At 38.9% G+C, this 501,368-nt stretch overlaps 9 protein-coding genes and 1 non-coding gene across 16 annotated transcripts; 4 read left to right on the top strand and 6 right to left on the bottom strand.

Annotated features, from left to right (window-relative positions):
* The first annotated feature begins 2,985 nt into the window (after positions 1–2,985).
* Positions 2,986–6,459, top strand: LOC129731527 (cullin-5). The gene is made up of 6 exons (XM_055691607.1): positions 2,986–3,465; positions 3,592–3,927; positions 3,988–5,039; positions 5,112–5,232; positions 5,289–5,972; positions 6,031–6,459. Exons 1-6 carry the CDS (start codon positions 3,457–3,459, stop codon positions 6,166–6,168), a joined length of 2,340 nt encoding a protein of 779 aa, XP_055547582.1. The 5' UTR covers positions 2,986–3,456; the 3' UTR covers positions 6,169–6,459.
* On the bottom strand, positions 6,449–7,735 carry LOC129731529 (uncharacterized). 2 transcript variants are annotated; one of them, XM_055691609.1, is made up of 3 exons: positions 7,313–7,735; positions 7,142–7,244; positions 6,449–7,088 (listed from the first exon to the last, which is right to left on the bottom strand). In XM_055691609.1, exons 1-3 carry the CDS (start codon positions 7,320–7,322, stop codon positions 6,479–6,481), a joined length of 723 nt encoding a protein of 240 aa, XP_055547584.1. In that variant the 5' UTR covers positions 7,323–7,735; the 3' UTR covers positions 6,449–6,478. The 2 variants fall into 2 exon arrangements, with proteins under 2 accessions (XP_055547584.1, XP_055547585.1); XM_055691610.1 differs by having other exon boundaries at positions 6,451–7,088; positions 7,142–7,732.
* Positions 7,736–15,032: 7,297 nt separating this feature from the next.
* LOC129733494 (U6 spliceosomal RNA) lies at positions 15,033–15,139 on the bottom strand. The gene has a single exon (XR_008729574.1). It is a non-coding gene; the product is annotated as a U6 spliceosomal RNA (small nuclear RNA).
* Positions 15,140–28,720: 13,581 nt separating this feature from the next.
* LOC129731282 (28S ribosomal protein S18a, mitochondrial) lies at positions 28,721–29,426 on the top strand. Its single transcript, XM_055691143.1, has 2 exons — positions 28,721–28,943; positions 29,002–29,426. Exons 1-2 carry the CDS (start codon positions 28,844–28,846, stop codon positions 29,385–29,387), a joined length of 486 nt encoding a protein of 161 aa, XP_055547118.1. The 5' UTR covers positions 28,721–28,843; the 3' UTR covers positions 29,388–29,426.
* On the bottom strand, positions 29,377–30,388 carry LOC129731281 (COMM domain-containing protein 2). Its single transcript, XM_055691142.1, has 3 exons — positions 30,151–30,388; positions 30,013–30,090; positions 29,377–29,942 (listed from the first exon to the last, which is right to left on the bottom strand). Exons 1-3 carry the CDS (start codon positions 30,215–30,217, stop codon positions 29,431–29,433), a joined length of 657 nt encoding a protein of 218 aa, XP_055547117.1. The 5' UTR covers positions 30,218–30,388; the 3' UTR covers positions 29,377–29,430.
* A 386-nt stretch (positions 30,389–30,774) lies between these two features.
* Positions 30,775–32,112, top strand: LOC129731280 (MYG1 protein). The gene is made up of 2 exons (XM_055691141.1): positions 30,775–31,269; positions 31,328–32,112. The coding sequence occupies exons 1-2, from the start codon at positions 30,791–30,793 to the stop codon at positions 32,064–32,066; spliced, it is 1,218 nt and encodes a 405-aa protein (XP_055547116.1). The 5' UTR covers positions 30,775–30,790; the 3' UTR covers positions 32,067–32,112.
* A 169-nt stretch (positions 32,113–32,281) lies between these two features.
* Positions 32,282–33,840, bottom strand: LOC129731279 (pseudouridylate synthase 1 homolog). The gene has a single exon (XM_055691140.1). The coding sequence runs from the start codon at positions 33,652–33,654 to the stop codon at positions 32,323–32,325; it is 1,332 nt and encodes a 443-aa protein (XP_055547115.1). The 5' UTR covers positions 33,655–33,840; the 3' UTR covers positions 32,282–32,322.
* A 4,352-nt stretch (positions 33,841–38,192) lies between these two features.
* On the top strand, positions 38,193–130,764 carry LOC129726503 (regulator of G-protein signaling loco). 5 transcript variants are annotated; one of them, XM_055683293.1, is made up of 8 exons: positions 71,220–71,425; positions 76,233–78,202; positions 93,649–93,684; positions 126,180–126,521; positions 126,580–127,205; positions 127,263–128,368; positions 128,429–128,911; positions 129,830–130,764. In XM_055683293.1, the coding sequence occupies exons 2-8, from the start codon at positions 76,394–76,396 to the stop codon at positions 130,534–130,536; spliced, it is 5,109 nt and encodes a 1,702-aa protein (XP_055539268.1). In that variant the 5' UTR covers positions 71,220–71,425; positions 76,233–76,393; the 3' UTR covers positions 130,537–130,764. The 5 variants fall into 5 exon arrangements, with proteins under 5 accessions (XP_055539266.1, XP_055539265.1, XP_055539268.1 ...); XM_055683291.1 differs by lacking the exons at positions 71,220–71,425; positions 76,233–78,202; positions 93,649–93,684 and adding exons at positions 38,193–41,568; positions 128,978–129,062 and having other exon boundaries at positions 129,830–129,970; XM_055683292.1 differs by lacking the exon at positions 71,220–71,425 and having other exon boundaries at positions 76,124–78,202.
* Positions 130,765–143,182: 12,418 nt separating this feature from the next.
* On the bottom strand, positions 143,183–158,417 carry LOC129732347 (nuclear receptor subfamily 2 group E member 1). The gene is made up of 5 exons (XM_055693156.1): positions 158,285–158,417; positions 158,011–158,211; positions 145,187–145,373; positions 144,989–145,092; positions 143,183–144,132 (listed from the first exon to the last, which is right to left on the bottom strand). The coding sequence occupies exons 1-5, from the start codon at positions 158,415–158,417 to the stop codon at positions 143,702–143,704; spliced, it is 1,056 nt and encodes a 351-aa protein (XP_055549131.1). The 3' UTR covers positions 143,183–143,701.
* A 13,836-nt stretch (positions 158,418–172,253) lies between these two features.
* LOC129732346 (uncharacterized) lies at positions 172,254–445,589 on the bottom strand. 2 transcript variants are annotated; one of them, XR_008729244.1, is made up of 17 exons: positions 444,358–445,589; positions 334,632–335,598; positions 333,662–333,831; positions 323,922–324,021; positions 301,100–301,219; positions 274,763–275,984; positions 243,952–244,042; positions 243,339–243,563; positions 243,034–243,160; positions 203,788–204,373; positions 203,498–203,674; positions 203,074–203,438; positions 202,890–202,982; positions 197,829–198,006; positions 197,705–197,716; positions 183,156–184,693; positions 172,254–183,080 (listed from the first exon to the last, which is right to left on the bottom strand). XR_008729244.1 is itself a non-coding variant. In XM_055693154.1 (16 exons), the coding sequence occupies exons 2-16, from the start codon at positions 335,086–335,088 to the stop codon at positions 183,724–183,726; spliced, it is 4,893 nt and encodes a 1,630-aa protein (XP_055549129.1). In that variant the 5' UTR covers positions 335,089–335,598; positions 444,358–445,589; the 3' UTR covers positions 172,254–183,723. The 2 variants fall into 2 exon arrangements, 1 of the variants encoding a protein (XP_055549129.1); XM_055693154.1 differs by having other exon boundaries at positions 172,254–184,693.
* Between the last annotated feature and the right edge of the window lie 55,779 nt (positions 445,590–501,368).

Genomic DNA, 501,368 nt, shown 5'->3' with positions numbered 1-501,368 from the left:
TTTCAAATCCTCTGCAATAATGATATTGGGCTGAACTGCCTGTGAATTTTCGGATTTCCAGCAATTACATCCAGAACCAACGACCATAATAGTTGCATGGCAACACAAGTTTATCTTTGAGAACAAAAAACCATGGATGGAATTGGTTTTACGTTATATAACTTGGAAAAAAGACAAAATGGGACAACATATGCGGGTACATTTCAAAAGTACCCGCATTCTTTGTCCCATTACATATAAACTCAACCAGCAACCGGCAGTATCATTGGCAACGTTTGCGGGTAACGAATGCGGGTACTTTCAATATGGGACAAAAACAACTTGGTATTTTTTCCATGTTTTTCCATACAAAAGTATCAATTTTAATTTTTTTCCAGAAAATATGATAACAGTTAAGTCGATTCCCGCTGATAACTCAAAAGTGACCAAAATCAGTATGAGACAGTTATGCGGGTACCGACAGTGAAATTGTTATGGAATATTGTTACATGTAGTTTGTATCAATTTTAATTGATTAGGAAATTATTGATTTGATGAAAGATCAAATACTTACTGCTGGCAAACGAATAAAATGCGACACCAATTGTTCTTCGGAAACAGATAATATCGCTGTTGAAACCTTTTGACATATACATATACTCAGGGGTGAGTAAACATCATGGATAATAACTCAAAACTGAGTAAACATGATAATTATGGAAATTTGGGAAGAATACCAAACTGAGTAGATCCTAATCAAATTAAAGTTAAAATTAAGCAGCGTGCATCACTTGTGAAAACATACACTGAAAGAAATCGACACGACATTATAAAGTGTTTTGCACTTGAATTCGCCCTACTGGTAAAAACATATAGATTTCATATGCGAAACACTTTAGAATTATTTATCGTGCAAAATCTCATTTTCAAAAGAAAAACACTTTCGATTTTCGTGTTATGACATATAAACATAAAGTGTTTGGATTTTGAATCTCAATTGAATGTTTACCGAGCTTCGAATGATTTTTATTCGATTTTAAATTGAAAACAGTTTTACATGGGGATGATTGCATATAATGCAACCTTTGTTTTATTTTTAAAATTGGAATTTCACTATAAAAATTCCGCACCAAATACAAACTATTCTTCTCTGTTGAAGAAGCCTGTAAAGCAAACAAAGAATTAAATTAATTTAATTTAAATAATTGATGTTTTAGTTAACAAAAACTTGCCTCTAGCGTAAAGATGTTTTCATCAGAATTTCTGTGATCTTGTGCTGGAAGGACGAAAAAGAATTAGAATTCGATTCTTTAACGTGACATAAATCACTTATCTTGCAAAAATTTACAGATGTAGTCCGGAAAATCGTCGAACTTCTAAGCCGTATGACACTCGCTGTCTTTTCATCTGTCGCCATTTTTCTACTTTTCAGCACAAACGGCACTTTATTTGACATATGAAAACAAAAATCAACTGAAAGTGTTTCGCATATGATAATCACTATGATGAAACAGTGGGGAAGATTCAAGTGCAATTCACTTGAAAGGGATGTTGGAATCATACGTAAATGAAGTGCGGCTCATGGATGTAAGTTGATGTGTGCGACAAGGCAGAGCCATTTTCATATCCAATTGATGAAACACTTGGATGGAGCGTGCGCAGTTTTTTCAGTGTATCGTCATGTTTGTTACGGTGATAAAAACATATAATAGTGTTTTCATAGATAACGCATTAACTATTCCCGAGTCTAGTGACGCTGAAAATTCGTAGTCGACCACGTGGTGGCTTCTACACACTACCACCTTAATATCAATGTTCTGGGGCACTGACAAATCTGAAAAAAATCCCAAGTATTTTCGACCAAATTTCGAAACTGTCCTGAAAATTTCGAGTTTGTGATATTTTTTGTTCAAAAGATATGGGGTTTCAAAGTTGGTGCCGCCACGGATTTTCAAGCGAGAAATGCCCCTAAACCCACCTTTCTTCAGTTTTCGTATCAAAATGCAGCATATTTACCAAAAGCAATAGTATGGGCGCTCTTAATCCACTGGTGCGTTTTGTACGGTAGTCCTTTAACTAAATTTTGCATTGTTTTTTAGTAAAGTGTGTAGATAGACTTGCGAGTTGTTGCGAGGGAAATGATCTTCGAGGAATCGGTACATTTGGGGAAATATCTTTCGGGAAAATGGGTTTCGGGAAAATGATTTTCGGGGAATTCAATCGTCAAAACACGTCGAAATTCCGTGAATTCCATCAAAAATCATTATGGGTCGACCTGTCAAAATGATTGGGTAGGTTTATTGATATTCATGTGTAAAGGGCATTTGGTAAAGCGTGTGATTTTTTTTCAGTGTAGGCGCCAACTTTGAAGGGCAAGGCACTTTTTGCTCCCCTATTTTTTCCGAGAGGAAACGTATCATTCTGCCCCCTCAAAAAATCTAAAAAGTGGCGTCTATTTTTTTAAGCGATGCCATAGGGGTGGTTCAAATTGACAGTCAATGACAGCTCATTTTGGTTCATTTTGACCAGCCTTATGGCATCGTGCCATGTTTCAAAGGCTAACATCTCACTGATGTGTAAACGAAATAGCGTATCACCGCCACTATTCATACACCTCTATCTGACAGCTGGCAGCGAGCACAAATGGATTTGAGCCCATGACATGAGTTCATTGTAGGGAACCTGTATATTAGAGAAATGACAAGACACTTACCGTTAAGGCAACTGTCAACATCAAAACGGATAACGGCAATGCAAAATTACACAGCTCGCCCGTTTTGATGTTGACAGTTGCCTTAACGGTGAGTGTCTCTGGTGTATAGGCTGACTAGTTCATTGTCATTCACTGTTACTCGGTATAGGGATGTCAATGGCTCGATTTTGACACACCCACAGCTTCGTATCCGTTTCTTCCTCCCTATAGCAGATTTTTTTAGTGGGAATAAGAATAAAACAATGATGGGAATACTGGCATCTCTGCTTTACTGACAGTTGAAATTTCAAGTGACTGTCATGTAACTGTCACTATGAATTAGAAAGTTTGCAGGAAAATGAGTGCTTTTTCTCCGGCAAAATAGCCAACTTGCGTAAATAAATCTTAATGAACTTGCAATTTTTTTTGCTTAAATTTACATAAGTATTGGCTTGAGTATCACGATTCGCAATGAAACCGTCAACCCGCGGCAGTAAATGAATTGTTTAAGCGACATAATTTGGATTACAAGCAGGCGTAATTGTAGTGTAGACATTCTACAAAGGTGTTATCGACAACGTCTGACCTCGTCCTTTTCAAAGTGCTCAATCCCTTCTTAAGCCAGACGCATCGATGATTTTATTTTTAACATCATAGCTTTTTGTGGAATACCAATTGAAAACAAGGGATAAACAACATCCGCACTTTTGTACATTTCGACTATCTGCTGGTGTTTCGATTGCTGGCTATCGCGTCAAAAAGAAGCTCATTAACTTTTCAAGGCAATGTCGAAGGTAAGCAAAAAATGTTTAATTAGCATTTCTTTTTACACTTAATCGGTAGTGTTGTTTTCTATATTGTCGCGTTTTGTTACAAATAATTACAAAATTAAAGATAACACAAACTTAAATCAATTACAGTTTTTGCAGTCCAATACATCCTTTGAGGAAAAATGGCCCCAAATGCGACCGATCGTGCTAAAACTGCTGAAGCAAGAAGCTGTCACACACTCCGAATGGCAAGACCTTTTTCACCCAATCAATCTGGTGTGTCTTTGGGACGACAAGGGACCCAGTAAAATTCACGACTGTCTGCAGGAGGATATCGTTATGTTCATTAAGCAGGCTCAGAGCCGTGTGCTAGCGCAACGTGAGGAGCAAGCTTTACTCAAGGCGTACATTGTCGAATGGCGGAAATTTTTCGCCCAAAGCGGCTACTTACCGCTTCTATTTCGGCACTTGGAAAATGCATTACAGGTACACAAATTTCAAAAATTATAGGATGATATTGAAGTATATCTATTATTGTTTGCTTAGGGGAAAAGTCAAGCATCAAGCCACAACTCCAGCAGCAGCTCGTCAAAAAAATCCAATCATTCCGATGATAGTATCGTACGCAAATTGATGCTTGACTCCTGGAATCAAAGTATCTTCATCAATATTAAACACAGACTGCAGGATTCTGCCATGAAGCTGGTGCATGCTGAGCGAAACGGGGAAGCTTTCGATTCGCAGCTAGTAATCGGCGTACGGGAAAGCTACGTAAATCTCTGTTCGAACACCGAGGATAAGCTGGAAATCTATCGGGAAAATTTTGAAGCTGCCTACCTGCAAGCAACTTCAGACTTTTATCGACTCAAAGCCAGCGAACATTTGCAAGCGGATGGCGTAAAGAGTTTCATGGAGTACGCCGATATGAAGCTACGTGAAGAGGAAGCCCGGGCGGAGCGATATCTTGAACCTGGAAGCATTACAGCGCTGGCTCAGTGTTGTGTGACGGTGCTAATAGAAGACCATTTACCGACTTTACTAGCCGAATGTGCTCCCTTGATAGAAAGCCGTGAAACCGAACGGCTGCAGCTGATGTTCCGCCTCTTGGATCGCGTCGCCGGTGGTGTCGATCCTATGTTGAGAGATCTGGAAAATCACATTGTTCAGGCCGGTTTAGCTGACATGGTTGCTGCGGCCGATGTCATCACTCAAGACTCGGAAAAGTATGTTGAACGTCTGTTGGAACTATTTCGCCGATTTAGTAATCTTGTGAAAGAAGCGTTCAATGATGATCCACGTTTTTTGACTGCTCGCGACAAAGCATTCAAGACGGTAGTGAACGACATTACCGTGTTTAAGCTCGAACTTCCTACATCCGCTACAGCGATGGCACGTGGCATAAAGTCGGCTACACCCGAGTCCAAGTGTCCCGAGCTACTAGCGAACTATTGCGACATGCTGCTACGGCGGACTCCTTTCAGCAAGCGGTTAACGTCGGATGAAATTGAATCTCGCCTTCGGGATGTTTTACTGGTGCTCAAGTATGTAAGCAATAAGGATGTCTTCATGCGCTATCATAAGGCTCATCTGACGAGACGGTAAGCGTCTAACCATCTTTAAAAGATTAATGGAATGATTCAAAGTTGAGTATTTCTTCCTTTTCGCTGCAGATTGATTTTGGATTCAAGTGCCGATAGTGAAAAGGAGGAAGACATGGTGGAGTGGCTCCGAGAAGTTGGAATGCCGGCCGACTATGTTAACAAATTAGCTCGAATGTTCCAGGATATTAAGGTAAATATAAGCCAATCAATTAAAGCTTGCTTACATACTTACATACTCTACAACAGGTTAGTGAAGATCTGAATACTCAATTCCGAGCTCAAACCACCCGCCACGATGCCATCAATATAAAGATCTTGAACGCAGGAGCTTGGGCTCGAGGTTCGGAACGAGTTTCGGTTAGCTTACCGCTCGAGCTAGAAGATTATATTCCCGAAGTAGAGGATTTCTATAAGAAGAAACATTCCGGCAGAAAGCTGCTGTGGTATCACCACATGAGCAACGGAACAATTACCTTCGCTAATAATTCGGGCCGGTTCGATCTAGACGTTACCACATTCCAGATGGCAGTACTGTTCGCATGGAATCAGCGTCCCAACGAGAAAGTGTCGTACGAAAACCTACGTCTCGCAACGGAACTGCCGGATCCGGAATTGCGACGGACTTTATGGTCTCTAGTAGCGTTTCCCAAATTAAAGCGGCAGCTGTTACTGTACGATCCCATCGTAGCGAATCCGAAAGATTTCGTGGAAAATACATTATTTTGGATCAATCAGGAGTTTGCTCTCATCAAGAATGGCAAACCTCAGCGACGCGGTAAAGTCAATCTGGTCGGTCGGTTACAGTTAAGTACGGAGCGGTCTCAACAGGAGGATAATCAATCGATTGTGCAGCTGCGAATATTGCGTACCCAGGAAGCCATCATCAAGATCATGAAGATGCGAAAACGACTAAGCAATGCGGCATTGCAGGTTTGTAAATATCTTCAATAGCTATGAATTATTTCTAACCTGTTTTTTTTTTCTTTAGGCTGAGTTAGTTGACATTCTCAAAAATATGTTCCTACCGTCAAAGAAAATGATCAAGGAACAGCTGGAATGGTTAATAGAACATAAATACATGCGACGGGACGACGACGATATTAATACATTCATTTACATGGCATAACATGGGAATTACTTGTTGAGCCATAGAAGCATCTTTTTTGACGGGTGCAATTCGACTGCGAAATATTAAAAGTTATATATTTTAGCCTTTTTGGTTGCATGTTGCTGCTCACAGTGAGCAAACACTACCAGCATAAACTTTCTTGGCTGAAATGGCGTAACTGAGAACTAATGAATTGATTTTCACTCGGGGTTTGATTGTTGATAACTGTGAAAAAGCAGACCCAAAATAATTGGAATTATTAAGCTTGTGATGGTAAAGTAAAATAAACATTGTTTTAATGAAAACACATCAGAGATGACATTTTAATTCATAGATAAAGATTAGAACCTTCCACAAATTTTAACTGATAATTGACGTCACATTCGATGGAAAGTGATTCCAGCAGTCGAAGTACGGGCTGCGAGGATACCGAATCAAGAACGGATGAATCCAAAAAGCATACATAAGCTGATGCCATCAACTGACCAGTGAACTTTCTGTAACTAAGAGCACCAGCCGATAGACCGGTGATAACATTCGGTGCCTCCAGTTCCTTAACATCACTGTGTTGACCATTAAGCGATCGTATGAAACACGCTTCCTCCTTATCCTTCATACTAGTACCTTTATGCATAACACTCGGTTGGAACGAAATGGCAATCACCTGTTGCGCTAAATCAAGCCATGGTACTAGCTTTTTCGTTATACGAGAAAAATTGTTAAGATTCTTCTCTTCAGACAAGCAAACTAACACGCTCTGATCCGGAATACTGTAGATATAGGTTGATCCGTTCTTCAACCGAGCGATCGGCGATCTGCCTTTCAATACTGCCGTTCCAACGAAACTAGCGATTGCTTGACCTTCCAGAATAAGAAAAAGCTTGATGCTGTCAATCTTTTGCTCGGTGTTATCTTCGTTCAACCAATTCCATTCTAGCCTGTAATGTATAGTTTAAAATATGTGAAATTTATTTAAATTCACGCTACTCGCGGTGACAACGGTGCCCGATCTTCTTCACTTTCGTCGTAATCGTCCCAGAAAGCACGTGTCGAAGGTTCAACAATTTCTCCGAAATCAAGACTCATTATTAAGCCTTAAAAATATATCGGTTTGACTATTTTAAAAATATAAGCCGGTTAGTAAACCCAAATCTCTTGTTACCGCAAATCATCAAAACAGTGGTAAACAAAACTCAAAAACTGTAAGTCGGCGTGAATCGTCTGATTCAGACGTCATGTTGAATATCAGGTCCAGCAGTGTCATTCATGGTTATTGGAGCGGAAATCGATTTATTTTGTTCCAGCTAACAGTGAATAAGGCAATCCACGGATGACGTTTCTTCGCTTGTACGTTTGTTATTGTTGCTGTTTTTCAAGCTGCAACACCAAAACACGACCAGAACCGAAATCTTTTAATGTCGGCAATAATATCAAAAGTGATTTTTTATTGTTGTATTTAGGATTGGCACTCGCGATACTAGAGCTACCGATCGGATAACATTAGTTTTTCACGCTTCTGGATCCGGATTGCATCCAAGTTGCGACCGATCGAACATACATAAAGCTGTCAAAAGTTGAAAACAGACTAAAATCAGCTGATCGCAACTGTCTCGTGGATTGCCTTATTGCTTTATTTCACGGCTCTTCACCAGAGGGGATTCACTGCTGTCAAATTTCATATATGTGTGCGTTATCGCAGATCAGCTCTGGTCCATGACGTTTGTTGGTCCGTGACGTTTGTAACTATGAACGATAATGAGGAAAAAATCACTACACAACACATTCATAAAAGTTTTCCGCGGTTTCTCGAGTTTTGATAAAAAAAACGTTCCAATTCTATGATATTTCACATCGATCAATTTCATAACCAAAAAGAACAAAAACCAAAACAAACACCATGTTGCCGAATATGCTGGTTACACGATGTTTGACAGATAGATCCCCTCTGCTCTTCACACCAAATTTTCATTGCTGGAAACCAGCAAAATTTTGCTGATTGTTGGTGTGCTGTGTTTCCAGCAATCTGTTCAGCAAAATGAAATTTGCTGATTATTCAGTAATGCTCAATTGCATAAAAGTGACAGTTCGTTTGCTGCATGTCCAGTAATACAAAGCACAACTTGCTGGTTGTCAGCTATGACAATTTGCTGTACATTCAGCAAAGCATAAATCAATTTGCTGGTTAACCAGTTAGTTCAAGGAAACCATGTGTCCCTCAGGCACCAGGTTCCATCCGCTCATCGGATCATAGCCAAATTACTGTTGAATTAGAGATGTATGATTATCATTTCAACTTTTGAGTTCATCTAGCCCAACAGTGACTTAGCTATGGTCCCATATCCGCTAACAGGAGCTTAGCGATGATCCCGTACCAGCTGCAAAGCGATTTGGTGCGTTTTACTAATGAAAGGTTGACGTAAAATTTGTTGACATATCAATTCTTTCGCTGGATTCCAGCAAACATTCATTTACTGTTATCTGTTCAGCAAATAGTTTTGCTGAATTTACGCGAATCACTGAATCGATTACTGGTTTTCAGTAAATTTATCAATGAAATACTGGTTTACATCAAAAATAAAATTACTGAACGAAATTCAGTAAATTGTAGAGCTGAACTGCAGTAAACTTTTGGAAAAAATGCTGTGATTCAGCAAACAAGTAGTTTTATGATACGCTTTCAGTAATGTACTTTGCTGAACCATAAATAGAAATTTTGGTGTTCTTCTTCTCCTTCTCTATTTGTTGACAATACAATGTATAACTCAATGGAACGGTAACCAGGACCATAAACCAGCTAGCTGGCATCTCTATCTTATTTGCTTTGTTTCATCGTAGCTAACATCGCAGCGGATCCGCGATTTGCGGGCCCCATTGACAGATGCTATGTTATGCGTATGAAAAGTGGCGGTGATATGCTATCTCGTTTACACACACGCTGAGATGTTAGTCCTCGAAACATGGCGGGAGGCCAGCTAGCTGCCATAAACACAGCTCTTTTTATTGTCTTTTTGATGTTATCCTCCCGATCGATGGCATAGATACTATTGTAACTATTTTACCGTGTTTCTATTCCATCATTGTTATAATAACTGTGCAGTCAGGTTTTAAAATTTTGATGTTTGTTTGTTTTATGTAGTTCAAAACTTCTTGACTCTCCCAGCTGGTCTCGAGGTGCGATGCTGACCTAACAAGCCAGTCGTTGCAGGTTTGAGTCTCAGCTCGGGAAAGACTGTCAGTGTCAGTAGGATCGTAGCGCCTAGCCCCGCAATTGTCCTGTACACTTAACAGTTGGCTGCGAAGTCTGTGTATAATAAACAGAAGGTTAAGTTCTGATACGGAATGTAGCGCCCGCCAAGGCTTTGCTTTGCTTTATTTCTTTGTACAGATCAATATCATTAGTCTTTAAAATGTCAACCGTGCTTTGAAACTTGTCTATAAAGCTAAATTTTTATCTTGTATTCTGAAAACAAGGGCATTCAAATAAAGCGTGTTAGGATGTTTCCGGTTCGTAGCATGTGTCACAGTTAGGATTGTCTTGCAGACCCATTTTGTGTAGCAAAATTTACTTCAATCATGACCTGCCATTATTCTGTTTATAGTACGCGTTTCTCTGTTATCTAGTTTATCTGTTTTCTCGCAGTACAGGGTTTACAGGAAAATCTTGCATGGCGAAGAATTTTCGTCCTTTTTACTGACGCCTTTTTACTTTTACTCTTTGTATTAATGATTTGTTGAGGTATACTTTTCTTCCTGTAACATCAAACAGACGTCCTTAATTGAAAGCTCGTGTTTGATGAAAATATCAGAACTCGTTCCTTGCTTAGCTAAATGGTCTGCTATATCATTTCCAAGTATGTTTGTACGACTAGGAATCCATTGTATAGAAATATTTGAATTACGGCAGTTATTCAAAATGTCGGTTGGCAAATGGCTGGACACTAGGGTGGGACAAAAAATAAATGTTAGCTCCCATGCACTTTTCGTGTTCCTTATGGGTCCCATAACAACTGTGTAAATTTTCAGATCGATCTGTGAAACGCCCGATTTTCAATACTTTTCTGAAGACCGTTAGGAGCTACGATGCTTGTAGAAACAGCTGTTTACCCCAAACTGATTGAATGTCTGACGGACGGTTTATCATTGAAATTTTCCAGCAACACTGCTACAGCATGCTGCTATTGCAAACTTGCTTAAGTATGAGAAATAATTTCGCGTGGAATTAATTTTTAAAGTGTGATTTTTGCTCATAGTATCTTCGGGGAAGCCCACAAGATAAATTTAAGCGATATTATTTCTCATCACATGGTTGGATTTGCAACAGCAGCATGCTGCAGCAGTATTGCTAGTAAATTTCAATGGTGAGCCGTTCGTCAGATATTCAATCAGTCTGGGGTGAATATCTTTTTTCACAAGCAAGGTAGCGCCTTGCGGTCTTCAGAAGAGTTTTTTCCAGGAATATTTCCTATAAATATCATGCATTGATATAATTTTAGGAGCTAACTGGACATCTCTATAGAAAAAGTTTTGAAAAACTGATTTTTCTCTAATAAAATCGTATGGAAGCTTTAAAAATCGGGCGCAAATCGGGCGTTTCACCGATCGATTTGAAAAATTACACAGTTGTTATAGGACCAATAAAGAACACGAAAAGTGCATGGGAGCGAAAATATAACACCATCGTTTTTTTCCCATATAACCGTGTCCCAGTCTACTGGACACGTGTAACTTGTAACCCTAATGGCCATTCACTTCTGTCCAGCAACTCCTATCCCAACCTCCACGTGGTGCCGACCGGAGTACGAGTAACCTTAGCGGAGATCGGGTAACCAACCCTAGTGGAAACTATGGTCGTATGCTGACTGGGAAGGGGGTCGCACGCGGCTGTATCCCCATAGGGGCGGCGTACAACAGCGTCTGACCCGGAGCGGGCGGCTGAATTATGGAATGCTGTATCCCGCCAGCTACACCTAAGATGGCAGCCCCATCAGCAGGATGTAGGTATCGCGACCCTGGTAAGGTAGCATACCGAAACCTTTCATCAACCACGAACAACGAATTTAGAAATACGGAACGGATCAATCGGCAAAGACCTAGGCTACGAACACGGAAAAAGATTAAGGTAAACGATTGGAAATTGGGTACTTGGAACGTCCGATCTCTCAATGAACCGGCGCGGGCAAGCCAGCCCCTTGCTCGAGAACTACAGCGGCAGGGAGTCGAAATCGCAGCGATTCAGGAGGTTCGGTGGCCAAATTCCGGAGAAAGGAAATTCCGTGCAGTAGACCCTATTGCACGCACTTCTTTCAAGTACCACATCTACTACAGTGGTGGCAGCGGAACAGGGCCTCGGTTTCGTAGTGCTGAGAAATCAGAAAACAAGAGTCATCCGGTGGAGGCCCGTAGATGACCGTATTTGTGTGTTGAGGGTTAAGGGCAAATTCTTCAACTACAGTTTAATCAACACCGACAAACTACAAATCCGATGAAGTCAAAGATGAGTTCTATGACAAGCTTGAGCGAATCTATGACGAGTGCCCAAAACACGACGTAAAAGTCGTCATCGGAGACGCAAACGCACAGGTTGGGAGGGAGGAATTCTTCCGTCCGGTCATTGGAAGGCATAGCCTCCACTCGTCAACCAATGAAAACGGCCTGAGGCTGATAAACTTTGCCGCGGCCAGAGGAATGGCCATATGTAGCTCCTATTTTCCACGTTTGAATATTCGGAAACACACCTGGAGGCATCCAAATGGAGAAGCCTGCTCCCAGATCGATCATGTACTGATTGACGGTCGGCACTTTTCGGATGTTACTGATGTTAGGTCTTTTCGGGGACCAAACATTGACTCTGACCATTATCTCGTCGTTTGTAAGATCCGCGCACGGTTGTCGAACGTGCTGAAATCTCGCACAGAGAGGACGACGCGTTTCAACATTCAGCGGTTGAAAGCTGATGGCGTGGCAGCAGAATACGCCAGAGAGCTGGATCAACGGATCGCAGAACAGCAGGAGGAAGGAGTGGAAGACATAAATGGGCTGTGGACCAGTATTCACGGCGCCATCGAAACGACTGCGAGAGAGGTGCTAGGTACGACGCGTGGAAGACAGCCTAACGGCTGGTTCGATGCCGAGTGCCAGAGAGCGACAGATGAGAAGAACCGTGCCAGGAGCCGCATGCTCACTGCGGCTACGCGTCAGAACAGTGAGAGGTACAGGGTGGCAAGAGCTGCCGAAAATAGAACCCACCGTCGGAAGAAGCGCGAGTACGAGGAGCAGATGCTCGCCAGCGCAGAGGACAGCTATGCTGAAAACGACGTGCGGAGATTCTATAGAACTGTCAACAGAGTCAGAAGCAGGAATTTCCCTGTGCCGGTCATTTATAATTACAAGGACGGCAACCTGCTTACTGATGAACCGACGGTTGCAGCCAGGTGGAAGGAGCATTTTCAGGCGCTTTGAACGGTGAGAGCCGGATGAGCAGAGCAGGAACAGGATGACGATTATGAGTGACGAACAAGCTGTGGAGCCACCAACACATGAGGAGGTGAAAAAGGCGATTAGTGAGCTGAAAAACGGCAAGGCCGCTGGGAAGGACGGTATCCCGGCCGAACTTCTAAAAGCGGGAAGCGAGTGGCTGTACTATGCGGTCCACCAGATAATACTAAGAATCTGGGCGTACGAACAAATGCCGAACGACTGGTTGGAAGGCCTCATATGCCCTATCTATAAGAAGGGCCATCGATTGGATTGTGGCAACTATCGAGGGATAACGTTGCTCAACTCCGCATATAAAGTGCTCTCCCGTATTCTGTTCTTCAGATTGAGACCGTTAACGGAATCCTTTGTTGGCGAATACCAGGCTGGTTTTCGACAAGGGCATTCCACGACGGATCAAATTTTCACCCTGCGACAGATCCTCGATAAGTTCCGGGAGTACAACTTATCGACTCACCATCTGTTTGTGGACTTCAGGGCGGCATACGACTCAGTGAAAAGAAACGAGCTGTGGCAGATCATACTGGAACACGGTTTCTCTACGAAACTAATAAAGCTGAGTCGTATGACACTGGAGGGATCAAAATCGTGCGTGCGGATAGCTGGCGAGACATCAGCCGCGTTCGTAACGTTGAATGAACTGAAGCAGGGGGATGCGCTCTCCAACCTACTGTTTAACATCGCTCTTGAGGGTGCAGTACGAAGAGCAAACGTCGAAAGAAACGGTACGATCATCACGAAATCTTACATGCTTCTTGGTTTTGCGGACGACGTCGATATCATCGGTATCAACCGTAAGGCCGTGGAGGAGGCTTTCGTACCTTTTGAGAGAGAAGCAGCGAGATTGGGACTTGTCATTAACTCTGCCAAAACAAAGTACATGGTAGCTGGCAGAGAGCGTGGGAGTCCCCGTGGTGTTGGTGCTGCGGTGGAGATAGATGGGGAACGATTTGAAGTGGTTGACGAATTCGTTTATCTTGGTACGCTTGTGACATGTGACAACGATATGAGCCGTGAAGTGAAACGACGAGTTGCAGCTGCGAACAGGGCTTTCTACGGACTGCGTAACCAGCTAAGGTCCCGTAGTTTGCAAACTCGCACAAAGCTAGCGCTGTATAGGACGCTGATACTCCCTCCCCTGGCCCTTTACGGACATAAAGCATGGACGCTGAAGGAAGCTGATCGACGAGTGCTCGGAGTTTTTGAGCGTAAAGTTCTGCGATCGATACTTGGCGGTAAACTGGAAGACGGAGTGTGGCGCAGACGCATGAATCACGAGTTGTACCAGGTATACAAACATGCTGATATAGTGAAGGTAATACAGCGGGGCAGTGCGCGTGGATGTGCGCGATGATGCACGAACGGCTGCCTAAGACAGAAGAAGCTGGACATATCTAATTCGTTCGGCCCTGGACCGGTGAACGGTCCGTTAGCCAAAAAAGTAAGTAAAGTAAGTATTCAAAATGTCGTCGATTAGCTTACTCCTATACAATTTGTGTTGACTGTTTTTCAGAATTTTACACGAAGAGAGAGAGAGAGTCGGTTAATATTACTGTTCTGTGGCTACTCTAACTGCAATCATTTCTGCTGTTATAATCGAGGTTTCGTGTTCCAGCCGATTTGTTTTTCTACCCGAAAAAAAATTACGATGTATATGGTGAGAACAGTAAATGGACAATATTTTTTATTGTAACCATAAAAAAAATGGTATTTTTACTGTAAGCTTGCGAACGTTTCTTGTTATTATCATGTTTTCACAATGTTTCTTGTTGTTGAATCTACCACCGACAATAATTTTACCATGAAAACATTGTCAGTGACTTCCAAATGTATGAGAAAAGTGCATGGAAAAATGCTGTTAAGATACATAACAACCCCCCCTTTTCATGGTAAAAAAAGGCAAAAACAATGTTTTTTTTATTGTTCTGGACAATGATATGTCCAACTGCTCGAGAAATAATTAACAAAATGAATTCTCTTATTTTGGCTTTATCGAGCCCCAAAGAAAATCCCATAAGGAACTGTCAAAAAGTTATTTACAAAATCAATGCAGCATTTCTCGAGTAGGAACGAGACAAATACAGGGCTGCGCAGGTACACTGCATTCAAAAACATCTCGAACAGTGACTGTATTCAGAGTGTGGTACCATTCGAGTTGTTAATTTTGTACCAACTTTCTGGAAGATTTCTTCCTGAGTGTTACGTATGTCTTATGTATGTGGTTCCATAGTTTTTTGAATTGGTCGAACAATGGCGTGTTCAACGCTATACTTTTCGCTATCTTCTTGCTTGCCACAAATTTACTTCAAATAACCCATGGTTCTTGGCCGAAAGCACCATGAGTGTATCGATCGGAGTTGTTTTTGTGCAGCCGGTTGTTTTTTCGTAAAAATGTGGAACGCTGCACGATTTTCCGTATCATCCTTGCGCAGGGGCCATGCTAATCTTCTCTGTATAGTTCCAATTTTAGTATATGTCCAGCCGAAGCTAGGACTATTCCACGGGTCAGTACTCAGTACTACAAACTATCTGTAATGTAAACAAGCCAACATTTCACATTTTTTGACCCAAACAAAAAAGATTTTCTGATCAAAATAAAAAGTTTCAATCAAAGAATCCCATTTGAACGGGTGGATTCGGCCTGGATCAATTCAAAAATTTCCGGAGTACTTCGCGATAAAGGCGAATCTAACAAACTGTAAACAAATAGAGATTTTACCGAAAACGTATGAAGTGAGCTACTATCTACTTTCAAATTTCGAAAAAATAATAGGGGTCTTCACCAGTGCTGATAAAAGTCATTTTCCCCAGCAAAATTCTTCTAAAATTACAGCCAATCATTACTTATACTCAGATGAAATAGATCGCGCGCATCGTTCACGGTTACGGAATAAAATTTGACGACAAATCCAACCAAATGATCTTCACTTCAAAGCGAAAAAGAAAAACAAACAGTCCACTTAACCAAAATGAACCTCACCGAAACACTTTTTCACTGACACTGACCGATGCCTTGACAATCTTCGTTAACTGATAAACTGATTTTGTTGTCTTGCTTCCATCGCATGAAATATAATGAGGTGTTTTGACAGTTCACTCTCATGCAAAAAGCGGGAAGGGAGAACTCTGAAAGGATTGTAAAAAAATAACGTTTAGGGATGCTTTTTTTTCACTTTCACTCAAGAGTGTCAACAAATATCAACCCTGGTCTTCACATCGAGCTCGTATACGAATACCCAGCCGTAAACTGTGTATCTTCCATTACTCGTCAATGGAGGTGAGTATTTTTACGGCTGGGTATTTGTTTACGAGCTCGACATGAATACCCATAATGTTTTTCTTTTCTAAATATTAAAAAGTAGGATGTATGTTAAGGGCGAAATCTACTTTATATCAAAACGAAATAGAATGAGGAATACGCCCTTTTTGTTGTTTACGTTAGTAAAAGGCGAAACTTGACTTTGTCTTGATGAATGGGCGAAATCAAAGTTGTCAACAAAATAAACATTAAAAGCAAAGGGCGTATGCCAATACAATAACGTAAACACGGCGTACAGTAAAGGGCGATACTGTCGAGCAAATGAAAATAAGGCGCATAGTAAAGGGCGATACTTTCGAGCAGATCTAAATAAGGCGCAAAGTAAAGGGCGATACTTTCGAGCAGATCGAAAAGGTTGCATAGTAAAGGGCGAAACTATAAATTCTCGAATATACAATGTAAAGCGACTGAAATTCAAGTTTTAGGTTTACCATGTACAAAGCTAGAACAATTTTGCTTTCATTAGAGTATTTGGATGACAAATATATTGTTCCACCGTTATTTAGGATTTGAACTTTTGATTGAAAACTTAGTTTGTCTTTTTTGAGTTTTGTAGTCATTGTACACTCAGAATATTTTTCACGTTATAGTTACCGGAAATGTTATGTGAATATTTTCCACTGTAATTTTCACGTAGATTTTACGTGATTGTCATTTGAGTTCATCATGAACTGGTGAGATGATTAATCATGTGAATCTTATTCAGTAGACATATGCATTTCATGTGAGTTTCACGTAGAATTCAACTATCGGTAAAGTGAAAAGCATTTGATTGTCTGATAGCTACTACGTTTTATGCAACATGTAATTTTCAATTGTGGTTTCCCAAATTCTTGAGAGACTGGAAATAGTTTTCAGAAATTATCCAAATATGTTGTTTGATAAGTCGCACGGGCGACAAAATGATATTGCGACATTTGCCGGCGATAATTACTGTTAGCTGCAACTGTTTATATCCGGGTAATTTCTCGTTATTTTAACTGAATCTGTGTGAAATCTGTAAGCTCAAGACTCGATGTCGGATTCTCATGGTTTTTTCAAAGCTCACTTATGTACCGTCTGTAAATGTCTGTGATAGTAGAATGAGTGATATGTCTGTCAGTGTGTATACGATGATGAGGTTCGGATGTCGTACTGCGGGGAGAGCTCAGTTTTAGTTCGGACACCGAAGCAACCAGTTGGTCTTGCGATACGCTCTGTTGGAAACGATCCCTAAGACGATACAATGGCGACGAGGATGAAAATAGGTATGTGGGTTTTATTGAAGTAATGCCCATTACATTTGTGAAAAGGAATTTATGTGTTTAGAGCGAGGAAGGTACTGATGAGAGGTACCAAAGTGAATGGATGTATTTCTGGGGAGACAATTGTTGAAAGCTCGTAATAATTATTTTTTAAAGATGGCGCAGAGCAGACAGAAAAAAAATCATGTGACCGTTTTTTCTTCTCTTGGCGATTTTAAGAAAGATGGCGAGTGACTAACGCGATAGCTGAGTATGCGAATGAGAGAAACTGGAAGTAGAAGTGCTCGGTGCTACGGGGGAGCGTAATGCTAGTCAGTTCGGTTGCGTTAGTAGAGGTGGGAACAAAAAAAAATCGACGTGGAGAAGTGAGCTGTGTGCTATGATGCGAAATGCAAGAGCTTCGTGCTATGAGACTACATGCTTCGTGCTAAGAGATAAACTGCTTTGTGCTATGAGAGTACATGCTTCGTGCTATGGAGAAGGGAACGTGCTACGTGCAAAAAGGGGAAATTTGATTGTAAATTTGGAGAATTTTATGGTTCAGAGTTTGTTCTGGTTCAAAAGTGTCGAAAATGTATATTCACATGGGATAGATGATGTCGATGACTGTTTTCCTAGTTTATGGTGGAGTTTATCGTATTTTTTTTTATTTTGATTAATTTTATTAGATGCAGCTGTAATGCCCGCGTTCGCGGTCGGATCCGATCCGAGGAACGATTGGATGAGGTGGAAAAAAGCTTTTGAGAGATTCATTGCCGCCAACGGAGTAACTGATGATGAGGAAAAATATAACCTGTTGCTAGTGATTGGTGGTATTGAGTTGCAGAGTTATTTTGATAAAGTTGATCAAGCTCAGATTGGAGTCCCTATCGAGGGTGATAACGCCAATTTGCAAATTTTAAAATATAAGTCAGCGATATACGCTTTGGACACTCATTTTGCCCCGCAGTTGAACAAACGGTTTGAAAGGCATCAATTCCGTGCGTTGAAGCAAGAACAAAGCGAAACCTTCGAAGATTTTGTTTTTCGTTTAAAAAGACAGGCTAGTCGCTGCAAGTTTATTGACCCTGATGATATGATAGTTGATCAAGTGATCGAAGGACCTCAGTGGAGTTAAGGAAGAAACTGTTGACAGAAGAGAAAACGTTAACGGATGTAATGCAGTTGGGCAAGACCATTGAAGAAGTACAGAAACGCACAATGGAATATAGGAATTCGGATGTAGCAATACTAGGAAATGTGAATAAAATTTCGGGAAACCTGATGATAGATAGAAATAATCGGAAGTGCTACAATTGTAATCGGGTCGGCCATATTGCGAAGGATATTTCTAAGTGCGTCGCTAGAAACGTTACATGTTTCAACTGCGGAAACAAGGGACACTTCAAAGTCTATTGTCGTAAAAGAAAAGCGGAAGAACCTTCTTCACGAAATGAAAATAAGAAGAGAGTCTATGCAGTTATCGAATCCAATGATGATAAAGCAGGAAGCGGTGTTTTCTTCGTGAATGATAACGGTCCTTCTGAGATTTTGAAATTTATCGTCGGGGATGTACCAATTTCGTTGGTAGTTGACTCTGGATCACCAGCGAATATAATTCGAGAGAGTACGTATCAAATACTTCAACGAAGTGGAGCAAAAATCGTCAACGAACGGAAAGCAGATAGAACGTTAAGCTTGGAAGCTTTTGCGTCGAACGAAGAAATTCAGTTCAGTATGGCCTTTGAAGCAGAAATCAGAACACCAGAAGAGGAAGATAGGATCTGGGCTCATTTTCTCGTTGCACCTAAAGGTCAAACTGATTTGCTAAGCAAAGCAACTGCATTTGCACTTGGAGTTTTACGAATTGGATATAGTGTCAGTATGATAACTGGTACTTCCAATATAAAAAATACGGAGACTGAGTTTCCTAAGATTCCCGGAGTCTCACTCAAAATTCATATTGATGAATCAGTCAGGCCAGTAATTCAAGCTCCAAGGAGACTTCCTATTGCAATGGAAGCTGCAGAAGAAGAAATTATTCGCGATCTTATCGACAAGAAGATCATTGAGCGTGTTGAAGGCCCCCAGTCATGGGTTCCACCAATAGTTCCTGTTAGAAAGAGTGATGGCAAAATACGAGTTTGTATTGATATGCGTGTAGCCAGAGCCGGATTTATGGGGGGGCCCAGGGGGCCCGGGCCCCGGGCCACCACATTTTTGGGGCCCCCACAAATCAAGAAAAAGATTTTTTCTTTTTTAAAAAATGAGATTCAATCAAAAGTTTGATTTACAGTAAGAAAATTTGAACAGAACATTTCAATATGACACTTTCCTTCAGTTTTATTTTTTCGCGAGCGCCAATATCACAACTACATCCATAAGAGTTCACCTTGGATTCTCTTGGAATGACACACATTAACACACCATTTGAATCGAACCAACGCACATGGGAATAAAGCAGAGAAAGAAAATAACCCACGAGTTTTTTAATGCATTGCTTTTGCTAACTTGTCCGAATCAGGGATACCAAATGTGCTTTGCAAAATGCAGATTTTCTGAGTTCGTGTGCAGATTTTATTGACCTGCAGATGTGCGTAGTTTTTTCCTAGTTTCTATTATTGTCAGAGTCGTCTTATATTTGCGCAGTCTTTCTCAAATTGTGTGCAAATTTTTGCCTATGGATCGCAATTTTTTCAAATTGCGGTAGTTTTTTTTTAGGTATCAAGAAAAAAAATTGAAGATGAAACTTATTAAAAATACCGCACAGTGCGTACCACTGTGAATAATGAAAGACAGTCAAACTTAGCAGTATTAAGTTTCGAGTACGAGTATACTGAAGGAGTTGAATGTTGATTATTTAATCAATAAATTTTCTGCAAAAAAACTCGTAAAGCATAGTTTACAGTTCCAAGCGAAGTGAAACATTTGACAAGTGAAAAAGCGTAAATTTTCGCTTGCGAAATCTGTCGTGAAAACCCGTTTGTGGAACACGCAGGTATTTCTTTTTTTTTTTTATTCTCGCTTATTTTCCGTCGGTCTAGTTCCGCCACTGTTGTGGCCAATCACCGACGCCCAGGGAGGCGACTCCACACCCAGGACCCTAACTCACGACCCGTTTATTAACGGACCGGCGCCAACGGCTTTACTTCCTCATGCGATGGAGGGCGTGATCCCAGAGATTTTTCGCCTCAGAAAATCTCCCGGTGTCGGCTAGGATTGAATCTAGACCAGTTGGGTTGGTTGTGAGTGGATCACGCCACCTCACAACCATCGACACCTATGTCGGCGGTGGGATTCGAACCCAGGCGTCGAGCGTGGTTGGCAGAGACGTTACCAACCACACTAGGCCCCCGCTCTACACGCAGGTATTTCACCAGTCTGCAGTTTACAGTTTAAGTGAAGCGAAACTCACGAGTTTACACTCCGAGCGAAGTGAAAATTGGCTGCAACTGACAGAATAGAAACGCACGCAAGTTTTCGCTTGCTGCTGCTTTTTTCACTAGCGTTTGCATCCGGGAAAAAAAATAAACCCAAGTGAAAAAGATGAAATCCACAACCTTTGATTTCGCTGGATCGAATTTGTTTACAGTTCCAAGCGAAGTGAAATTTTTGCAGGTTGCATTTTTCACGAGCGTGAAAAAATGAACGATTTGCATGAGATTTTCACCTCGCTTGAAACTCTAAATAGGGCTTAAGAGAAAATTCTAACAAATTTTTGGTAATTTTTCAATAGCAAATAAATGTTTTTACCTCGTACGATAAAAAAATGGGTTTGTTTTTTTTTTTTTGGGGCCCCGCACTATAACTGGGCCCCGGGCCCCCACAATCGTAAATCCGGCCCTGCGTGTAGCTAATCAAGCGGTTGTTCGAGAACATTATCCTATGCCAAACATAGATTCCGCGATGGCATCGATCCCCAAAGTTGGCAAACTATCCAAAGTTGATCTAGAGTCTGCGTATTACCATCTTGAATTGGAACCTGATAGTAGAAAAATAACTACATTCGCATGTCGGAGTGGTGTATATCGGTTTCGACGATTGATGTTCGGTATCAAATCGGCACCAGAACTATTCCAGCGAGAAATGAAGAATTTGTTTCGCGGAATCGATGGTCTTATTGTTTTTCTCGATGATGATCTTATTCACGGCAGTACAGAGAAAGAACATGACGAAAGGCTGGATGAGTTTATGAAACGAGCAGAAGCAAATAATTTGAAGATTAACAAGGCAAAGTCAGTTTTTGGTGTTAAAGAGGCAATTTTCTTGGGACATGTAGTTTCGGTACATGGAATTAGACCAACACATGACAAGATACAGGCAATTTTGGATTTACAGCCTCCAAGCTGTATGACAGAGCTTAAATCTTTGATGGGAACGATAAACTTTGTCGGTAAATTTATTCCTAACTTAGCATCAATGACAGCCTGCATGAGAGAGCTTCTCATTAAGGATACACCGTTCGTTTGGCGGGATAAACACGACCAAGAGCTCATAGAGATAAAGGCTACACTAGAGAAGGTCGAGTCACTTGGGTTTTTCAACCCTGTTGACGAGACATTACTTATTACGGATGCTAGTCCTGTTGGGGTTGGAGCCATCATGGTACAGGTCAAAGACGGTATATCAAGAACAATATACTGTGCCTCCAAGAGTCTATCTATTCACGAAAAAAAGTATTGTCAGACAGAGAAAGAGTGCTACGCGATGGTATGGGCTATGGAAAAGTTTTATATGTATTTTTATGGACACCATTTTACTCTGATTACCGACTGCAAGCCGTTGCAATATTTGTTCAACCGTGTACAATCAAAACCATCAGCTCGAATAGAAAGATGGATCCTGAGACTACAATCTTTCGATTTTGAGGTTAGATATGAACCTGGAGACAAAAACCTGGCAGATTCGTTTTCAAGGTTAAGTGTAAAGGACTTGGATTCTGCTGAAAAGACATGTGTAGAAGGAGATATCGTACAATGGATAGTCCAAGAATCGAAACCTGTTGCTTTACGTGTTGAAGATATTTGTAAAGCGACAACTGAAGACGAAGAGCTTTGCAAGGTAAGAGAGGCCATCGAGACAGGAGATTAGGATGGCATTTCCTTGCAGTACGCAGTCTCAACAATCAAAAATGACTTGGCGGTGTATGGAGAACTGGTTCTCAGGGGTGATAGGATAGTTATTCCTTCATCAATGAGAGAAAAGGTTGTACAACTAGCTCACTCTGGGCACCAGGGCAGCACAGGGGTCAAAGCTCTTCTGAGATCCAAAGTTCCAGGGATGGATAAACTAGTAGAACAAGTGGTAAAAAGATGTAAACCCTGTCAGATGACGTCTATTCCCGACAGTCCAAACCCGATCATTCTTAGGTTTCCTACACAGCCGTGGCAAGATCTCGCAATGGATTTCAAGGAAGGTTTACCGTTGGGGAAATCTTTACTCGTGGTAGTGTGTTACACAAGCAGGTTCATTCAAGTTGAAGCCATGAAACCAGCTACTACCCAAAAAGTGATCAGTGCGCTTTTGAGAATGTTCGCGTTATTTGGCGTACCACGTTCGATCACAGCGGATAACGGTCCTCAGTTTAGGTCATCGAAACTTAAACAGTTTTGCTCCAGTTATGGCATACATTTGAATCTTTCCACTCCGTCTTGGCCAGAACAAAATGGAGCGGTGGAAAGACAAATGAGGAACATCGGACGAAGAATCAAAATCAGTACAATTCAAGGAACAGATTGGGAACATGATTTAATGAGTTACCTACTCATGTATCATGCCACACCCTAAGAAACAACAGGAGTTGCTCCAAGTAAGATGATGCTTGGTCGGGAGCTACTAACTACAATGCCCTCAATCAACAAGTGTAACAACCACGAATTGGAACCAATGCGCGACAGGGATATGATGCTGAAGGAAAAAAAAACAAGGCCAGATCAGACGAACGGCGTCACGCGACATCTCATCAATTGAAAGAAGGTGATACGGTTGTTATGCGCAATCAGCAGACAGGATCTTTGCAACCGACGTTTACAGCAGAAGAGTTTAATGTTGCCGAGGTCAATGGAAGTAAGATAACTGTCAGGTCCAAGGAATCGGGAAAAACCTATTTTAGGAACAGTGCTCATCTAAAAAAGCTACAAACCAGTGAGGAAGATGTAACGGAGGAAGACAATGGAAAACAGGAAAACTCAGATAATGATATGGTGACTGATAGAGATATAATCGCAAGTGATAAGGATAGAGTCAGTGATCCGATAATTGAAGAACTAGATAGATATCGTAGAAAGGTTAAGAAACCGGAAAGGTTCAGAGATTTTGTGTTGGGGAAACCTTAGAAATGAAATGGATCTAAAGAACCCATTTATGGGGAAGTAAACAAAAATATTAATGAGGTAAATATTGGTAAATATAAACTAGTGTTCAACATGTGAATATTTCTCATTTCTAAAAAAGGTAGAGATGTGCCGTCTGTAAATGTCTGTGATAGAAGAATGAGTGATATGTCTGTCAGTGTGTATGCGATGATGAGGTTCGGATGTCGTACTGCGGGGAGAGCTCAGTTTTAGTTCGGACACCGAAGCAACCAGTTGGTCTTGCGATACGCTCTGTTGGAAACGATCCCTAAGACGATACAACTTATTGGCAAGTCATTGAGAAATTCCTTTTTATGTTCAGAGACTGAATTACACAACAGCTTCGTCATTTTGATTTCTGTGTATTTTCGCACGGAGAATTCACGCGGTACTTCATTTTGTTTAGCGTTGCAAAGTTGACGAAGATGCTACGTGATAAAACATAGTATGTATGTGATTTTCACGTAGATGTTATGTTTGTCACATAAATCATGCAAAATGACAGAAAATGAATAACTACAGGAAATTTCACGTAACAATAACGTGAAAAATATTTTGAGTGTAAGATTCGCCCTAATCACGAAGTAGTCCGGATTTGCTTGTATTTGTGAACATGGGCCCTTTTCATGTGTTAGGCGCGTTTGACGAGAAACCAGTAAGAGCAAGCGCACCGGTGAGTTGTCATTTGAGTTGCTATTTTCACAACGCTGGCCGTTGCTATATTGGATAGCAATCGATTTTCGCACCGGTCGTTGCTAATGGGGATTACCAATTCCACTATTTCTTTTTCACACCGGCAGTTGCCAATTTCTGGAGACCGTCACTAGCCAGCGTTGGCAAAATGTTTGTTTGTGATGTATTTCGCATATTTTCTCGGATTCAGTAATAACCAACTTATCCGTCAGTCAATCGTTTCCGAAATGAGCTACGTTCTTTCTACTTCATAAAATCTTCCCTCCATTTCATGAAACTTTGTTTTAACTTTGTTTCCGTTTCCCAAGTTATCGATAACATAATTCTTTTGCAGGTTTTGTTTACTTGTGCGTACATGGATTTTTTCATCCTTATATGTTTATTTAAAATAATTCCGTAAAACTGGGCACGTCCCGCAACGTTGGCTTAAATGACTATTCTACTGAAAGCTGGCGAACTGTCATTAGTTGTATTCTGTATTTCATGCTGTTTCGGTTCCCACAGTTTGCTATTATTATTTGAAAATTTGCCGCCAAAAAAAACTTAAATATAGAACGCGTAAATTGTTTTCGAGTATTTGGTTGATTCTAGTGATGGAGAAAATGATTTCGCAGAACAAATTTCCTTATACGCGTTTAAGAAAATGGTTTTTGGAAAGATTCTGGGCGGCTTTCAGCCTAGTAAATAGCCAAATATTGACCGCCATGCGGAGGAAGATGCCATCCAGCGTTTCAACAATGTTTTTATCGGAAACACCGGTCTATACCGATGACCATTTCCAACGCCGCTTCCGAACGCATCTTAGGTTATTTTTGAAGATTGAAACAGCGGTAAAGGAGAAAAATGTTTTGAAGTAGAATACTTCTCTCAGGAAGTTCGGCTATAAGGGATGTGAAATGAAAATCTAAAACCAAAAAAAGTGAAAAATATGTCCAATTTCAAATGCTAATAAATCGGTTAGTATTCGATGGTTTTCCTTCGTTCTTGTAGCAATAGATTGGATAATCTTCTAAGATTCTTCCCAAATGAAGATAATTGTAATTTTGTTATTCGCACTATTGTACTATTGAAAATAGTCAAGCCTTGTCAAAACGAAAAATTCGACCTCTGATTGGTCGTTATATGATTGCTTCCCAAGCACGGTCGACAGAATCATATACCTTGCAATTGAAAACATGCTATTTGGCCTATATAAGAGCTTGTTTCAGCCGGAGCCGCTCATAATAGTTCTAGACAGCGACAACAGCAGTCGTTCTTCCTTAGCAGCAGCACTAGCCCTGTGGTTGGTCACCACGTCTCAGGAGCAGTTAATTCCCCCACTGTTGAGGCAGCTCAATGGTTGTGATCAGCAACCGATTTTGAACCGCAAAATGCCTTTTTCAAGGCAAATGAAGAAATAATTGAAGGTTAATAATTTTCTGGCATCAACACAAGCAGACATTCTGTGCGGGATGCAATCAAATTCTCTTGTAGTTGTCAAATTTTTACTTTATTAAGTAAACCCCTCACTGTAGGGGCAGCGCAAAGGCTGCGATCAGCATAACCGACTTTGAATAATAAACTGCCCTGTTAGCTAATGCAGAGCTAATATGAAGTCGATTCAATCAATCAGCATAAACAGAATTTCGTCGTCTCCCAGCTGCCAAGTTGCAACATGATGCAACACGCAACAGCGAGCAAACGAAATCGCTTGATGTTACAAACCGCAATAAGATACGGGTTAAAACCGTTGCGTGTATGAGAGCGCCATCGGTGTTTTTTCACTGGATACAAAAATCATTTGCGAATTGTGGAATAATTTGTCTGAATAACATTAGGGAATGGTACAACTGAACTGAAAGGCGTGGCCTATTACGTAGCACCCTTCGGCTATAGAAAAGTGTTTCTGGGAAAACTAGCTACATTCATTAGTCGGAAGGTGAGCTGGATAGACCTCCACAACGTTGACAGCAGTAGCAGCAGATATCAGCACATAGCAGTAACAGAATATAGCAGCGGGTCGCGCCTGTGGCTGCCTTCAAATTAAACAAAGCACTTGCCCTGTGGTTGGTCACCACGTCTCAGGCCTCTGCCTGAGAACGAACGCCAACGCGAGCGATCGGGCGAGATTTTTGCCGTACATCAGCCGGCACTTCCTCTAATGGAAAAGTTGGATCATTATGTTCAGAAGAATATGACTGTCGGTAATATTACAGAGATGCGATTGCATTATATCCGATATGGAATTAAACAATTGTTCTTTTGAGGACAAATAAAACACTTAATTTGAAGAATTAATAGTTTTGGGTACCAGTAGCAGTATGGTAACAGCCTCAGCGGTAGGTAAAGTCGGTACTTCCATGAGGCGGATGTTATAAGCAAGTAAATGGAAGCGGCACGGCGAAACAGTTCGGGTGTGCTTAAGCCTGTAGTACACTTTTTGTCTAATGGTCAAATATTTGACCTTCTGGTCAAATTTATTTGACATCATGGTTGTTGTTTGCCCGTGTTTGCCTCATGTTAAAATTGGCGAGTGACAAACAATTATCTTTGACCAAATTTTTATCTGTCAAAAAGTGACAAATATTTGACGCTTGGTCAAAGAGTGTAATACAGGCTTTAGACGCGCGTCATTTTTCGTTGTTGATATTATTCCCCACATGAAACGACGCGCTTTCGTACGATTGCGGCGGTATTAGCGGTAGATGCATTTGCCAACACTTACTCCAGTAAAGCCGTGTTTAATTTTCAATGTGAAAACACCTTTCTATTGTGTTGACCGTGCGCATAAGGCCTCTGCCAGGCTAAACGCGAAAAGCGGCCGGAACCGATTCGCCCGGCCGTAGGTTAATGTACAGCCGTAAGTAGAGCTGTGTAAAAGTATTCTACTTCAACCTTGCGGTCGTGGCTTTGCACACAACCCTCCTGTGATTTTTTTATAAAACGACCGAACGAAACGAGAAAATAGTTGGTAATACTCCCGAGCAGATTTGCTCAAACCTTCCAGGTTAATATTGGCCAAACTTGTGAGAATTTGAGCTTTCCGCATCGTGTAGGTTGCAGACCAAAATGCCAACCAAAATGGTCATCTCAATAAAAAACCTATACAAAATGTTTACCTGCCCGAAAAAACACCCTGTCCAAAATTTCAGCTCAATCGGAAATAAAATTGAGTAGTGGTTCACGCCGACACTTGCGTCCTACGACGTGTTTAACAAGCGAGGCAAAACGCTTCGTCTTTCGAGGCCGACCAATTGAGTCCGCATTCGAAACACTCATCATCTTCGTAATATTATTACGAACATTCACTATCGAGCACAAAAAAACAACAGTTTGACATTTCATCAAATAGCAACGATTCGGCTCGTTGCTATCGCGTTGCCAAAATTAATAACTCGCTACTACCCGAGGTGAGGATTGTTTTTTCCCACACCAACATCCCGCATAAACAAATATCATACATGAATTGTTTCCCGTATAGTATCTTAACCATTTATAAAAAAGTCACATAACCATTTACATACCATATCAGCTTCAGTTTTGACCATCTAGTTTATAGTAAACTGAGAAATAACTATTTGGTGAACTAGGCGTTAGGTATGGTTACCATTCAAAAACAGCGATTTTCCCGAACATATTTTTTTCGTTATTATACACGATATGGTAAACTAATAATCCAAAATTTTGTACTAAAACTATTCTTCACATAGTATAAATATGTTATTTTGCAGTAGTTTCCAGTTGTATAGGTATCATTTCATGAATGGTATATTTATATTGATTTATATTCTGATAATCGTTCGTGGAATAGTCGTGATATGGTTTTGAATATTATAAAGATTGTTAGTGACGATTTCTTTATTTTTTGCAGAAACATGTTGTTTTTGTTTTTCACCTGCAGATATCATCACTTGCCAGCCATGTAGCACATTTGTCTTTGAGTAGTCATATTTGTATTCTTTCAGACTGCGAGGGGCGCTGTTTTGCATTCGTCGTGCAATGTCAACTTCAACTTCGTTCTGCTCGGAGATCCTGGATAGAAAAAGTTATTGTATAAATACTAAAGCCGAAACATTTGTGACCAATTTGATTACCTGCCATTATATATAGTTTGACAAAAACCTGCGACTTCAACGTTTGCTGGAAGATATCTCTTCGTTTTTCGATGGAGCTTCAACCGTTGAAGGTGTGGTGAACAAATAGTGCTCACTATCCTATTTGGGGATACTGACTATAATATTGTAGCTCAATAGTTTAAGTCATTCAATTTAGTACAATAATAACTCATAAAAGATATTATCACGAACAGTTACCATACTTCATTAAGTACAGTTAAAGTCCTTACCGCTTCAGCAATGGTTTTTGATTATGCGGGATAGCAACGCCCGGTGCGGTTGCCGCGTTATGGTGGGAGTTGCCAAACTAGCTTTAGAAACTTCAATTTAGCCACTGGTGGGCTTGCTCTAAGTAAACATCTGCCGGACCAATTATATTTAAAATAGCGTCTGATTTTTTTGCATTTTTCGCTGGTGATTTTTCCTCTCTTTTTCTTACACGTTTCTTGGCTTGACTGTCAAATGAAATGAATATAAAAAATATTTTTGGTTCAAAACAATAAAACAAGTTTTAGAATGGCACTCTTCAGAATAACTAAACTAGGAGGATTGAATTCCTCATTCTCCAGTGGTTTTAGGCCATTCAGCTTAACGGCGACCTGCAACCTTAAAGAAAGTAAGTACCCTCAATCGTCATGAATACATTTTGGTTACGATATTTTGCTTATTTACAGTCAAACAAACCGTTCAAAATGACCGGCTCGTAATTAGTGCAGATTATGTTCCATCACCCAGAACTAACCAAGTGCTTCAGCAAGTAACCGAAGCTAAATTAAGCGGAAAACAATTCTGTCCAAAGTGTACACTGGGTCTTGAAGTAAAACATACCGATGTTTTGATTTTGAGCCAGTTTCTTCGAAGCGATGGCTGCATGTTACCACGACGGGTTACTGGGTTATGTAAGCGCCAACAGCGTCGGATAGGAGCGCTTGTAATCATGGCTCAAAAAGCGGGTCTAATGCCAAACATTAACCCAGCCTGGAGTAAGCGGGATCCTAAACAACGGTACCAATGGAAGAAGTATAACAAATACTTTGACGAGAGTACTATTAAATGTTAAAACCAAATTTATTTGAAATATATAGATTCAATACTGGAATGATTTACTTTTGAAATGATTTTACAAAATTTCTGACTCTGTGCGTTTTAGAATCTATCAAAGCCTGCTCAAGAACCTGAATCAAGTGAACGAGACTGGTTGGATCCGTTTGCAAAAGGATTTCCCTTCGCGTGCTCAAATCACCCGTTCCGTTCGGCTCCTGCGAAAGTTTTTCCTTATGTTCGTTAACGACCTCACTGTCCAGATGCAGTTTCATCGCTATTATTGGCGTAGCCTGCTGGTGTAACACTCTGCTGGCAACCTTAGCTTCTAGACGCCATTCCAGATCGCGGAAATGCAACTCGCTGTCGGGCGAATTCTTCAAAATATTCTCAACCAGTTTACGTTTGCTGCTTACGAACTGCCAGAGGATATCGATTTGACTCTCAGTGAAGTCGATAGTTTTCAATGTTTGAAAGTCTTGCTCACTGATGTGCATCTTGGTGCAATCGATGAGCAGGCAAACTAATGCTTCGATGCAGGATTTGATGGTGTCAAACGTTGTCTCAAGTTTTTCTGCAGATTAGGCAAATCATTACGAAATAGGTAATAATGTGAATATGACCAGTTTGCAAGTTTAACTTACTTGCTGCTATCGTGCACTTCTTTTCGTTAATTCCATTGCTAATGTACTCAATGGCTAGTTTACAAAATTCGACTAGAACTACAGTAACTTATGTTTACGTACGCTTGCTTGGAAATAGAAAATATTTAAAATTCTCACCTTCCTCTGGTTGATCCAAAGCAAATTTCAGGTGCTTATCCTGCCCTTGTTTTATCAGTTGAGCCATCTTGTGCCTATATTATTTATATTATCGCATAATCATGTATGAGTAATATATATAAATATTTAATAATAGCTTATTTGTTCAAAAGCAACTGTAACTAATTGAATGTTTTTGTTATTCAATTTTTGCTAATCAACAATCTTACTCAAATCCACCTAGTTATCTTAAATATCCTTATATAATTAATATTTAGTACATTCGTCACATTATGTTATTGTTTCGAATTTCGGCTTAGGCTAAAATTTGAGCAAAATACATATAAAAAACACAGTCGGGTTCTGAATAAGTAATAATGTTTCTATTGGCATTTTAAAATCAGACACTTGCATTAAATGAAGAACCTTCCTCGAAATATACAGTGACTAAAACTTGACTGATATTTTTACTCGGTGACAGCTGGGCTGGGTTATACTTTTTAAGAAAAAAGAGCATACTTTTTTCCGGAACGAATTTAATACCCAGCTAGATTTATTCAGTGATCCTAATACTTTTACTTAAAATCTAAAATCATGAGAACGATAAAAAGCAACAACAAACATCATTGACATGGAATGTCATCGAAGTAAAGCATCAAAAATGCTTCGACTACAGCTGTCAAAGATTCTCCCGGCTGTCCATTCTTGCAATTCTTGCAGAAAGGGTTTCGTTAGTCGATCCATAACCTTGTTCAGTTGGTCCCGGTATAGCTGTTCATTGCAAAAAGTTAGTGTACAAGAAAAAAACTTTCGTAGTCAAGCGAAAATGTGTTCCGCCGTAAATGCAACTTCTGAGTCGAAACGATTTAAGGAGAGCGACAGTCTAGTAATCGGTACACACGACGGCATATTCCATTGCGATGAACTACTGGCGTGCTTTATGTTGCAACAGCTTCCGCGTTATGCTAATGCAAGCATTCAAAGGACGCGGGATAACGAACAACTGGATCAATGTGACATCGTTGTAGATGTCGGGGCAGTATTTGATCCCAAGAAAAATCGCTTCGATCATCATCAATCCAGCTTTCAAGAAACGCTCAATTCATTACGACCTGAGATAAAGGTGAAACGCGAAATTCGGTGAGTCTTAAAATATATTTAAAAATTTTGCACTATTTTGAGCAATTATTCTTGTTAGATTAAGTTCTGCTGGTTTGATTTATACGTATTTTGGAGAAGAAGTCATCCGAATTATTCTGGCGAAAAATTCTGTACCCGAACCGGCGGATGATATGATTCGTGGCGTTTACCGGAAAGTGTATGACAATCTAATTGCTGAATTAGATGCCATTGATAATGGAGTGCCTATGTTCGACGGAGAACCAAAATACACTATCAATTCACATCTTAGTGCTCGCGTCGCTAGGTTTAATCCGGCGTGGAATGAAGAGGCTGTGACGGACGCAGATGTATTCAAACGATTCGAGAAGGCAAAGGCTTATGTGGGAGAGGAGTTCGTTGAAAAGGTGCTATATTATGCTATTTGTTGGTGGTCAGCCCGGGAGCTTGTGATCAATGCGGTAAAAAACAGGATGAAAGTTCATTCCTCGGGTGCAATTCTAGAGCTCGAAAGATTTTGCCCTTGGAAGGACCATCTTTATGAGCTGGAAGAAGAGCACAACATTGTAGGACTTCCCAAGTATGTTATCTACTTCAATAAGGAAAATGATTGGCGCGTCATTTGCGTTCCTCTACAACCGGCGAGTTTTGTTTGTCGCAAGTTCTTAGCTGCACCTTGGCGAGGCAAGAGAGACAAAGATATAGTGGATATCGAAGGATTTACTTTCTGCCACCAAACCGGATTCATTGGCGGTAACAAAACTAGAGAAGGAGCACTTCAGATGGCTGTAGCAAGCTTAGAAGCAACTGAGGAATAAAAATTCGTGCTTAATAAAATTTTATCCTGCAACGTTAGAAAATTTTCTTCAGTCTGGTCAGCTTGTTTCTTCATGAAAGAAAGATAATTAATTAACATCCATTGGTGTTAACTCAATTAAAAAAATGGCGCTTGGTTTGTTCTAGTCCAACGCCGATCATACATGGGTGAATTCTGTTCCAGAATTTCTTTTAAGCTCTAGCAACTTATTGTCTCACTTTTAGACTATCGATTACTGTTTATGGGAAACACGAGAATCACTCATCCTCGTCAGCATCTTCATCTGATTTTTGCTTACCATTATATTCGCGTGGTTCATTTTCATTACGGGGCTCGTAGCTGTGCAGTGGTAACGTTTCCAACCACTCCACCATAGAGTTACTTGTCAACTCCGTCTTGACGATCGTGGAAGCAATATGTTTTTTGAAAAACTCCTGAATTTGTTCGTCTTCTTTATGAAAATCCAACACTTCATGGCATCCGTCCTGACCGTATCGAGCGTTATACTTCTCGTAGTGGATTCGACTTAACACCAGACCTAAGCCAGGTGCCGTGGGAACACCGTATCGAACCTCTTCGAAAGCCTTAACGATCGTCTCGGATGGAGTTAAACCGCGAACGACGGCCAACGTGAGACCGACCATCTTTCGAATCTGATGTAGCATAAAACTTTGTCCTTTTATTTTTATGGTGGCAAACTCTACAGTTGTTTCGTTCGGAACGAATGGTGCCTCACATTCAAACGACATGATAAATCGTTTGGCCGACGGATCGATAAACTCTTTACGACTCGTAAAGTTATGAAAGTTTTTCGTACCTTCAAACAGTTTTAATGTCTCGTTAACAGTTCGCAGTCGTTCCTCGGTCAGTCTATACGTTTCGATATCAACTTTTTCGTCGTTTAAAGCAAACGCAATCGTTGGCAGTGTATACGTGTATGTACGAGCATCACAATTCGACTTAGAATTAAAACCCTTGGTAACACGTTTCACTGCGAAGACCCGAATCTGCTGTGGCAGATCAGCGTTCAGTGCATCTAAATCCAACTTCTCCGGTAACTTAAGCGAAACCACCTGTGTTGCCGCCGATACACCTTTGTCCGTTCGAGCTGCACGCTGGAATTGAATCTGCTGAGGCTGCTTGAAGGCTTCATCGCTTATCCAACCGTGCTTCAGCATTGTAGTCAGTAGGTCCTCCTCGATGGTTTTAGTTCCGGGATTTCGCTGCATACCCAGATAGTCTACTCCAGAGTAACCGAGTAGAATGATACATTTGCGTTTCTTAACGCGCGTAGAGGGATCGAAATCTTTCACAGCTTCCGGATCTGACGGTGGATCCTCCCATTTGCGTTTTTTTACGATTCCATTGTAGCGACTTTTTGGTGCTTCATATTGCTGTCTCTTTTGACGATGTCGCTCTTCTCCCCGCTCCTTGTTTTCGGATATTTTTTGTTCTACAGCTTCAGCCATTTGGGCGAGAAACGTTACGGCTCGTGGACTGGGAACGGATAGGCAGCGGTTCTGATTTATTCTACCCGCAGAACTAGTAGACCTCACAAGAAGTACGGCACGCCGAGCAAAATTTAACATTTACACGTATGTGAACCTTTGTATTTGTAGCTATTTAGTGCTGGTTTTGTTCAGTGTCCTATTTTTTTTTTTACTATTTTCATATCAAATTGAAAAATATAGCTTGCTTCACTATAATTTTACTTGCGTAAAGAATTGAACACGAGGAAATCGAAGAAACAAGCAAACCAAAACATAAATATTGCTTTAAATCGAAACTGTACTAAAAGGTTCATGCGCGAAGATGATGAATCCTAACGTACACCACGAAAAGGGCGTACCTTGAAAATAATTTTCAATAGGACCACTAAAAATGGTGGTGATGAGATAACAAAAAATTTCCCGAAAAAAAGTACCATCGAGTATCAGAAATTGATAGCAAATGATTTTATACTTGAAATCGTTTTGTCAACTTTTCAATGTCTTCGTTAGAAAAATTCATTTACTTGAAATACAACATCGCTATTCTTGGAACGCAAAGAGTGGAAATACCTCTATTGGTTTGTATTTGGCAATTTTAGGATGTATTCTAAAAGACGGAAGCCGCAATTTCGGATTTCAAAATGAAACCTGAAGTTGATTCCAGACCTCTAAGCATCATTCTGGTTCCTGAAAAACCCACAGTGAGGTCACATACTTAAGACATACGTAACACTGGCCTTTTTTTCTGGTACACGTTGCCCCATAGTACTCCGTACCTCGCCCTGTCCAACTGTTCGACAAATAATAAACAAAATGAATTTTCTTTTTCTCGGCTTTAACGAGCCCCAGGGAAAATTCCATAAGGAACTGTCAAAAGTTATTTACAAAATCAATGCAGCATTTTTCGAGTAGGAACGAGACAAATGCAGGGCTGCGCAGGTACACTGCCTTCAAAAACAACTCAAATAGTGATTTTATTCAGATCGTGGTACCATTCGAGTAGTTCATTTTGTACCAACTTTTTTGGAAGATTTCTTCCTGAGTGTAACGTATGTCTTGTGTATGTGGTGAGGTTTTGATTATATAACAATCATCAAAAATTGTCTAATATATTTGGAACATATTTCTTCAAATGTAATATGCATGTGTGAGTGAATCTATATAATTTGTGTGTGTGAATGTATGTTCGTATGCGTGTGAATGTTTAGTTCAAAATGTTCGGTATAAATGTGCTGTCGGCTACCTCAGTTTATTACTAAGAGTTATCTATGAACCTAGCAGAAATTATCATGATGTATTTTTCTTTGAATTTCAGGTTTTTTTTTTGGCAAATCTGTTTTAGCAAATAAAAAAGAGCGGATGAGAAAGGCTAGGTCTCACCGCTAGGTGGATTAATTCGTGTTTTTTGAATTTCAATTCAACTTTCGCTAGTACTCATCATGTTTCAAGTTTGAAGAACATTTTGGCTATCAATCAACAATTCAGGCTCAAAACTCGTAACGCGCAACTAAAATCGCGATTTCGATTTAGTGCTGCGACTTTAATATAACTGTCGGGGCGCTGAAAATAATCTAAGTACCACCCCAGAATCATTACAACGCGCTGCCATAAATAAATTGTCCACCCCTGCTTTGGCGCCTATGGGCATGTAAATGTCATACAATAGAAGAAACTGATTGTAACGTGGTGCAGCTATAGACCATTTTACGAGGCGTTTCTGAACTCAATTCATGAATGAAATTTTGACAGAAAGCTCGGAACCGCTGACATAACGGACGTAAAAGCAGCATCAATATCAGCAGGATCCTTGACATCTGCCAGTTCGTAAAATGGTCTATAGTTGGATATGGTTTTACACGGTACGAAAGGGAGAATAAAATCGATCGTGTTTGCATAACGGAATTACTTGAAACACTAAAGAGTGTAGTACACTCTTTGACCGAGCGTCAAATATTTGTCACTTTTTGACAGATAAAAATTTGGTCAAAGATAATTATTTGTCACTCTCCAATTTTAACATGGGGCAAACACGGGCAAACAACAACCATGATGTCAAATAAATTTGACCATTATGTCAGAAGGTCAAATATTTGACCATTAGACAAAGAGTGTACTACAGGCTTAAAATGTGAGTTATGAATCAAATAAAATGTTTCAGAGAAATAATTATCAAAATAAATTTACAGCTTAAAGCATTATTTACTTGCTAAGAGATCGTGTTTCATTTTCTAACGTCGTTGTGGAAATAGTTTCTCAGCTGGTCACGACAAGAATGCCAGATGATAAGACATGTCTTAATCTCGCAGACATTAGAGCTCGTATGGAAAATTAACATAATAGTCGGTTAATTAACCGCATCCGATTTAATGTGCTTACTGGGATTTTTGTGATTTTCAATGGGGATGGGGGCTGTGTTTACCAGGGGGAATCTATCTGTCAAATACAGTGGTGGGCACCGCTAAGCGAAAATTTAGCGACGCTAATCGCTAAGCCGCTAACCGGAAAATTTAGCTCGATAAACGCTAAACTCACATTAGAGGAACTTTCGCTAATCGCTAACTTTTTAATATGTAAATAGTCATAACAAAAGTTTTTTAGCTTGCATTGAAAATAGATACTCTTAGGAATATTTTCATGAAAATTCTATTATTATCTGAATCGAAAAGTTGAACCAAAATTGTCATAATTTCAAGCGCATTGCAATTTACCAGAGTTCTTGGTGTGCCGAAAATTCAATCTAGACCTTGTGCTTGTTCTTCAAAATGCTCCTGTGGCTTGTACGATAACTGGAACTCCATTCTAGGGTAAAAAAAACTGACAAAAGTAACTTTCGCAGTAAAGTATGTTCATCTGTCGAAGCAATTTACGTACGCCATCAGCAATTCACAGTTTTTCTAAATATTTCTATTGTCGCTTCTTTACAAAATTTAGCGAATTAGCGATTAGCGTTTCGAAGGCCAAAATTTTAGCGACGCTAACAGTTTCGCTAACCAGCTCAAAAATTAGCGAAATCTTTAAATCGCTAACTGAATTTTAGCGTCGCTAATTAGCGAATTAGCGGAATGGTGCCCACCACTGGTCAAATATCGTGTAGCCGTGACCGGTTGTTTCGGTTTTTGTCGTTTTGATCGAAGTTAAATTTAGTAGAATTGAAACGTTCTTTTTAAAAAAAACTCGAGAAATCGCAGAAAACTTTTATTATTAATGCGTTGCGTAGTGAAGTTTTGTGGCAACAACCTGTATTTGGCTAAAAGTGATGAAGATTGCCACACAGGTAATCTATCAAACGTCATGGACCAACAAACTTCATAGACCAGAGTTGAACTGCGATAACGCATACAGTAACTGTTCGCTAACTGGGTGCTGTTTAACTGGGCTGCTTTTTAACTGGGCTTTCACTAACTGGGCTATAGCCCAGTTAAAAAGCAGATGAACGTCAAAAATCAGCGTTTGGCATGTTGCTGTCAAAACGAGATAGGGGCACATGAATAGTAAATTGAGATTGATTTTTTCAGTTCAATGGATTCTGGTTGTCATCACACATGCGATCCACTAGATATTCATCTATTTGTTTCCAGGTCAAATAAATGATTTATGAAAAGAACATGTTTCCAGGCAACGGGTAGTGCAAGTAAAGCAAACGCAAGGGAAGCAATTTTTTTTCTCATTATCTGTTCATCAATCAGGATTTTTAGTTTATTTGTTTAAAACATTTTCCAATTTTCGCTGAGAGTTTTGCCTAGCGCCATTACATCGAAATTCCCCTCGCTATTTGACGATATTTGAAATGTCAGCCCAGTTAGCGAGCGACATTCATTAACTGGGCTGGGCCCTCAGCCCAGTTAGCGAACGAACGGTGTATATGAATTTTGACAGCAATAAATCCCTCTGGTGTTTACAGATTTCCTTATATGAAAACTTTGTTTCGTGGAGTGTGAAGACAATTGAAAAATGACCTGGCCTTTCTGTGTCATGATTTTTTGACGACAGGGTTTGTCTTAACATCACTTACAGTTGCTGAAATTCCAAATCCATTTTTCAATAGTTCTGCTGTTTAAATTCAAAAAAGTCTGTAGAATATGTATCTTTTGACATAATAAATAAAAAAATGAAATAAATAAAGGGAAAAAGTAATATACATCCCTATTGCTTTACTGATAGCGAATTTCTTTATTCCACTGTGTGCGGGCAAAACTGCCGAGGAATAATGAAACGTCATCGCCATTTAAGATGCAAGTAAGAAAGAGATGCCAGATAATTGTTTACGAACTTAGCACGTGCGGTGGTGGGTTGAAGCTGACAAATTATACAGTGCGCTTCGGGCAACACGGCAGGTTAAAACTGGGTCAAAATCGAGCGAATAAAGAAGGGTTTTGACAGCAGTTAGTGCGCTTCCAGGTCAAAACAAGGTGCGCTGGTGGAATAAAGAAATTCGCTATAAGTTTTGTCACGAAAAACATGAATGCCCATCTTTTTGCGTGTACAAAAATTAGGCATGCGCATTCATTCAATATGTACTAAAACGGATGTCAAAAAGCGAATTGTGAACACAAAACAAAATCAAAAGTAGATTGAGTAGTGGAAAAGTCAGTGAAAGAATGGTAAGAAGAAGAAGAAGAAAACTAACAGATTTTGGACCTTGGACGGTATTCGCTTCGTTGGTTGCTTTTTGATCCTCGCTTGTTTGTGTAGTGTTTTTGTGCAATAAATATTTACTGCTTGGATAGCGATTTACCACCGGCAATTAGAATGAAATTGTGGCAAAAATAGCGACTTACATCGTTCCGTTGCAGTTTACTAGTGTTTTGCCTGGACTAGTGCATTTTTAACAATTAATTCGAATGACTTCAATTCGATCAGCAGCAAGGAACGAACGGGTCAGTAGCATCCACTTTCTCTGCGTTCGTCGTTGCGGAATGCGCTAGTGTGCGTTTTGTACAATCGGTGTGTCGATTTAAAGGTGCTTTCCCGAAAAAACAACTGTTGGTAGAACGTTCTATTGTTTTTTTCTGTAAAGAGATGTTAAAACAAGTGCGGAGATTCTGAATATACGTAAAAAGTAAAGATATGATTTCACATTAAAACTTGATCAGCAGTTTTAGTTTGTTGAACCGCAGATAATGACAGCTTTCTATTCGATCGATGTGTTTATGTGTGAGTGGTAAATGTACGCGTCCAGCGGAAAGGAATGCAGATATTGGGTAGAGAAACAACATTGAGCAAAATAACTGAACGGTCGATGATCACCCGCGGCAAGAGCATAGGAGGTAGGAGATGCAAATACGCAAACTACGCTGATTGGTGAAATGGTTTTGACATTGTTATACTTTTCCAATTTTCCTCGCTTCGGAAGGAACTTCCCATACATTCGTTGAAAGCGCTGTTTGATTTTTGGAGATTTTAGATTTCCTTTGATTGCTGGCAGAATATTGAACCATGCACGGTCATCGGAGGCGAAAGAAGAGGCCAAACTATGGCATCCGTTCGGTGGAGGTGAACAGAGGTCTTAACGGGTTTGGATTTACGATTTCCGGCCAGCAGCCATGCATACTGTCCTGTATTGTGGCGAACTCCCCAGCCGATCAGGCTGGACTGCGAGCTGGCGATTTTCTGATTTCAGTGAATGGTATGAACGTGTCAAGGTTGCCTCATGAAGCTGTTGTGCAGCTGATAGGAAACACCTACGGAGCGATTAAAATGGCCATTGCGGAGAATTACTATTCGGATAGCTCTGACGAGGACATTTTATTCCAGGGCAGTCAACAGCGGGCGAGACCAAAGTATCCCCATAAAACTAAATGCAATCGTTCGACGGTTATGGGGAAGCAACCAAACAGTCTGGGTAATATGGTAACTTCGGCACCTGCAGATTTAGTCGGAACATGCGAAGAAGCCGCATCAATGGTTGTGAACGATTCACCAACGGCGTACAATGTTATCTTGAGCCCAAATGCCAGTAGCAGCTGTGATATCTCCAACGTCAGTGCGATGGTGCGATTAGTTCAACTTGGCCAGGAACAGAATAATGTCCAAGCAGGTCCATCGCAGATTCAGTCGACAAGGCATGATATATCACTGGAATATAAGGCAGTCGTTGGTTATCTCGGTACAATTGAAATGCCTAAGCAAATTGCCACCAGTTCCAAATTGCAAACCGTCCGAAGTTGTATCCGAAAGATGCGACAAGAAAAACGCAATCCCACAACTGTTCTAATGACTATACTTCCGTCCTGTTTAAACCTCATCAACACAAGCAATGCCATTATAGCAAAATACTCATCAGTTAGGTTGAGTTACGTGAGCAGTAGTAGCGAGAATGATAATCGATATTTCGGTCTAGTCACATCGGCTATCTACGCCGATGGCCTCATGTGTGAGAACTCTGACATTCTAAATCAACGGAAGGACGTTGTGATTTCGAACAGCTGTCATGTTTTTGTTATAGACTCGAAACTTATTGAACACACGGTACATTTCGAAAAAGCTGAATTGTTGAAAATCATTTGCACCAAGGATCCGATCACTAATCTCTGTCTGGAATTTCCAGGTAGCTCGGAGTATGTAGTTAATTTAATTCGAAGTATGTATAACCTGAAGGCTCCGATCAAACCTGAATGCTCAGCAGCGGGCAAACCACCTGTAGCTCGAAGTTTAAATATGGATCATGCCGTTCGCGTTTATCCGAGAGTTCTGAATGATCCACGACTCAACCCGAGAGCGATGGAAGATCCTCACGATATGCTGGCCTCCAACTCTCCCCAGCCTAGCAATCACAGCGAGATAACGACTACTTCTAGTAACTCGGACTCGGGAATTGGTTTTCATAACGACTGCCGAAATATTTCGGATCGCATTTTGGTGGTTGACTTCCCTGGAATACCCAATCAGCAAATTGGGAACGTTCGTGCTCACTTTCGGAAGTCACATCCGTTTGGACTGCCTGGAAGACCGATGGGGATTATAAATGGTCTACCACCGAAGCTAGACCCTATTAGGAACATACGATCGACACCCCACTCAGAAGCTATTCCGCAAATTTACCATGGGAAATCCAAATCTGCCGACTATAGCTATTCGTTGACTGGTGGAATTGATCGATTGACGGTTCGGGCACGTCCGGATCCGAAAGCTTTCGTTTCTGACCGTTCTCCTTGTAAAGAAAACGCCTTGAACAATCTGAACGCTCAGCCTTCACTGAAATATGAACAAATATACCCAGATCTTTCCGATTGTCAGCAAACAGACAGTAACTGGGTCACCGGTAAAACAGTAGACGACCACGGAAACGTTGTCCAAGAACGCCCCGTTGACGTGCCAAAGTTAGAGGAAGTGTTTAACGATCTGGAACGATACAACAGTGAGAACGTTAAGAATAGCCTTCTGGCTTCTCGTTCGTGTGACGATATGATTTTATCGTTAGAAAAGGAAAGTTTTGAACCGAAAGTGCAGCTATCGGTGGGTGATTTGACCTTGATGGAGAAACAGCCCCCGATTGAAAAGGAACATGTCTTCCTACAACCGACAAAACCGGTCAAACGGTCTAAAAAAGCTTGCACGCACCGCAGTAGCGGTAAGCAGAGTTGCACCGGAGCGGATGACACGTCCGTGGAATCCTCCTCCAATCGATCTTCACAACACGGAGGTGACAAACTGCTGTCGTACAAACTAAGTCCAAAGGTGTTCGGTTTGGCTCGGCCGATGTCACTGAGCGTTGAAAATATTTCCAGCGTTTCAACCGGTGTCGGTGGGTTTGACAGTGAGAAATCGCGGAAAGAAGAAACAGAGGAACTGCACTGCGAACGACGAAGTCGACCGGTGAAAAGGCTCAGTGGTGGGTTTTCCGCAATTTGGGGTAGTTTGCAGGAATTGAGAAGTGGTCATGGGAAGCACGATGATACGGTAGCGGGTATTGAGCGTAACGCCAAAGCAGCCAGGAAGCAGCACGAGCGACGTTTGAGTGGACTGAAACTGATAGAAGGGACCTACAGTGAGCCGGATCTACGGTATGATGAGGTATGTACTCATTGTATTTTTTTAGTATATTCAATACAACTGCACGCTGGTTTTGCCTTAGAGCTCCAACTGAAAAAATATAGCTTTTTTAACCATTCCTGATAATTTTGGTGCCCCTAGCAAAGATATTAAAATAAGATTAAGATCAGAGCTTAAAATAAGTTCTCCCGTAAGGCAATTACTCAGTGGCCTTTTGACGCACTTCTACGTTTACTAGGGGTACCAAAATTCACAGGAATGGTTAAAAAGCTATAACCCTTTCAAGGGCAACTTTTTTCGCATTTGTCAACCATTCCGTCTGTCGGTAATGGGTCGCAGCACTATCCGTTTGAAAACTCGAGAGTATCCTCTAATACTTAAGACATACGTAACACCAGAGAAAATAAATCTTCATAAAATTATCAATTAGCAGCTAGAGGTTTTGAAGTCATCGCTTTTGCTGATGATAATAGCTCGTGAAAAATTTGACACAATCGCTCGCGGGTGTAAGGTAACGTTCAGAACCCTAACACTGAATGGATTCGTAGTAAAATATTCGTCTGAAGTAAAGTACCTAGGAGTTATACTAAATGTAAAACTAAATTGGAACTCATACCCAGATTATGTAATAAGCAAAGCTTATCGAACGCTTTCTAGGTGAGTTAGAAAACGTCTGATATGAAATGGGGAGTAAAACCTGATCCAATGGCAATCGGTGAACCAACTCCTCCACCAAGATCGATAATCGTATATACAGATAGATTAAAAATGGGTAAAAATACAGGAGCCGAGATTACTGGTCCTGGGCCAAATGTTTCGATATCAATGGGCTGTTAAGCGACCGTTTACTTGGCAGTAATTTGTGCTATCTTCCTCTTAATAAAAAAAAAAAAACAAAAACTACAGGCATGCTAGAATTATATCTTTTCAGAGAGTCAGGCGGCTTTTTAAGCGTTTAAATTATTCGCATGTCAGTTTAACAAACAAGAAACAAGCGAAAAAGCTGAGACATTTGCTAGAAAAGATTCAAGTGTCCAATTATAAGGACCCTGGGCTTTTGGTGGTTGAGCTCCAATCTTGGGTTCTTATAGCTTTACAGAACCCTTCAAGATAGAGCCACAAAGTTGATTCAGCTTTGACAGCCCAAGGGCGCGTGCTTCCGGGTGGCGGATGGGAGCTAAGGGAGATCATGAGAGTCAGATACCTATGTTGTAGCTCTTCTTACTCTGATCTCGGAAGTCTCCTATGTGAGGAGGATTCATGACAATATTAAGTGTTGAAAGTTTTGGCGAATTCTTTTCACACGTGGACCAGACCACATTGTGCAAGCTCTGTACTCATCTACATTTGTGATAATAATCTACTTCTTAATTCTATGTAGTAGTAGAAACAAGAGTCTGTGTTGTAAGGCGAGGTGCGCAAATAGGAAAGCAGTAAACCCGTATATGAAATTACCAGTGGAAGCGTAGAAAATGTAATAAGCATGACATGTCTATATATCAACTTTGACTTGTCCTATATCCCTCTCTCTTTGTATCCCGCCTTAGTTTATCTATCTTCATAATATTGAGTAATCGAAATCATATAAAACCGCGCCTTAACATTTTTTATTGTCATAACCACACTACTGATTATTTTCTTCTTCCTTTTTATTATCAGTTTTGTTTTTTAATTTATTTATTTTTTTTTGTTTTTTTATTTTTTAAATTTTTTTTGGTTTTTTTGTTAATATTTTGTTCTTATATTCTTATTTATTTATTTATTTATTTTTTTTTCAAACGCTCAAACACCTTCCCAATCTTTCCCCAATCCCTTCCAATGGCATTCATACAGTCCCGCAAGTGGCAGTCAGCCATTATCCTTCCTCAAATATCGGGGTTGGACAGACTTGGCTCCAACTGCCCCACCATCTACCGCAAAATGAAATGAAAGTGTCCAATTCAAAGGATCAGAGCCGTTCTGTGGAGTATCAAAATGTGTAGTAGAGATGGAAGTAAAAAACTGGAAAGAAGTTATGGTACAGAAAAACGACTGCTTCAAAATCTTGGAGGCAATCCAAGCTGTTCGTAACACCCATAAAACAAAAAACAAATAAACAATGTCCCGCTAAATGTCATTTAAAAAACTACAGTGATGTCAAAAAGACATGTGTCGCTTCTGAAACAATGATATTGGAACCTCTGAACATTTGCTACACAATTATGAAGCGCTGTACAATCGTAGACGACAATTGTTTACGACCCATTCTGTGCCGAACACGCATCAGTACTGGACGTGTTTGGTGATCGGTCCGATAGAGTATAAAACAAAAGACGTGTGAACAAGTGTTGGCATTGTTTGCCTGGTCGAGTGAAATAAATCCGGGTTCAAGGTCGTTCCTTTGTGCAACTGTTTCGCATCGTGACTGCCAGCTGGTGCGTAAGCCGATTTGGCTGCTGGCTGGATTGTGCTACAGCAGTGGACGAGACACAAACGAGGAAAAAGAAGAAGCCATCAGTGTCAGCGAGTCGTATCGCTGTGTGGAGTGATCTCACACCTGGCTCGCTGCTGGTGGCTGTTTGGTGCTGCTGTATTGGTGCTGCTGGCTGTAACGGCTGCTACTTCGAACGATCGGACAACCAACCTTACTGGAAGGGAGAAATAAAAAGGTACGTGTTCTTGTCAGCGCTAGTGCGCTAAACATAGCGCGATGGATGTAGATCCCTCGCCTCCCGCGCCACCATCCCCGAACCCCTCTGACCCTGACCCTTCTGTTACCCCCTCCCCTGTTCATTCTTCAGTCCCCCCTCGCCCCAGGCTTTACCCAGACGGAGCCCAGGGCAGCTATACTGTTTATTTTCGGCCAAAGGCAGGACCGAAATCGAAAAAGTTGAACCTCTTGCAGATTTCTAAAGACCTGACGAAGGAGTACAAGGGCGTGACCGAAATTTCCAAGGTCCGGCCTAACAAGCTCCGTGTCGTGGTCGGTAACCTGAAAGAGGCCAACGATATAGCTTGCTCTGAGCTCTTCACACGCGAGTATCGCGTTTACATACCCGCACGAGACGTGGAGATCGACGGTGTCATAACCGATTCGAGTCTGTCCGTCGAGTGTATACTGCAAAGTGCCAAAGGGTGCTTTAAGAACAAAACGTGTCCCGAAGTAAAGGTGCTCGACTGCAAGCAATTGCGGTCAGCATCGATCATCGGTGGCAAAACAGTATACACTCCGTCAGACTCGTTTCGAGTTACGTTCGCCGGGTCTGCACTACCAAGCCACGTCTCGATCCACCGGGTTCGTCTCCCTGTGAGGCTCTACGTGCCCCGCGTCATGAACTGCCTGAATTGCAAGCAGTTAGGCCATACAGCCGCCTACTGCTGCAATAAGGCACGTTGTGGCAAGTGTGGGGAGTCTCATGCGGAAGATTCTTGCAGTGTTAACGCTGAAAAGTGTATTCACTGCGGAGAAAATCTGCATGAGCTCTCGACATGTGCGGTGTACATGCAGCGCAGGGATAAAATAAAACGGTCTCTCAAAGAGCGTTCAAAGCGTTCCTACGCTGACATGCTGAAGAAGACCGTTACCACTTCTCCCGTTACTTCGAACCCCTTCGATCTGTTGCCCTCTGAGGAAACCGATTCTGACGATTCACCAGCGGGAGCATCTTACGCCAATCCTGGGGAGTCTAGAAAGAGGAAAAGTGTTTCCTCTCCTAAACTTCCCAGAAAAGGTCCTAAGATATCTCAAAGTGAAATGAAGGTTACAAACAAACCAAACAGTGCTGCGGAAAAACCGAAGCAAACTCCTCCTGGGCTGGCAAATTTAAAGTCCCAGAAGGAGTTCCCAGCACTGCCAGGAACATCTAAAACCCCAGTTGCTCCTTTTACACTCCCAGTTGATGAAACAAACTCTGGATTAGTGAAATTTTCTGACATTGTGGACTGGATTTTTGAAACTTTCAATGTACCCGATCCAATTAAAATTTTTCTTACAGCATTCCTCCCAACAGTTAGATCATTTTTGAAGCAGTTGACTGCCCAATGGCCTCTCCTTGCAGCGATTGTATCCTTCGATGCCTAATTCAACTGCGTATATGAAGGATTCTATCTCTGTCTTACAGTGGAATTGTAGAAGTATTTTACCAAAAATTGATTCGTTTAAAGTTTTGATAAATAAAAACAAATGCGATGCATTTTCCCTTTGTGAAACTTGGCTTACTTCAAATATTGATCTCAACTTCCATGATTTTAATATTATTCGCCTTGATCGAGACACCCCATATGGAGGAGTACTTTTAGGGATTAAAAAGTGCTATTCTTTCTATCGTATTAACCTCCCCTCGATTCCAGGCATCGAAGTTGTCGCATGTCAAATGACAATACAAGGTAAAGAGCTTTGTATTGCCTCAATATATATTCCCCCCAGAGCACAGGTTGGGCAACGGCTGCTCTTTGATTTAATAGAACTTCTTCCCTCGCCACGTTTGATTTTGGGAGACTTCAACTCTCATGGCGTGGCTTGGGGTTCCCCATACAATGATAACCGCTCCTCTTTAATCTATAACCTTTGCGATGACTTCGACATGACTATTTTAAACAACGGTGAAATGACACGTATCCCGAAACCTCCAGCGCGCCCAAGCGCTTTGGATCTATCCTTATGTTCGACGTCGCTACGGTTGGATTGCACATGGAAGGTAATCCTCGATCCTCACGGTAGCGACCATCTGCCTATTCTTATTTCAATTACTAACGGGTCAACTCGCATGCGACCAATTGACATTCCGTATGACCTCACACGAAATGTCGATTGGAAGTTATACGAGGAAATGATTTCAAAAGCGGTCGAGTCGATTCAACATCATTCACCACTTGAAGAATACAACCTCCTCGCGGGCTTGATTCTCGACGCCGCGTTGCAAGCCCAAACGAAGAAATATCCCGGCGTAACGATCAAAGAACGGCCTCCCACTCCGTGGTGGGACCAAGAGTGCTCCGATGTCTACACGCAAAGATCCGACGCGTTTAAGGCCTACCAGACGGGAGGTATACCTGGCGACTATTTACGGTATTCGGAGCTTGATACCAAGCTTAAAAGCTTGGCTAAAGCAAAGAAACGTGGATATTGGCGTCGGTTCGTGAACGAGACGTCGAGGGAGACATCGATGAGCACTCTTTGGAACACAGCCCGAAGAATGCGGAATCGCGTAACGGTCAACGAAAGCGAGGAGTCTTCAAGTAGGTGGATATTTGATTTTGCCAGGAAAGTATGTCCGGACTCTGTTCCTGAGCAAAATATTGTTCGCGATGCGTCTCCGGGCCACGACGCGATAGAATCACCTTTTACGATGGCAGAACTTTCAGTTGCCCTCCTGTCCTGTAACAATAACGCGCCTGGATTAGATAGAATCAAATTCAACTTGTTGAAGAATCTACCCGGCAATGCCAAGAGGCGCTTGTTGAACTTGTTCAATAAGTTCCTGGAGCAAAACATTGTACCGCAGGATTGGAGGCAAGTGAAGGTGATCGCCATCCAAAAACCAGGGAAACCAGCTTCTAATCACAACTCTTATAGGCCGATTGCAATGCTATCCTGTATCCGGAAATTGATGGAAAAAATGATACTCCGTCGTTTAGACCACTGGGTCGAATCAAATGGTCTACTATCAGAAACTCAATTTGGCTTCCGCCGTGCCAAAGGGACGAATGATTGTCTTGCGTTGCTTTCAACAGATATTCAGCTGGCGTATGCTCGTAAAGAACAAATGGCGTCTGCGTTCTTGGACATTAAGGGGGCTTTTGATTCCGTTTCTATTGACATTCTTTCGGGTAAACTTCACCGACAAGGATTTTCTCCAATTTTGAACAATTTTTTGCACAACTTGTTGTCCGAAAAGCACATGCATTTTACGCATGGCGATTTGGCAACTTTTCGCATTAGCTACATGGGTCTTCCCCAGGGCTCATGTTTAAGCCCCCTTCTTTACAACTTTTATGTAAATGACATCGACGAATGTCTGGCAAATTCATGCACGATAAGACAACTTGCAGACGACAGTGTAATCTCTGTTACAGGAGCCAAAGCTGCCGATTTGCAAGGACCATTGCAAGATACCTTGGACAATTTGTCTGCTTGGGCTTTACAGCTAGGTATCGAATTCTCTCCGGAGAAGACTGAGATAGTAGTTTTTTCTAGGAAGCATGAACCTGCTCAGCTTCAAACACAATTAATGGGTAAAACGATTTCTCAGGTTTTGGTACACAAATATCTTGGTGTCTGGTTCGACTCTAAATGCACCTGGGGTTGTCACGTGAGGTATCTGATGAAAAAATGTCAACAAAGAGTGAATTTTCTTCGTACAATAACCGGACAATGATGGGGAGCCCATCCAGGAGACCTTATAAGGCTTTACCAAACAACGATATTGTCTGTTATTGAATACGGGTGTTTCTGCTTCCGCTCCGCAGCAAACACACATTTGATCAAACTGGAGCGAATACAATATCGTTGTTTGCGTATCGCCTTAGGTTGCATGCAGTCGACCCATACGATGAGTTTGGAGGTTTTAGCTGGAGTACTACCATTGAAAAACCGCTTCTGGAGCCTGTCTTCTCGTATTCTAATCAAATGTGAGGTCTTGAACCGTCCCGTGATTGAAAATTTTGAAAGGTTAATCGAACTTAATTCTCAAACCCGTTTTATGACATTGTATTTCAATCACATGTCCCAAAATATTAACCCTTCTTCGAATATTCCAAATCGTGTCGACTTATCAAATACTTCTGATTCTACTGTGTTTTTCGATACATCCATGATAGAAGAAACTCGTGGAATCCCGGATCATTTACGCGTGCAGCAGATCCCTAAAATTTTTTCCAATAAATATCGAAACATCAACTGCGACAATATGTACTACACTGACGGATCACTTCTTGATGGGTCCACTGGCTTCGGTATCTTCAATAACAATTTAACCGTCTCCCATAAGCTCGATAATCCTGCTTCTGTTTACGTCGCAGAATTAGCTGCAATTCAGTACACCCTAGGGATTATCGAAAAAATGCCCACGGACCATTATTTCATCTTTACGGACAGTCTCAGTTCCATTGAGGCTCTCCGATCGATGAAAGATGTTAAGCACTCTCCGTATTTCCTGGGGAAAATACGGGAACATCTGAGTGCTTTATCCGAAAAATCTACTCAGATTACCTTAGCGTGGGTCCCTTCTCACTGCTCGATACCGGGTAATGAGAAAGCGGACTCTTTGGCTAAGGTGGGCGCAACAAACGGTGATATTTATGAAAGACCAATTGCCTTTAATGAATTTTTCGCACTTGTACGTCAGAATACGATCATCAGTTGGCAAAATGCTTGGACCAGAGGGGAATTGGGAAGGTGGTTACATTCCATAATCCCCAAAGTATCGACGAACCCGTGGTTCAAGGGGTTGGATGTAGGTCGGGATTTCATTTGCGTGATGTCCCGGCTTATGTCCAATCACTATAGATTTGACGCGCTCCTCCGTCGTGTTGGGCTCGGGGAAAGTGGTATCTGTGCCTGTGGTGAAGGTTATCACGACATAGAGCATGTGGTTTGGTCATGCCCTGTACACCGTGACGCCAGGTCTAAATTAATAGCTTCCCTGCAGGCCGAGGGTAGACAGCCGGCTGTTCCTGTTCGTGATGCCTTGGCGAGCCGTGACCTATCCTACATGTCCCTTATATACGTTTTCCTGAAATCCATCCACGCCCCAGTCTAGTCCCGTTCCCCTCCGTCTACACCCAACAAAACGACAAGAACACGTTTGAACCTTAAGCACAAAACCAGCAACCAGACCCCGCACAACAGAACCAGGACCCAAGGACTACGAGCCTCTGTCCCAACTCACGACATCGTGGCTCAGCAGAACGAATCCATACATGCCATTCGACGATTATCAGACGACCATTGAACAACAAAACACTGATTGGAAATCCCATGCTAGTTTTAAGTTAGACTTAATTTCAGCTCGTAGTCGGCAGCGAGGATAAAAAATTTGCTTTAGTTTTTAAGTCATCAGATATAATTGGCGCCGTTAAACATTAAATTGTATTTGTGCCGTGTCAAATAAATGTTATGTGAAGAAAAAAAAAAAAAATTGTTTACGACCCACTGTCGAATATAGAACACGTCTCTACATTACTCGATCTTGGGCTAGTCTCCTCTAATCGCTCCTAACACCCCCGTTCGGCATCCTCATCCACACCACACATCCAATGAGTGTCTACCACGGTGTCGCGCCTCCGACATTTGTGCCACGCGGCCAGCCCAACTGGCTTGTTTTATCAGCTTAATGATATTCGCATGTTGATATGCTTGGTGCACCTCGTGGGTAATGTGCCTGCGCCACTCCATTCTTCAGTTTTCCGCCAAGTATTGAACGCAGGATCCTATGCTCGAAGACTATAAGTGCTCGCCGGTCGGCTTCCTTCATCGACCAGCACTCATGGCCATAGGATACCACCGGGAGAATCAGCGTCCTGTAGTGTTGCGTCCAGCGTCGTTGTCACACGTTACGAGCGTACCAAAGTACACAGATTCGTCGATTATTTCATAGATGTCCCCATACGCAATTTTTTTTCTTATTACTTTGAAAGCAATTACGCAAAATGGTCTATTAGGTAACAAATCTGTTACCTAAAAAGCAATAAAGTTTTTCTCCAGTCAAGTACCAACACATACTATCATACAATTTGCACATGCTACGGGAGTACGACTATTTAATAATGGTCGTTTTAACCACATGCAAAATTCTCACTGTCGGAAATCCATCTCCAGTCAAGAAACAACACATACCGTTGCATATGTTTCTCATGTTACTAGTTTTTGCTATCTCCAATTCATTCGTTGTGCGTGTATTGGTTTGTTCGTTGTATGCATACGGAGTAAAAATATGACAAGAGCTGCCAAGCAGCATCTCCGGCAAACAGTATTTACATTTTTTTTTCACATGTCATTTATTTGACACGGCACGAATACAATTTAATATATAACGGTGCCAATTATATCTGATGACTTCAAACTAAAAGCAAATTTTTTATCCTCGCTGCCGACTACGAGCTGAAGTTAAATCTAAATTAATTTTTCACTCATTGTTTTGGTGTTAAATGGGCGTTCGACGATCTTCGAATGGCCATGAATACGCAGTAAGTACGATATGTTCTGCTGATCCACGATGTCATGAGTTGGGACAGGGCCTTGTAATCTTCGGGTGCTGGAGGTATTGTGCGGGGTTTAGTTGCTGGTTCTGTGCTTGAAGTTCAAACGTGTTCTTGTCGTTTTGTTGGGTGTAGGCGGAGGGGAACGGGACTAGACTGGGGCATGGATGAATTTCAGTAAAACGTATATAAGGGACATATAGGGTAGGTCACGGCTCGCCAAGACATCACGAACAGGAACAGCTGGTTGTCTACCCTCGGCCTGAAGGGAAGCTATAAATTTAGACCTGGCGTCACGGTGTACAAGGCATGACCAAACAACATGCTCCATATCGTGATAACCTTCACCACAGGCACCGATACCACTCTCCCCGAGCTCACCACGACGGAGATGCGCGTCAAATCTGTAGTGATTGGTCATAAGCCGAGACATCACGCAAATTAAATCTCGACCTACATCCAACCCCTTGAACCACGGGTTCGTCGATACCTTGGGTATAATGGAGTGTAACCACTGGAATGTTCCCCTCTGGCCCAAGAATTTTGCCAACTGATGATCGCATTCTGTCGTACAAGTGCAAAAAATTCGTTAAAGGCAATCGGTCATTCATAAATCTCACCGTTTGTTGCGCCCACCTTAGCCAAAGAGTCCGCTTTCTCATTGCCCGGTATCGAGCAGTGAGAAAGGACCCACGCTAAGATAATCTGAGAAGATTTTTCGGATAAAGCACTCAAATGTTCCTGTATTTTCCCCAGGAAATGCGGAGAGTGCTCAACATCTTTCATCGATCGGAGAGCCTCAATGGAACTGAATGTTCTACACTGATCCGTCAGTGTAGAACATATTGTCGCAGTTGATGTTTCGATATTTATTGGAAAAATTTTTGGGGATCTGCTCGGTATTTGCATTAGAAGATTTCAAAAACTTCAAATGCGTCTTGAAATCACATCACGATCTGTAAACTGCGTTAGAGAAAAACATAAATAATTGCTTTATTGCAAGCTATCTAAAACACACACTCATCGCTTACTGGAAACTCATTTGGACCTGTTTGAAGATACAAAACTCTTGCCCATATAGAACAACATTCGCAACTCCGGCAACTCTGGTAACACGGTATGACATATTTTACATATAACACTGGGGAACGAAACAGTGGTGTTTCTAATTATACGTTTGAGGTTGAGGGTGAGGTTCTGATTATGTGTGAATAAAGAGGACCGAAATGAATCTGATCGTTGCCTCAATACAAGAGCAATGAGTGAAGTCTCGATACATATCCATTGCGGTTCTTGATTATATGTTCTCCTGAAGAAATACATACAAGCGCGTAGCCGTCATTTATTTTATTACTTTTTGTGTCTAATGCACGGTCAGAAGACACAAAAAGCAAATAAATGTTGCTCAAAAGCAACAAATTCTTCCCGTTTGTTTTGGGTGCATTTATTACAATCTCAGTACCACGACTTGACAAACTTCCACGCTCTCTACCATGTACTTTGTTTTGGTAGAGTTGATGGTGAGTATAATTCTCGCTGCTTGCCTCTTGAGAGGCACAAATGTCTTCCCCTGCCCGCGGATGAAACCGACGATATCAACGTCATCTGGAAAGCCAAGGAGCATATGAGACTTCGAGATAATAGTACCATTTCTCTGCACGCTAACTCTCCGTAATGCACCCTTCAAGGTAATACTGAACAACAGGTTCGAGAGCCCGTCACTCTGCTTCAGGTCGCCTAACGTCACGAACAAAAATTACACCCGTAATCCCGACACATGATAAGAAACCGTTAAAGGTGGCACGAATCAGTTTAATCAGTTTCGTTGGGAAACCGTGTTCAAATATAATCTGCTACAATTCGTAGCGCTTAACTGAATCGTATGTCGTCTTGAAGTCTATAAACAGATGATGAGTCTGCAAGTTTACTTCTCTGAACTTGTCAAGGATTTAATGCAAGGTGAATACTTTAGTCCGTTGTAGATCGCGCTTCCCGGAAACCACACTGTTACTTTCCGATAAAAGCTTCCTGAAACGGCCTCAGTCTATTAAACAGGATGTAAACAGAATTGAGGCGTGTTGTCGATAAATACTGCAATCGGGTCGGTGGCGCTCTTTATAGACTGGACAAATGAGTACGTCCATATACTAGTTCCCTGGTAGTTTGGCTTTATCCAAAACTTTCAAGATGAGCCGTTTGCTCGCAACAGCTGCTCACTCTTGGCTTTGAAAAGTTTGGCTGGAAGGCCGTCCTTACCAGTTGCTTTGTGGTTTTTTGAACTCTACAAGCTTTCCTAACCGTCCTAGCTTGTCCATCCTCAACTTTCTTTTCAAATTTTTTCCTATTTCTGTCGACGGCGCTATGCTCTGCCCCGTTCAGCAATACATCGAAAGGTTGTTTCCATCGCATGGCCACCAGTGTTTCATCGGTTATCAGGTTCCCTTCCTTGTCGTTGCACATGACAGAGATTGGCACCGTCCGTTTCTTGATTTCGTTCACAACTCAATAGAAACTTCTCGCGTGGTACATGAAAAAGGCTAACCTCCGCCTCCGCAAGGCAGTGCTCACGTTTCTTGCGTTGATGGAGTCTCTTTTCGGCGCTCTAACCTCTTGATAACTCTCTCTCATCTGACATTCCACATCGAACCACATGTTGCGCGTAGTTCCTGCGGCCGTGCATTTGATAGGGGGTGGTCTGTATTTTTTATGCAAAAACAGTATAGCCAGTTTTTTACTTTTTGTATTTCTCGTGGGGGTTGGCGAAAGGTTGTGATCATTCACCTCTGTCCAGTAACTCCTATGCCAGCCTCCACGTGGTGCCGACCGGGATACGAGTAACCTTAGTGGAGATCGGGTAACCAACCCCTGGTGAAAATTTTGGTCATAGCCTGACTGGGAAGGGGGAACGTACGCGGCTGTTTCCCCATGTTAGGGGCGGCGTACAACAGCGTCTGATCCGAAGCGGGCGGCTGAATCATGAAACGTGGTGCCTCGCCAGCTATATCAAAGACGGCAGCTCCGTCGCGAGACTAGGTATCGCAGCCCTAGTAAGGCAGCATACCGAATATTGGACCTAGGCGAACGAAAAAGGACAACGATTATTGGAAACTCGGTACTTGGAATGTAAGGACTCTACTCGAACCGGTACGCGCAAGTATTCTGGCTAGAGAGCTGCGGAAGGTGAATGTGAAGGTTGCAGCTATCCAAGAGGTGCGGTGGCCGAAATCGGGAGAACGCGAATTCCAGGCAGTAGATCCTGCTGCGGACACTTCATTTAAGTACCACATCTACTATAGCGGCGGCGTGAAAGCAAAAAGAGGAGTCGGTTTCGTGCTGATTGGAAAACAGATGAAGCGTGTCATTGGATGGAGGCCGATCAGTGACCGTATATGCGTGTTGAGAATTAAGGGCAAATTCTTCAACTACAGCCTAATAAATGTGTACGCACCGACCAACGAGAAACCCGATGACGAAAAGGAGGATTTCTATGAGCTCCTGGAAAAGACATACAATGAGTGCCCAGGACACGATATAAAGATTGTCATTGGAGATGCAAATGCACAGGTCGGGCAGGAAGACTTCTTCCGCCCCGTAACTGGTAGGGAAAGCTTCCACTCTACTACGAACGACAATGCACAATGGTCCAGAAACCAAAGTTTGGGGGAAATTTGGGTCTAGAGCTCTATAGCAATGTTTTAGAGAAAAACTTTTTTCTACAAAGTTGTTACATATGTTAAAGCGCTAATTGAAAAACTATCAAAAATTAGGGTGACCAACATTTTCGATGCAATCAAGTATCTAACTTTTTTATCTTTGTAGATAGAAGAAAAAATTGTTCTACAATGTTATAGCTCTATTAATTTTAAGTAACTTTGTAAAAAAAAGTTTTTCTCTATCTTTGAAAACAACCGATTTATATTGAAAAAACATATTTTACGCTCTAACTTTTTTATTTCAAGTTTCATCTCAAAACTGTCTATGAACGACTTTTAGAGCTTTCATAGAGAAACAATTTGCAATGCTGACATCTTAAATATCTCAATTTTACTCAAAGTTATTAATATTTTTTATCAAAAAATATGCGTTTTTCATTTGTATGTCATTCATTTTGGGGCAAACATAAAAAATATCTCTTGGTCTCATTTTGAAGGGCATACTTGACTCTATAAATGGAGGAACTTTTAGAAATATGTTATTTCTATTTTCTCTTTTGTAATGTATAAAATTATTGAAATTTTCGGCTTGTTTTTAAATTGAATTTACTCAAATTTGAAAAATAACATATTTCTAAAAGTTCCTCCATTTATAGAGTCAAGTATGCCCTTCAAAATGAGACCAAGAGATACTTTTTATGTTTGCCCCAAAATGAATGACATACAAATGAAAAACGCATATTTTTTGATGAAAAATATTAATAACTTTGAGTAAAATTGAGATATTTAAGATGTCAGCATTGCAAATTGTTTCTCTCAAAAAGCTCTAAAAGTCGTTCATAGACAGTTTTGAGATGAAACTTGAAATAAAAAAGTTAGAGCGTAAAATATGTTTTTTCAATATAAATCGGTTGTTTTCAAAGATAGAGAAAAACTTTTTTTTACAAAGTTACTTAAAATTAATAGAGCTATAACATTGTAGAACAATTTTTTCTTCTATCTACAAAGATAAAAAAGTTTGTTACTTGATTGCATCGAAAATGTTGGTCACCCTTATTTTTGATAATTTTTCAATGAGCGCTTTATCATATGTAACAACTTTGTAGAAAAAAGTTTTTTCTCTAAAACATTGCTAAGAGCTCTAGACCCAAATTTGTCCCTAAATTTGGTTTCTGGACCATTGTGCAATGGCCTGAGGCTTGTTAATTTCGCTGCAGCAAGGGGGATGGCTATCTGTAGCACTTATTTTGCACGCCGGAACATACGTAAGCACACCTGGATGCACCCGAATGGAGAGCTTCGCTCTCAAATTGACCACGTTCTGATTGATGGACGGCACTTTTCAGACGTTACAGACGTGAGGGCGTACAGAGGACCGAACGTAGACTCGGATCGCTATCCGTAGTAGCCGTAGTAGTTGAAATCCAAGGCAACGAGGAGGATGCAGTTGAACATCCAGCGGCTATCAACTGAAGGAGTGGCTGTAGAGTACTCGCAGAAGGTTGATGAACGGGTTGAGGAAAGAGTTGAAGGGAATCTGAATGAACAGTGGAGACACATCCACAGTTCGATCAGCACTACAGCGCGAGAAGTGTTGGGTACAACTGCGGCAGCTGCGTCCAAAGAGTGGTCTGATGCTGAGTGCCAGCGAGTGACGGAGGAGAAGAACCGCGCCAGGGGTCACATGTTGGCCACGGCTGTAACTCGTCAGAGCGTGGGTAGATATCAAGATACTAGAGCTGCTGAAAAGAGACTCCATCGCCAGAAGAAACGACAGCATTGGGAGCGTATTCTTGCGGTTGCTTCTCCAGGCACAATGCGAGGAGCTTCTACAAGAAGGTCGACGGAATCAGGAATCGTAACGTGTCAGCCCCTGTCATGTGCAACGATAGGGAGGGGAACCTGATAACCGATGAAACAAAGGTGGCCAGGCGTTTCAGTGTGCTGTTGAACGGTGAGGGAAACAGTGGAGTCGAAAGGAGCAGGATGAATATTGAGAATGATGGTCAAGCTGTGGATCCACCATCCATGGACGAGGCAGAAAGCAGCGAAAGAGCTGAGAAACTGCAAGGCAGGCGGGAAGGACGGCATTCCCGCCGAACTTTTCAAAGTCGGGAGCGAACAGCTGTATCGTGCCATTCATCGGATCATGCTGAGAGTGTGGTCTGATGAAGAATTGCCCTCGGACTGGTTGGAGACAGGGTTGATATTTGTTGACACTCTTGAGTGAAAGTGAAAAAAAAGCATCCATAAACGTTATTTTTTACAATCCTTTCAGAGTTCTCCTTTCCCGCTTTTTGCATGGAAGTGAACTGTCAAAACACCTCATTATATTTCATGTGATGAAGGCAAGACAACAAAATCAGTTTATCAGTTAACGAAGATTGTCAAGGCATCGATCAGTGTTAGTGAAAAAGTGTCTCGGTGAGGTTGAATTTGTCGTCAAGTTTTATTCCGTAACCGTGAACGATGCGCGCGATCTATTTCATCTGAGTATAACAGCACGTTACTAGGACGAAAATCTAGTCTATCTGAAAGAGCGCTGCGATCATTGGAAGTGAAAATTGAAAATGATTGGGTGTAATTTTCGAAGAATTTTGCTGGGGAAAATGTCTTTTATCAGCACTTGTTGGAGGGTCTCATTGCCCGATCTACAAAAAAGGTCATCGCCTCGACTGTAGCAACTATCGGGGCATAACTCTTCTCAATACCGTGTACAAAATGCTCTCCCGCATTCTGTTCCACAGACTGAGGCCGTTGCAGGAGACCTTTGTTGGTGAGTACCAATGCGGTTTTCGAGGGGGACGCACCACGATGGACCAAATGTTTACCTTGCGACAAATCCTCGATAAATTTCAAGAATTCAACTTCAACACCGGAATCGGCGATTGCTTTAAATGCAATCAAGAGAACAAAACTTTAAACAAAAAAAAAGTCTGCTTTTGGATATTGACTGTTGTTTGTTGATGAAATCAAAACGCGCGTCAATGAAGGCAGAGGAAGAGCTAGAGAGGTAGGGCAAAAAGAGTAAATGCGTATCTAATGACGTCATTTTTTTCATTGATTATTGCCTTGTTGAAGGAGATTCACAACTATTTTGGTGTGGTCGATGAAAGAAATTATTATTATTTAGAAATTGTCAGTCCTCTAGTGCCAACTGAACAATTTTGAAAAGCAAAAACAGTAATGGTATAATCAACTCTAGGAATGGTTACAGAAATCCTAAAGGGGGCTGAAGCCCCCTCTAGATTGTCCGTAGTTACGCCAATGCTGAAATATGATTAGAAAATCCTAATGGCCAAAGAGAACAGCTTCCCTTTTTCTGTCAGCATACGATCGAGTTCTCACCGATTCACCGATTCCTTTTTCGGTTGCACGTATCCCGTAACCACTAATGGAGTATTTTTTTTATTGTCTCTGTTAAAGAGGTTTTCAGCCACTAGACTGGTTCACCTCTGTAAAAGAGTATTTGGGTCATACCAGATTGGAGTACTTCGCACAATTAGTCCTTGACAGTCACCAATTATGGTAATGCGCCACTCTGAACCGATGCGAAGGAAGAAGCTAGGAGAGCTACTGATTTGGAACTACCGAGGATAGTAGTGATATTTTTATCAAACTAGCGCACGATATGAGTACTTTGCGGTATTTGAGCATCTAAATTATGCGATGCAAATCTATTCTACTACTGTGAACGAGCTCGAACATTTAAATATTTTTTAAGTTATTTAAATCCACAAAATATTGAGTTCGAAAAATATGGAGGGCGCAATTTTAAACTAATTTACATTAGTTTGAAAAATGATATTTATGGAAGATAGGCAGATGCTATTCATGATAGACGGTCTGAATCAATTGGCGGTAGAGAGAAAATACTCACTGGTTGGAAAATCCTAATCTTACCGTTTGAAGAATATGTTGATAAGTGGTGGACTGACAACGGAAGACAAAAGAGGCTTAGTTCTAAAGGAAGCTGGGAAAGACACCGCATCAATTGATGTAGAATATGCTGGCATCATAAGAGACGGAACAATTCTCTTGAGCCCTAAAAACTGTCTCAGGTAAAACCAGCAGCGTATCAATTCTGAGATGCCGTCTGCGTAGTGCAGTCAGTGCACTTGATGCATTTTCAACAGATTAGACACATAGCGTAATTAAAACCACCCTGAAAAGTGAGTAAACGAAACGGAGAAGCTTCAAGATATCGGGTCTTGTATTTAATACTGTTAACGAAAAGAATTCTGAATACATAAGACAATGCTAATTGACTGTAGTGTGTAGAACGTTGATTTTCACGGCGATCATTCTTATTTGTTCACGTACTTATATTGTATATGGCAGATACAAAATACGGAGCACAGTTTATATTCGCCAACTGTCACCAGAGCATACGCAATTACACGTCTCTTCACTTTTCCAGTGTGGGTGCACTTTCATCAATATCAAATTCTTTCAAGTACGCATGAATCATCCGTCTAGGGCCATCTGGGTTGTTTTTTTTTCGTTCTGGGCACGTAATGTATTACATGCATTGGATTAAACTAAGATGCTGTAGAACTTAGGGCGAAGTACCCTTCAATGGGAGGCGACTTGGTCAGAAGTGTCTAGTCTATCGAGAAACACGGTTGACCGTCGCAGAGATGCGGATCGCGCGTTCCTAATACTTTAAGGTGTAGTGATTATTTGTTCAATTTAAAACCGGCAACAATGCATCGTGTCCAATTAATTACAAGAGCGTGTTCTAAAAAAGTGCATATCAGTGCGAATAAATGATACAAAGAATGCATAACGCTTCCGCAGGTTTTTTCCTTCAACTTCTCCCGGGTGTGATCGAGTAGTAGACAGTGATGTGAAGCATCAGCTTATTGTGGCACCCTCGGCAGTGTGAGCGCAGCTAACGCGCAGGCACTCAAGAGCAAAATTGAAGTTGATTAAATTATAAATGGTTTTAATTGAAATCAATTGAAGGTACGACAGCGTTGTCTATTCAGGAAGGGAACTGCCGATTTGTGATCCCAATCAAACACTTTGTGCGGCGGACTCCCAGTATTACCAGCCGGAAAAGTTTTGATCTGCAGGTCAATCTGTAATGGTTGATGTTCTGCCATCGCCGGCCGAGACAAAGTGAAATCTAATGTTTTTGATTACATTCGGTTGTTTGCTCGATGATTCACTCATCGTCAGCGTGTGTATGACGTAAAAAAAGGTGCTCCGTTGACATTTGTTCGCATAAGCAATTTGTGCCGAACGAGTACGTCAAAAATAGCGCTGACGTACCTGTTTTTTGTTTGAAAGAATAAGTTAACGTGATCTGTTATCAGTTTGCCAGTTGACGTTGTCGTTGGTGTAGAGTCGGTTGGTAGAATGTCGTATGCTAGATTGCGTCGTTCTGTTATGAGTTCCTTTGTGCTGCAAAAATGAGACAAATCCGATGAATGCTGCTCAATTGCGTCAAGAAGCTACATTTAGATGATGTTGAGCGGCTTGGTGTGTGGATTCAATAGGACGGAGTATTTATCGGTAATTTCGGCTAAGACTAAGGGACGAGACAATCAGAATAAACGTAACAGAGACATAAACAAAAAACAAAAAAAAAAATAAGAAAAAAATTTTGTTAGAAGTGGTTTTCGATTTAGCGCATACTTTTATGCAGGGTATTGTCTCGAAACTGCGCTCTTGCAGGCTTCATTAGTAAGTCATTAGTCATGCGTACAAAAAAAAATCAAATTTGGACAAAGGGGGAGCTTTAGAATGATTTTTTGTTTTTCTTATTCCTTTTAAGTATTTCTCATTGTTTTAATGTTGTTGTGTTAATTATTTTACTATTCATATTAAGTTGTACTGCTATGTACAATTTTTGATTTTCAACTAAAACTTTTAAAACAATTACTATTAGACAGAATCATTTATCTGGAACAAAAAAAAAACTCTTTCTCAAAAAAAAAAAAAAAAAAAAATAAAGTAACTTAGAGCGAAGAGCGTGGAATTTGACATTTTTTAGCTTTTCAATAAAACATACATTAAATTTTATTGGACGACGTTTTTTCATGGTAAATTTGACGTTTTAGGAAACTAAATCAGTTTTCTAGACAATTTGTTATTGTTAATTATTTTTCATGTGACGTCACACAACGTTATACCCCCTTCCCCCTACGTCACAAATCGTCACGGTTTCCTTAACCCCCTCTCCACCCTACATGCGTGACGTACTTTATGGATGTCGCCTATGTAAAACTTCGTTTCGATGAAATTACAACCGGGGGCTTTGGACATGCCCAGGAACCGAAACACGAATAAATTTTCAAATTTTATCAAAATGTTAAGAACTTAACGAACTTTGTTTACTATAATGCCCTAAATATTTCTTTTTTTTTCTCTTTCCAGGTATGCATATTAAAGTTCGTTAGTGATTTTCATGGTAGATCATATAAAAGGTTTTTCATTGGAATTCATTGAGAACAACAACAGGTTAGGGTGATGTTATTCCATAATCATTTGATTTAAATGATAACTACTGCTTAAGTGATATTTAGATATTTTTGTGTACGCAATATCTCACTCATTTCAATATTTTTTTTTACGGTTATGTGATAACAGTCAAACAAAACTAAAATACGTCGCAAGCATGCAACAAACGTTACAATGCTCCACAAGACAGCCAGAATGCACTGCAGTGTTGTGATGCAGTGGAAACCACAACTACTGTTATCTACCTCAAATGCGACCCTATTTGCGGTCCTGTTAGCTTACACGCGAGGTACCTTTTGCTTTTTTTTCATTTACACTGTGCAGACAGTATCGCTGCGTTTGGGATATGAGTATTCACCGCAATGCATGAAATTTTGCTTGTTTGTATATTCATTCGCACGGTTCCAGAATAAGGTATTAAAAAAAAAAACGGAAGCATAGCGTGTGCCATTGAGAGAATTTTTTTATGCAGCTCCCACTCACGTGAGCTACTACAGTCGAACCATAATCAAACAAAAAGTGCGACCTGCAATTAGTTTGCTGTTGCCTCGACTTCGTGGATTGCTCATTGAACAAAGCGTGTTCGCTTACCGGAAAGGGTGTTGATGAAAAAATTTAGTCGGTGTTAGTTTTTACATCTAATAGAACAAAACTTACTAACTTGTTTGAGGTGCGTAAACAAGTTAAGTCACTAGGGGGGCATTTGTAAGCCACTTAGTAACATTCTGGTTCAACGTTATATAGGTAGTAGGGTGGGGAAAAGTGATCGATTTTCCAGAACCAAGTTTTTTTGGTTCCTTTTGGGACCCCAAACAAACCTAAAATACCTGAAGTCGATTGGTTTTGTCTCCGCTTGGCGCATTGCATTTCAAATTTGTATGAAAATTCATACGAGAAAACCAATTTTTTTTTGCATTTACCTTCCTAGAGAGCTCAATAATGCTCTAACAATGCACTACATTATGTTAAAGTATAGTATTTTAGATGCCTAACAACTTTGCAGAAGGCACTGAAGAGCTAGGATGTCCCTAAGAAGAGCTATAGCTGTTCAAAGTTGAGTATGTCGATTTAAATGCAGAAAATCTTGTTTCGTGCCAACATTACCAATGTACCGGCGCACAGAGGAGTACCTAGAACAAAAAGCTGGCCAAAATAAGAAAAAAGTTTTTTGTCGCTTTTTGGTGCCGCTATATTTTTTCCTGCAGCTTAAATAAATGCTCCACAAAATGCCATCACTCGATGAACGTTAAACGGTATTATCATATGCTGGGAGCGCTGTAAACGTTGACAAATTTTCAAGCATTTTTTTTGGGAATCGAACCATTAATAGTAACAAGTTGTGCCAGGCATCAAAAAAATGACAATTGATCAATATTCAGGGTGGCCACTCTACGGGAAAACCGGGAAAAAGCCGGGAATTTCAAATCACCGGGAGAAAAATACGGGAAAACCGGGAAATTAGGCTTCACGCCGGGAAAATTATCTTCCTTCATGTCCGCCGTTTTATTTGTTCTACAGTTTCTGAGGAAATGTCAACATGAAAACCCAACTGGCATGATTCTGCCGGCTAGGGGAAAGCTGGTTGTTGGTTTCAGCCAAAGTCGACAGCGGCTTCGCAGCAAGATCTGCGTCAAATAGATTTAGGCTTGGTCAGGTGGATAAATTTACGCTCCGTAACATATATTGTCAGATTTTTAAAGAAGTCAAAAAATAATCAGCGTCGCGGGAAGCGTATTGAAACTTCTTGTGACTCGTGTTCGACATCGCCTCGGGCAGAATCCGGTCAAAAGTCAGATAGGACCGGAAACTTCGGGTCTCAATTTTATTTCGAACCGGACCGGAACGGAGCTACCCGGTTTGTACTTCTCGATTTTTGATATGGTTTTAATCACAAGCAGCACATTTATATTGCGGATCATTTAAGTTGCATTTGCAAGTGACGTACTTTAAAGAGAATGTATATAAATATTTTTAACAAACTGTGTTCGTCTGTCATGTTGCGGAAACTAGGTCAATATTTGCTGGAATTTCAAGAAAAAGAAAACACCGGGAAATTTTATTAAATATCATCGGGAAAACCGGGAAAATACCGGGAAATCGAAAATTGAAATTGAGTGGCCACCCTGAATATTTTGCAGCAAATGAGTTCTTCATGTTCAATGCTATTAAACCGGTTGATAAAAATTCCGAAATTTCAAAATTATAGTTACTCTTAAGAAGTTTTAGAAATTAGTGATTTTTACGTATTTCCGAGCATTTTCAATATTAAAAAAGTTATCAAATCTCGCGGAATCATCGGAGGAATGGAAGTTCATAACATCACGAATACATCCTCGCAAATATCTCATCCGGTAACGTCCGGATTGGCATTTGCGACCCGTTTGAAAAATGTTGTTTATGACGAATTTTGACGCTAAGTGTTCACGCGTACACGGGAAATAAAAAAAACCTGATGGGTGCCTAGCAATATCGCACGCTTAGCCTTGAGGCTAATAGCGGTCTCGATCAACTAGATTAGTTGAGAGAATTCGTTATCAATATTGTTTTTGGCACATTTTGCATGTGTAGGATAAGTACAACGATACACCGTGCCCCAGTGCTGAGTCGAGAAAATTTCCAGCTCGAAAAGATCCTCGACTCAATCGGGAATCGATCCCGATATCACAACCGTGTGGGAGAGCTAGCCGACCGACATCGCTAACCACAGAACCACGGGGACCTACCTCACGCTTAAAACAGTGTTTCAGCTCAACAAAGATGAAATGAGATTAGTTTAGTGAATGAATTTCAACTGATTTAAGTTAACTTAAAAATAACTTGATGCACAGAATCAATAATCCAAGTAAATAACACTCCGTACAAAAGGCTTTTTCCAACCTACGTAGGTTCCACGAGGCATCATATAATTTGTTAGCATCAAATTGATAGGTCTAAATGAAGATATTTTACTACATCATTTTTCTGGTAAATTCTTCAATTTGTTTCGCTGCCCGTTTTGCGAAAACAAATCTTTCGAGCGTATTACTTCATTTGCTCACTAACACAGGCTATGTAAATGTAAACATTAAGTTGTATGTGTGATATTTAGAGTTACTTTTTGATATAATACTCGAACCAGCCACTTCCACTTCTCACTTAAATTTTTTCTAAAATATTGCTAAATAGCAGCGAAAATAATTTTGGCCAGGTTTTCACTCGAGTTACTCCTCTGTGCGGCGTCAGTAGGATTCCCATCAGGAGTAACCTGTCGTTACGAATTTGTACACTCAGCTGGATCAAGCAAACAAATTTAGGTCAATATTCTAGGCGTAGAAAGAATCTACAACGTGTTTCAAAGGTTACTTCTGATGGTAATCTGACTGACGCCGGCACACTGGCAGTGTTGGCAGAAAAAATGATTTGCAACATAAATTTCGACATACTCAACTTTGAACAGCTCTAGTATTTTTTTGGAAAACCCTAGCTCTTTAGTGTCTTCGGCCAAGTTGTTAGGCATCAAAAAACCTACCATTTGAAGTTATGAAACCTATGGTTTGAGCCAATTTGAGCTCTTTAGAATGGAAAATGTATAAAAGTTGGTTTTTCCATACAAATCTTCATATAAATTTGAAATGCAATGCGCCAAGCGAAGATAAAACCAATCGACTTCCAAAAAATTTAGGATTGGGGCCCCAAATAAAACAAAAAAACTTGGTTCTGGCTTTCTGCTATCAAGTTTCGTTTTAACCATATAATGATTCCCCACCCTAAAAGGTAGTTTTCATCAGTGAATATGTCGAAGTATAAAAAACCTTTGTCTGGAAATAATGCTGACCAAACACCCCTGTAAAAAATAAAAATTTCTTACTGAGGATGATTGCAAAACCAGATTCATGAATTTTTTTATTTGGCTTCCTCGAAGCTGCACCTGAAAAACTATGATTCAGAAAGACCAAAAATTAAACATAGGGTATAGGCTCTATCATTGTCAAGTTTGTCCTATTATTAGGGACAGTGGTAAATCGCGATTTCGCGGAAGCCGCAAATTCCGCGAAATTCAGCATCGGCCGCGAAATTTACAAAAATTTGCGAAATGTCGCGAAAGTAATGATAAACAGCAACAATTCATGTCCATCATGAATCATACCAATTTGAAACCTGCGAAATTCATGGTAACCAGCAATACACACAAAGCTGAAGACAACGGGAAGCCTTTTCCTACGTAATCAAGGAGATTGAATAGTACTACTACTCTCTTACAATACGAATTTGTCAGCCTGGACTGAATTGTCTTCGGACGATTCGGTTACGGTTGTGACCTGAATGACAGATTACAGAGTATGCAGTCGAATCGAAGTTGCAAGATGAATAAAGTACAAACAAGCATTTTCAAAAATACCTGACAGTGAGATTGGTATTACTAAATTGCTAGGTATTTGGATCGTGGACGTTTTCCTGGACTTTCCCGGTTGGCAATCAATTTCCGGATTTCCAATTTCCTTATCGATTCCCGGAAACTGTAGATACCAAAATATGACTGAAGAAAATTTGACACACTATGTACTTTTAGTCAGTAATGCAAAGAAATCATGGATTGTACGGTTAAATGACTGTATAATAAATTAATAAAACATTTGTTTCTTGTTTCTACCAAAAAATCACTTTCGTGGTATCCGCTGAAAAAAATGTTACCGCCAAATTACCACGAATTTTGAATATTTCCAATTTTGTCACCCGCGAATTTTCAATTTTCTTGCCGCGAATTACCACTGTCTCTACCTGTTATCGTCCAGGTGTCATACAATACTAATCTTCTTCAATGAAGTTATACAGAACTAATCTGCTGCAAAATTGATGATTCTTCATATTCATGAAACAAACGCTCTGGACATTACTTACCCTCGGACGATAATTGTACAACCCTGACGATAATAGAACCGATAACCTAAATATCAACGAAATTAACTAATATTTGTCTGTTCAAATACTCGTGAAATTCTTCAGTTTTGGAACATATCCCCAGAAAACCGAAATTCCGGAAGATAGAAAATTCTTCCGAGGTACCGCTGATTTGAAAATAGATCAGGATGAGGATTCCTTATCGAGGACGCCCGTGATTTAAATGTGACAATCCCTAGAGAATGTATGCGAAACTAATGTCTGAGCATGTCCAATTTTGTGAATCCTTTGAAGCGAATGCTTCCGAATCTGACGGTTTCTCATCACAAGATCCTCGTTCAAGAATTCTGGTCGCAGAGACAGGGCAGTCTTGAGGATCGTGTATAGTGCTGTTCAAGCAGGAATGATTTCTACGATTAAAGTTATAAAAGGAATTTGCTCGTGCATATTACAGTTGTACCTAAAATGCTCCTAAAACCAAACTCAGGGTGGCGACTCAATTTCCAAACATAAATTTCCTGATATTCCCTGATTTTCCCTGATGTTTCAAATTCTTTTCTCTGACTGTTCAAATTTATTTAAACTGCTTTATGTTACGACTATCATAGGTTTTTCCACCAAAATCTTAAAACTCAAAAGGATCAGACTTAAACTGGTTCCTGCTGAAATTCCCACCAGTAATTGAAACATTTTAGCTTCGCTTTTGCTAACTTGAATCTTGAAAAAAATATTTTTTTTTGTTGGGAAACACGTCCAGTTTGATAGGATTGAAATTAAAAATTACACTGGTCGACAGAAGTGAAAAAAAGTTTCCGTTAAGTTCAAATAGGAACCCTAGAAATATTATAGCTTCTTAACCTGTTCATTTTGATGTCCCTGGTAAATGCAGAAGTGCGTCAAAAGACCGCAGAGTAGTTGTTCGCCGTTTACTTACGGGAAAATTTTATTGAAGTCTCTGAAGACTTGGGGCATTTCCGAAACGTCTAAGGGCATCAAAATTCACAGGAACAGTGTTATCAATTAACTATTTTGAGACACTCCTGCTTTGACAAGAAAATCAATAAGATCTGTAATTCCGGTTGGATCAGTTAAATAATTGTTTTGAATTCTTGACTGTAAAAAGTAGAAAATTAGAAGTTAACAATTTCGCAATCAAGCCTATATTTCGAGTTATGAACACACTCAAACTACTGAACAAGTCTTTGAGTTTTCTGTTAATTGGTTGCAATTTGCAAGGTAGTAATCACCATTTTTAATTGCTGCAATATGACAATGGCGATAGTGAAGCTTGCTCAGGCGATGTTAGAAGGTGCGTTAACAGTTTGAAAGCAATTGCAAGAAACCTAAGAAAAAAATCTCGTATAACCACTGGTTTTCATAAAAAAAGCGTAGTAATTAGCATAAAATTTGCGCACTACTTGATGACTTGTTAATACCTATTTGGATACTTTTCAAAAAATTTAATCACTATTTCTTGACATCTTGGTCACTAACGTCACTACAGTTGCATTGTCTGACCGTTATGAGCCCTGTACAAGGTATCATCAGTGCTACAATGCTTTAATCCATGCCTGCGAGAATTTAACTAAAATTTAAACTTTAAGGGGTTATATACCTCTTTGGTCGAGAAAAATGAGGGAAGTTTGAATCCATTTTTAAGTGCATAGCACCATTTTCATTGCATCAAAGGGGTATTTTTCTGAAAGTACAGTTTATCAACAACAAAAAAATACTTTTGATTTTACGATATATCAATTATTACTGGAGTAATGGCCGTTTCCCCGAAACGCTATTTTTTGCAGAGGCTTGCGGTGATCCTGATAGAGACTCAGAGGATCAACCGAAATCAAAAAACTCATATTTTTTCATTAGTTTAGAAGTGTGCCGGGTCCTTGAACGATCGCTTTTATGAGTATTTTGTTTTCAGTGCAAACGGCAACGTTTTTCCCAATAAATGCACGTTTGGAGCGCTAAAAATTGCACTAAAATTTTTTTTGCGCCAAAATGTAACTGTATGTTTCAAAAAGCGATCGTTCAAGGACCGGCGAATTTAATGACGAAAATTGAAAAAAAAAGATGAAGGAAATCGGTTCAGTAGTTTTCCCGCAATCAGGATCACGGCAAAGTCATTTTTCGGAAAACACTATTCCGAGATAATCGCGTGTAAAGTTTCAAGTTTAGCTTATGCGGCCGTGGCGAGTCGCGCTGCGAATCGCTCTAACTTTCTTCCTATTGCTCAGATCTTAATGAAAATTTGTGAAAATGTTCTCAAGATGTTGTATTTGACGATAATGCAATAAAAAAATTTTCGGTTTTTTGAAAACTTAAAAGGTATATACCCCTTAATTGCAGTTTAACAAATATACTTGAAATTTTCAACGATGGAACTATTTAAAACGATTGGAGAACAAATCGACCTTTAATTTACAATAGAGTTTATTCAAATTGTGCATGTTGTTGAGTAAGAATAGTTTGAAGGTCATTTATCGAGGAAAACCCTGTCACTCCGCGGTGATGGGGTTAAATAAAGCCTTTGCTAAAATGGATGCGTTCTTCTAGAAAATTATTTTCTAGGAAAATTTTTCTACCTGGAACAAATAATTATTGAGTGTTGTTGTAGGGTTGCTGGTGACCGTCCACATCAAATGCATTGAAATAAATCCAATTCAGAACTAACTCCGTGCAAAACCCAAACTTTTAAAATTTTCCCTGATGACTTTTTAAATTCTCTGATATTCCCTGATTTCCCTGATCAAAAAATTAAATCCCTGATATTCCCTGATTCTTCCGGGTTTTCCCGGTAGTCGCCACCCTGAAACTTGAGCGGGTTGGAACGAAAACTTAAAAGGCTTGGGTTTGCTTGTTTGTTATCGAGACCTACATAATTACATAATCTCTCTCGTTCTATTCGTTATGCAGAACTAATTTCGATTAGTAAACGCTCCTAAGCGGTAGGTCCCATTTCTAATCAGGTCCAGATTGTTGAAAACATTCTGGATAAGTCTTGGATTGGAAACTCGCATATCCTTTTTAAAATTACTGATATTCTTTAAGGTTGATTAATAGCCGGTTCGTTACTTGTTTGCCAGTTGGTTACATTGTATGTTTTTAAAAATATTTCAAACCGATGTAGCGGTATGAGGTGGGGCCATCATCAGCATCCATATTGGAGTAATGCTAAAAGCAATTCCAATGGATAAATACGAAATGTTTGAAGTTTGATTGTCGTTGGAAGTTTCATCTTTTATGACCTTCAGATTCTCATACATTTGAAGAAGATGTCAATACCAACGATCTCATGGTCAAACTAGAAAGTTTTTTCTTAAGTTTTACAACAGAAAATCAAACATAGATTTACTCTTTGTGAAATTAAAATTTCACGAGAGCAGTCGAGCAACTAAAACCTGACTCTAAATTACTCTGGAAACTTTCGAAGGTTCTTAAGAAGTTTTCGAAGCTAATCACAGTTCTCCAGAAGGATGTTCGTATTATAAAATTTGCTCAGTAGTTCCAAAGGTAAATCGAAGTCTCGCAAAAATACTGTGTGATCAATACTTGAGAAATTTTACTCGATAAGGTATTCGAAATGAGCATAAGTGAAGTGCGATCTATTATCAAAAATTCAAAAACATTAAAGAGGAGGATGTGATTCTCTAGTCCCGAGTCCCGGCTCGGGAGAGACTGTTACTGTCAGTAGGATCGTAGCACTTGCCCCGCAACTGTCCTGTACATTAACAGTTGACTGCGATGTTTGTGTATAAAAAAACAAGGTCGAGTTGCGAATCGGAATGTAGCACCAAGGATTTTTGCCTTGCTTTTTTTGGCGGACAAAGCAATTGTTCATTATAATACTTCATTTGTTTTTCAATCTTGCTGTTGAAACACGACTGTAGCAATCAGACAAGCGATAGTTTAATTTAAAACCTGAATAAAAACCCACAATATGATCTCTCTCATTCTGCGAGAACAACCGCTGCCCTAGATAAAACATTCGACAGCTTAAAGGCCTAATAGTAAAAGTGTCAAATTTTAATGTGCCCTTTTTTTCTCGCAAAAATCACACTAATAAACTTAACTGACCGCATTCTTTAGCTTGCCCGTCAAAGCTGTTGTACCTCAAGGAAGTGTCTTGGGTTCGAAATGTTTTTACCTATGAGCTTCACCGCCAGGATGCAAGACATCGTTGTTTCGTGACGATGGAAGCATTTACGCAAAAGGGAAAAAAATCATAAGCTATCGGTTTCAAATAGAATGAATATTTCTCTTGACGCATTAAAAACACAATTCATTTTATTGCCACATAAGGCAAGAGCTTCATTACTTAAACTCATAAATAATCATTTTAATAAAAAGAACGGCGAAATCAATTAAAATACCTTAACCTCATTAGTATCGTAAATATTTCAATAGAATATAGTTGAAATGTCACTTTGTGGCAAATGTCTCGTTTTTGGTGAATATCACCTTTTGTTAAACATTTTGAACACAAGTATCCTTCTCTATTAAAAAATACGTCTGCCTTCTGTTCAACTAGTACACAGCATGGAAAAGTTTTCTAACGCGCGCTTTGTGTAGGAAGAGGATAGCCAATACGTTTAAAGAGTGACCTGAAAATTGAAATTAATCCATATGTCCACCAGAGGAATACACCTAAAAGGGATAGAACAGACAAATGTACTACCTGTGGAGACAAGGGAATTTGTCCGGGCTGTACGTATGTATTTTATAACAATACCTGCGGTTTTTCAAGTCAAAAACCTGTCTGTACTTTTACTTCAAAAAAGGCTGAAACTAAAACAATGCCGGTCAAACAAAAATCAATTGAAAGTTTATTTTTTTAACGTAGACAGCTCATTAAATGGCAAATAGTACCCGTCAGCTGACAGTTTATAATTTCGGAACAGGTGCGATCCACAAGCGATTATTCGACGTTTCTACCTTGCGTCTAATGCAGCTGTTTGATTCAGAATCGCGCCCGTACGACGACGCGTGCTAGCGTGTCAGTTGCTCGGGTAGCAGCAGGCCGGAGGAGGTTTGATCGAGAAAAAAATAATTTTACGTCTTCTTCCCACAAGGAAGAACCGGACGGAGAGGAGGCCGCACGATGTGCAGCCGGTAGCGCAGGTTTAGGCACTTGTTCCGCTGGTATGAGCTGCTTGTTGGCGTGCGTTTCCGAGGAAATTTGTTAGTTCGGCCTTATTACATTAACTCGCACACTGGGCAACGACGGTCGAAGAGGGACCGATGAACGAAGTTTCCTTCCTTTTTTGTTATGTGCCTTTTTAGAAATACACCTTAGCGGTGCATTTCGTGTGTCTTGCCTGATCCTCTCCTTTTACCCGAACGGCTTTTAACGTCCATTCGAACGGCGAAGGGAGTCATCATTGCTGCGGTTGGCTACTCACAGAGGGGATCCTCCGGATACGACCAGGTCTGAGTCAGTAGTCTACCTGTGGACGTTTGCGGCGGCGGATCGAATCGAAGCCTGACCGGTGTAGAATACTTAGTGCGTGCCGTGACTCGCGAATGTGAATACTTTCTTACGCCCGGCTAATGCGGTAGCGAGTGATTTTGTGAATTATGGATGTGCTCAAGAATGGCGATCGTCGTCGGTTATCATGCGGAATAGCTGCGGAAGGAGAACGAAATTCCTGGTGTCACACAACGTGCAGCTTTAACAGTGGCCCCATGTTTGTGTGGTGGTGTGTCTGCAGCTAAAATTCTGTGTATCTACTGTTGGACAAAGAGAGATGATTGTTTGGCAGTTTAGTTGGAAACGGCCGGTACCTAGTCTGAATCATGCGTCGTTGAGCGAGCTCCCCTACGCGTCCGTCTCCCCACTTGTATACCATAACTCTATAGGTTCTTAGAACCTGTGCTTTGTTTGATCTTGTCAGCATTCCAAATGAGTGGTACTGTGACCTAATACACGACGATTGACGCTAAACTGAGAAGAGATTGTTATTCACGTTAACTTTAGTAAAATCGCCTTGATTTCTTGTGTAACGTGTGCGTCTGCTGGGTTCACCGTGATTAACAAACAACAATAATTTAGTTGCTTGCCATAAACTGTTCAAGGTTTCGAATGCCGAATTGACATTAACTGGTGTCAAAAGGGCCATAAAACATATAAATGGGGATTGAGGATGAAAAAAAGTTCCCCAGGATTTGTTTATACTGTCATGGAGAAAAAAATAAATACAACTGCAGTGTTGGATGATTTTTCGTATTTGCACAGTGATTTTAATTGTTGTATGATGTTATGTTACGTCATTAAGATCTGCAGACACTCTTTTTGAAAGAAGAATGGAGAAATAACTGGAGAAATTTCTTTGTCGGTGATTCCGAATTTTTTTTGCGTGAGTTAGTGTTTTTAAAGTGGCGACAAAAATAAATACACTATTGATATATATATATATATATATATATATATATATATATATATATATATATATATATATATATATATATATATATATATATATATATATATATATATATATATATATATATATATATATATATATATATATATATATATATATATATATATATATATATATATATATATATATATATATATATACAAAACAATCCAAATTAGCTTTATTTCTCTACATATTGTTAGCAAAATGTTTTTTTTTACGTTACAAAACTCACTTTCAAAATTTTGTGGCCTGTTTTTTGTTTTGTAAAGCCATATTCAATCTTCGTGGAATGTTTACCCCCAGGTTTTCACGAGTAGAAGCTGAACAAGCATTTCACGCTGCCTGTCCGACGTTCCATAGGTCTATTTTATTCTTTGGATGATGCTTTGCAACCTAGACTTTCCCAATCTTCCATAGAATTTCTGAAGGATTTAAATTAAAAGTCTACGCTGGTCAAACTAATAATTTTATATTTTCGTTTAAAAATCATCTTCGTGTTTTCAATGCTGTATGTTTAGGATCGTTACTCTCCAACGAAGGGGTAGAGAGAAGAAATTTAACGTAAGATTCAAAAATTAAGCAAAACTTTCGAAACTAATAAAATCATAAATCCGTTCAAAAATATCGCGCTAAGATTCTAGCAGATGAACCCTGTTCAAGCAGCGAATTCACCCTGAATCTGAATACTTTGCAGGGTTTTCTTTCTTATTAAACAACAACTTCACTAGATCGGTACAGCATAAAGCATTGCATATCTAAACATTTGTTCGTAAATCAAAAGTTTATTCTTAAAACAAAGTTTAGAATTTCTATTAATGAGGGGATATAGACATTTCGTATATTTGATGCACATTGCTTGGGTTGATTAAAAATAAATTTTTTATTGTAAAATATTGTAAATTTTATTGAACATTAGAATAACCCCATTTATCTTGATAAGCTGATTATTGTTTGGTTTTGAGAAGCTCAAGGCCTATGAGGAAAAATTATTAATTAAGTTTTACAGGGTTTCGAAAACCTGAGAAAACCTGGAAAATCAGGGAATTCATTTTTCGATCAGAGAAATCAGGAAATATTAGGAAAAACTGAAAAATATCCAGGGAAAAATTTTTAACTGAGAGGCGATTTCTTTTTAAACGACTTTCTAGCGAAAAAACTGATTTTTCTAGCATAAGGGGTTAATTCGGGACCTCTACGGTTCGGTTTCATATCCAATTGAATACCTTTTTCACTAGGATTTCAGAATTGCGTTAATCTACGTTGCCCTTTTTTGTGCCGAATGCTAAAAAATATCAAGAAATTAATATTATATTTCAGGGAATATCAGGGAAAATCAGGGAATTTGATTTTGAAAACTTTTTCGCTACCCTGGTTTTAGGGAAAAGGAAGGTGGACAATTCCGAAGAAAGTTTTTACGTAATTCGTGAATGGCGTCTAAGGTACTCAGAATGGCTATGGACTTTCCACATGTATTTGGTTTAGCAATCAAAATATGGAGAACAAAATGCTCTTAAACATTTACCTATTTTAGGAAGAAAATTTTCTGACATTTTTAATCTAGAACTTTTTATTAAAATTTTCATTTTAACTTCAAGTATAATATAAGGTAAAAATCAACTTTTTTTTTGTAATTCCCAGCTTGGTTTTTGTTTCAAGTTTTTTTTCGTAGTGGAACTAGAATACACTAAAGTCGCTTTTAGAGCGATAGAAAGAGAGAGAGAGAGCGATAGAAAGAGAGAGAGCGATAGAAAGAGAGAGCGATAAAAAGAGAGAGAGAGCGATAGAGCGATAGAGAGATAGAGAGATACGAAGAACGAAAGAGAGAGAGAGAGCAAGCGATAGAGAGCGAGAGAGAGAGAGAGCGATACAGAGAGCGAGAGAGAGAGAGAGTGAAAGGGAGAAAGAGGAAGAAAGAAAGAAAGAGCGAGAGAAAGAGAGAAAGAGCGAGAGAAAGAGAGAAAGAGCGAGAGAAAGAGAGAAAGAGCGAGAGAAAGAGAGAAAGAGCGAGAGAAAGAGAGAAAGAGCGAGAGAAAGAGAGAAAGAGCGAGAGAAAGAGAGAAAGAGCGAGAGAAAGAGAGAAAGAGCGAGAGAAAGAGAGAAAGAGCGAGAGAGAAGAGAAGAGAAGAGAGAAAAGAGCGAGAGAAAGAGAGAAAGAGCAGAGAGAAAGAGAGAAAGAGCGAGAGAAAGAGAGAAAGAGAGAAAGAGCGAGAGAAAGAGAGAGAGAGAAAAGAGAGAGAGAGAGAAAAGAGAGAGAGAGAAAAGAGAGAGAAAGAGAAGAGAGAGAGAAAGAGAGAGAAAGAGAGAGAAAGAGAGAGAAAGAGAGAGAGAAAGAGAGAGAAAGAGAGAGAAAGAGAGAGAAAGAGAGAGAAAGAGAGAGAGAGAGAGAGAGAGAGAGAGAGAGAGAGAGAGAGAGAAGAGAGAGAGAGAGAGAGAGAGAGAGAAGAGAGAGAGGGGGGGGGGGAAATGGTCATTTGATTGTGTTCATGCACAATTTGAAAAAAAAATTTAAGAGTAAAAGTAAAAGTATGCATTATCGTTCACTGGCGCTCGTGTAAGGAATAAACCTGGAATCGTTTGGAACCGGGAAAAAACCGGGAACTCCACTGAACATTATGAGCCGGTGTGAGATTGTGTCATACAAATCGATTGTTTGTCAGCCATATCTTGGCGATCACAAGACCAAAATTTCTTGAAAAAGTCTCCTCGAATAATTAACCAAGAAAGACTAGTCTTCTGACCCGGAAAAGATGGGCTGACGAATCACGGGCTGGATCCCAATCACATCCCAGCTGACGCTATATTCAACTCATTTCTTACAGTGCATATATCAGTTTTTGTTTTTATTTATCTTTCTCTTGAAAGCAAACTTTACTATGGTAAGCTCCTCGGAGTTAGCAGTCTAATGGCTCGAATTTTTGCCTAGAGCAAATGGTTCACAAAGATAATCTCGCGGGAGCTCTCTACTTGATAACAGGAAAGTACTATCCGAAAATTTTATTACAAAATATTTTTCACTAGACCTAAAGCCAATTTATTTTGGCAATTCTTTCACAATAATATACATGTTTCATACCAAATGTCAAAAAGCGCATGAGTATAAATATCTTTTTGAAAAAAAGGGTTTCGAATTCATTATTAAAAACAAATTTGGATTTTCTAAAATATCATCTCTCTATTTGTCATTTTGAGAGCAAACAAGATCTTTGTAATTTTTGTTCGGCTCTAAGAAGAAATGTTAGGCAGGTTAAGTGACAGCAAACTTTACTTCACAACTCCATACTATAAAACCGTAATGTTATTGTTTCGATAATCGAATTCCTCTTTTTTGCTTATCTAGATTGTCTCTAAAGACAAACGATTGAGCGATTGATTCTCTGCGTTCATTCAGCTGGAAATCAAACTGAATCATCGAACTTTATTTGTTTTCATTTGCATCTACGCGTTATAAGTTTTTATTGTTGCTTTTTTGACATTCATGTCGTCTGCAGTACAGTAAGTAAAGTCGTTAGTTGGCTTCAGTCAGTCGGACTTTTCGTGATTCGCGGATCAGTGAGTCTCTTTTGGAGGTGCTGAGTAAAATTATTACTGCCATTACGGCTTTAGTGACACAAATAACAGCGACTGTAGTCCAAATGTGTCTCGATTGTTAATTACTTTCATAACTGATGGATGGAGCGTCGTGCGTCAAAAGCGTTTATACTGTGAGGATTCCAGTTGTTTCAACCGTCTACAAGCATTTATAATGCAGTAAAATTCTCACAGTTCTATTGTATTTGATTATTATAGAACCGCACGCAGAGGGAGCCTCGCAATTAATCGCATTAGTAATTCTTACGCGTGTTTCTGATTAAGCCGTGCGCTTCCCTTCTAGTTAATACCTGCGTATGTTGATGTGTAAAGATCTCTCTTTTTCCAATACCGATATACAGTCGTAGAACCTGTCGGAAATCGGATAGCCGCCTAGAATCTACAATATTAGTTCTGAGCCGGCGATCAACGCAGTCAGCAGCGTGGCTGCACTGAGGCGTCACATATTGACCCACATTCAAACTAATTTTCCGATATTCAATTACTCTTCAAGGTTAAGAAAAGCTGTGTAATGTGTGTCAAGAACGTTCCAAATCCATTTTAATGCAGTATCGGTCATTGGTTTATAGAAAAGTTGTTGTGCCACCCTTTGGGATGATGAAAGTAGCCGTTATCACTGTGTAAATAAAAAGCGCGCAATTCTGATAAGAAACGATGGCCTGCGCTTCGCAAGGCGACGCTCGTGTAGTAGGCGCTGACGAAAGTCAGGAACACAGACCAGATGAGACGTCTTCGCCGCTGGATGTCACGACTACCAAAACTTCCGAGATAACGATTATTGTGAAAACACTGGTGTCAAACACGACGAAGAGTAGCGCTACCAAATGTGAATGTGATGAGAAGTCTAGAGTCGGTAGTACTATAGAGGTTACGACCAGCGTAAGAAGTGTTGTTGAATGTCCAGTCGGGGAGTGTCATAGTGGTGTGGTCTTAGAGCCTATTCTAAATAAGAACTTTCTGAGTTTACTGAAGACGGCTAACGATTCTTCTTTCGAGAGTGTTTTGGAGTTCAAACCGTTACTGCTGCAGGTTCCTAATAGGGCGGGTATAAATTTGAAAAGTTCTGCCGAGACGTTGCTGGGCGGGGACACGGACGAAGAGACCCGAAAGTTCCTTAGTGATCTTAGCCATCATAATACGAGCGTTTGTGGTAAAACATCCGCGGGTGAAGAAACTGTGATCTACATGAATAATAATAACGACGAAAATAGTTCATGCTTGATAGATAATGATTTAAGTGTTATTAAAAAGTCTGAGTCTAAGCACTGTCTCAGTTCACCAGAGTCGGAAACATCCCCAAAGGATTCCGTGTTTAAAAAGCCAAAGATAAGTGATGAAATGAAAAGTGTTAGATTTACGGTGACACAAATCGAAGAAAACACAGAGGATTCGCACGTGTTTCTTTCGTTGCTTCCCAGTTCTACACCAATAAAGCTTGTGAAGTCAACGGAGGATGAACAGAAGGAGGAAAATTACAAACTGAGTTTGCTAACTCCTCCTGCCGATGCTTCATTTATTGATTCAGATTTCGAATCAATGGAACAGGACCAATATGATACGTGCAGTAGTAAAGAAAGTTTAAAACTAGAAGACGTTCGTTCGAAGAAAGCGTCCGTGGATGTAGAGCCTTTTAATCCGGAGGAACTTTTTCCGGAGCCTGTGGAAAAATCGTGTAAATTCAAAAACGTTCAGGAAACCCCCAAAAGGGTAAGAAAAAGTTCTTCTACCAAAGCATTTTTTGAAGAGGCGCTTAGAACTCCGCTAGCGCTGAGAAAGCGTTTCCAGAAACGTCGCAATTCGGAACTTCCGAAGCAATCTTCCACCTCCAATCTGTTAAATTTTTTCTCGTCTAAAAAGAAAAGCAATAGTTTAGAGGGTGTCCAGAGGCCAATTCAGTGTAAAAGATCACTAACGATAAGTGATAATAGTTCGGACGCCAGTCGTTGTGCTTCACCGACGCTGACGGAGGAAAATTTGCGACGCTTTTCCAACACTATTCGCGAGGTGGATCTCTCCAATCGAACCCTTGTTTGGGGAGAAAACTATGACTATTCATACGAGTGTGAACCGTCTCACTCGGATGTGGAGGAAGAGGCCGAGACTGAAGAAGCATCAGATCCCGTGGTTTCACGGCTAGTTCAGTTTAACATATCGCCCGATTCGTCCTTCGAGATGCAACCGCCGATTATTCCTACGTTTAAAATCGACCCACCGCAAGCCATCAATATTGCATCAGAACTGGCACAGGGGCTTATCTTTGCGGCAACCGCCAACACCACCATGAAACGCTCCGTTAGCGATCCACTGAACTGTAAAGCAGCGCGCAGTCACAGCTGTACTCCTATGACCTCGGACATCGGAGAATCGGAGGAGGAGGAAGAGGTCGAGCCAATCATGAAGCAAGCACACGTTCATTTCCATAGCGTGCACAAAGCTTCACTGAGAAGCCTGGACAAGGTCGGTGTAAGTATCGTTTAGCTAATCGTTTGTTGTGTGATTACGAATCAACGGTTGTTGATAAACAGCCGGCTCGGTTGAAGTAGTACGGTATGTATGTGTGTGTGTATTGCACGTAAAATTCATGTCCGGTTTCCGTGAAAATCTATAATTAGGCGACTAGGGCGATCATCAATACAGAAATAGTTTCTCAAACGTGGGAAATAATCTCATCGGCGATGAGCAAAGATAATGAGAAACCCATTGTTAGTGATGTACGGATGTTCACAGCGAGTTCAGTGGAATCCGAGCAACGATGTGTAGAGTATGTAATTAGTTAGTGAAATGCAGATCCAAACTTAGTGAAATTAGTACGCACGATTCCAGTTCACGTGGGCTCTGGCACAGCTGTCAAACTGGGACTCACCTTTGATAAGTGCAATTTCACACAAGTTAATATCTGGGTCTGATATTTTTAAACAATCGATGCATGCATTAGCTGCCGAATGGAAGATGAAACGTTGCAAGTATCAATTACTGACATCTGTCGATCGGAACAGTTTTTTTTCAACTCCTAGAAATACCGATTGAATCGTTGGTTGTCACGGATAAATTTTCAACCTGCGGTAAGAAATGTAATACATTATTCGTTTCCATTAAATAAGCTGTTTTTCGATGTGATGAATTAGATATGATAGTATCTTGTTTCGTGTCGACAGTTCAACTCGGAGGGTTCGTTACTCGTATTGAAATTGCATAAATGAGAGCAGTACCATATAATTTTTGTGTTGCATCTACTATATAAAAATGGAATTCCGCAACGCTTGATCTTACTGATATTATTCCCTCCGTCTCTGAGGTGTACAGTAATTATTATCATTTCGAATCGTTCTAAATCACAAATATAAGCGGTGACATGTAGGGTTTTTACATGAAAATGTTTGCTAAAGTTCAGGAAAGACATTTGAGAAAAAATAATAGGTGTCTGATAACTGAAATTTGAGATATTATTCACAAAACTACGTAAAACATGCAAAATTATGACTTTCTCTGTTGAATTTGCCTCTAAATCAAAATTAAAGCGATGACATATGATTCTATTTTAATTAAAATGTTTGTCATGTTCATTAAAGACATTTGAGGAATAACTATTAGTATCTGATTACTAAAACTTAAGATATTCTTCCACAAAACTACGTAAAACATGCAAAACTATGACTTTTTGTGCTAAATTTGTCTTTAAATCAAAATTCAAAGCGATGACTTATGATTCTTTTTATATTAAAATGTTTGTTAATGTTCAGGAAAGACATTTAAGGAAAAATATTTAGTATCCGATCACTAAACCTTGAGATATTTTTCACAAAACTGCGTGAAACATGCAACATTATGACTTTTTATACTAAATTCGTCTCCAATTCAGAATTCAAAGCGATGACATGTGATTCTTTTTTCACTAAAGTGTTCGTTGATGTATAAGAAAGACATTTGAGGAAAAATAACAGGTATCTGATTACTAAAACTCGAGATATTATTCATAAAACTGAAACATGCAAAATTATGACTTTTTAAGCTGAATTTGCCTCTAAATCAAAACCCGAAGCTGTGATCTGTGATTTTTTCTATAATAAAATATTCGTTAACCATGATATTTTAGGCTCAATTTGTCTCACAGCTATGATAGAATTTTTCATTAAAATGTTTGTGTATATTCTGGAATGACTTTTGAGTAAAAATAACACTATGTAAAAAATGCAAAATCATGAATATTTGGGCTCAATTTGCCTCTAAATCAAAATTCAAACCTTTGTGCTTACATAACAACACATTAAAATACTCTTTTTGAATATTTGAATGCATATAATGCATATTGCATGCATGACTTTTTGAGCATAAGCTCAATTCGCCTCTAAATAAAAATTCTAAGCGATGACATGTGATTTTATTTTCAATAAAAATGTTGGTTGTTCCTTCAACATCTGCAAATATTTTCTTGCAGAAGAATCCATGTTTTGATTATGTGCAAGTTGAGCAAAAAAAAAAGTTACATTTCCGTTGTATTCGTAGTTTTGTGAATGGTAAACACATTACGGGATTCGATTTACCTTTTTACTTTTACCTAAACTAGATCTTGGGACATTTGGCTGGAGGAAAGGCCGCATTCCATTGGTTTATACATCGATTAGGAGGCGACTTATGCAATATTTTTTTTTCATTTCTACGTAGTTTTGTGGATTAAAGCATTAACTTCTTCTAAGACGTGTTTCTTCGGACACAAACAAACATTTTCGTTATAAAAATTCACATGTCATCTTTTTAGAAATCATTATAGAGGAGAACTAAGCATGAATGGTCATGCTCAATTCTTATTACTTCGATTTCTTTCTCTCAAAAGTTACATAAAAAGAGGTTTTACTACGAATTTGGTATATTCGGAACTGGGATGACCCCACACAACATTTTACAAAATGGAGACTTCTAATTTCAGAAAAATATCCTGAAGTGGTATTTGGCCAACCATATCAATACTTCCGAAAGTGGAACATCATACGATATTTTGATATCCGAAAAGGCGACTTCCAGTTTCTGTAAAACAGCCCAAAATCACAATATGCAATCCAATATGAGTATTTCCGTTCTGTGCGTTCTCAGAATATTAAAGTACTTAAAGTGATGATGGGCGTATAAGATGTGAAATATTTTTGAAGTGAGTTGTGCTAATATTGCAATGAATTATAAAAAATGATTCCTAATTTTGAAACCTTTGATCCCGAGCATCGCCGGGAACGTTCAACTAGTCTTGAATATTTAAGATTCATTCTGGTGCAATAGGTTTTGGGATCGTTTTATTGTAGGTATTCCAATTTAATTGCGTGTTCAAGAGAATTTTACGAATATTCGATGATTCTAAACCTAATATGTATTTATTGAAATATCTTAAAACCGAGAGCTCATATAAGGTTTGGTTTCAGAAATTTGTCTGCGAAGAAAAGGGAACTAGTACTTACAAACCTAGAATTCATAGAAAAAAAGATCTGACAAGAGTTGACATTAGAATCCTCTACATTTTCCAGGCACAACTAATCGATAGTTTTTCTAATGTTCAGGCAAATCTCATACAACGCACAACTTTTGCACACATTCTAATATCAAGATTGCAATTGCATATCACCATTCGATACTCTTCTCAGTTATCCAAGCAAAATCTGGAAACCGATAATTTCAAATGACTGTCACCAGCAAAACTTCCTATTGCTGTTTTATCGTTTTGTTCTTCCCCTTGGACATTCCGTGGCGACGGGCATTGTTTCGCTTCGATAACGTTTAGGATATTGAATATCTGTACCGAGCACGAATCGAACGTTCGTTCGGGGGAGGGGAAAATTTATTCAATTAATTCCAAATACTTCGGCAAAGATTATAGACCCCGTTTGCTGTTTCAGTAGAAGTGCCACCTCTAGCCACAAACGAAAAACGTAAACAATAAAACTTTTATGCTGTCGAGAGAGGAGAGAATTAAGTTATTATTATCGGCACGATTGCCAGCTTCGTGCTCGGCAAGTTTTTCTTGTGAGAAGCTTTTTCAAATTCTTTTACACAATAACACTGGTTTAACAAGTTACCCAGAGTATTTATTTCTTTTAATGATTACCTTCGAAGTGGTACTTATCACTAATCAGATGTTGTATCCAGAGGAAGTTAAGCTTTACGAAGATCGAATAACACGTTCTTTGCAAATGAAGATGCACGTGTCCGCTAACAGGAAAGCACGTGTTACCGTTCTACTTAAGTAGCATTTGATGTTTGGCCTTTACTATGTAATCCGAAACTCTTTCATGGGCATGTGATTTAAATAATCGGTAGTAAAATTGTTAGTAACAAGAATTCGCTACTCATAAAATAGTTTGCCCCTATGTGAAAATTTTGCTTGGGAAAACAGGTATCAAAAGTAGGAAATCAAGAGGAAAACGCACAGTTGCTACTCACAGCGAAATGTTTTCTAACGGGAGAATTATATATGCATTGATTGTGAACAAATGCAATAAATTATTTTCCCTGTGTCTGATCAGAGACAATCGGATCTAACTAAACTCGTCCGTTAAACCGATTCTGGATGTCTTTCGTTGAAACGTTTCAACTTTTCTGCAAACAGTGTGTGATCTAATTGTCTCTTTCAGTTGTCATTTCTCAGCCACCGTTTGTCTCGAGGGTTGAAACAAATGATATATTCTTTATTACAGTTGCAAAAATGCTGCTTGACTTGATTAGAAGATGGTTTCCGGTAGAGCAGCATACGTTTAGTGTGTTTTGATGTATGTTGTGGCATGAGTTTCAAAAGCGATAGCACGAAGATGAAACGTTCCTTTTTATTTTTATGCCAAAGCGGTAACGGCATTTACAGTTGCTTTCAAGTGTAGCTTACATTGTATGCTGCTTGGCTTGAATAACTGGTAAAATGATAATGCTCAATATTTCAAATACATTGAATAATATTACCATAGGGGGACATGGTTAGCATTTATTTTACTTCATCACTATTCGTTTTTAATTTATCTTCTATTTTCAATCAAAAAGACATTAACGGTACCATATGCCATGCGATGTGCATGGAGTATTATCGTGAACATAAAGATAAGGTCACTGTATACGGCTCTTTATTTTTCCGTCAGTCGGCTATGGGTTTGATGTAGTTCAAGGTCCGAAATACGCATCAATGCACACGAACACTGATGCTCTTGAAAATAAAGATTCCATGCGAGCGCAATCATTGCTGGTCGAACCTAAAACAAGTGCTACATAGATTAGTGGTTATTTTTCTGCGCATCTAGAAACGTACTTCATGCGAAACGCCTTGGCCAATATTTCAGTTTGGTTGCATACACAAGTAACGAAGCACTGGTGATCGTTTGTTATTGCATTGCAATCAATGATTTTATATGAATAACTTTTTAGCTTTACTTTTTAGCAAAGTCCAGTTCATCTTAATTTACCCAGTTGACGCAAGACACAGAAGCTTTTATTCAGTTATTGCAAAAAATGTGATTATAGGATAATAATAATTAACAAATATAACAAAAAAAACTTGCAGATAACGGACAAAGGGTAAAACAGAGTTAATTACATGCCGTTTTTAATAGAATTTTAAAGTAAACGCGATTTCGAAAATCGTTGATGGAAAATATTTGATTGATATGTAAAATAAAAAAAAACGAATGAAACATAATCAGATGAAAACAAATAAATTAATAGGTGATATAGAATTTAGGGTATTGTGTTGGTTGGTAAGGTAATATGCAGAGGATCTCATTTGGTATAACAGAGTAATGTGATTAAAAGAAATATATTTGAGAATATTCAGATGCATGGAAACTTACATAACATACCTCCATTAATATTTTGAATGGTCTACTCTCACATAACCTCGACTGACACATTAATAAGGAATATAATATGAAATCCTCTTACCTCTAGCTCTCACTCAGTTTTCGTCAATCAATCGCGCACGAGTTCGAATCTGTCCATCTTTTTTCATGGCCAGCTCCATTGGCTACTTCGTCTATCTGCTAGCAACTGGCAGACGGCGCTATAAGCATACAGTCTTCCTTTTCAAAACGTGATTTTACATTTTCATACATAACGGACAAAATTACAGTACAATTACAATGAAATTCAATGAGGTCTTATGGGGCAACTAGGCTTTCCATACAATACCAATTCTGTGAAAATCTGTTTAGTAATCTCTATGAAAAATGAGTGAGTTTCAACAGCCTCCGGAGCACGTTTTCTTTTAATAAATTTTGAACCACATATTCAATCATTATGGAAATCTTTAGGTAAGGTTTCTCAAGGCAGTCTTTTCATTTGACACCAGTTTTATAAAAATTGGTTGTGTAGTTTAGAAGATAATGAAGTTTCGTGATTTTCACATTTTAAAACACAGTGCCTAAACTAAAAGTACGATGAAAACGAAAGTCAATGGCATTCTAGGGGGCCACTAGATCTTTCATTTGCAACTGATTTCGTGAAAATCGGTTTAGCCAGCTCTGAGAAAAGTGAGTAAATTTAGACAGGCTTAGGAATATGTTTCTTTTCATAATGCGATTTCACATTTTTTTAATAACGGACAAATTTACAATTCGATTACAATGAAATTCAATAGCAACCTATGGGACGATAAGACCTTTCATTTGACACTAATTTTGTAAAAATCGGTTCTGCCATCTCTGAGAAAAATGAGTGAGTTTAAACAGCCTCTGGAAAACTTTTCTTTACATAACTTTTGAACCATATGTGTGGTTTCTGAGATTTTGATGTTTCGTGGTTTTTACATTTTATACATAACCTCTACACTAAAAATCCGATTACAATGAAATTCAATAGCAACCTATGGCGCAACTAGACCTTTCATTTGCAATTAATTTATGAAAATCGGTCCAGCCATTTCTGAGAAAAGTGAGTGAGAAAAAAGTTGCACATACACACATACACACACACGCACACACACACATACACACACAAAATGCTCAGCTCGTCGAACTGAGTCGAGTGATATACGGCATTCGTTCCTTTTGAGCACTTTTATACCTTTATTTTTTGCAGTGATTGCTATACCCTTCTAGGAGAAAGGCAAAAATGTACGAACAGCATATTAAAAAAATAAACAAAATAGAAACAAATTTAAATGTGGAAACTAATATTAAATTATGGATATCATGATAACAGATAAAACAGAAAGAAATGATAAAATATAAATGGTAATTAATGCAAATCAGCGTAATTAAAATTTACGTAGATGAAAGAAATTTTTCTATAACTGTGCAAAACATTACAACATTTACTTAAAACTTGTTCACAGTAGTATGTATGATAATCTGTGCTCTATTCATTCACCCATAACCACAAAACATAAAATAGTAAAATTGCTATATGAATAATTTAAAATTTCACCTTATTCCCATGTCGACGAGAGCATGTATGGTTGTATATAACCTTTGGTATGCGATGCATACTTTGCTTTTCTTTGCACGAAGGTTGTCGGTAAGGTACCGGGCAGTCCTTACGCTTCTTCTTCCCACAGCCTTTTTAACAGCCCTCACACGACATCCATCATAGGCAAATAAAAAAAGAGAGCGAAAATGTCTCCGGTGGACTCGGGCTGTTACCGAAACGCGCTGTTTGTGTAGTGCGGACACGAACGTCTGTATGAAACAGCTTCTTCACTTTTCTACATTCGCAATCCCGAAGACACCCTTAAAATAATGCCGAATCCACACACGGAGTACAGTTTTCGTTTCCTTTTGTGATGCTCTGTTGCCAATACGTTCTCAATGTGCCTATCGGAATGCCAGCGCGGATAGGTTTCACGGACAGCAACAGAAAACATATTCTTAGAAGACAGCAAAAAAAAAAGACTGTACCATTGGGATGCCTGGTTCTGTGTTACTATGTAAATAAAAATTAAATATAATGTCAAGTTAATTTTTAACATCAAAATTTAAGATTTGAATAGAATTGAAAGTAATGTAACCTGATAGAAATTATTTTCATTGAAGAGTTACACAAAAATGGAACAACAATACAATATACAAATAAACACAAACGTTTCAGAAGAAACTCTAGGAAAAAGTATTAAAAACAGTGTGAATAACGTGAAAAAGCAAATCTTAAGAACCTAACCATGTATCCTCGAAAACAACGAAAAAAAAAAAATAAGAACGATATTTTTTTTCAATAAAACAGCAACAAAACTGTTAAACAAAAAAAAAATAGGGATAAAGTTTATTTAAAAAAGCTAAACAAAACAGTAAAATATTGCCATATGAAAACAATACTTAATTACAAGTGATAATAGGCTAAAACGACCAAATTAAATTAATGGCAAACAAAATCATTGAAATGAAAATTTGAAAAGAAAAAAGTTGGAATGTAGGATTTTTTCTCTTAGGGACTGATACTCTTCTACGCAGATGCCCATTAGGGTGTCCCAAAAAAAATCGCTGTTGAAAAAGTCAAGATGCTCAGCCCTAAATTGAAAGATAATGTTATTTATAGCATTTTTGTAGAACATTTCGACTTTCTAAAAAATTGTTTTCAGGTTGCCCAAACGTGATTTATGAAAAAATGACTTTTTTCAGCTACAAACCCTCTCTTTTGCACTTTTTTCAATTTTGTTCGATTCCTAAAATTTTACATATATTTTTTTATTTTGTGGGGTTGTTTTTGAATATTTTGCATGGTTCAGTTCAGCATTGCAATCAGTTTTTTGACTCACAGAGCTCATTAAACATCACAAAATATTAATTTTTCTAATAATTTTCAGATAAAACAAATAAAAAAAAAATTTGATCAAGAACTGAAATTTTCATTGCAAAGCGGGATTTACGATGAAAGTTTACATGCAAAAAGATACTTGATATCTTATCGGGGAGCTGAGATATTGGCATTTTTATATGTGATGGAAAACTATGCATTTTAACAAATATGTTAAATAACTGTTTTATTTTGGGAGATAAAAAATAATAATGTTCAGAAAACAAATGCATTTTTAGATGGCTGATAACTTAGTAGAAGGTTTGAAAATTCGGAAAAATTTGCGAAATAAGTTAGAACGGAAATTGTGATTTTTAGTGCCTTCTATTTGAAAACTCAATGTTGCTCGTAATACATAAGAGATAGAAACATGATGTCTTCGGTAAAGTTTCTTGTTTTAATATAACCTAAAACTTTGTCGAAGACACCGTGCGTCTATCTTATTCTGATCAAAAAGTAAATTTTTTATCTCACTCATAGGTGGATTGATCATCCATCTTTCTACATTAAAAGATGCATTTTTGAATATCCTGAAACTCTTTCGAACATACCTTATGGCTATAATCATCATTTGAATCACTATTATGAAATTACATGCACAAACAGCAAAATAAAACACTGCGCAATGGAGATATTGAGCTTGAGTGGTATTTTTGACAAAATGCATAGTTTTCCATCACATGTAAAAACGCCAATATCTCAGCCCCCCGATAAGATATCAAGGATCTTTTTTCATGTAAATTTTCGTCTTGAATCCCGCTTTGCAGTAAAAATTTTAGTTCTTAATCAAAAAAAAATTATGTGTGTTTTGAAGGGTTTTATCTGAAAATAATGAGAAAAATTCACTTTTTTTGTGATGTTCAATGGGCTCTGTGAGTCAAATAATTGAATGCGATGCTGAACCAAACCATGCAAAATATTCAAAAACAGACCCACAAAAATAAAAAAATATATGGAAAAATTTAGGAATCGAACAGAATTGAAAAAAGTACAAAAAAATGGGTTTGTAGCTGAAAAAAGTCATTTATTCATAAATCACGTTTGGGCAACCTGAAAACAATTTTTTAGAAAGTCGAAATGTTCTACAAAAATGCTATAAATAACATTACCTTTCAATTTAGGGCTGAGCACCTTGACTTTTTCAACAGCGATTTTTTTTGGGACAGCCTAATGCTCATACGTCTACTATAATCTACTTAGTGTTATTCAACTTTTAAATTCCTTAAATACTCTTTTTTTAAAGTGGTCTAACTCCTAATGCAAATTACTTATTTTATTGCCTATATTTGAAAGCTGAAAAAAATTTCTACTAGATACAGCCAGACTTGTCGTTTCTCCTCAGAGAATCACTAGTGTGTAGGAGAATAGTTTTCACTGCGGAAACAAAGTGACGCACTTGCTTGAAGAAAGCAGCGAATCGTGTGTATCTGAGGGGCATGCAAAACACTGCGGTAGAATCTTAAATATCTCTCCAGAAAGATGATAGATCCCTCCAGAGAGGTAACTACGCAACAGAGCTCACTGCAGTGCATTTACTGTGTGTCTCTTGAGCATATATCAAATGAGGAGAGCATGTAGATAGAAAGTAGATTGCGTTGTTTGCTTTGCATCTCGAAAATGAAAAAAAAAATCCAGCCGCCCATCACGCGTGTTTGCTTATCGAATGCTATCGCATTTCTTTCAGCGTATTTCTGTGTATTCTCACTAGCGAGATTAGCCACTCTTGTTTCGCTCAATTGTGGTGTAAGCAGTAAGTGTGTTAGTTTTCCTGCGAGCTGCAGAAACACAGCACAAAACAAAAAGGCAAGTGTAGCGCAAAAAATGCTACACGCGAAGTAAGCGATGAATAAACACTATGCTCTTCCCACATATTGAGGAGAATAACAAGCCTGGATACAGCCTTCACATGTCCAAATAAATATAAAAGAATACTTTTTGGAAGTAAAAGCGTTTAGTAGTGCTGCTTTAATCGTATTTTGGTGTTTTCTCACGAAACAAAAAGTTGGTGTCACAGAGCGAGTTTTCATGGTTTAATTTGGATAACAAAAATAATAATGTTAATTGTATTTTTTTACAAGAAAACACCAAAATACGATCAAAATAACACTGCTCTTAAACATTTTTGCCTCCTAAATGATATTTTTTATACTTATTTTAACATGTAAAGCCTGTAAAAGCAAAGCCTTGGTGCTACATTTCGATTCAGAACTCGACCTTATGTTTTTTATACACAGACTTCGCAGCCGACTGTTTAGTGTACAGGACAATTGCGGGGCAAGCGCTACGATCCTACTGACACTAACAGTCTCTCCCGAGCCGAGACTCGGACCTAAGACGACTGGTTTGTTTGGCCAGCATCGTACCTCGAGACCATTTGGGAGATTGTGTGAAGCCTGTACTTAGTAGGAAATTTTCCCAACTTTTAAATAAAAGCAGTAAAATCGCTCCAAGTGGTATATTTCTGTTTCCATCACATGTAAAAACGCCAATATCTCAGCCCCCCGATAAGATATCAAGGATCTTTTTTCATGTAAATTTTCGTCTTGAATCCCGCTTTGCAGTAAAAATTTTAGTTCTTAATCAAAAAAAAAATTATGTGTGTTTTGAAGGGTTTTATCTGAAAATAATGAGAAAAATTCACTTTTTTGTGATGTTCAATGGGCTCTGTGAGTCAAATAATTGAATGCGATGCTGAACCAAACCATGCAAAATATTCAAAAACAGACCCACAAAAATAAAAAAATATATGGAAAAATTTAGGAATCGAACAGAATTGAAAAAAGTACAAAAAAATGGGTTTGTAGCTGAAAAAAGTCATTTATTCATAAATCACGTTTGGGCAACCTGAAAACAATTTTTTAGAAAGTCGAAATGTTCTACAAAAATGCTATAAATAACATTATCTTTCAATTTAGGGCTGAGCACCTTGACTTTTTCAACAGCGATTTTTTTTGGGACAGCCTAATGCTCATACGTCTACTATAATCTACTTAGTGTTATTCAACTTTTAAATTCCTTAAATACTCTTTTTTTAAAGTGGTCTAACTCCTAATGCAAATTACTTATTTTATTGCCTATATTTGAAAGCTGAAAAAAATTTCTACTAGATACAGCCAGACTTGTCGTTTCTCCTCAGAGAATCACTAGTGTGTAGGAGAATAGTTTTCACTGCGGAAACAAAGTGACGCACTTGCTTGAAGAAAGCAGCGAATCGTGTGTATCTGAGGAGCATGCAAAACACTGCGGTAGAATCTTAAATATCTCTCCAGAAAGATGATAGATCCCTCCAGAGAGGTAATTACGCAACAGAGCTCACTGCAGTGCATTTACTGTGTGTCTCTTGAGCATATATCAAATGAGGAGAGCATGTAGATAGAAAGTAGATTGCGTTGTTTGCTTTGCATCTCGAAAATGAAAAAAAAATCCAGCCGCCCATCACGCGTGTTTGCTTATCGAATGCTATCGCATTTCTTTCAGCGTATTTCTGTGTATTCTCACTAGCGAGATTAGCCACTCTTGTTTCGCTCAATTGTGGTGTAAGCAGTAAGTGTGTTAGTTTTCCTGCGAGCTGCAGAAACACAGCACAAAACAAAAAGGCAAGTGTAGCGCAAAAAATGCTACACGCGAAGTAAGCGATGAATAAACACTATGCTCTTCCCACATATTGAGGAGAATAACAAGCCTGGATACAGCCTTCACATGTCCAAATAAATATAAAAGAATACTTTTTGGAAGTAAAAGCGTTTAGTAGTGCTGCTTTAATCGTATTTTGGTGTTTTCTCACGAAACAAAAAGTTGGTGTCACAGAGCGAGTTTTCATGGTTTAATTTGGATAACAAAAATAATAATGTTAATTGTATTTTTTTACAAGAAAACACCAAAATACGATCAAAATAACACTGCTCTTAAACATTTTTGCCTCCTAAATGATATTTTTTATACTTATTTTAACATGTAAAGCCTGTAAAAGCAAAGCCTTGGTGCTACATTTCGATTCAGAACTCGACCTTATGTTTTTTATACACAGACTTCGCAGCCGACTGTTTAGTGTACAGGACAATTGCGGGGCAAGCGCTACGATCCTACTGACACTAACAGTCTCTCCCGAGCCGAGACTCGGACCTAAGACGACTGGTTTGTTTGGCCAGCATCGTACCTCGAGACCATTTGGGAGATTGTGTGAAGCCTGTACTTAGTAGGAAATTTTCCCAACTTTTAAATAAAAGCAGTAAAATCGCTCCAAGTGGTATATTTCTGTTTCCTGATCATAGCTCATAATTACGAAACAGGAAAAAACTAAAATTGTTGGTGGAAATATAGTTGCCATTCCCTCATAAAGAGGATACAACATTAAATTTCTTTATATCGATTATAATCAAAATCTTATAAAACGCAATTTAAAGTTATATGTGAAGCAATTAAACGCGTCAGAAAAAATCGTAAAACACTTCATTCCTGTAAGGCATATAAAATGCAACACGATGTTTCAAATGAGGCCATTCAAGATAACCTGGGAAAACCGCAAGGAATATATTTTTTTTCGACTATGAAATTGTGAAAGCGATCGTTAGGAAAAAAGCAGCATTCCAAATTCCATGCTTTTGAGTCCAAAATAGTGCACTGTGAGTGACTGTGCAGAATTTGATGAAAGACATTGGGTCAAAAATGCGTTCGTTTATTACGATTGGTATTAAAAACTGAACTAAGCTTCAATAAACCAAAAACACAAAAGGAATTGTCAATCTCTTTCAAATTTATTTCAAAAATGTATGTTGCTAATTACTTTCCGATACAACCTTACATTTAGAGTTAGGCCACTTTAGAGAAAGAGTATTTGAGGAACTTAAACGTAGAATAACTCTGAGTAGATCAACATTAGAAAAACTAATCATGGAAGTGAAATAAACATCTAAATTAGTCCCAAATTAGCAAAAAGTGCAGTAGAAATAAACAAATACAGTCATACCTCGATATAAGACAACCTCGATATAACGTAACTCGATATAACGTAACTTTTACCTCGATATAACGTAACTTTTTTTAATTTCACAAAACAATTATTTTTGGGGTGTATAATGTTCCAAATAAATGTTTTAAATAAGTTTTGAAACCAATAAGTACCGTAAAATAGGGTAAAATTGACATTTATCTTTTCAATGTTTTGTGACTGGTTATGTTTTCTACATAAATTGCCTTAAAGGGACATAAGACAGGTTTACATATACTTTTAGGTGAAGGGATATAAGTTTTTGCGCACTTTTGAGTAACCATCAAGAATTTTACATCGATAAATAAAAAAATTATTTTTCGTGCCTCGATACAACGTAACTCGATATAACGTAACGAAAATAAAAATAAAGTTGCCTTATATCGAGGTATGACTGTATTTATTTGAAAAGATAGTGCGAAATTTGCACGACATCTTTAGTTCTGTCAACGTTGACAACACAACTGAACACATCCTTCAAATGGAAAGACCTAAGATTGAATCCTCATTTTTTACAACACATAGAAGTGATAAACTTTGAAGAATAAACACAAAGTAATATTGCCAACTCTTGATTATTACATCCAAGGAGAGTAGATTTGGTTAAGCAAAGTATTTATTCAATGCTTTGAGTGATTTTTTTTACCTGTTTTTCGCTTCAGAAGAAATTTTGTGCACTGGATTCAATGATCAGATATCAAAAAAGATGTCAGGTGTTCTAAATGTTCAATAACTTTTTTTATCATCAATTCTACAGTAGTAGTTTACAGCATGTGATTTTCATAAAGACTGTTAGTAATTAGAAAGTTAACCTACAGTAAAAGCTCATTAAATGAAGTTTGACAAAAAGATCAGATTACCCGTTTCGCTATGTTGGGAGCAGCAGAGTAGAACATCCGCTGTGCACAAACAAAAAACCACTAAAATACGATAACACTGTCCAACAGATAAGCTACTGTTACGATAGGAATATTTGTTTCCTAATGTCGAAACTTCTCTCCTACTCTTTCCCGTTGAATAAACGTTACATATATGCTAACGTTAAATAAATACTAATTTACTGATATGCTGAAACAACCTTTTCTGGACGTTATGCTCAATCCCGACTGCAAAAAGCTGACATACATTGCAATTCCGGAAAGTGGTACTGTCTGTAAAAAACGTAGCATAATTACATACATATTACCTTTAACAATATAAGTATAATAAAACAGCACAAAAAGGATACAGGAAACAGCTAGGGCCTTTCAATAGCACTGCACAAGAATATATTTGAATATTTTAACCTGCGCTCATTATGCGTCGCTGCTTTGCACTGCGAATATAATTCCTTTTTTTACAGACGACCTTTGAAAGGAGCAATGTTGTTCAAGTGAACGACTGAGGAGTGAGTAGTGGAAATTAAACCTGCATTTTGCTTTCCACTATCTATCACAAAGCAACAGAAAAACAGAGTGGAGAGTAAAAAAACAACAAAACGAAGGGTATGCCTTTTTTATGCGGCTCTGCGGGCGAGACATAAACCATATGGCTTGCGCGGTATCTCGCGCGCGATAATTGTGGGAACATAGTTCTTAGCTTAGTTCGGTATATGTGTGGCGTGTACTGCCTTCTTCCGGTGTCGATCAAGTCTACACGTCTGATTTCCTGCTCTCATATGAAATCATTTAAGGATGATCAACGGCTTTTTTCTGCGGAGAAGATTTTTAACGGGTAGACAACTAAGTTTTAGATTGTATTTGGTATTCATACGTAAAACTGCATTTAGCAATAGTTATAATTTGTTTGCGGCATTGAACTTATTTTTTGCTTGATGAGCTAATCGTTAAATTTGCCACAAGTGGGCTGTACCGTACTATTATATTTATCTCTGAAACCGTTAATGTATGAAAATATATTCTCCGGCTTGTGTAGCACGGCTAACTGCTGATCTGCTGAGCGTGCGTGCGCCTAAAGCGCGAGCTGATGTGCTGCAAATTCATGGTTTCAAGCGCGAAAATATCCCCCCAACCGCAAAATAAAACATTTAATTTATTGCAAAGGTTTGATTGATTCACTGGCGGTGGGCCGACCGTACCGTTTGTGCTGGCTTGGTTGATTGATGTTTTCTGTTGTTGTAGAAAAATGTTAATTCACTATTTAACCGATGTTTATTTTGTTTTTCCTTTCATTTCAGGTGAGTGAGCAGAATTCGGCAGCAACAGATGTTGAAGTAAGTAGTATGGTTTTATGCAGTCACGAGCTTTTGCGATTATAATTTCGTATGTAGGACGCTCGCTTTGCGAAAATGACAAACATTTAACTATTATTAATAATAGCAATGTTGAAGAGCGTTATTAACTTCTGAAATAGTTTTTCGATTCATTGTGTTATAAACTTGTAAGCTCAATAGAACAATAGATCCACAATAGATCAAACAATGGTCGCAGTGGTTCAGTCTTCTACAAGCTCAATAGAAACTTAATGGAATTCACTTTAGAATACTCGAATAACTAGATAGATGAAGTAAGTAGTATGGTTTTATGCAGTCACCTGCTTTTGCGATTATAATTTCGTATGTAGGACGCTCGCTTTGCGATAATGACAAACATTTAACTATTATTTATAATAGCAATGTTGAAGAGCGTTATTAACTTCTGAAATAGTTTTTCGATTCATTGTGTTATAAACTTGTAAGCTCAATAGAACAATAGATCCACAATAGATCAAACAATGGTCGCAGTGGTTCAGTCTTCTACAAGCTCAATAGAAACTTAATGGAATTCGCTTTAGAATACTCGAATAACTAGATAGATGCGCAATATGAACCAACTCTGTGAATCTTCAGCAGAAGCGAAGCATTTCTGATCAGAAGCATTTTTAGTCGAAGATGTCTAATTTACGGTAATTTTGGTAGATTGATTTAATTGATTACTTCGGAATTACGGACAAAAGCTCCAAACAACTTTTCAATTAACCGAACCAAGAAAAGTATACATATTTTTGATACAAATCATTAGTGAGCCTTACATCCCGGTACAGAGTTTAAACGTCTGTTTATTCGATACCAAATATGTGACATATTTTTGGAATGTACTGTACATGTTTCGGTAAATATAAGTTTGAGGCAATACTGATGCAAATATTTCAAAATTCGCAGAATTCCATCAATTTTTTGCAAATAAACCTAAAAAAATCTATAATCTATAAAGCATATGGAATTCAAACATTCCTCTAAGCATTTTGGTTACATCCCACGATTGGAACACCGCACCACGGTTTCACCACTCACGTTTACTGTTAGCTCACTTACCGAATCTCACTGAGGTTTAATTCATGCAGCGGCAGAAACGGCTCTCTCTCAGACGACTTTCGGGCTACCGCGCGGCGTATCGGACCATGAAAAGTGCAAGCAGCAGAGAATAACATGACGTTGTCTCCGGCTCGCAGTATGGAATGAATCAGCGGCAGCTCCCTCAGTATAGGTACAAGAAAGGAAAAAAATATCAAACAAAACCATCAGTGGGAGAGAGAGCCTTTCGGTGGTTCACTACTGGTGAGCAGAAAATGGGGGCTCAGCCACGATCAGTACCGTGAATGGGATTTAGTTTAGCGTTAGATCGAAACCTTGTTGGTCGAGGTTTTACGGTGCATACGTTTTGTCGCGAATGGAAGAACAATTTTTGACCGTTAATCGTTTCGTCCGGTAGTGTCACGCTGCTGCTAGATTGAGTGTTTTTTTTTCTCCTAATTCTGTTGTCTAGTTTATCGACGGATGGCGATGGTGATCATCTCCGGTTTTGAAGTATGTTTTTGTCGGTTGACGACATTTGTCCATGAACTGTGATTTTTATGTAGAAATCTAGTCGGTTATTACTGTGACGACGTTTGGAACGTCTGTGTTGATTATTATGTGTGTTCCAGTTGTGCGGTTTTAGTTTATCTGGGATTGATTATTACCCAATGTTCGTTTGAAATCAAGTGTGTGTGTGTTTCGTTACGATAGCTGCGCCTGTCTCGATTTTCGCAAGTGAAAACGCTATTTCGCACTGACTAGCGCCAGTCTCCTCCCCCGGCAAGAGCAACTATTCGTGTGTTCCGCAAGCATCAAATTAAACCGATGTGTGAAATTGAAAAAAAAAAAACATGAGATGTGTCGAAAACCCAGTGGAGCACGATAAATCACGCGGAATTTGTTGAAGATATAAATTATGAAATTGTTTAACTTTCGATGAGAAATACTTTACGAAAGACAGTTTAATTGTCGGTTGAGCTCGAGAAACAATACATTGATCAGTTTCACTATTTCCTTTACAATTTTGTAAGAAAGTGTTTGTTGGCATTTATTTCAAGATGTTCACTTATGCGTATCATTCATCCTCTAATTTACCTCGAAAGAGAGCTAGATTCATAGCAGAACACTGTTTTGTTAAAATTCAAGATTAATTAAAAAACTTAAGATTCATGTCCAAGTTATCAGTCTAAACTGCTAGTAAAACTTAAAATAGCTTTATTATGTAAAAAAAAACTGTTAAAACTCTGGAAATAATCTTCATACTTTATAACGTTTCTCATAACTCTTGGCTTAGTGCTATTGCTTTGAAACCATTTCAAAACTGCAAAACTATGCCAAGATTATATAATTTAGCCTTTAGGTTGATTGTATAGAACTATACTCGGACAATCCTTGATAGCCATCTTATTGCGTTTGTTAATGATGATCGTAAAATTCTAGGTAACAAATTTTACTGCGGAAAAGTAAAATCAAGCAGCTTTGGATCTGTTACTTGTGATAGACGGTATTTAAAATTTGCATACATAATGAATCTTTATTTTAAAATTTCGAAAATAAAGGATAAAATTTTTGTTGTTCAAGGCATTCTCTGCTTCACATTTATTTTCAATTACAATAACATGCGATTTTTATATTGTACTCTTCGTTAAAAATGGTGGTGATCCTGAAACATACACTGACTCAGACGATAAATTTACGACCTCATTTCGGACTGAATGCAATCATACCTTTCCAGGACAGTAAAATTAAAAAAGGTCTATTATCTAGCATCAGCTATCAGTTCTTTACAACTTTTCTACACAGCGTAATAAATTGATAACAAAATTCGACGCATATTTAAAATGAGTTGAAATGATTACCTATTTTAGCTTTAACTTTACCAGAGACTTTAATGAGTTTTCCAGTAAGCAAACGTAAAAGCGACGAACCCGGTGAGTTATTACTCTGAGGCCTTTTGACGAACTTCTACATTTACTAGGGGCACTAAAATTCACAGACATGGATAAAAGACTTAAAACTTTCATTTGTTCCAGTTGGAATATTAGGGCATTTTTTTTTGGCTTTTATCGACCAGTGCAACGTTTAAAGGAATTATATTGAGTTTCAACAATGTCATTTTTTTTTTAAAGTAAAGGTTGATATCAATACTTTTTTTTTGTTCACACAACATTTATTTGACACGGCACAATACAAATTAATGTTTTACGGAGCCAACTATAAGATATAAATAATAACTGAATTGCAAAAATAAGACTTGATTGCTAGAACAGCAAGGCTGAATTAGGTAACAGTTTGATTGATAGTTAAAACATTCATGCTTGATCAAAAAAACGGAATACTTTAGGCTTTTATAAAGTTTTTTCCATTACAACGTTTAATAAACTAGTGACCGACTGCCTGATTCACGTTTTGGTAGCTCAAACATGTTAACGGGGGTTTTTCTAATTCAAAACTAATTCTGTCGATGCCAAAAACTTCCTGAAAAATTCACAAATTGAACACTATGCGACGACTATCGATACAGGTCGGACTCGATTATCCGGAGACTCTATTATCCGGAATTCCAGACTCGATTACCCAATTTTTTTTTTTTTTTGGTGTTCGTTTTAAATTTTCATTCCGAAATTTTACCTTTACCATCCTTTCTGGCAGATTTGCTACGATTTATGTCACTTTCGGCATGTTTGGGACATGTTTGAATTAAGTGAAAATAATCAATGTCCAATTTATTATTTTTGCTTCGCAAGATTTTACCCCTTTTCGCTTCAGAAATAATTTCTGGTTACGCCACTGCATCATACAAGTAAAATAAAAAAAGGAAATATTCATTATATGTTCGTTAATAGCAAATTTGAATATTTTTCTGTGATTCGATTATCCGGAAAACTCGATTATTCGGAATGGATTTTTTTTAATGTTCCGTTTAGTGTTAAGACAATTATATAAAAAAAGTTATTTTCAAAATATAAAAAATAATATAAAAAGCATTAAACGCAAAACTCAGTTTTTCTTTCTTAGAATTCTTTCGCAGACAGACTTGCGCAGTTTTGAATAAAATTTTGTTAATGTGTTAGAGACTCAATAAGGTTGAATTTTTCATTGATTGAGGCTTTTTTTTCTCAAGGTTAATTTGGTGTCCTGATCATTGAATTAGTGGTCGTCCACATTCCACTTGGGCAGCTCAGGGGGGAGTGGTAATTGTAAAATGTTCACGGTCCATAAACTTTTTTAATTTATACTGGAGGGGCCAAAATCGTCAAAAAAAATTTCACGTGAAATGTAGATGGCCCTATTTTATTTTCACTAAACTCAAAAAAACAGTAGTGGCGTACTAGTTGTAGCATTAATCGATTATGATTTATGGAGCTAGTAGGGTATAACATGTGCATCCACTTGGTCTCAGTAGACAGGTTACTACGTTGATCGCGCGGTGTACGTTGAATATTTTGAAACTCAGTTTGGAAAATAGGTTCAATTGATGGGTAAACACTGATGCTCACCTAATTTTTTTCTTGCATCTTATAGCATTTTTTCTCAGCTTTCCAATGCTGGTCTCAGATCGAAAATCGGTAGTTGCAAACTCGGTCAAAATTGTATTTTTCTGATATAATCGAAGATGGCGGCCAAATTCAAGATGGCGGCCTAAATTCTGATCACTTCAATTGAAAGCCCCATCATCCCTCTTTACAGAAAAGTGCCTTTTGTAGTACTTTACATAACGAACTTTAGAGATATAGCTCAAATCTAGATAAACATTTCAAAAGGTCCTATCTGCTTTCATCGTTTTTCCGGAGGGTCTTTTCATTTTGGTAATGGCTCAGTTCTAGTGACTCTCCCAAGCGTGGTTCTCGTTCAGAAGGCAAGAGTGATCCCTCCGCTATCAAACTTGTATAGATATCGCGTCATAAAAGGTGTTTAATGAGTTGTGGTGATTGAATGAAAGTGATCGATCAAAAAATCGATCATAGCAGATAGGACCTTTTGAATTGTTTCTCTAGAAATAATACATCAAGAATTGCTAAAATTTAAACTTTTCTGAAAATTGTTCCGCCCCTTGGTGACCAAGGGGTCAACAAATTCGATCAAAGAAAAATGGCATTATCATTTTTTATCTATTTCTAATAACTATGTGCATTTATATCAAATTTGATAGACCTTGTGCACCTAGTGGCCTAGTTTCAGTGATAATTGCTCTTTTGTACTATATTTAAGCAGACTATTCTGGGTATTGTATGCTTCTTTCCATTAAATGTCTGTTATTGATCGATGATGAAACCATTTCGTGCCGCGTTATTAAAGTTTGGCCAAGCAATATTTTCAAAAGTTTAAAAAACCTTGGAATGAAATGTGATTATGTCTACCATCCCATAAGAATACCGTGATACTTTCTTATTTGATGGTCGAAAAAGATCCGGTCGACGACGTTCAACTAGGACTAAACTTGTGATAAAGATCATAAGGGGACGAATCCGACGAAATAGAACCGCTTTGTACGTAAAATGGCCGCTGATTTTATAGTTTTCAAATCGACCCTGCACAAGGTACTCAAACAAGACCTGAGATGCCGAGCTTTCAGCATTCAGTAGCAGCATTGAAGACAAAAAGGCACGAAAGATTTACTCTTCTATCGCGGCACGCCGGAAAAGATTTTATTTTTGACGTAGGACTATGTCTTACCGCATTGTATCAGGATTCATTCTGCGGAAACTAAAGCCAAGGTGTAACGTCGGCGTAAAATATTTCAAACGGTAATACTTGTGTAACTACATGATGGATTACAATAATCAATGTGTCGTGTTAGATTGATAAAATGGTGGACTTTTTTTTGAAAAGTTTTAGGGTTGAATTTCCAAGAGCAATGTTCCATTCACAAGCGAGCACACCTGGCACAGACTTTATGAGTAAACACCAACCGTCTGCTTTGATATCCCCTATATCAGCTGCAAAAAAATGACAGAATCTCTCCTTCCCAATAGGTAAACTAATGTGTGCTATTTTGATGTCTCGAAGGTAAAGCTTTTTCGAGAAGTTCGTAACAATCTCCGTCATCAGACAATTTGACGATCTGCTGTTAGAATATTAATAAAACTGATGTTTTGAAGGAAAACATGCTGGCACAGGCAACTCACGCGTCGTTTATCAGTGCAGCAGAACTCGATTTCCATTTATGTGCAGTCAAGGCAACTGGAAACTTCATTGCCGTTGTCGACGCACAGTGGGGTGTATTAAGCTAGCACGTAGCTATCGTGTTGCGACCTGGAAGATAATCGAATTGCCTTTTTTTGTGTCGTATAGAAGCAAATATCAGAAGGTGCCGTTGTTGTGCGGCCGGGACACAACACAATTCTGTACGTGTCGGATGAGGATAGTTAGCAGGAGGTGCAGTGCACCAGGCCCGCAACGGTATATCACTGCTCTTCTAGATCATATTATGTGAATACAACTGAACAGATTTTGACCACTGTTGATAGAATGACGAAAGTTGCCAAAACTTGTGATACAATAATTGGCCTATCTATGCAATAGTGAATCAGTAAATAGTTGAGTGGAAAACCAATATTATTTTTTACTAAATTGTACTCAATTGAGATCTGAATAGGAGCAGTTCTCGCTAAAACCAGGCCACTAGGAGCACAAGGTCTTTCGAATTTGATATAAATGCATATAATGGTGAGATAGAGAAAATAGAGAAAAAATGATTATGCCATATTTGTTTGATCGAATTTGTTGACTCCTCGGTCAACAATGGGTGAAATAGTTTCTAGAGAAGTGATTATTATTATTAGATCGCGTGGAATGCATTGAATATTTTGAAACTTCATTCGAAAATTCGTTTAATTGGTAGGTTGACACTGATGCTCACCTATTTTTTCTGTTATAGCATTTTTTCTCAGTTTTCCAATGCTGGTCTTAGATCGAAAATCGATAGTTGCGAACTGGGCTGAAATTGCATTTTTCTGATATAATCCAAGATGGCGGCTAAAATTCTGATTACTCCAAATGATAGCCCTATCATTCCTCATTACAGAGAAGTGCTTTTTGTAGTAGGTTCCATAACGAATTTCAGAGATATAACTCAAATAAAACATCAAGATTTGTTAAAATTTCAACTTTCTAGAAGCTATTTCGCCCCTTGGTGACCGAGAGGTCAACAAATTCGATCAAACAAATATGGCATTATCATTTTTTCTCTCTTTCTAATAACTATGTCCATTTATATCAAATTTGAAATATCTTGTGCATCTAGTGGCCTGGTTTCAGCGAGAATTGCTCATAGAAGGTTGCCTTTTCGCATATTGAAGAAAAATGACTGTATTAAGAGGAAAAAAATTCATCAAATAAATTTTCTTCTAAAATATGGTGCTGCTAATATATAGTAAAATTATCGTAGTCCTATTTCAATCATGAGGTCGTGTCTTAGATACAACACTCCTACTTTTTCGGATGAAGATTTATTTGTCTTGCAGTAATCTCACAATGTTCAAAATGACAGATTGTGAGCCTATTCTTCGCAGAATATCGCGGATAGTGACAGGAACGTTTCTCGGTTTCAAAGTGCCGCTTCAGTAATGGTTTGGAGAGGTATTTGTAAAGCCAAGCATAGATACTATGTGAGGAGAAAATAATCACGTATTTCAGCAGTACGGAGCACCCTCTCACACAGCGAATCTGGTTCAGAACTGGCGCTGGGGAAATTTAACTAGCTTTTTGGCCAAAAATGAATGGCTTCTCAATTCACCAGATCTGAATCCTTTAGATTCAGTGGTATGGTCATACATGTTGTCGAAGATAAATAAGTACAGAATACCTACACTGGCCTACATTGGATTAAAAACGTAGAAAAGTAATTCTTTAATCGTGTATGCACAGTAAAAAAAAAATTACATTATTTTAAATGCACATAAATGGAGCATTGGAAACCACGTAATATTTCGTGTAGCATTATATTCACATGCAAAGTAAATGAATATATTGTAAATTTGCATGCATATTTATTTTCGAAGCTTCAAGTTTATATCAATTAACGTACAAATTTACATGGCTTAAAACGATTCTGTATTGTGCATTATTAACGGTGTAAAATTGTATATGTTTTTCACTTTATGTGCTAGAAATCGTTATGTGCTTTCATTTGTATTATTTGTAAATTTCAATTTTTGGACTGTGTGGAATGTGCAGCTTGCAACGGATTTGATAATCGTTTGAAGCTCGTCCAAACGGGCTAAAGGTGGAGTTTTTCCAACATATATATGCTGTGATTAATTATTACCTTCAAATTCCAACAACAGTTACTGAAGGCTGAACAATTGTTGTGAAATAAACGTAGTTTCAATTTGTATGAGAATATGTTGGACACGGTGTACAATCAGAAAATTTTTCCGGAACAGTTGTTCAAATGCTCTCCAACGTTTTACCTTATCAATAACCCTTGATAAATTTTCCAAATGAAAACCGCAATGTTCGAAACTATTTGAAAAATTTGGATTTTGGTGTTAGTACAGGTGAATTAATTGAACAATTAGGTCAATAGACATTATTTTTTTCATTGGAAAAAATCCTGTACCCCAACTTCAAGGTATTTAGTGAATTTGCCTATTACCCTCAATGTCATGAGCGTTGAAATGGAGTTCGATACCTTCTATAGTGCATCGATTACATACATGACTAGAGACCGAGACCTTCGAGCAGTTCAAAGAAATGCCGCTCCCACTGCAACTACTGCAGCATGAAGGCGGGGGCTGGCAAGTAAAAAACATTTCAAAATTAGAAAAAAAAATCTTATTTGATCGGTAACCTTGGAAATGGTTAAAAATTACGAAGGAAAAACTCACCGCTGAGTGCCAATGGCTTGGATTTAGCCCCCACAGCCCGGCCGGATCTCGTTACGCTATTTTATACGAGAAAGAAAGAGCAATCTAGCTGATCTCTGATTAATTGGATTTCTGCCCGAGTAAGCGGCGTAGAAGAGCGGCACGTTTAATGGAACGTGTGAGCCGACCGGTTTGCGCTGGGAAAAACTTTTGGTGGAAATTATATCTCCGGAAAATAGAAAATTATTTCTGGTGACAAGACATGGGCGAGACTGAGGATGAATGAAAAACGTGAGAAATTTACTGTTAATAGTGCATTCATTGTATAACGCGTTCGTTTGTTTTGCTTGGTGGAATAGTCGTTTCGTCACTTTCCAAATCTCTCACCAAGAAACTGGGAAGGCAATACCTCAATGTCGTGTCAGTTTCCCATGCCGCAGAACAATACCACCTGCTGCTAATAGGTTGTTTCACCTCGCTGCATGTTGTTCGCTACGTGATAGAGGAAAAGTGTCGCCGCGGTTCCGACGTGCCTCGGGAAAATATTTATTATCTGCCAAGTTCGAAAAGCTCATATAAGCGGAAGGCTCATTAAGTGGCTCAACATCTGAACAAGTTTATCGTTATTAGTTCAGTGCATTTGAAACTTCCCCCAAGAAACAAAACAATGCTTGAGAGAAATTCATCGAGAAGAGAGAATAAGTGCCGAAGCTGCATACAAAACGGGCGTACGGAGGCGTACTAAAATGAAGTTTATTGTTCGTATGAAAGTGGAGAAATTGGTCACGGTGGCTTATTGTCTCAACCGCCGGCAGGGTCTTTCAATGCAAACGACTTCCCGTTTTACCTATTGTGTCGAGTTGGTGTTGTGCATAGTACGAACGGGCCCAACCGAATGTAATCAAGCGGAACTTGTGGTCTCACGTTTCTGTTGGTCAACTGTATAAATGCGTATTGCTTCTCCCCTGTGGTCGGTGGAAATAATTGGAAAATTTTGTGGCCATTTCCTTCGGACTAAACTAACGGCAACAACCGTTTGTATATATACATAATTTTATCGTCGAATTGCGTGGTTAGAGGCAATAACCAGACCGAAGTCTAGAGCACGATTGCATTATCAAACTTTGAGCTCTGGGTGATGAGTTCAGTCGTCGTCATTGGCGTCGCTTTCTCTCGTATTGCTGCGAAAATTCAGCTCTTACTCATTGTTCATACGATGTTTCGGTTTAGAAATTGACTGAGGGTTTGGTTTGAAATTTGGATTGCTCAGAAAGCACACACTGAATGAGTTGTGTTGCTTTTGCTCCAGTGATCCAGATTTCAAAAATATAATTCTACATCCATTGACGTTTGAGAAAGTGACTTTACCCAGGTCCTCAACTTGTGACAATATTGCTTCATGAGAAGGAGGAGTCGTGACTATCAGAAATTCCAATTCAGGAATCCGACTCAGACCCCCAGCGTGGTTTGTGGGGACTTTACCATCTCAGCTAGACATGTTGTTTTGATAGAACAATTAGACACGTTACCAGCGAGTGTTGGTTTCTGTATAAACGAAAACACTATCCTCGCAATGGTTCAATCACCTTCGATATCCAAACATAGATTGGCACCAAAAACACAGCACCTGCAAGCGGTGCCGGTTAATGAGAAACGCTGCTGGAGGATTGACAGCCAGATATGGGACCAGTTTCTCGTTGCACCAGACATGAATGATGAATTGATTGCAGCACCAAACAAATCAACCGTGTGCCCTTGAACGCAGTACGGATTAATCACTACCGGATCACCCATCTATGGGGGAAAGCTTTCCGTACTTGTCGAAGTGATAATTTGTAAATGTTTTTTTTCAGCTGTTAGTAACCCGTCAGTTTGTTGATTATTATCAATGCTTTACCGTGTGGTTTACATCAATCAGTTGATGCTTAGAATGTTTTGACCTTAAAAACACAAACGTCTACCGATGATGATGCAATAAGAATCCCGTTTTTTTATTTATCACAACCTTTACCAGCAAAACAAATCTGCCGAAACTGTGTGTAAGAGCGAGAACAAAATGTGTTCCGGCCAGCAGTTAGCGATCTAGTCGCGGCAACCAGTTTCAACTGTACTGCTTGCTGGTTAGTTTTTTACTTACAAGCGCATCGGAATTGCAAATCATCGCATCCAATGGAATTTGTGGCACTAGAATTACCAACGAGGAAGTTGAAGAAAAACATCCATCGTCTGGCAGAATGTCGTTCCACACAAATAGGATAGATACTGTGCTGGAACGGTGAGGATGGTAATGACAGCAGGCAATACATTTTAATTTTTATCTGAAGATACATTAGGTTGTTCCGCTATTTTGCCCGTTAACAATGCGCTGGAGTACAATTGTGGTTAAAGCTCTGATAGAAGTTAAGAACTTGTTTTTAGATGGTGGAAACCTAAAGAGCTAACGCTGGATTAAATATTTATTGCTGCTAATATGGTGAAAAGCACTATATTTTCTAAAGAATGGTATCCGTTTGTCTTGTTTGTGTACGCTTCAGAGCTACTAAAATTGATGAGTAAAATTTTTTTCCGGATGTTTTACTGATGTTATTATTAAACAAAACATCACGAACTGAGTGTCATATAGGTCATTCCATCTGAGGAAATTGTTCATATAAGGTCACCATGCAAAAATCCCAATGTTGGGGTCGATTGGACCACCTTTCACTCCGTGGAACCCTCACCTTTTTTGAAACGAAGTTTCATTTTTCGTCAAAAACTCTAATGTTCTTGTAATTATAGCTACAAACACATAATGTCTAGCAACGAACTGAGACATTATTTTTCAAGAAAATTCATTAGTATCTGGAAGAAAAAACGACTCAAAGCTGTAAAACATGACTTGGGATTTTTATAAGATTTGCATGCATGCTTGAAAATCAAAAAAAAAAAAATACTACTTCGAAATGATGATATTTGGTCGGCGTGCGACCAGACCGAGCCAAGAGCCATTTTCTTCAAAATTGAGTTATTAGCACCAGTGGATGTGCAAACTGATAATCTATGTTCCATAAAATAATGAAATCATTTGAACAATTCATAGGCTGTTATTCTAAGAAATAGTGTCATCCTAAGGACCAAACAAAAATACGGGGCGTGGAAATACTTACTTCCTATAGAACTAATTGAGTAATTTAGCTCCAGAACTTAATTTACCTCATAAATTTGATGTGCTGCAATATAACATGCAAGTGTTACCGATTTGCATGAAGGTGGCATTTTTAGAATTCAGACGGCTAAATTTAAACCAATAGAGCTGCATCTTTGTGTATTTCTTGCGCAATCACGATGGAACTGTGTTTGAAATAAAAAACGCCAACTGTTTTCGCAGAGCATATACATTACACACTCAAAGTTCTTTGCACAAACCAATCCAACTTTGCATGGATCCACTAAAAGTTGTTACGAAACGTGCACCCAACCCTCGCGAGGAATGCTAAACATTGTACAGAAATGCGCTAACGGCGAGCTCAATTCAAACGTCAGTCTTACCAGACGCGGCAAACGACCAAGACCAATTTGAATCGATTAACATTAATTAGAGAGATTTTCTGCATCGGGTTTTCGTTCCCATGCGGCCAAGACTCTGCAAAGCCAACTCCAACGACGAGCGCGGGAGGAAACTTACTTCATCATCAAAGCAAAAGTCTGTCGAATCATAACCTTACTTTTGGTCGTACAACGTGTCAGCGATCATAGGCCGGATGCAACTGAATTCGTTCCAATACTTGAAGTGGCCGGCCACAGCAGAGGAGTCAAGTGGAAAACCAAACACACAAAACCACGGCTTCTTGGGCAACTGACCGAATCACGGCCTCTCCGAGGCCTACACAGTCCAATCTGTTGGGGTCTTTCGGAATACATTTGGGATCGTATAATTGGCGACCGTCGCTGGGGCTAGCGGCGATTCTCTCAAACCAATGGAAGAAAACATCCGATAATTGACCCATTTCTCAATTTTATTTTCATCTATCGCTTGTTTTTGTTATTGTTTCTTTTGTCATGTCTATGCCGCTTTCCTATGTTGCTCTCTGTTCATATGTTGCGTCGCACTTTCCATTTTCTTTTCAATCGACGAAAAGTCAATGATTCGTAGCCGACGGAGACACGGTGGGTATTCTAGTCACGAAGAGGATCAAACCCCCAACTGGGGGTCATTTACTTGTGTATTTTAAAACCGACCCGGGGGGAGAAATTGTTTGCTCAAAGCTGGTTAGTCGTCTGGTGCGATTTGCTGGTAAGTCAATTGGTGGGGGCAGTGAACTTCGCAATTGTTAAATAGTACAGTGGAAGTTCGGTGTTAGGAGTCGAATTGATTTCTTTTTTCATTTATGCTGACTTACTGTACATTTTAATGTTCCTAACATACTACCAGAAATAAAAAACTTCAAATGAGAAATGGCTAAACTGAAACAGCGTGAAATATACCAGCATATGAATGGTCCCCTACGCGTACAAAATAATCGTCTGCACCTTAACACTGGATCTATCCACGCGAGGAGGGATGAGGTACCTACCATAAAAAAAAAAACAAAAGCGGATTTGTATGACGATAATTTCGCATTGGCTCCAACAGCAGTGTGGTGCGGTTCGTTTGTGGCGACGACGGCGATGGCAGTACGCTTGACGAGCAGCCGGCATTTCAATTAAAACAAATGGCATCAAATGAATGTGCGATCTTCTCTGGTGGGGGAAAAGAGATCGACAGTTCGTAGCAGGGCTGGTGATAAAAGCAATATGCACATAATTTTTTGCTGTGCTCTGTGTATTTATGAATTTTTTACGCATTCAGATACGTGATATATATAAAACATTCGCGGGTTCGGTCGTTTATGGCGATATGTCCACCAGATGTGTCTAGAGATTATTGAAATCGCAGACGCCTGAGTAGAAAAATAAAGTCGAGCTTCAGGAGTTTACGTCTCTTGTAGGCCATACGAACATAACAGATATCCTATTATTCAAAGTAGACAGTAAAATGTTCAACGCGAAAAAAAATCTGAATGACCGATGGTCTTGTTGTTATCTTTCGATTAATTTTACACGGCAACACGGTGTCTGATAATTGTTACTTTTATCGATATTAGTGTTGTGTGTGAAATTTTTCAAGCCTGTTGTCATTGTACATTTCCGTTGGGTTCGAAATGACTCAGAGTCATTTGTTATCGGTGTCAGCTGCTATTTCGTGGTGTTCTACTAATTTACGAGAATGAAATCCAATCGGAAACACGAGGTTTGGTGACGTTTTAGTTTTGAATGCCAGTTAACTATGTAGAACCCGTATTGTTGCTATGCATTTATTATTCATTGTAAGTTATACATGGAACATTAGTAAACACAAGCGCAAAGAAGTTATCAGCTGTTTCTTGTGTTGTAACGGGGGTGATGACGTTAGATACGTTTAAATGTTAGCGAAATGGTAAGTCATGTCCGATAAGAATGATGTCACCGATCTTATGGTGAAATGAACAAGGATATCGATGAAGTCAGCACTGCAGTCGTTCACGTGAGATTCAAAACTTAAGTGGTGTGTGAAAGTTGTTGGGAGTCGTTATATGTTTGTATCTTGTGATGCGAATTTAAAGGCGAGAGTTTTATTGCATCATAAACCTCCGATGTAAAAAAATAATAAAATACTCATGTGAGGAATATTTTTTTTTTCGAAAAATCAGTTCAGCAGATTAATGCATGATGCGTTTTAACGGAAGATAGTTTCGCGGCCCTATCACGTGTTATAACCTCACTATATCGGGATATCCGTATAATTGATACGACTCCTGATTCATGCGTCTGTTTCCACGTTGTCTGTCAGCTACAATGTACGCGGAGGGTACGTAGCGCGTTACAAAACCAAAGCCAAAGCCTTGGTGCTACATTCCGATTTGGAACTCGACATTCTGTTTATTTCTACACAGACTTCGCAGCCAACTGTTTAGTACAGGACAATTGCAGGGCTAGTACTATGATCCTATTGACACCAACGGTCGGTCTCAGCCTCGATCCCTCAATCTTCATTGAAATCAGCATAATAAGTGTCGTTGGAAAACGCATTATATACTAGTTCGGACGCCGTCTTGAAATCTATAGCAAATGACGAGTTTGCAAGTAAGTTATAGGGTTGCTTCATGATGAATTAATTATTTAGCTTGTGACAGATACAGGTCGGACTCGATTATCCGGAGACTCGATTATCCGGAAACTCGATCATCCGGAATTCGATTATCCGGAATTTTAGACTCGATTATCCGGAATTTTATTTTTTTGTGTGTCCGTTTTCAATTTTTATTTCGAAATTTTGCCTTTACCATCCCTTCTGGCATATTTGTTACCATTTAAGTGACTTTCGGAATGTTTGGGACAAGTTCGAATTGAGTTAAAATAATCAATGTCAATTTTTTTTTGCTTCTTAAGATTTTACCCCCTTTCGCCTCAGAAGTAACTTCTGGTTACGCCACTACAACATACAAGTAAAATAAAGAAAAGAAATATTTATTTCATGTTCGTTAATCGCAAAATTTCAGTATTTTTTGTGTGATTTGCTTATCCGGAAAACTCGATTATCCGGAATGAAAATTTTTTTGATGTTCCGGATAATCGAGTCCGACCTGTACTAGACAAATATTATCGTCGATTCGTCATGAAGTGACCCTCTCTGACAAAGGTGTAGGGCAAATCGGGCCTTTCCATCAGTCCTTCGGAATCTCTTCATCGAAAACAGTAGGGCAATACTCAATCCATTTGACCAACAATGGCAAGTATAAGTATACTTGGCAAAAAATACCATTTTCATGAAAAAACTTGCTTCAGGCGCCAAGATATTGAATTTAAACTGGCTGTCCATGAGGCTTATATTGGACACATTCTAATTTCAACTGATAAAAAAATATTCGATTTTAGCTGATAGTCGACTACGAATGTGGGGAAATATGAAAAAAGTGGTTTTATTTATGAAGCCTAGCTCAATGTTTTGATAACTACTTGTTAGCACAGAGGTGTAAGCATTGCCCAACCGTGCTTGAGTGGAAGTAAAAATATGCTTTGAGACCGTTTTACTAGACTTGTTTGGATTTTGTTTGTGGCATGGAAATTTTACCTTTGAAAAAAATATTTGAATGCTAACTTTTACTTCACTTACGGGGCAAAAGTTGGCACGAATAGAGTTCTTATTACAACCTCCAAAGAAGCAAACCATTCTTTTGCTAGGTTTGCATCAATTATTTTTAGCTACTACTTCTTTATCCTAGTATAATTTAGATTAGCTTCTTAGAGTAGTTATCTGCATTCACAATTTTCAATTCATTTGTTTGGCTGTGAAGGACAGTTTGTTTTCAATTTAAAATTTAAAATCACCTCTGCGCTACCCCGACAGCGAAAATTATGGTGAATTTGCGTATGCGGCAGGCCTTGAATCATCCGTTTACTAGGTTGAGAGAAAGCAAATTATTTCTAAATATTGTAAATATTTCAAATAATAATTAAAAATCTCGATGAGGTATTCTGATAACAAAGTGAAAAGCTGTTTTCACATTGAAAACTAAACATGCCCGGCAGATTATGATTGCCAGCATGCCAAAAACGTTTGTGTGTTGTCAAAACACAGCAGAGCTTCTCCCTGGACCTACTGCTGATGCTGTCGCCACCGTACAAAGGCAACTTTTTATTAACCCTCTAGGGCCAAATGTCGCCTTCAGATATGCTTCAGTAGAACCTCTTAAAAGCTTCTATAAATACTTAAATAATGTTATTAGAGATTCATAGTGATTTCACCGAGGTCCGTCTTAAAAATAACTTGGGGTTAAACGAATTGCCGCTGCATCTACCACTGACGCTGCTACCACCACTACTGTTACTGGTAACCACTGCAGCTTCCACTGCTGGTATTCGCTGCCGCTACTGCTGCTACCCGGTGACTATTTAGTTTGGACCATCCTAGTGGTCATCCACTAGGGAGATGATTGGTCTGAGCAGAAGCAGGCTCTTATATAGTGTTGTGTATTGCTGAGACATGAAGATGAAGTTGAATTAACAATAGTCTTTGTGAAGACATTGCCGAATTTTGAATGAAGTAGACTAAATGCTCTAAAAATAATAACTCATCAATTACGTATTCAATTTATTCTCAAAAGAACATATTTTTGTTTTTTAGTATCGGGTTCGTTGACATCGCTCGGCGATGGAAAAAATCACCTCTAACGATTTTGAATACATACAAACCAAGCCTAAGATGCGTTAACATCGTCGTTGGTTGGAGAAAAAATGAGTATCGGTCTTGGTGCGCTTTCTTTGTCTTCCTTCTTACGATATGTTTCTTGTTTCTTGTTGTTAGTGTACACCTCAACTCGTGGTTCTCGATGTATAAACTCGGTATATGAAGTTTTCGTACGATGTGCACCAAGCAAACAATTGTGATTTTTCGTATTCATTTGGCTGATGTGTTTTTTTTGTCAAAAAACGAGTGTAGAGGAAATAATTTTCTCAAAAAAAAAAGAGAGTACTCTCCAACTCTCTCTCAACTCACTGGTAGGCGAAGTAGAGGGTTTAAGTTTATTCCCAATCTGTACAGACGATTGAGTCATATTCCTCTCATTTCCATCACTGATCTCTGTGCTATCCTCGAGAGTGGGAATTCTTCTTTTAACACAGTTTCACAGTTTTCACACTAAAATTGCACGGCCCACAGGTTTTGATTGCCAGAATCACAAAACGTTTGTGTGTTGTCAAAATACGCCAGCTTTTCACTGAAGGAAGTACCGGGCGATGTACCTTCTGCTGATTCTGCCGCTACCGTTCAAAGGTAGTAAAAGAAAGTGCCGCTGCCACTTCTGCTGCTAGTACTTGCTGTCGCTAGTACGTGCTACTGCTACTGTCGCTAGTACGTGCTGCTATCCACTTCTGTTACTACTGTCATTCTCTGCCGCTACTGCTGTTACCCTCTGCTACCTAATTAGGACCGTCCTAGTCGTCATCTACTAGTAGAATGATTGGTTTGAGCAGAGAGAGCATCTTATATAACCGAGGGAGTGCATTCCCGTTTAACTAGGTACCGTAAAACGGGGTATCATTGATCAGTGGGGTAACATCGATCAGTTCTACCCTTCTCATGAATAGTTGAAATAAAACTGATTACTTTTGCTAAATAGCATAACATCTTAGTCTTGTGTCATTCGAGGTCTGAAAAATATCGTATTGGTTGAAATTTTTTATTGTTTTGATGACCAAATATGAAAATTAATTTGACCGTTACAATGCTTACTCTTAGTAAGTGCCAAAAAGCACTTTATACTAGTCGAATATTGAATATGTCGTATTCATTGACATGTTTTCCAAATTCGTCATTTAACCCTTTAACGGGTCGAGGCTAAAAAAATGTCATTAAATTTTATTGTTTATTTCTGATCACTCGTAATTATGAAGCAGAAAAAAACGAAAGTTGTTGGTGGCAATATATTTGCCACTGCCTTATAAAGGGTTAATTTTCTCAATCAACTGAAACAAATTTTAGACAAATTTATTACATTTACAGTTAATCAATTTATATTTGTTAAGAAAGTCTGGTTTAAAGCTCTAGCCAAGACAACATCCTGGTCTACGTCAGGGTGTTATCTTGGCTAGTGCATAGAACGTAAGAGGCTAGAACTGGCCTATTGATACTTCCGTTGTTGGAAAGGCCTTGCATATATGATCAACATAGGTTTTCTGAACACAAACATTTTACAACGATTGCTGACTTACAAAATACTTCCGGCAACTTTCGCGACCAACGTTTATGTTTTTCATCATCGAAAGGTAAAGTTACATATGGCATAAAAATGCCTCGCAGTACATACCGCGGCTAGTTGCAAGGACAGGACTATCCTCCGCAGTAAATGTAGTCAAGGAGAACGTAATGTCCGGGAAGCGTCTCTAAACATGTTATCAAAGCATTATCTAACATTTTTAGTTCAAAAGGTTTCAAAACTATTCGAAATTGAAACTGATCAAAGTTACCCTAAATGCGGAAAATTGGAACAAGGACGAAAAAAACAGGAGAGTTGTGTGCTAAGCCACGACCGCAAGGTTTAAGCAGAATACTTTTACAAGAAAGATAACCAGGCAGCTTGCGTGTCAGTCATTTTTTTCTAGTAAATAAACGTTGACTAATCAGATAACTCGAATTTTACGCTTCAACAAGGATTGACCATTTGCAATAAGATAGTAAGTTGCTTGTCATGGTTGGGGCTTGACAATTTTTAAATTTGAAGATGAAATTTTTTCGGATGTCGTGCTCATGACTGAAGGAAAAGATAATTCAGTACGTTCTGGGACACGAAAATAAAGTAAAATTCAAAACTTTTACAAATTTAAAAATGTTAACAAAAATTTAAAAATTAACTCAAGAGAAAACATTAACGCTTTAATCATCAGGTTTTTATTTCATCCTGAAAAGGACGATTTGTTGATAAGATGCTGATTACATCTTTGCGTTATCACTGACAGTGCGAACAAAATATTCGTCGTGATAAAGTAAACAGTGGAATGCTGAGATAACACTCGAAACTAGACGGCTCACGTGTTGTTAAAATGAGTCAACTTTTCATTGAATGCATTTACTAGTGCCCACTATCGCATTTGCATTTCACTAAAGTGCCTCACTGCATCAGCCGCTATCGCTGCTGAGATCCGCTGCAACTAGTTCGGTATCCATTGCTACGCCACAGCTGTGGCCGCTTTCCTCCATCGTTGGTATCCTTTGCACTGCTAGTGCTGCTGCTAAGGGAGGACGACTGCTGTTGTCGCTGTCTAGAACTATTATAAGCGGCTTCGGCTGAAACAGGCTCTTATATAGGTCAAATAAGCATGTTTTCAATTGCAAGGTATATGATTCTGTCGACCGTGCTTGGGAAGCAATCATATAACGACCAATCAGAGGTCGAATTTTTCATTTTGACATTTTTACAGTAGTACAATAGTGTGAATAATAAAATTACAATTATCTTCTTTTGGGAAGAATCTTAGATAATTTTCCAATCTATTGCTGCAAGAACGAAGGACTTTGTGTGAACAAAAAAAAGAACGAAGGAAATCCCGATTCCGACCGATTTATTAGCATTTGAAATTGGATATTTTTAATTTTTTTTCTGTTAGATTTTCATTTCACATCCCATTTCACATTTTTTTCGGTTAGATTTTCATTTCACATCCCTATGTAGCCGAACTTCCTGAGAGAAGTATTCTACTTCAAAAACTGTTTTTGATGTTCAAGATTTTCGAAGGGCTTTAAAATCTAACTTCTCAAGTTCTAAGCATGCTAGTACTGGTTTTAAAATATGAAACCTGTAATTTTAGTTGTAAAATAGATGAATACTCACGAAAAAGTGAAAAAAATGATCAATGTTACCCCGTTTTACGGTATGTAATTCTGTCGATCGTGTTAGTGAAAGGAAGCACTAAGCGACCAATCAGAGGGCAAAATCCGCGTTTTAACAAGACTTGACAATTTTCAATAGTTTGAATAATCGAATTACAATTTTCTGCATTTGAGCAAATGCATACATGATCTTTCAATCGATTTTTTCAAGAAGGAAGTTCATTGAAAACTAACCGACTTATTAGCATTTGAAATTGGACATATTTTTCCCTCTTCCGGTTTTAGATTTTCAGTTTACACCCCTATGTAGCCGAACTTTCTGAGAGACTTAACTCGACGTCAATAAATTAAATGTCGAAGTACTACCTTAGATGCTTACGCACATGAATACAATCTTTTTGGAACGGAATTGCTACTGATGGGGGGATTGAAAAATTGACGTGAGGAGTGTTTTTAATGCGACCAGAAACGTTGATCTATTATTATATTATCCGGGTGTCTGCTGTATTCCGTACTTCTATGATTAACAATACCACTATTGATAGTAAGTGACATGCTTGTTGTTTATGCGTGCTTGTGTGTATATTATTACCCTTCTTTTTACGCTTGCTTCTTTATCATACCGAGTCCCCCTCTCCCTGCGAAATATTACCCATTGCAATTCCTTGAAGTGGCCAGTTTTTTTATAAGAAGTAATTTTGTCAGAGAGAAGCCAAGTATTTCTAGAATTCCGTGTCAGGGAAGGGGCCTGAGAATGAAGTCACAGTTGTGCTACGTTGAATGGCCTGACTCTACTAAGATTCGAGCCTACGACTGACACCTCGCTTGTCGAAGCAAACTTTGTAACGTTGAGGCTACACAGCTTAGTTTAGTTGCTCTGTAATCAAATCAATTGGTTCAAATTGCAAGGCAAATACATTATGAGTCACATTCTGTGAAAAATAGATTTGTTGTATAAATAATATTTATATTATTAAATTTTATATTTATTAAACATATTGAAAATTTTATTCAATATATTCAATATTTCCCAGTCCAATAGTCCCCAGCTGGTCTCGAGGTATGATGCTGGCCTAACAAGCCAGTCGTCGTAGGTTCGAGTCTCGACACGGGAGAGACTGTTAGTGTCAGTAGGATCGTAGCGCTAGCCCCGCAATTGTCCTGTACACTTAACAGTTGGCTGCGAAGTCTGTGTATAGTAAACAGAAGGTCAAGTTCCGAATCGGAATGTAGCACCAAGGAAAAAAAAAATTCAATATTTGCTGATCAGCAATTCTGAACGAAGTTGTTTTGGAAATACTGAATTGTTGGAAAGAACATTTTTGATTCTAATTAAACTTTGTATATGTTTTCGACTAGCATAATAAAGCAAATAATAATTTTTGCTTGATCTTGCGACTAGTTTTATAAGATTCAAAGTGGTTAAAATTCAAAAAAAAAACAACTTGTTTTTTTACAACCCGATCATAGACAATATTTTAGAAGATAAAATTTTTTTAGATATAATTTCTCAAAGATTTTACCTGTTAAACTAATACATACACCCTTTCAACAAAAAACGCTTGAGTCAAAATGGCCCAAATACCTACAGAAAAGTCTAAAGCAAATACAAAGTTTCATTCAAATCAACATGTTTTGGCATATTTACCAATTTCGCATGGAAATGCACTTATACAATTCGTACCAAGCTGATGCTTTATTCATGTCATGCCAGCATAAATTAGCTGAGTATTAGTCCACTGATGAGTAATGCCTGTCTTTGTTGTGTTGTTTATGATAGAGCCCATAATAAAGTGCATTTATAATGAAGTGTGAGGGTAGACATGTGCTATCGGGGTTGGAAATTTCTAAAACCCAATAAAGGTGATTTTTTCACACCTTATCTTAACGGGCATCCAGTTAAGTGCGATTTTCCAAAATTGTGTTTGTTACTTTTCCAACCAAACTTATCTTTCCTCCCAATCCTAGCAATTTAAAAGTATGGTGATCTAGTTCCAAAATGAACGCGATCGGTTTGATTGTCCCAAGCTTCCATCTGTATGCGATAATGGTAACAAATTCATAAAAAAACAAACCAAATTGCTCACAGCGGGAATATCGCAACCCTTGCTTCGTGGATTCGGTTCATGACTTCCCAAGTAACAAAACTGGTTTTGTCGAAGTTTTATAGCGCTTTTTTGGCTGTATTAGGCGCTAAAAAACTTTGATAAAACCATTATTGTTACTAGGGTTGTGCACTTGTGCCTGTCAATGGCATAATTTGCTTGACCGAACACCACGCCTCGCCGTATCTCCTCCTTGTACTCTACTGTTTCAGGCTGTTTTCGCTTTCTGCTCCACGGAGTGAAGTGCCATGAAGACGTACTTAAACGTTTATGTTTTTTCCTCTTTATTATTGCATTTTCGTTTTGGCGCAATTTGCTCGATTTTCCATGCTGCTGGAGGTAAGGGTTTCTCATGTTTCGAAAGTGTTTGTGTGTAAAAAGGGAAATGAATAATCAAAAAAATTATTCTACTAATGGTTAAAAACAGTTGAACAAGCTGGAAATAATGGACACCCCGAGACTCTGGTTTCACTTTTGCTGTAAATTTCACACCGCTTTCGGTGACCCAGTTAACCCTTTCTAGCAAATAAAAGGTCTTATTCATTACATATATTTGTAATGATTACACATTTTTTTCCATTACGGTCTAGTTCAAATTTATTGAATTGAATTACGGTACACTTGTCAGGTTGCGCAGTAAACATTGATAACCTCGTAGCGCACTGGTAGAACGATTGACATCATCGCTAGAAGTTGGAACAGCCTCGTTTGGTTGGAACCTCGAACAGTGATTGCATCAAAACTCTTATCAGCGGGAAGGTGGTGCACCCCTGATTGAATTAATAGTTCTCTTCGCTTTTATCACTTCTGTCCGGGTGAAAAATCAAAACAAATAAAAAACATAGCCTGGGATGGCGGCTCTTTTAACGAGATACTTCCTATTCACGAGACGTAGCGCTGCTGGCTGTTGTTATTCATTGCTTCCAGCGCTAAACTGATGCGAGTATTCACTTCCGCGAGTAAAGCCTGGCAGCGTCGAACGAGGAAATCGTACAAAACGGTTGGAATTAGTTTAGGTTGCGAGATGTTAAACACCTGAGAACATGGTTTGATTTTACTTGCAGTTGGATTGAGGAATTGCTTTATCGACCGTATCGAACTCACCGTGCTGCTGCAGCGTACGTTGGTTGCTGGTATTGTTATACTTGTTCTACTTTGGCAGTGTTGCTAGTGTGGGTGATACTTTCTCTGTGGCCTGAATTTTCAATGATCAATGTTTGAATGCTAAATGTTTACCTGAGAAATAGACTTATTTGTTCTGAACAAAGTGCAATAGTAAGTCTAGTAAGACTATGAAGCAGGTGCCTTCTATTCTATTTGGGTCATATCTGCTAATCAAGTTTTGACAGTGGTTTTTTAACACTAAACTCAGAAGTTAGACGGTGCTAAACCACATCAATATTGCACTAAATCAGCGCAATTTTTGGTTGGGTTTAAAACATGAATAATAAGTTGTGATAAGTTGTTCCAACGCAACGTTTGTCAAGCGTATGATCATACTTTTCTATTTAAAAAAAAAGTCATTTTACTGCAAGCTACTTTATAGCCATTGCCTTTATGCACTTCGTACAGCTTTTGTGCCACTTGTGCGGATTAGCAGATTTTATCCTTACTTAAAATTAAACCACTCGTATGTCGGATCATTGTAGCAAATGCGTTTGGGAACACTCTCAAGACCAACTTGTACCGGGAATGTTTTACACATGTTGGGAAACTAGTAGCGAGCAAAAAAAAAACTATCGCAATAAGCTCACGCCCGAGAAGGCGGGATGGTGAAGGCTGCCGGTAAAGGTTAGTCTCTTTGGATCGATGGCATCGTGGTTGTTGTTGGGGTGTTTTGTAGGTCTTGATTAGCATCGTTTTATGGTTATTAACCGGTAAGACGCAATCGCTCCGATGCATTTAGTTCGGGACCAGATCTAGATATAGAGTAATTATTTTCTAGAACGGTGACTGCTTGCTGCATATGTTGTTTGGCCTAGACGTTACCTTTTTTGATGAAGAGTCTTGATTTCAGTTCAGCTCAGTTCATTAGTACAGAATATGCGTGTTTTGTGATATGAACTAGTATATAGTTTTATCACAAATATTTAATATTCAGTACCATATCTTACGATTGAAATTAAAACAACGTGGGTTGCTCCCGTGCTCACAGCTAACTTTTTCTTCTTCTTCATCTCTCGTACTCTGACAGCCACTTTAATTCAATTGATTTTTATTGAAATTGACGCGAGGGCATCGGACGCGCAAAATTATTTTCATCTTGACCTCTATCTGGTTTTCTGCAGTCTCTCTCTCGCTCGCTCTTTCTTTTTTTTGTCCGGGCCCGGTCGCGGTTCCAAAAATGGATGATCGCTAAGTGAATGTATTGTAAACCTCCGAGCAAAAACCGATATAAACGAAGAAGTTGATTTTTGGCTAATCGTCGTTAAGAGGGGAGATTTTTGATTTCAAAGTTTAATTTCGACCACGACAGAAAGCAGAAGAAGTGACCGATGATGAGCGAAGAAAAAGCGTTTAACGCAAAATCAAGTTAGTGTTGCTGGCGGGAGAATGCCGGCGGAAAAAGTTAAGATGAGTACACAATAAAATAAAACGATCAAGTGAAACGAGCATTGTGAACGGTTAACCGTTGAAGCTCAAGTGTGACTGAGCCGGTTCTCTAGTGGTGAAAAATAATTTGTAACTCGGCATCCAATAATTGCTGGCCTAGTGCAAACGCGAATGAATGAGTAGCTCAGCAACGATTACCAACAATAGCAGCAACCAGTCCAGCGATTCATCATCTGCTTCCCCTGCGGCATCAACGACTCCATCGTCCTACTCGTCCTCATCGTCAACGCCAACGTCGGCGGGGGGCAGTTCGCTACGGGGACTTGGCAGTGCACTGCGGCAGCTTCAGCAACATCAGCGAAAACGAAACTTTCTAACAGCCCCGGCACCGGCATCGTTGTCGGGTTCCACACCGGCTGCCAGTACGATGCTTCTAACCAGTCCCCATGATCACCATCACCTCAACTTTGTGATGGGTTTCATCAAGGAAGATGAAATCTACAACAGCGCTGCCAGCACCAGTTCCTACACTGGTTCCAGCGGTAGTGGCGGTGATGGTAGTGCCATCGTCGGAACTGGCAGTACCGCGACTTCCTCGATCGTATCATCCGCCACGGATACCTCGTCGGAGGATAGCTCGCTCGTGGTGCCCACGACGATGGTGATGCCGCAACTTCTCGAGTGCCTGCTCGATGATGTAAGCTATTAATTATTGGTACAATGTATGTTCTAAGCGCTGGGGTGTTTCGTTGATTCAATGTTCGGTAATTTGATAAAATAGCTTGCATAGCGAGTGAGTTAGGAAAAACATGAATCCCATTTCAAGCCCTTTTTTGCAAGACTTGGGTGTAAATGTGATAGATTCTTGTCTTCTTTGGCAACAGTAAATATGTCATTCTATTTAAATAGCCGTTCGTCCAAATAATGTACACATTTGTAACAGAAACGTATCCCGTATTTGAATAGCAAAATTTATGGCAGTGATCCTAAATGCCATATAAAATGCATTTTTTTTAACAAACTTCAACCGCAAAAATGTGAATATTTACTAAACCATCTCACAAAACATTAAATGTATGTCACTTGTTTTTATTAGTCAATTAGTTGGTAAAAGGCAGCAAATGGTCATTATTGTCGTGTTGTAGATAGTACTCTTTATTATTTTCATATCCTTGTCGTTGAAAAGCAGTGGAAACTTTCCTCTGTTGGATATTGCTCTCCAAACGTCCACAACTGAAGCATTCTGGATTCCAAGGTTATTTTTGGATAGTTTATACATAGTGTTATGACTTATGGTTTTTCCACGAGCCATTTTTTTCCGTCGACCGGTCTGGATTTCACTGGATACGTTTTTTAACCGCTTTGATCACCGATGTAGTCCACATACTCCCATTTTTACCTGGTTTCTACCTAGGGACAATCGTGCCAGTTTCCTCGAATCGTTTGAAGTTTCACTGAACGAAACTACATTATTTGGGCTAAGTTGTGATGTGAACTTGAATATGCTCTGGTTTTTTATTCGAAAAATGATAATGAAATTTTTACCGTTTCTTTTTTACTTTTCATTACCTAATTAACTTTATTTTAAATGTCATTTTTGCTAAAACTTTTTTTTTCATTCCCGGATCCCGAGAATTCCCAGGAAATAAAATTTTCATTTCCGTTTCCGGGAAATTGAGTCGTGATATTCCAGCCGATCAAAAAACCTAAAAAAAGCTACGTTATTTTTATAGGTCCCCAAAATAATTGAGTTTCTGAACTTACTCTATGTTTATCACTATATCGACAATTTCCTCAATTTTTCGCTCTCTCAATTCCACAGTTCTCAAAGCTTTCGTTTATGTCGTTATTTCATTTCTCTGGATTTATTTTTTTATTTTATTTTTCTTTGTTTGCTATATTTTTAAGTCTATTTTGTGAGTTGGTTGATTTCTTAGTTTTTTTTAAGTTTACAATCCACAGTAGGGGAAAAATGTACCGAGCGATGACATTTTTTTATGACATCCGAGAGCGTCCCTCTAAGACAGTGTTGGTATTGGCAAAATAAAGACAGCCGACAGACAAAATATATTGCGACTATAACATTGCCGTCTAGTTCACGAATGTTGTTTTCTTCGCTGTTCACCCTATTCCCATCCCATGTCGACGATAACATGTATGGTTGCATATAACATTCGGTATGCGATACACACATCCTTCAGTGCACAGCCGCTCTATTGCCGAGTTTGCTTTTCTTTGCACGAAGGCAAGGGCCGAGCAGTCCTTACGGTTCTTCTTTCCACAGCCTTTTTTAACAGCCGCCACCGGACATCCATCATAGGCAATTAAAAAAAGAGAGGGAAAATGTCTCCGGTGGATTTAGGCTGTTGCCGACACGCGCTGTTTGTGCAGTGTGGACACGACCGTCTGTATGAAAAAACAGTGTCTTCTCTTTGCTACATTCGCAGTCCCGAAGACATCTTGCAAATAATGCCGAATCGAAACACGGAGTACAGTTTTCGTTTCCTTTGTGATGCTCTATTGCCAATACGTTCTCAATGTAATTATCGGACTGCTAGCACGATAGGTATCACGAACAGGGAAGAAAACCCTTAGCAGACAGTAAAAAAAAGACTGTACCATTGGCATGCCTGGTCCACAATTCTACACTGCCGTTCTACCCATAGCTGCCCTATGTTACTTTTAGTCGATTTTCGTTTTTTATCACCAAAAAGTCTATTTCCATGTATATTTTTTGGAAAACTTTTAAAAATAACACTGTATGTTCCGAAAATCTTCAAAAACAATTCCAAGTCTGTTTGTCCCATCGATGATTTTCTACGAATATTTGTCCCCTTAGATATTTTCTATTAAAGTTTATCCCACTCAACACTAATTCCCGTATTCACTATTTGAGAAAAGCACTATTATAGACTTCTTTCTTATAATGTCAGAAAATCGGTACCAAGAATCACTCAAGTCTAATAAATACGGCACGTTCATGTCTTTGTTGGGGATACTTCACCCTTGTGGTTTAATTTGTCATCTGAATGAATTACGTTTCTGAGCATAAGAAGATAAACGCACGTGATGCATTCGAATTGAATATTGAGACAGTTATTTTGTCTTTAGTTAAAATGGTGAACGTTCAAATGTGATACACACTTTATTTATCTCGGCAAACTTCCCAACAGCTGATCGAGCTCGGCGAAATTTTTAACGAATGTCAGTAATATATTTCGACGAACATTCAGCAAATATATCGATCTACCGTAAACCAGCATGTAGGTATTGATATTTTGTTTGCCGAAGTTCTTGAAAATTCTGTCGAAAACATTTCGCTGAATTTATCAGCTGTTGAGTTCTCGGCAATAAAATCTAACTGTGTAGAAATGGGTAATCTTGAATCGTACCGAACTTTATATTGGGAAGCGTCGAATGAATTTTTGTACTTTTCTTAGGATATCCTCCATCAAAATTTGTACTCTCTTTAGATCAACTTAAGCAGCTATTTTATTCTACGATCTCTAGAACTGCAATCGATTCTGTAGAATTGCAAGTCACTTTGACTTCTTCTTCCGCTTGACAATTGTTTATTATTTTTCCAAAAATTGCGGGCGGAATTGAGGGTAATTGAGAGGGTTGAGGTCCTTTTCATTGTCATGACTTCTCGAACTAATTACATTTTTTTGTCTTATGACTACATTTTAAGTTTAGTAAAGTGTAATTGTAATTTTACGAATGGAGGCAACAATATGCAATTTTACGAGGATGCGAAAAATGAACAAGGTCGTTAGGTATGACTTAAGGTATGTTTAGACTATCTGATTTTTTCATCTGATTCGAGCTGATTGCTCGAAAATATGTCGAATGCAATGTTGGTTTACGTTTACACCTATTCGATATTGTGATTCGACATGCCGTTCAATATGTCGAATGGAATATGAACGTTTCTATTTTTCGTTCGACTCCAAGAACATAGCAACCTTTGATTTTTTTTTCAGTTTTTTGTTTTGGCTTTCCATAACAAACATCATTTTCGTTTTTTGTGTCCTGGCAAATATTTAAATGGAGGAAAAATTTATTTGGTAGTTCTTCATTTCGACTTGTGCAAGCAGTGTGAACGCCGCCATACAAAAGGGTTCGACAAAGTATGTCGAACGGTAAATCGAGCAGACTTCCGATTTCTGCAGTGGTCAAAATCAGACCGACATGTCTAATAGTCTAAACGTACCTTTAGACTCATCAAACATTTTTCTCATCCAGACGGAACTGGAACATGCAATGTCTGATGTCTCCGGCTGGCGCTTTGGCCAATTAAACTACTGGGAAGGTCTAAGTCTAAGTCCTATCTTCTGTCCTTTTTCATTTTCGCCTCCTTGTAAAATTACATACATTGCCCTCTTCACTTAACCTATCGACTGTAGTGGCAGCTTGCAGAATCTGGCCAATACTTTACCGGACCTTTGTGAGTCTTAATGAACGGAAGGAGGCGTTTCTGCAGGCAATCTTCCCTATAACTTTTCGAATCCATTGTCTTGTCTGTGATCAATGCAAAAACTTCTTGGTAAATATCTCAGCGAAAACGAACGAAATTGTTGGGGACTTGTAAATTTCCTGGCTTAGGAGCTGTCGTAAACTTATCTTCACGTACGTTTCGTCATCCATTAGCATACTTCGTACTTCGCCAAAACCTTGTTGTCTAACTTTCGAGCGCGTCTTACGACCACCAGATTTTGCTTTAGCGTCCTATTTGGTTTGGTTGCTTGCAGGCACGGAATTTACGATAAACTTCTCGCTTTAGGATTCTCCGGCTGGTTTGATTAGAGTTATTTTTTTGATGATGTTGTAACCTCAGCTTCTCACTACATAAAATGTCCTTCGACATTTTTTTTCAAATCGTTAAATTGTTCCATTTATACTTGTTTACAGTCGAATCGCTGTATAGCGACATCGCAAGGGACCGTCGTTATAGAGAAATGTCGCAATAAAACGAATATTTTTTCTGAATATGAGGCAGGAGGGACCATTGAGAATGTCGCTATAGAGAGATTTGTCGCTATATAAGTTGTCGTAATAGAGGGCTTCCACTGTACTTCATTTCTTCATTAACTTACTCAAATCGCATGAGCACTTTTATTAAAAATTTCAAACCTTTTAGTATTTTATATCTATAGTTTTGAGCGAAACTAAAAAAAGTTATGGTTTTATTTGTGTTTTATTTGTGATGTGTTCGAAATATTTCATGAAATATTTCAGCTATGTGTTTCTAGCTTGTTGCAAAGTTGAATTGCTAACACGGCTAGTAAGGTTCAACGCTCTTGATCAGTGGTGGGTACCACTAACTGTAAATTTAGCAACCCCAATCGCTAATCCAGTAGTTGGAATATTTAGCTATAATCGCTAAACGCTGAACCCACATTAGCGCAAATTCCGCAAATCGCTAACGTATATACTGCCCATAACCGCATAATTGTAACATTTGCAAAATTGGTTGTTCGAGCAAATAACACTTTTATCTTTTGACCTTAAATGCATTGTTCTCAATTTATTTTTGCAAATAGATAGTTCAACTAAACTTAGTATCATGAAAAAAGCACTACTTTACACTATGTACACATTGAACATTACTTTTGAAGTCAAGCTGGTTGAAATTTTTGCAATGATACTTTTATGCCATCACTTTCAAGATAACTATTTTTGGAATATACCACAGTAAAAATAAAGTTTTTCTTGTATTCAACAAGCATGAGCTGAACATCAGAAATGGATAACCGGTGGTTGGTTACCGGACCAGAATAACTTCCGAGTTCTTAAGGACGCAGATGTGGATTTAGATGGAAGCTTATTTGACAAAAAAGTTGAAAAAGTTAAGCAATGTGTCAATAATGCCGTTATTTACGCTATGTGACAAAACAACATGTTATTTTTTACGACTTTTTCCAAACAAAAATAAGCATATTTTTTCGGATGTAGAAAGTACATACTATTTTAAGCATTTCCCAATAAAAAGCGCGAAATCCACAAAATGTCGAGTGTTACAATTATGCGATCACAGGCAGTATATTGCTCATAAAAATAAACAAAAATGATTACTTTGAGTGCTATTTACAATAGGAGGTTCAGAATTCACAAAAATGGTACTCATACTTGAGGATTTTGTGAAAACAAAAGCAACAAAAATGATTCTGCTCATATGTAGAATCAATATTGAAAATTACCATAGTTTCAAGCGCATTGCAATTTACAGAAATGCGCCCCAAAAATTTAATCTAGATTACTTTGAGCTTGTTCTTTAGAATGCTCCTGTGGGCTCGCACGAAAACTGGAACCCCATTCTAATGTGAAAAGATTGCACCTGTGTCCTAAAGAGAGGAATTCTAGATAATTTAGACAATTTAACGTTGTTCGGATGAAACATACGTTCCAAAGGTAACTTTCAGGACTAAATTATATTCATCATTCGAAAAAATTTCATCAGCAACACACAGTTTTATAAATTGCAAAGTTAGCGAATTAGTGATTAGCGTTTCGATGGCCGAAATTTCAGAGACGCTAACAAATCGCTAACCAGCTCAAAAATTAGCGAAATCGCTGAATCGCTAACAGAATATTAGCGTCGTCAATTAGTGATTACCTAATTAACGGAATGGTCCTCACCACTGTTCAAAATATATTTAATTGACTATCCGTGTTGACCGCATTTAAACCAGAGTAATGGGGTCCTAAAGTTTTAAACGGTTTTTTTATTTGTGTATATCAGCTGGAAGAGTGAAATTTTCTGAGCAAAACGTGATTTTTAAAAAATGTTTATCGTTTTCCTTCGATTTTTAAATGAAGGATAAAAAACTGCTCGAAATGCCTTAAATGACAGTTCTCTCATATACCGTACATGGGCGAAACGTCATCTAAGACCTTTCGAGCAGTTTTTTATTTTTCATTTAAAAATCGAAGGAAAACGATAAACATTTTTTAAAAATCACGTTTTGCTCAGAAAACGCGGCTTTTTCAAATGATATATAAAAACTGGTATAGCTTTAGGGCCCAATTGTAGTCAGTGCTGATAAAAGTCATTTTCCCCAGCAAAATTCTTCGAAAATTACAGCCAATCATTTTCAATTTTCACTTCCAATGATCGCAGCACTCTTTCAGATACACTAGATTTTCGTCTTAGTAACGTGCTGTTATACTCAGATGAAATAGATCGCGCGCATCGTTCACGGTTACGGAATAAAATTTGACGACAAATCCAACCAAATGATCTTCACTTCAAAGCGAAAAAGAAAAACAAACAGCCCACTCAACCAAAATGAACCTCACCGAAACACCGATGCCTTGACAATCTTCGTTAACTGATAAACTGATTTTGTTGTCTTGCTTCCATTGCATGAAATATAATGAGGTGTTTTGACAGTTCACTTCCATGCAAAAAGCGGGAAGGGAGAACCCTGAAAGGATTGTAAAAAAATAACGTTTATGGATGCTTATTCTTCACTTTCACTCAAGAGTGTCAACAAATATCAAACCTGATTGTAGTATTCCCCAATTTTCACTCGACTTAAATGCATTGAATAAATGGTTGTTTTTTTTTTATCATTGCAGGGCAAACAAATCAACCACAATGCATCACCATTCCGGCGTTGGGGACAATCATCGTTGCGGTCACGATCAGGTGATCAACGCACGCCCGGATCGGCCCATCGGAGGCCTTCGTCGTTGGCGGCATCAGAGTCGGATGTCTACACGAAGTCCATCGACGATGATTACAGTTCCACAAAGAGCGGTTATAATCCGTATGCAGATGCCGCCAGTACGGCAACAACGGATTCGGCACAGACCAGTGTGGGCGGCACGGGTGGATCTACCGGTCCAACAGGTGTGGCATCATGGGGAACCACTTTCGAGAAATTGCTTGAGGATGCGGCAGGACTGCATACTTTTTCCGTAAGTTGATCAGCCTTTTAAAGGTGAAGAATGCACTAATTATTCGAATAATTTTCAGGAATTTCTCAAAAAAGAGTTTTCGGCAGAAAACATTTACTTCTGGACGGCTTGCGAGCGGTACCGACAGTTGGCCGATCGAGACGAGCGCGCTAAGGAAGCACAAGCTATCTTTGCTAAACATTTAGAGTCTGGTTGCTGTGAACCGGTCAACGTAGATTCGATAGCGAGAAACATTGCTCAGGAAAATCTACCCCAAGCAGAGCAAACGTTATTTGCAGCCGCTCAAAAACAAATTTTCAACCTGATGAAGTTTGATAGCTACCAGCGATTTATCAAATCAGACATGTACCGAACTTGTCAAGATGCGGAAGCCAAAGGGCACCCGTTGCCCTACCCGGGCGAACAGCTCGATCCGATGCTGAGGACCAGTTTCGTAGTGCAGGCAGCGAGCAAGCTAAAAAAATCGCTTAGCAATGCGGAGGATCGCAGGAGAAAATCACTGCTTCCTTGGCATCGCAAGACGAGGTGTAAATCCAAGGATCGCGGTGATTCAGAGTTGAAGAAAGAGAGCGGGAAGTCGTCGTTATCGAATGGAGGTGGGACCGGCGGTAGCAGTAATACCTTGAAAGTGCTTTCAACGAATTCCGCTAGTGATATCCATAGTTCTAGAAGTTCCTTAGCAAGGTAGGTTTAGTTTTGTTAGTTTTCGTAAAACGTGTAACGATTTTTTGTTTGTTTCAGTTTTGATGCCGCAATCGGTAAGTCATATGACCTGGATGATAATCGTAATACTCTCTGCCGAGTGATACTATCCAACGGAGCAACGACGGTGGTTCAGACTCGCTCAAATGAAACGATCAAGGAACTGGTTGAACGCTTGCTTGAAAAGCGTGGCATAGTGTATAATGCGTATGAAGCGTTTCTTGCAGGAAACCATAAACCACTCGATCTTGACGGTCCGTCATCTAGTCTCGCCGGAAGGGAGGTGAACATTGATCAGCGAGTAGTTTTTAAGCTAAGTTTGCCCAATAGGAAAATGATTTCGGTTAAAAGTAAAGCCACGAAACCGCTCGGCGATGTGTTGAGGCCAATTCTGCTGAAATACAACTATGAGTTGGATCAAATGAATGTATACTCGAAAGATGCCTATCTCGATATGTCATATCCAGTTACCAGTGTAGATGGATTGTGGCTGCAGGTTCGCAATGGAAATGAGAATGAATTCCATCAGGACTTAACGCGAACGATTGCTTCTCGCTCTGAGCGATCGCAATCAAATCAGGCACCACCACTTCCGATTATAGCTACATCCCAGCATCAGCAGATCATCAATCATTTTCAGCAGCAACTGCACTATCAGCAGGCGCAGTCCCAACCACTAAGTTTTGCAGTACCTGCTGCTGTAAACAATATATCGAAAAAACAAGCCCCACCAGTATACAACTCCCAGTCCCACAGCAATCATAACAATATCAATAACAACAACAACAATCAGCTGATGAAAAGCAAAGAAGAGCTGAGAGAGGATAACAAGCAAGAACTGAACATGCTGGATGAGATTACAAACAAAGTATTTAACGAACTGATGAACGGAAAGATCGCCAACGGTAAGATACCTGAGGATTGTACTTCCGATAGTTCTTCCACTCGGCGGGATCGATTTCGTCGGCGTGGTTCAAACGCACCATCCGAGAGCGGCCGGGGAGCGAAAAGCAAAAAATGTTCCACCGGTGGTTCTGAGGATGGAGGGGACAGTGTAAATAATGGCGCAGCCAGCAAGAAGCCGATCATAGCGAAATTGAAAGCAGGCGTTAAACTGCAAATGCCAACACGATCGCAGAATGATGGTCAGTTTTTCGCTTAGATTTATGTATCATTCGATTATAACACTATTTATGATTTTTCAGAACTTCTGGAGGGACTAAAACGTGCTCAGCGATCGCGACTGGAAGACCAGCGGGGTACCGAAATCAACTTCGAATTGCCGGACTTTCTAAAAGATAAGGAAAATTTCACTAGTGGTAGCGGTGGTACCTGTACTGGTAATACAGCGTCATCTACAGGAGCAGCTTTATCCGCTAAATTTGCCCGCAAATTAGGCAAGCGGTCCGACTATATGACGAGCTCTTCTCTGGAGTTTCCGCTGAGTGCAAGCACAACCGGTGGTTCTCTGCAGCAAATAAACAAACCACTTCCGGCGCCACGATTATCGATTGCTAGCTCAAGGAGTTTAGCGACTGGCGGAAATGGTAGCCCGACATCTCCGTGTGGGCCCGTTCATTCGGCGTCGAGCGAGAGTAATTTGAACAATCTCTCGATCCGATGCAATCCTTCGCCGTTGACGCTGGATGACAACGGGAATGGTTCTCAGTCAGAAAACAGCTACGCAGGTGAGTTGTATTAGAACAACAGCAACCGTGCAAATGAGATTCTGATTTTTTACAACGTTTACGCAGGAAGTTTTTCAAGTGTCATTGAAATGATAATGAGTGTAAAATGAACAAGTCCCTCCTGTGACAGTTCTTCCCGATACAACGAACGGTATTTACTAAATGATTTTATGTGTAGTAATATATGTCCATGGTTTGCACTGTCATCAGTAGCACCACGGTTTCTTTGTCAGTATAGAAGATTCAGTGCGTTACAGTATTTAGATATTAGTCAGAACTTGTAGTTTTGCTTTTTGGTAGTACTTATTATTCAACTGCTTACAGCAGAGTTTTTGCAATCTGTTAGGCAAATACGTTGGATTTAGCTTATCAACTTTCTCCAGGTGCATATATTATCTATCAATTAAAAATCATTATTTTCAGATGTGTGGTAATTATTAATGTTTTTATAAATAAGGTAAGCTTCAAAGCGTGTAATGGCAAATTTTGGTCTGTTGAAAAATATTATTCTAGATAAAACCTTGCTAATAAGGTATTTGTTTATGCAGGAAGCTCCTGACAGTCGAGTATATGAATATACTACAAAACATACTTGATAAAAATTTATGTTGCATTATTGGTTAAACAATCAATACAAACTTCACTGTTTGTTGCCAGATGTCCAAGTTATTTTAAGAATTTAAAGGGAGATTACGTTAAATTGCTGAAATTTTAGGTGACACGGATAGACTGGACCTGTGGGTGCACTTTCCATTAGATTTAGCTTTCTACCTTAGTTTGTACCTGAGTGGTTGTTGGACCCTTCGATCAAAATTATGTTTCCTGTAGCACCTCAATTATTTGTGTGTGTTTCTATCTACGTGTTACAACTCAGAAGGTTACAGCTTTTTAAGCATTTTTTCTACCGTTTCTTTTCAGATAACGCGCTGGCTTTCACTCAAGGCACGGCTTCGCCTAATTTATCACCATCATCCCACACGATTCATCAGGCAACTAATTTTCACCTGCCATCTTTGTCCAACCATGGAGATTTAGCTCATGACTCGGCTGCCATCTCAGGAACTCACTCTGGCAAAGATTGCTGCACCGATGGCAATAGCCATCATCGCCATCACCATCATCACCACCATCACACCGCTCCCACCTCGGGCAGTCACCACCACCACCATCACCACCATCATCACCATCATAATTTCTCGGCGAGTACCACGAGCGAGAGCGGAAGTAGCAGCAGTGGCAGCAGCTCTAGTGGCAGTAGCAGTAGTAGTAGCAGCGACGGAGACCATCAGAAAGGTCCACCGCCGTTACCGCCAAAGCCGAAGATTCTTCCCATTAAGCCGTCCAACTGGGGTCATACGACGGCTGCTTCATCCCTAGGTAGCAGTAGTAGTGGTAGTAATCATATGAGCACCAGCCTCTGCAATCTTTCCTCCACCGCATCCAATGGGAACAGCGGAGTACATGGTGGTAGTCAAAAGGGTTTTAGTGGCAGCACCAATAATCACAATAGTAATAAAGAAAGGCGATTATCTGGCCAGCCCCAGGAGCAGCACACCCAGAAGCAGTCGCAACAGCAAACCGCGAGAAGTGTATATTTGGATCACGCTAGTAGCAGCTTTGTATAAGATTTTTAAAACCTTAGAGCAATTTTAGTTAATAGGCTGAAAAAAACTTTCATAGATTTTTTATCCCGAATATCGCTTGTAAAGTGATTTTTCACTTGTGTGTGTGAATTATTTCTTCATTACTTGGATTTATTTATTTCGCTGTCGACTGTGTAATGTATTATGTTACAGCTTTGGTAATTAATGTAAGAAAAAATTATATTCACAATATAGGCTTTTCTAAAATAACCTTAGTATGCTGTATTGCACAATTTGCTTGTGAAATGTCCAATGAAAAGTTAAATGAGTTAAATGATGACACTAACTCCGACGGTGCTCAATTATTAAGTCAGTGGTTTAAGTGTTTTCTAGTGACTTTTGCGCATGGACTTATAATTCTTTTTGACTAGTGACATCCCTGTTCTTCCAATTATTTACGTTGCATTTTTTTTGTACAGTTCAATTTTTCGCAAAAGCGTTCTGAAGCTATATTATAAGTAAGAATTTTATTTAGTCGTTTTATCTGTCTTATCGTTAAGTTAAATGCTGTAGCGCCCTGAAAATCAGTTGGAAATAACGAAGTTTGTTTGACATAGGCTCAGTAATGAAATCAAGTACTTCCAGACATGTTTTGAGGTTTATTTGCAAGCACGTAGTTAAGAGCTGCTTGACTATTGGAGAAAATGCAAATATTTGCGCGTTTTTATTATTTCTCATCAAGTGAAAGATCACACGACCTTCTGTTTATAATACACAGACTTCGCAGCCAACTGTTTGAGTATCATGACAATTGCGGGGCTAGCCCTACGATGGAAAATTAAAAGTTATTCGCACAAAGATGGCTTTGCAAATCAAAAACCTTTAGGACCAACGAGTCAAACTTACGATGGAGTATCTGGCATTAAATACGGGCAATAGGAAGAAATTTTTGCGTGGATTCGTGGCAATGGACTTAACATGAATCCACCACTATACTTTTGAGCTCAATCAGCAGCCTGTAGAGTGTTTTTTACCTTTTCGAGAGCTGTCCGAAGCGCTTAGCAACGCAATAGTTAGGTCAGATTTTTTTTGGACTCGCAAGGCATAAGATTCATCGATTATCTTGAACATGGTAAAGCAACCAATGAACAATATTATTGCACCGCATATGGCGAAGGAAAAAGTACTCTTTCACCAAGACAACGCTTCCGCTCATTCTGCTCGCCATACGTCCTTTAAATGGAAGAAACGAACTGGTTTCCCATCTTTGCCACTCAGGTGACTATTTCCTGTTTCTTCAGTAAAAAATGTGTTTCTTTAGTCACCGGGTTCACTCCAACGAAGGGGTAGAGTTTAAAACAAACGGTTATCGTGGAGGATTTGACGCACAAAAAGTGTAAAAGTTAGGCACGTATGAGAAGCTTTACAGCCGCAGGGTTACGAAGTCCGAGTATTATCTTTTGATGTCAGAGGACTCAAGCATAGGTTTAGTCTAAGGCTTTCCAAGAAGACTTCTCCAGACTGAAAAACTCTGATCTGAGCCTTCGATAGTTACATCGGCTATAGAACGTTATACTCCCCAGTTACATGCGATATGGTTCAAGATAAGATCGATAAAGAAGAAACAAGAATATGAGGCCTGTGGGAGAACAGTCGGGTTACTTAACAATTAGTGACACTACAAACATGAAAAAAGCGAAATACAGCAAAAACGTTCGGACAATGTCTAACAATGATCAAAGTGTTGGTCGCAGTGGGATCTTTACAACAAAAAAGCTCTTAATTAACAGGATGTCTATAATGAATCATTGTTTCATCTGCTTTATCCCTCTCTGAGAGAAGAAAATGATGAGAAAAAGTAGGAGGTTGTATCCAAGACACGACCGCATAAATGACGTAGAACTACGTACACTATTCACAAATGCATTGAGTGTTTCATTACCCTAGTAACACAACTGGTTTTATCAAAGTTTTAAAGCGCTTTTTTGGCTGTATTGAGCGCTATAAAACTTTGATAAAACCAATATTTTTACTTGGGTAATGAGTTATAATGTCTACTAATGAAGGGTTGTGAATTTCGTGAACCGGATTCAGCAGTTAGCAGAACGTGTCGAGTTAAAAACCATACACAGCACAAACACACAAATCATACCATATCATAGACACACACACATCATACCATATCATACAAACACATACACATCATACCATATCATACAGACACACAAACACACATTATATCATATCATACACACACACACACACACATCATACCATACACACATCATACACACATACACACATCATACCATATCATACACACATCACACCATATCATACACACATCATACCATATCATACACACACAGCAAGCAAGCGACCAATCAGAGGACGTTATTTTTATTTCAACAAGGCTTGACAATTTTCAATAGTGCAATAGTTCTTAGATTCAAACAACATTTTTCTACATTTGGGCAGATGCGTGTATAATTTTCCAACCGATTGCTGCAAGAATGAAGAAAATTGGTTGAAAACCAACCGACCTATAAACATTTGAAAAGGGACAAATTTCGTCCAAGTTTTTCAGTTTGCATCCCTGTGTGGTATGCTAGAGTAAAACGTAGTTCTACGTCAAAAGACATTTTGCTGTTCAAAATTGGATTTGGTGATGACGATCTTTATGCTGCCCCAACAGTGGGGGAATAATGGCAGTCTGGCGAGGCACGCTGAGAAGAACCGCGCTGCTACTGAGACATGGTGACCAACCACAGCGCAAGTGATTTATTTAATTTGAAGGCAGCCACAGGCGCAACCCGCTGTTACTTCTGAGTGCTGTATCTGCTTCTACTGCTGTCAACGTTGTGGACGGTCCATCCAGCTCACCTTCCGACTAATGAATGTAGCTAGTTTTCCCATAAACACTCTTTTATAGCCGAATGGTGCTACGTAATAGGCCACGCCTTTCAGTTCAGTTGTCACATTCTCTAATGTTCTTTAGAAGAATTATTCCAGAATTCGCCGTTGTTTTTTGTATCCAGCTAGTAAACACCGATGGTGCTCTCACACACGCAACGATATTACCCCTATCGTATTACGGCTTGTAATATCAAACAAGCGATTTCGTTTGTCGCTGTTGCGTGTTGTATCATGTTGCAACTGAGCAGTTGAGAGACGACGCAATTCTGTTCATGCTGATTGATAGAATCGACTTTATATCAGTACTGCATATTCGAATTAACTGCCTTTGTGAATGCGTTCTAACAGGGCAGTTTGTTATTCAAAATCGGTTATGTTGATCGCAGCCTTTGTGCTACCCCAACAGTGGGGGTATTAACTAAATAAACTACAACAGAATTTGATTGCTAGGATCCCGTGAAGAATGTTTGCTTGTGTTGATGCTAGGAAATTTTCACCCTTCAATTACTTGTTTATTTGCCTTGAAAAAGGGCATTTTGCTGTTCAAAATCGGTTGCTGATCGCAATCTTTGTGCTGCCCCAACAGTGGGGTAGTTAAGATACACGAGCAACATGCACTGTGGGAGCTATTTCACCTTCTGTAAATTAGACGGCCGCGACAGATGTAACTGCTAGAATCCGCACAGAATGCTTGCTTACGTTGTCTAAAATTATTAACTTTCAATGACTTGTTTATTTGCCTTGAAAAAAGGCATTTTGCTGTCCAAAATTGGATTTGGTGATGACGATCTTCATGCTGCCCTAACACGGGGGAATAATGGCAGTCTGGCGACACACGCTGAAAAGAACCGCGCTGCTCCTGAGACGTGGTGACCAACCACAGGGCTAGTGCTGCTGCTAAGGAAGGACGACTGCTGTTGACAACTTGTCGCGGTCCAGAACTATTATGAGCGGCTTCGGCTGAAACAGGCTCTTATTTAGGCCAAATAGCATGTTTTCAACTGCAAGGTATATGATTCTGTCGACCGTGCTTGGGAAGCAATCATATAACGACCAATCAGAGGACGAAATTTTCGTTTAAACAAGGCTTGACAATTATCAATAGTACAATAGTTTGCATAATCAATCAACAATTTTCTTCATTTGGGTGGATGCGTGTATAATTTTCCAAACAATTGCTGCAAAAATGAAGGGAATCGGTTGAAAACAAACCGATTTATAAACATTTAAAAAGGGACATATTTCGTCCCCTTTTCGTTAATAGTTTTCCTATTTACATCCCTATGTGAAAAACGAAGTTCTACGTCAAAAAATCAGACATTCGAATTAATGATTTGGTAGTCAGTTGACTTGCAAGAAGCTGTGTAAAGTATTTCCCTCCGACATCGCTTTGAAAAGTGTAATACGAAGGGCGGGTGTCGACATTAGTGGCACGATATTCAGGAGGTCCGTTCATTTCTTTGGCTTCGCAAACGACATCGACAGTGTACCTACCACAGAGATGTACATCAGACGAATAGTCTACGGCCGTGGTTAAAGACGACCTACAAGTTCAACGGCCAACTATCACTCAGATGGACGCTATTTTAGTGATGTAGCTAGCCTGGTGAAAGTTGAGATAAATCTCAGGGAATTCCAATTATTCAAATGACAACAGCGAACCTAGATGCTGTACAAAATGCTTTTCTACTTAGAGTCGAAGAGGAAGGTACGAGGTGGTCAAGCCGAAATTGGAAAAATGTTGCTATCATTGAGCCTACCTGGTTCGCTACTGTAACCAGATGTAACTCGGCCATTCGTTCCTTGGGCGACATTCATCACCCGGAAGTCTTTCATACATTCTTCCCTTTAAACGCGGATTTTAATGAAGAACGGATAAAATGCCTTATAGAGAGCCAAAACAGTGGTATAACCACGAAGAACTGGCTAATCATAAACCGTACAAACGCCAACAGACATGCCGAATGGACACTGTACTTAGATGAGAAATCGCTACAGGTTTTTACTGAGCGCAACTTCATGACAAACTTCTGTTTCAGCGACACGCAGCTTCGTAAGAAGAAACAACGATCATAAAGGAAGCCACTGACCTACATCCCAGCGATTCGGAAGCAGGACCAAGTGGTGTCAAATTGGTGGCTCCAAGACCAGGTCCTAAGGACAGAAACGTTGGCGACAATGATGGAGAACCTTAATAGCCCCCCAGGCACAACCCCATGGGAAGCAATTGCTGGCTGCTTTGCACCGCCTAGAAGGCATGAGGAACAGACTCCAACTAACTATGTTTCTACAGGAGTACCTCCATCACGCTAAAGGTGCTGTCGCTGCGTTGTGTAAGAGGTAAGGAAGGGTGGACATGGCCCTCATACAGAAACCATGGTCCAATAAAGGCCAAATACTCGGAATCAGGGTTGATATTTGTTGACACTCTTGAGTGAAAGTGAAAAAAAAGCATCCATAAACGTTATTTTTTTACAATCCTTTTAGAGTTCTCCCTTCCCACTTTTTGCATGGAAGTGAACTGTCAAAACACCTCATTATATTTCATGCGATGGAAGCAAGACAACAAAATCAGTTTATTAGTTAACGAAGATTGTCATCGGTCAGTGTCAGTGAAAAAGTGTTTCGGTGAGGTTCATTTTGGTTGAGTGGACTGTTTGTTTTTCTTTTTCGCTTTGAAGTTGTTGTACCTCCGTAAATAACCAATAATACTTTCTCACGAGGTAAAGCAATATTCACTATCCAGTTGGCTTCCGTGTCGTCGCTCATCAACTGACCTTTCACTCTACTGTTTTACCTATCTCTCATTGTTGTCTTCATTCTATCCCTATACTATCTACATGGTCGGTGATTAATAGTAAGTAGTCATTTGCGCACACTGGTTCAATATACCACAGAAGAGAAGATCATTTGGTTGAATTTGTCGTCAAATTTTATTCCGTAACCGTGAACGATGCGCGCGATCTATTTCATCTGAGTATAACAGCACGTTACTAGGACGAAAATCTAGTGTATCTGAAAGAGTGCTGCGATCATTGGAAGTGTAAATTGAAAATTATTGGCTGTAATTTTCGAAGAATTTTGCTGGGGAAAATGACTTTTATCAGCACTGCTCGGAAATAAAACGTAAGCAAAGCAAAGCCATGGTGCTACGTTCCGTATCGGAATTTGACCTTTTGTTTTACTATACACAGACTTCGCAGCCAACTGTTAAGTGTACAGGACAATTGCGGAGCTAGCGCTACGATCCTACTGACACTAACAGTCTCTCCCGAGCCGGGACTCGAACATATGAGGACTGGCTTGTTAGGCCAGCATCGTACCTGGAGACCAGCTGTGAATTTCTACTCGCTAATAATATACTAAAATGTTTCCCTACTACAGAGTTCATCAAACGCGACATCGAAGCGGTCATGGTCGAGGAAACAACCACCAGGGAAAAGACTAAGATCGTTCTGGCCTCAGTTTACTTCCCGGGAGAAGTTCCTAAGGTCTCTCCGCCTAAGATCGCAGCGTTCGTTCCATAACAGGTCTTTCATCAATTGCTGTGACGCCAATGCCTATCACACTGTATGTATGAAGGACCGTCATCAATAGTAGAGGTGAGAGTCTTTTCGATTATTTTTTATCTTACAACATAGACATATATAATACAGCTAATAAACCGACTTTTGCAAACGCAATTAGGTAAAAAGTCTTGGATCTGACATTATGCAGACCTCATGCTTGCAACATGTGTTGCCCGGTCAAAGTCATGTTTCCAACAGGGATGTGTCTTGGTGGAACTCGAAGCTGGGGCGTCTAAGGAAAACATTGGGAAATGTTCAGAGCAAGCCCACCAGTGGCTAAATTGAAGTTTCTAAAGCTAGTTTGGCAACTCCCACCATAACGCGGCAACCGCACTGGGCGTTGCTATGTTGGTTTGGGAAATAGCAATCCCCACCTCGGGTAGTAGCGAGTTATTAAATTTGGCAACGCGATAGCAACGAGCCGAATCGTTGCTATCTGATGAAATGTCAAACTATTGTTTTTTTTTTGTGCTCGATAGTGAATGTTCGTAATAATATTACGAAGATGATGAGTGTTTTGAATGCGGATTCAATTGGTCGGCCTCGGAAGACGAAGTGTTTTGCCTCGCTTGTTAAACACGTCGTAAGTGTCGGCGTGAACCACTACTCAATTTTATTTCCGATTGAGCTGAAATTTTGCACAGGGTGTTTTTTCGGGCAGGTAAACATTTTGTAAAGGTTTTTTATTGAGATGACCATTTTGGGTTGCATTTTGGTCTGCAACCTAAACGATGCGGAAAGCTCAAATCCTCACATTGGCCAATATTATTCAATAAACCTGGAAGGTTTAAGCAAATCTGCTCGGGAGTATTACCAACTATTTTCCCGTTTCGTTCTGTCGTTGTATAAAAAACCACTTTTCTCCTTTACCGCTGTTTCAAAAACAACCTAAGATGCGTTCGAAAGCGGCGTTGGAAATGGTCATCGGTATAGACCGTTGTTAAAACGCTGGATGGCACCTTCCTCCGTATGGCGGTTTTTTTTGGGTATTTTCCAGGCTGAGAGTCGCCCCGAATCTTTCCAAAAACCATTTTCTTAATCGCGTATAAGGAAATTTGTTTTGCGAAATCACTTTCTTCATCACTAGAATCAATCAAATAATCGAAAACAATTTACGCGTTCTATATTTAAGTTCTTTTTGGCGGCAAATTTTCAAATAATAATAGCAAACTGTGGGAACCGAGACAGCATGAAATACAAAATACAACTAATGACAGTTCGCCAGCTTTCAGTAGAATAGTCATTTAAGCCAACGTTGCGGGACGTGCCCAGTTTTACGGAGTTTCTTTAAATAAACATAAGGATGATAAAATTTATGCACGCACAAGTAAAAATATCTGCAAAAGAATTATGTTATCGATGACTTGGGAGAACGGAAACAAAGTTATGTGAAATGGAGGGAACATTTTATGAAGTAGAAAGAACGTAGATCATTCCGGAAACGATTGACTGACGGATAAGTTGGTTATTACTAGATCCGCAAAAAAAATAATCGAAATACATCACAAACAAACATTTTGCCAACGCTGGCTAGTGACGGTCTTCAGAAATTGGCAACTGCCGGTGTGAAAAAGAAATAGTGGAATTGGTAATCCCCATTAGCAACGACCGGTGCGAAAATCGGTTGCTATCCAAAATAGCAACGGCCAGCGTTGTGAAAATAGCAACTCAAATGGCAACTCACCGGTGCGCTTGCTCTCAACAAAGCAAAACGTACTGTAGGTTGGGCTTAGTACAGGACATACTGAGCACAATAGAGAAATAAGAACATCTAACAGGAAAGCTTGGATTCAAAGTACAGACAACACATCTACGGTTACTAGACTACACAAAACGCTTGCCAAGAATCACACTATTGAACTTGATAGCCTAAAGTATCAGAATGGAGTTTTCACGAAAACTACCACTGACACGCTGAATTTGATGATAAAAACTTTTGTTCCGGGCTGAATGTGATGTTTTGGGAAATGCTAAGATAGGAGACGACCCCTTGGAGATCTCGTCGGAATCTGGAAAAAGATGTCTCAATTTCAATTTTTCTTGAAGAAATTTCCACGTCGACTAGTGTGGAAAATGTTGTGAGACTCCAGCCTCTGAAGTCTGCAGATGTTGACGGAGTGTTTCCTGTGTTACCGCAAAAAGGTGAAGCGACGCTGATACTCAAGGCATGCATGCATATCATGCATTTTTTTTTATTTCAGGTGGAGGGGAAATTTGCAACCAAACCCCTGAGGTGACCAACCTCAGGGAGTGTGGGGTTGGTTTGAATCAGTGACCGGACCCACTAAAACCTCTCCTGTCTCCAGCCCATAATACTCCCCGGGACGACCGCTAAGTATTGCTTCGGGGAGCGGCTTTTATGCTTTGAGCAACCTCCTGTCTCTATAAGTCCCTTAGCTAATTAGCTAACTAACCTGGAGACTGGCCGTTAGCTAACACTGGCGTGTTGGTGGTCAACCTGTCGCCTGCTTTGCAACTCTAGGACTATTTGAGAGGCGGCTGCACAAACCGTCCTCCAGTCGTTCGAGTCTTCAAACATTCTATGAACTAGGTTGTCCGGAGTAGTGTCTGGCCCGCTCATAACCATCATGTCGCTCCGCGCACGCGCAAAACGAGGACATACGAACAAGACATGCTCAGCAGTCTCTTCCGCATCCAGGCACTCGGGGCACATGGAGGACTCCGCATGCCCGAACCTGTATAGGTACTGCCTGAAGCAACCATGACCCGACAGAATCTGTGTCAGGTGGAAGTTGACTTCTCCATGGCGTCTCCCGATCCACCCGGATACCACCGGAATAAGTCGGTGCGTCCATCTACCTTTCGTGGAGTTGGGCCAATCCTGCTGCCATCTGATCATCGATAGTGATCTTCTGGTACCTCGTATGCCCCTTGTGTCACGTTGGTCGAAGCATTCTACGTCCTTCCTAATGGCTATGCTGATAGGCATCATGCCGGACAGGGCACAAATTCACGCCGTATGACAGTGTACGGAACGCACTCGCAACCCTCAGGCACATGAGCCTGTAGGTATGATAACTGTTGGTACCTAGCGCTTTGGACCACACTGGCCCACCATACCTAAGTATGGACGAAGCCACGCTGGCAAGAAGTTTACGCTTGCTGTTATTCACCGCTGAGCTGTTCGACATCATTCGAGATAGTGCTGCAATAGCAGTTGAAGCCCTCTTGCAAGCATAGTTGACGTGGCTCTTATATGTGAGCTTATCGTTAACCATAACCCCCAAGAGCTTCAAAGATCGCTTTGAGGTGATGGTGCAGTCTCCGACTCTGACCACCGCCTGTTGCTCTGTTTTGCGGTTATTCACAACCTTTACCTCCGTCTTATGGTGCGCTAACTCCAGTTTCCCGGAGTGCATCCAGTCTACGACCTTGCGTATACAGTGTGCGGCCGTAAACTCGACCTCCTCGATCGACTCGCCGTAGACCTCTAGCGTTGTGTCGTCTGCAAAGCCGACGATCACAACTCCTACAGGAAACTTGAGTTTCAACACCCCGTCATACATGACATTCCACAACACCGGTCCCAGGATAGAACCTTGCGGAACTCCTGCGGTAATTGGGACGCACTTCTGACCCTCCTCGGTGTTGTAAACAAGTACTCGGTTCTGGAAGTAGTTTTCCAGAATCTTGCATATCATGCATGGATACTCTTAAGGGGCCATCCACATACCACGTTGACAGTTTTTAATGATTTTAACCCCCTCCCCCACGTGGACAATTACCCATATAAATTCTAAAAATTTTGTATGGACCGTGGACATTACACAGACCCCCCCAAAGCTGTCCACGTGGTACGTGGATGGCCCCTTGTCCAAATTTCAAATTGTATATCAAACAGGTAGCTCTACGCAGTTACAGTACTTCAAACGCTTGTAATAAAAATTCAAAGATCTCTTTTAGCCAAAGAATTGCACTATGATCATGAAGGCGCTTCCGATAACACAGCCTTTTCTGCTATGGCGAACGCGATTAGGGAGAGGTTGTTTAACACATGCATAGTTAGCTGGATTCAAACCATGCTTGGACAAAGATTAATCTTTTCGGAGCCGGGGGGATCATCCATAACTGTAAGAGCTACGAAAGGATGCCCTCAAGGTGCTATTCTTTCGCCACTGCTGTGGTCTTTAGTTGTGTACGACCTTTTCAGAAGCTTACCCAGCAAACAATTTTGTTCATTTATAGCTTGTTAAGCTACTATTAGGCGGATTTCGGCTGAATTATAGCTTCATAAGCTTTAAGGTGAAACCTCAATGAATCCAAAAATGGCCGACTTCGAGTCACCAGTTCGAATTTTCAAAAGCACAAAACTCAGAAATACTCATTGCGTTTCCCATGAAAATTCTATTTTATGTTTGCTTAACCACAGCAAACATAAAATAGCATTTTCACAGGAAACGCATAAACTATTTCCGAGTCTTGTGTTTTCGAAAATTCGAAGTGGTGACTCGAAGTCGGCCATTTTTGTATTCAATGAGGTTTCACCTTAATACAACAAAATTGTTTCTTGGGGAAGAAGAAGATTTTGACTAAGTTGTTTCGAATGCTACTTGCTTCAAACGTTACCCAGTTATGATGTAAAAAAGAATTTCTTAACATCAACACATCAACCCAGCAAATAATTTAGTAGTACATTTACTAAAAGGAGAAAACTTAACCTAATGCCTCTTAAGCTTGACAAAATTGTTATCCCGTTCAGTAAAAGACCTAAATTTTTTGGATTAATTCTTGATACGAAGTCCAACAGGAACGCGCATTTAAATGGCGCATTAACCTTCTCTCTTCCACGGTTGGTCTAGAGGACCACAGGTTTTGATGCAAAAAGTTTTTCGAAATATTTACCAATGCTACTCGAAATGCAACAACATGTATTACTTAACAATATACTGAACCGTGGTAAAGAGAGGGCTAAGCAAAGCTGTAAGTAACGTTCTGGTTGTGTTCTAAAACGGTTGGAAGAAAATGGGGCCTAAAGCCAAAAATGCTTGAATAGATCTACACATCCACCATACTTCCGAAAATAACATACGCTCCCTCGGTGTGGTGGCCTAAAACATCTGCTACAACTGATGCAAGGCACAGCACCCCATCGAAGGCTTTGGATGTAATCCTTCACTTGCTGCTTTAGCATGAATTTATGCAATTAGAAGCATAAAGGAGTGTTCTGCGGCTTCAACGTGGTAAAGATGTCTTCCGGGTGATCTTTTCGGTCATCTGAGTATTCTGCAATACTTTAAAAGAGGGCCAGTGCACGATGGTCCAGAAACCAAATTTAGGGGGAAATTTGGGTCTAGAGCTCTATAGCAACATTATAGAGAAAAACTTTCTTCTACAAAGTTGTTACATATGATAAAACGCTCATTGAAAAATTATCAAAAATCAGGGAGACCAACATTTTCGATGCAATCAAGTATCTAACTTTTTTATCTTTGTAGATAGAAGAAAAATTTGTTCTACAATGTTATAGCTCCATTAATTTTAAGTAACTTTGTAAAAAAAGTTTTTCTCTATCTCTGAAAACAACCGATTTATATTGAAAAAACATATTTTACGCTCTAACTTTTTTATTTCAAGTTTCATCTCAAAATTGTCTTTGAACGACATTTAGAGCTTTCTAAGAGAAACAATTTGCAATGCTGACATCGTAAATATCTCAATTTTACTCAAAGTTATTAATATTTTTCATCAAAAAATATGCGTTTTTCATTTGTATGTCATTCATTTTGGGGCAAACATAAAAAATATCTCTTGGTCTCATTTTGAAGGGCATACTTGACTCTATAAATGGAGGAACTTTTAGAAATATGTTATTTTTTAAATTTGAGTAAATTCAATTTCAATAATTTTATACATTATGCATATAAAAGCACCCAGATATATTTTTTGGTATTTTTACTTATAACTAGAAGTTACTAGAATTACCTTTAATTTTACCCAAAAAGATCGAAAATCGATCAACTGGTTCAAAAGTTATGAATTTTTTTAAAATTAAACACTTCGAACACAGTTGTTTTTTTATGGTTAATTTGCATTTTATCCTTAAATAAATAAGTAAGGCACTGTGTCGATCAATTACCGAGAAAATTTGTGATTTCTTTCTATTCAAGCATTACTACGTAGTTTTTAACTCAGCAAAGTGTGGCCAAGTGTTGTCACGTTGTAGTTTCACTTTTTCGTGCCTCTTCTCGCATGGTGGTTGTATTTCTGATTCTTATGATGGTTTCGTTCTGTATTAATTTCTCAAAATAAATATCCGGTCAAGCTTTATCTTCTACTTTATCTTCTTTCGGTTACTGTAACAAATCTTAACTTATTTTTTTATTTTTTGATCCAACATAAGCAGTCTAAGTTTGGTTCATAAAGTTTTTGTTACGTCGAAATCGACTAGCCCTCACTGCGGGGGTCATCTGTAGTGGCAACATAATTACGCACCAATATGCAGAATCGATTTGCAACAACCTTACAAGTAATCACTTTACTTTTGCGATGTTTGTCCTGTGCAGGCAATATTATATTGTTATTTTCTGTCTCGAAACTGTGGTCCGGAGAACCGGACCGGTTTTATTTACTGGTATGGTTTCAACCTTCACGTTATCAACAGCCTCCACACCAAGCCATCTACGGTTGACAGTCCGTTTATTGCGTTCCTGACCGCCCGGAAGGAGTTTACTCCACCGTCATATCCATTAACCTTTCGTACTCTATAATTTGGTTACAAAGTTCTCCATTAGACCATCCCCGGCCATCTCCCGGAACATGGCACGTACCGATGCTCCGTAGCACTGCATCGATAAGCCCCGTAAACTCAGCAGTAGTTTCCCGAACCGGTAACAGGAAAAGGGCAGAAACGATGACACAAACGCACCGACGGCATCCCCATTACCAGAACCGTTGCTGTTATTATTATTTTTGCCGTTGTTGTTGTTGTTGTTGCTGCCGTTACTGGACGGTGCCGATGTAAGTGGTTCTCGGTGGCCTGAGGGATAGAGACCTGGGAAACCAAACAGCAGGGTAGGCGGCACGGGCGGAACCGCAACATTCATCTGTTGCATGCTGTAATGGCCCAGGGCGATCAGTGCCGTTTCGGATGTGCTCTCCAGTTGTTGAGTTTCCTTCGCACCCAGTGCAAACTCTGTGGGAGGAAAGACTTTCAACTCGGGGATTATACAGATAAATGCTAGTGGTGATAGAAAATGGATGGAGGCGTGAAAGAAATGCGATTATTGAATTTAAACCTACGTTCTGTTCTATTAGTTCGAATGCTTGGGATAACTTATCTGATATTAAATTTTACCTTCACTTTCTTTCTGATAGAACCAGATTTGATCACGTTTTGGACTTAGTGCTTTTTTCTGGTGGATCGATCGTTTTTGTTTAATAATCTAAATAATAATAACGTGGATTTTTCATATCATAAGAGTTCATAAAATTTCATAGTTTTCCAACTTTCAATAGGCTACTCAATTTTACTGATTTACAGTATTTAGCATCGCTACATGAATTGTTTTATGTTAGCTAGTCGATAACAAATCGCATAATCCTCAAGCGTTTCTCAAGCTTTGCTAATATTGTAACAAAACCACGTTAACAAGAAGTCGACCATGTTAGCAATGTTGTTTACCATCCACCCTCTGTCCGCTTCTCAATGTCGTTGTTCTTCAGAAATGGTCCCAGTGAAATTCAATAGAAAGATTGAAACAATTTACTCGAAAATGTTGCGCTGTGGATTAAAAAATCTGTACGCTTTGCAAAACCCGGTTTGTTACTAGCGACTTTCAGCTTCTATGAAGCATTTAATCTACACCAAATTCTACTTTATTATTCCCAGGGATCTCACATTTAAGTCCCCTCCAGAAGAAGAGACACAAAAAATGAATTACCGACAAATAAGTTATATCAGTGGCAAGATGTGAGCCTCTGAAGATAACCGGGTAGAATGGCAGGGAAATGGGAAATTTTTTCCTCCACCTGCGTTACGCTCAGCTTACCTTTCCGACAGAGTATCATCGTCTCGAGTAGCGAAATTTCGATTAAATCCACCTGTAGAGCTTTCGTTCGTTGGACGATCTCTCGAAGTGATTCATCGGCGCACCTGCGAACGAAAAGTAAATACACTCCCATCCATTAGATGACATTGCAACCGAAACGCAGCGGCATCTGCTGGGGATTCCGGAAAATATACCCACCTTTCCACGATGGAGGAAATGTCGATGGACCAGTTGGCGACCCGCAGAATGAAGCACTCGAACCAGACGTGACGAAGGATTTGGTTCTGCTGCTCACGGCTAAACCGAGCGAAGCTTTCGTTCACCCGAGCCTGGCGAATGCAGGCCATTAGCACCTGGGCAAGGATTTGCGAAGGGAGATTTGAATCTGTACGGATTGTATGGGAGAATGCAAAGCAAATGCAAATGGACAGTTTTTGAAGCACCAGAAAAAAAAAAAAACAAAACGAAATGCTAATAATTGCATTTTTGGTGTTGACTTTGGAAATAGAGCGAACTGAAGTGAAACATTCATGCCACTTAAAATTTATGTTCTGTGAAAATGAAAAAAAAAAAAAACCACGACTGTTTACGTGTTTACATAGATTCTCTTAAAGAATCGATACTTTGTGAATATATAATGAACTTTACTCTAATCTTCGATTGGAAGAACTCTTTTTTTCATCATAGAGGCGCGCGATTTTTTAAAGGCTCAAACACCACCCGGAGACCAGAGAAGAAAAGAAAAAAAAAGGTTTCGAGAAGAGTTGGGAGTTAATTAAATTGTATGTTCAAGACAACGTCATGAAATGCGGCGATACAGGCACAGCATTGCAAAATTTATAACATGAGTATAAGGTGAATATGAGATGCTGTCGAAAATTTTGACAATTTTTTAACACGCAAAGATTTATGAACCGAGTGTTGGCAACAAAATAACCTTGTTTTTAACTTGAATTACTGGTGCCGTAATGATCAGCAATGTCTTAGGATTGACATTGAAAACAAATATCGGAATAATACCAAACACACAAATCGTAAGTCCGTCAATTCATAGGGAGCTTACAATGAAAAACTTGAAATGCCATGGATATCGATAATTCCAACTAGGAAAACGAAAACTTCGGTTAATTAGCTGTCTTCGGAATATATAAAATACCGTTCAACACGAAAAAATCTTTGAATGAACATCACTCGGAAAAATCAACCAAAATTGTAGCCATTATGCGTCTTTAAAAAACTGAACTGCTTAAAATAGGTTCGGGGTGATTGAAATAGTGTCCCTCGATTGCGAACTTGAATCAATCATTGTTAAAGTTTGCTAAACCAATTTTATATTCTGAAAAAAAAAAAAATACTAACACTAACAGAGATTGTTTACTTATGTTTATATGAGTATTTCATCTCTATTATCTATTCTATATCTATTTATTTTATCGATACTATAATCATTGGAGCGCCTAAAACTAGTGAAACTGTAAGAAACTTGATCATGAAGAATAAGAACAGCCAAAGCAGCCAGAAGTAAGAGATTTAAGTTCGTATTCCAGAGAAAAAGGTAATAAAAATCAGAAAGATACACATGCTTTACTAACATTACGAATACTGTTTAATGTGAAACTCCTTGCTTGAATTAAGCGTGAATTTTGTAAGGTTATTTTCTTAAAAATTATTAAAGTTACGTGTGTGAAACTTTAATCTTTAATTGTTTGCACCGCTGACGCATGCATAGAGTAGCAAGTAGCAAGAGCGCCATTCATCAGGTGAAAACTTAGAAACCTAACCACAAAAGTATATGGAATAACCCACCGTCCAGTTTCACCTTAAAGTAAAACTTTCTTTGAGTAACCAAAGGTAGACCGAGTAATTTGAATTCGACCGAATTTTTATTCTGAGTGAATTGACCGAAAAGCACAGAGGAAGACTATAGATAGTAGTCGAAATACGTGTTTGTACCATTTGAGGAATAGGTTAATTTATTTCTGAATAATAACAATACAAATAGAGGTGACTCAATTGTTCCCATCCTAATAGTTTAACGTGATACTGTTAGACGCAAATAATAAATGAGACAACAAAAGTAAAAATAATTTTGTCTCATTTCAGATAACATCATTTGTTAAACTTCAACCAAAAACTCACATTTTAAAAAATATTGTTGTCTTCTCACTTTAGGCTACGTCATGTGTTAAATTTCGATCAAACATGCATATTTTTCATTATAACACATTCCCACGATTTTTTACATTTAAAAATTCTTCTACAAAATTGTGTGATTTCATATTTTTTCTGAAGATTTTAAAGCGTTCTCTTCAAAAATTACTTATTTAAAACAGTACGAATTATCATGCTAAAGATTTTACTTCATTAAAACGATCAAAAAAAAAATTATTAAAAAAATAATTCTATATTCTTTTGAAAGTAGAATAGACGAACTTTCAGAATATCAAATAGTTATCTGTGTGTGCAGACACTAATGAGTAATTTAAAGTTCAATTAATTTTCGAGAAACAGATAATGGTTGCATATATTTTTAATTTGATCCATAGCGAGTTGAAATTGTTAGCAAAAAATATATTGTTGTAAAACTAATAACTTTGTTGAAGATATAAAATATGTAGAAAATTGAAAATCATTATTTGCGTGAACATTTCCTCGGGCACCAAGAGGTCAAACGGTTTTTAACAAAGTTGTATTTTGAGCAATTTTTGATATTTTTATTGATCAATGTATCTTGAATTTGATATTGAACCCTCTACAAACACCACCTCGGTTTAAAGAGGAATGAAAAGGCTTTTGTTTGAAGTAGAAAATTAGGCCGCCATCTTGGATCTTATTGCCATGTTGAATTTTATCAGAAAAACATATTTTTGAGCAAGTTCGCATTTATCAATTGTAAACTTGACACGAGCTCTCCAATAGCTAAGAAAAAATGCTTCAGAATACATTCATACAATTGGGTGAGCAATGAGTTTACCTTGCCATTTAGATCTCTTCGAAATCGAGCATCGAACAGTTCAACGCACGACACGCGACCACCTAACTGGCGACCACCTAACTGGAAGTTTGCCGAACTTTGTCCCGCCTATTTTTTCTTAATTTAAGCGATCTTAAACATTTTGAAGTGATTTCAAATACATTTGAAGATTGACCTTGCGATTTTTTTTAGTCTGCAAATGCATAACGAATCGTACACTGGATACGTTCAAACTCAAAAACAAATCGTTTGAAATGATTGGTTTTATCGGGATGCGAATATCCTTGCCTTTTAGCTATTGTACATCATCTAGATTTAAAAATATACATATTGGTTTTAAAAATTAAAAATATCCATATTGGATGCTATTCGGTCATTTTCAGCTGATTTCCAGAAACAGGATGTTGTCACTTGAAGAAAATGGCATGTGGAGTCAATTTCTGGTCTATGAGCAGCAATCTGATACCGGCAATACCCATATTGACTGATATTCAGTCATTTTTGGCTGTTTCCACCGGAAGTCATCAACCTAGAATTAAAAATGGTGTCTGAGGTGGATTCTTGGTGTTTGTGCATCACGACATATACGAAAATACTCATAAGGGTGTTATTTGGTTACTATCGGATGTTTTTCAGATACCGGAAGTCGTCATCTTTAATTTCAAAATGACATGTGAGGTTGATTTCTGGCCTTTGGGTGTAATTCTGCTTCCGGATATACCCATATTTGATGGTAGTTGGTCGTTTTCGGCTATTTTCCAGACATCGAAAATCGCCATCTTAGAAATCTAAATGATATCTGAGGTCGATATTTGGCTTCATGATGATGCATACATGATTACGGAAATATCCATATTGGGTGGTATTTGGTTACTTTCGGCTACCTTTAAGCCCTCTCCTCCCCTTTCCAAAATAAGGAGGGGTGTCATCATAGAAACATTTCTTGCCCTCAAAATCCACATACCACTTCCACATACCAAATTTGGTTTCATTTGTTTGATTAGTTCTCGCATTATGCAGAAATTTGTGTTCCTTTACAAACAACCAAAGGAACCCAGAAATCACTATTGTTTGCCACAGAAGGAGTACGTTCTGACAGTTAGGTAAACAGCATTCTGTGAGTTCCGAGAGTGATGTTAAAAATCTGAAGTTAAAATGTTAAACTATGCATATTGTTTTTGTTATATACTATTCTTTCCAATTAATAATCTAAAGGGTGTTGTTGTGCACAAAAAAAATCTAAAGTGTGTTACGGTGTAAAATTGGTCAAACAAAAATGTGTGTAAATCCGTCATTTTTTTTAAAATTGAATCATGTTTCTCAAGCTTCCTTTTTCGTGACCTTTTTCTCTTGACTCCTTCTTTTTCTATAGGACGGAGTTATTGTGTGTGTGGAAGGGTTCATGTCGTTTGGCAACCACCGCTGCAAACTACTCCATAGCCTTTCTTCCGTAATGGCAAGATGTCGAAACAGAACGGAACAGGAAAGGCAGCAGACGTGTTTCAGGCACTCCTGTGCATAAGTTTCCTGGTTGAGCCTTTCGTGATGAAAATGTTGTCCTTCAAATCACTTGAACAGCTGACCTGTCACACAAGATATTTCTTTGCGAACTTCGACAGCTTAATGTGTTTAAAAATCTCTGCCACATTTCCTCACGCAGTTTCCGTATAACATTCCTGTCCATGAAGCTGTTCACCATTCTGTACCACGCAATCAAACTTCGTCAGAATCTTCACGTCCAGCTTTCACATTCGTTGTCTGGCCGATTTGTTTTGTTCATCGTCCGACTTGGAGTCACCACCATTTTGTAAGTCGACAGTCCAGATCGTTTTTTAGCTCGATGCACAGTTGTAGACGACTCTTCCAGCGTGCTTGCGACATCTTGGACATGGGTTCCGCTTTAAATTGCTTGCCTCGGTTGGGTTCCGCTTTAAATTGCTTGCCACTATTTTCAACGTATTTGTTTGTGGCCTACAGATTTCGATTTCCCTTCGATCCTGTCTTTTTGGCAGTCGAGAAGTCTCCATTTTGGTACGAGGGTTCTGCTTCCCCATCTTTATTAGTTACCATAAACGCCAGATTATCACAATAGATCAAATGTCTCTGGTCGCAGGGATGAGTCCACATAGAGAAAAAAAAACGCCCATTGAAACATGATCTCGACGTTACATCCGCTACCGTATTTTACGATTTTTTCAAAGCCGACCATCACAGTATCGGCAAGTTTTTCTCAGAGGTCAACTGAAATCTAATTTTAGAGAACTACGCACAGCTGGAGAAACTCAACGATAGCTGCTCGCGTAGAGACATCAAGATCGTCATCGGGGACATGAACGCGCATATCGGTAGGGAAGAAATGTACAAGCCGGTGATCGACCCGCATAGCCTGCACACCGTGACGAACGACAACGGCCAGCGATGCGTCAACTTCGCAGCTTCCCGAGGACTGGCAGTCCGAAGTACCTTCTTTCCCTGTAAGGGTATCAACAAAACCACCTGGAGATCACCTGACCAACGTACAGCAAATTAAATTGACCATGTTATCATCCACGACGGTTCTTCTCAGACATTACAAACGTACGTAACTATCGCGGTGCGGATATTCGGACCACTACCTTGTTGTGGTATCATTGCGCTCAAAACTGTCGACCGTATACCACGTGCGACACCGCCGAACCCCGCGGCTCAACATTAAGCAGCGGAAGCGCGGAAGTTCTATGAGAAGGTAAACCAGTCTCGCAGAGACTATGTGCCGCAAGCCGACATGTGCAACGATGCGGATGGGAACCTTCTCACGGATGCCAGCGAGGTGGTCGACAGGTGGGAGGAGTACTTCGATGGACACCTGAATGGCGAAACAGTAAACAGAAGCGGAACAGGAACTGACCTAGGAGCACCAGCAGTGGATGACCGAGTACCAAGCTCTTTGTGAGATCGGGAAGCTGAAAAACAACAAAGCCGCAGGCAAAGACGGACTGCCGAGCGAGCTCTCGAAACATGGAAGAGAGCCGCTGGCTAGAGCGCTGCACTGGGTCATTTCCAGAATTTGGGAGGAGGAGAAAGTGCCACACGAGTGGATGGAGGGAGTCGTCTGTTTCATCTACAAGAAGGGCGACAAGCTGGAGTGCCGCAACTACCGCGGTATCTCGCCTATCAATGTCGCCTACTAAATACTCTCACAGATCCTGTTCCGTCGTCTATCACCTCTAACCAGGAGGTTCGCGGGTCAGTACCAAGCGGGTTTCATGGGAGCCCGTGCCACCACGGACCAGATCTCAATCCGACAGATCTTACAGAAATGTCGCGAGTACAACGTGCCCACACATCACATCTTCATTGACATCACGGCGGCCTATGATACAGTCGATCGAGAACAGCTATGGCAGATCATGCACGACAACGGATTACCGGATAAACTGACTCGATTGATGAGAGCCACCATGGCGCAAGTTATGTGCTTCGTGCGTGTTTCAGGGATACTCTGGAGTCCCTTTGAATCGCGCAGAAGGATGGACTTTCCTGTTTGTTGTTTAACATCGCCCTGGAGGGTGTGATCCGGAGGGCGGGCATCGACACGAGGGGCACAATTTTCACAAGGTCTGTTCAGCTCCTGGGCTTCGCGAATGACTTCGACATCATATCACGTAACTTTGCGACGGCGGAGGAAACTTATGCCCGACTGAAAGCCGAAGCTGGACGGATGGGACTGCGGCTAAATGCGTCGAAAACAAAATACATGCGAGCGAGAGGCTCCAAGGAGAACAACATCAGCCTCCCAACTCAAGTCTCTGTAGACGGTGATGAGCTTGAGGTGGTCGATGAGTTCGTGTATTTGGGGTCACTGGTGACCGCCGACAAGAACACCAGCAAAGAGATTCAGAGACGCATCCAGGCAGGAAATTGTGCCTACTTTTCACTTCGGAAGACACTTCGATCGAATCGAGTGCGACGACGCACGAAGTTGACGCTGTACAAAACCCTGATAAGACCGGTAGTCCTCTACGGCAGCGGTTCTCAACCTTTTTTTGTTCGCGTACCCCTTGGCGATATTGTTCATATCGATTGTACCGCCCTGGCTTGGGATGTTTTCGCAGAGTGGGAGAGAGTAGTGGTAGATCATGTTGTGGTAGTCTTGTTTAGATTTCAAATTGAACTATGGTTTGTTTGATTGCTACAGTTATGTTTTTAGTGCAAGACTGAAAAACAATTGAAGTATTTTAGAGAAAGATTGCTTTGTCCGCAATTACTGATTTTTCTTTCGCGTACCCCCTGAAGGCTTTCGAGTACCCCCAGGGGTACGAGACAACAACGCTTCTCGCGGAGGACCTTAACGCTCTGGGAGTTTTCGAACGGAAGGTGCTGCGGACTATCTACGGTGGAGTACAGGCGGACGACGGAGAATGGCGACGGCGCATGAACCACGAACTGCACGCGCTGCTTGGAGAGAATCCCATTGCACACCTGGCGAAAGTCAGTAGGTTGCGGTGGGCCGGTCACGTCGTAAGGATGCCGGACGACAACCCTGTGAAATCACTTCTCATCAGCAACCCTAGCGGCACCAGAACTAGAGGGGCGCAGCGTGCACGATGGCTCGATCGAAGGAGGCTTGCGGGTGATGAGACGCCTGGGGAACAGGCGAAACACAGCCCAAAACCGAGCAACATGGAGACAAATTCTTGATACAGCACGAGCCACCACGGCTCTCGTCTGATTGGTAAGGTAAGGAGAAAATTACAAATTACAAATTATTATATTACAAATTATTATATTAAGCTATGAACCTCCGAAAGGAGTGACCACAGATTACGATGAAGAAGAAAACACCGCAAGGGTCATAAGCATCTAAAAGCCATTCTTGACGGACTCGTGCAAGCAACACTTCGGTTTAGCCTGCGCCAGAGTCTAACAATGCTTCGAACTGCGAGTCGAAAATTTTTACCTTTATGTGTGGGCATTTGCTTACCCGCACATTAATGTGGTGAATTTGTAAAAGCGGATCGTAATCGGAATTCTGTTGGACTAGTTTGGGAACATTTTGGACAACTGGGATGTTCGCATTCCCGGACGTGCATCCTCTTACTCGTTTCCCTGCCTCTCCTGGCCTGCCATGTTTCTAGCCGAACCGGTACAGCGTTCACATGTTCGGATTGTCCTCCCCAAGCTTCCACAACCATAACAGAATATCAGTCTGGGCTTGCTGCATTGCCGCCAGCCATGCCCATCTTCCTGACAGTTCCAGCATTTAGTCGGTCTAGGATTATTATCGTGTGTTTCGTGATTGCGCGGTCTTTCTCTTTGATGGCGTGAACCGGACCCTTGATTAGGTGCTGGGTACGGTCGATTCGGTCGGTTTGATACCGCGTTTATCGATGTTACCTGTTCGCTGCTATCGTCGCTGTCTTCCGCTTCGAGCTGGTTTACTTGACGGCGAAAGTTTGTTTCAGTCGAAAACTGTTGTAGTTGTGTGTCGGCCGCATCAATACGATAGTTGAGACTTGTGAGGTGCTGCAAGTCTTGTACCTCGACGATTGATATCTTGGACCTATAATGCTGGCGCATATTGTCCCATATCACTTCGAATTTCCGACGTTGCGAAAGCGGACGGGAAAGCATCCGATTAAGTTTTTCGATCTCCGTGACAAAAGCGATAAATGATTCTCCTCTCTGCTGTTTCCGCTCCTGTATTTTCGATCTTATTCCTTGGTCCTTATTTGGGTTTCCAAAACGGTACGTGATATTTGTTTCAAAGACCTCCCACGTATTCAATTCATCAACGTACGTGAAGAACCAATCGGAAGCCGCTCCTTCAAGCAGCATGTGGATATCTCTTAGTAGCGTATTTTTCGAAATTCCTTCGCGCTCTGCTAGTTTCTTGGCCTTGTACAAGAAATTTTCCACTGTCATACACCTGGCTTCTCCTGTGAATCGTAGTTTCCATTTTTCCACTCTACCGAACATATCTCGCCGTCCGGAACTGTGTGTTTGATGTCTTGACTGTTGTGGTATTCTATCGAAGTTAAACCCTCCAGGATTGCTGCATTCGCCTTCGTCGGCCCATCGATCCGAATCGCTGCTCGATAGAAATCTTTGAGATCGCCTTGGTGGCCAGTTTAGACTTTCTTCTTCACTGGTGTCCGTGTCTTGGGTGAGTTCTTTACCTTTTTGTGCAAGGTTCAGGGGAGGCAAGGTGCGTCTGTTAACTTGCCCCATTCTGGTGGTACATGTTTCCGCTCTCGTGTTCTCTGCACGAACATTGTTTTCAGTCATAGCCTTGGTTGCATCCAGCCTCCTACTCAGTTCCACTAACGTCCTCTGCATATTTTCCCATTCGCGCTTTGAAATCGTCACAACTGGCTCCGACGTTACCGATTGTAGCTTAGGAACTGCTCCTTTCGACTCGTTTCGCGACAATTGCGTCTTTTTGGGCTCTAAACTCGGTATGAGTGGTTCGATCGTAAAAGGTGTGGGTGGCGCACTATGGGAAGTGATGGGCTTAGGAAAGCTGAATCCTTGTTCTTGGGTACCCCTGACTATCTACGGAAAGGGTAATTATCACTAAGCTAAGTTAAGCATTTCATGCCTAATTCACCTGAAAATTACAAATTACACATACAAAAGTGTAGCAAAACAATACTTTTTCCGATATCAACATGATTTAAAGAGGAAGCTCAAGTCTCGACCCAAGCAGTTTTGGAAGTTCTGGATACCCTCCTCTATAATATTCAATGGTAGGGCGGCATGCATCCCACTTTTCTCCGAGAAACTCGTCAGTACGTACGCACGGGGTAAAAATACACTTTGGCCTTTTCGAAATACGAGCAAAATAAACTGGCAACATTGTATGAATTTCCAGCATTATGATGTCAGTTAATCACACATTAGATTAGACATTAGATTCCGTTTTAATGGTGTGAATATGACCATGAGGAAAGTTGTATGTTGAGCTGTTATAATCTAATTTTCTTAGTTTTGGGAACTATGATTTACTTATTCGAAAACAACAGAACCTAAAAAACTTTTGTATAGCTGTAGTTTATAGGGTGAATTTGTTTTGCCGAGAATATTTTGATGTTTGTCAGCAAAATCAAATTAGTTGGAAAACTCATTGTGGGGCAAAAGTACGCATAAGCCGCGGGGCAAAAGTACGCACTAAGTTTCTGTAACCGTAAAGATAAAATGTGTATAAGAACTAGAATAACTAGGGGTACGAAGAAAGGTGATAACATGTTTCTACAATGGTATTTTTCTCAATACTGGAAATCCGGTTTACGCTCCGAAACTGAGGAATTTCATGGTTTTACGATTTTTTTAAAAAGAATCTTACAATTATTGGTTCAAAGCTCATAAAATTACTTCCACAGACAATATTAATAATTTTGAAGATATGCTTCCGAAACAGATTTCCCTGGGGCTTCTAGTGGCCAACGAAACAATGGACAAAAACAAGGCCAAATACCATCCAATATTAGTATTTTTGCCACCTGGATGATGTTCAGACATAAAAATGGCCCAGACGCCATTTTGAATTCCAAAGTCCGATTTTCGGTTTCTAGAAAGCAACCCAAAATGCTTGAATACTCCCAATATGTGTATTTCCATAATTGAAATGATGCCCAGAGAATGAAAAACGATCCCAGACACCATTTCTACTGTTTTCCGCAAACTGGAAGTCACCATTTTGAATTTAAAAATAGAGTATGGAGTTGATTTTGATCTTAGCATCAATTTAACTCCGAAAATACCCATATTTGGTGGGATTCGACCATTTGTAGTTGTGCGGAAACTCCGGTTTCCCATTTTAGAATCCAAAATGGCGTTAGGGACGTTTCCGGGCCTCTAGGCATCATTCCGGTTCCGAAAAAAACCATATTGAATGGTCTTTGACCTTGTTTAATTTTTTTATTTCTATGGCCTCTTGAAGCCCCAGTGAAATATATTACGGAAGGTCCATTTTTGGGGCATATCACCAAAACACCCACAACTATAAAAAACGGCTTGCGGAAGTAATTTTATGAACTTTGAACCAATAATTGTAAAATTCTGTTCAAATATTCATAATATCCCTCAGTTTCGGAACATATTCGCAAAAAACCGAATTTCCAGGAATAAAAAAAATCTTTCGTGGTACCGCTCTAACGCAACTAAAAGGAAGCGGTGCAAAATTAGCAAAAAATGATTAACTTCATTAAGGATAGTAATAAATACACTGTTCATACAGTGAGAATTTTTGCTCCCTAAACTGCGTACTTATGCCCCACATGAAAGCTTCATGTTCGCATTTGAGATTTCTTTTTTTAAAGTGAAATTCTTATGGTACGAACCATATTCGAAAAACTCTGGTAATGCGTTTTGAACACAAAAGGTTAATGTACCGCTTGAAAACAAACCCCAGTTTTATGATAGTTTTGTTGCAAAAGCAATCAAGTGCGTACTTTTGCCCCTCATTACTCTAATACTCCACTGTTTGGCCAATCTTTGAACACATCTGATTTAGACGCGACGATGATTTCTAGAGCTTGTTGCAAACAAAGGCTAGTCCCTAAGCTTGGGATCAGACGGTATTCCATCGACATTTCTCAAAACGCATATTGTTTACTTGGTATCTACACTTCTGCATGTTTCCCAGCTATCTGTCGCAGTCGGTATTATTTCGTTCTGCTGGAAATTAGCGTACATGTTTCCAGTACACAAAAAGAAACACCAATACAGTTTAGGCAATTATCGTAGCATAACCTCGCTCTATTCGAGCTTGTCATTAAGGAGCCTTTGCTCGCTCTCTGCATGGCTTTTATAAGTGCTGACCAACGTGGATTTACAAAAGGTCGCTCCACTGCCACAAATTAGGTTTGTCTCACTTCGTACATCACTGACAGTATGTTCAAAAGTGCCCAGACGGATGTCAATTACCCCGACTTGAGAGCTACCTGCGATAAACTGAACTACCGCATAGCCGTCGCAAAACTGACAAGCTTGAGAACAACAGGAAATTTTTACTGTGGTTTCAATCGTACCTTACCGGTCGCCGTCTAACCGATTGCCAATCTTTTTATTTTGACGCTATGTTTGGAATACCTCAAAGAAGTAACTTAAGACCGCTTACCTACCTGCTCTATTTTAAAGACGTGAACCTAGTTTTTGAAGGACCACGGCTGTCTCATGCGAATGACCGCAAACATTATCGTTAAGTTCACACAACTGAAAACTCTCACTTCCTCCAACGTCAGCTAGATATTTTTGCCAATTGGTGCCATCGGAACAATATGGATGTTAATCCATCTTCGTCATGTCATTTTCGCGAAACAAAAAACCAACTATAAATTTCAAATACGCTTTGCTAGGAACAGAAATCGATTATGTAAACTAAGATAAAGACTTGGGAGTAACTTTGGATTCCCAGCTCACTTTGAAGCCTCGTATTTTGATTGCCGTCGATAAAGCTTCTAGTATTCCGGGATTCATATTCAGGACCGCTAAAGGATTTACGGATATTTACTACTCAAAATCTCGCTCTGTATTAGAGAACTGCTTGGTTGTCTGGACACTTTACTAATACATTGGTGTGGAAAGGATCGCTTCCGTCTACCAAGCTATGAAAGTCGCTGCTTATTAATACGTTTGGAGTCTCTGTCTGTCCGTAGAGACCCAGCCAGGGCATTGTTCTCCTCAAACCTTTTGTAAGGCCGCATAGACTGCCCCGCTTTCTTAGAATAAACGTGCCTTGCGAAACAATTCGGTGCTACGACTCCCTGCTACTAGCAAAAACATGTGCTACAACTTTCCTGAAGACACTGGCTAAAACTGTCCTAAAAAAATCTTTATATCACTTCTAGGCGACTTAATCACACAATGATCCGTTTCTATGAAGTGCAATGAAATTAACAAAAACTTTTTTCAATAAAGTAGTAACATACTTCATTGTTTAAACGCTTATTTTAAAGGTTTAAAAATACAGTTTGGTAGTTCTCCCTTCAAACGAACATGGGTAATTTATTCCAAAGCAAAAAAATGTGCGAAATTTATACACAATATACAGTTCCAGCAAAAATACCTGCAGCTCTAAGCCCCGTAGTTAGGTTCCATGCCGCCGGTTTTTTCAGCAACATCCTCGCTTGTAGTTTTCGGTTCTTTCGCGGTCCACGTTCATCTTGCACTGCCGTCGCATTCATTCCTACTACGAAGCATTTTTGAAGCCTGCAGAACGGACACCAGTTCCGGCGGGCTTTATCCACTGAGCATCCACCCTGGCCAGCTGTTCGGTGGTACGCGGTTGATTAATCCAACGTTTTTGCTTCAGAATGTTTCACTTGGGTACTAATACTCACAAATGCACGAATAAAGCGCCCTTTTTCGAATACTGCGCTTGAAGAAGCAGGAACATCCATCACAACAGACAGACCCGTAATGTTTTCCTGAGCTTCGATCACCGCAAACTCGGCAGATCAACGGGGTTGACATTTGTTTTTTTTTTTGTAGTTGTCGTAGCTTCTAATCTTTGGCCGGTCACGGTTCACTCAACACTGCTAACGATTTCTGTTGATCGGACACCATTTATATAGATTTGTAGTTATTCTGAAGTGCCCATTAAACTGCCAATCTAGTGCGCTCCAATCCGGGTGACATGATGTCCTTTTCGCCGGTGGTATGTGCTAACATGACTTATTTATTTCCCCCTAGATAGACTCCCGTTATGTCTTATCATTGATAGAAAATCTGGAAATCTTTACGGTCGCAAGTTGTAAGCACACATGTTTAGCATATTCCAAACATATCGCCTAACGTTCCATTCCGGCCCCAGCCAAGTTTAGGTACGTGTGAAGCGAAGAGCAAATAAAGAAAAACAACCAAGTCATTGGTTCCCTGTCTGCTCGGACAAAGCTCGACAGGACGCTACCACCACAGGACAGCTTGTACGACAGTGATAAAGGCGATGACGTCCGTGCTTACGATTCGATAATCGTTGAAAGGACATTTGTCGAATGTTAAACCGAGCTGGCGGCTGTTGAGGTTGAAAGCTATTAGCGGAAGACTTTGCCTCTTACACGATTGTCTTGTTGTGTGACGATGATTTGGGTCACGCTGGCTCGGGGCACTTGAATTGTATTTGAGCGGAAAAAATGCACAATCAGTTTTGGTTCTTTGTTTAGTGTTCTAACAAACGATTTTCGTTGTCTATGGGGAGATGGGATTGAATCATGGGCGTAGCCAGAATTTCAAATAGGGGGGGCAAGCACTTCAAAATTTTAGAAGTAAAAAAATGGTACACTAAGGTCGCTTTCCACGCGGTTTTTATGAGCGGCTTATTTTACGTGGATTCCGGAATGTAAGCGGTTTTTATACGCGGATTCCGAAATTTACGCGTTTTTTGACGCGGATTCCGGAAATCGCGTTTTTTTACGCGGCACGTATTCCCCGCGTAAAAAGCGATTGTTACATCAAGGCAATCAGTGAAAAGTTGTCCTTGACATCAGAGTGGAAAATTTGATTATTCTTTGTCCAACCTCAAATATAAATAGATGTTCTTTACTAAAAACTCTTAAGTTCATTCAAACCTTATTTTGGCGACGAGGATCTCAAGAATCCACGAGCATGGCTTGATCAGCAGCCGCAACCGGGAATTCAAGATATGATTCACAAGATGGCCCAAACTTTACAACGGATAGCGGTCCAGCAGCAGCAGCGTCAGTATCAAAACCCGGAGCAGATTTTGGAGTCCCTCTCTTCGAACATCATTGAGTTTGTCTTCGACGAAGAAAACGGAGTTACGTTCGGACGTTGTTGTTTAACCGCTACAAGGACCTCTTCGAGAACGATGCAGGCCAGCTGAATGATGCGGCGAAGGTACGTTTACTTCTTCGGAAGCTGGACACCCATTCGCACAGCCGCTATTTCAGCTACATCCTGTCAAAGCTTACCAAGGACGTGAAGATTGAAGACACAGTCAAGATTCTCAATAAAATCCTCGGGCATCAAACGTCAAACGTTCCGGAAGCGGTTCATGTGTTTCTTCACGATTGTTGTCGACCATCTGCCGATAAACACTCAGCAAGCAGAGAGCAATCGTGCGTTCAATCGTGCATGCTTCCATAGTGGAGCAAGTGCAATTTTTACTGCTTTCTCAGTCGTAGGGAAAAAAGAACGGACTTTAGCTAGCAGGTCTGTAAGATCCAACTCTTCCAAGTTCTTACGGTCTGCTCTCATGCTGCTGCAATGTTAATACAAAACTTCCACCTCTCCAACAAAATTGTCAACTTCATAAAAAAATACAAATTTTTCGGTTTTGAGCTTGAACTCTTCCAACGACATGCGTATTACGTTAGCGGGATGCAGCAAGGACAACGCGTAGGCAGGTGCACTATCTTCATCGAACCGTGTATCCAGTCAGGTTATAAGAGAATCAAGGTAAGGAATTGTCACAGCACGGTTCCAATACTCCAAGCTAGTTGATGCAGGCGGATTTGCCCGGTACTTTTGCCGCTGCAATAACCTTGGTGGATCAACTGAAAAACCTGTGCAATTCCATGCAACATAGCGCAGACATTTCAATCAATTATTTTTGAACTGCCTGATACTTTACACAGATGTTTCTATGGGCTTAAGATGTAGTTTTGTGCTATTAGAGTTATTGAAAACAAAATTCTGAACCAATGTCAACATTTAGGGGGGGGGGGGCAACGCCCCCCATCCCTGCCCCCCTCTGGCTACGCCTATGGATTGAATGAATATTTGTTGGTATTTGAAGGCAAGCGCAAGTCAATATTTTTAAAAATAACTGGCTGTTCCATGGATCAAACATTTTTTTTAAAAGCGGACTTGGGCACTAGAGGGTTGATAGTAACACGAAAAAACAACGAGATTTCTAAGCGTGTCGTTTAGTAAAGCAGACCCTCAAGCTGATTCATTTGACAAATCCGCTCAAGAAATGCAATTACGGACAGTTTGTGTGAGACATATGGCACTTTTTGAGAGCAAATTCGTACTTTATATGTTAGTAAATAAGCTTTCATTTTTTAAAATAATGTTATCAATTTAATGTATCCATCAACCGACAATGCATGCGAAAAATCCATTGAAATCTCGCCCATCTTTCCCATTTCAATATGCAATTTTCAAACATTCGTAGCTTTTCATCGCAATTGCGAAAAACCACTAAATTTCCACATGTTAATATTTTGGATACTATCATTTTATTCATTTTTCGTATGTTTTGTCAATATAGTAGAAGATTTGACATAACTTTTTTTGAATACGGATAATATTATGGAGATTTGGAAAGAATTCTTAAAACTCTCGAATTTTTATCAATATTTAAATCATAACATAACATTTTTGCAGCGTCTTATAATATTTCCGATTTGTGTCAGCAATGCCGAATAAATCTTGAAATCTGGTTTTCTTAATTAAAACTATATTAGGCCGTTACAAATTTTATTTTCATTTTATGTTACCCCCCCCCCCCCCCCCCTTCAAAAATCTTGAATATTGGAAGGGGAAGAAACAAAAACCGTTTTATTCATTTTATTTGTTTTCCGACAGCATTAATGCTTTATTTAGCAATGAACAAGTCCAGTGACAGAGAGAGTGTCGTCAAAAGGCAAGCGAAATAGATAATAATAATAATAAAGTGTTATTTTTCAACATTTATTTGAGTGCAAACAGTTACAAACGTCATAACTTGCACACACACTTTTACCAAAGATATTTCTTTTTTTCGTCTCGGTGTTATTTAGGTTTTGCCACCCTCTTTACTAAGTTTGATAACCTTGGACATAAAAAGAATTCGAAATTTGTATCAGTCATACTTGATTCAATTATGTTTCGTATTTTTAAAAATATTTATTATCAAGCTGCGGAAAAAAAGGAAATGCAAAATTATTAACTTTGCAAACCTCAATATTAAGATTTCGCCTGATTATAACTAAACTTACAACAAAAGTTGTGCACTAAGGTTTTTTACACGAGAGATAAGTACCTTGTATAAAACCGTGTGAGAAAACCGGGGTTATTCATAAATCCTTCGGAAGGCCCTTGCTACCTTGGTTTAGCGGTCCATTTCTAATGTAGTCAACCGTTCTGGAACAATTAAGAAAAGAAAACAAGAACTGGAACACACGATAATCGAAACCTACAATCCCAAATCGCATTACTTCAACAACCCGCATTAATTCGACAATTTGCGTAAAATACTGCGGAATTTAAAAACTCGTGTAATTCTAAAACCGCAATAGTTCGAAAATTCGCGTGAAAATCACGTTAGTTAAAAAATTCGTGCTAAAAAACTCGTAAAACAGTCTGCATAAAGACACGTTAAAAAAACTGGGTGTATATGCTCAGCTAGAATTTTTGTTTGAAGAAATTCTAAATTTGGCCTAAGCACAGATTTTTTAAGACTTGGTTACAGTGTTTTTTTTTGGAAAATCAAGCAAACTTCAACTTTATTGACCCTATACCGATCAAACAAAAGGTTTTGGTCTTAAAATTTTTTTTATTATTACAGGCAAACTTCGATATAAGGTACATTCCGATTTTTGAGTTGTACTTTATATCGAATTGTACCTTATATCGAATCATGAAACATTTTCAACAATAGGGCTTCAAATACTTCATTTTGTTGTCATTTGTCTACGTATAGTTTATTTTGGAAATAGAATCCAACTATAAGTATTAATCAACTTGTTTTAAGTGCAATTTGAAACACATAGTTTTTTTTTGCTTTTTAGAAGACCTTTAGCCGTGTCGTTTCAGCCAAATAGATTGCAGGAAACTGATTTTGACAGCTTTTATTTTATCTGAACGTGGTGCTTCAATTCTATAATTATTATAATTAGTATTACACATTTAGTTATTCTTTTTAACTTACATTCAGTGTTCCTAATCTGTCTTCTGGCTGCAGGGCACGTTTTAAAGTGCGCCACGTGTTTTAGGTTAAGCTGAAGTAGGGAATTTTCATATCATTTCTAATTTAAGCTACAAATATCAATTACCTCTTATTCAATAACTCCTTTTCAACTTCACTGACATTAATCAAACACTACTTCTAACAGTTTATAATTTATTTTAGATACATTCACTTTATTAGATAAACACGTCTTGCTGCTATCGCCTCTGGACTTAGAAAGACCAAGAGAGACCGATCACCTGACAGCTCAAACACTTCCGCCGCAGATCGTTATCATTTGAGGCGCCGCCCTTTGGGATCAGTATTAACCAGGGTGGCTAGTTCGACGGTTTCTCCGCTTACAAGCCGCGTGTGATAGTTTATTTCCAAAAAGTTTGTCATCTAGAAAAAAAAAGAAAAAAATCAAGCCGTTACGTTATTATAACTAATTTGTTTCAACATTTATTTACATTTATACAGACTTTTTATTGAAACTGCTTCTTTTTTTCTTCTTCTCGTTGTTATTTATTTTTTGGTCCGCTGTATAAGAACCATGAATATCTGCTTACGGGTTGACAACTTTTTCAACAATTTCCTCGTCCTTTAGGATTTCGGAATCTGCACATAAGGGCTTTTCTTTGAACATAAGGGTGGCCTAGAGTTGCAATTTGCACACTGGTTGAAAACGTGATCGTCAGCCTTTTGAGTGTGAAAATGCTATTTAAATGCTTTAGTGTATCCGACAGTTTTTGTTTATTTGAATGGGAAACTTTTGGTGCAAATAGATTTTTGATTAATCTGCCTAAAAGTGCAATGAAATTAATTTTTTTAATTACTTATCAAATCAAAGTTAAGTCTTTAGCAAAGTTGTAGGTAATATTATACAGAACATTTTGCTGAAGACGCTTTGATTCTATCTCTTGTATATTGATCACATACAGGTAGTTTTATACACACATTCTTAAAATTTCTAAAAATCAAAAAATACTAATCAACTTTTTTGGGTATGATTTCAGAGGCCTACTTTATTCTGAACTTTTTTACATATATGAGAAATACAGCATTCTTAAAGACAGTGGTAATTCGCGACCAAAATGTTGAAAATTCGCGGCAGGCAAAATAGAAAATGTTCAAAATTCGCGGTAATTTCACGGCGACTTTATTCTTCATAAAATTACCCGATAAAATAATTTTGCTTTAGATAAAAACGAGGAATAACTTTTTTTTCTTCAGGAAATTACCTGATAAAATAATTTTGCTTTAGATAAAAACGAGGAATAACTGTATTATTCAATTCAATATACGATAATTCAACCGTACGATTAATCTTTCTTTGCATTACTGACAAAAAATGCAAAAAATGCAAAATGTGTCAAATTGTTTTTAGTCAGATTTTGGTGTCGGTAAGCATTCAAGATATTCAAGTTATGTTCAGAATTTAAGTTATAAAGTTATAAACGGCCGCGATCCGAATACCTACAAAAATTAAAATACCAATTTTACTGTCGAGTATTTTTGAGGATGCTTGCTTGTATATCATCTTGCAACTGTGATTTTATGGCTGCACACTGACGAATTCTATCATGCAGGTCACCAATCGCCAAAATCTTTGTTCGAAGAGGATCTAGCAACCGAACCGCCCGAAAACATTCGATCCAGGCTGACAAAATCGCGGTTTAAGATTACCATTTTATTTTATTGGTTACGTAGGAAAAGGCTTCCCGTTGCCATCAAAGTGCCCATTAATTTTCAAATTTGTTTGTGTTGCTGGTTTTCACGAGTTTCGCAGGTTTAAAATCGGAATGTTTCATGAGTGGCATAGAATGTTGCGGTTTTTTTATTACTTTCGCGGGTTTTTGTAAAATTTGCTGCCGATGCTGGATTTCGCGGCTTCCGCGAAATCGCGATTTACCACTGTCCCTAATCATTCTGCCGAACATACCTTAAGCATATTTCCAACTTTTTCATAGGTTTTATGATGTTTTTGATAAAAAAATTCACATTTTCTAAACATTTCTCCGAGTTTTAATAAAATTTTGTCTTTTAAAATTTCAAACAAATTCTCCAGGGATCAAACTTTAAGTTAATTTTTTTATCGGCTCCTCCGTTCCTATCCATGTTTAACGACGCTATATCATGTTTTTTCAGCAACATTAAACTTTTCGGACGGGTTTTCAAACTTTCCGCTTGTTTATAGAAGTTTCCATACCAATTTCGGAGTTATTTGTAACATAATAAAAATATGTACCTTATATCGAGGTAAAATGTACCTTATATCGAGTGACGCTATATCGAAGGTACTTTATAACGAGGGTACCTTATATCGAAGTTCGCCTGTAATAGACACTCGGCTCAGTAAATAATCATAAAGTTTGTTACTTGTTAGTACAAAAATTTGGAACATTTGATTTATACCAACACGGTTTTCGGTTATTTTTTCTTATTTTTTTTGTCTCACGGTGTGAAATTTAAAAAAGAACAAATTTACTATCTAGATCTAGAAGATATCGATAAAAGAGAATCTTTTAAAATATTTTTAATCTTCTATTTCTCAAAAATTAGCCATGATTCAAAAATAGTTGATAGCACGAAGTGACAGTTTTAGCATATACAAACATCTGTGCAAAGTATCAACCAAATCAAAAATAGCAATTGAAAAAATATATTGAAATTGGGACATATTTTATGGAATTGTTCAAAAAGCGTCATTCGTGAATTTTTTAATGATATCTGCTTAATATTTTCGGAAAAATTTAAAGAGCAGAGCCTGCAAATTAAGTTGGACATGAGTAAAAATATATTTGGTTCGGAAAATTCAATAAATATTTCAAAATTTAATTCGAAAATTTTACCGATACTCAGAGTGAACTGCTGTTGGGGCCAAGCACACATGTGCGTGTTTTTTACGTAGGACTACGTTTTACTTTGGTAGAGTGGTGTATAACAAAAATGTTCCCCTTTTAAAATGCCTATTATCTTATTATAGTAGTAAGAACGAATGAACAAACTTTTAAAGCCAATGCCTCGATAAAACCCAAATTAATCCAAATAGCGATAAGACCCAGACTTTCTCATTCGAACTTATTATTTCTTTAAATAGATTTACACAAACCTTGATAATGTTTGCTAGATTTATTTATCACTCTAAATAATAAATTTTGGTAGCTAGCAGTAAAACTATACTGAACATTTAAAATATAACATTCAACCACATATGAACATACTACAACACATGCAAATAACATGAAATAAATATGTTTCAACGACGCGACGCAAATTTTTTTTGAATCGAAACGTCACGGTACTTATATTTAAGTTGGACTCGATTATATATCATTCGGGTTCGATTATTCAAAGTAGGATTTTTTTCATTGCAAAGATGACTTTTTTTTCACAACTTTTGAAGCACGTGTTCATTCATTATCATTCATCAATTAACCCTCACCTAGCCCGTTCATATACCATCAATATTGTTCATATCGGTTGTACCATCGAAATTGTTCATATCGCCAGCTCTGAGAAAAGTGAGTGAGTTTAAGTAGTCTTGGGAATATGTTTCTTCTAATAGCTGGTTTCACATTTTTAAACATAACAGGCAAAGAAAAAAATCCGATTTCAACAAAATCAATAGGGTCAATAGGGGCAACTAGAACTTTCTTATGACACTGATTTTATGAAAATCGGTCCAGCCATCTCTGAGAAACATGAGTGATATTAAATAGTCGCTAGAACACGTTTCTAACTTTTGAACCACATGTCCAATCTTTTTCAAAATTTCAAAGTCAAGCATTTTTTAGGTAGCCCGTTCATTTGAAATCAATTTTGTTTATGGTTGTGTAGTTTATGAGATAATGAACTTTCGTTATTTTCATATTTGGATAAATAACATACAAACTAAAAATTCGATAAAATAAAATTTGATAGGGTTTAATGGGGCAACTGAAAGGGGTTTAAGGTTTCATGGGGCAACTAAAAGGTTTATTTGAATATAATATCATGAAAATCGGTCCAGTTATCTCTGAGAAAATCGAGTGCGATTGAAAAGTTGCACACACACTTACACCCACATACAGAAAATGATCAGCTTGTCGAACTGAGTCGAGTGATATATCCATTCGGCCTTTGGAGCACTGTTATACGTTTCATTTTTCCAGTGATTGCTGTACCTTTCTAGAAAAAAGGCAAAAGAGAGGCAAAACATTGTGAATACATTAACTCTTCGGAACACATTCATTTTTATAGCTTTTTAAACACACGTTTAAAAAGCAAAGCAAAGCCTTGGTGCTACATTCCGATTCGGAACTCGACCTTCTGTTTCTTGTACACAGACTTCGCAGCCAACTGTTCAGTGTATAGGACAATTGCGGGGCTAGCGCTACGATCCTACTGACACTAACAGTACCTCCCGAGCCGAGACTCGAATCCACGACGACTGGCTTGTTCGACCAGCATCGTACCCCGAGACCAACTGAGAGGTTGCAAAATAAACACATGTTTAATCATTATAAAAATCATTAGTTGGTGGATGTCATTAGTTGGTGGGCTGTCTTCAAAGCCCGTTCATTTGATATCGGTTTTGTTCCAATCGGTTGTGTAGTTACTGAGATAATGAAATTTCGTGATTTTCACATTTCGTTTCATAACAGACAACGTTACAGTCCGATTACGATGAAATTTAATAGGGTCTGATGAGGCAACTAGACCTTTCATTTGTAACTTATTTCGTGAAAATCGGTCAATTTATCTCTGAGAGAAATGGGTGAGTTCAAGCAGTCTTAGAAACATGTTTCTTTTCATAGCCCAATTTCACATTCTTATACATAACAAACAAAGTTAAAGTCAAATAACAATAAAATTCAATAGGGTTTTATGAAAACTGGCCTCACTACTCATAGCCTTCTGTTGTGGTATTTCCAAGGGGCTCTTGTGGCTGTCAAACTCCATACATTTTTCATCTACCAATCATTGATTCTGCTACCAGCGATTCTGGTACCCAGTTTTTGGTTGGTTTGCCTTAAAACAACTGAAATAGAGTAAATGTCCCATAATTGTCAGTAGACTTATTCTCGAATAAATATCCTTATAGATGAAAAAACATGAACTAAACGTTTGTTTTCGTTACAATGTGCGATTTTAATGTATAAGATGGTTTTCGTAAGCTTTTGAAATGAAATATTGACGCCCTGATGAATTCATGATTGGTATGCGAAATTATGACGTTTATAGTCCCCTGGGTATTTCAGCTCGCGATATTCGACTTGATTTCCAAGCGAAATAAAGCAGTTGCATAAACGAGTGTGATTCACAAGTGTATTTAGTGTATTGTTGTGTATAATACGAAGGAATTAAGTGAATTGTGATAGCAAGGTTTGCATAGTGTAGAGGTAAAGTAGTGATCACACAAGCAGACTGACATTTGTCTAGTAAGCAAATGCTTCACAACGGTTGAAGATTGCATACAAGTTATCTTGCATGTAACTGAATCGCGTACAACGTATCTTTCATATGATCTCGCCATTCAAGCAGTGTTGCGATTCTGTTTACTAGATAACCATATCATTTATATTACAAAATATATAATAAACTTGATTGTATGATGAAAATTAATAAAACGATCGTAACTAATATGGTTAACTGTTATAAAATTTTCTTTGCAAACATACTACCTTTTATTTGATTCCAACAGTTACTTAATTTGAACTGATAATGTTAAAAAAATATATCATAACCTCAGGCAAATCCAGTACTAAAGTCTCCAGCGAAAGGTGGAATCGCAACTTTGGACAGTTCGGAAACACCAATTGTACAATCCCAGAGGACAATACCAAGGGATGCCTATGGTAAACAGAACTCAGGGTCAAACAATACTGGTCCCATTTTGGTCCGAAGTGCAACTCACGCCCTTCGTCAGACTCTCAAAAACCTGCGAACGCTGCTGGTCGATCAAAAAGCCCTGAAGCTCCGAATAAGCCCTGAAGCTCCGAATTCGAATAAGCACATATACATTTGGAAACCATTCTAATCAGAGGGATAGATTCAAGACCATGAAGAATGGAATGCTGAATAAAATATCGTTTGTTCAGGTGAACCTCCAGCACGCAACAGGAGCTAGCAGCGTTCTTTGTAGGAGGTTCACCCGTGAAAATCTGGACGTAGCTTTAATATAAGAGCCTTGGTCCAACTACAATAGAGTTAAAGGAATTTCTACACCAAATTGTAAGCTTATTTACGACAGTACACAAACTAGTCCTAGAGCAACAATTCTAATACGAGATAATTTAGCTTTTATCCCCGTTACTGAATTCATCAGTAGAGATGTCGGGGCAATTCAAATGGAGGTTCCAACGACCCCAATGGATGACGGAGATCACCGTCGCTTCTGCCTATTTTTCAGGAGACAACGTTGAAAGTTCCCCCAATGAAGTTCCCACGCTAGTTCAACACTGCAAACTAAAAAACAAACAGCTCATCATAGGATGTGATGCGAATACCCACCACACTGTTTGGGGTAGCAGTAACATCAATGTTAGAGGTGATTGTTTACTTCACCACTTAAAAAAAGCAAAGCCTTGGTGCTACATTCCGTATCGGAACTCTACCTTCTGTTTATTATACACAGACTTCGCAACCAATTGTTAAGTGTACTGGACAATTGCAGGGCTAGCGCTGCGATCTTACTGACACTAACAGTCTCTTCCGAGCCAAGAATCGAACCTACGACGACTGGCTTGTTAGGCCGGCATCGTACCTCGAGACCATCTGGGAGATAACTTCACCACTTAATTTCGCATAATATAAACATTTGTAATCAAGGTAATGATCCAACTAGTATTAGACTGGAAACTCTTGATCTTGATCTTATCAGACTAGAAACTCTTGATATTGAATTCTGTTTCAGTGGACGACATCTCTTCCAGTGAGCAGCTTGAAACTGTTTCTTCATCTTTTCTAACCAATATTACAGCCATATAGAATAGAAGCCTTTGAAGTAAGTTGCCCGTTGAAACGGAAAACTTCCAGTAAGGACGTATCTTGGCGGAACAATAAACTTGAAAGGCCTAGAAAAACATCCATAAGGCTTTTCAACAAGGTCAAAACTGCCGGCAAATGGATAAGGTATAAAAACTGTTTGACAAATATAATCGAGCGATCCGTAAATCAAAGAGAAGGGATTGGAAGCTTACATGTGAGCAAGTTGAAAACTTGCCTGTTGTAGCTAGTGTCCATAGAGCCCTCTCTAAGGATCACACTAACGGACTTGGCCGCATAAAGAACGAAAACGGTCAGTTCACAACAGATTCTCAGGAAACACTTAGTATCATGTTGGTTACACACTTTTCAGGCTCAACTCAATTGACTTCTGAAAACGCACAGGACTTCTATATAGCTCGACCTAGCTTAATTCATGACATGGTTAAAGCTCAAGAATTAGCCAGTGTAATATTTACGAAGTTAAGAATTGAGTGGGTAGTGGATTCCTCAAAACCCTTTAATCGCCAGATCCAGATGGGATTTATCCAGTACTTTTACAAAAAGCAAGGATAATATAGCCCTTTTTTATAGGTGAAGATGTTTAGGGTTAGTATGATACTTAGCTACATTCTTAGTAAATGGCGAGAAATCGGCGTCATATTTATTCCTAAGACTGGAAAACGTGACAGGACAAGTCCCAAGCATACAGATCACTCAGTCTAACTTCTGTCATTTTGAATATGATGGAAAAAATCATTGATCTACATATCCAATTATCTTTCTTGAACAGTAAACCATTGAACAAGTTCCAGTTTGCCTATCAATCTGGTAAATCAACTGAAACCGCACTTCACACGTTGGTTTCAAAACTAGAGATGTATTTTGATGCTAAAGAAATTTCACTGGTAGTTTTTCTTGACATTGAGGGAGCATTTGATAATGCTTCCCACGAATCTACAAAGAAAGCTATTCCAAAACGCGGTTTTGACATGTGTATCTTGAATTAAACTATTGCTATGTTAGCAAACCGGTTAATCACAGCCAAATTAGGAAGATCAACTTTAACGACAAAACCAACAAGGGGTTGTCCACAAGGGGTTTTATCTCTTTTATTGTGGTCTCTTGTAGTCGATGATCTTCTTAACAACTTAACAAACCTTAGCTCGTAGTCGGCAGCGAGGGTATAAAATTTGCCTCTAGTTTATAGAATAATCTAGAATTAAGAGTTTTCTGGCTCCGTTAAACATTTTTGTATTGTGCCGTGTCAAATAAACGTTATGTAAAAAAAAACTGAACAAACCTAGGATACGAAGTCATCGGGTTCGCTGATGACATTACTATTTTAGTTAGGGTTTAAAGGCGGGTCTACTATTCCTAATAGAATGAAATCCGCCTTAAACTACACACTCAAATGGTGTAAGCAGGAAGAACTAAACGTCAATCCTTCTAAAACATTCATAATCCCATTTACAAGAAAGAATAATATTGCAACTCTCAAGTTGGGAGAAACACAGTTGGTGCTTTCCAAGCGAACTAAGTACCTATGTGTTATGCTTGACCATTCCAGTTGAGCGAACGACCATCTAGAGTATGCAATCTCAAAAGCAAACAACGCTCTTTGGGCTTGCAGCAAAGTGCCTTCATTCAGACAAAAATGTTTGATTATTTTTTGCGGATTTTCAGATTATTCTTGCTGGAAACGATTATTTGACTGTTTATTTTCTTTCGGTGAAATTTATCCTTGAAGGAATAACCTGTAAGTGTCATTCACACTACATTCTGATCGGATAAGGAATAGGTAAATGTAAAAAATCAATCATATTTACTAAATAAATTCATCGTAAAGAGCTCTACAGATACAGTTCCGGTTACTTGCTTCTTCCAAAAAAAAAACAGTAATGGGCACAATTACTGTTATTTATCGTCCAGAACAGAGTATAAAACGTTCAACTGTGATGTTCTTATTTCCTTTGATTAGGGGATACTCGTATGAATCAGACGTCTCAATCAATTTGTCGTTTCACTCTTCCCTCCACACGATGATACATCGGTGATCCTATCGGCATTAGTCATCTGCCTGTCATCGTTAAAATTTCCGCACACAAGTTAGCTTCCAGTTCCTTTTTGTAGATGCCGAATAATGCACAAACCCGAGCGGAGTGAGCCCGCCGTAAGTGATTTATTTTAACGACCCGTGGCGGTGGAGTGTCAGACCTTGCGATGCGGTGCGGTGCTTGTTGAGCATGTCATCATCTGCATACATAGGATATGGAGGTGGAGGTGGCGTGCGCGCTTTCAAGCTGGGTCATCATTAATTTATTGATATGGTTACGATTATGCGTTAACCTCTCCCCGGCGGGGGTGTTATGAAAGCGCACTCCGGAACGGAACAGGTCGAACAGGTCGGTGATAATCACTGGGCGATTACATGGTACAACGAACTATTTAGTGGACTATATGGCCAATTTATTTGCTTTTTGATTCATTTGCATGTTTGATCTATAGGTTCGATCATGAAAAATAAGTAACATTCATATAAATATATGTCTACACAGCTCTGGATGATATTTTTGTTCCGGGCGGGCCACCCTGGACGCGCTCCGGTATTCTACAGTAGCTATACATACAAAAGGTTTACAACACTGTTGCCACATTCAAAAACGAATTAACATGTCTTATATACGACAGGTCTATCTCTGGGTCTATTAAAGGATTCAGCTATCGTCTAAGCAGAGTGCAACAGCTTTTTGTTTGTTACTCTTGTTACCAACAATGGGAAAGACATTCGTATCAGGTTAATGGCGATCCATTCTTACAGTCCAGATAATGAATTTCACAGTACATTAGCTTCTTAGGAAATTTGCGTTGAAGACTTTTCTTCTCAGATTCGACGGAGCTTGGTTGTTTGATTTACTTTAAATAACGATTATGTACGAATATTTGAATATTCAAGATTGAGATATAAATAAACAAAACGAATGAAATGGAAAAGATCATGGAAACCGGCTTCGTACTTCGGACGCGAAAAGAGATATATTTGCCTGGAATTAATAGAGCCACGGACCCGTTTTCTACATCCAGCATCCATTTGCACTGAATGGAATATAAAATAAATGCGACAAACTCATCAATCATTTATAAGCCGTTACGGCTCGATGTCGAAAGTCTTCAACTTATATTTCAATTTCGTCGTTTTCGGTTCCGCCATTATCTTCCGTTTAAGTAATTGTGAGTTCTTCGCGGGTTACAGATTTCAGTCAAGATGTTTTATTGTGGGTGGGTCTCTGTACTGCTATTTGCACTACCGAAAGTAAAATGTAAACCAGGAATAAACGAACAGTTTACTTTGCGCCGAACGCGTAAATGTCTATCTGTTTTTATTCTACTTAATCAATAATAATAACAAACGTTATTATATTATCTGAAAAATTAGCATGGCAGCTGCCATGCCGATACTGAGGTTGCTATCCGGACTGCCGGATTGACTGTTGCGTATATTTATTTCGATCGATTTATTTATTTACTCACAAATTTTGCACTACCCCGTGTGCTCCAGCCGTGCATACCGTCGAGGATGTTTTGTGTATTTTTTTTCTCGTGCAGTGTGGAAAATTCAGAACGGCAAGTGAATTTGGTTACCCTAGGGCTGGACTTCGGCGGTGGGGCTGCTCCATTCCGGTGCGGCGCTCTTTGTTGGCATTTCTTCTTTCCGATCGCAGATAGTGCCTACATGAATGGGGATGTTTTCAGCGTGGAAAATGTTTACTTTTCGGCGGAAAGTGTTCGAGTCGGTATATGGAATTGTACAGTGGAGTTCTGATTTTGGCGAATTGTACTTTGTGCATCGTGTTTTTTTATCGTTCGCTTGAAATCTTTATGATAAATACTTGAATAACGCTTATACTCACGCGAATTGGTGTTGGGGAGATGAAGCCGTCTATTGCTTTTTTAGTTTGAATTTGTTTGCAATAGAGATTCAATTCGATTTGCAGTATTGGTAGACAGCATGATTTGATTTTAATTGTAGTTGTAAAGAATATATATCTATATTTAATGGCACAATATTGAACTTCATTTTGCACCAGCAAAACTGAATAAGCGCGCTCGGCTTGGGAATTATGTACATGTATTCATAATAATAATGATTCATTTTAGAAAATGTTTATAATTCAATTCTGAAATGTTTCTTTACCTTTCGGTCATTTTCGGTTTATATAGAACCTTGCACAACTGTTTCGCTCCGATAGAGATGTCATTTCAGATAAAAGTCATCATTCATGAGCACATTGCTTCCGGAAAGAAGCTAGAGGTGCTGTTGCCATATTTGACCCGGCAGTTTTTAATGATGGCAAAAAACTTATGCAATAATTTCCAGCTAGTATTTGCATCAAGGAATAAAATAAGTAAAAAAATGGTTGCAATTGAGAAGTGTTCGTTCGCATGATAAAAATCAATTCGTCTCATATGCAAAATGAACAACGAAATCTTTTCCTCATGCTAAATTTCAATTTACCTCACAAAAAATAATAAGAAAATAAATTGGGACAGAAAAATCGCTTCAAACCGCTTTCGCAATATAGCTATTGAATTTTGTTTGCAGACTGAAAATTTCATTTTTTCACGTACTCTACTGCGAATCTTGTTCCTTGTTACAGCAACTCTGAAGCTCGTAAAGGATGAATAACGTATTTGTGACAACCCGTGACCGTGTATGAAGTAAATCATCATTTGGCTTTGTTTGCATTAATTCTTTCATTTCAACCACCAAATGTCATAAATGTCATAAATCAGAGTCTCATCAACCACTCCCTTCGTCCCTCTACTATGATTCATGGTCTGATTCTTGCCGGAGCCACATTTATTTTGCATCTAAGTTGCGGATTTGAACTAATGTTTCTGCATTTATAAATGCATGTACTGAAAGTTTCTCGAAAATATATGAGCTTTCTGCAATACGAGTACGATAAGTGGAGATGAATGGTTGTCAACTGGGGACTTACGTGAGAGGCTGGCTCTAGCAAAGAGAAATGAATTTAATTTCTCCCTAATTTCATAAGCATCATAAGCTGGATGCAAAAATTGTTTTATGGTTGAACTATGAGTCTTGTCTTTTAAGAGTTCATCCCAATAACAATAAGTTTTACTGTTATCAAATTATTATTACTAGCCTAAAAGGAACACCGCTTTGCCACAACCCCCCACCTTCCAGAGCCATACTTTTATTTTTCGTTTTCCAAATTTTGGTTCAAAACAAAACGAAACACCAAGCTTTTCTGCAACCCGACGTCTCGAACTCCATTCCGATACTAACGGGTGACAACTAAAAATTTGGATTTTTTTTCTTCAGCTGTCGAAAAAAGGTGGAAGAACTTATTTTTATTTCTCATGAAGATTCATTCATTGTGAACTAACAAAAAATATTGAGCATTTGAGAAAGGTCCGTCACCGGCCTCCTGACAAAGTTTTCTAATGATGCCGAAATAAGAGCGTTGTACGGTCTTCAAGTTTAGGTTGGTAAACGGCTGGGCAGTGCGTACCAGCAGTACACCCGTACTAGTTGACATAAAATAGACCTCAGTGTGGTCCAAAGTATAATGCCCAGCAACTCCTATCCCTACCTCCACGGGGTACCGACTGGGATACGAGCAACCAAGGGAAGATCGGTAAACCGGTGGGAACTTGGTCGTATGCTGACAGGGAAGGGGGAGCTGTTCTCCTAGGAGGGCAGCTTGTCCGAGCATCTGTTCCCAATGTCAGGGGCGGCTCAAACAGCGTCTGATCCGGAGCGGACGGCTGAATTAGGAAATGCGGCGACTCGGCAGCTACACCCAAGACGGCAGCGCCGTCGCGAGACTAGGCATCCGCAGCCCTAGTAAGGCAGAATGCCGAAACATTAAAATACTATGAACAATCAAGAATTGAATACGGACCGCAACAATTGGCAACGACCTAGGCGACGAAATAAGGATGACGATTGGCAGCTCGGTACATGGAACTGTAGATCGCTGAACACCCCGGGTGGCGACCGGATTCTGCTGGATCAGTTAGAACCCCGCCACTTCGACATCGTTGCGCTCCAGGAGCTTTGCCGGGAAGGAGAGAAGGTACGGAGGATTTGTGGCCGCAGAGCACAGTACTACCAGAGCGGCGGCACAACTAATGAGCTGGGTACCGGCTTTATAGTGCTGGGCAGGATGCAAGGTCGTGTGATCAAGCGGCAGGCGATCAGCGACAGGTTGTGTTTGTTGAGAATAAAAGGCCGGTTCTACAACTACACTATCCTCAATGTGCACTGCTCTCAGCACAGCTAGATAAACTCTACGATAGCTGCGTAGAGATATCAAGATCGTCATCGGGGACATGAACGCGCAGATCGGTAGGGAAGAAATGTACAAGCCGGTGATCGGCCCGCATAGCCTGTACACCGTGACGCACGACAACGGTGACGATGCGTCAACTTCGCAGCTTCCCGAGGAATGGCAGTCCGAAGTACCTTCTTTCCCCGTCAGGACATCCACAAAACCACCTGGAGATCACCTGACCAACGTACAGCAAATCAAATTGACCATGTTCTCATCGACGGCCGGTTCTTTTCAGACATTACAAACGTACGTACCTATCGCGGTGCGGATATTGGCTCGGACCACTACCTTGTTACGGTATCATTGCGCTCGAAACTGTCGACCGTATACCACGTGCGACACCGCCGAGCCCCGCGGCTCAACATTAGGCAGCTCCGGAACTCCCAGGCTGCGGAGGAATACGCGCAACAGCTTGAAGCAGTGAACAGTACTGTTCTTGGATTTGAAACGCGGGTTGAGAATATAAAAATGATATGGTTCTGGAGAACGTCTGGACTACGTAACCAGCAAAGGTCCCGTAGTTTGCAAACTCGCACAAAACTAGCGCTGTATAGGACGCTGATACTCCCGGTGGCCCTTTACGGACATGAAGCATGGACGCTGAAGGAAGCTGATCGACGAGTGCTCGGAGTTTTTGAGCGTAAAGTTCTGCGATTGATACTTAACGGTAAACTAGAAGATGGAGTGTGGCGCAGACGCATGAACCACGAGTTGTACCAGGTATACAAACATGCTGATATAGTGAAGGTAATACAGCGGGGTAGGCTTCAGTGGGCTGGACATGTAGCCAGAATGCCTGACGAGAGAGCCGCAAAAACTCTCTTCAGTAGAGAACCAGGAAGAGGCCGTCGACTCCGTGGTCGAGAGGCCTCGCACGCGGTGGATGTGCGCGGTGGAAGAAGATGCACGATCTGCTGGTGTACGAGGAGACTGGAGAACGGCTGCCCAAGACAGAAGAAGCTGGACATCTCTAATTCGTTCGGCCCTAGACCGGTGAACGGTCCGTTAGCCAACAAAGTAGAGTAAAGTAAGTTTTGGAGAAGAAGTCCTCAAATGGCTTGAATTTTACTGAATTGACAGAACACATGTGTGTAGGTCGCCATTGAATGTTCTAATTGGTGTACTCCAAGAAAGCGTGCTAGGACCACTGTTATTTATTTTATACATAAATGACGTGAAATCAGCGATAGGATTTTGTTGACTGAAGCTCTTTGCGGATGATACGGTAATATTTTGCGGGTCAAAGCATTCAAAAATGCATTATTAAAAATTTAAAATAGATTTATCACGAATAACTTATTGGTTAAAGATCAAAAAGTTAAAATTGGATGTTTCAAAAACCAAAATGATATGAAATGATTCCATATAAAAATAAATTGAACCTTGATGACATAAATGTTGATATTGAAGGGAAGCTGATAGAAAGAGTACAAAAGTTCAAATATTTGGAAATGAGGGGAACATCTAGGTAGGACAGTGGAATGCGTTGTTCGAAACTAAAAAAAAATCCAGCCGTCCGTCACGTCTTTGAATGCTTTAGAATTCAACTCGGCAGTGTGCACCGCACTGTACTTCTGTGTATTGTCACTAGAGTGATTTACCACTCTTGTTCCGGTCAACTGTGGTGTAAGCAGTAAGTGTATAATTTTTTCTACGAGCGGCAGAAACACAGCATACAGTAGAAAAAAGAAGTCTGGTGCGAAAAATTGCTACACGCATCGCTCATGCTGATATATTTTCATATTATCTAAATATTTTTACCTAAATCACAATCAGATTAAATGCAAAGAAGAGCTATTAACCTCAAGGTTACAAGGTCCGCTTTGGGAGGCGGTTAGTCATGAGCTCGAGTCAGAGGGACTTCTACGCATGGGTTTATTCTCAGTCTCCATCAGATTGCCAACTTTGACTCTTCATTCATGCTAAAAAAAGTCGAACACACAGTTGAATGAATACACACTCTCCAGGCAATTATAATTGCCGAAATTTGGCAGGAGTAACTAACGAGACAAGAGCGGAAGAGTTAAGCGTAGAGAGAAAGGTAAAAGTAAAAAAAACCGTCACTAACCACGGTGACAAAAGTTCCCCCTACTTCCCGCAACAGTCGTTGGAGATGCAGAGCTGACAAAAACGATTGTGGCACTTCCTTCCTTTCTTCCCTAACCTGTCTTTAAGAATGTTACCGGCGCCGTTATCGATCTATTCGAAACGGAAGTTACTGAATTCATTGAAGATAGTTAGTTGATCCAAAATTAGTCACGAAAGAGCAACTACGAAATGTGCGATGTTTTAAGCAATTTTAATTGCGCACTTTAATGTTGAAACTTCTTGGGAGCCTTCATATTCACCATAATCAACTACACTACTACACGCATAACTTTTCCTTAGTACTTTAGAAGCAATAGCGCAAAATTGCCTTTTAGGTAACAAAAGGCAATAAAATTTTTCTCCAGTCAAGTAACAACACATACTGTCATATACCTATTTAGCACGTGTTACGAGAGTAGGGCTATCTAATAATGGTCGTTTCAACCACATGCAAAATTTTTTCTGTCGCAAAATACCCCTTTCCATCTTAAATCAAAAAATTACACACCGTCGCATATGTTGCACATGTTGGGCCTCTGCCAGGTTGAATGCCAACGCGAGCGATCGGGCGAGATTCTTGCCGTAGGTATATAAACAGCCGCAGCTGTTTATTAACCTACGGCAAAAATCTCACCCCATTGCTCGTGTTGGCGTCAGCCTGGCAGAGGCCTTACAATTTTCTCCTATCTCCAATTCATCCGGTGTGCGTGTATTAATTCGCTCGTTGTATGCATACGGAGTAGCTAAAAAATATGACAAGAGCTGCCAAGCAGCATTTTCTCCATCATAGAGTATGCAAACGTTGATGATTTCAAAGACTTGAAATGCGCCTTAAAATGACATCACGATCTGTAAACTGCGTTAGAGAAAAACAAAAAAATTCGCTTTCTTGCAAGCTATCTACAGCACATAATCATTGGTTCTTGGAAACTCATTTGGACCTGTTTGAAAATATAAAACTTGAGCCCATCCAGAACAATATTCACAACTTCGGCAACTCTGGTCAGACAGTATTAAATATTTCCATTTCAAGTAAACACTGGGGGACGGAACGAAAGTGTTTCTAATTAGACATTTGAGGTTGACGGTCGAGATTCTGATTATGTGTGGAAGAAAGGGACAAAAATGAACCAGATTGTTGCATCAATACAAAGCAGCGAATGAAGTCTTGCTAACACATGCATTGCGGTGCTTGGCTGTATGTTCTCCTGCAGAAACACATACAAGCGTGTAGCCGTCATAATTTTTATTACTTTATTACATAAGACACGGAAAGTAATAGAAAATTGCCCTAAAGTAATAAAATGTTCCCCGTTTGCGTTAGGTGTACATGTTTACACACATGTGTGATTATATTGGTGCAACATGGCATAAATTGCGCTGAATGATATTAAGTGGAAAAGAGTTTTGATGTAGATTGAGAAATTGTACTACTGAAAAATGTAGAGCTTTCTTTTGGACCAAATTGAGCTGAAAACAAGGCCAAATACCAAGCCAAAATAGGTATTTTCGATACCGGGATGATGTCCAGAGGCCGAAGATTGGCCCCATTTCGAAGTTCAAGATGGTGATTTCTGGTATTCGGAAAACAGCCAAAAATGACCGAATACCACTCTATATTGGTATTTCCGGAACAAGAATGATGTCCAGAAAGCAGGAATCGACCCTAGCAAAGCAAAGCCTTGGTGCTACATTCCGATTCGGAACTTGACCTTCTGTTTATTTATACACAGACTTCGCAGCCTGGGCTAGCGCTACGATCCTACTGACAGTAACAATCTCTCCCGAGCCGCGTCTCGAACCTACGACGACTGGCTCGTTAGGCCAGTATCGTAACTCGAGACCATCTGGGAGATTCAACCCTGGACGCCATTAAAAGTTCCATGATTGCAACTTCCGGTTTCTAGAAAACAGCATAAAATGACCAAGTACCACCCAATACGGGTATTTCCGTAAGCGGAATAATGCATAGAGGCCAGATATCGACCTCAGATGCAATTTGAAATCCAAGATGGCGACTTCTACTTTCTGGAAAACATTTCAAAATAGCCGCATATTTCCGGAACTGGGATGATTTCCAGCTATAAATCGAACCCAGTTAATAAAATGTATCTCTGTAGGGCCGCCTCTGCTTAGTTAGTCTATCACAATCTAAATGTTATAGAGAATTTAAAAAGAATTCCGGAGTGATTTGAATGCAAGAAATAAATTTACTTATTTATGAACGCCTGTCGTAAATTAACGTTAACCTTGCGGTCGTGTCTTATAAAAACTTCTTTAACTTTTTTTTGTGTTTTCGTTAGTAGTCACTATCCTTCTTCGTTTAGTTAAACGTGGCATAATAGTTCTGATAAAACCACTCAGAGCATATCACTTCATAACTAAAATCACATCATCTAATTTCAAATTATAAATTTTAATATTGGGTTAATTTGTGTAATTAATGGCTTATTTCTGTGCTGCTTCAGAACATTGGAGTTGTTTTATTGCAGATTTGAGAAAATGAACTCTAGAGAAAGAATTAAGAGTTTACTGTTTGCCCAGAAGACGCCGAAGGAGGTTTCGCAGTCCGGTACGTTCCATTAGGAAACTTGCTAAGAAAGCCAACATTTCTGTAGAATCGATGCGAGGAATTATCATAGACATTAAGACAAGACTTTACGCATCTTCCAGAGCTAGAATGAAAGACCATTTCATTACGAAGCGGGTAAAGAAGCTGCGAGTGCCTTTTTTTGTTGGGAAAGAAAAAAAATAATACTGTTCTTCAACGAAAAACTGTTCGGCATCGATGCTGTGTCATATAACCGCACAGACCGGTTTTTTTCATTGAAAAACGTTGCGGACATTCCGGGAAAGGTGATATTTAAGTTTCAAATCAAACATCTGGCGGGTTCCATGATGTTTGGCTTGGGGGTATTCAACGGTTTGAAAATGCTGCTTGCTTTCATAGATGCTGGTGTTAAAATTAAAATCGTGGTCGTTATTTTGAATAAACCAATTGCTTCCCTGGGTGAAAACCAACTTCGCTTAGGATCAATGCGTTGTTCTATAACAGGATGGAATGCCACAGCACGCGTCAAAACGGACCCAACGATGACTGATCAAAAACATACAATTTTGGTCCAAAGATTCATGGTTCTGTAGAGTCCGATACGTAACCCGTTGGATTATTCGATTTGGGCGTATGTTCTAGCACAAGCCTGCAAATCATTTCATTCTGGTTCTGCCGCACCCTGTACTCTGTAGGCTCGCGTACGCTGCTGATGGCAGTGCTAACAACACTGGCGCTTAGTTTGTCGTACGCAGTTGAACTAGTACTAGAAAAGCGCAAAAAATATAATTTTTCGACGCGATAGACTTTTGAGGCGAGTTTCATCCCGTTTCAACTAATTTTTCGTGGAAAATAGTTACGCGATGATTACAAAGTGCAACAATTTTTTTGCCTTGGCTTCTATGTATGATTTTTTCATGTATTTGGACGCAACAGTGGGGACATTGTGAATTTTTGAGAAACCGCAAATTTGCGATGTTTTCTCGACGCCATTTTGTTTTGAAGCCGAATGTCAAATTCTTAAGAGTTTGTCCACATATGGTTTTATTATATTTATATTTAGTATATGGTTTTAGTATATTTCACATAGCGAAATAATATCGAGTATATTTGAGCATTAATTGTAATGCGCCAATATCTCAAAGTGCTAGTTAAAATCTTTTTTATGTTGAGTAAAGAAATCTCTGGAATCGATTGGTAGGTATCTGATCCACACTAAATTTCAGCAGTATGTCAATTTTGCCCCAATTCTCCTACAATACTTGAATAGGTTTATCTTGACGTTAAATTAACTTATTTGAAATCTGTTGAAAGTAATATCAAGAGTGTAAGCGATACTCGACGATACAATAACAATGTGTCTTCTTCTTTTTGCGGGGAGGGGGTCGAGGCAGAAAAAAGTCAATTTTTTGCACTGTGATTTGTGTAAAAAAAAATATACAGAATTAGAGAGATTAGGTTACTCGTATGTGCCGTAATGTGTGAAATATATTCCAGTGTTCACCGGTGTTAATCTGTAACCAAAACCAGGAGGAAAAAAGGATGGAGTGAAAAATGACGAGTTAGTGAAGCTTAGACGGTTGTACGATGAAACCCAAAGGGCAATTTGATTATGTAAAGTGCTCTGATGCTGGAGTTGCAGATTGCAGATGAGTTGAATAATTTATGATATTTCATAAGGCGTTCTAACAACGTGTCTTTGTTTCTCCTATACAAGAATTCCGTCCCATTTCACCTCAATAATTATCATTTACATGATAATTAGAATAACGCACGAACGACTCTTTTGTGGTTTATTCGATTTAATCTAATAACTTCAAAATAAAAGGCGAAAATGGGTGAAAATACAGAAAAAAACAATTCAGGAATTTCCAAAGAGATTCGAGCTGTTTAAGAAAAAAATAATGTTCGGATAGGTCTTTTTGTAATTCACTAGGTATTGATGAATCGATGTTATATGAAAAATATAATCTTGTGTGGTGGACAACAATATATCATTAAAATTTCGTACAAATCGGAGATATTTAAGCATTTTTTCTGCGTTCTAAGTTGAAAATGCTCCCTCAATTCTTTCTAGTTAAACTTTCAAGTCTGTTCAACAAACGGTTCCGCCCTGCATAGCAAGTGAAACCATAAAGCACCGCTCGTCATTCGTCGGCATTATGTACTGTACTGCAAAACCAGAACTCCACTGTTGATGTATTGAGTAGCGCGGGAAATAAAATTGACGTATAGGTGTATAAACAGTTCAGCGGCAGCGGAATGAAGTGCTGAAATCGAATGGGCAGGTTAATTGGAATTTATGGCTTGTGGAGTATAGTATAATGCTCTCTTTGCTTGCTAACTTTACCACCGTCGTCGTACTGTGCTTCAAAAGCAACCGGGCGTTACCGCGTATGATTATGATTACTACGCTGAAAGCATCACCACCATTCGATGTGTCTAGATTAAACTTAGTGAGATGGATTGAACGGGTAAATCGTTTCAGAGCAGGCTTCTCATCATTGGCAGTCGATCGAGCGAGGTTATCGGAATAATTCTGCGGGATTTTTTTTATGCATTTATAATAATTCTAGTATTCCCTCCCTTTGGAATCGCAAAGTTTCATTTTGGCTTTTTTTGGTTCAGGATGATACACTTAATTAACTGATTAAAATTACCTTGTCTGTAATAGCTAGGACAGCTTTTAATAGTCTTACGATCAGTTTATCATTCGTGCTTGTCGTAGTGAAAACCCCATCCCAAAACAGCACTCAGACATATTTGCACCGCTTGATTTGAGTTGTGAATACCTTGAATCTGCCATTACCAATAACGGGGACAGCTCACTTCGGTGCGGGAGTGCACCGTTTATCGTTCAAGGTTGCTGAAACATCGTCGTGTGGATTCAGACCGTCATCGGTCCAGTTGCGCTCACCGTAACCCGAGGGCATCGATGTTGAGGCATAGCTCCTTGCCGTTTTGGGTCGTACGTTCCACGGAACGTGGTCTCGTCTTGTCGTTTGCTTCCGACTGAAGACTGGAGGTACTATTGCTGTTCGTATTGTGATTAACCAGAAACGAGGACTGAGGCGGTATAGGAATTTCTTCGATTTTCTCCAGATCTTGGGCTACACTGGCGGACTGCTGCTTGTGGATGCCACGCTGCTGCTTAGAGGGAATGGATACGGATGTTGTCGAACTTATCGACGGGATGGACGACAAGGTTCCCATTCGAGCCAATTGCTCACGATCGATGGAGATAGAGGAAATAGTGTCCAGAGTTGCCTTTTGGCTTGTCGTCATAGACGGGCTTACGTCTTCTTTGTCTAAGCTAAATTGCCGCCGAAGAAACCTTGTTGAGCCAGGCTTACTTGGACAGTCCATTCGGTTAATCTGATAACCATGGTAACGATTGTCTCCGATGCACTGCGAAAGATTACTTTCACTTGGACTCAGACACCGGTAGTAACTGTACGGTGAACTCAGATCTATTAACTCTTCGATGCGTTTGAACAATCGTGAAGAAGCCGTCCCCGGGGAGACCGGATTCAGCCGCTGCAAGCTAGAGTTGGCACTGAGGAACGCAGTTTCCGAAACCATTTCTGACATTTTGCGAGTCTGAGGACTTGGAGTTTTTACCTGTAGCTCGGACATATTCAGTGTACAGTTGTTGGTACCACTGGAGTTGGAATCGATCGATATCGATGGGGCCAGTGCTGGATTGTCGCCTCCTACCGGTGGGGTGATTTCCACTTTCACATCTACCGATTCACCTGCTACCGAGGGCGAGTGACTGGACGAGTGGTTTGCAAAGGAGCCGCTGTGACTGCCAGCGTTTACCTGTTGTTGGCTGTTTTGTTCGGATTGAAATAATGATTTACGCAAGATGGCGACGTCGAGTCTGAAATAGATGGTGAATAAAACAAAAACAGAATAAATGGATTAGTAAGTTATGATGCTGACGGCGGATGAAAAGATAAAAGAGCAAACCACGTGGTCGTTACTGTTTATGACTTTTACATTCTATCATTGCCACCGTATGCAGTTAGGTAATTTGTATTACTTAAAATAATACTAACGTGTTCCTTCTATTGTAAAAAATGCAATATTGAAAATTAGGAAACGTTTGATTTTTTTGCGTTTCACTTCCGATTAGCTCACGTAAATATAGAGACGAATGACCCTTTGGGTATATAGTCCCTTCAAAAAAATCAATCAATCACGTAAATAGATTCATGTAGTGACGCAACAGTTAAATATTTATAACTATTAAAGCCACGACATTTGACCTTCGCGTTATGCCCTAATACTAAAATAGTCAAAAATGCTGTAGAAAGATTTAAGGAATTACCTTGGTGTCCAAAATAAACAGTTGAGGTAAATCCTTGATTGTTGAGGTACTTAGGTTTTTTTTTACCGTGCTTTAGATTTCAAAGACGTTAATAATATCATTTTAAAATGTTCACCTTTGTAATTAGAAGCACTGCAAAACCTAACTAAAACTGGATTGCTTCCATCGTGCTACTACTAGCTTTTAATTTACCTTTTTTTTTAATAAAAATTGATGTAGATTTGTTCGAAATATTTTCGAGCAGGCAGTGTATGTATTTTTACGAGAATGCGAGAAATAAAGGAGAATTGAAAATGAATAATACGCAATTTCTGCTCCAAAGTCAAGTAAATACGCTTTCATGATTCATTTTACACGAAATTATAACACTAATAAATTGAAACAACACTTGTGGAAAAAAATGAGTAATTAAATTGAGATCATAAAACTATACACATGTAATCAGGACCTAAAGCACACAAAAGAATTATGTTGTCAATGCGCTTTCTGCAACAGAAACTACATTATTTATGATTTAGAATACTTTTGAAGGAGCGTGCTACCGAGTGTAATGCTCAAGAATTTTGCCGAAGACTCTGAAGAGCTATGATGTACCTAAAAATGCTAAGTTAGGCGTCTAAAAACCTGCCTTCTGAAGTCATGAAACGTATGATTAAAGCCATTTACAGATCAGCTTCAGAAAATGCAAAAAAATAGGTTTCCCCATATAAATTTAAAATGCAATGCGCCTAGCGAAGGTAGAACCAGTCGACTTCCGATAAATTCAGGATTGTTTGGGGATCTAAATAGGAAAAAGAACTTGATTCTGGCTTTGTGCTACCAAGGTTCATTTTATCCATGTACGTGGGGCCGGATTAAGATGCCGAAGGGGCTCGGCGCAAATATTTTTGTGGGGCCCTCTTTCCTTAAAAAATATAGAAGTAAGAAAATTTTTAATTTTTAAATGATTGACCGCAAAGAAAAAGGTCTCCACTCTGTCTTCACGTCTGGCCCCTCGTATCGGAAGGCCCGAAGCATCTGCTCCCTATGCCCCCCTTCAAATTCGGGCCTGCATGTACGACGACCCACTCTACTGTACAACGATCCTATGCTAAAAAGTCCTATCCAAATGTTTTTTTTTGCTCCAATTATGTCTCCAAGTTATTCTCTATCGAAAATTTTAGACCCATATTTTTTGTTTGGCCCTTAGAAATCGACCATTTCTCATTTTTTTACAAATATTTAACTTTTAAGCTGTTTGACCGATTTTGAAATTTTTGCAAGAAAAAATGCCAAACTGTACTTTAAATAACAATCACTACGCGAAATTCATGAGATCTAGACAACTCTATCGTATTTTTTTTATTCCTCAATTATACATAAAATTATTAAATTTCACATAAAATATCACATTTTTAGGAGGCTTACTTTATTTTGAGGTTAGATTTTTTTTTTATTTTCTTTGTCATCCATGAATCACCATGCGTCTCTATTAAAAAAGTTACTGCAATGCAAAGTTATTTTTGAATGGAGACGCATAGCGATTTATGGGTGATTTCTGATATACACTAAGGTCGCTTTTTACACGGGGGATGCGTTCCAATTTTGTATGGGCCCGCGTAAAAAACGACTTTTTTGAGTTGCAAATATAACAAAGAAAACCGTCCTAAAACGTTCAAATCTCGTTTGAATATGATAGTGGTCAATCTAGAGACCAAAATGCAATATTTCAAATTTTGAGTATTTACACCAAAAATTGTGAATTTTTTTTAAAACTGATATATGATCACTCGTGGCCTGAAACGGAAAACGTGATTGAAATGAGGTCGATAACTTGTATCGTTTTCGAGTAATGGAGAAAAGCAACCCGCGTAAAAAAAACCGCGTAAAAAGCGACCTTTTACTGTCCAGTACTTTTCGATTTTATTACGGTATCAAAGATTTTTTTTTGTTGGTTACAATTTAAACCAATGTCAATGTGAAATAACTTTCAAACTTCAATGCCATAAAATTTCAAGAATCAAATAAATCAACAAAAATAGTTAGTTTTTGATAGTTTTCTCCTCAGCATTTCCACGAACTTTCTCCAGTCAATTATACATGTAATATTTATTTGATTTTGTTTTGTCTATTCTAGCATAGCTAAGAGAGACTAACGGTTGTTTATGTAAAATTGTTCAACCTCTAGATTTTATTATTTTCGAATCGACGTTCTATGAACACCAAACTACTCGGTAATTTGGGCCTTGAATAGATATTCTTTCTTAACTGTTTGGATAATACGTAATTTTTGAATCAAAGTTATTTATCGACAATCTTTAAAACCCATATTTGTTTGTTTGGTCCTTAGAGTGACATTTTTCGAAAAAGAATGGCGCCAAAAATTTACCTATTTCCAATTAGAATTAGAAAGAATTAGAATTAGTAGAAAAAATTACACCTTGATAATTTCTGTTGGTACCGAACATTTAAAACATAACAATCACACACATATGAACATAGCAGAAGACCAGAACCAAGTTTTTTTTTTGTTATTTTTGGGGCTCCCAACAGTCCTAAATTTATCGGAAGTCGATTGGTTTTGTCCCCGCTTGGCGCATTGCATTTCGAATTTATATGGAGATTTGTATGAAAAACCAACTTTTTTGCATTTTCCATTCTAAAGAGCTCAAAATGGCTCAAACCAACGGTTTCATGACTTCAAATGGTAGTTTTTTTGATGCCTAACAACTTGGCCGAAGACACTAAAGAGCCAGGGTGTCCCAAAAAAATACTAGAGCTGTTCAAAGTTGAGTATATCGAAATTTATGTTGCAAATCATTTTTTCTGCCAACACTGCCAATGTACCGGCGTCATTCAGGAGTGACCTCAGAAACACGTTGTAGATTCTACCTACGCCTAGAATGTTGACCTAAATTTGTATGCTTGATCCAGCTGAGTGTATAAACTCGTTACGACAGGTTACTTCTGAAAGGTGAAAGGTGAAAAGTTCCAAGGTCAATCTTTCCCATACATTTCCCTCGTTATTGGCTTGCTTCCCGAGCACAGATAACAATAGCATGGACGAAATAAATTACACTGCCTACATATTTTGACTCAACAAAGTGTTTTGGTTTGTTTGTCTTTCTCTAAGCTGCGTGGCCACGCCCTAATGGCAAAAATCTACTCTAAACTCGATACAAAACACTGCATGTAGAAAATTCAGCTTCAGTTTAGTTTGTTACACAATAGCGTGTGCAGTGCAGCTGTTAAAGGTACGCGACATTGAAAAACGAGAGCTGCATACGAGTCAACTTCCAGGTACGAAGCATGTTACATTTATTTTGCATACGGCAGCAATAGTTACCAGCGTTCGCTGTAGGATATTTTGCTGGCAGAGCTACTGGAGGGCACAGCGGAGAGCAAATTTTACTATGCGCGGTCAAGCAAAATATTCAAAGCAACCGTTGGTGCGATTCACAGTGCAACATTTTTTTTTGCCTTGGCTTCTATGTATGATTTTTTGATGGCGTTTGATGCGAAACCAAATTTCCCCGAGTTTGAACATATTTCAACTTAAGAGGCAATAATGGCGCCATTTTGATTTTTTTTGGAAATCGGAAATTCTAAAATTCAATGAGTTTGTCCACATATTAGCATCTTTTTACCCATCTTTAAAAAAAAAACAGATCTTAAATCGGACAAAAACTAAGCTCAAAACGTCGATTCTATGAAACCGGTTTTAGCATGGTTTTAGTATATTTCACAGAGCAAAATAATATCGAGTATGTATGAGCATTAATGGTAATGCGCTAATATCTAAAAAATGGTAGTCAAATTATATCTTATATTGAGTAAAAGAAGTCTCAGAAATCGATTGGCAGGTGTCTGATCTACGTAAAATGTCAGCAACATGTCGATTTTGCCCCGATTCCCCTAAAATACTAAATTACCTAATGTAGTATTGTAGGGGAATCGGGGCAAAATTATCTCAGCGTTAAATTATCTTATTTGAAATCTGTTTAATGTAATATCAAGGGTGTAAGCGATACTCAAAGATACAATAAAAATTTGGCATCACATGATCCTCCCCCTCTTGCGGGGAGCGGGTTGCATTTTTGGCCAGGACCGGTCAAAACGTAAAAATCTCGCTTCAGCTCACATCCACCGAGCGTAATTTTCAAAAACTTCGCCGAAGATACTGAAGAGCTAGGATGTATCTAAAAAAAGCTAAGTTAAGCGTCTAAAAACCTGCTATTTGAAGTCATGAAACGTATGATTTGAGGCATTTTCACCCTCTCCAGAAGGAAAAATGCAAAAAGTAGGTTTTCCCATACAAATTTAAAATACATTGCGCCAAGCGAAGACAGAACCAGTCGACTTCCGATAAATTCAGGATTGTTTGGGGATCTAAATAGAAAAAAACGACGACCTATTCTACTGTACAGCGATCTCATGCTAAAAAGTCCTATCCGAATGTTTTTCGCTCCAATTATGCCCAAAATCGCTGAAGCTGTTCTCTATCGGAAAATTTTAGACCCATATTTTTTGTTTGGCCCGTAGGGTTACATTTTCGAAAAAAAGTGGCTAGAATCTAAAAACTTTTGAGCCGTTTGACCGATTTTGAAATTTTTGACGTTAAATTAAAGGAGTAATCTTGCAAGAAAAATACCAAACTGTACTTTAAATAACAATAACTACGCGAAAATCATAAGATCTAAAAGATCTTATCGTTTGATTTTTTTTGATTCCTCAATTTTATGTGAAATTTTATTTTGGGAATAGATTTTTTTCACCTTCTATGTCACTTAAGGTTTTTTCACGTGGTTTTTTATTCGTGAATTTTCAAATTAACGCGACATTACGCAAATTTTTAAATAATGCGGATTTTCGAACTGACGCGGTTTTTTACGCAGTTTTTTTTTACTACGAGGTATGTATCACCCGCGTAAAAAAGCTGGACTGTATAAGAAATCAATCGTCATGCGTCTCCATTGGAAAAAGTGACTGCAATGCAAAGTTGTTCTTCAATGGAGACGCAAGGTGATTAATGGGTGATTTCTGATATACAGTGTTTTTTCGATTTTATCACGGTCTGAAAAAATTTCACCATGAATTTGGTGAAACCGTGAATTTAGCGAAATGATAAAAACCTTTTTTTGTTGAATACAATTTGAACCAAAGATATTTGAGTAAAATAACTTTCATAGTTCAATGCAATAAAGGTTCAAGACTAAAACGATTAAACAAAAAAGTTAGTTTATAATGTTTTTCTTTCTATCATTTTCACGAGCTTGCTCAAGGCAATTACACATGTAATATTTATTTGATTTCTTTCTGTATATTCTTGCATAGTTGAGATAGATTTATGCCTGTTTATGTAAAACTATAGAACCTCTAGATTTTATTATTTCCAAATCGACATTCTATTTGAATGATCTTGAATATTCTTTCTTAACTGCTCGAACAATACGTAAGTTTTGCTCGAACATTTATTTATCGACAAACTTGAAAATCCATATTTGTTTGTTTGTTACTTAGGATGACATTTTCCGAAAAAGAATGGCCCGAAAAATCGACCTCTTTTCAAGTGTTCAAAAATTTGTAACTTTCGAAGTTAGTTTCAAGATTCTCAAGAATAATAATCATGATGCAATGATACAATCATGCGAAAATCATGATACAAACCGTATTTCGCCGTTTCGGAGAGATCGAGATCTAGAAGAGAATTACTACACCTTGATTTTTATTTTGGGGATAGATTTTTTTATCATTATTGTCACCTAATATAACTATTAGAAATCATCCATAAACCACTATGCGTCTTTATTAAAAAAAAAAAAAAAAAAAAAAAAAAAAAACAGTAGAATGTTGTATCCAAGACACGACCGCATATCTGACGTAGAACTACGCACACTATCAAGAAATGCATTGTTAGAGTGTTTCATTATCGAGTCATAAACCCAAGTAACAATTTAAGTCATATTGCATTCTTTTAGCGGTTTTCATGACCAGTTTCGCAAAACTGCTGTTAAAACTAGAAATACTATCAGAACCTTCTGATAACCGCTATAAGTTTGCTTTACAGCCAAGTGGCCCATCCTTGCCAAGCTTATTGAAGCAATTATAAGAATGGCAATAAAACTGCTTTAAAACCACATGGAAAGAGTACCGCATACTATAAGCAGCTGGCATTACCTCTTTAAGAGCGCAATAAGTTTGGTGGCATTATTGCGCTCTGCTACTTGCCACAATAAGTCCAATTCAACTTTTCATTGCTTAACAGCAACCGTAATAAGTTGATTTGTTGTGCTGTTCCTGCACACACACCAGAACATCACGCAACTTTTTTTAATAAGGAAATCTCTCGTCGCGGGAGAAATGTTTCACCTGTGTTGGTTATCATCGTGCAATCGATTAAATTTGATGGTGATATTGTAGAAAGATAAGGAATAAAGAGGGGTTTTTGGTAAGTTTTAAAGTTCTCAGGCATACGCGCATGAAATTTTGTCGTGCATTACGGGCTTACAAAAATGATCTCATTGTTAGCAAAAATAAATTGGATTGTTTCAGCTCAGTTTTTCAGAAAAAAAATCTAGCCGTGTTCTTCAATACAGAGATAGATCAAAATCAACTTTGGATGTTCAATTTATTTGTTAGTCAGATGACGATTCGATTTTCGTTTCAAGATCATAAAATGTTTCAAAAATATCAATATGGCGCGGTTGGTAATTAGTTGGTATCAATCGTAGCCGCAGTAAGCCTAGTTCAATAATATATATGTTGTAAGGTGCGGCACAGGTTGGATGCCTGCATTATTAGAGAAAAATATGGTAAATCCCTGTGGCCTAGACAACTTTATTTTCATGAAAAATCTGACATCACACCGACGATAATGAGGAATCTACGAGCTTTGATGTAAATAGAGAGGTGTACGAAAAATGCAACGATACATACTTAGTTTAATTGAATATTGAATATGTTTCGAAATATATCAATAGTGTCTTGCCCCTACCTTATTTCTAAGGACGCATAATTTAACGATATAGGAAAATATTTTCAACCGAAACAAGACGAATTGGCGATAAAGTTTTAAAAAACTACCGAACAGTACTAAGTTTGCCGTGTTACTTTATTAGATTTTTGGAGTTCATCGTCATCAATGTTCACAAATGAGCTGCAAGATGCTCTAAAGCATTTTACATACATCTTACGGAGACTGCGACAGAATTCTGCATCACACTAAACCAACTAAGCCGTTTTTGTCTCACCTGTATGTATATCATTGCCTGCATATATTTGTTTACAAGTTTGACAGGTTAAAACTGGGCACTTATTACAATTTAATGAAATATTTTTCATAGCCAACTAGTAGTTTTTTAGATTTTGAATGACCGCAATAAAACTGGTTTCTATGTTATATGACAGCAAGCTGGAGTGTTTTTATGGGGCAATAGATAGTAATAATAAAACCAATAACAAAGCAAAATCGCATTGACTCTTGCCGGTTTTATTGTAAGTTTTATTAGAGTTTTATTGACACCTATCAGTGTTTATTACGGTTTGCTATTTTTGGCAACGGGCTTAACCGCCTTAAATTCGTTGGTTATATTCATTGCTGTGATAAAACCTCTAGAAAACCAAGTAGCTATAGAATTGTTACTTGGGAAGTCTTCTATTGCTTGCTCAAATCAAGAAACTCTTCATTACTTGTTTGGTTCCCCTAAGGAGGACAGCTTTAAATTAAATATGATGCTCGTCGCAACCTTTTTTCCTTCCAGACAGTGCGGGAATAAGGCACTTAGACAATAAACACTAAAAAAGTTGGTTTCACTTTTAAAAAAGCAAACGGCCTTGGCAGATTTTGATTGCCAGGATCCAGCGCAGGATGCTTGCTTGTGCTGTTGCCAAAATAAGGCAACGGGAAGAAGGCCCAAACCCTCAACCGGTAAATTGAAACGTATGCTGCTGCTGCTGAGATATGTGACCAAGCGGCAAGTGATTTGTTTAAGCCGAAAGCAAATTAGGAAAGCCAGCTGATACTAGCGTAACCCGCTGCTGCTACTGGCCTAATCCGCTACGCTATGGCCAACTAGGTATACTATTCTGTTGACCTTTTTAGGGCAAACCAGCAGGCGACCAATCAGAGTACGAAATTTTCGTTCCAGGAGGGCTTCACAATTTTCAATAGTACAATAGTTCGTAAAGTCAAACGATATTTTTCTGCATTTGGGCGGATGTGTGCATTATTTTCTAATCGATTGCTGCAAGAATGAAGGAAATCGGTTGAAAACGAACTGAAAAGCATTTAAAAAGAAACAAATCCCGTCCCTTTTCTGTTACATCCCCATGTGGTAGGCCAAGGAATAACGTAGTTCTAAGTCAAAAAAGTTACTGCAATGCGAAGTTACTTTTCAAGGAGACGCATGGTGGTTCATAAGTGATTTTAGAAATGTAATGAAATATAATTGATTGTATAGTAGTTATTGTAGACTTTACCCATGAACCACCACGCGTCTCTATTGAAAAAAGTTATTGCAACGTAAAGTTCCTTTTCAGTGGATCATGGGTGAAATATTTTTGCAAAGATATTAAAGATTCAAAAAATCATTTCTCCAAAAATTTTTGCTCAATGAAATATGCTTTTCACGATTCATTTTTCACAAATTTATAACAAATAAAAAATGAGTGTTATTCAATTAATTTTTCTGATCATGCACAAAAACACTAATCTTCAAAATGCTCCCAAGAAAAATTCCAAATTGTACTTTAAATAACAATAATTATGCGAACATCATGATACAAGCCATATTTTGCCGTTTCGGGGAGTTCAAGATCTAGGAGTCCCCGACGTTTGATTTTTTTTGGATTCTTCACGAAATTTTACATAAATCTTTATTTTGGGGATAAATTTTTTCATCTTCAATGTCTCCTAGTATTTAAAAAATAATCCATGAACCACCATGCGTCTCCAATGAAAAAAAAGTTACTGCTATGCAAAGTTACTCTTCAATGGAGACGCATGGTGGTTCATGAGTGATTCATTATGAATTCATGTAGTATTACTGAAGATTAATAAAAATCTCCCTCCAAACAAAATCACATCTTTTAAAACTTAATATTTCATGTAAAATTTCCTAAGGAATCCAAAACATTAAAAACGATAGAGTTTTCTAGGTTCTAGGTCTCTCCAAAATGATTTTTGCATATTTATGATCATTTAAAATACAGTTTGGTATTTTTTCCTGACCATTGATCACCTTCCATTTAACGCCAATAATTTTAAAATCGGTCAAACGACTCAAAAGTTACAAAATTTTGAAAATTTTGTGAATGGTCGATTTTCAGAGCTACTCTATTAGTATCATCATAGTCGCATAGTTATTGTAAAATTCATCCATAAACTACCACGCATCTCCATCGAAAGAAGTTTCAAGAAAGAGTGACCCGAAAAATCGATCTATTTTAAAATTTTAAAAAATTTGTAACTTCTAAACTTTTGGCGTTAAATTAAAGATCTTTTCAGGGAAAAATAACAAATTGTTACTTTAAATAACAATCATGATACAAGCCGTATTTTGCTGTTTCGGAGAGTTCAAGATCAAGAAGAATCTAACGTTTGATTTTTATATTCCTCAGGAAATTTTTCATAAATGAGATTTCAAATAAGATTTTTTTGTCTTTAATGTCACAGAGAATATTTTTTGGGTTCCTCAGGAAATTTTACATAAAATATTAAGTTTTGAAAGAGGTAATTTTGTTTAGAAAGAGATTTTTTTTATTCTTTAGTAATACTGAACTACAATGCGTCTCTATTGAAAAAAGCAATGCAAAGTTTCTGTTCAATGGTGACTCAAAGTGATTCTAATATATTTGGTGATATTAATTATTTGAATTTTTCTTTCTAAAATAAAACCTACTTCCTTCAAATCTTAACATTTTATGTAAAATTTACTAAGGAATCCGAAAGAGTATCAAACGATAGAGTCTTCTTTGTCTTCAACTCGTCGAAACGGCTAATGACGGCTTATATCATGATTTTCGCCCAGTTAGGTATTGTGTTTTAAAATACAGTTTATTATTTTTTTTTAAAGATCGATTAATTATTAACTTCAATTCAAAGCGAATTATTTCAAATTTTGTCAAACTAAAAAAAGTTACAATTTTTTTAAAATTCTGAAGAACGTCTCTGTTTGTACTATTATTGTCGCATATTTATTGTTACTTGCAATACATTAGCTCTAGCCCACACCTGGATTTCCTTTTGTTTTACCCAAACCTAACCTGGAACTGTTTCTCATTAGGTGATTCTTGACTCCGAATCCAACTTGATTTTTTGAACCTCGAACCGAATTGAAATGTTAGTGATTAACCCTTTATAAGGCAGTGGCAACTATATTGCCACCAACAACTTTCGTTTTTTTCTGCTTCATAATTACGAGCTATGATTAGTGATCAGAAATAAACAATAAAACTTAATCACATTTTTTTCGCCTCGGCCCGTTAAAGGGTTAATTGTGTTCTGTTCACTTTATTATGTGAATGATATGTTTTTATTTCAAAAATTAGTCGAGTACCGTAAAAAAATAATCCAAAAACCCAAAGAGTTCCTAGTCACAATTCAGTGTGTAAAAGTTTTTTTCGGTCGAAGAGAATGTTTGCTCGTCTAATGTGAATGACGCTAGAGATATTTTTTCCCGTGTTGGGTATTTTCGTCACTGCAACCAATGTTTCAAAATTTTGTGACATTTTTCCCCTTTTTTAGTCGAAAAACGATATAAGTACAGTGCACATATAGAAGCTAGTTTAGAAGTGATCTTTTTGTTACTTTTAAAATTGTACTTTATACATAAAAAGTGACAATCAAAAGAAGCGTCATTTGCTTCCCACATGAAGGCTTGCATGAAAACTGGTATGCAGGTTCGAGTGGAACAGTGCTGCTTTTTTCACCGTAAAGGGAGCAAATGCATTGCAAATAAATGTCTCATTTTCTTATATTGTTTAATGTTATTGCATTATTATTTTTAGTTTGATGTTCCAAGTGTTGCAATTGCGGAAAGATCGATTGACACATTATTCATTACAAGTTGAGCAATTTGTCACCACATTTTAGGTAATATTTTGGTACATACGTAGGTTATGTTTTGTTACGTATATATATATATATATATATATATATATATATATATATATATATATATATATATATATATATATATATATATATATATATATATATATATATATATATTTAATTTTATTGCATTATTATTTTTAGTTTGATGTTCTAAGTGTTGCAACATTTGGCACTCCTCTAGTTTACTATTTGGCACTCCTCTAGTCAATAAATAAATCATGCTAAATCAGACAAACTATTTAGGAACACTATTGGAATTGGCGCTATAGCTGACCAATCGCATTAGTTCAGTCCCAGTGTTTTAAGTGATTGAACACACTCTCAGGGTCAGAGATGGTCGGGTTTAACATTTTTTAAACTTGTACCCTACCCAAACCCGAGAATTTTATTTTTATGACAACCGAATTCTACCAGCTCTAAACGTCAATTCTGTTTTATGTATATTTATTCTCTGTTGTAGAAAGGAAAGGAAATCCTTCAAGTTTACTCTTATACTACAGTTTGGATTAAAAAATGTAATTTTTCTGTGCAAGGAAAAACTGGCTTGATGCGAGTTGTAGTTATTGGACATTGCCAAGCCATTTTAGTAGAAAAATTAAAAATGTGTCACAATGTCTGTACAGACCGAGATTTTGGAAAAGGCCTGACTTTGTCTTCGTGTAATTTAAGTATTTCTTCCGAAGCTCCGAGAAGCAATGAGTGTTCAAAGTATTTGAATTTGTATCCATTACTGCAGCAAAACTAGCGTATTTTGAGGGCAAACTATTTTATATGCAAAAAAACGTAAATCGTTAGTGTCTAAGATGTGTTTCGTGGAGTAGAAATTTGTTTTTGAATGGAAAGCAAAGATGTTGAGTTTAAAAAAAATGTGTTTCATTCATGCGGACGAAAAAATTTTGAATATAGGGTAAGGAAAATTTCATTCTGTTTTTAAGTGAAATAAAGTTAGAGGAGTGAATCAAAGCCGTCAGCTCCCCCATAAGAATAAATATATAATCTGATTTCTTTTGAATTTCAAGTCACCAGTTTCAAGGTTTCAGTTGTAAATATAATTCTTGTCATTTGAAATATAAAAAGTTTCAACTGTGACTTCTCTATAAGTATCTTTATCTTGTAACTCTCGATGTAAAATACTGCATCAAAGAAAATATCGTAAATTATACACAGTGGAGCGTTCCGATTCTCGATAATGTCCGAATCAGCGAATAAGCGCTGTGATTGTGTGAAAAATCTATCAACTATCTGTGATTTGTTACCAACAATAAAATTTGGTTTTTGGTTTAGTTTGACCAAAAAACCATGGATGGCCATGAAGAAGTTAAGGGTAAGAAGTGTAGAATAATTGAACAGAATGACCACGTGGTTTATGAACGCCAATTATTTTCTGAGGAAGCTATTCACGACATTCCGGATCATTTTGCTTGAAACTAATGGAGACGAAAACGATTGAATGCCGGTTTACTTACCCGTGCGATTCCCTGTTCGGTGTGCAGCAAAACATTGTAAAATAAACTCGTAAATTATAAATGTTTATACTTGCATCGTGCTGCCACTCACTTCGTACACTTGCAATGGCAGTCGGAAACTTACCCGATCGGTGGTGGCGTTGGTAGCAGTTTGTCGAAGCCCTTCTTCCCCAGTAGCCAGTAGGTGTGCATCTTGCCCTTTCCTTTGATCTCGATCGGTCCGCGGGGCTCGATTACATAGCCGCCGGCTTGCTCCAGCAAATCGCACGTCTGCTGGGACATGTGGATACGCCACGAGGAGCCTGGTGGAGTCGCAATTGAGTAGGAGGTACAGAGACGGGAAGAAGTAATGTGGTCAGGCAGAATAATTAACGCATCACGATGTGGAATGGGAACCGTATGCAGAGTAAACACTGATGAGATGACAGATGATATAATGACCGGGCGAGCATGGGAAATTTGATATCTGAATGTAATGTCTGATGGTGGTTACCAGTAGCGTTCGATGGTGGTGTTGGAAACTGGTAGAAGATTGACAGAGGCTGATACGATTAAATGTAACTGAAATATTATTGCGGTTAAGTCGCGCAGATTAAGCCACCAAGTGTAAACAGCTTTTGACACGTGAGTCTCCTCCAGTATAAATGTATGTGCACCGCTTGTAGCGTACAATGTAATTCACCTCGGTGACTAAAGTGTCAATGAAGGTCAGCTAACCGCATTGTCTACAAAATCTTTCTTGAATATCACATAACACCAGCCACGGTCAATGCACAGTTTAGGGAGCTGAACTTCCATAATAACACTGGCTGGATGCTAGTCAAAGTTATTGATGCAAACGATATAACAAAACGTCCTACTCATCTTTCAGCGTGACTAGCTCAAGTTAGTGCTCTCACGCGATGCACAAAGGGAGTTTGGAATTAATTTCATAATTCTAGATTCGTCCTCTGCAGTGAATATAAGTCATAATACATAATATAAGAGCAGCGTTTTCTTGGTTTATAAGTTCAATAATATTTTTTTTTCTATTTGAGTTACACGCTATAATTTGTGCACTTCTATGACTGCTAGGAGTAAACATTGTTGATTGGTTTGTTTATCTGTTTTCACTGGATATTTCCCTTATTTACCATGTAAAAGCCTATGTGAGTAAGCATACAAAAGGCTGACAGAGCCATGAAAGCGAAATCGGTATCATCAATAGGAAATCGAGAAAAGTTTTTTGAAATACGTGTCTTACATAAAGCATCAGCAGATTGTAGAAAAATACTCTTTATGGTGTAAGGTCATATACAGTTAATTAGGTCGATTGTGTTGTGTGATTAAACGGCAGCCTAAATCAATATATACAGGACAATACAAAAGTAATTAGCTCTTTTCTTTTGTGCTAGACAACTAAACGGAGTTCAGCCAGTGTCAAGATTAGGGTGTTTATTGGTGTCTGCAGAAAACATTTTCGCCACAGACGGCAGTTGCGTGAAACCATTTCGTGATGGCTAATAAAAATGGCAGAATCTCTTGACAACTTTTTCAAATGACAAGACTTATAATTTAACACTAGCTGTCTGTTTGTCATTTTAAATGTTCGATTATCAATAAACGAATTTTAAAGACGCAGTCTATCAAAGAAAAGAAAAACCAAATGTCAAAATGTCAAAATGTAACACTGTTAAAATGTCGGATTGCCAAAATGTCAAAAGAATTGAAATATATAAATAAGTCAAATATCAAGATGCATAAATTCGGGCATAAAATTTTTAAAAACTTGTAAAAAATTTCATTCAAATAGAAAATAGTCAACATTCGATGTGGTTTTAATAATTCCAAATATAATACAAATGTCTGAAATGCTGTAAATGTTACTAATGTAAAAATATAGAAATCTTAGAATGCTGATAGGTTAAAATGACAAAATATCAAAATGTCAAAAGCGTCAAATGTCAATATCAAAATATTGAGAGCGTCAAAATATAAAAAGCGTCGAAATATCAAAGGCGTTAAAATTCCAATAGCGTCGAAAGAGCATCAAAATGTCAAACGCGTCAGAACGTCAGAAGTGTTAAAGGTCAAAAGCGTCAAAATTTCAAAAGTGTCAATCTGCCATAACTTTGAAATAATAAAATGTCAGAATCGCAAAATGTAAAACTGTCAAAATGCAAATATATTAAAATTTTAAAATGTTAAAATGTCAAAATATTGAAATGACAATCTATTGAAATATTAAAATGTCAGAATGTCAAAGTGTCAAAATGTCATCCCGTCTGAAGTTTTTTCTAAGTTCTTTTCGCATCCTCGTTAATTTACATACATTGCCTACTTTACTAAACTTGAAAAGTCATAAAACAAAATATGTAATTTGTTTCTATATATGTCAGGATGTCAAGATGTCAAAATTTGGAACGTCAGGATATCAAAATGTGAAAATGTCAAAACATCAAACTATCATTATGTCAAACTGTAACTGCCTACTGTCAAAAATCAAAATGTTTCATCATTGTTCATTTTTCTAGGTCATATCTGTTAGCTTGACGGAGCAGTGTTTACAATATTTTTATTTTTACGGGATAAAAACAAACTTGTTCAAGGCAGTCATCGTTACACCCGATTTACTGGGGTTGAACTGTCAAAATATTAAAATGTCAGAACGTCAAAATGTCAAAATATCAAAATGTAAAAATGTCAATCTGTTAAAATGTTATACCGTCAAAATGTCAAACTGTCAAAATGTCAAACTGTCAAAATGTCAAAATGTCAAAATGTCAAAATGTCAAAATGTCAAAATGTCAAAATGTCAAAATGTCAAAATGTCAAAATGTCAAAATGTCAAAATGTCAAAATGTCAAAATGTCAAAATGTCAAAATGTCAAAATGTCAAAATGTCAAAATGTCAAAATGTCAAAATGTCAAAATGTCAAAATGTCAAAATGTCAAAATGTCAAAATGTCAAAATGTCAAAATGTCAAAATGTCAAACTGTCGAAATGTCAAACTGTGAAAATGTCAAACTGTCAAACTGACAAAATGTCAAACGGTCAAAATATCAAACTGTCAAAATGTCAAACTGTCAAAATGTCAAAATTTCAAAAAATCAAAATGTAAAATGTCAAAATATCCAAATGTCAAAATGTCAAAATATCAAAATATCAAAATATCCAAATATCAAAATATTAAAATATCAGAATGTCAAATTTTTATAACATTGCTTATTTTTCTAGCTCATTTACGTTGGCTTGACGGAGCAGTGTTTACGATAAATTTTATTTCTACGGTATAAAAGCTTTTAGTGGCAGTCATCGTTACACCCGATTTACTGCGGTTGAAATGTCAAAATCTTAAAACGCCAAAATGTCAAAACTGTCAAGATGTCGAAAGTGACCATATGTCAAAAGTGCCAAAATGTCAAAAGTGTCAAATTGTAAAAAGTGTCGAAATGTCGAAAGTGTCAAAATGTCGAAAGTGTCAATATGTCAAAAGTGCCAAAATGTCAAAAGTGTCGTAATGTCAAAAGTGTAAAAATGTTAAAAATGTCAAGTGTCAAAATGTTAAATGTCAAAAGTGTCGAAATATCAAGAGAGTCAAAATGTCGAAAGTGTCAAAATGTCGAAGGTGTCAAAACGTCAACATGTCAAAAGTATCAGAATGTCAAAATATCAATATGTGAAATTGTCAACATTTTCAAACTCCGAAATGTCAAAATGTAAAATTGTCGAAAATTTATGAAACTAACAATGGTAAAACTTATTCTTCGAATACAAGTCGGACTCGATTAACCGGAGACTCGATTATCTGGAGAAAATGGTTCGATTATCATGAGTATTTTTACTCAATAACCTCCAAAATCAAGGTATTATGGTTTTTTGTTGCCAATAAGGACAACCGCTATTGGTAAACCGGTTTCGGAATTATAGTAGGAACATATTTCTGTAATATAATGGCCATGAACAATGCAGTACTTAGAACCACAAGCAGGCCTGTCCCGGTTGTTGTCCGGATACTCTCGGATTATTGAACCAAAACTCATCAAGCGAAATTAATAACGACTTGAAATCCGCAAAGTAGTCCATATCGAGCATCTAGGTCGTTATAGGTTGCTCAAGAAAGGGAAAAAACATGAGTGTTTATTTTTACATCTTCGAGATAATCAATATAACATCATTTATTATTACGTATACCTATATGTATAACAAACGCCGACAAACAGTCTAAAGACAATTTTTAATTTTTTCGTCGGCACATGCATTGTATACAATTTATTATGATAGAAAACTCACTGTTCTAGATGACTGATATTAAAAATTTAAATAAAAAAATGGCTCGATTATCCGGAAGGTTCGATTATCCGGAGCGATATGTTTTTCAAAACTTCGGAAAATCGAGTCCGACCGAGTTGATTGTTTAATTTTTTAATTTTTCTCAGAAATAATAAAAAAAAAAAATTGTACACTAATATGTTGCTCACAGATGAGGAGAAACACAAACACAACGTTCGTTTCCTTATAATTGCATGTGATGGAACCTCTTTGTGCTCTTATCGATTCGCGGGGGATTTAGCTCCGTTCTTTTGTATTCATTTCAAAGGAAAAATAAACTGCTCGCTTGGATGGCGTCAAACAGACGGTAATATGCTAGGATAATTTAACGTGATATCATCGACTTTTTCGAATTCCGTGAATAGCTTTGTTGCTCTCGATAACTATCAAAACCATGATCTATAATGATTCTACTACCCAGAAAGAAAATCTCAGCGCTCGCGTTTAATATTCGACACAATTAGATCGCAATCGGTCTGGACGAAACTGGGTTATCTCTTGGACTAGGAATTATGTCTGCGATGATTGATCACACTGCTGCTTGCTTGCAGAGACTTGTTTCCGATTGAACTGGCATATCGACACGGAAACACGGACCTGCAACATCGACCTCCGGTGGTGCTGAAGCCGGAACTGATAGATTGAACCGCAAACGAGGTTGACTTTTTGCTACCGTCCGTAGGTACATGTGGTCAATGATAATGGCCTATGAATGATTAATGAAGCCTGGATGACGAACGGAGTGAGCAATGTGCAATGCTTCCGGAGCAACGTTTGTGTTTTTCGCAGTAACGCTTTCGCAAACACAAACATCGCTTCCGAGAAGGTTGGAATGATGATGATGAAACGGGGCGAACGAAACGTCCACCGTACCTGTTGATTCCATGCGGGAAGCCGTGTTAACTGTGTCGCCAAACAGACAGTATCGGGGCATTGTCAGTCCGACGACACCGGCACAGCATGGACCTGTTGAAGGCCGGCAAACAAATATTCCCGTGATTTTAGAAGGAAAAAACAAAACAGCACTTTCAAACGTGATAGTGGAAAGTCTTCTTACCTGTGTGCAATCCTATCCTCAGTTGCAGTGGAACTCCCGGCAGATGACGTACCTTAAAGTTGCCACTCTGGTGCAACAAGTCGAGGGCCATCGTGGCGATTTGTTCGGCATGGTCCGGCGTTCGAACCGGTAGCCCACCCACAACCATGTACGCATCGCCGATTGTTTCCACTTTATACACATTATAGGCATTAATTGTGGCATCGAAACAGGTATACAAGTCGTTCAGAAGGTCCACCACTTGAACCGGTGTGCAGTGGGCTGCGATGGTTGTGAATCCGACGATATCACTGAAATAGATAGTGACCTCGGAAAACTCCTCCGGTTCAACGGCGAGACCCAATTTTAGCCGATCAGCCACAGAGCTGGGTAATGATGGAATATGTGATATGCGTAAGATTTTTTGCTATTTTGAGTGGCTCACCTGGGTAGCATCCTATTCAGCAGTTGTTCAGTCTTTTTGCGTTCCATGTCGAGTTGTTCGGTTCGTTCTCGTATCAGCTCCTCCAGGTTGTTGGAGTACTTCTCAAGCATTTGAAACATCGTATCTACAAAGTTAACTTTTCTACCGTGGTTTAATTGCTTAAAACGTTCGCAAATCCTGTACGGTAGGAAAAGAAAAGAAAATCGTGAAAAAAAAAATCGAATATTAATTACGGTTTCCTGCAGAAGCGAACGGAATTAAGTAAATGAGATAAAGCTAATCATTCTTACGTTACGAAATCCGGTCTCATTTCGGGACTCTCTGCCCAACACTGTCGCATTATGTTGATGGCCTCCGGTGGGGCAGCACCTTTCGACACGGACGGACGTATCAGTGGAGGTGGTTTTTTGATTTTCGCTATAATTTCCTCGGGCGAAAGTGACAGCATGCAGTACGGTTCGCCTCGCACTACCACCTCCTGCATAATGATCCCGAAAGCGTACACATCAGCGGCCTGCGAGCCGTATTTCGAGTAGCCCTTGGTGCCCCGTAAGGCTTCCGGTGCGGTCCAGAGCAAATCTTTGGCACTTTTGGGCGGAGGCGTAATACCTTGCGCATCGTAGAAGCTCGGCATTCCGTAGTCGGTGATTTTAAGCACCCATCGAGCGTCCACCACGCAGTTACGGGACGACAGTGATCCGTGCACCCGAACTGGCGACCCGTGAAGGTAGCGCATCCCTCGCACCAAATCCGTTAGTAAACTAAGCCGAAAGGACCAGTCCAGTTTGATTTCGTCCATTACGAGCACATCCTGCAGTGAGCCACGCGAACAGTGCTCGTAAACCAGAGCAGTGCGGGTCGGTTCGTTGAGCCAACCTGCAACCGGAGGAGAGACGAGCAAATGGCTTTTGAATTATGTCCTAATTAGGTGCTCTCTTTAGTGTTTAGTTCGTAACATTCTTTATATTGCGAATAGTAAAAATGTAGGTACACCGTTTTCGCGTGATATATTACGGTATTTATATTAATAATTAATAATTAATAATTAATAATTGGGTGGGTTAAACAAGATTAGTAGTAGAATCAAACTTTCTGGCAAGTGTTTTGAAAACTGAATGATATGTGATTCTAAACTTTGGAAGCAGTCCGAGTTTGTTTTGTCAAGCATAAATTTAAAGCGAACCAACTGAATATTGGACTTTTAAAGCGAGTGTATGTTTTCTGACTGGCAAACCATTCTGTGCCATGAAGTTATAATTACCATTTGAACCCGATTCGGAATGGTGATGATAAACTACAGTGGTAAGTTACATCGATTTTGTGCGTTCAATAAAAGTTGTTCTCAAAAATATATGAAACACAGCGCATTAGAGGTAGCCAACTGATTAATGCTAGTACTGCAACTGGCCGCTGGCACACCAGTCCCCACACTGAGTGTTTCTCTAGATTCCTCTTTAATATGCCCGGGGGTCATTTCCGGTGGTCCCGAGCTCAGTCAAGCACAGTGCCGCAGTGATGAGTGCTTTTGATGACGATGCCAACTGGCGAAATTATATGGCATCATATCGGAGCGAGTCGGAAGCAGATTTATTTCGTCTGCAGTTGAAAGCATTTTGGAGTGATTTTTTCCCAGTTACAACAAGAAAAAAAAAAAACGAGATGAAAAAACCCCACCTATAACGGTCTGTACTTAATGCACTCTACTGGATTCTAGTTACTGCCAGCCCGGTTAGTAGAGAGAACTACCAGAGTGAGTGCATGTATGCTTTTTGGCACAAGTGCACTGTTGCTGAAAGCTAAGATGTAACTGCACTTGCAGGTTGGATTCAATATTTTAAGATTTTCAAATGAATAATTTGTGCCGAATAAACAGCAATTGTGCATTTCTGACTTTGACAAACATAAATTTCTTCACAAGGCTTTGCAGAAGTTTATTTTGAAAAAATAATCATGAATGACCATTGACCAAGAATTTCTAACATTTGTTCCACTCCTACTTACCTAACGATCATATCCGGTACATTTTCCTACAAATTCGGTTATTTTATTTAGTCACAGAACTGAAGTCCACCTATCACCTTCGCATGGGCTTTCAGTGGATGATTTAAAAATTCCAAATGAGCTGTTTCTAGAGAGTTTCGCATACATAACTACTCGCTTATTGAAGCGGTCTCTACAAGATAATATTTAACTAATGACTGATTTTGAGTAGCCTTAGAAATTTCGATGTTTCTGCAACGATGCAAGTGAACCAAATTCTTCTTAAAATTCTTCATAAAAAACTGCAATTTATTTAGGTATGTTTTTAAGTTTATTTATACTAAAAAACAGGTTAAGAAATATTTGAAGCTTACACAATTGACAAGCTTGCACGAAATTCCCGGAAATTGAGAACAGTGTTGTAAAATTCAAATATTCCAAAGTTTTATACGGACTGAAACATTCAATCTACTCCCGATCTAGATTATTTTATTTATTTATTATTTTAAAAACAGAACAAAATATCAAAGTTCTCGGTTAAAATAGCTTTAAAAAGCTATTCTATCTCTAAATGCAGGAAATCAGTCTCGATTGTTTGTGATTGGTATGAAATTAGCTCTTGTTATTATTTATTCATTCTTGTTTCATTGAAAGGAACTTTTTGAGAATTTTTAATAACTCGAAATCTACTTGTTCAATGGGAATAACTCTCAGGAAAAAGTTCATCTATAATTTATTTACAGGAAAAAGTATACTGAAAGAAGAATTAAAATAATAAACTATGACGGATTAAGGGACCTGCATAGCTGCAAAGTTACAGAGCCCGCTTTGTCAAACGGATGATCGTGGGTTCGAATCTTAGTAGAATCAGGCCATCCTATGTCAACAAGGACTTAAGCAATATGTTTATTCTCAAGCTCCCCCTGTCGGTTTCCCTCTTTTCAAACAGAATTCTATAAAATCTTGGTGTGACTTTCTCCTAGCAAAAATAATTCCCACTTATCAATAAAACTGGCCAGAAGGATGCACAACGAAACTTCTCCAGGGAATTATAATTGGCGATATTTGGTAGCAGGAACGAGGCTTGGCATGGTTGAGCAGTAAGCGTGTGAAAAGAAGGGTAAAATCGCCACGAACAGTCATCGGGCGCGGACGCGTTTTCATTTCGCTCCGCAATTTAACTTGTATTTTTATTTTTTTTTTTTTACACCTTGACGGCGTCGCGAGTGCACGTAAGCAACAATTTATTTATTTATAAACAATCTTTGACCGTCGCGCTACCGCGTGTATCTAACCTTTTCTCGACAATTCGTACTCGCCGCGTAACAATTTTTAATCAGTGCTATGGAAAAGTGTGGCATAACCAACTGTACTTCGACCGACAACCGTTTCCTGTGGAAATGCGAAGGAATATGCAAAAGGCACTTCCACGCTGCCTGCGTAGGAACCCGTAGAAACCAAGAAGAACTACTGCGTTCATTCATGCTGCCCTTATGCATAGAATGCCAGGAACAGTTCATGGACCAACTCCAACTGAAGAAGCTCATCCAGCACCAGAAAATTTTAACAGAAAGTATTGAATCACAAATCAAATCAAATCATTCAATAATCAGTCAACTTCCTAACCTGACTGTAACGCACGACACACTGGACAGTATCAATACACTGCTTTCTGAATTGAAGACGGAAATTAAAAAAGTAAATATTAACACAAACAATGCGTCGGCAAAAACCATAAATCGCATTTCGACGCTGTTCGGCGAACTTGGCCATGACTCCATATCGGACATATCGGACATTAGCAAAGAAAACCGGCAGCACACAAAGAACATACAACAGCACCTGGAAAAAGCATTTACTAATATAGAATCAAAAATTGACAATATGGAACACCAATTAGAAGCTATACAAAATAAGAAAACAAACTGCAGTACAACGGCGCAGGAACTAATTAATGAATTAAAAGCGCTCAAAGAATCGAATTCACTCCAGCCAAAAACAGACAATCATCCCAGTCTGGCTGAAGAACTTCGCCTTTCGTTGCCACTTCCAGAATCGGACTCAGAAGAACACCGTACTCCAAATTTCACATCAGGCTGGCGCCTAATTGGCAATAAAAAAGTATGGAAGCGCGACTGGACTGAATATGACGCCAGACAGCGTAAAAGACGCATGCAGGAAAAGCAAGCAGAAAAGGCCGCTCGTAAACGTATGCAGCAACGCAAACGTCAGCAGGAAAACTCAAACCCTATCAGCATAAGTAACACCTATAAACACGGAATAAACCATTTCGCCTGCAACTCAAAGAAAATTGCTGAAATGCCAAAACAACCACTACCCTCGGACAAAGACCTCCTGGCAGCTGCACGCGTTCAATTTGCTGGGCCGCCGAATTCAGACATAACATCAAAATTTATAAATTTCCAAAAAGGCGAAACTATCAACCCATATCGGACAGAAAAAAATGCAACTAACAATGAAAATTCTGCACCGGCTCCTGCCAGCAACGCCAGCATACAATCAGCACCGCAAGACAGCCAATTTGAACTTGACCCCATGCGTCCACCAATCGTCCGACTTACGCAGCAATCATCGAATGGCGACGAGCGCTTTTTGAAGGCTAGACTCCGCGACCCAAAAGTAATGCATATTACACGCCTATATCTCGCATACATGAAGGACCAACCATCATCTGTATGCGTAGAAGGAATGACACCAACCAGTATAAGAATGCTTCTCGCATCCGAAGGACTGCCGACATCTCCAGAACAGCTCCAACGCGTCTTTATTGAAGTCCATCAGGAATATGGACTCACGCCAGCCGAAGCAGTAGCCGACCTTCAATCATATCGTCATTTTTTATCAAATGAACGCACGCACCGTCTTCAACAACTTCGCGAAAGTGTAAATAAATTTAGTACAAATTTTCGCAAGTAAGGACGCCCTCTTCTGAGGCAGAACCATTATATTTAAACATAAGTAATAACTTGACTAACACTTCTTCGCTTCCTCGACAGAATGCGACTGAAATTCTTATCTATTGTCAGAATTTCAATCGCATGAAAAGCCCAAGCAAAATGAAAGAAATTCAACAAAATCTATTGTCGTCATCTTTTAAAATAATTTTAGGAACTGAAAGTAGCTGGGACGAAAGCGTAAGAAGCGAAGAAGTATTTGGAAACAATTACAATGTATTCCGGCACGATCGGAATTTGTCTACCAGTCAAAAAAAGTCAGGCGGTGGAGTCCTCATTGCCATTAATGTAGACTTTACTTCTGAAGAAATAATATCCGACAAATATAAAGAATTTGAACACGTATGGGCCAAAGCATTTATTGCTGGCGAAGAACATATCTTCTGTTCTGTGTACTTTCCACCGGAACATGCTCATAAACATTCGTATGAATTATTTTTCAAAACTCTAGAATCTATTATGTCTAACATGAAACCAGAAGTAAAACTGCATGTCTATGGCGACTTCAACCAACGTAATGCAGACTTTATTGTAGACATTGAAAATGAATCTATCTTACTCCCAGTCGTAGGCGAAAACGAAACACTGCAGTATCTTTTTGGCAAATCCTCAGAACTCGGTCTATATCAAATCAATCATGTCAAAAACAAACAAAATGCTTATTTAGACCTATTATTCACAAACTGCACTGAAGACTTCTGTGTAGATGTATCATTGACTCCCATCTGGAAAAATGAAGCATTCCACACAGCAATTGAATATTCAATAGTAATGAATAACACTTCGTACCCCAGCGACTGCGAGTACGAGGATGTACCGGAATACCACAAAACTGACTTCGAACAAGTCAAACGTAGACTTCGCATAATAAATTGGCGTAGTATAATTTGTAAAGAAGGAAATGTCAACGAAGAAGTATCAAAATTTTATGAAATAATTAATCAAATTATATCAGAAAATGTACCTCTAAAGAAAAGAAGACGAACGAACACCAACAAATATCCAGTGTGGTTTAATCCACAATTGAAGAACCTAAAAAATAGAAAACAAAAAGCACATAAAATATACAAAAAAGACAGCAATAGCGAAAATCTTCAAAATTACCAAGAAATTTGCTGTCAACTTGACGCAGCCATTAAAATTGCACATGAAGAACATAATCGTAAAATCGAACATCAAATCAAGTCTTGCCCTAAGAACTTCTTCAATTACGTAAAAACCAAACTAAAAAGTAACAACTTTCCATCACGAATGCATCTTGACAGTAATGTAGGACAAACTAGTAATGAAATATGTAGTCTTTTTGCCACTTTTTTTCAAGAAATTTACACCAAATATGAAGAAACAGATCGCGACCGCGAATACTTCTCGTATTTTCCTGAATTTTCGAATTCTTTATCTGTCAATCAAATATCTGAATTCGAAATTCAAAACGCACTTAAAAATTTAGACGCTACGAAAGGTCCTGGACCTGACAGAATAGCTCCAATTTTTCTCAAAAATTTGGCAGAAGAACTATCTACACCCTTACAACACCTTTTTAACATGTCCCTGAAGAATGGAATTTTCCCAGAACTCTGGAAAACCTCATATTTAGTGCCAATTTTCAAATCTGGCGCTAAATCTGACATTCGTAATTATCGTGGAATTGCCATTATTTCATGCATTCCAAAATTATTTGAATCAATAATTAATGAAAAAATCTTTCAACAAGTAAAACACCAAATTACAACTCAACAGCACGGCTTTTACAAAGGCCGATCAACTACCACAAATCTTTTGGAATTCATAACTTTCACTCTGACTGTAATGGACAACGGTAACCACGTAGAAGCTCTTTATACGGACTTTAGCAAGGCATTTGACAGAATCGACATACCATTATTACTCTTCAAGCTCGAAAAATACGGAACTGAAACAAAATTTTTGGAATGGCTGCAGTCATACTTAACAAAACGAACACAAATAGTCCGCTTTCAAAATTCCTTTTCAAACCCAATAGAAGTAACTTCTGGGGTTCCTCAAGGTTCCCACCTGGGCCCTCTTCTTTTTATATTATACGTAAATGACATTTCCTTTCTTCTTAAGTCAATACATGTGCTTGTATATGCTGATGACATGAAGCTCTTTATAGAAATAGCCAATGCAGAAGACTTCGAAATATTCCAGAATGAAATTAATGTATTCTACACTTGGTGCAACAAAAGCCTATTACAACTCAACATTAAGAAATGTAATTCAATAGCCTTTAGCAGAAAAACAGTAACACCACCAACAAACATTTTCTTAGGAAACCAACCAGTAGAAAAATGCAAAATCGTTAGGGACCTAGGCGTAATCTTAGACTCCAAACTCACATTCATAGAACATTATAATACAATTATCAACAAAGCAAATAGTATGCTGGGCTTTATAAAACGCTTCGGCCACAATTTTCAAGACCCATATACAATCAAACTATTATATATTACATACGTCCGACCAATTCTGGAATATTGTAGCATTGTATGGAATCCCTATATTGCCACACATGAAGAACGCATTGAATCTGTCCAAAAACAATTTCTTTTGTACGCGCTTCGTAAGCTAAATTGGACATCATTTCCCTTACCATCTTATGAAGCACGCTGCATGCTTATAGACATACAAGCACTTAAAGAACGCCGCGATCTTTCAATGCTTTATTTTATCAATGACATTATTTCTCAACGCGTGCAATCTACTCAATTATTATCACAACTAAATTTTTATGCACCCAGTCGTCAATTAAGAAATCGTAAAATATTTTCGGAAAATTCTCACAGAACAAACTACTCAAAAAATGGCCCAATAAATCGCATGATGCGTCACTATAACCAGCACTGCGAAAATATCGACATCACCATGGGCAGAAATCAAATAAAAAAACGACTAACTACTGGAAATAATGTATAGAATATAAGAAAACATTGTATTATTATAACTGTAGTCTACATTTGCTTGACGAAATAAATAAATTGTAAATTGTAAATCACATTACACACAAGCACTGATCAAACTATAATAAGCATGTCATTTCTCAATAGCGGTATTACTAATGTGCGGGATACAGAAGACACCCGGGCATATCTTACATTAGATCAACGATTCTTGTCGCAGTGAGGAAGTCCCTACAAGAAAAAATGATGAAGCTACATTTGGTAATTCAATTTCCAGTTCTTAAATTTGCTAGAGGACCAATTGTCGCTGAAACCGTCCCACTGGTGGCATGAGGTCTTTCAAAAATGATATTTGTATGTCTAAATGATAGAAAGTAGCGAAAAAATGAGAAAATCACTTTGGTTAGTTCTTATCTCAATCTGAAAACTCTCAAGCTTGGAGGAGTAGAAATTCCATTCAGTGAACAGGTTAAATACTTAGGAGTTATCCTTGATGCCAAGCTAAACTGGAATGCACATCTTGACTATGCAATCAACAAGGCGGTCAGGATAACCATGATATTCCCTACAAGGTATGCGAAACGTCGCGTACAGACTGGGAAGTCGGAGTTCCTGATATTTTTCTTTATGATATTGATATTTTTTTTTTGATATTGATATTTTTTTTTTGATATTTCAACGATATTTTTCACAGATGGCTGAAAAATAGGTACCAAAACTGGTGCAGGAATCTTCGGCCCTGGAATTAATATTTCAGTGGCAATGGGACACTGGTCAACAGTGTTTCAAGCAGAGATTTTTGCAATCCTTGAATGTGCGCATGTGTGTCTGACTAGGAAATACAAACTTGCAAATATTTGTATTTTCTCTGACAGTCAAGCAGCACTGAAAGCACATGATGCTTATAAATGTACATCCAAGATTGTCTGGGAATGTATTCTCACATTGCGACAGCTATGTCAAACAAACTCAGTAAATTTGTGTTGGGTTCCAGGACATTGTGGCATTGGTGGGAATGAAAGGCAGACGAACTTGCAAAACAAAGATCCAACTCACAGTTTATCGGCCCAGAACCTTACTGCGGTATATCAAACTGTGCAGTGAAAATGGAGCTTAAACGCTGGAAGGAACAAAAGGTGATAACCAATTGGTTGGATGTCAAAAAGTGTTCCCAATCTTAAAGATTCATCACACCAAACGAGAATCATTCGGAAAAGCTCCTAGAGCTCAACAAAAGAGCTCTTTGTACATACGTCGGGCTAGTAACGGGGCACTGTCCGAGTAGATAGCATTTAAAGAACATTGGCCGGGTTCAGGATGATATCTGCCGCTTTTGTAATATGGAAAGCGAGACATCGGAACATCTGCTGTGCAGTTGTGGTGCATTATTTAAACGCAGATCAAGGTTTCTTGGGAATTGAATTTCGAAATCCTTAAAAATCTGTTCACGTGCAACATTGATGGCCCCCAATATACACTACACACAGACACACACCACAGGCTCAGCATGATTTGATATTGGCTGCGCGTCATGCGTTGAACTGTTTGAAGGTCGATTTTGAAAAGTGACCAGAATGACAAGGTAAACTCAATGCTCACCTAATGTTTTGAATGTATCTTAAAGCATTTTTTCTCAGCTTTCCAATGGTGATGTTAAATTTAAAATCGGTGGTTGCAAACTTGCTCAAAAACACGTTTTTTCTGATGAAATCCAAGATGGTGGCGAGATCCAAGATGGCGGCCAATTTTTCTCTACTTCAAATGAAAGCTCTATCATTCCTCTTGAAAACGATTTGTTGGTTGCAGGGGGTTCAATGACAAATTCAAGAGAAATAAATCCATAAAAAGGTCAAGAATTGCTCAAAAATCAATTTTTGTAAAAACCGTTTAACCGATTCGTGCCCGAGGAGTCCATCAATATGAACTAACCAAAGTGGTTTTCTCTTTTTTTCACTACTTTCAATCATGTAGACACAAATATATCCTTTTTGAAAGACCTCATGTCACCAGTGGGACGGTTCCAGTGAGAATTGCTCAGAGAATGGTTGAACAAATAGAACAAATTTCATACGAGAAGAATTGTTGAAATTGATGAATGACGAATTTTACTAAAATTCACAATGAATTTAAAATTTAAAGATTCAAGCAGTGTTCATCACATATTGTTATATCTAGGGCATATTTTTTTAGAGTCGACATTATTTGTAAAAAATATATTATTTTAATTTTTTTTCTTCTAGAACCAGATATCTAATTTTGATTTTGAAAACGGTGTTCATTTTTCAAAAAAATATTCTATGAATTAAAATTTCAAATTTTTTAATCAAATTTTCCGTAGTTGATTTTGAATTTTCCGTGTGTATGTGCAGATTTTTATTCTCACTCACTTTTCTCAGAGATAGCTGGACCGATTTTCATGAAATTAATTGCAAATAAAAGGTCTTGGTGCCCCATAAGACCCTATTGAATTTCATTGTGATCGGATTTTTAGTTTAGGGGTTATGTATCAAAATGTAAAAATCATGAAACATCATTATCTCAAAAACTACTCTACCGATTTGAACAAAATTAGTTTCAAAGGAACGGGCTACCTGAAATACCTTCAAATTTTGAATTTTATGAAGATTGAACTTGAGGTTCAAAAGTTATGAAAAAAAAACGTGTTTTGAAGACTGTTTAATCTCACTCATGTTTCTCTGAGATGGCTGGACTGATTCTCATAAAATTAGTGTCAAATGGAAGGTCTAGTTGCTCCATAAGACCCTATTGATTTGTTTTGCAATCGGACTATTACTTTGCCTGTTATGTTGAAAAATGTGAAATCCAGCTATGAAAAGGAACATATTCCGAAGACTACTTGGACTCACTCACTTTTCTCAGAGATAGCTGACCCGATTTCCACGAAATTAGTGTAAAATTGAAAGTCTAGCTGCCTCATAACACCCTATTGAATTTTACTGTAATCGGGCTGTAACTTCGTCTGTAATGTACCGAAATGTGTAAATTGTGAAACTTCATTATCTCAGAAACTACACAACCGATTTGATCAATATTATTATCAGATGAGCGGGCTAGCTGAGGGTTAACTGATGAACAACACAGGTTAACAGAATCTAAAAGTGGTTGTCTTTAAATTCAAAAGGGTGTCTAGGGTCAATGTTTGGTTTCTATGCATCATCTCGATTACTGAAATATCCATATTGAGTATTATTCGGTCATTTTCGACTGTTTCCTAGAAGTTGCCATTTAGCAATTTTAAATGGTGCCTGACGTCAATTGTTAGCTCCTTGCATCATTCTGGTTCCAGAGATACTCATATTGGATGCCATATGTTTATTTTAGGCTGTTTTTCACAAACCGGTAGTCGCCATTTTGGATTTCAAAATTGTATTTAAGATAATTTCTGGCCTCTATGCGTCTTGCTGGTTAAAGAAACACCCATATTTGGTGTTATTCGATCATTTTCGCTTGTTTCCCAGGAACCGGAAGTCGCCAACCCAGAATCCAAAATGGGGTCTGTGGTCGATTTCAGCTGCTGTGTATCATTCTAGATCCGGAGATACTCATGTTAGACGGGAATCGGCCATATTTGGCTGTTTTCCAGAAACCAGAAGTTGCCAATTCAAAATAGTGTCTGAGGTCAATTTTTAGCTTCTTGCAACATTCTGGCTCCGGAGATACTCATATTGGGTGGTATTTGGTCACTTTGGGCTGTTTTTCAGAAACCATAAGTCGTCGTTTTGGACTTCAAAATTGCCTGTGAAATCAATTTCTGTCATCTGAGCGTAATCCTGCCTCCGAAAACATTCATATTGAATGGTATTTGGTCATTTCCGGCTGTTTGCCAGACACCGGAAGTAACCATTTTAAAATTCAAGATTGTGTCTGTGATCAATTTTTAGCTTCTGTCCATCTTTATGGTTCCGGAGATACTCATGTTTAATGGGAATCGTCCATTTCAGGCTGTTTTCCAGAAACCAGAAGTTGCCATATTACAATTCAAAATGTTGTCTGAAGTCGATTTGTGACTTCAGTGCATCATTACGGTTCCGGAAATACCCATATTGGGTGGAATGTTGTCGTTTGTCGCTGTTTTTCCGAAACCGAAAGTCGCCATTTTGGATTTCTTAATGGCATTTAAAGACAATTTCGATCGATTTTAGCTCCTGTGTATCATTCTAGATCCGGATATTATTATATTGGGTGGAAATCGGCCATTTTGGCTGTTTTCAAGAAACCGGAAGTTGCCATCTTACAATCCAAAATGTTGTGAAAGTTTGGATGAGAAAGGCTGGGTCTGACCGCTAGGTGGATTAATTTAGGTTATTTTAATTTAATTTATCATTCTTTTCTGATTTCAAAAGCGGCGAGCAGAGATTTCGCGTCTACAGAAAAAGTTTTTATGTCCGTTTTTGGCCACCCACGTGCTTATGTGATAACAGGATCTGACGAAATGAGCAACCAATGCAGAAGATCCTCGTTAGCGCTTTTGCGGGATATCTTCCTAGTATGATATTCTCGATATCTGAAGATAAAAAAAATATAAATATACCGAGAAATGGAAAATAAACTGAAATATTCACCGCTTCCATTTTTTGTTTTTAGCCTCCTGAGCCTCTTCAGAAAAATGCCCTATGGGGACCAAAAAGTACTTCATTACTGTCGAAGGTTTACCTGTAGCTGTAGCTTATGTTCCCGCCATTTTTCAATGCTTACAAATGTATCCGAGGATATTTCTTGACTTCTGTTAAGCTAACGATAACTGTAACCTATCAGCACATAGAACACGATTAAATATTTTTTGCAGTATAAAGCATACTATTCTGCTATTACTATTTAGTTTGCCTAGATATTTTTAAAGACTACTGCACTGAATATTTTTAAAACTACATTCTACAATAAATCAAACAAAAAGACTACTTACATACCCTAGTAATAATAAAAGTTTTTCAGCGCTAAATGCAGCCAAAACAGCGCTATAAAACTTTGATAAAACCAGTTTTGTTACTTGGGTACTCTTACATACCAAAGTGTGTACCTTTAATTAAAAGTCTGAAGATAGTTATTTCATCGTATGAAACTGTCACGTGCGTAAAATTGCGGAATTTTGAGATGGTTGAGGTGAAAGTATTCCCAAAAATATCGAAATATGTCAAATAACTTTTTTATTTTAGGAGATAAAAAATAACAATGTTCAGCATAGAGATGCATATTAGGATGACTGATAACTTTGTAGAAGGTTTGGAAATTCGCAAAAATCTGAGAAAAAAGTTATAACGACAATTGTGATTTTCAGTACCTCTTAATAGAAAACTTTATGTTGCTCGTAATATATAAGAGATAGAAACATAATGTCTTCGGCAAAGTTTATTGTTTTGAGATCACCTAAAATTATGCCCATGCGTCTATCTCAAGCTGATAAAAAAAGTAAATTTTCTATCTCACTTTTAGGTGAATTGATCACTCATCTTCCTGCATCTGAAGATGTATTTTTGAATGTTTTGAAACTTCCCCGAACATACATTATGGCTATAATCAACATATGAAACGCTATTTAATTAATCGCACGAAAACGGTAAAATAAAACACTGTGTAATGGCTCCATTTTGAATTTTTGAGAAACCGGTAATTGTTGTGGTTTTTTCGACGCCATTTTGTTTCGAGGCCAAATATCAAAATTCTAAGAATTTGTCCACATATTGGCATCTTTTTACCCATCTATTGAAAAAAAAAACAGATCTTAAATCGGACAAAAACTGAGCTCAAAACGGTGATTCTACGAAACCGGGTTTGGCATAGTTTTAGTATATTTTTCACAAAGCAAAATAATATCGATTATTTTTTAGCGTTAATGGTAATTCGCTAATATCTTAAAGTGGTAGTCAAATTATATCTTATTTTGAGTAAAAAAGTCTCAGAAATCTAATGGTAGGTGTCTGATCTACGTAAAATGTCTACCATTACCATTAAGAGCGGCTTGCAACAATGTTTGATCTTGAGCGAGCGGCGTGGCCCTAGTAGGGCAGTCTACCTAAACAATAACACTACAAACAATCGAAGAAAATATATTTCGGAACATTCGGCACGGAACTAGACAACGAAAGACGGCCCACGAGTGGAAACTCGATATCTGGAACTTTAAGGGGTAATATCCACCAAAAATTTTTGTTTTGCCTAGAACCAAAATCTATATCGCCCAAGTACGGATCGTAACTCAAAAACTTTGAGGCTTTGTTAACTAGTAGAAGTTACCTGGGATCGGACGCCAACCGCGTCAAAGTCGCTGAGCATCGCATGTGTGAAAGAGAGCTAGGCGCAGCCTTACATCAGACAAAAAAAAAGAAAAAGAGGAAAATAAGGCCCAGGAAGGACAACTTTACGGCGCAGGGATAGCTGACTGAAGGCAAAAAAATATTTAGTGGCTTTATTATTGCGATTCTTAAGATTTATAGCATTTCGAAACTTTAAACGCGTTTTTCTCGAAACCATGTTTTCAAAATCGGCGAGCAGTAAACTGAAAAAGTTTACATACGATTGACTTGAAATTTTAGCTGTAGTTTCTTCATTAGATTATCTAGTGAAGTACACACGATTTTAGCGTTTGATTAACAACAACAAAAGTTACAAACAATTCAAGTCGATTTTTTTGTCGAAAAAGAATTTTTTTCCAAACCGTTACCATTTTATGAAGAAAAATTTTAAAAATATAATCATGTGTACTTCACTAGCGACATTTATGTAGATTATGGAAAAAAATGTTTTGGTTATAGGTGGAGTTGGGCACGACTTCTACTGCTGCTTGAGTAGTTGCTATGTTGCTTGAGTAGTTAGAACCCCATAAGTTCGGTATTGTGGCTCTGCAAGAGATATGTCGCCAAGGCCTGTGGCGGCAAGGTCCAGTTCTACCAGAGCGGTGGAGCAACCAACGAGCTGGGGACGGGTTTTTGTGTGCTGGCCAGAATGCAGGATCGCGTGATCATCTGAAAGGCTATCAACGAGAGGATGTGCTTATTGAAGATTAAAGGTCGTTTCTTCAACTACAGCATCTTATCAACAAGCACCGTCCGCACGAAGGTAGACTAGACCACGAGAAGGAAAACATCGGTGTTACGCGCAATTAGAGGCAACGGGACATCAAGATCGTTATCGGGGATATGAACGACCAGGTTGGTGGGGAAGTGATGTATAAACCGGTGATAGGGCCTCACAATCTACACATCGACACGAACGACAACGACCAGCGATACATCAACTTCGCAGCTCCCTGAGGTCTGGTGATTAAAAGCACCTTTTTCCACGCAAAGATATCCAAAAGATCACCTAACCACCGAACATCAAATTGACCACATTCTAATTGATGGTCGCTTTTTTCTTAGCTTCATCACAGAGAAACACTCTCTTCGGGGTGCGGATATAGACTCAGACTATCACCTAGTAGCAGAACATGTGGGCTGAAAACTAATTCACACACGGCCAAAACGTCATCCTCGGCCAAACATCCGGCAGTTGCATAACCTGCAGGCTGCCGAGAATAACCTTACTACCTTCCACGAAGAAACTATGTGGTTCTACTCTCGACGATGGATATGACATGCTATGTTCGGCCATCGAAGAGGTCTCAACCGCGGCACCAGATGAGGTAACATTGAGCCATTGCCATTGAGAGAACGAAGCCAAATATCGACGAGCTCGAAATGAGTTGACCACAAGTCTGAGGAGAAAAAAACGCCAGCAGGAGGACAAAGATCGTGAAAAGGTCACTAAAGAACAATCGAGTCGCAGGTAAGGATATATGTACTGTCGCACAGTGGAACACTTAGAACATCAAACCTGATCATAATTATTAAAAAAAAATTTTGCACTGAAAACGAATCATATTGTGATAATAGAAACTAATGATTGGATTTAGATAAATTTTTGCATGGAGTAACCCACCTTCAAGTGATGGATGACATTTCTTTTAATGAAATACTTGAGTTTATCGTGAAATGATTTTTCAGTACACATTTCAGTCGTTTGACAAAGTTTCATTTGGGTAACCAAGGCTACAACTATCCAAGAAGCGAAAAATAAGAATTTCTTGATTATTTTCACATAGCGATAAAACACGAGACCGGAAGCATCCGGAAGGTTTTTCTTCGCCATTATAACCAATAATATTAGCACTTTCACGTAATATGAGCCGTTCAACCGGATTTTGTCGGAAACATAACTTATCCCGTTTTCAGTTAACTTATAAAAACAAATATTTTGAGTTTTATTATATTGATTTTGACAAACACCTGGGTATTTGAAGAGACTAGCATACATGCTAAGTACACATTTCTGTTCGATTAACATTCATTAACAATCTCCATCGTTGTTTAATTTAAAAATCACTTGTTTTCATCTTCGGAACGCTATATTTTAGCTCATGGTATCAAAGCGTCATTATCATGCACAAAAAACTGTTGAATTGCGGTCGGTTCAAGACCAGCCTTACATCAGACAAAAAACGGTTAAGACCGTAAACATAACTTTTAGATGTTGATGAGCTGTCAAGTGATCAAGCATACATCACACTTCAAAATGAAACACTACAATACAAAGTTGATTTACTTTGAATTTTTCACTTATGATCAGGTTTTAAACGTATTTACTCCTATGTGTGTCGACACTAGCAACGGCACTCCACTGTGTAATTTTCAGGATTTGAGAGGAAGAGAGACTACCGGAGGAGTGTATAGAAGGAGTTTTATGCCACATTTATAAAAAAGGCGATCGGCTACAATGCAATAACTACCGAGGCATAACGTTGATCAACGCTTCTTACAAAGTCCTTACTCAGATTCTGCTTCGTCGTCTTTCTTCTTTAGCAAAAAGATTCGAATGGCAGTACTTCACGGGTTTCATGCAAGCACTCGCTACTACGGATCAACTCTCCGGCAGATCCTTTTAAAATGCTTGTACTCCCGGCACAACGTGCCCACACATCTCGTCTTCGTGGACTTCAAGGCAGTGTAAGATACAGTCGATTGAGATCAACTATGGCATATAACGCAGGACGGTTTTCCGTATAAACTGACACGACATATTGGAGCTATGTATCTTGGATCGAGTGATGTGTTACGTGTGCCTATCGGGGACATTCCTCAATCTCTTTGAAGCGTGCAGATGGTTGAGATTAGGGGATGGACTATCCTACACGTTGTTAAACAGAGCTCTTCAGGGTGTAATCCGACGAGCGGGCACCGAAATTAGAGGCACGATTGTCAGCAACGTTGAATAATGGGCTAGGAGAAATAAACGCGTCAAAAACCAAGTGTGGAACGGACGGTGATTTTGAACGACGGCGATAAACTCAAAGTGGTAGATGAGTTCGTGCACTTGGGATCTATGGTAACCGCCGACAATAACACTACTATGGCTTTTTCCAGGAGGAGTATACGGCGTCGCACAAAACAGACGATGTACAGAACCGCAATTAGACTAGTAGTTCTCTATGGATGTGAAACCGTAACGCTGCTCTTCGTACTAATAAATCTGAAGGTTATTCCACTGGAGCTGCTCTTTTAGACATAGAAAAAGCATTCGACAGTGTTTGGCATAAAGGTTTAAAAGCAAAAATGTCCAATTTCCGTTTACCTCTTTACATCACAAAAATGATACAAAGTTACTTGACAGACCGCACTCTTCAGGTTATCAAATAGTTAACCTGAGTAGATCTGATAGATTGCCTGTTAGAGCTGGTGTACCTCAAGGAAGTATCTTGGGCCCAGTCTTATATAATATTTTTACTTCTGATCTTCCTGATTTACCACCAGGATGTGATAAATCTCTGTTTTGCGACGATACAAGCATTTCCGTAAAAGGAAAAAGCCTTCGTGTCATATGCAGTAGGCTGCAAAAAAGTAGACTGTTCCGAAAATTATAAGTACATCTTCTTTCTTGAATAAAACAAAAAATACAGGATTTTTCGGGTCATTTTATTCTGAAATATAGATAATAACTGTTTTCTTTCCAGTTTCAATTCAAGTTGGGATTATCTTTCGTAGGATACGCGAGTTCTCTAACTTTTCTCTTAACACTACTCATAAGCTTTTGCACAGTGTGTTCTCCGACCATTTTTACCACTTTAAGCCAATCTTTTTTAAATTTTTCAACATTGTCCGCTGGTTCGACATATTTCCTCAGCTTTGCCTTGGTCAAAGCCCAAAAAGTTTCAATAGGGCGAATTTCAGGGTAGTTTGGAGGATTCATCTCCTTTGGGACACATGTGACATTATTTGTTTTATACCACCCTATTGCATTCTTAGAGTAATGGCAGGAAGCAAGATCGGGCCAAAAGATTGGAGGATTGTTATGCTGCTTAACCATGGGTAACAACCTTTTCTGCAAACACTCTTTCACGTAAATTTTACCATTCATTGTGTCATTCGTAATGACTGGACGAGATATTTTCCCACATTCACAAATGACCTGCCAAACCATTACCTTCTTGCCGAATTTTTCGATATAAATGGCTTTCACTGGTCCAGGGACATCCTTTCCCTGCGGTGATGTATAAAATTGCGGTCCTGGCAGAGTCTTATAGTCCAGTTTCATGTAGGTTTCGTCATCCATGATAACACACCCCATTTTTTTGGTCAGAAGTTCGTCATAAAGCTTCCGAGCTCTCGGTTTCACAGATTCAGCTTGTTTTGGATTTCGTTTTGGTTGCTTCTGCTTCCGACGGGTCTGCACACCCATTCTTCCTTTGGCACGCATAACGTTACTCGCCGAGGTTCCAAGCTTTCTCGCCACATCTCGTACTGATACTGAAGGATGCCGCTTGTAGTATTCCTTAACCTTTTTGTCCATTGTGGGATCAACAGGCCCGGGTTTTCTACCACGTCTTGGGGCATCAGTAAATGTGCACTCTTCACAATACTTCCGCAATGTGGTTTGAACTGCTCCGACACTTATACCTTCTTCACTGGCTAATTTTCTTATAGACCACTCACGGTGCCCCAGATGTGCACAATTCGCTTTCTTTGCTCGGGAGAAAGGCCACGCATTTTCAAAATTTCGCACTTAATGTTAGAAATAATTACAGCATCTGTTTCTTTTGGATGAAAACAACAGGACGCAGCCAACGTTTGGTTGAATACTGCACGTTATTTGAAATGACGGTTGATCGTAAGTGTATTTATAATTATCGGAACGGTCTATAGATATATTTTCTTCATATTTGCAGAAATGGAAGATTTCTCCTAATGCTTCAAAAACACAATTAATTATTATTCCTCATAAACCAATAGTTTCTTTTCTCAAACCTACCAATAATCATGTTGTTAAGATGAACGGTGCAATCTTAAATTGGTCTGACAAAGTAAAATAGTTAAATATTTTATGATAAAAATCTTACCTTCAAGGAGCACATTGAGAATATCCGAGCAAAGTGCAACAAATATATGAAATGTTTGTATCCTCTTATCATCAGAAATTCTAGACTTTGTCTCAAGAATAAACTTTTAATTTACAAACAAATATTCAAACCAGCAATGTTATATGCAGTCCCCATCTGGATAAGTTGTTGTACAACCAGAAAGAAGATGCTTCAGAGGATTCAGAACAAACTTCTGAAAATGATATTGAAGCGTCCTCGCTGGTTTAGCACGAGTGAACTAAGCAGGCTTACTAATGTGGAAACATTAGAAAATATGTCAAACCAAATTATCAATAAGTTCCGACAAAAATCGTTGCAATCCTCAATAACAATGAGTAGCTCACTTTATAGTCAGTAAGATAGGTGTAAGATTATATTAAGGTTTAATTTTAAATCCCTTTTTTCTTGACAAGTAGGTTTACAATTTTCCTACAATTATATTCACTTAACTGCGGAAGCAATTACAATCTTTTAATAAAATAAAGGTTAAAATATGTGTAATAGTGTTGATATGTCACCGTTTGTGGCAGAACACACAATAAGAATTCAGAATAAATATTAGGTTATAATTAATTCATCACAAAACATCCGCTTCCTATTAAAAACAAAAACTTAACGCTGCTCACGGAGGATAAACAAGCACTAGCCGTATTCGAGCGGAAAGTGTTGCGGATAATATTTGATGGAGTACAAATCAAACCGGAGTGTGGCGCAGGCGCAAAGCAGGTATTACACGAAGCAAATATTTGCTATTTTTGGTACGGATTTTATTTTGTGCAAATAAAAATCGTACCAAAAATAGCAAATATTCGCTGCTTAAGAATCTCGAGCTGTAAGTACCTCCAGGCACCAGAAATAGAGGGTCCCAACGTGTTAGGTGCATCGACCAAGTTGAAGCGGATCTGCCTAGGATGCCTAAGAAATTGACGATGAGTAGCCTTGGACCGAGGAGAGTGGAAGGAAAAAATGTGAATTTTTGGATTAGAGCAATTCCACAGAAAACGGGCAACCAATTTAATCGACCATATATAATTTGGCTGAAACTTTGCATAGACGTTTCTATAAGTGAAAGATGCCATTTTGTGCTATTGGTTGAATTTTTTGGAACACGACTCATTTTTAAGAAGCTATTGAAAATTTTTTTTTTCCTGTATGGACTTCCTCACTGCGACCAGAATCGTAGATCTATTGTGAGATATGCCCGGGTGTCTGCTGTATCCCGCACTTCTGTTAATGGCAATACCGCTATTGAGAAGTGGCATGCTTATTATTATTGTTCATCAGTGCTTGTGTGTAATGTGATACTCTTCCTTACACGCTTACTGTTCTACTATACCGATACTCGTTCCTCTTGCCAAATATCACCAATTATATTCCCTGGAGAAGTTTCGTCGTGCGTCCTTCTGGCCAGTTTTATTGATAAGAGGGACTAATTTTTTGTTAAGAGGAAGTCACGCAAAGGTATTGTAGATTTCAGCGTAAAGGAAGGGTAACTGGTGGGGAGCCTGAGAATAAACTCATGCTTAAGTCCTTTTTGACATCGGATGGCCTGGTTCTACTAAGATTCGAACCCACGACCATCCGCTTGACAAAACGGACTCTGTAACCTTGCGGCTACGCAGCTCCCTTATTGAAAAATGCTATTTTGGGAAGATATTAATGATTACAAATATTTTTGGGGCCAAAACGGTTTGCTTGATCGATGTGACGTCATCGGCGAAGTTTTAGATAATAATTTTGTCTTAAAAAAAAAACATACACTCTAAAAAAATATTATAAGGTGAAAGAAAAATTAAAAATAATTATCTAAAGAAGCTCATTTGTAAAAATCCAAATAACTTTATTTTCATGATTTCTCCATGAACGAACCGATTAAATTGTTTAGGTAATCTTTTGTACTTTTTATATAAAAAAAAATAGATTTTCAAAAAATGAACGTTTTTAGATAATTAATTTTAAATTTTTCTTTTAACTTTTTTTCAAAAAATAAATAGTTTTTGCTTAGAGTGTTTTTTTTAGGAAAAACTTAATTACTATCAACAACTTTGCCGAAGACTTCACACCGATCAAGCAAACCGTTTTGGCCCTAAAAATATTTGTAATCATCAATACCTTCCCAAAATATCATTTTTCAATAGCTTCTCAAAAATGAGTCTTGTTCCAAAAAGTTAAACAAATAGCACAAAACGGCATCTTTTGCCTATATAAACGTCTCTGCAAAGTTTCAGCCAAATCAAAAATGACAATTTAAAAAAAATATTAAAACTGGGACGCTTTTTGTGGAACTGCTCAATATTGAAGAGAGAGGCAGGTTGAGAGAGAGAGAGCAACCAGTGTGAGTGAATGAAGGAGTGACAGAATAGAGCAGAACGACGTGAAACATGAAGTGTTTTCGTGGAAGGAACGTACAGTTTAAATAAACCGTTGCATAGTTTAGTCAATGGCCAATTCGTGATCAACATTCGAATTGTTGATTATCGCTTGACATAAAGTGGAGTGCCAAGCGAAATCGACGAATTTTGTAGCAGTAGGGCTCAAAAGTTTCGACTCCTCAGAAAAAGTTCCCATGCAACTTTGCAACATGTTTAATCAATAAAAATTCTATTCCAACAGACAGATAGACACACTCGGTGGACTCTTCCGTTGCATAGTCTGAAATAGCATATTTTTGCGACACCTAATTGCCGAAATTTATGGTGATATTAGATACCTTAATTGCTGATACTAGAAAACCTTATTTCCCATGGGAAACAACGGTAGCCGGGTGACAGCGAAATAAGCAGGCAAAAAAGAATAACGATAAGGTTTTCCAGTCCCTGGTCCCTGGTCCCTGGTAAGTCCCTGGTAAGAATTCGAAGGATCATCTACTGTTTTTACACTTCGGTAAAATTTTTAGTAAACAAGGTAAACTTTTTTCAATACTATAATACTCAAATTCGTAATAACCCTGGTATTTTTGTTTGTGTTTTGAGTTAAAATTTTTTGTATTCTTACTAGTTATATATTATAGGTCGTTGTTTTGAACTTGTGTACTCGGGTTGAACACTTCAATTGTAATTAGCACTGTTTTGTTCAGTTGTTTTCAGTTTAAAAAATAATTTGTCCTATGTTTTTCTTCACATAAAAGAATGACCTAATTGAGATCCACATTAGTTGAAGGAAACTATCTCTATTTTAGCGCTTTAATGTCTCATCAAGCGTGATCTTGCCACTTATTGGCAATTCAAACATCGATATCAACACTTGTGGGAATAGCAATACAAAAAATCCCATTAAGTTGTTGAGCTGTGAACATCAATATTTGAATCAACCAGCAAATTTTCTATTCCCAAGCGACACTCTTGCTCTGTGGTAAAATCACATTACAATATTATAACAGCAACATAGTCTCTGTTTATCGCTGCACTGCAGACACACGCGCACACACAGAGACACACACACACACGTGCAAGCTTACAACGCAAATTCAATTAAAAATGAAAATTGCATCTCGAGTGACCGGCCCGCGAGGGCTGCAGGAGCACGAGAAGCTACACTTGCCGCAGGCATCTCGGATCGCATGCTTCGGGCCAATTTTATGCAAATTGGGTGGTAACGGACTGTTCGTTGGGTGAGCACAAAAAAATGTTATTGAATGAAAATGTTACAGTTCGCTTGCCCTTTTTAAGCCTTTGTGAAGCATGCTGGGTATACAATAAAATAATACGTACGGAGACGCGGGTGGAAATAACTATGTAATCTGATTTCCCTCCGCTGGTCTACTGTGGACCGGGTGCTTTCAGGTTCGGGTAGGTGAATGCGAAAAAAGACGGGGTTCACTGGAAGGCGCAAAACTGAATTTCATTGCCCGCCTACATCTGCAAGTGCTGAGCTGTATTAGTTTTATTTAACTTTTTTTCCTGAAGTTAGCCGTTTTCTATACCATCGAACCCTTACATAATGAGAGTTTTTCTCGCTCTTCAGTCAACAAAATGATAAATGGTTATGTCGACCGATGTAAAAAGAAAGCGGAAAGAAGGCCTCATAACAGCCTTGTGTAATCAAACTGCGCTTGTTCAGTACTTTTTCGTTGGAAAAAAATCACGTCTCATTGCTTATTAGAACAAAGATTGACTTTATTTTCTTGTACATTGGCTTTATTTTCCAACAGTAGAAGAAGAAGTTATACTTGATAATTACAGAGAAGCACACTTGCAACTAAGCATTCCACAACTACCCTGGAACAATTTCTAAATTCGTCGAAATAAAACTTTTGTGAAACAGTATCCTACGATTCAAATGAAGTTTGTGTGAAGTCGCAGGTTGAACCACAGAAATTGTATTTTTACAGAATGCGTGATTGATTGAACTAGTTACAAAAGGAATCTGATAAATACCAATACAGCACCAAGTACCCTACCCAACCACGACGATAATTCATGCTGCAAAAATTATGTGGAAAAGTACCACCCCGGCTTCATTTCTATTCCCGATTCAAAACGCCGGGCAGCACAGGATGATATGAATGAGAAGCGATCTATTCTCCCTACAGTTTTTAATTCGGGATTCCTTTCACAGCCACATCCTAGTCCGGCCAGTGGCCAGAAACTCGGATCCCAACGTGGGGCAGTGATTTTTGCTTTTGGTCTTTGCTAACCTCCCCTCCCCATACGGACTGTCGAATGGTTTCGATTCAAGCTGGAAGCTGAAATGCATCATCATCAACTTCAACCATCTCCTCTTCGTCATCATCATCATCCTCCTTGTCTTTCTAGAAGCTCTCGGCTGAAATTGACATGATGCCATTAAATGTCGACCTTGCTCCTTTTGCTTTTCATAACTTCGACTGATGCCAAGTTGTTCCGGGCCGCTGTGATATTCAACTGGTGTAGCTATCCGGGCTTCAGCGAATACAATATGTGATATAAGGCAAAAAGTATCACGCTGCAGTAGAACTATCACGTTACCAGCAAAATAATTAACTGCTCGAAAACATATTATTTAGAAGTACCCGACGGGGAATAATATGTTGCTTGTTACTTTTGGTACGTGTTTTAATACTTTAGTGTCTCGACCATTGATGCAGCTTAATGTTATTTTTATTACCGTAGTATTTATTTGTCGAAATTATGTATTTGTTTCAGTTTTTCAATCTTTTTTTTTGGGTCGCTCGCGGTTTCATTGATCAAAAATAATTTTTTTTTAAATCTCCTGTAATGATTCTTTCAAAAGTTCTTTGTTCGATGTTTCATCGCGGCGATGGTGCGATTCCAATTAGTGTTATTTTTAATGATTATGATGTTGGTTAATTGGTAGAGAAATAGGGTGCTGCTGGGAGTATTTTGGGCATGTTTCCGAGTTGATTTTTTGGTTGTTGCAAAGTGGCCGATATTTTTGCCGATATTATTTTCGGCAAAAAAAATATCAGCGAAATGATTCAAGACGAATGTTTTGATTCCACCGAAGGGGGAGCTACTTCGTGAACTTTCAGCCCATTCGATTTTAATTTATATTCCAAAATCGAAATATTATGTATCCTTCTCTTGCTTTTGTGATTTACCGCTATTCATAATTTTTACCTACTGACAGTTTGACGGCTGGTAGAAATGGTAGTTTTTTTTTCGAAATTATTATTTTGTAATGATTTGAAAAATTCAACGTGGCGTTATACAGACACATAGCGCAGCACACACTCGAAACAAATGCGTAACACTACATTATTAATATGTTGCATTCTCGTTATTCAACAGTAGTAGGGTAAATTAACTTATAGTGCACCAGCCACCAGATTAACTCAATAATGTGAAATCTCGAAAGAGGTCCACTATAGGTAAAGCCTGTAATGGCCAAAACACGCCCAAATGGCCAAATACCGATCGTCAATAGTGTTGTTTTGCAAAAATTTAAAGTTTGATATGTCGCAAGCAAGGTGTCGCTACCATTTTTAATCTAGCCTGTGTCTCTTGGAAGGGTACTTACCCCACGGTTCCCGTCGATAAATTCGGAACAACGGAAAATTTCGAAATGTCCCCTACTGTCCCGAAAACTATGATACAATTGTATTTTTTTGAAAAAGGTTTGTTTAAAATCGGTTCAGATCTTGCGGAATAGCAGTTAAAAGAATTTTAATTTTTTCGGCTCCGGAGGGGTCGGGTACGCAATTGTTAATAAAGCAAAGGGGTCCACTATAGGTTAATTTACCCTATGATTGTTTTGTCGTACGACTACATTTAAGACATTTGCGCAGCAGGTGGTGTGTGTGTTTACAATTCATCTCCTACTGGCCGGTAGTGCTTTTACAGAATAAAACCTATCTGCATTTATTTCTATTAAAAGCTAGTTAATATTTTAATTTTTAATATTTTATAGAATGTATAGATGCAAATATTTTTAGCCCTGGAGAGGAAAGGTGACAGCTCTAGTGTTCATCCAACGACCCATTTCAAGAATGCTTGGTAATACACGTACATTCCGGGATCGCCTTCATGAACACTAAGCCCCGCACACTTCCTGCTTTTACCTCACTGTTTCTTTCTCCACTCCAAGATGTGTCTCAAACAACTTCCAGAGAGACAAACACACTTCCAGCTCACCCCACATCTGATAGAAACAAGAGGGGTGAATCACTCTACAGAGAAAACGCAGAAGTACACCACAGTGTCAACTGGCGAGTAGTCCCGAAGGTAGAGAAAAACCTACCGGGCAAAACGAATTCGACCAGAGTAAACTCGACCGGCACAAGCAACGCAGTCTATTTTTTTTTCTCCCAATCTCTTTTCCTCTTCTGCCATGATCAAGAAACAAACTGTAAAACGCACCGCCGATAGCTCTGCTGTATGATTATTGTGCGTGATGTCCATACGTGTGAGAAAGTACACCATAGTACATTGTCTCGAAAGAGAGATATTTCAGATTTCACCGCGGTGCTTTCAGGAAGCTCACCAGATGAAAATCGTCCGTCGTTCTCTTCTAGCATGTGCGTTTTACTCTTTAGTGTGATAGCATTTGTATTCGCAGTGCAAGATGTTTTCCTGCACTCTAGAGGTTTTCTGAGGAGAAAAGACAAGCATGGCATACCAAACTAGAAAAACATACTGTTTGTATGTTATAAAAATGTACTTCAAAACCTAGCACAAACCAATCTGTTACCAGTGAGATCATCGACGATGATAGTAGATATTTTCGAAGCAGGCGGTGTAGGTATATAATTATTTAGATGCAGAAAATAAACCTGGAGAACTGGAAGATGTGACTTAGGCTCAAAAACGGAATATTGGACTGAGAAGGGTGTTACTTTTCAGTAGTAAAATAGATTAAACACCATGCAGAAGACAGGGAGATTCCGAGCTCGAGTGCCGTTTGGAATACACTGCCTTATTTGCAAAAAACATAATTTGCTGAAACCGAATCTTAGAATTGATTTCTTAAAACAGTCACATAAAAGTTGAGTATATTTCAACTGTTAGCATCTATAAATGCTACATTGAGAGTTTGGGAACACTTCTTTCGATATCGACGTTCGTATCCTTTGAAAATTTGGTAATTAAAGGATAGACATATAAGTGATACGCAAAAAAGACTTAACACGCAATCCACCTAAAACAATTGGATGCCAACAGAATCAACCGCCGCCATTTGGATCGAGAAATTCAATCGTAGCAGCTATACCTTAGTTTATAAATAATTCCCGCAGCTTATAACGTTTTATATAAACAACACCTTAGGGGTCATTCCATATGAAGTGACCACGAACAAGCACCAACTTGGACACGTCAGATTTTGCTTTTAATTGGGGGGAATTATTATCTAGTGTCACTTTGGAAAAATCCCAATTTTAGTGCCGATTGGAATACTCCCCGCTCTGTGGGACCCTCTTTTTTGTTGCAAATCAATGCATTTTTTTGGTCAAAACCTTGAAGTTTTCTTTTTTACATTTTATAGACCCAAGACGTTCGAATATACTGATAGGCGATTTTTGAATGAAATAAACCAAGGAATCCAAAATAAATATTATTTCTTTTTCACTGTAATTGTTGCCAGATAAATCATTTTTGTATAAAAAAACTTAATTTACATTTTCCGGCGAATATGATTTTAAATTTGATAGTGTCATCGTGTTCCTCGGACAATTCTACGTAAGAAACACTAAACAGCTATCTGTATAATGAAAAACCCTGTGTGATTTTTTCGAATACATACGGAGAAGACTAACGTCCCAACAAGGCGGGGTCACGTAAGTGATGAAATGGAGATATGTGAAAAAAAAGATGGACTGCGCATTTTTTCGTACAGACCAACGTTGTGTTAGTTTTTCGTCTCTTACGTAAATATTAAAGGAGGAGAGCATCTAGGTAGGCAAGTGGTTTGTGTTGTTTGCTCCACATCTCGAAACATGCTCTTAACCATCATCGTACGTAATACGCAAAAAATGGACCTATAAATAGTATGATGAATTCTTATAATCAACACTGCGAAGCCATTGACTTTACTATGTCCCGGTATAAACTGAAACAGTATTTCAAGTCCTTGAGGCTGAGGACACAAAATTAATTTGTTTTTTGTTCGTGTATAGGTTAGAAATTATTGTAACCAGTCTACATATTTGATTGACGAAATAAATAAATAAATAAATAGGAAAATCCCGCCACCCGTCACGCATGTTTGCTTTTCGGGTGCTATCGAGTTTATCTCAGCAGTGCGCACCGCGGTGTACTTCTGTGTATTCTCACTAGAGTAAGTTTCGTTCAGCTGTGCACAGTGCTTCAAAAGCAATCAAAATCTCAAAAATCAAAGTGAGCCAATCTGTTAAATTATATTTTCCTAGGCTTCCTTAATCCTTTCCGGACAGAAATCCAAAATTTGAGTGTAATCTGTGGAGTTTTGATTTTTTACAGTATTTTAATGAACAAACATCGTGTTTTTCGGAGATAATCTCTGTATGCATTACATAACTTGAAACCATCCTGTAGCTTGACAGGATGCACGTATATGAGTGATGTCTTCAGAGAAACTGTTCACATATGTTCAAGGCATATTTCTACTGATTTCAGAAACTTTCAAACAACTGGAGATTTGTGTATTGTGTCGAATTTGTAGAGTTAAAATATTACAAGAAGTTTCGAACCACAGACTACACCCCTGCTAGCTGTATAGGTATTGGTAGTATAAAGACAAACGACTGTAAGAAACCGGTTGTGTGTCTCATTCTTGGCAGTAGACTGAAGGCGTAAAGGCGGGTTATTTACGGAGCGGACTTGGACACTGCAAAATTGTTGCCTTATAAACATATTTCGGGTTAAATATGCCTTGAAACTACAGTTGCCCATAAGAGCCCGTTATCTAATCGGTTTCATTTTGTAGGTAAATTCATAAACTTCAAAAAGGTTAACATTCAAGTTAGCGAAAACTAGTGATAGGGGAAAGTAGGTAAAGACGGACACCCTGAGGTTTAATCTAAATATTTACTTAGGTATTGCTATTTAGATCTCAGTAGTCATACAAATTGAAACTTAAGGTCATTTGTTTTCATAATCATTTTTGGTATAAGTGAACTTCCTCCAAGTTTTATGTGTTTTGGGACTTCAAAATTAGGACTACAAAATTGCTGTTTTTTGACATGGTTGGAAAAGACGGACACTTGGGGTGGGTGAGATGGACACTACGAAAGTAAAGGTGGACACTCACAAAAAAGATGTAGTACGTAAAGTATTCTTTTGATTTATGTGTTAAGTGGTGGCCATACATTACTCTACGTTATTGGAGTCCAGTTTGAGAGGATGGGTTTCGATGAAGGCGAAAATTTTCCGCCTATATGGCCTGTTCTAACTGCTAAGTGATTAATATCTGCTGGTTTCTCTCGCGGGTGTACTTTGTGAACATCTGTAGTACACAACAGATGCTACATGTGAAAATTCTTGGAAAATCCGTGTGTCCATCTTTCCCTACCTTAGTGTGTCCGTCTTGCCCGACCTGGTTGTAAATTTTTAAAACAATCGTAGCTCTTCATCGGAACATCGAAAATCTGCTGGATTTTCACTAGAAATCCGAGGAAAGACTATTTAATCACTTTACTACTGTGAACAAATGAAAACACGTAAGTTTCACGAGTTTTTCACTATTTTCCGTGGAATAAAAATAACATCAAATTGCGCGTTCACGAAAATATTCTTTGTTTTACTTACAAATTTGACAGTTTGCTTGCTGAAAACCGATAATGCAACTCAAAAGCATTAATACACTATAAAGAAGGTATTCGCATTACTCAACTATCATAAAACATTGTAGTTTGTGAAATATTAAAAGTGTCCATCTTACCCGCAGTGTCCGTCTGTACCTACTTTCCCCTAAATAGCTTTTCATCCAATTTAAGAGAACAAGAACATATTTTCACACAAGTTATTCTGATTGCGTATCACGTTCAAGTGCTTCATTCAAACGTAGTAGCCATAGAACACATGCTCCACAAACGGCTGTTTCGAATATAAACCACGCGGAGAACAAAATGTTTAAGTGTGAAATTGTTTCAGATCAAAAAGATTCCTGTACTTTACTTCAAATCTCACAAATGTAATTTTAATTATGAAATACTTCCTAGTGAATATTGATATTGTACTGGAGGGACAATAGACTCAAATCTTTAATTTAAAAGCTCGTTTAGCGTTTGAAATATCTTGTAAAAACCTGCTTGAATAGATCCCTACAGCATTACATTTTGAAAAACTGCTTATGTTCATGGCCCAAACACAAGTAAAAACGATTCTTAAGGCTGTTCGCAACTACGCCAATTCTCATATGCAATTGTCAATTTATGTGTGAAAACAAAAGCTAAAATATTTCCTTCCTTCATTTTCGCAAGTAAAACCCGAAGCAATATCAGCAAAGTCGTCAGGGCTAATTGTTAGCGAGCTAGTCCTCCAAGGTAACCCAGAAAAAGGAGGGGCGCATGACGGAACTCGGTTTGCTTAAAAATAAACTGAACACCGGGGCATGTCCGGGACTGGTTAGTAACCAACTAGACACAGTATGTGGTTACAATTAACCTAACTTTATAAATCCGAATCATTTGAGTTCATAAGGTCATAAGTTTTGACCATTTTTGGGCGGTTCTAGGTATATTAAGTAAATATTCTGGCACTGTTTTGGTCATATCTCCGGAACAGTTAATCCAATTTCAAATTACAAGGAGACTAAAAATCCGTTCGTTTGACGGTTAATGGAGCTAAATCGGCCAAGTGGTTACCAAAATATTGGAAAAATTGACAAATATAACGAATAATTCTTCTATAAAAAATCTTGAACTGTTTCTATTGAAAGTAAGTGATCGTCCCTGAGAGGACGGATGGGTTAATTTCCTACACAGCTGGAAATCAATTGGATTATGCTTTTTTCCTGTTTTCTTGGAAGGCAAAAGAGCTTGAATATTCGGAAGGACATTTCCCTGGGCAATTACTGACGCCGGATAGAAGCTCGATCAGTTTCTCGATTGCAGCTATATATTATTTTCATAAGCTAGAGAAATTTGTTCTCTGTTCAACGAGATATCAGTTAGTAAAATCCATTTAGTGGTAACAAAGTTTGTAAGCATTTAAAATCTTTCATTCTGCCGTTTCACTCCTTTGTCGATATTTTGGAATGGCACCCTATCAAAGTAAGACGTATTCTACGTCAAGAGCGTGGTACTATCCTCATATTGCACATAAGACGGTCTTCATATAGAGGAGTGGCCAACATTATCAAGATGCGAATTTCATATTTAGGAAGTTTTGAGCGCATGATTTTATAGTTCTGATCTATATTTTCATAATTTATCAATGAAACCTTGATTTATAAAACAGTTCATGTTGAGAAACGCCTCCAAAGTTACCTGTTCGAAAATGTAGGAGATTAGCTTTTCTGAACATTTTGGAATATATAAAATAATACTTCTATTATTCTAATATTACTTCTAATATTTCTACACACAATTAACAGCTTATCATATCAAATAATAAAATATTCAAAATTTTCCTAAATTTGAACTTCAAAAACATCAAATGTAAGCACATGTAAGCACAGCTCCTAATAGCTTGCGTTTTTGTAGAAAAAGATGTTAAAAAGTTCTTCGTTTTTTCTCTATATTCTGAATTTCTGGGTAATTTATCAACGGAATTTCTCGTACATCACACCAATTTAGTCCAGAACACAATGAGAATACGTAAAATAAGTATAATTATTCGTTTATATACACTGACGAGTTTGTTTATTGTTTCGAAAAAACTGAGATATGCCTCAATTCACGTGGTGTCCATAAACGCGTTGTCATTACAATACCTTCTCATACGACAAAACCATCTACAGCAGAAAACTAACAAATTGACAACAAAATAATAATTTTGACGGTAAATCTTAGTTTTCCGACCATTACGTATAGGGGAGAATAATAAGCCTGCTCATGCATATCCTAAACAGTGCTGATAAAAGTCATTCTCCCCAGCATTTTTTTTTTTTAAAATTACAGCCAATCATTTTTAATTTTTACTTTCAACTATCGCAGCACTCTTCATAATCAGATACACAAGATTTTTGTCCTAGTAACGTGCTGTTATACTCAGTTTAAATATTTCGCGCGCATCGTTCGAATCCAACCAAATGATCTTCAACGACGAATCCAACAACTGATCTTCACTGTTCCTTCGTCGAAGTGAAAACGAAAAACAAACAGCAAGCGTTAACAAGACGAAACGTTAAAACTGTTCCAAGCAAAAGTGAATACGAGAGAACAGTGATTAACATGTATCCCCATTTAACACAAGCGTTCAATTGTTCTGTTTTTGTTCTTTAGTGCCGGTTTGTTTTTGTTTAGCATGAATGAAAACTGCGTGATTGTAAGCCGGTAAGGATTCTGGTTGCGGCTGTGTCATTTTATTCCCTCATTTTCGAAAATTGCAGATTGAGATTTTGCCAAAACCGGGAGAAGCGGTGGTTGTTTCGGGTAGCTGGTGGCACGTCGTTTAAATATGGATGATACAATTGCTGTGACGCAGAACTTCTGCAGAGCAGTTCCACAAAAAAACGGGCAACCAATTAATTCAACCATTTTGATTTGTCCGAAACTTTGCATAGACGTTTCTATAGGCAAAAGATTCCATTTTGTGCTATTGGTTGAATTTTTTGGAACACGACTCATTTTTGAGAAGCTATTGAAAAATACTTTTTTGGAAAGGAATTGATGATTACAAATATTTTAAGGGCCAAAACGGTAAAATGTATACTCCAAAACAATATATATTTTTTGAAAAAAGTTGAAAGAAAACTTAAAAATTAGTTAACTAAGAAAGCTCATTTTTTTGAGTCTTATTTATTTTTATAAAAACTACAAAAGATTACCTAAACAATTCAACCGGTTCGATCATGGAATAATCCGGGAAAAAAATTGATGATTTCATGGAAAAAAATTTTTTTTTTCGTACAAAAAAAATTTTTTTTTTGAAGGAAAAAATTCATATTTAAAACTTTGCCGAAGACACTATGCCAATCATTCAACCTGTTTTGGCTGTAGAAATATTTTCAATTTCCAACAGAGCCCTCTATGGGGAATGGAATTAAAAAAAATACAGTCTGCTTGTTTGATTGGCATAGTGTGTTTGGCAAAGATTTAGATAATATTTTTGTCTTTCCATAAAAAAAATTACCCTGTGAAAAAATAATTGAATTTTTTTTCAAAAAATCATAACTCCTGATTTCTCCATGATCGGATCGGTTGCATTTTTTAGGTAATTGTTTGCAGTTTTTATAAACAAAATAGATTTTTAAAAAATGCTCTTTTCAGATAATTATTTTCAATATTTCTTTTAACCTTTTTTTAAAAAAATTAAATAAGTTTTTTCAGAGTGTACATTTTTTTCAGAAAGATTAAATTTCTATCTACAACTTTGCCGGAACATCATACCGATCAAAAAAACCGTTTTCGCCATAAAATTATTTGTAATCATCAATACCTTCCCAAAATCGTATTTTTCAACAGCTTCTCAAAAATTAGTCGTGTTCCAAAAAATTGCTATAGAAACATCTATGTGGATCTTCCGGAGCCAGTTTCTTGTGGAGTAATATTTTTTTCCATTGTTGTCGTTGATCACTATTTCGTTCCACTCAGCCAAAATGAACCTCACCGAAACGCTTTTTCACTGACACTAACCGATGACTTGACAATCTTCGTTAACGAATAACGAAAGAACGAAGAAAGAGTATATGAACATTACATGGAAGTGAAATATTCCATAGGCATAGTAAAAAGAAATAAACTGATTTTGCTTTCTTGTTTCCATCGCATGAAAAATAATGAGGTGTTTTGACAGTTTTTTTTTTTTTTATTCTCGTTTATTTTCCGTCGGTCTAGTTCCGCCACTGTTGTGGCCAATCACCGACGCCCAGGGAGGCGACTCCACACCCAGGACCCTAACTCACGACCCGTTTATTAACGGACCGGCGCCAACGGCTTTACTTCCTCATGCGATGGAAGGCGTGATCCCAGAGATTTTTCGCCTCAGAAAATCTCCCGGTGTCGGCTAGGATTGAATCTAGACCAGTTGGGTTGGTTGTGAGTGGATCACGCCACCTCACAACCATCAACACCTATGTCGGCGGTGGGATTCGAACCCAGGCGTTGAGCGTGGTTGGCGGAGACGTTACCAACCACACTAGGCCCCCGCCTTATGTTTTGACAGTTCACTTCTATGCAAAAAGCGGGGAGGGAGAACTCTGAAAGGAATCTAAAAAAATAACGTTTATGGATGCTTTTTTTCACTTTCACTCAAGAGTTGCAACAAATATCAACCCTGATCCTTAAAAGAAACACATCACATACTTTCAATTGCCATGATTTCTGCTCGCAAAACTGTTAAATTTCTACAAATACTTCTGAAACTCGATTGATCATATTTCCATAAGAAACTAGAGCTTCTGCTCTCAACTGGGACTAATATACGATAAAATACACATTCCCAAAGAGGACAACCAATTTATACAATTTGAGGGCAAAGAAAATGCTTCAAAGGAGTTAGTTTAGAATTCGGATTATGATTTCAAAGCGCTCTCCTTGGTTTGATACATAAATACAACTTTCGACAATAGGTTAATATTGGCTAATTTTTCTGAATAGTTAATCAGTAAATGAATGTTTCATTACATGTTGGCAACTAGCAGAAGTAGATAGATGGAGCGTAGTACTCTCAGTCACGCAACAGCATCGTACGTTATTACATGTTGCAATCTGCGGCTGCGATTTGGAGAACATCCATGTTATACACAATTTGAACGAAGAGTTCGAAATGATGCTCCTATAATGAGGAATCAGCCGTTTTCATCAAGACGCCTAAATATTAAGCAACGTTTATTGATTTTTTCAAACTAATTTTGTATTCTCAGCAGAAGCATTTCCTTTCATTAAAATTGAATCAATGTTCCGCACATACTATTGTTTTTTATATGAACAGTATCGACATTTCAACAACATCGAATTACTGTGCATGTGTAGTGAAATGCAGACTGAAATTATTTTTACTTCGTTAAAACATTTTTACAAACCTTAGAATACCTCGCAAAATCGGTGCATCCTCTTTCGCACGCAAACCTTGGTGGACTCCTGGGCTACGTCGCCTGCGCAACAAACTCCGTAAGGCCCGTAACCGATTCTTCAGGACAAGGTCCGAAGAAAGCAACGAGTTTCTTCGGCACATCGAATGTGAATATTCCAGTCTCCTGGCGACGACCTATTCAACGTACGTGAATAGATTGCAATCGAATCTGAAACTGAGCCCGTCATCATTTTGGGCTTTTATTAGGACTCAGAGATCAACGAAGCGCATTCCATCGAACGTTGAGTTGAACGGATGTCATGCAAGTACAGCTGAGGAAGCTGCTAATCTATTTGCAGGCTTTTTCAAAAGCGTGTTTCGAACCACCTCTCCCGCTTCCGACCCGGATACATTTCGGCGTACACCAACTCATGAGGTGCATCTTCCTGAATTCCGCTTTTCTGATAGGGACGTTTTCGAAGCACTGAACAACCTGGATGCTTCGAAAGGACCTGGCGTTGATGGATTGACACCACATATGCTAAAGATTTGTGCTCCCGGACTAGTTATACCGTTAACGATAATTTTCAATCGTTTCCTCGCTGAGCGTACGTTCCCGTCGATGTGGAAAACTGGTAAGATGATTCCAATCCACAAATCAGGTAGTATAAATCTAGTTGAAAACTATCGTGGAATATCGTTACTCTGCTGTCTGGGAAAAGTCTTTGAAACAATCGTCCACGGTTTCCTGAACAACGTCGCTAAGCCGATAATCAGCGAGTTTCAGCACGGTTTTGTAGCGCGCCGTTCAACTACGACTAACCTGATGGATTATACCAACACACTGTTCCCTGCTGTAGGAGCTCGCTGTCAAGTAGATGCTATTTATGAAGATTTTTCGAAAGCCTTTGATGTGGTCCCACACACTCTAATAATCGAAAAACTGCTACATATGGGCTTCCCATGCTGGATAGTTGAATGGCTCAGATCGTTCCTTACTGAGAAAAAAGCTTTTGTCCAAGTAGATCTTGAAGCCTCTGCAACATTCAATGTCACATCTGGTGTACCACAAGGGAGCATCCTCGGACCTCTCATCTTTATCCTGTACATAAACGACCTCGTTTACCGTTTGTCATCAGGAAAGCTATTTTTCGCAGACGACCTTAAAATCTTCCGGGTAATTTCATCCGTTCTGGATTGTGCATCCCTGCAGCTTGACATCGACAAACTCCTGTCGTGGTGTGACGAAAATGGGATGAACGTGAACATAAAGAAATGTAAAATTATCTCCTTCAAGCGTCGCCAAACAGCCGTAGAATTTAACTACAAGATTGGTTCGATCACTCTTGATCGGGTAGATTCTATACGGGACTTAGGTGTAATATTAGACAGCAAGCTAAGATTCGTTGAGCATGTTGCGTCAACTGCCACCAAAGCGCTCACCGTATTGGGATTTATCCGTCGCCACGCTGCATTCATCACAGATGTGTATGCTCTCAAATCACTGTATTGCTCGTTGGTGCGAAGTTTCCTAGAATATGCAGCACCGGTCTGGACACCGTATCAGATTTCGCATAGTCTGACGTTAGAACGAGTACAGAAGCATTTCATACGATTCGCGCTTCGTCAGCTTCCATGGGCCAACCCCACAGATTTGCCACCGTACCCGTCACGCTGCCTATTGATTGGCTTGGAAACTTTATCCGACAGACGTCTTAAGCTACAGCGAATGTTTGTTTTTGACATTCTCACTAGCCGTATGAATTGTCCAGCTTTACTGCAAAGCATTAACATCCACGTCCCATCTCGTACTCTTCGATACCATGATGCACTTTGGCTCCCAGCTAGTAGGACAAACTACGGATTCAATAATCCATTTAGTGCATGCATCCGTGCTTTTAACGCTGTTTACGACTATTTCGATTTTTGTATTAGTAGAGATGTTTTTGTTAATAGAATTAGGCATTTATTTTAAGCAACAGTCTGTACGAAATTTTTCGAAGACAAAGAACAATAAATAAATATATATAATGGCATTAAAAGTCGTCGATGAAGGCAAATAACATTATTCTTGGTAGTGCAACTAGGTTCTCGTTATTTGTCAATAGATGGCGTCAGCAGCAAGTGCTGGTCGATTTTGACATATTCAAAACGTGGTGAACCAAACTGAGACATATGGTGAATAAACCACTGTGACACGTTAGTGATTTCATTGTAGCGTCATATACTTGCAGTTGTTGAAGGGTTACTTTTCTCATTTCTTTAAAAAAAAGCGGCAGCAGAAGCGCATCGAGAGTTGAAAAAAGTTTACAGAAATGCTGCTCTAAATAGAACAATGTGCCGTGATTGGTTCCGTCGGTTTAAAGCCAGAAATTTCGATGTTAGAGATAGTCATCATGTAGAACGGCCAAAAACCTTTAAAAACACTAAATTGGAGGAATTCCTCGATAAGACCGATTGCCTTTTTTGGGAACGATTCAAAATAGGGAATTTGGGTTCCCTATGATTTAAAGCCAAAAGACGATGAGCGTCGTTATTGAGCGCCTACTCCAGCCGCAAACAAGAAAGGGCTTTCCTTATCGCGATAAAAATGCATTTATTACAGCAACTCAAAGAAGGGATCGTCATGGGAATTGCCCGCTCTGGCTTCTACATCGTTGGCTCGGCCGAATATACACGCAGCGGAGGCTATGCTATGTTTTAAGTGGGACCAGGTCGGTGTTATTTAATATAACCTATTAAAGCCGAATGAAACCATCATTGGGGAACGGTAACGACTTCAATGGATGCGATTGAGCCAACTGCGTGAAAAACAACCACAATACGAGCAGAGACACGGAAAAGTGCATCTACTGCATGACAACGCTCGGTTGCATACTGCCAAAGTCGTTAAATCTCTCATAGAATCGCTCAAATGGGATACTTTACTTGCCCCAGACCCTCAGATATTTAATCGAACAAAGAAGAATAATAGGTCATGCTTGTCTACATTTTTGGAGCCATTTTGAATTTGACCGCCTTATGAAATTAAAACAGTATCTTTTGATTTTTCTGCTGATTTGATAAATTTGGTACATTTACGTGTCTATTTCACGTCCAGTGCTTGGTATAATATTAGTAAGTAAACCAGTAAAGCTTCCATCACTAATTAATTTATAACACAAACAAATTTGTCTTTGCATTACAGAAATGAAATTCCTAAAAGTTCGCGTTTTATTTCAAGACATCAGTTCAAGGTAAATTAACATTAATCACTTGAAAATGTGGAGAGTTATAAACTTTTCAGATAACTTTTATCTTCAGTACATCGAACAGGCTTAGGCGAACAAGTGGATTTTTGGAAACGAGAATGTTCTGTCGAATCTTTCACTGACGCAGAAATAAAACTTGTCGTAGTAGGCGTATCTACTCTTGATGTCTGGGTATGGCGTGTGCCTACATGGGTGATTCGTTGTATCGACGTGGGATTTCGGTATTCAAAGCTTTCATCAATATTCAGTGTCTGTCATGACAGCCGATGACGTGTTATTAAACAGCTGCAGGGTTAGCTGCAGATTTGAATTTTGTTTTTTTGACTCAAGACTACGCCTTATTTTAGTGGGACGATATTCTGTTTAATTAGGTTATTTTTTCGTAGTTAATTTAATTAGGTTATTTTTTCGTAGTAGAAACAATTCCATTTGCTATTAAATTTATTGAAGCGGTAATTTGCGCCTCGTACTCTTACAGTCGCGTGCGAACAAAGAGTTAAAGTTACTTCGTACTGTGCAGATCTGACGGCTGGCATCTTCCTGCGGACTCGTACGATTGTGTAGGGCATTCGCAGAAGCATTTATTTGCTATGTGTATTGCAGGGTTAATTTTTAATTTTTTTTTAAAATAACAATTTTTCGATTTTTCGTAGTTTTCTACGTCAAGTCTGCGTTTGTACACTTAGCAAAAAGTTTTCAGCTTTTTATAGCCTGAGAGAAGTCAAATCTGCCATGCAATAAATAATCTATTCTTAATGATTTAGCTATATTTTTGTAGTTTGTAGGTTTGATAACGGGCCATTTTTATTTATCTTCCAGTCGAACTCAAAACAAAAATACTGAAAAACGACCAGTTGTATAACCGAGTTTCCATATTTTTTCTGTTCGCGTAATAGCTTAGACTTCGAAATCGTAAAAGCAAAATTAGAATTTTCTCGTGCCGTGCAGCAGAAAGAGATGTAAATAGTCACATTAAAATTAGTTTTCATTGGGTAATTTCGTGTAGCCAGAGTGGCTGATGGAATGGTTAATAGCTTGCCAGAGAAGTACAACACTTTCTAAACAAAGAATTCCAGTGTTTTATAGAGCTGTGTGGTTCGCCATTAAGTCGACCCGAGCGAGACAGGATTGAAGGCCGGAGATTGATTTTAACGTTCCCCTTTCGGAGGCAGTTGATTTGAAGCAGTAAAAATGAGTGTTCGGCAATCTTGAGAGGAAATGCATATACAAGAGATAGCGTTGGCAAAAAGCAGAAAGATAATAAACTTACGTTAAAGCGCAATTAATTAGTCTCCAATGTTAACCAAAGACCTCATTGTTTCCTGTTGATGCAATCATTGCACAGAACAATATTTACGAAACAGAATTAAGTGCAAAAATATATTTTCATCAGCAGGTACGAGCTACATTTTTTGTTGAAATTCCTTGTAGTATGAATTTATAGCATTGCTACTGAATCCAGGATAGTAACTTACCTATTAGTGGATTAATATTCTCGTGCCGCAAACCGTGCGCCATTACCAGCAGATCCATTGCTTTGGTCTTCAGCTCCTGGGATGAGCTGGAGCTGGCTGGAATTTCCTTTAATTGCACTAAATCACCCTGTGAAATAAAGATAAAAGTGTAAGGCAGCAGGTTGAAATTTATTGTGCGGACAGCGGCACCGTCTGAGATTTTTAATTTAAGTATCCACAGTAGTTTATTGGCATAATTTTGTTATGAAAATCTCAGAATTGCGATTAAAAATTCAAGTATGTTATGGGTAGTAAAATCATCTCACATTGTAGCGGGCTTTGAACTCCAGGGCGGCTCCACTGGCGCTGGCAGTGTTATGACGGACCAAGGTATCACTACCGGAGTTGGTTTTCGGTGGCACCGGCAGGCCGAGGTTTTTCAGCGAGCCAATCGATCCCTTCAGCAGGTCCGGTTTTTCAACTTCTGGCCCCCCGAACTCCTGTATTTGCTGCAGCCAGCAGCACAGCATGGCCTCTATACCTTCGTCAACCTGGTGGAGAATTAAGAAAAAAATGGTGAAGATATACGAAGGTAGCTGAAAAGATAAATTGAATATTGAAAATCCGGACAAGTTATTATCTTAAAAAGAACAACAATGGCTACCCCAACGGGATCCATTCTATAAGGCAAAAGTTTATTAGTAAATATGAGGGATAATTAATGTATTAACGTTATTTTTGCTCGAAGTCGTACTTGATTATGATAATTTAATTATTGTTGATTAAAAAGATCCTAGAAATTGACTGAACATTTGATAATGTTTGCCACCGGAGAAAAGCGGATGCAGAATCTGTACCCCCGACCCAAAGAAAATCATTATCCTAATGCAAAGTACATAAAAGAAGACCAAATTTTATGTTCTCATTTCCACTGCTTACCCTTCGCATGTCGACCGGAAACACAAAATCCGACGGTGACAGGACGATCTTGTTCGGTCCCTTGGAAAGGCGATTCTTGAGCAGATAATTCCTGGAAAAGAAAACAGCAAAGCACAGAGAGGAAGGTTATCAGTATGGACGCAGAGCTCACTTACGGGTAGGGAAGGTTGGTAAATTAAAGTCATTATCTCGAGAGTAGCAACAGCAGTGAAATGGCTGCGTTGGGTGTTTCCGACGTTGGTTGAAAGGGTTATCCTTTTGTGGGGGCAGTGACAGCTATATTGCTACCAACAATCTATTTATGGTGACTCAGTATTCACTGTGGAGTATTTTTTTGTTTGTGTTTTGTTTGACAAGGAAGTGACCGCATTTGTCAACTTTACAAAGGACTATACATGGGAAATAGCTTATGCTTAATGCATAATTGACGACAGTTACGTCTAACGTCGATTTTCTTGTATTTTTTTAACTCTATTCAGCAGTCTTTGCTTACAATTTATTTATTCACAATCCGTCATTTCAAATAGTGAATATACTTTTCGTTGTTGAAGGATAAAAAATTAAATAGTTATGCTGTGTTAATTTCAAAACATAAGATTAAGATTTCACGGTTCGTTAACTAGAACACTTGAAAATTTTAATGAACATTCTAGAACTTTTTTATTTTTTTTTGTTCATCTATAATTTATTTGACACGGCCACAAATATAATTTAATGTTTAACGGCGCCAATTATATCTGGTAGCTTACTTTCTAAAGTATCTTAATAACTAAAAGCAAATTTTTTATCCTCGCTGCCGACTACGAGCTGAAACTAAATGTAACTTAAAGCTATAATATTTTGCATTAAAAGCACTGGTTTACTGTATGATGGTTTTCATTGCCATAGGTGAGCACAAGTTCCGCTGCTGAGCCAAGATATTACGGACTGGCATATTGGGTTGTCTCCCTCGGGCCTTGAGAGTATCGTGCGGGTCTGATTGCTGTTTCCGGATCCGGGGTCTCAACGTGTTCTTGTCGTTAGGCTGGATGCAGGCGGAAGGGAATAGGATTAAACTGGGGCGTGGATGGATTTCAGAAAAACGTATATAAGGGACATGTAGGATAGGTCACGGCTCGCCAAGACATCACGAACAGGAACAGCCGGCTGCCTACTTTCGGCCTGCAGGGAAGCTATTAATTTAGACCTGGCGTCACAGTGTACAGGGCATGACCAAACAACGTGCTCTATGTCGTGATAACCTTCACCACAGGCACAGATACCACTTTCCCCGAGCCCAACACGACGGAGATGCGCGTCAAATCTATAGTGATTGGACAAAAGCCGGGACATCACGCAAATGAAATCCCGACCTACATCCAACCCCTTGAACCACGGGCTCGTCGACACCTTGGGGATTATGGAATGTAACCACCTTCCCAGTTCCCCTCTGGTCCAAGCATTTTGCCAACTGATGATCGTATTCTGACGTACAAATGAGAAAAATTCATTAAAGGCAATTGGTCTTTCATGTTTGTTGCGCCCACCACAGCCAAAGAGTCCGCTTTCTCATTGCCCGGTATCGAGCAGTGAGAAGGGACGCTAAGGTAATCTGATACGATTTTTCGGATAAAGCACTCAGATGTTCCCGTATTTTCCCCAGAAAATACGGAGAGTGCTTAACATCTTTCATCGATCGGAGAGCCTCAATGGAACTGAGACTGTCCGTAAAGATGAAAAAATGGTCCGTGGGCATTTTTTCGATAATCCCTAGGGTGTACTGAATTGCAGCTAATTCTGCGACGTAAACAGAAGCAGGATTATCAAGCTTATGGGAGACTGTTAAATTGTTATTGAAAATACCGAAGCCAGTGGACCCATCAAGAAGTGATCCGTCAGTGTAGAACATATTGTCGCAGTTGATGTTTCGATATTTATTGGAAAAAATTTTGGGGATCTGCTGCACGCGTAAATGATCCGGGATTCCACGAGTTTCTTTTATCATGGATGTATCGAAAAACACAGTAGAATCAGAAGTATTTGATAAGTCGACACGATTAGGAATATTCGAAGAAGGGTTAATATTATGGGATATGTGATTGAAATACAATGTCATAAAACGGGTTTGAGAATTAAGTTCGATTAACCTTTCAAAATTTTCAATCACAGGACGGTTCAAGACCTCACATTTGATAAGAAAGCGAGAAGACAGGCTCCAGAAGCGGTTTTTCAATGGTAGTACTCCAGCTAAGACCTCCAAACTCATCGTATGGGTCGACTGCATGCAACCCAATGCGATACGCAAACAACGATATTGTATTCGCTCCAGTTTGATCAAATGTGTGTTTGCTGCGGAGCGAAAGCAGAAACACCCGTACTCAATGACAGACAATATCGTTGTTTGGTAAAGCCTTATAAGGTCTCCTGGGTGGGCTCCCCACCATTGTCCGGTTATTGTACGAAAAAAATTCACTCTTTGTTGACATTTTTTCATCAGATACCTAACGTGACAACCCCAGGTGCCTTTAGAGTCGAACCAGACACCAAGATATTTGTGTACCAAAACCTGAGAAATCGTTTTACCCATTAATTGTGTTTGAAGCTGAGCAGGTTCATGCTTCCTTGAAAAAACTACTATCTCAGTCTTCTCCGGAGAGAATTCGATACCTAGCTGTAAAGCCCAAGCAGACAAATTGTCCAAGGTATCTTGCAATGGTCCTTGCAAATCGGCAGCTTTGGCTCCTGTAACAGGGATTACACTATCGTCTGCAAGTTGTCTTATCGTGCATGAATTTGCCAGACATTCGTCGATGTCATTTACATAAAAGTTGTAAAGAAGGGGGCTTAAACATGAGCCCTGGGGAAGACCCATGTAGCTAATGCGAAAAGTTGCCAAATCGCCGTGCGTAAAATGCATGTGCTTTTCGGACAGCAAATTATGCAAAAAATTGTTCAAAATTGGAGAAAATCCTTGTCGGTGAAGTTTACCCGAAAGAATGTCAATAGAAACGGAATCAAAAGCCCCCTTAATGTCCAAGAACGCAGACGCCATTTGTTCTTTGCGAGCATACGCCAGCTGAATATCTGTTGAAAGCAACGCAAGACAATCATTCGTCCCTTTGGCACGGCGGAAGCCAAATTGAGTATCTGATAGTAGACCATTTGATTCGACCCAGTGGTCTGAACGACGGAGTATCATTTTTTCCATCAATTTCCGGATACAGGATAGCATTGCAATCGGCCTATAAGAGTTGTGATCAGAAGCTGGTTTCCCTGGTTTTTGGATGGCGATCACCTTCACTTGCCTCCAATCCTGCGGTACAATGTTTTGCTCCAGGAACTTATTGAACAAGTTCAACAAGCGCCTCTTGGCATTGCCGGGTAGATTCTTCAACAAGTTGAATTTGATTCTATCTAACCCAGGTGCGTTATTAATTTATTTATTTATTTCGTCAATCATAGTAGACTACATCTTAAAAACTATTGCTAACATCACAAATATAGTTATGTAATTCTAGTGTTCAATATTTTTCTAAGAGCATTTCGTGACATCGTTAAATCAATAACTTCACAATATTTATTGTAAAGACTCATCATACTATTAACTGGCCCGGCCATGGCATATTCCGTTCTATAAGAATTTAATACGAAAATTTTTCGCGTTCTTAATGAGCGTGTAGGAGCATAAAAGTTGAGTTTTCCAAGCAGATTTTCCGAACTTATGCGTTGTGAAACTAAATCGTTGACAAGAGTTACCGAAGCAATTTCTCTTCTTTTTTCAAGCGTTTCTATATTAATAAGCATGCAACGCGATTCATAACAAGGGAGAGGAAATGAATTCCAACCTAGTTTTCTTAGTGCATATAACAAAAACTGTTTTTGTACGGATTCGATTCTATTGGAATGGACGTCTTGATAAGGCGACCAAACAACACTACAGTATTCTAAGATAGATCTAACATATGTAACAAAGAGAGTTTTCATAGTGTACGGGTCTACGAAATGATAACTGAACCTTTTTATAAAACTTAGCATACTGTTGGCTCTATTGATGATCGTATTGTAGTGATCAATGAATGTTAACTTAGAATCCATAATTACTCCTAAATCTCTAATTTGTAACACCTTTCTACAACTTGATGTGCAAGAGTGCAACTGGCATGTTCAGGATTTCTTTTCCTTGTGTAGGATATAATATTACATTTTTTTACGTTGAGATCAAGAAGACTTTTTTTACACCAAATGTAGAAAATGTCAACCTCTTGTTGGAATTGTTGGATGTCTGATTTGTGTTTTATTTCCATGTACAGTTTCATGTCATCGGCATATATCAATACTTCGAGACGATTCAACACAAGGGTAACGTCATTAACAAATAAAATGAAGAGCAAAGGGCCTAAATGGGAGCCTTGTGGAACTCCAGATGTCACTTTCACTGGTACAGAAAGGTGTCCCTTAAACCTAACCGTTTGTGTCCTGTTCGTCAAATAAGATTCAATCCATTTAAGTAGGCCTGACTCAAATCCCAGTTTTTTTAATTTGAACATAAGCATGGAAATATCTACTCTGTCAAAAGCTTTACTAAAACCCGTGTATAGAGTTTCCACGAAGTTGCCTCTGTCCATAGACGCAAGAGAGAAATCAACAAATTCAAGTAAGTTGGTAGCCGTAGACCTCCCTTTGTAAAAACCATGTTGGTTACACGTTATGCGATTCTTTACCTGATTAAATATTTTTTGGTTTACGATAGCTTCAAAAAGTTTAGGAATACATGATATTATTGCAATGCCACGATAATTTTTGATGTCAGATCTCTTACCTGACTTGAAAATCGGTATAAGAAAAGATTTTTTCCAGACTGATGGAAACTGTCCGGACGTAAGGGATAAGTTGAAAAGCCAAAACAAGGGTTTTACGAAGGCAGGAGCAAGATTTTTCATGAGTGAGGGTGGAATTCCATCTGGACCTGGACCTTTTGAAGCGTCCAGTTCTTTTAGTGTTGCGAGGATTTCTTGAACAGTTATTTGCTTAATAGATACGTTATTTATTTGTTCATGCAAGTGCGAGAAATACTCAAAGTCCCTGACTTCGTCGCTATTTTTATAAACGGTTTGAAAAAAACTCGCAAACTTGTTGCAGATTTGCTTTGAGTCAGTACTGGCAAAGTCTTCATATTGCATGCGAGATGGGAAGTTATTAGACTTCATTTTATCGTTTGCAAATTTAAAAAACTGTTTTGGGTCTGATTTAATGTTATTTTCCACCCTTTTGTTGTAGTTCTCATACGCAATAGATATTTTAGTATTCAGTTCATCACAAATGTTCAAATATTTGTCCAAATTTCTTTGGTCTTTAAGTTTTTTGTGAGTTTTATGAGCTTTTTGTTTCCTATTCTTTAAATTTTTGATTTCTCTGGTGAACCAAATGGGATCTTTTGAGCTAACCGTTTTCTTTTTTGATTTTGGTACAGTTGAGTCTAAAACACTATACAGTGATGATAAAAAATTATCAACCGCTTTGTTCATATCTATTTCATTTTTTAGAAGTGACTGCCAGTCGATGTCAGTTAATTTACGATTGATTAGTTCAAAGTTTGCTTTAGTGAAGTCATATTTATATTCAGGCTCATGATCAGAGGGTCGTGATCTCTCGGTATCTATCATGAGCGAGTTCTCAATTGCAGTATGAAATTTTTCATTTTTCCATAGGGGATATTCTGCTTTGTCAACACTAAAATCTTCTGTGCAATTGGTGAATAAAAAGTCTAAAAAACAGTTTTGCTCATTCCGGATTGAGTTTACCTGATTTAATCCAAGTTGACTAAAACCGTCAAAAATAAATTGCAGAGTTTCGTTTTCTCCTACTACAGGAAGTAAAAGCGATTCATTATCATCGTTTACAATAAAATCAGCATCATTTTGATTGAAATCTCCATATATATGAATTTTTGAGTTAGTGTGGGACTCATCATTCACTAATTCTACCGTCCTTAAAAATTTTTCATATGATTGCTTTTTGGCAAAGTGGGGTGGAAAGTAAACAGATACGAAAATATGGATTTCACCCTTCAACAGAACTTTAACCCAGACATCTTCAAATTCGGCATGTTTCTGGGTTATGATTTGCTCAGAATCATGCTGAACCCCAACAGCTACAAGCACACCTCCACCTGATTTCTTATCAGATAGTGATAAATCACGATCGCTCCTGAACACATTAAAGGAACTGTTGAAAACTTCTTCACTTTTAATATCTTCGTTCCAGTTCGTTTCAGTTGCTAAGATGATTGAGTATGAACATCCACTTATTCTGTTATTAATGTGATTAATTTTGAGTGCACTGCGCATCCTGTTGAAATTCTGAGCATAAATCAAAACTTCATTGACTACTGGCGTTGTTTTTTCTTTCTCTGAGCGTCACTGATTTTGAGAACACGAATGCTTACAATAACATCCATCACACGGGAAACTTGCTGATCTAAAATTATTGTTATTGTTATAGTTGTGGCTGCCAGCCAAATGGTAAGGACACGATACAGCTGAAGAGGTCGCGGGAGTCGTTAAGTTGAGCGGGCTCGTTGAAACGGTAGGCATGAAAGATGATTGTGACTCATTATTCGCTGGGTACGGATTAAGTATTTCGCCTCGTTGAAAAGAGATATGCTGGAGATTAGGTGGGGGTCGAGAAAATTTATCCTTCGCTGCAGCAAGAAGCACACGGTCTGGTGGTAGTTGGTTGTAGTAGCTGTTGTTAAGATTCCTGTTAAGATTGAGGTAACGATTCGGGATTTGATTGTTGTTATTATTGATGCTGTTATTGTTGTTGTTGGAGTTGTTAATGTTGCGGTTGTTGTAGATGTTATTATTGCGATTGAAGTTATTATTGTTGCGGTTCTGGTGGTTGTTGTTGCTGCGGTTGTTGTAGATGTTATTGTTGTGATTGTAGTTGTTATTGTTGCGGTGCTGGTGGTTGTTATTGCTGCGGTGGTTGTAGATGTTATTGTTGCGATTGTAATTGTCATTGTTGTTCAGGTGGTTGTTATTGTTGCGGTTGTTGTAATTGTTACCATTGCGGTTGTTGTTGTTAGTATTGTTGTTGTAAGCCTGTTGTCGTCGATTCCTCCTTCTTCTGGCTGCATCTGCATTCTTCAACTGTACCAAACGACGCCTTTTACGTTCATCATAATCTGTCCAATCCGCTTTCCAAACTTTTTTTGAACCTAGAAACCGCCAACCTGAATTATAGGCATTATCCAAATTAAGTTCTGTTGCCAAACTTGGAAGTGAAACAGGTGAAGCTATTGGGGGAGCGGCAACACTCGCTGACTTAGATCTTAGTTCTTCGATGCAGGATGACAGAGTTTTAAGTTCATCTACAATGTTTATCTCTAAGGGATTGGTTTGTATTGAACAGCTGGTTGCTGTTTCTACAAACAGCTGTCCTAACTGAGAAAGTTCGTTATTTATGCTGGTCAGCGATTCCGTTAATTCGTTCCGAAGTTCGTTCCGAAGTTCGCTCTTGAATTCCGAAAAAGCAATGTTAACGAGCTGCGTCAGGTGATTTTTAAGTGTAGGCATAACACCAGCCACACTGTTGGCTTTGATGTTTGACGTTAGCGCTTGGTTTATTTGTATAAGTGACTTGTCGATACCCTCTAGAGTTTCTGGAATTGTGCTTGGTTGTTCGAGTTGGGTCACAAGATCTGTATTATCATCAATCAATTTCGTCAGCTTGTTCTGCTGTTTGGTCAACGTGTTCAATTCAAACGATGCCGTTACTAAAAGTTGGCAGGAATCGCAGCACGGTAGCAGAAATGCAGTTGGATCTACGGCTGGTTTATCTTGTTTGTCTTGTTTGTCTTTTTTAACGATACGCAGAGAACTTCTGCTTTTAGCAACTACTTCGGGGGGGGGGCACGATACTCCCACACAGGAGGCATGGAATTTTCGATTACACCCTCCAACACACGACCAGAACACTTTGGCACCGGAGTCTTTCGCGCAGACTTCGCAAATTTGATTCATTTTTACCGACACAAAAACACAACAAGCAAAATGAAAACTAAGCGAAAAACAATAATTTGATTTAAATTCGCGCGTGGATAGGAGCTAACAACAAACACGTCCAACTTGGTTGACGACTGATTAATTTGGTACAGGACAGGAGGGCAACTGAAAATTCTGCCATCGTAAAAGGTGATTCTATCGCGTCGTGACCCGGAGACGTATCGCGAACAAAGTTTTGCGCAGGAACAGAGTCCGGACATACTTTCCTGGCAAAATCAAATATCCACCGACTTGAAGACTCCTCGCTTTCGTTGACCGTTACGCGATTCCACATTCTTCGGGCTGTGTTCCAAAGAGTGCTCATCGATGTCTCCCTCGACGTCTCGTTCACGAACCGACGCCAATATCCGCGTTTCTTTGCTTTAGCCAGGCTTTTAAGCTTGGTATTAAGCTCCGAATACCGTATATAGTCGTCGGGTATACCTCCCTTCTGGAAGGCCAAAACCGCGTCGGATCTTTGCGTGTAGACATCGGAGCACTCTTTGTCCCACCACGGAGTTGGAGGCCGCTCTTTGATCGTTACGCCGGTATATTTCTTCGTTTGGGCTTGCAACGCGGCGTCGAGGATTAAGCCCGCGAGGAGGTTGTATTCTTCAAGTGGTGGGTGATGTTGAATCGACTCGACCGCTTTTGAAATCATTCTAGAACTTTTAATCTTAAGTATTTTAATACATAGAATTTTAAGAATGTGAGTTTGCTGACTTCAAAGTATTAAAGGTTTGAAGGCATTTAGGCAAGACATCCGCACGGCAAAACTTTAATTGTATGGCAATTTGAAAATAATAGCCTTGAACTTTATAACTCGAAGCGTTTGTACATCAAACACTATAAAGATTCGAACTTGGACATTGAAATACGGAAAAATATTTATTTGAATAATTTAAGACCTAGCACTCTAGAATTGTTGAGACTTTAAACTCCAAGATTTCAAAACTGTGGAACTAATACTTGCAGATATGAACTGCTGAAGTCGTGAAGGCTTTAATTTGCAAACTTGCGAATATTCAAAATTGAACAATGAAAAATGGGGAAATTTCCATTTATTTCTACTTTTTAAGAATAGGATAACTTTGACTATTAACAAAGCTGAATTTTATTCTTCTGAGACGCTAAACAAGCAATTTATTTGATTCAGATATATAGATTTACAGACATTTTGATTATCAAATTTTTAGACGTTTAGATTTCTAGACTTTCAGACTTAATCAAAATTAAAATATTTGATTTTTAAATATTTATATAAACAACTTTAATACTTTTATATATATTTAATACTTTAATACTTTTATTATGCTTTTTTATACCTCCTTACTTCCGTCGGTCTAGTTCCGCCACTGTTGTGGCCAATCACCGACGCCCAGGGAGACGACTCCACACCCAGGACCCTAACTCACGACCCGTTTATTAACGGACCGGCGCCAACGGCTTTACTTCCTCATGCGATGGAAGGCGTGATCCCAGAGATTTTTCGCCTCAGAAAATCTCCCGGTGTCGGCTAGGATTGAATCTAGACCAGTTGGGTTGGTTGTGAGTGGATCACGCCACCTCACAACCATCGACACCTATGTCGGCGGTGGGATTCGAACCCAGGCGTCGAGCGTGGTTGGCGGAGACGTTACCAACCACCTAGGCCCCCGCTCACCTCCTTACTTCTGAGCTATTACATCTTTTGTATATCTATAACACTATATTATTAGATTTTTAAACTTTTGAACTTTTATATTTTAAAACTTTTAGACTTTAAACTTTTTAAAGTTTAGAACCTTTAGACTTCTGGACTTTTAGACTTTTATATTTTAAGACAGTTGGACTTTTAGACTTTTATACTTTCAGACTTAGAGAAATTTTTAGACTTTTATAATTTAATATTTTAATACTTAATTCTTCAATACTTTTATTCTTTTCTACTTGCCTACTTCTCTCAATTTATTCTTTTCTACGTTTTCACTTATATTCTTTTCAACTTTTCTAAATTTCTAATTTAAGCTTTCTTCTTTTCTATCTTTCTACTTACCAACTATTCAAACTTTCTACACTTTCCACTTTTCTATTTTTATACTTTTCTTTCTTGCTATTTTTCTAACTTATCCCTTTTCTACTATTCTTCCTTTCTTCTTTTTTGCTTATATTCTTTTCTATTTTTCTACTCTTCAACTTTTCCTATTTTCTACTTTACTACGATTCTACTTTAGTATTTTATACTTTTCTACTTTTCTTCTTTTCTACATTTCCCTTTCCTATGTTTTGTTTTTTTCTACTTCTATACTTTACTTATTTTCTTTTTTTAGGCTTCTCAATTTTTTCTTCTTTTCTTCTCTTTTTTTCTACTTTTCTACTTGTCTACTCTTCTGCTTTCTTACTTTTCTATTGTTCTCTTTTTCTACTTGTCTACTTCTCTCCTTTTCTCCTCTTCTTCTCTTTTATTTTTCTACTTTTGTACTTTTCAACTATTCTGGTTAACTACTTACTTATTTTCCTACTTTTCTTCTTTCTTTTTTCCTTTTATTCTACTTTTCGTCTTTTCGTCCTTTCAAACTTTCTATTTTTTTCTTTCCTTTGGTCCTATCTATCTTCTTTTTTAATTCTCTGCTTCTCTACTTTTATACTTTTGAACTTTTTTACTTTTCTACCTTTATACTTTACTTCTTTTTATACTTCTCTGTTTTTCTACTTTTCTTCTTCTCTAATTCGCTTTGTTTCTACTTTTCTACTATATTACTTTTTAACTCTTCTGCTCTCTTACTTTTATACTTTATTTTTGTTCTTCTCTTATGCTTCTCTAATTTTCTACTTTTCTTCTCTGCTTTTTTTCTTTTCTACTTTTCGTCTTTCCTTCAATTCTGTGTTTCTTCTTTTCTACCTTTCTACATTTTACTTTTCTATGTATTTTTATCTATTTTTCTACTACTCCACCTGTATACTGTTCAACTTTTAACTTATCTACTTTTCTACTTTTTAACTTTCTACTTTTATAATTTTATTCTTTTTATTATACTTCTCTATTTTTCTACTTTTCTTCGTTTCTTTGTTTCTACTTTTCTTCTTTTCTACCTTTCAACTTTACTACTTTTATACTTTCTATGTTCTTTTTTTCTAATTCTTTACTTTTTGTTTCACTTTTTTTTTTCTTTTATGCTTCTTTATTTTTCTATTTTTCTACTTTACAACTTTTCAACTTTTTCTTTTCTACTTTTCTACTTTTCTGCTCTTATACTTTTTTTATTTTCTACTCTTCTACTAATCTACTATTCCACTATACTAAATGTTTTTTCTACTTCTCTACTTTTTCACTTTTTTACTTTTTCTACTTCTCTACTTCTCTACTTATAAACTTTTTTACTTTTCTACTTTTACTCTCCTCCTGTTCTACTGTTCGACTTTCTACTTTTCTTTTTTCCATTTTTTCTATTTTTTACTTTTTCCAACATTCCTTTTTTCTACTCTGCAATTTTTTACCTTTTCCCTTTTTCACTTTTCTCCCTTCTACTGTTTTTACTTTTCTTGTTTTCTATTTTTCTACTTTTCTACTTTTCTACGTCTACTGTTTGATTTACTCTTTTTCCTTTTTTCTACTCTCCTACTTATATACTCTACTTTTTTCTTTTTTTTTTTAATTTTTTTTCTGTTTTTCTACTTTTTTTCTTCTCTACTTTGACTTTTCTACATTTCTACTCTTCTGCTTACCTACTCATCTATTTATCTACTTTTTTTTCTTCTCTTCTGCTCTTTTCTTTTCAGATTTTCAGTTTCTCTACTTTTCTAATTTTTATACATTTTGAAAAGTCTTTTTCTACTTTTCTTCTTTTCTGGTTCTTTTTTAACATTTTTACTCTTCTACTTCTCTTCTCTTTGGCACCTCTATTTTCTGCATTTCTTCCTTACAACCATTTTTTGTAATACTTTTCTTTTTTATTTGACTTTTTCTTACTTTTTCATTAATCTACTTTTCTTCTTTTATTCTCTTCTACTCTTTTACTTGTCTACTTTTCTCCTTTCCTCATTTTCTACTTTTCTACTTAATGAAAAACCTCTACTTCTTTTTTCCTACTCTTCTGCTCTTGTTTTTCTTCTTTTTTACTTTTCAACTCTTCTACTCCTCTACTTTTCTTCCTCTTTACTTTTCTACTTTTCACTCTTATTCCCTTCTTCTATTATACTCTCACTTTTATGCTTTTTACTTTTCTTCCTTTCTACTATGCAATTTTTGTACATTTGTACTTTTGTACTTTTCTAATTTTCATCTTTTTTTCTTCTCATCTCTTCTGCTTTTCTACATTTCTACTTTCCAGCTTTTCTACTTTTCTACTCTTTTCTTTTTCTACTTTTCTTCCTCTCTGTTTTTTCTGCTTTTCTGCTTTTCTACTTTTATATTTTACTTCTTTTCTGCTTTTATATTACTCTATTTTCTACTTTTTTTCTCAAATTTTCTACTTTACTGCTCTTTTGCTTTCCTACTTTCCTATTTTTCTACATTTTCTCCATCTCTTCTCTTCTTCTTTTCTACTTTTCAACTTTTCAGCTCTCTTACTTTTCCACTTTCTATTTTGCTTTTTTCTACTTTTCTTCCTTTTTAATTTTTTACTCTTCTGCTACGCTTTTGTTTTACTTTTTCACTATTATTCTCCCTTTTTTGTTATATTTTCCTCTTTTTATACTATTCTACTTTCTGTTATTTAATCTTTTACTTTTCCACTGTTCTACAGTTCTTCTTTTTTCATTTACTACTCTCCTGCTTTTCTACTTTTTTACTTTTCTATTTAGTACTTCTACTTCTACTTTTCACTTTTTTTGTTCTCTTTTCTTCTGTTCTACCATTCCACTTTTTTCTACCTCTCTTTATTTCCGCTTTTCTACTTTTTTACTCTTATACTTTATATCTGTTATACTCTTACTTTTTAATGTCTAGTGTGTACTTCTCTACTTTTATTCATTCATACTTTTATGCTTGTATGCTTGCATACTTTCTATTTTTTACTTCTCTCCTCTTTTTCTTTTTTACTCTTCTACTTCTTTACTTTTATACTTTTCTACTTTTCTAGTTTTCTACTTTCCTCTCCAATTTTTCGTTTCTGCTACCTCTCTACCTTTTTACCGTTTTTTCACAATTATACCTTTTATTATTTTCAAAATTTTACCATGTCACTTCATAGATTCAGGACTTCAAACTTGTTTTTGGACTTCAATGCAATTTTGAACTTTTTTCTAATTTCGGAATTTTACCATGTCACTTAATAGATTTAGGACTTCAAATTTATTTTCAGGACTTCAATGCAATTTTGAACTTTTTTCTAACTTCGGACGTTTAAGACTTTAATACTTTTAGATTTTCAGACTTCATGACTTTAAATCTTTAAACCTTTCGACCTCTACGCTTTTAGACGTTTGAACTGTTTAGACTTTTGCTCAAATATATTGTTGGGTTTCCAGATTTTCTTAGTTTTAACCATATGAATTTATTCAAGCTTGATTTTTTTTGCATTATAGCTGTTCTCAACTGTTTAACAAATTAACTTCTCAATTTTTAATCTCTTAACTTTTTAATGTTTAAACTTTTCAACTTTTTAACTTTTTAACTTTTTAACTTTTAACTTTTTAACTTTTTAACTTTTCAACTTTTTAACTTTTTAACTTTTTACTTTCTAACTTTTTAACTTTTTAACTTTTTAACTTTTTAACTTTTTAACTTTTTAACTTTTTAACTTTTTAACTTTTTAACTTTTTAACTTTTTAACTTTTCAACTTTATAACTTTTCAACTTTTTAACTTTTTAATTTTTTTACTTTTTAACTTTTTTACTTTTTAACTTTTTAACTTTTCAACTTTTTAACTTTTAATTTTTTTTTTTAACTCTAATATTTATTTAGGCCCAACCGCGAAGCATGATGGGGCCGAATGTCTTTTTGGAGTAGGGAAAAGCCAGCTTGAGTAGAGCCTGTACCCCGACTGCTCTTTCTCAAACAGGCATAAAAACCCTCTCATCTTTTCTCTTTAAAATACAATTTAAAAATACAAAATTATTTCAACTTAAAACTAATATGCACATTCATCTATATCTATCTAAATAATAAACGATCTATCTATATGATTATGTAATAACATTGCGGATGATGAGTCCTTGTCTCTTGGAAATCATAACCTAAGATGAAAATAGAGAGAGAAAACAAAGATTAGTATTATCCTCCGAGGTCTACATATAGGGAAAGGGACAAAGAGCAACAGCGAAAGAAAGTGGACTTAGATACGATAATTTATGTCTTTTATGAATTGGTAAACATGGGTGAGAAAACTAATATCCTTGCTGGCAAGTGCATCCCGAACTTCATTGCAGATAATGCATTCCGTTCCCGGAGGGAATCGAAAAGTTTTTTCCTTGCTCTGTGGTATTTAGGGCATACGAAGACTACATGTTCTATATCTTCGTACCCTCCACATTCGCAAAGGTTGCTATCTACTATTCCTTTTCGATAGAGGTGGGCATTTGCAATGTAATGGTTTGACATTAGGCGTGAAATAACTCGTATAAAATCCCGAGTTAAATCGAGGCCTTTAAACCATGATTTCGTAGACACTTTGGGCGAGATGGAGTGCATCCATCGCCCCAAATCGCCAGAATCCCATTTTTCCTGCCAGTTTGCCAGAGCCAGTTGTCGGGGCAGATGCAAATACTCGGTATAGGTGATTGGTCTATCATATATATCTACTTCTATGGCACCCCTTTTTGCTAATAAATCAGCTTCTTCATTGCCTGGGATTGAGCAATGAGAGGGGACCCACACAAAGTAGATAATGAAAGACCGATCGACCAGCACTTCTAGTATCCGTCTAATTTCCGGAAGGAAATAGGACGGGTGCTTGACCGGTTTAATCGATCGGAGAGCTTCGATAGAACTGAGGCTGTCCGAGAAGATGAAATAATTACCTGGTGTCTTGAGCTCGATAATTCGCAGCGAATTGTGTATGGCAGCTATTTCAGCTACGTATATGGAGCAAGGCTGTGCCAGTTTGCGGGATATGCGATGGTCCGTGTTGAAAATGCCATATCCGGAATGTCCATCTATTACAGATCCGTCCGTGAAAAAGGAATTCTGTTCTGGAAGGTGGCCGAATTTCGCCGAAAATATTGATGGCACAACTGTTGGTCTAAGGTGTTCGGGAATTCCATGGATTTCTTGTTTCATCGTCAAATCAAATGCAACAGAGCGATTGTCTAGCGATGTTGAAACCTCACGGGATGGAGCAACAACCGAAGGGTTTATCTCCATGGACATGAACCGCTGGTATACTGACATACAGGGTTTCTGAACAACTTCCAAACATTTCTCATAGTTCGCAATAAGCATTGGATTTGCTATTTCCGATCTAATGAGGAAACGAAAAGCCAACTCAAACAGCCTCTCTTTGAGTGGTAGTATTCCAGCTATGACCTCTAGGGACATGGTATGTGTCGACTGCATGCAGCCTAGAGCGATACGCAAACAACGGTATTGTATCCTCTCTAGTTTCAGCATGTGTGAAGCTGCAACACCTCTGAAGCATATGCTGCCGTGTTCTATAACGGGCAGAATCGTAGTTCGGTAGAGTCGTATCAAATCCTCTGGATGAGCTCCCCATAATGTACCTGTTACCATCCAAAGAAAATTGATTCTTGGTTGGCATCTTTGCTTCAGGTAATTGACATGTTTTTCCCATGTGCACTTAGAGTCATACCATACTCCAAGATATTTAAAGCTAGGCGACTGAGTGATGGGTCTCCCGGACAGAACTAGCTCCAAACGAGGTGGTGGTCTCTTTTTTGAAAAGACCACCATCTCCGTTTTTTCGAGCGAGAATTCAATTCCAAGACAACTGGCCCAAACGGTCAGATCATCTAGCGTATTTTGCAGGCTGTTTTTCATGTCCACGGCTAGAGACGCAGTGGCTGATACTACGCAGTCGTCAGCTAACTGGCGCATTGTGCAGCCATCCGTCAAGCATGTGTCAATGTCACTGATGTAGAAGTTGTACAACAGCGGACTCAGACAAGAGCCTTGGGGAAGACCCATGTAGCTTGTTCGTGTTATTGTTGAAGAACCATGGTTGAAAAGTAAATGCTTTTCAGACAGCAGGTTGATCAAAAAGTTTGTCAATATAGGGGAGGATCCTCTTTGATGCAGTTTCTCGGAAAGAATTTCGATTGAAACTGAATCAAATGCACCTGTGATATCCAGGAAAACCGAGGTCATTTGTTGTTTGCTGCCAAGAGCCATTTCTGCTTCTGTGGCTAGCAATGCCAGGCAATCGTTAGGGCCCTTGCCCCTACGAAAGCCGAACTGGGTCTCTGACAGTTGGTTAGTTGGTCTGCCCAGTTGTCAAGTCTGCGCAGGATCATTTTTTCAAGCAATTTGGGTATGCATGAGAGCATCGCAATCGGCCTGTACGAGCGGTGATCTGCGGCAGGTTTATCTGGCTTTTTGATTGCGATAATCTTAACCTGTCTCCAAGCTTTTGGGATCACATTGTTCCTGATAAGCTTATTAAACAGTTTAAGAAATCGTATCTTGGCCGAGTCCGGCAGGTTTTTCATCAAATTAAATTTGATCCTGTCCGGTCCTGGAGCCTTGTTCTTACAAGACGCGAGGGGAATTGAAAATTCCAGCATTGAAAATTCTGGTTCTTCGATCGCCGTTGTGTCGCTGAATTTCTGCTGTGGTGGGACAGCATCTGGACATACCTTTTTCGCGAAATCATAGATCCAACGTTCAGAATATTCATTAGCCTCATTGTTGTCTGACCTAATGCGCATTTTCCGAGCCGTATTCCAGAGATAGCTCATAGAAGCATCTCTGGGTAACGTGCTTATGAAATTTTGCCAGTACGATCTTTTTTTCAGTTTGTGCAGTTTAGCCTGTTTCAGTTCCAGCTCTTTAAACTGATCAAAAAGTTGAATGGAGTGATCTTTCCTGAATGCTAGGTATGCTCTTTTCAGAGTTTTTTTCATTTCGGTGCATTCTTTGTCCCACCATTGTTTGTTAGGACGAATTTTCAACTTGTTCTCAGGGGCGGGCCTCGCCTGAGATTGCAACGCGCTATCTAAAACTAATGTTGCAAGAAAGTTGTATTCGTCTGATGGAGAAAGCTCGTCGGTTGTTTCGAGCTCCTGAGATATCATGTTCGAGAATTTTTCCCAATCAATATTCCGGGTGAGATCATACTCTACTTTTACTGTGGTAACAGACTGGAGCCTGCTCATAATCGAAATACTTATTGGCAAATGATCACTACCATGGGGATCTTGAATAATCTCCCATTTACAATCCAAAGCTATTGAGGAGGAACACATAGATAAGTCTAAAGTGCTCTCACGTACTGGAGGCCTTGCTATTCTTGTAGCTAACCCAGGTATGTTCAATAGGGTCATATCGAACTCGTCTAGTAAGCTTTCAATAAGAATAGCCCGGTTATCATCTCCAGGTGCTCCCCACGCCATACCGTGAGAATTGAAATCTCCCAGGATAAACGTGGAGTCGGCAGCAGTTCCGTTATTTGTGTCAGCTGCAACCGGTTAATAATAGCTCTAGGTGGAATGTAGACTGATGCGACCGTAAGGCTCTCACCAGCTTGTTATATGGCAAGCAACAATTTCTATGCCATCAATTGTTGGGAGAGGAATTTGGAAGAATGGATAGCATATTTTGATACCAAGAAGGACTCCGCCATAAGAGTTTCCTCGGTCTAAACGAATTAAATTTAAATCATGAACGGCTACTGTCGTATCCGTTGATAACCATGTTTCAGATAGCGCGAAAATATCGCATTTGCTATCGTGAAGCAGGAGTTTAAATATATCTAGTTTGGGAATCAAGCTTCTACAGTTCCATTGTATGATCCTTGTTGTCGAATCGTCACTTCTGTTGTCTGATTTAGACATCGAAGGATACGAACGCGAGGAGGGGCCATTTGGTGCTTAGTTGCTTACCCAACATGCAAATTGTTGGAAGCCAAGCCGAAATCATACTTTTAAGAGTATCGGATAAACCAAAAGTGGTAAATATCCATTCAACTATCCTTTTAAATGAAATGCGTCCATCAGTAGACGGTATTTCAGATTCCGGAGACTGTTTATTGGCGGGAGCAGATTTCTTTCCCGGTAGTTTAGGGAACTCTTTATCAAAAGTGTTGCCCTCAGGATTAAGTTTGAATCCTGGAGGTGACGTCTTAGCAATATTTTGCTTAAAAGGTTGACCTCTTGGGGTGTCTGTATGCGTTTTCTTCTGCTCCTTTCTGGGAAGTTTGGGGGAAGATACGCTTGGTCGTTTCCGCACGGCCCCACTTGACGGAAGAGGTTGATAAACCTCTTCGTCATCATTGGAATCATCCGTTTCCAAGCTGGAATACGGATTTTCCTGTTGCTGTAAGGCAGTCTTCACCATTTGTGCAAATGACTGCTTACAGCGTTGTTTCGTAGATTTCTTCAACGCGTCTGAACGTAATTTGTATTTTGGGCACGCTTCAACTTCATGTGGGTCACCACCACAGAGACAGCATCTTGCCTGTTGATCGCCGCAAGTGTGGTTAATCTCAGAGATTTCACCACACTTTTTTTCTTCACATAACATTTATTTGACACGGCACAAATACAATTTAATGTTTAACGGCGCCAATTATATCTGATGACTTAAAAACTAAAGCAAATTTTTTATCCTCGCTGCCGACTACGAGCTGAAATTAAGTCTAACTTAAAACTAGCATGGGATTTCCAATCAGTGTTTTGTTGTTCAATGGTCGTCTGATAATCGTCGAATGGCATGTATGGATTCGTTCTGCTGAGCCACGATGTCGTGAGTTGGGACAGAGGCTCGTAGTCCTTGGGTCCTGGTTCTATTGTGCGGGGTCTGGTTGCTGGTTTTGTGCTTAAGGTTCAAACGTGTTCTTGTCGTTTTGTTGGGTGTAGACGGAGGGGAACGGGACTAGACTGGGGTTTTCACCACACTTGGAGCATTTTGATTTATTGTTGCAGTAGGTTTTTGTGTGCCCTAACTGCAAACAATTCGTGCATGTCATAACTTTCGGTATGAAAAGTCTTACTGGGATTCGAAGCTTGTGAAGTTCGACATAATCCGGAAGCACTTTTCCCTAGAAAGTGACTCGGAACGAGTCATTCGGGGAGTATTTTCCCGTATTATACTTGGAATACATTTTTCTGCATTCCAGAATTTTTATTTTTGGGAGAGAGGGATTTTTAAAGCATCCCCCACCTTCCATCACGTCCTTCTCGGTAAGATCCGGTTCGGTGATAACACCCTCAATTTCAACTACGCGTGCCGGTATATAAACACGGTATTCGATGTTAAAATTCGGGTCCAGGACGACATCGTTCGCTTGTCGGGGATCCGAAAATGATGCCTTCAGTCTATCAGCTTTGACCTTGTAAACTTCGGTCAAGCTCGAGTATTTTTCCTTCAGAGATTTGCACATGGGTCGAAAATACACGATCCAACGAAGACCAGGTTGGTTCACCTGGTACATTTTAACCCGAGTTGCCCCGTCATTAGTGGATGGGGCAATTGGGTCAGTTTTACGGGGTCTTTTACGCTTTTTAACGACGTCAAAAAAAGCGTTGTTTCCATTATTCGGAATGTCAGAAAAAATCCTTTGCGGACTCGTCACCTTCTGAGCAAAATGAGAGGTCCACCAACCGCCATAGCGGTTGTGAACTATATGCCGCTAATAACTAATATATGAAATATATGGCAATATTTATATATTCAAAACTAAGAAGAATGGCTATATATAATAAAGGAGAGGAAATGCGAAATCAGAATATTTAAATTATATTTATGTATATACGAGAATAAAGAAGGCAAAAAAGTAAAGGTTTTGTCACTTATCTTAAAATGTATGTGAATCAGCAGCACTGCCTGCGCTAACTCCTCAACTGCAGAGCGGCGATGCCGTCCGCTTTCCCCCCGTCGGGGTTCCACAGCACACGCGCCAACTAACCACTACCACAGCTCCGTACTTCTCTACTGCGGGAATCGACCTTCGCTGATGCTGGATCAGCACGCCTTTCAGCACTCGCGCCAAAACAAGCACGACTCACTACCTTCACACGCGAACGCAGCAATCGCGCCGATTAGCACCACTACCACTGGCGCTGTTCGGTAGTCGGGGCTCCCCCACCAATAACGACGCGTATTCGCACGCCACACAACACCACTGCACCCGCGAACGCTAGAAAGAAGCGAGATATTAATTTCGGTAATCCACAGAGCACTCAAGAAAAACGACTTTCCTACTCGGCTGCCGAAAAGACTATGAACTTTTTATTTTTCTTCACTTTGTAACTCTTTAACTTTTTACCTTTTCAACTGTTAATATTTTATTTGGAAAACCGCTCTAAGGTATAATGTTCCCACACGTTATTTTTTATCTTCAAGGTTACATCAATTGCCTGGGTTATAAACATAAAAAAAAACTTTGAAATAGTTATAATTTGGTTGGAGCAGCCTGGGAGAAAAAAAATTGTTTTGACAATTACGTCACAAGTTTATCATCATTATCCATCGCTCAGCACTCGACTCCATTATGAAAATTAAACTGGGTCAGTCAATATTTTTCTCAAGTTTCGCAAAAAAAAATCTAATTAATGAGTTTTCACATACTCTTCACCCTTCCGTTCCGCCGTTGGTAGAGATAAAGTCTCATCCAAATGTGGAGAAAAAACATTATAAAGACATAAATCAATAGTATCCCTCTAACTAGGACATACGACGTTGTTTTCACTTCCTCTATTCACGCTTTAATGAAACTTTCCAATTGTATTCTTGCCGCAGATTTATTTGCTACACGAGAAGGTAGGACAAATGCTCCACTGCCAAGTTTTCAATGACGACTATCAAAGTGCATTCTTCCGATGTAGCGTGAGCTTAAGTGTTGTCCTGGGTGATGCTATATTAAACTTTCGAAATTCGCTTCCTATTCAGAGTATCGAAAACTTTTTCGTAAACCTTTCCATATTATGGAGGAATTGTTGCGGAAATTGATTTTTGTCCGACGTAAACTTGTACCAACTTAAACCGGTGTTTTCCGTGAACCAGGAAAGTTGAGAAACTTCTTCTCTCCGAGTGCTGGATGCCAGCCGGCCGTTGCCGGACATTATTTCAAACAGTTCACAAGCGACGGGAATGTGAAGTCGGGAGCAGCACAAAGTTCATTAGATTGTTGGAAAATTAGTTTCCCAGCAATTGAGCGTCTCCGTGCTCATTGTAATGTTACTTGGAGCGGGTTAAGAGTTTTATTAGGTTTTTAAAGTGTTAGTGCCGGAGGTTCTGTTTACTAGTTTGATATTATTTCCAGCATTTATTTTATTTCCTGTAGTGAAAGTAAATCTTTTTTTGAGGTTTTGGTACAGTAATAAATCTTGCGAAAAGACCATAATTTAAGCATAAAAGAGTGAAGATGAATGAAGTTCGTGAAAAGGCAGCAAACTTGTTGCCGTTTCGGTTCCGAGTTATGCACAGTTTCAAATTGCCAGCTATCTATCCAAATGATTGAATAAAGTTCCTTAACCTAAATCAAGACGGATAATGATGTGGTATTTCATGGTCCTTCCGCAAGGCAGTTCTGCTCTCCAGAGGCCCCGGCCGGGTTTACAAACTTTGCGATGGCCGGATATGCTTAAACGAGGGGAAAGTTTCGATTAGACGATGGATTACCAGCGATGATAAACAGTACATAATTCCCTTCCCGGCGGTGAGGCACGTACCGTTCCTAAATGTGGTTTGGCAAGCCACCGGAACCGCTTTGCGTGCCACACACTTAACGTAACTTGATTACCGTAAGCATTAACGAAAATTCATGGTATTATGGTCACATCGGGTTTCGTTGGCATAAATTTTCCACAGCACGGCATATAGTAAAGAATTTTAATTGGGGAGCTGTCTTGAATTTCCATGAGGCGACAGCTGGTTTGTGCCGGAGATTTGTGATTCGGAATAGTTTTCCGGTACAACTTTATAACTATGTCTGATAGTATATGTGTATCATCGTTAATATGGGAAGCAAATCTTGACCGAAAACAGTATTTGAATTATTTTTTTAATCATCAACTACTAGAGACAATTTTGTTGCTTCTTTTGTTCGAAGCTGGTGATTGTCACAAAAATATGCCCACGGATTTGTCACAACTGCTTTTAAATCCAAAACAATATTGACTCCAGCTTTTAACTTTTATCTTGAGCATAATGTAGCAGATGCACAGAAATAATACTAATCCATGTTAGATAGAGTTGGATAGGAGCGTCATTTCCGTCATGATAAATGAATGGCAGAATAAGTAGCGGCACGGAATAACAGAAAAAGTTTTTGTTTTTCAATTATGCAGTACATCTTTGCTTTGTAGCCGGAGATATTCTCTTGAACATTTAACGAGTGTTCTAATCGATTTGCAGTTGAAGTTGAGAATGCTAAAAGATATTGTCATTGTTTTAAAGTTATTAACATGCTTCGTTCAAGACTAAAAATATAATTATTTGTTTTGTGTGTGGTTTAGAATAATTAAAATGAACTATCAGAGCCGATTAAGAAACTTTATTGTTTTTGTCTGTTCTTCCGAGCGTGATGTCAGGGATACGGGAATTAGAACTAATAATTAAATTTCGAATCAAATAGCAAAAGTGACATCTTTTTACATGGTTCAAATTTGAAAAAATGATAATTTTTGCAAAGTTAGTATTTGCTCTGACTTTTTATAGATAACTAGCTGACCCGGCAATCTTCGTTCCGCCATTTTCGTTCTTTATTCAATTAATTTGAAATATTCTAAATTGATCACACAAGCTTCCAAAGATTGATCTTGCGTTTAGTTTGTATTTGCATGACGAATCGGAAAGTGGATGTGTTCAAACTCAGATAAAAAAGCCAAATCAAATAGCTCAAATAATCACATATCCCTGACAAGTGAACTATTTATTCAAAGGGCCCTTCAATTAATATCTAAAAGAGAGTTTTCTGGTTCTCTATTCCCAATCAAACAATTCTTGTTGTTTATAAGTATAAATCGTATAATCAGAAAAGGGTTGTGTATAAAGCCATGACCGCGAGGTTAACATAGAGCCACATAAAAGAGTGATCTCAAATGATTAGTTCGAAATAGACTTCTACTTTTCAATAATTTTTTGACAGACCTAATTATCATGTTAGACTATTTTGTATTAATATGTTTATGTAAATAACTTTTATCTAGCACTAATAAAATAACTCTCTAAAAATAATATGATGACCCTGAAAAGATTCAGAATGGCATCTAGAGTTAATTTTTGGTTTCTGGGCATCAAAAGCCGTTATTTTGTTGCTTCACACCTATTAAGGAATTACCCGTATTTGCTGTTATTCGTTTGTTTTGTGCTATGTTCCAGAGGGATTCCGGAAATACAGATACTGAATAGTATTCGGCCATTTTGGGTTGTTTTCCAGAAACCTCCACATGTCCAATTTGGTTCCATTCGCTTGATAAGTTCTTAATTAATGTAGCTATTGTATAGACTCCCCCTCTTCCAAAGTTGGGAGGGGTGACATATCATCATGGCAACATATCCTGTCCCCGAAAACAGCCACACGTCAAATTTGGTTCCATTTGCTTGATAAAATGTCGAGTTAAACAGATATTTGGATTTCGTTTGTATGGAAGTCCTCCCCTCTAGAGGAGGGAGGAGTATCAAACTATCATAGGAACTTCCCACGGCCCCAAAAACAGACAGACAGACAGACAGACAGACAGACAGACAGACAGACAGGACAGACAGACAGGACAGACAGACAGGCCAGACAGACAGGACAGACAGACAGAACTCCATCATAAAGTATAGTAAAGTAAAGTAAGGTAAGGTAAAGTAAAGTAAAGTAAGGTAAGTAAAGTAAAGTAAAGTAAAGTAAAGTAAAGTAAAGTAAAGTAAAGTAAAGTAAAGTAAAGTAAAGTAAAGTAAAGTAAAGTAAAGTAAAGTAAAGTAAAGTAAAGTAAAGTAAAGTAAAGTAAAGTAAAGTAAAGTAAAGTAAAGTAAAGTAAAGTAAAATAAAGTAAAGTAAAGTAAAGTAAAGTAAAGTAAAGTAAAGTAAAGTAAAGTAAAGTAAAGTAAAGTAAAGTAAAGTAAAGTAAAGTAAAGTAAAGTAAAGTAAAGTAAAGTAAAGTAAAGTAAAGTAAAGTAAAGTAAAGTAAAGTAAAGTAAAGTAAAGTAAAGTAAAGTAAAGTAAAGTAAAGTAAAGTAAAGTAAAGTAAAGTAAAGTAAAGTAAAGTAAAGTAAAGTAAAGTAAAGTAAAGTAAAGTAAAGTAAAGTAAAGTAAAGTAAAGTAAAGTAAAGTAAAGTAAAGTAAAGTAAAGTAAAGTAAAGTAAAGTAAAGTAAAGTAAAGTAAAGTAAAGTAAAGTAAAGTAAAGTAAAGTAAAGTAAAGTAAAGTAAAGTAAAGTAAAGTAAAGTAAAGTAAAGTAAAGTAAAGTAAAGTAAAGTAAAGTAAAGTAAAGTAAAGTAAAGTAAAGTAAAGTAAAGTAAAGTAAAGTAAAGTAAAGTAAAGTAAAGTAAAGTAAAGTAAAGTAAAGTAAAGTAAAGTAAAGTAAAGTAAAGTAAAGTAGAGTAAAGTAAAGTAAAGTAAAGTAAAGTAAAGTAAAGTAAAGTAAAGTAAAGTAAAGTAAAGTAAAGTAAAGTAAAGTAAAGTAAAGTAAAGTAAAGTAAAGTAAAGTAAAGTAAAGTAAAGTAAAGTAAAGTAAAGTAAAGTAAAGTAAAGTAAAGTAAAGTAGAGTAAAGTAAAGTAAAGTAAAGTAAAGTAAAGTAAAGTAAAGTAAAGTAAAGTAAAGTAAAGTAAAGTAAAGTAAAGTAAAGTAAAGTAAAGTAAAGTAAAGTAAAGTAAAGTAAAGTAAAGTAAAGTAAAGTAAAGTAAAGTAAAGTAAAGTAAAGTAAAGTAAAGTAAAGTAAAGTAAAGTAAAGTAAAGTAAAGTAAAGTAAAGTAAAGTAAAGTAAAGTAAAGTAAAGTAAAGTAAAGTAAAGTAAAGTAAAGTAAAGTAAAGTAAAGTAAAGTAAAGTAAAGTAAAGTAAAGTAAAGTAAAGTAAAGTAAAGTAAAGTAAAGTAGAGTAAAGTAAAGTAAAGTAAAGTAAAGTAAAGTAAAGTAAAGTAAAGTAAAGTAAAGTAAAGTAAAGTAAAGTAAAGTAAAGTAAAGTAAAGTAAAGTAAAGTAAAGTAAAGTAAAGTAAAGTAAAGTAAAGTAAAGTAAAGTAAAGTAAAGTAAAGTAAAGTAAAGTAAAGTAAAGTAAAGTAAAGTAAAGTAAAGTAAAGTAAAGTATAGTAAAGTAAAGTAAAGTAAAGTAAAGTAAAGTAAAGTAAAGTAAAGTAAAGTAAAGTAAAGTAAAGTAAAGTAAAGTAAAGTAAAGTAAAGTAAAGTAAAGTAAAGTAAAGTAAAGTAAAGTAAAGTAAAGTAAAATAAAGTAAAGTAAAGTAAAGTAAAGTAAAGTAAAGTAAAGTAAAGTAAAGTAAAGTAAAGTAAAGTAAAGTAAAGTAAAGTAAAGTAAAGTAAAGTAAAGTAAAGTAAAGTAAAGTATAGTAAAGTAAAGTAAAGTAAGGTAAAGTAAAGTAAAGTAAAGTAAAGTAAAGTAAAGTAAAGTAAAGTAAAGTAAAGTAAAGTAAAGTAAAGTAAAGTAAAGTAAAGTAAAGTAAAGTAAAGTAAAGTAAAGTGAAGTAAAGTAAAGTAAAGTAAAGTAAAGTAAAGTAAAGTAAAGGTAAGTTTCAGACTTTTGCATTTTCTAAATAATTTAGCTTGCAATTGCTTACCGAACTTCTTTCCTTAATTTTTAGTTCTCTCTTCCTATGTTTTATTTGGATTTGATAAAAGAGCATAAATAAGTTAATTTGTTTGAAATATTGAAAGGTGCAGCGAAAGTCAAGATATTTAGAAAAACTGAAGCTACAACACATTGAAAAATTTCAATAGGTTGTTAGACGTTCACCTCTTACCTTTTAAGTTTCTACAAAACTAGTTTTGTTTTCGACGTTATTTTGATTTATGTCAGCACAAAAACCGGGACTAAGCGGTTTGATCGGTATGGTGTCTTCGGCAAAATTATAAGTAATATTTTTGTTAAAAAGTTCAACAGGCTCAGGAAGTTCAGGGAACTGTTATTGGTTAGCCTATAGTGTGAAGTTTCGGTCAAATTTAGTTATTTTTCGGGATACAGTGCTTTTTCGATTTTATCAACAGTCGTTTTTAGCGCTACTCACCAGATTTACGCTCGGTTTTTCTCACGCATTTTTTTCGTTTTTATCACACTTTTCAAAAGAAAAATCTAAATCAAGTATAATGTACTTCCAGTTGTACAAAGTGTTTTTGAAGCATCGTTTTTACTTGTGCATGTGTATAGTTTCATAACCTTAAGTTATTTGACCAATTTTATGGGGCAGCCTAGTGTCATACCTGTTACAATTGATTTGTGTCATAATTTTGAGATAATTGAACCGTGAAATACGTATTTCATTGACTTTGGAGCAAAATTTACGTATTATTCGAGCTGTTGAGAAAGAAGAACTGTAAACAACTCAAATAGCTCTACAGTTTGAAGTTCGAAAACGTGGATTCAAAAATTATAAAATCTAGCGGTTCCACAATTTCACATAAACAAGAATTAGACTCCCCGTGGTTCTGTGGTTAGCGATGTCGGTCGGCTAGCTCTCCCACACGGTTGTGATATCGGGTTCGATTCCCGATCGAGTCGAGGATCTTTTCGAGCTGGAAATTTTCTCGACTCAGCACTGGGGCACGGTGTATCGTTGTACTTATCCTACACATGCAAATTGTGCCAAAAACAATATCGATAACGAATTCTCTCAACTAATCTAGTTGATCGAGACCACTATTAGCCCCAAGGCTAAGCGTGCGATATTGATATTGTTAAGAATAAGACTCTCCTAACTATGCTAAAAAATGGGCAGCACAAATCATATAGATGTTGCAATTTACTCATAATATTATAAATTTCAATTGAATACAACACAAAAAACCCAATTTTTATCATTTCGCTAAATTCACGGTTTCGACAAATCCCGGTGAATTTTTTTTTTCGCCGGGATAAAATCGAAAAAGCACTGTATTTAACATTTAATTATATTATCATGTTTCTTTTCTGTAGATTTTCTTTATCTCACAGTTTTTACTTTTTCTAGAAGGACAAAATTACCGTCCACAACTTTGCTGAAAACGTTGTACCCTTTAAATAAACCGTTCGGGTTTTATTTTTTTCCTAACATTAGACAATTTAATTTTTTTTCCATTTCTTCATGATTATACCCATTAATCAATGTTTGCTTAATCTTAAAAATAGCAAATTAAAAACATATAATAAAATCGGAACATTTCATTGCTCAGTACTAAATCTCCAATTCAAACATGCTGGAATTATATTTAAAAGTGATTATCGGTATTGACAAAACTGGTTTCAGGAGGAATGTTGAAAGGCACAAAAAGTCGTGACGGGATTTGAATCTTACGTTTTAGTCACATACTTTAGGTCCGACATTGAACTAAAATAAAATACATTTCGGACTGCTCCGGCAGGTTTTGCAATATATTAACCTGAGTGAATAGTTTTGCCAGGTGTTCAGAAAACATCGTCTCTCTTTTTGTCTCAATGTGAAAACATTGTCTCTTTTTATCCTAATAGAATTTTATTTCAAGAGTAGGTTTTGTTTATAATGTTAGTTTGGGGCAGTAGAAAAATCAATTAGTACAGCGCTAGTGCTAAAAAACCATTGTAAAACTATGTCAGGCTTATACTATCTATCAGATGGGCTTAAGGTCATTCATATATGCAACTTTTACTGGAAAGTAAATTAAACTGTGAAAACAAGCACACGATTATCTAAAAGGGATAACGATTTGTCACCTGTATGATTTTATCTTAATGACATTGCTCCGGCCATCATCTGATTCCGTACCTTCGTTTTTTGGAGTGTAAAACACAAAAGAAAAACTAGTGAATCAATTTTTTTGTGAGATTTTGTGTGAGATGTGAATGTCATATAAAATAGAGTGAAGTCTGTATGGCGTGCAGTAAGCAAGTCTATCATTAAATAAACACAATGTTGTATGAAGACAGCTCCAAGCAAATCCAGCAGCCTATTTTGTCCTATCGTTAAAGGTTGAGAAAATAAATATTTTGACGTGTACTTTTGTGTATTATATTAATTATTCAAATTTAATATCAGGGCACGCATGTTTTCGCGCATAATGATGTTGATCTCGTTTGTAAGCCTTTGTTATTATTTCATGGAACTCAATAATCCTTCTTGTTTATTGAAGGGTATATAAATTTGAATGGAGAAATAATTATTCTGTCTGAGAAGCTTCAAATTGTAACATTAATAATGTGAGGAAATCCGCAAATGCCTATTCGTTGAAAATGTACACAAGCATCAATACCAACGAATCTGGAAGAAAAACTGAAGACAAACTCTAATCTTTTTGTGGAAGCTTTCGACAATTTATAAGAAACCTAAGCCCAAAAGCATGCAAGTATTCTACTACTTTTCAAACTTAATCATTTTTTTTCTCACGAGCAAACAGTTTCTCCTGCTAGAACTAATGGTAATCATATTGTTAGGATAAATGCGATGGTTTAAATAGATAAACCTTAACCATACACTTAAATTTGTTGCAGGTGTTTGAAAATCTAACTTGAATTCGAACAAAACACTTAAAAAATCCCTATCTTAAAAGAACGCGGCTATAAATTCACTGTTTTCTACAGCTTGTTAAATATATTTGCTTAAATATTAAAACATCGACTCAATTTCATTTTTACTTCTGCTAGAAACAAACAGGAACATGAAGCACAGCAATCGTACCGAGGGTTTATCCTATTTCATGCCTCTCAGCGCACATCTCCTGTCATATTGCAGATTTATGAATTATTACTCCGAAAGCCAAATATCACATTATATCTAGCTAATAAAACACTTGTCAACCACTCAGTCACTTGAAGCTTAACTAGCTTTACTCGGAAACAGCCCCAGCCGGATGGGAAATGGAAAGGCGTAAGAACATTTCAACGTTTTCTTTTCTTCATTTACGCCTGCTAGCAGCTGGAATATAGATGTTCCATTTGCTAAGAGTGTGGCGAACGAGTGTGGCTGCGGTGCTCCAGCTCGTGTTAATTCCTGAACGAATTTCTCACGGTAGCATCCCTTCACTGCTAGCTTTCACTTGCCGTTACAAGAAAGGCGTGCTTGTGAAAGGTTGGAATCATAGATATGACAGGAAGCGGCAGACAATTGAGTCACTCTGTGTAGATTTTTCTCATAATATATAAGCAAAGTCAGTTGACTGATGTGAGTTTTCCATATTTACAACTAAATTACAACGGATGATTGACTTCAGCATTTGATTGTTAATTAGGTTTTTAATGGAATATTTGTGACGAATGGTTGACCCAATTCGAGAGGAACGACGACAGGTATGATTGTTTCATTACGGTTCGTTTAATTCGACGGTCAGATTTCATTGGTGGGTAATTTCAAATCTGTCGTCGTTGTTATTTGTTGGATGATTATTTTTCTGTTTCACTGTGGATTTTAAATTAACGTCCAACATGGTTGACTTATTTTTCAACTGCGTCAAAGGCTTGAAAATTTCACATGGAAGGGAAATACTAAAAAACTCAACTCAAAAGTGTTCTTGCTACGGAGAATCACTTGCCAAAATATCCTATTTATTCGGTGGCGACAAGCATAGAACGGTGTGCGATAAGGCTCTGGATGCAGTTAACCACAGCACATATCAAAAGTGGCAAAGTGATGTTCGCTCTAGCCTTAGCACTCTAAAGCAAACGGGCGCTGTTATATTTACACCATCCTGATGATGAGTGTGCCTCGGTCGGAACGACAGCAACGGTATTTAGATAGATAGCAACCAACGAAATCGTTGTTTGTTAGAGCGTTAGTATTTGTGTAGAAATGCTATGACGGATACAGAGCGAAAAAGCTGTTTTATTTTGTTCGAGGATATTTAAGTAGCTAGGTAAAGCACATAAATTTAACTTCAGTTGTGTATTGGAGCATATAGAAGATAAGAATTACATATTTCACGAAAGCTTGATACAAAGTATCAAGTGCGTCCTCTCTCATTGAATTTTAAAGTGGACGCACGGTTATTTATTGCTTTCTGATTCGTTTCGAAAAAGTTCACTTGTAAACAATCAATATACTCTCTTAGCAGGCATGCATACTTGTCATATGCGCTATGTTTAACAGTTCGTTTTTTTCAAATTCGGTAAAAATGCTAAAAATGACAAAAATGTCAAAAATGTCAAAAATGTCAAAAATGTCTAAATTGTCAAAAATGTCAAAAATGTCCAAAATGTCATAAATGTCCAAAATGTCAAAAATGTCAAAAATTTCAAAAATGTCAAAAATGTAAAATATGTCAAAATGTCAAAAATGTCAAAAATGTCAAAAATGTCAAAAATGTCAAAAATGTCAAAAATGTCAAAAATGTCAAAAATGTCAAAGTGTCAAAAATGTCAAAAACGTCAAAAATGTCAAAAATGTCAAAAATGTCAAAAATGTCAAAAATGTCAAAAATGTCAAAAATGTCAAAAATGTCAAAAATGTCAAAAATGTCAAAAATGTCAAAAATGTCAAAAATGCCAAAAATGTCAAACATGTCAAACATGTCAAACATGTCAAACATGTAAAAAATGTCAAAAATGTTAAAACCAAATGTACCATATTATTCATAATCATAGAAAGAACTTACCTTACAGCGATGCTGAAAACCACACTTCCGAAAACGATCGAAACGATCAGAAAAATGGTGATCGCGATTACGCTCCAGCAAAGCAGCCCACAGATCCAGAACGACTCGATCGTCGTTTCGATGATCCAATCGCTGTACCCGGGCTGAACCGGATGCATGCTGAACATCTGCCGGTTCAGCTGGTCCTGGCGAAGTATCAGGAACGGTCGCCACACGATCTCGGTCCGGTGGTTCGAGATATTCTTCAAATCAAACACTATGAAGTCGAACTGAAATGTTCGCGCTTGAACGCTTTGGTCGGACAGTATTGCTAGGATATAGTCGTAGAGGTAAAAATGTTCACTAAAAATCAACCGTTTGCTCGATAATGTTAAGCTACTAGCCCCCGCTGCTTGATCGACGTTTGTGTTTTGATTGTCCCGTAGCACCAATTGGTTTCGATTAAGATTTAACAACGAACAAAACCGCTCTATATCTCTGTCGCGGTTGTCTTTTCTCACTTTCCGCTCGAGGTTTACACTGTTATTCGATACCACTAAACTGCTGGTAATAAGCTCACTACTATTGTTCCACATGGATAAATTGAGATAATTTGTGTTTTCAACATCTTCAAGATCACAATAACTGTCAAGCAGTGCTTGACATCGCTGCCGGTCTGAGGCTAAATTTTGCAGCTCATCATGCAAGCTATTAGCGTCAGTTAGAAGGTAATGAAAATCGCAATCGGATGAGGTCAGGTTGGTCGAATTTAGCAGATATTCAAGCTTCGCCCTGTGATGATGCTGTTCTCGATTCGGTGGGTGGTTTGGCTGTGATACCACCCACTCATCGCTGTCGCTGCTGCTTTGATTCCCATTCCAAGCAGTGCTTTCGAAAGCGCCATCCTCATCATTATCCGCTTCGGCTTCGGCATCATTGCCATCTAGTCGAATTTTCAACAAGCGCTCGTTGATGTGCCGATAGTCGCTCAGGTCAACGCCGTGTACTCGTAGCAGGACCTGCTTGAAATGCTCGGTGAGAATTGTCAGCACCAGCAGGTTACGACCCAGTTCCGTTTCACTGAGCGTCCCGTCCCGCAGGATGCCCCGGTAGAGCCGGTTGTCGCTATCGTAGATGGTCCCGACGGTGTCGAGCAGAAGAATCTTCGTCTTCCGCAGGGTCCGCAGTTGATTGATTGCATTAATTGTTTGCGGGGAGTTGATGGACGAGCAGACGATTATCACTGGAAGAGAGCGGAAGGGAAAAAGACGAATTGGTAATTTTGAATTTCATACGTTAGTTTGTTGTTGTCGATGGAGGAGCATTGAAAAATATTAATTCGGCATGACCAAACATCGTAACACGATGCGATTACCTAGTAGGATGTGACGTAGTTAAAATGTTATTAGTAAAAGTAATCAAATTCGTACCACACAATGATCCCCAGCTACTGTTTCCACTAGTATAGCGATACCATCGAAGTCAAATGAAGACGTCTTTCAACATTACCTTATTCTGCTTCCTTTGGCATCAACCCACGGTGGCTGGTGAACTTCTAATTAATGTGAAACGCCGCAGATCAAACAACTCGGCGTTTTTGTATAGATGAAAATTTGTTGGCATTTCTCTTGTGTCGTTGTATAAACAATATACATCCAGCTCGGATCGAAATATTTACATCAATCGACAAATCAGTGGAACAGTGCGGAAAGTTTCTTGCCAAACAACGGCAGCATTGGAGCGTACGGAGGTCGGAAAAGTATTTATTTCACTTTCGCCTTGTTGGATGGTGGAAAGGAAATACGCTCGAGCGGAGCACAACAAAGGGGGACCAACCTACGGGTGATCAACGGAGCGAGTTCGCGCACCGCCATTCAGTTTTCCAGCTGAATGCAAATGTTTTCGATTCTAATTGCGTGACAAACAACGCAAGACGTGCTGCAGATCCTGTCATTAATTGGGATTATGACGTGATGGCAGGCACTTCACAGGATGCTACGGCGAAGTAAAAATGTTTCTCGAACGTTCTGGCATGCAGCCGGGTTGGACACAATATAGTTTGCACAGAACATGGACAATTTGCCGTTTTGCTTTTGAATTTGCATCAATATTAGCTATCAAGGCTGTACGGTTCGTTGTGCCATGGCAATCAACTGGTGAGAATTGCCTCAGCGATAAGGTGTTTTCCTCTTGCCATAGAGTAATTTAATTGTGAACAATCTAATAATCTATGTAGGCTTGAATAAATATTTTTCTGATTCGCTTTGTCTGTTAATGTTGCGAAGTCTTTGAAACTGTACAATATAGTTGATTTTGAAAAAATGAAAAAACATTCAACTTAAACAAGAACCGAAGCAATTGGTCAATAGAGGTCATATTATTTAATCAATTTTATTGAAATGCAGAACCTAAATTTTGAATTATCTCGTCACTTGATGTTTCTTTCTTTATTTTTTTTTAATTAAATTTTGCTTAAAATATACCTTTCCGGAAAACCTCATTCAATGTGTGCTCTTATAACTTCATAAAATATCTTGCCACTTCAAATCCCAGAATTTTATTTAAATCTCTTCTCTAATTTTGTCGTTTGATTCCGTTAATTGTTTTCCTAAAAGTTTCGAAGGACTATTAGAGACATTAACTTTTCGAAAGACGAATAAAAATTTATAATGATTTGATCATTTTTGTAAATGAATGTAATAACATGATGAAAACTGATGTTAAAACTTATCTTTCGATACAGGTGAGAAAAACAAAAATTTCAATGGTGCATTGGTGTCTGTCAAATGCATTTGGTTTATGAACTAAATTACCTATCAGAAAGGTTCGAACTATGAGGCTTCAAATCAAGAATTCAAGAATATTTTTGACATTTTAGGTATGATATGTTGAGAAGAGCAAATTTTGGAAAGTGCAATTCAAAGCCCGCTGCGAGCTACGTCCCTATCTAAACCTCTCCGTGGTTGCTTTGATCGTATGCGAGCTGAGAAGGGTTTCCGTAAGGGTCTGTTTTCCCATATTGGGTGGTGTATAACAGCGTTTGATCCGAAGCGAACGGCTGAACTATGAAATGCGATGTCTCACCAGCTTCATCAAAGATAGCGGCATCGCGGTTAAGCAAGGCAGTATGCCGAAAGTAATTTATTACGAGCAATCCCGAAATGAATACGAATTGGAGCAATCGGTGTCGACCCAAAAAGACAATGAATGGAAACTCGGTACTTGGAACATCAGAACTTCAGTCAAAACGCAAGAGTGTCTTAACCAGGAAACTGAGAAGTAGCGTTGCACCGAATAGTAGGGCTGGGAAAAGGTTTTTTTGGAAAGTACCGAATTTTTAGTTTACAGAAGAATGGTTTTAACTTGAGCTTGTCGAGGGTAATCCACTTTAAGTCAAGAATAATTTGATTTTTAATTTTTCTCCGTTTATCATCATGTTTCGTTGAATATTCGGCCGTCTGTCCAGCCGAATATTCGGCCAAACAGACGGCCGAATATTCAACAGAACATGATAATTAAATGAGAAAAATTAAAAACCAAATTACTCTTGAATTAAAGTAAATTACCCTAGACAAGATCGAGTTCAAATCATTATTCGATCATCCGAATTTTCGGTAATTTTCAAAAATAACTTTTTCCCAGCTCTATCATTCGGTGCATCTCTACTGAGAAGAGTGAAAAGAAAAGTAATTCAGGAAGTGCGGTGGCCGAAGACGGGTGAACCTGAGTTTCGAGCGGTAGATCCTGTCTACTACAGTGACGACCATAAAGTTGAACAAGGCGTGTCACACTGTTTCTAAAGCTGCAAAAACGTGATCAAAATTATTTCGACCCAAACAATTGGTTTTAGAGCCGTATTGTCTTCAGCAAAGTTGTTGCATTAATTATTCTGGATGTTATAGAAAATGCTACTTTGTGATTGATCCACCAAAAATTAAATAACGCGCTTCACATTTCTCATTTTTGAACATAATATTTGCCTTTTGTTTGGTAAAATTATTGCACATTTGACTAGAAACAACTTTGTCAAAAACACTATACTTCTATTTGCCTATTTGAATGGACTTTTGTGGAGTTTTCTATAGATTGCCACTAAAATCAATTTTATTATTATAAATTTTTATAAAGAATTTTTACAATTTTTCGATATTCTACAATGTTGTTTGCTATACGAGACAAACAATTCAATACAATTCTCTCATATTTCTTTGGTTATTGACGATTTTCATTAAAATCATGCACTAATTTACTACTTTACTGCACTAATAATGCACTAATTTACTACTTTACTGCAAATATCTGCAGACAAAACCATTTCTATAGCAATCCGAAAGTAAGACGTCATCCATTCCAGATATACGCATTTGTCTCTCGCTGTCTCTTGCATTCTCTGTACATTAGAACATTAGTCTATTAGTCTAACTATACCTATGAAAATGCAGTCCAGTCTGTCTGTCTGTCTGTCTGTCTGATCCATATAGGCTCGGAAACTACCAAACCGATCGACGTGAAAATTTGTATGTAGGGGTTTTAGGGGCCGAGAAAGGTTCCTATGATGGTTTTGGAACCCCTCTCTCTTTTAGAAGGGAGGGGTCCCATACAAATGAAACACAAATTTCTGCACATCTCAAAAACTAACCAAGCAAATGGAATCAAATTTGGCATGTGTTTTTTAAAGGAGTAACAAACATATCCATAATGGTTTGACACCCTTCCTTCTTCTGGCATGTCTCGAAATACCATTTCGAAATCCAAGATGGCGACTTCCAGTTTTTGAAAAACAGCGGCAAATGACCAAATACCACCCAATATGGGTATTTCCGGAATCGTTATGATGCCCTGAAGCCACAAATCGACCTCAGACAACATTTTGAATTGTAGGATGGCGACTTCCGTCGTCTGGAAAACAGCCGAAAATGACCAAATACCACCCAATATGAGTGTTTCTTTAACCAGAATGACGCTCAGAGGCCAAAAACTGTCCCCTAATGCCATTTTGAAATCCAAGATGGCGACTTCCGGTTTCTGAAAAACAATGGCAAATGATCAAATACCACCCAATATGGGTGTTTCCGGAATTGTTATGACTGAAGCCACAAATCGACCTCAGACAACATTTTGAGTTGTAAGATGGCGACTTCCGGCGTCTGGAAAACAGCCGAAAATGACCAAATAACACCCAATATGAGTGTTTCTCGAGCCAAAATGACGCGCAGGGGCCAGAAATTGTCTCTAAATGCCATTTTGAAATCCAAGATGGCGACTTCCGGTTTTCAAAAAACAGCGGCAATATCCAAAATGGGTATTTCCGGAATTGTTATTATGCACTGAAGCCACAAATCAGACAACACCCAATATAAGTGTTTCTTCAACCAGATTGACGCTCAGAGGCCATAATTGTCTCCTAATGCCATTTTGAAATCCAAGATGGCGACTTCCGGTTTCAGAAAAACAATGGCAAATGATCAAATACCACCCAATATGAGTACAGTAATCACCCGATTATATCTGCCCCCGATTTTATCTGCCCCCGATTCTATCACATTTCTCACCCGATTTTATCATCATAAAACATTTCATTAAAAAAATGTCAGGGTGAACTGATTTTCTATTACGCTTCAATATTTAAGATATTTTTCATAATTCTGTGTATCATTCTGGATGCAGTTGGATGTAGTTCTGGATGTTATCGTGCGAATAATTGAATAGTGATACAAATGTTTATTATAACCGTAAAATATGTTCGGAGAAGTTTCAAAATATTTGAAAACGCATCTTTTGATGTCAAAAGCTGGGTGATCAATCCTCCTAAAAGTGAGATAGAACATTTACTTTTTCATTAGATAAAGATAGACGCTTGGTGTCTCAGGCAAAGTATTAGGTGATCTCAAAACAAGAAACTTTACAGAAGACATCATGTTTCTATCTCTTACATATTGCAAGCAACATAAAGTTTTCTATGAGAAGGCATTAAAAATCGTTATTTACATTTTAAGATTTTTCTGGTTGCAATATGTGAGATATATCAGCATACTGTATTCGGCAAAGTTTAGTGTTGTGAGAACATCTAATATTTCACTTATGGTGCTGTGCTACAAAAAAGCAAGTAATTCATTTTACCAATTCAAACAAAAACATGAACGAATAAAAAACTTAATTGTAATTTATTTGCAACTTTACATCGCTATTTTTTTAGGTTTTTTATTTATTTAGGTTTGTTCGGAAAAGTTTTAGTAAATAGTAAAGTAGTTTAGTAAAATTTAGTAAAATTTTAGTAAAAAAATAGTGATGATCGATTTTTTATAGTCACTTTTTGTTTTTGATTTTTTTTTCAGTACAGGATCTCAAATTGAATTTTTTAAATATTTTTTATAAAAGCTCAGACAGTTTTCTCAAATTCATTTCTTGATAACTTTTCTCTATCTTTTGTCATTATTCAGATATATCGATTTATGAAAAAACAACCGCACCTTTTTTCATATGTTTGTACAGATAAATTTTCCAAAAAAAATTAAAATCGCTGATTTTACGTATTAAGTTATTGATTTAACATCTTCAATAAAAAAAAATAAAATTCTAAAAATTTCACGATTTTATCAATTTCCCTATTTTATCACGCCAAAAATCATCAGGGTGAGATTTAATCGGGTGATCACTGTATTTCCGGAATTGTTATGTCGCACTGAAGCCACAAATCGACCTCAGACAACATTTTGAATTGTAACATGGCAACTTCCGGTGTCTGGAAAACAGCCGAAAATAACCAAATAACAGTAGGTTTTCTTATATCAAAAATACTAACTTTTTTGTTTTAAAAGATAGAGGGATGATTTAATTGGCAAAGTCTTAGAACGTGCAAAAATATGAAAATTTGCTGAACAAACAAAATTCCTATCTTCATTGGGTACAGGGTTACAGAGTATTTTATAAGAAAGTTACTCAAAATTTAATTTTTTATACTTAACTTTTGTTAGTTACATTTTACAAGAAAACGTTGTTCTAGAGAAGCATTTTGGCATACAAAACACACGTTTTTGTTGAAGGTCATACCGCTCCAGGACTTTTCCTTACAAATTTATAGCATATTTTAGTTTATTTTTAAATAAGCTAAAATATGCTATAACTTTGTAAAGAAAAGTCCTGGAGATGTATGACCTGCAACAAAAACGTGTGTTTGGTATGCCAAAATGATTCTTTAGAACAACGTTTTCTTGTAAAATGTAACTAACAAAAGTTAAGTACAAAAACCTAACTTTTAGGTAACTTTTACAGAAAATACTCTGTAACTCTGTACCCAATGAAGATAGAAATTTTGTTTGTTCGGCAAAGTTTCATTTTTTTACACGTTTTAAAACTTAGCTGGATGATCCGTTCCGCTATCTCTCAACACAAAAAAGTTAGTATTCTTGATATATGAAAACCTTTTGTGAGATAAGGGTGGATTGGGACAAATGGAACCTGAAGAAGTTTATGATACTTCAGCTTAATTTCAAGGAGAAATATTGACATCATGATACCACTTGCCCCTATTTAACCTATACGTTCTTGAAGTTATCGAAAAAATAAGCTAAAATATGATATAACTTTGTAAGAAAAGGTCCTGGAGATATATAGTCTTCGGTAAAAATGTGTGTTTTGTGTGCCCTAACAATTCCTCCGAGCAACACTTTCGTGTAAAATGCAACTTACAAAAGTTAAGTACAAAAAACAAATTTTTAAGTAAGTTCCATACAATATAACTCATAACTTTGTACCAAAAAGAGATCGAGTTTTCATTTGTACAACTAAGTTACATATTTTTGAATCTTCTACAACTCTTTTGAACAAACCATTCCATTATCTCTTAACACAAAAACCTAAATTAATCCTCATAGCGGTCAGACCCAGCCTTTCTCATTCACTCTTTTATTTGTAGAAATAGATTTACATGAATGCTTCAATTCAATAAATGTATATTCACTCTTTAGGTTCTAAAACATTGATGTTGTAATCTATACATATAAAAATGCAGTCCGGTCTGTCTGTCTGTCTGTCTGTCTGATCCAAATAGGCTCGGAAACTACCGAACCGATCGACGTGAGAATTTGTATGTAGAGGTTTTTGGTGTCGGTAAAGGTTCGTATGATAGTTTGAGACCCCTCCCTCTTCTGGAAGGGAGGGGTCCCATACAAATGAAACATAAATTTTTGCACAACTCAAGAACAAGCCAAGCAAATGAAACCGAATTTGGCATGTGGATGTTTTAGGGGTAACTGATATGTCCCTAATAGTTGGACGCCCCTCCCTTTTCTAAAAGGGAGGGGTTCCATACAAATGGAACCAAATTTAGCAGGGAAATGTTTTTAGTGGTAAAATATATGTCCATAATGTTTAAACACCCCTCTCTCTTTTGAAAGGGAGGGGTCCATGAGCGGGGGCCTAGTGTGGTTGGTAACGTCTCCGCCAACCACGCTCGACGCCTGGGTTCGAATCCCGCCGCCGACATAGGTGTCGATGGTTGTGAGGTGGCGTGATCCACTCACAACCAACCCAACTGGTCTAGATTCAATCCTAGCCGACACCGGGAGATTTTCTGAGGCGAAAAATCTCTGGGATCACGCCTTCCATCGCATGAGGAAGTAAAGCCGTTGGCGCCGGTCCGTTAATAAACGGGTCGTGAGTTAGGGTCCTGGGTGTGGAGTCGCCTCCCTGGGCGTCGGTGATTGGCCACAACAGTGGCGGAACTAGACCGACGGAAAATAAGCGAGAATAAAAAAAATTTTCCATTCAAATGAAACACAAATTTTGCACAGCTCAAGAACCAATCAAGAAAATACAACCAAATTTGGTATGTGAATATTTTTAGAGGTAACAAATATGTCCATAATGGTTCGACGCCCCTCCCTCTTCTGGAAGCACCTGTTTCTGCACGAATTTCTGCACATCTTGCGAACTAATTAACTAAATAGAACCATATTTGGCAGGTGATTGTTTCTAGTGGTAACAAATATGTTCCATAAACGACCTAAGGCAACATTTTGGGTTTTAAGATGGCAACTTCCGGTTTCTGGCAAACAGCCAAAAATGGCCGATTTCCACCCAATATAATAATATCCGGATCTAGAATGATACACAGGAGCTAAACTCGACCACAGATAGCATTTTGAATTCTAAGATGGCGACTTCCGGTTTCTGAAAACAGCTGAAAATGACCAAATACCATCCAATATGAGTTTTTCTTTAACCAGTTTGACGTTCAAAATCCAGATATTGTCTCCAAATGCCATTATGAAATCCAAAACGGCGACTTCCGGTTTCTAAAAAACAGCCAAAAATTGCCGATTTCCGTCTGACATGAGTATCTCCGGATCTAGAATGATACACAGCAGCTGGAATCGACCACACATCCCATTTTGGATTCTAGGTTGGCGACTTCCGGTTCCTGGGAAACAGCCGAAAATGATCGAATCAGAATGACGCTCAGAGGCTAGAAATTATCTTACATACCATTTTGAAATCCGGCGAGATGGCGACTTCCGGTTTGTGAAAAACAGCCAAAAATAGCCAAATACCATTCAATCTGTGTATGGCTGGAACCAGAATGATGCAATGAGCTAACAATTTACCTCAGGCACCATTTTGAATTGCTAAATGGCAACTTCTAGAAAACAGTCGAAAATGACCGAATAATACTCAATATGGATATCTCCGTAATCGAGATGATGCATAGAAATCAAACATTGACCCTGGACACCATTTTGAATTTAAAGACGACCACTTTTAGTTTCTGGAAAACAACCAAAATAACTAAATAACTCCCAATTTGGGTATTTCCGAGATTGATGCCAGAAAATCTGCTGAAAATGGCCGAATACCACCCAATATAAATATATTCAGAATTAAGGCGATGTACAAAAGCCAAACGTCGAGGATGTTGTCATTTCGATGAAACCAATCATTTCAAACGATTTGTTATTTGACTTTGATCATATCCTATGGCCGATTCGTCGTGCATTTGCAGACTTCAAACACATCGCAAGGAATTAATGAATTTGGAACGTTCAAATAGTACAAAACCACATTTAATTTATGTTGAGGCCACATATATCGACAAAAGCAGGTATAGTTTTAACTAGTCTTTGAATTTCTGTCTTTTCCTTTTGAGCCACATATCAAATTGTTATGAAGTTTGTTATTTGTAAGTTCGAGAGATGACTCGTTCGTATGACACTAGTTATGTTCAAATAAGTCATGTAATCTTTGAGATAATAGACTTTCGTTGTTTTATTAACAATTCAATACATAACGTTTGCTTAAGTTCGATTATAATCAAATGAAATGGGAACGTATAGGGCAAGCAAACTTTGAAACCACGTGTTTAATCATAATTCATCAGTTAACCCATAACTAGCCCACTCATCTGATAATGATATTGATCAAATTGGTTTTGTAGTTTCTAAGATAATGAAGTTTCGTGATTTTCACATTTCGGTACATTACAGACGAAGTTACAGTTCGATTACAGTAAAATTCAATAGGGTGTTATGAGGTAGCTAGACTTATTAATTGACACAAATTTTGTGGGAATCGGGTAAGCCATCTCTGAGAAAAGTGAGTGAGTCTAAGTAGTCTTCAGAATATGTAACTTTTCATAGCTGGATTTTACATTTTTAAACATAACAGGCAAAGTAATAGTCCGATTGCAAAACAAATCAATAGGGTCTTATTTGGCAACTAGACCTTCCATTTGACACTGATTTTATGAAAATCGGTCCAGCCATCTCTTAGAAACATGAGTGAGATTAAACAGTCTTCAAAACACGTTTCTTATCATAACTTCTGAACCCGAAGTTCAATCTTTATAAAATTCAAAAGTTGAGGGTTTTTAAGGTAGCCAGTTTATTTGAAATCAATTTTCTTCAAATCGGTTGTGTAGTTTTCGAGATAATGATGTTTCATGATTTTTACCTTTTGATACTTTACCTCTAAACTAAAAATCCGATTACAATAAAATTCAAGAGGGACAACAAGACCTTTTATTTGCAATTAATTTCATGAAAATCGATCCAGCCATCTCTGAGAAAAGTGAGTGAGAATAAAACTCTGCACATACACACACATACACACACACATACATACAGAAAATGCTCAGCTCGTCGAGCTGAGTCGAGTGATATATACCATTCGGCCCTTTGGAGCACTTTTATACTTTCGGTTTTGCAAGTGATTGCTATACCTTTCTAGGAGAAAGGCAAAAAGGTATTTTTGCCTTTCTCCTAGAAAGGTATAGCAATCACTGCAAAAACTAAAGGTATAAAAGTGCTCAAAAGGGCCGGATGTCGCATATAGCTCGACTCAGTTCGACGAGCTGAGCATTTTCTGTATGTATGTGTGTGTGTGTGTGTGTGTGTGTGTGTGTGTGTGTGTATGTGTGTGTGTGTATGTGTGTGTGTGTATGTAACGCTCTCCCAATCTCACTCGAATTTCTCAGAAATGGCTGGACCGATTTTAATGAAATTAATTGCAAATGAAAGGTCTAGTTGCCCCATAAGACCCTATTGAATTTCATTGTAATGGGATTTTTAGTTTCGAGGTTATGTATCAAAATGTGAAAATCACAAAACATCAATATCTCAGAAACTACACAACCAATTTGAACAATATTAATTTCAAAAAAACGGGCTACCTAAAAACCCTTTACTTTTGAATTTCATGAAGATTGAACCTGTGGTTCAGAATTTATGGAAATAAACGTGTTCTGGAGACTATTTAATCTCACTCATGTTTCTCAGAGATGGCTGAACCGATTTTCATAAAATCAGTGTCATATGGAAGGTCTTGCTGCCCCATAAGACCTTATTGATTTTTTTTGTAATCGAACTATTACTTTGCCTGTTATGTTTAAAAATGTGAAATCCAGGTATGAAAAGAAACATATTCCAAATACTACATAAACTCACTTACTTTTCTCAGAGATGGTTGAACCGATTTTCACAAAATTAATGTCAAATATAAGGTCTAGCTGCCTCATAACACCCTATTGAATTTTGCTGTAATCGGACTGTAGCTTCGTCAGTAATGTATCGATATGTGGAAATCACGAAACTTCATTATCTTAGAAACTACACAACCGATTTGAACTATATTGGTATAAGATTAACGGGCTAGTTAAGGGTTACCTAATGAATTATGATTAAACACATGGTTTCAAATGTTGGCTGCCCTATACGTTCCCTTTCCATTTGATTATAATTGAATTTAAGCAACCGTTATGTATTAAATTGTTAAAACAACGAAAGTCTATTTTCTCAAAGATTACACGACTTATTTGAACATAACTAGTGTCATACAAACGAATCATCTCTCAAACTTACAAGTAACAAACTTTATAACAATTTGATATGTGGTTCAAAAGTTTTGGAACGAAAAGAAATTCAAAGACTATTCAAAACCATACCTGCTTTGATCAATATATATGGCCTCAACATGATTTAAATGTGGTATCGTACTATTTGAACGTTCCCGGTATCCCTCGTGATTGAATTGTTCGAAATTAAGAGTCATATCTTTTATTTCGCTATTTCTTAAGCACTAACAATACGTCAAATTTCATATTTTATTGTGGAACAGTCATCGTCCCCCTTAGTTTAATTGGTCAAACACCATGCCGGAGACAGGGATATTGCGGGTTCAAGTCCCGTCGTGATGCGGTTTATTTTTCCAAATCTATATCATATTTCCAGTTCGTTTATTTTTCGCTCTCTTTACTTCACATACTGTCTGCTTAATGAACCTGGATATAAGCATTCATGTAAATCTATTTTTACAAATAATAAGTTTTAATGAGAAAGGCTGAGTCTGACCGCTAGGTGGATTAATTTAGGTTTTTATTTTTAGTATAGTAAACTTTCCAAATTTTTTTTGACAATGTGCGATTATGCGGGTCATTCATACAAACAATTGTTCCGAAGACACTTTTAAGCTAGGATGATGGTGAAAGGCACTATGGAATTAAGTTCCACCTTTTGCCTTATTGGACCACTGTGCAGTGGTAGACCCCTTACTCGTTGGATGTGTGGTGTGGATGAGGACGCCCCATCGGTGAATGTTGAAGGTAATTGGAGAAAACTTGCGCAAGATCGTGTGACATGGAGATGTATTCTGGATTGGGCAGTGTATCGCTAACGACCGGTCGCCATAAAAGTCAAAGTCAAGATTCTGATAATATTCGTGACAGTCAATGTTTTGGACATTTTTATAATTTTCAAAATTGTTGTCATTTATGCCATTGCTGCCAATCTTGTCTTCGTTTGCTATTTTCGACACTAAATTTTTTTGAATATTTTGAAAATGTGTGACATATTCAACATATTTAATCTTTTTGACATTTCATTTTTGACATTTTCCGAATTTTGATTGTCTGTGACATTTCTAGCATTTTTGAAATGTATATATGTATTAGGCATGTTACGTATTTCGGATTTAACGAATTTCTTGCTTGACTGAGAAGCTGGCAGCACCCCTTCCTAATTTAATGAAATTGGTTGGTGTGTAGGTCTTTCTAAACTAAGCAACTTTGCATACTTTTATCAACAATTCATCTGGATTAACATTTGAGAAGGTCTGACGTTTTACTTTTTTCTTTAAATAGATTTGTAATAGACGAGAGATAGAAAAAGGTCATAGTGATGTTTGAGGAATTGTCTGAATTTTCATTTAAAAACATTGAATTGTACATTGTTCATCCTACCTTGCAAAAAAACCCGATTTAAAACCGATCATTTCAGATTTCTTCAAAATTTAATTTTTTATTTAACAAATTTAATTGCCTAAAACACTTCTAAACATTTCCAAATGCAAAATCTTTTTATCTTTCCAAAAAAAGGATATTTAGGTTTAGGCAAACCAGCAATCAGCCATGTCTTTCATTGTTGTTTGATGCTTTGTAATGTTAGGTTTCACCTTAGCAGTAATACTCTCTATTGTTTTGATCAAGATTAAAAATGGTAGCAAACCTGTGAATCAAACTTGAAAATATTTCGTGAGATAATGTTGTTAAAACCAACGACAACGTTGGAACGTAGTTGTATTCTTTATCATGGAAATAATGTTAAGGTAAAGTTGAAACGAACGACTCTTTTTTAAGATGTAGTTTTAATAATATATGAATAATTGCATTTTTTTTGACTATCCAAATGTAATATTTTTCCTTTATTATTTAGTTAGCCCAAGTTTTTGCTAGTATTTTTTTAACGAGTTCTATATTATTAGAAAAAATCTTAGGGCTTGGTGCATCGCTGAGATTTGTCGGTTGGCTAAGCTCACACTCATGTGGATGTGTTCTATGAGTACACATCAATTCCTGCTGTTCGTTATAGTTTTCAAACACCTCCAGCGTTTCTTAAGGTAGCAACTTAGGACCTTTGCTGTTTACGCTGTTTCTCAATTACGTTTCCTTACTGCTGGATGTTGGCTGTAACCTAGTAATCGCAGACGATCTTAAGCTGCATCAGATAATACGATCTATCGAATGCTGTCGGCGGCTACAAGAGCTTTTGGATAAGTTCGTTTATTAATGACGCAAAAACTGGTTGACAATTAGCATTAGTGAATGTCAAGTGATGACCTTTCTCCACGAAATGAATTCAATTTTATTCAACAATCAAATTAATAATCAAGACCTAACAGGAGTTAACCACATTAGTGTTCTTGGAGTTTTGATGAATGAAAACTTACGTTCTATCTACATCGTTCTAACATAATCGCTTAAGCCACGAGACAACTTGGTGTCATTTCGAAAACTGCTCGTGACTTTATGGATCCCCATTGCTTAAATGTGTTGTATTGTTCTCTCGTTCGCCCACTCCTCGATAATGCTAGCTTGGTTTGGTGCCTCCAACAACTTTTTTTGCAAAATTTTTCTAAATTTGAAGAGAAAGTTCATCGTAGTTTTTAGAAACATTAACAAATGCATATTCATTAAGACTATTTTTGTCAGATAACGAATAAAGAATAAAGAATAAGGCTAACACGATTAATCAATCCAGAAACAGTACCAAACAAACAGGCAAACGACCAGGAGTTGGTATTTCTATTGTTTTACAAGAATACTTGAGAATTTAATTTTCTTATCAGAAATGCTGTGAATTTCTGTTACATCTAAGAACATAATGTAAAGGTTGGGCACTGATCCGAACTAAACCCTTCCAATTATGTAGAAGATATCAGATCAAGTGGAAGTAACAAATGTCATTATATTACTTTATTACCAACGTAACAAAATACTTTTTTTTCAAATTTGTTAGAGTAAATGACATAACGTTTTGCTAACCTAATATGTGGTGTTTAATTTAATTCATATCCGGATCTGATTGTGGTGCTTCTGTTGGAATATGTAATAAACATTTTATTTTTTGCTATCCCCTTCCGATCGGGAACGTACGATTTTTACTCTTGTCACTGAAAAAAGTACTACTGCTGGCTATGGGTTAAGCGGTTGAACTTTCGGGTTAACCCAACATCATTCGCATTCCAACAGTAGCACGCTGAAACTCTCCCAACGTTGTGGTGTAACTGTGTGCCCTCAAGGGCGTAGCGTCGGTCTGGCTGATGACACTCGCCCCGCTGCTCATTGTCGTAAGCTAAACTGCTAGATATCATAAAAATATTAGCTCGTTTCGAAAGATATTTATTTATTTGGCTGCTGGTAACGATAAAATCGGTTTGTTTTTCAATGACGTTGAGGCTGAGTTAGTATCGAAGATGAAAACTTGTGTGATAATCGCACCCCTCGGACTATATATCGCTACGCGGCTGTTCATCCAATACTATATACAATATTAATTTTTTTTTGCTCTCAACGGGACAACGGACCATGTTCGCAGGGTCAGATATCAATTTAGCAAATTTCACCACAAAATTATTGGAATTCCGCGCTGGCAGTTTGCGGTGCGTCCTCCCGCGTTCCACTTAATGGTGGAAGCGATGGGAATCGATAAAAAAATATTTTTGCGGCCTTGCTACTCCGCGCCCGTCCAAGTACCACTTTTATGTGGCATGGTAGGCACGGTTCGGTTATTAATGAATTTAACGACCAGTCCACGACCAGCATCTGCGTATGCGTTCGTTTTTCCGGTTCGCGTTTCTTTTTTTGCCCCCATTCATCGGGCATAGCGCGTGAGCCGGTCGTTAATTTAGTGGAGTGTGAAATGGTCTCTTCGTATGGAGGAAGAAAGCTATTTGGATTTTGAAGAGTGAATGATGACAGAAGCAAATTGATAGGCCTACTGGATAGGAAATCGATATTCGGAAAATCACATTGTTGATTGTGGGTTCAGCGGAATGCAAATAAGCTGATGGTTCGTAGAAAAAAACCTAGGTACTGTCTGGGAAAAAACGTGCTAACTAAGCATACCTTTTGGCCTAGAAAAAAGACTAGAACTTGGAAATGGGAAAATAATTTATCCTCTGTTTTGTATCTGCCTCTTTTTGGTGGTGCTACATTCTGCTGTCTTAACCTCACCTTCTGCTTTTTTATACACAGGCCTATATCATAGTGCAAATGTTTGTTATAAAATTTTGAACATTTTTGTGTCATTTTGTTAGCTTTTCCTCTGCTTAAGGAAAAATAATTTTTCCATCCAACACTTAATTCAAAAGCCCGCAAATTATTACATGCAGAATAACTACAACATGTTTTTCAAATCGAACTAATACAACCACTCGTTATCTAGATATCCAGGAAATCTTAATTTATTAAATTAAATGCCACAGGGTGTCAATCCACACTGAATTCGTTGTCATGGTATAATTACATAATACACTTCAATCAACCACAACTTTGTCTTCGGCATTATCGGAAAAGGGATCATACTCACTAAGTTGAGATTTTGTACTGATGAATTAGTCTTCAATGCGGTTACGCTTGAGGAATAGGATCACACTTAATGAGATTTTTTTGTGGCGGTCAAGATGGGAGTCAAAAAAAGCTATAGCACATTTTCAGCTATGATTCATGCATAATTTTATGCCTTTTGAAATCTAAAATTTGAAATTTTGAAATTTAAAATGTATCTATTTTTAAGATATTTCAAAATCAGGTTTGGAGAATTAACGCTTTTTCTGAAAATACTTCTGTTTGTAAGTTTTTAGTGGTTCTCCAGCAATAAACTTCAATATAACACAGACAAAGAATACACAGCAAAATGATCGGATGAGTAAATTGAGAAATTACGGTTATTTCTACATTTTTATCGTTTTGCTGCTAATGAATAAATTATGTTATTTTGGTCATACATTGCGATGAATTTATGCTTGTTGCTAGAGAACCACGAAAAACCTGCGAAAAAGGTGTATTTTCAGAAAATTTAATAATATTTTTTTTATTCTCCAAACTTGATTTAAAAATATTTCAGAAACGGATGCATTAAAATAATAAGTCGTCATGAGCTTTATGGTTTGGAATTACTATTGAAATCATATTGCATTATTGGATTTTGCTTATTCTTAAACTGAAATTGACAAAATTCTTAAAAACTTAACTTTTAGGTAAAAATTGACCTTACATTTCTCAATCCTGATTTTTTTTATCGGAAGTGTTGGCGTAATGTTGAGTTTTAATGAAAAATAAATTTCGAGGGATACTCAACTCTTTTTTGTAATTATATAAATTTTAGTGTTTGTTTTCTTATCATTGAATTTAATTCGATATTGAGTTAATCTGGACCCCTTTCCCATAGTGAACCACTCGTCAGATTAATTCAATTTCTCTCGACATTAAATCGCCATCTCAATTTTTGCGAACACTTGAAAGATTTCCAGAAAACTTCTATCAAGTTATATCTTATCCAATCAATTTACAATAGAATCACGAGAAACATTTATAAATGCTGATTTGGGGTAAATTAACCTATAGTGGACCACCCGTCAGATAAACTTCATTTCTCTTAACATCAATCGAAACTTATAAATGTTTGTGATGCAGATTGGATAGATAAAATGTTTGCCAATGGAATTTTCCTGAAAATCCCCCTAGTTTTGGCTAGATTTCAGATAATCTGGCGAGGTCCATTATAGGTTAATTTACCCGCTAAGAGAAATTGGGGTGATCCGACAAGTGTTCCATAATAGCAAAGAAGGGGGGGGGGGGTCCACTATAGGTTAATTTATCATTATTATTATTTATATTATTAAATAATGACGTACCAATTTGGACATCGAATCATTCAAGTGCGCTTAGCCCAAATGGGGTAAACTAACGTATAGTGGACGCTTGTTTTATACTGGACCACAAGCCAGATTAACTCATATTATTCAAAAACTCGAGGGATTTTCGGGAAACTTTCATCGGAAAACATCAAAATCCAGTCAGTCTGCATCAGAATCATGAAATATGTTCATAATTTCCCATTTATGTTAAGAGGAATTGAGTTAAACTGAAAAGCGGTCCGCAATGAGAAAGTGGTCCACTATATGTTAATTTAATATTCTTTCCAAATTGCGACAGTCCGGTGGCGCAGCCACGTCCTCTAGTGAATCACCTGTAATATTAACTCAATTAGTGAGAAAACGCGAGGAATTTTCTGAAAACCTTAATCGGGCAACTTAACCAATTGTGGACCCCTTTCCTATAGGGGACCACTCGTCAGATTCACTCAATTCCTACTAATGTAAAACGGAATTCAAAAATATTTCTCGTGATTCTGATGCAGATTGGCTAATAGATATTTCCAGATGGAAGTAGGGTAAATTAACCTATAGTGGACCCCTTTACTTTATTAACCTATAGTGGACCAACTGTCAGATTAATTAAATTTCTCTTTACATAAATCGAAATTTATAAATGTTTGTGATGCAGACAGGCTGGCCATAATGCTTCCCGATGGATGTTTGCTGAAAATCCCTCGAGTTCTCGCATAAATTTAGTTAATCTGGCGGGTGGTCCACTATAGGAAAACGGTCCACTATAGGTCAATTTACCCTTTTTTGAAAATCCCTCAGGTTTTCGCATACATTGAGTTAATCTAGCGAGTGGTACACTTTAGGAAAGAGGTCCACTGTTGGTTAATTTATTGTAACTCCTTAGATTAACTCATTTTCTCTTGACATGAATCAAAATATATAAATAACCATTTGTGATTCTTATGCAGATTGGTTGGATAAAACCTTTACCGATGGAAGTTTTAAGAAAATCCCTCGAATTATCGTATAAATTGAGTTTGTCTAGCGGGTGGTCCAACATAGGAAATGCGTTCACAATAGGTTAACAGTTTTTTGTTGGATTTATCCATTGAAGAAAGTAGTCCATCTAAGGTAGTTGTACTCTATATTATGAAATCTTCAGAGACGCTTCAATGCTTAGAAATTGATTTTTCTATTTACGCAGATTTTTTCATTGGTTCCTCCACCCTCTTCACTAAATAAAATTCGAACGCGCCACGGGAAGACTAAGAAAAATGCGAACGAAATTATGGGGATTTTTTCATACGGACAAGATATTTTTTGTTAGGGGAATAGAACTGCGTTGTCCAACGGTGTGAACTTTTGTAATATGTCCCTGTTTACTACAGGTGCCCCCTTGCATATACAATGATCACTATAGTGGAATGATCAGGCACCAGCATCGACACGCTCCCAGTCAGGTAAGATATAGTTTATGGAGCCAGTCACCTTTCCGGGTTTCAAAGACCAAATCTCTTTTGGCTGTAAACAGACACTGTCAACAAACCTGTGTCTGCGTTTAAATAATGAACCACAGCTCTTCAACAAATATTCCGAGGTCTCGCTTTCCATATTACAAAAGCGACAGATATCATTCAGTACCTGGCCAAAGAGAACAAAGAGTTCTTTTATTAAGCTCTATGAGCTTCCTGGAATGACTTATGTACATTTGGTGTTACAAACTTTTTGTATTCGGCACGGACCAGATTATGTTAGCGTCATGCCATCAACCAAAACCAATAGCGCTCAATAAATCGGACCGGAGAATTTGAAAAAACTAACCGCACTACACTGCTTTCAATCTTTCAAATTCATTAGAATACAGTCAGGTTTTTTGCACGCGCCTTCCTTTTATTGATAATTAAGAAACGGTGGGGTAGAAGCCATGATTAAGAAACGGTGGGTTTTGGCCATGATTGACCTGCTGATATTATTCGACAAAAATTTTACTAACTGTAGCAAATAAATATGCGTATTTTTTTCAAATAAAGGAACTAATTATACTTCCCCCAGTTTATTATGCAGCCTAACGTTTAAGTGATTTGCAAGCTATTTTTCATAGAGCAATACTTGGTTTAAGTTTTTCCATTTCTATAACAAATTCTGTTACCAGCATCAGGCACAATTTACTATAGCACATGTATAAAAGAATTGACATTGTGGTATGATTCTTCTCTTCAATATCAAAATTATCAACAGCTCCCAAAAACGTTCACTGATCCATTCTTGGCCACATATCAATGCAATCCATGATTCATAATCCTGATATTGGCCATATATAAACAAAACTATGGTAACGTATTATTGTTTATGCAAAACATGAAATGTACGGAGTTTTACGGGCTGTCATAAGATATCGCATGAGATAGGGGAACTGCTCCATTATTCATCTCATAAGGCGATATTCACGAAGAATGCACGGATTAAACACCAAATTTTCACGAAATCATTGAACAAATAAAACTAAATATGCTTACGTGCTCTTATGGAATCGTTCAGCATTGTATGTTTAGTAAAATTAGCTAGATTTATCCTGAATTTCGTAAAACAAATCTTTTTACACGACGCTTCCATATCCATCTCAAAACTTGACTCACTGCTCAATTATTCATCTCACGACGCCCCCATATTCATCACACTGCAGTGCACTGTTAAACATGAATGAATCACATTATCATGGATGAACGTAGCCGCGACCCGTCGTAGTAGGTTACCTAGATATCCGCTGTAGTTGTTTACGTGCAAAATTGGTAATCTAGGTAACCACTACAGTGCTGTAGATTTATGTCAATTATGTCGGAATGATTCAACATTTTCAGTATGATTTTTTCGTATTAACAGAAACTGATTTGGCAACTTTTGATTTTCTTCAACGCAGTGAAAACAAATGAAAATACATACAGTTGAAATTTAGGAATTTTAGACTTTCATCTCATATATTTCTGCTGATTCAAGCTTGTTTTAGGTAATTTGAGGTGAACATTTCAAAGAATAAAGTATTCTTAGTGTAGTGAGTGATTTTGTTTAGTGATTAAAATAAAAGTGGTCCGCTAGCGATGAAAAAACTTTGGTTGCTGCTGAACGAGTCCCTTTGTAGCCGTATAGACCAATGCGCGGTTTTTGTTTTCTGAGGGAGGTGATTGAATTAAATGAGTTTTCGAGTGCAGATGCCCGACTATAATATCAAATTTAGTGCTTTTAAGTGAGTTTTTGAAGATTATACTTTATGAAGAATCTAAAGTGAACTAATAAGAATCCATTCCATGGATTATCAGATTGGTTCAAGAAGAAAATATGCGTTTTTTCCTGTTTTCAAATGTGGTTTCATGTTGTATGAGAGGAATATATGGGCTGAGATGAATAATGGAGCAGTTCCCCTATGCGAAATCAAAAAACTGGTTTTAGATGAGAAAGCCTGCATTACTACAACGCCGCTATTTGATATAAGGCGATGAGAATGGTATTCTGTCTAACTCTTTAAAAAGAAAAAAAATCTGTTGTCCTTTTGTTCACATTATTTACAAAACTATAACTTCAGTTGTATTCATCTGTGACTACAGTAAGTGGCACACGAATTACCAAGGTTGATGTTAGCAAATGAGAAGAATAAGTTTCTATAAGGGAAAAGCAAAGAGCAGAAGCATATTAATATAGATCAATGACAGACGAAATATTAATATAGATCAATGATGTTATGTCTGTGTTATGAAACATTTTACTCATGTGTAAAGATAATATTATTGTTTAGTTGGATTAACAGTCTTTTAGTTAGTTCAATAACGAAGATTTCCTACTGTTAAAATATGTTTGGATGGTAAACTCAAATTATTAAATAAAATCGTGTAACTTAAACTTTTTTTTTGCGAATTGGCCAAAATAGGAGCCCCATGTGGCCAAGTTAGAAATGCTATTGCCAAAGTAGGAGACTAGAGAAGTTTTTTGGTTGGAAAACAAGTGAACAAAAGAACATTATTTAATTATTTAAACTCAATGTTAGTGCAGAATATAAGCGAATTCATCCTTTTTCTCCGTTGAACTGATTCAATTACATATTTTTCGAAGGAAGAAGAACAAATATCTCTCATGTATAACATACTATGGCCAAAACCGGTGTTTTTACCCTAAAAGATATCGACCTCATTCCAATCACTTTTTCCGTTTTAGGACACAAGTGATCATGTACCTGTTTAAAAAAAAAAATCACAATTGTGTAAGTACTGAAAATTTATAACATTGTATTTGGTCTTTTAGAATGACCACTGGTTTAGAATGGTTTTTTACGTTAATTGTTGAACACAATTTAATCTTTTTTACGCGGTTTCAAACAAATTTGGTATGTATCCCCCGCGTAAAAATACCTGACTATATAAGTAGGGTAATCGCTTTATATTCACCTCGTCACTCTTATTTGTCCAAGTCATTGTTAAATTTTACCATATTTTTTGAGTAAAACTTTCGACTCGATCAAACCGAGAAGTGAAAACATTACCCTTGAAAATTAAGGGAAATTTGACTTCAAAATTAACAAATGAATATAGGTGTTGAGATGAATTTAGGTGCAATTACCCTATTTTGAAAAAAAAATTGAATGAATTTTTGAAACTTTCCATTAAAAAATGTTTTCTTGCATTTCTTTATCCTAAACTTTTGACCAAAAATTTCATATACACTAGGGCCTCGAATATTCACAGGAATGGTTTAAAAACCTGTAACCTTTTTAGGGCAACAATTTTATAATTTTGGGCCGCATGTTTTCTTTTTTTTGTCGCCCAGTGTTATAGATCAAAGTGGAGCGATTATCATTTAAAGTGCACGTAAGGCAAGCTATGGGAATAAAAATCTCAAAAACTAGCCATGGCGAGGAAAGGAGTTCTATTAAATCAAAGAGCAGTCGTTGTCCAACCTGCGCTCTGGTAGAAACATATGTTGAGGCAATACAAAGCTAGTTTGAGCACGCGACAACTTTGAGGTCTGGAACAAAAGAGAGATTAATATCATAGAAAAATAACACTTTTTTTAATTTCTATAAGTACCTATGTAAATACACGCAGTTTATTCGGGCAGACTTTATTGATCCCTGTCATGGTTTTAAACCATTTAGCCAGATTCCGTGAAACGTGCATTGTGTTTAATGCTTCCGTTTTGGGCAGGAAAAACACAACCCATGGGCCCAGTGATTCTTCCGGGTACACATTCAGCCAGTGAATCAAATCTTGAGCCGCTCTTTTAGCGACTCTCGATGCCTTGTGTCCAGAAGGATCAGGCTAGGGAACGAGTGGGTTTCGACTCGCGCAATACACTCAGGCAATCTTCGTCGTCGACGAGCCAACTACACAGAACCCAAATACTTTAGCTTTTATCATGTGTGACCGTTTTCCTCCATAACCAGCCACGGGCGATGCCAATCCAGCAGAGTATTGTATGATGCAGCGGGCAGCTACGATGGGTCACATAGAGGCGTCTTGTCGTTGTACGCGGATTAAATTCATTCAGCAGTACAAAACGGACCGTGCAAGCAATGCCTGTACGCACCGAATTATATAGAGACAATTGGCAGAAACAACCGACGCCGTTGGTTGTTTAATACGGGATGAATATCTAACTGCCTAGACATAAACGTATTTTAAATGAGATAATTTAAAAGCAACTCAAATATCTTATTAAAGGCATAGCGAGATATCATACCAAAATTATATAATGTTTTCATATCCATGCATGAAACGTGAATATCTTTCGAATAAAACGATAAGTTCACATAGCTAAATATGTTATTTATGAGTTATGTTTTTGTTATGCTCTCCTGCCCGGGTAACTATAACACTGGTCAACACAGGTGTGGCCCTAAAGCTCAAACTGAAAAAAATGAAAGGTTATGATTTTTTAACCATTTCTGTCAATTTTGGTGTCCCTTTACATTGTACTAAATGAGTTTTCTCGAAAAAAATGCGACACTTTGACTTAAGTTGACGCATTTCTACCCTAAGCAGAGGCACAAAATATATTGGTCCAGTTCGCGCTCTAGCCCTTTTTTTTCTTTTGCGAACTTCGGTGCAATCGGTGTTTTCAATGCAATCGCCAATTATACGTGTTCGACTTACGGCCGTTGTATATGGTTTGGAAGGTTTGGCTTTACGAATTTAAGTTATTCATCATTTCATGAGCAAAAATCGAATCTAAACGCGTAGTTTTGTGTGATACGGATGATTAGCCTTTTTACGCGAATTTTTCTTTTGATAAGGTACCTCACGAACTAACACAAAAAAGCTAGAAAAGTTCGGTTTTTCGTAGCTAGCTCATCTTGTGGCTACGCTCCTACTTATGATCAGGTGTAGTGGAGTTCAGTTTCGCAGAGTCAGCTCGATTTGGTGTACCACAAGGTAGTTCCCTCGGCCCTTTAATCTTCATTTTGTTTGTGAAGGATTAGAGCCACTGCCTAAATTCCATTAAGACCATACAGCAAGACAGCGACAATAAAGCAATCTGGTAAAACTTGAATGGCATGGAGATGAACGCGACGAAGTGTAAAATTATGTTAAATTTATATAAAAATTGGTAGCAGTGACGAAAATATCCCAACACGGAAAAAGTGTTAAATAATTAGTTTCACTAGAGCCCACATGCAGCAGCGCTACGAGTACAGAATCACACAGGACTTTGAAGGTACCATGAACAGTAAGCTCTGTTTTCACGAACACATCACAGCAACGACGTGTAAAGCTCTCACATTGTTCGGTTTCATCTGCTGATATACTCGTGACTTCAGCGACGTTTATGCTCTAAAAACAATTTATTGCTCAATTGTACGAAGTGTTCTCGAATACGTTGTTATAATCTGGGTACCTCAACAAGAAGCCCAAATCATTTGCAAGCAGAGAAAGTGCAACGGTGTTTTCTTCGTTTGAGCCTCGAAGATTACCATGGATTGAGTCTCGAAGATTACAACCGTATGACTAGCGATGCCAATTGATTAGAGTGGATCACCATTTAAAATAAGTATAGGATATAATAACTAGTTAAAGTCTTTACAGCTTGAACAACACAGAGACAGAGTGAAAAAAATAATAAACCGATACTGCGATTATAATACGGTATAAATTTAATGGTCTCTCGGTAGCTATGTGCTCAGAGACCGTAAAATACCTAGGAACCATCCACAATTCACGTGGAATGCTTTGGGAGAGTTCTGAAATGTGCACGGCCCTTACAGCATTTTTAGAATTTACATGAGCGGTTGTTCACGTGACCTCTTCACTTGCTACTCTAGAGCATCTCTGTGCAATGACAGCTAATTATGGTCAATTGCTTCAATGCTTTTATATATATTAAAACGACTCTGTCAATACACAACGAGTTAAAAAAATTGTTTTGACTAACAAAGTTTTCCTCATTGCATTGCTTTAAAAAAACTTTACTCGTTTTCGAGTAAAATTATTTTAAAAATAAATTCCACGGTGCGTTTCGTACGAATTTGCTCATGTAACCTTCTCAAATTATTCTATAAGTTTTGAAGAATTCTTCACTTCCACTTCCACTATAAGCTTGCAACTGCAAAATTCTCAGCAAAATCATGCTGTAAACAAGCAGTGAAACCATTTGATTTACAATATATATGAATAAAAAGATTTGATTTTTTGCTCGCATATTCGTTATTCAATTTATTATTTAAATTAGTGTAGCACTGCTTTCAGATAAATGGAGAAAAGTATCCAACCGAGAGCTTTGCAGAGGTATGCAGAAAAGTTTTCAGATAAAATTGATTACCATGAACAAACTTATGTCAGCCAATTCCCCAATCGAACAACATAACTCTGTTATTGATAGCCTGGGGTTATCGGCTTTCAGTTGAGTTATGATACTGAAAACCTATCAAAGAAAAATATTACTATAATAAAAAAATTCATACGCGTGTGGTTAATAGGTATAAAGCTTGTTATTTTCATCAACCGTCAAAGTCCTACGATATTTTTTCTCCCTTTCGGCGGTTTTGTTCGTCTGTTTCATGTAAAACGGTTCTTAATCGTAAACGTAGCAGAAATCATCGTAAACAAGCAAACAAGTAGGTGGCCATTTTTTGATTTACAATATTTACGTCGCATTGTAAACATCCAATCTGCCCCTGGGGAGGAAAGTGATAACGGAGGAAAAGGGGAGTTTGCTTACCACTTCTGCCTGTGTCTCGTTCCCGCAGCTTCTCGAACTCGATTTCGTCCGCATCCGCAATAATTCGGTACGGAATGTGCAGATTGGCGGCCAGCGCCAGCGGCAGGGCCCAGTTGGTATCTGAAAGTGAAACAGTAAAACGAAGAAAGAGAGAAATGGTAAGCGGCCGGGAAAATGTATGATGAAAAATGTTTGAAATTCAAAGTGGAAACTGCGCCGTCGTTCGCCTCCGCGGCTGTCGAAAATGTAATTCATCAATCAGAGGCGTTTTCATTAGCTGCGTTCTCGTTCTAGGCTGCACGTCGGGCCTAAAGTAATTAATGTTTTCATGCTGGTCTATTAGGGTTCCAGGCAGACCGGACTGCAGCAGCCGACTGCTGCTGCCGGTGATTCGATGAATTTGATTTTTCATCTGCCCGTGGACGAACCAGTTTCGAGCATAATTTTGTGATTAATGTTGTGATTCGGCAACGGCAATCTCCCGGGGGTTATGCAATAAAAGCATTTTTTCCGTCCTGTTTTGTGATGATAAATGATAAATATTTCGGATTTGTTATCTTTTAACCAGCAATGCGTGAGGTTTTCTAGCGGTTGAACAGTCTTTACAATTATTTCCAGAATAATACGATGAGTTTATTTTTCTTTTACAATAAAATAACATTCAACTAATAATAGTTTTAGTTTACTTATAATTTATCCAGTCTTCGTGGTGATTTCATTTTCAAACCACTGTAAATGCTCAATGCACTGCGATCGTTAAGCTGAATCCAATTTATTTTTGGAAACAATTAACTATATGGCGGAGAAACCAATGTTTACTGATTACACAGACCGAACAGCACAGGTACGACTCAGGCCAAATTTAAGGAGCTATCCTGCACAGGTAATCGACCGGTCCGCGGCTTGTGTAACTTTCTGCACAAATTTCCCTAAATACAAATATGCAGTTGAGATGGTTCAATTATTGTGCTGCCGGAAATTTCGTGATTGTATTTACTGAAAACTTAACTACACATCATCGAATTACTTGGTGAAAAAGTGTTTGAAAAGAGGTTCAAGTTGTAAATGATTTGAGATAAATAGGATTTCACTGTGAATATCATCACCATGAAGCAGACTAACGTTAAAACGTTTCCAGCTTCTGCAAACAGATTAACCAATTGCCGATATTGAATATACATAAAAAACGGAATACCGGGGTGCCGACTGCATAACGACCGATACGCACGCCGTAGATAAAGTGCGGAGGCCACGAATAATTAAAACACCAACAAACTGTACATCGCAACGCACACGTGCTCTTCTCTCCTAATCAGCTTTTTTATCTCACCCGCAGGGCAGAACACCCAGGGGAACTTGCAGCTTCGACCGACCGACCGATCGAACGAACCGGGGCAGCTAATGGTGTTTTACCCGCCCGTTACGATTCCACCCATGGTGTGTGTGCGCTTGCCCGGGGCCACTTCAATCAGATCGAAAGTTGCGATAAACAGACACTGCTCACGCTCGACCGACAAACTTACTGGGTGATACGAAAATATATTTGCGATCTACTGATACTGAGAAGAAGGAGCCATCGATGCAGGAGAAGATTCGCCAAACAACAACGTTCGGATTCAATAGTGATAGTTATTAAGTTGACGCATTGTTCTTCACTGATTAGCGTTGCGTTCTTGATCGATGGAGGCGCATGGCTGACTGTACAGACGTCTGCATCAGATACATTGTATCTAACTAATGGTTTTCTTTTCCATTTGTAAGGCACAAACTTGCTGACATTGAACAGCAAACTGTCATTAAGGTTCTTTTCGATACTTGAGCATGGATTACCGCGTAAAAGAGACAGCTAATATCCCCTCGAAAGTCATTTCCGTTCTTCCGGTGCGTTATGCCACATGCAACAACGTCCAATCTGCAGAAATGCTTTTAGAGCGACACATGGTTTCATGCGATTGGCATCCAATGATAGAAAAAAAGAGTTTCGAATGTGTCACCAGTTGTTTTTGGAGATCACTCTTGCAGACACGATGAATGATGATAATAAAATTTCAAACCTTATTTCTAGTTAGAGACGTTTATGAAGAATTCCTCTAAGGAATTTAATGTAAATTTCACGCTATGGTACTCAGGAACAATTTGTGCAATTAATATTATTTGTCGAGGTTTGCTCAGAATCACTATACACTTTACATTACATTTTGTTATCTACTTCACCTTTTAATTCTATCATATTCAATTATCAATTATAATATTATCAATTATTAATAGAAAAATACATATTTCGGTTTATACTTCGAAATTTTTCTTCAGAGCATATTCCTTAAAATTGTCTCTTTGTGAATGCATTTCTGAAAGTGATTTGAAATTTATCCGAGTTGAGCAAAATTTCAAAAACGCCATACATGTTTCATACACCTTACTCATTTCCCTAACGCAGACATCAAAAAGATAGACGAAACGTTTCGAATCATATAATACTGGTCAACACAGATTTTACCCTAGAGCATTTTTGTGAATTTTGGTGCCCCTAGTGAGCCTGAAAGACCACAACAAAGAAATTGCTCGCCAGGTTCGTCGTTTCTACGTTTGCTTACAAAAAAATTTCATTAAAGTTTCTGAAAAATTTTCGTACCTTCTTCCGAACTGGCTTAGGGCAGAACAATTCACAAAAATGGTTGAAAAGTTATAAAAGAATTTACATTTTTCGCGGTTTGAGCTCTAGGACAAACTTGTGCTGACAAAAAGACTTAAATGAAATTTTCTGTAAGCAAACGTAGACGCAACGAACCCGGTGAGCAATTACTAATAAACGGGTTTCGAAAACTGCAACAAGATGATTCAACTGTTTTAGGTATAAAAAAAAAATCGTTTGCTCGTCAGCCAATTTCTATTTGCATTAAGGTGTAATATCTACCAAATGGTTAAAAAACAAGCCTTTTTTCATGAATATTTCTAAAGGACATTCGAGATGTAAGATATATTAAAAATATATCATTGGATTAAGCAACTGTTGGAGGAAAAAAAAAAATGTATAGCTGTTTTTTTACAAAATGGCGGCTGTGCAGCAATTGCCGTAAACCGTTTTTTTTAAAGTTGTTCCGCGGCGATCAGTAGAAGTCGTGCCCAACTCCACCTATTACCAAAACAGAAATTTTCTCATTATTATCTACATAAGTATCGCTAGTGAAGTACACATGTTTATAAGTTTAGAATTTTTCTTCGCAAAATGGCAACGGTTTGAAAAAAAAGTTCTTTTTCGACCAAAAAAATCGACTTTAATTGTTTACAACTTTTGTTGTTGTTAATCAATCGCCAAAATCGTGTGTACTTCACTAGATAATCTAATGAAGAAGCTACAGTTAAAATTTCAAGTCAATCGGATGTTTTTCAGTTCTACTGCTCGCCGATTTTGAAAACATGGGTTTGAGAAAAACGCGTTTAAAGTTTCAAAATGCTATAAATCTTAAGAATCGCTATAATAAAGCCCCTAATAATTTTTTAACCTTCAGTCAGCTATCCCTGTGCCGTAACGTTGTCCTTCCTGGGCTTTATCTTCCTCTTCTTCCTTTTTTATCTGATCTAAGGCTGCGCCTACCCTCTTTCGCGGTATCAGACATGCGACGCTCAGTGACTTTGACGCGGTTGGCGTCCGATCCCACGCAAAACTTAAACTTAAATTTAAGTATTTTTGAGGATAACTCACCTTTAAAAAAGTATCAAAAAACTCAAACAAAGAACGTACACCACGAGAACGGCTGATCGACTAAACAAATGGAAATTGTGAGTAAACACGTGCTGTAGAGACGCTGTAACGGTCGAAACTTGATGCAGCGATGTAGATTTTGATTCTAGAATAGTTTTAGCATGATTTTGGCCAATAATAAAAATGACAAGAAAAATTTTTTTTTTGTAGATATTACCCCTTAACTAGTGTCGTTCCATTCCGAGCTCAACCTTTGCCTGCAACGGGCGTGCGTTAGATCGGCTGCGATATTGTATCTTTCAATTGTTTAATCCGATTCCAAGGTCGTCGCGCTTTGTGTTAACACAATACGTTGCGTAGCGTAAGCAAGTGATCTTCTTATCAGCCTGGACAAGTATTGTTTAGTGTCGGCTGGCGTTCTTGCACAGATCTGCTACCATCTGCCCCGTGTGTACTTTTCGCATCGTGAGAGTGCGCCTACTTTCGACGGTTCCTGCACCAAAAACATAAGAATTAAAAATGTGTTTGAAAAAAGTGTGCGTAAAATCGAGGTGAAATGTACGTAAAATCGAAGTACGTAAAATCGAGGGTGCGTATAATCGAGGGTGCGTATAATCGAGGTATGCCTGTATATGTACAAAGTTACCGTGAGGATTCATCAATCCAACTCAAACACATTTCTATGGAATAACCAAGACCCAACATTTTCTTCTATCTAAACATGAGATGTTTTCGAATCGGTACAACTGGCTGTCGGAAGTTTGTACTAAAATAAGCATCCGGTTTTCAAAGATTGTGTTAACTAAATCCCCAAACCGGAAAGGATCGGTATTTTCACAAACGGGTACACAATTGAGCAAATTTTCTCTGTTTGCTTTGAGATGCACATTTGGAAGAGAATATGCCGCCACTAGGGGAATCAGTCCGTGTTTTTCATAATGAAAAAAACACCCCGCTACCAGTTGAGCGTCGTTCGATGCAACTCGGAAGCTGCGCGACACATTCAATGAGGTGCGTTCGGGATGGTAGTGGCACCAGCCCCACCGGAACCATTCCTAGTCAGTCACCGACCGGGTAGGAGCTTTCCGTCCTGTGAGTCGGTTCGTTCATTCATTCGTGAAAGTTTGCCATTTCATCGATGGAAGACGCGTGGGAGCTAACCGGAAAGAAAATAATGTTTGTCGTACCCGCCGCGCTATGGATCCTTTGAGTCACATCGTTACGCTTTTGCTGCTATCGTTTGGATGTGTCCTTCTCGTTTGATGTGAGACATATCCGGGAGCAATTCTTTTCGGCAGGGTTAACAAGGTTGCTAAAGCAGCGCAAAACAATGAGTGCAGATTTGTTTTCATTGGGATTTTGGCTCCGCCAGTGCGGGGGCGTTGTTCGGTTCGTGCATGTTTGCGATGTAGTCAACGTGAAAATTGCAATGAAATTTGAACTGGGTTTTCGGAAGAACGTCAAATTGGTACAATTTCACTGAGTTCGAATTCGGCGAGTTATTACTCGTGACATGAAACTATATGCTGTCCACACAAGTAACTGGCGAATCAAAAATGGCTAAATAAACGTTTATTTGATAGCTTTCATGAAATACATGCCATATTAGGTGTTGTGAAAATATTGCTCGAAGCTGCACTCCAATGTTTATACAGTATCATTGATCCCACATCTACTCTTTTAAGCGACGCTGGAATACTGTTTCTTGAGTTGAAAACACTTCTCCAATGTTTACAGAACGGCTAGTTTAACACAACGGCTAGTAAGTTTAGATATATTTTCTTCATACTTGCAGAAATGGAAAATTCCCCCTAATGCTTCTAAAACACAGTTAATTATTTTTCCTCAAAAGCCAAGAGTTTCATTTCTCAAACCAACCCATAACCACGTTATTAAGATGAACGGTGTGGTCTTAAATTGGTCTGATCAAGTTAAATACTTAGGGCTAATTTATGATAAGAATCTTACTTTCAAGGAGCACATTGAAAATATCCAGTCAAAGTGCAATAAGTATATCAAATGTTTATATCCTCTTATCAACAGGAATTCTAGACTTTGTCTCAAGAATAAACTGGTAATTTACAAACAAATTTTTAGGCCAGCAATGTTATATGCAGTTCCCATCTGGACAAGTTGTTGTACAACCAGGAAGAAAACACTTCAAAGAATTCAGAATAAACTTTTGAAAATGATTTTGAAGCGTCCTCCCTGGTTTAGCACGAACTAGCTACATAGGCTCACTAATGTAGAAACATTAGAAAATATGTCAAGCCAAATTATCAACAAATTCCGACAAAAGTCGTTGCAATCCTCAATTGCAACGATTAGCTCACTTTATAGTCAGTAAGATAGTTTTAAGTTTATTTTAAGTTTTGTTTTATTCCTTTTTTTTCCTTGACAAGTAGGTTTAATAATTTTCCTACAATTACATTAACTTAACTGCGAAAGCTAATAACATTCAATAATATAAAAAAGCGTACAAATATATATAATAGTGTTGAAATGTCACCATTTGTGGCAGAACACACAATACTTATTCTGAATTGATATTAATACATAAATAAATTATTACAAACATTCCCCCCCCTATAAAAAAAAAAAAAAAAATTCTCCGGTATACAGCAACTGTGTAACTAGTAAATTTCTCGAGTGCCATTCATTGAAACATTCGACGAGCGGCCATTTGTAGCTCACTCGGGTGCCCTTGAGACACACTCTGCAGGTCCTGAAAGTTTTCTTTCTGCTGGCTAATGATACATTGTAAAGAGGGAGGGAAAACGTCTGAACTGTGCGAAAAATGCTGGACCTTGCTACCTTGCTTCGCTTGGGATGATGAATTATTAATTTTACCAAATGCTGTTTTAGTTTCGTGCGTCTAATTTTTCTCCGAAGGTAGATAAGAACGTGCCCAGCCTCCACAAAATCTGTCTGCTGTAATATGGTTCTGGCTGTGTAACACGTCATCAACGCAAAAGTTTTCGCTAAACCGTAAGTCAACTGGTTTCAATCCAATCGGGAGGTTTCCTCCCATCCTTATCCAGAATAAATGATTTTCCGTCGTCCTCCTTTCGTTCTGCTTGTCTCCGACAACGGATGTCACCGGGAGTGCGCATGCTGAGGCATTTGGGAAGCAATTTCTTCACATTATCGAATTGTCTAGAGTGATTGGGTTAAACGTACGAACAGGTGACATTGGGGAGGATAAAAGTTAATCTGTCGCTCTGGGTCCCCCGGTCTCACTCGTGCCATGTGAGCTGCCGCTCGCTGTTTATCTGTGTGGGCTGATCCCGTTAGATGAAAATTGGCAAAAAGTTTTTCTTAGGATTTTTGTGTGTGTGACGGTATGTGTATTATCCTTTATTCATATGTGTATTATCCTTTATTCATCTTTCACCTTGTAACCTTACTGAATCGTCCATAATCGTGCGCAGAGTTTTGATTTCAGAGTTTACAAAAGAATTAGTCAGCTTAATTAAATTAGGTAATTAATTGGATTTATTTTGGATTCTTTTTTCTAGGACTGCTCATCTAGGATCATAGATTATGGTATTGAACATCAATTATTACTGCTTTGGTCGAAGAAAATAGACGTTGAGAAAAAATAATTTTTGAAGAATACTTTGTGGGTGCGTATTCAATCATTTTAGGCTGTTATTCAATCATTTTGGGCTGTTTTCCAGAAACTTGAAGTCGCCATCGTACAATTCAAAATGTTGACAGACAGACAGACAGACAGACAGACAGACAGACAGACAGACAGACAGACAGACAGACAGACAGACAGACAGACAGACAGACAGACAGACATCTATGAACCCTCACCGATCATACTTCACCTATCTCATCTATACAGTCTTCTCTACTTACCTACTCACTTACTCACCATCCCGATGACGTTTGGTATCAAAGTCCATCGGCTAGTGGCGGCTTAGTGGTGGTGACACCGAATGCCATTTTGTTCACTGGTTGATGGACGGCAGGTACTCGTTGACCCACCGTCCCCACAGCGCGTCCGCTAGTGATTGCGACCGTTTATAACAATCACGTAGAGCTCCTGCTTCGCTTGTCGTTTGAACGACCTATTCCACCTGAGCGCCGCCGCCCCGAAGTGATTCAGCGTCAAGGCTTCATTAACTCCTGGCTCCAACGACACGTACGTTAGTGGGCGCGAGTCGAACAAATCTTCTGCTTCCGCAAGTGAAGTTAACAGAACTTCATCAGTCAGATTTCACCCATCGTTGAGAACGGTTAGTGCAGTCTTCAGAGAGCAAACCCCGCCCATGCCCCACGGGAGAACACACCAACCGGTTCAAGGTCCACCGCGGAAACGGCACAAGTGGAGGCTACGGGCAACCCTTGGACTACTGTAGAGGGTAGGAGGCGTCGGGAAGGTGCGAGGGGCCGGTAAGCCGGCTGCGAAACCACGGGCGTAAGGGTGACGCAACTGAACCTGAACCATTGCTTCGCGGCTCAGCAGCTGCTACACCAAGCAGCCACTGAGTCGTTGTCGGACATCGCCATCATATCGAACCCCTACCGCATCCCTCCCGGAAACGGTAACTGGGTTGCGGATAGGTCCAGTATGGCGGCTATATGTACGACGGGCAAGTTCCTGGTTGAGGAGGTTGTCTCAACCTCAGAAGAAGGGTACGTAGTTGCTAAGGTGAACGGAGTGTTCTACTGCAGTTGCTATGCTCCGCCACGTTGGTCTACCGAAAGGTTCACCCTGATGGTCGATCTCCTATCCATGTAGCTAACGGGCCTAACGCCGTTGGTAGGCTGTTGAGCGGGGGAGTCGCTTCACGAACCAGAGGGGCCAGATCTTGTTGGAGGCTTTAGCAAAGCTCAACCTAGATCTGGCCAACGTTGGGAACAAAAATATATATAGCAGAAATGGCGCGGAGTCGATCATCGACGTGACGTTCTCCAGCCCAGGACTGATCAAGAACTGGAGGGTAGACGATGGCTACACTAATAGCGACCACCAGGCGGTCTGTTATAGTGTAGACAACAATGAGAGGCGGCAAGCGACGAGTAGGGCCAACACTCGGTTCGCCCGCGGGTGGAAGACATCGCATTTTGATGCCGAGGTATTTGAAGAGGCAATTAGACGAGAGCGCGAGGGGGGCAGTCGGCTTCGCCCGACGCCTGACCAATTAGTTGCTATGCTATCTCGGGCGTGCGACGCCACCATGCCTAGGACTCGCCAACCTAGGAACGGGAAGCCCCCGGTCTACTGGTGGACTGACGAGATAGCGGACCTTCGCAGTGCGTGCCTCCGTGCGAGACGGAGGATGCAGCGTGCGCGAACAGACGAACAGAGGACAGAGCGCCGCGCAGCATTCAGTTCTGCCAGATCGACGCTGAAGAGTGCGATTAGGGCCAGCAAGAGGGCCTGTTTCGATAGGCTATGCGCGAGTGCCAATACGAACCCGTGGGGTGACGCCTACAGGATCGTAATGGCCAAGACCAAAGGCGCGCTGGCGCCTGCAGAGCGATCACCAGCGATGCTGGAGCGAATCATCGAGGGACTCTTTCCGCGCCACGAGCCAAGTCCTTGGCCTCCGGTGGTCGAGTCCCACGTCCGACGTTTTAGTATCTCAGACACAGACCAGGGATGGTTGGCCAACCTGCCGAGCATCCAATCCGTGGGCGACGACAGTCGTGTCGAGGTTCAGGAGGAGGCAAGGGTTACGAATGAGGATCTCATCGTGATCGCCAACTCCCTAAAGGTGAGCAAGGCACCGGGACCGGATGGCATCTCTAACCTGGCAATCAGGCTGGCGATAAAAACGGCCTCCGGACTGTTTCGAGTAGTCATGCAGAGGTGCCTGGATGACTTCCTCTTTCCGGATAGGTGGAAGCGGCAGAAATTGGTCCTTCTGCCGAAGGCTGGGAAACCACCAGGTGACCCATCGACATATAGGCCTATCTGCCTGCTAGACACGACGGGCAAGGTACTTGAGAGGATTATCCACAACAGACTGGTGAGGTACACAGAGGGTGTAAACGGTCTGGCAAGCAACCAGTTCGGCTTCCGGAAGGGCAGGTCCACTCTGGATGCCATCGCCTCCGTCACCAAGACGGCGGAGATAGCACTCCAGCGCAAGAGAAGGGGAATACGCTATTGCGCAATCGTCACGCTTGACGTGAAGAATGCGTTCAATAGCGCCAGTTGGGACTCCATAGCGCTCGCGCTCAGGAGCATCCACGTACCGGTGTCGCTGTACAAGATTCTGGAAAACTACTTTCAGAATCGAGTACTGGTTTACAACACAGAGGAGGGTCAGAAGTGCGTCCCAATCACCACTGGGGTTCCGCAAGGTTCAATCCTGGGTCCGGTGTTGTGGAACGTCATGTATGACGGGGTGTTGAAACTAAAGTTTCCTGTAGGGGTTGTGATCGTCGGCTTTGCAGACGACATAACGCTAGAGGTTTACGGCGAGTCGATCGAAGAGGTCGAGTTGACGGCTGCGCATTGCATAAGGAAGGTCGAGGACTAGATGCGCTCCAGGAAACTGGAGCTCGCGCACCATAAGACGGGGGTCACGGTTGTGAACAACCGTAAATCAGAACAACAGGCGGTGGTCAGAGTCGAGGACTGCACCATCACCTTAAAGCGATCGTTGAAGCTCTTGGGGGTTATGGTCGACGACAAGCTCATGTTCGGGAGCCACGTCGACTATGCCTGTAAGAAGGCCTCATCGGCTATTGCAGCACTATCTCGTATGATGTCCAATAGCTCAGCGGTCTATGGCAGCAAGCGAAGACTTCTTGCCAGCGTGGTTTCGTCCATACTTAGGTATGGTGGACCAGTATGGTCCAGAGCGCTAGGTACTAACAGTTACCGCGGTAAACTGGAAAGTACCTACAGGCTCATGTGCCTGAGAGTTGTGAGTGCGTATCGTACGGTGTCATACGATGCAATCTGTGTCGTGTCCGGCATGATGCCTATCAGCATCGCCATCAAGGAGGACAGAGAGTGTTTCGACCACCGTGACACAAGAAGCATACGAGGCACCCGAAGGTCATTCTCGATGCTCCGTTGGCAGAGGGAATGGTCTAATTCCACAAAGGGCAGATGGACGCACCGACTTATACCGGAGATATCCGGCCGGGTCGGGAGGCGACATGGCGAGGTGAACTTCCACCTGACACAGATCCTGTCAGGCCATGGTTGCTTCAGGCAATATCTGCACAGGTTCGGGCACGCGGGGTCCCCCATGTGTCCCGAGTGCGTGGAAGAGGAGGAGACTGCAGAGCATGTCTTCTTCGTATGCCCCCGTTTCGTAAGAGCGAGGAGCAACATGATGGCTGTGAGCGGGCCTGGCACTACTCCGGACAATCTTGTACGGAGGATGTGCGACGACCCGGACATCTGGAACGCGGCCTGTGCGGCCGCCTCCCAGATTGTCCTGGAGCTACAACGTGTGTGGCGGGTCAATCACCAACACGCCAGTGGTAGCTAACTACCAGTCTCCAGGTAGTTAGCTAGGAGGTTATAAGAGTAAAGAGGGTGCATCACGCACAAAAGCCACTTCCCGACGTAATACTTAACCGTCGTTCCGGGAAGACCAGGGCTGGAGACTGGAGGGGTTTTAGTGGGTCGGAACAGGAATCAGTAGGTGGCTGGGGGAGTGTAACTACCCCAGCATCTCTCCCCTAGTCTCATCCCCACACCCTGAGTTCTCTTCTCAGGTGTCTGTTTGCAGACACCCCGCCACCTTTGAAAAAACAAAAAAAAAAAGACCCCGCCCATGTAAGGTGCGCTTGGCGGGCTTAAGTTACACCGAGTTCTGGCATCGGTGAAGGTGTCTTCATCTTCTTCACGACCTCTATGCTGGCTGCTTGGGTTTTCGTCCCGTTTTTTGAGTAGAACTCCAACGGCTTGCCTCTGCGATACACGTAGTCCAGCTGTGAGCTACTTCGAGGTGGACTGCCCTAGTTGACATGCTGGTAAACATACAGATGTATCTCTTCTCTGATCTGCGTTCGGCGATTACGGTAGGATGATCACAAAGCTAAGCTCGAATGGGAGGGACGATCCTCGCGCCGTTGTACCCTTCATCCGCAAGACCGCAAGAGCTCCTTCGTCCGTGAAGGTCTCCGCTTGCGTTGATTGCCATAGGTACGTCTCGGCTTTTTGATACTCCTTTCGTTTTAATGGCATCGTCGATGCCGGTTTACTTTTCTTCACAAGCTTCTTCATCTTGTCACTTGTTGGCAACGCTTCGTTGTTCAATCCGCCTCATTTTCTTCTGCAGTTTGTCGCTAATCGGAATACGCATGCTACCGTCCGGACTAGCACCTTCCATCTCGAAAAGCGATGTACATCCACCATCGGGTCTGTTACGGCGTTCGGCGTGATTCTGTCCTGGCTTCGACCACTTATCCTCCGAATGGTAGACGAGGTCTGGACCACGATACCACTGTTCATCAGAACACAAGCTATGATTTTTGGCCTAACTCGTCATCGCGTCAGCTATATTGACCTTCGTTGGAGCCCAGCGACATTCGTTCAGCTTTGTGAGGTTGACGATTTTGCCGACCCGGTAAGCGATGAACCGGCGACGGTCTGAATGGATCCACGACATCACTGTCTTCGAGTCGCTCCAGATGTATCGCTGCCTAATCTCCAGAGAAAGCATTCCGACGATAGAATTGGCGAGCTTAGCTCCTCGTTCGGCCGCTTGCAGCTCCAGGCGAGTAATCGACAGATGCTTCAACGATGCCACTTTTGATTGCGTCATCACCAGAGAGCCCACTGGACCGCTAGTCGATCCGGAAGTATGGCGCGGTACCGTAGGCGTTCTCGCTTGCGTCAATAAAGATATGCAGTTATGCGTTGCTGTATTCAGCCTGACCGACTTGCCCACCTTGAAAATACCAGCGAGGAACCCAACCTTTTTCTACTTCGGGTAGCCTGGCGATCCACTGAGACCATTTTTCAGTGCACTTCGGATCGATTTGCTGGTCCCAGTCGCACCCACTTCGCCACATATCATGGATCAAAAGTTTCCTGAAGAACGTGAAAGAGGACAACAGTCATAACGGATCGAAGAAGCTTACGACACAGCTCATGATTACTTTCTTCGTCGGTAGTCGCTCACCGGAAAGATACGGTGCTTTTCCGTTCTCCATCAGCTGTACCGCTTGATGGAGAACGGGAAACATCCAGCTTACATAATCCTTATCTCTTCGCAGATGATTTTGGTACATTTTTGGTTACATAACACGTATCTTTGCGACTTTGCGAATACATGCAAGCTAGAGGCTCCAAGCTGAACAACATTAGCTTCCCAACTCAACTCTCTGCAGACGTCTAAGAGCTTGAGGTTGTCGACGAGTTCGTGTATTTGAGATCACTGGTGTTCGCCGACAATAACACCAGCGAAGAGACGCACCCAGGCCACCGTGCCTACTTTTCAGGTGCGACGACGCACGAAGTTGATGCTGCACAAAACCTTAATAAAACCGGCAGTCCTCCACGAAATAGAGCCAACAACGCTTCTCGTGGGGGATTTGAATACCTTCGGATTTTATGAACAGAAGGTGCTGCGAATTATCTACGGTGGAATACAGACGGACAATGGGGAATGGTGAAAGCGCATGAGCCATAAGCTGCATGCGCTGCTTGGAGAAAACCCCAGTCACGTCGTGAGGATGCTGGACGAGAACTCTCTAAAATCGCTGTTTTTTCAGTATCACTAATGGTACTATAAATAGTGGGGCTGGGAAACCTAGAAAACTGGTGATACACAGCCCGGAACTTAGCAACATGGCGACAACTCAATCAAAAGTTACCGTTATCACTTATCACATGATGTGGTTTCGTACCATCCAATCATCCATTTTGCGTGTAGATACTCTATTTTAGCTGAGTTTTTAAGATTTCCTCCGGTTATCCTTGTATGTATTGTGTATCAAGTACAGTGATTTTCTTTTTGGCTGTTGCAGTAGAAATTTTCGCTGTTGATACTTCCTTCTGAAACCTCCTTTCACGTATTTTAAGGCTTTTTATTGTTTTAAGCAGTCATTGTGTTTATATTCGATATTACATATTCAAAAAATCTTCCTTCTCATTAATCTTCCCCTATGAGCCCGGCTGTGCTATGCTCGAATGCCGTGTGCTACAGAAGATAAAACGTACCAGGTGCTGACGGAAATACCAATTAAATGCGTTAGCTCATGATGCGATAATGCTACATATATATTTTAACGTGCTGTCTGGAAACGGTTATCAAATTAGACACGCTTTATGCTAGTGGGTAAGCCTTGTTTATCAAGATGTAAATTTAAGAGCGTTTTCATTAGACATTAATTTAGAATAATCTCTATTATATGGACCGTATAACGTAAGCGTAAAAAGTTACCAAAGTTAGTTAGTTCTTTAATTCAGCTTTTAGATACTTTAAAAATAAACTGACAGAACTGAGCCAAAATATAATGTTTTACGATGAGTTTCTGTCATCCCTGCGGCATTAGTGATGGAGCTAGTGAAAAGAAAACTGCATACGGATTTTGTTCAAGCTCTCGGATGCTCTTACAGAGGGACGCTAGGTATGTAGCAGCAAACCAAGTAAGAGTTCTTTTCTTTACGATGTGCATAGAACAAATAAACACTTACTTAGTTTGTTTACATTGCGCATACAATGTTCTCAAGCGGTACTCGAGACCTTCTCTTTTCAGGTTGCAGTAACGCTTAAAATGAAGATCTTGCATTGCACAAACTATGAAAAAAAAAATCACAGGAAGGTTGTATGCAAAGCCACAACCGCAAGGTTGAAGTAAAATACTTTTACAAGAAAGATAACCCGGCTGCTTGCGTGTCAGTCATTTTTTCTAGTAAATAAACGTTGACCGTTCATTGGCAGTATTGTAATTTCTTTTTGTTTGATATTTTGAATGAAGTTCATTGAATATTTTTAAATTTTGTGCAAATGAGAAGTTGAAGTGCTGCCGAATTGTAATATGTACATTTAATACGACATCATTAAACGGGGACGGAACAAAGGCTACGGTTATTGTCGCAACCGGTTATTGCGTCGCACCAACAAACCAACTACAAGTAGGTACCCTCGTCACCATTACTTTGGTCACACGAAGTGCCCCCAACTAATTGATGCGCCACTGGCTGTCACTACAAAACGTCAGCAGAACGGAAGAACGAGGGAGTAAAGAAAAAAAAGGTTCTGACGACTGGAGGTGTGAACGAAAACGTGCGGCTATTAAAATTTGTTAGACTAACAGTTTACTTATATATCTATACACGAATAGTTACTAAAATTATTAAAAACTGGAACACTAAATAAAACGAAGTGAAAAATTAAAAGCATAATTAAAATTGTGAAGCTAAAACTTACGATCTAATAGTACGGTCCTAAGTACGGTCTAAAAACGAGGTTTGTATCATGCAATGACTAGCTGATACGTTATTAAAAACGAGGCTAAAAGTAATACCTTTCATATTTACGGTGCTCAGCTGCTGCCCGAATGTTTACGGGAGAATTCAACAAATAATTAACGAAAACATAACCGGAAACAATATTGTCACTGATTGCCTAGGAAAACGAGTTAAAAAAGAGGCATCAAACGTAAGTTTTTCGACTTATTTTTCATTCTTATATAAATTACCTATTATATACTATATCTTAGTCATTACATGCTATATTGTACATTACCCACATAAACTCATGTAAAACCCATATACACATGTAGAATTTAGTATTAACTTAACCTAATAGTTATTCACTACCGTACAATTATGTTTCTCCGGTAGGAATTTTTTAACGTTACGTTGCGTACGCTACAATCTACAAAATATACGTTATCAAATCGGAAAAAACTGTCTTTCTCGTTGCATTTGCGACATTTAAAAAAATTCGTTTAATACGCGATCGGGAAGGCTTGAATTATGCCGCCGAAGGCAAAGCCGAATGTCAGTTGTGGTGTGTGCCAGAATCCGGACAACAACCGGATGGTTTGCTGCGACGATTGTGAATTATGGTTTCATTTCGAGTGTGTGGGCGGATATCGAGGAGGAGGATTGGAGTTGTGCGGTGTGCGTGGCTAAACGAGCAGCTCAGAACCCATCGGACATCATCACAGATTCTGCACGGAATGAAACGGATCCAAAGTCGACAGGTGAACAGGAGCAAACTAAACAACTTGGCGAATTCCAGAAAAAGTTAGATTATATGCAGGCACAATTCGAGGAACAGCAGCGGGTGTATCAGAAGCTACTAGAAGAAAAGGATCGTGAACTGCAGTCCGTTGTTACAGAGCTCAGTACTAAGTTCCAGCGCCGTATGGAAGCCAGAGAGCAGGAAATACGAGACGAGTTCAGTATTCGCGCCGCTCTACCGGTAGCAAATTCGACGACGGTAGGAGGAATAAGTAACCGCTCATCGATTGAGGTTCAAAGAGTGATGGCGAATATGGAAAAGCAACTAGCGGAAATGTCGAAGAAGCAGGATCAGCAGACGAGGACGTTAGAGGAGCGAATCCGGGCGATGGAAATCAACAGAAGTGAACCAAATCTACCCGTTTTCGAACCCAATGAACTAAGCCGAAGTCAGCTGGCTGCGCGACACGCAGTGACAAAGGAGCTGCCTACATTCTCGGGCAATCCGGAAGAGTGGCCGCTCTTTATTTCGACGTACTAGGATGTATGGTTTCAGTGATGAGGAAAATTTACTTCGCCTTCAGCGCAGCTTGAAGGGGAGAGCTCTCGAGACCGTCCGAAGCAGGTTGCTGTATCCAGCGGGACTTGAAGGTGTTATCAAAACGTTGCGAACGTTGTACGGTCGACCAGAAGTTATCGTCCACTCGCTAGTTTGCAAGATTCGGGAAATGCCAGCGCCGAAGACAGAGAAGTTAGGAACTCTGATCGATTTTGGTGTCGCAGTCCAGAACATGTGTGCAACGATCGTAGCCTGTGGATTGAACGAGCATCTTTACAACGTGGCACTTCTTCAAGAACTCGTCGAGAGACTGCCACCTACTGTGAAGCTGGACTGGGCCAAACATCGTCAAACATTGAGGGCGGTCACTTTGGAGGACTTCAGCAAAGGGCTTGAAACGCTCGTGAAAGCAGCTTGTATAGTAACGATTCCGTCAACGGTCAGCGTGTATGCCGGCAAATCTGAGAGACGCGTACGGAAGGAGGAAGTTCACGTTCACCTCCAATCCGGTTCCAGTCAGGTAGCGACAGAGTCGTCGACCTCTACAGTGTTTCCCATAAATGGGTCGAAGTCAGCAGCGACGAAGCAATGTGTGGTGTGCCAAGGAGGGTGTAGCAGTGTGGGATTCTGTAGTAAATTCCAAAGATTGGATGTCGGGGCAAGATGGACAGCGCTAAAGCAGAACAAGTTGTGTCGAAAGTGCCTGGCGAAGCATTTCGGAGCGTGTGCGGTTAAGCAAGCTTGCGGGAGAAACGGCTGCCCGTATATGCATCACGAGCTACTACATGACGATACCCGATACCGGCGAGCGGAGAGTTCTTCAATCTCAGATATCCAGAACGCTGCAAAAACACCTGCCGAACAGTGCAACACTCACGTCAACTTCGCCAGCAAAGTTCTTTTCCGATACGTTCCAGTTATCCTTCATGGACGAGGCAAGTTCGTTCGCACTTTCGCATTCTTGGACGAAGGCTCGTCGGCGACGTTGATGGAACACAGTTTGTTGGACGAATTAAGTCTTGAAGGCGAGTCGTTCCCCTTATGTCTCGGCTGGACGGTTGATCATCAACGTCAGGAGATGAAATCCATAATGCTAGCGCTGGAGATTTCTGGAACGCGCGATGCGGAGATGTACCGGATGTCGAAAGTTCACACAGTGGAGAGCCTTTCTCTACCACGGCAGACATTGAGGATGGAGGAGCTAGTATCAGCCTATCGGCACTTGGAAGGCGTGCCAGCGGATTCCTATCGAAATGTTCAGCCACGAATACTCATCGGCATGGACAACTGCCGCTTGGGTCACGCGTTGGATAGCAGAGAAGGAGGAAAGGAAGAACCGATCGCCACCAGAACTCGTCTAGGGTGGATAGTGTTCGGACCATGCTCAAAGACATCTCATCCAACGACGAACTTCACTGCGCACCACAGCCTTCACGTGTGCCCATGCTGCGAGCGAAGCGACGTAGATCTTCATAATATAGTGAAGGCGTATATGTCTCTGGACAGCACCGGGGTAACGAGTCCCGTCAAACCGTTGTTATCGAAAGACGACGAGCGAGCGGAACAGTTACTGAAATCATTGACGCATGTGAAAGGAAAACGGATAGAAACCGGTCTGCTCTGGCGTTGTGACGATCTAATCTGCTTGGAGAAGCGTATGCAGCGAGATCCTGTGTTGGCTGAGGCGGTGAAGGAGAAAATTCGGGACTACGAACGAGCCGGCTACATCGAAAAACTGACGGCAAGCCAACTAGCCGAGAAATTCGAACGGATTTGGTATCTCCCAATTTTTCCGGTGGTCAACCCTAACAAACCAAACAAGATGCGCTTAGTGTGGGACGCAGCCGCTAAAGTTTCGGGATTCAGCCTGAATTCATTTCTACTGGCAGGGCCGGATCAAGTAACCTCCTTGGTATCTGTGCTACAGCGCTTTCGAGAGTTTCGCGTTGCCATCACGGGCGATATTCGAGAAATGTTTCTCCAGATCTTGATGAACCGGCGCGATCAACAGTGTTTAAGGTTCGTATGGCGAAACGGTGAACAAGACCGCAACCCAGACGTTTACGTTACGAGAGTAATGACATTCGGAGCGACATGCTCGCCCAGCAGCGCGCAGTATGTTAAGAACTACAATGCGCAGCGGTTCCAAGACCAATTCCCGAGGGCAGCAGAGGCGATAATGAAGGAACATTATGTCGACGACATGCTCTCAAGCGTAGAGACGGAAGAGGAAGCGATACAGTTGGCGAAAGATGTGCGACACGTTCATTCGGAAGCAGGTTTCGAGATCCGGAACTGGCTGTCGAATTCGAGTCGAGTGCTGCTGGAGTTGAAGGCGAGTCCCGGTGAGAAAAGTTTGAACCTTTCGAGCGAGATGGCGAAGGAGAAAGTTCTCGCCTTATGGTGGTGTACAGCGACCGATACGTTCACCTTCAAGTTATCGCCGAGGATCAACGGTGAACTGCTGCGAGGTGACATCCTCCCAACGAAAAGGCAGATCCTCAGCACGCTTATGACGATCTACGATCCCCTGGGATTAATGGCGCATTTGCTAATGTTCCTGAAGATACTGCTGCAGGAAATTTGGCGGAGTGGTGTAGGCTGGGACGAGTCTGTCAAGAGCGAACAGCTAGTGAAATGGCAGACATGGTTACGGGTACTCCCGCAAGTGGAATCGGTCAGTGTGCCAAGGTGTTACCGACTAAAGACGAGCACGGGAGAGCGGAATACGATTCAGCTGCACGTGTTCGTGGATGCGTCGGAGAACGGCTTCGCTGCAGTCGCCTATCTGCGGTTCGAAGAAAATGGAAAAGTGGAATGTGCACTCGTCCGTGCAAAGACAAGAGTAGCCCCGTTGCGTTTTGTGTCGACACCCAGACTAGAACTACAAGCCGCAGTCATTGGAGCCCGCCTAGCGAACGACTCACAAGATGAAGCCCACGCAAAGGGCTTTCTGGACGGATTCACGCAACGTTCTCTGTTGGTTGAGCTACGATCACCGAAAGTACCATCAGTTCGTAGCGGTGCGGATCAGCGAGATGCTAGAGTTGACGGAGACGACGGAGTGGAACTGGGTCCCGACGAAGCTGAACATCGCTGACGACGCCACGAAGTGGCAGACGCTGCCGGATCTCTCTCCTACCAGCCGCTGGTTCCGTGGCACTGAGTTCCTGTGGGGACCGAAAGAAGGATGGCCTATCGTTGAGTCAAGGTTCGAACACACCGCAGAGGAGGAACGGTCTCATGTACATTTTCGCCGGAAGCGGTCAAAGAAGCCCCTCGTCACCGGACCCCTAACGCAAGAAGAACTAAAAAACGCGGAGTTATTCATCCTAAAGTCGGTACAAGATACTGAGTTCGCCGAAGAGAAAGCTTTGCTGCAGAAGCCGATGCCGGTACCGTGGAGGAACGCTTTACCGAAGCGTAGTCCGCTGTACAAGCTCAGTCCGTTCTTAGCGGAAGATGGACTGCTACAGATGCAAGGTCGCATAGATGAATGCGCTCATGTCGAGGAATGTACGAAGCATCCGATACTACTTCCCAAGCGACATTCAGTCACGGATCTCATCATAGCAAGTGTCCACGAAAAGTTCTGCCACATGAATCACCAGACGACGCTTAACGAAATCCGGCGTCGATTTCACGTTCCAGGATTGAGATCGGTCTACCGGCGTGTCCAAGGCCTTTGCCAGCTCTGCAAGATTCGCCGTGCGAAGCCAGAGCCCCCGGAGATGTCTGGTCTATCGTTCGGACGTTTACAACCCTTCTGTCGTCCTTTCTCCTATGTCGGCATCGATTATTTCGGACCAATGCACGTGGTTGTCGGCAGAAGGACCGAGAAACGATGGGGTGTACTAATAACATGTCTCACTGTCCGAGCGGTCGCTCACAGCCTTAACACGGACTCGTGCATCCTGGGCAATCGAAATTTCATCGCCAGAAGAGGTACCCCAGTTCAGATAGTTAGCGATCGTGGGACCAACTTCTTAGGAGCAAGTCGCGAGCTAAAAGAAGCCCTGTAGAAGGTGAACCAAGACAAGCTGATGGAACACTTTGTTACCGCTGATACGAAATGGACGTTTAACCCGCCCGCGTCGCCACATTTCGGCGGGGCCTGGGAACGTCTCGTTCAATCCGTGAAGAAAGCCCTGAAGCACCTCCAACTCACTCGCACACCCACTGACGAAATCCTTAGAAACACACTGACAGAAGTCGAACTCATTGTTAACTCTCGGCCTCTGACTGAATTACCGCTAGATGATGAGCTTTCCCAAGCGCTCACCCCAAATCACTTCCTGATGGGGTCGTCAAACGGTTCTAAGCCCCCGATCGCGTACGACGATAGTAACTACGTACTGAAGCACACCTGGAAGACATCGCAGGTCTACGCCAATCGATTTTGGCGACGCTGGGTAGCCGAGTACCTGCCCACGCTCACCCGGAGGACGAAATGGTTCAGCCGAGCCAAACCGATTGCTGAAGGAGATATCGTTGTCATCGTTGACGAGACGCTGCCAAGGAACTGCTGGCCGAAAGGTCGGGTGGTCCATGCAATCCGATCCAAGGATGGACAGGTTCGTCGTGCACTGGTGCAGACAGCAACCGGAGTTCTGGAGAGGCCAGCCGTGAAGATCGCAGTGTTAGACGTTGGCGCAAACGTGAGTTCTTCGGATCAGTGATCTCAAAGCACTGCGGGGGAGTGTCGCAACCGGTTATTGCGTCGCACCAACAAACCAACTACAAGTAGGTACCCTCGTCACCATTTCTTTGGTCACACGAAGTGCCCCCAACTAATTGATGCGCCACTGGCTGTCACTACAAAACGTGAGCAGAACGGAAGAACGAGGGAGTAAAGAAAAAAAAGGTTCTGACGACTGGAGGTGTGAACGAAAACGTGCGGCTATTAAAATTTGTTAGACTAACAGTTTACTTATATATCTATACACGAATAGTTACTAAAATTATTAAAAATTGGAACACTAAATAAAACTAAGTGAAAAATTAAAAGCATTATTAAAATTGTGAAGCTAAAACTTACGATCTAATAGTACGGTCCTAAGTACGGTCTAAAAACGAGGTTTGTATCATGCAATGACTAGCTGATACGTTATTAAAAACGAGGCTAAAAGTAATACCTTTCATATTTACGGTGCTCAGCTGCTGCCCGAATGTTTACGGGAGAATTCAACAAATAATTAACGAAAACATAACCGGAAACAATATTGTCACTGATTGCCTAGGAAAACGAGTTAAAAAAGAGGCATCAAACGTAAGTTTTTCGACTTATCTTTCATTCTTATATAAATTACCTATTATATACTATATCTTAGTCATTACATGCTGTATTGTACATTACCCACATAAACTCATGTAAAACCCATATACACATGTAAAATTTAGTATTAACTTAACCTAATAGTTATTCACTACCGTATAATTATGTTTCTCCGGTAGGAATTTTTTAACGTTACGTTGCGTACGCTACAATCTACAAAATATACGTTATCAAATCGGAAAAAACTGTCTTTCTCGTTGCATTTGCAACAGTTATGCAGAACGCGAATGCCGGTGCGATGCGATTCGCCTTACCGTGGTGAAATGTACAGCTCTTTTTAGGCGAAGTAGAGCTATACATTTCAACACATTCCGTCTTGCCGAATCGCATCGCGCCGTTATTTGCGTTCTGCATGACTGTAGCCAAACACTAAGCGACGCAAACACGTAATAATAGTCAGGGTATGCATGTAGATAAAGATAATTATAATTAATTTGGATTATAGCGCAAAACGAGAAAATATTAACTCTTCAAATATTAATTTGTGTTCTTCAAATTTCAGTTGTTCAATTTTATATCCGATGAAATGTCTGTTTATTATCTGATGAAGCTCTTATATTGGCCAAATGATGCATTCCCAATTTACTAGGTCCATAACTCTGTCGACCGTGCTTGGGAAAGCGCGGTATAACGACCAATCAGAGGTCGAATTTTGTGTTTTGACAAGGCTTAAGAATTTTCAATAGTACAATAGTTCGAATAATAAAATTGCAATTTCATGCATTTGGTAAGAATCTAAGAAGATTTTCTAATCGATTGCTGCAAAAACGGAGGAAATCCATCGAAAACTAACCGATTTATTAGCATTTGAAATTGGACATATTTCTCACTTTTTTCAGTTTTAGATTTTCATTTCACATCCCTATGTAGCCGAACTTCCTGAGAGAAGTATTCTACTTCAAAAAAAAACAACAGATAAATATTTTCTTACTGCCATGAAAAAAATCCCTTCAGCAGCTCAACCGCAGTGATTACCGGACGTAGAGTGGTGTTGATTCGAGTAAACAATAACCAATAGAACCTATATTAATCAGCATCCACAAGCAGGCACACCTGCCTGTGCTTGGTGTTGACAGAGAACCGCGCACAAGACAAACTTACCTGTGGCGAACAGAATTGCTTCGGTCCAATTAAATTGTTGCGAGATACTTTTGACGGCGAACGAAACCGTCTCGAAGGACGGAATGAACTTTTCCGTTTGCTGGAATGATACAAATGAAAACAGAAAATGAAATGAGAGAATTGCTCTGAGCGAACTTTCGGGAACAGATTCCAGAAAATTATGATTTCTACGATACAAACAAAAAAAAAACAACTTGGCCGCAAAGGAACTTCTTCCGTATCCGGTGTGGCATTCCACGGCTGTACTAGCTAGCAAAGGTATTACTTTTACCTGAACGAACCGAATTGCTTCTGGGTGGCTCCGGGAGGAGGGAACCTTTTCCGAGTGGAGTGAAATTCAAAGTCAAAGTCATGGGAATAAGCTTGTGTTTTGGTAATTAAGGAAGTTTGCTGGAAGTTGTAGGAGGGTTGGTTGGCTGGGTTGGCTGTGCAAAAATGCGAAATCACATGACCCTTTCGACTCAGTTTGTTGAGCTTTGCTTTGTGTGGGTGTGTGTTTGTGTTATTTATTTTTGAAACTAGAAAGTCTTTTTAACTCATTTGAAGGCAGACAGAGTTAGTGTTGCTAAAGGGCGTTTACATTAAGAATGATTTAATGTAATGATTCTGAGCGTTCGGTTAGAAGAAAATCCATGCTTAGAAAACTGAATATTTTTCACAGGTAGAGGAATTTTTTAGCTTGTAGGGTAATTTTCTAAATGGGTGTATACATTTGAGCATACACTTTAATTCAAGTATTGTAACTCAGATCATTTATCATTTATCATTTTATCATTCATAGGAGAACTCTCTATAATTGATAAATGCTTTGCTAAGCAATACAAAGGATATTAATAATAAAAGAATAATTTTATGTAAAATAAGTTAAAAATAATAAATTTGGAATTAAAAAACGAAAAGTTGAAAACTTGGAGTCATAACAAAACTTTTGGTAAAAAGTCCAGCATGAAGAATTGTGACAATTTTGACGTTGGACTATCGTCTATATCGAAGTTGGGCGCCTGAATTGGAAAATTTTGTAATTCAACCAAGGAAAACCAGGGAAAAGTGGTCAGGTTTTGATCGTTTATATATCAGTCGTTTTTTTTTCAGAATACCGAGGTTTTGGCATCAACCGATCAGAAATTCTTCTACGGTTAAATTCATGTAACAAAAACAATCTATTGTTTGAGATACACTATTGAAAAATTGGTTAATAACATCGATTGTCTAAATCATACCCAGCAACCAATCACCACCTGTTTTCCCCAGCACAGCCGACACTAATGGAGACAACCCATCTGACTTTGTAAGCGATTTGTTGTTGTTGTTGTTTTACTAGAGGCCATTTTCAGTTTCCGATGCATTTTTTACTTTCTTTACCATTCCCTATTCTTCTAAACTCCTCCCTCTTTCCGAATAACTGACGAAACCTTGATATATAAGGTACCATTCAAACATTTCACCCCATCATTTACATTCCAAAACTCTACCGGTATCACACGCACGCCATAGAATTGAATTTGTCATTCGTGCGTTGACCGGCAAAGCGGACGGTTTTTTTTCTGGAGCAGCAGAAAGCGGGTGGTGGCAAATATTGGTCGAGAAAGTAGAAAGTAGAAAGTAGAAAGAAGAAAGTAGAAAGTAGAAAGTAGAAAGTAGAAAGTATAAGGTAGAAAGTAGAAAGTAGAAAGTAGAAAGTAGAAAGTAGAAAGAAGAAAGTAGAAAGTAGAAAGTAGAAAGTAGAAGTAGAAAGTAGAAAGTAGAAAGTAGAAAGTAGAAAGTAGAAAGTAGGAAGTAGAAAGTAGAAAGTAGAAAGTAAAAAGTAGAAAGTAGAAAGTAGAAAGTAGAAAGTAGAAAGTAGAAAATAGAAAATAGAAAATAGAAAAAGAAAATAGAAAGTAGAAAGTGGAAAGTAGAAAGTAGAAAGTAGAAAGAAGAAAGTAGAAAGTAGAAAGTAGAGAGTGAAAAGTAGAAAGTAGAAAGAAGAAATTAGAAAAAAGAAAGTAAAAATTCAAAAGTAGAAAGTAGAAAGAAGAAAGTAAAAAGTAGAAAGAAGAAAGTAGAAAGTGAAAAGTAGAAAGTAGAAAGGAAGTGAAAAGTAGAGTAGTAGAAAGTGGAAAGTAGAAAGAAGAAAGTAGAAAGTAGATAGTAGAAAGTAGAAAGTAGAAAGTAGAAAGTAGAAAGTAGAAAGTAGAAAGTAGAGAGAAGAAAGTAGAAAGTAGAAAGTAGAAAGCGGAAAGTAGAAAGTAGAAAGTAGAAAGTAGAAAGTAGAAAGTAGAAAGTAGAAAGTAGAAAGTAAAAAGTAATATGTGGAAAGTAGAAAGTAGAAAGTAGAGAGTGGAAAGTAGAAAGTAGAAAGTATAAAGTAGAAAGTATAAAGTAGAAAGTAGAAAGCAGAAAGTAGAAAGCAGAAAGTAGATATTAGAATGTGGAAAGTAGAAAGTAGAAAGTAAAAAGTAGAAAGTAGAAAGTAGAAAGTAGAAAGTAGAAAGTAGAAGGTAGAAAGTAGAAGGAAGAGAGTAGAAAGTAGAAAGTAGAAAGTAATATGTAGAAAGTGGAAAGTAGAGAGTAAAAAGTAGAAATTAGAAAAAAGAAAGTAAAAAGTAGGAAATAGAAAGTAGAAAGTAGAAAGTAGAAAGAAGAAGTAGAAAGTAGAAAGTAGAAAGTAGAAAGTAGAAAGTAGAAAGTAGAAATTAGAAAGTAGAAAGTAGAAAGTAGAAAGTAGAAAGTAGAGAATAGAAAGTAGAAAGTAGAAAGTAGAAACTAGAAAGTAGAAAGTAGAAAGTAGAAAGACAATACAAAAAACAAAATACAAAATACAAAATACAAAATACAAATTACAAAATGCAAAATACAAAATACAAAATACAAAATACAAAATACAAAATACAAAATACAAAATACAAAATACAAAATACAAAATACAAAATACAAAATACAAAATACAAAATACAAAATACAAAATACAAAATACAAAATACAAAATACAAAATACAAAACACAAAACACAAAATACAAAATACAAAATACATAATACAAAATACAAAATACAAAATACAAAATACAAAATACAAAATACAAAATACAAAATACAAAATACAAAATACAAAATACAAAATACAAAATACAAAATACAAAATACAAAATACAAAATACAAAATACAAAATACAAAATACAAAATACAAAATACAAAATACAAAATACAAAATACAAAATACAAAATACAAAACACAAAACACAAAATACAAAATACAAAATACAAAATACAAAATACAAAATACAAAATACAAAATACAAAATACAAAATACAAAATACAAAATACAAAATACAAAATACAAAATACAAAATACAAAATACAAAATACAAAATACAAAACACAAAACACAAAACACAACATACAAAATACAAAATACAAAATACAAAATACAAAATACAAAATACAAAACACAAAATACAAAATACAAAATACAAAATACAAAATACAAAATACAAAATACAAAATACAAAATACAAAATACAAAATACAAAATACAAAATACAAAATACAAAATACAAAATACAAAATACAAAATACAAAATACAAAATACAAAATACAAAATACAAAATACAAAATACAAAATACAAAATACAAAATACAAAATACAAAATACAAAATACAAAACACAAAATACAAAATACAAAATACAAAATACAAAATACAAAATACAAAATACAAAATACAAAATACAAAATACAAAATACAAAATACAAAATACAAAATACAAAATACAAAATACAAAATACAAAATACAAAATACAAAATACAAAATACAAAATACAAAATACAAAATACAAAATACAAAATACAAAATACAAAATACAAAATACAAAATACAAAATACAAAATACAAAATACAAAATACAAAATACAAAATACAAAGTACAAAATACAAAATACAAAATACAAAATACAAAATACAAAATACAAAATACAAAATACAAAATACAAAATACAAAATACAAAATACAAAATACAAAATACAAAATACAAAATACAAAATACAAAATACAAAATACAAAATACAAAATACAAAATACAAAATACAAAATACAAAATACAAAATACAAAATACAAAATACAAAATACAAAATACAAAATACAAAATACAAAATACAAAATACAAAATACAAAATACAAAATACAAAATACAAAATACAAAATACAAAATACAAAATACAAAATACAAAATACAAAATACAAAATACAAAATACAAAATACAAAATACAAAATACAAAATACAAAATACAAAATACAAAATACAAAATACAAAATACAAAATACAAAATACAAAATACAAAATACAAAATACAAAATACAAAATACAAAATACAAAATACAAAATACAAAATACAAAATACAAAATACAAAATACAAAATACAAAATACAAAATACAAAATACAAAATACAAAATACAAAATACAAAATACAAAATACAAAATACAAAATACAAAATACAAAATACAAAATACAAAATACAAAATACAAAATACAAAATACAAAATACAAAATACAAAATACAAAATACAAAATACAAAATACAAAATACAAAATACAAAATACAAAATACAAAATACAAAATACAAAATACAAAATACAAAATACAAAATACAAAATACAAAATACAAAATACAAAATACAAAATACAAAATACAAAATACAAAATACAAAATACAAAATACAAAATACAAAATACAAAATACAAAATACAAAATACAAAATACAAAATACAAAATACAAAATACAAAATACAAAATACAAAATACAAAATACAAAATACAAAATACAAAATACAAAATACAAAATACAAAATACAAAATACAAAATACAAAATACAAAATACAAAATACAAAATACAAAATACAAAATACAAAATACAAAATACAAAATACAAAATACAAAATACAAAATACAAAATACAAAATACAAAATACAAAATACAAAATACAAAATACAAAATACAAAATACAAAATACAAAATACAAAATACAAAATACAAAATACAAAATACAAAATACAAAATACAAAATACAAAATACAAAATACAAAATACAAAATACAAAATACAAAATACAAAATACAAAATACAAAATACAAAATACAAAATACAAAATACAAAATACAAAATACAAAATACAAAATACAAAATACAAAATACAAAATACAAAATACAAAATACAAAATACAAAATACAAAATACAAAATACAAAATACAAAATACAAAATACAAAATACAAAATACAAAATACAAAATACAAAATACAAAATACAAAATACAAAATACAAAATACAAAATACAAAATACAAAATACAAAATACAAAATACAAAATACAAAATACAAAATACAAAATACAAAATACAAAATACAAAATACAAAATACAAAATACAAAATACAAAATACAAAATACAAAATACAAAATACAAAATACAAAATACAAAATACAAAATACAAAATACAAAATACAAAATACAAAATACAAAATACAAAATACAAAATACAAAATACAAAATACAAAATACAAAATACAAAATACAAAATACAAAATACAAAATACAAAATACAAAATACAAAATACAAAATACAAAATACAAAATACAAAATACAAAATACAAAATACAAAATACAAAATACAAAATACAAAATACAAAATACAAAATACAAAATACAAAATACAAAATACAAAATACAAAATACAAAATACAAAATACAAAATACAAAATACAAAATACAAAATACAAAATACAAAATACAAAATACAAAATACAAAATACAAAATACAAAATACAAAATACAAAATACAAAATACAAAATACAAAATACAAAATACAAAATACAAAATACAAAATACAAAATACAAAATACAAAATACAAAATACAAAATACAAAATACAAAATACAAAATACAAAATACAAAATACAAAATACAAAATACAAAATACAAAATACAAAATACAAAATACAAAATACAAAATACAAAATACAAAATACAAAATACAAAATACAAAATACAAAATACAAAATACAAAATACAAAATACAAAATACAAAATACAAAATACAAAATACAAAATACAAAATACAAAATACAAAATACAAAATACAAAATACAAAATACAAAATACAAAATACAAAATACAAAATACAAAATACAAAATACAAAATACAAAATACAAAATACAAAATACAAAATACAAAATACAAAATACAAAATACAAAATACAAAATACAAAATACAAAATACAAAATACAAAATACAAAATACAAAATACAAAATACAAAATACAAAATACAAAATACAAAATACAAAATACAAAATACAAAATACAAAATACAAAATACAAAATACAAAATACAAAATACAAAATACAAAATACAAAATACAAAATACAAAATACAAAATACAAAATACAAAATACAAAATACAAAATACAAAATACAAAATACAAAATACAAAATACAAAATACAAAATACAAAATACAAAATACAAAATACAAAATACAAAATACAAAATACAAAATACAAAATACAAAATACAAAATACAAAATACAAAATACAAAATACAAAATACAAAATACAAAATACAAAATACAAAATACAAAATACAAAATACAAAATACAAAATACAAAATACAAAATACAAAATACAAAATACAAAATACAAAATACAAAATACAAAATACAAAATACAAAATACAAAATACAAAATACAAAATACAAAATACAAAATACAAAATACAAAATACAAAATACAAAATACAAAATACAAAATACAAAATACAAAATACAAAATACAAAATACAAAATACAAAATACAAAATACAAAATACAAAATACAAAATACAAAATACAAAATACAAAATACAAAATACAAAATACAAAATACAAAATACAAAATACAAAATACAAAATACAAAATACAAAATACAAAATACAAAATACAAAATACAAAATACAAAATACAAAATACAAAATACAAAATACAAAATACAAAATACAAAATACAAAATACAAAATACAAAATACAAAATACAAAATACAAAATACAAAATACAAAATACAAAATACAAAATACAAAATACAAAATACAAAATACAAAATACAAAATACAAAATACAAAATACAAAATACAAAATACAAAATACAAAATACAAAATACAAAATACAAAATACAAAATACAAAATACAAAATACAAAATACAAAATACAAAATACAAAATACAAAATACAAAATACAAAATACAAAATACAAAATACAAAATACAAAATACAAAATACAAAATACAAAATACAAAATACAAAATACAAAATACAAAATACAAAATACAAAATACAAAATACAAAATACAAAATACAAAATACAAAATACAAAATACAAAATACAAAATACAAAATACAAAATACAAAATACAAAATACAAAATACAAAATACAAAATACAAAATACAAAATACAAAATACAAAATACAAAATACAAAATACAAAATACAAAATACAAAATACAAAATACAAAATACAAAATACAAAATACAAAATACAAAATACAAAATACAAAATACAAAATACAAAATACAAAATACAAAATACAAAATACAAAATACAAAATACAAAATACAAAATACAAAATACAAAATACAAAATACAAAATACAAAATACAAAATACAAAATACAAAATACAAAATACAAAATACAAAATACAAAATACAAAATACAAAATACAAAATACAAAATACAAAATACAAAATACAAAATACAAAATACAAAATACAAAATACAAAATACAAAATACAAAATACAAAATACAAAATACAAAATACAAAATACAAAATACAAAATACAAAATACAAAATACAAAATACAAAATACAAAATACAAAATACAAAATACAAAATACAAAATACAAAATACAAAATACAAAATACAAAATACAAAATACAAAATACAAAATACAAAATACAAAATACAAAATACGAAATACAAAATACAAAATACAAAATACAAAATACAAAATACAAAATACAAAATACAGAATACAAAATACAAAATACAAAATACAAAATACAAAATACAAAATATCAAATACAAAATACAAAATACAAAATACAAAGCACAAAATACAAATAACAAAACATAAAATTTTGTGAAATCGAAAACTGGTTGTGCTTCGCAAAATTTTCAACATACAAAGCAAAAAACTGATGCCTAGTTCCGCTATTGGAACTTGGCCGTCTTTTTACTATGCAAAGATTCCATTAGTGTACATTACATTTGTGAAATTTTAGGTTCCTGCTGATACTAAGCGTTCTTTCGAGCCGGGTGATTCGAACATTCGACCAGCATCGTACCTCGAGACCAGCTGGGAGAGGTCTATAGTACACAAAGTATAAAGAAGTTAATTTTTATACGAGATACGGGGCATCGACTGACAGGTTTTGAAATATTAATCCACAAACGTAAATGAATTTAAACCAGTTCTCAGTCCCCGTTCGATACCCAAAGCGATTTGTAACGTTTGCAATCAATAGCGTGTCAAACTGCAAAGTCACACAATGAACATCAACGGAAATAGACCGAAAAATCGCTCCACGCGGCATGGGGCCGAATCGATTTGCTATGCGACTGGCGTCTTCACTTCGCACTGTTCGCTCCAAATTGAAAACGAGGATTTCTAAAGATACTTCGTAATAGATTAGACCATTAGCATAACGAGAGCTGCGACAGGTTTATGCCATTCGTTGACAGCACGCAGCCCCTGATTCGGAGAGGGTCTCCTTTCGTTACGGTCCTCTGTGGTGGAAAGGATGAGTCTTCCTTTTTTGTGCCTTATCTAATCTAGAGCAAAGAAGGGAGAAATCTCCGAATGAAAAACTTGGTGGGATATAACGTGACGGAATGTTAGGAGTTTCTTGTGCGCTGTGCTGCGCGTGTGGAATAGCTGCAGCATTGTGTTGTCGCAGACTGTTTCGGTGACGAGTTCGATGCGGCATAAAGTATTTCATTTCGACTTGAATGTTTCTCTTATAAATTGATCATAATGGTAGCTCGATGGGAGTTATGTTCCAGTTTAGTATTGTGGTGGTTTTTTGCTGTGTTGTAAAACAGAGTCTTTATTTCTCGACTTGACGAACACAAAAGAGAATGTTCTTATCATTTGATGGGGGAAAGAGTGTGTTCGTGTGAGGGTTGCCGACCTGAATTACCTCCAGGCGCTGTTTATTTTTCTCGTATTTTTGCTCCTTTTTTGGCTTATTTTGAAGGGATGACAAAGTTTGTTTTTGCTACCTGCCTGGAGTCTGCCATTATAGTCAAAATAAACTGCCGATGCTGGAAGTGATAGAACATATTTCTTGAAGTTTTATCAGTTGGGGATAAAGTATGACAAGTCCAATTTGATTACGTTGTAGAAATTTCCCACCAGGCACTAAGGATGTGTTACGCTTTACAATTTGTTTGAAGCCATAGGCAGAAATTCTGATGCGGCAGCATTTTTCACTTAGAAATGAAATCAAACGGAGCACAGAGAAACCTCTTGATTTTTTCTCTCCAACAATTTGTCAATGATACACCGTGCCTGGCAAGCTCTTATTTTTTTCCCATCTCTGCATCGTTCAATGGCCAATCCAATGCATCCCGTATCACTGTCAAATCGAACGAACTAAAACGCTACAGACTACGCATCGATCTTATAACTTACCTTCATCCGAGGACAAGGCCAGAAAAGCACCGTCTTCCGGTACAGCTCGGACAAGTGTTTCGATAAGCTGTCACAGTATCCTATGAAACTGTCATTTCCGTCGTGCGGAGCCGTATAGAGCACCGTCGAGACGAACGGGTCCGACAGCCAGCGGTCGAAACTGACCATATCTGTTGAATGGAAACGGAGAGAAAGAGAGTGTATGAAATAAAAAAAGGAGAATCAAGTCACATTTCATTTCACGATGGACGAGGAAAATTGAACTGGATTAAGGCTTTTCTTGCTTCACGTCATGTTATGACTTGATGGACTTGGCCATGGCAGCTCAACCAGTGCGAAATGGATTCTATCTCTATACCTAAATATACGCAACTATACTCTGCTGAACAAGGGACAGCGAGAGAGAGAGAGAGAGAGAGAGAGAGAGAGAGAGAGAGAGAGACAAATCCGGGTGGGAGATTGTGATTCGAGCATAATTCGATAGGATGTTGAATGGAGCGAACGATATTCTATTTTGTCACAGTTGAGCGCCGCCGGTAAATGCATTAAGTCTATAAAATTAATATTAATAAAACTTAATTTATTTTTCAGTACTGATGTTCGGATTGAGATGTTTGCTGATGAAAATTTTCACATCGAATTATTCGGTTTACATGGGTTTTGATTGAGTAATCAGTTTAAATTGCGAAAAACGTATGTATCTGACTTCTTATATGAGTATGGATCTATTCAAAAAGAAGAGGCACCAATTTAAATATGAATGAAAGTTTAACTCTAGCACTCAAAGCACAAAGTGAACAGTTAAAAGCTGCTTTCAACCAGTCTAATTACAAGCGCTCTAATTCTGCAGCATCCATTCGCACTGTGTGTTGCTTTCTACTCCATTTTCTAATTGAACATTTACAATGTTAAGCAGGACCTTCTATCCACTTTGAATCGGTTATAATAAAATGAAATTATATAATCCTACCTTTCCAGTACCGAAAGCGAACCCGTCTTTGGCTGACTTCACAGTCCTCCTTGCTGGTGAGAAATAGTTTCACAAAATCTTGAAATTCGCTTTGATATGTCTCAATGCTGGTCGGTGAGGACTGATGCGCTGCCACCACTATCACCACCAGGACCTCACCCGACTGTGACTGTGCTGGCCGCATTTCGGTACTCGAGTTCTGTGTAGCTTGTACAATAACACTGATATCGCTACTAGTGCTGCTGTTACCGTTTCTTAGGGTGCTTGCAGGAGCAACAGCATCAGATTCACTATGCCACTGGCCACGATTCGGCGTGAACAATAGAACACGTGCCTCAGTTGGCAGCAGCACTCTGAAAAGACCACAAATGACTAGGACGGTGGTGGTGAGAACAGGGAAAACTGCGGGAGTCAGCAGTCTTTGGCTGGGAGCAGCACCTCGTTCCGAGAGCCTCATGTGGAAAATTATGACGACTGGGATTGCACTGGCGCTTTCAAATGATTACGATATTTTTATTGCCGCCCCTGCCGTGGAGATGGTTTGGGTTTGGGTAAGAAGCGCAAAAACCGACATGATTTCGTTATGCTAGGTTCGACCATTGTCAGCAAATTCGGTACCAGCACTAGTCTTTCGGCGGAATTTGCGTTTCATTGTTTGCAATTATACCGACGGATTGTTAACACTCAATAGCGGGTCTTTGTTATTCGTTTCTCCAGCATTCCTTCCTAGCCTCAAGCGGATCAGATTGAACGATTGTGTATGTTGCAACCTAAAGCTGTCTCGAAATTCGGTCGCTTGTCAGCACGAAAACTCCCACGGCTGTTTACACATTCTGTGCTAAGAAAATATTGCCGATCGGTTCGCTGAAATGGCGGCATTCGAAGTTAAGTAATAATACTTCGCCGAGTTTTATTTATTCCAATCTCTCCGCTGGCACTTGATGGGACTGTTATCGTGTGATGCCATCTGAAAAATAGCGAAAAAAACAGTAGCGATAAGCGAAAATGTTACATAGGAGAATTCGATATTGTTTCAGATATGTCATTCTCAAGTTGCTTGAATTTGAGTTGTGGGAAGATCCGACAACACGAGCAATTTCCAGTAAATCAACCGAAAAAGTATACCACGATAAACAAACTCAAAACATAACGCCTTCCTATCACGAGAGTTTAGTAAACATGTGTTAGAAATCATATCAGTAGTGTTTCTGAATTTTATTAGCATTAATCGTCAGGCTCATCTGAAATTGAACAAATCTCTGGTCTATCATTAATCAATACTTTCAAAACACAAAACTTCACGCAAATGCTTTTTGAACCTTTGTTGACGCAGGAACGATATTGTTAGTTATCAAGCTTCATGTTGTTTACTTGAAGCTTCGATATGAATGAACTATGTGCTTTTTTACTGAATTGCCACCCATATTGAATAACATATCAGTGTTCAGCGTTGACGTTGAAGTGTGTTGGCAAAGTTACTTTTTTGGGCTCTTTGCTGGTTCGACGCACCGAAGAAAAGTTCGGTGATATCGTTCAACTGGAAGAGTTTTATTTTTTTGCTTCGTGACATATATGTGTGGGGGAGCTGATTTGGCACACACCCATGTCCGCATTAATTGGTCTGGTTGAGAGATTTATGGGTGGCGGTCGAAGAAAGAAGATATTCCGTTTGTTTTAGGCTCGACTGCGCTTTGCTCCTCGGGGCCTCTGAGGAAAGTATGTTTTTTTTTCTAATTTTATTTCACGCGTGTTTTTACGCGAGAGCACTTTTTGCGACATTCTCTCTTTTTATTGTACTCCCCATTGTATGTTCCATTTCGTCTGTACAAAAATAAATAATTGGACGTACATATTCCGAAACATTAGGTCGTACGAAAGTTTTCATAAAAGATTCTAAAGAGATTTTCGGTGTTTTGTTAAAACTCTTCAAGGTAAAACTATGGTTATTCAGAATGTTTTTTTGCATTCTGGAATTCGTCATTTGAGCAAAAAGGAGTTAAAATAATTCTAGATAAGGATGTTACGCTTGGTTTGATTTTGATAAAAAATGTGAATGTTGAGAATGTTGGCGAGTGAAGCAGCTGGAGAGTAGCCTGAATCAATGACTATCATGTAACAAAACGGGATTAGAGAAACAATGGTTTAGCGTGCTCACGTTACTCACTCTCAATACAGGTTGCGTTGTAGTAGAAATATGAGTATGGAAAAATATGGAACATAGAGAACAACGTGAAAGTGTTTTCTTGCTACTATTAGCGATATTCCAGTTCATGCGTGCAGCTGCTTCTTTTCTAGAACCAGGTACAGTAACAAAATCCTATTCCCACAGATAGACAGACATTCGATACAACCATCCAGCCAGCCTGAAATAGTATATTATTCCGACATTCCTTTGTTGGAACAAAGTGCTGATACTAGACACCTTATTTCCCGTGGAAGAAACGACGACCGGATGTCAACGAAATAAGTAGATAACAAAAAAAAGAATAGTGATAAAGTTTTCAAAGACAAGAATAAAATAACTAGAGAAGAACAAAAAGAAAAATTCAAAAAAATTGTTCCTCTCCGGGGTTTCTGTAGTTTAGGTGTCAGTAGGATTTGTTTATTAAAATCTATCTAGCAATAGACTTGAATCCGGGCGGCCGTTTTTTTATACGCACGTAGGCGAATGGTGTATTAAAAGTCTCTGGCAAAGGCCATAAAGATTAACTTAGCCTTTTTCTCGAGAAGACGAAGCTTAACGCTTAACGAAATTTGGAGATAAAATTTTCCCATATTATCGACTGGCATTCTACTAAACAGTAATACAGAAACCTACTATTGAAAACAAACTAAAAATCAATGGTTATGAGAGGGGTTTGAACCCTAAAACCCTTGTTTCGGCTGTACCACTAAGATACACTTAGACTTAAGACTTAGACTTTGTTGGCTAACGGACCGTTCACCGGTGTAGGGCCGAACGAATTAGAGATGTCCAGCTTCTTTTGTCTGGGGCAGCCGTTCTTCAGTCTCCTCGTACACCAGCAGATCGTGCATCCTCTTCCACCGCGCACATCCACCGTGTGCGAGGCCTACCACGGAGTCGACAGCTTCTTCCTGGTTCTCTACTGAAGATAGTTTTGGCGGCTCTATCGTCAGGCATTCTGGCTACATGTCCAGCCCACTGAAGCCTGCCCCGCTGTATTACCTTTACTATATCAGCATATTTGTATACCTGGTACAACTCGTGGTTCATGCATCTGCACCACACTCCATCTTCTAGTTTACCGCCAAGTATCGATCGTAGAACTTTACGCTCAAAAACTCCGAGCACCCGTCGATCAGCTTCCTTCAGCGTCCATGCTTCATGTCCGTAAAGGGCCACCGGGAGTATCAGCGTCCTATACAGCTCTAGTTTTGTGCAAGTTTGCAAACTACGGGACATTTGCTAGTTACGTAGTCCGTAGAAGGCCTTGTTCGCAGATGCAACTCGTCGTTTCACTTCACGGCTTATATCGTTGTCACATGTCACAAGCGTACCAAGATAAACGAATTCGTCAATCACTTCAAATCGTTCCCCATCTATCTCCACCTCAGCACCAACACAACGGGGACTCCCACGCTCTCTGCCAGCTACCGTGTATTTCGTTTTGGCAGAGCTAATGACAAGTCCTAATCTCGCTGCTCCTCTCTTAAAAGCTACGAAGGCCTCCTTCACGGCCTCACGGTTGATACCGATGATATCGACGTTGTCCGCAAATCCAAGAAGCATGTGAGATCATGATCGTACCGTTTCTTTCCACGTTTGCTCTTCGTACTGCACCTTCAAGAGCGATGTTGAACAGTAAGTTTGAAAGCGCATCCCCCTGCTTCAGTCCCACGGCGTTCCCACGGCGGGCTCTATTTTCGGCAGCTCTTGCACCCCTGTGCCTCTCTCTGTTCTGACGCGTAGCCGCAGTAAGCATGCGGCTCCTGGCACGGTTCTTCTTTTCTGTCGCTCTCCGGCACTCGGCATCGAACCAGCCATTAGGCTGTCTTCCACGCGTCGTACCTACCACCTCTCTCGCAGTCGTTTGAATGGCGCCGTGAATACTGCTCCACAGCCCATTTATGTCTTCCACTCCTTCCTCCTGCTGTTTTGCGATCCGTTCAACCAGCTCTCTGACGTATTCTACTGCCATGCCATCAGCTTTCAACCGCTGAATGCTGAAACGCGTCATACTCTCTGTGCGAGATTTCAGCACGTCCGACAACCGTGCGCGGATCTTTCAAACGACAAGACCATTATGGTCAGAGTCAATGTTCAAACATCCGAAATGTGCCGACCGTCAATCAGTACGTGACCGATTTGGATGCCTCCAGGTGTGTTTTCGAATATTCAAACGTGGAAAATAGGAGCTACATATGGCCATTCCTCTGGCCGTGGCAAAGTTTATCAGCCTCAGGCCGTTTTCATTGGTTGACGAGTGGAGGCTATGCCTTCCAATGATCGGACGGAAGAATTCTTCCCTCCCAACCTGTGCGTTTGCGTCTCCGATGACGACTTTCACGTCGTGTTTTGGGCACTAGTCATAGATTCGCTTAAGCTTGTCATAGAACTCATCTTTGACTTCATCGGAATTGTCGTTGATTAAACTGTAGTTGAAGAATTCGCCCTCAATCCTCAACAAGCATATACGGTCATTTACGGGCCTCCACCGGATGACTCTTGTTTTCTGATTTCCCAGCACTACTACACAAACTGACTCCCCGTTCCGCTACTTTGCCGCCACTGTAGTAGATGTGGTACTTGAAAGAAGTGCGTGCAATAGGGTATACTGCACGGAATTTGGCCACCGTTTCTCCTGAATCGCTGCGATTTCGACTCCCTGTCGCTGTAGTTCTCGAGCAAGCAAGCCAGCCGGCGCTGGTTCATTGAGAGATCGGACGTTCCAAGTACCCAATTTCCAATCGTTTACCTTAATCTTTTCCCGTGTTTATAGCCTAGGTCTTTGCCGATGGATCCATTCCGTATTTCTAATTTCGTTGTTCGTGGTTGAAGAAAGGTTTCGGTATGCTACCTTACCAGGGTCGCGATATCTACATCCTGATGATGGGGCTGCCATTTTAGGTGTAGCTGGCGGGATACAGCATTCCATAATTCAGCCGCCCGCTCCGGGTTAGACGCTGTTGTACGCCGCCCCTAATAGGGGGATACAGCCGCGTACGACCCCTTTCCCAGTCAGCATACGACCATAGTTTCCACCGGAGGTTGGTTACCCGATCTCCGCTAAGGTTACTCGTATTCCGGTCGGCACCACGTGGAAATTGGGATAGGAGTGGCTGGAAAGAGGTGAATGGCCACATTAGGGTCTCAAGTTACACGTGTTCAGCCATGTGCCAACCACTGAGATACACTAATTGTTGTTAATGGTAAAATAAAAAAAAATCGATAAACGAAAAAAATGAACCCTATCAATAAAACTTACCAATCGACTCAATTCGACGAATTGAACAATTTTTGCAAGTGTTTGTGAACGTGTGTTAGTATGTTGCTTATATGTGTTATATCCAGGACTGGAATTCACCTCAGTGCAGACAAAGCTACACAAATTTGTACACAACACATTTGCCATTAAACCATGTGTGTCACTCCCGATATTTCTTTTGTGTTCTCTTTTCCCCATTCGCTCTTTTGCATTTTTTCGCACCAAAAAAATACGACTGAGTACTCTTTGTGCATTTGCCCAAATGTGCGACACCACACATTGTGCCTTTCTTTGTGTGTTGCTTGGGGCAATGATTATCGGATTTGACTAACGTGTGCAATAATCTATGACATTTATATGTATGCTAATATTGGTTTATGTTGTTTTTTTGGCACATAATTTACTCGGCCTTCTTAATGTTGGATGTATTGGTGCGGTGTAATTATTCCATTTCCTACGCGGTATGTTCATTTTGGTATAACGATTCCAATTTCGAATTTCGTTTAGGAGTAGGGCTCAAAAGTTTTGTCTTCGAAAAAAGTCCCCATACTAAACTTCAGCTAAAATAAACTTCGGGAACATGTTAGCATTATTTTTTGACCGATGAAAAATATGCACTGGTAGTTCATAAATTTGTCAATATCAAGAATGTTTGATGCCAAATGTCTTAAAAATGCATGAAACGTCGAGATTTGGTGTTATCCATGAACAAAAATTCAAAAAGTCGACTTTCTTGGAATAAAAAAATTTTGAGCTGCGGCCAGTGGAACGTATAGGAAAATGAGACCTTCAAGTCTCGTTTATCAATAAAGCTCAACAGTTTCGTCTACTCAAAAAATTTATTCAATTTCAGCTCAATCGGACTCCGGGAAGAGATGGCTTAAAGCGGTCAATGCTTCACTTTTCGACTGAGCGAACTTCTGAATGCGATTAAGGACAACTTTCTGCCATTCAAGTCATTACCACCCTAATGAACAGTATCAGTAGTGAATGCATGTAGCGCTTGTATATGAATACCGGGACAGTAACATGTCTGAACATGCATAATATTTCCTAAGAAACACGTCCACGCCATTGAGAATCATGTTCAAATGAATTCTCAAAAATGTATATGGCCCTTGTACACTAGTCTACTTCCCTCTCCTTCTCAAATTCTTCTTATATTTTCCGAAATCCATTTGTTTCGGCTGAAAAATTTCGAAAAATCAATTTCTTGGTTTCTTTTCTCTACTATTTTTTCTACCCGCAACGCAACGCAAACCGCTCAAACTGAAGCTCTTTGTACTCACACAATGTGTCACAAAAAGCTGCACAAAGTATTGTTTACGTTCTTCCTCTCTTGAAATATTTCTCACTTGGTGATATCTTTCATAGTGATTTCGTTTTCGCTCTTTCTCAATATGCCTGTTGGTTGTCGAAATGCGCAGGTACCGTTCTTATTGTGCATTGACGTAAAATTAACACACTGAGCGCAATGAGTGTGCAAATGACAGCCCTGGTTATATCACGATTTGATGCACCTGTTTTTTGAATAACGCATTATCTGATTTTGTGTTCTCATGCGCAAATAAAACTCTTGGGTTCCTCAAAATTATCTAACTTTTTGAAGATATTTAACATTTTGAAGATTGTTGGAGCCTTCCAATCGAAATGATCTCTCTATCTCAGTCTCTCTCTCCTCTCTCTTTACCTTTTTGTTCTTCTAGCTCGTTCTCTTCCTTTCTCTCACTGTTTCTTTCTATCTCTTTTGCATTCTCTCTTATGTGTTCTCTCTCTCTTTCTATATTTATTCCACTTCTTCTCCATATTTTATCTACTCTCCATTTATCTTTTATTTGTCTTTTCCCCTTTCTATTTTTCTTTAGTTATAACACTCACCAAGTATACTATTTTACTTTCACTGTTTTTAGTATATTTTAACTAAGCATCTAAGTAGAACTGGTTTGAATATTGAAAATTGGTAAAGTTTCCATTTAATTCTGCTGCAGTCCATAGAAGGACGAAATTATTGTTGTCATTTGAAAATATTCATAATTTAGTAATTTACCTTACCTTACCAATCAGACGAGAGCCGTGGTGGCTCGTTCTGTATCAAGAAGTTGTCACCATGCTGCTCGGATTTGGGCTGTGTTTCGCCAGTTCCCCAGGCGTCTTATCACGCGCAAGTCTCCTTCGATCTGTTCGAGCCATCGGGCACGCTGCGCCCCTTTATTTCTGGTGCCGGTAGGGTTGCTGAAGAGAAGTGATTTCACAGGGTTGCCGTCCGGCATCCTTACGACGTGACCGGCCCACCGCAACCTACTGACTTTCGCCAGGTGTGCAATGTGGTTCTCTCCAAGTAGCGCGTGCAGCTCATGCGCTGTCGCCATTCTTCGTCGTCCGTCTGTACTCCACCGTAGATAGTCCGCAGCACTTTTCGGTTGAAAACTCCATGGGCGTTAAGGTCCTCCGCGAGAAGCGTTGTTGTATCGATTCTGTAGAGAACTACCGGTCTTATCAGAGTTTTGTACAGTGCCAACTTCGTGCGTCGTCGCACTCGACTCGATTGAAGTGTCTTCCGAAGTGAAAAGTAGGCACGATCTCCAGCCTGGATGCGTCTCTGAATCTCTTTGCTAATGTTATAGTCGGCGGTCACCAGTGACCCTTAATACACGAGCTCTTCGGCCATCTCAAGCTCATCGCCGTCTACAGAGACTTGAGTTGGGAGGCTGATGTGGCTCTCCATCGAGCCTCTCGCACGCATGTATTTCGTTTTCGACGCATTTATTCGCAGTCCGATGCTTCTGGCTTCAAAGCGGCTCGAGAGTATCTCCGAAATACGCACGTAGCACATCACTTGCGCCACGGTGGCCTTGATCAGTCGAGTCAGTTTATCCGGAAATCCGTTGTCGTGCATGATCTGCCATAGCTGTTCACGGTCGACGGTATCGTAGGCCGCCGTGAAGTCGATGAAGACGTGATGTGTGAGCACGTTGTACTCGCGACATTTCTATAAGATCTGTCGGATCTAGAAGATCTGGTCCGTGGTGGCTCGAGCTCCCATGTAACCCGCTTGGCACTGGCCCACAAACCGCCTGGTTAATGGTGATAGACGACGGAGTAGGATCTGTGAGAGTATTTTGTAGGCGGCATTGATTAGCGAGATACCGCGGTAGTTGCGGCACTCAAGCATGTCGCCTTTCTTGTAGATAGGGCAGACGACTCCCTCCATCCACTCGTCTTGGTTGGTAAATGGCTGGGCAGTGTGTACCAGCGTACACCCGTACTAGTTGGCATAAAATAGACCCCAGTGTGGTTCAAAGCACGGCTGAATTACGAAATGCGGTGTCTCGCCAGCTACACCCAAGACGGCAGCCCCGACGCGAGACGAGGCATCCGCAGCCCAAGGTAGCATGCTGAAATTAAAATATCACGAACAATCAAGAATTGAATACGGACCGGAACAATCGGCAACGACCTAGGCGACGAAATAAGGACGATGATTTGAAGCTCGGTACATGGAACTGTAGATCGCTGAACAGCCCGGCTGGCGACCGGATTCTACTGGATCAGCTAGAACCCCGCCACTTCAACATCGTTGCGCGGCAGGAGCTTTGCCGGAAAGGAGAGAAGGTACGGAGGATTTGTGGTCGCAGCGCACAGTACTACCGGAGCAGCGGCACAGTCAATGAGCTGGTAACCGGCTTTATAGTGCTGGACAGGATGCAGAGTCGACTGATCAAGTGGAAAGCGATCAGCGACAGGTTGTGTTTGTTGAAAATAAAAGGCCGGTTTTGCCACTACACTATCCTCAATGTATACTGCCCTCACGAAACGTACGCATAAATTTAGTAATTTACTATCGAAATATTCGATTGGCATCTAGAGTTATAAAAAAATGAATGATGAAAAAATGGCAAGATGAGAGCCTGGTCTTGTACGACTTATACTAATACATATGATAATAACTATTTCAGAGCAACGTGGCGATTGAACGAACTTAAAACCAGAAATAAGTTCGTTCAAATTCCACACATTCTGGAATTTTCGTGAATCTACTATATAAAAATGGAATTCCGTAACGCTTTTTTTGTCTGGTCCTACATGATCTCGAAGCTTGCCGACTACAAGATCTTTATTTATTTATTTTTCGTCAAGCAAATGTAGACTACAGTTATAATAATACAATGTTTTCTTATATTCTATACATTATTTCCAGTAGTTAGTCGTTTTTTGATTTGATTTCTGCCCATAGTGATGTCGATATTTCCGCAGTGCTGATTATAGTGACGCATCATGCGATTTATTGGGCCATTTTTTGAGTAGTTAGTTCTGTGAGAGTTTTCCGAAAATATTTTACGATTTCTTAATTGACGACTGGGTGCATAAAAATTTAGTTGCGATAATAATTTAGAAGATTGCACGCGTTGAGAAATAATGTCATTGATAAAATAAAGCATTGAAGGTTCGCGGCGTTCTTTAAGTGCTTGTATGTCTATAAGCATGCAGCGTGCTTCATATGATGGTAAAGGAAATGCTGTCCAATTTAGCTTACGAAGCGCGTACAAAAGAAATTGTTTGGACAGATTCAATGCGTTCTTCATGTGTTACAATATAGGGATTCCATACAATGCTACAGTATTCCAGAATTGGTCGGACGTATGTAATATATAATAGTTTGATTGTATATGGGTCTTGAAAATTGTGGCCGAAGCGTTTTATAAAGCCCAGCATACTATTTGCTTTGTTGATAATTGTATTATAATGTTCTATGAATGTAAGTTTGGAGTCTAAGATTACGCCTAGGTCCCTTACGATTTTGCATTTTTTTACTGGTTGGTTTCCTAAGAAAATGTTTGTAGGTGGTGTTACTGTTTTTCTGCTGAATGCTATTGAATTACATTTTTTGATGTTGAGTTGCAATAGACTTTTGTTGCACCAAGTGTAGAATACATTAATTTCATTCTGGAATATTTCGAAGTCTTCTGCATTGATTATTTCTATAAAGAGCTTCATGTCGTCAGCATATATAAGCACACGTATTGATTTGAGAAGAAAGGAAATATCATTCACGTATAATATAAAAAGAAGAGGGTCCAGGTGAGAACCTTGAAGTTACTTCTATTGGGTTTGAGAAGCTATTTGTGTTCTCTTTGTTAAGTATGACTGCAGCCATTCCAAGAATTTTGTTTCCATTCCGTATTTTTCGAGCTTAAAGAGCAATAAAGGTATGTCGATTTTGTCAAATGCCTTGCTAAAGTCCGTATAAAGAGCTTCTACGTGGTTGCCTTTGTCCATTACAGTCAAAGTGAAAGTTATGAATTCCAAAAGATTTGTGGTAGTTGATCGGCCTTTATAAAAGCCGTGCTGTTGAGTTGTGATTTGGTTTTTTACTTGCTGAAAGATTTTTTCATTAATTATAATTACGAATGTCTGATTAAGCGCCAGATTTGAAAATTGGGACTAAATATGAGGTTTTCCAGAGTTCTGGAAAAATTCCATGCTTCAGAGACATATTAAAGAGGTGTAGTAAAGGTGTAGATAGTTCTTCTGCCAAGTTTTTGAGAAAAAATGGAGCTATTCTGTCAGGTCCAGGACCTTTCGTAGCGTCTAAGTTTTTAAGTGCGTTCTGAATTTCGAATTCGGATATTTGATTGACAGATAAAGAATTCGAAAATTCAGGAAAATACGAGTAATATTCGCGGTCGCGATCTGTTTCTTCAAATGTGGTGTATATTTCTTGAAAAAAAGTGGCAAAAAGACTACATTTTTTTTCTTGATCTTATTGACGTTATTGCCTCCGTCTCTGTGGTGTACAGTCATCACCATCATTTAAAATCGTTCTAAATCAAAAAAATAAGCGGTGACATGTGGGTTTTTTTACATGAAAATGTTTGTTAACGTTCAAGAAAGACATTTGGGGAAAAATCAAAAGTATATGATTACTAAAACTTGAGATTTTATTCACGAAACTACGTAAAACAAGCAAAAATATGACTTTTATGCTGAATTTGCCTCTAAATCAAAATTTAAAGCGATGAAATGTGATTTTTTTTACATTAAAATGTTTGTTAACGTTCAGGAAAGACATTTGAAGAAAAATAGCGAGTATCTGATTACTTAAACTTGAGGTATTATTCACAAAACTACGTAAAACATGCATAATTATGATTTTCTGTGCTAAATTTGCCTCTAAATCAAAATTCAAAGCGATGACATATAATTCTTTTTCCACTAAAATGTTTGTTAATGTTCAGGAAAGACATTTGAGGAAAAACTACGTAAAACATGCAAAATTATGACTTTTTATATTTAATTCGCCCCCAAATCAAAATTCAAAGCGATGACATGTTATTCTGTTTTTCATTAAAATGTTCGTTAATATTTAAGAAAGACATTTGAGAAAAAATAGCAGGTATCTGATTAAAAAAACTCGAGATATTATTCACAAAACTACGTGAAACATGCAAAATCATGACTTTATTGGTGAATTTGTCTCTAAATCAAAACTCGAAGCAGTGATCTGTGATTTTTACTATAATAAAATGTTCGTTGTGTTTAGGAAAGAAATTTGAGGGAAAAATAATAGGTATCTGATTATTTGAAATTCAAATATTCTCCACAAAACCACATAAAAAATGCAAAGCCATAAGTTTTAGGCTCAATTTGTCTCTAAATCAGGATTCAAAGCGATGCCACGTGATTTTTTTTCAATAGAACGTTCGTTGATATTCAGAAATAACATTCGAGATAAAAAAGTAGTTATGTGATAACTGAAAATAGAGATATTATTCACAAAACTAAGCAAAACATGCAATATCATGAATATTATGGCTCAATTTGTCTCTAAATCTTAATTCAAAGCTACGATATATAATTTTTTCCATTAAAATGTTTGTTTATGTGCAGGAAAGACTTTTGAGTGAAAATAACAGATTTTTGATTACTGAAAATTGAAATATTATTCACAACACTAGGTTTAACAAGCAAAATCATGAATATTTGAACTCAATTTGCCTCTAAATCGAAATTCAAAGCTATGATATGTAATTGTTTTTCATTGAAATGTTTGTTAATGTTCAGGAAAGACATTTGAGGAAAAATAATAGGTATCTTATTGCTAAAAGTTGAGATATTACTTCAAAAACTACGTATGTTAGAAGATGATTTTCAGCATACAGAAAAACACATTAAAATATTCTTTTGAAAATTTATATATATTATACATACATGCAAAACTTTGACTTTTTGAGCATGAGCTCAATTCGCCTGTAAATTAATTTTTTTATTCAATAAAATGTTCGTTGTTCCTTCAACATCTGCAAATATTTTCTTGCAGAAGAATTTATGTTTTAATTTGGTGCGAGTCGAGCAGAAAAAAATTACATTTCTGATGTTTTCGTAGTTTTGTGAATAGTAACACATTACGTGATTCGAAATATTTTTTTACTTTTTCCAAAACTAGATCTTGGGACGTTTGAAAAGGCCGCATTTCATTGGTTTAATCTATTTTTTTTACATTTCTACGTAGTTATGTGGATTAAAACGTTAGCTTTTTCTCAGACGTGTTCCTAGGACATCAACAAACATTTTCGTTATAAAAATTCACATGTTATCTCTTTAGATATGATTACACAGTGCAACAAAAATTGACTTTTTCTTCTGCCTTGGTTTCTATATATATTTTTTTGTGTATTTTGATGAAAAAACAAATATCAGATATTTGTTTTCGCATCAAACTTCATCAAAAAATCATACATAGAAGCCAAGGCAAAAAAATTGTTGCACTGTGTTATTAGAGGAGAATAAAGCATGAATGGTCACGCTAAATTCTTCTTACTTTGATTTCTTTCTTCTAAAAGTTACATCAAAAGAGGTTTCACTGTGAACGATTAACGAATATCCGGTTATCACCCGAGTGTGGTATATTCGAAACTGGCTCCACATAACATTTTCCAACATAACGACTTCTGGTTTCAGGAAAGTAATCTACAGTGGTATTTGGCCAACCATTTCAATACTTCCGAAACTTTCGAACTCCATACGTCATTTTGAAATCCGAAATGGCGACTTCCAGTTTCTGTAAAACATCCCCAAATCACAAAATGCAATCCAATATGGGTATTTCCGTTCTGTGCGTTTTCAGAATGTTAAAGTACTTAAACTGATGTTGGACGTATAAGATGTGAAATATTTTTGAAGTGAGTTGTGCTAATAATGCAATGAATTATAAAAAATGATTCCTAATTTTGGAACTTTTGATCCCCAGCATCGCCGGGAACGTTCAACTAGTTTTTAATATTTATTAAAATATCAAATGGGGAAACAGGAACCCGATGTATTTAGTAAATCAATTGAGAACTATACACAGTTGAGTACTATACACAGAACAATTGAGACACATACACACAAACACAGACATATACACAGTTATTATGCTTAACACTGTTACTTTACTGCTTAGTGGTGAAAATAGGTGAGCTTTCCCATACACTTCCCTCGCTATTGCCTTGTTTCCTGAGCACGGATAACAATAACATGGATGGAATAAATTCCACTGGCTACATAGTTTGACTCAGCAAAGAGTTTTGTTTCGTTTCTCATTCTCGAGTCTGCGTCGCCCCACCTACATTGCAAAAATCTACGCTCAACTCGATACACCAGACTGCGTGTAGAAAATTCTACTTCATTCTTGTTCGTCACACGGTAGCGAGTGGAGCCTACAGTATAGCTGTTAGAGGTACGCGACATCAGGAAAAAAGAGCTGATTACGAGTCAACTTTCAGGCACTGCAAAACATCTGACCTTTATTCTGCATACGGCAGCAAGAGGTACCATAACAGGATATTTCGCTGGCACAGCTACCGGCACAGCAGAGAGCAAATCAGCGTTGCAAATCGAGCGAGAAGCAAAATTTTTCTCCTCCTTTCTGCTTGAGAACGAGTCATATGCTACGCTCCTCAAGTCTTTTGTATACACGCTTTCGAGATACTCTTTCTTCTTTATGCGTTTCCCCGAGTAGCAGCAATCATGCACCGACACGCAAAAACTCTTTTGTATTGCTACTCAGCGACTGTAAAAGAGTACTTGACTAAAATTGCTCGACTAGAAGGAGTGCTTGGAAAACTGTGCTCTAAAACGAAAATGCTTTGTTCATCTACCTGGTTTTGCTTCGTGCACCGACAACCGACCGTGAGGGAAAATCTGTAAAGTATCGCATAATGGAACGTGTAGGGCATCGCACTGCTTCTTTGGTGAGTTTTCATAGCAGTCTAATGCAAAACCAGCCGAAGCAAACCGCTATCGAAGTAGTTCGTTACCCTATTTGAAATATTTTTTTGTCTCTCCGTAACTATCGCAATGCATCTTGAAACAATTGTACTTGGCTGACTGTGCTCACGAGAAGGGGACTACACGCGAGTAAAAGAGTAGGCGCGCGTGTGTGCATATGATCTCGGGAGCGACTGCGAGCAAGGAAGACAGCGAGAAAGAACGAGAAATAGCTTGAATGGAGAATACTCCAGTGTGTGATATCGGCAGCCACGAGAACCTCACTTGAGGTGTTGCATGCTGCTCATGAGAGGGACTAACAACACTAGAGCAAATTGGCTAATGGCTAACAAGTCACGAGTTGGATGGCACAATCTCACCCCGACTGGCGGTTATGTAAAACTTCATGTATTACTCAGTAATAATTTTTAAAATAACAACCAGGGCACCAAAAAAAGCGGTAGTGTTGCCTATAAACAGTTTGTCGCAGTAAGATATAACTCTCGTTTAAAGAATTTTCACTGCTACTTGAGTGATTTTCCGGTTTTATTGTTTCTTTGTACCTAGTCAAACACCGTTATCGGTCTAATATCGATAATGCAAATTATTTAATCAAGAACCAGAGTGATTTCCGTATCAGGAAAATTCAACTATATATTTGTTCTAAACACGATAGCAAATGGAGCCTTTATAACTTTCGAAGATACACGGTATATAACAGGCGCAGTGAAATATGTTAAACAGGAGTTAAAATCAATATGTCTATATATTTGTCCTACGTCATCATTTCATACAACTCCTAGGGCTGTACTGCCCCTGTTTACATAGTTGACGTAACAACCAACACCATCATTGCAAGAAAACGCGGTTTTGTTATTTTAACTCAAATAATTATATTGAAATACAATTTCAACAAAATAGTCTGTCAATTTTATGAAGATTGATGTTTGAATAGAGGCCCCAAGGATTATACGAATCTGCCCATGGTAAATAATCCAGAAAAACCGCTACGCCAGTTTATGCGAATAACATGCATTTTTCTCGCAGATTGTTCGCGTAAAAACTCGACTACTTCCTACTCTACCTCGCAGTTGAATTAGTTTTGTAAATAAATTGTGTTTCGGTCAAACGTTAGTTAATGTCCATCGGCAGTTTCAATTAGACAAATACGAACAAACACACATACAAGCCCACACACATACACACACAAACACATGCACAAAAACTCACATTTACACTAAGGTAGGTAATCGTTACAAGGAAAAATGCAAACTTGACAGCACAGAGCCAGAACAAACTTTTTTTTGTTCAATTTAGGCCCCAAGACAATGCTAAACCTGCCGAATATGAATTACTCGTGCCTCTGATTGGTGCATTACGTATGCATGTACATTAATTTGTATGAAAATTAGTATAGGAAAAGTTTTTCGCATAGTATGGGGAAAGGACAGGGTGACTTTAGACGTTCCTGAGGCGGAGTGTTTGTAAAAATATTAATATACAATACAAGAATTCAATCCCCCTTTCCCCTTTTCCCCTTTCCATGGAATATTTGTCGAAGTAAACGACTTAACTTAGACAAACAGACAGTAGTTAGACAGTCGAGTAAAACGACTTAACATAGACAATTGCACCTTGTATGGAGTGACGCCAGTTTTTGCAACCAATTGGCAGTTACGCTAAAACGTTTTTCCAATATTTCTCAAAAGTTTTAGAACAAAATAGTTTTCTTTTCATTTGTAGGGTATGTATTATAGGGAAAGGAAGCTGAACCAACGAAAAAGTGCAACAGGGGCAGTGTATACTTCATAGTATTCGGTTCTGTAAATTGGGGATGCATCATTTGGCCTATATAAGAGCTTCATCAGATAATAAACAGACATTTCATCGGATATTAAATTAATTATCTTCATTTACATGCATACTCTGACTATTATAACGTGTTTGCGTCGCTTAGTGTTTAGCTACGGTCATGCAGAACGCAAATAACGGCGCGATGTGATTCGGCAAGACGAAATGTGTTGAAATTTATAGCTCTACTTCGCCTTAAAAAGAGCTGTGCATTGCACCACGGTAAGGCGAATCGCTTCGCGCTGGCATTCGACTTCTGCATAACCGTAGCCTTTGTTCCGTTCCCGTTCAATGATGTCGTATTGAATGTGCATATTACAATTCGGCAACACTTCAACTTCTCATTTGCACAAAATTTAAAAATATTCAATGTACTTCATTCAAAATATCAAACAAAAGAAATTACAATACTGCCAATGAACGGTCAACGTTTATTTACTAGAAAAAATGACTGACACACAAGCAGCCGGGTTATCTTTCTTGTAAAAGTATTCTACTTCAACCTTGCGGTCGTGGCTTTGCATACAACCTTCCTGTGATTTTGTCGGGCTTTGAACGACAAGCGATTTCTTCTGCTATTGGTATCGGATGGGAACAGATAGTAGAAGGTGCATCACTCTTAGCTAAGTAACAGTTTATTATGCTGTTGCGTGTTGCATATTGCTTCTGTGCGGCTGGAGGAAATATTCTGCTTGTCACACTCTCAACCACCCAATGCTGTTTCATGCTGCCTATCGATATTTGATGCGACAAACAAGCGGGTAGGACAACGATCTAACGAAAGTAGAGTATTTGACATCCACATGCAATCGGAAGAGATTTTTGTCGTCGAACAACAAAGTAATCAAATTCGGATGACTACTCAACCCAAGACTGCAATGCATGATGAAGAGGGTTTTATTTCGGGAGATTGGCGATGGAGAAACTTTGAGGTCATTGAATTTAATTTCCCAGGTGTTAGTATATTCGACAAAGGCATGAAGGCACCCCTGAAGTCTGTTGGTAACCTCAGGAGGCATTTTTCCGTTGACGGCGATTGCAGTGTCGTCTGTGAACATAAAGAGCACGCAACACCGGCGGACCTTTGCCGATGGCTTCTACGAATAATGTTCGTGAGATATGGTGTAAAATTGAAGGCGAGAGCCTGTATACAAGCCTGTTATGCCAGACATTGTCGAACACCTCTTCGATGTCCTACTGTCATGACTGTGGACTAAGATACAGCCCTGTCCGTTTTGATTTTCTTTAACACCCGCTCCAGCTGGTGCGTGGCTTCTTCTAACATATTCCGATAAAAAAATATTGTTTTTCTCAGTAATTTTGAGGATCAGCTTTTCAAACAGTTTACCAAGCGCTGAAAATAGGATGACTAGACAAAGGATTGACGGCTATTTTTTTTTCTTTTTTTTTCCTGTATGGACTTCCTCACTGCGACCAGAATCGTAGATCTATTGTGAGATATGCCCGGGTGTCTGCTGTATCCCGCACTTCTGGTAATAGCAATACCTCTATTGAGAAGTGGCATGCTTATTATTATTGTTCATCAGTGCTTGTGTGTAATGTGCTACTCTTCCTTACACGCTTACTGTTCTACTATACCGATACTCGTTCCTCTTGCCAAATGTCACCAATTATAATTCCCTGGAGAAGTTTCGTCGTGCGTCCTCCTGGCCAGTTTTATTGAGAAGAGGGACTTATTTTTTGTTAAGAGGAAGTCACGCAAAGGAATTGTAGATTTCAGCGTAAAGGAAGGGTAACTGGTGGGGATCCTGAGAATAAACCCATGCTTAAGTCCTTTTTGACATCGGATGGCCTGGTTCTACTAATATTCGAACCCACGACCATCCGCTGGACGAAGCGGGCTCTGTAACCTTGCGGCTACGCAGCTCCCCCAATTGACGGCTATAATATTGGCTATCTTACAAATGCTTGGATAATAGTGCAATTCCAAGCATCTATTGAACATAGAACCATATTGAACACCACATCAATGCTCCGGGGTTAAGCAGGTCTCTCTAGAGACGATACAAGAGGAGTCATCGAGGCTACGAACGTAGTGTTCAACCTGGTCTTCCGGTTGATTGGTCGCGGTCGAGATATGGGCGAAATGAAAATAGAAGTCAGTTCGCAAGACAAGGAGACAGTTTTTTTCAGATGATATTCCAAAGGAATGCAACATTTTACGTGACAAAATAGTAGAATTTTGAGCATGAGCATGAGCATGATTGACCGCCCGCGGTTGCTACTCCGTTATTGCCAGATCAGCTGTAACTACACAGAGAACCAATGGGTGATGCTTGGGACTAACATTCATCCTCAATGTGTAAAAATTGGTGATCTTAATCTTTATGTTAGGCAATACCAGCGCCGGCCGCATCCGAATGCAGGTCAAAAAAGGAGTGTGTATAGGAATATGTTGACGTGATACTCGCTTATTGGAAGCCGAGAACACCTCTGCACTTCCACGAGAAATCACTGGGATGTTGGAGAAAAGGGTAGGTTTGCAGCAGGTTTCGTTTTGGTAAACGATGCGCTGAGTTCGAGTACCGGGTTCATAATAACAAATATCGCGCCTACAAGTTCATAATAACCTCCGCGAAAATTATTACGCCATTCGAACTCGTTCTTTTTGATATACCACCGAAAAAAAAAGGGCACGCGAGAATACCGGACCTGCGACTAAATTAAGACAGACAAAAATAGTCGAATATTCCCTCATCAAATCATCATGCAACTTCCGAAGAGAACCTCCCATTGATGTATCTCAGCCAACTACACAATGTTACGAGAGCTACGAAAGTTCTATGCACGTTAACGTCTCAACACTTCTATTGTTTCCTCGATGAGGTTATACCGAAAACTATATCGAATACTAAATCTATCTGTAGAAAACACGAGCTCATGGAAGGTATCGACGTGACATTCGGACATCTGTTTATGAAGTCATTATGCAACTACCGGAACGTATCTCCCATTGATTTATCCCAGCTGACTACACAATATTACGAAAGCTACTAGAGTTGAGTCCACGTTAACGCCTCGCCACTCCTATCGCTTCTTCGTGAAGTGATCCTCTTTGTACCGAAAATTATAACACGGTTATAACCAATCTGTAAAAAATGCGACCTCATGGAAGGTATCGACGCGAAGTTTCTAGATATTCGGTCACCCGGAGATCTGGCTTTCTGCTTAACAGGTCGACTAACGACATTCGGCAGAACCGAGGCATCATACATGACCGCTCTCTTCCTTCCTACCGATGTGGACGCGTAGGGACGCGGCGTTTCACGTCGATTCTCTTTTGTTTGTCTACGCAAGAGTCGCCTATCAAACACAAAAATTGGCAAAGTTCCATGCATCCAAAGCCCCAATAATTTGAAAAATGTAGGTACACATACTTGCCAAAATGTAGTTTCAAATTTGCGAACAAAACGCCAAACTAGCCATAATTAGAAAACAATCTTTAAAACGATTATTCAAAAGCTAGAAAAATCAAAAATAGTGAGCATCGATTCTGGTTAGCAACAAAACTTACATTTCAAACTCTCATAAACCATGTGCATGTTTACTGAAACAACTTTAGCTATTTTGTTTAGTCACTGTTAGCAAAATATGACCCAATGGAGGTTTCTATCACTAATGCTATTTTGTATATAACAATATGCGTGGAGCCGGGTATTCAAACTCTACTTCTAACCGTGATTTAGTTCCGACTCAATGAATTTTATCCAAAATTGATTACTTCCAAATACTAAATGCACGCGAACACGAATAACCTGCTAGTTCAGTATCCCATTGATCAAATGTTTTGTCCTCTTATTGTTTATCATAATTTGTTACATTTATTTTACTATCTTTGTTTCCGTGTGTACACACGCACACTCCTACAATCTCGCGCGTACACGCACTTTTGCTTCATTTAATCGTATTCAGTATGAAAATCTTATATAATTATGTGGTTAATATAATAAGTAGGTCTATTACTCTATATAATTGTGTGGTTGATATAATAAGCATGAGCATGAGCATGAGCATGATTGACCGCCCGCGGTTGCTACTCCGTTAATTCCAGATCAGCTGTAATTACACAGAGAACCAATGGATGATGCTTGGGATTAACATTCATCCTCAATGTGTAAAAACTCTAGACCTTAATCTTTATATTAGGCAATACCAGCGCCGGCCGCATCCGAATGCAGGTCAAAGAAGGAGTGTGTATGGGAATATGTTGACGTGATACTCGCTTTATTGGAAGCCAAGAACACCTCTGCACTTCCACGAGAAATCACTGGGATGTTGGAGAAAAGGGTAAGGTTTGCAGCAGATTTCGTTTTGGTAAACGATGCGCTGAGTTCTAATACCGGGATATTTGTTATTATCGCGCGTACGTGTTCATTATATCTTTTACGGAAATCATAACGTGATCCGAACTCATTCCGGTTGATGATGTAACACCGCAAAAATAAAGCGCACGCGAGGATACCGGACCTACAACCTAATCAAGACACACTCAAATATTCGAAAATCTGTTTATGAAGTCATTATGCAACTACCGAAACGTATCTCTCATTGATTTATCTCAGCTGACTACATAATGTTACGAAGCAACCAGATATGTACGTGACAAAATAATAGAATTTTGTGCAAAATTTGAAGTGATGACCGAACGAAATCTGACAAATATCCCCTCGACAAATATGCCTCGCTGTCAAATAGCTATTTGGAGGATTTTGAGAATTCTAGCTATTTGGAGGATTTTCAAAATTCTTGCTTAATGACAACCTTCCTAGCAGGCACGAACAAATATACTAAGCACACTCATGCATACGTACCTACATACAGAGAATGACGGGCAAGGATATCATCTGAAAGACATTGGAGTTTGTGTGGAGACAATAGTTGGATAATTAGCTGCATTAAATCTGTTTGACATGTGTCAAAATTTCAATTAGGATTTTATTGGAGCGTATTACCATACCGTCATTCTGGTGTATAGAAAGCTGGATATGATAAAAAGATGTTCAAGTTCGGATCAGAAGAACTGTAAGTGAAAGTGTACCATATGGCTACTTTTTTTTCTTGACTAGCAAAATGAGTACCAATGGCGTGACATTTTCATTCATATCCTTCGATCGTGATCTTAGCCAGCTTCTGAAAGACGTCTATTGAGACACTGAAGTGCACTTTCAAAACACAGGTTTGTGCAACTTTATTAGCTTGTTTGACCAGCCCATAAACTTTGTGTACTTTTCCGTCCGACAGAGTTGCCAACCGGGCTAGCGGGAATGTGCGAATAATTTCTGCTATAAATCTTAAGCTGTCGTTCGAAGGCCATTAAACTTTATGAGCCTGCACACGTGTGTATTGAAACTGATTTCCTTAAGAAAGAAAGAAAGAAAACCAGCGTGCTTCGTTGAATAATAAATTCGCGCAGCATGCAAATCTTTCTTTCAACATTTTGTTAACAAAACGAAAAAGGACATTTCGCGTAAAGATGGTGATTATAGATGTAGCAATAGCAAACCAAAGCTAATGTTGTTCACTATAAACAAGTATTGAGCATGTAATTTTTGTCTCGAACGTAAAATGACGTTCGCAAAATAAATTCACTTCATAACACATGATTCATACCACAACTGCTAATACTTGGTACGATTTCTGTAATGTTTTTCTTCTTTGGTTCTTCCAATCACCACACTTCGATTACTTCGACGATGGAGGGAATTTCCTTGAATGATCAAAGCTCTACTTCCCGGAGAGCGGCAATTTTTCAAGCGCGAAAGATTGTAACCGTAGCTGAGCAGGAAACTTTGATCATTCCAAGCACATTAATATTAATGGGCCGTGAGGCGGAACGCAATCCAGGGACGGAATGAAAAATGCTTCACTGTGCCCTCCAAATGGCTATGAGCAGTTTGGATGCATTCGAGCTTGAAAGTGCAGCAGATGTTCCGGAGATGCCATACACTATCATTACACAAGCTGCCCCAACCCCCCGAGTTGATCTAAACCAAGTAGTTGTCAGCGTGAATGCAGTGGGGAGTTTATCGGGAAACGAGTAGCGGTTCAGCCCGTGGACAAACCCCCGGGACCGGCAGGCAGAGTTTGCACGGTTGAAACAGAATCCCATTTCAGCAGACGATGATTATGTGCATCATTACGTATGCACTTATTTTCCCCGTAACGAGAAAGGTATTTTTCAAGGAAAAGACTGTGGGTGACGACGGCGACACGGTGCGGTCGGTCGCTTGATAGAAAACTATTGAGTGTACCGAGTTGCCGCCTCCGAGAAGAAAAGAAACTGTGAATGCGAGGAAAATCTCATAACCACTGCGCTGAAGGAGAAATATCTTCACAGCCGTCGTTTTGGCTGTACCTACATGAATGTAATCGGGTGTAGACAGTAGGGTAGGGTCGGGGTAAATTCTTGGAATAAGTTCCTTCCGTTGCACTGGTGCGGTGGTAAAGGGTACAGTACACTGGGGTCGCTTTTTACGCGGCGGGTTGAACCGCATTTAAAAGATTAGATCAGATATACTTATACTAAACTTATTTGATAGCGCGTACAAATAATCTTCCGAATCGAGTAGAAATAATCCGCGTTATTGTAAAAATATCCCGTTTTAAAAAACGGATAAAAACAACCCGCGTAAAAAGCGACCCCAGTGTACAGTCAATTCCTCCGCTCCCGTCTGGCGCACCACAAGGTCAACCGGCGTAGGAATTGAAAAAAGAAATATTGTACCTAATGTGATGCTGGAAACATTTGGCTTTTTTGTAAGGCATCGTAACGCAGTTACAGCATACAAAGATCTAATTTGATTCTGTTTTACTCTGTTCACACTATTTACTTGCACCATTTTTTTCAATTTTCAATCAGATTATTTTATTAATCAGATTCTAAACTGTGCTGGTTTATCCAGGAACAAGCACACTTCGGTACGTGTTCGGTACTACCAAATTTGGCCCAACAGACGGGCATAAAAAGGCAGCACGTGTGACACTGGTTTAGAAATTGCAACCGATTGTTAGCACTGAATGCGGAAATAGAACGAGTTGTTTGTCGTGGAACTTTCGACGTACATTGTTGTTGGCATTTGGCAACTCAGCAAGAAAAAAAAACAATATCACCAACAAAACTATGCCAAACTAGGTATGCAAATTGTTTTCTGTTCCTATGTAACGAACATTTTCGGCATTTTGGTCACACATACACTGGTATTTAAGCTCGTGTAATCTTTTCTCACCAACAACGACGTAGATCCAACGATAGAGCAATTCAATGGCTGGGTTTGGATAACATGCTGCTCGACATGCGAGTTTTGCTATCCGCTTAAAGCTTCTGTGCAGCTTCGACATAGAATTCGTATCCACAGGATAATTGCGATCTTATTGACTCAATAAATTTTCCTTGTGAAAATTTGAATAGGCGATGGCTGATTTTCTATGCCACCATCTCAGGTAACCGAACAAGTAAAATAATATAAATAATATTTACAAATATTTAGAAAAGCATTAGGCTTGAGGCTAAGCAATGTGAAATGGAACGACATGTTCGCATGCTAAATGTTAGGAAGAGCTCATCTACTCTACAAAATCTCCCAAATGTCACTAAGAACCTTTAAATCGTTCTAAAATTAAAAAAAAGAGAAGATTGAGTTAGTCTTTTGTATCAATCTATTAGAGAGAAGAGGTCTAGTAATACAGTATATCAGCCAAGGCTCGGACAGTGCCCCTCAAGTTACATCATTTCCTCCAGCGCGTCTATGTGTCATCTAACAGCCACACAACATAGCTACAGCGAAAATCCGCATGTCTGGCGTTTTTTTTTCTCCTTAAAAGCGAATTTTCTTCTGGACCACAGCCAAACCGATCGCCAGATTTCGTTTTCCCACTCTACATAGCAGCGCATCGTTCGGCGGAGTCGGCCGACCATGAGTCAAAGGTGTTATATTTTATGTCACCTCGCTCCTCCTCGCCCACCGCGTACGTTCCACCCATTTCCTGTTGGTCTGGCTTGTCAGTTTCCATCACCCGGTTCATAAAATATACACTTGAAGTGCGGGTGTTGGTAGCCCATACGTACTTGCTTCTCAGCCGATTTTTTGTTCTCGATACGCGTTCCTACCAGCATATGTGTGTTTATCAATGTTGAGGTGGAAAACACTTATTTATAGGAATGCAAGTAAGCAAGCACCACCGCCACGTGTGTGCGCGTGTGTGTTTGTGCGGGGCGAGCGAAAAATCTCCGACCGTAGCCAGCAGTTAGCGGCCAGGGCCAGGGCCAAAAGGCACTAATGGTGATTGGATTTGGGAGTCGACGCGTGATGAAATGTGATATATTTGGCTTAGATCGGATGTTGATTGATTTCTGGAAAATATAGTCAATGAAGCGTGAAGGAGGGTGTTTTTCTACGAAGGAAAGTTGTTTTCATTGATACCTGTATCGAGCGGATATTGAACGGGGATGAAATTAGAAAACCGGAAGCGCAGAATTCAATCAATCCATATTTGTGTTTTTGAATTGTTACATCGGATATAAAAGAGGATTTATTAGAATGTTTAGCTTGTTTGATGTAAGCTTGAGCTTGGTTGAGTTTTCTGTCATGTTCGGTAATTTCCGGTCCCCACGATTAAAAAAGATATATTATGGAGATATTGATATCAAGTGTAAAAAAACTGTCAAATCTACTTCAAGCACATTGAATGTATTCGCTTCGCTTTCAAGCGTATACAAGCATGAATTTTTGTGCCAAATTTTGACAGAAGCACCAACAAACCTGTTGCAATTTTCATACTCGTATTGGTGCTACGTTTAAGCAGAACAATACACACAGCAGCAATAATGGCAGCATCCGTGAAACTATTCGTTTATCTGCTGTGGCTAATTTGCTTCACCGGCGGCATGGCGATGCACCGCTGCCGGATTGGTCTGCTGCAGAGCAAACTACGAGCGTGACCTAACCTCGCTTTTCGGATAAAAAAAGTTCTCCGTCCGCCGATTGCCAACAATACCGGTGCTGTGCAGTGCGCTAACGAGAACGGCCAAAGCTGTTAAGTTCAATTATTTTTAATTATTCTCGCTGCGCTATGAGGTTTCAGAAGCAATTTAGCAGAAGCAAAATGCCACCGTAAACTAAACGGCTTTATCCGAATTGTGCCTGCATTTTATAAATTTGCATTTGCGGTTGCACTTGCGGTAATGTCTTTTGGGAAAAAGGAATCATTGATAAATATTGCGATGTGAATGAGGTGCTCTATTGTCCTGGTTAGTTTCGTGTAAAGTTTTGCAACTTTTTATGTTACAGTAAGATGGTGCTAACAGTGTTTTTAAATATATCATAAACATTAAAGTGTTAATGATGACGAACAGCTGACTTCAGCGAATGCAACCAATGCAATGCTTTACCACGACACTTTACCGGGTGACTTGGAATGCGGTAAAATTTATTATTTTTAGCATTCTTTTTCAAATGAAGTTTTAATTTTTTTCCGAAACAGCATTTATTTGAAACGTGGACTATTATGTGCCCAAAAAACTGCTATGGACGGACATAAATGAAATTTTGTGTCTCTATCTTTGTAAAATAGATCTTCAAGCTCATGCAATATATTGAAAATGTGATTTTTTTCGCTTTGTGATAGCAAATGATGATTTTTCAACTGAAAATATCACTACTTTACTTTGAAAACTAAAATGATGATATAACTATAAGTAACTATTAACCAATTTCAATACTTCCAACTTTGTATAAACTATTTGCCAAGCTACGTAGTTTTCTTAATAGACACAACATAATCAACAACAATCAGTACGAATTTTGACCAAACTCAAACACCACTAGAGCTGCTGTTGATCTCATAAACGAAATTTAACGGAACATTTACCACGCGGAATTTTCTCTTCTTCCTTCATTGATGTATCAAAAGCATTCGACTGTGTGCCACATCAGTGCCACATTGCTTATTGCTGTCGAAACTTCAATGCTATTGTATCATCTTCTCTTCTATCTTCTCTTATTATATTAAAACGAAATTTCGTAACATAGTTGATCTTGGTGATATTGATCCCTCCGTGTTTGAGGTGTGCAGTATCCCCATTATTTTAAAACGTTCTAAAAGAAAAAAAAATTAAGTGGTGACATGTAGGGTTTTTGATGTGGGACTACGTCTTTGTTTTCTATACTGGTATGCATTCTGTAAAATTGGAAATGAAACTGGCGAAAGTTGCGTCAGATTTCAAACGATAATAACAGCATAACCACATGATGCATAACAATAACCAATATGTGGTTGTATAGATAGAATTTTAACAAATTTGTAATACGCTAGTTATCCATATTTTTTCATTACAAAGCGGTAAAAATCGATAAAAAGTGTCAAGGACAAATTTACGCGAACAATGAACCAATCACATGCGAGCATTCCTAGCACAGACGACATGAATAGACATCAACCATTCCCTGTGATGTTCTCTGTATCAATATCAAAAAAAAAAAAAAAAGCAGAGTCTCCCTTTCCTAAAAGGTCAATTTATGTTTGCTTCCATGAACCTAGACTAATTTTATGTCTCGAAGGTAAAGATTTTTCGAAAAGTTTGAAACAACCCCTTTTCTTGAACAAATTATTAGCCTGTTGTTGGAGCGTAATAGAAACTGATGTCTTGAGAGAAAACATGCTGGTAAAAGCAACAGTACCGTACAGTATATGTGGAGCTGAGCGCCGCTAGTTTCTCGTCGCCTATCATTGCAGCGGGCACGACTTCTATTCGCGTGCCATCAAAACTGCAATGCTGCTACTGATGGTGATTGAAAGTTTATCTCATGAAAATGATTACCATTGAAACCATTAATTATTACCATAAAAACTATTAATGTTTTTCACAAAAAACACTACAGGCACAACATCAGGCATCAATATCATCAGTATAAATGGAGTTTTTTCGAGTGTAATTTAATATATTTCTGTAAAAATAATGGGGAGGCTAAAAATTAAAATAAGTAAATCACTTAACAAACGAATTTATTGTGCATGTAATTACAGTGTTTAGTCCCACGTCACCATTTTATACAACCTTAGGGATGTTTACCTTGTAGTATTTTACATGAAAATGGTCGTGGATGTCGTTTTTTTATCTACATAAATATGTTCGTTGATACTTAAAAAAGACATTTGAGAAAAAAATAGTTGATATTTGATTACTAAAAGTTGAGATATTTCTCACGAAATTACGTAAAACACGCAAAATCATAACTTTTTATGCTCAATTGGCCTCTAACTCAACATCCTAAGTGATGACATGTGCTTTTTTCTACCTTCAAAAGTTTGTATTGTTGATGTTCACGAAAACTTTTTGAGGAGAAAACTATTTGAGGAAAAATAGTACAAAACTACGTAAAACATGCAAATGTAAACATGAAAATTATTTAGGGATAAGGATTCTTGGAATTATTTTTTTTAGTTCCACATAATAGGTGGTCTGAAATAGAAGAAGGTTAGGGGCGGTTCACGCCTGCTTTTGATCGGAAAAGGCCGGCTGAGTCAAGAAACGACAACCTGTTTTATCGAGAATTATATCGAGGATGGCATCCCCACCACGCTATTTGGTAGCGTGACCTAGTAAGGCAATCTAACTAAATAATTGCACAACGAACAATGAAGTAAATATAACTCGGCTTTTTGTAGGCGGAGACTGTACTTGAGCAACTAGAACCCCGTAAGTTCGGCATCGCAGCTCTGCAGCAGGTCGCCTAAGATCAAAAGATGTGGAAAGTACGTGGTGGTAAGGCCCAGTTCTACAAAAGCAGTGGAGTAACCAACGGGGACTGACGTATATAGACCTGTGATAGGGCCTTCAAGTCTACACATTAACATGCACGAAGACCACCAATGCATCAATTTCTCAACTTCCCGAGTGAGATTAGAACCACCTTTTTGTCCCGCAAATATGCCTTGAGATCACCTACCCACCGTGTATTATTTTTGTCAAATACCACTGAAGTTCATTGTATTTTGAGTAGAACAACGCATTTTACTAGTTCAATAGTTGTTATTATGATGTTAAGATACATTAAATAAAGAAATAGTTCATAATATTTTTCTCCATAGTTTTTTCACGAGCTTTCTTCAATGCAATTATATATTCAATGTCAATTTGATTCTGTTTTGGCCATTCTACAGCATAATCTAATGCTTGTTTATGTGAAACTGGGAAACCACCATATTCACTAGTATTAAGGCCCAAACACATTGGATTCGTTTGCGTTGAGTTGAGTTTCTGCACCTTCAAGGGCGATGTTAAACAGTAGATTAGAGAGCGCATCCCCCTGCTTCAGTCCATCTAACGTCACGAATGCGACTGATGTCTCGCCAGCTATCCGCACGTATGATTTCGATCCATCCAGCGTTGTGCGACTCAGCTTAATCAGTTTCGTCCGGAAACCTTCTTTCAGCATGATCTACCACAGCTCGTTTCTTTTCACTAAATCGTATGCCGCCTTTAAATCTATAACCGGATGGTGGGTCTGCAAGTTGTACTCCCAGAAATTATCGAGAATCTGTCGCAGGGTGAAAATTTGATCCGTCGTGGAACGCCCTTGTCGAAAACCAGTCTGGTTCGCCGACAAAGGCTTCCATTAACGGTCTCAACCTGGAGAACAGGATACGGGAGAGCACTTTGTATGCGAAGTTGAGCAACGTAATGCCTCGATAGTAACTAAAATCCAGTCGGTGGCCCTATTTGTAGATTGGGCATATGAGGCCTTCCAACCATTCGTTCGGTATTTGTTCGTCCACCCAGATCCTTAGTATGATCTGGTGCATCGCATAGTACAGCCGCTCACTTTCCGCTTTTAGAAGTTCGGCCGGGATATCATCCTTCCCAGCGGCCTAGCCGTTTGACAGCTCACTTATCGCCTTTTTAAACTCGCTCAGAATCCTATTTCTGTCATCGTTTATCGTTTTATACCGCCAACAGGGCTCCTTCCACCTGGTTGCAACCGTCGGTTTATCCGTAAGTTGTCATCCTTGTAATTGCACATGACCGGCACAGGGACTTCCTGCTTTTTATTCTGTTGTCTGCTCAATAGAAGCACCGCACGTCGTTTCTAACGAAGTTGTCCTCTGTGCTGGCGAGCTGGTGAGGCCTGCTCTTCGTGCTCGCGCTTCTCCTGACGGTGAACTCTATTTTGGGAAGCTTTAGCCCTGTATTTCAGCACGTTCGACAACCGTGTGCGGATCTTACAAACGACGAGATAATGGTCAGAGTCAATGTTTGGTCCCGAAAAGACCTAACATCAGTAACATCCGAAAAGAGCCGACCGTCAATCAGTACGTGATCGATCTGGGAGCAAGCTTCTCCATTTGGATGCCCCCAGGTGTGTTTTCGAATATTCGAACGTGGAAAACAGGAGCTGCATATGGCCATTCCTCTGGCCGCGGCAAAATTTATCAGCCTCAGGCCGTTTTCATTGGTTGACGAGTGAAGGCTTAGCCTTCCAATGACCGGACGGAAGCAATCCTTCCAAACCTGTGCGTTTGCATTTCCAACGACAACCTTTACGTCGTGTTTTGGGCACTCGCCATAGGTTCGTTCCAGCTTTTCATAGAACTCATCTTTGACATTATCGGATTTGCCGTTTGTCGGTACGTAGGTGTTGATTAAACTATAGTTGAAGTATTTGCCCTTAATCATCAACACGCATATACGGGCCTCCACCTCAATACGGCATCTACAGGCCTCCACCGGAAAACTTTTGTTTTCTGATATCCCAGCACTACGAAACCGACGCCCCGTTCCGCTGCTTTGCCGCCACCTGTAGCAGATGTGGTACTTGAAAGAATTGTGTGCAATAGGGTCTACAGCACGGGATTCCCTTTCTCCGGAATTTGGCTACCGAACCTCCTGAATCGCTGCGATTTCGACTTCCTGCCACTGTAGTTCTCGAGCAAGCAAGCTAGCTGACGCCGGTTCATTGAGGGACAGACGTTCCAAGTGCCCAATTTCCAATCGGTTATCGTTTCCGGTCTGTTTCCGTGTTCGAAGTCTAGGTCTTTTGCCGAGTGATCCGTTCTGTATTTCTGTTTCCGTTGTTCGTGGTAAGGAGAGATTTCGGTATGCTACCTTACCTATATCCCGCTGATGGGGCTGCCATCCTAGGTATAGATGGTGGGATAGAGCAATTCATGATTTGGCCGCCAGCTCTGGGTCAGACACTTCTGTACGCCGCCCCTAACATGAGGATATCAGCGTATCATTTCCACCAAGGGTTGGTTACCCGATCTCCGCTAAGGTTACTCGTATCTCGGTCGGCGCCACGTGGAGGTTGGTATGGGAGTTGCTGAACAGGGGTAAATGACCACATCAAGTTTAAGTTAGACGTGTCCAGCCGTTTGCCAACCATATGAAAATACAAATTAATCCCCGGTATTCAGGGGATATTTTATTAGCACACAATTTATGACTGAAGGATCTCGAAATTTTTTAAAGTTTTGTGAATCATTATTGAAAATATTTTGAAGAGCAGTGCTATCAGCCTGGAAAAACAAATGTTTTCGAAAACCTCAAAAATATATAGGGTATCGGCTCTATTATCGTCAGGTTTTACCTATTATCGTCCGGAGGGATAATGAAGTCATAGAGAACTAATTTTTTACAGAGAGGTACTCTGCATTATGAAGAACCTTCATGCAAGAAATTAACGATCTAGGACATCATTCACCCCCTGACGATAATAGGTAAAACCTGACGATAATAGAGCCGATATTTAAAATTTATTTCAATTCCTTGGTTATCTAATCCTGGATCGACTAGATTTTAATTTGTATCAACGCTTTGTTTCACTTGTCAGTTACTGCGAATAGTAAAAAAAATGTAAATGTTGATTAGAGATTAGATTTACTGATTAACACATGAAGGTAATTATTAATTTAAAAACCCAAATCAATTCACCTAGCGGTCAGACCCAGCCTTTCTCATTCAAACTTATTGTTTGTTTGACCCTTAATTACCGTTCATCTGATATCACTATTGTTCAAATCGGTTTTCTGAGATGATCAAGTTTCGTGATTTTCACATTTTGCCTTTCTCCTAGAAAGGTATAGCAATCACTGGAAAAACCAAAGGTATAAAAGTGGTCCCAATGGCCGAATGTCATATACCACTCGACCTCTTTAGACAAACTGAGCATTTTCTGTATGTATGTATGTTTGTGTGTGTGTGTGTGTGTGTGTGTGTGTGTGTGTGTGTGTGTGTGTGTGTGTGTGTGTGTGTGTGTGCGTGTGCTTTTTTTTATAGTAAGGAGGTGAAGCTTCAAAAGCCTGGCCTGTAGTTTGTTGTTGTTTTGTGGTTAATCAGAGTGTACCCTTGTGTTACCCCCTGGCACGGTGTGGTATCCGCCGGTGCGCTTCCCCACTAAACACCTCCTTACTCTTCGTTTGCCTCGATTCCCACGGGGCCACTTTTAAGCGACTACTTCGGGGGGAGGCTGTGCCCTTGCACTTCTCGTTTACTCACAACTTTGGCTTACATTACTAGCTTGCTGGCAATTTCTCCAGATTCTCTGCAACTCTGTCATGATTTGTGATACTGCGCTGTTGACGACATTCCTAGTATTCTCGTTTTCACACATCTGTGCTACTATATTCTCGACATTTAGCGTTGAGATCTCCGCTCTTTCTGCTTCGAATCTTGGGCATTGAAAAACTACATGCTCCGGAGTTTTTTCAACATCCCCACATACCGCGCAAAAGGGAGTCGTTGCATGCCCGAACCGATGCAGATAGTGCCGGAAGCAACCGTGACCGGACAGAAACTGTGTCAAATAAAAGTTCACCTCGCCAAATCGAAAGATCCGGAATGAGTCGGTGCGTCCAACGGCCCTTCGCCGTCCCATCCCAATCTCGTTGCCATTTGGCCATTGACTCTGGTCGTAACATCTTTCGAACTCCTTTGGTGTTTCTTCGGTGGAAACACTCACTGTCCTCCGTCAGGGTAATACCGATTGGCATCATCCCAGCTATGACACATACTGTCTCCGACGAGATTGTTCGGCACGCACTTGCGACTCTAATGGCCATGAGCCTGACCACACTGCACAGTTTCGTCTGATTCCTCTTAGTCTTTAATGCCCCAAGCCAGGCTGGACCTCCATATCGCAGTATTGAAGAGGATACACTAGCCAGTAGACCGTAGCTATTTGGCATGGTCCTGGCTACCGCGTTGACGGCCTTTGCCGCCTTCTCGCAGGCATAGTCGACGTGACTATTAAAGTTCAGTCGGTCGTCGATCATCACTCCTAGATACTTGAGCGCGCGCTTTGAAAGTATGACTTCGTCGCCGAAGGTGATTTCTGCCCGCTGGACCGCCTCACAGTTGCTGACCAATAGCACCTCCGTTTTGTGATGTGCAATCTTCAGCTTTACTTCCTGCATCCAGTTTTCGATCATTCCGATCGCCTCGGTAGCCAGCATTTCCACTTCTTTCAAAGACTCCCCTGTCACCGATAGCACAACATCATCTGCAAAACCCACAATCACCACCCCTTTGGGCAGCTTCAGGGTCAGCACTCCATTATACATCCCGTTCCAAAGTGTTGGACCGAGAATTGAGCCTTGCAGAACTCCAGCTGTGATGTTTGTGGTCTTCTGTCCATCGGCAGTATCGTATACCAAGACCCGGTTCTCAAAGTAGCTACCTATAATTTTACACAGATAGTCTGGTACTAGCATTCTGTGTAGCGACTCGGCGATGGCCTCCCAGCTGGCGCTGTTGAAAGCGTTCTTGACGTCAATTGTAACTACAGCGCAATAACGATTACCTCTCCGCTTCTGTTTGGCCGCCTTTTCGGCTATCTCAAGCACGGTGCGGATAGCCTCAACTGCAGACTTGCCTTTCCGGAATCCGAATTGCATCTCCGACAGGCCTCGTTCGCCTTCTGTATACTGCGTCAGCCTGTTGAGTATAATCCTCTCCAAGAGCTTACCAGCTGTATCCAGCAGACAAATCGGCCTGTACGATGCTGGATCCCCTAGTGGCTTGCCCGGTTTCGGCAACAGCACTAACTTTTGCTTTTTCCATCTGGCCGGAAAGTGACCTTCCTCCAGACATCTTTGCATCACCGTTCTGAACATGTCCGGGAATGCTTGGATCGCAGCTTTTAAAGTTACACCGGGAATTTCATCTGGACCAGGCGCTTTTTTTGTCTTCAGCTTGTTTGCCACCTTCAGGAGCTCTTCATTGAAGACTTGCAGCCCATTGGCGTCGCTCCCATCTTCTTCACCGTAAGGTGTAGTCGGCCAAGTCACCGGGTTATGTGTCGGGAAAAGTCCCTCAACGATCGTTTTCAACTTTTCTGGGCTTGGCTTCATAGCTGTCATTGGCCCTTTGACCTTCGACATCACGATTCGGTACGCTTCACCCCAAGGGTTAGCGTCAGCGTCCCGACATAGTTCTTTGTAGCTGTTCATTTTGCTTAGCTTTATTTCTCGTTTAAATGCGGCCTTTGCTACAGGGTTCTGTTGACCAATGCAGTACCGAATCGCCTGGTGATCGCTGTGTGTATACCCCTCACACACTCTCCAGTTCATATTTGCCCGCAGCGACGGGCTGCAGAAGGTGACGTCGATAATAGATTCTCGTCCATCCCTTCGAAAAGTGCTTACGGCGCCTTCATTACATAGTGAGACTTCTAACTTCGCCAGAGCTTCTAGCAAACTATACCCTCTAGCGTTGGTATATTTGCTGCCCCACTCCACGGCCCAAGCGTTAAAGTCTCCGTCAATAATTACTGGTTTTCGCCCGATAATTAACTCGGTTAGATCATCCAACATTTGTTGGAACTGCTCCAAGGTCCATCTCGGTGGTGCATAGCAGCTACACAAAAAGATGCCGTTGATTCTGGCAATCACAAAACCTTCATGTGAGCTTGAGATCACTTCTTCGATAGGGAATTTGCCCATAGCGTAAATCGCGGCCATTGCCGCTCTGTCCGCCACCTACTTGCCGTTTTCGCGAGGTACTCGATAAGGCTCTGCAATCATTGCAACATCGCATCCTGTTTCTGTTGCCGACTGCCACAACAGTTGCTGTGCAGTGTCGCAATGATTGAGATTAATCTGCGTTACCTTTATTACTGCTGGTTTGCCTTTGCTTTCTTATACATAGGGCATTTGAAGCACCCCGTCACATGGCCATTGCCATCTTGCGGTCTGCAGAGCAGGCATTTTGCTGGCTTTGCGCAGTCGCTCGCAAAATGCCCGTCCTCGCCACATTTCCTGCACAGTTTAGATCTATCAGGGCCTTCGCAGTTTCGAGCATGGTGACCAAATCCCATGCACCTAAAACAATATATTTGCAGCTGTCACAGAGAGGCGTATCGCCGCCGTCTGCGTCCCACCGTACGCCTTTCTCAACCGGATCGCCATCGGAACATCGGTAGGTAACTCGCATTGTTCCAAAACCGCTCCCAACAGCTCGTCTACCGTTGTGATCTCGTCCAAATTCTTGCACTCGATCACAGTCTCCTGGGAAAGCGCTCTAACGTTCGCTTGCTCGCCAAGGGACTTCTCGACGAGCTGCTTGAAAACCGAACTCTTCACCGCTGGGTCATTTTTTTCCCTTGTAGAAGACTGAACCACTGCGACCATTGTTTGATCTATTGTGGTAAACCGCTGGGTCATTCTTCAGCTCAAAAATCATTTCACCCCTTTGGGTGCGCCTTGTCTTCACCACCTTTTCACCTAGCTCCTTTAATACCGGATCCGCTCTCACTTTCCGGAGGAGGTCGGCATAGGTAGTTCCTACCTTCACTTCCACGATCAAGGCGTCGCCCTTGGACCGCTGTCTTATTTGTTTTTTCACTTCTGCCTTTTTGTGTGTGTGTGTGTGTGTGTGTGTGTGTGTGTGTGTGTGTGTGTGTGTGTGTGTGTGTGTGTGTGTGTGTGTGTGTGTGTCTGCTTTTACCCATGCTGAGCAACCTAAGCTGAACAGCTAAAGCCCTTTGTCTCCCCGGGACCGCCGTTAGGCATTACTTCAGGGAGAGGGCCCGTCGTGCTTTTCGCACTTACCTCTATGGGTAGCAGAGCAGCCTATACAGGCCAGTTAGTTAACCGTTAACTCACTGGGGCACGTCGATGATTTCCCGTCGATTGGTGCCCTGCAAAATACTAACGATCTGTGATGCTGCCGTGATGACCGCATCCCAGATTTCCCTATTTTCGCACATCCTACGCACTATATTCTCTGGCGTGGTGTCCATCCCACTTATTGCCAGCATTTCGTACCGTACCCGCTCGAAGCGCGGACATGTGAAGAACACATGCTCTGCGCTTTCTTCCGCACCCGTACAAGCGGGGCACATAGGGGACTCGGCGTACCCGAACCTATGCAGGTACTGCCTAAAGCAGCCATGGCCTGACAGGATCTGTGTCAGATGGAAGGTTACTTCCCCATGGTGCCTATTAATCCAGCCAGCTAGCTCTGGAATGAGTCGGTGTGTCCATCTACCTTTTGTAGTGTTGGGACACTCCCGCTGCCACCTGGCCATTGAGGATGACCGTATGGTGTTGCGAATACCCCTCGTGTCGCGTTGGTCGAAGCATTCTACATCCTCTTTGACGATGATGCTGATGGGCATCATGCCAGCCAGGACGCAAACCGCCTCGTACGACACTGTTCGGTATGCGCACGCGACCCTTAGGCACATTAGCCTGTACGTACTCTCGAGTTTGCCGCGATGGCACGAGGTACTCAATACCTTGGACCACACTGGTCCTCCATACCTGAGTATGGACGTGGTCACGCTAGCAAGGACTTTGCGCCTGCTGCTACGAACCGCTGAGCTGTTTGCCATCATGCGAGACAGCGCTGCCACAGCCATGGAAGCTTTCTTGCAGGTGTAATCGACGTGGCTCCCGAACATGAGCTTGTCGTCGATCATAACCCCCAGAAGCTTCAACGAGCGTTTTGAGGCGATAGTGCATGTACCGGCACTGATCGATGCCTCCTGCTCAGACTTTCTGTTATTTACAACAATAACTTCAGTCTTATGGTGCGCTAGCTCCAGTTTCCTGGAGTGCATCCAGTCTTCCACTACGCGTATTGATAGCGCGGCCTTTAACTCTACCTCTCTAATAGACTCGCCATAGACCTCAAGAGTTATGTCATCGGCGAAGCCCACGATCACCACCCCTGGAGGGAGTGTTAGTTTTAACACGCCGTCATACATAGCGTTCCACAGTACCGGACCCAGGATGGAACCTTGCGGTACACCTGCGGTAACCGGAACGCTTTTCTGACCCTCGTTTGTGTTATACACTAGCACTCGATTCTGGAAGTAGTTGCCTAGAATTTCGTACAGCGACGTCGGCACTCTGAGACTCTGTAGCGCTAAGGCTATGGAGTCCCAGCTGGCACTGTTAAACGCGTTCTTCACGTCAAGCGTGACGATCGCGCAGTAACGAATGCCCCTCCTCTTGCGTTGGATTGCAACCTCAGCCGTTCTGGTGACGGAGAGAATTGCATCCACCGTGGACCTACCTTTTCGAAAACCGAACTGGTTGCTTGATAGACCGTTTTCACTTTCTGTATATTTAACCAGTCTATTGAGGATTACCCTCTCAAGCACCTTGCCCGCCGTGTCCAGCAGGCAGATTGGTCTGTATGCCGATGGATCACCTGGTGGTTTCCCAACCTTCGGCAACAGCACCAGCCTCTGGCGCTTCCACACGTCCGGGAAGAGGCAGTCGTCAAGGCATTTCTGCATGACCGCCCTGAACAACCCGGGGGCTTCTTTGATGGCCGTCTTGATGGCCAAGTTCGGGATTCCGTCTGATCCCGGAGCCTTGCCTACCTTCAGGGAGTTTGCAATCTCGATCAATTCATCTTCCGTCACCCTTACCGCATCGTCAGCCTCTGCACGGCTGCCGTCACTCACGGTAGGTGGTGACTCGTCAGCCGGAGGCCAGGGACTTGGTTCGTGGCTTGGGAAGAGGCCCTGAATGATCGTTTCTAGCATCGCTGGTGATTGTTCGGCCGGGGCTAGCGCACCTCTAGTCTTGGTCATAACGATCCTGTAGGCGTCACCCCACGGGTTCGAATTGGCACTGGCGCAGAGTCGTTCGAAACAGGCTCGTTTGCTGGCTCTGATTGCGCTCTTAAGCGTTGCCTTAGCGGATCTGAATGCGACACCGCGTTCCGCTCTTTGCTCGTCGGAACGTGCGCGCTGCATCCTCCGTCTTGCACGGAGGCATGCATTGCGCAGGCCTGCTATCGTATCGCTCCACCAGTATGTCGGTGGCCTACCCTCTCTAGGCGGACGAGACCTAGGCATCGTGGCGTCGCACGCCCATGACAGCATCGAATTTAGATAGTCCACATCCGGGAGCAGTTCACCCCCTTCGTGCTTCCATCTAATTGCCTGCCCAAAAACATCTGCATCGAAATGCAGTGTTTTCCAGCCGTAGAAGGATGGAATATTGGCCCTACTCGTTGCTTGCTTCCGCACGCCTACCTCATAGCGGATCGATTGGTGATCGCTATTCGTGTAGCTGTCGTCTACCCTCCAGTTCGTGATCAGTCCCGGGCTGCAGAACGTCACATCGATAATCAATTCGGCACCGTTTCTACTGTAGGTGCACTTTGTACCAACGTTAGCCAAGTCTAAGTTGAGCTTTGCCAAAGCTTCCAACAAGACCTGGCCCCTCTGGTTTGTACAGCGACTCCCCCACTCGACAGCCCAAGCGTTGAAGTCACCCGCAACCACCAACGGCCGTAGGCCCGTCAGTTCCACGGTTGCTTGATCGACCATCTGCGCGAACGTTTCGGTAGACCAACTTGGCGGAGCATAGCAACTGCAGTAGAATACTCCATCCACTTTGGCAATAACGTACCCTTCTCTGGAGGTCGACACAATCTCCTGAACCGGGGACCTGCCTGTCGTGCAAATGGCCGTCTTCCCAGACTTGTCCGATACCCAGTTACCGTTTCCGGTTGGGATACGGTATGGGTCCGAGACGATGGCCACGTCCGACAACGACTCAGCAGCCGCTTGGTGTAGCAGCTGCTGCGCCGCATAGCAGTGATTCAGGTTTAACTGTATCACCCTCAGGCCTGCGGCTTAGTAGCCGGCCGTGCAGCCGGACACTTGGGGCCTCCCATGGCGTGTTTGGCGTCCCGTTTACCGGTACATACCAGACACTTGGGAGGTGCACCGCAGTCCCGTGCCTTGTGGCCTGCGCCACCGCAGCGGCGGCATAAATTGGACCTGTCGGGCCCTTTGCACGACCAGGATTTATGCCCCCGCTCAAAGCACCTGAAGCAAACGTCGGGCTGTTGGAAGGTGCCCAGAGGGCAGACTGACCAACCCACCTTCAACGTGGCCTTCTTCAGGGCCTTGTTACCCTCCGTTAGTGGAAGCTTTATGGTGGCAACCTGGGTGCCGGCCGGGCCCCTGCGGAGACGAACTGCCTCTGCGGTTACTACCACTCCACACTCACGTTCGAAGGCTTGTGCTATGTCACACCCTTCGGTGATCTCGTCCAGGTTTTTAAGCTGGAGAGTCACTTCAGGAGTGAGGGCTCGGATTTTAACCTCCTCGCCTAGCACTTCCTGGGCCGTCTTTTTATAGGCACAGCCCTTGCCCTTCGCTTCTTTGCGGAGTTCGAGGATCATCTCGCCGGTGCGTGACCGACGAATTGTCCTGACGTCCGTGCCGAGGTCTTTGAGCTTGGGATCGCCTCTCATGGCCTTCAAGACTTCGGCGTACTTAGACGCATCGGTCTTGAAAATGAGGGCGTCACCCTTGCTCCGCCTACTCGCCCCTTGCGGCTTCTTATTGCGGTCGCCGCGCTTCGCGCGTCGTTCCCGCTTCTGCCGCTTCTTATTCACCACGGTGGTCCAATCCGTGGCTACGCCGTTTGCCGGTTCGCCGTTTGCTGGTTCTTTACTCGGCTGGACCGACGAGCCAGCTTCATGGCTGTCACCGAACAACCGCCTTCGTTGCGTCCTGGGGGCCGTTTCCCCCGGAGAGCCCCTCGCACGCTTGCCAGTCGGTTCGGTTGAACAGACTTCGGTAAACGATGCTGCAGCTGTTTGTGTGTATTTAGACACAGCTGCAGCACTCCCTTTTTTAGGCTGGTTGAGCCTCGCCTCTAGCGCAAGTGCCTTGCTTTCAGCATCGTTAGCCCGTTTAAGGGCTTGCGAAAGCTCGGACTTCGCGCTGCATACGTTGATACGTAGCAACAGAAGACATTGTTTCAGGTCTTTTGAAATGTTGCTACGTTCGTCCGTGAACTTGAGTATTTCATCAAGTTGTACGGACACCGCCTCCACGCTTGGGAACTTATTCATGTGGCTTTCTACCGCAGAGAGTAGCATAGCCCCAGATATCTGTTCCCGCTCCTTGGCGGTTTTAGGTGTTTCCACCTTGCCACCAGTCTTCGCCGTTCCGGTTGGTGCTGGCTTAGGCGTGCCCGCCTTTGCCCCAACTCGGAACTCCCCTGTCGGTGTCGCAAAAGGTGTACCAACCTGTGCGCCGCCTTTACCGGCATCGGCCAGTCTCGGTGGAGACCGGGCGATGCCCCGCCTGGCAAACGGGTTTACTAACCCGTCCGCCCCATCCACTACCTTCGCCTCTTCGTCGATTCTATGAGTAAACATTTTGGTTAAAAGGGTCCCCCTTCCAGCCGCTATCCTTGGTCATGGTGGAGTGGTCGCCTATATGGTCCCATGGTGGCCTATGCCGGAGCAGTGAGGTCATGGCTAGTGAAGGTCGCCATAGCCCCTCATGAGCAACTATGACGCCTCCCGACCGGCGTAAGTCAGGAAAGGGCATCTGATCCCACTCCTGCCTGATTCCCATCAGGCAATGACCGCGGAACGTACTGGAAGGCCTGCCAGGTTTTACGGGACGGAGACCCCTGCAGCCGTATGCCACCTCGCCGTTTCAAGCCGTTGTCACACGACTTTACTAAGGGAGCTCGGTGCAGGTGCCAGCCCTACGTTGGGTATAAAATCGTATTCCCTCTCAAAAACCTAAAAACACAGCGACCAGTACACCATAATTGGGACCTTACTGGTATCAGCCCCAATGGGCAGGTTAGTGCATTTGGATGATGGGAGCGGCACTACACGCTCCGTCGAAGCTGCTTACGGGTGGCCGTGGCTTTTACGGGGAATCGACTGCCCAATGCCCGAAACCCCACCACTCCCTAGGCAAGCTCCCGCTGCCGGTCCAGGACTAATTGATGCTATCACACACCTATCGGTGGTCACGCACGCGTGCATGGCCTCGACGGTCGCCAGGCGTCGACCCGTGGTGGCCTGCAGCTCGGCCAATGTGTGTGTGTGTCTGTGTGTGTGTGTGTGTATGTGTGTGTGTCTGTGTGTGTGTGTGTATGTGTATGTGTGTGTGTGTGTGTGTGTGTGTGTGTGTGTGTGTGTGTGTGTGTGTGCGTGTGTGTGTGTGTCTGTGTGTGTGTGTGTGTGTGTGTGTGTGAATCGAGCATTTTCTGCATTATGCATGTATAGGTGTATATGCGTGTGTGGGTGTGTATGTATGTATGTGCACCTTTTTTTCGTACTCACTTTTCTCAGAGATGGTCTGACCGATTCTTCCTATCTTGGTGTCAAATAAAAGGTCTATTTGCCGCTTAGGTTGCAATTGAATTTCATTGTAATCAAACTTTTAGTTTTGGCGCTGCGTCAAAATGTGAAAATCGCTTCTATATCTCAGAAGCTATGAACATAGTTGAATTTAAATAAATGGGCATTTAAAACCTTAAACAATGAATTTTATAATGTTAAAACATATGGTTTGAAAGTTATAGAAAGAAACGTAACCCGGAGACTGTTTAAAACTATAGCTACGATCAAAATTTGTGGCCTCAATATCATATAAATTTGATATTGTACTATTTCAATGTTTGCGGCCTTGCCTGAAGTTGAAATAAAAAGTCATTTTTAACATTTCACTTTTTCTTTATCACAAATATTACGTCAAATATCACATAATATACCCAAATTATTACTTTATATATAACATCAATATTCTAGTACTCAAAGAGTGGATATACCTTCATTGTACTGTACTGCCGCTCATGGCAAGTCCGTCCCAATTACATTTTTATCAATTTTGATTTCATAGGTGGAATCATTATCTTTTCATATGTACTTTCTAAAAAACACATAATTTTGAATACTTTGTTCTGAGAAACTATGAAAAAAATAGCAAGTCAGTTTGTCCCATAGCAAATATGATCGCATGTCGGTCCCATAAAAAAACTCATTGCAAGTGAGTCCCACAGTCAATAATAATTTTGAAATATATGATGTTAACAATAGTTTATGGTCTTCAGGTTTAGAATTTGATGTTCCAGTTGACTTAGTGATATTTGTTAAGTGGTTCGATTGAACTTTACTATACTTAAGCATTTAAAACGGAAGAAATAAAAGATGCGCTCTTTATTAGCGAAAATTGATTTTTAGAAACTTTTGGAATCGCTATTTGTTCTGCCATTACTTTGTACTAATAAATTACGAGAAAACAAAGCTATTCACATGTGTGTGTATCTGAGGATAGGACAAAAATAAAAACCTTAATGCTTGGCAGTTGTTTGGTACTATTTGTTTTATTATTTCAAGAGTTAAAACTATAAAAATCTATCAATGCTCAGTTTTTACTCGAAAATTATTCTAAAACCACTTCTTCTCGTCGTTTACAACTGAAATGATGAAGTTTCCACCAGTTGCTACTTTCAGCTATTGTTTCATTAACGATGAACATAATTTTATTTGGCCATCATCATCATTACTCACGGTACTGTAAGTTAAAGCATGCTTCAGTAAATACTACTCTTCATATTTTATCCATGTTGGGCCGTGGGTAACAATCATTCAACACATATATAGGAATATAGGTCTTCTAATAGGAGGGTTTCCATCATATTTATTTTCACTGATGTGTAGAAGCTGCCCCGCCACGAACGTGTGGGCGTTCTCAAAAAAAATTAGAACAAGTTCCTCGACCTGAGATGGTTTTGAATTTATCAATAGTATCAATTGGAAAAACAAGTGGATGGCGCAGTAATAACCACATTGTGAAATGCTTCTCGCTACGAAGTCATTCAATCATTATGTGGAAGCACGAGAGAAGGCCATTTGTAGATCGACTAGCGACGGATTTGTTCCAAACGCAAGCCTAGCACTGGAATCGATTTGCAGTAGTTTGTTTTTGATCACCGGTCGCAGGTGGCTATGTGACTGATTTGCTATCAATCTGGCTAGGTATCGTAAAAGTAATCGCAAATGGGTCCCATCTTTTTTTTGAAGTAGAATACTTCTTTCAGGAAGTTCGGCTACATAGGGATGTGAAATGAAAATCTAAAACCGAAGAAAGTGAAAAATATGTCCAATTTCAAATGCTAATAAATCGGTTAGTATTCGATGGATTTTCTTCGTTCTTGCAGCAATAGATTGGAAAATCTTCTAAGATTCATCCCAAAATAAGATAATTGTAATTCAATTATTCACACTATTGTACTATTGAAAATAGTCAAGCCTTGTTAAAACGAAAAATTCGCCCTCTGATTGGTAGTTATATGATTGCTTCCCAAGCACGGTCGACAGAATCATATACCTTGCAATTTAAAACATGCTATTTGGCCTATATAAGAGCCTGTTTCAGCCGAAGCCGCTCATAATAGTTCTAGACAGCGACAACAGCAGTCGTCCTTCCTTAGCAGCAGCACTAGCTCTGTGGTTGGTCACCACGTCTCAGGAGCAGCGCGGTTTTTCTCAGCGTGTGTCGCCAGACTGCCATTATTCCCCCTGTGTTGGGGCAGCATGAAGATTGCATTGAATTGAATTTTTGACAACACAAGCAAGCGTTCTGTGTTGGATCCTAGCAATTTAAATCTGTCGCGCCCGTCTAACTCACTGAATGTGAAATAGCTTCCACAGTGCATGTTGTCCGTGTATCTTAATTCCCCCATTGTTAGGGCAGCTCAAAGGCTGCGATCAGCAACCGATTTTGAACCGCAAAATGCCTTTTTGAAGACAAATAAACAAGTAATTGAAGGTTAATAATTTTCTGGTATCAACACAAGCAGACATTCTGTGCGGGATGCAATCAAATTCTGTTGCAGTTGTATAATTTTAACTTTATTGAGGTAACCCCCCACTGTAAGGGCAGCGCAAAGGCTGTGATCAGCATAAGCGATTTTGAATAACAAACTGCCCTATTAGAACACCCTCACAAAAGCAGTTAGTTCGACTATGCAGAGCAAATGCGAAGTCGATTCAATCAATCAGCATGAACAAAATTTCGTCGTCTCCCAGCTGCTAAGTTGCAACATGATGCAACACGCAGCAGCGAGCAAACGAAATCGCTTGATGTTACAAGCCGCAATACGGTTAGGGGTTAAATAAAGTATTCTACTTCAACCTTGCGGTCGTGGCTTTGCACACAACCCTCCTGTGATTTTTTTTTTTTTTATTCTCGCTTTTTTTCCGTCGGTCTATTTCCGCCACTGTTGTGGCCAATTACCGACGCCCAGGGAGGCGACTCCACACCCAGGTCCCTAACTCACGACCCGTTTTTTTTTTAACGGACCGGCGCCAACGGCTTTACTTCCTCATGCGATGGAAGGCGTGATCCCAGAGATTTTTCGCCTCAGAAAATCTCCCGGTGTCGGCTAGGTTGGTTGTGAGTGGATCACGCCACCTCGCCATCGATACCTATGTCGGCGGTGGGATTCGAACCCAGGCGTCGAGCGTGGTTGGCGGAGACGTTACCAACCACACTAGGCCCCCGCTCTGGGTCCCATCTTATGATTTTCAACATAATTTAATCAAGATTTGATGTTGATGCACGCTTTTTAACGCAAAAGTATTTGTTTGCCATTATAGTAACAAATTCTGTTGACAGTCTAAATTAAAAAAGCATACGAGTGAAAAATTTCTCCTAAAACGTAACGATTTTTAATGGCAGTGTATTTGACAATTTAGGGTTTTATTCCAGAAACCGGAAGCTGCAAAATCGGGTTTCAATGTGAAATATGGAGTTTGCTTGCGAGCCCGGAATAATGTTCCTGAAAAACATTGGGCAATGTTTGTCCCTTTGAGGTTGTTTTCCAGAAATCAGAAGCTACTATGTATCCAGGCTTCAGAATACTCCTCTTCGTTGAAATGTGTGGATGAAAAATATTGCTCTTGATACCAGTAGGCAGCAAATACGTGCTGCATATGCATTCAACACATAGTTTTGCTTGATTTGATACAGCTCTTATGCAAAAAACATCAAAGATAGCCATTTTCACAACCACGAACTTTTATAAACGCAATCCAAAAAAGAGCACTGTGATTCATGATGCTAATAAAAAACATTAATTTACACATCTCTGATTGAGTGAGCACTGATTTCAACTGCTCAGTTTTCAATGGAGTAAAAATTTAAAATCCAATTGTGGTTTCAAACTAATCCTTCATAGAAATAAATTGCTCTCGGGTTTTGTAGGATTTCCTTTGCTTTGCCTAAATAAAGCAGTTGACATAGCTTGGCTACTAATGAACATTGATATTATTGCGTTTCGCGTTGACGGTGTTAAGAGATTTTGAAGGTTGATCTCATCTACGCGAACTTTTTGTAATTATCAATATGTGCGTGATGATAGAAGCAAGAATATTTCTTTATTTTTGTTCTCCTGCAAGAATTGCGCAAATACCAGCAACGCCGTCAACGCGAATATTAAAAAACAGATTACATTGCCTCATGGTTAGCACAGTAGCTGGCAGAGCAAGAAATGACACTACACATGCGTGAGCAGAGTAAATCCACCCGATCGGCACAAATTGCTAATCAGATGATACTCTGATCGGTTCTTTCTACCTCCGTTCAAAAAGAGCATATACATAATAGCGAACCAAGGATTCATGCAGCAAAACAGCGCAGTAGGGTAACGGGGGTATTTTGGCCCACATGCATATTTTGACCCACCCGGTAACATTTTACGCATTTTATCTGATAAATTCAATGAATATTAGAAAACTATGCATGCAACATTGAATAACACACCTAAGAATCATACTACACTATAATACTATAATTTTCGGCGAAAAACTGGCTCTAGGTAGTGTTATTTGGGAATTAGTTCATACATATTCAAAGTCATGGCTGCGTCAACCCAATGTCAAGAGGAAGTGGTAATATACAAGTCAACGTCCGGAAGCTATTGTAAAAATATGTATGCTTTTGAAACACTTCGTTGTTGTGAAAACACCAATAAAATGTCATAGAAATAGTTTGTATACTCTAATATGTTGGAAAAAGTTGAAAAAGTGGTTAAACGCATGGCCGAAATATGTTTGCCTCTTTCTGAAGCAAACATATTTTCGTCATGCCAAGTTTTGACATCTCCCTTGATTACCGTTCGGCCGTTGCACGTGAACAAAGAAGCAGCTTGTGACAATTTACAGGTAATTACTTCTTAGTTTATCACATTTAACAATATGAACTTGGATGAGAATGCCTGTCAAACCGCTATAAGCCAAATCATTTTATTTTCAGATGCCTGAAATTTACAAAAATTCACAGCAGAAGAATGTTCTCCTCAAACCCACTATTTTTGCTTTAAAAATACCGATGATGTTTTAAAACATAATTAGTCCGAACTATTTCCATATACGTCTGTAGATATAAAGGTGGGCCAAAGTAAAAATTTAGTGGACCAAAATATGTTTTTAGTACTTCGTAGAAATTTTGATATTTCTAGGATATTTTTCAATATATTGCATTGTTGAACAGTGTATATTAAAATAGACACTTAGCTTTTAACAATGGTATTATAGAGTAGGTATTTATGTTGAAAAATTGTATTTGTTTCTAGGAACAGTGCGAACACTTCCCAAAGCTGGCCAAAATACCCCCGTTACCCTAGTACATTGAGCGCAGAACAGGATTCCCTAACGAACGATTGCGATATTTTCACCAGCTAACTTGATCGCTCTAGCATATTATTTTATCAGGGGAAAATGATAGAAGAGTCGGTGTGTTCGAAAGCCTGTATGTATCAAGAAATTTAAAATGGCGTCCTAAGTTGATTTCTGGCCTCTGGGTGTAACGCTTCCGCAATACTCATACTGGATGATATTTGGTCATCTTAAGTTGTTTTCCAGAAACTAAAAGTGAGCATCTTCGCCATCGAAATACCCGGATTTGGCAAAATTTGGCCATTTTAGGATGTATTCCGGCAACCAGAAGTAGTCATCTGGATTTTTCGCGTGATGTATTTGAAACATATTTATTTCATGGTATTTGCATATGTATGTTTTAATGTATGCTCATATGTTCGGTATAGTTGTGCTGTTGGCTATCAGAAATTCCTTATTTAGAGTGAAAAATAAAATCAGCAGAAATTTTCAAGGGTTATTTTTTTCTTTTAAATCGTGTAAATCTATTTTAACCTATAATAAGTTTAAATGAGAAAGGCTGGGTCTTACCGCTAGGTAGATTAATTTGGGTTTTTATACTTTGCACACGAAGTAACAGACCGATTACAGTAAAATTCAATAGGGTGTTATAAGGCAGCTAGACCTTTCATTTGACACTAATTTTGTGAAAATCGGTTCAACCATCCTTGAAAAAAGTGAGTGAATTTAAGTAGTCTTCGGAATATGATTCTTTTCATAGCTTGATTTCACATTTTTAAACATAACAGGCAAAGTAAAATTCCAATTGCAAAAAATCAATAGGGTCTTATAAAGCAACTAAACCTTTCAAATGACACCGGTTTTATGAAAATCGGTCCAGCAACATGAGTGAGAATAAATAGTCTCCAGAACACGTTTCTTTCCCTAAAATTTTGAACCACATGTCCAATCTCCATAAAATTCAAAAGTTAAGATTTTTTAAGGTAGCCCGTTCATTTAAAACCAGATTTGATAAAACCGGATAAGTAGTTTCTGAGATAGTGAACTTTCGTGATTTTCACATTTTGTTAAATACAGTTAAAGCCCTCTATTACGACAACCATGCTTGTTTTTTCTCCTCAGAAAAACTCTAGAGTGCAGGAGAACATCTTGCACTGCGGAAACAACTGCCGTCACGCTAAAGAGCAAATCAACGCTCATGCTAGAAGAGAGCGACAAACGATTTTCATCTGTTGAGCTACCTGAACGCACGGCGGTGAAATCTGAAATCTTTCTCACACGTGTGGACATCACGCACAATAATTACACTGCAGAGCTATCTGCGGTGCGTTACACAGTTGGTTTCTTGAGCATGGCAGAAGAGGAAAAGAGATTGGGAGAAAACAAATAGACTGCGTTGCTCGTGCCGGTCGAATTTACACTGGTGGAATTCGTTTTCGCAGTGTAGCTACACGAGGAGGTTTTTTTTTACCTTCCGGACTACTCGCCAGTGGACACTGTTGTGTATTTCTGCGTTTTCTCTGTAGAGTGATTCACCCCTATTGTTTCTATCAGATGTGGGGTGAGCTGGAAGTGTGTTTGTCTCTCTGTAAGTTGGTTGAGACACTTTGGAGTGGAGAAAGAAGCAGTGTGGTGAAAGCATTTGCTATGCGCAGGCACATACTGGAAGGGAAGTGCGCGATGAAATTTTTCTCCTCTCCTTTCACATACTGAGGAGAATGACAAGCATGACGACAACTTATATAGCGACAAATCTCTCTATAGCGACATTCTCAATGGTCCCTTCTGCTTCTTATTCAGAAAAATTATTCGTTTTACTGCGTTATTTCTCAATAACGACGGTTCCTTGCGATGTCGCTATACAGCGATTCGACTGTAACATACAAACTTAAAATCCGGTTACAATAAAATTTAATTGGTGCTTATGGGGCAACTAGACCTTTCATTTGAGAATAATTTTATGAAAATCAGTACAGCCATCTTTGAGAAAATCGAGTGAGATTGGAAGAGCGTTACACACACACATACAGAAAATGCGCAGCTCGTCGAACCGAGTTGAGTGATATATGCCATTCGGCCATATGGAGCAATTTCATACCTTCGGTTTTGCCAGTGACGGCTATACTTTTGTAGGAGAAAGGCAAAAAAGCAAAGAAAATATTCAACCGGGCTATAGAATGAAGCATACGCAGGCGGAAACACAACAAGTATTTCCAAGTTACGCAAATATTCTACAGTTGCTCAATGGGCATGAATTCATGTTCCGTACATAACCCAAACTATGTGATATCTTGTGATATCCAAAGTTGAAAAAAATGACGCCAAGTTTGTTTTTGTTCACACAACATTTATTTGACACGGCACAACACAAATTAATGTATTACGGAGCCAATTATATCTAACGCCTTATCCCTTTCCAACCGGGTCCATATAATTGCGTAGTTAGAAGGTGACTTAAACAAAACCTTCTGTATCGCTTTTTGAATGTCCTATTCATTGTTTTATTGCTCACAATGCTAGTGTCAACATCGCACCTGCTACGAAAAATAAAAAACTGGAGAAAGCAAGAGTTTTTATATAGGAATTGCTTCGATTTTGGTTTGGATTTTGGTGTTATCCACCATTTTTTACCTACACAATTGTGTGGACTCGGTCGGAAAGGGTTATGGTCTAAAATATCTTATAAGCTAAAGGCAAATTTTTAATCTTTGCTGCCGACTACGCGCTTGACGCCAAGTTGAAATGTATAGCTAGTACTGCTGCTCCAGTTGAAACGTCTTTTTCATTATCTCTCGCTGGAGACGTGACAGACTTAGCCGATATCGACCACGCATAATACAAATTTATTTGTTTGTTCCTGTTTCATTCTGAATAACTGTTTTTTTTTTAAATTCATGACCCTCACAACTATCTGCAACTCGTTTTAAAAAGTGTTGCTTAGGCTTTGTAGAAGATCTTATACAAAAAAATCATCGATTGAATATCACCATAACATTGATCGCTTGTTTTCGAAGCCCACATTTGCGGATCTACCACCGCCGCCGGCCGATTCTAATTTTTTATCGCCCAGGCACCATTTCGAGATTTAGTCTCCAAAATCTTTTTTCCGTTATCTCTGGGATGAGAGCGGTTTGACACCCCCTCCTTCCGTGCACTTCGGTAACATAAGCCATAATGATTTTCACGAAATCTCTACATATTATAAGGAAGCAAACGAAACGAGAACGTAAAACCATAATCCCACTGCACAAGTCTATTTTGATTCAATACAGATAAAAACTAATTCCATTCAGTATTGATACTATAATGTTCACCTGCACATAGTGTTTCCCTTAAATAAATCTATAAATTTAGATTGAAGCGTCCATTATATGAAAAGGGTTGATTATTACCTAAATCCGGTATTTGTCCCCTCGTGGATCATCGACTCAGTTGATGGTGATCTAGCGAGATGGGGTTAATTTCTGTTTATGTTACGGCAGAGTCATAATGTTATATAAATCGATGAAAACTCATTGGAGCGTCCAATATAGGCGAGGGGTTCACTATTGCCAGAGAAACCCTAGCTCGGCATTAGTACCCTTCGTGGATCATCGATAAAAGTGAATAACGATAATCTAACCAAATTGAGTTGATCTCGGTTTATGTTGTTGCAGAGTCATAATGTTTCGGCCGGGTACGGTCATGATTGTGCCGTCATGGTCGTTTTCTATCATTGAATTTCATGTGCATAACAACTCAAAGCGTTAATGTTTTGCTCCATGTTTTCTCTATCTCCTATTGCTAGAAGCTGTCAATTCACCCAAAATGTACATGAAACACATATAAAGAAATAACATCATAATGTTATCATAAAAATATTAAAATGCGATTCCAATATCAGAGGGGACTAAAATAGGATTTAATTTTTTTCTTCGAGTTAAACTTTTTGCAGGTTTGTTTTAGTCAGGCATTTAGGGTTTCGTTTGAGTGGAAGTCATTAGCAGAAAGGATAAAAACTCTTACAGTTTGCTTCCACTTTTTTAAGGAGATGATTCTAAAATTAAGTCAATAAATGGATATAGAACGAGATGAATAAAAAACCCAGTGCAAAAAGGTGAATTAAGACAGGTCTACGTAATTTGCGTCCTGAGCCAATTTGCTGTTGCCGAGTTCCATTGGCTGCCGAATCTTCGATCCTGTAACATTTCACTTCGGATAAGATGCTTCATTGATATTATATCTTCATTTCGTTTTCTAACTTGAAAGATTGCTTTTCTAAGAAAAGGATGCTCGCAAACGCAAGTCTCAATACCTTCGGGAAACGTTGAACTGTCAATTACTTCCAAAATGGTGTCAGTGAGATTTTTGGCTTTCCAGAGACAAACATTCCGCTGGTTTCGAACGATAAATATCGTTTTTACCGAGAATCGAGGCGTCGAAGCTGTCATGGTTATGTTTAATGAAACTTTTCGTTCACCAAAATAATTTTTGAGATCAAAAGTCATTCCGGATGATATGATTAACTTATATTTATGCATCAAATCAACTCTCTCCGAAAGGTCAGATAAATTACCCAAATTCGAGCCTCTAATTCAGTAGAATATCAGATAGAAATGTTCAATGATATAATGTATAAATTAGTGGAAGAAAAGGGAAGAATAGTGAAAATTGAACTTAAAGTGGATGCAATTTCAAAGTCAGATGCTAAATTGTCTTTCGTTCTGTGATGGGCGTTCAACCGCAACAATTGCTGCTGTCGTTCGAGTTGAAGAGGGCAGAACAGATTGAGCAAAGTGATTATCACTAAACCCTAAACTATCCTTACATCCCTAATCGATAAAATTAGTAGTAGCAAACTAATTATAAGGCAAAACACTGACTAGGAGTTTACTCTAAAAAGCTACATTTAGTCGAATTTGCCGACTTGTGTCTTTTCATGCGAAATGCTGTGTTTGCTTCCCAACCTTCAATCTCCCAAGCAGCATAAATCCATATTACGGCTAATCCAATTGTCTGGGGGTTAATATTGGAAATTAACCCAATCATCATCACTGGTGCCGCACTTACACGTCCAGAAAGAAAATTCAATTATCCCAAACGTGTTTTTTCCGATTCGTCTGCCACTCTTCTACGATGTCGTTCTATTTTTCCTACGCTCTCTCTTCAGCTTTGTATTTGCCGGAGGCAGTATTTTGCTGAGTGTTTACCAACGATTTTCTAGAGGTGCTGTTATTCTTATTGGGCAACCCACTTGGAGATCAAAAAGCAACCGGCTATCGATCGTTGGGCGTTAAAAGCACAACCCAGACTCCGGCCGTGTGCATATCGTAGCCAAGCACGTACACACATACACGCACACCCATACTTTACCATCGAACCTGAACTTGGTTTACAACTGCTGCCGCTGGCGGTGAGATGTGGCGAATCTGTTGCACTTGATTTTCTACGGACACGGGCTTTCTCGTAGCACCCTGTTGGACTGCGTTTCGACAATTTACCTACCTTTCGTTGTTTTGACGTGATGAGGGTTTATGATCTCGAAATTCGATAGTGTACCTTGAGTACGGTTTACCTATTTTCTTCACCCGTGCCGCGAGGAAAGTCACCAGCAGGGTGTTCCTTAACGTTTAACGTGGTTTTTAGCCTGTACGCAAGTTAAATCATCTGCCAAATCCTTGAAACCCCAATCATAATGATCATTATTATTATTTTATGTGATGCAAAATCTGATTGTCTAAATGTCTGAAAAATTTGATCTCTTATATAAACACCCCAAGTCACGAGAGAAAGGATGCTATGGTTTCTGAAACATGTTCACAGCTGATGTTAAGATGCTTAGCACACACGCAAAATATCTCACGGCTGTTATTCGGTGCACAAAAATCCAGTCCGTGCTCCGTGCCAAAAGAGTTTGGTAGGTTTACATGTCGGGTGTTGCACAAAGTGTGGTTAATAGCGCAACAGAAGTCATCCTACAGGTAGGTAGCAGCACATGTGGCTCGTACTTTGGTTATTCATAGCAGTATTTCATTCATGACGAGAATGACGCCGTCGACACGGCTGAGTTCAAATACTGATATAACAGATACGACACGTGCCTTGCTTTGGTTTGAACTGTTTGAATGGACTAGTTTTTCAAAGTAATATGTGCGATTAAGTAAAATAAAATTAGCTTTGGGATCCGTATGTAGTAATAACCATCATTAAGTAACATAGCTGCTCTTACAACCATAACCATAACCTTAATTATAGCTACGAATCATAACTGTGGTCATATTCATAAACATGACAATAACCATAAATCTCATCAATAAGCTACTACATAGTTGCTTGTCATCAGTTCCCTGCAATCAATGAAAATCAGGTAAGGTAAAATCAGTGTTCCATTGAGAATAAGTAGCGCAATGAAATAAACTGCATGAATTCCGGAATTTACGTGAAGCAAACAGCAAAAAAAAATCCCGAGAATAAAATGTTTTCAATAGTGTCGGCTAAAGCTGTTTGTGACGACTTCTAAACGGTTCAAAGGGTGCCTTTTTGTAAGCCTTATTTTTTAAAGTTAAATAAAACCTTTAGAAATGCATTATGTATAACAAATCTTAATTGGAATTGATAAATTGTGAGCAAAATCATTTCAAATCGCCTGGAAATACGCGGAAATTTAATCGACCATTTTTGATTTGAACGAAACTTTGCACACGTATTTGGCTTAGCAAACTGAGCGTTTTTCACAGGTGGAGAGATTTCTTACACCCATGAGTTACATTCTAAAAGGGCGTATGCCTTTTTGCACAGGTTTTATTCGAAGCATTGTAGCCCAGAAACCGTTGGTTGTATAGAAAAACTGTCTGAGAATGAGTTGTAGGGAATTAAAAATGCACCATAAAAAATATACACTGCACAAAAAAAATTTTTTGACCAAAAAAAAAATAAAAATAAACATTAAATTTCAATTAAAAAAAAAGAGTTGAATTTTTTTTATTATTTTTTTAAAGAAACTTGACGTTAATACGCAACTTTAAAAAAAGTCCAGGATGGAGAAATGAAAAATAATTTCTTTATGGTAGATTAATTTTTTTATGAAAATTCTAATTCAAACATTTTTCAAAATATTTATATTCTGATGATTTTATAAGATGAAGAAAGTCATTTTGAAACAAAAAGCTCTTGGTAGTAAACATTCTGAAGGCATTGGTTTTCGAGTTATTTCTAATTTAAGCTCGAAAAATTATAATTATTTAGGAAAGTACACGTTTTGCTTAATTTGTCCATGGTTCTCCAGCAAAAACCATACGTTTATTGGAATGCTTGATCAAAAATATACAATTCATTCTTTGGCAACAAAACGATTGGGCGAACGGTTCTCTAGAAAAGAGTTAAATGTTCTAAGTCATATAAATATATATAAGAAACAAATATTTGTTTTCGAGTTTTATTATCTTAGGAACATATTTTTTTATGACATAGATACTTTACAGAACTAGTTTCACCTTATATTTTATATACATCATAAGTAAATGATTCATTTCGTTGTTTTGCTTTCGTCTTGATTAGATGCAAATTGTTTATCTCCGTTTGATTCGCAAAATAAGAATACACGAGTTATCGTACGGGTGTTTTTTTTCGATTAGTTCTTGTGTGCGATAACAATAGCCTGCAATATATCGGCAGAAACATCTTTTGCACACTGGTAGGGGCAGGCTACCCCGCCAGTGATCTGATACGCAGCTGATATATCAGCAAGAATAATTCTCCCGCACCGCTGTTACCCCGCTAGCAGCACGGACCATCATTCGATCGAGCGATTGGAAGTCAACTACAAGTGGCATCTACAAGGTCGAGTGTAAGATACGGCCACTGTGTCACAACACGAAGCTGGATCGTCATTGTTTGTTCTGCGGAGACACTCGATTAATCCAACTATCAGCCGTGAGGTCGTGACTTAGACGTTCGGTGAAGTATTCACTTTAGAATTTTTATCATTATTATTAATATTATTATTATTATTGTTATTATTATAATTATCATTATTATTATTGTTATTATTATTATTATTGTTATAATTATTATTATTATTACTATTATTACTATTGTTATTAGTATCAGTATTACTGTCTTTTTTCTATTTTGATCCATTGTAGTTTGAAAAATTGTTTTTAAAATTTAATATCAACTACTTGATCACCCCACTCCCCCACATTCGAATATTTATCGTAACGTAACGCGTAACGCTCCCGCAAAATGGACGACATGCAAGTGCAACTATTCCTGGATGTGGAAACAAATGGGGAAGAGATTGAGATCTCCCTCATCAATTCCCCTCTACCTTCCTCGCTACCAAGCCCCGTACCAAGGGTACCGGCAACACGGGTGAAAGCTTACCCAGATGCTTCGAAAGGTCCGTTCGTAGTTTACTTTAGGCCCATAAAGAAGCCTCTTAACATTATACAAATAGGTTAGGACCTGGCAAAACAGTTTTCGGCCGTAACCGAGATTACGAAGGTGAGGCCGAACAAACTGCGAGTTGTCGTTAGTAGCTTGAAGCAAGCAAACGAAATTGCTAGCTACGAGCTCTTTACAAGGGAGTACCGCGTGTACATCCCTGCCAAGGACGTGGAGATCGACGGTGTGGTTACCGAAGGAAGCCTCACGGTCGATGACATTTTGCGTCACGGGGTTGGCTGCTTTAAGAACCCCCTGATTCAAGATGTAAAGATACTGGATGTCAAGCAATTACATTCAGTATCAGTGCATCTTGAACTGTCCTACAGATCAGACGTTTTTTCGGTTGCTTGTGGACTGGTCTTTGACTGCCTATAGCTTCAAAGTTTGTGTTTTGTCAGTGTGTCTTTTAAAGACTACCTGAAAGTTATTTACCATTAGTCTTTCTCAAGACTACCTACTTTTAAATTTAACATTTGTTTTAACTTTTTTCGTATCACCTGAAATGGCTGGACGGAAAAAGAAACCTCGCATCGCTGCGGGGAGGAAAAGAGAGGCATCTCTTTCTGACACATCGAGTGTCTGTAGTGACAATCCTTTTGATATTTTGCCTGAGCAAGAAGCTGGTGAAATGGAAGTTACCAATAATGAAACTATACAAAATATAAAATCTTTAAAAAAGGAGAAAGTTCCACCTATTGTGGTAACTATTTCTTCTGAATTTAATATATTCAAAAAGGAACTTTCAACGTTTGTTTCTGACGTTAAAGTTACCTATCAAATTGGCCGTAGAGGTGAATGCCGCTTATTAGCCGACTCAGTAAAGGGTCGTGATCGTCTTGTTCAGTATTTAACTGACAAGATGTACAAATTTTTTACATATGACACCAAGAACGCCAAGCCGTTCAAGGTTGTCTTGAAAGGTCTCACCAACGATCAAACCGTTGATGAGATCAAACTTACTTTAACAGAATTACTTGGCATAGCCCCTACCCAAGTAATTCTAATGAAACAAAAATCACGAGGCGAAAACAGTCAGAGAACTGGAATTTCCCTTGTTAATTATTTAATTCATTTTAACCGCAATGAGGTTAACAACTTAAAATTTTTTGAAAAAGCACATGCATTGTATAATGTGCGTGTAAAGTGGGAAATTTATAGGAAGTATGGCGGAGGTGAAAAGCATATCACCCAATGCCGTACTTGCCAACGTTATGGCCATGGTTCCAAATTCTGTAACATGGACCAAAAATGTCTTAATTGTGGAGACTCTTCTCACAAAAAGGACACATGTCCTGTGAAAGAGAGTAAAAATTTTCGCTGTGCGAATTGTAACGGCAACCATATGTCAAATTTTTATCAATGCCCAGTCCGTTTAGCAATTGTTAAGGCAAGGCAAGGTAAACAAAATTCAATTTCTCAATTAAAACCAACTTCAAAACAAAATTCTCCAAGCGTACCAGTGACGCATAGTTTACCTACTCCTTTGCATACCCGTTTAACTTATGCACAGGTTACAGGTAGTTCGAACATTATACCGCCTAGTGTTGGTAGTTCGAAAATGACCGTTAATATGGGTAAGCAAAACACGCTAGAAAATAATTGTACACCTATTACTCCAGCTAATATTGCTGCCGAAAATATTTTTTCTAATGTCAACTGCCTGGGGCCTATTACGGCAGGTAAACTTTCTTTTTTGCAACAGGCAATGTTCGATCTTATGAACGCCATGTTGCAGGCAAAATCAATGTTTGAAGCCATTCAAATAGGCACAATTTTTACTATTAAAATTGTTTCTAATTTAAAATTTAGCAATGATTTTAAATAAAACAATTAAAATATTAAATTGGAATGCTCGCTCATTGAAGGCCAATGAGAATGAGCTTTTAAATTTTTTAACGGTAAATAATGTGCATATTGCAATTATTACTGAAACATTTTTGAAACCTAACATTAAATTAAAATATGATCCCAATTACGTGGTTCATAGATATGATAGGATTCAGGGTTCCGGCGGTGGAGTTGCAATTGTTATTCATCGCCGAATCAAACATCGTGCTCTTCTATCTTGAGACGAAAGCTATTGAAACTTTGGGAATTGAAGTTCAAACTGAACTTGGGATTTTATTTATTGCCGCAGCATATTTACCATTTCAATGCACACGCGAGCACAAAAATTATTTTAAAGGTGATTTACAAAAACTCACCAGAAATCGTTCGAAATTTTTCATAATCGGCGATTTTAACGCTAAACATCGTTCATGGAATAATTCTCAAAGTAATTCCAATGGCAAAATTTTATTCAATGATTGTTCTTCAGGATACTATTCTATTTTGTCTCCGAATAGTCTTACATGCTTTTCTTCTGTAAGAAACCCTTCAACAATTGATTTGGTGCTAACAGATCAAAGTCATGTATGTAGTGATTTGATCACACATGCTGACTTTGATTCTGACCATCTTCCAATAACGTTTTCTTTATCACATGAATCAGTTTTAAACCCTATGAGCTCTGTTTTTAATTATAACAAAGCTAATTGGGAAAGATACAAAAATTATATTGAGAGAAATTTCAATAATGAGCTTGATTTGCAAAACGAAGTGAATATTGATTCCGCTTTGGAAGCATTAAAATGTGCAATTGTTGATGCCAGGAATTATTCTGTTCCAAAGGCTCAAGTGAAATTTGATTCATCAATAATTGACGAAAATCTTCAACTTCTAATTCGTTAGAAAAATGTCCGCAGACGTCAATATCAACGTTCTCGTGACCCTGTTTTTAAAACTATTTATAAAGATTTACAGAAAGAGATTAAACATAGATTTACTCTTCTGAGAAATCAAAATTTTGAGACTAAAGTTGAAAAATTGAAACCATATTCAAAACCATTTTGGAAGCTGTCGAAGATTCTTAAGAAACCTTCAAAGCCTATTCCAGTTTTAAAAGATGGTGAACGTTTTCTTGTATCCAATGAACAAAAGGCTCAAAGACTTGCTCAGCAGTTTGAGAGTGTTCATAACTCAAATTTGAATTTTGTGAGTCCAATTGAAAATGAAGTCACACGTCAATTTGATTTAATTTCTTCCCAGAATTTTTTACCTGCAGAAATAATTGAAACTAACTTGAATGAGATTAAATCAATTATTAAAAATTCAAAAATATGAAAGCACCTGGTGACGATGGAATCTTTAATATACTAATCAAACATCTCCCTGAGAGCACAATGGAATTTTTAGTGAAAATTTTCAATTGCTGCTTCAAAATTGCATATTTTCCCAAATTATGGAAAAATGCAAAAATTACTCCCATTTTAAACCGGATAAGAACCCAGCTGAAGTTTCAAGTTATCGACCAATCAGTTTGCTTTCTTCAATAAGTAAACTGTTTGAGAGAATTATTCTTAACAGAATGATGTCACACATCAACGAAAATTCAATTTTTGCAAATGAACAGTTTGGATTTCGCCATGGGCATTCCACAACTCATCAATTGCTCAGAGTTACTAATATGATACGAGCTAACAAATCTGAAGGTTATTTCACTGGAGCTGCTCTTTTAGGCATAGAAAAAGCATTCGACAGTGTTTGGCATAATGGTTTAATAGCGAAATTGCAAACTTTTAATTTTCCAATTTTCCTAATCAAAATTTTAAAAAATTATCTTACTGATCGAACTCTGCAGGTTGTCTATCAGAATTCAAAATCTGATAGATTTCCTGTCAGAGCAGGTGTACCTCAAGGTTCAGTCTTGGGTCCAGTCCTGTACAACATATTAACTTCAGATCTTCCTGATTTGCCTCCAGGATGCACAAAGTCATTGTTCTGCGATGACACAAGCATTTCCGTAAAAGGAAAAAGCCTTCGTGTCATATGCAGTCGATTGCAGAAAAGTTTAGCTATTTTTTCTTCCTACTTGCAAAAGTGGAAAAACTCTCCCAATGCTTCTAAAACTCAAATGATAATTTTTCCTCATAAGCCTAGGGCTTCTTTCCTCAAGCCAAACAATAATCACGTTGTCAAGATGAATGGGGTTATTTTAAGTTGGTCCGACAAGGTTAAGTACTTGGGACTAATTTATGATAAAAAACTTATTTTCAAAGAGCACATTGAGAGTATACAAGCCAAGTGCATCAAATATACGAGATGTTTATATCCTCTCATTAACAGGAATTCTAAACTTTGTTTAAAGAACAAACTTTTGATTTACAAACAAATTTTTAGACCAGCAATGCTTTATGCTGTACCGATCTGGTCAAGTTGCTGTTCAACAAGGAAGAAAACGCTCCAAAGGATTCAGAATAAAATTCTGAAAATGATTTTGAAGCGTCCTCCTTGGTTTGGTACACTCGAATTACATAGACTTACTGGTGTTGAACCATTAGAAGCTATGTCAAATAAAATTATTAACAATTTTCGACAAAAATCGTTGCAATCCTCAATTGCTACGATAAGCTCTCTTTATAGCCAATAAGTTAGCAATTAAGTTAGTTGTAAGTTTACTTCCCCTTTTCTGACAAGTAGGTTTAAATCCCTACGAATGATAAGTCCTAATTGCGAAAGCAAACAAATCCTAACAATTAAAATTACAAATTTCTAACAGTGTTGAGAAGTCACCATTTGTGATTGGACACACATACTCATTATTTACTAATATTTATCATAAATACTTAAGCTACTAACAAATCCCCCCTAAAAAAAAAAAAAAAAAAACATTCAGTATCCATCGAAGAAGGGAAGAAGAAATTCCTCCCTTCGGATTCCTTCCGTGTAACATTCGCCGGATCCGCACTGCCGAACTACATCTCTTTGGACAGGGTTCGTCTGCCTGTTCGCCTGTTTGTACCGCGGATCATGCATTGCCAAAACTGCAAGCAGTTAGGTCATACAGCCACCTACTGCTGCAACAAGGCACGCTGTAGCAAGTGCGGAGGCAATCATGCTGAGACCGCTTGCAGTGAGGATACTGAAAAGTGTCTTTACTGCGAGGGAACTCGGCATGACCTTTCGGCGTGTCCCGGCGTTTCCACGATTTCAACATCATTCGTCGAGATCGAGACTCACACGGTGGAGGGGTACTTTTAGGGATCAAAAAGTGCTATTCTTTTTTTCAGAATCGACCTCCCCTCGATCTCGAATATTGAAGTTGTTGCCATTCAAACGAATATGAATGGAAAAGACCTTTGCCTTGTTTCGTTATATATTCCCCCATCCGCGCGGATTGAACAGAAGCTACTCCTTGATAAAGCAGAATTGCTTCCCGCACCTTTTTTGATTTTGGGAGATTTTAACTCTCACTGTTCGCTATGGGGGTCGCTGTACGACGACAACCGATCTTCTTTAATCTGTAACTTGATCGACGACTTCAATATGACAGTTTTGAATACTGGGGAAGCGACACGCGTACCTTATCCTCCAGCACGTGAAAGCGTGCTTGACCTATCCCTCTGCTCGACATCACTAGCGTTAGATTGCCAGTGGAAAGTAATCAACGATCCCCACGGTAGTGATCATCTTCCAATCGTTATATCAATTGCTAATGGTTCAACTCCCCCGAACCCAATCAATATTTCCTACGACCTTACACGTAATATTGATTGGAAGTGTTATGAGTCTATTATAGCGCAATCTATCGAGACTCACGAGGAACTTCCTCCGGAGGAAGAATACGCGTTCTTAGCTGGCTTGATAATCGACGCCGCGACTCAAGCTCAGACGAAACCGATACCCGGGGTAACGATTAGACAGCGCCCTCCCAACAAATGGTGGGACAAAGAGTGTTCTGAGCTGTACGTGCGAAGGTCCGCGGCGTATAAGGACTACCGGGAGTACGGCACTGTCAACCTGCTTCGAAAGTACGAGGCACTGGGCAGGCAGATGAAGAGCTTAGTAAAGGCGAAAAATTGGGTACTGGCGGCGGTTCGTAAACGCGTTGTCGAGGGAAACAGCGATGAGCACTCTTTGGGATACCGCCAGGCGCATGCGGAGCCGTGACGTTTCGAATGAAAGCGAGGAGTATTCAGATCGCTGGATACTCGATTTTGCCAAAAAGGTCTGTCCGGACTCTGTACCGGAACAGAAAACCTTTCGCGACGCGTTTATAGTAACTATGGAAGAGCCTCCATTTTCAATGTTGGAATTTTCAATGGCTTTCCTGTCGTGCAACAATAAGGCTCCAGGGTTAGATAGAATCAAATTCAACCTGTTGAAGAATCTACCCGACTCTGCAAAAAGACGCTTGTTGAATTTGTTCAACAAGTTTCTTGAGCTAAATATTGTTCCGCATGACTGGAGGGAGGTAAAAGTCATTGCTATTCGGAAACCCGGGAAACCTGCCTCTGATCACAATTCATATAGGCCGATTGCGATGCTCTCTTGCCTCCGGAAACTAATGGAGAAAATGATCCTCTTACGGTTAGACAAATGGGTCGAAACAAACGGGTTACTTTCAGATACTCAGTTTGGATTTCGCGGGGGGAAAAGGGACGAACGATTGCCTAGCGTTGCTTTCTACTGAAATTCAACTAACCTTTGCTCGAAAAGAGCAAATGGCTTCTGCGTTAATGGATATTAAGGGGGCTTTTGACTCTGTCTCTGTAGAAGTTTTAAGCGCGAAACTTCATTCGCAGGGACTTTCACCAAATTTGAATAACTTTTTGCTCAATTTGTTGTCAGAAAAGCATATGTATTTCTCACATGGCGATTCGACAACTTCCCGAATTAGTTACATGGGTCTTCCCCAGGGTTCATGTTTAGGTCCTCTCTTATATAATTTTTACGTCAATGACATCGATGAATGTCTTGCAAATTCATGCACGCTAAGGCAACTTGCAGAGGATGGCGTTGTATCCATTACTGGTAGCGAGGCTAGCGATCTGCAAGGACCATTGCAAGATACCTTAGACAATTTGTCTGAATGGGCTCTTAAGCTGGGTATCGAATTCTCTCCGGAGAAAACTGAGCTGGTCGTTTTTTCTAGGAAGCATAATCCAGCTCAGCTGCAGCTCCTACTAACGGGTAAAACGATCTCTCAGGTTTTAGTCGCTAAATATCTCGGGGTCTGGTTCGACTCTAAATGCACCCCAGGTGTCTTGTCATATTAGGTATCTGACACAAAAATGCCAACAGAGGATTAATTTTCTTCGTACGATTACCGGAACCTGGTGGGGAGCCCACCCAGGAGACCTTCTAAGGCTTTACCAAACAACGATATTGTCTGTAATTGAGTACGGGTGTTTCTGCTTCCTCTCCGCAGCAAACACACATTTGATCAAACTGGAACGAATACAGTATCGTTGTTTGCGTATTGCCTTAGGTTGCATGCAGTCGACCCATACGATGAGTCTTGAAGTGCTAGCGGGTATTTTTCCGTTGAAACATCGTTTTTGGAATCTCTCTTACCGGTTGCTAATTCGATGCACAGTTATGAACCCATTAGTAATTGAAAATTTCGAGAGGTTGGTCGACCTTCAATTTCAATCCAGATTTATGACTTTATATTTTGACTATATGGCTCAAGATATTAATCCTTTTTCATACGATTCCTCCAATGTCGCACTTTTAGATACTTCTAATAATGCTATATTCTTCGACACCACCATGAAACAAGACATTTCTTGTATCCCGGATCAATTGCGACCCCAAGAGATCCCTAAAATTTTTTCCAATAAGTTTAAACATGTTAGTTATGATAAAAGGTTTTACACTGACGGATCTAATCTAGATGAGTCCACTGGCTTCGGTGTTTTCCACGAAAATTTTACCGCCTCCTACAAACTCGATGCTCCTGCTTCCGTGTACGTCGCAGAGCTTGCTGCCATTCAGTACTCTCTTGGGATCATCGAAACCCTGCCCATAGACCACTACTTCATCTTCACAGACAGTCTCAGTGCCATTGAGGCTCTGCGATCGATGAATCCTGTGAAGCACACCCCGTATTTCCTGGGGAAAATACGGCGGTTTTTAAGTGCTTTAACAGATAAAAATTACCGGGTTACCTTAGCGTGGGTCCCTTCTTATTGCTCGATTCCGGGTAATGAAAAGGCTGACTCTTTAACTAAGGTGGGTGCTATTGATGGCGATATTTATGAAAGACCAATTGCTTATGATGAATTTTATAGCATTTTGCGTCAGAGAACACTCAACAGTTGGCAATCATCATGGAACTCAGATGAACTGGGACGGTGGCTACATTCCATTTTTCCTGAGGTATCGACGAAAGCATGGTTCAAGGGGTTGGATGTAGGTCGGGACTTCATTCGCGTGATGTCCAGACTTATGTCCAATCACTATACGTTAAACACGCATCTCTTTCGTATAGGGCTTGTAGACAGTAATCACTGCGTTTGTGGCGATGGCTACCATGACATCGAGCATGTTGTTTGGTCGTGTACCGAATACTGTGGTGTTAGGTCCGAGCTTATAGATTCCCTTCGGGCCCGAGGAAAACAACCGAACGTACCCGTTAGAGACATTTTGGCAAGCGGTGATCTCCAGTACATGACACAGCTATACGGGTTTATAAAAAGTGCTGGCATTAATGGCATTAATGTTGCTGGGTTGTTGCCCCCCCCCTGAATGTTGACACTGGTGCAGAATTTTGTTTTCAATTATTCTAATAGCACAAAACGACATCTTTAGCCCATAGAAACATCTGTGTAAAGTAACAGCCAGATCAAAAATAATTGATTGAAATGCTTGCGCTATGTTGCGTGGAATTGCACAGGTTTTTCAGTTGATCCATCAAGGATATTGCAGCGGAAAAAGTACCGGGCAAATCCGCCTGCATCAACTAGCTCGGAGTATTGGAACCGAGCTGTGACAATTCCTTACCAGCGAAGGAAAAAAATCACCTCTAGCGATTAATGAATACATATAAAACAAGCCTAGGATGCGTTGACATCGTCGTCAGTATGCGAAAAACAAAGTATCGGTGCTGGTGCACTCTTTTTGCTTTCCTCTTTACGATATATTTCTATTCATTAGTGTACATCACAATACGTGGTGTTCAATGTGCACAACTCGGTATATGAAGTTATTCGTCTCTGTTACAGAGAGCGATCAGAACTTGTTATATCCTTATTCTTTTGACTCATGAATATGATTTTTTGTCAGAAAAAGAAAGAAAATGACAGTGTATGCTCTCCTACTCTCGCTTCAACTCAACCGCTGCCGAAGTAGTTCCTTCCCCCACACATTCCTCTCACCGCACCACACCTCTGCTGCTGTTCAGGCGACATGATTTTCTCCTGTTGCTATCCTTTATTCCCGTAACTACCGGCCTATGGAGAGACAAACGCAACGATCGAATCGCTTCTCAGAGCTGATGTAGTCTAGTCATGTGATTGTTTACTCCCAGAAACCTATGCACCCTATCATCATTTCATTATAGGTTGAGAGGATTCCAGTTTAGTCCCGGCCTGTACACATCGTGAAGTGCACATATGATGAATAAACTACGATTGCATCATATTCGTTTCGTTTCCATCAGGAATCCTTACCTTGATTCTCTTGTAACCTTACTGGAAACACGGTTCGATGAAGATAGTGCACCTGCCCACGCGTTGTCCTTGCTCTATCCCAATAACGTAATACGCATGTCGTTGGAAGAGTAATTGTTTATGAAGTTGACAATTTTGTTGGAGAGGTGGAAGTTTTGTATTAACATTGCAGCAGTATGAGAGCAGATCGTAAGAACTTGGAAGAGTTGGATCTTATAGACCTGCTGGCTAAAGCCCGTTCTTTCTTCCCTGCGACTGAGAAAGCAGTAAAAATTGCACTTGCTCTACCATGGAAACATGCACGATTGAACGCTCGTTCAGCACATTACGTCGGGTGAAAACCTGGCTGAGGTCAACAATGTTTGAATAGCGGTTGAGTGCTCTCTGCTTGCTGAGTGTTCATCGGCAGATGGCCAACAACAATCGTGAAAAGACATATGAACCTCTTCCGGAACGTTTGACGTTTGATGCCCGAAGATTTTATTGAGAATATTGACTGTGTCTTCAATCTTCACGTCCTTGGGAAGCTTTGACAGGATGTAGTTGAGATAGCGGCTGTGCGAATGGGTGTCCAGCTTCCGGAGAAGTAAACGTACCTTCGCCGCATCATTCAGCTGGCCTGCATCGTTCTCGAAAAGGTCCTAGTAGCGGTTAAACAACAACGTCCGAACGTAACTCCGTTTTCTTCGTCGAAGACAAACTCGATGATGTTCGAAGAGATGGACTCCAAAATCTGCTCCGAGGTTTGATACTGACGCTGCTGCTGCTGGACCGCTATCCGCTGTAAAATTTGGGCCATCTTGTGAATCATATCTTAAATTCCCGGTTGCGACTTGGACAAAGAATAATCAAATTTTCCACTCTGATGTCAAGGACAACTTTTCACTGGTTGCCTTGATGTAACAATCACTAAAGACTAGTATTTATTTCTATTTTTCAAAACACACTAAAGTCGCTTTTAACGCAAGGGATACGTGCCGCGTAAAAAAACGCGTAAATTCCGGAATCCGCCTAAAAAACGCGTAAATTTCGGAATCCGCGTAAAAAACCACGTAATTTCCGGAATCCACGTGAAAAAAGCCGCGTAAAAACCCACGCAAAAACAACCGCGTAAAAAGCGACCTTAGTGTACCATTTTTTTACTTCTAAAATTTTGAAGAGCTTGCCCTCCCTATTTGAAATTCTGGCTACGCTCATGCATTGATATCGCTTTCTTCAACTCTATTGTTGTTTTCAAAAAACTCATTAATTTGGCAATGAACACCTGAACCGCAACAGTATCATGATGGAGTACTTCCGATATTATGATGAACCTGATATTCTTAAGTGTTCCAGATTCTGAATAGTAAACAACGAAGGGATGAATGGTGGCTTGACTATCATTCCAATAACTACACGAATCACAAATTGATAAAGACGTATTAAAATGAGCTTGACTGTTCAATATTTTTAATTTTGCAATAACGTTTTTTAATTTGCGTAAGCTTGATGAGCACCGATGATCAGGAAAGGGTTTACAGCATTTGGGCTTGGTGTATTCCATTTTCACTTTATTCATCTTCACAAAATGCAAACTGTTACTAACACTTCTGGAGTAGTGCAATCGTATTTATATACGAAAACATATATTATAAGTAACCCAGTAGTTTTTGGTTGCGTACTTCACAAACAGTTATTATTAGTTAATAAGTAGGTAGTGTTGCACGACAAACATATTTTTGCCTTTTTCCTAGAAAGGTATGGCAATCACTGGAAAAACCAAATGAAAAGTTGGGCTTTCCTATAGGTTCCCATTTTATTTGACTATAATCGTATTTTTATTCCAATCGTTATGTATCAAATTATGAAAACAACGGAAGTCTATTATCTCAAAGATCACACGACTTATTTGAACATATCTAGTGTCATTTGAACGGGTTGTCTTTCAAACTCACAAGTAAGAAATTTCATAGCAATTTGATATGTGGTTCAAAAGTTATGGAAAGAAACGAAATTCAAAGACTATTTGAAACTGTAACTGCTTTGATCAAAACATATGGCCTCAACAAAATTTAAAATTTGGTATTGTGCTATTCGTACGTTCCCGGTATTGCTCGTGATTGAAGTGTACGAAATTCAAAGTCATTTCTTTTATTCCGCTATTTCTTCAGCACGAATATTTTACTCCTAATTAATAATTTTTTTAACTTTTTACCTTTCTCCTAGAAAGGTAAAGCAATCACTCGCAAAACCGAAGATATGAAAGTGCTCCAAAGGGCCGAATGGCATGTATCACTCGACTCAGTTCGACGAGCTGAGCATTTTCTGTATCTATGTATGTATGTGTGTGTGTGTGGTTGTGTGTGTGTGTGTGAGTGTGTGTGTGTGTGTATGTGCAGATTTTTATTTTCACTTACTTTTCTCAGAGATGGCTGGAAAGATGAAAGTTCTAGTTGCCCCATAAGACCCTATTAAATTTCATTGTAATTGGATTTTTATTTTAGAGGTTATGTTTAAAAACGTAAAAATCACGAAACTTCAATATCTGAGAAACCACACAACCGATTTCAATTAAATTGGTATCAAATGAACGGGCTATCCTTAAAACTCTTAACTTTTGATTTTTATATAGATTGAACATGTGGTTCAAAAGTTATGAAAAGAAACGTCTTTTGAAGACTGTTTAATTTCACTCATGTTTCTCAAAGATGGCTGGACCGATTTCCACAAAATTAGTGTCATATGAAAGGTCTAGTTACCCCATAAGATGATTGATTTGATTTGTTTTGCAATCAGACTATTACTTTGCCTGTTATGTTTAAAAATGTGAAATCTAGCTATGAAAAGAAACATATTCTGAAGAATACATAAACTCACTCACTTTTCTCAAAGATGGCTGACCCGATTTTCACGCAATCAGTGTCAAATAAAAGGTCTAGCTGACTCATAACACCCTATTGAATTTTACTGCAATCGAACAGTAACTCCGTCTGTAATGTGCCGAATTGTGAAAATCACGAAACTTCATTATCTCAGAAAGTACACAACCTGCTTTGATCGATATATGTGGCCACAATATAATTTAAATGTGGTATCGTACCATTTGTATGTTCGCGGTATCGCTCGTGATTGAATTGTTCGAAATTAAGAGTTATTTCTTTTATTTTGCAATTTTTTGAGCATTTACAATACGTCAAATTTCATATTTTATACTACTATTACAACATCATTATTTTAGAACCCAAAAAGTGAATACACATTTATTGGATTGAAGCGTTCATGTAAATCTAGCAAAGCAAAGCCTTGGTGCTACATTCCGATTCGGAACTTGACCTTCTGTTTACTATACACAGACTTCGCAGCCAACCGTTAAGTGTACAGGACAATTGCGGGGCTAGCGCTACGATACTACTGACACTAACAGTCTCTCCCGAGTCGAGACTCGAACCTACGACGACCGGCTTGTTAGGTCAGCATCGTACCTCGAGACCAGATGGAGAGGCATTCATGTAAATCTATTTTTACAAATATTGAGTTTGAATGAGAAAAGCTGGGTCTTTCCGCTAGGTGGATTAATTTAGGTTTTTATAAAACATTCGGCAAGGGGGAACGTGTAGGTAGGCTAAGGTTTAGCGCTTGAGTTATTTATCCAATCGTTTTGTTGTCAAAGAAAGAATTGTATATTTTTGATCAAGCATTCCAATGAACGTAAGGTTTTTGCTGGAGAACCATGGATAAATTAAGAAAAACGTGTATTTTTCGAAATATTAATAATTTTTCGAGCTTAAATTTAAAATAACTCGAAAACCGATGCCTTTAAAATGTTTACTACCAAGAGCTTTTTGATTCAAAATGACTTCCTGCATCTTTTAAAATCATCAGAATACAAATATTCTGAAAAATGTATGAATTAGAATTTTCATAAAAAAATTAATCTACCATAAAGAAATTATTTTCATTTCTCCATCCTGGACTTTTTTTAAGAGTTGCGTATTAACGTCAAGTTTCTTAAAAAAAAAAAAATAAAAAAAAATTCAACTTTTTTTTAAAAATTGAAATTTAATGTTTATTTTTAATTTTTTTGGTCAAAAGAAATATTTTTTTGTACAGTGTATATTTTTTTATGGTGCATTTTTAATTCCCTACAACTCATTCTCAGACAGTTTTTCTATACAACCAACGGTTTCTGGGCTACAATGCTTCGAATAAAACCTGTGCCAAAAGGCATACGCCCTTTTAGAATGTAACTCATGGGTGTAAAAAATCTCTCCACCTGTGAAAAATGCTCAGTTTGCTAAGCCAAACACGTGTGCAAAGTTTCGTTCAAATCAAAAATGGTCGATATTCGACCATCGGTCATTTCGCGCGATTCGTCTCTAATTTAACAGCAATTCTTTTGTATCTAAAAAACCTAAATTAATCCACCTAGCGGTGGGACCCAGCCTTTCTCCTGCGAACTTATAATTTGTTAAAATAGATTTACTCCAACACTTAAAAAAGACACCTTGATTATTTCTGCTGGATTTGTTATTCATTCTAAACAACACATTTTTGGTAGCCAACAGCACAACTATACCGAACATTTCAAATTTAACATATCATCGGCTTCGTTCAACACTGGCACAACTCAAAATTTTGCATTTTTGAGTTTTTGATGGCAAACGATGCTAAATACTGTTAAGTTTCATCACACGAAATCGCATTTCCAAAATCACAAAAATTCCAGAGTTATGAGTAGAAGTGCCGTTGCTGCACAAATCGAAATTTCTCCATAAAATTAGTAAAAATAAGGTTTTAACTTGGACAACGTGAGCATATAATATGTGCATAATAGAACCAAAGGTGTTGAATAAGGGTAATCTTAAACTTCAAAGTTTTCTTGAAAATTGAAAATAAATTTTTGACGCAAATTTTCAAACGCGTTTTTCTCGAAACTACGTTTTTTGAGTTGTGCCAGTGTTGCGTGAAACCGACGATATGAATATAAATTAACACATATACGTGCGAATTTTCTATGATTTTTTTTCTTTCTAGGGCGAATATTATGAGCCTCAGAGCAGCATTCTTTTCGATTTTGTCAACTTGTCATAAAGTTACTAAACCTTCAATTTAAAACTAAGATTGTTGAAATCAGTGATGCCATCTTTGGCAAAACGAGTGAGTTTGATAAAGTTTTCTGAACACGTTTCTTTTCATAACCTTCGAACTACATGTTCAATCATCATAAAATTCGTTATTTAGGGGTTTTAAAGACAGCCCGTTCATTTGATACCATTTTCTTCAAATCGGTTGTGTAGCTTCTGAGATAATGGAGTTTCATAACCTTTACATTTTGATACATAACAGACAAAGTTACTGTCCGATTATAATAAAATTAAATAGGATTTTATCAGGCAACTAGACCTTTCTGTTGCAACTTATTTTGTGAAAATCGGTCCATCCATCTCTGAGAAAAGTGGGTGAGTTCAAACAGTCTTAGAAACATGTTTCTTGTCATAGTCTGATTTCACATTATTATACATAACGGACATAGTTAAAGCCCAATAACAATAAAATTCAATAGGGTCTAATGGGGCAACCAGACCTTCCATATGACACCAATTTTGTGAAAATCGGTCCAGCCATCTCTGAGAAAAGTGAGTGAGTTTAAAGAATGTTTGAAACACTTTTCTTTGCATAACTTTTGAACTACATGTCCAGTCATTATAAAACTATTTCACAAATAGCTAAAAAAAACAAGCCCGTTCTTTTGATACCAGTTTTGTTCAAATCGGATTTGTAGTTTCTGAGATATTGATGTTTTGTGATTTTCACATTTTGATACATTACTTCGAAACTAAAAACCCGATTACAATAAAATTCAATAGGGTCTTATGGGGTAACTAGACCTTTTATTTGCAATTAGTTTCATGAAAATCGGTCCAGCCATCTCTGAGAAAATCGAGTGAGATTGGGAGACCGTTACATACATACACACACACATACACACACACGTACAGAAAATGCTCAGCTCGTCGAACTAAGTCGATTGATATACGAGATTCGACCCTTTGGAGCACTTTTATACCTTTGGTTTTCTCAGTGATTGCTATACCTTTCTAGGAGAAAGGCAAAAATGGTTTCATTTTGAACCAAGTTTTAAATGTTTCTAAATGGTATCAATTCATTGTTGAAAAGAGGTATCGATTTAGATTTCAGCATTTTCAGGAATTGTTGAAATATATCTAATTTTTCATCTGTTGGCGCAATAAAGATTTTTTCTAAACTTTGGCATCATTTTAATTCTAATAAATTTGGATATTATTGGATGGTTAACGTTATGTTGACTCCAGGTTTTTACACGCTCTGGTATTTGCAATTTTATTTTTAGAACTTTTTATAACTTTGAAGTTTCAGCTCGTCAGGGCTATGTTTTTGTTTCATATTTCTCTATCATATCAATTTTGGTAAATTTAGGTATTTGTAAGCAATCTTGGTAATTTTATTTCAAAATTCGCATTTTTCAATGCTCCGCTCTTTTCTATATGTTATGAAAGATCATATTTATTTTTTCAATCCCCATTTAAAAACCTAAATTAATCCACCTAGTGGTCAGACCCAGCCTTTCTCATTTAAAATTTTATTTGCTTAAATAGATTTACATGAACGCTTAAATCCAATAAATGTATATTCACTCTTTAGGTTCTAAAATATTGATGTTGTAATCTATACATCTAAATATGCAGTCCGGTCTGTCTGTCTGATCCATATAGGCTCGAAAACTACCGAACCGATCGACGTGAAAATTTGTATGTAGGGGTTTTTGGTGCCGATAAAGGATCCTATGATAGTTTGAGACCCCTCCCTTTTCTGGAAGGGAGGGGTTCCATACAAATGAAACACAAATTTCTGCCTATCTCGAGAACTAATCATTTAAATGGAACCAAATTTGGCAGGTAAATGTTTTTAGTGGTAATAAATATGTCCATCATATTTTGACACCCCTTCTTCTTTTGAAAGGGAGGAGTGCCATACAAATGAAACACAAATTTCTGCACATCTCGAGAACTAACCGAGTAAATGGAACCAAATTGAGCATGTGAATGTTTTTAGGGGTAACAAATATGTCCATAATGGTTCGACACCCCTTCCTCTTCTGGAAGGAAAGGGCTTCATACAAATGATACACAAATTTCTACACATCTTGAGAGCTAACCAACTAAATGGAACCATATTCGGCAGGTGAATTTGTTCCATAATCGACCTCAGGCAACATTATGGATTGTAAAATGGCAACTTCCGGTTTCTGGAAAACAGCCAGAAATGGCCGAATTTCAGCCAATATAATACTATCCGGATCTAGAATGCTACACAGAAGCTAAAACGGGTATTTCCAATATGGGTATATGGGTATTTCCGGAACCGTAATGATGCATTAGAGCCACAAATCGACTTCCGACAACATTTCGAATTGTAAGATAGCAACTTCCGGTTTCTGGAAAACAGCCTGAAATGGACGATTCCCATTAAATATGAGTATCTCCGGAACCAGAAAGATGCCAGAAGCTAAGAATTGATCACAGACACAATTTCGAATTTCAAGATGGTGACTTCCAGTGTCTGGCAAACAGCCGGAAATGACCAAATACCATTCAATATGAATGTTTTCGGACCTAGAATTACACCCAGATGACAGAAATTGATTTCACAGGCAATTTTAAAGTCCAAAATGATGACTTTCGGTTTCTGAAAAACAGCCCAAAATGACCAAATATCACCCAATATGAGTATCTCTGGAACCAGAATGTTGCAAGAAGCTAATGATTGACCTCAGACACCATCATGAGTTGCAGGATGGCAACTTCTGGTTTCTGGTTGGAGAAACACCCATATTGCGTGTTATTCGATCATTTTCGGATGTTTCCCATGAACCGGAGGTAGCCAACCTAGAATCCAAAATTGGGTCTGTGCTCGATTTCACCTGCTGTGTATCATTCTAGATCCGAAGATACTCATGTTAGACGGAAATCGGCCATTTTTGGCAGAAAAAAACAGCCAAAAACGGCCGAGTTTAAGTCGTCTTCGGAATATGTTCCTTTTCATAGCTGAATTTCACATTTTTGAACATAACAGGCAAAGTAATAGTCCGATTGAAAAACAAATCAATAGGGTCTTATGGGGCAACTAGACCTTCCTTTTGACACTGATTTTGTGAAAATCGGGCCAGCCATCTCTGAGAAACATGAGTGAGATTAAACACTCTCCAGAACACGTTTCTTTCCATAACTTTTGAACCACATGTCTAATCTCTATGAAATGCAAAAGTTAAGGGTTTTGACGTAGGACTACGTCTTTGTTTTCAATACTAGATTACACTTTGTGAACATGAAAATGAAACTGGCAAATGTTGCGTCAGATTTCAAACGGTTATGGCAAGCGAACGACTTAATGCATCTTAGTCATTTATATGTCGGTGGATAGATAAAATGTGTAACAATTTTTTGATATTATGTTCAACATTGTTGCTTTACTGCTTAATGGTGGAAAAAGGTGGAAAGTTCCAAGGTCAAGCTTTTTCATACATTTCCCTCGTTATTGGCTTGCTTCCCAAGCACAGATAACAATAACATGGACGAAATGAATTCCACTGCTTACATATTTTGACTCAACAAAGTGTTTTGGTTTGTTTGTCTTTGTCTAAGCTGCGTGGCCACGCCTTAATGGTAAAAATCTACGCTGAACTCGATACAAAAGACTGCGTGTGGAAAATTCAGCTTTAGTTTAGTTTGTTCCACAATAGCGAGTGCGGTGCAGCTGTTAAAGCTTCGCGACATTAAGAATCAAGAGCTGCATACGAGTCAACTTCCAGGCACCGCGGAGCATGTTACCTTTATTCTGCACACGGAAGCGCAGAATATTTTGCTGGCACGCAGCAGGATATTTTGCTGGCCCAGCTGCTGGAGGGCACAGCGGAGAGCAAATTTTATACGCGGCCAACAAAATAATCGATGCTACCGGTGGTGGTGTGATCATCAGCATTCTGTAGCTACATTTCGAGCTGAAGATTATGAAATTGGTTCTTTTCAGAACTATAAGATGATGAAGATAAGAGTTATGAGAATTTTCACAAGCACTACTAGTGTGAAATGTTCATCTATTCCTAAATAATCATTTTTACAATAACGACCAGGGTGCACCAGGGATAAACGGTAGTGTTGCCTATGAATAGTTTATCACAACAAGATATAACCCTCATTTCAAGAATTTACACTGCTAAATTGAGTGATTTTCCGGTTTAATTGTTTGTTTGTGTTCACTCGAACACCGTTATCAGTCAAATATTAGAAACGAAAATTAGTTAATCTAAGAACCAGAGTGATTTTCGCATCGGGAAAGCAAAAACTTTCTTTTGATGCTTATGAAAATCACTCAGTAGTATCCTAGGTGTTTTGGTTTGTTTCTCTTTCTTTCCATAAGCTACGTGGCCACGCCTTAATGGTAAAAATCTACGCTGAACTCGATACAAAAGACTGCGTGTGGAAAATTCAGCTTCTGTTTAGTTTGTTCCACAATAGCGAGAGCAGTGCAGCTGTTAAAGGTACGCGACATTGAGAAACGAGAGCTGCATACGAGTCAACTTCCAGGCACTGCGGAACATGTTACACCTTTATTTTGCATACGGCAGCAACACTTACCATCGTTCGATGCAGGATATTTTGCTGGCACAGCTACTGGAGAGCACAGCGAAGAGCAAATTTTATGCGCGGCCAACAAAATATTCATGGTGCGATTATCAGCGTTCTGTAGCACGAATTTCTAACTGAATATTATGGAATCGGTTCTTTTCAGAACTATAGATGCTTGAAGATAAAAGTTATGAGAATTTTCGCAACTACTACTAGTGTAAAATTTTCATGTATTCATGCATCGTTAGTTTTAAAATAACGACTATCAAAACTAAACGGTAGTGTTACCAATGAACAGTTTAGCGCAGCATATAATAATATTTAGTTTAGCATATATTATATATTTAGTTCTACGTCACCATTTCATACAACCCCTAGGGCTGTATACCTTGTAGTATTTTTGGTAGCCCGTTCATTTAAAACCAATTTTGTTCGAATCGGTTGAGTAGTTTTCGAGATAATGATGTTTCATGAATTTTACATTTTGATAAATAACCGCTAAACTAAAAATCCGATTAAAATGAAATTCAATAGGGTCTTATGGGGCAGCTAGACCTTTCATTTGCAATTAATTTCATGTAAATCGGCCCAGCCATCTCTGAGAAAAATGAGTGAGAATAAAAATCTGCACATACACACACACATACACACACACACACACACACACACACACACACACACACACACATACATACAGAAAATGCTCAGCTCGTCGAGCTGAGTCGAGTGATATATGCCATTCGGCCCATTGGAGCACTTTTATACTTTCGGTTTTGCAAGTGATTGCTATACCTTTCCAGGAGATTATATTGGTTTGGTCATTTGCCCCTTATTTTCCGGCACCGGAAGTCACCATTTTGGATTTCATAATGGCATTTGGAGACGATTTCTGGATTTTGAACAGCATACTGGTTAAAGAAAAACTCTTATTGGGTGGTATTTGGTCATTTTCAGCTGTTTTCAGAAACCGGAAGTCGCCATCTTAGAATTTAAAATGCTATCTGTGGTCGATTTTAGCTCCTGTGTATTATTCTATATCCGGATATTATTATATTGGGTGGAAATCGGCAATTTTCGGCTGTTTTCAAGAAACCGGAAGTTGCCATCTTACAATCCAAAATGTTGTCTGAGGTCGATTATGGAACATATTTGTTACCACTAAAAACATTCACCTGCCAATATGGTTTCATTTAGTCGATTAGTTCGCGAGATGTGCAGAAATTTGTGAAGAAACATGTACTTCCAGAAGAGGGAGGGGCGTCAAACCATTATGGACATATTTGTTACCTCTAAAAACATTCACATACCAAATTTGGTCGTATTTTCTTGAGTGGTTCTTGAGCTGTGCGAAATTTGTGTTTCATTTTCATGGGATCCCCCCCTATAGCAGAGGGAGTCGGGTTTCAAACCATTATGTACATATTTGTTACCACTAAAAACATATACCTGCCAAATTTTGTTCCATTTGGTTGATTAGTTCTAGAGATGTGCACAAATTTGTGTTTCATCCAACTATTATGGACATATTAGTTACCCCTTAAAACATCCACATGCCAAATTCGGTTTCATTTCCTTGGTTTGTTCTTGAGTTGTGCAGAAATTTATGTTTCATTTGTATGGGACCCCTCCCTTCCAGAAGAGGGAGGGGTCTCAAACTATCATAGGAACCTTAATCGGCACCAAAAACCCCTACATACAAATTTTCACGTCGATCGGTTCGGTAGTTTTCGGGCCTATATTGATCAGACAGACAGACAGACTTGACTGCATTTTTATATGTAAAGATTACAACATCAATATTTTAGGACCTAAAGAGTGAATATACATTTATTGGATTGAAGCGTGCATGTAAATCTATTTTTACAAATAAAAAATTGACTGAGAAAGGCTGGGTCTGACCGCTAGGTGGATTAATTTAGGTTTTTATGTTTCTGTTTCTGTTTCTGTCTGTTTTCTGTTTTCAAACTCCAGAGTGTGTGGGTTAATGAATACCAATTAAATTCTTCATAGATGATGGCCTTATTTGACATCATTTATCTGGTATATATACAACTGTATGAAAAATTGATTGAAAAGATTTTTCAAATATTTTTTATCACTCCATTTTCATAACATGTTACAAATCCGGTCGGTTTCCTGCGTGCTTTGTTGTAATATTGTAACAAATCGTCACAATTAATACAAGCATTATTTTACCTACAGTTTAACAAGCACACCACTTCAAGTTCGCCCTATATTCAATACACCAGCTGCGAGTAAGGTTATCTATTACACCGGTGTGCCAACAGCTGGCTGTCTGATCGGGTTACAAACAATCTGACAAACACTTTATTAATGTTCTTCGCTAACGACACTTCACACCTATCATGTAAGCTATTTACATAACCTAGTCGCATCTGCTTGGGTTCTCCAGTGGAATCCCGCTCTAATTACTTTTGCAGTGATTAATTGTTGCCCGAGCTGGGAGCCATTCGGTTGCCAATGCCTAACCGAACCGAAAGAGATTTTTCTCTAAGCTTCTTTGTAGCAGTTGGCGTGACAATATAAACGCAATTTAGCTGAAAATAATTGCACACAGCCAGCCGAACCCGTGGGACTCCAACAATGTTAATGATTTACGATACGCGATAATAGTTCCTATCTGCAACGGAATCTGCTTCCACTTGCGGTAATTAATTAAACGATATGTGTATGTTATATAGGCGAAGAGTGGCCGTAAATGAGAGCAGGATGGCTTACAGTTTGTAGTCACATTTGGAAGAATGCGAAGCTTACAAATGTACTATGTACATCGTTTTCATCCACAGTAAATGGTGTATCAGTTCAGCACTAAATTCGTCGGAAGAAATAATTGCTACATACGCAGATTTGTTGAGGTTTAGTGAACAGAGGCCAGCATTGTTTTCCGCACTGGGATTCGCTGCACACTCTAGCGGGATAACAGTTTCAATTCCCCCGAGGCTCATCTGTTTGCGATCGAACTGTCAACGCCAATTAATTTCTGTGGTTGAAGCGCGAATAAACGTATATATTTCTCCGTCCACACTAAGCACGAACCGATCTACCCAATAATGCATAAATTGCCGGGTGACGATTGTCGCAGACCTTCTTCATCGGGCGAAAATATAAATCACCTGACTGACCACCATTCATCGCAGCAAGTAAGCCTCTCATGATTGATTGAATAATTAATTCACGTTGATGGAAATGAAAACAAAACGTTCCGCGTAATTATTGTTCGCTTATGTTTACCACGTGCTCGAGTAAGCAAACAAAAAAATGTCAAAATGATTTTTTTTGGCTTGAAACAATGATACGTTAGGACGAGATTTCTCTGTTATTTCCGTAATTTGTTGTGACCAATTTTTTTGCAATAATGCTTTTTCTCATTTAAAAACTCAGCTATGCGAATTATTCTGGTCTTTATTTGATGCAATAAAAACCGTTGATATATCAGTCAAACCTTCGAATGAGAACGAGAAAATGAAACAATTACAATTATTTTTGTCATGACTAAGCTTTAGCAGTATTATTTTAAAACGAAATAAACCGGCATGGTGCGATCGTTCTCTATTCTTACGTGATAGCCACTGACGTGTATGAGTGGGATATAATGGAATTATTTGATGCAGGATAATAACCAGAACATTTACCGAAAACCGAAAAAAATTTGTTCTATTTTCTCTTTTGAAGCACAAAAAAAGTTGAATTCAAGTACAATTCGAGTGGCTTCAACTAGAAAAAAAAATCTTTCAAATAAAACTGAGTATTTGATAGACAGAGAAATTTTTCCGACAGTAATGAGCGTAATGTGCAATCAATATTTCCCAATACAATTTAGAGAAGAGCAACAGGAATGAAGACCTTCAGGGCCGTTAGATAGTCATAAAAAATAGTGAATGATGGTTAGTGTACGCTATCCAAGCCTAATGGCATTGCTAAATTGTATGTTCATGTATGAATAGATTTGCACTTCCCTGGAGAGAGCTGACAGCAAGGCCAACTAAGTGCTGTGCGTGTTCTGCCTCTACGGAAAATTTTTGTAATAAAGGCTGTTGCCCACGAAACAGTAATGGTGTAATTAGTGAAGTAGCAAAGTTCGGGTTTCCCTTAAATCTAGAATGACGAAGAAGAGAATCAGCGGACCACTCTTGGTAGGATAGGTATCGTTAAATTTTCGAAGTTTTTTGTTTGTTTTTAGATTATGTAGTTGAACTTGGGAAGTTGAGGCAGACACTAAAAAGCACCACCGTTTGCTGACGGGTAGACGAATTAGTTAATAATACTGCCCATGAAAAAGATGAACAGATTCGAATTTGTGTACTGAGATTGATTGACGAAAAATTGCGTAGAGCTTAAAGAAAAAATGTTCATGCTATATTCGCAAAAAATGTGTGAGTCGAGAGTATGAATGGATGTGTGCGAGTCCCAAGTTTCTATTTTGTGATAATACATAATGTGTTTGTGAATCAATGATAATTGTATTTATCTAAGCTGGTTATTGGATAGTCATCTATTATGCGTTTAGAAGTAATTGTAGATAGAATTTTCTGGTTTATCTAGCTTTTCGACAAATGTTGCCACACAAAGAAAAATTTTGATAGAGCATTCTGAGATCATTTTAGTCGACGTGATTAGTAGGAATTATATTTTTTGTGACGATCTTCTTGTATACAAATACTACAAAATAGAATATGATAACATATCAAATCTATCGTCTCCTAGTGGTAAGATGCCCAGAGACCCTGCAGTACCTATATAGTAAAGTAAACATCACACCACCAACCTCGATGACTCTAGATCAATTCAATTAACTAACCCTACCTTCTTTCTTTACTTGTGGATAAAGCAGAGGATTCTTCGGCCTCTCGTAGCACAAGAAGCAAACAAACATTCCCGCAATTCCTTCCTCAATTGATCTGCATGGGCGTTAAAAGTTAGATCACCAGGAGTTGCACACTGAAAATGAATTACTACTCCTAGGCATTATTTTGGAGGTTCTTTGTGTGATTTCGGCTGATCAAAACAAAAAACACATCTTTCAAAATTTTAGAAAATGAAGATTTTTTATGAACAATTTTAAGAAAAAATCATGGTTTCCTAATACTTGCTACCCGCTGTGATATCAACTTCACAAAATTATGTGTTTTTTCCAAATTTTGTGTAATATTTTCACTTAAGTACTTCAAAAACTTCTGTACTCGGAAAAAAAACGACGCAATCATTCAATTTCTATGGAGAAAAAATTTGTTAAAAATTAATTCGAGTGAGCTCATAAAATTCTCACAATAAATCGTGAAATTCAGACTAAATTTATCAAAACTCGTAGATCTCTGAAACTTGAAGAGTTAGAAATTTTGTGTATTCTGTAAAGTGTCATGTAATTTAGAGATCTACAACTTTGTTGAATACCGCAAAGCTCTAGCACGTAAGAGAAAGAAGGTAGCATCGCAATGCCACTTTTGCGGCTGAATTTCGAACTAATACAAACATCCAAAATGAAGCCCTAACTATACCAAGAAACTTTGTAGAAGATCGGAAACCAATTGGTCAAACCCTGAGAGCACTATTAATTTCGTTCCGCTAGATTCAATTTCTGGCCCAGTGTGCATTGGAAGTTTATTTTTATCTAGCGTTGCAAAGCGAGCGCGAAGCAAAACCTTTCTCTTTCTTCCTGTCTGAGAACGAGACATATGCTACGCTTTTCAAGTCTTTTGCACACACGTCTTTGAGACACTCTTTATGCTTCACTTTGTGTTGCTACTCAACGATTGTAAAAGAGTACGCGAGTTTCTGCTAGCGAGTAGGAGTACTCGACTAAAATTGTTTTTTAAACACATTATCTTGAATGGGGGAGTATCAGTAGGTCAACGGCAGCATATCGTAATCCAAGAAAAACAAACTGGGATCGATATGCTGATCACTTGAGTTCTGCTGCTCTCACAATTGACAGTAGTATCAGTTCGGTCGAGGAACTTGAAACATTCTCTCAAACGTTGAACGAAATTATCCTTAACGTTTATAACAGTAGTTGCCCGCTCAAAGTTCCGTCCTCCAACAGGGATGTGCCGTGGTGGAACGCGAAGCTAGAGCGGCTAAGGAAAACATCTCGGAAAATGTTCAATAAAGCGAAACGTACTTCGGATTGGGCTCAGTATAGGAAAGCACTCACTGAGTACAATAATGAAATACGAAAATCCAAGAGGAAAACTTGGATCCGAACGTGTGAAAGTATAGACAACACACCAACGGTTGCTCGACTTCACAAAACGCTTGCCAAGAATCACTCAATTGAACTTGGCAGTATGATGTGTCAGAACGGATCGTTAACTAAGACTCTCGCAGACACGCTAGATCTGATAATGGTAACTCATTTTCCAGGCTCTACTAAATGTGATGTCCCGGCGGGTGGTGAGGTAGGAGACGACTCTTTGGAGATTCTGCCAGAATCTGTAAGAGAGGACGTCTCAACTTCAACTATATTTGACGAAATTTTCACGTCAACCAGAGTGGAAAATGCGGTGAAATCTTTCCAGCCTTTCAAGTCTGCAGGTGTTGACGGTGTATTTCCTGCGTTGCTTCAAAAAGGTGAGGCAACCCTGATACCGTTACTAAGGAAGACTTTCAAGGCGAGTCTAAGATTTAACTATATTCCGTCGAAATGGAGGTCAGTACGGGTTATCTTTATACCAAAAACGGGCAATAGAGATAAGAACAACCCCAAATCATATAGACCAATAAGCTTGTCTTCGATTCTATTAAAGACAATGGAAAAAGTACTAAAGGAATATCTAAATGCAACATATATGCATAGATATCCTTAATCTAAATTTCAATTTGCATATCAAACAGGTAGCTCAACAGTAACAGCTCTTCATACGCTGGTAAACAAAATTGAAAGATCTCTTTCAGCAAAAGATATTGCACTATGCTCTTTCTTGGATATTGAAGGTGCTTTCGATAACACGACCTACTCTTCCATGGCGAATGCGATGAAGAAAAGGATGTTTAACACATGCAAAGTCAACTGGATTCACACTATGCTTGCACAAAGAGAAATCTCTTCTGAGCTGGGGAGCTTATCCATAACTGTAAGAGCTACGAAAGGATGCCCTCAAGGGGGGGTACTCTCACCGCTGTTGTGGTCTTTAGTGGTGGATGACCTTCTCAAAAGCTTAGAAGATAAAGGTTTTGAAGTTGTAGGCTTCGCAGATGACATTGTCATTGTGGTAAGGGGAAAGTTTGACAACATAGTCTCGGAAAGAATGCAACATGCCCTAAACGTAACCCATTTATGGTGCATAAAAGAAGGTTTAAACATAAACCCTTCCAAAGTTGTAGTAGTACCTTTTACTAAAAGGAGAAGACTTAACCTAATGCCACTTAGGCTTAAGGAAAGTATTATCCAATTGAGCGAAAGGGTTAAATTTTTAGGATTAATCCTTGATGCGAAGTTTAACTGGAACGCGCACCTAGATGGTGCAATAAGCAAAGCGGTCAGTGCTTTCTGGTTATGTTCTAAAACGGATGGTAGGAAGTGGGGACTAAAACCAAAAATGATAAGATTGATCTACAAGTCTATTATACTCCCGAAAATAACATACGCTCCCTTAGTCTGGTGGCCCAAAGCAAAACAGGCAATAACGAGAGCAAAGCTAGCGAAGCTGCAGAGACTTGCGTGTATTGCTATAACGGGAGCAATGCGCAGCACCCCATCGAAAGCGTTGGACGCAATCCTTCACCTGCTGCCATTGCATGAATTTGTGCAACTAGAAGCGGAAAGGAGTGCTCTCCGGCTCAAACGTCTGAAAAATGTCTTACCAGGTGACCTTCTTGGCCATCTGAGTATATTGCAACACTTCAAAAGAGGGCCAGTGATGAGTATGAACGGAGACTGGATGAAACCTATGATTAACTGCGATATTCCCTACAAGGTGCATGAAACATCACGTTCCGATTGGGAGTGCGGGGCTCATATGGTTCGTCAGGGGTCAACGGTATTCTTCACGGACGGTTCAAAACGGGTGCGGGAATCTTCGGTCCTGGAGTTCAGATATCGGTGGCTATGGGTGAATGGCCAACAGTATTCCAAGCAGAGACTTACGCTATAATTGAATGTGCTAACGTTTGCTTAAGGAGAAATTACAAACATGCGAATATTTGCATTTTATCTGATAGTCAAGCGGCGCGAAGTCCTTATGTGCCTCCAAATGCACGTCAAAAATTGTCTGGGAGTGTGTTCTCTCTCTGCGGAGCCTGTGTCGTACGAACTCTGTCAATCTGTACTGGGTTCCAGGGCACTGCGGAATTGAAGGCAATGAAAAAGCAGACGAACTGGCCAAACAAGGTTCCACCTCCCAATTCATTGGTCCAGAACCCTTTTGTGGCATTTCAAACTGTACAATAAAAATGGAACTTAAAAACTAGGAAGAACAACGGGTGACTTCCAACTGGATGGCTGTCGGAGGATGTCACCAGTCAAAAAGGGTAATAACGCCAAACGCAAAAATTACAAATAAGCTATTAGAGCTTAATAAGTGGGCGCTCTGTATCTACACAGGATTAATAACAGGGCACTGTCCGAGTAAGTATCATCTAAAGAACATTGGTCGGGTTCAAGACGATACTTGTCGCTTTTGTAGCATAGAAAGTGAAACCTCGGAAAATCTGCTATGCAGCTGTGGTGCATTATACATGAGCAGAAGCAAATTTCTCAACAAGGGTTGCTTACAACCTAGTGAAATTTGGTCTGCTAATCCTCGGAAGGTAATTGGCTTTATTAAGCACATTATAACTGACTGGGAGCGTGCCGAGGCAACCGGTCATCACTCGATCAATAGTGGGGTGACTGGGTATCCTATATAGCACGTATAGTAAGGGGGATATACTACAATAGTTCTAAATAATGGACGCAGTAGTCTAATTCCACAACAACAAAAAATGTATAAGAGTATTATTTTTTCGATCACAAGCCAATTTTTCGAATGTCGGCTAGAAGAAACTTGAAATCTTTCGAAATAATCGAACTGTCAGAAACGGTAATAGATAAAAATGATGCAGATTTCATACTGAAACCACAGAGAACAGACGTTCATTTTATTTTCAAAAGATGTGTAAAACCTTGCAACCGTCATTTAACAGTAAGTGGTAATGCTCCCGCTACGTGGCGCTCACATCACTTAAAAATCAAGCACAGATGTCGATAAAATATCGATACAGCAATATTTATGCAGTGCAACTGGGGTGCCACAAAGCAGATGTCGTTAGTGTATTAGTGTATTTGGATTCAAATTTTTACACACGATTTTCAAATTTCTTTATTTGAACATGATTGTCTGTTCTCTGTGCTAAAACTGCGAATATGTATGTTTATTGCATGTAGATCTAAGTTTAAATACCGCAATGGTTTAGTTTTTAGAAATCGCAGTACCAAGAATTATAAACCAGCAACGTATATTTTTCAAGAATTGCAACAAACTTCTACAAATCTGCTCTAAAATTATAGTTCAGAAATATTTAGGAATACACTGATGCTCACCTAATTTTTTAATTGCATCTTAAAATTTCTTTCTCAGCTTTGCAATGCTTGTCTTAGATTGAAAATCGATAGTTGCGAACAGGGGCAAAATTGTATTTTTCTGATATAATCCAAGATGGCGGCTGATCGCTCCAGATGAATGCCCTACCATTCCTCTTCACAGAAAAGTGCTTCTTGTATTAGGTTCCATAACGAATTTCAGAGATATAGCTCAAATAAAACATCAAGATTTGCTAGAATTTCAACTTTTCTAGAAACTGTTTCACTCCTTGGCGACCGAGGGGTCATCAAATTCGATCAAACGAAAATGACATTATCACTTTTTCTCTATTTCTAACAACTATGTGAATTTATATTAAATTCGGAAGACCTTGTGCACCTAGTGGCCTGGTTTCAGCTAGAATCGCTCAATTATATAACCGTTACTTGAATCATGTTTTATTGAAATTCATATAACTACTGATGAAAGTTGTCGATTCCATTTTATTTTAATTGTTTTATCTGAAAATGAAGGTTTTTGCAACATTTAAAAATTTTGGCTTTCAAGAGAGTAGTCGAGAACATTAATCTTTTTAATAGCCTAAGCAGAATGGTGAAATCCGAAACAAGGACTTCATAAAACTGGCTACGATAACAAGAAGTAAGATAATATGGATGAATACTCTGTTTGCACTGAATCTTAAATAAGAAAGCAATATTTATATTTTACATAAGCATAGTGTATCATATCATAAATCTTTGGTAAAGCTTTCCGAAATATCTGGATCGCTAATTGTGTCACATTTGCATGCTGTGGGGTTCGATTTTGCTACAATGCTTGATTCCTGAAAGCTGTATATACTTCTTGTTCTTCGCAAATCTAGGTTCTACGTACAATTTTATATATATTTTCAAGGAAGTAAGACCGGAAGCTTCGCATGCGAGAACAGGAGCTAAGCAGGCATTGCAGTTTCCTCTAAAATCTATTTAAAATTGTTCAGAAAAAGCTATTAAAAACAAAAGGTTCATTTATTTACAACAGTTAAGCCGCACTACGCAGGGTTCAAAAACTATGCAAGGTTGTCGATGGTCGTTATTTTTCTTTGAGAAATGAATAGCGATATGAATAAAAAAATAGAGAGAGAGAGGAAGAGAGAGCGATTATCCTAAAAGTAAAATATCCCCTGTCTGAAAGTTCAATATTCTAAAGTTCAAGCTACCAATATAACAAATTTTGCTCAGTATAATTTCCAAAGAGCTCTGGGGCTCTCTTATGAGCCTGCTAACATTGAAATCGGAATATGCGTTTTGTAAATAAAGTGTTTTTTTTTGTTTTTTTTTCGGTCCGATTTTGATTCACTACACATATAAACAACATATTTACACATACATACATACAGGCACACATACACATACATACAGAAATTGTTCAGTTTGTCGATCTAAGTCGATTGGTGTATAACACATGGCTCTCCGTGCCATTCATTTTGCCTTAAATGTTAAATGTCGCATATAAAAAGTACTCTTTGATCAATATTTTAAAATCTAAGCCGTTAATCAAAAATTCCACTCGGTAGCAGTCTGGGGGAGCACAGCAGCTTTCGTTTGCCTTTAAGATCATCAAAATCAGATATTGCGTTCTGTAAGAAAGGTGCGTTACTATTTTGCGGCACATACATACAGACAACATACATACACACACACACACACACACGCACACACACACGAACAGACATTGCTCAGTTCGTCGAGCTGAGTCGAATGGTATATACGGTTCGGCCCTCCGGACCTTGGATCTATTTTGCGTTTTTCGATCGGTTTTATAACCTTTGTTTAGTATAACAAAGGTAAAAATGCAGTCCGGTCTGACTGTCTGTCTGTCTGATCCATATAGGCTCAAAAACTACCGAACCGATCGACGTGAAAATTTGTATGTAGGGGTTTTTAATGCCGATAAAGGTTCCTATGATAGTTTGAGACCCCTCCCACTCCTGGAAGGGAGGGGTCCCATACAAATGAAACATAAATTTCAGCACAACTCAAGAACAAACCAAGCAAATGAAACCGAATTTGGCATGTGAATGTTTTAAGGGGCAACTATTATGTCCATAATAGTGAGACGCCCCTCCTTTTTCTGGAAGTGGAAATGAAACACAAATTTCTGCACATCTCGAGAGCTAACCAACTAAATGGAACCATATTTGGCAGGTGAATGTTGTTAGTGGAAATAAATTTGTTCCATAATCGACCTCAGGCAACATTTTGGATTGTAAGATGGCGACTTCCGGTTTTAGGGTTACAGCCAAAAATGGCCTATTTTCACCCAATATAATAATATCCGGATCTAAAATGATACACAGGAGCAAAAATCGATCGAAATTGTCGTCAAATGCCATCATGAAATCCAAAATGGAGTTAAAATCATGAAATCCAAACTTCCGGTTTCTGAAAAACAGCGGCAAACGACCAAATACCACCCAATATGGGTATTTCCGGAACCGTAATGATGCACTGGAGCCACAAATCGACTTCAGATAACATTTTGAATTGTAAGGTGGCAACTTCCGGTTTCTGGAAAACGGTCTGAAATGGACGATTTCCATTAAAGATGGACAGAAGCTAAAAATTGATCACAGACACAATCTTGAATTTAAAAATGGTGACTTCCGGTGTCTGGCAAACAGCCGGAAATGACCAAGCACCATTCAATATGAATGTTTTCGGAACCAGAATTACGCCCAGATGACAGAAATTGATTTCACAGGCAATTTTAAAGTCCAAAATGACAACTTTCGGTTTCTGAAAAACAGCCCAAAGTGACCAAATATCACCCAATATGAGTATCTCCGGAGCCAGAATGTTGTAGGAAGCTAAAAATTGACCTCAGACACCATTATGAATTGCATGATGGCAACTTCTGGTTTCTGGAAAACAGCCAAAAATGGCTGATTTCCGTCTAACATGAGTATCTCCCTCCGAATCTAGAATGATACACAGCAGCTGAAATCGACCACAGACCCCATTTTTTATTCTAGGTTGGCGACTTCAGGTTTCTGGGAAACAACCGAAAATAATTGAATAACACCCAATATGGCGCCATTTTAAATTGCTCAGGCTCAGGCGCCATTTTAAATTGCTAAATGGAAACTTCTAGGAAACGGTTGAAAATAACCGAATAATACATTGACCCTGGACACCATTTTGAACTTAAAGACGACCATACAACACTGATAGAACGGACACGTAAACGGGACCAGACAACAACACTTATTGCTCTTTCTTACTAGTGTGAAGACAACCACTTTTAGTTTCTGGAAAACAACCAAAATAACTAAATACCTTCCAATATGGGTATTTCCGGTGTTAGATTGAAGCCAGAAAATCTGCAGAAAATGACCGAATACCACCCAATATGAATATATTCAGAATTAAAACGATGTACAGAAGCCCAAACTCAAGGATGTTGTCATTTCGATAAAACCAATCATTTTGAACGATTTGTTATTTGTCTTTGATTATATCCTATGGCCGATTCGTCGTGCATTTGCAGATTTTAAACACGCAAAGAATCAATGAATTTGGAAGGTTTAAATAGTATGATACCACATTTAAATTATGTTGAGGCCTCTATATCGATCAAAGCAGGTGTAGTTTTCAATAGTCTTTGAATTTCTTTTCTTCCCATAACTTTTGAGCCACATAACAAATTGTTATGAAGTTTGTTATTTGTGAGTTTGAGAGATGACTCGTTCGTATGACACTAGTTATGTTCAAATAAGTCATGTAATCTTTAAGATAATAGACTTTCGTTGTTTTATAAATAATTTAATACATAACGGTTGCTTAATTTCGATTATAATCAAATGAAATAGGAACGTACAAAGCAGCCAAAACTCTTTGAAACCACGTGTTCAATCATAATTCATCAGTTAACTCTTAACTAGCCCGCTCATCTGATAATAATATTGATCAAATCGGTTGTGTAGTTTCAGAGATAATGAAGTTCCGTGATTTTCACATTTCGGTACATTAGAGACGAAATTACAGTCCGATTACAGTAAAATTCAATTGGGTGTTATGAGGCAGCTAGACTTATTATTTGACACTAATTTTGTGGAAATCGGGTCAGCCATCTCTGAGAAAAATGAGTGAGTCCAAGTAGTCTTCGGAATATGTTCCATTTCATAGCTGGATTTCACATTTTTAAACATAACAGGCAAAGTAATGATCTGATTGCAAAACAAACTTTTAAACCACATGTCCAATCTTTATAAAATTCAAAAGTTAAGGGTTTTTCAGGTAGCCCGTTCATTTGAAACCAATTTTGTTCAAATCGGTAATGTGGTTTTAGAGATAATGATTTTTCATGATTTTCACATTTTGATACATAACCTCTAAACTAGAAATCCGATTACAATAAAATTTAATAGGGTCTTATGGGACAACAAGACCTTCCATTTGCAATTAATTTCATGAAAATCGGTCCAGCCATCTCTGAGAAAAGTGAGTGAGAATAAAAATCTGCACATACACACACACACACACACACACACACACACATATACACACACACACACACACACACACACACACACACACATACAGAAAATGCTCAGCTCTTCGAGCTGAGTCGAATGATATATGCCATTCGGCCCTTGGAGCACTTTTATATCTTCGCTTTTGCAAGTGATTGCTATACCTTTCTAGGAGAAAGGCAAAAATAATCGTTATTCGACCATGGGTCGTTTGCCACGCTCACATAAGATTGTTTGTTAAAATAATTGCATTGTTTTGAGAATGATTAATAACAATAACTTTTATCTAACACTAATGTAATAACTCTTTGGAATACAACATTGTATGCTGCCATCTTAAAACATAAATGCGCATAAAATTGTGGTTATTAACAAGATTGATTTATCGTGCATAATGCGCCAGATGAAAATGAAAACTAGATGGCAACACCGTATGAGGATATTGAAAATTAGATGGTCGCACGTGCAACGTAGTAGAAAATCAAATGGTAGGACCATACAAGGATATTGAAAAAAATTGCAGCCGGGCGCTTATTATCCATTAGCAGCATAGCAGGCCGTGCACTGTATGTAGATGGTACTCGTGTTATATTTACTGACGGTACCGGTGCTGTGATAACAAAAGCTGTCCAGCAGCCGGAATAAAATCCACACGCCAAGCAGCGTTGAAGATATTGTTCAGCCTGCCGATGGAAAATTGTGATTCCTGTTGGGACGTTCATAGGATCAATTAGGCTAGCAGCAAAAATGGCGCGTAAGCAAAAGAATCTTTCGTGTTTTGAATTGATGAAGTATAAAATTCCGTATTTTTTTAGTTCTTTTCCTTTTTTTTGTTGTCTTTTTTTATTCGATTAATCTTAGTTTAAAAATGGTTTTTCCATTTAATATCTTTTGTTTGGTCCTAACAACTTGCCGCTAAAAGTCCCTATATTGTTTTTTTTCCGGCCCATAGAGAAGCCATTGTACATTATCTAAAGTAACAAAGACTGGTAAAACAGTTTTCGACCGTAACTGAAATTACAAAGGTTAGACCGAACAAGCTGCGATCTATCGTGGATAGTCTGAAGCAAGCCAACACGATTGCTAGCTGTGAGCTCTTCACGAGAGAGTATCGCGTGAAGATCTCTACCAAGGATGGTGTGGTTACCGAAGGGAATTTCACAGTCGATGCCACTTGGCGTCACGGGGTTGGCTGTTCTAAGAACTCCTTGATGCAAAATGTAAAGATACTGGATTGCAAGCAATTTCATTCTGTATCCATTGAAGAGGGGAAGAAGAGATTCTACCCTTCTGATTTTGTTCGAGTGACGCACTGCCGAGCTACGTCCTCTTGGACAGGGTTTGTCTGCCTGTACGCCTGTTTGTACCGCGGGTCATGCATTGCCAAAATTGCAAGCAGTTAGGTCACGCAGCCACCTACTGCTGCAACAAGAAACGCTGCAGCAAGTGCAGGGGCAATTATGCTGAGGCAGCTTGCAGAGGGAACACTGAAAAGTACTTTTATGCAGAAATACTAAATAGGGCTGAGCAACCCTCTACAGGACACTTTTTTCCTTTTTGCCAACCGCTGAGAGTAGCCTTTGAACGGTCGAAGGGATCTCACCCGTAATAATAATTGGGAGTCTTATTAGACTATAATATCTCAAAGAATCGAGTCCCACAAGGAACATCCGACGGAAGAAGAATACGCGTTTCTATTTGGTTTGACCATCGACGCCGCGACGCAAGCTTAGACGAAACTCGGGTATCGATTATACGGTGTCCTCCCATCAAATAGTGGAACGAAGAGTGCTTTGAACTGTACGCGCGTAAGTCCTCGGCGTATAAGGACTACGGCACGGAAGTACGGCACTGTTAATTTGCTTCGAAAGTACGAGGTACTGGACAGGCAAATGAAGAGCTTCCCAGGGCTAACATCGAACGAAACGTCGCTAAATATCTTGGGGTCTGGTTCGACACCCTGGTTATTGGGTTTGCAATATTGGTTTCATCAAAGTTTTATAGCGCTTAATACAGCCAAAACAGCGTATAAAACTTTGATAAAACCAGTTTTGTTACTTGAGCTGGGTTTGTCATATTAGTAATCTGACACGAAATTGCCAACAGAAGATTAATTTTCTTCGTACGATTACCGGAACCTGGTGGGGTGCTCACCCAAGAGGCCTTATAAAGTTATACTAAACAAAGATACTGTCAGTTTTTGAATACGATTGTTTCTGTTTTTGCGCCGGTGCACATTATAAAATTAGAAAGAATACAATATCGTTGTTTGCATATTACCTTGGTCTGTATGCAGTCGAACCATACGATGAGCCTTGAAGTACTAACGGAAATTCTTCCGTTGAAACTTCGTTTTTGGAATCACTCTTACCGGTTACTAATTCGATGTATGGTCATGAACCCAATTGTAATTCAAAATTTCGAAAGGTCTGTCGACCTTCAATCTCCAACCAGATTTATGACTTTATATTTTGGCTACATGGCTCAAGATATTAATCCTTCCTCATACGATATCGCACCTCTAGATACTTCTAACTATGTAATATTTATCGACACCACCATGAAAGATGACATTGTTGGTATTCCGGGTCAATTGCGACTAATTCGCACCATCGAGGATTGTTATCGTCTACAATCACTTTTAAATACCTTTGTGACGTGGTGTAAACTAAACTCGCTAATTCTAAGTATTGCAAAATGTGAAGTGATAACCTTTCACCGCATTGAACGGCCAATGTTTTTTGATTATGCTATCGACGGAGAAGTGCTGCGCAGAGTAGATAACGTCAACGACCTTGGAGTTATACTTGACAGAAAGCTGACCTTCGATAGTCACCGTGCTGCAATTGTTTCGAAAGCAAGTCGGCAATTAGGATTCATCGCAAAAATTGGACGTGACTTCAAGGATCCCCATTGTCTGAAAGCTTTATACTGCTTACTTGTACGACCCCTACCAGAAAACGTAAGTGTGGTTTGGAGTCCGCACCAGCTTTCATGGAACCTGCGCCTCGAGCGTATACAGAGACGTTTCATCCGATTGACCCGCCTGCTTGGACTTGACACTCTAGAGCACCGCCGCAAAGTACAACGGGCTGTATGTATTGCCAAGATTCTAAACGCTGAACTGGACTCCCCGAAGTTGCTGTCATTGATGAATTTCCGTGCATCTCAACGTATGCTGAGGCCCTCTTCGATGATTTTGAACCAATTCCATCGCACGAACTATGGTTATTATGAACCTGTTGCCTTTTGTGTGAGAACATTCACGAGTGTCGAGCATCTTTTTGATTTTGGTGTACCTAGTCATATTTTTAAACGTAGATTAACTAACTCTAGTTACTTTTAATGATTATCCCTTTTCCATTAAGACTTTATGTCAGATGATGCACTTAGAAATAAACACCAATAAACAATAAACAACAATAAGAGATCTCTAGGATTGTTACAAATAAGCTTAAACATGTGAGTTGTGATAAAATGTTTTATACTGACTGGTCTATTTTAGATGAATCTACTGGCTTCGGTGTTTTTCACGGAAATTTAATCGGCTTTTACATACTCGATACTCTTACTTCCATGTACGTTGCAGAACTTGCTGCTATTGAGTACTACCTTGGGATTTTTGAAGCCCTGACCATAGACCACTAAATTCATCTTCCCAGACAGTCATGTGCCACAGACGCTCTGCGATCGATGAATTCGGTAAAGTGCTCCTCGTATTTCCTGAGGCATATACGGTGGTTTTTTAGCGCTTTAACAGATAAAAGTTATCAAGTTACTTCGGCGTGGGTACCTTATTGTTGTTTCGTCCCGGGCAATGAAAAGGCTGACTCTGTAGTTAAGGTGGGTGCGATTGATGGCGAGATATATGATAGACCAATTGCTTATGATGAATTTCATAGTATTCCGTGTCAATAGTTGGCAATCACAGGGCTAGTAGCGAGTCACTTTTTAGTGACTTTGTCACTATTTTGAGCCTAGTCACTAAAAAGTCACTATTTACGCTAAAAAGTCACTATTTTACGACAAAATGGTCACTAAAGTCACTTTTTTAGCTTTAAATGTATAAATTAACTATTGTTTTATTGCAACATACTTTAGAAAGCTTGCTTCTCATTTACAGAATATTCGGACAGTTCGGTTTGTAAGGCAGTTTTGTTAACTTTTCCATCATAGAAGTTTCACGCCAGGCAATGTTTTCAAATTTCTCATCGAAGTTAACAGTGCATAACAGTTTCGAACGAATTGTCTAAGAGCTGAAAAGGAATGTACAGGTTTATTCTACAAGCTACTCGCGTCTTAAACCAGTGTTGTGCGTGAAATTACGTTGGTAGTTTGATTTGCTTGTCTCAAATCAACTGTTCCTCCTGGTTGAAGTGGATTCAAAAATTTCGAGCTTATATTGTGCATAGTCGTGTTGTTGAGGATTTTGCTTTCATTCATCCGAACCTACCGGTGTTTACCAGGTACCATTTCAAAATTCCATAATGATAACCCGCTCTACGCATATTTGTCCCATCCTCCAGATCGAACAAACGAGGGTTTAGTGGGACGGATTTGATTAAAAAATGTCAAGTGGGTTAAATATGCGTGGAAAATCATTGTTGGGACAAACAGGCTTAATATTGTTTTTGCAGATTTTCGGAACGAACAATGCTATTTTTAATATATTTTGAAAAACCCCTCCCTTAGTTAGCTTAACCAACTTCAAACGCTTTTCGAATCTGTAACAGGCGGCACGGATTCCCAGATTTTCTGGATAACCGCTTTAACCGCTTTACAAGCTGGAGATTTTGTAAAAAAAAGTTTATTGAGTTGAGATCAGGTGAACTTAACGGCAATTTATTTTTATTCAAAAAGTCCCTCGAATTGTCCCTGTACCAACCTTGAGTCAAGTTCGTAGTATGCGCTGATGCACCGTCTTGCTAGAACATATAGTAATTAGCTCCGAAGAGTTTTCGAAGACACGTGGTTACGTTTTTTTCCAAAACTACCGTTTTATAATAAACAGCATTAAATTCGGCGTCTTTGGAAATGAAAATCAGAGGAAGTTTACTCGCTTGCAAATTGCTCTCGAGACCATCACTTAAGCTGTACTCTGCAATCGAGGAACACTCCTTTAGAACTCTGAAATGTTGTCTCTTGCTGCTGCCCACATTCGATTGTTTTGTGTAACCAGTCACACTCCAGGCCAAATAGTTTCTCATCAGAACAATGAACTCGCGAACAGCGAGTTGTGAAAGTATCATTTTCACTCTATCGAGCCACTTTTTCTAAAAGAATCGGCCAAAATATTGTGGACCGATTCAATAGATATACTCAGATGAGTGTGAATTACAAACTGAACGTTATCATTTAGCCGGACACGCTTCTTCATAACAGTCACAATTTTACGACTTGCGGCATCCTTGCAGATCGTGGCCGACAGAATTTTCAACGATCCCGCAAAGAGAATGTTTCCTTGTATTTTTCGATGGTTTAATAAACGAAATCTCGCCTAGCTCCACATAATTTGAGATGTTTGAATATTGTGCAAGGGCAGTCACTGACCAAAAATCGTTTTACTCCGACTTTCCCGATTTGTTACATCGCACATCAAGAACTAAATACAACTGACAGACCACCAACACACCAATGCGTATTTGAGAGTGCATACATTCGTTCATGTACTTTCATTAACACTTATAACTCGAAAACTTGTATTCGAATATATTGAACAAGGTGTTATTACAACCATTTCAATGTGAAATTATGATACAGATCAACAATAAATTTCAAAACCCTCTTTTGTATATTTTTGGTCACTATTTGGTCACTATTTAGTCTCTATTTGGTCACTATTTTAATGAAAAAAGTCACTAAAGTCACTATTATTTTGCTCCAAGTTCGCTACTAGCCCTGCAATCATCATGGAATTCAGATGAAAGCATGGTTCATGGTTGGATGTAGGTCGGGACTTCATTCGAGTAATGTACAAACCTTTTTAGTATAGGGCTTGAACAGTAATCACTGCGTTTGTCACGATGGCTACCACGACATTAAGCATGTTGTTTTGTCGTGTACCGAATTCTGTGGCGTTAGGTCCAAGCTAAGCTCTGTATCAAGAATTTACAACGGTACAAATAGAATAAGCAGTGCATTAAAATATAAAAAATATTTACTAGATGTTAGTCATAAGCAAATAGTAATTAGCTATAAAAAATCTGTCATTATTTATTGTTATCTATGTAAATCCTTTGATTGTAAGCAAAAGTAACTCACTACCCAAGATTTTTATGAAAACACAATGAAAAATCGATTTATCACTGAAAATTCGACGACCGATAGGCTTTGTTTGTCAAATCGTCGATGTGTTACTAAAATACGGCAGAGCTTTTCACTGGAGAAACTGAGAACCACTGAGAAACCACAGATATTGCCGCAACCGCTACCGCACAAAGGCAGTTTTTTACTAGAAAAGTAGGATCGCTGCATCTACCACTGAAACTGATACCACTACCGCTGCGAATACCCGCAGCCGCTGCTACTTAGTTAGGACCGTCTTAGTGATCATTCACTAATAAACTGATTGGTTTGAGTAGAAGCAGGTTGTTACAAGAGACCCTCAAACCTGAAAAGTCATTTAGGTCTTTTAGAATTAAATTATCACATAACATTTTTCAAAGATTTACTTGCCGGGCTTGGTACACCTTTGCTCCCCATACATCTTCCAAAACTTTTATGCAACGCCGAATTGGATAAACAATTTCACATTTTTACAAGGAGTGCATTTTCGGTTTGCTGGGTATAATATTCTGTTAACCGTTTTAGGGAAAGCAAGCATTAAGCGACCTATCAGAGGTCGAAACCTGCGTTTCAACAAGGGTTGACAAATTTCAATAGTTCAATAGTTTGAATAATCAAATTACAATTCTCTAGTGGAATATTATTGATATCTACTTCAAGAAAAAAAAAAATCACTGTGTTGAATCAGTGATCACTACTTTTGGGAGCTCGAACCTAGCAGTTTCGTTCCAACAGAAAATATATCTCGGTGCCGTTTCCAGACCTTATAGTATGCCAGCGGTGATAGCGGTCTATGGAAAATGGTCAACTTGCCTTCCTTGGATACATGTACAGAAAAAGAAAACATCCAATTTGAATGCGTGAATTAAAATGGTAATCATTCGCAAAGAAGATGGTAGGATGAAAATTCATAGGAACTTATAAAAAAGCAAGATACGGCGGACAGTTGCTACGAACATGCCTGGATGATATCGGTTTACAGCAAATGTGCCTACATTATAGCTTTGACAACATACCGTTCCCCTAGCCGCACCGTTTTGCATCAGCATCACCAATATCCTGACTATTATCATCGCTGTTTTATAGGGGTGCCGAAAGTTTCGACTGCTTGAAATTTATCTTTTTGGCATTCTTACTGTAAAGGTAAAGTTTAGTAACTTTTTCTCAAGTTTCGAACTTTCGGAATGCTGGCTAGCAGGAAAAACGGAATGTCTTTGAATTCTGTCACGTTCGGGTAGCACTAACGAAGTATATAACTAAGTGCGAGCGAGAGATCCAAAATCCACAAAACGCCCAATCTTTCCTGAATCCATCGCTAAATTTGTTACACAAAGTATTATTTTCTACAGTTTATAGAAGCACGCAGAAAAACGGCACCAAGATCAATTTCTTAAAAGAGCAATAATGCTTTGTTAAACATGCAACCGTATTCAATTGACTTTTTTCATATTTCTCCACTTTATCAGCGACCTATAATAACTTGTTTATGGGATCAGCCTCCTCAGAACGAGGTCCATAAAAGTAGATGTTGCGGACATTTTTTTCTCATAATAATGCATCAGAATGTTTTCCTCCCAACAATCATGTTCGTTGTTTTAGGTGTATAAACACCGGTGCTCCGATAGACAAGAAAGAGCTCCACCCACTCCACCAGGAGCAACTGCGTTGTACGGTTCGACATCGAAGTGAGACAACTTAACATTATGGCAATGACAATATCGTTAACTGTTTTTATTCATGGCTTTTCAAATGGCATTTTCCTGCTCTCGTTGGCCTTTTGTAAGTTGAATCTTAAACAGGGCGGAAAAATGACGCAAAAATTAAAAAAGAATTTTTCGAATGGCCATAAGTTGTCTATACATTTTTACCTATGTTTTTCTTCGCATTGTCTGTTCTCTAGTTTTGAAGGCAAAATTTACATGAAAATTTTCCTCTCGAATTTGTTGTTGGAGATTGTTTCACATGAACGCAGCCGAGAAAACCACTAAATTTATAGTGATATTCGGCAGAAAGCTTATTATAGTTTACCCAAAAGACGAGTTCATGGTGAAAAGGGTGCACGTTATAAATTACTGCCGACAAATCCGGTCGTCGGAAACCTAGAATATGCGGCTATGATTAATATCCGTGAGATGAAAGTCGATTCCGAGAACATGGGCTGTTCGGTGGCGGGATATAATCTCAGCCTATGAAACCGTAAAAGTTTATTTTGGGTTGGTTTGTGGAAGGGTTTTGCTCATTGAAACCGATAGATTTGATCTGAATTGCGCTTCGGTGAGGATTAATTAGCTTGCAAGTAAATGGCGTAGTTGATTTGTCTAGTTCTTGTTGGAAAAACTAATAGTACAACTTTTCATCAATTGCACGTTTCCTTTTTGTAATTTTCAGCATACGATGCACTTTTGCTCAAATCACTGCAAGCTCCTGATTGAACCTCGTCCTTAAATCATCAGCAATATCGGCAGCACAAAGTAACAACCCAAAACGTCTGATATTGATGACGGTACGTTCAATAACATGAACCGCAAAATCTATTTCTCACTAAAACACCGAGAAATAACATGTGTTGGTGCTTGCACAGCATTCGGAAAACGTGAGGGTAGCTTGTAACTCATTCCCTATCGATAGTGGGAATAAATTGTCCGTCTTGAGCTGGCAGCCTTCTCGTTTCCTGGGCGGCTTCAGTTCGACATTTGCTGACGAAGCAACGCTGTGGTCATTTTCTGGAAGCACACATTCTGCACCTGTACGTGAGCATATTCTCATGCTAGTGTTTGTGTATTGGTGGGTGTTTCAATTTTTCAGCCGATTGGACATTTGAAAGATTTAGATTGAAAATTTTTTATCGAATTTATCATGACTATATTATTGAAATTTTGGACAGGCCAGTGCACGCTTGCTTCAATCAACTCAAGCGGTATTACTGATTGTTGTTTTCTTATGAATGTGCACGCTTGCTTAGAGTGACACTAGCGGCATTATTGCCCACTAAGCAAAATTTCAAAACTATCGTTATTTTTCTGGTCGGTGAAATCGTCATCGAGTGGCACGTCTGTTTGTCTGTGGAATAAGTAACGTTTTTAATCTTAAATATTGTCCACATAATCAGTAACCACATCGATTATACCGTTAACCTGGTTACAGATTTGAGCAGTTTTTTCTTACAAAACTAAATATTTTAAAACTTTACAAATTTTACAATTTTTGCATTTTTTTAGGTTTGCCAGAAAACTGTACGCTTCTCTGATTTGAGCGTCTTTGTAAAAGGTTTAGCATCTTGGTGATTTTGATGTTGTTGCAATAACGTGCTATTTATGTAGATTCAAACATGTTTTATACATCAAAGTAAGTAGAATTCAGTATTCGGCTTTGAAATTCCGAACAATGCTACCGGTCCTGGTTGCGAACTCACATATTTGTGTCAGTATGTGTTTTATGACACAGCTCATATTATTTTTATTATATGTGGAAACATTGTTTATGCTACCGGTCCGATGCACAATTTTTTTGTTTCTCCCAATTCGTTTACACTTTAAAGCATCATTGAAGAGAAATTATTTTAGAAAAAACAAATGCAACTTTTTACTATTTTTGTGTTATGACCGCTCAAAAAAACAAACAAAATTTAACAAAATAAATGGCAACTATGCGCTTGTATGTATTTCTGCAGTTTCCGCTTAGCGAAAATCACAACGTTTTCCGCAAAAGGCGATCCGTTATAAAAAATGAAAGCATTTTTTGCACAAACCAACTTCGCAAAGCTATGAAGCTATCACTCAATCGTCGTCGATACAAAGTTGCCAGATTGATGGATAATAAATTCCAAATGATTTTTTAACTATAGCTTGAAATTAACGAGTATCACCAAAAAAAACAATTAGATAACATTTACATATAACATTTTGACGAAAAATAATTACGATATTTAAAACTATTTCTTAAGAGAAATTTATTACGAGATTTTAAAACTATTCTCGTAAAAATGTTATATCTCGAGATTGGCTCATGGAATAGAATGTCAGGGGTTAGGAACAACCCACGAAACTTATTTTTTTGCAGTATGGCACATATAAATAAGAAGAAGCATCATGCAAAAAATTAGCTTCGTAGGTTGGTCCTAACTCCTGAGTTTTATTTTAACCCTCTAGTGCCCAGTGCCGCTTCTAGACGGTCTTCAGTCAAACCTCTAAAAAGCTTCAATAAGGACTTAAAAAATGTTTATAAGGCTTTATAGTGATTTTTTCGAAGTCCGTCTAAAAATACTAGGTACTAGAGGGTTAATCACTGCCGAAAAACCCCACTTTTACCCTATTTATGAAATTTATAAAATCATTTCAATTTATAAAATCTATCAATTTTACATGAGTTATAGCATCTATAAAATTTATAATATCCGCCAAATCTATAATTTTTAGCAGCATAAGGTGACATCCATAAAGTACGTCACGCTGATGTTGATCGAATTTTACTCTCCTTGCCCCCCTTGTCACGTTTTGTCACATATTGACGACCCCCCGTCACGACAACCACCCTCCTCTATTGACGATATTTAAATCGTTTCCATTCTGGGTTATTCAATGATTGTCGTCATATCAGGAAGTGCCTCCCAGTTGCTCTCGTGATTCGACACATGTAAGTTCAAGTCCCGGCTTGGAAGAGACGGTTAGTGTCAATGAAATCGTAGCGCTAGCCCCTAACACACATGGCTGCGAAGTCTGCAATGAACAGAGGGTCAAAATCCGAAGCGGACACCTAGCTCATCATTGATGAATTCCTCGGATTCTAAAGATTGTTTCCGATTGCAATAATCGGATTTGCTTCAGTAGTCTCAAATATGTCACTTTCTGTGACTTTCAAATATGTGACTTTCTGCTGATGCCTTTAAGGAACCCGATTCAGAAGAACTATTTTTCTGTTTTTGTTTTCATCTCATTAGTTTTAGTTTGATTATGTTATTTAAAAAAGGGAAACAAAACTATTTATTAAATAAATTTTTGTTTTTATATTTTTTTCATGTAACGTCATACATTTTCAACACCCCCCCCCCCCTCACCCATGTCATGAATCGTCACGATTTTCTCAACCCCCTCCTCTCTCTCCTACATGCGTGACGTACTTCATGGATGCCGCCTAATATATTAGGATTCCATAGGAAGTGACCACGAAAAAGTACAAATTTAGACACGACCACCACAGATTGGGAATTTTCAAAGTTGAGGGAATTATTTATCTTCAAATGCTACTATCAACTTGTTGGACCCGGGACACCCTTTAACAGGCATTATGGAAGCCCCTTATCCGATCGACACAGTCGCGCTGCCTACTGATTTTCATCCTCGACATTGTCCCGGTCCTGTGTTCGGTGACGGAGACGGGGTCTTCCAGCCTGCATCGCCAGGCAAGTATAACTGTACATCTGAGCTTCCGGTTCCTCATGCTTTTTCACGTTCCAGTGCGTTGGTCCATGAATCTGTTCCTCGTGTTGCTGATATGCGAATCTATTACCACAATGTGCGTGGGCTGCGCACCAAAATCGACTCATTTTTCCTAGCAGTTTCTGAAGGAGATTATGATTTAATTGTGCTTACCGAAACATGGCTCGATGACCGTATCTTCTCAGCGCAACTTTTTGGGAACCGCTACACAGTTTTCCGGAACGACCGATCTCATCTGAACAGCCAAAAGACGCGAGGCGGAGGTGTCTTAATAGCTGTTTCAGTGAAGTTGAGTTGTCGCATCGATCCTGCACCTGTTTTCAACACTGTCGAGCAGTTGTGGGTGATAGTGGAAACGGCAAATAGCGACATTAGTATTGGTGTCGTATACATACCCCCTGATCGAAAGTCCGATTCTCAGGTGATTCAACAGCACAGTGACTCGATAGGCATGGTACTATCCCGCTTGCAACTTAAAACTCCTGCTCTACTTTTTGGAGACTACAACCAATCTGGTTTGCGTTGGTTTATCTCGGACAATGGTCACCCTTCAGTGGACACGCTGCATTCTAATATGCCCGCTTATTGCTGTTCTCTTCTCGATGGACTCTACTGGCATGGTCTGACACAAGTCAACAATATTTTGATTGATAACGAACGTTTGCTGGATCTTGTATGGGTAAATGATGAAACTTTGCCAATTTGTTCTGTATCTGCTGCACACGAGCCGCTGGTCGAGCTTGAAGCTGTTCATCCTGCTATCGTTCTCTCGTTAAACCTCTCCTCGACAATAGTGTACGACGAGCCTTCGGAACTTAGGGCTTTGAATTTTCGACGTGCTGACTACGCCACACTTACTGCGGCTCTTGCGGAGATAAACTGGAATGCTGTATTGGAACCATCCATTAGTATCGACAATGCAGTTAATTCTTTCAGTAGTACGCTGGAAAGTGTGCTCGCCCAAACAGTGCCATTCTTTGAACCGCCACGAAAGCCACCATGGTCGAATCCACGACTACGCACGCTTAGGCGATTGCGATCAGCTGCGCTGCGGAAATATTGTTGTTATCGCTCTGCTTATAACAGAAATCAGTTCACCACTGCCAGCTGTCAATATCGAAACTACAACCGCTATTTGTATAATAGGTATGTAAGGCGCATACAAAGCAATCTTCGCGTACACCCGAAACAATTCTGGTCATTTGTGAATACAAAACACAAGGAAAGGGGTTTGCCTACTTCTATGTTCCTGGGCAACAATGTAGCTAACAATGAAAATGAAAAATGCAACCTGTTTGCCGAGCAATTTCAGCAAATTTTTAATGAATCGGTGGCGTCCCCCGAACAAGTTCGTGAAGCCAGTAACGTAGTACCACGCGATGTATTATCATTCAGATTACCTCACATCAGTCCAGATGACGTAGTCGCTGCCTTGAATAAGCTAAAAAGTTCATACGCTGTTGGTCCGGATGGTATCCCTTCGGCGGTTTTGAAGCGATGTGGAGAAGTTCTTAGTACTCCGATCGCGATGCTCTTCAATTTGTCCGTGCAGCAGTGTACATTCCCTGACCGTTGGAAATTTTCATATCTTTTTCCCGTCTACAAAAAAGGAAACAAACGTGACATTTCCAATTACCGAGGGATCACATCTCTGTGTGCTTGCTCAAAGTTGTTTGAGATTATTATAAATGACGCTTTGTTTGCCAGCTCTAAACACTATATTGACGCCGACCAGCACGGGTTTTTCCCTCGACGATCTGTAGCCACTAATCTTATGCAGTTTGTTTCTCGCTGTTTGCAAAGCATGGATTCTAGCTTACAAACCGATGCAATTTACCTGGATCTGAAAGCAGCGTTTGATCGGGTAGACCACGAGATATTGCTTAGTAAACTTGAACGACTCGGTGTCCAATCAGAATCCGTACGCTGGTTCAAATCTTACTTGACTAGTCGAAGTGTATGCGTGAAAATAGGTTCAGCTGTTTCGAGGTGTTTTTCAAACGTTTCAGGAGTTCCTCAAGGTAGTAACTTGGGCCCGCTACTCTTCGCTATTTTTATAAACGACGCTTCTCTCTTGTTACCACCCGGATGTCGACTGTTTTATGCGGATGATACAAAAATATTCAAAATTATACATAGCCAACGAGATTGTGTCGCGCTACAGGAGCATCTAAATACGTTCGTGAACTGGTGTGCAACAAACTGCTTAACATTGAGTGTTGGAAAATGCAACATAATTTCATTCAATAGAAAGCGTGTCCCTATCGAATACGATTATACCATATCGTCACAACATCTTCTCCGTGTACAGTGCGTGAAAGATCTTGGAGTGTACTTAGATAGCGAGCTGACATTCAAGAACCATTATAACAACATTATCGCCAAAGCAACCCGTCGATTGGGGTTCATTTTCAAGATTGCCGATGAATTCCGTGACCCATTATGTTTCAAAGCACTTTACTGTGCCCTAGTGCGATCGATTCTCGAGTCTAATTCTGTAATCTGGAGCCCATATCATGCAAACTGGTCCTACAGAATGGAAATGGTTCAGAAAAAATTCGTACGCTATGCTCTTCGTTATCTCCCATGGCAAGATCCACTGAACCTGCCATCATACGAGGACCGTTGTCGTCTGCTTGGTATTCAACCACTTGAGGTTCGCCGTCAAATAGACCAAGCTGTGTTCGCTGCTAAACTACTGACTGGCTACATCGACTGTCCAGCTATATTGGCTCAACTAAACATATACACCCCTGAAAGACCGCTGCGCCAAAGGAGTTTCTTATATCTGGAACCACGGAATCGACTATATGGTTGCCATGATCCAATTCGTGTTATTTGCCACCGTTTTAATAATGTTTTCGAGTTTTTTGACTTCGACTTACCAATGAATACGTTCCGTCACCGGCTACTTGATGCTCATAGAAGATTGTGAAGTTTTTGCTGTTTTTTTTTTTTTTTTTTTATTATTATTCATTAAGACTTATCTTTGTCAGATGAATGTAATTGTACAAATAAATAAATAAATAAATAAATAAATAAATAGTGTCACCTCAGAAAAAAACCCAATTTTGATGTCGATTGGAATACTCCTCGCTCTGTGGGACCCCCCTCTTTGTTGTAAAATAACTCATTTTTTGGTCAAAACCTCTTTGTACTCTTTTTTACATTTTGTAGAACAAAGCAAGGAATCGGGATTTACTAGTTTTTAAGCAACTTTTTATAACTTTTTGTGTCTTATGACCGCATAAGGTAACAAACTAAATTTAAAAAATTCAATGACAGCTTGTATGCGATTCTGCTGGGAAAAAATAATTGAGAGTCTCGATGCACATGTTAGTCAGACTTCACAATGCCAGCCATTTGTATTTATGCATCGTTCGAGTTAATTTCAGTCCACTTCACTTATACATAAGCAGGATTGCTCCCGTAGCGTCCCAGGCTTAAATGTTCAATTTGAAACGTCACAACTTTGTTTATTAGCTTGGTTCACTGTTTACCGCTTGGGAATCAAAAGGTATTAGAGTCATACCTGTTTTTGTGCGAGGTAATGGGACCGCACCAAATGAATCGCATAAAAATTCATTTGAAACTTCACGAGTGGTAACTATAAAACAATGTTTTCATAAATTTATTGAAAAAGCAGTTTTTGTTATGCGGTGTATACTTTCCAGTTAAAAATAACTCAAAACTTGATGATTCTGATTTTGAAATACATATGACAGTATTTTTGAACATCTGAATGATATACGTACCAATTTTAAACATGCAAACCAGTCCAACCTCTAACTTCCGCAGGCTAACAATACGTGACTCAATAGTAATGATGAAAATGATTAAAAAAGCATATCAATTTTCGAGATTGGTACGAGTTTTCTCTGTCAAACAGGTTCAATGAGTACTTTTCGTATTCAACACGTGAAGTCCAGAAGGAAACGAATGTGTAGATGAAAAAAAAATATGCGAAACTCTCCGTTTGGTTTCCACAAAGCGATATGTTTTAAGGTGAAACCTCATTGAATCCACAAATGGCCGACTTCGAGTCACCACTTCGAATTTTTGAAAACACAAGACTCGGAAATAGTTAATGCGTTCCCTGTGAAAATGCTATTTTATGTTTGCTGTGGTGAAGCAAACATAAAATAGGATTTTTCATAGGGAACGCAATGAGTATTTCCGAGTCTTGTGCTTATGAAAATTTGAAGTGGTGACTCGAAGTCGGCCATTTTTGGATTCAAAGAGGTTTCACTTTAAACATGGTCTACATCCGTTTGCTAGAAAGCAAATGTGTGTGTTCTTCTCTAACGCAGTTCACAGTGATTTCAAGAAGCCTATGAAGTCTTTGAAATCATTATCATATATACACTGTTTAACGAATAAGATAAATATAGCTATATAAGAAAATTATAGCTTACACCGGATGAATTGAGAATAGGATTTATTTTTATTTTCGTTACGTTATATCGAGTTACGTTATATCGAAGCAAAAAAATTTTTTTAAGTTTATGCAAGACTGTTGGTGGTTACTCACAGATGCGCGAAAACCTATTTTCCATAACCTATCAGTATTTTTAATGCTTATTTAGAAATATTTTCAGAAGCAAAAAAAAAAATATTTTTTTCAATTGATACAAAAGGTTACTCAAAGATACCTGAAAACCTATTTCCCATCACCTATCAGTATTTTTAAACCATTCTTATGCCCATTTAGAACAATTTTCAACAAGCAAAAAATTTTTTTTTAATTGATGCTAGACTGTTGGTGGTTACTCACAGATGCGCGAAAACCTATTTCCCATTACCTATCAGTATTTTTAAACCTTTCTTATTCTTATTTAGAAATATTTTCAGAAGCAAAAAAAATATTTTTTTCAATTGATACAAAAGGTTACTCAAAGATACCTGAAAACCTATTTCCCATCACCTATCAGTATTTTTAAACCATTCTTATGCCCATTTAGAACAATTTTCAACAAGCAAAAAAATTTTTTTTTAATTGATGCTAGACTGTTGGTGGTTACTCACAGATGCGCGAAAACCTATTTCACATTACCTATCAGTATTTTTAAACCTTTCTTATGCCCATTTAGAGAAAATTTCAACAAGCGAAAAAAGATTTTTTTTCAATTCATGCAAGACTGTAAACTGTTACTGAAGGATGCGTGGAATCCTATTTCCCATCACCTATTAGTATTTTTAAACCCTCCTTATGCCCATTTTGGACAATTTTCGCATTGGTTTCAAAATTTACTACAAACATTTTTTTGGAGTAATGTAGAGCCCAAAAATAGTTGCTGTATCATTTATTTTTAATTTCAATACATTTTAAAAAGTTACGTTATATCGAGGTAAAAGTTACGTTATATCGAGCTACGTTATATCGAGGTTGCCTTATATCAAGGTATGACTGTATTACTAACAAATCTGGTACAGAAAGAAGAACTTTTCAATACAAGAGGTTTTGGTGTTTCGGCTCGCAGAAACACGATTAAAAGTTGCAGCGCGTTTAAAGTGCTCTTTAATTTTTTTGATTTATTGATGTTTTTTTTAGCTGTGGTCTTTTAAACTTAGTACTCTATTTTGTTTCATACAAATATTAACCTTAAACAAAATTTGTAAGTTTTGCATGCCTGGCACTTAGTTTATGCAAGAATTATATCCGGCCTCCAGAAGCAACAAACATTGATTTAACACCTTGGACCAGCAGGCGTCGGTACTGATTAGCATGCAGGAGTCAATGGGAATGTACATCGAATAGCTAATCCCCAGCAATATGATGTACAACTCAGATTGATTCTGTTCAGCAACGAAGTGACAACCGGTGGTGGTGAATCAATCTCAAGCTCAAGCTATCTGATCTATTGCAAGTCCTTACAAATAGTTAACTTGACGTTGCGCTCTTATTTCATGAGTTTCCTAATTTTTGGACGAATTTTTTTAATATTAAATTTGAAAATCTTTTTGGTCGATGTGACAACAGTCCCTGATCAATATACTTTGATTTTGTTTGGCATGTTGCAAAAAAAATTTGAACAAGGTTTTGATTCGAATGCATATTTGCATTCTTCGCATCTCTTTTTTTAGTAAATAATGCTCCGGTGTAAACGCGTCTTCGGTAAGGTGCAGAGGTAAACTCGGTCTCCGATAACAACGGAGGTTACACCTCTTTCCTTACAACATACTTCCTTACTCTGACGATAGTAAGGATGTAGCCGGCACCGTTATCGATCTATACAAAGCGCAAGCTACTTTGTATATTGTTGTACATTAAAGATGGTAAACTAACCTCAAGTAGCCATACACGTGGTTCTGTGTGCAAGTTCACTAGCTCAGATCCATCACTCAGGAGCAACTACGAAATGTGCGGTAGTCAAGCTCAAGCTCAAGCTTAAGGTGTCTTCCACAAATTACGTAAATTTTTTTGACGTAGAACTACGTTTCTCAGTAAGTTCGGCTACATAGAGATGTAAAATGAAAATCTAAAACCGACAAAAGTGAAACATATGTCCAATTTCAAATGCTAATAAATCGGTTAGTTTTCGATGAATTTTCTTCGTTCTTGCAGCAATCGATTGGAAAATCTTCTAAGATTCCTCCCAAATGCAGAAAATTGTAATTTAATTATTCGAACTATTGTACTATTGACAAGTGTCAAGCCTTGTCAAAACGCAAAATTCGACCTCTGATTGATCGTTAGATGATTGCTTTCCCAAGCACGGTCGACAGGATTATAGAGCTAGTATTTTGGAATGTACTATTTGGCCTATAAAAGAGCCTGAGTCAGCCGAAAGTGTTCATATTAGTTCTAAACAGCGACTACAACAATCCTTACTCAGCAGCAGCAGGTGTGGTAGTGAATAGCATCAGCAGCGGCAGTGATATCCGCAGCGATAGTGGCAGGGCCAGCTGATGCAGCGGCACTTCCTCTAGTAAAAGCTACCTTTGTGCAGTAGTGAGCAGCATCAGTAGTACGAACAATTGCCGGCACTTCCTGTAATGGAAAGTTGCCGCATTTGGACAACACACGAACGTTTTGTAGCGGTGGTTTTCAAAGTATATGGGCCGTCAAATTTTTAGTGTGAAAACAGCTTTCAACTGTGTTATCAGAAAAATGCCTTAATCTCCTCTGTCGGGGTATCACACAGATGCGATCAACACTGTATCCGATATGAAGCTGAACAACAATAGTCCTTATAAGGACAACAAACAAGTTATTGAACTTTTATTGTTTTCTCTTTTCGCGCAGGAATTAAAATCGACTGTTAAAACTTGTTTGCACTGTATAGTGTTTGTTTCATTCCTGATCAGTGATTAATGTGCAAACTGAAATTTGGTAGCACTTCAACTCCTCTTTTGCACAAAATTTTAAAGATATTCAATAAAGGTAATGCAACAAACAACCTTACGTAGTTCTACGTCAACCTTGAGATCGTGGCTTTGCATACGACCCATATGATTTTTCAAAATTGTCGACCCCCCCTTTCCCCATAATAAGGCTTAGTATAATTTTGCATTATCCCCCTCCCTCCCACAAATCTTATGTAAGATTTGCTGTTTTAGGAAAAATTTCTTATTGAAGAAGATTTTTTTTAAATAAGGTGTGTTCGTAAAGAATAAAAACAAAACAACTCAACCAATTCAGTTGATATCATTTTAACATAATAAAACTGAGAATTATGTTTACGAAGTAAAGTACATAATCATTCAGCTAAAATGAATTAACGCTTTCCCAAGGTTCAACTGTTAAGATCTCAGAAATAATTTTGGTATATTTTTCATTTTATTTTTTGTTTATATTTTTTTAAATTTTTTAATCATACGTAAGATTTTTTCGAATCTCCTTCACATAAAATCCTCTTTATATACAAGATGAAAAGAGTGGACCCAAATACGCACCCTGGGGCACCACAGAGGTGACTGAAATGGGTTTTAAGAGATTGTTTAGGAAGCGCACTATTTGTTTGCGATTTAACAAATATGATATGACTGGAGCCAACTCCAAAGTTGAGGCGCCAATCTTATTTTTGCAGTTTGAAGAGTAATAATGGAATGTCGATTCGATGAAATGCTTTACTGAAGTCAGTGTAAAAGGCTTCTACGTGCCTACCATTATCCATTGCGTTGGGAGAAACAGTTACAAATCCTAAAAGATTTGGGTTCGTTGAACGACCTTTGAAGAAGTCATGCTGTTTGCTAGTGATATGGTTTCTTACTTGCTGAAAATTTTTATCATTTACAAGTGATTCAAAAAGTATTGGAATGCAAGAGATAATGGCAGTTCCACGATAGTTACGAACGTTAGATTTCGCGTCTGATTTATAAAAGGCACTATATAAGAACATTTCCAAATTTGGGATTTTCCCATTTCCAGAGATAAATAGAAAAGGCCATCCACATACCACGTGGACAGATTTTTACCGTTTTTATTTTTTTTTTATTTTTAATTTTTCCCCCTCCGTGGACAACTGCCCATATTTATATGGGCCTAAAAAAATCCTAAATTCTAAAAAAATTGTATGGACCGTGGACATTACCCAACCCCATCATTCGATTCCATCTTTTGTCACGGAAACATAATAACACAAACCTTTTTCTCCGTCGCAGAGTAGAGACCGTTCAGCCAAAGATTGCCTGCTCATTGCTTTTACATAGGCGTGTCGCAAATCAAGTTCGGTTGATAAATATCGTAATTGATCTAATAACTACGCAATGTTTACCTATCAAAGAATCGCGTCTTTCGAAGTGCGTTTGCTTTCTCGAGAGTTTTCGGAATTGAAAATCAGCAGAGGGATAAACATTTGGATTCTTTGGGTGGTAGATAGTTTACGCGCACGCCGGTTGTATATATTTGCGGTGCATGACATTGAAGATCCTTCGTTTGCCTTCGTAATAAGCTTCCTCCACGGGCAGCCTTCTTCAATCCTGTCACTTACCACGGTGACACAACCATTCCTTTCCATCGCAGTCGTGGAGATGCAGAGGTAAACTCGGTCTCCGATAACAACAGCTGTTACACCTTTTTTCTCACAATATCCTTTCTTACCTTAGCGATCGTAAGGACGTGGCCGGCGCCGTTATCGATCCTTACAAAGCGGTAGATACAGGATTGTTGTAAACTGAGTATGACAAACTAATCACAAGTAGCCATTTACGCGGTTCCTTCTGCAACATCACTATCTCAGATTGATCACGGAGCAGCAACTACGAAATGTGCGGTCGGCATGCTTTGAGCTTGAGCTTTATAGATTTTGTAGAATTTTTAGATTGGATAGAGTTTATAGATTTTACAGATTGTAAAGCAAAGTCTGATTCTGAACTCGACCGTCTGTTTATTATACACAGACCTAGCGGCCAAATATTTTGGCGTAACTACGTTACTAGTTACTACTAGTTACTACGATGACACTAACAGTCAACGAGACTCGAATCTACAACGACTGGCTGGTTAGGCCTGCATCGTACAACCATTCCCGCTGGGACCTCCATAAATTACTTTTATTTTAATTTTTTGAAATTTCGCAGATTCAACGAGTTAAGAATAAGTACAGTCTGGTATATAGTTTGTCTTTGCTACAATTAGTGAATATCTGTAGATTCATTCTCGTTCTTTTTTAATTAGCATAAGGATATGGTGAACAATTTTGTGTAATCTTTTTCCCATGTCGGGTGCTGTTAAACTCCAATGAATGAACATTGGTGGTTTATTAGAATTTCAATTACAGCTTCTTAGCTTTTGCGATGAAAGCTACAGCACTGCCATATAACTAACATTCAATATAAAGTCAGCTGATGCCGGATAGATTACCGGTAAAACCAATCGCAGCTCCACAAGTACCATGTAAATAATGATACAGTTTCTATTACCCGTTTCCGAGCCAAGCAATACAGCAGTACATTAGGCGAATGGCAAGGTGCTTACCTTAAATCCTGTGAAAGCTCGCCGCACCGTCGTCGACCACTTTAGCGGAAATCTGCCCGTCGCTCGTAACGTTACGGGTTGCTAGCCTCCCATAATTCCACTCACATAAACAACCCCACAGTAGGTTCTTCTGATGGCATGTCGAACACGTTTTACACTTCACTCACTTCGTTCAGCGCCCAGTGCAACCACCTTTTGCCCTGGCCTGGGATCGGTCGGTGCGGAAAGTACACTTAAATGCTTTCACTCGCCAGTGATTCTTCCGTTTAATACCCTGAGCGCTAACGACTATGTTTCGCTTATTTGCGAGCTTCCGGAACCGTTTCTCGTAAAAGAAAATCACACTCACACAGGGACAAGTACACTAAACAGGGATTAAATCGCGTTATTGCTGGTACGCCTGTTTCCACAGTGAAACGCACAGTCGTCTCCGGGCAGGGGGAAGCAAGCTACTTTCTGCCGGAAACACAGCAGCAGCAGCAGCTAGACCCAGGTCAGGCCGGCACGATTGACCCCTTTTTCCCGTTTGTGTGCGGAAGCAGACGAAGGCAAACTGGATGTGTTATCTTTGCGCCACGTTACATCCTGCAGATCACTAACTTTCCAAATTGCAATTCGCAGAGGACCGAAAATACTGTGCTGTGTTTACTCGGTAAACACGGATGTAATGGTCACATATAAGCAGCTTCTGTGGTGAACGAAAGGATTGTGTAAGATTTTGTTGTGATTTTCCTCTCACTGTTTTTATTATTCGTTCCTTTTCAAGCAGGATGATTTCTTCTTTATTCTTCCAAACTAATCACAATCATAGATATTTAAATCATGATATCGGTAGGATACAACTAGAAAACACGAATTAGGTATCCATGTTTATGTGTTATCACTGCTGGCAAAATAACATCTTAAGAGATTGCATGCAAAGTAGAAACTCATTTCCACCCCGTCAACACAGCTCGTATTGAACGCTTATCGAATACTCTTCATTTGCACTTTCGCCTCTTGTCACTTCACCCGGTGATGTCTCCAGCGATAATGATGGTAATGATGGCGAAGCCCAAAGAAGCCTTCTTAACAGCTGCTGCTAGAGCTGTTGTTCTAAATATGTATGCACTGCACCAGCAACAAACGCGCGATTTCTTCGGCTATGCAAAAGTGCGTCCAAATCGTACCGAGTCCTCACAGCAACTGTTCCGCCGTGAGTCACGCTCTCGGTTTACATCAGCTGCTGGATGGTGTCAAATCTGCCAGGATACGAAGGCTTGTGGGCTAAGGGATCATACTCAAACAGATAGCTCTGCTCTTTCGCCACGAGATGTTACTCTCCGAATCAAAAATTTCTCCCTGCCAGCGAAGGATACACTGGCACAGTAGAGTGGCTTGATTATCGTCGATTCCTATCATGGAACTGAAGTGAACTGAACAAAATCATAAAATCATAAAATCATAAAATCATAAAATCATAAAATCATAAAATCATAAAATCATAAAATCATAAAATCATAAAATCATAAAATCATAAAATCATAAAATCATAAAATCATAAAATCATAAAATCATAAAATCATAAAATCATAAAATCATAAAATCATAAAATCATAAAATCATAAAATCATAAAATCATAAAATCATAAAATCATAAAATCATAAAATCATAAAATCATAAAATCATAAAATCATAAAATCATAAAATCATAAAATCATAAAATCATAAAATCATAAAATCATAAAATCATAAAATCATAAAATCATAAAATCATAAAATCATAAAATCATAAAATCATAAAATCATAAAATCATAAAAGCATAAAATCATACAATCATAAAATCATAAAATCATAAAATCATAAAATCATAAAATCATAAAATCATAAAATCATAAAATCATAAAATCATAAAATCATAAAATCATAAAATCATAAAATCATAAAATCATAAAATCATAAAATCATAAAATCATAACATCATAACATCATAACATCATAAAATCATAAAATCATAAAATCATAAAATCATAAAATCATCATAAAATCATAAAATCATAAAATCATAAAATCATAAAATCATAAAATCATAAAATCATAAAATCATAAAATCATAAAATCATAAAATCATAAAATCATAAAATCATAAAATCATAAAAGCATAAAATCATACAATCATAAAATCATAAAATCATAAAATCATAAAATCATAAAATCATAAAATCATAAAATCATAAAATCATAAAATCATAAAATCATAAAATCATAAAATCATAAAATCATAACATCATAACATCATAACATCATAAAATCATAAAATCATAAAATCATAAAATCATAAAATCATAAAATCATAAAATCATAAAATCATCATAAAATCATAAAATCATAAAATCATCATAAAATCATAAAATCATAAAATCATAAAATCATAAAATCATAAAATCATAAAATCATAAAATCATAACATCATAACATCATAACATCATAAAATCATAAAATCATAAAATCATAAAATCATAAAATCATAAAATCATAAAATCATAAAATCATCATAAAATCATAAAATCATAAAATCATCATAAAATCATAAAATCATAAAATCATAAAATCATAAAATCATAAAATCATAAAATCATAAAATCATAAAATCATAAAATCATAAAATCATAAAATCATAAAATCATAAAATCATAAAATCATAAAATCATAAAATCATAAAATCATAAAATCATAAAATCATAAAATCATAAAATCATAAAATCATAAAATCATAAAATCATAAAATCATAAAATCATAAAATCATAAAATCATAAAATCATAAAATCATAAAATCATAAAATCATAAAATCATAAAATCATAAAATCATAAAATCATAAAATCATAAAATCATAAAATCATAAAATCATAAAATCATAAAATCATAAAATCATAAAATCATAAAATCATAAAATCATAAAATCATAAAATCATAAAATCATAAAATCATAAAATCATAAAATCATAAAATCATAAAATCATAAAATCATAAAATCATAAAATCATAAAATCATAAAATCATAAAATCATAAAATCATAAAATCATAAAATCATAAAATCATAAAATCATAAAATGTTTGTTTTCTTGCAGGTATTTGGGTTTGGTATTAGGCATTAAAATCAAAAAAATCATAAAATCATAAAATCATAAATTCATAGAATCAGAAAATCATAAAATCATAAAATTAGTAAATCGGAAAATCATTAAATCATTAAATCATTAAATCATAAAATGATATCACGAGAAAAAGCACGGTACACAATCGGGTAGCTATTTTGCGCTCTATTTCCCGTCTTTGCTATTCTCAACGTCCACTGTTGTGTCTGCTTTCGCTTTCGTCTATCTTCCGGAAGTACGCCGGCAGCTGTGTGTACTATATATCCTTTACTTTCTCGCTCGGATCTCAAACGTGTGATGCAAGAATACTGTTTTTCTGCCGATTCCTTCCCAACAGCTGGTTAAGGCTACCGAAACTTTACATTGCAGAGGCAACAAGTCGCTCATTTTTATCCAAAACGGCGCAGGTTTTCGATACTATGCTTATAAATTCTCGCCGTTTTGGTTCTGTTATCACGGCGACAGTCGACTCGGTAGGTCGATGTAGTTTTTAATTTAGCCTCAGGTTAAGAGTTTTTCGTTTCTTGTTTTCGAGAGCGAAAGGATTGTTGTACTCCATCCTGCAAGGTACGTCTCTCGGAAATCATTATATTTAATAAATCATAAATATTTGTAATAATCGAGGTTGAGGAATCTTGAAATATTCAAACACTTTAGTGCTAAATGTAACGAATATAAATTTTTTTTCTGTCGTTTAACAAACACACTCATTGAAAAACCTAATGTTACTCAAATAAGTAAAACGTAGTTCGAAAACTCAAATAATCGAAATACTAACGTCTAAAAAGAGCTATTAGGGAAAGCTACCAAAGCGGCAGGGAAATTTCCTACGTTCTGCCGGCTGTGCAGGCCTGCGCAGAGAACGATTTTCACACGGAGTATCCTTCGAAAAGGAGCTTTGCTGAAACGAAGAAGCTTTCGATAAGTGCTTTATCCGAAACCATAAAAAGCTTATCGGAAGGATTCAGAGAAGCTTTCAAGAAAATTTTTAGAATCAGAGCAAAGATTAACGTTCGATTGAAAACTGTAAACTGCCAAATCATGATATAAATGAAGTGTTGAACTGTTTATTTAGATGGTTTCTGGGTATTAATGCAAACATGAGGAGCACTCAACTTTACAGCATCGTATTCATACGAATTCCTAACTAGAATTCTTCGAAATCACGATCACATTTTTATTTATTCACAAAGAAATGATCTCCTTCTTGTTTCATTGTAACTCAACCATTGTTTAATCACAGTCACAAATCCCCTGCATGAGTAATTTTGATCAAACCTGTAATAATAATCCATCAATCCTGTAGTGGCTTTCATCAATGACATGTTTTTTTTGCCACGTAATGGATAAATCTCTGCTTAGTTCGAAGTCCCATAACGTGAGTAATTTGGCTGTTTAACAATAACTGAGTTAATAGGAAAAAAAAGTTCACTCGATTTTATCCCCAAAAGCCGACAGGATATTATTTTTTATGCTGTTTCCGTTGCCGAACCATTGTCGGGGTTCTTGGTGTCATGTTACCAATTTGGCTTCAACTTCGAATTCGCCGTTCTGTTTTTGGTTTTCGCGTGTGCGGGCTAAAAGCATGGCAACAAAAATCCTCGAGAATGTATGATAAACATGTTAAGGGTTGCGCTCGTTGCAAAAGTCTGAATATGGGTTCCGAGTTTTTTCTTTTTTTCTTCATTATATCATGTTCCCAGATTATGCGCGCATTGGGCCCTGTATAGTTTGTGTGGAATAAGAAAAAGTTTTGCTCGCTCGTGTAGTCTTAGTAATTGACCTAGCAGAAACATTTAGTATGCTTCTTTGCTTGAGCTTTTCGTTAAAAAAAGAGTGAATTTTATTATGAACGGCGTATTTCACGCCTATTCACCAAGCCTTCAGCAGCATCCTCTCCGATTTCAGAGAAACTTCATGATTGCATTGGTAATTTTAGAAATTTAGATAGAGCGTAAGCGCCGTCGTATGTCCGAATTGCAGTTTGGTAGAGGTTATTGGTGTCAGTAAAATTGTAGCACAAGCTTCGCGATAGTCTTTCATATTAACAACTAGCTGTAAAGTTTGTGTCCAATAAACAGAAAGGTCAAATTATGGAACAAAATTTTTGCGTCTAAGCTTTATATTTTGATAACAATTAATGCCTATTCGCAAAAAATATCAATTACACCAATTTCAAAGTTTTTATTTGATCTTCTAATGTGATGGAATTCAAAAATTGACTTAGATCTACAAAAATAACAATCTAAAAAATTGGATTACACTACGGTGGCTCGTAATTGCAACGCGAGACTGGTCGCCGAGTGTCTTCGATGTTTTTCTCATAATTATATGTACTCTGCAATCTGTGAAAAAATAAAAGTAATAAAAATCAAATTTGATATTTTATTATCCATTTTAAAATGTTTTGATTTAGGTTAAGCTTTGCAAATACACAAGAAAAAACACTACTGGCGGTTAGAAAGTGAAATATTAGGAAATGCTGAAAAATTGGTAAAAAATATATGTTCAGAAGCTTGATTCCAGAAATTAAATGCGTTTGGGCTTACTATTTTACTTTACTGTTATGGCGATAGATCATAGAGACCCTATGCCGAATCCAGAACATGCCTCCATAAAACTTAGTCGTGGGCTGCTCCTCTCCAGTTACCCCTCATAAACATTGATCCAGCACCCATTTAACGCGTGCGGGGTCTGCAACGGCTTCTACCCGAATCTCTGCTGAATATTATCTTTGCAGGTCGTTCATCTGCGTGCACGTGGCCAGTCCGCGGTAACGTGACGTGCTTCATCGACTTGACAATATCAACGTGTTTGTATACTTCGTGCTAACCGGTGGCATCCATAAAGTACATCCTTAAAGAGAGGAGGTTAAGAAAATCGTGATAATTTGTGACGTAGGGGGTAGTAGGTGGGGGGGAGGGGGGCGGGTGGTGGTATAACGTTGTGTGACGTCACATAAAAAATATTCAAAAATTAAAAAAGGCTGGAAAAATGTTTAGTTCATCTTCTTTTTATTTACACCCTTTTTTTTGTTCATCTATAATTTATTTGACACGGCACAAATACAATTTAATGTTTAACGGCGCCAATTATATCTGGTAGCTTACTTTCTAAAGTATCTTAATAACTAAAAGCAAATTTTTTATCCTCGCTGCCGACTACGAGCTGAAACTAAATGTTACTTAAAGCTATAATATTTTGCATTAAAAGCACTGGTTTACTGTATGATGGTTTTCATTGCCATAGGTAAGCACATGTTCCGCTGCTGGGCCAAGATATTACGGACTGGCATATTGGGTTGTCTCCCTCGGGCCTTGAGGGTATCGTGCGGGTTTGATTGCTGTTTCCGGATCCGGGGTCTTAACGTGTTCTTGTCGTTAGGCTGGATGCAGGCGGAAGGGAATAGGATTAAACTGGGGCGTGGATGGATTTCAGGAAAACGTATATAAGGGACATGTAGGATAGGTCACGGCTCGCCAAGACATCACGAACAGGAACAGCCGACTGCCTACCTTCGGCCTGCAGGAAAGCTATTATTTAGACCTGGCGTCACGGTGTACAGGGCATGACCAAACAACGTGCTCTATGTCGTGATAACCTTCACCACAGGCACAGATACCACTTTCCCCGAGCCCAACACGACGGAGATGCGCGTCAAATCTATAGTGATTGGACATAAGCCGGGATATCACGCAAATGAAATCCCGACCTACATCCAACCCCTTGAACCACGGGTTCGTCGGCACCTTGGGGATTATGGAATGTAACCACCTTCCCAGTTCCCCTCTGGTCCAAGCATTTTGCCAACTGATGATCATATTCTGACGTACAAATGAGAAAAATTCATTAAAGGCAATTGGTCTTTCATAAATTCCACCGTTTGTTGCGCCTACCTTAGCCAAAGAGTCCGCTTTCTCATTGCCCGGTATCGAGCAGTGAGAAGGGACCCACACTAAGGTAATCTGATACGATTTTTCGGATAAAGCACTCAGATGTTCCCGTATTTTCCCCAGGAAATACGGAGAGTGCTTAACATCTTCCATCGATCGGAGAGCCTCAATGGAACTGAGACTGTCCGTAAAGATGAAATAATGGTCCGTGGGCATTTTTTCGATAATCCCTAGGGTGTACTGAATTGCAGCCAATTCTGCGACGTAAACAGAAGCAGGATTATCAAGCTTATGGGAGACGGTTAAATTGTTATTGAAAATACCGAAGCCAGTGGACCCATCAAGAAGTGATCCGTCATTGTAGAAAAAATTGATTGGAAAAATTTTTGGGGATCTGCTGCACGCGTAAATGATCCGGGATTCCACGAGTTTCTTCTATCATGGATGTATCGAAAAACACAGTAGAATCAGAAGTCTTTGATAAGTCGACACGATTTGGAATATTCGAAGAAGGGTTAATATTTTGGGACATGTGATTGAAATACAATGTCATAAAACGGGTTTGAGAATTAAGTTCGATTAACCTTTCAAAATTTTCAATCACAGGACGGTTCAAGACCTCACATTTGATAAGAATGCGAGAAGACAGGTTCCAGAAGCGGTTTTTCAATGGTAGTACTCCAGCTAAGACCTCCAAACTCATCGGATGGGTCGACTGCATGCAACCCAAGGCGATACGCAAACAACGATATTGTATTCGCTCCAGTTTGATCAAATGTGTGTTTGCTGCGGAGCGGAAGCAGAAACACCCGTACTCAATGACAGACAATATCGTTGTTTGGTAAAGCCTTATAAGGTCTCCTGTTGGGCTCCCCACCATTGTCCGGTTATTGTACGAAGAAAATTCACTCTCTGTAGACATTTTTTCATCAGATACCTAACGTGACAACCCCAGGTGCCTTTAGAGGCGAACCAGACACCAAGATATTTGTGTACCAAAACCTGAGAAATCGTTTTACCCATTAATTGTGTTTGAAGCTGAGCAGGTTCATGCTTCCTAGAAAAAACTACTATCTCAGTCTTTTCCGGAGAGAATTCGATACTTAGCTGTAAAGCCCAAGCAGACAAATTGTCCAAAGTATCTTGCAATGGTCCTTGCAAATCGGCAGCTTTGGCTCCTGTAACAGAGATTACACTGTCGTCTGCAAGTTGTCTTATCGTGCATGAATTTGCCAGACATTCGTCGATGTCATTTATATAAAAGTTGTAAAGAAAACATGAGCCCCGGGGAAGACCCATGTAGCTAATGCGAAAAGTTGCCAAATCGCCGTGCGTAAAATGCATGTGCTTTTCGGACAGCAAATTGTGCAAAAAATTGTTCAAAATTGGAGAAAATCCTTGTCGGTGAAGTTTACCCGAAAGAATGTCAATAGAAACGGAATCAAAAGCCCCCTTAATGTCCAAGAACGCAGACGCCATTTGTTCTTTGCGAGCATACGCCAGCTGAATATCTGTTGAAAGAAACGCAAGACAATCATTCGTCCCTTTGGCACGGCGGAAGCCAAATTGAGTATCTGATGGTAGACCATTTGATTCGACCCAGTAGTCTAAACGACGGAGTATCATTTTTTCCATCAATTTCCGGATACAGGATAGCATTGCAATCGGCCTATAAGAGTTGTGATCAGAAGCTGGTTTCCCTGGTTTTTGGATGGCGATCACCTTCACTTGCCTCCAATCCTGCGGTACAATGTTTTGCTCCAGGAACTTATTGAACAAGTTCAACAAGCGCCTCTTGGCATTGCCGGGTAGATTCTTCAACAAGTTGAATTTGATTCTATCTAACCCAGGCGCGTTATTGTTACAGGACAGGAGGGCAACTGAAAATTCTGCCATCGTAAAAGGTGATTCTATCGCGTCGTGACCCGGAGACGTATCGCGAACAAAGTTTTGCGCAGGAACAGAGTCCGGACATACGGCAAAATCAAATATCCACCGACTTGAAGACTCCTCGCTTTCGTTGACCGTTACGCGATTTCGCATTCTTCGGGCTGTGTTCCAAAGAGTGCTCATCGATGTCTCCCTCGACGTCTCGTTCACGAACCGACGCCAATATCCGTGTTTCTTTGCTTTAGCCAAGCTTTTAAGCTTGGTATAAAGCTCCGAATACCGTATATAGTCGTCGGGTATACCTCCCTTCTGGAAGGCCAAAAACGCGTCGGATCTTTGCGTGTAGACATCGGAGCACTCTTTGTCCCACCACGGAGTTGGAGGCCGCTCTTTGATCGTTACGCCGGGATATTTCTTCGTTTGGGCTTGCAACGCGGCGTCGAGGATTAAGCCCGCGAGGAGGTTGTATTCTTCAAGTGGTGGGTGATGTTGAATCGACTCGACCGCTTTTGAAATCATTTCCTCGTATAACTTCCAATCGACATTCCGTGTGAGGTCATACGGAATGTCAATTGGTCGCATGCGAGTTGACCCGTTTGTAATTGAAATTAGAATAGGCAGATGGTCGCTACCGTGAGGATCGAGGATTACCTTCCATGTGCAATCCAACCGTAGCGACGTCGAACATAAGGATAGATCCAAAGCGCTTGGGCGCGCTGGAGGTTTCGGGATACGTGTCATTTCACCGTTGTTCAAAATAGTCATGTCGAAGTCATCGCAAAGGTTATAGATTAAAGAGGAGCGGTTATCATTGTAGGGGGAACCCCAAGCCACACCATGAAAGTTGAAGTCTCCCAAAATCAAACGTGGCGAGGGAAGAAGTTCTATTAAATCAAAGAGCAACCGTTGCCCAACCTGTGCTCTGGGAGGAATATATATTGAGGCAATACAAAGCTCTTTACCTTGTATTGTCATTTGACATGCGACAACTTCGATGCCTGGAATCGAGGGGAGGTTAATACGATAGAAAGAATAGCACTTTTTAATCCCTAAAAGTACTCCTCCATATGGGGTGTCTCGATCAAGGCGAAAAATATTAAAATCATGGAAGTTGAGATCAATATTTGAAGTAAGCCAAGTTTCACAAAGGGAAAATGCATCGCATTTGTTTCTATTTATTAAAACTTTAAATGAATCCATTTTTGGTAAAATACTTCTACAATTCCACTGTAAAACAGAGATAGAATCCTTCGTATACGCAGATGAATTAGGCATCGAAGGATACAATCGCTGCAAGGAGGGGCCATTGGCCAGTCAACTGCTTCAAAAATGATCTGACTGTTGGGAGGAATGCTGTAAGAAAAATTTTAATTGGATCGGGTACATTGAAAGTTTCAAAAATCCAGTCCACAATATCAGAAAATTTCACTAATCCAGAGTTTGTTTCATCAACTGGGAGTGCAAAAGGAACAACTGGGGTTTTAGATGTTCCTGGCAGTGCTGGGAACTCCTTCTGGGACTTTAAATTTGCAAGCCCAGGAGGAGTTTGCTTCGGTTTTTCCGCAGCACTGTTTGGTTTGTTTGTAACTTTCATTTCACTTTGGGAAATCTTAGGACCTTTTCGGGGAAGTTTAGGAGAGGAAATATTTTTCCTCTTTCTAGACGCCCCAGGATTGGCATAAGTTGTTCCCGCTGGTGAATCGTCAGAATCGGTTTCATCAGAGGATAACAGATCAAAGGGGTTCGATGTTATGGTAGAAGTGGTCACGGTCTTCTTCAGCATCTCAGCGTAAGATCGCTTTGAACGCTCCTTAAGTTACCGCTTGATTTTATCTCTGCGCTGCATGTACACCGGGCATGTGGAAAGCTCATGCTGATTTTTCCCGCAGTGAATACATTTTTCAGCATTTACACTGCAAGAATCGTCCGCATAAGTTTCTCCACACTTGCTACATCGTGCCTTATTGCAGCAGTAGGCGGCTGTGTGGCCTAGCTGCTTGCAATTGGTGCAATTCATAACACGGGGTACATACAATCGCACAGGCAGACGAACCCGATCGATCGAGACGTGGCTAGGGAGAGCAGATCCGGCAAACGTAACACGAAACGAGTCTGACGGAGTGTACACTTTTGTGCCGTTGACAAGAGACACAGACCGCAATTGCTTGTAATTTATGATCTTTACTTTTACGTCGTGACACAAAGCATTTTTGAAGCAGCCAAAACCGCTTGCCAAGATACACTCGACCGACAGACTCGAATCGGTTATGACACCGTCGATCTCCACGTCTCGTGCGGGTATGTAAACGCGATACTCGCGTGTGAAAAGCTCGGCGCGAGCAATAGCGTTGGCCTGTTCCAGGTCGCTGACCACGACACGGAGCTTGTTGGGTCTGACCTTGGAGATTTCGGTCACGGCCTTGTACCCCTCCGTCAGGTCTTTCGAAATCTGCAGGATGTTTAACGGTTTCGATTTCGGTCCTGCTTTTGGTCGAAAGAAAACAGTAAAGCTGCCCTGAGATCCGTCCGGGTAAAGCCTGGGGCGAGGGGGGACTGGAGAGTTAACAGAGGAAGGGTTGGCAGGAGGGACAGGGTCGGAGGGGTTCGGGGATGGTGGCACGGGAGGCGAGGGATCTACATCCATCGCGCTAAATCTAGCGCACTAGCGCCGACAGAACACGTACCTCTTTACTTCTCCTTTCAGCAGGGTTGGTTGTCCGAACGGTCGAAGCTGCAGCCGTTACAGCCAGCAGCATCAATACAGCAGCTCCAAGCAGCCACCAGCAGCGAGCCGGGTGTGTGATCACTCAGCACAGCGACACAACTCGCTGTCAACTGTTGGCTTCTTCTTTTTCCTCCTTTGTGTTGAGATTCTCGTCCACTGCTGTAGCAAAAATCACTTAGCAGCCAAATCGGCTTACGCACCAGCAAACAGCCACGATGCGAAACAGTTGCACAAAGGCGGGCGACCTTGAACCTTCACTCGACCAGGCAAACAATGCCAACACTTGCTCGCGCGTCTTTTGTTTTATATTCTATCGGAGCGATCACTAAACACATCCGATACCGATGCGTGTTCGGCACAGAATGTTTTACAACCTTTTGATTAATAATCAAACTGAAACTAATTAGACAAAATTAGACAATAACAGCAGAGAAAATTCTTCTGAAACTGGTTATTTCAAGGCATTAACAAAAGGCCTGATTCCCAAAATGAGTCTGATGCAGTGTTGTCCTGTTAATTTGAACTATTTCCGAAAAAAATCTGTTCCATTAGAACATAGTTGTTTATTTTGTAAACGTGTGAAAAATCAACTTCAACAACGTTTGTAGTCAACTTCAACGACGTTTGTTTATTGTTTTGTGAAAACTGTGACTGCATTGACTCTGTTAATATTACTGGTCGGAATCGATTGTATAGCGACTCGATTATGTATTGACTCGATTATATATGATTCGATAAGATATAATTTTGGACTCGATTATATATGCATTGCCAAAAATTTTTTTTTCATAATTCCAAATATGACTTATCTCGAGCAAATATGTCTTAAGAGAACATCTATAAAACACGTAACGCTTGATGGGAAGGGAAAAAATGGACAAAAATAAAAATTTTGAAATTTTTGAAATTAAAAAAAAAAGTCAAAAATGAAAACAATAAAAATACCTTAATAGAAATACCTGAATAAGCGCGTTACGCAGTTCAAAAAGGAATTCATTTTCCTATCTCAATCCCATGTAAAATTCAGGCACTGAATCAGGCAATGAAATTTCTTCTGGTAGCTAGTACGCAGCTAAAAAGAAATCATAAACTGAAAGGGAAAAGAAAGTTCACTCGCTGTGAACACTGCTGAGAAGCAAAATGTCACTTGTTCTTGTACGGAATAATGAACACTGACATTATTCAGGTACTGAAAGTGTCAGGCAGTTGGTTGGTCGTCTCACACCCAGCGATGCCAGATTGGAAGACATTAGCCTACATTCGAAATATTTTCCACGTTATAGTTACCGGAGAAGTTACGTGAATATTTTCCACTATCGTTTTCTAGTAGATTCTACGTGATTGTCATTTATGTTCATCATGGCCTGGTGAGATGAATTATCCTTTGAAACTTATTCAGTAGATGCATGCATTTCATGTGAGTTTCACGTAGAATTCATCTACTGGTAAACGACGAATATGCATACCTGAGTGATTTATTACGCAACATATTTTGATAATTTCTAAAACCCGTGTTTAAACACGTGTTGTTTCAGTTGAATCCACTTTATTATTGACTTTTTATTACATGGTTATTCGTGACATTTCAATGGGGAGTGTTTAAATATTGCGTTCGTAAGACACATCTATTAATTACGTTAAACCACAACATCTCCTCTTTCCCTAAATTTAACAAAATTCATTCAATATCAAGTAGGTAATCTTTGAACTTAGTTGGAAATTTCATTTCTCTTCTTGAACGACGTGGCGTATCCATTTTGGAAATATCAGTAGTATTTGACGAGTGAGGAACTTGTTTAGGTATCGGTGTACGACTTGTGCTTGACTGCGTCATCGCCGAATATTCTTGGGTATCTGGAGTATAAAACTTTGGCGTTTTTTGGTTAGAATGTACCACTGTTCTAACGGGAGGTGAAAATGATTTGTCACTGACAACTTCGCGAGCTGCGTTTGGTGTTTGTTTTTCCGTGGCATCTGAAACCGACGAAGTAGGAAGACCCGATGCTGATGGCGTACTGGGGTCATTACGTAGCTTCAAATGACTGCGATCACGTCGATAACTTGTACCATTAACATCAACCACGTACGATCTACCACTTTGACGAAGTTCTACTACTGCAGGTGTCCATTGTTTGCAGGTTTGCGAATTGAGCTGTACATAAACGGGTGCTCCAACTTCCAAGTCTGGCAAACATTTAGTTTTCTTATCGTATTGTAGTTTGGATTTCTTTCTATTGTTTTCAATAGATTGAGAAACGTCTTCTATCACACAAGGCTTCAGATTTTCGGCGGAAGTAGGCAGGCCACTTCTTGTACTACGGGAAAATAAACGTTGCACTGGACTAGAGCCTATCCTGTTCGGTATATTGCGCCAATGCAGTAGCGCGTACCAGAAGTCAGTACCGGACTTCGTTCACTTTTTTAAGAGATTTTTAGCGATTTTTACAGCAGCCTCCACCTTTCCGTTAGCCTGCTGATGGTTTGGAGCGGGAGTTGAATGGCGGAAGTCCCAATCATTTGCAAACTGCTTCCATTCTCGACTTGTAAAATTTGTGCCATTGTCTGTTACAACAACTTGTGGTCGACCATGTCTAGAGAAATTCGTTTTGCAGATTGAGATACTCGATTTCGGAGTAAGGTCCTTTAGCAAATCCACCTCGAAAAAGTCTGAATAATGGTCCACTGATATAATGAACTTTCGGTTTTCACCACGGTATTCGGCAAAAAACACATCCATAGAAACGATTTGGAAAGGGTAGACAGGAATTGAATGCGTCTGCATTGGTGCAGGAGCTTGAGACGGAGCATATTTGGCACAAATCGCACATTCTTCCACCGCTTTACGTATCTGTGCACTCATACCTGGCCAAAAAACGTTAGCTCGGGCAAGTTTCAACGTTGCTTCAACGCCATTGTGGCTCACATGAGCTCTCTTGATTATTTCCTTACGCAAAAGGTATGGGATAACGATACGATCGTTACGAAACAGCATATCATCCTGCAGTGACAGCTCATTCCGGTATTTGAAGAAAATTTTAACACCTTCAGGAATTTGCGAAACGGATTTAGGCTAGCTGGATTGTACATAACACATGACTGTTTGTAACGTAGAATCCTCTGATGTTTTGTCGATTATTTCTTGAATGATATCCTCCGAAACCTCCAGAAATGATGTAAGTTGAATTTCTTCGACCTGGCGAAACACCTTACAGACTGTAGCCTTTCTGAACAGATCCGCTTTTGAACAATCAGGCAAAGGAGCGCGTGAAATGGCATCTGCCACGACATTTTCCTTACCCGTGATAAACTGAATTTGCAAGTTGTACCTTTGGAGATTTAACAACATGTGCTGTAATCTTCGAGGAGCCGATAATGAAGGTTTTCGAAAAATGTTCACCAATGGCTTGTGGTCCGTCTTCACCGTAACTGATGAGTTGCCGACAATCAACTGGTCGTATTTGACTCACGCAAAGAGAATCGCAAGTAGTTCTTTCTATATTTGCGCGTAATTTCTTTCGGTAGCTGTTAACGTTCTCGATGCATAACCGATTACACCTTTGCGTTGGAATACCGCTACGCCCAACCCCAAACAGCTGGCATCGCATTCCACTATTAAAGGTATATTGGGATCATAATACTGCAACGTTTTCACATCGGACACCAAGGCTTCAACACGACTGAACTCCTCTTCGTGTTCTGATGACCACACCCATTGATCCTTATCAGAAATTAGCCGTCGAAGCACAGTGAAACTTTCACTTAGATTTGGAAGGAAACGGCCTAAATAAGTAACCATACTTATGAAGCGATGTAGTTCTTTTCTTTTCGATGGCACTGGCAATTTTTTTATTGATTCTATTTTTGACTCATCCGGTTTCAGTCCTTGGTCTGTCAATACATGGCCATAAAACTTAACCATGGTTTGACATACGTTCAATTTTTTCCGATTTAGTTTGACCTCATTCTGTTCAAGCCGCATAAAAAGCTTCTCTAGCCGTTGATTGTGTTGTATGAGCGCTTCTTCCAATGTATCCCCGCAGCCAAACACTAAAATATCGTCTGCAATACACTCAATACCTTCCAAACCCTGTAGAACTTCATGTAATTCCATTTGGAAAATTTCCGGCGCTGGGCTTTTACCGAAGGGAAGTCTCGCCCAACGAAATCTTCCAAAGGGCGTCCAGAAAGTAGTTAGGCGACTGCTTTTTCACTCAGGACAACGTGCTAAAACCCCTAACTGGTATCCACCGTTGTGAACACTTTGGCTTTTCCTAGTGGAAAAGGAAGGATTTCGTATATTGTTGCAAACTGCAGATTCGGACGCTTAAGCGCCTGGTTCAGCCGGTTTGGATCAAGACATATTCTTAACGGAGCAGATTTGTCATGATTACGATATTGCTCACCCACTCGGTGTGCTTCGGCTCTTTTGTTATTATGCCATCCCTTTCAAGGTTTTCCAATTCCATCTTCAAAGCTGCCCGTAAAGCAATCGGCACTCGTCTGGGTGGTTGAACACATGGTGATACAGAGGTATCGACTTCAAGCGAGACCACACCAGGGAAACGTCCGTAACCCTTAAAAATGGACTTATGATTTTCGATAATTTCCATAGCACTTAATCTATACACGTTAAGCAGGTTAGGATGCTGTAGTCCACAAGTTGCAAAAGTTACCGAATTACAAAATTTGACAAATCCGAGTATCTTACTGGCGTTTGCTGACAGCAGAGGAATGTGATTTTCTTGCACCACCTGGAACACTAACTTGTATCGTTTGCCATTGCGTCGACAGCTAAAACGCGTTTCCCCCAAAACTTGAATTGAATTACCCTCAAAACTCTGCAAACGATACTTTGAAGGAGTAATCTCCTGCCTTTTAGCACCGCCCATTTGTTGCATGTACTCATAACCGATAATACTTGTGTTGGCCCCTGTGTCTATTTCACATTTCACTATTTTCCATTTTCCTTCAATCATCAACTCCAATGCAGCTAACACTCTCCCTCCTGATTCAGAATTGTCATAAATTTTTCTTATTTCTGCTTCTTCTTCGCTGCTATCGTTCATTTTCACTTTCGTCAGCTGACGATGAATAAGATTTTTCAAAATCACTGTTTTCATTTTTTAGCACTTTCACTGACTTCTTCTTTTTCTTATCTTTTGACCTTTCCGATTTGCAAACACGCTCAAAATGATTTTTACCTCCACATTTCTTGCACCGCTTCCCTAGAGCTGGGCAAACTCCTTTGGCGAACTGATGCCTGTCGCCGCAAAACTTGCAACGCGGAAGTTTCGATGATGCTTTGAGTCTGTGGATTTCTGCTTGAGAGTGTGCTGCACGAGCTTCCCCTATCTCCTGATCAAGACAGAGAGTAATAGCTTCAACCTCTGTGATGTTCTTTTTTGTCAACATTTTCTGACGGAGATGCGGCCACCTATTCGCTGTAACGATTTTGAACGTCACAAGCTCTGATGACAGCCGGTCGAGTTTAGCTAAACGTGCCAAATGCTTTAACCGTAGCACGAAATCTTCAATAGATTCCGCTGAATGTTGCTGTGACTCGAAAAAATCCAGCCTATCTATGTTAAGATTTCTTTCAATCACAACCTGTTCTTTAATTGCAGCGATTGCTACTGGCAAATCCACTTTTTGTTCTGCCGTGAGTTGAAAATTGCTGTATTTTTTTAATGCAGCTTGACCGATTACAGACATAAGCAAACTAACTTTTCTTGCATTGTCGTCTTTTGGCCACTTGTCGATTCCGATACTTTTACCATAATGTTCCCAGTTAGAAATAAAAAAATCAAAATTTTGTTCCATGTCGCCTTCCACTGATAGCGGCGGTGGAAGGGGAACGTAAGCCGGCGCCTGTATAGCAGGATTTGGAGCGGCGTTCATCCGCTGTATCTGCTGGAGCATTTGATCGAACACTGCTTTCTGGCTGTGCATACACTGGGTCTTTTTTTACGCGGGTTATTTTTATGAGGTTTTTTTATACGCGACTTTTTTTACGCGATTTTTTACAATAACGCGGATTATTTTTACGCGGTTTTTTAAAATAACGCGGATTATTTTTACGCGATTTGAAGATTATTTTTACGCGGTATTAAATATGTTTAGTATAAGTAAATCCAATAAAGTAAAAATCAATCGTATGGTTCATGACAATAAGATATTTTGTTTTATTAACCTAAATAATGCATATTTTCAATATATTTGCTGTTATTTTTAAAAAAAATAGGCAATTTCCGTTGATTCGGGAAGAAGGAACAAAACTACATTAATAATTGTATATCGAAACGAGTCAGGGTTGTTGCGATTAGCTTCCGATAAAGAAACGAAAGCCTAAACATGTGGCAAAATAAATATAAAAAAGTTGTTGTCACGTTCTTCAATGAATTTTCATTTTAGAAGCACTATAAACTCATTTTGTGTGTTTCGTTACCATTTTTATATTATTTTTCAAGTTTATATTTGCTTACGTGCCATTACTTCTAATCGGATCTTATTATTAAATGGAGTTTTTTTTACGCGATTTTCTAAAATAACGCGGTTTTTTATACGCGGATTTTTTCAACGCGGTACAACCAACCGCGTAAAAAAAGACCCCAGTGTATATATATGTATTCATCTGTTCTGCATCCATTTTGGTTGAATAAATGGGAAATTTCCAAAATCGAAACATAAATAACCGACACTTCTACGACGATACAATTTACCCGCTTACGCGCACTGTTCTCGTACGAATGAAACCGATTCTCCGTCGAAATTACTACGTGATTGCTATCAGATATCATACAGGTATGCAAATTCGTCATTTCGTAAATGAATAAAACAACATAAAAACTGATAAATATTACGACATTCCCGGGGATTGTTATTGTCCGCTGCAGCTGTTTTTCAGGTAACTCTTCCACCTTTGAACTGAAGCTGTGTGAAACCTGTAAGCTCAAGTCTCGAGGATTTTTCGAAAATTCACTTATTTGCAAGCCATTCAGAAATTCTGTTTTATGTTCAGAATCAGACAACAGCTTCGCCATTTTGATTTCTGGTTATTTTCGCACAGAGAATTCACGCGATACATCCTGTTTGACGTTGTCAAGTTCACGTAGATGGTACGTGATTAACCATGGTGTGCATGGGATTTTCACGTAGATGTTATGTTTGTCACATAAATCATGCAAAATGACAGAAAATGAACAAGTATAGGAACTTTCACGTAACAATAACGTGAAAAATATTTTGAGTGTATGATGAAGACATCCATTTTTGTGACGACAGCGTGAAGACATTGGAGAAAACAAGTGAAGACATTGAAAAATATGTGAACGACCCGAGTTTTGCATTAGTGCGTTAGTGGTGACTTTTATTTGCTCGACAGTTTTCGATTTGCCGGAAAGTTTTTTCAGCCTTCGGGCTTCGGGTACGAAGACATTTTTTCGCGGACATTGAAAACTTTTGAAAAAAAAAATACCTGGCATCCCTGCTCTCACACCAGATCGCGGTAAACAAGTGCGTTCAAGTGTTCTAGAAAAAAAGCAAAAATCATGCGCTCACTGACGTCAGATATCGTTACTGTGAAGTATTCTCTGCTGTCAAAATTCCGTTTGGTAAAAAGGGCAAAATTTCGTGAACCTCTTTTCTTTCCAACTGCGTACGACGCTATAGAAATGATTTCAAAAATTAAAAAAAAAATAAAAATAAATTTAATTTAAAAAAAAATTGAGAAATAAAATACGAATGAGTTGACAAATCAATGAACCTTGATCAAAATTTTCTTTACATTTGACTGCAATCACATCAGGAATAACTACAAGATATGTATATGGGTCATTCCATATACATGCCATATTCCATTGTACATGCCACTTGGATACGACCATCACAGATTTTGCTTAACGTTGAGAGAATTATTCATCTACTGTCCCAAATTTGGTGTCGATTGGAACACCCCCGCTCTGTGGCACCCCCCTGTTTGTTGTAAAGTCACGCATTTTTTGTTCATAATCTTTTTTTTCTTTTTCTTACAATTCATAGACGTAAAATGTCGAAAAAATACTAATAGACGATTTTTGTAGAAAATAAACCAAGGAATCCAGAAAAAATATAACTTTTAATCAGAAGTATTGCCAGATATATTATTTTCGAATTTGAAAACTAAATTTACATTTTTCGGCAAATGCAGCCATTTTTATTTTAAATTTGATAATTTCATCGTGTTCCTTGGAAAATTTCACATAAGAAACAACTATCGTTCCGGTGTAATATGAGCCAATCTCGAGATATAACATTTTTACGAAAAATTAATTACGAAATTTAAAACTATATTCGCAAAAATAATATATGATTCTGTGCCGAACACGCATCAGTACTGGACGTGTTTGGTGATCGGTCCGATAGAGTATAAAACAAAAGACGTGTGAACAAGTGTTGGCATTGTTTGCCTGGTCGAGTGAAATAAATCCGGGTTCAAGGTCGTTCCTTTGTGCAACTGTTTCGCATCGTGACTGCCAGCTGGTGCGTAAGCCGATTTGGCTGCTGGCTGGATTGTGCTACAGCAGTGGACGAGACACAAACGAGGAAAAAGAAGAAGCCATCAGTGTCAGCGAGTCGTATCGCTGTGTGGAGTGATCTCACACCTGGCTCGCTGCTGGTGGCTGTTTGGTGCTGCTGTATTGGTGCTGCTGGCTGTAACGGCTGCTACTTCGAACGATCGGACAACCAACCTTACTGGAAGGGAGAAATAAAAAGGTACGTGTTCTTGTCAGCGCTAGTGCGCTAAACATAGCGCGATGGATGTAGATCCCTCGCCTCCCGCGCCACCATCCCCGAACCCCTCTGACCCTTACCCTTCTGTTACCCCCTCCCCTGTTCATTCTTCAGTCCCCCCTCGCCCCAGGCTTTACCCAGACGGAGCCCAGGGCAGCTATACTGTTTATTTTCGGCCAAAGGCAGGACCGAAATCGAAAAAGTTGAACCTCTTGCAGATTTCTAAAGACCTGACGAAGGAGTACAAGGGCGTGACCGAAATTTCCAAGGTCCGGCCTAACAAGCTCCGTGTCGTGGTCGGTAACCTGAAAGAGGCCAACGATATAGCTTGCTCTGAGCTCTTCACACGCGAGTATCGCGTTTACATACCCGCACGAGACGTGGAGATCGACGGTGTCATAACCGATTCGAGTCTGTCCGTCGAGTGTATACTGCAAAGTGCCAAAGGGTGCTTTAAGAACAAAACGTGTCCCGAAGTAAAGGTGCTCGACTGCAAGCAATTGCGGTCAGCATCGATCATCGGTGGCAAAACAGTATACACTCCGTCAGACTCGTTTCGAGTTACGTTCGCCGGGTCTGCACTACCAAGCCACGTCTCGATCCACCGGGTTCGTCTCCCTGTGAGGCTCTACGTGCCCCGCGTCATGAACTGCCTGAATTGCAAGCAGTTAGGCCATACAGCCGCCTACTGCTGCAATAAGGCACGTTGTGGCAAGTGTGGGGAGTCTCATGCGGAAGATTCTTGCAGTGTTAACGCTGAAAAGTGTATTCACTGCGGAGAAAATCTGCATGAGCTCTCGACATGTGCGGTGTACATGCAGCGCAGGGATAAAATAAAACGGTCTCTCAAAGAGCGTTCAAAGCGTTCCTACGCTGACATGCTGAAGAAGACCGTTACCACTTCTCCCGTTACTTCGAACCCCTTCGATCTGTTGCCCTCTGAGGAAACCGATTCTGACGATTCACCAGCGGGAGCATCTTACGCCAATCCTGGGGAGTCTAGAAAGAGGAAAAGTGTTTCCTCTCCTAAACTTCCCAGAAAAGGTCCTAAGATTTCTCAAAGTGAAATGAAGGTTACAAACAAACCAAACAGTGCTGCGGAAAAACCGAAGCAAACTCCTCCTGGGCTGGCAAATTTAAAGTCCCAGAAGGAGTTCCCAGCACTGCCAGGAACATCTAAAACCCCAGTTGCTCCTTTTACACTCCCAGTTGATGAAACAAACTCTGGATTAGTGAAATTTTCTGACATTGTGGACTGGATTTTTGAAACTTTCAATGTACCCGATCCAATTAAAATTTTTCTTACAGCATTCCTCCCAACAGTTAGATCATTTTTGAAGCAGTTGACTGCCCAATGGCCTCTCCTTGCAGCGATTGTATCCTTCGATGCCTAATTCAACTGCGTATATGAAGGATTCTATCTCTGTCTTACAGTGGAATTGTAGAAGTATTTTACCAAAAATTGATTCGTTTAAAGTTTTGATAAATAAAAACAAATGCGATGCATTTTCCCTTTGTGAAACTTGGCTTACTTCAAATATTGATCTCAACTTCCATGATTTTAATATTATTCGCCTTGATCGAGACACCCCATATGGAGGAGTACTTTTAGGGATTAAAAAGTGCTATTCTTTCTATCGTATTAACCTCCCCTCGATTCCAGGCATCGAAGTTGTCGCATGTCAAATGACAATACAAGGTAAAGAGCTTTGTATTGCCTCAATATATATACCCCCCAGAGCACAGGTTGGGCAACGGCTGCTCTTTGATTTAATAGAACTTCTTCCCTCGCCACGTTTGATTTTGGGAGACTTCAACTCTCATGGCGTGGCTTGGGGTTCCCCATACAATGATAACCGCTCCTCTTTAATCTATAACCTTTGCGATGACTTCGACATGACTATTTTAAACAACGGTGAAATGACACGTATCCCGAAACCTCCAGCGCGCCCAAGCGCTTTGGATCTATCCTTATGTTCGACGTCGCTACGGTTGGATTGCACATGGAAGGTAATCCTCGATCCTCACGGTAGCGACCATCTGCCTATTCTTATTTCAATTACTAACGGGTCAACTCGCATGCGACCAATTGACATTCCGTATGACCTCACACGAAATGTCGATTGGAAGTTATACGAGGAAATGATTTCAAAAGCGGTCGAGTCGATTCAACATCATTCACCACTTGAAGAATACAACCTCCTCGCGGGCTTGATTCTCGACGCCGCGTTGCAAGCCCAAACGAAGAAATATCCCGGCGTAACGATCAAAAAACGGCCTCCCACTCCGTGGTGGGACCAAGAGTGCTCCGATGTCTACACGCAAAGATCCGACGCGTTTAAGGCCTACCAGACGGGAGGTATACCTGGCGACTATTTACGGTATTCGGAGCTTGATACCAAGCTTAAAAGCTTGGCTAAAGCAAAGAAACGTGGATATTGGCGTCGGTTCGTGAACGAGACGTCGAGGGAGACATCGATGAGCACTCTTTGGAACACAGCCCGAAGAATGCGGAATCGCGTAACGGTCAACGAAAGCGAGGAGTCTTCAAGTAGGTGGATATTTGATTTTGCCAGGAAAGTATGTCCGGACTCTGTTCCTGAGCAAAATATTGTTCGCGATGCGTCTCCGGGCCACGACGCGATAGAATCACCTTTTACGATGGCAGAACTTTCAGTTGCCCTCCTGTCCTGTAACAATAACGCGCCTGGATTAGATAGAATCAAATTCAACTTGTTGAAGAATCTACCCGGCAATGCCAAGAGGCGCTTGTTGAACTTGTTCAATAAGTTCCTGGAGCAAAACATTGTACCGCAGGATTGGAGGCAAGTGAAGGTGATCGCCATCCAAAAACCAGGGAAACCAGCTTCCAATCACAACTCTTATAGGCCGATTGCAATGCTATCCTGTATCCGGAAATTGATGGAAAAAATGATACTCCGTCGTTTAGACCACTGGGTCGAATCAAATGGTCTACTATCAGAAACTCAATTTGGCTTCCGCCGTGCCAAAGTGACGAATGATTGTCTTGCGTTGCTTTCAACAGATATTCAGCTGGCGTATGCTCGTAAAGAACAAATGGCGTCTGCGTTCTTGGACATTAAGGGGGCTTTTGATTCCGTTTCTATTGACATTCTTTCGGGTAAACTTCACCGACAAGGATTTTCTCCAATTTTGAACAATTTTTTGCACAACTTGTTGTCCGAAAAGCACATGCATTTTACGCATGGCGATTTGGCAACTTTTCGCATTAGCTACATGGGTCTTCCCCAGGGCTCATGTTTAAGCCCCCTTCTTTACAACTTTTATGTAAATGACATCGACGAATGTCTGGAAAATTCATGCACGATAAGACAACTTGCAGACGACAGTGTAATCTCTGTTACAGGAGCCAAAGCTGCCGATTTGCAAGGACCATTGCAAGATACCTTGGACAATTTGTCTGCTTGGGCTTTACAGCTAGGTATCGAATTCTCTCCGGAGAAGACTGAGATAGTAGTTTTTTCTAGGAAGCATGAACCTGCTCAGCTTCAAACACAATTAATGGGTAAAACGATTTCTCAGGTTTTGGTACACAAATATCTTGGTGTCTGGTTCGACTCTAAAGGCACCTGGGGTTGTCACGTGAGGTATCTGATGAAAAAATGTCAACAAAGAGTGAATTTTCTTCGTACAATAACCGGACAATGGTGGGGAGCCCATCCAGGAGACCTTATAAGGCTTTACCAAACAACGATATTGTCTGTTATTGAATACGGGTGTTTCTGCTTCCGCTCCGCAGCAAACACACATTTGATCAAACTGGAGCGAATACAATATCGTTGTTTGCGTATCGCCTTAGGTTGCATGCAGTCGACCCATACGATGAGTTTGGAGGTTTTAGCTGGAGTACTACCATTGAAAAACCGCTTCTGGAGCCTGTCTTCTCGTATTCTAATCAAATGTGAGGTCTTGAACCGTCCCGTGATTGAAAATTTTGAAAGGTTAATCGAACTTAATTCTCAAACCCGTTTTATGACATTGTATTTCAATCACATGTCCCAAAATATTAACCCTTCTTCGAATATTCCAAATCGTGTCGACTTATCAAATACTTCTGATTCTACTGTGTTTTTCGATACATCCATGATAGAAGAAACTCGTGGAATCCCGGATCATTTACGCGTGCAGCAGATCCCTAAAATTTTTTCCAATAAATATCGAAACATCAACTGCGACAATATGTACTACACTGACGGATCACTTCTTGATGGGTCCACTGGCTTCGGTATCTTCAATAACAATTTAACCGTCTCCCATAAGCTCGATAATCCTGCTTCTGTTTACGTCGCAGAATTAGCTGCAATTCAGTACACCCTAGGGATTATCGAAAAAATGCCCACGGACCATTATTTCATCTTTACGGACAGTCTCAGTTCCATTGAGGCTCTCCGATCGATGAAAGATGTTAAGCACTCTCCGTATTTCCTGGGGAAAATACGGGAACATCTGAGTGCTTTATCCGAAAAATCTACTCAGATTACCTTAGCGTGGGTCCCTTCTCACTGCTCGATACCGGGTAATGAGAAAGCGGACTCTTTGGCTAAGGTGGGCGCAACAAACGGTGATATTTATGAAAGACCAATTGCCTTTAATGAATTTTTCGCACTTGTACGTCAGAATACGATCATCAGTTGGCAAAATGCTTGGACCAGAGGGGAATTGGGAAGGTGGTTACATTCCATAATCCCCAAAGTATCGACGAACCCGTGGTTCAAGGGGTTGGATGTAGGTCGGGATTTCATTTGCGTGATGTCCCGGCTTATGTCCAATCACTATAGATTTGACGCGCTCCTCCGTCGTGTTGGGCTCGGGGAAAGTGGTATCTGTGCCTGTGGTGAAGGTTATCACGACATAGAGCATGTGGTTTGGTCATGCCCTGTACACCGTGACGCCAGGTCTAAATTAATAGCTTCCCTGCAGGCCGAGGGTAGACAGCCGGCTGTTCCTGTTCGTGATGTCTTGGCGAGCCGTGACCTATCCTACATGTCCCTTATATACGTTTTCCTGAAATCCATCCACGCCCCAGTCTAGTCCCGTTCCCCTCCGTCTACACCCAACAAAACGACAAGAACACGTTTGAACCTTAAGCACAAAACCAGCAACCAGACCCCGCACAACAGAACCAGGACCCAAGGACTACGAGCCTCTGTCCCAACTCACGACATCGTGGCTCAGCAGAACGAATCCATACATGCCATTCGACGATTATCAGACGACCATTGAACAACAAAACACTGATTGGAAATCCCATGCTAGTTTTAAGTTAGACTTAATTTCAGCTCGTAGTCGGCAGCGAGGATAAAAAAATTTGCTTTAGTTTTTAAGTCATCAGATATAATTGGCGCCGTTAAACATTAAATTGTATTTGTGCCGTGTCAAATAAATGTTATGTGAAGAAAAAAAAAAAAAAATACTATATCTCCAGATTGGCTCATAATACCACGGGATGATGAGTGTTTCTCACGTAAAATTTTTCGAGAAATATGATGAAACTATCAAATTTAAAATAAAATTAGCTGCATTTGCCGAAAAATGTAAATTTAGTATGAAAATACGGAAATAATCTATCTGGTAACACTTCCGGTCAAAAACAATATTTTTTCTGGATTCCTTGGTTTATTTTCTTAAAAATTCACCTATTACTATTTTTCGGGTGTCTTACGTCTATAAATTGTAAAAAAAATAACGAAATTTACAACTTTTTTCTTAAAAATGTTATATCTCGAAACTGGCTCATATTTCCTCGGGATGATTGTTGTTTTATATGTTAAAATTTCAAAGGAACACGATGAAATTATCAAATTTAAAATAAAATGGCGCATTTGCTGAAAAATGTAAATTTATTTTTCAAATACAAAAATAATTTATCTGGCAACACTTCATGTCAAAAGTTATATTTTTTCTGGACTCCTTGGTTTATTTTCTTCAAAAATCATCTGTCAGTATTTTTCGGACATCTTATGTCTATGAATTGTAAGAAAAAGAAAAAACAGATTTTGAACACAAAATGCGTGACTTTACAACAAACAGGGGGGTCCCACAGAGCGGGAGGTGTTCCAATCGACACCAAATTTGGGACAGTAGATGAATAATTCTCCCAACGTTGAGCAAAATCTGTGATGGTCGTATCCAAGTTTGTGCTTTTTCGTGGTCACTTCGTATGGAATGACCCATATATATATATATATATATATATATATATATATATATATATATATATATTTGTAAGAAATACATTTTCTGACTTTTCGGGGGATGAATCAAAAATAAAAAACTTCTTATTTTTCTAGTTCTATAATTCAGTCCGACCTGTAGTTCTGAGCTACTAGCTCGCTTGCCAATAAAACTTTTATATTGCGAAATCGCGTTCATTGTTTCCTTGCTGAGTCTGTTACAAAGTTTAGTTTAATCTTTTCTAGCCATTTGAAAAATCTGACCTTGTACAATTGGCAACAATGGTTTGACGAGTTCGAGTTGATGCATAAAAATTACATGGATATGAAAGAAGCTTCAATTGACATAGGGGAACTGGTCCATTATTCATCTCAGCCCATGTATTCATCTCATTCAACATGTAAACACAATTGAAAACAGGAAAAATCGCATATTTTCTTCTTAAACTAATCTGCTAACCCATGGAATGGATTCTTCGTAGTTCACTTTAGATTCCTCATAAAGTATAATCCCCAAAAACTCACTTAAAAGCATTAAATTTGATATTATAGTCGGGCATCTGCACTCGAAAACTCATTTAATTCAATCACCTACCTCAGAAAACAAAATCCGCGCATTGTTCTACACGGCTACAACGGGACTCGTTCGGCAGCCAACCAAAGTTTTTTTCATCCTAGCGGACCACTTTTTATTTTATTCACTAAACAAAATCACTCACTACACTAAGAATACTTTTATCTTTGAAATGTTTACCTAAAATTTCCAAAAACAAGCTTGAATTAGCAGAAATATATGGGATGAAGTTCTACAAATCCTAAATTTCAACTGTATGTATTTTCATCTGTTTTCACGGCGTTGAAGAAAATCAAAAGTTGCCAAATCAGTTTCTGTTAATACGAAAAAATCATATTGAAAATGTTGAATTATTCCGACATAATTGACATAAATCTGCACTGTAGTGGTTACCTAGGTTACCAATTTAGCACGTAAACAACTACAGCGGATATCTAGGTAACACACTACGACGGGCTGCGGCTACGTTTATTTATGATAATGTGATTCATTTATGATTAACAGTGTGATGAATATGGGGGCGTCGTGAGATGAATATTTTGAGCAGTAATTCAAGTTTTGAGAAGGATATGGAAGCGTTGTTTGGAATGGTTTGTTTTACAAATTTCAGAAAAAAATTTACTCAATATACAATGCTGAACGATTCCAACGTTAGCATATTTAGTTTGTTTGTTCAATGATTTCGTGAGAATTTGGTGTTTAATCCGTGCATTTTTCGTGGATATCGGTTTACTTACAACCGCTTGTTCGGACTTAACTAAGGGAGAGAAACTCTGTTTGAGTAGACCTAGTAAACTAGTAGATCGGTTGTTTGTGTGCGAGAGGCTGCCGCTTTCGACGACGGGTCAGCGGCTGGCTCGGACTGCGGAAACCACGACGGCTTTGTGTCGCCTCGTTTCCTTGCCCTCGATTATGCATCTTCACCGCATAACCCTTTCCGACCGGGCCCATAGATTTGCGTAGGTGGAAGGTGACTTATACAAAATCTTCTCTCTCGCTTTTTAAACGTCCTATTCATTGTTTTATTTCTCACAAAGCTAGTGTCAACATCGCAGCTGCTACGAAAAATAAAAAACCGGAACAAGGAAGTGTTTTATGTAGGAATTGCTTCGAATTACTCTACCGTCTTTTGACGCACTTCTACATTTACTAGGGACAACAAAGTTTACTAGAATTGCTAAGACGCTATAATCTTTTTAGGGCAGCTTTTTTCGCTTTTCTCGACCAGTGTCATTATTGTATCGGTTACAGTGCATGCGAAAATCACAAAAAGTTGAGTTGGGTTAAAATATACCACATACAGGACCTGGAATAATAAGTATGGAAATTGATATGAAAATCATAAAAATATGGTAGTAGTATGGGCAGAATACTGCTCGAGCACGGCGGATAAGTTCTTGCACGAGAAGACTATTCAACGGGAATTTTTGTTATAGGTATACGTTTTAGAATGAAAATCGTAAAAGCGATGATTTGGGATAAATTATACCACTCTCAACACCAAAAATTCAAATAATTTCTCACTATTATCTCACTGGTATCTTCGTAAAAATTAACATAAAATCACCATTAATATAATATAAAGCACTAGTCGATATCGAATAATATGAGTATCGTTGGTTGAAGTATTGTGTTTTGTACAGAATATGAAAGGATTTGCTTACGGTGACTGCCTTGCCCGTGGTTTCCCTATGCCTATATACCCTTCCAGGGCTATTATATTATTTCGCGTCTAAAAAATTCTTTCCCCCGCGTGAAAATTTTCTAAGCCCAATACCTGAGCGAAGTTTCATTCAAATTAAAAATGGTTGATTAAATATTTACGGGTTTTTAGATCATCCTGGCTGGAAACGCTCAGCTTACTCTAGTATACCGAGCCTCCTTCCTCCTGCTGACATCGCCAATTACTAATCCCTGGAGGGTTTTCATAAACATTCCGTTGGCCAGTTTGGTTTCAAGAGGGACTTATTTTGTCAAGAGGAAGGAGTTATACAGAATCTCGTCTCTCCGACCTCGCTAATCACAATTCTCTGGAAAGGTGTAATTATTCCTCTGGTCTATTTTATTATAAGAAGAGTTCATTTTGTCAAGAAAAATAAGTCCCTTCATTCCTCCTGCCTATGATACCGCAATTACAATTCTTTGAATCCTAGAAGAAGCTGGACACAAAAAAATCAATTGTTTCTGAATAAACAATTAAATGTCTGTTGAACCGTGGGTTAGTACTTTCGATACTATAATAAAACTAATATCTTCTAGTTTAGTATTGGAGGAGCTGTTGCATGAGAATTTTCCCATTGGGAACCTCAAACTGGGTGCGGAATCATGAAATTATAATTTTGAGAGACATCATAAATCTTATTTGGACCTTCGTTTAGGACAATTCACATTTTTGAACTGTAATGATTTGAAAGTTTGTTTACCAATTGTTCACACGGACGTCATTTACCACCTATTACTTTTACAGGAATGATTTATGGATATTAAAGGATGCCAACTCAACAAAAAGCGGCAAGAAGAGATGTCGAAAACGATGTCTCAATTCGTACAGCAACAATTTATTATAAGATCCCCAGGAACACACTAAAGAGACGGATTCAATCAGCAGAAATTCCTAAGCAAATGGGACTAATAAATCTTTTCTTCCATCGGAAGCAGAAACAAGCATTGGTCCAGCACCTCCTTGAGTGACGGTTTTATGGTGTAACACAGTCAGCTGCAAGGAATCAATTGAAACATCCTTTTACCCAAAATTTGATACCCGACGTCCTAATTTTGATTAAAGTTTCATAATCAAATTAAGAACTAATTAGTTTATAACGGTTTTGAAACAGATTGATCTCTCATATCGGAGTTTAAAAGTGTTTTTCGAAGTAAATACTGATTTTTGTTCGCGGGATTCAGGTTGAGAGTCTGGCACGGCGTACTTGGATGAACAGGTTTTTTACTCGAAGTTGACTCTGCCGCACGGGTTTGTGGTTTTAATAAATTTTTCGTGTATTCGAAGCATGCATTTTTAATGTAAAGGAATCACAGTGGGTTTAAAAAGACCAAACAATTATCGGTTCAAATATTTATTTAATGTTTATAGGTTCCACATGTGGTCCCCGTGGCCCTGTGGTTAGCGATGTCGGTCGGCTAGCTCTCCCTCACGGTTGTGATATCGGGTTAGATTCTCAATCGAGTCGAGGATCTTTTTGAGCTGAAATTTTCTCGACTCAGCACTGAGGCATGGTGTATCGTTGTACTTATCCTACACATGCGAAATGTGCCAAAAACAATATCGATAACCAACTCTCTCAACTAATCTAGTTGATCGAGACCGATATTAGCCCCCAGGCTGAGCGTGCGATATTGTTTATTTAGGTTCCACAAAAAAAAAAAAAACAGACGCAGCAGTAAAGAATAGAATCGAGTGGGATCAGTCTGGTTTGCTACAACACGACAACAACTTTCACCATTTATGATTTTCCCACGAGTTCGACTGCATGATGGATTGAAACAAAGAACGAAATTTATATGTAACTCTACACACAAAAGTTTCACAAGTTTTGATCTAGTTTCGCATTTTACGAAAAAAAGTAACTATATGTGTATACAAAACAAACGTAATAGCTGAAACACTTTTGTTATTCAAGTCTCAAACTTAATCAAAAATTGTGGTAAACCGCACAATATTGATGTGGTTTCGTACCATCCAACATTGGGGTGTACTGTATATATGACAGGCGGAACCTTTTGCGATTGGTTTTGTCATGTTTTGGTATTTGTTGAATCATCAAAAGTTAATCAAGCGTTGCTCATGATCGATGGGCGCAGCAGCCATTCTAAAAATGTAGCGTTAACTGAAAGGGCACGTTTTACTTCGGGAACCATTTTGATATTACTGCCACACTACAGGCACAAGCTTCAATCGTTGGATGTTACTTTTCTGGGAATCTTTATAGGAAAGCTAACTCTGCGGATGATTGACTGCATCAACATAGAGAAAAGTCTATTGGAAAATATTATGGAGTCGCATTCCTTAAGGTCGCTAACATAAGTATCGGATTTTGTGGGTTTGCGGCGTTTACAATTAACCCATGTACTGTTTTTAAGAATTATTGAATAGCATCAGCTAAAGTACCGAAAGTGCAAAATGTAGATGATTTATCGGCTTCTGCTTGATTCATCAATAGAAGGCAATCTTGCCTTATAGTTCACTCGAAGTCTCATCAGCAAAAGTTTTTGCTCTTATCAAGATCAGTGGACCAAGACGAACAATCCGCAAGCGTAAATGTGAGACGGCTACTGTTATCACCACGGAAGATTACTGTCAAGGATTAGCTGCCGCCAAGACTGTGAAGGACATCTAGATGATAGAGAAAAAAGAAACAAAAAAGAAGTGCTAAAAGCTAGAACAGTTTCCGGAAGATGTTATCGTTGATATGTGTGGAAGATGCCTGACTGATTCCGAAACTGGGTCTAGTTGATATAAATGCCTGAAGTGCATCATCTTGACAGGACACAAATAATATTTGCCGAGATTGCAACTTACTGGGCCTTTTTTCCACAAACACTGAGAGTAGGCTTATTTATGTCCTCCGTGGTAAAAAGTATTCCTTGATTTCATTTGTTTTATGATATATTTCGGCCAGCTTGTTCACGTACCAAAAATTCCGGGAGACGAATTCTCTTGATTTTGGGATTGGAATTTTCGAAATGTCAACAAAACAAGATTGGAACTCATATGATTAACATATTATGATAGACAAAGTTTTATGACCGGAGTTGCTTCTGTAAATGGTTATTTTTCATTAAACTAAAATTGCAGTTGGAGAAACTAAGTGCAAGTGATTGTGTAAAGAATGAAAAACCCTACACCACACATATATATTAATAAATGTTGTTAGGTACAGCGAGCTTTCTGCAACCATCCGCCGCGCCAAGAGATTTCGGTTTTGTTTGTCAACAACTTACCCGCCGTCCGCGTCCGCATCAAGCCGCCCGAGATGCGGAACCCTTGTGTGCTTTATTAAGATGGAAAGTAGAAAGATTTATTCAACGATTCTTCTTTCTTTTGAAACGAAGTACACTCGTAATGTACAGTAAACCCCCGGCTGAATAGCGAGGAATGGAACGCTTCCGTCGCTCCAGTTGGAAGGCTTAGCTACTGCCAACCGTGAAGGCAAAGTTGAACAGGTTCGAAATTCGTTTGTGTCGATTCGAGGTTAAAGGAATTTTTTCATTTCTACTTTCCTGTGGCGCCCGGAACTAATCAGAGGTTAAGTTTCGAAATGGGCGGCGAGGAATTCCCGTACGCTTTTATATTTCTCCACCCAACATCGAAAGCGAAAACATGTTGAAAGACCTGATTTGAATGCTATCGGTAAGTACATGAAAGCTCCCTTTGGTTTAAGAGCATAAATAACGAACGTGACATAAAGAGTTTAAAACGATAAGTTTTTGATCGGTACAGTGGACATTTCACGAACTACTTATTTCGAATCGGTGCTCTGTGCAAAAACCCTCACATCCCTAAGGATCCGAACTTTTGTACTACAACATCGTTGATGGCACCGCTTGTATGGATAAGTATTTGGAAACTGAAAATCTATTATAAAAGAAACTGACTGTGTCATCATGTAAACATTCCTAGCGTGTGTGTGTGTCTTTGAAAACTGCTCTATTTCTTCAGTGTTATTCAAACATCATGCTGCAGAGGTATTCCAGCTAATCCGTTTATAACTGACTTAGGCAGGAGGAAACTTTCACAGAAGGCACGTGATTGTCACACAATAACCACAGACAATATGCGGAGAAGCATAAATCAAACAATTTTGTTCACTTTTGCGAGTACAATGAGGCTTGGCACTTGAGATTTTTCCACGTAAGACGACGTCTTTGTTCACTATATCGGGGAATGTTTTGTGAAGTCGAAAATGGATCCGTCACGAAATTACAAAAGATTTTGAACGGTAATAGCGTTTTCAAATTTAGAAAATCTATACCGAGCGTCTTAGCAGAGTGATTGAGAAATCAAAGAAATAGTTATCGGTTTCCGTTATACTCTACTAAATTTTTTGGAAATAAATATTGAAATTCAGTCCGCAAATATATATTTCGACTGTGACTTACAGTCTTCCTCAGTGCTTATGTGGACTGGTAAAGAGCAAAGCGTAAATCCTGTTTTTTATTTGTAGTAGGTAAAAATGGAAATTTAGCACTCTTAAATGGAGTTAGGTAGGGGATTATGCGTTCGATTGTTTACCGTACCATGTCTGGGGTTTTTGGGGAGCAGATTGAATAGCCATGAGGAGTGATTACCTGCGTCTTTGTTGAGAAGCGTGCATGAGTGTTGTTTATAAATAATTTCCATAAATTATTAACGGGGCGGAGGAGGTGAATGTTATCCGAAGTTAGTGGATGTTCCTCGTTTAAAATATGTTCAGCCACTTTTGATTTGAAAAGGTGTGGTGGGGCATTTTTTGAAACTTTACTTGCTTTTGTCACTTCTGCGAAATGTTCTTTGAAATGTTCGTTCGAAATGTTCGTATCCCTATTTTGTTCGTATTCCAATTTTGTTTTGAGTTGGGTATTTCTACTAGTGTAGACAATATCCATCCCAAATTTTCTTAATTTTGAACGAAGTGGGCGTGTCAAGTTAACGTCATATTCAACGGCTACCCTTTTCAGATCTTCTGTTATTGGGGTGAGTGTTGTAAAAGATCTCCGAATTTGCGCACGCTTCTTTTTATCAACAATGGCTTGGATGATACTTTCATTGTAGCCATTAAGTTTAGCAATTTCGAAAATATATTCCAGTTCCTTTTGCTTGGCTACTTCACTTAGAGGTAAAGTTTCCATGCGGTGGATCATATGATGGATTGATTTCTCAATCACTCTGCTAAGACGCTCGGTATGGATTTTCTAAATTTGACAATGGTATCCAAGCCAAATAGATTTTTAAAGTTCAAAAAGAGCATTGCGGGTATCCACAAATCTATTTCCTTTCTTAAAAATTGTTTGAAATATCATGTCACTCCCACGAGTCATAGAGTAAAAGTTAAAAGTCCTATAGCCCCCTCCATTATGAAACATATGGAACGGGAGTGTTTGAAAAGTAGCATCAAGTTTCTTTATAGTAAACTTAGCTCCACAACTCTGGAAAGTTATTCACTTAATTTAAAACTTGCAAAAGAATTTCCTTTTAAATTCCAAAATTTTCTAACTAAAGTTAAAGTAGCCGAAATATGTGAAGGGGAAAGAAAACGAAAATTGGGATTGAAAAAGTTAAATCAACTGCTTCTACGAAATAACAGTAGTAGAAAGACAGCCAAAGTACACCTTATTGACGACTTTGTGGTCAATAGGTCTTCGTACGAGTTTTCACAACCCCAGCAAAATCTTTTAAATATGGGCCTAAACTTCGCAATTCCTTCACGACCCAAAATTCAACAATCGATCATCGATATAGAAGCTGGGATGGACAGTTGTAAACTATCCACAGAACAAACTGGTGAAGTACGCCAAATTTTTTCAAAAATTACTAATACACTGCCACGTCATGGAAATTCGTCTGATATAAAGACAGTTGAGGAATTACGTAAAAAATCTGTTTTCTATTTAAAAGCAGATAAGGGGAACAAAACCGTCATCATGGACAAGTCTGACTATGATGAATAATAACCCAAAAAATTGATAAAGGTCCATATTGGCAACAGCGACTTAATCCTCTTGTTGATATGGTAAAACGTGTCGAAAATACAATAAAAGAATGCAAACCCGTTTTGGGTAATGCGTTACAAAATCTTCGTGTTTCAAATCCAGTTCTTCCAAGAATAAAGGGTCTCTCCAAAATTCACAAACCTGGAAATGAATTGAGAGAAATTATCTCAGCGGTAGGGGGTCCCACAGAAAAATTGGCTAAATGGCTGGTAAAAGAATTTCAAGCCATGCCCAAGAAATTTCCAAGTCGATCAGTAAAGAGCACCGGAGATTTCGTTGAAAATTTAAGATCCTCGGGTAACATCCAATCTGATGAGATAATGGTTTCATTTGACGTTACGGCCTTATTTCCTAGCGTTCCAGTGAATGAAACCTTAAACCTTTTAGAGGACTGGCTCCTTTCCCAATATTCTGATAATACTTGGAAAAAGAAAGTTGACAGTTTGTTGAAACTTTCACGCCTTTGCATGAAAGAAAACTACTTCACATTTCGTGGTAAATTTTACAAAAAGACTAAAGGAGCACCAATGGGGAATCCTCTTTCTCCCTTTCTATGTGAGCTCTTCATGGCAAATATAGAAAGTATATTAGAGAAGAGGAACATCTTACCGATTCGATGGTGGAGGTATGTGGATGAAATTTTTTGTATTTTGAAAAGGGCGGATCTTGAAACTTTTTGACGTTGGACTAACGTCTATATCGAAGTTAGGCACCTGAATTTGAAAATCTAGTAATTCAACTAGGGAAAACCAGGAAAAAGTGGTCAGGTTTTGAGCGCTTATATATCAGTCATTTCTTTTCAGAATTTCGAGGTTTTGGCATCAACCGATCAGAAATTCTTTTACGGTTGAATTTATGTAACAAAAATAACCTATTGTTCGAGATACACTATTGAAAAATTGATAAATCACATCGATTGTCTAAATCATACCGAGCAACCAATCACCACCTCTCTTCACAAGCACAGTCGACACTAACGGATACAACCGATCTGACTTTGCAAACAGTCTCGCAGCTTTCAACCAATAACGAGCTCGCTTTCGGTAGCTGCAACAGGTGTTTCAACACCATTTTAAAATGCTTCTTTTATCATTACCACTGAACAGATTCTAAACAGGAATGGCTTGATTGAAAGGGGAAATATTGCGCAAGATTGTCATATACTAATTTAAATATGTTTTCGATACCAAACTAGCTAAAAGTTGTGTTAAAAGTCGTGCACATTCAACCAACCACAAGCTCGCTTCCCCTTTGCTCGCGAATAGATTTTTGCTTTGGGCTATATAATAACCTGCGTCGTCTCATAGTAGTCATCAGTCAACAAGTGGAAGGCCACTAGAACGGTCTTGAATAATCAGCAGCGGTGGCTGATTCCAGTGGCGAAACTGAGCTGCGGCAGAACCAGAGCGGTGGTATCAGGCAGCAGCGGCGGAGGTGGGCAGCTGCATTTCTTCATTCTGTTCGATAGCTAGAGCTGTTGCGTGTGTATGGCTAGCTATAGCGTGTGTAAGATATAGCATGTGTAGCATATTATGGCTATAGCGTGTATATCTTCAGCGTGTGTACGGATAGTTATAGCGTGTGTGGATAGCTGCTGCGTGTGTAATGATTACTTATGGCGTATGTATGGATAGTAAAAGCACATGGTTGGATAGCTTATGCGTGTTTATAGATAGTTGTATCGGATGTATGGATAGGAATAGCGTGTGTATGGATAACTTTAGCATGTTTGTATAAAAAACTATAGCTACAGCGTGTGTATGAATAGTTTTAACGTGTGTATAGATAGTTATAGCATGTGTGTGGATAACTATAGCGGGTGTTTATCGAAGATTATTATTATCATTGAAAATATTAAAATGTCTTAACGAACACAGTTGTGAATTTGATTTTACAGCAGCGTTTTAACTTCTTCAGCCAGTCTTAATTCATCGAGGAAAAATTACTACCTATGAATGATCAACACTTATTTACTAGAAATTTGATTTAGATCAAAACGGGTTCTTTTGAGTATCATAAATTATTGGTAAAAAGGTTGCAAGTTTTCTCAAAAAGCATTCATTAAATTTTCATTTTTGTTTCTCGGTCCGCGGTTTTGATTTTGTTTCTCGCACACAGAGAAAGAAACAAACTCAAACTTGTCGCTATCGTGAAAAATAACAAAACAATTAGAAATGCTCTAAATCACAATTGAAGAAGTTAAGATATTTTCCTGGTACTCGCCAAAACCTTGATAACAACTACCGAAAAACGTGTAATTGAGCTCTTGCCGTATTAAGTTATTGAAATAAACGTATTCTTTGTTTAAATACATGAAGTTATATGCTGGGCTGGAGCTAACCGGGCATGAGTTTTATCAATTTAATGTCAAACAATTTTTAAATTTAAAATTTTCGTTTGAATCGTTCTGGGCTCCAATTTCAGATAGTTTCGTTAAGTTTGCTTTTTGCTTAGATAGGAATATTTTACCAATTCGCTCAATTAAATGATTGTCTTGCTGGTGCAGCTACGAACAAAGGTTTGATTCGAATATGTATGAAATGACAGCGATTAAATAAAAGATATCCATTCTTTTAGTAGGGTAGGAAACATATTCTAAGCAGCTTTAGGAACCGCCTGTGTATTCAGACGAAATACTCGAAATGTGCTGGGTGAAACTCAAACAGTAGTATATCTGGATTGTAAAACTAAGTTAGCACACTTTGACAAGCATCAATCAAAGTTACCAATCGAGGGACACTATTCCAATCACCCCGAACCTATTTTAAGCAGTTTCCATCTGTTTTGCAGGCGTTTTTTTTCAGCACCTGAAGTGGCTCCTGAATGGCTGCAATATAGGTCGATTTGTTTCAATTGCAATTGTTCACAGATTTCTTTGTGATTAACGGTATTTCTTATGTTCGTAAGACAGCTAGACAATCAAAGTTTTCGTTTCCATCATTGAAATTGTCGATAGTGGTCGAAATGCAAACTCCTGCCTGTTTTCTTCGACTGATTAAAATAGGTGCTACTGCTTAAGCCGTTCCCTACCCTATATATTATTTTTTATAACGTTTTAACGTCTCAGCATTCAGAAATGCACTAGATAAAATTGCAGCAAATACTAGAGTTGCAATTCTCTCTATTATTTGTTTTAATGGGAAATAAGAATACCGTAGTCCAACGTCATGCGGTCGTGTCTTGAATACCACCAATACCATTTTTTCATATCCCTTAATAATACCCATAAAAATATAAACTTCACAATTGAAAAAGAACTTAGCAACAGACTCCCTTTGTTGGACGTCGTTGTAGTCAAAAAGTCTACGGACTTGGAATTTGAAATTTATCGGAAACCCACGAATACAAAACGGGTAATACCTAACACTTCAAACCATCCCTTCCAGCATAAAATGGCATCCTCCCATCATATGATCCACCGCATGGGAACTTTACCTCTAAGTGAAGTAGCCAAGCAAAAGGAACTGGAATATATTTTCGAAATTGCTAAACTTAATGGCTACAATGAAAGTATCATTCAAGCCATTGTTGATAAAAAGAAGCGTGCTCAAATTCGGAAATCTTTTACAACACTCACCCCAATAACAGAAGATCTGAAAAGGGTAGCCGTTGAATATGACGTTAACTTGACACGCCCACTTCGTTCAAAATTTAGGAAATTTGGGATAGATATTGTCTACACTAGTAGAAATACCCAACTCAAAACAAAATTGGGGTCTACCAAAGACCCTATTGATACCCTGAACAAAGCTGGAATTTATAAAATTGCATGCAGTCACTGTGACATGGTTTACATTGGACAAACTAAACGTAACCTAGGGATACGTTTCAAAGAACATTTCGCAGAAGTGACAAAAGCAAGTAAAGTTTCAAAAAATGCCCCACCACACCTTTTCAAATCAAAAGTGGCTGAACATATTTTAAACGAGGAACATCCACTAACTTCGGATAACATTCACCTCCTCCGCCCCGTTAATAATTTATGGAAATTAGACGTAGCTGAAAGTTTAGAAATTTATAAACAACACTCATGCACGCTTCTCAACAAAGACGCAGGTAATCAAGAAATATTTTGTGAATTTTCTTATTATCGTTAGCAAGATTTCTGTTTTGGAACAGTTTCGGCTAAATTTAGGGTTTCAAGCATAAGTAAATTTATTTATTTGTCGTCAATCATAAGTAGACCATATTGTTTGAAATTTGTTCTTTACCAGTTAATCTTGAAAAAAATATTTTCTTAAGTGTAGTTTTATTCATTGTTACATCGATTAATTCACAATATTTGGTATAACATGACATAATTCTGTTGAGAGGTTCATTTTGGCCATAGTTTGTTCTTTGATTAATGATATAAAACAAATTACTATTTCTTAGAGAACGAGTTGGAGCATGAAAGTTCAAATTCGTTAGAAGGTCTGTGCTATTACTCTTTGTAAAATACCATTAGTGACGCTGAAAAATGAAGGTAGCAATCGAAACGTATCTGCGGACGAGTAAAGTATGATTTGTTTTTGAATTTGATAGTAGAATTTAATGGAAAACTTTTCTCTTCTCAGTAATCATTTTTTTCTTTGGCTTCCGGTAGAAAACCACCCTTCTTATCAGAAAGATTATCTAATTTCACGAAAAAAAATCTCGTTATAGTCTCAGATATTCCGCACGCTGCGGAACTCTGCAGGCTGCATTTGATAGCTTGTTGATTCAGACCAACAAGCGTGCAATTCTACTTTTATAGTGAACATTACATCTTCAGCAGCCGGGAAAAATCGTCCCTGCTCCGGTGATCCCTTCATCCCACGAAAGGATATAAAGGATGGCAGGCAAGGTTCGACAGCAACATTTTTCATTGACACGTACTAAAGAGAACAGGTTACCCTTGAGCGATTGTGCACCTTCCGTAGCGAGATATACATTATTCATGAAACAATTTTATTCCACGGCAGCGAGGCAACATCGCCGGCGAACCGAGAGGACGACAGACAGAAATCGCTCGTCTGTTTCATCGAAGCTTTTCTTTATTGCTGTTGATGTCGCTGTTGCACGGTCGCATGGTCTTGTTCCGTTGGTTTCTTTGGACGAACACCGAAGACCCGTGTATAAGTAGGTGACACCGTCTAAACCACAACAGGATTTAAGTTTTTCCAGCAGTTTGTTTCTTCGATAATCGTGTAAATTCGTCAATTTATTATATGCAAAGATGGTAAAAGCTGATCGAGTACACATGATATTTTAATTTTTTTAGCTCTGGCTACGGAGGGGTAAATTCAATCTGCACGTCTTGAAATAAGATGTTCTTCGATGTTATGCATGCTTTGTGCTTTGTTTCACACACAGGATCTCAATCGCTTGTAGCATCCTTACAATAGACTGGTACACTTCTGAGAGCATTTTTTTCCTCTAATGGTATAGGATTCTGAACTAGCAAGAACAAACTCTCACGATGACGTACAAACTATAGCGTAACTGTGATGATATAACATCTTTTTGGAAAATAATAATTACAATTTTGTACCTCAACAATATGAGATATAATTTATTAAAAGTAATCCTTTTAAAGGTAAATTCAGCTAAATAACACTAACCTACTCAATTCTTTCAATTTGTCTGCTGGTATTAAATTCCATTCAATAACTTTGTCAAGAAGAAGGCTAAATTTACTCACCATCAAATGAATTTTAAATTGCATACCATTTTCGTTTGATCACAAGCCCAACTCTTGTCAAAAAAAAAGAAAAAAAAACAAAAACAGATGTTAAGAAGTGTAAAGCTGCCACGTATCTCCCGCAGGAGATGTCTGTCATACACGCAAACAATGGTAACGTACAACAGGCAACAATCCCCCGTGTTTAGTGCCCGGGATGACATGTGTACACAAGATGACAAATCGTGAAGGAGCGAACTTATTTACCATTTGTAGGACGCGCCGCACCGTAGATCGGAGGTCACGAGAGCTTGTGTCTAACCTTGACAAGCAAAATAAGCTGTTGTGTCTAACTTTATAATTTGCAAAGAGTACGAATGCTGTAAGGCGCGACAGTTCCACTTTAGCCTCTTTTTACTAATGGATTAGTCAGATGTGTGTAAGTGGAGAAAGTTTGATTAATATCAGCTTGTTTTATGATAATGTAGCGGAAGGGAGGATAATTTCTGGTATTGTTGGCTCATCCTTCTCTTTTTTCTGTACACTGTTTGTACACATAATTTATCGCTGTAAACTGGTTCAGTAAAGCCGCTGATTTTGATGACATTCTTCTTGAAAATATCACTAAATATCTAGAATTTTTTGTTTCTTACACATTTGGCAAAGCTTTGTTTTTGTTCGGAATATAATATATGATAATTGTTGAAGAAAAGAAGACAATATACATGTATTGGGTGCAACTAAGTTCCCGCTGTTTAGAACGCATCTTTAATATGAAAAAAAAAATGCAATTTTATTTTGGAATACTTGCAATTTTATTTGAAAAATACTTACCAATAAATCATTCACAGTATTGCAAGCCACAACTTCGTCCCATCTTCCTGTCAGAGGTTGAATATCGTTACGATAGAAGTATTCTTATGAGACTATCCATGAATCAAACCGACTTTGGCAGTATTGTGCCGAGCGTTGTCATGCAGTTCTGCTCGTATTGTATTCACAACAGTCTACAAAACATTACGCCATCTTGGGGCCAGTCGACAGTTGAGCAAACTTCAGGCGATTCGCTATATGTAGTTTTGTGGTACTATTCGAGAATTTTAAAAGAGTATTTTTGACGTGGGACTACATCTTTGTTTTTTATACTGGGATGCATTCTGTAAAATTGGAAATGAAACTGGCAAATGTTGCGTCCGACTTCAAACGTTAATAACAGCATAGCCACATGATGGATAACAATAACCAATATGTTGTTGGATAGATAAAATGTAGAACAATTTTGCAATAGGCTTGTTATTACTCTCATTTCATTGCTAAGCAGTAAAATTGATAATAAGTTTCAATGACAAATTTACGCGAACAGTGTGAATGGACGTGTAGGGACATCAACCGTTTTCTGTGATATTCTCTGTATCAATATAAAAAAAAATTGACAGAGTCTCCCCTTCCCAATAGGTCAATATTTATTTATTTATTATTTTAACGAGGTCATTCGCCTTGACAATAGGTCAAATTATTTTTGCTTCCATGAACTTATACTAATATGATGTCTCAAAGGAAAAAGTTATCCGAAAAGTTTGAAACAATCCCCATTTTTGAACAATTTCTAAACCTGCTTTCAGAACGTAATAAAAACTGATGTCTTGAAAGCAAACATGCTGGCAAAAGCAACAGTACCAGTGGAGCAGAGAGCCGCAGGTCTTTCATCGTTTATGATTGCAGCGGTACTCTTCTATTCGTATATTTCAGTGGTACATTTCTATTCGTACTGCAGCGGTACTATTCGTATTGCAGTGGTACACGTCTGTTCATACATTTACTTTCGTGTGCAATCGAGGAAAAACTGCAATGCTGCTGCTGATGGTGATTGATAGTTTATCTTATGAATATGATTACTATAAATTACTCAACAAGAATTGTACATTTTTGCAACGGTTATAAGTTATATTTATTTAATTTTATCATCGATATTCACTAAATAATCATCACTGGATAGTATAGAAAGAGTGAGTTCCCAAATATACAAATTTATAGAAGAGTAGGAGCCGGCGAATGCTGGTGAATTTTTGATCTGATTGCTAAGATTCATTCAGGATCTTTTTTTACATTTCAAAATTGTTAGATGTTATATTATTATTTTAAACTTTAACATGATAAACGTATATTAGCTGTCTTCGTAATACAGCGAATGTTATTGTAGGCAACTGAAAAAAAAGTCAAGCAAAAACCAAAATGGAATTGTTGATTGCTATGATTTTTTGCTGGAACTTGTTGATAATTTTGTTTAACATATCTTCTTATGTTTTCGAATTAATGAACCTTTGTAAGGGCTTCCATATTATTTTGAAAGTAAGATCTATATTATAAATTTGATTTAATCAGCGTTAAATAAGTTATAACCATTCATTGTGATAACGTAAGTATTATTGGATTTGGTTTTTAAGGATATAGATTTGATTCTGAGTTGGACGCATTACTGGAAATTCTTTTTTTTTCTTCATCTATAATTTATTTGACACGGCACAAATACAATTTAATGTTTAACGGCGCCAATTTTATCTGGTAGCTTACTTTCTAAAGTATCTTAATAACTAAAAGCAAATTTTTTATCCTCGCTGCCGACTACGAGCTGAAACTAAATCTAACTTAAAGCTAGAATGTTTTGCATTAAAAGCACTGATTTGTTGTTTGATGGTTTTCCATCGCCATAGGTAAGCCATAGGTAAGCAGCATATTGAATATGTTCCGTTGCTGGGCCAAGATATTACGGACTGGCATATTGAGTTGTCTCCCTCGGGACCTGAGAGTATCGTGCGGGTCTAGTTGCTGTTTCCGGATGCGGGGTCTTAACGTGTTCTTGTCGTTTGGTTGGATGTAGGCGGAAGGGAATAGGATTAAACTGGGGCGTGGATGGATTTCAGGAAAACGTATATAAGGGACATGTAGGATAGGTCACGGCTCGCCAAGACATCACGAACAGGAACAGCCGGCTGCCTACTTTCGGCCTGCAGGGAAGCTATTAATTTAGACCTGGCGTCACGGTGTACAGGGCATGACCAAACCACATGCTCATGTCGTGATAACCCTCACCACAGGCACAGATACCACTTTCCCCGAGCCCAACACGACGGAGATGCGCGTCAAATCTATAGTGATTGGACATAAGCCGGGACATCACGCAAATGAAATCCCGACCTACATCCAACCCCTTGAACCACGGGATCGTCGACACCTTGGGGATTATGGAATGTAACCACCTTCCCAGTTCCCCTCTGGTCCAAGAATTTTGCCAACTGATGATCGTATTCTGACGTACAAGTGCGAAAAATTCATTAAAGGCAATTGGTCTTTCATACCACGCTAAGGTAATCTGAAACGATTTTTCGGATAAAGCACTCAGATGTTCCCGTATTTTCCCCAGGAAATACGGAGAGTGCTTAACATCTTTCATCGATCGGAGAGCCTCAATGGAACCGAGACTGTCCGTAAAGATGAAATAATGGTCCTTGGGCATTTTTTCGATAATCCCTAGGGTGTACTGAATTGCAGCTAATTCTGCAACGTAAACAGAAGCAGGATTATCGAGTTTATGGGAGACGGTTAAATTGTTATTGAAAATACCGAAGCCAGTGGACCCATCAAGAAGTGATCCGTCAGTGTAGAACATATTGTTGCAGTTGATGTTTCGATATTTATTGGAAAAAAATTTGGGGATCTGCTGCACGCGTAAATGATCCGGGATTCCACGAGTTTCTTCTATCATGGATGTATCGAAAAACACAGTAGAATCAGAAGTATTTGATAAGTCGACACGATTTGGAATATTCGAAGAAGGGTTAATATTATGGGATATGTGATTGAATACAATGTCATAAAACGGGGTTGAGAATTAAGTTCGATTAACCTTTCAAAATTTTCAATCACAGGACGGTTCAAGACCTCACATTTGATAAGAATGCGAGAAGACAGGCTCCAGAAGCGGTTTTTCAATGGTAGTACTCCAGCTAAGACCTCCAAACTCATCGTATGGGTCGACTGCATGCAACCCAAGGCGATACGCAAACAACGATATTGTATTCGCTCCAGTTTGATCAAATGTGTGTTTGCTGCGGAGCGAAAGCAGAAACACCTGTACTCAATGACAGACAATATTGTTGTTCGGTAAAGCCTTATAAGGTCTCCTGGGTGGGCTCCCCACCATTGTCCGGTTATTGTACGAAGAAAATTCACTCTTTGTTGACATTTTTTCATCAGATACCCCACGTGACAACCCCAGGTGCCTTTAGAGTCGAACCAGATACCAAGATATTCGTGTACCAAAACCTGAGAAATCGTTTTACCCATTAACTGTGTTTGAAGCTGAGCAGGTTCATGCTTCCTAGAAAAAACTACTATCTCAGTCTTCTCCGGAGAGAATTCGATACCTAGCTGTAAAGCCCAAGCAGACAAATTGTCCAAGGTATCTTGCAATGGTCCTTGCAAATCGGCAGCTTTGGCTCCTGTAACAGAGATTACACTGTCGTCTGCAAGTTGTTTTATCGTGCATGAATTTGCCAGACATTCGTCGATGTCATTTACATAAAAGTTGTAAAGAAGGGGGCTTAAACATGAGCCCTGGGGAAGACCCATGTAGCTAATGCGAAAAGTTGCAAAATCGCCGTGCGTAAAATGCATGTGCTTTTCGGACAACAAATTGTGCAAAAATTTGTTTAAAATTGGAGAAAATCCTTGTCGGTGAAGTTTACCCGAAAGAATGTCAATAGAAACGAAATCAAAAGCCCCCTTAATGTCCAAGAACGCAGACGCCATTTGTTCTTTGCGAGCATACGCCAGCTGAATATCTATTGAAAGCAGCGCAAGACAATCATTCGTCCCTTTGGCACGGCGGAAGCCCAATTGAGTATCTGATAGTAGGCCATTTAATTCGACCCAATGGTCTAAACGACGAAGTATCATTTTTTCCAACAATTTCCGGATACAGGATAGCATTGCAATCGGCCTATAAGAGTTGTGATCAGAACTGGTTTCCCTGGTTTTTGGATGGCGATCACCTTCACTTGCCTCCAATCATGCGGTACAATGTTTTGCTCCAGGAACTTATTGAACAAGTTCAACAAGCGCCTCTTGGCATTGCCGGGTAGATTCTTCAACAAGTTGAATTTGATTCTATCTAACCCAGGCGCGTTATTGTTACAGGACAGGAGGGCAACTGAAAATTCTGCCATCGTAAAAGGTGATTCTATCGCGTCGTGGCCCGGAGACGCATCGCGAACAATATTTTGCTCAGGAACAGAGTCCGGACATACTTTCCTGGCAAAATCAAATATCCACCTACTAAAAGACTCCTCGCTTTCGTTGACCGTTACGCGATTCCGCATTCTTCGGGCTGTGTTCCAAAGAGTGCTCATCGATGTCTCCCTCGACGTCTCGTTCACGAACCGACGCCAATATCCGCGTTTCTTTGCTTTAGCCAAGCTTTTAAGCTTGGTATCAAGCTCCGAATACCGTAAATAGTCGCCAGGTATACCTCCCTTCTGGTAGGCCAAAAACGCGTCGGATCTTTGCGTGTAGACATCGGAGCTCTCTTGGTCCCACCACGGAGTGGGAGGCCGTTCTTTAATCGTTACGCCGGGATATTTCTTCGTTTGGGCTTGCAACGCGGCGGCGAGAATCAAGCCCGCGAGGAGGTTGTATTCTTCAAGTGGTGGATGATGTTGAATCGAATCGACCGCTTTTGAAATCATTTCCTCGTAAAACTTCCAATCGACATTCCGTGTGAGGTCATACGGAATGTCAACTGGTCGCATGCGAGTTGACCCGTTATTAATTGAAATAAGAATAGGCAAATGGTCGCTACCGTGAGGATCGAGGATTACCTTCCATGTGCAATCCAACCGTAGCGACGTCGAACATAAGGATAGATCCAAAGCGCTTGGGCGCGCTGGAGGTTTCGGGATACGTGTCATTTCGCCGTTGTTTAAAATAGTCATGTCGAAGTCATCGCAAAGGTTAGAGATTAAAGAGGAGCATTGCTGCGACGCCATGAGAGTTGAAGTCTCCCAAAATCAAACGTGGCGAGGGAAGAAGTTCTATTAAGTCAAAGAGCAGCCGTTGCCCAACCTGTGCTCTGGGAGGAATATATATTGAGACAATACAAAGCTCTTTACCTTGTATTGTCATTTGACATGCGACAACTTCGATGCCTGGAATCGAGGGGAGGTTAATACGATAGAAAGAATAGCACTTTTTAATCCCTAAAAGTACTCCCCCATATGGGGTGTCTCGATCAAGGCGAATAATTTCAAAATCATGGAAGTTGAGATCAATATTTGAAGTAAGCCAAGTTTCACAAAGGGAAAATGCATCGCATTTGTTTTTATTTATCAAAACTTTAAACGAATCAACTTTTGGTAAAATACTTCTACAATTCCACTGTAAGACAGAGATAGAATCCTTCATATACGCAGTTGAATTAGCCATCGAAGGATACAATCGCTGCAAGGAGAGGCCATTGGGCAGTCAACTGCTTCAAAAATGATCTAACTGTTGGGAGGAATGCTGTAAGAAAAATTTTAATTGGATCGGATACATTGAAAGTTTCAAAAATCCAGTCCGCAATGTCAGAAAATTTCACTAATCCAGAGTTTGTTTCATCAACTGGATGTGCAAAAGGAACAACTGGGGTTTTAGATGTTCCTGGCAGTGCTGGGAACTCCTTCTGGGACTTTAAATTTGCAAGCCCAGGAGGAGTTTGCATCGGTTTTTCCGCAGCACTGTTTGGTTTGCTTGTAACTTTCATTTCACTTTAAAAATCTTAGGACCTTTTCTGGGAAGTAGGAGAGGAAATATTTTTCCTTCTTCTAGACTCCCCAGGATTGGCGTAAGATGTTCCCGCTGGTGAATCGTCAGAATCGGTTTCATCAGAGGACAACAGATCATAAGGGTTTGATGTAATGGGAGAAGTGGTAACGGTCTTCTTCAGCATCTCAGCGTAAGAACGCTTCGAACGCTCTTTGAGAGACCTCTTTATTTTATCCCGGCGCTGCATGTACACCGCACATGTCGAGAGCTCATGCTGACTCTCCCCACAGTGAATGCATTTTTCAGCATTTTTACTGCAGGAATCATCCGCATGATTCTCCCCACACTTGCCACAACGTGCCTTATTGCAGCAGTAGGCGGCGGTGTGGCCTTACTGCTTACAATTCAGGCAGTTCATGACGCGAGGCACATATAATCGCACAGGGAGACGAACCCGGTGGATCGAGACGTGGCTTGGTAGCGCTGACCCGGCGAACGTAACTCGAAACGAGTCTGACGGAGTGTATACTGTTTTGCCACCGATGATCGATGCTACCTCAATTGCTTGCAGTCGAGCACCTTTACATCGGGACTGGTTTTGTTCTTAAAGCACCCTTTGGCACTTTTCAGTATACACTCGACGGACAGACTAGAATCGGTTATGACACCGTCGATCTTCACGTCTCGTGCGGGTATGTAAACGCGATACTCGCGTGTGAAGAGCTCAGAGCAAGCTATATCGTTGGCCTCTTTCAGGTTACTGACCACGACACGGAGCTTGTTAGGCCGGACCTTGGAAATTTCGGTCACGCCCTTGTACTCCTTCGTCAGGTCTTTAGAAATCTGCAAGAGGTTCAACTGTTTCGATTTCGGTCCCGCCTTTGGCCGAAAATAGACAGTATAGCTGCCCTGGGCTCCGTCTGGGTAAAGTCTGGGGCGAGGGGGGACTGAAGAATGAACAGGGGAGGGGGTAACAGAAGGGTCAGGGTCAGAGGGGTTCGGGGATGGTGGCGCGGGAGGCGAGGGATCTACATCCATCCCGCTAAGTCTAGCGCACTAGCACCGACAAGAGCACGTACCTTTTTACTTCTCCCTTCCAGTAAGGTTGGTTGTCCGATCGTTCGAAGTTGCAGCCGTTACAGCCAGCAGCACCAATACAGCAGCACCAAACAGCCACCAGCAGCGAGCCAGGTGTGAGATCACTCCACACAGCGATACAACTCAACTGTCAACTAATGGGTTCTTCTTTTTCCTCTTTTGTGTCTCGTCCACTGCTGTAGCACAATTCAGCCAGCAGCCAAATCGGCTTACGCACCAGCTGGCAGTCACGATGCGAAACAGTTGCACAAAGGCGCGACCTTGAACCCGGATTTATTTCACTCGACCAGGCAAACAATGCCAACACTTGTTCACACGTCTTTTGTTTTATATTCTATCGGAGCGATCACAAAACACGTCCGATACTGATGCGTGTTTGGCACAGAATGTGTACTGGAAATTCTTGGTGCTTCTTTAACAAGAACGATATACTTGTACCTTGTCAAATACATATTGTTTGCACAAAAAAATACTACAGGCATAATATCGCCAAATATAAATGACATTCTTTCGAGTGTTGTTAAATATATTTCTAAAAATAGATTTCCGGGAAATGTTTAGTGTTTAGTCCCACGTCACCATTTCATACAACCCTAGGGCTGTATACGTTGTAGTATTTACACGATTATACGTTCCACGCAAATAAACCGTGTAAAAAACAACGTTATTTGGAAAAAACGTCGTAAAAAACTTGAAAAAATGTAACTGTGTAAAAAGCACCCTGCTACAGTCTGTTGTCGTTACTGTTACTTACTGAAACTGTTTTACGCGAGGACGAAAGATCGTGCAAAAAAAAAAAGTGTAAAAAAGACTTTACTGTATTTGCGTATAAGTTGTCTTCCACCAATCGTCGTCTGACTGTAACAGTGCTTGCAATCGAGTCCAGTTAATCTTTTATCTTTTCAGAAAACACGGTTGGACCAGACCGTGGCATCTCAGCAATATTTCGATCAATTTTTGCGGATGTGCTACGTTTCCGACTACGAGTTTCTAGCTTTTCTAACCGTTTCGAAGCATTTTGGCTGAGCATTATTAGACTGGGACACAGTTGTATGGGAAAAAAACGTTGGTGTATTTTTTTCGCTCCCATGCACTTTTCGTGTTCCTTATGGGTCCTGTAACAACTGTGTAACTTTCCAGATCGATCGGTGGAACGCCTGATTTGCGCCCGATTTTTAAAGTTTCCATACGATTTTATATGGGAAAATCCCCTTTTTTAAAACTTATCCTCCAGAAATTTCCAGTTGGCTCATAAAAATATACCAATACATGATATTTGTAGGAAACTTTCCTGGGAATAATTCTTCTGGCCAGAATAATACATGGCCAGCAGGTCACTACGAACCACCGTAAATGAAGTCTATTGAAAAAGAGATTATTGATCTCTGGACGGGATGTTGGTTGAGCGGGCATCAAGGTGGGCCGCTGAAAGATCCGAAACAACTGGAAAAGGGTAGGTTTTCGAAGTTTTTCTTTAGCTCCCCGTGCTGATTGCAAACCGCTGTCTGTTGAAAATATAAACGTCTTTGGCACAAACTTAATTTTTTATTACTGATAATTCTGCTAACAAACACACCACGCAGGGCTATTCGAATTACCCTCCGTCGCTAGCTAAAGTCAAAACACCGGAGAGCCATTCGTTTTTTAGCTTTTTTAACTTCGGCACATGGAGCAATAGAGGGCTTGCAGTTTCGGGGAACACACAAGCATTGGTCGCCACGACGAGATCGACAATGATATAATAATGGATAGCTAGTCATCGCATACAACCACCTGCAATATTTTCTTCATATTTACTTTTGTAAAAATGAAGCGTTTGAGAAAACACGTGTCAGCAAGCGGGCTCCCGAGGGCTCACGTAGTCGGGGACACTCGGGCCTGTGTTAGCCGAAGCTTCTGAAGGGCTGTTTTATTTAGAACACTGTGGATTTCCGTTTTGTATAAGCACTGAAGGGCAATGAAAATACCCTCCGTGGCATTGCTTAAAACACATACGCAGTGGTGTGGTGGGTTTGGACATGCCTGGTTTCAAATGGCATTTGCTTGTTGACCGAGATCTACGTTACAATCCAAACACCTGCTTCTGTGTACCTTTTTTCGCTACTAGAACAGACGAATGTCTTCTTCTTCCTCACCTGTGTATACCTCATTGGTTCGAAGTGACCTGCTGGCCATGTATCTGCGCAAATTGTAGCTATGTATCTACCAAACTTCTTTCTGAAAGACACCTGGGTATGATCTAATAAATTGGCAAGTTGTCACAAGACGTGGGTGTTTAGAAAGCTTATTTCCTTCTTTTAGGGAGAGTAATCAATCTACATTAAAACATAATTAATATTTTAAGCAAGCTCTCCGATAATGAGGATAACGTGAGCAAACTATCATACCTTCAAGCTTAATCCTACACGAAAATGTTTTTCACTGCGTAGGGGTGTTTAGAAAGCTGATTTCTCACTTTTGGGGGTGTAAATCACACAACGAATATTAGCAATATTTTAACAAGAAAGTTGAATTTACACCCCGCAAGGGTTTAAAGAACAAAACAAAAGAGAGACTAATATTGTGTAAATAGTGTAAATGATAAGAATTCAAATTACTCTGCCGGACAATCTGAAAATGTCGAGTTGATGCTTTTGCTCATTTGGGAAATTGCCAATGTCCATTTCCAATGTAATTTGTAAATTAGATTATTCCTTTTATATTCGTGAGCGTTTTTCGGCCTCGCAGTCTTTCTGGCAATAAAACAATTACTATTGCTCCTTCATCTGAGGTTTCGGTGTATAATGCACCTTCTTCAGGGAATTCTATAATTCTTGAGACAAGATAACGTGAAACAGACAATAAAATTACAAAATCTAAAAACTAAAATATTCATAAGTCCTTACAGAACATTAATCGTTTTCGTCTTACCAGCTTTGGCACAAGCATAAACTGTCTATATCCTTAAATTCTGACACCATTAGTCTAAAACAACGCAAAATAGCACTTGAGAATTACAAAACGTGAAAAAGAAACTTACATTTAAACTCCTAATAATTTAAAAATGTTCAACCTGTCTCTGGCACAAACTCTTTCCAAAACACTATCAACCACCAACTCAAAATCAAGATGGAGCGAAAATGTGTGGATTACTAGTAGGTACAATTCGTTTGGTCATTATCTATTGGGTTACAATTTTGGCTATTGGGTTGCATTTGTTGGAGCCTGTTGTGTAGTATGCCTGCCAACTGTGTGTAGTATGCCTGCATATGTGGAACTCAGATTGTCAACATCAGACCTTTTGTTCACTGCATGTCTGGTGTTTACAATCTGACAAGCTTCTAAAATGGGAAGAGCTAATTTCCTAGTGTGATGGTCAATAATTTTTGTTTATTTCTGTCATCGTTGTTCTTGCTGCGGAGTCTTTCCAGTTCGTTGATGGTTGTACGGTGGCTGTGCTGATAGGTTTTTTCAGTTGGGTTGTGGTTAACCCGACATAGCTGGCTTCGCAATCGTTGCAGGGAATGTTGTAGATGACATTGTACCGCATCTCAGGAGGTATGGTGTCTTTCATATCAGTGGAAATTCTGAGGGTAGTGTTCTCTCTTGTCGCTAGTGTAATTTTAGGAAACACAACTTTGAGCGCTTTTCTCAGACGTTGTGTTATATCATTCACAAACGGCATCGGTTTGTAAACAACCGTACCTCCATCTTCGGCGGTGATGTTAGTGTTGCGGTCGATGTTTCGGATGTTGCTATTGATGAGTCGGTGTCGCAGAGCCGCTGGGTAGTGGTTGCGCTTAAGAAGCTCGTCTATGGTTATGTTGGCTGTTTCCTTCAGGCTGTTTGTGATGAACTCTCGGACTCTATGCATGAATTTGGCGATTGTATTCATTTTTAGGTGAAGTGGGTGGAGTGCTGTACCATTAAGTACGGATGGTTTGATCAGATTGTCACCATGTCAAGGAATGGTATTTTTCTGTCTTGCTCCAAGTGGAATGTAAATTGAATGTTGTTTTTTTTTTATTCTCGCTTATTTTCCGTCGGTCTAGTTCCGCCACTGTTGTGGCCAATCACCGACGCCCAGGGAGGCGACTCCACACCCAGGACCCTAACTCACGACCCGTTTATTAACGGACCGGCGCCAACGGCTTTACTTCCTCATGCGATGGAAGGCGTGATCCCAGAGATTTTTCGCCTCAGAAAATCTCCCGGTGTCGGCTAGGATTGAATCTAGACCAGTTTGAGTTGGTTGTGAGTGGATCACGCCACCTCACAACCATCGACACCTATGTCGGCGGTGGGATTCGAACCCAGGCGTCGAGCGTGGTTGGCGGAGACGTTACCAACCACACTAGGCCCCCGCTAATTGAATGTTGTTGTTGAAACGATATATTTTTTTTTAAATCGGTAAAGTGAAATCGATTTTCTTAATGACGTTTTCCAGGAGTATTTCCATCACCAGGTCTGCTACCGTTGGCGAGAGCGGATTTCCCATGGCGGTATCAAAGATCTGCCTGAAAAACTTTCCTTTATAAGAGAAGTAGCTACCATTCAGACAAAAAATCGTAATCTCTAAAAATAGATCAAGGTTGATGACTGTGTTTCGCTTGATATCCTGCTATTTGTTGATGATGATGCCTGGAATTATGTCCGTTTGAATGCAAGTGAAAAGGGATGTAACATCAAACGATACTAGAACATAGCGTTCTGGTAAACGTATTGAGTTTATGTAACTGCAGAATGAAAACAAATCTCCAATGTTGAAATCACTCTTGAGGGATGCTTGAAGTATTTGTCCGACGTACTTTGATGACATGTACGACGGTGCTCCTATGTTTGATACCACCGGACGGAGTGGATTGTTCGGTTTATAGACTTTGGGTAAACCGTATACACTGAGGTCGTTTTTTACGCGGGGGATGCGTTCCAAATTTGTATGGGTCCGCGTAAACGACCTTACTGTATTCTCGGACACTGCGCTCATTGTTCGTTTTAAGCTGGTATTTATGCGGTTTTCGCATCGATTAGCGACAGATTTTGAAGTCGTGCAACTTAGTTGTTGTTCGTTTTTTTGATTGCCCCACGTTGGGTTTGTCTTGATGACCCGATACGTTTCTCATCAGACAACATTTCCTGCATATATTCACTATATTCACGGCCGAGCAGCGGATCCGTTCTCGGGCTAGCTTGTCGTCTTCAGACACAATCACATTCTCTAGATCTGCAATAATGTGACTGAATGGAATTTCTTTTATTGACTTGTATGGGAGGGCGAACTTTGGGCCAAGACTTAATAAAATAACTGTCTCGGGAGGCATTGTGGATCGCTTTCTCGTTTGTTGAAATCGAAGAGGAGCTCGTAGCCTCAAGGTTACAGAGTCCGTGTCGCGATCTTTCATCGTTTCGCACTTCGGTCCAACCCTTTCAATGCGATACGCAGCGGTCGAAGTGACACAGCCCTGTGCGTTGTCAACGCAAACTAAACGTCATATACGTCCAACGTCAAAAAAAGAGAAAGATTGTAGACTAAAAACGGAAACGTGTTCGATAAGCCTCTGTCACATCAAGCGAGTTAAAAACTTCAATTTTTGCTATAAATAAATAATTAGTTAACCCTAAAACTTACACCTAATAGTTAGACCATCTAAAACTTAAAAACTATTAGTACGGTGCGGAAAAGTAGTACGAAATAGTACGGAAAGTTGAAAGACACATAGTACGTAAAAAAATATAGGTTAGTAACATGCAATATTAAAAGAAAACTTATGCTATCACCGCGGTTTAGAAGAAAGGCAAGACTGCTTTGAACATCTAAGTCCTACACATGACACGCATAGTCCCCACTACATTATACTAAAAGACACTAAACGTAAGTTTTTGTTCATACCATATATGCAATTATAAACCATATAAAATCAAACTATATAAACTACATGCAATCAAACTATAGATATATATAAAATCCATGCTACTACCATTTGTACAAATACTTATATGTGTCATATATATATTTCATTGATAGGAATTTTTTAACAAATGTACGTACGGAGTTACGTAGTTCAAATACATTTACGTTATCAAATCGGAAGACTGTCATTTTTTTAGTTGCGTTTGCAACAGTCCGCTTTGGCAAGCGAATGGTCATGAATTTGAATCTTAATAGAATCAGACCGTTTGATGTCGGAGGAACTTTTCGCATCGGTTTATCCTCAGGCTTCCTCGACCAGAGACATTTGATCTATTGTGATATTGCCTGGTTTTTTTTGCTGTTCTTCATAAGGTAGTAATACTATTGGTGTAAGTGATATACTTATCATTTATATCAATGCTTGTGTGTGAGTTTTACCCTTTCATTTCAAGCTCACTTCTTTACTGTACCGGCCTTCCAATATCGCCTAATTAATGGGTGACAACTAAAAATCTGGACTTTTTTGAAGCTCTTTTATGCTCAGAGAGAAATGAGAACATGTATATGAAAGCTCTATCTTTCCTCTTAATGCCAGTATTTTATGTTTTGTTTATGCATGCTCAATTTGGTTCTCAATGGCGTCCAAACAAGAAGCATTCCGCAAGTGCATTGTACAGTTCGCTATGAACTGCACAACAACTTTGGCAAAAAGTTCATGGTAAACCATTTCGAAAGCGAAAATCTTCCGGTGTCTGTTGTGTATGGTTTCCTGGTTAGGTTATTGAAGACCTGCTAGAGTAGTGGACAGAAAAGGACGTTTTACTTTTTGTCAAATTATGGTTCAAGCCTAGTTTGGTTTGGTTATCTATCAAAATATATACCAGAACGAATGTTTGAATAACATTATGGATCCACTTGTTCCAAAATACCATACAGATGAAATGTATTTGTTTTGGCCAGAAAAAAATAGTGCATGAACCATGATCTGCACGCGCTGGTTGGAGAGAACCCCATTGCACACCTGGCGAAAGTCAATAGGTTAGAACGGCCACGTCGTAAGGATGCTTGACGACAATCTTGTGAAATCACTTCTCTACAGCAACCCTGCCGGCAACTAGAGGGGCGCAGCGTGCACGATAGCTCGACCAGATCGAAAGAGACTTGCGGGTGATGAGACGTCTAGGGAACTGGCGAAACACAGCCCAAAACCGAGCAGTATGGCAACAACTTGTTGATACAGCACGAGCCACTACGACTCTCGTCTGATTGGTAAGGTAAGTATGAGAGCTAGGTTTCGATCGATCCTGGGTGCAATACTAATTCTTAGCCAATGAATGATGACATCTCAATTTGTGTTGATTTTGATGCTCTGATAATAATCATGGAATGTATTTATATTGAATACAATCATTCTCTGGGAAATTCCTTCAAGGGGGCTTCAGAATTCCCCCTCCCCCTAGCCTCCCGCCGTCGAGTCTTATTCTAAGCGTCTCCAAGCCGTCGTCATAGCTAAAGGATGACACATTGAATGAGTTGTTGTTTTTTTTTATTGTTTTTAATCAATTAATTATTTTTATTTCAAAAGTATTCTCTTACTTGCCAAAAACATGAACCTCTTTTTTTTGTATAATTATGGCGAACCATGTACCAATCCAAAACGGTAAAATGTCTATTAGCACACGACCAGGTAAACAAAAACTTATAAAAAAAAATAAAACAAAAAGAAGTAAGTCAAGGCAACAGTAAAAATTTACCAAATGGCGTGATGTACGCGCACTCAGAGATAGGCGCGAGAATTCCGCTCTTATGTAATAGAACTAAGTGAACTTTCGTACCAAAATAACGAAAAAGCTACAGAATGGCTTAAACATAAACGAGAAAAGAGATATAAGTTAGGCAAGGGGTAAGGCATGGACATTTAATGAAATATATCTTGTTCTACCAAGCATTCCGAGAGGTCGCTTGACCCCACGTGCGAACCTCATCGCTTTTTTGAAAATGACAAGTTCCGGTAGGGTGGGGGGAGGATGTAATAAAATATACTCCCTACACAAGCTGATGGTGGAGAGACAACAACTAGAAAACGAACTTTAAGAGAAGGGTTATGGCAGAGCAAGCAAAGCTGGAGAAAAGGTTCCTGGAGCCCTGTTAGCGGAAGCGGAAGAAGAAGAAGATGAAAGTATGAAGAGCTATAGAAACCGACTGAGCAGCAACAAGAAGTTATACCATACCAACATGTCGAGCGTGTCGGCAGTCAGAGTGGCGAAATAATAGAACCAGAAAAGTTCATACGAATGAGGTCATCCACGAAACACCACGTACGTCATTGGGCGGGAAAGCAGCTAAACCTAAGGGTGCAATACCAAACGTCACACATTCGTCTACTCCCAAACAACAACATCCTTTGGGACCAGTGCATTCATTCCTGAAAGGAGGACGCGAAGAGACGATGAATACGGCATCGCAGCCACTAGTTCTACCTTCAACGACGCAGTCGCCAGTTCCGCCTTCGTCAACGCCACCGCAAATTTGGCCTTCGCCGACGCAATCGCCAGCTCTGCCTCCTTCGACACAACTACATAATTGTTCTCTTAGTTGGCCACCAGCTAAACAACCATTGTGGCATCACAATCCGTATCCACGTCCATGTTACTAGTTCCAAAGAATT

Source organism: Wyeomyia smithii, chromosome 3, assembly GCF_029784165.1.
Source record: "Wyeomyia smithii strain HCP4-BCI-WySm-NY-G18 chromosome 3, ASM2978416v1, whole genome shotgun sequence".
Classification (NCBI taxonomy): domain Eukaryota; kingdom Metazoa; phylum Arthropoda; class Insecta; order Diptera; family Culicidae; genus Wyeomyia; species Wyeomyia smithii.
The sequence above is the reverse complement of the archived record's forward strand: the minus strand, read 5'-3'. Positions and strand labels throughout refer to the sequence as shown.

Bases quoted from the DNA above. Each gene is read 5' to 3' on its own strand.
- LOC129731527 (XM_055691607.1), top strand. The intron at 5,233-5,288 runs GTAAATATAAGC...ACTCTACAACAG, and splicing joins GAATGTTCCAGGATATTAAG to GTTAGTGAAGATCTGAATAC. The intron at 5,973-6,030 runs GTTTGTAAATAT...TTTTTTCTTTAG, and splicing joins TAAGCAATGCGGCATTGCAG to GCTGAGTTAGTTGACATTCT.
- LOC129731529 (XM_055691609.1), bottom strand. The intron at 7,089-7,141 runs GCGAGTAGCGTG...TATACATTACAG, and splicing joins GATCGGGCACCGTTGTCACC to GCTAGAATGGAATTGGTTGA.
- LOC129731282 (XM_055691143.1), top strand. From the start codon at position 28,844: ATGGCACTCTTCAGAATAACTAAACTAGGAGGATTGAATTCCTCATTC. The intron at 28,944-29,001 runs GTAAGTACCCTC...GCTTATTTACAG, and splicing joins GACCTGCAACCTTAAAGAAA to TCAAACAAACCGTTCAAAAT.
- LOC129731281 (XM_055691142.1), bottom strand. From the start codon at position 30,217: ATGGCTCAACTGATAAAACAAGGGCAGGATAAGCACCTGAAATTTGCT. The intron at 30,091-30,150 runs GTGAGAATTTTA...AAGTTACTGTAG, and splicing joins TTTGGATCAACCAGAGGAAG to TTCTAGTCGAATTTTGTAAA. The intron at 29,943-30,012 runs GTAAGTTAAACT...CCTAATCTGCAG, and splicing joins GAAGTGCACGATAGCAGCAA to AAAAACTTGAGACAACGTTT.
- LOC129731280 (XM_055691141.1), top strand. From the start codon at position 30,791: ATGCTTCGACTACAGCTGTCAAAGATTCTCCCGGCTGTCCATTCTTGC. The intron at 31,270-31,327 runs GTGAGTCTTAAA...TATTCTTGTTAG, and splicing joins AAGGTGAAACGCGAAATTCG to ATTAAGTTCTGCTGGTTTGA.
- LOC129731279 (XM_055691140.1), bottom strand. From the start codon at position 33,654: ATGTTAAATTTTGCTCGGCGTGCCGTACTTCTTGTGAGGTCTACTAGT.
- LOC129726503 (XM_055683290.1), top strand. From the start codon at position 38,992: ATGCACGGTCATCGGAGGCGAAAGAAGAGGCCAAACTATGGCATCCGT. The intron at 126,522-126,579 runs GTAAGTTGATCA...AATAATTTTCAG, and splicing joins CAGGACTGCATACTTTTTCC to GAATTTCTCAAAAAAGAGTT. The intron at 127,206-127,262 runs GTAGGTTTAGTT...TGTTTGTTTCAG, and splicing joins TCTAGAAGTTCCTTAGCAAG to TTTTGATGCCGCAATCGGTA.
- LOC129732347 (XM_055693156.1), bottom strand. From the start codon at position 158,417: ATGTCAACCCCGTTGATCTGCCGAGTTTGCGGTGATCGAAGCTCAGGA. The intron at 145,093-145,186 runs GTGGGTATATTT...TTTCGTTCGCAG, and splicing joins ATTTCCTCCATCGTGGAAAG to GTGCGCCGATGAATCACTTC. The intron at 144,133-144,988 runs GTAAGCTGAGCG...TTCCTCCCACAG, and splicing joins GATGATACTCTGTCGGAAAG to AGTTTGCACTGGGTGCGAAG.
- LOC129732346 (XM_055693154.1), bottom strand. From the start codon at position 335,088: ATGAGGCTCTCGGAACGAGGTGCTGCTCCCAGCCAAAGACTGCTGACT. The intron at 243,161-243,338 runs GTGAGATGATTT...TTTATTTCACAG, and splicing joins AGTTCAAAGCCCGCTACAAT to GGTGATTTAGTGCAATTAAA. The intron at 198,007-202,889 runs GTACGGTGGACG...CGACTCCACCAG, and splicing joins TTCCCGCATGGAATCAACAG to GCTCCTCGTGGCGTATCCAC.